The sequence below is a fragment of the Alligator mississippiensis genome, chromosome 13 (assembly GCF_030867095.1).
Source record: "Alligator mississippiensis isolate rAllMis1 chromosome 13, rAllMis1, whole genome shotgun sequence".
NCBI lineage: Eukaryota > Metazoa > Chordata > Crocodylia > Alligatoridae > Alligator > Alligator mississippiensis.
In genome coordinates, this window is record NC_081836.1 from 17,906,955 (window position 1) to 18,422,358 (window position 515,404).

Below are 515,404 nucleotides of genomic sequence, written 5' to 3' on the forward strand. Positions count from 1 at the left end.
AATGGCATCATTGGAAGGGGGAAAAAATGCATTAAGGCAATTAAAATACTTTACACACCCTAGAGATTCTCTTTCATAGTCATAATTCTGTTTAATAACCCAAGTCACTCTGGATTTAGTTGAAGTAACTTGTAAACCACTATGCAAGATGATTAGGAAGAATGGTGTTTAATTGACCCACCAGCCTGACTTCTCACTGCTTATTAAATTGACCAACACATGCAGTTAGTAAGGGCAGGGAATACACGTAGAGATTTTTTTTTATGGGTGTTGTTACTTGTGTGTATATTTTTTATAGTCTTTTATAGTGAGAGCTATTTGTCATTGCACCTCAAGTTGCAGGAAGTGGGTATTGGACTCTACTTTTAGCAGCAAACATTTGGGATGGGGTATGACCTCTTCACTGTAACATGGATGCTAATACAATGTGCTCTCCTCACTAAAAGTCCAAATAAAAAGTATTTTTAAAAACCCTCTGGGACCTGTATTGTTCAGAGCTCATTCAGGTTTTGTGTCAACAGGAGGGGATGAAACTGAGAAAAAAATATACATGTTGAACACTCAGAAATATATCAAAGTGGTGTAAACAAATACCTTGGTGGAAGCTCATATGCTTGAGCTCCGTAACACTGGCCAGCACTAAACTCCTGGGAAAATAAGTGAGCCCTATAGAGTAAACCGGTTTCTCTAACAATCCTCTGCTGGCTTCTCTGAGTACAAATAAGGCACTACATGCCAGATCATTTTTCTTCCCTCTCTTTTCACACCATAGCTCAGTTAAGAATCCCACTGGTACTAAATGTGTCAGCTGTACTGCGCAGAAGGCACTCTATCACTGCTTTGTGAACCAGGCACATGGTCATGTCTATGAGACATCAGCAGGATGTGGCATCTGATGCAAGGAAGAGGAGCAGGCCACCACTAATGTAGTTAGTATACCACTTCTCTGATCTCCACTAGCTTTAAAGGGTTGGATCATAATAAAATACCTTATTTGGTCCTATAGGGAAAGCTGACCCAGATAACATTCTTCCAATATCAGAAAGCTTTAAGGTTTCTCCAGAAGACCACTGTTGATCATACTCATTATTTGGATGTGGGAATAGCCCCTCTGTAAGTGGGAGAAGTGGATGTGTCAACAATGCCAGAACAAAACAAAATAGATAAAATTTTCCAGATTCCTCCTGTGGATCCAAAGTTGTAATATCTGGAGCTCAGACAAAGATAAAACTTGATATTGGATAGGGAAGCTTGAGCACCTATGCAGATGCCTAGCACCTAGAATAGCTTGAGTTCTCAGAATCTAAATCCCATATCTTTCACACAGGCCTTCCTCGGTGCTGTCCTTTGCTGGGTGATCAGCATCCCACTCACAGTTCTCAATGTACCCAATGAGGTACACACCTCAAACACCCACACAGCATCTTGGCCAGTGCCCATGAGGGCTGCATTAGCTCAGATCCACCTGGCCCATTACATTGTAATTAATGGAAACCAAGGCTTTTAAGGTTTGGGAGCCTGGACAAAAGAAAAATTGAGAATTGCTGAGTAGGCAGCCTCCCAGCATTGTTTAACTACATGCTGTTTATGAATTGTATAACTGCTTGCTGCCCTGACTAGATAAAGGAGAGGCCTTGTTTGAAATAAGAGACTGAGATCAATAACTCAGTTGTTGAAGTTGTAATCCTACCCATCCATCTTCAATGACTTCCTCTGCCCTCCAGGACACAAGGCTGCTCCCAAGCAGTTATTTCCCTGTACATACTTACAGGTCGCCATTCTGCACAAAGGTAAAGACAATTTTTCAAGTTTGACCAAGAACTGTTCATGAAGTAGGTTAAAAAAGGCAACGCGCAACCTGTGTCAGCTTGGGTCCCAGGGACAGCTATGACACCCCCAGCCATGCAGTTCCTGCCCTGGCTCCAACTCTAGGCACCCTCACCTCCTTTACTTTCCTGCCATGCCTTTGACATTGTTATTTGGAAAGGAGGGAGGCTGCCTGAGGGACCTAGCATGAACATGTCATTGTTCCAGTGTTGGGTTTTAACCTTCTCAGCGTCCACCTTTTTACTCTTGCTGGGTCCTTTAGCTCTAGTCCACTGAGCTAAGCAAACACTGAGGTTCCCAGTTTCTGATCTGGCCCTTAAAGGCCTTTATCTCTGTCCCCTCTCAGGCTGCTGAGCCTCCCTGGGCTCTCTGTCTGGGCTGCCGGCCCTATCTCCACCCTACTCTGGGCACTGGGCCCTGTTGCCCAAAGTCCAAGACCTGCCCTTCTTGGGCTGTGGCCCATTGGCCCTCAGCCTGTGCTTCTTCAGCCCTAATGGAACTTGCTCCTCACAGGCTCTACAGGATTGCCTTTCTGGACATACTCAGTGCACCTGGCAGGTGTTATAGGACCTCCAAAACCACCCCTACAGTCCCACCCAAACCACTGGAAGGTGGGGAATGAAACCCCCAGAAGGAAGCACAGGTTCCAGTTCAAGAGAATGTCCAGCACAGGGCTCAGCACACTCCTTGGCGGTGGACTCCACATAAAAACAAATGCCAAAATAGAAAGTGTCTGGGGTACTTAACTTGTTTCCTATACAGGCTCCCAGTTTCCCTTGACTTGAGGCCACCTTCTGAGTTGTCTCTGTAGTCTGGGCTCTAGTCGCTACATGTCACAGAGTGCTCCATCCCCGACAGCTCTCATAGCCTGACTGTCCTTCTGGCCCAAAGCATGGGCTTATACAGGGCTGTCTGGGTCACACTTCTCCTCTGGCTCTCTACTTCCCCTCTCTGGGTCATCAGGCTCTGCCTACACGTGGATCCAGTGGCCATCTTGTTGCCAGTTCCCCAGCCTGGGTCCTCCAGCTGTGTCTACACCTGGTCCTGGTGGCTATTTGTTTCAGGCCTCCCCTGCCAGTGGGTTGAGTCCTGTGTTCACAACCAGGGCAGTCAGAGAGGGAGAAAGGTAGAGGGCTGAGGCACACTGGAAGAAGGTGAGGGCAAAAGGGGGATTCAAAAGATGATGGAGCTGGACTGTTCTCAGTGGTGGCAAACAACAGAACAAGGAGCAATGGTCTCAAGTTGCAGCAAGGGAAATTTAGGTTAGATATTAGAAAGAATTTTCTCACTAGAAGGGAAGTAAAACACTGGGACAGGTTACCCAGAGAGGTGGTGGAAACTCCATCCTTGGAGGTTTTTAAGACCCAGGTAGACAGAGCCTTGGCTGGGATGATCTAGCCAAGGGAATGGTCCTGCTTTGAGCAGGGGGTTGAACTAGATGACCTCTTGAGGTCCCTTCCAACCCTAACTTCCTATGATTCTATAAAAAAGGAGGGGAAAGGTACCTCCACTAAGGGAAAGAAACACCAGTAAGCACATAGCAAGAAAGGGGAGGAAAAAGTTCCAAAAGTGAAAGGAGTTGAAGTGGGGAGAGAAGGGGAAATGATCCAGGGGTGCTTGGCCCCCTTCCCCTTCTAGTAATGGGGTGGGGGCACTGTTACACAACCTCCTTAAATCCAAAGCGAATTTATGCTAAAACTTCATTCTATATGTGAGGCAAATACATATTGATCCTAAAGTTACAACTTGCCATGGTACTGAGGTATTAAGGCTTCACAATTATGGTCAGCAAAGGCAATGGCAAGATATTACTCCATTGATTCATCATGGTAACCACCTAAAAACTAAAGCATAAATTTTATCAATAATATGATTTAAATATATATTTCAGCTTTATTAATGTATGTCCTAGGCAATTCACTCAAAGCAAATCTGAAGAACCTTCCAAAAGGATTGGTGCCTTGTACATATATATAGGGGCACTGGTGGGTTAAATGTTTGCCCATAACCTTTTTTGCATAAGTCAGTGACTTACAGTCCTTCCTCATAAGCAGGTGCTTCTGTCTGAAACAAACCTAGAATCAATTACATTCAGGTTCCATTAATAATGAAACAGCTTCCTGTGAAGCAGAGCAAGCCTCATTTCTGTGCATCTGCTTAGCATGTGCTCAGACTTCTCCAGTTCAATTTTGGCAACAATTAACATTTTCAGGAAGCCTTCCACTCCTGCCACTCTGCCAGTGCCCAGTAGAATGGATTGCTCATGTGGGCAATTTCTCATGTGCTGCTCATGTGCTCACGTGTGCCATCTAACCCTGATCTAGGCAGCATACTTGTCCCAAATTTACCACTGAAGTAGCTAGTGTCCAATTTCACACTTGTGATTAAACTCTGCTAAGTTGAATGGAAGGGCCCTCCTTTAGAAAGGTCCCAGTGCATAAAGAATTTGAAAGCTTGTCCAAGTTTATTCCAACCATGCAGTTGGTCCAATAAAAATATTAAAACGTCCTTGCCTCTGACATAATTCCTTGACCGTCATGGCTACAACATCACTCCAGCAATACCAGTCCATTAAGGTATTTAAGCACATACCTAATTCTACTGCACAAGTAACCCACATAATTCAGTTTTTCTTGTTAAGGCTGAAAGATGAACAAACTGTTTAACTCAGCTTTCTTCCAGTCATTTTTTCACATACAAGCAGGCTCATCTGACCTGGCTGAGAACAAGCCTGTTCTTCATAGTGCTGAGAGAGCTGGCTGCAGACAGTCACTCACTTTCACAGCTCTAACACCAGCCCAACTTAACTGGTTCTCACAGCAGTGGGAATTCTTTCTGTACACTGACTGGAAGCAAAATGCCCACAGCCCAAGAGAAGAGCTTTCCTTGATCTGAAGTGAGGTTTGCAAAGGTCATTGCAAAGGTCATTGCAAAGGTCAAAGGATAAGACGTAGCCTCTGCCAACATATATGGTGCTCTGAGTGTTTCCAACCCACTTTCAAAGAAAGCATTGTGGAGTGCAGGTTCCAAACGCACAACAATGTTAACTGCTGACTCTGATTAAGCAATGGCCCAGTGTAATAAAGTGACAGAATGGATCATAAAATAATATACAATCTGCACCTAAATATAATAATTAATCTATATGTAATCTAATGTAAAGTATACTATGTATCCAATAATTGTGCAAGCTCAGACTTGAGGCCATTTCTCATCACGCATACAGATATAATTATCAGTGGGAATATATGAGCACCCAGTCTACTTAGACTTCTAAGGAGCCTTTAAAACAATACAGCTGGCATGCATGGTAATTTTATGAGGAAAATCAAAAGTCCCCAAGTCCATTAAAGCTATTGGTTTAGACAAGAATTTTTGGTTTAACCGATAGTTTAAAAGAGGCGATTCACTTGTGTTAAAGAAAAAGGAACCCTTTAACAGGTCCATGAGCTCAGCAATGTTTGCATCTACAAAGGGTTTTAATATGATGTTGTCACGTTCATGTTGCTTCTTTGTGTTTACACGGAGCCCAAGTTCCATAAGACAAGAGGGAGAACTCCTGAGTTGCAGCTAGCAAGGGATGTGAAGGGTAAAGAGGAGGGCTTCTACAAGTATGTCAGTAACAAGAGGAAGATCAGAGAAAGCATGGGTCTCTTACTACCTAGCAACAGAGGATGCAGAAAAGGCTGAAGTTCTCAATGCCTTTTTCACCTCAGTCTTCACAGGCAAGGTCAGCTCCTAGACTACTGCACCGGGCAGCACAGTTTGGGGAGAAGGTGAGCTGCCCTCAGTGGTCAAAGAACAGGTTAGGAACTATTTAGTAAAGCTGGATATGTACAAGTCCATGGGGCTGGGTGGGATGCACCCAAGGGTGCTGAGGGGGTTGGCTGATGTGATTGCAGAGCCACTGGTCATCATCTTTGAAAAATCATGGTGATTGGGAGAGGTGCTGGATGATTGGAAAAGGGCAAACATAATGCCTATATTTAAGAAAGAGAAAAAGGAGGATCCAGGGAACTAGAGGCTGGTCAGCCTCACCTCAGGCCCTGGAAAAATCATGGAGCAGTTCCTCAAGGAATCCATTTCTAACCACTTGAAAGAAAAAATGGTGATTAGGAACAGTCAGCATGGATTCACCAAGGGCAAGTCATGCCTGACCAACTTGATTGCCTTCTATGACGAGGTGACTGGCTCTGCGGATGTGGGAGACTGATGGATGTGGTGTACCTTGATTTTAGCAAGGCTTCTGATACAGTCTCTCACGGCATTCTCGCAGGCAAGCTAAGGAAGTATGGGCTGGATGAATGGACTGTACAGTGGATAGAAAACTGGCTGGAGCATAAGGATCAGAAAGTGGTAATCAATGGCCCAATGTCTAGTTGGCAGCCAATATCAAATGGAGTGCCCCAGGGGTTGGTCCCGGGGCCAGTTTTGTTCAATGTCTTCATCAATGACCTGGAAGATGGCATAGAGTGCACCCTCAGCAAGTTTGCCGATGACACCAAGCGGGGGGATGTAGTAGATACACTGGAGGGTATGGGTTGGAATCAGAATGACCTAGACAAATTGGAGGATTGGGCCAAAAGAAATCTCATGAGGTTCAACAAGGACAAATGTAAAGTCCTGCACTTAGGACAGAACAATCCCATGCACCTGTGCAGGCTGGGGGCTGACTGGCTGGGCAGCAGCTCTACAGAAAAGGACCTGAGGGTTACAATGGACAATCAGCTGAATATGAGCCAGCAGTGTGCCCTTGTTGCAAAGAAGGCTAATGGCATACTAGGCTGCATTGGTAGGAGTGTTGCCAGCAGATTAAGGGAAGTGATTTTTCTCTTCTATTCAGCACTGGTGAGGCCACATCTGAAATACTGTGTTCAGTTTTGGTCTCCCCACTACAGAAAGGATGTGGACAAATTGGAGAGAGCCCAGAGGAGGAGAACAAAAATGGTGACTGGGTTGGGGCACTTGACTTATGAGAAAAGGCTCAGGGAACTGGGCTTCTTTAGTCTACAAAAGAAAAGACTGAGGGGGGATTTAATAGCAGCCTTCAACTACCTGAAGTGTGGTTCCAAAGAGGATGGAGCTGGACTGTTCTCAGTGGTGGCAGATGACAGAACAAGGAGCAATGGTCTCAAGTTGCAGCAATGAAAGTTTAGGTTAGATATGAGGAAGAACTTTTTCACTAGGAGGGTAGTAAAACACTGGGACAGGTTACCCAGAGAGGTTGTGGACTCTCCATCCTTGGAGGGTTTTAAGACCTTGCTAGACAAAGCCTTGGCAGGGATATTTGGGGATGGTCCTGGTTTGAGCAGGGGGTTGGACTAGATGACTTCCTGAGGTACCTCCACAGCATGCTTGAGCTGCTGCAGTTGTGTCTTCTTTTATAGACCTTTATCCTGAATGCCTGAACATCTTCCAGGGGTTCTGCATTATTACATCTGATTTGACCTCTTGGCTTCTCCCCAAGGAAACAATCCTGTACAGCAGAGTGCTTTCTGTCTTGGTGGGGGTTTTGCCAATGCTAGCAGCAATGTAGTCTGCTGTCCTATCAGAGAAGGCACTGGAAAAGAAATGTTCCTTGCTCTGGAACAGAAGATGGTCAGTATTGTTGTGACCCCAATTTACAGTTCAGGACCAGATCTGAGAAAGCCATTTCTCTTATACAGGCAAGGCCCTTCCTGAGGAGGGCTCCATTGCCACAGGAAAAAAGTTGCTGCCCTGATTGTCTTCCTGCATCTTTGGCTCCTGTTAAATGTCCTGGGCTCAACCATGGGGGACTTTAGGATAAAGACAGATGCCTTGAACTTGACTAGAGTTTCTTAAGGGCTGAAGACTGTGTCTAAGGACACAACAATATCAGATTACTATAGTCTAGATGGGAAATGATGAAGAACTATGTAACTGAGGCTAGGTTATCATCTGGCAGAATGGGTCAGTTCCCTGTCTGGAGATGGTAGAAAGCATTCCTTACAACACAATATCAGAGCTCAATCTTTGACTGCTTCTGATAGACTGAATAAAATGTTCATAATCCTTTAATTTTTTAGATCTGATAATAAGTCTGGCTTGCTAACATCACCTCCTACTATGTCCAGCATTACAAGATGTCCAGGTTGGCTGCTCCAGAGATCCAGAAGCATGTCATCAGAATCTCCCAAATGCTTTTATTTTCATGTGTTAAACATTGATATCATTTTATTTTTAAAAAATCAATTAAAAAATACTGGCTCTATGTTTGATTGAAATAGGCTTCTGGTAAATGGAAACATTTTAGTGACTGAAATTCCTGACTTTTCATTTTTTTAAAGTTCTACAAACTTTCTGGTGTGGTTCCGATGAATGTTTTCAATTGAAATGTAAAGTGCATACAGAAAAATATGCAACATGTTTTGTGAAAGAAATACAATTTGTATTAATTTTTAGTGAATTAATGTTTTGTTTTGAAACTATTATTATTATTATTATTATTATTATTATTTGGCATCCCTTGGCTAGTTCTGATGTCCAGTTTCTTAGTTAGTCATTACAATTCCCAGGCATGCAAATGCGCAGGGAAGCACAGCAAGAGAAAACGGTGGCATCAAGCCAAACAAAACATCATGAAAAGGACAGTTGCAACCAAAATGAGAGAGCAAGAGAGAAATAGAGAGCATCCCCACACAAAGGACTCAGGCCAAGCATGTGTCTCAGAGAAGAGCAGTTCAAACATGCACAGCCATTCTGTGGCTTCCAGCTTTGACCAAAACTTTAGTGTTTGACAATGATACATTAAATGAAGCTGACAGGGGGGCTTCAGACCATCCCTCATCTCCCCGCCATGTCAGCCTCCATTAGAGGGAATCTAATAGCTCTGTCATTAGGGAAATGCAGGGTTTTGCTGTTATATAAATGTTCTGGATAGAGAGGAAAATATTTTAACCCTTTGGAAAATATGAATGGTAACTCTCTTCACACCATGGGTAAACTATGGGAGGGATAAGCAAAGATGCCAGAAGAAAACAGCTCCATGTCTAACGTTGATATAGCGGTTGTCTTTGGGTTCATTCCCCATTGGTTTTACAGCAGGCTACTTTCAACAGAGAATGAACAAAAATTTCTCCTGGGAATCTCTCCTGCTGCCAATTGTGGGTTCCTAGTTTTTTTGGGTGCCTGACTTGAGGCCCTGTGGCAGAGGCACAATGACATGGCCAAACACCTGGGGCAGCTCTCACACACACAGGCAGGTATGAAAACACTCAGGATAGTGATAAACCCTGCAGAGGAGCCCAAGGAAGGCTTTGAGTAGTGTACAGTAAGATATGAGGCACCCCCTGAACAATGAGAAAGAAACAAAAATATTTTGTTCAGCATCCTCTGTCCTACTTGTGTGGGAAAAAAACAGTATATGATCATGTTGTTAAAGAAGGAATAGTGGGAGGCACAAGGAGACAAATTAAGACCATACAGGAAACTTAAATCTGTCACTATCTAACCTTTCATCACTGGGCCCCACCGTACCAATAATGTCCTTTTAACTTAGTTCTGTGTGTGGGTGTAAATGAAAATGCATATATGTGTATTCCCAATGCCTGCAACCAGCATGGGCAAAGGAAATGGTAACATCAGAGGAGTTCACCAGTAAATCAACAGTATCTGAAATGAAGGAGCATATGGAGCTTTCCCAATATAAAGTCAGGTTGGAATCATCACCCACCTGAGCATATTTAACACTGTACCACCACCTATTTAACAATGCATTGCCCCCTGGGGCATGAAGCTGAGAAGCTGTAACAGCCTTCTCAGCTCCTTGTCTCTGCTTGGTGTATTTACAGATGACCCTAAATGTTACTTCTGCACAGCTTCTTTGCATCTAATTGTGCTAATGCTGGCCTCATGTTAATTGGTATTCCAAAGGGACTCCATAAAGTGATTATAGTTGTACCTCCATAAAAATCAGATTACCTCCAAAGAAAAACATTCTAATTACGAAAAACATTTCATAATCCTGTGTCTAATTGGGGAGGCATCTGCTGAAAAGGTCTAGTAATTACTTAGGAGGTTTTGCATATATGTGTGTGTGTGTGTGTGTAAGTGGGTGTGGGTGGGTGTAAGCACATGCCTGCGCATTTTGGCTGGGGAAGTAAATTCTGGAAATCATTCAAGAAGGGCTACTAGGATGTGTAATGATGGCAGTTCCCCAGTATATTCTGAAAGGGCTTCTGCACCAAAAGGACATTAGGCTAGTCCTAGTAAAACAGTGGTTATAAAGATTTCCCTTTACAATCCAAACACCAGACTTTAATGCTTTTTAGAATGCTATTGGAATTACTTAAAACATTAGCTAATTGAAACTTCTTAACTGCTGTAACAAATTTTGCTGCAAGAGTAAGTTCTGTGAAAAGGATCAAAGTAACTGTAAATCTGCTTCAGGCCTGTACTGGAGCACTGCTTGCCTGGAGTGTTGTCACCAAGCCTTTTCTATGTTTAATTTTTAAAATTTGCCACGTCACATTGTCTGCTACTAGGGGGACACAGCATTATGAATCCAAATCGCTGTGAGATCCTAGGATGGGAGATGCTGTAGGAGTGGGATTACTAATAAAGTTTAACAGCATATAAACCCAAACAGACTAGCCCCAACTGAAATCTGCTTGATGAAGAAAAATCAGTAGCATGCTGAGTAATGAATGATCACTGCCAAGATATGAAGCAAGAAAGCAAGCTAAGGAACTTGGAGCACACAGAAGGGTTAACCAAGGCTATTCTCCATTGTCTTGTACCCCTAGCAATCTGTGCAAAGAAAGCAAAAGATGCCACCAAATCAAAACCTTTTTGCATCCACTTTTCACTCACAATGTCCTCATGAGAAAATAGGAGGACTGTGGGCTTAACTCCAAGACAGTCCGGTGGGTGAGAAACTGGCTGCAGGATAGGACCCAGACAGTCATAGTGAATGGATCTGTGTTGTCCTGGCAAGAAATTGGCAGCGGTGTTGCGCAGGGGTCAGTGCTTGGTCCAGTACTTTTTATCATCTTTATTAACTATTTGGATGTGGGGGTGAAGAGCTCACTGGCCAAGTTCACGGACAGCACCAAGTTATGGGGAAGCGTGGTCACGCTTGAAGATAGGCTAGTTACAGGCAGACCTAGACAGGCTGGCAGGTTGGGCAGATCGGAACCTGATGAAGTTCAACATTGAGAAATGTAAAGTGCTCCACCTCGGGACGAGCAACCCTCAACACACCTACAGGCTTGGCGGCACCAAACTGACTGGCACCACGAATGAAAGGGACCTGGGGGTAATAATAGACCACAGTATGAATAGGAGCCGGCAGTGTGATGCTGTAGCCAGTAGGACAAATAATACTCTGGCATGCATCAATCAATGCATCTCCAGCAAAACCAAGGAAGTGATTCTTCCATTTTACTCAGTGGTGGTGAGACCACAGCTGGAGTACTGCGTCCAGCTCTGGGCACCGCACTTCAACAAGGACATAGACAAGCTTGAGAGAGAGCCACCCATATGATGAGAATCTTAAAAGGCAAGCCATACAAGGAAAGACTGAGGGATCTGGGACTCTTCAGCATAAAGAAAAGAAGGCTTAGAGGGGACCTGGTAGCAGCTTACCGCTATACTAGGGGAGTACATTAGGGGCTCGGTGAGCAACTGTTCACCAGGGCACCCAAGGGGAAAACTAGGAGTAATAGCCACAAACTCCTGGAAGATGGATTCAGGCTCATCGTTAGGAAAAACTTCAGTCAGGGTGTCCAGACTGTGGAATAAGCTCTCTCCAGAAGTGGTGCAATCACCCACCCTAGAAATCTTCAAGGGGAGACTAGACAGTCACCTTTCTGGGGTCACCTGACCCCCCGTTATCTTTCCTGCTTGGTGCAGTGGGGCAGACCTGATGATCTTCTGGGGTCCCTTCAGGCCTTACAATCTATGAATCACTGTGCCCAGGGGTAAGTAATAGCAGCAGCAGTGAAGAGCCGACTAGCACAGGCAGCCTTTTACAGCAGCAACTAGACAAATGGATTGCAATATACCCCCCAAAAGTCCAAGCACAATGTAAGATTTAGTTCATCTGTTTGTTACAGCCCTTGGTCTGCTCCTGCCAGCAATGTCATCACAATGGAAATGGAGCAAATCCAGAGAGAAGACAGGTCTAATAATGCCTGGGGGAATTGGTACCATGGAACAAGAGGACACTGAATCTCTCATTTCTAGGGCAGGTTGCACTTAGGACTCAGTGACCCTGACAGGGACTTTCCAATGACTGCATTCCAGCGCCCCTGAAATGATATAGCTTGGGTCTGTGTGCTTCGATTTAGAACTGAAAACCTTTTAAGCAGCTACATTCCTGTCTGCTTAATCTAAGCTCCAAATGACACAGTTAAGCTTTTTCCCTTTTCTAATGGAATGAGAGGGTATTAATGAACGAAGCCTCCTTCATTTTCCAGATTGTTGGCTTTGTTGCTACCTGTGCTGGCAGCCCATTGAGATGGAAATTCCATCTCCCTGACGTTCCAGTGGAATAACAGAGACACCCTTTCAAATGCTGCTTTCCCTCATGGTTTTTGTTCAGTCTTGCAATTACATTTTAGTTCTCAGCATTTTCATTAGCTCAGCGAAGTGCTGCTGCGTCTGCTCAGGAAGGATGGCGATGCTACATTTGCTAATAGAATACCCCCGCCCAGGGAGGACAGCTGAATGCTAAGCAGTTAACATAATTTCCAAACTGAGCACTGTGACATGTTTTGTCCATGCCCCCAGCTCTGGCCATTGCCATCCTGCACAGAGGAAATGGGGGCATCATTATCTGAATGAACGGTATTTCTGTTCCAAGAGGTGGACTGTGAAATTGTTAATCTGGAGACCAGTGTTTTCTCCAAAATGGTCTTTTCCCTTGACTGCAAACCCCTTTATCTTTGCAGGATGCTTTTCTTTCACCCTTATTAATCTGACCAAGGATAGCTACCAAGTAACTTAGCAGAATGAATGGGAGTGCTGTGAAATATTATCCCAGAGGCTCAGCTCGGAGCAGCAGCAGCTTCTGCCCTTCGTTCTGGCTTGCTGAGCCCTCCTTCTCATTCCTCCCCTTTCAAACTGGGTGCGTCTATTTTACTGAATGTTAAAGCATCACGTAAATAACCACTAAGGCACCCTCACGTTGGTACTAAATTTAATGTGCATTAGAAAAGGCATATTAATGCACATGTAGACACTCCCACTGGCTACTAAAATGGTAGGTCTCCTGGATGACACCTTTCTCCAGGAAGATGTGTGTGTGTTCTGTGCAGGAACAAGCTTACTCTAAGACATAGAGAAGAAGGATCCATCAGTGACTGTGACATGTGTTCATGAGTTTCAAGAGCCCAATCCTGCCCCTTTTGAAGTCAGCGGGAGTTTTCCTACTGACTTCAATAATACTCACTAACTCCATAGAGGAGCACAAGTACTAAATCATTCCCAAACCATGGTGTCCTCTTTAAAGACCTTGCTCTCTCCGTTGTTTTAGCAGCAAAATGCAAGGGTATTGATACAGGGAAACATTATTAAATGACTACACCCTGTTTCTTGCTCCTGATGAGCGCTGTGACACTGAATGGCACTTGTAAGGAATATATCATTCCCAAGAAATAACTTGTGTATAATACAGAGCCACTGAAGTTCTGTCTCTAGTCCACAGTGATTCAAACACCAGCTAAAGTGTCTGCTGCCATGGTCCAGCTTCCAATGAGGAGCTCCTTAAGAATTTGGAAGTCACCACTGAGCTCTGCAGGGTTTCATTCCAAGAATAGTAAGTGGCCACTGAACAAGCGGCTCCAGGACCTAACACAACTCTGCAGGAAGAGGTTTTTACCCCTCTGTGAGCAGTCCAGATCTGGCTTGCAGGTTGTCTGTATTGGAAGATGCAAAGTTATGGGTTGGCTTCTTTGCTGCATGCTGGCTCCCTAGAAGTATTTGCAAGTTTCCAGTCACCTCAGGGTGGGATTAATAAAACTGAAAAAAAAAACATTTTTGAGATTCTGCAGTGGGAAGTGTTTGCAGCGGTGCAAGGTTCATTCAGTATGTGAATTACTGAAACTTCAGTGCACCTTTTGTGATAGGTAAGCTTCATGATGCTTGTTTTAAAGAGAGAACTGAGGCAGAGATGGCTGGTTTGCCAGGATCTGTGCCAGGATGGCAGAGCCTGGCATAGAACTTAGAAGTCCTGACCACCACCTGCTTACTCTGGATACTACAGCCAGTCTCTCTCTGTTTGCTGTGAAAGGGTTTTTTTTTCTTTCTGCCAATGAATCTTCCTCCCTAGTAAATCTTGCCTGTGAATTTGTGAATTTCCAATATTTATGCATGAAGCCAAATGTAAGTTGGTGCTGTAATAAGGGAACAATAAATTAAAATCTTGCTAGACTCTCACAATCAACAGAATGGGTTTTCAGCTATTTCCTTCTAATCCATTAGAGAAAATGGAGTGATCAGAAAATGAGGTAGTGCTTGATGTTTTCTGAGTACTAATGACTGGGAATTAACAGAAGTAACCATAGTACAAACTGGTAAATAATGTTTTCCTTATTACCCTGCAAACAAGATGAAAACATAGTGGGAAAAGATCATCATTTCTCAGCCCCAAATGTGACACTCTGAGCAGCATTATAATGTTACTCTAATTACAGAGGACTCATCCAGACTGACTATCTTGGTATGAAACAGGAAACCTCAGAAATAGCATATCAGCAACTGGAAAGGAGTGGGGTGGTCTGACAAATAATGAAATCAAAGATGAATTTGAAGGAATACGTTATTATATAAAAAGAAGAGCTGCTATCTCAGGAAAGGCTGGCTCAGTCAGAGATTTGCATACATTACTTTGAAAATCTTTAGTAAAAGCCTGGGATGACTCTGCCATACAATCGGTACTGTGATTATTTGTGCTAGTATTGTACGTAGATGACCCTGTCATGACCAGGGTCCATTGTGCAGGGAAAGATGGTAAGATTTCAGAGTGGGACCATCTTCAGTCTCAAGTTAAAGGACTGTGTAGCAAGAACTTGGAAGTCAACATTCGTTCCTCACCCCTGCAGGCAATGAACAAGTATCCTGAGGACTTGTCCCAGGCTGGAGCCACAAATGCTAATAGCTCTGCAGTAACAGTTACACTGATGATTTTCAGCATGTCTGTGGGGGCCAGGACACAGAACTTGAGCATGAGGAAGGCAAACACTGAAAGTGCTTCGCATCGTGAAGGAGCAAGGGAAAGGGAAATTCATAGCACATAGTTGCTCTCATTGCATTAGCTTTGGGGTTGTTGCCAGAATTCAAAATGGCGCACGATCAAGGAAAGGTGCTCAGGACATCTTGTGCTGTGTTTATGCTCATTCAAACCCATTGTTCCTATGCACATTGCTAGGTCTGAGGTGTGCATAATCTGAGGACTGGGAGCCAGAAATGAGCTTGCTGTATTTAGCTGAGACTCCCAAGGTTCAGGTGAGGCAAACTGCAACTGTCTGAGTGAGCTTATTTTGTCCAGGCTGCTCCCCTGACCCAGCCTTCCTCAGGATCTGCATTGACTTTCCCCGCTGGCATCTGCACAGCGCAAACTCTTGTATACAGGCAGGGTACTGAAGACGGTTGCACATTCCCCCTTCCCCCTGAGCTAAAAGAGCTACTGGGACCATGCAGAAAAATGCTTGTTTCTTCTTTAAAGCCTCTGCCTTCTCTAGGCGGGTGACTTGTCCCCTGCCAAGAGACCTATTCCTCCAGAAACAGTGTTGTATCAGGGTTGATTTACTCGCAATGAAACATACTTTTTAAACCCCAAGCCACACACTGGTTCCAGAATGAGTGACAGTAAGAGGTTTGCCTTTTTTCCTGTCCAGCTTATGCTCAATAATGCCCTTCATATTCATCAAGTCCAAGAGCTATCTGCCCCCTGACATGCTCCTATGCAACAGCCACCAGGACAGTTCTAAGGGCTGCAAAGTAACAAGACCGCTTTCACCCCAGGGGGTGGGAAGAAAGCAGGACTGTCAGAGGTCCCTGCCATTCCTTACATGCATCTGGCATCACTGGGAGCTTAAAGCCAGGCACTGCTACCCTAAGATGCCCTGCAGGGGTGTGAATGTCCCATTAGGTCATCACTGTGGAAGGAAATGCATCCTGCCCACCCCCAACCCACCCCCTTCCTTCACCACTTGCCCCACATCTGTATGTCACTTACTGTGTAGCTCAACCTGTTAGTCCCACAAATGCTATAAAGCTGGTTTTTCTTGCATTTCCACAGACACCACAGCCGCTCCCCCAATGGGCTACTGCATGAAATGCACCAAGCCTGCACATGCTGCTGAGTCAAGCCAGAATTGCTGAGGCCGTGAGTACAGCCAGGGTGCAGAGGTCTATTGGGGGTCCCAGCCCTTTGGATTTTATTCCAAGCAAAGTCATTGCAGTGATGGCCAGGGTTACCACTGTCCCCCAGTGTACCTCTCCCGTTTCAAAGGGTTGTTGGATGCCCATGATCACATTGCTATGTTTTGACCAAGTGGAACTTTCCTCCTTTACCCTCCCCAAACCTCAGCGCATTGTCAGATTTCCATTTCGCCTGCAGAAATGTATGCAGTGCTGGGGGGATGCGGAGGTGGCGGTAGGAGGCAGCAAGTCTGTGAAAGGTGGGAACTGATGTCTTAATCCCGTGCCTTGCCTAACTCCGAAAAGAGCTTTGAGAGGAAAAGTGCTAAGGAAATTCTGGGTGCAGGGAAGGAGGTTTGGTGGTGAAGTAGCATTTTCCAGATTGGGGAGTGAGGGAGGCAAAACAAACTGCTCAGGTTTTACAGTATATCCAGAGGTAGAAAGAAAGATCAGAACTCTTGCCCTGAGGTCCTCCTGCCTCATTCCTCAGCCTGTCCTCCATCAGGAACTGCTGCAGCTTCAGAGTCCCAACAAAGGGGTTACTGCAGCTGGGAGAGGAAAACACCTTTAAAAATGACCTATTTTTAAAATACCTTGACAATGCTTTTCTCAACTGAGAAAAACGCAGGATTAAATCCTTATCACGGAGACATCAGAGTCAGATCTGCTACATCCCAGCTTTCACTTGGTTCCATTTCATTAAAAATGGCATTTTATTTAAAGGGTGGTAGGGAGAGGCTGATGAAAATGATAACGTTAACTTTGAAAGATAGGCTGCCTTTGTCTGTCACAGTTTAAAGTATCTTATCTGGGGACAGATTCAAGTGTTGTATTTGCATTCAGTCCGACGTGAATGTAGTGGGAGCTTTCAAATGCAAATTGCATGCTTACTTTAAAGATTTACAGTATGAAATTAGTCTCCTCCAGAAAGGAGGGAGAAACACTAAAACTTAAAAAAGCAACAATAAACCAGCATGTGCTTTGCACCTCTATCCCTTCCTCCCTCCTCTTCACGATCTCAACAGAGAAGGACATGGACATATCCTGCCAATGCTTTCCCCTACAGTAGAACCAGCTATAGCCTTGGTTACCCCAATAAAACACATATCTCTGCACTGCTAGGACTGAAATGGCAGTTAAAAGTCTTCAGATGCCTCAGCAAAGAAATATGCTCAAGGCTGACGAAAAGTTTGGGAGGCTTCTTCTGTAATGAGGAGACACCCCCCTCAACTGCTTTCCAGAGCCATGTAAACTATTTTCTAGTCCCTTACTGAGCAACCATGCTCCATGACAGTCACATCCAGATAAGACCGCTATGCAAAAACTACATATCCACGGTTGGGATCACTGGGACTCTTCATGCCACACACGTCATAGATGAGGAAAAACATGGTTGGCAAATAACCTGCTGCTCCATGGCTGCATTTCTTCTGAGTGTACAGGCTGGGTGCTGCCAAGTGTCTGGTGTGCTTCTAAGCCTGAGGGAGAGCTTCAAATCAGTGCTTGATTTAAAACATGGGTGCCTAATTCTGTTCTCATTCACACCTATGTGAATCTGGGGTCACCAAGCCATGGCCACGGCACTCACTTGCTACATCATAGTCTGTCAGGCTTGGCATGAAGTTCTGTTTTGCCATCTCATATAAGATACAGTTTGCTTTTCTGGGCTGATGGGACAGACCTGAGTGGTTTTGAAACTCCAGCTTTTGTATGTCCAAAATGAAAACTGAAATCCCTTCTGAAACTATACCCTCTGAAGACAAAGCTGTAATGAAGAATCATCATCTATGCCCGAAAGTTGCCAAACAACCAAATATATAAATGCTTCAGATCTCAGGGGGACAACTGAGACAGCCAGCAGCATAGTGCAAGGCAGCAGTGAGCAGACTGAGCCCTTCTTTACATAGAAAGTATTGTACCAGGACAATGGGCTAACAGCCACAAGTTAAAACGTTGCCCATGTGGTGTAACATTGAACCATGAATATGGTGAGAGAACTCTTACAAGCTTTACAGCCCAAATTCTCAAAGTTTTAGATAATCTTCTAACTCTTCCAGAAAAAAGGTGCTCTTTTGACATCTACTCTGTCTGACCCAGTACCAGATGGTAACTTGCATCTAAAGCTGACTGAAACATGAATGGGCACACTGCATTTTTTTGAAAAAAGTTTAATGCTTTCATTTAAAAATTTCATTGAAACATAAAAAGTTTATTGTTCTATAAAGTGCTTGAACAACAGCAAAAAAATTGAAAACCTAAAAATTATGTTTGTCAAAATGTTAAAGATATATAACCTGAGTTCTGCACACATCATCATCTTGTTTCACTATTTGGTATACTGTTTTTATGCCAAAAACAGAAACTAAGCCTGCAGTTATCAGTTTTATCCCAATCAGAGGTGATTTATTAAACACAACAATTAAATGCTGATATACTTGATTAGTTAACATGCCAAAGTGCTCCTCAAATGGAAGTCACAAGCAATGGGGGGGATGTAAGCATTTTCTCTTAAATTTGGTCAAAAAGAGCTTGTAGTCTCTTTAGCAGACCCAGCCAAACTGGCATTTCTAGAGTCCTCTGGCATGAATTTGGGATAATACAAAGTTAATTCAAACCTTCTACTCACAAGAAGCTGTTTGAAAGCCTCTGTGCATGATTTTCCAGGGAAGAAGGCTCTTACTTAGGGAGGGCATTAAGCAGGGAGATGTGTCTTGTTAAGCAAGAAGCTGGTGTGGGAGCACCATTCAGTCGCCCAGAAGCCAAAGCACCGGGTGATAAAATACAGAATGGCAACCTGTGACAAACTGAATGGACATAGTCTTAATCACCAATAGCTTTGTGGTCTCTGCAGGCAACTATGCACTGTGTAGACATACTCTTACAGTCCTGGTTGTTAATAGTACACCTCACAATTCTGCTCCTTGACTGCAAGTAAAATTGCCTGATGTATGCTTGCTTTCCAGCCCAGTAACTGCTGCCTGAGACATAAAAGGTTCCTCTGCCCTAAAACCAATACCAGACCTCACTGCTGTTTGTTCAAGGAGGAAAAGAAATCCATGCTTCCAATGGCTGGGGCTATACTAGCTCTCATTTTTGGAAGAGATTATTTTTTCTCCAGTCAAACCATGCAGGAGCTCTTTAATATCAGACTAAACTCGAGCCTCTCCAGCCTCCATAGAAAGGACAGACTTGTGCAATGCTTCTGATTGGTAAGCTGTTTAAAGGGATAATTGTCCACATTGCCAAGAGGAAGGACAGCTCTAAGGCTCGCCCCAGCAGCCTGTGGGGAGTTGCCTGCCTGTATTAGGAAAAGACTGGTAACAAAAAGCTCTGCAGTGCTGTGCAGGTTCTGTCAAACAGTTTAATTACAGAACAAAAAGGAGTAAAAAGCATCTAATCTCCTGTAAAAGTGATTTGTCTTTCTGTACAAAACTGAGTAAAGAAAAAATACTCTTACAAAAATATTCAGGAAATTCAGTTTTTCAAAATCTGGGATTTTGGGGGAGTTTAAAAAAATTTAAATAAGCCAAAAATACAGTAAAGCATAATAGAAATAGTGTGTCAGTCTTCTGAACTATGACATACGGTATAAATACACACATACATACTTATATTCTTAAGTAGGAGGAAAACAAATACAGCAATTTTACATCATTGGAGGTCATGCTATGTGCAAGGAATTCAGTGAGACAATAAATCATAGTGACTTGGCAACGACGTGATTAGATAGAGGCAAATTGCAAACAGCAAGGGAACATATCCTTTGAGTCTCTGGGTTAGGTGTGCAGAGGTGCTCAGCTGGCTATTCATCTGCAAATAACATGGTCAAGGAGAAAGCAGAAACAGAAAATTTATAGTAAGTAAAAACATCTAAAGCCAGCAATGAAAACAGGATTGTGTTCCTTGGTAGGTGGTGCTGTTAAGGTGGAAGTTTTGATTGATGCTGTAGGAACATGTTCTGTTGACCCCCAGGCAAGGACCCCTCTTTATTGGTAGACAACCTTCACACAAAAGGTTTCCTCATTCTTATCTTCATGGTCATTGATATAAATCAGAATCTCCTCTTCACCAGTGTTCTGGGTTGGTGCAAACCGCAAGCCGATGGTGTATACCTCCCCACCTCTGAGCTGCAAGAAGAGTGACATGACAGTGTTAATCATCAATATCCCCATTCTTTCCACACTGGTTTGGCTCCCATTAATACGAGAGCTAAGCCTGGGAACTGTGTTAATAGCAGGCATGGGTGTCTATTAGGCCTTGGTCTCAGAGACCCCAACCGTCTGAACTGACAGAAAACAAGAGAGGTATGAAGTTTTCAAACTCCAGTGGGTGTGTGTTTGCTCACAGCAAATTATTCCTGCTACTTCTGCTAATATATTTTCAGTCTCAATAAGCAAACACAGGCAATTTGTTATGAAAAGAGCATGCAGCATAGTTTTCTGAGTCAAACTTACTGACAATAGCAGACTGTGACACAGGGAATGGCATTTAGGGAGTGATTTTTCCAAAGGGCTCACCTCCCACCGCACTTGCTGAAGTCCATGGGAGTGGCATTTCTGAATATCTGGTCCATAAAGTTTGGAAAAACACACTGACTATGAAATATGAGGTTTAAAAGTTGGGGAGAACCTGACTGGACTAGCACAAGCTTTTCAGCCATGCTGTAGGGTTCACTACCTCAAAGGAATCCTCCTTGAATTGCAGCAGGTCGGGCCGGTTGGTATGCAGAAAATACATCCTCCGGGAGGGGTAGGGGTTTGTGTAGGTGATCCGTTTGTTCGAGCCTTTCCCTCCACTGGCAGGGAGTGTTATTTCAAAGGCCTGTGGGTGCACATAAGAAATCACAGAGTTATCATTGCAGCAATGACACAGTGTAGATCTGCAGTAAGACTCAAAGCTTTGCCATATGGCAATAAGCAGCATGGGAAGAATTCTGAAAGTTCTATCTAGTTCACAGAGAGTGGTAACTACTTTGTAAGACCGCCAAGGGTGAATTCCACTAAGAACATGAAGACGAGGTGATTATGACCCAATTGCCAGTGCTGCTCAAGTCCAAGTAGATAAGTTTATGGGAGCAATCTGTTCTTACTGCCCAGCATGTGAACTAGAAGACCTGAAAGCCTGCCCCACTGTCTATGTATCCATTTTCAGCTTGACTGTGTATTCACATCTTCTGTGACTGTGTGCACAGAAATGGATAGTGGGGATTTCAAAAGCAACTGGTGTTGAATTAAATCCAGTCCCAGAGAAGTTGGGGCAAAACTCTCGCTCAGCAAACACTGATATGTTTTATTTTGAAAACGCTACTCAAAGGGGGTGTCTACACGTCACCCTATAGCGATATAGCAATGCAATACATTGCTGTGTGGCGTGCTCCGGCGATGTAGTGATCATGTGTGTGTACACATGACCATTATGTCACCATAGCAGCATACTTCCCAGGCATAGCATGCTGCTAAATCTACCCAAGCACCACACTCATAGCACAGTAACCACCCATACTGTGCCGTGCTTTAGTACTTCCAAAAGTACTAAAGCACAGCGCCACAGCAACGTCGCCTTGCTCAAACCCCATACAGTGACACGTAGACACACCCAAAATGTGTTGACTAGAAACATTACACCATGGATTTAGGCCCTTGTTATCTATCACTCCTATGAAGAATATGTGAATGCTGGTGAAGAACTCTTCTTTTGCCACAGGCCCCTTGTTGTAGCTATCATAGGAGAAATTCACCTCTGTTCGAAGAGTTAGCACTAACCCTATGCACTTCTCAACTCCCACCTGCACCCCTTCATGGGAAACTGAAGCGGAGCCCTGGCCTTGCAGAAGGGAAAATATCACCCACCACTAACACATCAGTCTTCTGTTCTTATCCTTTCTTCTGGGCTCCCAGGCAGTATGTATGGATCATGCTCTAATTTCTGCCTTTTGGACAAAGGGATAGAGGCCTTTGAATGAAGGTCTTCAAGTTGAAGCCTAGACCAAGGAACATTCATATATATGTAATAATTAACCTAAAAGACAAAGGGACCTGACTGCAGCCAGGCTCATTCTTCTAGCAGTTAATTCACTTCCATTAGGGCAGCCCTCATGCTATTTCAGATGGCACAGCACAGTGCAGAGGAGTGTTTTAATAGTCATTAAGAGCAGGGCTGCATTATTAAAATGTTGCATTTAACTTCCCTCAATATTCAGTGGTTCAGGAACATATATTTTTTTAAATGAGCATTCATTAATTGGAAAATCCAATTTATTATCCTGGAACAAGGTCCTGAACTGGATCAGATTTAGAGCAGATAGGAAATCCACTTTCTGTAACTTAAATTTCACAACTCATGTTTCCCAGGAGCCCCTAAAGATGGAGCTATCTTCAAATCAAGGGCTGAATGAAATGTTATGGTAGTTTCTAACAGGATTCTTCACAGGCAGAAAGATGGGGCCTTACAGAAATAATATGGAGTATGCATTCAAAAAGGGGAAAAAAGCCTACTTCTACCAGAGTGCTCCCTCTGCTCATACCAGGGGACATCTAAAGCAACTAGCCAGACATAGTAATATCATTACTTTTGCAGTTCATGGTATATAGCGTGTGAAGTCAATTACTTTTGAAGTTAGTTGCTGTATTACTACTTTAAGGGGATTAATTCAAAAATGGGATGAAAGGCATGTTAGTTTTATCACTGATCTCTCAGAAATTTTTAGAAATTAGTTTTATGATCCTATAATGGGATAGTTCTGACTAACAGAAAAGTCTTTCAGGTTCTAAGAGTCTGCAAAGAAAGCAAACTATCTTCCACAGAAGAATTAGCAAAATGTGCTCCATGATTCCTACAGTCCTTACAACATGTGATTGTAGTCATGCCCTTTTCTGTATAAGGGATGAGCTGCAAGTTTCCCATCCTTGCTTAGTTCAAAGGGGTGATTTCTGATAAAGAATGATGCCTAGATTTGAGGTGCTGGGTGACAAATAAGTAGATAGGTGGATGGTGCAGAAAATAGATAGATGTGGTCTACAGATGGCAGTGACAGCTTCAGTAAACCTAATCTGCTCACAGTGGGCACTTATACACATACCTTTGTCTGCTCCGACATTCTGGAAATCCAGCACATCAGAGCAGACTCGATTAATTGAGTCTGCAGAGCATGTGAGCTGATGCACCCGGCGCCATGTTGCATCCATTTGTATAAATGGTGAAATGGACATTAGCGCTGAGAAAATAGCAGCGGTGTACTTCTGAACTAAAACACCTTCGAAGTGTTTTAGTTCAAAAGTGCGCCACTGCCATTTTCTCAGCGATGACATGCATTTCACCATTTATACAAATGTATACGCCACAGCACCGGGTGCTTTTTAAAGGGCACTTCTAAGACTGGGGAAGGGTTTCTAATCAGTGCTCGATTTAAAACATACGTGCCTAATTCTGTTCTCATGCACACCAGTGTGCCTTTTAAAAGTGCCCGGCACTGTATCACATGTACACGTACAAATGCCTATTGTGTCCAGGGCAAGTTAAGTCTCTAAACAATAAGAACCAACGCACCTTGGAAATGAGAGGCTGTCGGCAAGATACACAGACCAGCCAGGAAGACACAAGCTGATGGTACTCCACATCCACGAGGTTGAGGTAGATAAATTTGCTGCCAGTTTTCTGAGGCCTCACACCAATGTGCAGATCTTGCACTCCATGTGGAGGGAGAATAAATATGCCTTCTGGGTCCACCTACAGGAAACAAGCAAAACGCTCACGAGCAAATCTGCCCACAGCTCAGCACAATGACCAAGTCACAGGACCCCAATACCAAAGGGGTAGACAGTGCCTCCCTGCCACTCAGGAAAAGAATCATCAAAAGACTTGATCAGAATCCTCCAAATTATATTCTATCTTTCTGCTCCTGGAAATTAGCTCTCAACATAAATCATTCTAGCTCTAGTGTTTTACATTACAAATGCATGAAGGGACCATTCAGATGAAAAGGAGAGATAGGCATCGGTGGTGTTTTGGTCAGAGTTATCTTCACCGGGTGTATAATACACCATTAAGTAGTAACAGTGTGACAGATGATGGAAGGAGATATTCACCTGAACTTATATATGCTCCATGAGAGAACTTTTTCAAGGCACCAAACTGGTGTCCTTTGATCAAGTTAGAAAGAAAGTTAATCTCCTGCACCCCCATAGACTCGTTTGGAATGTAAATTAGATGCTGATAAAACAGAGAGCATGTGTATTTCTGGCATGGAAATGAAAGCCAACTGCATTAATGAATTAGAGGCAAACTTTATTTTAAAACTCTGCCTTGGCTGCATAATCCACTGCGCTGCTTTGGCTAACAGAATGAGTTCCAGTAACAAAAATGCTGTAATCAACATCTGAACTGCATGTCTGAGGTAAAAAAATTCACCTTTGTTATTGCCCTATGGCTACTTGATTATAGGATCAAAAAAGGATCTATTCAGAGAGTGCTGTCAGTTTAAATTATGTCTGATGTATTCAATGCTATGAGAATAGCAGATGGTCCCTGAATATATTGTGGTTTTGGTAAGATATATTTTACTGCCACAGCCACCCTTTTTACTTTATAAATTATACAAGTGCATGCACACAACCGTTAAGCAAGAAGAGCTGTGCTGTTTTGTGGATTTTTAACTAGCATTTGTAAAGAGGCACCAGGTGCTAAAAAAATAAAAACTCTTCTCTATGAGTGCTATCAATACTATATCTATTAGCAGAGAAGAGACCGATTATCTGGAAGGAAAGGGCGAGTTATTTGTGTAGCTGCAGCTTCCTACTTAAGGTGGAAAGGATACTGTCAAAGTAATAGACACTTTCATTTTAGATGCCAAACAGATTTCTGATCCTGATAAGAAACCCATGCAGCACTATGTAACAAGCAATACGGTGGGGGAGGGGGGGGTGCAGAGGGAGTTATTCTACTGGGAAAGTTGTGAGCCTTATCTGGCAGGGTCTAAAGCTTTCCTCAGCTGCCAACAAGCATTTCCTCACATTAGCATGGTATTCACATTCAGAAATGAAGATGCTTATCAGCCTGCTCCTTGGGCTCATCTGTACATCTTTAAAGAAAAGCATTCACCAAGGCAATATAACGCATCAAAAAGAAACCCTGCATTAACACAGGCATTGGATGCAAGTGCAAGGCCTGCACTTCCAAAGGTGTTCTCTAATTCTGAGGGACTCTACTGTTTGTTGGCCAATTTTGGGATCTCAGGTCTGGATTTTCAGAGCTAGCGAGTACCCACAATCCAGCTGGCTGCAGTAAGAGCTAAGGATGTACCTCACTTCTGAAAATTCAGCTACATGTCTCCAGACGACCAGCTAAAAATGGAGGCAAATTTAGTAGCCACTCTTTCAAAATTTGGGCTAGAACTAATTAATACTGGTGGAGCAAATTGCAAGGAGTGTAAAGGCCACTTAAAAGAGGCCAGTTCTACATGGCAGGATGACGTACAGTGTAAACTGTGAGTAAAGCTTGGAACTCACTGTCTCATTATGAGCACCAGCTCACCCAAATGCCTGCCAGACCCAGCGAAACAGGAAGCAGCTAAAAGTAAACTCAAAGGGCATGTCCCCACATGCAGGGACACGAGCTTGTAGAGACACAAATTCGTGCCACTGCTTTGTGTTCCATCACACACCTCTGCACGTGTACTTTGGCATGCAGCAAACTGTCCTGGCTAGGGGTAGGGGAGGCTGATGCCAGCACCTGTGGTGACCCCAGTAGTATTAGCTGATGTTCTGATGCAGCAGAGGCACAGATCCGGGGGCACAGAAACTGGCCAGCAGCCAGAACATTAGTCTGAACAACCAGCCCTCCACATATTCTGGCGCATGCTATGGACATGTGCACTGTGCCACTTTTTTGCAGTGGTGTTTTTTGTTACCAGAATATCCTGCTTTAATGTTCTGGACATGCAGTTTGTGGCACCACAAAGAGGCTTGCGGCCCCACAAACTGTACGTGCCTGCATGTTTGGATGCATCCAAGGTGTTCTGCTCCAATCCATAAATCAGTTTCGGGAAGGGCATTAGCTTTGGGCTCGGCCAATGGGATTTCTCTCCCAGTTTGCAGCCAGGAGGACAGAATTTAAACATTGATTTTTTTTTTAATTGATGGGTTAGTAATGGAGTTTGTGTTTCTTTTATTATTCACATTTATAATTATGACTAAATGAATTCTAAAGAAATTATTAGTCGTAAGATAGTCTCATTAATTCAGATAATTTGCCCTCTGGGGTTTTGTACCAATGATCCTACACATGACAGCTTTAATCAAAAGATAATTATAACGAAGACTTTATGGTAGTAAATTGTTCATAATTCCTAATGGGATTTGCTTCATACTGGATGGGTTATTTTCATTGGTGTTGTCAATGAAAATCTTTTAGTTATTTTAACTAGAGAAAAGTCCACACATTTTCAGTTCACCACTCCCTGTATTTTCCTCCGAATCACTGGTTTCTCTTTGCAGTCGGGAAGGTAAAGAGGCAATAATATAAAAGGTTGCTCACAGCATAGTGGCTTTTACCTTCAGCTCCTGCATGTGAGAGGTATAAGCTTTCACTTTCCTGATTGCCTGTGTGCCCCTGAGTACCAAAGACAGGCGAGTCAACTGTCCAGTCACACAGCTGACGTCCACCCGCTGTAGTGAGTGGAGATAAAACTTCCAGATCTGGAGGGGAGTAGCCAGCCACGCGTCCCTGAAGCAGAGAAAAGAGATGCCTATGATGATCTGTCTGAAAGAAGGGGGGGGTTGTTACAGGGAAGACCATTCCAAGATGCATGAATGACACAAACAAGTGCACATGTAGAGTGGGAGGTTGTCCTTTTGGCATCCTCTACACACAGCACACATGCATGCAGGCCTTTGCAGAAACTGTGTGATGGCAAATAAAAGATATCTTAAGAGACATGAGAACTGGACATGTTCTAGGTAAACTTTCCAAAATCCCCCAGGTTCCAGGATGAATCAAGCTGACAAGTTGCCCAATGGCTAAAAGGCATGCACACACATCAAAACATCCACCCCTTTTCAGAGCAGGACAGAGTTAGGGAAATTATTTTAAAAGGAGCAAATCTTCTTCTTCCTACCTGAAGGCTCCTCGCTAGTACACAGGGCAACAAAACTGGGCTATGAGCCCTGCTATGGGGAAACAAGCACACACAACTACTATTGAGGTAAGCAAGCTCTCTTCAGCTTACCCTTCTATTTCTGCCCATCAGGGAAACATCTCCTACAGTAACAAATGGTTTCTCAGAGAACATGTGCGGGATTTAGATTTGGCTGTTGTAGGCACAGGGGCTCTAGTGGCTCCTACCTAAGAAGACTTTAGAGTCTTCTTGAAGTCTCCCACCCCAATCCCAGACCTCTACCAAGTGAATTCAAAAGTCTTCTCCTACAGAACTGTCAAGAATGGGAATTGGGGCACTGAGAATGCTCTGTGTGTGTTCCCTTCTTTGCTCTCACATCATCACTGGATAATTATTTTCCGTTCACTTTTTGGATTCTCCTACTTACGTGTAAATAGCAACAAAGAATGTTTTGATCTGTGGACTTGGTCCTCCAGCTACTTTTAAAAACACATCCTGTGGTTCCCCAGGACCCTGTATACAGAAATCAGAGTGCATCATTTGAATAGTTAACCTAAAGATCAAACCAGCTAATGAGGACTCCAGGGGTTCCTTTTCTCTCTTCACACCCCCACCCCATTTCCACAAACAAGAGCTTCAGAACCCAGCTAAACTGTTTTATTAAGTATTATACAGCTTGGGTGAGCTCTTCCAGTATTTTTAATTACAAAAGATGATACAAATGGCTCTCGCATTCTGGGTCTGTTTCAGTAATTAAATTTTGGAGAGTTTTCCCCAAGTTTTCTAACAAGCCATAATCCAATTACTATGCTAACACATTTCTGCAACGGCAATTAACAAGAACCTTCATTACCATCCACATTTACATGCGTGAGTTTATTTTTCATTTAAATCCCAACCAGCTGAAAAGAAGCCCAGGGAACTTGAAAATCAAAGGCGAGAAACTATGGAGAGGGACCCATCATGCACTGCGCATCAGGAAAAATACTAAGGGGTTTATAAATAAACAGCTTTTCAGGCCTGATCCAAAGCCTATTGAAGTGAATGAACATAATCCAACTGACTTCTGAGGTGCTTCAGATCAGACTGGTACAGATATGAAGGCCTGAGAGAGATCAGGCACCACTTCAGTGGTAGAGTATTAGCATCACCTGAAAGAAAATGGATCCAAGGCCAAGTGCTCTATTTATCTACTTCTCTTTCTAGGTATTCCTTGACCTTCATCTTTGTAGAACTGGAGTTCTTGGGCACTTGGATGCTGGCTTGAAATCTAGTGGAAACAGCAGCAAAGTAGCCCAGCTTTGGGCACTAGTTTGGTAGTCCACTAACTAGGGATAACTTTGTATTTCTGTACATTCTCTGTTGGTTCTAGAGCCTCTGAGTTAGAAAAAAGGATTTACCTGCAGCACTTAAAAAAGAGACTGGGCATTTTCTTAACAATGGTGGTTTCCACCAGTGTTATAAACTAAGTGCCATTTCTTCCTATCAACAATACAGTGCAACATGGTGTATAAGGCTGTACGATGCAACATTAAGCCTGCATTGCTAAAATGAGAAATACAGACTAGAGTAAGGCTTCCCCCTGCACAATTATAAGGGATTATAGCAGTTGTAACCTAATACCATCATACTGTAACATTAAAGATCAATAAATCCCAAGTGGTGTTAGTAGTACATGGTGTTTCTGCCTCAGACAAAACAACACTCAATCAGTAGAAGGAGCTAGTGAAAGGTGGAGGATGCATGTTCATAGATTTCAGTTTGCCATATTGTGAACAGTACCATTTTTTTTGTCTCACAAATGATGTTGGGGTCACTGCAGCGGACATACATCTCGGGTTCCCCTCCTGGCACTCCAGCTGGGGCACCTAGAGGGGAAGAAAGGCACAAGAGGAAACAATGCTATCATTGTAGAGTCATAGCGCATGGAATCAGCAGAACCCCAACACACTAGGGCCTGTACAAACACAGAACAAAAAGAGAGCCCCTGCACAACCAAGAGTTATAATCAAGTATACTGCAATCAGATGGATCACAACTGACAGCAGAGCACCAGTGATGCAATACCAGTCAACGTGATGGAGAGTGGCCACCAGCCTCATATTGCCCAGTTTTCTGAAGCCTCCAAGACAAGAAAGAGCACCAATGAGAAAGCTGTAGGAAGATACTGCAGTGGCTTTGCAGTATGTCAGAGAGCACCTCCTAAACATGAGAAGCAGCAGGGGAGACACTACAATAGTGCTTATTAAGGGGTGCATCTGAAAGTCTTACTAGTGGGCAATGGGGATTGGACTCAACCTCTTTGCAGGTGAATGATGATCATGGTGGGGAGAGGCTGTGAGGGGACCGGGAATGAAGACAAGCCATTGGGTAGAATGGAAGGGGGACAATTAAAGGTGATGCAGCTAAAGCAGTAGACTTACAGCAGCCTGCCAGAAGGATATCAGTAAGGCAAGGCTGCACTTGTCAAGGCCAAAGAGGAGGATGTTGCAGTATTCAGGACATGTAAGAGACAAAGTCTGGACAGGACTTCTGGTTAGAAGCATGGATGGGAAAGGCTGGGTTTTAGATAAATTAGAATGAAATAATCTGTAAGGTTTAGACACTGTCCAGAAATGGAGCCCATATGAAGGGACTGAATCAAAGACAGGTCATTGCTGGTATGACTGGCTGAGTAAAGTTACCATCCACAAGGCTCCAGGTAGGATGCAACAGAGAGGGATCACAGGAAAGCAGGGCTGGAAGGGACCTCACAAGGTAATCTAGTCCAACCCCTCACTCAAGGCAGGATCATCCCTGACTAAGCCATCCCAGCCAAGCTTCTGTCCAATAAGTCCTTGTAAATTTTATGGCAGGAAGATTAAAAGCACCCTTGCTACTATGACACATAGGCCCCCACACTGCTCTCATCAGAAGGAAGCTTTCAGGGAAGCATGAATCCAGGATAAGGAGGGTTGGTGTAATCATACAGGCAGGGCAGGTGGCTGCCTAATGCACTAAATTGTAGTGGACAGCAAAAACAGCATTATGAGTTGGGTAGGTGGTGTGTGCATGCCCCTTGTACTCAGGCTTTGCATGGTATCGCTGCTGCAGCAGATCAGGTTGTAGCACAGGAAGGTGCCAAACAGGGGCAGCATGAAGAGGGACAGGAAACTCTGCATCAACCTAGGAAATGCCATGGCCCAACCATTCAGTACCGTGCCAGAGCAGGGGGCACGTATGTGTGCTGCCACCAGCACATGGAGGACTCTGGGTGGGTTCCCAGGGGGCACTGCTACTGCCACCACTGGGGCTAAGGCAAGATAGACTGCAGTGACACAAGGGCCACGCCCAGCTCCTGAGGCTCCAGGGATGTAGCCGCTGCAACAACATGTCCCACAGAGCTGGCTGTGCTGCTGTTTAAGGAGATGCCTGATCTCAGCTCCTCCTGGAATTAAAAGAGAGGGAGGTAAAATTTTGTTTGCCCAGGGCAGTAAAAATCCTTGCACCAGCCCTGAGCATGAGTGGTAACTAAAGCTTGTGGTCTTGAAAAGGAAGGCAAGCAGAAGAGCACTTTCAGCCCAGTGCATGTATTCATCACCTGGAATGGTGTGCCAAGGCGGGAGCCGGAGGGACTTCTTGAAGAATGTCATCTCCGGATGATAGAAGCGGAAGGTATGATCCACCACATGGGGCTGTGGCTCCACTGTCACACTGAGAATTGTGAGGGGCTTTCCACCATTCACCGTGAAGGAGACCTGTCCAAAATATTGCCAGAGCAAAGGGAATTAGCTTAGGAGGAAACAAAGAAGTGGCTGGGGGGTGGGGGGAAGCATTTAATTGACAACTGCTAGAAAAGAACAACCTCTTGTTCTGATCAATAATAAGTAAAAAATCTTTCCCCAATCTGTTTGTATTTTTACAATAGTGGCTCCTTAATACCACAGGGGCTATTAAGAGACTTCCATTTAGCCGAGTATGTGATCTAAACCTCCTAAAAGAATTATTGGCATGGGAAAGCAGGGAATGTCAGAGGAAAGGTTTTAACTCAGCAATTGGTAGAGGGGTTGAAAGCAATTAAATAGAGAGAAGAACAAGATGATAATGTGGATGTCAACTTATGTTTGCAAACAAAACCCTTTTATATAACTGAGCTGGCTATAGCTATATAGATCTTCTCTTTTCCCCTTTTACGTAATAAAAAATAGCATAAGAAACCACATGAGTACGGTTGGGTCCCTAATAGTTGTATTTATAAAATGGATGCACATGTACAAAGCGTAGTTAAACACACACACATACTACTGTTTTCACTGGCTTCTGGTGGCTTTTACAACACAGAACACAGGAAGCACAAGCAGAGTGCTTGCAAAGTACTTAAAGAGTGAAGTTACACATTATACTTAGTCCATACTAAATCTGTGGAATGTTAAATGGCATTAAAAGTTACAATGTGCTGTGAGTAGTTGCACATTAAAAGTTAATACAGTTTTTTGCCTACACAGATCTGATTTGTCACTAGAGGCTTGATGAGAAGGGATATAGCTAGGAGCCAGGACACCTGGGCTCTATCCCTGCTCTAGGTTTGGGGGAGAGGGGGATGACAGCAGTGCATCCTGGGTTGCTAGAGGACTACAAAGTGTTCATTTTATCTCCCTGAAGTAGAATGAAGTTACACTAACATTAGCTAGGTAGGACTGCCCAGAGTTAACCCTCAACTGAAGTAACATAACTTTGAGATGCTCAGAGAGCATTGAGCATGAGTTCAGGAGCTTTAATGCATGGATGCTCGCATTTTAAGTGCCTTTAGTATGATGCAAGTGTAACATGCAACTTCACCCAAAGGCATATTATTCTACTCTGACTACAATAGCAGGCATTTCCCAATAACAAAACCCATCTGTATCAGAAATGGGCTGGTTAAAGAACTTAAATATATGTAGGTTCAATTCTTGACCCAGTTTTATTGCAATTTTAACAAGCTCTAAACTTCAAGTGCAAGCTCCTCTCTTGACCTCTCACTGACCTTAATGTGTTTTGTCAGCATAGCATTGGATGTCCAGGGTGTTGTAGCATCTGTGTCTTTACTGAATTTCACTTCAGGAGGACCCTGTTAATAAATACAGAGGCAGCTATCGTGGCAAGAAGCAGTGCATCATGTTACGAATGCTTTCTCTGGAATCTTTATCACTGTATTGAACTAAGCCTACAGTGTCCAAGAAAGTCTCAGGGAGCTGTTAGAGGGAGCACTCTCCCCTTGATTTCTCTCTCTGCCTGTGATACAACATTGTGTATATACATGGATCTGAGAATGTTCTGTGCGGGTGGGAAATACAGAATTTTGGAATGCAGCCCTCTACCAGTCTGACCCAAAAGCACAGCTTTTGCCTTGTAAAACACCACATTTTGTTTTAGAGAGCCTCTCCATGCACATGTTAATTCTAAAACACTGCACAGTACAAAGCTGTTGCCACTGTCAAGACACTTTTCAGGGCTGCTAAGATTGTGAGAGTTCTTTTAATACTTCATTTTTTCCATCATTGTTGGTTTTGCTAAAATCTCAGTAAAATTTATGATTTAAAAAAAACAACCTTGTGCAGTATGTTGCAGATGGCATCAAGAGACTGGGAGGCAGATCATTAGCAACAGCAGCCCACGGGAGGAGAACTGATGGAGCAATTCAGAATTACAAAGCTGGCTTGTACCTCCAGCCCACCACTCTCAAATTCTACAAGCTCCCAGCAGCTTTGCTTCACCCACTCATTTATTCTATGGTACTGAACTAAAAGGGGTATGAAAGAGAACAATTTGATTCAATCTTCTTTTCAAAAGCCAGTTTTATGCTTCTCAGAGAACAGGCTAAGGCGGTCAAACATCATGGCGGTGTATCAAGGATAAGTTTAGCCCTAAATCTTAACATACCAAGAACGGAGGGGCACAGATGGAAGCAAGCCAGTTGCAAAAGTAGAAGGGTTAATTCTAGCAGGAAAGTGACATTAAAATTCAAGCCCTCTCTTTCTTGGTAGGTTAGGAAGAAAATTAAATTTTTCAGTATGGCCTTCACAAATACCAAATTCATTTGCTATCATACACCCACAACAGATGGACAACTGGTTTGGAAAAAGTAAGAATTGACTCAGCCTTTCTACTCCTCCATTTTATTTTCTTTGTTTCCTGGCTTTGGCTGGGGCCAGAAGAGGACATATCATAGGACAGCACGTTGCTGTGATATTTCTGACTTCTCCCAAAGATATGCCAATAATGCTACTCCGAAATTGAGACCTGATATTTTTAGGGCCTGCCTGACATCACTCACTCATAAGCAAAGTCAACTTTCTGTTAAATTACGTGGTGTAATATCAGGCAGGACTAGAAAAATGGAAATAGCTTAGAAAACAGAGTAATGAGCAGCTGATGTGAAGCTCTGTGACATGCCACCCACCACGTACTAGAAATAGCCTCAGTTATAAAATCAGCAGTGAAGTTTATACAGCTGGCATGAGGTTTAACTCTGCATAAAGGCTCAGCAAAACATCCTCTTTCTTCATTATTTTAACTGTGGGATAATACAGCAGATGACGTACCTGCATCATGACAACAGGATCTATCAAGAAGGTCTGGTATTTAAACGGAATGTGAACAGTCTCCTTGGGGCGCAGGTAGACCTGAGGCCTGATGTTATCATGAAGATGGAACATGTCTTCTTCTATTGGTGTGACAGTTTTGGTCAGCTCTTTGAAGTGTCTCCATTCCCTTGTGTCCACAATAACGCTGGAAGACAATTACAGGCAAAGCTGCTTTGAGGACACAACTGTTCAGAAGCTGGTGTCCCTCGGCCCCATCTAACAGGAGCCTGAAAGCCATGCCTGGACTGTGATATAGTGAGGCAAAGGAGGAGACACTGCAACCGAAAGGCCTGAGCAGATGAAGAAGCAAGGGACTGAAGCAGAACTTCATCATCCAAGTAAATATTTGGGCTTGGAAAATGCAGAACTCCTTGCTACTCCAACATACATGCACTGCTACCCCAAAGCAGACAAACACACACTACACAATGGGAGACCACAATTCAGGGTGGTCTCTACTTCTCTAAGTCAGTGGGTCCTGGCCACTGCTATAAGCAGAACAGTCAGAATAAGGAAGTGTGAAAATCCCTTGGTTCTTTGCTTTCTCAGCTAATAGCTTGGGAGTTCTTTTCCAGTTGGATAGTTGTAAGAGTAGTAGGGGCAGGTCAGGGGAGAACAAAAGTGAATGGGTCTCTGGAGAGGGAAGCGGGTTATTGATGTATCATGGAACATTCATTAAAGACAGATCTCCCTGTGCTGAGAGAGCCTGAGCTCTAAATAAGTAAGCACTGAGCTCCCTTGCAGGCTCCTCCCATCTTCAAAATCCTAGTGCTAGCACAGAGCTAAGAGGTACTTATGTAAAGTTCAGGCAGGCTACCCTGAAGAAGAAGCAGGCCTCTGGTCCCTACCTGAGCTCCGGGTGGTCAATCTCAATCGTCACTGTATGTTGGACGCTGTACGGGTTTTTCAGCGCAAACTCAAAGAACTCTGCTGTCCCCAGGGTAGCATAAAGCACGTATTTGGTGGTGATGGCCTGATTCAGCATGTTGGAGATGCTCTCGGCCTTGATGCGCTCCCGGTAGGCATCAATAATTTGCAGGTCCCTGGAGTGCTGAATCCGCTGTTCATGCTGACCCTTTTAAGAGAGACGCCTGTGAACAGTGCACTTGGCAGAGTTCCTATCTTCCGTTTTTCCAGCAGCATTCCCTCCCTCCCTCCAACCCAAACACGGGAAAGCACCAAGGTGTTTTGCAAAGCCCAGCTGTGACTTTCCCTCTGGCCACAAAGGTATTATGACAGTGCACCTTGCTCTCTCCTCACCATGAGGGCTGCTTGTCTCCTGCTGAGGTCCTCCTGGGATTCAAGCTGTCTCACCAGCACCATCCTCTCCAACTTCCGCCTGCGTATGGCACTGGCCTCACGGGTGGTATGTTGGAAGGCAATGCTGACCTCACGCAGGCGACTGAATAGCATGGCAGCCAGCTCACTGTCCACATCTGCCAGCTTCTGTGCCTGGGAGACATTCTTAGCTAAGTGAAAAGGTAAGGAGGACTTTGGTCAGAGAGACTGAGTGAATCATTGACCTGGAGGCAGAAGACAGAATGAGGGGAAGCACTGAGGGGAATACATTGAGGCAAGTAAGGGTTCTATACCAGCAAGCTGAGTGAAGGCATTCCCATGAAAGAGGGATTCTGAAGGACAGCTGACTAAGTCTGGTTAATGGTGATGGCTGAAACAAAGCTAAATCCTTGGCCAAATGGGAAGCATTGAGAGAAGAATCACCCAAATGATTAGAAAACTGGAATACAGGCCTGATAGCAAGAGACCCCAGGAGCTCAGTCTGTTCAGCTTTTCACAGAGGAGGTTAAGGGCTGGCTTGGTCACAAGCTGTAAGCATCCACATCAAAAATAGGAATTGAATAAAAGGGCTCTTCAGCCTTTGAACGAAAAGCAGCAAGCTTCAAAGACTTGAAGCTGAAGCCAGACAAGTTCAGACAAGAAATAAAGTACAAACTTGTAACAGTGGAATGGTTTACAACAGGGATCCACCATCACTGGCAATTTTATAATCACAATTTGGGTGTTTTTCTTCTAACAGGCATCCTCTTGTTCAGCTCAGGATTAACCTACTGCCTAGGAAATGACCTGCTCAGCAGCACAGAAGTGGTAAGGGATCTCGGAGTCCTAGTGGACTCCAAGATGAACATAAGCCATCAGTGTGACAAAGTCACCAGCAAAGCTAACTGCACTTTATCAAGCATCAGCAGATGGATGACAAACAGAACCAAGGAGGTGATACTTCCCCTCTATCAGGCACTGGTCAGACCGCAGTTGGAATACCATGTCCAGTTTTGGGCGCCGCACTTTAAGAGGGATGTGGATAACCTGGAGAGGGTCCAGAGAAGGGCCACTCGTATGGTTAAGGTCTTGCAGGCCAAGCCCTACGAGGAGAGACTAGGGCACCTGGACCTCTTCAGCCTCCGCAAGAGAAGGCTGAGGAGGCGATCTTGTGGCTGCCTATAAACTGATCATGGGGGCGCAGAAGGGAATTGGTGAGGCTCTACTTGCCAAGGCGCCCCTGGGAGTTGCAAGAAATAATGGTCATAAGCTAGCAGAGAGCAGATTTAGATTGGACATTAGGAAGAACTTCTTCACAGTTAGAGTGGCCAAAATCTGGAATGGACTCCCAAGGGAGGTGGTGCTCACCCCTACCCTGGGGGTCTTCAAGAGGAGGTTAGATAGGTATCTGGCTGGGGTCATCTGAACCCCCTATGCAGGGGGTCGGACTCGATGATCTATTAAGGTCCCTTCCGACCCTAATATCTATGAATCTATGAAAAACCTGGGGAAGTCCTACGGCCTGTGCTATGCAGGTCAGAGTGGATGGTCATAACGGTCCACCTTGGCTTGCAATATGTGAGCTGTATTTTGTTCCAGTAAGAGCCTTCAGAGTAGTTGGAACTGACACTAAAAGTCCCTCTTCGAGTAATCAGGACTGAAATCTGTACGGGAAGCCAAAAGCCCCAGGCTGGCTCTGTATATTACACAGTTTCTAAAGCTTTTCACAGAGAGCAGACAAATCACATTTCACCTGATTCCTTGCCATCAGGCCACATGTAAACAAGAAAGAAAACCAAGTGGGGCATCACAGTACATTAATTCTCCTTTGCCTATTGCTGGATACCGTCAATGAGCAAAGTTCTGGTAAAGGTCCTCTGAGTTATGGTAACATAAATACGAAGCCTAAATTAAACATGGAATAAATAATAGGGATCTGAATATTATGGGATTATAAGTACATCCTAATGTCCTGCGAATTGCACAGATAAACACAAACCTCCAAGTGGAAATTAATGATATGCCCCTCTTCTTAAGCAAAACCTTCCATTTCCAGCAACATACAAAACACACCTGTTTTCATTAGAATGTGTTTTACTACTCTTTTCTAGTCCTTTCTCCCTGTTTTTTCCTCAACAAAACTGCCACTGGAATTGCTCCCGATTGAAATGCCAGCCCCATATTTAATATATGAAATTCACTCCACTACTAAGCATCTGATGCATGGGATTAAACTCTCTACATGACGTGCAAGCCTGCACGACGGTTGTTTGCGTCTCACTGCATTACATTTTCTTAAAAAATTGGTAAACAAGTTCTATTTGCAGGTTACCCAGGCCCAATTTAATTTTAAATCCATCTAACTGCTTCCCAGACATAGGAAATTGGCTCAGACAGCTTAAGCCCAAACGCTCATATTTTAGCAATAGGTTAAGTGTCTAGAATGCTTAACTACATAGGTCATGTTTAAAATATAATGGGAAAGGAGAGTGCCTGGCAAGAAAGCTCCCTCTCAGACCACAAGCTATGGATAGTTGATAGTTGTTATCAACACTCTTCCATGGAAGGTGCCTTCTTCCAAGCTGTACCAGCATGTGAGGCCAGCATACACAGCGCGATATTTGGCATTTGGGTACACCTGGCCCAGAGGCATCCAACTAATTGCCCAGGCTCTGTGCTTTCCAACTCCTGCTAAACTCAAAGACAATATGCTGTTGGGGAAACTATTCACCAGGATTCCTGACCTCTCAAAGATAGGAAGTGGAAGCCTCATGAGCACATACTTGGGGAATTGCCAGGTCAGGGAAGTTGACTGACTCCAAAACTTGGCCTTTTCTCCAACCTGAGCCTTCCAGGGTTGGATTTACACATTACAGGTAAGAAGACACAGGTGCTCATGTAAGCACCATGTCTCTACTCTGACATGCCATGGCCTCATGTTGTAGCATTGAGATGTGCTCTTATTCAAATAGCAGGGGCAAGAAAAGCCAATCTGAGGCAAGAATTCCCATGCTCTACAGAAGATCTCTTCTAGCCTGAAATCCAATTATTTTTATTCTCCACACATCATGGGCTTCTTTTTTAACACTTTGTGAAAAACAGTATCAAATGATTTCACTAACTTGCTGGCTATTCTCAGCCTGTCCACAACTTCCTTTTCCTCCCAGAATACAGCCATTGGCTGAATAACTTGTATTAGGTTACACATGGGGCACTGCAAGTCAACCTTCCTCATCACTGCTCATAAGAGAATCCATTTAAGACATGCATAGATGCCTAATAGTACTTCCCGTAGCTTTGGGAATTCTGTTTGTGTTTCATCTCACATGCACACGAGGCTGTCCTTTAGGAACTGGCACTTTAGTTGATTAAATATTTCAACTCCTCTTCTTGAAAATATACACCTACTAGCAACTGTATAACTGCAGTGTAGAACTCTAGGGAACTAAAAATGGGATACAGGATGTGTGTGCATGCACACACTTGTGTATATAAACAGAGAAGTAGGTTTGTGGTGAAGCATGCTGTGAAGTGAACAACAGAATAATAAGAGGTTACTTTATATCTCCTTTAGCCTGATTTTCATTTACATTAGATGCTGACCTCTTGACATTGCCAAACCAATACATGTAAATGAGATGCAGGCTCTAATTATTTAAAAGACCTTAACTGGCACCCTCCTAGGCACTGAGCATTCCTCAAGTCAGGGCTGGGTGGAAGGTACAATGCATTCATCTGATCCTAGCAGGAGGAAAGGATGTCCACTCTACACAGGTAGTGATTGCATCTGCTCATCATACTCTTTCCCCAGACGCATGTTTGAGTGGGTCGTAAGACTTCAACAAGCAGTTAAAATTATGAAGCACTGTAATTTACAAGTTGAGCCTTCCAATCCATAAATAGTTGGGCTGTCACTGTTACTTATGTGGAGGATTGTAAACCACTGTTAGTGGAAAATCATCTACCATCTCTCCACTCTTGTCATCATTCTCAGCAACTATGGATCATTCTCAGCAACTATGGATTAAGAGGAAAGCAGATTCCATTCACAGGATCTGAGCTGTTCATGCCTGGAGAATAACGCTTGATTTCCACAAAGCCAAGTGCAGTACTGTGATGAATGAGGTGAGAGAGCATGGCCTGTGAATCACCAACCCAGCTGACAGAAGCTCATGCAAGTACACTCCTGCCAACAGCTAGCATGAAGGCAATGGCAGAGGGTCCTCTTATTTTGTCCAAGTTGGACATGATATGTCAGTATCTTTGTAGTTAAAGCTTTCCTGATACAGACCCCATGGCACACAGCGCACAAAAGGCTGGTGCAAGTGCCATTTAATAGCAGGTGATGAGACAAAAGGTGTGGAATTTGATCATAGTTCAGCCTCTGTATATTTTTTTCAGCCTTGCTTCAACACACATCAGTCTCTGAGAATTTGCCACCCAGGAATTTAAACAGGTTGCAGCTTCAGGGTTAGAATAGTTTGGAGGCATAATGTAGTAATTCAGTAGAAGACAGAGCACTTCATGCTGCTGTGAAGTATGTCTGTAGCATGATATTCTGGGGGACAGCCAAAACTTGTGTTCATGGAGTGAGCACATACTATTGTGTAGCAGTCAGCCACTTCCTTCTACATTTCTTTCAGCATGTGGGACAAAAAGTAGTGAAGGGCTAAAGCAAGCGAGGAGCCATCAGGACTTACCCCCACAAGTGCTGAAGGAGAACAAGCTGCCTCCGTGAAAGCCTCTGGTTCCATCATGTGAAGAGACGATGCGAGAACGGGGTGGTGGCAAAGAGTTCAGTTGCTTCAGCCTCTGCTCACACAGGTGACCTGCAGCACAAGCAGAGCTTGTGAAAGAGGGGCCTGCTAAGTGCTGCTGCTGCCAGTGGACACAACTCCACTGAACTCAAGAATCTGGCCTCATGAGCTGAGTTTGTACAGCCCTTCTGGCCCCAGCTTAACCCAGTCTCTGCCTGTAGAATAAGAACAGTCATTCTGTCTAGGAACTTCAGGCTCATCCCTCTCACAGAGCCAGAACAAACAAGCATACAGACCACATCTATGAGTCTCCAAGCAATGCTGATAAAGAATGCATCTGTACTCACCCACGTGACTGGACACAGGGGGGGCTCTTCCCAGCTTGGTGCAAAGCAGTGTGTGTGACAGGAAAGTTGCACATATTGATCTAGCATCCCCACCTGAGTCATGAAGCTTGGATATTTAAATATGTACACATGTATTAGTGCTTTTCCATCTCAGTGGAAAGCACCATGGTGTCCTATGCAACCCATTTGTGCCCTCTTTTCTTTGACAATGGAATAGAACATAGCACGCACTTTGTGACTATGAAATAAAAATACCTTGATAGGTCAGGGTGGGCTTCTGTCTTCATGTTTAAGGATTCCCATTCCTTTATCCTTAGCAGTTTTTACTGTGGCACACCCTAGGGACCAACCAAGCACAGCTGCTCAACAACTAGCAATGATAATCACACCGTAACATGAAGTCACATTTGGGAGACCTAGAATATGGCCTTGCTTTCTTTAAGTCAGGTTCGGCAGATGTCACTGTAGAAAATGCACAAGGTGCACAAGTCAACATGGGAACCAGAGCAAGTCACTCATAGTGCTTGCATGTTTGAAAAGAAAATGATGATTGTTCTACAGAACTTTTTGGATGTTGCTATAGAAGATTACATCCTTGCTATCGAACTGAGAGTGTAGCCAAAAAAATCAGCATCAACAACAAGATCTCATTCTCAATGACATTTGATAGGCGTTGGGATGCCTTCTGCTGAAAGCCCTATTATTTTAATCACTACTACATTTTTTAGGGCTTTTCCACAAGCGTCAGACCATTTCTCAGTGTAGATACCATGAGGATTTTACCACAGATCTTTGCAATATGGAAGTCATACATTTTCTTTTCTAATATGTATTCTCAGTGGTTCCAGTAAAGGACCAATGACTGCCAAGAGTCCTGGGAGGTGAAGAGTGTCAGTAAGAGGCACAGATTCTTCATGGCATTAGCCTGTAACACAAGGAAAGTTTGTTGTTTTAGTGCCTCTTTCTTCCACTTCCACACTCATATATAAAGGGAACAAAACTAGTCTGAACACTGATCTATTTACTGTGTTGGCACCTCTTTGGGCTGTGGGGATTTATGCTCATCTATAAGCAATTCCTAACTGTATGGGATGCAGCTGTAAAGTTGTCTGTGTATTTACCTAACCTATAAATCCTTTCTCTGTCCTTCAGACAAGCACTCCATAAAGGCAGAGTGTATGGGAAATGCTTGACTATACATCTACATGGCATTTAAACACTCAGAGCTTGGTGCTGTGGGTCAGTAGGATTGTCCTACATACATTCTCCTCCACTTCCCCAGCTGTGATGTAAATGGGGCATGTGGGCAGCCTCCACAGAGGTGGGTTGGGGTCAAAGCCATGCCATTCCTAGCATACAGAGGATGCATGCTTCATGCTTTTATAAGAATAGCTCCCCCAGAGTGCCCAGGGAATCATTCTGGCACATCCCAGACTGCAGCCAGGTACTAAAACTGCACAGCCCTTAGCATCTGGGTTGTGATGTCACCCGTGTGCAAACTGCCTGCCACTACAGTCTGTAGGGCCACCTCCCTGGATCATAGAACATGCCACACTGTCAGCTTGGGGTGAACTACAAGGAAGTGGTTCCAGCGCTACAAAACTATGCAGGTACCCTCAAGAGATGCCTTGCATTCAAGGACACTGTCGCAGTCCTGCACACTTCTTTTTTTATGCATGCTCCTGCAAGCAGAACTTTAGCAGAAATACTTCAAGCTGTTTAATCCCCTGGCACATGTGCAGTGAAAAGGTTCATGCTCTCCACCACAGTTTGTGCCCTGCAGCTCTGGCAGTGTTACAGTTAAGGAAAGTGCAGTTCTTTCCTGGTCTCTTTCTATGCTAAAAACACCACTCCATCTGTAGTGGTTCCTACCCTTGTTTCATAGCACTGTTAGGAGTTGTTAACCAGATGCATTTTGCTCAGCCTGCATGCTCAGGGGAGAAGGGCTACTCGATGAGTCCCACCCTGACAACAGCCTTTGGTATTTAAAACAGCCTGCAGACCATTTCTATCAGAACAGCGTTGTGGTCTAGAGACACCATTAAAAATGAATCCCTCCTCATGCTCCTCTGTGAACAACAGTCAGCAGCTCAGTTACTGAGAGCTGCTGATGCTTCACCCAGGATAGCTCCAGTCAAAGAAACACAGGCACTTTAAACAAAAGCCCCACACCTGTGAAGGAAAAGATTAAGGGTAACAGCTGCTATTACTGCAGCTAAAGGAGATTTAGGGCATCTTTCCCTGTTTATTTTACTGTGCACTTGATGGCAGCTGGCATTCAGTCACTGTGGCAGCTTCTTCTACATAACCCATTCCCCCTTATTGTTCATGTGCGTCTTTCACAGCCACAAGGGAGAGAGAAGTATTTGAAAACCCTTGGAAAATGTCATTGCACACTGGCAACCAGCTCAGGGACAGGGGCCATACCTGGAATTGCTTTGAACTCCCTTTCCAGAACAGATGCAATTACTGATGCTGATTCCCCTTTAAATATCTGCAAAATAGGGGCAAAATGGACACAGCAGATAAAGGATGGGACTAACAATGCCTTTATTTTACTCTGTTTGGTCCCAATTCTGTTTCTCTACACAAATGCCATACAGTTTATAGAAAAGGTGCTGCTGCTCAGTACAGGTTTAGAAAGGACTTTAAAAAAATTAATGTTATTGTGAAATCCAAAAAAACTCCCCTGAAAAATCAAAGAGCAGCTGTATTACTGATGTGGTGGAATTTCTTTCCTTTTTTTTTTTTCTTTTTTTTGGGATTTGTCCTTTGTTAATCAGTTTCCCTTGCTGGGTTTGAGTTAAACTCCTCTCTGGTTTTGTGAATCTCAGGCTCTCCTCCTGAGCAGCTTATCACCCTCTTGCAGGCAAAGTATGAAAATGACGATTTAAGATATCTTATAATGGAGTTAATCTTTCTTCTGAAGATAAGGGTCTAAAACCTGGAGTCTCTGTACATTTAGAGACTGGTGAATTAAATACAAAAAAGTACCCAATCCATTCTAGGAAGCATAATGTTCTTACAAGTTTGGTTGTCTTATAGGTACAGCTTTGTGCTTCTTGTCTGTTTCTCCCATGTCTCCAAGTTATTCTACTAGCACCTAATTGAGTGTCACTGTTTCCATATTGTCTGCTTCAAAGCTGCCTTAGATTGTACATTTGTAAACAAGCAGGCAGAAAGAATTCAAAACAGAATTAATGAGCTGTGTTTCCTCCTCTTTCTGCAGCCTGGTGTTATTACTGGCTATAGGCGGAGAGTGTGCATTGGATAATATGAGCACTAGGGTTTACAACCATGTTGATTCTTCTTCAAGAAACTGCAAATTCTCTCAGCAGCTCCAGTCCAGAGCTCAGCTGGGTCACAAAAGGGATTTTCCTTCCCCAGCTGCACAAGAGCCTTCTGGCCCAAATACACTGCTCCTGTGGCAATGTATTTTGGACTTTGCCAGTATAAAAGCATTCTGCAAGTGTAAGAAAAAGTTATGGCAGATTTACACTTGCATTTTAAGTATAGGACTCACAGTACCATTGTACTAGGAATTCCTTGGTACTCACAGCATTTGTCCCAAGAAAGGAGCAGGAAACAATTTGTTCCGACTCTGAGACAACTGCTGCTTTGAGGAATTAAAAATATTTAACAAAGTCCAGGGGCCTTTACAGAAGCTGAAATTAGGCAAACTATTTATGCCACTGCTGAGCTGTTCACAAGCTGGGACACAGGAGCTGTGAATAAACAAAATGTAACCCAGAATGACAATGCTTGGTTGAATGGACATCTGGTTACCAGTGTATCCCCAATAGCTCTGCAGAGTATGTACTTATGAGCTCCTCAGGAGTTCAGGCTCAGGCCTGGAAGCCTGGGCACAAAATTTCTTTCAGCCACTAGCATCCAGTTTCAACTTTCAGCAGTGTTTGTATTAACATATTTCCATGTGGGTCACAGTGTCCAGCAACTGAAGCACTGGGAAACTTGCTGCATTCTGAGCTCTGCTACTGACCTATCAGCACTTAGGCCACATCCAGAATATCTCCCAGCTGAGCCTAGGACCAGCACTGAGAAACAGACCCACCCCCTTGCTCTTACGGTGTGGTTCCCAAGTCCTGCAAAGGGGCAGCACAGACAGCCCTCACACTGCTCTGAGGCTCTCCTGAGTCAAAAAAGGCAGGGCTTGTTTCCTGATGGCAGTACAGGCTCAGCAGGGAGTCAGTACAGATTCAGCCATGGTAGCTGATTCCTCAGAGGTGCTGGAGACTTGCAAGTCCTGGTAAGGCCCTCTCTGCACCTCTGCACGTTCAGCCCCCCAGCGGCCCAATCTGTACAATGGGAATACGGTAGCTTCCTGCCATGTACACAGTGATTTGAGGTCTGTAGGTGAAAAGTGCTGTGCAAGCACTAGGTGTTGCTACATTCCACTGAGGATAAAAATATCTCTGTTTTGGGAGATGATAATTACACTAAAGAGAGGGAGGGATGATGCATCAAGCTCCTGAGATACAACATAGAGGATAGAGATTGATGATAGGACTGCAATACAGCAAGGGAGGTTACCACAAGAGTTGTGTGCAGCAAGAATTCTGAAGAACAGAAGATAAATCTTACGTCATGTTCTTTCTCTAAGGAAAACCATGTCACCTGTAAAGGCCATGAATCAGCCAGAATACCTGAGGTTCATTCTTACCAACATTAGCCAAGCACAGATGAAGTCGACCTTTCACCACAGCATGGACTCCAATGGGCTTCACTGAGCCATGCCGGAGAACGTCCCCGCTCATCACTGTGGTGTCCTGCTCATATTCAGTCGAAATGACCTCCAACTCATGATGCACTTGAACTGCTGTCCGACCCTGGCGGAGCAGGTGCTGTGAGATGAAAGAAACCCACCCTGAAGCCAAAAAAGTATACATTCTGTGGGTCCTGCCCATGATAGACCATTCTTTCTACTTGGCAAATGATTTTATCTGTCTGTGCAATTCTTTGACAGGTTTTCTTCAAATAAATGCTCTATCCAAAGTTTCCTGTTAGTTTTCTTTTCATACCTGAGGCTCTTTTTTAGCTCTTGTGTCTCAAAAGTTAATCGCAGTTCAGAGCTCATAGCTTTTATCCCTGGGGTAATGGTGTGCTGGTTGCAATAGACAAATTAAAACACCCTGTTTAGGGCAGGCTGAGCCTTCTCTGAGGTTCTGTGAGATTCAGAAGGTGGTGGTTTTGCAGGTTTTTCTTTCTCTTAGTTCTTTTGCAATGACCCAAATCAGTTGGGAGAGGACAGAAATGAAACAAACTTGTGAATAATAATTAGTAGTTTTTTTAACAGCATTTTACTAGATATCCAAAAAGACACAACTGAAAAGAAAGCTCTAGACTGGTTGAAAAAAGCAATCTGGCTAGAAGTAGAAGTGGGAATGGAAAATGGAAGCTAATAACAATTAACATAATTTACAAGCATGGATATGTATAAAATTGATAAGAAAACCAAAACAGAACAAGGAGAAATAAATGGTCAGCACAGTTAAAGGAAGCAAAGAGGGAGACACTTTTTTAATGTATTAGGGACAAAAGCAATCCTCCCATGGTAGTTATCCATGACGAGATATAAATGGTAGCCTTTTCAGTAAAAATTCAGAATGTTCCATAAAAGTTTCTGTTCTATACTTGGGGAAAACACAGATATTACATATTACAGGAGGAGAAGGATGAAATACCGTCTTTTCCAACAGTAACTCAGGAGAATGTTAAAGGGCAGTTATTAAAGCAAGATTTTTTTTTTTTTTAAATCAACAGATCCAGAAAACTTGCATTTAAGAAGCTTAAACAAGCTGCCTGAGAAGCTCTCTGGACTTTTAATGTGGATTTTTCAATAAATCTTGGAACACACTGGAAGTTCCAGAGGACTGGAATACAGTTAATGATATACCAATGCTTAAATGGGGTAATCAGGATGACGCATATAATTTTAGGCCTGTCAGGTTAGTTCAGTACCAGGCTGATACAGGATTTGATGGATAAACAATTAAGAATATCATTAATCCCAACAAACATGGATTCATAGAAAATAAATCTCATGAAACTATTGTTTAATAAAGATAAAAGTGTTGAAGTAACACACTTAGATATCTGTGAGGTGTAAGGAAGGTGTAAGGCCTTGGTGCTGCATGGCATCTTGACTATGGAACCAGAATAATACAAAATAAATGTTGTGTATCATAAATAGATTAAAGACCAGCTAGCTATGAGAGGTCTCAGAACACAGTGGTACAATGGGGACACATCATCAGGTGAAAATGTTTCCAGGGATATTTTGCAGGGATTTGTTCTTCACCCTGCGTGTTTTACAAGTTTTATCAATTACCTTCAAGAGAACATACTATATTGCTGATTAAAGTTTGTATGTGATACATGGATGAGGGAAGAGAAATACGGGAGAAGATAGGGGAGAAGATAGAGCCATGGTGAGTGTAAAGAAGGCATTTCAATATAGCTAAATGTAGAGTTGTTGGTCTAAGTACAAAGTGTGTAGGCTGTGCTTACAGCATGGGGAACTCTAACCTTGGCAGTAGCAACTCCAAGAAAGGCTTGGGGGCTGAGGGGATGATGATTATGAACTTTGAGGATACAGCTGAAAGAACCAATGTGATCTTGGAATAGATAAATGGGGGAACAGGCAGGAGGAGTGGGGAGGCTGTATCACCTCTCTATTTGGCACAGTATCCACTCAAAACTTGGAGGGGTTTCAGGGAAGAACCATGAAAATGATTAAAGAAACTAAGTGAAACCCTACAGGAGCTCTAAGTAGGTAGCTTATCAGAGAGGAGAAGCATGACTAGATTGATCATAGTCTTCAAGTACCTTCATGGTACTTATATGGTCCTGACATAGGAAACAGAAATTTGAGAACACTCAGCTGAGTGGACAAAGTTCTACCAGGTCCAGGAGCTAGAAGTTGAAGTCAGACAAATTCAGACCTGAAGAAAGACTTAAAATCTGTAACAGCGAGGTGAGGTAGCCATTGGAACAAATTAAAAAAGGTTGAAGTGAATTCTCCAGGACCAGAAAGCCATGTCAGATAAGGTGTGTTTTGTTTCTGGGGAAGTCTTGTGGTAAAAGTGACATGTCAGGCTAGACCATCAGAATGGTCATTTTTGGCTTCAGAACCCAGGATAAAAATCAGTCCTTGATGGACACAATGGCAAATAGGGCAGGGAGCAGAAAACAGAGCAATAAATCAGGCAGGCAGCACAAGACACGGAGTAGAAAGTAAAGCAGTAGATTGGGGAAGGGCACAAAACAGAGAATAGAAATCAGAGCAGTCAATCAGGCAGGGGAAGAGGATGGGAGTAATAATACTTGGGGAGGTGTGTGACTAATTTGTAGCCACAACAGATCCCCACCCCCACTGCCTTAGGGGACCCAGCAGGATATGGAGCTTTTACCTCTCAGCCACTGATATGAATCCAGAAAGCTTAGCAGTGAGTAAAAATTCTAACTCCCTCTGGGCTGTAAATAGTGGTGCTCAGACCATTTCCCCAGTGAAACATGTTTGAACAAACCATCTCCTAGCACTTGGCTCTGTTTGCTCCTCTTTCCTGGCAGCCCCAGTGGGGATGTATGGGAGTCAGTGGATCCACAGCATGGACTGAGCCTTCCCTGCAGCATGGGCAGTGTTGCAACCCGAACACAAATGAAGCCTGCTGGCAGGACAAGGGTAACATATACTGCTGTTGCCTCTTATGATTGTGTCCTCTGAAGCAGTGAAGAACACTTACTCTCCAGTTCTGTCGCTGCAACACCTTTCTGGAGCACGAGGAAGGAACCTCCCAGCACCACCCCTTTTAAGATGTTGCCAACTTTGAAAAATCATTAGATCAAATTTCAGTGCCATAGAAACTAATGCTTATTCCCAAAACCCTCATTGAGCTTAATCCAGTCATCTTCCCCACCACATACCTCAGGGCTGATATTTGCAATATTTATTTGCAAAGCTCAGAAACTCAAGCACCATTGTCCTCTGTACAAACATGCAACAAAAATCCATTTAAAATTCTTAACACTCTAGGCAGCAGTTGTTTTATATTCTTTGAGAGTTTTTGCTATTTTTAGTAAATATAGGCTTGTTATGAGAAAAGTTTCTTACCTTCAACCTAACTGCCGCAGATCCAATGAGCAGCAAAGAGTCTCCATCCCAGATGTCAATCTGTAGGGTATGGTCAGCTAGGTAACGCAGAAACCAGCGTCTTTCTCCAGCCTTCAGGAAAGCAGGATCTACCAGATACTTTAGCTGCAGCCCTGGAGTGCCTGCAAGACAAGGAGTATTTTCCTGACCAAGCAAATTTAACAGCAACTTCTTAGGAGACTCATTTCTGAATTGGGTTCTATCAATGTGTCTACCTGCAGTCCTTCAATAATGTTCTCCCTTGGTGATTTCTAGTGCCTCATAGGGTGCTTGTAGACATGCTGGGATGCTGCTCTGACACACTGTAATTATAGCGCATCGGAGCAGGCTCAACGATTAATCAAGTCTGCTGGAGCATGCTAATTCATGTGCTCCAGCCATCCTTCATGTCTCGTGTATCAGCATCCCAATGCCTCAAAATGGCAGCTGGGGCACCTTAACTAAAGCTTGTTCGACAAGCTTTACATAAAACGCCCCCACCACCACCATTTTGAAGTATGGGTATGCTGATACACGAGGCACCATGGGTGCTTTAATTAGAGCAGCTCTTGGAGCCACTCTAATTAAAGCACCCCTCCACACACGTATACACCCCTGGAGAATGTGTCTATCATCTATCAATGAAATATTATCTATACAAATGCATCTACCAATAAAATATTAAGCTCTCAGTCCTTTCTGGGAGTGACCTCCATCCACAAAAATATCAAGTTAATGTGGACTTCCCATTCCAATGTTTATTAACTATTCCACAGGGCAGGGAGGAACTTTACCAGCTAAATACGCTGCGTCAGAGATAGGATACTGGCTTTGTCTCTAGGGACAGAAATTTAATAAGATGCTAAAAAAAAGAAACAACAAAACAACCGGAAAAAAAACTTTGTTAAGAGAATCAGATTGGATTGCTACAGACTGTCTGCTTTGATATGCTGTGTGCCTTTGTAAAATACAGTTAGCTACTGCTGGAGTCAGCATTCTAGATTTCTGAATCGTGTCAGTGACACTTATTGATGTTTTTACCTTATGGCTTAACATTTTGAACATTTTAATTGTATGCTGAATAAACTAATGGAAACCTGATATCATAACAGATACTAGTCCATTACCTTGGCTTGGAGCTCAGCCTAAATTCAATTGACAAAAATGCTATTTGCATGATTAAAAAAAAGTAGTTTAAGCTTCCCAGGTGCATCTTCCTCACACAACAACATATTAATGCAGCATGTAAGAAACAATTTTACTGATAAACTGTAGGAAAGGCTTAAAATATTGATACAGTTTTAGTCTTAATTCATTCTGAAACCCCAGAGTAAGGTTCAGTTGATGGCAAGTCTTTAGTCTCTCAAGCATGTGGGCAGAAGGCCTCTGATCCAAGTAGTTCAGTATCCTGCCCCCAAAAACTGATAACAGTAGATGTTTCAAAGGAAAGACAAAAAAACACCCAAGAACAAAGACAGAATGACCAGACCATAGGGGGAGGTTTCTTCTAGGCTCCAAGCAATTGGTTTTGCCCTGAAACACACAAGTTAATGCCCTCATTACACCATATCCTCCTCTCCACTGCAGGTATGATGTATACAAACACACATATGCAGCAGGTGGAGTTCTGAATCTTACTAAGCAAGTTCTTGGGATGAATGATTTCTTGTGGCAATGTGTCCTGCTGGCTAGGTACGAGCTCGGTAACAAAATATGGCTTTAAATTTGCCACCCATTAATATTACTAAGTATCCTCGTTTAGTGCAAAGAATAGATTTGAATGCCCAGGTGCTGGCTCTACCCTACCCGTTATTTCATCACGTCAAACCCCCTAAGAGTGTTCTTACACCTTGTCCGATTTCCAAACTGCTGGCTACAGCCTGCAGTGTTTCCTCAGTGGACACACTATCTGGTGACAGCTATAACACTCTCAGATTGCTAGTGCTTACCACTGTCAAGCATTCCCTCCTTGTTAATCGGAACTAAGATGTGGGAAGATGGGGCTGAAGAGGTGGAGTCAGCGAGGTCCATTTTGACCAGCTGCAGCCGTGGTGTGGTGACCTGTGAGAAGCGGTAGAACTGGAAGGTGAAATACACAGTCTTTGGCCATGTCACCTCTGTGCCAGCCTGGGGAGTCCTTAACCAAAAAAAAGAAAAGAAAAGAAACCCACATCTGTGTTAATTTGTCATGTATCCTCCCCCTTATTACAAATTCCTCATTGTTAGTATTCCACGCTTTCAGTTTTTACTGACTTTCACCAATAAATTAACTGATTTTTTAATTGAAGTTATTTGGTTTTTACTGATTTACACCCGATTTTACTGATTTACCTCTGTTTTTCAGTTCACTCAATTTTACCAGGTACAGTAAAATCCCTGTTAACTGGCACGAGCGGGGAATGGCTAGGGAGTGCCGGTAAACTAAAAGTGCCAGTTACCCAAGGCACAGATTTCCGGCCGGACGCAAGAGGGGGTGGCAGCAGTCGCATGCGGAAAGAGGGGTGGTGGCTGCACAGGGGCTGGGGGAGGGTGGCTGGAGCCACTGCCTGGCAGCGTGTGGCTCTGACCCTGGGCAGGGCAGGAGGGGCCATGGCAATCACTCCTGGGGCAGGTGGGTGCCAGCTGCACCCCAACAGCTCCGGCTGTGGCCCTGCCTCGGGTGCTGGGAGCTGCGAGCCCCACCAGGGGAGTAAGCAGAAGAACCCAGCCCTGCTCCCTGTGGCAGGCACTGCACCTGGCCACTCCACACAGGCCCACGGGGCTGAAGCCACTGCCTGGGGGCACAGGGCTCCCAGCTCTGACCCCAGGTGGGGCGGAAGGTGCCAGTGCTGGTGCCGGGGTCAGGGCAGTTCAGGGTGCAGTGGTGCCAGTGCTGGGGTCCCGGGGGGTTCAAGGTGCAGCACTGCCCAGCAGCTGCAGGCAGCTGGCATCAGCCACTCCCGGGTCCGCTGCAGCAGGGGCTGGGGTGAGCAGGGACAAGCTGAGCCACACCTCGTGCCCCCCGGGGCTCTGGTTGTTCCCACTCACCCCAGCCCCTGCTGCAACAGCCCCAAGAATGGCCCATACCAGCTGCGGAGGGAACTGTAAGTCAGTGGGTGCGGGGCACAGGGCGAGACATGGCTCTTGCTGTTGCATGCACCTCAGGGGAGCTGTGGGCTGGAGGGCTGTGCGGGCTCTTCCAGGGGGCACATGCCCCGGATCTGTGCGCCAGATAAGAACAGGCTGCTGCCCACCCCGAGCACCAGGAAGAGCCCAGTGCCACCACTGGCCCCAGCCTGCAGCGGCAGCCTTCTCCTCTCCTGTGCACAGGTCCAGGGGCACGCACCCCCCCGGGAATAGCCAGGTGCAGCCCATGGCCTTCCCAGGGTGCACATAGCAGCAACAGCCCTGCCTCCCCACTCCGCACCCACTGACAATTCCCTCTGCTTTGCTCCCTGCTGCAGCCCCGGGAGCAGCCGACAGGCACTGCACCCTTCCCCCCACCCCTTCCCTAGTCCCAGCCTTCCTCCCTCCCTCCCTCCCTCGGGAACATATTATTATTTTCCCCAATTTAAACTGATTTTTTTTCTTCCTTTTATCCTGATTTCAACCCGGTTTTTATGTTTGAAAAATAAACCCTGAAAAATTCCTGGATTTTTTTTTTTTTTTTTTTAAATAAAAACCAGAAACATGGAACACTACTCATTGTGCATTTATGTGGAAACCAGAGAAGATCCATGACAGTAAGTATAGTCAAAAGACTTTGGGAGGTTTTCTATGAAGCAGTATTGTTGAGAGGCAAGCAGCTTGCATTTGCTTTCACTTTCAATCAGTTGATACCACCTGTGACTCCCTGCTCTCTTGTACCAAGTGCCCTATTCCAAGACCAGCTGAAAAGGGCATTTTAGCTTCAGACTTACACTGCACTGTCAATCACAGTAAAGACTGGAGCAATATATTGTCAAGATAAAGCCACCACTGCAGGAAAACCTTTCCAAATGAAGCTCCTTGTCTATAAATAAGCAGTTACTCAGGAAAAACCCAGAGTAATTAGTTTTTACATTACAATCTGGCTAATGTGAATAAAAAATTAATTTGGAACTGGCTCAATACATAAAGCAATATCTAAAATGAAATGTTTACTATTCCGAGAACTACTGCTGGCAGTTTCGTTACCATGGCAGTGGCTAATCCATGCCTCAGGGAAGAAAGGAGAAAATCCTTACGAAGGGACATTGGAGCACAGAAAGAAGGACGTGTCAGAATTGCACCAGAGAGAACCATGAAGATCAAGACAGAAACCAATGATCCTGCAAAAGGGGACGTAAACCCAACACCAAACCATGGCACCTGGGCCTCACCTGCTAAAGGTAAGGAACTGTAGAACTATTTCATTGCTTTGCAAGAAGTCAGCTTCTTCCCTTTGGGGGTCAAAATTCACAGGGGCTGCAGGGTCCAAAACTTCTGCTGGTTCCTTGTTGCAATCCAGGATTTCTGGAAAGCCAGCAGCATGTAGGCGGGCTAGGGAGGCCCGAGTGAGCACTGTGCTAGAGCTGAAAGAGAAATGCCTTTGAGTTTTCCAGGCAGTGGGAAACATCAAAATGCAAAACTTTTCTATCTTGGTGTCTCTGGTATCTCTTAGAGTCACCCCCATGGGGTGTCTCTTATAGTCAGCCACTTTTAATGAGCATTTTAAGTTGGTTCCAAGTTACTTAGAGAGATGGTGTCAGCAAGGAATGGGCTGGTGACACAGCCCTGGAGCTCCATCCCACTAGCTAACAAGTGAGTTCACCTGCTCATGCTCCACTCACTGGCACCTCCGGCAAAGGGCCTCACCTGCTTGCCTGGGCTCCCATAGCAACAATTGGCACATGCACTGGCATGAAGGGCAACTCCTGCAGCTGGTCACTCGCCGGGGACTCTTGGACCAGCGAGCCACAGCTGAGGTCAGCCTCCAGATGAGTTATGCTGCCACTGCCATGCACCTGCTCCTGCTAACAAACAAGGGGCTCAGATGAAATGAGCAGTCTCCTAGATGGGTAGGTAACACCACAGCAAGGGAGCAGGCTCTGGAGCTCCTTGGGCTGCAGAGCCAGTGGCCTTACTCCCAGGCAGTGGACAGAACACAGAACTACTACTGCCTCCCAGCCAACTGGCTTATGCACTGAGCTCTGCTGCCTCTCCTGCACAGAAGTGCGGCTGAGAAGGAGCTGGAGCATTCTCAGACACCCAGGTTCTACGTATGCTGAGCTGTGGAACATGCCGTGACCACAGGCCTCAGTGTTTACCTTGTAGCTCTGTGAGAATGTATACCCAAGTAAGAACACTTCTTTCTGCAAAGGCTGGACAAGGGAAGAGAGAGGCCAGTACTTAAACCCAAATTGAAACCCTTACTGCGCGTCGACGTCGGCCTCTCCCTGGAGATGGAGGAAGTAGAGAGTCACTGGGCCGCTGCAACGGGGGTTTTGTTACGTGGTGTGGTGACACGGACAACTGAGAGATCGACAACTGGAAAGGAAATAACTGATTATCATTAAGATGATGAGGCTGCTGAAGGAAGAAATGCCATAACATATGAACTTCCTGTGGGAACCTGGTTAGGTTAGGAGTGCCAGAAACTCATGCAAGACATGGCAGTGGCTTGCTTTTGAAATGATCTAAGCACATCAGGAATGATAAATGCTTAGACCTCACTGAAGCACAGTTCTCCTTCTCAGATAAGCAGCGCAGCTCAGATGCTTCTGGGTTCTAATGATGCCTAAACCATATTCCCTAATTTAGCTGCTGATGCTGCAGTGTACTGTGCAGTTTCAGAATGGATTACCTACAGGGGTTGTGGAATCTTTATTCCTTGAACTTTTTAAAAACAGGTTAGAGGAGGATGATACTACCTGGTACAGGGGTTTAGACTGGAAGACCTCTTGAAGTCCCTTCAAGGTCTACTTTCCTATAATTCTATGATTATTTTGCATTAAAAATAACTGTAGAAAGATAAAGATCAAAACAGTCCAGTAATGACTGTGAAATCCATTTTTTCTTCACAAATATCATTGTGTACTGTTCTCCGTATCAAGAATAAAAAAAACTCTCTGAACTTGCATTTGGGGGCTTGCACCTGATTCTTTAAACCTTGACAAACTGTCCATGCAGAAATCACATACTGTTGTCAATATACTTCTGCTGGACAGGAGAAGCCTGCAGATCTGCTCTGCTAAATATTGCCTTAAAAATAAAAAAAATCCATGTTATAAGAACAGCTTCAAAGGTTTGTGTCAGTAAATAATAGGTAGAGTCTGTTTTTGCTGCTGTTTGGGATATGGATTCTAGCAGGAAATTGTTGTTGTTTAGCCACAAAGGCCTTGGAAACTAATACACAGTAGAATACTGGAATAACTTTCAGAGCTAGACTGCATTGCATGAACAGAGTTGTTTTCAAGGAAATACTATTGCCTGTGAAGCTTATACAACTAGTTTATACCCTGGAGTAATGTCTGTGTGTAGACATTACATACTTCACTAGTAAGTTAAGCAGTTTCTCTACATCGCTATTTTTCAGGAATTTTGTGCGGAAAAAAATCAACATGAAGCAAACCAGTCTGCAAGAGAATTGATGTTTCTAGTCTCCTTCTCTGTTAGCAGTGAATCACGATGTAAATATATGATCAAAAAGAAAAGGGTGGCAGAACCAGCTATTCAAAGCTTGCCTTTGATGCTATGGTGTTATGCTCAACTCTAATTATATGAAATACTGATTTGTCATGCAGTGACCTGAAAGGGTCTTCACAGCAGCTACAACCCTGGCCAACTCTCACTAGCTACCTCTTTATCCAGTCTGGGCACTCGAGTCACCGCTAACACGCTCATCTCCTGACCCCTTTACTTGCTTTCTACCTCTTCTCCATCAGACCCAACCAAATTCCATCATTTATCAGGTGCAAGTGGGCTGGGCATTTCTGTGGATTCACTCTGCTGACCTACAACGTTGACCTTTAAATTTAACCCGCTTCTTACTTGGAATCCTAAACTTAAAAAAAATATATTACCAGCAACACTGCCCCAGCGGACCCCTTTCCTAGAATGAAAGACTCAGTGAAACACTGAGTACTCTAACTGATAATATAATTTCCCAATGCAGTAACACGTCACAATCAAGCACTTACCCCAGGTCCCTGAGTGGAAGCTTGAGTGGAAGCCATTATCTGGGGTGAAGGCGTAGAACCTATAAAGAAGCAGAGACAAGAGAAAATGCAGGGATTCTATGCTATTTGGTGGACTCGCCATGTGCCATATCTTGGCCCCATTAAAGTCAATGAAAGTTGCTGCTGACCAGAGCCGTGACTAAATTTTGGTGCCCTGGGTTTAACTTCAGGCAGCAGTGGCAGTGAAAACACCTTTGTTGCATCTGGAGGATGCCTGTGTCCCCCTGGTTGTAGAAGCCCAGCTGGATAAGCCCCAAACCACCTGACTGCGTGCTGGGACACAGAACCTGGGTGCTGGGAAACAGAAGGAGCAGCCCTGGACTGCTTGGCCCTAGAAGCTGAGCCCACACAGCTCCAACAGCAAGGCAGCATAGGGCTTCTCCAGCTCAACTCATATGCCCAGAGGGGGCAGGGCTGCTCCAGCTGCAGCAAAGACTGTGGTGGAGGAAGACATCATTCCTGCACCCCTTCTACATTAGTGCCTTTCTCATTACCTCCTAATTACACTACTGCCACTAGTTTTAATAACTCTGGTTCATCCCCTCCTGTCACCTAGTATTTGTTTCCTATATCTGGTGGAGGTATGTAAATTCGGGGAGGTGAGATACTGCTTTTTAGCCACCTCTCACTGATTTGTACAATATAACTGTCATCTGAAAAAAAAAGTATATAGTTATTCTCCAGACCTCATTGTTTTTCAAAGAGAATTAGGCTAAATCTGCCAGGGAGTGCTTCCCTGTTGTAAAACATAGATCCTCTATCACAAGACAGTGCTGTATTTTCCTTAAAGCCACGTGGCACTGGCTAAGTGGATTGTTTAATGAGACGTGGAAGTTTTGGGATATTTACGGTTTTGATAGCTCTTCTATTATGTCTTGTCACTATTTTCATCTGTTTGTACATTCATGCTCTGAAACTGCATGGGTTTTGTTTTATCTTTGGGGGTCTACTTGTTCCTTGGCACAAGATGAACTTGCTATCCTGATAAGCAGGAAACCTTTTAGTTCAGAATCAGAGCACAGATGTTTTTTAGCTATTATTAAGCCTTCATTTTGCTTTCTCCGTCTCACTCATTTCAGCTGTCATTGTGAAAGTTTTCCAAGGAAATTACTGAGTTTCCCTTAAACTTAAATTACTGTTTTCTTTCTACTTTGATGGATTTGGCCATTATTAAGATGGTCATGGTTAGAAATGCACAAGGCCCAATATTTATCAGAAACGTACAGAAAAGGTTCTTTGCTAGCCGCTTGCCCAGTGACTCACATCTTACTCCAACACTTAGTTTTTGCAGTGCTACAGCAGATACTGATGTAATATAGTCCTTAAACATGGGCAGGAACAAGTATAAGTGCAAATAAAAAAGACCACATTATCTTAATAAACCTGTGATCATTCGTATTAGATCACAGAAATTTGGGAGTCTGTTAAACTGCTTGGTAAACCTCGCAAGAACAATCCTTGTAGGAGTTGTAGTTTTGTCTTTCTGCTACCAAATGTGCTGGATACGCCTGAGGATTTTGCAAGTTCTACCAAAGCTAACTGGGAAGAGCAGAAGCAAAAGCTTGCAGACAGACTGTCTTCTAGACTTTGCTGAGCATCAGAAACCACTGCATGAAAGACAGATGAATTGTCAAGCAAGTTCTTAGCTCATCCAAATCTACCTGCCTGTCTACAGCAATGGCAAAGGTGACATTCCAGTTCGATTTCAGAGTTCAGACTGCTGCTGCCCAGAATAGAGTGTGTATATAGTCCCTGGCAGGGTTTATAGAGTCTGGGTAGCCTCCTTTTAAATAGTCTGTGAACCCTCTAGAGGGGTTCACTGTGTTCTGCGCTTTGAAAATCCCAAGGATCCAACCAAAGCAGCAGCACATATACAGTGCTGCCTAGCAATACTACGTCTATATTCCATAAGCACTTTTATGTGGATCGTAACATGTCCATCTGGCTTCTTCATAGTTACGTTTTATGCATAGAGATCAAACTACCAATTTTCAGAACAACCAGTAATTAGAGCAATTACAATACCGAGCCTTCCTTGTCCATGAAGTCATAGAGAGACAAAAGTTCCCCAAAGAGTTAAAAGAGAAAAGGAATAAAATGGTCTGTTCACCATTCAGTTTGGGATTCTGAATTCTCTTTTGCATACAGCTTCTTCTGGAAGCTGTGATTCATGAAAGGTCACTATTTTCTGAGGGCTTCAAAGCTTGTGTGCAGTATCTGCTCATTGCTCCTCCACAAGTGCTTGAAAGAAGTGATTTGTACTGTCAGAGAAGTGCCCATTGCATTCATGGCTATCATTAACACAGATCTGACCTAACAAATTGTGCTAAGTGCAGCTGTGAACTTATAATTGCTATGAACTTTCTAAATAGGGCAAAAACAAGCATTGGTCCTGATTGCAATGAACAAGTCAGGTTTGGAGCCACGAGCCACCTAGACAGAATTGCTGAAAATTAATCCACTGGATGCCTGCCAGCAAAGAATTAACCCTTATGTCCCAATTAGCAAATATGATCAAACAGCAGTGATCCTACTTGTTAGAACAGTGTGACAGCCTCACAGCTCTCCCAAGTAAGCTGTTTCAGATAAAGGCTCCCCAGAATGCATTAAAAAATGAAATATAGGGGCAGGGATCATCTTCCAAGTGCACTTTCATCAGAAGTGTTTGAATGATTGGCTAGCCCTTTATGAAGCAAATCATATATCACACCATGTCTCTTCTATTTAAGTAACAGTTCCTATTGCTAGTTCAGGTACAAGATATCCAATCACAAAAGGAGTTGAGCCTTTTAAGCTAAAGGCAATGAGGGCACCTAAAAGATGTCTAGGCTGATTATTCACCTGCAGAGCCCATGGAGGAGGGAACTATTACTACCAGGAGATGGTAGAGTTTTTTGTTTGTTTGTTTTTTTACCAAAGGAACTGTATTGCATGAGAAAACAACACAGCTAAAAGGTTCATCTTCCCCTTGGGCTTCTGGCTGCAGTCAGTCTCATAAGTGAGCCGACGGGTGGATTCAGTTCGCAAGGCTTGGAATAAGTGGTTATCTTGAGGCTTACAAGGAAAGGTCCCAAGACTCACCTTCTGGTGTCTGCACAAGTCTCACTCCTAACTGCTGCTTTACAACAGGATGCAACAACCCCCATGGCTATGGTAGAGAAACAGTCATAGATGCTGCCTCAGCTCATTGCTCACAGCTTACTTGGGAGAGCTGTGAGGCTGACCTACACGTTCTTCCAGAGACTTTTAAGTGGCTCTCATGGTTCACCTAAGGAAAGGGACAACCCAAAAGGCCCTAACCAAAAAGCCTTGATATATTTAAATGAGCACGTGGTTTCCCAGGTAAACAGGGTGTCACCTCACATGCATTTATCTTTTCCTGAAGACAAAAGCACGTGCATCCAGACTGATGATGGACTGCCTTTGTTGCTCTGGGGTAAATTAAAGACTATGGCATCAGTGCTCAACAGCTAACCAAGCTCCTTGGCAAGCTCTCTTCCTTTAAAATGAATTCAAAGCCGAAATTAATAAAAAGTGAAGTGAGGAAGGAAGTGCCATGCTTTATTTTATCTGAGTCCAACATCCCAACATAGACAAAGAGACCAGAATGTTGAAAAGGGTCTAGGCACCTATCTTCCATAGATGCTGGCATCCACATATCACAAAGGGCTAAGCAACATCTTTACAAGTTAGGTGAGTGCCACAGGAGAGGAAACTGAGGCAGTGTTGAGGTTGAATGACTGGCCCAAGGCTACACTGGGGGTCAGTGGCAGACCTGGGATAAGAGTTCTCACCTGTTTTCCAATCCTACTCACTGTAAAATGTCACTTCCTTCAACATAGGAAATGTAACTCCCAACATAGCTTTATTTGCTAGCAGCATTTTTTTGCCTTCCCACTGCTGTCCTCACATCCCACATACCCCATTAAATCCTTTAATGTGTTGATCTGCACCCCAGCAGAGAAGAGGCTGGCTCAGCTTCCTCTGCACTCTAGCTCAACAAATAATATCGATGTAAAACTGCCTGATGAAGTGAACTCTGCTCTTGGCAATGACAGAGCTATGTCCGTTCAGCCAGGGCCATATTAAAATACTGCTAGAGTCTGCATTAGTTTAGTTACAGCTGTTAGGGGGCTCTAAGAATTTTTCTATCTGAAGTTAAGAGTTTGCAATCCTGCTGATGCCTAAAAAAACTCTGAAAAACTTTCCATGAAAGCAATTCACAAAATACGCCATTTAGATTCCTTTTGCCCCATTTTCTTTTCATTGTTCAAGGTATTTATATGGGAACTGCTCCCCTGTCCTGGCTGGTTATTCCCCAGGTGAGGCCAAAATTCTGTGCCAGCTAGGTTATAACTGGCTGCTGTGGAGAGCACTGCTGTGTCTCACACAAAGCATTATATCCTGGGGAAACAAAGTTTGTTTGGTGATATCTTTTATTGGACCAGCTATATAGTAGGGAAAGATGTTAGATGAGCTTGCTTTCTGCATATTCTCTTGACTATACGGGCAAGAACAACACTGTGGCCCTACTATACCCTGGCGTGCAGAATACACAGTCAAAGCAGATAAACTGAGAAGCATCTAAACTTTTGTTCCAAGGCAAATCTGCTTTGCCATAAAACAAGAAGAGAAGTTTAAAAAAAAAAGAACTAAAGGCCAGAAACAGATTTGTTTTCATGTTTTAAAACAGGCTGTTTTTCAGAGTTCTCCAGAAGGCTTCAGTGGCTCTTCAGGAAATGCATACCCAGAAAAAATTATCACATTGCACTGCAAGAGAGAGTTTCCAGCTGTCTATCATGTGTACCACAATAACAGGGAGCTAACGGAAGCTATTGCCTTACAAGTGGTACTAAAAGCTAACTTTATTCTGCAAAAAATCTTCTGATATTACTTGAGACAAAGAAAAAATTAGATTGCCAACTGCAGCAAATTCCCTGACCCGTCTGGAGATTAATTTTTCCTGACACACTATTACTCCACAGACAGCTTCAGCTCACCAAGTGTGGCTGTCAGCAAAACCATTAGGATTTTTTATTCAACTTTTCTCTCACTTGCATGCAGAGCAAATCTTTGATACCCCTTTGAACTTGGCTAAGAAATCAGAATCAAAAGACATTAATCCTCAAGATATAAATGGACTTAGAGCCCTTTTGGTTCCTTGTTTGTGTGCATGCAACCTTGCCTGCAGGGCTCTGCAAATATATGAGCGAGATCTGTAGTTTTCCAGTGGCCCTCACTTGATGGGATGGCATTTTACTCCCAAAGTGCCCCCTGTGCTGAGAAGCATGGTGTCCCCTTTTATTGCTGGAAATTAATGACATCAGCAGTAAAAATGCCTATGGCTGAGGTCAAGGTTACATACATGATAGACAGGAATCAGTGAGCTGTGCTTCAGGACCAGTGCCTCCAGGATGCAAACCTGGGCCCCAAGATCAAGAGTGCACAGCTACTTTTGGACAAATTGCCTTAAGAAAAGACAGCTAAGATCAATTCTATTTTTAGAACAAAGCCTTTTACCAGGCTGGACACATGATATGAGGTTGCTATAGAAAACAGCACAAACTGCACCAGAGAGAAAAGCAGTAAGGCCCTGCAGGGTGAGCCCTGCACTCCCTCAGAGGACAAAGGGCCCCACTGGAACAGTAGTTCCAGGGAAGGGATTGTGCAGCCATCCCTCCTCAATGCATGCCACGTTCTGGATGTAAGTACACAAGGGGCACTGAACAAGGAGGATATGCTCTCCTGATATGGGAGGCAGCAAAGAGGTGATTTGCAGTGTGTAATGTTCTCTGCACAAACAGAGCAAAAAAGACGTGCCCTATAACATTTACAAAAAAAGTGAAATTGGGACCTAATTGACAGCCCTTAGAATCAGAGTCTGTAATCCCCAGGGCAGGTAAAGTATGAACAAGAGCAGTGTAGACTTCCCTCTAACCTGTGTGCTCTGCCCCTGTCCTGCAGAGACCAGGCCTCAAGGCTATGAGAAGCAATATCCTCTTTGCTCAGGGGCCAACCAATATGGCAGGTGGCTCTAGTCTGGGGACAGCTTTTTGCTTTCTGGCCTTGGTCTGAGCGAGACCAGGGTTCAAATTATGGGGGAGCTCAGAGGTGGGAGGGGGGCCTGAGCCCCCCCATAAAAGACACGAGGTCCCTCATAAGAGATGGGCCAGTCAGCACTTCCCCCTTGCAACAGCCCAGAGCCCAAATGCCACTGTGCACAGCCCCTGGCCTACCCTGCGCCTTTGTGAACAGCCCAGGCGGTGGCAGCTCCTTCTGGCTGCCACTGCCACTGGCTCCAGCCATGCGGCACTGGCAGGGACCTGTGCATACAGCCCCAACCCCAGCCAACATTTTTTGCAGACCTCCCCCCTGCCCCCAGTCAAAATGCAATTCAAATCCAGGGTGAGACCAGAAGGAAGAGGACAGAAATTGGCTCACTCCAGAAAGGCCCACTCAACAGCCTTCACAAAAGCAATGATTATGGCCTGGCAGATGTCACATACAAAATCCTGATCTCTGTTACCTCCACCAGGGTAAGAGCAGAGTAACAGGGGAATGTACAAAAAACCTAGGGAAACTTGGATGCAAACACAGTGAGAGTTGTCCCAGGAGAGCATCAGCTGGCCTGAGCAGCATGCCACAGAATAAGAGGGTCCACTTAGTATAGCTGGCATGGGAAGCTTGTTAGCACAAACATGCCAGTGTGGCAGACAGGATCGAACCTTGCAGGTCCTCCAAGTGTGGGTGTGCGCTAAGCAGTTGCCACTGTGTCAGCAACATAAGGCAGCACAGCTCTAAGGCATTCCAAAAGTCTCTTGCACCTTCCAGTGATCTGCCTTGCTTTTCCTTCCCAGCAGAACTGCTTACATAGAGAACTCATTGGCCAAGGCAGGAGCAGGAAAGAAGGGCTGGCAGAATTGCACAGGCCCTGCAATGGGAACATAAAGTTGGTACATTCAGTGGTCTTGATCCAAGCCCCCTTTCTCCCTCCTCACCCTCTTTGCCTGGAAGGGAGAGCAGCTGTAAGCTTGGCAGGGTCACCTGGATATCCTCCTCCAGTCCCATAAATGCTCATGGTGGTCTAATGTTAACTGGGGAAGCTGGAGGAGTTGGCTAAGGACAGGAGAAGCTGGGTGTGCACAATGGGTTTAATGAGCACCATGCACATGGGAAAATGCACGACAAGTTTGCTGATCCTACTGGATGCATAAACAAGCCTACCTATATTTAACTAAAAGAACTGTTAACCTGAAAAGCAGTGACTGAAGGAGGATGAAGGGCCAACAGGATGAGACTGTTGCTTAGCAACCTGCTGCAATTCAGGCAGATGGAAATATATATTGTTTTTTGGATTGCAAAATGAGGGTGGAGCACAGAGCTATAGAAAAAGGACAAAGCAGTTGGTATTACCAGGTGCAGACAGGCCAGAGGAAGAAGGTACATAGGGTAGAAGAAACAGTGGAGGGAGAACTAGTTTCTCCTGATGAAAGAGGTTGTCTATTTTGTGCCTCTGGATGGAACGTGCCCTGTGGCATGTGACATTTGGGAAAGCTGTTTCAGCCCTGTCCCTGCCTGGATTGAAAAGATGATGGGCTCCAGGCTTTCATGTGACCTGGCATGACAGCCTCCTCATGCCTCCAAGGCCTGAGGGGGCAGATCCTTTAAGGCAAGGGGTTTGGTGCCATGATGACTTTTTTGCAAGCTGGCATAAAGCCGTCCCCATTGTGTTACGGATGGGATGACTCTGTGCCCAGCCTGTCACACCAGGATGCAAAGTATTATTAGATTTCATGTTCTACTCCAAAAGTGGCTGCATTATACTAATATAAGATTTATTCCAGAAATCTTAATTCTGGAAATTGTTTTCTCAGTGCTTGGAAGTGAAAAGAAGAGTGTGAGGGCCTGACCTGGTGGTCCACAGTCAAGTAGAACTCTCTGTGGGAGTTTAAGGACTGCAGCAACTAACTATGATGATGCTTCGCTACTGCTACCCTTAGGCTGTAGCTTTTGCTGAGCATGCCTCAACTGACTTTAAAAAATAGCTGTGAAAAATACAAGCCAATACCTATGCTGACAGTGGTTTGGTTTGGTTTGGTTTGGTTTGGTTTGGTTTGGTTTGGTTTGGTTTTACAGGAAAATGTCATTGTCACAAGAAGCATAACTAGCCACTGCTTTCCAAAAGTCTGTACCAGCCTCCTTTAAAAGCCAAGTCATTTCTCCAGGTGAGAAAATGTTGGAGAGAAGGAATGGGGGTATATTCTGGAGGAATAACTGAAACCAGAAGGCTGACAAGCACCATAAAGAGAGGCTCTGGGTAAATGCACACTGAGCTAACTAGTTTTTACAAAATTCACTTACATTCTATCAGTGCAGTTTCCACCACTGAGCTTTCCCAAGGAAGTTACTTGCATCTGCTTAGACACTAGGTTTTGATGTACTTGGAGTTAGCTTCCCAGGCACCAGCTGTTCAGAGCTGAGATGGCTGGCAAAGCAATCTTGAGAAGCAGGAAGAGTGGACAGATGCATTTTAAGGACTTTAGAACTCTAAATTAAATGCTAAATGTCAATAGCTCTTGCATTTCGGTAATTTGAAGGTAACAAGCAGGAGGATTCATGTTCTTCTTGAGATACCAGTTAAAATTGTTTCTATTTGAAGCCTCTTGGCAAACCTTCAAACCTGAGATTATTTGCCAAGCATTGCATCTCCTGGCTCTTCACAGTCATGCTAAGTGTTCATGACAGATGCCTACCCACACCACACTCGGATAAATCCATTCTGGCCTTTCCTAGTTTCAAAAGGACCTTTCTTCCTAGCACACGTGGTTGAGTCCCTGCTGCCTTCATGCCAGATTTATTTGCTTAAATAGCAAGCTCTTTGGGGCAGGGGCCATGTTTGTGTTATGTATTTGTGTAGCATCTTGCACAATGAGGCCTTAGTCCACTACTGTGATCTCCAGGCACTAAGGCAATACAGGGAAATGACAATAATAATGTCAACTAGCTGGGATGTGATCATTGTCAGTCACCATCACTTCTTACTTAACAGGCAGTCTAGCTTATGCCAGCCCTGCTCAAGTATCACCCACAGCAACAAGCCAGGTATCATAGGGAGCAAGGACACTGAGCTAACATGTGGAATGTGAAACAGCATTTTGCTTCATTTAAAAGGAGGAACTTGCTGGAACTAATAGTCTGTTTTGTAAAAAGAAAAAAAAAAGCAGCATATTTGGATTAGCTAAGTGCCACAAAAATAACACAGCATGAAACCAGTGCCAAGGTGCATATTCTGGAACACGTGACTCCTTCTTTCTGGAGCCACTGCATCTGACAGCAGGAAGGGTATGCTGCTCTCAGATGCAGTACTCTCAGATGCAGTGGCTCCGGAAAGAGGGAGTCAGGTGTTCCAGAATATGCACCTTGGCTTCTCACCGGTTTCATGCTGTGTTATTTTTGTGGCACTTAGCTAATCCAAATATGCTGCTTTTTTTTTTCTTTTTACAAAACAGACTATTAGTTCCAGCAAGTTCCTCCTTTTAAATGAAGCAAAATGCTGTTTCACATTCCACATGTTAGCTCAGTGTCCTTGCTCCCTATAGATATGGCATAGGATGCTGACAGTCAGTACATGTTCAGCTAAATTCACCTCTTTTTACCACACTGTAACTCACTGAATGATACTGATTCATGTGAACTGAACTGCCTTCATGAAAACATGTTTCAAGTAGCATAATAGTCTCACAATTATGTGAAGGAGAGTCTAACCCAACATAGGCAAGGAAACACCACTATTAAATAGTGCAATTGACCTTTTAAGATTCTGCTTTTAAAAACCTTTTAAGCCAACAAACCCACACATAGGCAAGTCAGAAAGTTCTAAGGCTGAATATGGGTCAGTGAATCTTTGCAAAACAAAAATCAAAACATCACTGCCCTCCAGTGGCTCAACATAGCATTTCACAATGCAGAAAGTAGGTCCAGGTCTGCTCTCATGCCACTGCAAAAACTGGAGCATTATTCATACCTATAAACTGAAGTACTTCACTTAAGCTGACAGCTACAATGTCATTAGGCTTATCAAAAGAACCATATATGTTTGTAAAATATTCAGAGTGAAAAGGCTTCAGTCATAGCTTAAAAGCTGCTGCGTATTTAGAATCTCAAAAAAGTGCATGCAGAAAGATATATTCATTCAAAAAGGTGGGAACTGGGAGTTTCAGAGGGAACAGTCCACAATATAGCCTTGTACAGTGCATACAGCAGCAGGGCTATAGGGACACACTGTACACTGCATAGAGTAAGCTATACACACAGGAGTCTGCTGCGTTGCAGCCTTCATTTCAAGCAGCAAAACTCCTGGAATCCAACACAGCAAAGAAAAATGACCATCAAGCATACACCACCCTCCAGCAAAGATGGCAGGGGCAGTGCTATTCCAAGAGAGACCATTTGATCAGTAGGAGGCAACCTGTCAAACAACGCAGGCTGTAGGTTTAGTGCAATGGGTGTCCAGCCAAGGAAATGCATGTCCTATGCCCAATTCAGGGCTGCTGGTCCTGAAGCATGAGACAGTCACTGTGCTTTGGAAGAAGCCTTCAACAATCAGAGAATTGGAATCACTCCTCACTGGAGGTTCTTGTTCTTGCCCACTGGGCTATCAAAAAGATTCTTGGGGCAATCATGCTCTTAATTGATTAAAATCAGCTGTGGCAAAAGCTGCAGAGTCTGTTCTTTGCATGCAAACAGGTGCTTGTAGTAGATTCCCTGGTGCCATACATATATTTGCTTCCACTGGTGAGCAAGGGGTTGACCCCTGGCAGACCACCCCAAAACACAACTACATCACTGACAAGAACCAGCCCCGCTACAGGCACTAAATGGTTACAACTGGCATTCATCTATGCAATAAAGCATTTACCACAGATGACTTGTTCTGGCAGGTCTTCCAGTACAAATGGTCCTATAGACTTCCGGAACAACACCACATTAATCAGGTAATAAACTCACATATTGATGTTTAAAAACAGGCAGGTAAATTGAGAGCAATCTGGTTTGCACATCTATAGATACATTGAAAATGATTAAAAACAGCAGAAAATACTGACTCCTAATAAAAAAGGAAAATTCTTCTCGGTAGCTTCCTCAGTGAAATTACCAAATTATTCCCAATAAAGAGATACTGTATAAATAGACATTTACCCTAATTTTTAGCCCAGTCTCATCTTGTGGGTTTGAAGTTTAGCTCACTTTTTAGTATTCTGTATTTGGTTTCTGCTGAGGGGAAAAGCCAGCAGTGGGGGAGGGGGATAAAGAGAGAATTACCTGGAGGGGATGTTCAAAAGCACACAATTTACCCTCACTCTACTCCCACTGAAGCCAGTGGAAATGTTACCCTTATCTTCAAAAGGAACAAACAGGCTAGTGCTGAATATATCTATTCTGTCCATGCAGTATATTGTGTGCTGCATGCATGGACCCAAACACAGTAACATACGTAAGACTGCTGTCAAATTAATTTCTGCTCCCCATACACACACTGCAGACTTCCCTTTATTTAGGAAAACATTGGATTTCTTTCCTTGCGTCTTTTACTGAATCCAACTTGAGGAAAAAAACCCAAACTTGCATAACAGGATAAAAGGGTTTGCAGACCTGACCTGGTTTTACAAACACAGCAAAACTCAACACTGTAGTTGGTGAAGTTTTGCAAAGGCCTGAATTCCACAAGTATCCTTCTGCCCTGTTAAAATGCATGTTTGTTCTCAAACAGACCCTGGAAGAGAATACACTTGCATCATAGGTATGTGCTGATTAAATAAGTGTTGCTGTCACATTTGATAAAGTGCAATGGAATGAGGTTATTTATTCAGACTATTTCAACAATTTTTACTTTGTCAAACTATCTGGAGGGTTTTGAGTGTAAAAATATAAATAACACTACCATTAGGGAATGATACATTTCAGGAGGATGTTCGAAGGGTATGCCACAAACACTTACATGTCCTAAACCCAAGCAAGTAGAAAGCTACTGGGGATTGAAATATCCTGCCTTTCCAATCACATCACCAGAGCCCAGCAAAATCCATATTCACACTACATGCATGCAATTAACAGTTGACTGTTTGCCCATGACAGACCGTGAACTTGTGCAGAGGTGCCTTGCAAGATATTGTAGGTTGTCCCTTTCATTTTAAGATTTATGAGCATTAGATAACTGCCTTCTTCCTAATGCCTGAGGAGGAAGGCTACAATCCTTGATTTACCCTGGAGGAGCTGAAGAAGGGAGGGGAAGTGACTTGCTCAGGTCCTGTGCACTACACAGCAGTGGGCCTGCCACCTTCTGCTTGCTGCCTTGAGAGATGGACCTTGTACTAACTCCTCCCACACCAGGGTGGACCCAAGAGTGAAGGATCAGGAGGATTTCCAAAGTCCTCCTTTTTTCTGTTCAGTCAGACTCCCCAGGAGTGATACAACACAGGAAAGAGCCATGCTGCACAAGACCAATGGGCTACCTGGTCCAGTAGGCACTGCTAGACACTGCAAGGGTACATGCAAGAAACACCATCAGGGAATAACCTAGAACAGCTTCAGACCCAGGAGTATTTGCTGTCCCAGCCCCATCAGTGCCTGATTTGTGCCCTGAAGAAGTCAAGGTTTTGGCCTGTCTAAATTTTCTTGTTAAGTAGATGTTCTTATTGTCCATTTAACTGTCTAGCCCTGTTTTGAATCCTCCTCAGTTCTTGATTACCTTTTTATAGCAATAACTCAATCATATTTTTTTTTATTAAACTTTTTTTTGTTCAGAAAATGTCAGGTCATCAAAACTGAAATGCACTGCAGGAAGGGCAATTTAATTATTTTTAACTTAAAAAATCCTGAAGGGAAGTTTTGCAATTGTTCAAAAGTTTCATTTTGATCTTTTCTGAATGACAAGCATTGGCTTCACTCCTCCTTCAGAAACAGCCTGTTTCAAAATTCAAGCTAACAATGGTAAAAAAGTAGAAAATTAAAAATATTCAAAACTGAAATGAAACATTTTGAAATTTTGATTTTAAGTTTGTGAATATATTGAGATTTCAACTTCCCACCCTAATGAAGGATGTGAGAGATTTTTGCATGGAAAAACTGTTTCCTGCCCAGCTCCATTCCAGAAGCCAGCTACACACAAACTAAAAAGTATTTCTTTTTATTTCATATACCTGAAGCAAGAGCTGAGCAAGAGCCTCAAGCAGTCCACTAACGCATACACTGTACTGAGAGGTCTCAGGAAAAATACTACTGTGTTTATAATATCATGGCTGGACTTTGCAAGTCAAAAAGCAGAATATGCAGTGACAATCCCATGAACCATTTCAAATTAACATAAACATCAAGCCAGTACTGTAGCTTATAAACTCAATGAGTATGCACTTTTTTTTCTCTAGTATAAAGACAGAAGTCCTGCTGCATGTTTTGGAAGTTACCAATCTTGAAAACACTTACGGAGAGATGGTGTGGATTGCTTCTTGGAGCAGAAAAGCTCTTCTCTGACATGACTTAAAGTATTTGGGGAAGCACCGAGATGTTCCTCTGAGTTAGTGGAAACACAGAACTGGATGGTACCAGACTCAATCTGCTTCACCTGAAACAAACACATTTAGAAAATGCATTGTATATAATGGTATAATGCCTTAATGCCTCTTCCATGAAAAGAGAGTCAGTTCTTGTCACACATCCAACAAAGTTAGAATACCAAATGTGTAGCTCAAGGCACATGTATGTAAAACTGTCAATAGAAGGTTCTTTAAAGTATAGAAACTATAGTTTTCTATTAAAGAAATTTCCTTAAGCCAAGAGAGTTAAATAATGATACTAAAGCTCCCAAAATCACTGTAATATGTTCTTCAGTGTAGCATAGGATAGATTAACTACCACAACTGGGAATCTGAAAGTCTGCAATTGGGAGTTACTAGAAGAAAAATAGTGTCCGTATAAAAACAATACATGATATATCATTGCCATAAAATTATTACACATCCTAGTACATACATTGTTATCCAACAGAACCTGCTCACCAGGTCAGGAGGGATATCATACAGAATAGACTAGCAGCAAACTTCAGCACACCACCCTACCCAGAACACCTTCAGTGCCCTCTATGCATGGGGGTGAGGGCGGCTGGGTTTTCCACCCTCACAAACAACATTAGCAAGAGACCTAGAAATGCATTTGAATAAATGCAGAAAGAAGGAAGGATATGGCAGGTCTTTCTGTGGATCCAAGTAATAAATCTGTAGCACAATCTTCATCATGGTTCTTTGAGTGGTGGTCACCAAAAAAGTACAGGAGCCTCCTCTTTGCTGAATGGATAGGAAACCCTTGGGATCCCAGCTAAACATGCTGCCGGCACATGCCCAATGTGAACTCACTAACTTGGCTGTGCTGCTGCTGCGTTCTTGGCTTCAAAGAAGATAAAAAAACATCCCTCATCTAAAAACTTCCCTTTCAAAGATACCCCTTCTAAATGCAACAGCCATCAAGCATCCTTCTTAGGAACCATCCAAGCCTCTTCTAGTTCAAGAGACATAGAGGAAAGGAGGTTTTCGTTACTTTTTCTTTTACTGATCCTTCCATTTTGCTTCCAAAGACAGAATGTCATAGTGAATAATGAAATATGCAAACACATGGGTCTAATCATTCTAACAACAGACACCCAATTCCTGCTGTTCCCGATTATACACCAGGCCTTCCCACCCAAGGTCCTCATGGTGTTGGCTGGTTTTATTTTGTTTTTGTCACTTCCTCATTTATAATTCACCTACACACTTCCGATCACTTAGCATAGCATACAGCATTCATGTTATAACTAAGATCAGACTCTGGTCCCAAATCACGGAACATACCAAGTTTTGTGTGAAAGATAATAACCAAAAATTAAAAGGAATAAGGACATAAAAGATGGCATTTACTGGGTCAGGCTATAGATCCATCTTACCCAGTATTCTATGTCACACAGTGGCAGAAGTGGACGCTGAAAAGGGAGAGTGAAGAGGGTATGAGCAAGGGTTGTTTTGTTTTTTTTTTTTTTACTGTTCCTCAACCACTTGCAGCCTCTAGCATTTAAGACATGGGGCATTTGTGCTAACAAAGTTTAGGACATGCACTCATACTCTCCTTCCTGCCTACTTACTGTTAAAACAGAGTATAGATTCTGATGAACAGTTTTACTCCAAGCAGCACATATTAATGTGAATGACCCAATTTGTATTAGAGCACATTATAAAGTGATAGTCAGTTCTGTCTATTGTAGTGTGTAATCAATGTAGCTTAGCATTATAATGGAATTTTGCACATAATTCTGTGAACCTCGTTCTTTGAGATGGAAGGTTGTTATGCATCACTGAGCACCAAAACCTGCTAATTCATTCAAAAACTGGTGGCTCCTTGTTACCTCTCTAAAGATCAATTACTATTGAAGTGAGAGCTTACAGCTATTTGCAAAAAGAACAGCCATCTGATAATTTGTGTGGATATTGCCTCTCACAAAAAACAGGGGCCTCCAGGCACCAATGCAATAAATAATGCAATAAATAATCATCATATTTCCAAAGTATATAACAATATGCACTCCGATAATAAAATATTGAAAGCTAAGCAACAGCTGACCAAATAAATGCACAATTTATATTTTCTGCTGCATTCTCCTTGCTTTTGCTCCATGTCTGTTTACTCAGTAACTGGTTCACATCAAAATTTTGTCATTAGGTTGGCTTACAAAATTCTACTCCAAATCTTTTAAATGAGAAAAAACTGCCTAGTCAAGGCCTGTGGTGTGGTTTTTATGCCCCTTTGCTCTAAGTAAGTTTAAGTAAGTTCTCTCTTTACCTCTTCAGAGCTCATGCTGGTTGGAGGGGTCTTGTAAACCAACACGTGGGCAGGGTTGTGCAGGGTGCTTCCATGCAGTGGTAAGATCACTTTTGAGGAATCCGAGTCCAGCAGAGGGTTCCAAACAGCCCATCGAATTGAATGCATGTAGGCTGCTTTATTCAAAGAGGTAGTGGATAGTGCCTGGGATTAAAAATATAGATGCATAAACAACCAGAGACAGAGGATATCTGGGTCCCCTCACATGAATCCATCTGTATAATTGTACAATGCATGCGACTTTCATCTAAAAAGGTCAAATCTTTGAACCAAATAGGAATTTATCATCAAACATTCTCTGCTCGCTGAGCATTAACAATTTTCTTGGCTCCTGCAATTTTTGCTGAAATCTTTTTATACTGAGGGAGTGTGACGGGCAAGTTTTCCTAAGTATTTTTTTCTTGTTACAAAGTAATATCAGGTTTTGCTTGTTGGAATTTCAACAGTAAGAAACGCCGAGAAAACTAGAACTCTCTGTAGTGTCACAGAAGTTAAGAGTGAAGAGTGGGTCTGATCACAAGATCTGATCTGAGGTTAACAATTCATAAATTCTGTGCAGACCAGGCACAGTAGGAATTAAATTACCATTTCAGCTCATTACAGGTGCAAATAGTCTACCTGTGATTAATTTCCATGCAGACATGCAATTATTATTGAAAAGATGGCTTCCGCAAACCTGGAAGCTCCTAAATCTGTGCTTCTTGAGTATGTATGAAAGCTATATATACACTGAAAGGCAAGAAAACAGTTGACAACCTAACAGCAGAGAAGGGCATTTATTCCAGCTGAAAGACAATAACTAGTTGAGAAACAATGCCCTGCACACCACAGTGCTCCAATATTAGTTCACTATGAAAACAATTAATGCCACCAAATAAACTAGGATTCTTATCTTCACTTATACATTTTCTCTTGTGACTTCAATGGTATAGGTATAACCACTACATAGTTTCAACGTATTTTGAGATCCGCCACTTTGACACATACTCATCTTTCTAGACCCTTTTTTTTCCATCAAGCATAGAATGCTCTTCAGATCCCTGAATTTACTGGCTTTGCAGAAAGCACCAGTAGTATCTTTCTGTCTGAAAAGCAGCAATTAATCCCTCTCAGAAAATCTGGAATAACTTGTTATCTACTAGTTAGAGATAACTGTGCTTAGGTGTAACACAGGTGTTTTGTTGGTCTCTTCTTCATTCTTTGTTGCTAGAAATTGGTCTATAAGACTCCTGGGGCAGAGCTCATCTGGTTGAAGTCACTCACTGACTCAGTGCTTCACAGGCATATAACACCCAAGAGTTTTGACTAGTAATTGCTCCCTTTAACCACTGAAGCATGCTTCTTGCTAGAACATTTGGGGTTTTCTTACACATATCCAGTTTACCCAAAGTATCATGGTAACAATTCCCTGACATATAATACAGTCTATGGAATAACTGCACTTCACACTTTTATGAAATATATCCAAAGAGCTATCCTCCTCCAGCTCTGGCTTAACAGTTTGCAACATAGTATTTTCCAAGAATTACCAACATTTTTAACATTCTTTCACATACATGTGATTAAAATGGAGAAAATCGCCTTTCTTCCGAACTGAGAATTTGCCCAGCTAAATTTCAACCCAGAGTGAATTCTTCCAGCCCAGACATAATCTGAAAACCAGGTTTGCAATGTAAATGTTACCAAATTCCACAAGTAACTATGCAGCAGCATTACTGTCATTGCCATGAAAATGGTGACTATGTTCCAGAGGATGACCAATTTTCCTGCATGGAAAAGAAAAGCCATCACTTTCTATAAGGACCACTGAGCCCCTTCAAGAACTGTAATAACAGTTTTAAATAACATACTTCTGACTCTAGTCACTGAGCTTGGGAATGTACTCTAAAAAGAGGCTAAAGGGTTCCATTTACTCAGTCACTTAAACACCTTCCCTTAAAATTAAATGTTATGGAAGAGTAGGTATAAAAATAAACTTACAGGTCAGTATCAGTGTTTGAAATTACTCTCACAGCTCTCTGCAAAGCACGGATTATGGCATACGGGATGCTACGATTAGTGTGGCAATCAGCTTTGGGATTAGCTGTTCTACATAAAGGTAGTGCAGAGGTTAATTGGGTTCACGCTGAAGCCATTGACAATCTGGTGTGAAGGTGCCTATCAATACAGTTTATGGTGCATCAGTGTCTCAGAGAAAAGCTAAGCCTTTATCTCAGACCCAATAGTCCTTTAACAGTGTGAAGGTCACAGATAGGCAGCCTGACAAGAGGGGCCTGCAGGCAGTAGAGGGCACAGTGTTGTCCAAGTAACATAGGTTCCTTTCCTTTTTTGTGTTTGTGTGACAAGGTATTTAGCAGAATCCAAAAATTCATTGGCATCTAACAGGCTGCACCATGAGAGTTTCTGCTACAGTCTCAAACTTGCAACCTGTGGGCTGTCAATCATGGGCCTTAGCACCCGCACCACCATTCTTACTTGCTTGAAGGACAAGGGCAGTGATGACCAATAGCATACGTGCACTCAGGAAGGTGACAGGTTGCATTATGTGTCTGGCTCCTTCCCCCAGTCATGTAAACACCCTCCCAGTATGAAGTCTGTGGCACAGTTGAAGGAAGACATTTTGCCTCCCTAAAGGGGCTAAGGCAAGTTAAGGGTTGGGTTTCCAGAAACATCCACTTTCCCATGGAGGCCAACAGTAATTGTATCCGCTAGTAGGTCAGTGCTGTGTCCTTATGAAAACCCTGTCCTGATCATTTGCCTTTGTGATCTGAAACGTAGTACTGTCCACTCCCTTCAGCCTGTTTCCAAATTTAACCTATCATTTTAAGTATCTCTAGTTCTCCTCCCCAATGCTTCAGGATAACTCATTCTGTGCCCCAAGTATTGTCCAGGACAATATCTGCACTTGCATAATGAAAATAAGGACCGGAGACACCTTGGAAAAGTTTGCAGAGTTTAGATTTAATTGGGCTTATTCTGTCAGCAACAAAATGTATGCACTGGGAAGGAACCTACAGAGTGAGTCGCATCCTCGAACAGTCACAAGGAAAGCAACTCCTCTGGGTGGAAAGCTGCTATTTACCAAAACTGAATAGCAGTCCACAGGTGGTGCTGGTAGATCTCTTCTGGCTGGCTAAGGGAACAGGAAGCAAATCATCCTCTAATTTGCTCCAAGTCAGCACATACCAGGTGCATGCAGCTGACAAAGCTTTCTTAGTAGCCAGAAGACACCATGATTACTGTAACTTGAGACCTTCAGGACTAAATCTAAGACCCAATGGAACTGGAAAGTAGAAGAGCGTATTTCAGAGACACCTGCATGCATCCCTTTGAATATGTACAAGGGCTGAGTATAAGGTATGAGCACAGTGAAAAGTATCTGGATGGCTGAACTGATTTGACTGTGGCCCCAGTCCCACTCTACGAGCACTGCTGTAACTATGAACTGTCCCAGCTGAGATGCTGTGGATGGGGTGGGCTCCCAAGGTTACCCTCTTTCCCTGGAGGGGTTCCTTCTGGGGCATAATTGGTTGGTAAGGGGACAATGTGGGAGCAGTGTACACCTGAAGCTGCTTGTGCTGCACCAGTTCTGTAGCTAAGCAGGTGGCTTCACCCTACAAAGCCCTTAGGCTTGGTAACTTTTGCATAACTTAAATACACTTCTGTTTTGTTTTGTTTTAAATTAAATTGAGGAACTGGACTTCAGGCTAACCTAAAATTAAGTTCGTTATCACCGTACAAAAAATCTGCATTCAAAGACTCAAGCCTCTGAAGGTCCTTAGGTTTTAACTTTTTAAATTAGTTAAATCCAATATCTAATTTTCCAATTGTATGGTTCTTTTCAGCTTTTCCTTTTCCAATCAATACAAATCGCTTCTGTCTGGAGCATGTGTGTCACTTGTATAAATATCCATTTTTCCCCAGTTTTGCTTTGGACAGCTCTAATGAGAGAAGACATTTACTGCATTATCAATGACCCTCTCACAGCCATTTTTGTGGGACAATTAGGGACCCTAACAAATCAATGGCTATTGATCAAGTTGCACTTTCTTACAATAGAGTAATGCCCAGAATTGTAAAGAATCCCTGTAGGTGACAGCCTGGACAAAATGCAAAAGCACAGTAATAACCCCAGCCCTTGAGGGAGAGGCAGCCAGCCACATGTGTGGAAAGGGGCAAGAGTACCTATTTAACAGTGCACCATGATAAAAATTCCCCTGCTGTCTGCCCAAGGCAGTCCATGCAAAACAGATCCAGTTTAAAACTCCTTGTCTCCCTGAATTAAATCAGCTCTATCCAAGTAATTTGGATCTCAATTTCCGACAATAAGGCAAAAACCACTCAGCACAAGAGTGCTGAGTAACATGGCCTAATCGTTTTAATGTGAATCTATGCATCCTCCATTCAACAATGAGCTAGAAATACAAAGCAGAGTATCTGGCCATGTTATCAATATGCTGCTGACTCCTTAGAAATATCTTTAACTAGAGAATTAGACTCAGCTAACACTGGAGGTTGACTTGTCCCTGAAAGAGGCTTGTATTCATAAAGGTTTTCTACACAGGAGTAACATGAGACCATTCACTAAAGAAGTGAAAACGTTCTTACATTGGGTGAGATATGGATCATAAAATCATAGTATCATAGAACATTAGGGTCTATTGACGTCATCTAGTCCAACCCCCTGCTCAAAGCAAGACCATTCCCAAATAGAATGGTCTTGGGCTGGAGGGCCACTTAACATTTTTTGGTGAGCTGTTGAGGGCTGCACGCACACACATATGTGCACATGCATGTACACGCATGCACGCACACACACACACACACACACACACACAGAGCAGGAGCCCACCTGGGGCTGTAGCATGCCCTGATCCACCCCACACCATGCCAAGAGCTGGCACCTGCCAGCCGCTTCCACAGCTTGGGGGCAGGGGATGAAGCCTAGCCATGGGTCTCCATGCTGTCCCACCCCTGTCTGAGCTTCTGATGTATATGCATGACCACCCCCCACACACACACAAACACTGCCTGTAGTTCCCCGGAGCACTAATGGCATGGTAAGACAAGACAAGACCATGTGGAGGCCCGCAACCAAGCTCCATCCCCCACGGATACAGGCTGGCCTTTCCTGGCACCACAGGGGATGCTGGGTGGAAGCAGCCCCATGTGGTGCTGGGTGGGTGAGACTGCTTCTGTCCAGTGTGCCCTGCAATATATGGGAGATAGAGTCTGGCCATGAAGGCCCTGGATGCCTCCCACCAACCAGGGCCAGGGCCAGGGCCAGGACCCAAGCATGGCTTGCCCAGGGCCTACACGGCCAGACTAAATCCCCCCAGGCACTGTGAGGGACTCTGGGCAGAAGCAGCCCTCCTGCCTACCTGCCCAGCACACCCTGGGTGAGATGTGCTCAGGCCCTGGCCTGTGTTGGTGCTATGCAGTGCTGCGTGGGTGGACAGAGCTAATTCTGTCCAGCATCCCCCGCAGCACCTGGGAGATGAAATCCAGCCCCATAAGTCCTAAGTGGGCTGGACTCCATCTTCCAGGCCACCACCTGGTGCCAGGAGGATAGGCAGACTCTCCAACTTGTCCACATCCTTTCTGTGGTGGGGAGCTCAACACTGGAAACAGTACTCCAGATGTAGCCTCATAAGTGCCGAATGGAGGGAAAGAATCACTGTCCTTGATCTGGTGGCAACACACCTATTAATGCAGCCCAGTATGCTGTTAGCCTTCTTAGCAACAAGGGCACACTACTGGCTCCTATTCAGCTTATTGTCCACTGTAACCCCTCTTCCACTTTCCTTGAAGCTCAAGTTGCTCTTTTGGGGGAGAACTCACTGCTCTACTGCTTGGAGTCCAGATAACTCCTCAGGGAGACCATGTAATATTGATGGGGAATACAAGTGCATAGGCCAAAGTGCGTGTTTCATCAGCATTAACAGCCTGTTAGTTATTTTGAGGATCAACAACTTACATCTAAGAAGGTAAAACCATGGGAATACTGAATCAGATCACTGCCCAGTAAAAGGCATCTTAAAGTGGAATGTAGCCAATATCTCAGGGGAAGATGAGGGTCACCCCATCCTCACCAAAGTATAATGCATAGTCCTAGCCCATCCAAATAAATGCAGTGCACCTCTCCAAAGTCAAACCTCAGGACTAGGTCATTGCATCTCAATACCTGACGTATGAGATGGGCATGCGTGGTGAAGGAAGAAATGTATTGCATGATTTGTAAGATTTCCTATACAACATGGGTTTCATTTACCAATGAAACTGGGAAAAAATATAAAGGGAAAGAACAACTCTTATTTTCTTACTCACAATTTTGAATTGTTCAATAACCCACCTCCTCCCACCCCAGATTGAAAAATGGGTTGAAATAATCTTAAAGTGTGCTGTTAACCAATAAATGTATGCTAGTGTGCATGATACTGATACATAGTACAGTTCCTGTGTTTTTGAGATCCTTACTAAACTGGGTTTAAACTCACCAATCTTTTGTTTTATGAAAGAGCCAAGAAGAGTTAATTTTTTTCAGTGTGGAGCTCAATATGTTGTGCTAAAACTAAAAGAAAAATTCCTTTTTTAAAAGTTGAAATTCTCCAAATTAGCTTGCCAGAACTCTTTGGGACTGCTTCAAGCTAAAGATCTTCATATACATTTACAGTAGAAAAATTTAACAACATATAATTAAAATGACTTAACAAACCCACACAAGTGGTACCACTGAAAAGCACTTTGACATTTTGATGGGAGATATTTGCCTTTTACCCTACATAGCAAAATAGTTCTTTAGAAACTATATACGTGACCAACAAAAGGAGCTATTATTTGAATCTGGAAGACACCTTGTAGTCAAGTGTAATTTTTTTCCTTTTGGTTTAAGGTTTTATAATGTTAAAATGTTGAATCAAATATTTAGATCAATTCAAGGTAAGAACCAATATCTCAAGCTTGTTAAAGCTGAACACAAAAGGGATCCACAGTAAGAGCCTGATCCAAATCCCATCCACTTCTCCAGGTGGTTGGACCAGACTCAAAATTAAAACAACTACTTTGTAACAGAATTGAGTGAATCCTGAAAAATTATATTCCAGCATGGTAGGGCTCTTCAGTCCAGCCATTTGCCTGCCAATGGCAGGTTTGCTCCTTGCATTTTTTACTTGCATTCATGTAAATGTGTCTTGCTTATATGCCTGTTTGGGAAATAACCCATGTCTGTGTGCATGCAAGGTATTTGCTATAACTTATTCATAGATTCATAGATTCTAGGGTCAGAAGGGACCTCAGTGGGCCATCTAGTCTGACCCCTTACCCCTGGCAGGCAGGAAAAGGGTCACCAAACCTGGGGTCATGTGAACCTAGCCAGGTGCCTGTCCAGTCTCCTCTTGAAGACCCTCAAGGACAGGGCGAGCACCACCTCCTTTGGAAGCCCATTCCAGATCCTGGCAACCCTGACCATGAAGAATTTTTTTCTAATGTCCAGTCTAAACCTTCTCTCCAGTAGCTTATGGCAATTGTTCCTTGTTTGCTTATCCTCCTGTTAAGGAAGGTTCAATGGTCTAAGATTGGAAAGGGAGTAACAAACCAATAAACTGAACCAGTAGTGATAGAAAAATGTTTGTCCCTGCTGCCCAACAAAAAAGGGAAAGAGTCCTTTACTGCTGATGCTGACATTATCTGCAACTAGTAATATGAACTTTTCTACTTTCTGGTTGGCAAAAGGGTACACAGACCTGCACAGAGCAACTATACAAGAGAATATGAATGGTTAAACCACAACTTCAAAAGTACCTTCCCATTTAGCCTCACCCAGAAATCCCTTCAGCAATGATAAAAAATGATCAACTTGACCTGAAAAATTGTTAGGTTCAGAGACTCCTTGTGTTAAGAAAGGAATTGGCATGTGTACGTATGTAGCTCCTCTGTATGGGGTAGAACATGTTAGAAATATGCCTAGGAAGCTCATAAGTGACTAAGCTAACAGAGCTGCTCTATTGTTCACTATCTGTCTGTCCATCTGTCTGGATTCTTTCCTAGTGTCCTGCACCATAATACCGGTGTGCTCCAAAACTGAACAACAGTGAAATTTGTCTTCCTCTTCTGCACAGTAATATTGTTTTCTACACCCTGTAAGGAACAGATTGTACTTTATGTTCCTGATGCCTCATGCATACTGATTAGCAGACAAAAATGATAGAGAGGGTCCTGCAGCCAGCTACCAACTCCTCTGAAAAATAAAGTTCCTGCATGGTGCATCACCTGCCAATTTTCACTAACAGATAAGGGGCAATTACACATGTGTTTGCAATGGTGAAGTTGTGTGAGGAAGGTAAAGGAAAAGCAGAGTGGAAGGTACTGTGCTGTGTGGTCTCCTCCTGACTGGATAAGTGTATTTAAGCAATTAGTGAAATACACTGCAAGGCCAGAGGTTCCTGAGCCTTACACTCAAGTCACTGCCTCAGATCAGAGTAGGACAATGAGTAATCAGACAAGTGATCTCTGCAAGGTGACTAAGATGACATTCTTTGCAACAGTCAGTTCTTCAGTTGTTCTTGTTCCTGAAAGGAGCTAAATAAAAACAGAACGGAAAGCCACTTTCACATGGAGCTGAGAGCTTGTAAAGTTAAAGGAACTGAGGACTAGAAATCCAAAGCTCATAGTTTCTGGGACTCTAGTGTGCAAATGGTCTGGAAGGGAAATTCAAGGCATTTCAGAGGCTGAAAGAGAAGGAAGTTTTATGATAAGAAGGAACAGAATTAGTTAATACTGTAAAGGCATTTCAGTACTTTCAACATAAGCCAGTCTGAGCTGTTGTCCAAGTTAGAACAGCTAAGAACACAGCACTGTAGACCAGCGAGCCAAATATAATCAACATTTCCAATTAGTAAGACTAAGGATGTAGAGGGACTGAGGTGGTAATTAAATTAATAAAAACAGAGGAGTGTCTAATTTGTACTCTCAATTTTGGAAGAACTTTTCACAGAGATAAATATGTCTGTTGTGTGCTGTTTGGTGCATCACTTTATTTTAGGTGCCTTCTGTTCTGTGTTCCACTGTGTTATGTTGCACATTTGAGATTTTAGTTAACAGTCAGTTTTCAAGAACAAACGGCTGCTTTTCTTTCATCAGTGCACTTAATGAGTTAGCCAATCTGTGCTAGAGAGTGAGGGATTGTGGGGGAAAGCAACAAGAAGAAGAATCCTTTCTATTCTGCAGATAACCCAGGTGATGCAGGAACACTGCACCACTGCAGGAATTGGACTGTGGGAAGACACATGCTCTTGAGGCTATGCCGTAGTTGTCAGGTACAGGAGACATCTGAAGAAACAACTAATGTTTTGAGAAGAGAGAGCCTATTTTACTGAAGTCCCAAGGGCATAACACAGAATCCTAGAGTCAGAAGGCTGAGAGGGACTGAGACCAACCCTCTGCAAAAGGGCAGGATATACTAGTCCCAACTGCGTGATCAACTTTATCAGCCAAATCCTGTGGAGAATGTTGTTTTAGTACATTTAACTTCCACCCTACCCTAAAGCGAGAATCCTGAATGACAGCTCACCAGACTAGGATCCTTTAATATGAAACAGATGTATTGGAAATAGCACAAAGTGTTGCCCAGCCAGGCTAAGCAGGCCAGGAGCAGTTTACCATGGCCTAAATATTTCAGAGCCCTTACAAGCAGCCAGCTTTAACATATCCATCCCTCTGCATGGAAACCTCCTACTCACTTGTAAACTACCAACATTCTCAAAAAAGACTTACCCTCTCTGAATGCCATTGCCCCAGAGGATTGGAAACTTGAAAGTGGTGATATAACTGCCAACCATAAGGCCCCCAAACTTTCTATTAAGTTGCTTGGTATAAATTATCATTCTACCTCCTGTCTAGGAAAGTGTGTATTTTTTCATTTATTATCAAAATTGCCCTTTTTTTAATCTCTTATATTACATATTATTGATCTGAAGTATTTTATTCATTCTACCTGTAGGTCAAGGTAGAATGAAACTAACGTTTCCAGATTTTCCTTTTCTTGCTTTGAAAAAACTTTTCACTAATTTTTTCTTAGCTTCATTTTAAATTGCTCTGATTTAAAAAATCAATGCAGTTCTGAGAGGAATAGCTTCATTAAAATAAGTGTAACCTATAATTTGAATTGCAAAGACAGTACCTGTCTTTTCAATTTTCTCTCATCTAATCATAGAATACTAACTTAGTGGGCCGAAGGAGCTGAAATGATCATTTCCCTAGACCAGAAGCAATACAATCCAGCATTTCAAAAATTAGAAAGCTACACATTAGTAAGAATTAGTCTTTCTTTATAGGCTCAGCACCTTAACCTTTTAAGAAAGAGATTTTCAGTAGATGGCATGTGTCTTAAATACCTGCACTAATTATATGGCAGGCAAGAATAGCTCAGAAGGTGTCATTTGTCTATTGTCTTGGAAATAGAGGAGTGTAAAAATTGGGCAGAATACCTAGTTATTCAGTAGCATTCTGGTCTATCAGGCACAGATTTATGTACTTTAATAATTAGTCACAGAAACTTTGCAAATGTCATTGAGTAACTAGAGCAGCTGCCAAGATGCTGTAATGCTCTCTTGGGGAAATAACCATGCACAGCTACTTAAGGCTTGTCAGTGACACTGCACATAGAAGGAACTTCAGGCCCTTCAGTCTGAAAGTGGTAATAGGAACAGAAATTGTTACATGTTCATGCTGCATTCATTCCTACCTTGCTGTCTGCTCCACCTGGCACACAGAACACATACTCGAGCTGGAAGAAGATTCCAAATGCTGGGTGACGAACCATCTCAGTCAAATGAATGCGGCTTCTCAAAACCAGAGCCTGGCCCATGGCACTATATTGGGAACACAGCACAACTGCCAATTAGAGGGGGTCTGGCTTGTACATCTAGCAGAAAGCAGCTCCTGCTTATCCCAGATGCACTGGCTGCCTGCTGACACTTTCTGAAATGTATAGCAATGGGGGGCAGGTGGGGGGGCATATTAGAAACTACCATTATGTATTCCTTGAATAAGCCTTCTGGATCCCCAGCCATGGACTAGGACCCCCTATTGCAGTGTTGTGCAGATACAGAACAAAAATATGCCCCAAAGCACTTACAGTCTAGCTATGACCCTAACAGAGACCTTGGGAAAGAGCTTCTTACATTACCCTCCACAAGTGCAATCAATTCATTAGTGCACTGATGCCAGAATATTTTGAGGGCATCACTGGCCTTTCCTAAGGAAGGCTCAAGTTGTTCAGAGCCCCAGGGCTGATGACCAATAGTGGCAGTGGCTCAAAAGGGCTAAATACTGCCAAGCCCTGGGAATCTCCTCAGAGATGCTCTGTTCCCCCCAATCTGTCTGGATACAATAAGGAGCAGAGCACCAGGGAGGATGGAGCCCAGAGTTGGTTTTTTTGGTCTCATCCATTTTCCCCTTGTTTTTTGGCCCTGAAGCCCAGAAGGAAGGAAGGATCTCTGCAGATCTCCCCTCTGGACTACAGCTTGTTCACGGGTCAGAGAAATCAAATGCAGTGCCTTTGCACAGCCAATGGCAGGAGCCAGGCATTCATCAACAACTAAGGGTCCTTCAGCCTTATACCTGAATTTAGCACTGGAGCCTTGTTTCTTGTCAGAGCGCCCCCGAATCGCCTCAGCCTCTGGCACCAGCACTGCTACCTGAGGTGTCTGAACAAAGCAGAGGCCATTGTGGACCCCGATGTGCAGCCGGCGCTCCTGAATGGCAACCAGGTTCCCACTGAGCATGGAGTTATCCTGGAGAACACACAAACATTTCAACGAGGCTCACCCACAGGCTGGCACCCTACTGAACACAGCATGGGACTGAGGGCTGGTGTTCCCTTTGGTTGAAAAAAGAGGAAGGAAAAGCGAAGTACCTCCTCCTAACACCAAAATGGCAGTGAAACAGCACTGCAAGAGCTGTCCTTTCACTACAGGTGGAACAGCTGTCAGCTTCCAGGCCCTAAATCCCTCTTCACCAGGACCACTGCATTGGCATAGTGGCCATGCATAAGGGTGGTCTGTATGCTGCAGGTGAGCCAGATTTGCTCCCTGCCTGGTTTCATGCCAACAAAGTGGCGCTGGGAAGATTGTGAAGAGAAATTGAAAATTCAGGCCATAAGTCATAAACTCATAAAAATGGAACTGGCCCCAGAGTGACTGCTGGATATTGAAGCATTTCATCTTAATAGAGATTTGCTGCAAATCTGACAAATAAACAAGGCTTTCCCCATAGGTCATTACTGCTTACAAAATTATACTCTATATTTGTGGTTTAATGTTCATTTTTAGAGAGTTCCTTTATCTTTCCATTTATCAAGGCAAGCTGACCAAACGCAGCCCAGTTTTGGGATATTCAAAACAAAAAACTATTTTAAAAAATCTACTGATAAAAAAGAAGGCTAAGAATTAAAGTGAAATGCTAAAACATAATCAAATGATTTTCATAGCAGAAAACAAGCATGCTGTCCCTACAGCAATCTGATGCTACTGCAATTCATATAAATGTATCTACTCAATGCAAAAACAAAGGAAGGGCCTTATTGCTAAGTTAATATGCTATCTTCTTCTTGACTTCTCTTTAAAATACAATGATTGGCTGCTTTTTTGTGCTTCTCCTTTCATTTCATGTTAGAGGCTAGAAGAAAGTTTCCACAATTATTTTGGGGAGTGCAAAAGTACTGCAGCTGTTGCAAATTACCCATCCAAAAATGGAAAAACAAATGAATCCAGCATTATTTGCAACCTTTTATATCCCTACTACACGAGGGTGGAATGAGTGAAAAGGCATGTCCATCTAACATGGGAGCATATGCAAGCATATAAATCTTCTGTTCGCTTGGATCAGGATAATTTTGTTTTGTTCTTTTTCAGTCTTGGAGAAATGGGATATTTTTGAAAAAGCTGGCTTTTGTGTGTCTGTTTGAAGAGAAAGTCAAGGTTCCAGGTTCTCAGGGGTGGGCTGGAGTTGGACCTCACTCACCGGTAATGGTGAGGATTTGGAGGTCAGCAAGAGTATTCCATTAACTCCACCCTGGGAAGTATAAGGTATGCTCAACTCTGGCTGACCCAGTGGGAGCTGGAGCCACTTACAGAACTGGCCTTCTAAGAAACAACACATATTCTTTCAAAGGGTTCTCAAGAGATGAATAAACAGAGCGGGTCTGGCAGTCCATAACCCTGTTCGATACCAGGCCACAGTTGGGTCAAAGTGTCCAAATGACTCCTCAATATGCAACCAGTGGAGTTTTTGGAAAAGCCTTCTGTTTTAGAGACAACTTTGAGAATTCATCCCCTCTCTACTGAACTGGAGGCAGAAGGGGAAAAAAAGAGCTTTGGATTTGATAAAGCAATAAAAAAAGCAAGCCATGTGACAGTATCAGCTGCAGAGAAAGATGGATACCAATGTGGGAGGGTCTCTTCATAAATGTTTAGGCTTGTGCAATGCCTTGGCATGCAGGCTGGCAGAGCTCAGACACTGCCGCAATCTGCTCCAGGATCAGAGACTCACTCAGAAGACCACTTATACTGACACTGGACTGTGTATGGTCAATATGTGGCTGTGCAGTGTGGAGAAAGGGTGTTCCAAGCCTTCCCTCCCTAGAAGTCTGCAGTTCTTATTAGGAGCAAGCCTGGCCCTGGGCTCCCTTCCCAGTTTCCTGGGTTTGTGAGGAGAGGGGGAGCTGGGCAAAGGCCTGGTAAGGTTTCATGATAGAGAGTGTTGTTCACTGCTCTGCAAAAAGCCAGAGCAAAGAAGGAACCAGGTTAAATGAACTGCAGGTCACAGCAAGTGGTTTTTGTGTCTGCTTTTTAACTCCCATTGATTCACACATTACACTGGAAATGGCTTTCAGTAATTTTGCTCAGAAAAATGCCCTGCAGGGCTGTGTTGAAACAAGGCAGAAAAAGCTTACAGAAGCAGTAAAAGGCCGCCCTTTGGAGAGAGAATGAGCCTGCGAGAAGGAAACCAGGTTTCCGCCCACAAGAAGAAACCAGGTTTCCATCTGATCCCCTTGACACCAGCCAAATACACCCTGCAAGGTCCTTGCAAATTCTATTTTAAGGCTTCTCATTTTGCAATTTAATATCCTTCTGAATGGAGACCAGGTTTTATGATGTATTAGAATTAATGTTACAATTCGGAGGCAGCACAGGCAGAAACAGAGGGCTGGGACTCAAGGTGACCATTCTCACATTTACCTTCATAAACTGGGGCTGGATGTGCTGTGGATACAGCTTCAGAAACACTAATACCAGGCTCTGTGGGCTGCTGGCTTAGACAGAAAGATGTCTAAGCTTAGAAGGCTAGTTAGTGAGGGGATGCAACTCAAGAACATAGAGCATATGGGAGTTCAGGGGGGTTGGAGGTATCTCAAGGGAGTGATCCTTGGGGCTCAAAAGGAGTCTATCCCTTTATGTAGGAAGGGAGGTAAGGGGGCAAAAAAGCCCCCTTGGCAGAACAGGGAACTCCAGGAGAGTCTGGGGACAAAGAAAAAGATGTGTAGGCAATGGAAGCAGGGAGCAGCCACCAAAGAGGAATATCTCTCCCTGGCGCCCTATTGCAGGGAATCAGTTAGACAGGACAAGGCGGGGCTTGAGCTCAGGCTGGCTTCAACGATCAAGGATAATAAAAAGTCCTTCTTCAGGTATATAGCAGGCAAAAGGAAAGCTCAGAGCAACATAGGGCCCCTGCAGGACAAATCAAGACAGTTGGTGGTTGACACGGAGAAAAAAGCAGAGCTCTTCAATGAGTTCTTCGCTTCAGTATTTCTATGCACCGACCAAGCCAATTCCCCCACCTCAATCATTGATGGATGTCCACATGGCACCAGTCCGCCTACAGTAAGTTCTGAAATAGTTAAGGAGCTCCTGGAGGAGCTGGATGGGTACAAGTCAGCAAGCCCGGATGACCTCCATCCACGGCTGCTGAAAGAATTGGCCAGTGTCATTGGCCAGTGTCATAGCTGAGCCGCTGGCACAGCTGTTCGAGCATTTGTGGTGCTCCGGCCAGGTCCCTGAGGACTGGAGAAGGCCCAATGTGGCACCAATTTCAAGAAAGGGAGAAGGGATGAGCCAGGTAACTTTAGACCAGTCAGTCTTACCTCTATTCCTGGGAAAATGCTAAAGAAAATAATCAAAAAACACATTTGTGCAGGGCCAGCAGGGGAAACAATGCTGAGGGGAAACCAGCACGGGTCTGTCACAGGTAGATCCTGCCTGACAAACCTTGTAGCCTTCTATGACCAGGTCACACACTGCCAGGATGAAGGAGCTGAGGCTGATGTCATCTTCCTGGACTTTAGGTAGGCCTTCGACACAGTTTTGCACCCTATCCTCATTGGGAAGCTAGCGGACTGTGGAGTGGACGCCTACCCAGTCAGGTGGGTGGCCAACTGGCTTAGGGACCGCACCCAGAGAGTGGTGGTGGATGGTTCCTTCTTGGCCTGGAGGGAGGTGGGCAGTGGGGTCCCGCAGGGTTCGGTCCTCAGACCGATATTATTCAATATCTTCATCAGCAATTTGGACGAGGGCGTGAAGAGCACCCTCTCCAAGTTCACTGATGATACCAAGTTATGGGGCAAAGTTAGTACACCGGAGAGCAGGGAGCAGATTCAGGCCGACCTGGACAGGTTGGATCAATGGGCAGAGAGAAATAGGATGCAATTTAATAAAGATAAATGTATGGTACTCCACCTGGGAAGGAGGAACCCCCAGCACACCTATAGGTTGGGAAGTGTCCTTCTCAGCAGCTCAGAGGCAGAGAGGGATCTTGGAGTTGTAATTGACTCCAAGATGAACATGAGCCGGCAGTGTAACGAGGCCATCAACAAGGCCAATCACACCTTGTTGTGCATTAGCAGGTGCATGACTAATAGAACAAAGGAGATGATGCTCCCCCTCTATGCAGCACTGGTCAGGCTGCAGTTGGAGTACTGTGTCCAGTTTTGGGCGCCGCACTTCAAGAGGGACACAGAGAATCTCGAGAGGGTCCAGAGGAGGGCCACTCACATGATTAGTGGCCTTCATGATAGACCCTATGGGGGGAGGTTGACAGAGCTGAATCTCTTCAGCCTTCACAAGAGATGGCTGAGGGGAGATCTTGTGGCCGCCTATAAATTTATTAGGGGAGGTCAACGAGGAATAGGGGAAGCGCTGTTTACTAAGGTGCCTCAGGGAGTGACTAGGAATAATGGGTGTAAACTAGGTGAGAGTGGATTTAGGTTAGATATTAGGAAGAAATTTTTCACAGTAAGGGTGGCCAGGATCTGGAATGGGCTTCCAAGAGAGGTGGTGCTATCACCTAGCTTGGAGGTCTTCCAAGAGGAGGCTAGATAGTCACCTGGCTGGGGTCATCTGACCTCGGTCCTCTTTCCTGCCAGGGGCAGGGGGTCAGACATGATGACCCATTGTGGTCCCTTCCAACTCTACAATCTATGAATCTATGTCATTCCAAAAGCAAGAGCTATGCACATGGGTACGTTACCAGTGCTACTTCCATCAAGTATTTCACCACTCAGGCATTTGACTCAAACCTGTGAAAGTGTGTAAATCACCTCTATTGGGCAAAAGCATCTTCCACTCAAGACCTAGCTGTCATCCAGGTACACAGGTAGGGAGGGGAGCAGGGAGGGGAAGCAGGCAGACGCAAGCCCAGGGGGGGCAGGCCAGGACTCAAAGTGGGGAGGGGGGATGCAGCAGACCTGAAGCAGCAGGGGGTAAGGAGAACAGGCCCAGACCCGAAACGCCAGGGGTGGGAACGGGGGGAGTAGACCCAAAGCTTCAGGGGAGGTGGGGGCAGACGCAGCGATTCTTGACCTGCAATTTGCCACTGTTATATAATATCTATATCTCTTTACTTGCTAACTAAACCTTTATTATTCATCTAGATTAATCCCTTCTAATAGATAAAACTATCAGGATAAACTACTTGGACACAAAAGGTGTTAGAAATATTACCAGTGATATTGACAGTACCTTAAGTGAGTGATTGTTGTTGAGTGAATCCAGTAGCTCTTCCTCAAACTTTTCTAATGAAGGGTAGAGATGGATGCACAGTTTATCCAAGTACCATGTCACTGATTTCATGAGCTGGGGTTTCCAAAAAAGATCATCTGAAAAAACAGCCAGCCATGCATTACATTGCAGTCACCTGGCCCTGCAGTCACCAGACACAAAAATAACCAAAAGTACCAACCAGACAGCCAGTGGTACTCTGGCCACATTCCCTGCTTTGGTCAATAGACATGGCATTTGCAGTGATTTATAATAACAAGCTCTCATATTTCCACAACTAAAATGAACACTCAATGCATGTACTGGGGCAAGCTGTGCTCTCCTTCACAAGTGCCGACAATAACTAACTGTACTATTCAGCTGTGCAGAGCAAGCGCATTATAAAGGCAAAGTAACATCTGCTTCCCCTTTCAGCTGTGTTTTTCTTCACCACCTATATTCTCCAGCCAGAAGGAGCCAGCTGCCTTCTTCCTCCTCTTGTTAAACGGACTGTGATCCACCTTCAGCCTAATATGCTAAGACAGCCAACTAGTCATCCCAACAGTTTAGCTGGTCCTACAGTAAGGGACCAAGTGGAAGAGATCTAAGTTAATGGCAGATTTAATGATCTCTGTGCCCCTGGCTGAAAGAGAGCCTGCATTGCATAGGAGAACTTGAGGGGAGGAGACCACTTCACTCCATAACCACTGTAGATGCTACTGCTAACATTACCCAGACTTGGCTATTTTATAGCCTGAATGGTCCTGGACTGTACCATGTTTGGACCAGATTCTGCTAATAAGCAGAGTGTGGAATTAAGGGCAGGGATCACAGACACCAAAGAAAGGGGATAAATTAGGAGAATTTCTAGCAACAATCAAAAAGGAAATGACTAGTTTCTAGCATTGGCTGTTGCTACCAGGGTCTTCTCAAGTGTATGCGCAAACCCAATAAGATTTTGCTGTTTCTATACTATGGGACTTGAAGTGAAAAACTGATGAATAATGAACTGTTCAGTTACTTATGGGCACTCTCAGAGGTTTCAGCACTGCTGAATAAGGCAACCATAAGCCCATCACTATTCCTATCTTTTTGTACTATATAAGAACATCTCCACCATTACCCCAGGAGGGTTGGATTGTACAAGCCTTGCTCGTTAGTAAGCGTTCACTGGAATTAATAGCTTTGTTGACTTGCCAGTGCACATAATTTAAGGGTTGGAGTGGAACAGCCTAGTTTACGGTGCATATCACCAAAGTACTCCCCATCAAACCAGGGTAAGGCAAGCAAGCAAACTCCCCGCCACCCCTCACCCCCAGTTGTATCGTAATTGGATATAGGTTATGTTTCCTTGTACTAACAATACAAGATTTTCCCAGTTCAGGTTATCAACCATCACACAGCACTGGAGTTGGGGTGGGCAGCTAGCTTGGGAAAGCCTTAGAAAACATAACGAGGTATGAACACTTTCCTGAGGAGCCTTTCCCATAGAAGCACCTGAATAAGATTTCATCCTCCTCCACGAGCCTCACAAATGAGCATTCACAAACCTACACTCCATTGTTAAAAGAAAAGCCTGGAGTCTATAAAGTGCCTGACAATAGAATTAAATAACATCTCAGGCAAGCGTAACAGTTATACAGTGCTGCAAGGAATGAAGAAGTTCATAACAAATTAGTGCTAGGAAAGCCAGTAACTGCCTTAATTCAATTTTGGAAACCAAATATACCTTACTGGTTTCATATACTCTGTTATCTGAAGTTTCAGTCTATCAAATTACAGGGTACATTCTGTTTAAACTACCCATTTTAAGCCAATTTCAAGCATTCTGTTCCTTTATGTCCAGCTTCCAACTGGTATTTATTGCTTAGTTCTTTTGCTTAAGGGGGAAAAAGCAGAAGTGGATGAGTTTACTAACTTTTAAGGACAAAGCTTTTCTTTTAAAGCAAATGAAACAATCCAGTAGCATTTTAGTAGACTTTTTAAAATGAATTAATTAACTAAAAGCAAAGAAAAGGGAGCAGAAACGATGAACTGTTTTATGAACGGCCATTTGTAAATTATTTGGGAATGATACTGTTAAATTTATATTGAAGTCAGATGTCTGTAAATACATTCCTCACTTAACTTCCCTAATTCAACAAGATACTTAAGAACATGCCTAATTTTAAGGCTGTGAATAATCCCATTGAAGCCCTTCCTATTACCTTTAACATCTTTGCTTGCAATTAATTTAATTCACTTTATAAAAGCCTATCTCCTGACTGGGGCTTAAAGTTAGCTATGTGCTTAATTACTTAGCTGAATCAAGGCCAGTGTCATAGCTGTGCTGGCTGCTAAGAAGGCGAGAGTGTAAGAAGGCACCAGTGCCCACAACAGCCCCAGGTCATACAAGGTCCTGGGACTGGCTGCATCATGACCTTTTTGCTTCTGTCTTGCAAAGCCCACTGAACATTGGACTACGGTACTCTTCCTATTGTCCTTCATCAGCAAACCATTCCACTTCCTATTGGCTAGTAAAATCCAAGGGCTTTCCTGGGCAGGCTGCAGCCAGACACTGGTTTAGGCAGGGTGAAGACTGCATGCACCAGTGTATTCTGAGCTGTGAGAGCAAGATAGCGAGCATGCAGTCCCTTCCAACAAAAAAGTGATGCTCAGGAGATGTGGATGGGGTTGATGGTTTGGCAAGAGACATGCACAAAAACATGCATAATCTGAGATTTGGGGGGAATGGGAGCAATGCACTGTTAGAACTTCCATGGAAATTTCCCTGGGCCTTCATGGCTACAACAGCACCTTGCCCCTACCAAAACTAGCACATTCAATTAGGTTAGCAATCTTCCCTTTGTGAGTGTGTCTGCTGAAGGCACCCACTGGTACAGCTATGCTGTGCCCAGGTGACTGGGGAAATTTACTCCCCCATGTGACCAATGGAAGATTACAAGGAGGATGCTGAATGCACTTCCTTTTCACTGAGCAAGGAACATCACCTCCTCTATTTGATGGTCAGCATACATTTCCCCTAAAAATCAGGCCCACACCTATGCCAATTGAGCACAAAGAAGAGCAGGAAGCAGTGAGCTGAATTTTTGTCTGCATGATACCTCTTGGGCTCCAGATTTCCTCATACTGTGGTTTGATCTGCAGGTCCTTTGACAGGTATTTGAATTTGCAAGTAAAAAATTCACCAAACATTTGTGAGGCTTTGTGTCTTACCTGCTAATGCTTGAAATATAATTTCCTTTGTCAGCCACAAGATGGGACTACTGCTCTATGTTAGCTGGAGACAGAGGATGGGAGATATATTAGGATACTGGGATTTTCAGAAAAAGTCCTTGGAGTGTGCAGAAAAGTGCTGTCCCCCTCTTCCTAACAAGAGCAAAGAGCTCCAAAGTCTAGAGGAGAGTGGGCAGAAAAGGCTAAGACGATCCCTTGAAAAGGTGCACTGCAAAATACAACTGCTGCTCCAGTGTTTCAAATTCGTAGCTATTTCCCACCCTTAACATGCTCCCAAGATTACACAGCATTTCCAAATGTGTATTATTGGAACTGTCTCTCTGTCAAGTTCTTAGGGACAGATGTAGTTTGAACAATGGAAGGGACTGGCTGGCTCTGGAGACCTTGCTGTATTTCACACAGCAAAGCAGTGTCCTCATGGAGGCAGCTGTGAGAATGACAGAGGGAAAGAATTTCAAAGGGCATTAAATTGGAGAAGCAATGATCTTGCCTCTCTATCCCATAACTTTTCAGTCACATAGGTTTACCCACTCAGTCTCCAGTGACTTGTGCAGTAGAGTTATGAAAACTTGGTGGCAAAGATTTATGAGGTTTCAGCATATCAGATTCTCATAGCTCCACACTTCTCAACTCTCCAGCTATCCAGAACAGCGCCATGAGCAGGAACAATTTTGAAGCAAGCTGTAAAGGCTTCTCAGGCTCCACTGAATGACTGTAATTAAAGCAGCTATCATTCACCCACAGCAGTTTCCAGGCAGAGAAGCAATTAGCAAAAACAAGGAATAGAGCAAAATGATTTTGTGACACCTTCCAGGATTAAGGATGCAAACTGTTCTGATTATAGCTTGTATAAAAGACAAATTCCAGAGACTGGACAAAACATTTCCAAGATATCTAACTTAGGTAACCTAGAAAAGGAGCTGGAGTCTGGATCTAGAGAGGAACAGTATAGGAGCAACCTTAGGAAACAATGTATTTTTTAACCAGTGGCCAGTACTGTAGATTCTTCCTCTTTCCCAGGACAATTCAGAGATGTTTAAAGCCCAAACAAACCATTATGATCATCCATTCTGACCTCCCACAGAGCACAGGCTGAAGCACCTCATCTAATAAACCTGAACTAAGCCCACACCTTCTGCATGAGCTAGAGCACGACTCTTAGAAGGGCATCTGGTCTTAAAGATAGGGATTGGACACTAAAATAGTGATTCTCAACCAGGGTGCCATGGCAACCTGGGGTGCCTTGAGATCCTTTCAGAGGTGCCATGGGATGCTATGTAATATTAGCACTGTTAGGTGTGCAAACATGATTCATAAGATAAACCCAATGATTTGAAATAAGAATCCATAGTGCCAACAAAATTCTAATCTGTTGTGGTCTTTCTGAGTTCTTGGCAACAAAAAAATTGCTGTGTTACTTTTCTATGATCAAAAAATGAGTAAAAACTAAGAGCTGGCATTTTTTGATGAGTGTGTTGAGACTAATAAGGGGCTCTTTGAGTCTAAAAAGGTTGAGAGCTACTGTTCCATGTTGTCCCTAAGTGAGCTGTCCCAGTGGTTAATGATAATCACTAGTGTTGTATAACCTGAATCAATCAGATATTTGGAGGGTACTGTCCTTTGAAATTCCAGGATGACCTATGTCCTATTATTTCCCTTCTGGCTCTTTTAGTCACACATTGCTATAAAACTGAAACTCAGCATGATGCTTAAAACTTACTTAAAAAGCCTTTATCACAGCAAAGTCGTCTCTTCCATTGACGTCATTCTACCAGATAGCTGGACCTTCCCTTGAGGTTTTAGATTAACATGTGTGAACTTTTGGGAAGTCAGTGGGAACACTGCACTAACAGATAGGGCTGTATTTTCCATTCCTTTCCCTGCCACCAAGAGTAGTTCATTCCCATCAAAGTTTCATTAAAGGGGCTTCTATTAAACTGTATGTGGTTTTAAGCTACATATTTTATTGCCATCGTAAATATTTATGAATTTCATAGTCTCTGCTGCAAAGCACTGTGGGGGGAGTTGGGCTAGGCTCATTGTCAAAATGGTCAAGATTATTCACATCCCTTTGGCTATCTAAAAGCTTGAAGAAATCACAATGTCAGGGGGGCTGGATGAAAGTCTAGCTATGCTTACTAGCCCTTCTATATTCTTTCAAGTTAATCCTCTTTTGCACATATTTTCACTAGGCCATGTCACTCCCTGCCCTTAAGAACCAATCTAAACATTATCCCAATGATTCTTGACATTGTATGCATTGCATCCCTTGCAAAAGCAAGCCCTCACTTACTTTGTGTGCCTTCTCTTTATTATTACTTTGCGTGCCTTCCCTTTATTATTACTTTATTTGCACTGTAGTAGTAGCCAGGGCCTCAGTCCTGAACAAGGGTCTCACAGGGCCAAGTCTGGCAGTATGAAAGGCATCTTTTGATCAAAAAACTTCAGATTTATTAAGAGAGAACAATTTGTCTACAAATTTGCATAGACTCAAGGGACGTGTCCACACATGCAGGCATGTGTGCTTTCAGCAGCTCAAATAGAAGCGGCACAAATTTGAGCCAGGGCTTTTTGCCTCAGCATGTGTGCCCAGACATGCATTTTGGTGTAGGGCAAATTGTGCCACTTGGGGCAAAATTACCCTGCCTGTCTCCTCCTGGATCTGCAGCCAAGGGGAGCTAGAAACTGGGGCTGGCACCTGTGCTGGCCCCAGCCAGCAGTATAAAAACCTGCCCCTGTGCTGGCCCCAGCAGTATAAAAAGCTGCCCTGGCAAGTAATTTAGGGCTACTTGCTCTCAGGAGCTTCTGGGGCCTGGCCAATTGGTACCTGGGGATACTACCCCTTGTGCCAGCTGGACTGCTGGAGCAGCCCTGACAGTTCCAGGCACCCTCTACCCACTGCAGCAGTCTGGCAGTGGGGGCTGCTGCCTAGCTGTGACCTGCTGCCACCTGCAACAGCATGTGGCCCCAATGCACGCCTGCCAGACCCAGATGGGGACTGCATGACCATTAGAGGCATCTGCACCTCTGGGCCAGCTGCCAGCGGGCTGTGGCTACACAGTTGGCCTTTGTGTGCCACTGCCTGGCCATATGGGTAGCTATGGCCCAGATGTTCCCAGTGTGGTGGCCTGCTTTGAACTGTCAAAGCATGTCCTCCTGGCCCCAAGTGGCCAGGAGGTCAGCCACCTCCAGCTGGGTCCCAGATGCCACCTCTGAGTAGGTTCCTCTGCCTGGGTCCTGCCACTTGCTTCACTGGCAGGAATTCTGGTGTTCCCTATTTAAAAACTGCAAAATCCCTGATAAAAAAATCCCAAAGTCACTCTTTAAAATACCCCAAAATTCATGTTCTTCCACAGGTTAAACAAAAGACCCCTAGATGTGTGTGTGTATATATATGAGAGAGAGAGAGAGATCAAATCAGTTGGGCAATGTTTTATTGATATATTTACAATTTTAAAGCAAGTTGGAAGCCTACCAGTGCCTCTATCATCATCATAAAATTAATTCTAAATATCTATACAGTTTGGCATTTACTTTTGGCTTTTTAGTACTAGAAAAATCAGAGCTACCCCTACCCCCTTCGCTCACCAGGATCTGTAGTGCTGAGCAGCACTGATGTGCCAGTGCCCTTCACCTGCCCTTGACCCTCACTCTCAACCCACAGCCTGCTCCCTGCCCCAGTCCCCTCACTCATGACACAGGACCAAGTATGTGGATGATAAGTTTGTGGGGGTGGCTTGGGGGTGTGGGGTTTGTAGGTGGATTGTGGGGGGACTGTGGATGTGACAGGGAACGTATGGGGGGGGCTGCTCAGGAGGGGGCAACCCCCTGCACAGGTCATGAACTGCCCCTCCACAGGGGCCACAGTTCCCCCCACAGGGACCACAATCCTCACACAGAAGCCACATTCCCCCTGCAGGAGCTACAGCCCCTCTGCAGGGGCCATGTGCCACCGCCCACTCCCAACTCCCCCACTTACTCCCCCACCCAGTCCCAGCTCCCTGCTCACTCCTCCAGGCCTCCTGCTTGCTCCACAGCCTGGTCCCAGCCCCATTGGGCCCCAGCATCCCCGCACTCACCCGCTGCAGCAGTGGCCATTGGGGTCACTCGGGGCCTCATGTCACAGCCCCCCCTCACGGTATGGGAAAGCAGGCAGCAGCAGGGACTGGCCCCAGCTGCCTGGCACCTGCACTGCCACTGCTCCATCACAGGGGTGTAACTCAGCTCAGCATGACATCGCACGGTGCTGCACACTATCAGGCAGCTCAGGGTCGCTGCAACTGTCATCCAGGGCTTGGCACCACTCAGCCTGAGCAGCCCCAAGCTGCCTGACAGCGTGCAGCGCTGCGTGGTGCCCTGCCAAGCCGGGCTGCACCCCTGCAATGTGGCAGTGGCAGCATGGGTGCCGCGGTCAGGGCTGATCCCCGCTGTACCCCACGCCATGCCAGGGGGCTGTGCCATGAGGCCCTGACAGCCACTGCTGCAGCCAGTTAGTGCAGGGATGCTGGGGTCAGGCAGGAGGGAAGGCAGGGGCTGGGACTGGGCGTGGGAGCAAGTGGGGTCTGAGGGAGTGATAGGGGGGACTGGGGGAGCAAGAAGCAGAGAGTTGGGACTGGGTGGGGGAGCGATCAGGGAGCTGGGGGAGCAATCAGAAAGCTGGGGAAGAGATTTTTTTTGGGGGGGGGGGCAAGAAGCAATCAGGAAGCTGGGGCTGGGCAGGCCCCTCCCCCAATGGTCCCTCCCCCACCTCCAGCTACCCCACACCCCTTACCTACCTGTCATGGAGCCCGGGTCCATGTCCCTGCAGCCTGCACTGCTGCTTGCCCTGCACGGGCAGTCAGCGTGCTGAAGCACCAGGATAAGGGCCAGCCATAGAGACGTTCTGGCTGGCTACCAGGGCGTCTCTATGGAGGACCTGAGCCTCCAGTTACCTCAGGGCTTTCCTGCCTGGCTTTTTTCCCCCCAGGGTATTTTTTGATATCTGGATATCCAGGCAGAGACAATCCTAGCAGGGTGTGGGGCCTGGGGCAAATCAGCCTGTGCAGGGCCTGGATGTGAAGGCAGCAGTGATGTTGGCAGAGGAGGGGAGAGGTGAGTGGCTAGATGCAAAGCCGGCAGCACCGCAGTCACCAGCTGTATGCGGGCCCTGTAAGAGGGGCTACAGCCACTCTGCCCAGCTTGGCCGGGCTCCTCAAAATGCGGGGCCCAGAGCAGTCATCCCAATTCACCCTCTGCAGAGACAGCCTTGTCTCCAGGTAGCAAATTTTGCCCCCGCGCTGCAAATATGCAGCATGGGGAATATTTGTTCCCGGCATGAGTCTTGCAGCATCTCAGAGGGGTTTGAGATGCTGCAAGAGGCACAGGTGGGCTCGTGTGGATGTGCTCAAGGTGTCTGTGAGTTAAACCAGAGGATGGGGAGTGGGGAGTACTGGATTCCAATTTCTACTGACTGGATGCAATATCTTGAGCAAAGGTCTGACAAACCCAGTACCTCCAGTGAGCCATCTGACAGTGACAGTGATATTTGCCTGTTTCCTGGTGGGTTTGCAAACAGTGTTTGTAAAGTGATTTAAGGTCTTCTGATACAAAGTGAGACCTAGTTGAGCATGCAATGTCTGGTAGACTCCTACGATATCCATGACTAGTCCTGCTGTCCCTTATGGCAGTGTTTCCCAACTTTTTCCAGCCCAAGCCACACTGACATTAATAAAAATTTTCCACAGCATACCTGTTAAGGCATTCCCCATCCTCATACCTATTGTAGCTTCATTGCCATGGCAAAATTCTGCGGCACACCTGTTCATCTCTAATGGTATACTTTTGTGCTGTCGCACACTGGTTGGGAAACACTGCCTTATGGCAGAGGCTCATTTTAGAGGGCCTGCGCTTACCTTCTACAACCTATCTCTGGGGTAGTCCCATGATCTCACAGCAGTCGCCAAGGAGAAGATGAGCCCAACATCCCAGCTCTTTATCCAGCCTGCTCCCACACTTGCACTCTCTGCAAATGAGACAGCTGCCAGCATATGCATACACAGAAGTGGCACCTGATGACTTGGCACACTGCAGCCAAGTGGGGCTGCTTAATATTTAAGTGGTTGATGGGGTTGTTTCCGATTCTGAACAGCACATTCTGGTAAATATGTTCATGCCTCCTTGACTTTGCTGCATTAATGGTTGCTAATTAAAAAAGAAACATGGTTGTATCAATCCTTGTGAATGACCCACAGGGATTGCTGAGCTTTTACTTCTCCCATTTCAACAGAAGCAGCAAGCTCTATGAAGTTTCAGTTGGATGATCTTATCCTATCATTCTTCTCCCCTCTAGTCACAGAACAGGCAAAGCCATTTGCTTTATTTCCTTTTTTGCTGCTCTGAGGGGTGCTGACAGATAGTTAATTCCTAAAGAGGTGCATCTTGGGTCTTTCCAAGAATGTAGTCAGAAAGGTGGACATCTTTGGCTGTGGGGCAGAGTCCCAGGCACGTGGGTTGGCTGCTGCAAAGGCTCTGGCCCCCAACTCACCATTCATCAGCCTCTCTTTGAGTTTTCCTCTCTATTTAGGTATGAACTGGTGCCAGTTCTAGAAGATTCAGTCAGAACAGTTGGCCTCTCTGCCTCTGTACTCAAAGACACTGAGTTAGAGAGGTTGATAAGAAGAGTGTGAATAGCATGGCATAGAGACCAACAGGCATCTGAGCAAGAGGCTCAAAGAAAAGATCTTGTAATGAAGGCTAAACTATCTCTGGCTGAACTACTGCTGTGCATCTCCTACCTTAAAGCTTATTCTGCAGCTTATCTTCAGTCTACTAAGCAGCCCTAGTATTTAGGGGATTCATGGGTTTCATGAACTATATCCATGCAAAGGAACTGTGAGACTGTCTTGTGTGGATGCAGTCATGACCAGAGATCCCTTCTCTCCCAACAATGGCACAGTAGGTGAAGAGCCTATGTCAAGAATCCTGGCAATGAAGGACACAGATCTGAGCTCGCAGAGCAAACATGAGATCCTGTAAAACCACAGAGAGCTCTGACATGCTGCAAAGCCATTTGGTCTTTTTTTTTTAATTTTCCAATAATTTCTCTATATAACTCACAATAATGCATGGGTCCCTGGGCAGACTGCAGAGACTCTAAGGGCAGAGGATGGAAGAGTGGGCAAACCAGTCCAGGGCTGCACACTGTCTTTCCCTCTGGCCTCAGGGAAGCAGGTTAAAGGCCAGGCCTGAATTACCTTCACTACAGATCTCCCAGGGGTCTTAGGTTTGGGTTCTCAGTGGAGTTTTGCAGCCAATGGGCACTGGGATCAGAGGCGAGGGATTCCAAGCCAGGCTCAGCACAGGCACAAGGCTCCTGTAGGAAGCCCTGACCTCCCAATGTGCCTGGGGGATCCATTTGCTTAGGGTGACCCCATACTCCTATGGCCCCCAAAGATGAAAGCAACTCCCACCATTTCCTCAGTTGAACAAGGGGACTTCCAGGGGTGCAGGTATGTGTGGGGGAGGAAGGAGGAAATCCTCACAGCGACTGACCCAAGACAAGGGACAGTGGAAGGCAGAAACTAAACCATAGCTCTTGACATTTAGCCAGGCCAGCTCTTCCTGATCAGCTCTGACAGAAAAGTCAAGGGAGGCTGTGAAATACAAACATGCAGGAAGCTGTGTGCACAAAGGGCTTTGTGGGACACAGCTCTACCCTCACCTTTGACTGTCAGAACAGAACTAAGCCCTCTAACTGTGCACTGGCACCATGTGATAAGACACTCATGAAGAAGCTCCATCCCCAAGCCAAGGCAAGACCTGAATTCAGGGTCCTTTCTTGTTCTCTGCATCACACCCCTCTCCTCATCCCCACATCCTTACTCCCACTCCATAGCCAGGAAACTGGTAGACAACTCTTCTCTTCCCACTATAGTCACCACTGGTGGGGGTATAATTCAGGCGTTTCCATCTGCTCCTAATAACCGGAGGACAGAGAAGGCCAAAAGGCCAGGTCCCTCCCTGGGAAGCCTGCAGACTTAGGCTCTACAAGCTTGAGTAGGTCCAAGTGGCAATGCCAATCCAGTCAAGCAGATAGCACCGGTGTTCCCATTTCTATTGCACTAGGGACAATCCAGCAGGTTGGCCTCCTCCTCAGGTACAGGCTTGGTGGGTCACTAACCCAGCTCTGCATTTTGCACGTGTTTCACCACTGACCACGTCTACAAAGCCACCTAGGCTGGACTCCATTCCTTTGGAGAATGGGGCACAGGCAGCACTAACTTCCCTAGGGGGAGTTCATTCCTAGATGAGATTTTCTTTTTACATTTGGGAAAATCTCATCTAGGGGGCACTGAACACAGTCAGCTGGGGGAACTAAGCATAGTCGCTACTAGAGGAACTATCTTCTGGCAAGGGCTCTTCCAAAACTCAGAAGCTGGCAGGCATTATGTAAAAGCCCACGCATATAGGAGCAGGCAGACTGGAGGATAAATCATGAACAGCAGAGCTTGGCATGTGCTAAGCTGATCTCACAACCCTGTGACTTGATTTACGCAAGTAGGAAGCAGAACAAATGGATCCCTTACTTGTGTCTCCTTGTGCTGGCAGCAACCCAGGAATTCTCTGCAGTCCAGACATCAGCAGGTTCTCAGGGAAAAGGTGATATACAGCTTCCAGGGGTGGGTGTAGCTTTAGGGTACACTGAAGGTGACTGTTCTCCATCACAGTCATGTATTTGTTCTCTAAACAGGAGAAAAAAACTATGCAGTATCTGAAACCAGAGAGACAGACTGTAAACTCCAGCTGCTGGATAGAAAAGCAGATGCCCTGAAGGTATCGATAAATTGTAGTTTATGAGCAATACAAAAGCTACTTTTAAAAAGCCATTTTCCCACAAACAGGCATTATGAATTAAAAGCTCTTTCATGCCAAACTGTAGTGAGAAGCTCTCAGATCTCCACACCCTGCAATGTTAGGGGACATGAAAACTATGCACAAACTGTAGAAGCTTGCAACTAAGCAACCTTGGATCACCTGGAGTTACATGCTCGCTCTTGACTGCAAGGAACTAGGAAGAAAATCCCTTCCCTAGGAGTTCTGCAACTAAGTGATTCTTGCTGAGGTTGTGCCTCAATTCTGTGAATTTCTAGCAGCTAAGGCCTACTCACCACAGATCAGGATTTGGACTGTCAGATTTCTGTGCCAGCTGCTTACAGTAGCAGGAAAATTCTTAATCCCAATAGCTGGCTTCCATAGATCCACAGGGTCACTTATTTTTAATTCACCTTCCCTAATTTTTCTCTGCCACCTTTCCTTGATCCCAAGTGGAAAAGTCAGGAGGTAGGGAAAATCAACACCATACCATTGCAGTTAAGTGGCATGCTCTCAGGAAGGAAGCCTCGTGCAACTCTATCTCACAGGAATGACTTGTTCTGAGGGGAAGGGTTGGGATGGAAGGGCATCTCCACACCAAAGCCGAAATGTGAGAGTCACTGTTTTGTGCCCTGATGCCCAGCGAGTCTCATGAGTCTTCAAAAGCTAACAGCAATGAGGCTCCACTCTCAAGCTGCTAAGTAGCATTTGATATTCACAGAAAGCCCTTATGGAAGTTAACAGCAGCACCTACACAAACTGGGACAACAAGGCTGCTTTCTTTTAGAACAACAATCAACTCCTGGCTACTTCGTGCTCTGACTGCTTCACATAGTTCCATGGGGCCCCTTGGCACCTGGACAGGGACATTACTCACCTACAGTTTATTTCTCTTAAACTGCAATAAACACAAACAGCCATTCTCTGCAGGGAGTGATATACTGACCACAGACAGCTTCCTAACGGGCTGTCATGGCTGGCCTGGCAGCGTCAGCTTCTCAAACATCTTTATTGACCAAGATCACCAAGCAGTCACAAAACCCATTCCTGTCACTTAGCATGAAGGCTCAGGATTTGCAGTAAAAAATTGGTGCTTGGGCTGCCAGGCTTATTTTCTTAGTCTAGAAAGCAAACATCTTTCTGCAGTGACCTTCTATGCAGAACTCTAGCTGGAGCAAAGGTAGACCAGGCTATCCTGCCAGCGGCCAAGAGAGGAGCCTCTTTTCCCTCCCTGGCCCATCATTCTGCTCTCCCTGCCTTCAGTCTGGGCCTGACTCAGCTGTGCCCTGGGCTCTGTTAGGGTCACCTAGTAGAACACCCATCAGAAGTGGGAATTAGCTACATCTCCATGGTGTATCAAATTGCTGGGATGATTGCAGTTTTGGCAGGATATTTAATGTGACATGGCTCATTATTCAGGGGAAGGAAGAATTCTTCTGTTTTCCTGCCACATGGCTTTGTGTTTCTCCTTGACTATTTGTGCTTTCCACTGGGTTCTTTCCAGCTAAAATATTGGTGCTGGCTAGCTCCAGTTCCTCTCGAGATATGGCTGTCCAATGTTGGAGGCACAAACCTGCATTGCAGATCTGTGTTCTCATTCCCTTAGGAGTGCTGCAGATACAGCATGCAAGAAGCCTTCAGCTGATCCCTATGGGTGATCAAGGAGTTGTCTAGGTGAGCTCCAAAGAGAGACCTGATACCTTGGGGCTACTGTGGCATGAGGTCAATGTGACAGGATGTTTGGGGCACCTGTCACTTCAAGAGAGGGGGCTGCTTGCAAAGCAGCCTGCAGGTATGGCAGAGGCAGGTGTGGAAGGGGGCCAGGCTTGAGCCATAAGCCCAGGGCCTGAGCTGAGTCAGGAAATCTAGCCCTGAGTGTCACTGAGAGAGGAGCTCCTAACACAATTGCTGAGCTGGGACAAGCAGCACTGAGTCCAGAAACAAGCCAGGCCTTGGAACAGATAGGACTGAGACCAGAAGTGGTTGAGCCCCTAGCCTGGAGAGGAGCAGCAGAGAGCAGAGGGCCAGGGGCCCAGTGCCTGAGAGAGGCACTGCAGGCCTTGGAACAGACAGGCCTGGGAATAGGGGGCTAGGAGCCCAGTGCCCAAGACGGGCTAGGCAGGTCTTGAAACAGATAGGGGCCAGGGGCCCAGCACCCAAGAGGGGTGATGCAGGCCTTGGAACAGACAGAGACAGAGGCAATGACACACAAGGGCTGCTGGTAAACAACACCTCGTGGTTGTGGAAGGGACTGAAGTGGAGATTAGGAGGTCCCAACTGGCCCAGCGAGAAAGAGGGACCAGAGCCCATTGAGGGGCAGAATTAAGGGCCAGAGTAGGCTTTGGAAGAGATAGGCCTAAAGCACACAGAAAGAGAAAGAGCTTCAGCCCAGGAAGGAATAGGTACTTGGGAGAGGATCCGGTGCCTGGGAGAGATCAAGAGGGTCCAGTGCCCAGAAGGCACTAGGGAGCATTGAGAGAGGGTCTACTCTAGTGCATGGGGGGGGGACAGACCAGGAGACTCTGGTGCCCAGGGAGGACTAGGGCGCATCGAGGGAAGCTCCTTTGCCTGGGGCCTGCCAGAGGGTAGAGAGGTGTGTTGGCAGATCACTGGTGAGGCATGGGAGTGGGTATTGGGAAGGATGGAGACCAAGAAGTTGGCCCTTAAGGCAATAACCACAAGCACCTGTGGTCCAAAGAGTAAGACCAGGCTTGGGAAGCCGTGGGGCAGCCTCCCTTTTATCAGCCATCAAGGCATGGCGGGCAAGTAAAGGAGAGAGGGCCCCAAGGGGAGCCAGGTTGGCATGGGCCAAGCAGCCACCCCTGGGACAAGCACTTGCTACAGTCAAACATGGGAGAGAGATGATGAATCTCCCACTGCTCAGGAAAATCTTCCCCTGAGCAGCCCAGAAGCTTTGGCAGCTAGTACAGCATCTAGCAAAGGCTCCATCTCATGAGCAAATAACCTAACAACAGTGTGTACAGGAAGAAAACAGTGGTAGATATTATCTGCTTACTTTCTATAGGGTCCTGGAGGAGTGGGTGTAGCAATGCTCGTGGTGTCCCATGGTACAGCTTGAGCCTGTAATTAAAGAGCAGAGCAAGACAAATGGGGAGTTTCAAATTACTGCAACCTACAGTGAGAATTTCCCAGGATGCATCTGTTCAACAGCATTCACTAACCCCTTCTGCGTTACTAACCCCTCTAATAGCAGACAGATCCCTTGGAGCCCTTAGCAGGCTGCTGAAATGTCAGGTCCCTTGTTCAAGCTGACTTTTCTGGGGGGTGGATCTTGATGTTTGAATCTAGGGTTAAGAGATCCCTGCCTATCATGCAACTGGGAACGGGTTAAAATACATGTATATGAAGTCAAAGGGTCTCTTGCATACCAGCCTGTGCTGGGAATCTACATGGGACCCATTCTCCTTAGCTCCCCATGTCCCATGGTGCACAACAATTCTAGTATTCCCATTGCCTAGGAGGAAGTGGAGGTGCAAAGAGACTAATTTGCCCAGGGTCATACAGAAAGCCTGTGCTAAAGCTGAAGGTCCAATTTGCTGGAGTTGTAAGCTAATGCCCATAGTCTTCCTCCCTCACTGCAGAGCAATGACTGTGTGCTGACCCAGAACCTTATCCCACCCCACCCCTATGCAGATACTACAGCACACATCCTCTCAGAGCAGGAGGTACTCACCCTTTGCCCTTCACAGCCACATCTATTGGCTCGGACTTGGCGTTGAACAGGTGCATGATTCCAAACCCACAGGAGAGATCCTGATGGGTCCCATCTTGCTTTCTTGCTGTGGCCACCACTTCCACAATGATGATGATGCCAGGGTGGTTTAAGGATGTGTGAAAATACACTGTCTGGGGGCAGGAAGGAATATGTCCAATCTCAGACCCCAGTGGAACAGTAACCAGATAACACCTATGTCTCAGCTGGAATGTAAGATCCAGCACAGTCACATTAACTACACACTTCCAGAATAATGAAGTCTCTGGTTGGAATCAGAGCAAGTGCCCTTTAAACATAGAAGTAAGAGTGGCAGACAGGACATGATGCCTGTCTGGGAGGTTGTCTAACTGTAGTTTCCCTGACTCTCGCTTACATCCCTGGGCTATATATATTGTTTAAAGGAGAGGACTTGGTACTTGTACTCAGCAATGCGATTGCCACATCTTGCATAGCAATGAAAAGTTTTGCACATTTTGGTGCTACAGCAAGATGTCCAAAGCAGTCCTTACTCGGAGAAATCATTATTCCTGCCAAAGTGTGCATAGTGTCACCCACGAATGGCACCAAGAACCAATCCTATCTCTGACCCTGCTGGCTCAACTTAGCCCTGTATGTCTGTTTAAAGCTAGTAAATGTCAGAAACCTAGGGAGTGGAAAGCATTGTTAAAGTGCCCTGGGTTCCCTAGCCAATAAGGTTTGGTTACTCTCAGGCAGCAGACTCCATAAAAGCAGGGTTCAAATGCTTCATTTGACCCTATGTTACCACAGCACGCTTTAGGCTGGGAAAAGCAAAGCGACTGGCAAGCAGGAAGGTCTCTTATGGCCTCCATCTGCAGTGATGCAGAAGGGAGTAATCCACAAAGATTAAGAGTATGATGTGGAGCAAGAGGTCCAGGGAAGCAAGGAGGGGGCAAGGAGTGACATTATTTAAGCCAGGTTAATCTTTCTATTAAGGAGTCATTATCATGGTGTTGCAGAGACAACATTTACTGTAATCATAGACTGTCAGGAAGGGATAACGGAGAGAGACATTAAAACATCATCCTGGGGAAATAAATCGTTATTCTATTATCTTTTATTGCAAAATGATGAAATAATGCCTGCTAACTGCTGACAGGTGGCTGGACTGAGAGAGACTAATGCTTTGGTTTGCAAAGGATCAGGAAGCTGTAAAGTAGACCAGTTGTAAAACTAAGTTTACCACCGTCTCCTTAAATGCTAATAACAGCTTTAATAACACAGTCCCCTCCTTTCATTTCTGCTGTAAAGCAGCAATAATCTTCCCAATTAAAGGTCACCTTGAGATTGTCATACTTCAACTGCCTGGAACACTGGATAAAAATGCCAAGGAAAAAAGTAAGGAGCAATTACCTCATGGGGCCAAGAGCTCAGAATTTACCCCATAGAAGTGTAAACTGATTCTCGCCTACTTCATCCCCACATAAATTGGAATTTGCTCCTTGTTTGGCAACCATTGATCCTTCTGGATCATGGTGTATCCATGAGAGGTCACCCAGACCTTCGATGCATATGCCTAGGCAGGAGTTGGGGTTTTTTGGAGAAGTGGAGGCTACCTAGACCTTCCATCCCCACTTTAGGCCACTGAGACAGAATCCAAAGGCCAGACTGAGTCCAGACATTTGGTACCTCCATGGCTGTATTTGTATAAGCGTCCAGAATTTGAACCCAGGACTCCTGTGCGGTATACAAGGATTCTACCACTAAACCACAGGGGACTCCTTTGCTCCTTGTAAACAACAGTAAAACCTGTGCCGTGGGAAAGCCAAGACCCAAATCTTTAAAGGGCAGGGGAAAAGACATGCAGTCCAAGTGCATGCACATCAGAGGCTAACCCACAACTCAATAAAATCAATGGAGAGATATCTACTGGTACCACTAGGCCCAAGGATCAGGTCTCCTACTGCTAATTAATGCTACTGCTTTTCTGGTCATAGCTTGGACTCTACCTCATTTGAAAAGCTGATGTGGAACTGCCTGGCTTCCATGACAGATCCAAATGCAGTAGCCAGCAAACTGACATCCACTAACATTCTGGCTGGCACTGGCACATTTATTGTTTCCAAGCTAAAATACGGTCATTCACCTTCTAGAAATATCTAATGGTTTCCTGAGACAGTTCAGCAGTGGCTATGAACAAGGGTTTGCAAGTGTTCCTTGGGGAAAATATACTATGATAAAAAAAACTGTATTTGCCAGTTAGAATTTCATGATTAGAAGCTTCAGATCAGACTCAGCAAATTTCTTCTAAAGGATTCTTGCACGCAACAGAATGCGGGAGGATTTTACTCGCCCAAAATTACTATCTCTATTTGACAGTTGTGCACCATGACGGGACAATCAGATTTGTCAATCATTTAAATAACTCCATTCTATAGCCTGCATCTTATGCACACATGCACATACACACAGAAAGATACAAAGAGCACTTTTACACGTGCTCTTAAGCACGTATGGTGCTTTAATTAGAGAGGCTCCAAGAGCCACTCTAATCAAGGTGCTGCCGTGTCTTGTGTATCAGCATCCCCATGCTTGAAAATGGCAGTACGGGCACTTGAACTAAAGCTTGCTCAACGAGCTTTAGTTCAAGCACCCCACCACCATTTTTAAGCACAGGAACGCTGATAGACGAGATGCAGAAGGCTGCTGGAGCAGAGCAACTGCCCCGTGCTCCAGCAGACTCAATTAATCAAGTCTGCTGCAACGTACTGTAATTCCAGCATGTCAGAGCAGCCTTGGCACTCATGTATAGGCGCCCAGGATGTTTAGCCCTTGTGCTGTACTTTCATTTTTCAACAGGACTAGCATAATCAACCATAAGCACTCAATGACATTTTTTGACTGAGAAGCTCATTTAAGCTCTGTGCAGACTCATGGCCTGCTATGAATTAGCTCACATCCCCTTCTAGAAATCTTTATTCTGCTCCAATTTGTTATTAGAGGTATTAAGAAGTAACCTAACCTCCCTAAACGGCAAACTTTATCAATATTAATTAGTGACCTGTCAAACCAGCAGTTTCTCCCTTTCATATTGTTTGTCCTGCAGTGCTACTTGCCTTCTGCATCTCGTCATACATGTCTATATAGCTTTTAATTTAAGAAAAGAAGCAAACAAAGATGAACACTAAGCCTGTTACTAATCACACAGAAAAATGAGATTGCTCTTCCAGAGGATGCCACATGGACAATCAATAACTACACTGCTACAAAAGAACAAAACCGCACAGCTGCCGCCTCTGGTCATCCAGGCTGCTCAAGACAATGGGCAATTTGTTCAGCTTCCCAAACAGCTTCCATTTTCTTCCCTTCATTTATAATGCATGAGACCCATTTGTCAGAGGTGATGAGCAGGCACTGAACCTGGCCCTTTTGGTTTATGGAGTCACTGATGGACACTACAGAATGCTGAAATGTTGAAGAGGAGAAGGGGCAAAGCTACAGAAGGGCTTACAGTAAGAGTGACATGTACAAGAACAGTAGCATTAAGTCTCCGTGTCTCCTCCTTTTTCTCTTGCAACACAAGCACCCTGGGTGACCTCAGTAGCTACTATGGTTTCAGCTATTTCCTTTATGCTGATCACAAAGAGATGTACTAATATGCTCCCAGCTTCACCCCGTCTAGGATCTGTAGTCTAGATGCTTCCATAGTGTCTCTGGGTGACACTGTATTGCTATGCCCACAACTTTTTTGTGTGGCTCCATTATACACAGAAAAACACAGTAACCCCTTGGGGAAGGCCACTGGAGAGAGCTCTGCAGTTAATAAATGAACCCCACCAGACTGGTCCTCAGATGGTGGAACACTAACAACTCGCACCAGCAGAGAGCTCACCCCATCTTTCTACTACAGCTTGCTTCACTCTCTTCCAAGTCCTCAATTCCAGGCCTCTGAAGGCAGTGACTTTCTGTCCTTCTGTATTTGGGAAACATGCTCACCAAATGATGTAAAAACATGCAAGGGTGTGTGCGGGCTGGGAGCAGTCTGAGGCCCTCAGGGGTGCGCGGCAGGCTGCGGCCAACAGCCCTGGCACGCGGGTCGGGGAATGCAGGCCGGCAGACTAGAATTAGGCACAGACACGTAGCGGTTGATTAAAGATTATTTTACTTACACCGTAGATGGTCGCGGTGCAAGCAGGAAAACTTGCTTGAGTTGCAGTTACAGACAGGAAAGAAGGGCGGACAAGAGTTCTAAACTCGTGAACTCTAGCCCAATCCGGCTGAAAGCTCTAAAACTGCGAGCCCATCGTGTCAACCAAAGAAAACAACTCGGAGAAGAGCTCTGGATACACTCACATGAAGTTTGCTAGGCTCCGTGGAACTTGCGCGCAGGGAAGGGGTTTGTCGAGGGATTGCGCTCAGCAACGGGGAGAGGCCAGAGGTTGATCAGACCCCTATAGCCTTCTTAAGGCACACGCTGGGTCAGTTAGGCTCCGCAGCGCTTAGAGTTCTTCACGAGACGTGAAGTCCTCCTCCTCCACGAGATGGTTGTGGAGTCCTCCAACTTGGGCGGAAACCGCTCAAGCCTCTTATACGGCTAGCAAGCCAATCGCTAGCCACCACGTGGGAATAATTTAGAACTGGCCAATAGTGGGACACAAATTTGCATGCAGGTGGCGGGAACTTCTTTGCACCGGGGTTTTCTCTTTGCAACTGAGAAATGCACCCTGCAAAGAAAGCTCCTCGTGGCGGGAAATAATTTAGCAGTGCCGAAGCGCACACACAAAATCACACCCTTGGGTTGTGACAGGGTGCATAGCCCTTCTACCTGCCCCCCACTCCTAAAAACCTGAATAACTGAATCCACAAAGTGAGGCAAAGCTGGGTCCATGAAACCAAGCATTTGAGAGATGACAAAATTAAACAATTAAGATGTTGGCCACAATGCTAACGAGATTTTAGTGCAGCTATAGTCTTTCTGCTCAGAGTTAGTGTGGAGTATACCTAGAACCATAAGATTCTGTGTTATGCGTGCATTGCTATTGCAAACTAGAAAGTACCTAGAATATGTGATAACGCTTGCTTTCTGCTCTGGGGGAAACTTTACAGATGTGAAACCCATTGCTTGATTATCAGAGCTTGCAAAATTAAAGCTGGGTTAATACTAGTTATTTTGCACGTAACTTACATGTACGCATAATTTGTTATCTGATATGTGCTCAGTTCATAAATCCTACTTATTTTATTGTTATCTTGACAAAAAGCATTTGCAGCATATAACAGTGCATTGAACACTGTTCATGTAGCTTTCAGTTCTCTATGATGTCGGCCTCTGTTACACTTTTTAGTTAAAAAAAAATCTCCACTAGTTAATTAATTATTAAAAGACCCAGGGAAGGAATGCATATGCCAATAATATAACTTGTCTAATGCTGCTGATACACTCATAAATAAATGCAGTTGGCTTTGAATCTATGCTGAATTGTACCCTTGATACTGTTTATTTATCATTAAATTGAACAAAAGTTAAAATTAGAAGCTTTAGGAACAGAGAGGCTAAATCTTAGTTCAGCTCAGTGTCCAAAATGCAGGGATCTGTTTTCTCCTTTCCTTTTATCTTTGCACAAATGCAACAATTATTCAGAGTAGGACAATCAGATTGCTACTCCACACACACCTGTAAAAATCTGCCACAAAGCCCAAGCTTTTCTCTCATATATAAGATGGAGAAGAAGATTTCTTTAGTTGATTAAAACTGTACAAAATCCTGGTTTTTTAATCGATTATGAATGTTAAGGTAATAAGAAAAAGGCACAATGCCTGAAAGATGTCACCAAGGCCCCTCTTCATTCCTAGAGTAACACTGCCCTCTGCTGTCATGTCTCAAGCACTACATGTAACACAAAAAGAAATTTCCAGTCATTAGCTAGATCCGTTACCTAGATTTGCCTAGATTAACAAAAGGCCTGTCTTCTGAATTGAAATTCAAACTAATTCAACACAATTAAGATGTAATTGCATCCTAATGGACCACATCTAAGACAAATCATGGTTGTATCCAATTCATCATCATTCTGTAAAAATTGCTATTGTTCTAAATGTATAAAAATAAATGAATGAAAGAAAGCATAGATAGCAGAAGGATGAAAGGCATCTGAATGCTGATAAATGAACTGCCCATGGAAGTCTTAATAGAGAAAATATGCACAGCAGGAGAAAGAGTATCACTAGACTAGACCGTGCAAACACTTAGGGCTTGATAATCAGAAGCACCAAGTTTTCAGAGCTCCCACAAAATGCAACCAAAGCTCTGGATTCCCAGCACCTCTGGAAAGAAGATACCTAGCAAGCATAATGCTTGGTGCTATGGAATGGTGGCCATACTAAATTTTCAGGACTAGACCATAAAAAATAGCATCAGAGATGGCTTGATTTTTAGACAAACTAAACAAGTGAAGGAGTCCTCTCTGTTTCCTAATGTTTTAACCAATGTTGTTTAAAATAGCCCAATCTACCATATAACACATACATGTGTCCTACCCTGTGTCATTTTGCTACTTTTAGGATTTATCCTCAAAATAATTCCATTTCATAGTAACTGCATTCTCTAATTAATCATCTGTATTATGTCTTTTAGCTCATTAAATGCCTCCATAATAACTGAGTTACTCTAAATTGCTGTGTTTCAGGAAAGCATTAGTTTGTGCAGTAACCTCAGGTCATTCTGTATGATGAAAGTGCTTTCGCATTGCCTGGGACCAGGTGTAATCTCTCTTGCTCAGCAAGGCGTCTGTGTGTTAAAAAGGAGGACTCTTATTTGAAGTGAGATTTTGATATAGAATCTTGCAACAAACTACAGATTCCCAGTTTCTGCCAGCAGTAGCCCAGACAGCTCCTTGTATTACTTATGGAAGCTGATAGAATTTAACCCCATCATCTCATCTCAAAAGAAAAGATACTGAGAATGGAAACCTCTATGATTCACAGAAGGTGAGACTAGGGAAGCAGACCCATAACCAGAAATGAGCCGTGATGAATTCTGCAAAGTCCTCCTCTGCCTTAGACTGCTCCCCTTTACCTCACATACAAAGGAGGGCAGATCCCCTCCCAGTCCAAACTACCTGTCCTTTGTTTACTGAACCCTAGGGAAGCAGTGGAGGGAGAGACCAGCAGAAGCTCCTGCGTGCACTGAGGAAGCAAAGGCTGGTCTAAAATGAAGCTGATGCTTACCGTTTATTGCAATATCAATAAAAGTGCATGGGATTTATGCTGTGAAGGGAAGAAGAGCTCTCCCATTAGCGTTTCAATGGCACCTGGCAGATTGATGTTACACTCCAAAGGAGCCCTTTCAGATTCCTGTGTGATTTATGAGAAAAGCAGCCCCTTTTATACTCTAACATTCAGAGACATGAGCCTTCTGATACAGTACTATTATTATTATTCATAGTTTATACAGTGCCATTGGCATGCAAAGGGTGTTATTTACAATAGGTTATTCAGTAGCCTAATCTCTGGATGCCTGTGCTTCGTGTCATGCTTAGAACACTTTATGTCAGATATTTATCTCCAGGTCTTCCTAAATCTATAGGGATGTATATGTTCAAGTGACTCTTCTTATTACTAAATAGAACTCTGCTGTTTGTTACAATACTGGATAACTGGCATACACTAAATTCACACCGATGCAAACACCCAGCAAGGGGGCAAGCTTGCCATTCCCTTCTATCAACATTAACATACACAAACAAGCCATCTCAGGACACCAAAGGCCTGCTCATGCTCTGAAACACATAATTTACTTGCTCTGATATCTGCCCAACATAGCCAGTACAGTTTCAGAGTTCATGGAAGGCCTGCTCTGAGCCCATGCCACTACCTGATATATAAGCAGGGAGCAGGTTCTACCAGCTTAGTCAAGAGTATCCTTCTTTGCCATATTGGAGATACCCCTGCTGTGTTGGTTTCAGCTGGGAGTTATACTGCATGTAGCACAACTGCAGAAGCAGTGAGTGGGCTGCAGCATGGGCTGTCTCTTTGACATAACCTATGGCTTAACTCCAGCTTATGTCCCAAGCATTTTAGGTATCTACATTCATTCACATTGCTCTGTGTGACTGAGAGAGTATATTGAGATCATCTGTGATTTCTGGTTGGGTCCTACCTCATTGAAACTGGCTCTGGGTGGCTGTCCTGGGATAGCCTTCAGGGGCCTGGTGCTGCTTTTCCAGGTTCTCCCAAAGAAATGGCGATATGTGATGTCAAAGAGGGTCATGCGGAGCTGGTATTCAACTCCAGCTAAGCCTTCCAGTGCTCTCTGGAATACAAGAACACACACACACCAAATGGGAGATTTAGCAGTTTCCAACCTCAAACGTACCTAGAAATGAAGCTGCATCCGTAAGAAAATCAAGAATGAAGAAACATTGATATTAAAATGGTAAGGACTGTTATGAACAACAGCAAAAAAACAAGTGTGTTCTCAAACAGAAGAGAAGAACATTTTCTTTTGACTGTTTCTCTTCAGTAGCCAGACAAGGTTCTTTGGGTAAATGTGATATCTTTTATTAGACCAACTAAATAGTTAGAAAAAGTGTTTGTTGTAAACTTGCAGACACAAACACCCTACTTCGGGCATAGGAAGTGTCTGCTGTTGTTCTGTGTTCTCTTGGTTGGAACAGAAGCCAATATGCAAAATGCAGGTCTGTAAAAATGCAAATGCATGACAGTGAAGATCAGAGGCAATGGGAGACAACAGGTGTGAGACGGGTAGGTGGGGGGAAAGGGAGGAATGCTGACCTGGTGATAGAATGTAGCTGGTAAAATGCAGACAAGTTACCTGCAGTTATCAGATGGCAGGCAAGTTATAATGTGCTATAAATACAATATCTATATTTAGCCCATGATTTTTTGTATCCAGTAGATTTATGAAGTGAAGTTTGTAGGCTCATCTACAAAAGGTGTTTTGTAAATTTCCTTTGAGGATTAGAACCGAGAGATTGGAGAGAGAGTGGTTGTTTTGTGAGAAGTGTGCACCCACAGGTAATTGGGTATCTTTGTCTTTGATGGATTTTCAATGTGCATTTATTCTGGTACACAGTTGTTGTTTGGCTTCTCCCACATATTTTCCATCAGGGCATTTAGCGCACTGGATGAGATATATTTCATTTCTGGAGGTGTGGGTGTAATATCCAGGAATGGCAATGGCTCTGTTGTGGAGTGTAGTTGTTGTGGGAGTAGTGGAGATGTGTTAGCAGGTTTTACATTTTTTGTCCCAGCATGGTCTGGATCCATTTGTGTGTTTTGGGGCATAGGAGGTTTGCTTCTGGTGATGAGATTAGTGGGGTTCAGTGCTTGTTTAAAGGCTAGGATGGGTGGGTTTGGGAAGACCTCTTTTATTGTTGATCATTTCATTGTTCATTCTTTCCCTGAAGCAGTCAATATAGCAGTCAAGGTTTGAATTTCATCCACTGTGAGGTGTCCAATCTGATTTTTGGGGGTTTGGGGGGTTAAATTTTTCATGAAATAATCAACAACAAATGCCACCATAACAACCTCTCCCTCTCAGACAGAAGGGCCATAGAATCTCTAAGATCCAGCAACCAAATAGTAATAAAACCAGCAGATAAAGAAGGAGCTATAGTTATCCTTAACCATGAAAACTACATAAAAGAAGCCAACAGACAATTCTCTGACTTCACTTACTATGAAAAATTAGAGGAAGATCCAATTCCTTTTTTCACCTTAAAACTCAAAACCACTATTAAATCATTTCCATCTGAACTACAAGAAAAACTACAGAACTTGATCCCCACCCCTACCCAACTCAGAGACTTTTTAGATGCTCCCTAAAATCTACAAACAAGGGAACCCAGGAAGACCTATAATATCCAACCATGGAACCCTAACTGAGGAAATATCAGGTTTCATCAAATCCATCCTAAAACCTCTTGTCACCCAAAGAGTGAGTTTTGTCCAAGACACAAAAGACTTTCTACAAAAACTTAAAATCATAGACCTCCCTCCTTCCCAGCAATACCCTCCTAGCCACCATGGATGTTACCAGCTTATATACCAACATCCCACACCAGGATAGCATCCAAACCGGCCTTACATATCTACAAGAACAAGATTACAACTCAGAGTACAGACCTAAAGATATTACTAAACTTATACAATTCATCCTCACACACAACAACTTCACTTTCAATAACCAACACTTCCTCCAGACCACAGGCAGTCATGGGCATCAAAATGGCCCCACAATATGCCAGCCTTTTTATGCACCACCTGGAAGAAAAATGTCGAAAGAACTGCACCATCAAGCCATGCTATACTTAAGATATATAGATAACACCTTCATCATTTGGACCAAAAACCTGCAATCTCTGATTTCCATCACAAAATCAATAAACATCACCCCTCCATCAGACTATCCCTTGAATACTCCAGCACCAACATTTCCTTTTTAGACACTAGGATCAGTATCCAGAATGATAAAATACAAACCACCATATACAAGAAACCCATGGACCAACATACATATCTGCACAGAACCAGCAATCACCCTAAACACACTGAAAAACACTAATTTACAGACAGCCCCTCCAATACCACCGAATTTGCACTGAGAACACCCACAATTGTCACCTCACAAATCTCAAAAGGGCTTTCACTCAACAAAGACGCTCCTCCAGAGAGATAGATTGCACTTTCAAAAGAACCACCCAGATACCACATGAGGAATTGCTGCAGTACAAAAAGAAAATCCTCACGAATTGCACACTGTTAGTTATGACATACTATCTTTCCCTGGAACTATACAAAAAATCCTCAAACAATTGCAATGCATATTGGAAGAAGACCCAAACCTTAAAGAGATCTTCCCAGTACCACCCATCCTAGCCGTTAAATAAACAGCAAACCTTGTCAATCTCATCACCAGAAGCAAATTTCCTACAGCCCAAAACACACATATGAATCGAGACTATGCCAGGACAAAAAATTTAAAACCTGCCAACACATCTCCACTACTCCCACAACAACTACACTCCACAACAGAGCCATTACCATTCCTGGATCATACACCTGCACCTCCAGAAATGTAATATATCTCATTCAATGCACTAAATACCCTGATGGAAAATATGTAGGAGAACCAAACAACTGCGTACCAGAGCGAACGCACATCAAAAGTCTATCAAAGGCAAGAATACCCAATTATCTGTGGGTGCACACTTCTCACAAGACAACTGCTCTCTCTCCAATCTCTCAGTTCTAATCCTCAAAGGGAATTTACAAAACATCTTTCATAGATGAGCCTACAAACTACACTTCATAAATTTACTGGATACAAAAAACCATAGGCTAAATATAGACATTGGATTTATGGCATATTATAACTTGCCTGCCGTCCGATAACCCCACATAACCTCTCTACGTTTTACCAGCTACATTCTATTATCAGGTCAACATTCCCCACTTTCCCTCCTACCCTCCCATCTACCTGTCTCTCACAGCCTCTGATCCTCACTGCCACGCATATGCATTTGCACAGAGCAGCATTCTGCATACTGCCTTCTATTCCATCCAGGAGAACTCAAAACAATAGCAGACTCTCCCTATGCTTGAAGAAGGGTGTTTGTGCCCAAAAGTTTGCAAAGAACAATTTTTCCAACTATTTGGTTTTTCTAATAAACTATATCACACTTACCCAAAGAATCTTGTCTGCCTATGTCCTTAGACCAACATGGCTACAACCAACACCCCTGAAACATGGAAGATATTGAATTCTTCAGTAGCAATAAACTTAAGCCATTAACTGGGTGGTCAGTCAATATCTCCAGCAACATTCATGTCTCTCCCGCTGTTTTTGCTTTTCACATATTCAAGCAATAGTATATTAAAAACTTATATTACAAAGATAGTCACAGAGGGTTTAAGGCTCTGTTGTGCTGGGCTCTGTCCAGGCATGTAATTAAGACAACAGTCCCAACCCTCAAATTAGTTACAGTCTACATGGCACACACATATGGCAAGGAAAGTTGGGAAGAAAAGGTCATAAAATTAACAAAGCTGAATAGAAAGGCACAATCACAGTCCTCATCTGCCTGACCAGTACCAAATGGGAGTGATTTTTAGGCATCACAGCAGAGGCAAGCCTTGTGGAGAAGTTTAAAAGAAGGAAAGAAGCGATTTGGTTTCTACAAAGTTAGACCTAGATGCTGCTATGTTTTCTATTGTCAAGTAATATAGAAACATTATCTCTTCTATTAAGCTCCTGGCAATGAATTGGTTCCTCAATATTACTCTTGCAAGGGGTAATTAACCTGGACCTCTTAGTAACTAGCTTTTCAGGTTGGATAAGAGGGGCCTGTACCACACAGTGATCTGGTTTTTCCCTTGCCTCCTTCCTGTCTTGTAAATGTTAATTCATTTTACTGGTCTGAAAGTCATTCTGTCCTTCCTGATTTATTTTAATTAAGTCCTCCTGGAGGACTCTCAAGCGAGCCAAGATGTTCTTTTTCTCTTCAGGTGGCAAGCTTTCAAAGGAAGCCAGGAGATTTACTTCCTCATCTAAGTAGGAGCATTAACATCTCTCCCTTTCCTCCTTTGGGTCAACCTCCAGTCCATCAGTTGAATCTAATTTGATCAGATTTCTGGATTCTTATCTAATAGACCTAGGTGCTAATACTGCACGTGTGAACCCATGCTGCCAGAATGTAATGGAAATGCTCAAATGCAACGGAAAAAAACTCCATCTGACTGTGGGCTCTGGTCTGCACTCTAAGTGAAGACAATATTCAATGTGTTGCAAAGAATCCAAATCAGATAACTTATCAACAATTGGTGTAAGTCAATGGTGTGATGCACTGTGGACAGTGCAATTTAACTTATGCATGCCTGTCACTGACTTATGATTTAAATACATTAGAAGTGCACCGACACATTGGTCCCATATTGGATCAACACCGATATAAGGAAAATTAACAGTATTGGCAATCAGCTTTTTTTGGCTAATGTGGCCTATAATGTTGCTGATAAATGCCCAGTGCATGCATGTAGTCGCAGCTCAGCATGCAGGCGGCCAGGAGTGCACCTGGCAGCATTGAGATCAGCCAGGTCTGGCTGGTAAGTTCGTTGTGAGGGCATGGGGATGGAGGGTAGATTGAGTTGTAAGCGGCTCGTCCACAAGGTGCGTGGGGAGGGGCAGCACTCCCATAGCTGCGCGCACCCTGGGAGGACATGGGGAGGTGTATGCCCCTGGATCTGTGTGCAGGGCAAGGGTGGGCTGCTGCTGCAAGCTGGGGCAACGCCAGGCTCTTCCTGGTGGGGGGGGTTGGGCCAAGACTGCACTTGGGGCAGGCGGCAGCAGTGGAAGGGGGCTACAGCGAATTATGGGGTGGCTGTAGCTGAATTTCTGAACTCTCTATTTAAGGGATTTAGACACAACTCCTATTCATGCTGCTAGGAGATACCGTATGGCTAATTCCCTCAGTTTGTTTTGGAAATCTCAGCCTTCTATGTCCTTTGGCCTGAAACCAGAACAGCTGTAGTTCAGGTCCAAAGCCAAAAACGTATACAAAAATAAAAGCAAGTCAGTTTTTTAGCATAGCCAAAATTAAGCTTTTTTTTTTTAAACCTACCAGCCCCCCTTCATATTTCCGATATTGCCATCATCTTCAGAAGAGTAGAGAGATACTGTCAAATGGAATATTAATGATCTAGTAATTCTACATTATTTAGTAGCACAATGCCTTAACCCATTGAACTGTATGGTACATCATGTTATGTTTTTACCAGAGCTCTAGCACAATGTATCAAACTCTTTTTTTCTCCTTTGGAAACACTTCTGAAGGCAGAACACTGCTATAGCTGATGAAAACCTTCACTATCGCTACAGATCCACCACACCCAATTTTCCAGTCAGGAAATACACTGACAAAAACTCTCTCCAGATTAGAGTAACTAACCCACTGAAGAGTTTTTCTGCTAGCATTATGCCTCAGAAACCAATCTTCACCTTTGTTTCCTTTTGCCTTAGAAAAAGCTGAGTCTTAACCAAATGAGAAAGGTATATAAACACAAGAGAGAGCATGGCTTGTAGAGGCTTTTAGTAATAGACAACTACACAGTAAATGGTAACTTGAATGTTAGCAGCTTGACTCTCCAAAATACAATCTATTAACCAAACGCTACTCCAATGAGCATTATTGTGGCAGTGCATCTTTGGGTTCCTGCCACTTTATGGGTGGAGGCAGGCAGCTACTAGGTGCCTAATGAGGGCAGCCATTTTGGGAACACTAGGTATGTAAAGTTTACAGTTTGCTGCTGCCAGGCCAGGCAAAAACACTGCCTAGCTGAGCTGTGGCATGGAACATCCAGAAGTAAGAGCAGGAGGCTCTTGGTCATGGACGTGACCTAAAACTACACCCTGCCGGGGAAGGGTGGCCTGGTGGGGCTGAGGACACTATTTGATTCTGCATTAAGGGCTACAGATCTAACCTCAATGGCTGCCTTCATATGGTGCAAATATAGGCGTTTGCAATTAATGGCACTGAACCAAAATGCTGAACTGCTATCCAGAGACAAGCTGTTTTTCCCCACTGAAAATCTCTTAATAAAAGTCACATTCATTTTTAAATTACTTTTCTTTGGTGACAAGGATGAGGCAGATCTCCCAAGCCTACCTCCAAGGCCCTTTGGCCCTGGTGAGGTGAAGTGGGCAACCGTGGCAGTCCCCACTGGATAGGGTTAAAGGACCTCCTACGTGCCTGTCACACAGCCTAAAACTCAGTTATTTCTGTGAAAAGTTTGAGTATTAAAACGCTCTAATCAGAAAGAGACAGGTATGAGGACTTTGCAGCCAGAAGGGAGACAGAATAGTCCTTTTACCTGCTTAATCAAAGTTCCCTCGATGTACTTCAGGACACACTGAAATGCTGTTGATTCCCTCCGGATCTGCCGTCTCCTTTGCGAGTGCGGAGGGACAGTCAGATTCTGCACAAAAACCCTTTCCCATTCACTCATCTTGCTGCTTAAAAGGTCACGTCTTCCTCCAGGCACCTGCTATGGAGAACATTCATCTACAAATAAAATCCATCATGGGAAACGCATGCTCAGAACCTGCCAACTTCAAACCAGGATGAGAACAACAGAGCACAATGGAGAATTTATATATAAGTTACCTAACATTTAATTTTTAAAACAATAAAGCTTTCTTGAGCTCTTCCCCCAGGTAATGTGGTGCCCATGCTCCCCCTTTTCCTTCCAGCAAGGAGCTAGACATGACTCCCTGGGGAGTCAGTGCATGCAGCTGTGAGCATCTACCAGAGGTCACTCAGGAGCACTGAGTCCTTATGGCACTACTTGCCCATGATGGCTGAGAGCCTGAGGCAAGAGCTGAGCTCATTGTGGGAGAACACAGAACACTGCCTCATAGGAAAGGTTACCCACCAATCAAGCATTATAGCTGGTGCCTGCGAGTTTCTGCTATTTCTCACAGAACATACAGCCCAGTAGGAAATTATGTGGTAGGGCCCCTTGGCCACTGGGACTCGGGATTACAGGAGCTAAAACAGTGGGTGGAGTAAACCCTGCTCTACAAGCTGCAGCAGGACAGAATTTCTGTTATAGCATGTCTGACAGAAACTGCCTGCCACACTCTGCAATGGAAGCAAAAATGGAGCTATGGAGGTTGTCCTACACCAAGCAATGCTGAGGAAAGACTGATGTCTTTCAGTCTTTTAGGAGAGAGGCCTTGTTTTTCCCTGTGTCTGGGTACTCCTCAGTCCCCTTGTGGTGGGAAATGTTGCTGTGTGGGGTAGGCATTGCTACAATGGAAGTAAAAAAGCCCTATGATAGACCAGGATAACAGACTCATGCTATCCAAAGCTGAGTTGTCTTTATTTCATTCTGTACAGCATTCCTACTGTTCTGAGACCAAAAAGCACCCTCAGTTTTTAATACATGATTCTTAACCAGGGATGCAGTCAGAGCTGATTTTTTGGTTAAAGCAAAAAATTGAACTTTGTAGAGTGGGGCTCAACAGTTTAGTTCTACCACAAACTCCTGGAGTGACTGTAGGAAACTCAGTTGCTTTACCTGAGCTACTACAGTAATGGAGCAGTGTAATTAGACAGATAAGAGATTGCTCAGTGAAACTGTCTTGCTTGGGTTCCTCTTGTAGTAACAGAGCACTAAAGCTTAGTTTTAATTCAATATCAGGAGACAATATGTGCTTATTTCTAAATGGTACCTTCCCCTGTTACTAGAAATTGGGGCCAATTTTTCCTTTTGTTCTCATGGCAGGCACCGGTGGCAGGACACCTTTGGTGCCTGCCACTTCAAGAGGCTTGAGCAGGCTGTGGAGCAGCCAACAGGTACAGTGTGGCCTAGCAAAACAATCACATGACTGCAAGAAGGCTCCTGGATTGGAGGATGGGGCTGGGTAGCCTCACTATAAACACAGGCCCTCAGAGTTAAGCAGGCAGTTGCTGCTGGAGTACCATTGCCCAGCTGGAGCTGCTGCTCCCAGAACACCTGGAGGTTAAGGGTGGAAACTGTGGGGATGGAGCAGGGTCCTGGGTCCTGCAAAATGACCTAAAACACCACCCTGCTAGCGTTGGATGGTGTGCTGGGGCCGCCTGCGGTGGGGTGGGCCTCAGGAAATGCCACACCAGTGCCTCCCTAGTAAGAAGGGTGTGTAAAGTAGGGTCCACATAGGTAGGCCTGAAGGACTGTGCATAGGCCAGCCTTAGTGATTAAGTGAGCTGTGTTTAGAGGGGCCCAAGAATGTGGACCTGTAGGGGAGAGTAAGGGCAAGTGGCTCAATAACTTAACCAAAGTAACCTTGACTGGTCAATGGTGAGGCCAGGACCAGAATGCTCATAGGGCCCGAGCGCTCATCATGAGGGATGGCCAGAGGCAGAGGCCTGGAGTCCCAACTGGCCTAAAAGCAAGGCCATGTCCTGTGTGGCCAAAGGTCCCAGAGGGGGCCACTGCTGAGAGAGAAAAGGGCTTAGGGAGGCTTTACAGCCCAGAATGAGGGTGGGGAGCCTAGAAGGAGGGATACAGGTGAGGTCTGAATGTAAGGTAAGCGTAATGAGGTCCATAGTGGGGCGAGAGCCACATAGCGATTCCATCTGAGAGGCATGGGAACAGTGTAGGGATGGTATGGAGCTGTGTATCAGGGCATTAAATGGGCAGCCTCCCACATAGGAACACCTGTCTTTATTACAGCAAAGGTGAGGCAGGTGGGCAGGCTAATGATTAAACCGGACTCATGACAACCCCGTCACAGTTCTCCATACTCTCCCTTCCCTAGGTGTAGGAAGGTTTGTGGGTCATACTATCTACTGAAATTGCTACCTGCTATATGGACCTGAGGGAAGAATTGTCCCTCTTTGGGAGGGGAAATCCCAATTCCAAACTTCCCAGCTTCTCTCCTGGAAATTCATTTCTGAAGAACAGATGACTGGGGCCACTTTGGGGTGATTTAAGAATAATTATCATGAAGACAAACAGCAGTAAAGATATGTAAAGCATTTACCTGCCAGGACTTTTTTTGAAATTCACTTTTGCTCACGTTGCCAGGTGAGAGCTGTATGGCTTGTACCTTGGTGTATAGGATCTGATCATGGGAGGAAAAAAAATACTTGTTCTTGAAGTGCCCAGGAACAAAGGGCCTAATACAACATAGAATAATATATCCAAGCTAGCCACCTCCTGTGAGATCATGAAATACAATTTTATAAAAGAAGTAAGCAACATCCTGGAGCTTGAGCCTTCTGAAGCTTATAACAAGGATGATCATTGTAGGAAAATGGTCTTTTTCCCTATCAGATATTGACAGCAAATGCATCCCCTGTTCATAGACATCAGAGTGCTTAGATTTTTGGCTGCTGTCCCAGATGGGACCAAGCCATAACTAACTCCTGGGGCAGAAGGAGGTTTCTTTGTCCCACATGGACCATGCTGTCATGAGCAGTTTTACTCAAAATTCCCATCACTGCTACAAGAATGCAACTATACTATGATAGCAGTGGGAACAGAGTTAGGGCTACCTGTGATCCAGGATTGTTTAATGACCCAGTAACAGTCTTATGCATCTGCTGCAATTCTTAAGGTTGTTAAGGTTGACTTAAAATGCATGAGGTTTTATAAATAACCAATATTGGGAAGGGAACTTTCTTTACAAAAAATGAAAGAAAAGGTTCTGATGCAATTACATGACTCCAGTTACTGGGTCATTAAGGGAAATATCAAATTGTACCAAACTTCTGATAAGACTGAGAACTGACTGTCAGTGTTGCTTTCTGCTCCCTGGAACAGAATGACATTCTGGTTGTCATGCCAGTGTCTGCTCTGTACTAGTGCTGCTCTGCTGCCACCATCAGTGGAGCTGAACCAGTTGGAAAACCTCAGTGTACGGTATATGTGTCAAAGTGTTTTCATTGCTCTTCTCTAAGGAACAATGAAAACACTTTGACACATGGCCCTCCTTTCTGCCCCACAGCAGCTTTCATTGGCAGATCTAGGATTTTCAAGAGGGGGTGCAGATGGTGTGGTGCACCTTCACATATAACGTAATACATATTTTTCTCCAGGAAAAAAGAAACTAGAACCTTTAGTAATATACTAAAGGCCTAGGACTATATCACTCAGTTTAAGATCAAAGAACAATAAATTTAACTTTATTGGACTGTGCATTAATGTGCTATATCACATACTGTGTATCAAAACACAACAAACTAAGCAACAACAACAAAAAATCAAAGGATATAGCTGCATTAGTCCTGTAGCCATTAGAATTGGATGTACATCTCTTTCAGAGTCATTAAACAAAATCTAGCTTTCTTGGGCATATTGACCGTGTATCCAATGACTTGCTGAAAGTAATTTCCACACCTGAGTTAATGTTTTTAGCCAGGACTTTGAAATAGGAGCTATATTACCAGGGACAGCAGAATTGCCAAAGAAAGGACAGCTTGATTAGTGGGACATGGAGACTATTAAGGAAGAGAGAAGAGTGTTAACGGCCTGGAATTAGGAGTTGAGAAGGAATCAGGGAGATTATAATGAGCTATAAAATCAAGTGACTTCCTGGCTGTTGCCTGAATAGGAAATGTTGCTGCTGCTGCCGCCAGGCAGTCCACTGTAAATTCTGACTGGATCAAGAATGTAGGGGAGGGGGACCGACGGCCCCGCGGCATCGCCCCGCATCGGCCGGCCGCTCCCCCGCGGGCCCCGCTTTGCTGACAGCCCGTGGCAGCGACTAGGCTACGTGGACTGGCTTAAGCAAGCGCGGCTCCCCCGCCCCAGGGAGCGCTCAGCCCAGACGGGCCCCTCCGCACCTCCCCCAAACGGCCCGGGGGCTCCTGCCAGCGCCGCAGCGAGGGGCGGGCCCCGCGGTCGCTTCCCCTCCTCGCCTGCCCGGGCCAGACCCCCCACACACCTGTCGCGGCACTCAGCTCCCCCGCGGGTCTCCCCTTGTGGACGCCCCCATCCCCTGCCCGCCGGGGCCCGGGGCTCAGCAGGACACGGGCCGGGCTGACAAACTACCAGTTACCTGCAGCGCGCGGGGCCGCCGCCATGTTCGCGGGCTGAACCAAGCGCCTGGCCGGGGGCAGCCCCTGACCGCCGCCTCTGCCCGCTCCCCTTTCTGCCGCGCCCGGCCGCTCTGGCTCCCCCGCCGGAATGGTCTAGCCCGCGGCTTAGCATCCGGTTACCAGGGCGATGGGATTCCGCAGCGGGGGGGAGGGGGGCGCCTCCATCGCCGAGCTGCAGCAGGCGGGAGAAGGCGGCGGCAGCGCTGCGGTGAGCGGGGCAGGGCTGGCAGAGGAGCCCGGGCGGGCGCGGCGCCGGCTGCGGAGTACGCAGTGACCGTGGCAGCCCCCGGCACTCACGGCCCAGCAAGGCCCCGGGAGTGGGCACGAGGCCCGGCGCTGGCGCGGGACTGCGGGTGCCCCGGGGGACGGGCCGCGGCTCGCGGGCGGGGGGGCGGGACGGGGGAAGGAAGAGGAGCGACTGGACTCGAGCGCTGCGGCGGGAGGGGAGGGGAGGGGTAGCGCGCTGAAGGGGCGCCCCGAGCCGCTCCTGCTCCCGCGCCGGCAGCCTCGTCACCGGAGGAAGCTCCGGCCTCCGCCAATCCGCGCCGGGAGTTTGAGTGGCGGTGAGTGGCGGCGCCGAACGACCTATGGGCAGCCGCGGGGCGGGGCTTCTCCCCCACGAGGGCGAGGATGCTCGGGGCAGCGCGGGACGGCGCGGAGCGCAGCGGCGGTGGTTGCCAGGTGCGGGGTCTCCGCGGCGGGGGGTGCGGGGTCCTTGCCCGGAGCGCTTCGCGGCGTGGGCCGGGGGCTCCCGGTGCGGGCCGTAGCCGCTCTGCCGGCCTGGGAGCGCCCGCGCACGGCTGCGCCCTGGCGGGGCCGGCGCCGCGCAGGCAGGCAGACAGCCCGGCCGGCCGGGAGCAGCGCCTGCCCCGCACGCAGGCCTGGGGCCGCCGGAGCTTCCCCTGCTGCTTCTCCCCAGGCCTTGCGCATTGCCGCTCCGCGCGCCGGGCAGGGCTTGCAGCCTGGCGCCTTCATCTTCCTTCCCGGGTCCGTAACCCGGCCCCCCTCGGCAGGAAATACTGCCTTTGCAGCTCTTAGTTGGGGCCTCGGCTGCCGGAGCTCGTCAGTCTCCGTTGGTGGCTCCTCGCGTGCGGGCACAGCAGTGTTGCTGCAAACCCTGGTGACAGCCACTGTCGGGGTCGGGTGTTTTTTGGGGGGAAGGGGGGGTTTGCTGGGTCCTTGGTGGGATTTTGAGCCCGAGCTGTGTTCAGGCAGACAGAGTGGAGGGGGCAGGGCAGGATTCGGCTCACCTCAAACCTTTGTGGCTTTGCGAGGAATTAATTGTTCATTCTTGATATTGCATTAATTTAGCTCTTTGATTTCAAATAGAAAGACATGAACTCCGTGACTTCTCCCAAGATTTCAGGTCTGCTGCAGTGGGAGAATAAAGTGTTAAATGAATTGAAACTCTCCTTAATGGCTGTGTGGTGTGTTGGTGCCATTGTTGCCCTTGGGTGACTTGGGCATTCTGTCTGCATAGCAAATGTTAGGGGACAGGAGGTCACAGTGTAGTGGGACCTGCATCTTCTAGCTCAGGGGACTTGCTGTGTAGGGCCCACACCTTGGTAAGGCTGTCTTTCTGCAAGTAGCATTCTGTATGAATGTAGGTAAGGATAGGGTCCCCGTTCCAAAGAGCCTGCCATAGTAATTTTTGAGCAAAGGAGAATTACCAGGAGTAGTGTGAAATTTGACACAGTAGGTTTAAACATGTGTCTTGTCTGGGATTGACCTAAGGATACATACAGTGGATCAGACTGAGTGGATAGATGGAAATAAACAAATAAAGGGTGTGAGAGAAGAAATGCAATCAACTATACATGACAGCTCTGTGTTACACATTTTCTTATAGGCTGTTGCTTCTGCTCTTTGAAATTGGCATATTCTGCCCCTTCTCTGCCTCCTGTAGATCAAGCTGAACTATAAAGACTTTCCTCTTCAGGCCTGACTATTAGGATTTGTTCAGCTAACTCTGGTCTAGTAGCCAGACTTCCTTAACACAAAGCATATGCTCAGTATTTAACAGGTTGGCTTAGTAAAGTCAGCACAAAAGCGTTGTGTTGTCTTATCCCCAAGTTCCTGTCTTCTCCAAAGAACTTCTTGTCAGTGCTTTGGTGAGTGAGGCTGTCTCTGTTTTGGCTTTTAGCTGAGAGCTAAGCTGCAAGATTTTATTCCTTCAGGGGAAACTTTTATTAACAGGATACATTTATTTTCTTCCTGTGAACTAGTTAGCAAGATCTTGCTGTGATCACAACCGCTGTAAGGATGTTTGAATTAATTAAAATAAAGCTGCTGCTCTCTGGTCCTGCTGCTTCTTTTGCAAGGCATTTCCTTCTGCATCCTTTTCCCATTTTTGACCTTCAGAAGACATCTACTTTATCTCCAGACCATGCTAAGGAGCACCACAGTGAAGCGTGACATCTACTTGGCATACCCTAAAGCTAGGAAAGGATGCAGTGAAGCTGCCTGGGTACACTGTCTGTCTTGGGCATGTCCAGTGCAGCTCTGTAGCAGCCCTGTTGCATTTGTCCCTGGCTGTAGCCTGTGCAAAGCAGATGTGCTGTGTTGCACAGTGGCATCCATCAGTATCCTCCAGAAGCAATTAAGACATGCCCTCTATGATGCTTTCCCTTTGAAATTGATAACTGCTTTGTGTAGCTGGCAGGTGCAACACAAGCCATGACAGCACTGTGTTTTGATTGTCTATGTCTGCAGTGGCTATTAAGGTCACCTCTTGGGGGGGCGCGAAGAACTTCCTTTGCCATGTCTAGGAGCAGACTTTCTGTTGTTGTAGCTAAAGAAGCACTAATTAAAACTGGAGAGAACAACGATATTTTTCCCTGCAATGTGCAAGGTTGCTGTGATGGGTGCACTTCCCGAAAAAAGAAAGCATTCCTTCCAGAGCTGTGGCACTGTTGCAAGGACATGGTCTGGAATGAACCCTCCTTGTTTCACAGAGGGTGCATGAGATTTGTTGATATCCATGTGTACAGAAGATGCAACTCTCTTCTGCCAATTCTGATTTCATGTAGACGTTAAACAGTTGTCATCAAACGTACAAAAGCTGGCCTTATGCAGAGGAGGTTAGATATGATGCTGCATAAAGAGTCTGGAACTTTGAACTAAAATCTGTCTTGTTTAGTGTGTGGGTTTTTTTGTTGGTTGTATCATAAAAAAAAAAAAAAAAAAAAAAGTCTCTAGCCAGGGCTAAATCCAAACCAAGTAGCTATCAGTGAAAGCCACTTTCATTCAGCCACCCTGAACTTGGCTGAATGGTTACAGGGCAAAACACAACTGAAGCCTAGTAATGACAGCATAGGTGAAGTGTAAGCCAGTAAAGTATAGTAGCTAAATTAGCATCCTCAATACATTTTCAGTGCATATCTAGAAAGTATTAAGCAAATGGCATCCTTTTGTCTCATTGAAATTGCAAGAAAGAATGATTCCATCTAGCTAATGTTGATGTAGAGAGACAGTTTGACCTGTCATTCTAACCTTTATGTAGCTGAATCTTGTTCTACACCAGTAATCATTGCTCGGACTGCCATCCTTAGTAATTTATAGATGTAGAATATATTGGCATTAGGCAAATGATGAATACATGCACCATTTTGGAGAATTCTCCATAGCAATTGAGAGAATTTCTCTATTACTAAATGCATTCATACTTCTATTGTGCAGTTGTTATTGATACTTTGTTCCATGCCATGTGCAATTAGGGTATAGTGAGACTATTCCCAGGCTAAATTGTTAAAAGGAATTAACAGGAATTGACAAACTTTGTAGCCTACATGGTAATAAGGGTTCAGTTATTAAGGAATACATGGTACCTTGAACTTCTGTCCCTAAAATCCCTAGGCTCACCTCTTGGCCCTAAACCCGCTTGACAGACCATGACAAAACTGGCTGGTAGCTGAGAATCTGATGCTCTAGTAAAGACAGAGCTAGTTATAATCTATGTTTCCTTTCCTCATCTGTGATTCAGTATTTTCTTACAGCTGAACATGCTATAAGCAGCAATCGCTCAGTCTGTGACAGAAGCACAACCCCAAGACCATGCATAAGGATGTAGAGAATAGCTCTCGGAGGTCCTTGTTTCAAGGATTACTTATTTTCTGTATATTTGGTGAAAGTCTAAGTAGATTAAAAAACAATTTATAGTATTTTTTTAAAAAGGCTGATATCATGTCTTGGCTGCTTGCATCAAAGATAAATATTGGATTTTCTAATCCTAAAACCTACCTGCATGTAAGTAATGAGCAACAGGGTTTAAAGAGATACCAACAACTTGAAATGTAGACAGTTAAAAATGGGAGGAATTTATAATTAGCAAAAGAATGTCACCTGTGCAAAGGCACATGTGTTCTCAGGGTACACCTGTGCAGGTGGATTTAAAGGACTTTGCCACTGCATTGTGGCATTAGATAAAAGAAATAATGCTTGCTTCATTTTGTCAGCCTTATTGATACAGTTTTGTATCATACGTGTCTGTGTACACACACACACACACACACACACACACACACTTCTTTAAAGAGAAGATATTTCATGAACCATGGTTTGGGGTTTTTTGGGTTATCTTATTTTACGTATTTTCCTTTCCTTACTACAGTATCAAGGGTCTGTGTAAACAAATAGGAAATTGACCTGAGTCACTGGAACAAACTGTACAAACAGTGCTATCAAATGCATAGAGCAAAGATTGAAAAATAGAGAAAATATAAATATAATTTGCGGTATATTTCAAACAGCATAATAACAGGTCGGTTGTAGTAATAGGAGAAAAACATTTTCAGATGCAAGTAAATTCTTGAGATGGTATCCCCTTAAATTAGCTTGTCTGATGTAAAGGATTGATTTCCCCATTATGGAACACCTTGAACGTGATCTCATCTTCCTCCCCTCCTGCTTATGTACAAAGCAGAGTTAGCTGGAGCAGTTTGGCAGCTAGAATGAGGATTCAGATGAGGTAGCTTGTGAAAGCTTGTCATGTATGTTTCATGGCTCACTTAGCTTTATGGTAGGATTGCTCTGCTCTGTTGTTTGTGTCCTTCATTATTAACCAGTAAGTTGCCTTCCAATAAATATATCACAAAATCTATGGAAATATGTATTAAGGAAGCAGTTAGCTTTGTGACCCAAACTCTGAGCATGTGTGAGTGGTCACTCTTGGGGAGACTTGACAAGGTAACAAGTTTCCTCCCTTTGTAATAGAAGTACATTTATCCATCAGCGCTTCTCATTTAGTAAGTCAGGTGGCAAGAGTTTCTTGGGGAGCATTTTGTTTGATGGTTTGGGATGAGCTCTGCCAGCAGTCTCCTCCCTCCCTCCCCTCCCCCGCTTCCATGTATAGAAGACCTCATCGTGATTCTTTGTTCTAATTTCCTTTTATGCTTTAGTGGTGTTATGTATTCTGTTCTGGCAGCATCTAGGAACCCCAGCCCAGGGGTTAGGGTGTCCTTATGCTGGGCACTGTATGGACATTTGACAAAGGCAGCCCTTTTTCCAAAATGTTCCCTGCCTCTAGTTCTGTGCAAACCTGGGTGACTATTAATTTATACTTTTAAGAGCTCCAGGCAATAGTCCATGTGATTCTTTTCCTTGATAATTTGAGTCATTTTAGCTGTAGAGTTCAGGCATGGCTATTAATCAGCAATTTGAGCATTCCAGATTTCTAACAGTAACAGGATCATGGGTTATTGCAACCCACGTCACTAGTTGATTTACTGACCTTTTTTTTTTTTTTTTTATAAGTTCATGTACATGAGGAAAGAAACACCTAGACCTCATTCTTTGGTTTGAAGATCTCTGACATTGCTGCATAAGATTTAGCTATCGGTTGTATTTGTATATATGTGTAGGGACAGGATATACCAACTTCCTTGGAGTGTAGACAATAATTATTCTGTCAGCAGCCTGGAATGGGCACTGGATTCATGAATGACGCGTGCCTCTGGAGGCTGGGGGGCATGGTGACCACCCACAGGTGGCGGCGGCAAGCAGGGAGCTCCCGCTTGCAGCCACAGCGGTGTCAGCGATTGGGGTGGGGGTGGCAAGTGCTGACCAGCGGTTGGTGACCACCCACAGATGCTGCCGGCAGTGTCAGCAGCAAGGGGGGGCTTGGCAGTGCGCCCCTGTGGGTGGTCGCTGCTTGCCAATCTCAAGGGGTGTGTGTGCACCCCCTACACATTGCCAATGACTGGGTTTATTGAAAAGTCTAAGTTTTCTAATTCCAGCAAATATACTTCTGTTTTCATTGCATTCTTTCTCCTAACCTTGCTTCTTAAAGGATGCTAATAACATTTTCAAAAATGCCAAAGTCATTCTTACTCAGTGGGACTTAAGAGGAGGTATGGGAGCTCACAGCAATCTTGTTATACCATGCCTATCCCATGCTTGCCCATGATATTTTATTTTGCATCCAAGTGAGAAGGGAACTGAATTTAATCTCATTCAATTTGATCAGAGGGAAGACTTTTTTAAAAATTGTAATATCTCATCAGTGCCTCAAGGAATTGTCCATTCTTTATGTAATCTGTGTGGCTGCATGCTGCAGCTGCTCTTTCCACACTGTCATTTTTTGCATTGCCCTGTAGTATAGATACTTAAATAGTTGATGTACAGGCTCTCTGCAAATCAGGGTCAGAGCAGCTCACACTCTGCTCCCAGAATTGTTTTACTTTTAAAGATCCTGTTGTAACTGACTTCCCAGGTTACTCATCATGTCAATAGCAGAGTCATTTGTAGAATCTTTGAGTTCCACTACGTGCGCAGCACTTTAGGTTGTGCTGCCCCTGTATGGTTTCAGGATTGAAATAGTTTGTGCTTTGTAAACTTCACTATTACTAGATAATTACTGCTGCCCCCAAATTAGAGCTGTTTTGAAAAGTGGAGGTACAGGAGCCTCTTCTGTTCATCACAGCTTTTCCCAACATTTCAAAGACATTAAAAGCAGGGTCAACGGATAAGCTTAGCCAAGTCTATGAAATTCTGAGTCTCTTTCAAGGCAATGTACTTCCATTGAGGAACTGGGGCTTGAATTAGCAAATTTTACCCACTAGAGAGAGAGGGGAAATATTACAGCCCTGAGACGAGACAACCTGAATGATGTGAAAGAGCCTGGTGTCTGATCATGCAAGCATTTTGGAAGGATGCTGTCCACAGGCAACAGTGGCCTGGTGCCTGAATAAAGAAACACTTGAGTCACTGTGAGCCAAGTGAGAGATTTGTCCCCAGGGAAGGACATTGCCTTCAATAGAGCAAATTAAAGAAGCACAATAATGCTAATTTTAAGTATATTTAAAGAAATGAATATCTTAAAAGCCTGGTGTCTTGCTGCAAGGCAACAGAAGGCAGATGACGTATTAGACATTTAAGCAGCACTGCATGTGTGCACAGCACTTCACTGAGCATTAGGATAGGACAGTGCCTGTTTAAGTCACCAGGCTGAAATACTGGGAAGGAAGATGCAGCATGGAATAGACAGGGCTAAGTGAGAGTAAGCAATCTCGGCTTAAGGAAAAATGCAAAGAGTCCTTTCTGCTTCTGCCCTAATGTGTAAACTAAACATAGGTATCATTGTGGAGACATTTGCAACATCAGAGGGCAGGTGTGGGGCAGATGTAATGCTTCTTTGTGCTTTGGACAATGGCCAAGTGAAAAGATAGCTTTCATCTGGCTGACTGGGATGCTGTAACAAGGAACCAAGAATAGCCCTGCACTGTTTTTCTGCCATCAGGCAATTGTGCCTTGCACAGAGTTGTAGCAGTATTTTTGTTGGAATCATGCTACTAGGTGGCTCTCAACAGGAGTTGGATTGTCTGGGAACTGTTGGTGTAAACACCAAAGATTCCTCAGAAACTATTTTGAGCATCCATACTGGGAAGGAAGCTGGGACTGATGGTGGGTTTTGTGTTTAACGTAATGAGACAAACCATGGGGTGAGGGGTAAGATGGGGCTACCTGCAGCACATGCATCCATTCCATGGGCAAGAGTGGCAGGGCAGGAACTCCTCCAGGCTCTGAAAACTGTGGCTAGGTTAGGTGGTAGGGTTGGCCACAGAGCTGAAGATACAGCAGGAATGGAAGTCGAATCTGTGGCCTGCTTCTTTCAACCAGGACTTCTTTCAGCCTGCCACCCGTACTCTTCGCGTCCAGAATTGTTTGCAGTTGCCATACAGCAGAGTGAGGGTGGAGCCTCTGGATGCAGGTTATTCCTAGACATGTTTGGATGATATTTCAAAAAACACAGGTCTAAAAAGGACATTGACCTCCTCTGCTGCATCTTCCATTAGGGCTGCTTCTCGTGAGACTTTTTTTTAAAAGCATAGTGAATGTTTCTTGCCCTAGATGCTGAGTGAGCTGGCATCCTCAGGCTTAGACATTGGAGAGATTGGGTGTCAAGAAGTTCAAGATTGGCTTTCAGAGTCTGTGCATCCAAAAAGGTTTTAACTTCTTGGCAATAACTTCTCCTTCCTGGTTAACAAGAAATGCCTCTTCCATTCAGCTGCTAATGGGAGGGATGATCAGAACTCCTGGGTAGGCTGAAGAAGTGGGTACTGTGATCAGTGTCAAAGGGCACAATGATCAGGGAAAGCAGGAGTGCACAAGAGTTTGGGACAGGAAGCAAAGAAAGATACTGCCCAAAAGAAAATGAGTGCAGAACTCTGAGGTCAGCAGAACAGAATTCACTTGCATTGGAATTTGTCCTGGACAGTGCAGTGAATTCCTCGTTTCTTTTCAGAACTGCTGTCATACAGCCACAAGAGGAAAGAATTTTTTTTACTACTACAAAAGTTAAGTTTTGTTCTGGTCTCTGCTGCCCTTCCCTCCCCCAGTTATTAAACACACTTTTAGTAGGAGACAAAATTTAACATAAGCATCCATTGACCTAAGAATTTTTTTATTCCGCCTCATTTGGGGCTGCTGTGGAACACTTGGAGCTAACTGTCCAGGATGCCAGTGCTGAAATATGATTGGCATCACCTTTTATATATAGTTCTTTGTTTAAAGGTTTGTGCTTAGGAAGATTGGCAGAACAATACTGAAACACATCAGATCTGATGACTCAATATGCTGTTTGTGAAAGTTTATGAAGAAACAAAGCCGCAGTGCTGGTGCTAGCAAAACATTTCTCAAAATTATTGATCTCCTTACTCCTCCTGCCTTCTGTTATCTACAATTTCTGCTGTTTGAGCAAGGGGGAACTTGCAACACACTCAGCAGTTTTGTCCTCCCTCTTGGTTTTTATATTTTCCTCTATTAAAATGATTGTAACAAATGTTGCAAGTGGTTGTTTCCAAGTAAGGATGTATGTCCAAAACTGGAGGTCTGCTATGAACCAGGAAATTGGGGAGCTTCACAGTGAAGCATAAAACTCCAAAGGGGCCTGAGATGAAGGCAGAGTCCTCATCTCTTGGCATTCTGCTGGTCATTAGCTCACTCTCTTCTCTAATCACTCATGCGCTCAAAATCAGCAGACACTGGGCAAGAGTCGCTGTGGCAGAAGCTGAACTTGTTCTAACCTGCACTTCCTTTCTCTGCCATCTTTTCCCTTCTCCCAGGTATGCTCTGTAAGCAGTAGTCCTGAGCAGAGCAGTGCAACTCTTAGAGTGTACAGAAGGCTACAGAGGATCACTCTTGGAGGCTTTTGTTTCAAGGACCGTTGTTTATTGGAGCTCAAAGGTTATCTTGATTCTGTGCAATTGTAAATTGTATTAGTTGCTGTTGAATTTTTTTACTTCAGAAATCAAGGATATTGAGGGGGAATTTGCAAGTGGCTGCTTCCCCCGAAGGGATGACTTGCGTGGCACATTAAGTGTTCTTTGCATCCCTCGGTTGGCTCTACCACACATTGCAGCCTGCATTTGGCCCTTGCCAAGCTGAGGAGTGAGCTGAGCATTGATCACTGAGCCATCCCAAAGTCAGGTGCTTGAACCCTGCAGGGGAGTTGTTTCTGTATCCTAGTGGCCAGTGCCCTGGTAGGACAGGTGGCATGCCAAGCATTACTGAGAAACCTGGACCCAGAAGGGAACAACACGGGAAGTTTGCAGTGTGTTTGCCAGGTTCAGGGCAGGAGGCACGAACTATTGTACTTAACCCTGAAGTGTAGGTGCTCAGGTACATCTTCCTTCCCTCCCTTGAGTGCACATAAGATATGCACAGGATCTGGATTGGCAAAATGAACTGGGGAGCAAACCTGAGTGGACTGTCTTGCATATCTTGTATCTGGTAAAGGCTCAGCAGCATGGATTTGCATTGCCAAGTGTATTGGCAGGAACAGAAATGCAGCCATAAATTGCCCTGAAGTTGTGTCCCTGAGCAGCTTTACTGGCAAAAGGGGACAAGTGCCAGATGGTTCCAAAGTGGGATGGTGGCGGGGGAAACAGATTGCCATGACAAGGGAATGAGACCACTCCAGTGTGCAGCTCCCTACTTCAGTGTCTAATATATCCTCTGCCTTGCAGCAGGACACCAGGCTCTTAAATATATTTAAAGAAATGAATATCTTAACATTAAGGTCATTGTGTTCTTCTAAGTTGCTCAATTGAAGAAAGTGTCCTTCCCTGGGGACAAAGTTTTTTTTCTCTGTAAGGGATTTGCTAGGTGAACACAGCAGAGTGGAGATCTGTATGCCCAGCTGCACTCAGGACAAGGCAGGGGTTGTGGTGCTCTGCTAGGAGTCGTCTTCTCATCTCTGTCTGCCACATTTGACCATTTCATTACATATGCTTGTGGTCATTTATTGTCCTTTGGAAGATCTTTCATTGTACGGTGTGCCTTCAAGCAGCAGGCATTGCAGCAGGTGTTTGAACCAATGAATCATAGAAAATAAGAGTTGGTAGGGACCTTGGGAGGTCATTTAGTCCAGGGGTGGGCAAAATGCGGCCCGTGGGCCAGATGTGACCCATCAAGCCATTCTGTCTGGTCTCGCGGGGCCCCTAAAAAATTTAGGAAACTAATATTTATCTGCCCTGGGCTTCCTGTCATGCAGCCCTTGATTGCTTGCCAAAACTCAGTAAGCGGCCCTCTGCCCAAAATAATTGCCTGCCCCTGATTTAGTCCAACGCTGCCCCCCCCCCCCCCCCCCCCCCCCCCGCGTGCACACGCACTCAAGCAGGACCGTCCCCAACTGTAGGGTCCCAGCTAAGGCTTTGTATAGCCAGGTCTTAACCTCCAAGGATGGAGATTCCACAACCTCCCTGGGTAAACTGTTCCAGTGCTTTATTATGGTATAGCAATGGTATAGCCCCACTTCTCCATTAGTTCCTTGAAGCATCCAACTTCCAGTATGTAGGTGGTTGAGACACTGCCACCTTTGCCATGGTTTGTCAGCCCCTGGTGGTAAGGACTGAGCCACTGCAGTATCCGGTTTTTTTTTGCTGTCAGGTATTTTCTTCAGCGTCTCATTCCACATCTGTAGTCATGTCTCCTTGGGTGTGGCATTGAGAAGTTGGGTGCTGGTGAAGAAGCTCCTGCATGACTTCAGATATTTGTGTGCTATGGGATAGCCATACACCAGGTCTTCAGTTTGTCTTGATTGTTCTGTCCTGCTGCTAGGAGTTGTATCTGGGAATATGCTGGGCCCTGAATTGCCATTGTCAAGCTAAAATTAACATAGCCCCCTTCCATTGTAGGGAAGGTTTTGCTGGGTCACAGCTGATAAAAGTATGGCCTGAGAGGGTCTCTGTGCAGCCTGCAGGTGGGGTGGAGGGCAGGTTGCAGAGTTTGAACTGCCCTGTATTGCCTCAACTGTGAGAAGGCTGCTTAGATTGGGAGTCTGTCTTTCGCACCAGGACTTGTTGCCTTGATATTCAAACTCCCTGTCCCACTTCATGCAAAACAGTCATGGCTTGTGATTCCTGGTGGCTGGCCAGGGCAGGCCTCCACTGGGCTGCCTGTGAGTGTCCCTGCCCTAGACAAGTGCATGCAAAAAGAATCCACATTGAAGGGTTATGATACAGCAGGTCTCAGTGGGCAAACATGAATGTGCTGCTCATTTGCCCCAGCAAGGAGAAGTTTAGTCCTTAGCCGACTTCCAGCCCTTGTCATGAATACGCAGAGCTGTCCCAGTTAGATCAGCTCGCTGCCCCAGGCACTCCTGTGGCAAGCTCTGCTGCTGTCAGGGCTGAGCAGCACTCAATTAGAAAAGTTGGTAGTCCACTCAGAGCTGCTTTGCCCCATCCCCCTTCCTTCCTCCTTTGTGGAACCAGCAGTGACTTGGAGAAAACCTCTAGTGCTGGAGGCATGACAGGAGGGCACTTTGCCATCTTGTTTAAGCTGCTCAAGTTGTCCTCTGGGGTAACTGACCTTCAGGGTCAGATTGTTGAAACCTAGCTACCATCTGTGCACTTGGCCCTTGTGCCTGGTATTAAAACTTAGCCCTCAGCTTAATGGCCCAAAGGCTTCTTCTAACTCAACCTCCAGGGAATTACCTTGTAGAAAAAAATCTGCTTGTAAATCACAATAGCATTGTGAGGAGTGAAAGCATCAAGCCAATCTGTAGCAGTGGCTAAAAAAGTTAACAGGGTATTAGGTTGCATTAAAAACGTGTAAGATGCTGAAAATGCTCTAGTGCAGTAGTTCTCAAACTTTTCTTTTTCCCCCCACAGACCACTTAAAAATTTCTGAGGTTCTCAGCGGCCCACTTAAACTTTTTTTTGTTCTACAAATCAAAACACACAACTCATATTTTAATATCCATAGTCTTACCTTTCTAATGCGATGGATGTGCCTGGTTTTTTGAGCAAAGTATTGGGAAGTCAGATGTAATGTTTGTCAGCTTTAGCCTTAGGTCACCTTTCTGTGGACCACCTGAATGCAGCTCGCAGACCACAGTTTGAGAACCTCTGTTCAAGTGTCTTTCTCTGAATCAATGATATACTTTCACTGTGAGTACATACTGACTGTGGAGTGAACAGGACAGGTGAAAACATGAAAATGATTAGGGACCTGGAAAGACTCCCAAACAAGGAAAGCTTTTAAAAAGTTATGCTCTCTAAGCATGGAGAAGGCACAATAAAATGTGCCAGTATATTTAAAAATTAAAATGAATAGAGATGAAGGATTCTTATCTACCCATTTTTATAATGTTGGAACAAGGAGAGATCTCATCAAAGGATCAGTTTTAAAAGAATGTCCTTAGGTTGTAGCTGTGTTGGTCTAAGGACATAGGCAGACAAGGTTCTTTGGGTAAATCCAGTATCTTTTATTAGACCAACTCAAATAGCTGGAAAAATTCTTCTTAGCAAGCTTTTGGGCACAAACATCCTTCATCAGGGTAAGGAAACATCTGCAGATTGGCTGCTTGACCACTACATCCTGGAAGAGCACAGACCAAGGCCAGTATGTATGCACACCAGTCAGTTAAAATGTAAATTGAGGTGGTCAGTAGGTGGGAGGGGAGGGGAGGGGGAATAAATGTATCTGTACTCAAAGGATGAAAGACAGAAGGGTAACGGGGAAGGGAATGAGAATAGCTAGTAAAAAGTGGAGGGTTTACCTAGGCAGGTTATATAAAGTGTCAAAAATCCAATGTCTGTATTTTGTCCATGATTTTTTTTTGTATCCAGTAGATTGATGAGGTGAAGTTCATAGGCTCATCTGTGAAAGGTATTTTGTAAGTTTCCTTTGAGGATTAGAACCAAGAGATTGGTTTTCTTGTGAGACGTGTGACCCCACCGGTACTTAAGTATTCTTGTCTTCAACAGATTTCTGGTGTGTGTTCGTTCTGGTGCGCAGTTGTTGTTTGATCTCTCCTACGTATTCTCCATCAGGGCATTTGGTGTGTTGGATGAAATGTGACATTTCTGGTAAGATCCAGGAATGCCGATGGTTCTGTTCTGGGGTGTAGTACTTGTAGGGGTGGTAGAGATATGTTGGCAGGTTTTACATTTCCTATCATGGTGTGGTCTGGATCCATTTGGTGCGTTTTGGGCCGTAGGAAGTTTGCTTCTGAGGATGAAGTTAGCAAGGTTCAGTGCTTGTTTGAAGGCTAAGGTGCATGGTTCTGGGAAGACCCCTTTAAGAATTGGGTCTCCTTCTAGCATGGGTTGCAGTTGTTTGAGGATTTTCCATACAGGTTCCAGGGAGGGGTGATATGTCATACCCAGTGGTGTGCAATTCATGGGGGTTTTCCTTCTGTACTGCAGCAAGTCTTCACATGGTATCTGGGTGGCTCTTTCAAAAGTGCAATCTGTCTCTCTGAAGAAGTGTCCATGTTGAGTGAAAGCGTTTTTGAGATGTGTGAAGTGACAATCACAGGTGTTCTCAGTGCGGATTCGGTGGTATCAGAGGGCTTGGCTGTACATTACAGTTTTCTGTAAGGACCTGGCTTTTAAAGGTGTCTAGGTTCCCAATGATGACAAGAAAAGCTTGCGGAAAAGAATCACATAAGCACCTGCCTGGATCTGTAATTGCCTAATTTCAATAACTTGGCCCTCCATGCCAAACACCACAGCTGCTTTTCAAGTGCTGGAAAGAAAGCTCTTCTCCCTCCAGCAAAAGAAGCTGGAGATGCTGCACAGTAAGACTTGGGGAACCTGTGCTTTCCCTTTGCCCTGAGCGTATGAAATACAGTTTTGCCAGTCCCTCCTGGGTCATCCCTTTAGCTGAGCAGGGCAGCAATGTGGCTTTATGTAACAGGCAGAGGAGTGTCCATGCCAACCTCCTCTAGGGAGAGCAAGGCAGAGACATCCCCACATACAACTATTTCAGTGAACAAAGCATGCTTCCAGCTAGACTTGCAAATGGGCATGGCAAGTCCTTTGAAAAGTGCCTCTGGGTTGTGGTGGAGGATTGTTCCCAAAGCCAGAAGGATGGGTTTGTGGGAGAGACGCTGACCTCTGACTTGGGACTCCTGAGCTCAATTCCTGACTTGGGTGTAGATGCTAGGACTGCGAAGCTTTGGTCGCAGACTCGATTCAGAGGAGATTCAGCGGCCAAATCCTCATAGACTCGGAAGACCCGTTAAAAAGGTCCGAATCGAATCCGAAGCCTCCAAATCAATTCAGAGGACAGTGATTCAATTCGGTGATTCGAATCCCTGTCCCCATTTGATTTGGCTGAATCAAAATCAGAGATTCAGATCGGCTGGGGAGAGGCAGGTACAGCTGGGCAGCTGCAGGTTCTCCTGCAGCTGTGCTTGCCTTTCCCTGGGCAGGGAGAGCTGCAGGAGAAGCCCCCGCAGCTGCCCTGCCTGACCCCAGCCACCCGGCACAAAAAAAAAAAAAAGCACTCATTGGCTGCAGCAGCAGGGAATCGGGGGGGGGGGGGGGGGGGGGGGAATGGCAAAGCCCCCCAGGAATCACCCCCTCCCACCCCATGCTTGGCACCTGCATGGCAGCTGTCACATCGCATGGGTACAGCATGACTCAGCAGGGTGCTGCATGCTGCCTGGGAGCTGGCGTGCCACCGCCCCCCCCAAGTGCCAAGAGGCTGGGGCTAAACGGGATGGAGCTGGGCAGGGCAGCCATGGGGGCTTCTCCCATGGCTCTCCCTGCCCGGGGAGAGGCAGGCACAGCCAGAGGAGCCACAGGAGAACCTGCAGCTGCTTGACTGTGCCTGCCTGTCCCCATCCAATCCAAATCTGCACCAAATTTCCAATTCTGATTTGGCCAAATCAAACAGGCACGGTGATTAGAATCGCTGAATCAAATAACTTTCCTCCAAATTGGCCAAATCCAAATCGAATACTTCCCTATTCGCACAAGCTTAGTAGATGCCTTATGTGGACTTGAGCAAGTCCTGCAACTTCTGTGCCTCAGTTCCCCACATGTAAAACAGGTGCAGGGCTGCTCCTTTCCTGCTCATCCCATGTCTTGTCTATTTGGGGTGGAGGGTCTTCAGGATACAATTAATCTCTTACAGTGTTTTTGTACAGCACCTGATACAATGGAGCCCTAGTCTTGCTTGGGACCTTGTGACTGTGAATTGCAAATAAATGGGTTAATGCTTCAGTTTGGTCAAAATCATCAAATTGTGGGTTGCGCCGAGGTACTGTAGGTAGTAAATCCCCACTGTGTTATTCACCTGTCAGGAATGAGACAAGGTTTCCTTATGCACACTTCCCTTAAGAGGGAGATGTTTAATACAGATTCTGGCTCACAGTGAAGGCTACCTGTTAATTGGCTTTTGCCTTCTTGCCATCTTGGAATGTTCTTCCCTGAAGCATGTGGTTTGGAGAGTGCAGAAAAACATCCCGCTAATTAAACCGCATTTGTCCTCAGACAGACAGTTCTGTTCTATTACTCTAATGGTGTAGTTATAATAAAACAGAGACTGCTAGAAATGTGATTGAATGCTACCGCTGGTGGCCAGCACAAACCCAGAGAGCCAGGATTTCAGGAGCCTCAGCAGAGAAGGCTCCAGGCTGCTTTGGCTAGGCCCTGAGTGGGGAACACCACTCTTGCCAGAGGCAGTCAACACGATCGGTGCCAGAACAGCCACGGGAATGAGTGGAAAGGGCTGTTAGGAGGCTGGGATCTGTGCAACCTGGACAAGTCCCTTCCCCTCTCTAAACATCCATGTCTTCTCTCACCCTTTGCCACATATTCTCTACTTATTAGCAGAGGGGCCACATCCAACTGCAGGTATACACTTTACCTCACAATGGTTGGGTTTTTGGGCCCTACTTTCACACAAGCAATTTCTTAGCAAATGTACATGTTAGCTGCTGTAAAGCAAAAGGGGGAAAGCTGCTGCTGCTGGGGTGGGGGGGGGTACATCAGCAGTTACCTGGGAGTGGTTACATCTGTGTGTGCCTGCAGCCACACTAGGAAAGAAACATGGACACGGGTTACATGGTACCAGCTGTTGCAGCCCCCCAGCAGATTGTACCAGTAGTATTCAAGTTCAGAGCAATGGTTACTTCTGTCCAGACCCTGATGAATCACAGCCCTTTCCTCTGCACAGTTTTCACTACCGTTGCTAAAGCATGGTCTACATGAGAATTTCAAGGAGACTGTGTTCTCTTCTGCTTTTTCAAAGCGTTTCCTCAGGCACTTGACAACCTTGCTCAGGATGCAGAGTTTCACTGCAACTTCCCCTATTGGGACTGGCATTTCACAGGGCCACAGCAGAGGAGCACACTTGAGGGAAGTGAGGAAGAGAAGGAGAAGCAGCCAGATCAGTCAGCAAGAGACTGACCCCAGGTCTTGCTGGGCTCAGTGGCCATACACAGCTTCCCTCCCCCCACCTCCATGTAGATCTCAGTGCACTCCTGGAACTTGCCAATTGAACCACGCTGTGAAACTCCCTGCAACTCCCTGTGGGTGCCTGTTGCCCAGCGACCTGGTACGAATACATGCCAGAGAATCTGTCACAGAACCAATGTATTTATCGCAGCCGAGCCCTGCCACTCAGTGCTAGCTTAGCAGCTGCCAGATTTTCCTCCCCTCACCCTTTCCCCCAGTTCCCATTGGGCAGGACACCCATATTAAAAAGGAGGTTGGTTGTTTCCAGTTTGCAAAGGCCAGTCCTTTTCCCTGCTCTTGCCTTCAAAGACAGCTGGTTTCCAGTTATTTTAGTGCATCCGGTACAGAAGAGCAGACTGTGTGCCATGGGTCTGACTGCCAGTCTGTCCACTCTGGAAACAACTGATGCGTCAAAGACTGGGTCGGTCATAGGGCCAATTTTGTTTAATATCTTCATCAATGACCTGGAAGATGGCATAGAGAGAACCCTCAGCAAGTTTGCAGATAACACCAAGCTGGGGGGAAATAGTAGATATTTTGGAGGGTAGGGCTAGGATTCGGAGACCTCAACAAGTTGGAGGATTGAAGCAAAAGAAATCTTAGGAGGTTCAGTAAGAACAAGTGCAAAGTCCTGGACCTAGGGTGGAACAATCCCCAGCACACAGGCTGGGGACCAATTGGCTAAGTAACAGTATGACAGGGGGCTTTCTTGTGGCCAGTCCATATGTTGGCCCACCCACCTGTCTAAATCAGTCCACCCACCTGCCTTGCTGCCACACCTTTGATGAAACTTTGGGAATAGTTGTTTAAGGTGGGAGATTGCCCAATGCTAAGGGCGTAATACATAGCTTTGTACCATCCCTACACCATGTCCCATGCCTCAGAAGTGGCATCATTATGTGGTTCCAGTCCCACAATTAACCTAGTTCTATGCCCGCCTGGTGTTTGGACCCTGCCTGGATCCCTCCTCCTCAGGCAGTCTACTCAGCCCTCATTCTGGACAATGAGACTCCCCAAGCCCCTTTTTCCCTTGTGGCTGTGACCCCCTCTGGGACCTTTGGCCTCACTGGCCCTGGCCTCTTCTCTAGGCCAGTTGGGACTCCTGGATTCTAGCCTCTCATTATCCCTCGCAATGGGTACTCTAGCCCTTCGACTGGTCTGGTCCTGGCCCCAGCATGAGCCAGCAAGGTTATTTCATGTAGGTCACTGAGCTACTTAATGTCACACTCCCATATGGGACTGCCTTCTCAGGCCCCTCCAAAACACAGCTCCCTTTCTACTTAGGCTGGCCTATGCATGAGGCTAGAGTCCTTCAGGCTCCCTGTACAGACCCTATTCTATGCTGCTCACTCATGTCCCCTCACTGGGGCTACTACACCAGCCCCTCACCAGGACTATTAGGGCTTACACCTCTTGGGCCTCGGGCCTCTGATGACAATGCCTGGACCCCTCACCTGACCCCTCCATGGGGTAACCTACCATGTCATGGGGCCTGAGGCTATACTGCACCCCATACTCACCTTTCAATAGCGAGGCATTGGTATGGCATTTCTTGGGGCCCACCCCACCATCCAACCCCCAGCAGGGCATCCTTTTAAGTCATTCCTGAGGACCAGGAACCTCTTCCATCCCCCATCGTTCCTACCCTTAACCTCCAGGTGTTCTGGGAGCAGCAGCTTTATCTGGACAATGTTACTCCTACAGCAACTGCCCATTAAACTCTGAGAGCCTGTGTTTATATTGAGGCTGCCCAGCCCCATCCTCCAATCCAGGAGCCCTCCCGTGGTCATGTGAGTGTCTTGTTAGGCTGCATTGCACCTGCTGGCTGCTCCACAGCCTGCTCCAATCTCTTAAAGTGGCAGGCACCAAAAGTGCTCTGCCACAAGCAGCTGTGCAGAAAAGGACCTGCAAGTTACAGTGAGCATTAAGCTGAATATGAGCCAACAGTGTGTTCTTGTTGTCAATAAGGCTAATGGTATACTGGACTGTATTAATAGGAGCAGTCCCAACAGATCAAGGGAAGTGATTCTTCCCCTCTGTTCAGCACTGGTGAGGCCACATCTGGAGTTCTCTGTCCAGTTTTGGGGCCCCCACTACAGAAAGGATGTAGACAAATTGGAGAGTAGTGGAGGGCAGCAGAAATGGTTAGGGGGCTGGGGCACATGGCTTCTGAGGAGAGACTGAGGAAACTGGGCTTATTTAGTCTGCAGAAGAAAAAATTTAGGGAGGATTTAATAGCAACCTTCAGCTACCTGAAGGTGGTTCCAAAGAGGATGGAGGTAGACTGTTTTCAGTGGTAACAGATAACAGAATAAGGAGCAGTGGTCTCAAATTGCAGCAAGGGAAGTTATATTGGGAAGAGCTTTATCACTAGGAGGGTAGTAAAGCACTAAAACGGGTTGCTCAGAGAGGTGGTGGAATCTCCATCCTTTGAGGTTTTTAAGATCTACCTGAACAAAGCTTTGGGTGGGATGATCCAGCTGGGAACAGTCCTGCTTTGAGCACAGGGTTGGATTAGACCTCCTGAGGGTCCCTTCCAACCCCCATTTTCTATGATTCAGTGCGTCTTCCTAACCTGAGTTGGGAACAGCTATTTTGTGCCCTTTTTTGTCCAATCTAATGCTATTCTAGATATTGTCCAAGTAACTCTCAAAGGCTCTGTCTACACCAGGAGGGATTCCTTGGTATTCCAGGAATACCAGCTTCAGCTCCCTCTGTGCAAAAATGAAGTGTATTTCCTACCTATGAGGACTTTTTACCATCTTGTACCATCTATACATTTCCCAGAGCCTGAGGAAGGGACTTTGATACCGAAAGCTTGCAGAAAAGGACAGTTTTCTTGTGATTTCCCAGTTGATCTAATAAAAGGTATCATTTTGGAACCAAGAGTTCTAGTTTTTTTGTATGTTGGTATTCCAGCAAACTTGGAGCAGCAGCTTACATGAGCAAAAGAGTGAGAATCATAGCATCCCAGAAAAGTAGAAGAGACTTTTAAGAGGTCATCTAGTCCAACTCCCCACCAGAGGCAGGAGCCACCTGATACTGGCTCCCCAAATGACATAAACTAAACCAGCAAAAGGATTTCTTTGGTGGTGTAACTGTGCCCAAATCAGAACTTTCTCCCATAGATCTAGGGCAGTTTGAAATGGGATATTTTTCATACTACTGGCTGATGCAGACAAAAAATTTAAGCACAGAGCAAGCCTCGTCCTTTTTTAATCCTGCTAAACTCTTGGCTACGTTGATGTGTTGTGGCATGAAGTGCTGCAGGTTAATGATGCATTGACTAAAAAACACACTTTAAACCAGGGGCGGCAATTATTTTGGGCAGAGGACCACTTACTGAGTTTTGGCAAGCCATCGAGGGCCGTATGACAGGCAGCCAGGGGCAGATAACTATTAATTTTCTAAATTTTTTAGGGGCTCCGCAGGCCGGATAGAATAGCCTTGCGGGCCGCATCTGGTCCACAGGCCGCGTTTTGCCCACCCCTGCTTTAAACCATAAGGGGTATAGGTTGTAGTCATGTTGGCCTAAGGACAATAGGCAAAGTTCTTTGGGTAAATCTGATATCTTTTATTAGACCAACTCAAATAGTTGGAAAACATTCTTCTTTGCAAGCTTTCGGGCACATTTGTGGAGTACTCAACTCCCAAACACACACACACACACACACACTCTCTCTCTCTCTCTCTCTCTCTCTCTCTCTCTCTCTTCTGAAGCATTCGACTCCTAAACACACACATGCATGCATTCAACTCCTGAGAGTGCGAATGCACAATCTTCTGGAGCACTCAACTCCCAAGTGCACACACACATGCATTCATCTGGAGCATTCAACTCCTGAACACACACACATGCATGCACACTTCTGGAGCCCTCAACCCCGGAACACACACAGCTATGCACACACACACACACTCTTCTGGAGCACTCAAATGCCATGCTAGAAGTCTGAGGTGGTTATGCATGTGCTTTAATTGACAAACGTTTGGATGCATCCTGCTTCAGTGAGGACCCACCAGCTAGGCTTAGGCAGCTGTTCTGTGTCTTTCCTTTACAACAAGCCCCTGGGGCTAGTCCAGAGTAATTCCACTGCATGGAACTTTCTTGGAATGGGGTAGTCCTAGGTGAAGGGTTTTCTGAAAGCCTGCAGACCATAGCTCAGAAACTGCTATAGAATAGCAGTGGAGAGTGAGCAGCGTCTTGGCCACTGTCCCTTCTTTCTGGGCAGCCAGACCCTGCAACCTGGGATGCAGGCCCACCATCCATGTGAACTTGAGTCCCCATTCCTACACAATAGAAAGCTTCGGTATGGTTCAGCAGGGCATTCTGGGCATGCTGTATTCCACTGGATACACTAACTGCTACCACCTAACGTGCCATCTGTTTTGGATAGATCCAGGACCATCAAGGGTAGGCAACCCTCAGCATGGGTGCCAGAGTGTGGCGCACATAGTCATTTTGCTTAGCACGCACACCTCAGGACAGACAGCAGGGAAGAGGCTGGGACTGCAATGCCACAAGACTTGGGCCCCTTGCGGCTCCCCTGCCATCTGTCCCTGGCTCGCCAGCATCTTACAAATCAAGGTTGTGGGTGTTTTTGGCATGGTACCCAAAAACACTGCCAACCCCTGCTTCAAACCATGCAAATGTGGGTAAAGCAGGGGGCAAGCAGGCAGGACTCCTGGGTTTTTTTCCTGGCCTGGACAGGGACTGAGCAGGTTTCTCCAGTAGGTCTGTCTCTTGAAAATCAGGGCTAGTACCTCCCAAAGGGGACGTGGGGCTTATTATATGGTTGTAAAGGGCTTTGAGATCCTAGGGGGTGGGGAAGGGGTGGACTTTGAGGAGGAGTGTGGAGTCTAGAGTCAGTCTGTCTGTTCTGAACCTTGCTCCTCAAAGAAATGTTCTTTTACCCCCAGCCTTTGACACTGAAATTCAGAGATTATTAATGAATTGGGGGTCCACTTGGAAATCAGCTAATCATTTGCCTCTTTCTCCTAGTCTCCTGGTGCTCTGCATTTGTCAATGGGTTGTTTGCTGGGAAACTGGTTCAGGATGCTATCCTGAGGTAGCAGGGTTTGCGTGATTGGGCAGTTGATTAATTCAATATAAATTTGCTCTGCTAGTATCTATGGCTGTGCAGAGCCAAGTCCTAGAAGTGCTGCACCCTGTGGGTAACAGTGCAACGGAAAGATGGTTATGAAATTGGTCTGTGTGACACCGAGGGAGGGAACTGCATTTTCCGGCATCTGTGGTATTGCTATGTTTCAGCACTTACACAGTTAAAAATAGTCTCTTCTCATGCCAACACCCCAGCACTGGTGCATTAACAGCAGACTAATGAAGCAGGTCCATGTTATGATCCAGAGTCTGCAGCACTTGTCAGTACGGTTACTGTATATTGGCTGGTGGAGCAAAATGTGCAGAGTCAGGATCTGAGACTAGCACAAGAGGTTTTTACTGCAGTAGTAGCAAAGAGCTTTTATTTCGTCCTGCCTACGCTTTGTTGAGGGGATTTCAGCCTGGCCTGAGACTAGACTAATCAGCTTGCTTTTTTTTGTGGAGCAAAAGGGAATGGGGTGAAAACAAAATACCTGCTGTCTCTACACCCAGCCTTCTGGGCTGCTCATCATCACGGTGCACCAGCACTTTGCACTGTCCGTCTCTTGCATTCCATACAGCCTCCATCGTTGCCACTTAGGTTGGGGGGTTTCTTTCAGCTGATTCCCTCCCATACCCATAATTGCACATCTTCATTCCCAGATAAATCACTCCAAGCGTCCGAGTGAATAGGACTTGTATGCCTTCAGATCACAAAAGCCAGGTAGGTGCACTGCTGGGAGGCAGTTTGTCCCCCTTGAAAGGTCTTAACGTGTGTGTGTGTGTGTGTGTGTGTGTGTGTGTGTGTGTGTGTGTAGCCTGGCTGTACATTCGGATTTGTTCCTTTATAGCAGATGCAGTGCAGCAGGGAGCCTGGCTCAGGGAGTTAAAGAAAAGAAAAGAAAAGTAGCATGCATTTCCAAACCTGCATATCAAGAAACTGAGTGTGCTCTGCTTCAGAGTGGGTAGTGCTGCTTCTGTGCTCAGATATTTGTCACTTTGAAATGTTACTGTGGGGGTGGGAAAGGAAAGGAAACTTTGCATCTTAGTTAAACTATCACATCGGGCTTTAGAATTTGGCAATGGTTCCTGGAGCGTCTTACTGGTGAGTGCCTGTACTTTAACTTGCACAATAAAATACCAAGCCATATATGCTGTCTTATGAGTAAAACACCTACATTTGGGATGTGCAGTTCTTCAGTAGTGTTTTTGGACTATTTGGATTGTGAACATATACAGTTCCTCAGAATCTTAGAAAAACAAGATCCCAGTGTAAGAGAGGATTGTTAAGGTGACTAGCAATTGGCAAGAAGGGTATCTGATACTGTAGGAAAGAACTGCTTCTGCAGCAAGATGGAAACAGGGAGACTCCTCTTTGGATCTGAGGGTTTTCCTACAAGGTGACAGACTTCGGAGTGCTTAAATAGAGTTGTTGGTTGCATGGCAGTAGGCGCATGGCATGAACAGTGCCTGAGAAGGAAAAGTAGTCGCAGTGGGGGCTATGTCCAGCCTCACAAACTTGCACGCAGGCTGCAGTAGGACAGCGTTTGTGATTGTCATACCTGTGAGTATGTGCATGTTTCCCTTCCTTTATCCTGTGAGTTAAGGTGTTTGCTGTCAAACCCCATATTAGAAAATAGATACAGAAAATACAGGATGTGGGAGATATGTTGTGTAATGCTGAGGAAGCCTCCTTTAAAGGAACCAGTGTGATGCTTTGCATTACAGGGCCTGGACTGTACTGGGACATGGCAAGTTTCAGAGAGAAAGTGGAGTGTTCCCAAGTCAGGGTTCCCAGGGCTTCTGCTTGGGAGTTAACTCCGCCAGGCAAGAGGACTGTTCCGCACAGGCTGCATACTCGCTTGACATGCTTAGTTTTTGGCCCAGGTTTTTACAGAGCTTCCTTGTACTAGAACCTCCATTCCATGCTGTCATGGGGAAGGAGGAAACATCATGCTCCATGCAGATGAGGAAGGAGCTAGAACAGGGCTTCCCAGTGGGCAGAAGCCCAAGCAGTTGATTGGTGGTAACAGTTGGAAAGGGGCTTCCCTTGTCCTCTCATCTCTCACAGCCCACTGTTCATTGGTTTCTGCCCATTGTGTTTTGCAAGCAACTGTTCCCTCATTTTTGCATGGCTATTTACAGGCTTCTGTCTAAGCTACGGTGTGCATTAAGGTGTTTTTTCTAATGTGCATTAAATTTAGTACCTCCAATATGATAGACTAAAGAAATGCACATTAGACTACCTTAATGCGCAGTAACGAATATGCACAGTTTTTAAGTGACAATTAATAAACAGTAGCCTATGTACTGTGCATTAGCATAATTGCACTTTTTTTACATGATGCTTTAATGCGCAGTAAAATAAGCTACTGTGCATTAAAGCACACGAGTAAACATACCCAATGAGATCTGTAAGCTTTACTTGTACTTTTTCTTCCTATCCCATTCTTCTCCAGCCCTCACTAATGCAGCATCAAAGTCATCCAACTGCGAGGGAGAGCATCCTGTCCTCCTGGGACAGGAGTGCCCACTGTGGGTTGAGGGTGGTAAGGTATGATCCTTAAGGTGATGCTATGATCTTGGGCACCTGCTCCAGGATTTGTGCTCAGTGCTGAACTTGCTGTGTGGTGGCTGTCTGATCTGCCTCCTCCCCATTTGTGCCCTGGGGGTTGGAACTCAGTTGTAGTAGACAAACAGCAGTGGTTGTGTGCATGGAAGCATCAGCTGGTGCACTCCTCCCTCTGTGGTGACAGCCTGGAAGGGGTTGTAGAGGGGCTTGGCAGGGTGTTGTGCTGCATTCTGTTTCCCATCACCCTCTTCCCCCATGCCTCAAGTCTTTGGGTTCTGGGAGACCCCCACAAATGGAGCACTGCCTATCGCTATCTGCAGCCTGGTGCTCACTCTGTCTGTATTTAGCCATAGGTAAGGGGTATGATAAGAGTGACTTGCAGGTCATGGGATTTGGTGCTCTGGAAGTTAAACTCTGATGGGTGGATCATGTGGAGCGACACAAAGGAGTGTACATTTGTGGCCTTTCCTGAGGCCCAAGACCTTGCACACAGGAACATACACATCACAGTGCCTTTCCCCTGCCTCCCCCCAGAGGCGTGATGCCTTGGTTTCCGTCCAAGTAGAAGCATCCATTAGCTAACTACTCTAGGAGAATCGCAGAGCAAAGGTCAGATGGATCCAACAGGAGAGCATCTGTAAAGGTGTTCCCCCTGTTGCTGTTGTGGCTCCAGCTGTTGAGTCTGGTAGGTAACTCTCACAGGGAATGCAAGGTTCACGTGCAGCTGTAGGCATGGGCTGGGGGGAGCTCAATAGGGGCATGTTGGCCACTTCCTGCAAAGTGTGGTAGGGTCTCCAACTCCATCCAAATGGGGCAGGCCCCCAAAATGGCACTTCTGAGCAAAGCAGCTTCCAATGCTGCACTGCAGCATTCACTCCTGGAGCATGCCCAAGCCTCTGAGTCCACTCCAAGGCTATTCTCCTGGTGGCAGACACCCTGTAGGCAGAATCCCTCTGCGGTGGCTCATGGAGGCAGGGCGTCCTTTAGCAGGCAGCTGCCAAGCCAGGTGAGAGGTAAACCCTTTAAACTCCTCCCTCAGCATCCACTCACCTTGGTACAGCAGAATTGCCTGTCAGCTCAGGAGACCCATGCTAATAAACAGGCCACCATGTTCTGCACAAGCTTTTGTTGCCAAATAGGCTGAAAGCATTATTGTGTGTAGAGCGCATTGCAGAAGGAGACGCAACAAACCCGCTGACCACTGCAGCCAGTAATGCACATGACTAAGCGCTCCAAAACTCTACCCCAAGCTTGGCTCCAGGTCCAAGGTGGACAAGGAGACTCGGTCATTCAGAGCAGCTGCTGGTGCCCCAAGACACTGCACCAGCTGATGTCCCCCAGAAGATCCAGTGAAACTTGAAAGAACCTTCAGGTGCAGAGCCCTGTGCCAGAAGGTCTGATACATGGTGTATGCTTGCACTTGTGTTTGGGATGTGGCAGGATCCGCCCATTTGCCTGGGCCAGTGTCCTTTTGGATCAGTCAGTACTGATTGCAAGCTTCTGCAAATGTTGCCTCGCTGACTCCCAAGATTACCTGGGAGCAAAGCCATGGTAAAGCTGTGCTTCCACTAGAGAAATCCTAGCTGTGAGCAAGAAGGTGTTAGTGCAGGGGTTTCCCACCCTGATGAGGTTTGGGGCTTTCACTGAAAATAACTCTTGACCATTTATATGAAGGCCACTTCGGGATTTTTTTAATCAATGCATCCTTGCAATCAGTGTTGCTACTGCCTATAGAATGGTTGCAGTTGCACTGTTTTTTCTGTGCAAATCCTTTTAAACACTGAAAATGCTCCAGCATGATTAATGTAATCTCTGGGATGCAGCAAGGAAGAGAGATGATTTACAGAACAACTACAACAAAAAGGTACAGATACACTGCCCTCAATCATGTCTGCATGTTAATCCGTATGGGAGCCATGTGTGTTGTCAGGGGAGATTTCACAGTATCTGGAGCATAGCATTAACCTGTTAAAAATCTTTCCCTAGCCTTTCCCTGGCAGGGCTTGGTTGAATTTCAGGAGGAAGTATCTACCTTACTTGGTTGCCTCAGTATCCCTGTCTATAAAACAGCTGTTAGCAGTGATACTGCAGTGCCCTGGGGCTCGAGGAGTGGAGTGTTCCTGTATTATTTCCTATTATTCTTTTTTGCTGAAGCACCATTAAAGGTGAAGGACCAAACTTCCTCTCAGCTTCAGCCTCTGTTGGCTTTAGATTGACATCCCCAAGGCACAGGCTTCATGTCCTGAAATTCTCCCTTTGTCCTGGCTCTGGGAAGCAAAGAGAAAACCCCAGGACACAGACAGCAGCAGCCAGACTCCCAGATGTTCCCAGCCCTCCAACTTCCCCACTGTGCAGATGTTCAGTTTCAGCAAAGCTTCCCATGAAGAGTATAAGTATCAACTCGCTCGATTTCTACCCCCAGGAAAAGCATTTTGAAATAACTTGGCGAATCCAGGAGGAGTAAGAGTGCTGGAAACTTAAGTCCCGCATAAGGTTTTATTTTCCTGCCAGAAGTAACTCAAAGATTCCCCTTTATCTCCCCAAAGATGATTGTCTCAGCCCTTTGATGTAATTTGGGAATTGCGGACACACCCAGGAGCATTCAGGACTGCTCAAGTAATTGAAGAGTGCATTGGGCTCATTCCTCCTTGTTCCTGGGAAGGTAGATCAGTGGTGCCATCCCAGGGAATCCTTCCCTGCCCCAGGGGTTGTGAGTGTCACAAGCAGCACATGGGTTAGGGCTCTGCATGCATGGTGAGGCAGATTCCCACAAGAGGATCAAGTGGGACTTCCCCCTTCCCAGCATAGCACAAGCTTTGCAGAGACTTGTCTGCAGCAGCCTTTGAAGAACGGGAGGGTGGATGAAGTAGATGCAACACTTCCATATAAAGTTAGTTTTGTGTGCAGTCGCACCTTCTCTTGTTTGCAGACATGTTTAAGACCCTGTGGTACCAAGTTATTAACCATGAGAGATTTAGAATGTGTCGGAAACTGATTTTCAAAAAGTGCAATGAGCTGTCCCTGGCTCCCTGTGCCTCAGCTCTTCTCACAGCTCTTGAGCTGTAGTGCTGTGTTCAGAAGACACTTCTGTCCTGAGCAGAGCTGTGGAGTTAGTAAAACCAGTGCAGTCTCCTGACTGCTGTCAGCCACCCCTACCTCTCCATTTGGAACTAAGCAGGTATGCCTGTTACAGAGGTTTAAATATACATTTATGCTTTTTGCTTCCTAATATTCTTTCTGCCTTCTTGTGGGCTTCTGTTACAAAATGTAGGAGCAGGGTGAGAGGAACAGGCTCCCTGGAGAAACTCCCTACCTAATCTTGCTGTCCTGGGATATTTCTCTCTGCCAGTCAGTTTGCTCAGATTGCTACAAGCAGTTCCATCTTTGGGGTACTAAATGTGTATTTCTTCTCCTGGTCTGTGGAGTCTAGCCCATGTGCATGGCTTTTGTTTCCCCTCAGTTACAGGTGTGAAGGGACAGTGTCTTTGTCATGCTGCACTTTGAAACCAGCCAGCAGGCATCATCTCACTTTTTAATTATCACAAAAAACTTCCCTACTGGGAGTGCATCAGCTTACACGCCAGCTTACTAGGGCCGCTCTACTTGAAAAGAGATGCAAGTATCTTGCCACATATTAGAATTCATGGCCATTTCAACCCCAACCATATTCTGCAAACTGTTTTTGTGATTTCTTGACATTGTCTCTCCCCCTGATTTGTCAGCCAGATTTACAGGGAGTATACTGTGTAGCAGCGAAGATCTGTGCAAGTAAGAACTAATTCTGGCTAGTGGTATTTAGATCATGTGGTTAGCCCAGCATATGGAAAAATATTTCCCTTAGTTTTTAATATGGTCAGAAATAATGTAAAAGTAAAACATGGGGAAGAGCCTAGGGATTTACTTCTAAGAGCCATGTTTCTGGTGCCAGGTTTACAGTGAGGTATAGCTCTAAATCTCTGAGTTAGCAAAGAGTTACCATAATGCTTTGTAGCATCTATTTGTTTGAGGGAAGGTGGCATGAAGGGATTACCATATTTCACAGTGTATAGGTTGACACAGTGTAAAAGTCAACCCCCAGCTTTCTGATTTGAAAGGTAAGGATTTTTATAGGAACAGTATATAAGTCATAGCCAGGCTCAGCGATCAGCTGGCTCGACCCCATCCTTTGTGAGCAGCACTGCGAGCAGGGGATGGGGTCATGCCAGCCAAGCACTGAGCCTGTCCCTGTCTGCTGCAAGTGGCACTGCCAAGTGCTGAGCCTAGCGCTTCTCGTAGAGGACAGGGACGGGCTCAGCACTCAGCTGGCTTGGCCTCATCCCCTGCAAGCAATGCCGGGCTCAGCTGATGTAGCCCCATCCCCTGCAAGTGGCATTGGTGCAGCTCAGGCAGTGCCGCTTGCAGGGGATGGAGCCGCACCAGCCAAACACTGAGCCCGGCGCCACTCACAGGGGACAGTGATACAGTGTATAAGTCGAGGTCGAATTTTAAGAGTTAAAAATTGGACCATGAAATACGGTATATGCAAAAGCATCACATACATAGAATGCATGCATTGCTGCAGATGTTTCCTGTGTCTGTCCTCTAAACCTCTCCCTTTCTGTTTCTGTTTGCACTATTTGAAATAAACTGTTGCTACTATGGTGTCTCTAGCTAACAAAGGTTACTTTATGAAGTGTCTTTTGAAGAAAGATGAGTTTCAGGCTTTTTGTTCAGCATCCTGGCCTGCAGAGGGGCTGAGTGTTATCGTTTTTGCTTGTTTTTTAGGTTTCCAATGACGCTTATTGCTGCCATGTCTGTGAGCCTCACAAGTCTGAATGAATTCACTCTCACCACTGCCAACCCTTCAGCAAGTATTTCACAGATAGAGGAACTGAGGTATAGCAGCCAGCTTTTCAGGAGGGCTTAGCCCAGGGGTAGGCAAAATGGGGCCCATGGGCTGGAAGCAGCCTGCCTGGCCATTCTATCCAGCCCGCAGGGCCCCTAAAAAATTTAGAAAATTAATATTTATCTGCCCCTGACTGCCTGTCATGTGGTCTTCAATGGCTTGCCAAAACTCAGTAAACGGCCCTTTGCCCAAAATAATTGCCCACCCCTGGCTTAGCCCCAGTTGCTCCCATTTATGCCTTATTCAAACTAGGATGAAAAACAGTGTTAGAAGGGGAGAGCTCATTCTCCAAGGCATGCTTTTGAAAAGCCTGACCTGGACAAGGCAGTGTCGTCTTTACCACCCACTGTCCGCCAGTTGGAGCTTTGGTTCCCCAGGGCTTCCAGAAAGACTCTTCAAGCACTGTGGTGTGGCTCTCATGTTTGCTCACACCCTTGGCCCTGAGCTGGGTAAGGCTGGGATGAGAACAGATTCTCAAGAAGCCTGTTCAGGATCACAAGGAAAGTTTTGGGGTCCTTTGAGAATCCGTCCAGGACTTTCCTGGAATTCCAGCGCTTCTTTTCAGACTGGGGACTCCAATGTACTTTGTCTCCAAAAGGGAAACTCCCCATCTATCCCCAGACTTTTGTCTCCAGAAAAATGTGACTAATCCTTGTGGGGCTTTCTGAGCCATCCAGTTGGGTTGAAGCTTGTCTCACTTCTCCTCCTGCAGGCCATTCAGATCCCTCATCCCACACACAAGTCTTGTTCCCTGCAGCTCCATGCATTAGCCCAGAAAAGTTTATCCAGTAACTCTAGCCCTAATGGATTTTCAGCAAAGCCTTTTAGTGCAATGAAATTGAAACTGGCCATAGTGGTTTTAAGCATGCTGGCAGTGAAATATAGAATTACTGGGTCAGAAGGGACGTGCTTTATTTGGCAGTCCTTTTGATCCGGAGAGAACCTTGAGCCATGCAGCAAAATAAAAGGGGAGTCTAATAAGTCTTTGAGAGCAGAGAAACCCTATGTGCTATCCTGCGGAGAGCAGTTGGGGTCATTATCCGCAGAGAATGCCTGCAAGAGTGGAACCTTTGTGATCCGAAAAAGATGGGTGTTGAAGGACCACGTGACTCAGGAACACTCCCACACCTGTGCGGCAACACCCACCCATTTGAAACAGTATCTTCAGTCCCTGTAAGGTCACTCTCTCCTCAAGCCACAAAAGGTTCCAAGTTTGTGTTTGCTAACAGAAGCCCAGGAAGCAAAACAGACTCTTTTTGCTGACTACAGTGGGCTTTGAACTGGATGGTCAGCTAAAGAGTGACAGCTGTAGCACAATATTGGTAATTGATGGCCTCAGTACACTCCTGCAATATTGAGTTTTGCAGCTGAGTTGTGTTGTATGAAAAAGTGTTTTCTTTTACCTGCTTAGGCATCTCCACCTATTCATTTCACTGACTGACTCCTTTCTGTATTGTGAAACAGAGGAAACAGAAGCTCCCTCACTGCCTGCGGTGAAAGCGAAGTAAGTTGCCTCTCCCAAAGCAAAGTCATCTGCCTTGCACTCAGGGCCTAGTGATGGAAAATTATCACTGTGCAGTAAAGGAACCAGGGCATTACTGTGCATCGCCTACTCCACACCTACATATCTCTGTTCAATGATATATGCAAGTTCAGCCAGGTAGCTTAAGCCTCTTCATCAAGGACTATAGCTCTGTAAGCAATAACTTCCCCTTGTGGACCACTTTTGCAGGGTGCCAGCCACTCTGCCATCTGGACTTCCTTAGTGTACATGTAAACACATAAAGTCTGTCTTGCATCAGAGCATCTAACATGTGAGGGTCTCACTCAACATACCAGGGGAGAATAAAGTATTTTAAATACAGAAAAATTCTGCAGAATGACAAAATTTGGTGTGGCACCAAGGGATACAAGCAGGATCTGAAGCCAATTGGAAGTCCTTTTTTAACAGACTATGTCACGGCAACAGTCCCCCCTTTTTAAAGTGCATTTCTGAGATCACGCTGACAAATAAAAGGCACATTTCTTCACACTGCACTGGCTAGAAAAGTAATGAGGAAGTTGATCATTTATGTAGCTACTGGGGGCTGGTGAGAACCAAAGCTGCCGGAAGCAGGGTGTGTCAGTCAGATGCTTTCAAAGCAGCATCACACTGGAGCATTGCGTAGTTTTTGCACCAGGCGTTTTTCTCAGGCTTAACTTCTAGTGCACGTTTGATCCCAGCCTTTGGCGACATGTGCTTTCCCTACTTTGTTCCTGACATTGTAGCCAGCATTTCGGCTTAGTCTCACAAGGGGACATGTTTAGAGGGAATGGGAACTGGAGGAACCACGTTAATTTGAATCTGTCATAAAGAAGCAAAGAGAAGTAGCAAAAAATGAGTGATAATCAGGTTTGTACTTTAGCCTGGAGATTGGAGGCTTCCCACTTCCCCAGCATGTCTTTTACTAAGTGACACTGAGCATGTGTTACCTTTTTTGTGCTAAAAAATGGAACAGGAAGTATGCCAGCCACCTCCCTCACCTTTCCACTGCATGTGCAGTCTAGTGGAAAGGCACTACCAGTGGTTTTACTTTGGGGTTTTTTATCCCTCAGACTCTCCCAAAATATCTCCTGGAATATACATCTGATCTGAGACTTTATTAATCTTCTTGCACAAAAAGTAACTTTTTTTAATCTGGAGGGGGATCTAAACTGCTTGCACTGGAAAGTAAAGGGTTTCTGTGAAATGCAGAGAGCAAAGTCCTTCCTCCTACCTAGATCAACCACCAGCATAGCAACAAAATACATGCTGGTTAGCGTCTTTTGAAGAGACAGTTCAACCTAGTATGACTGTGCTGTGGGTTGGTTAAGTAGCATGGTATGACAGTGCATTTCCGGACTGACACTGGTGATATTGCAAACAGAGAAATGTTTCAGTGATGGTCTAGTTCCTCTTTCTTGTTTTCTGGCCACTGTGTCTAGCAAGCTCTAGATCTCTGCTTATCCTGTTTTTCCTAGAATTTGGTCCTGGTTACTGCATAAATGGCAGTTGGGGACTTCATTTGGACTCTCAAATAGGGTCAGAGAGCTGTAATGTAATGCTGCTTTGGTCCCAAGGCATGCCAGGCCCACAGAAAATCAGCAAGGGAAGTAAAATTCTATTGGGCACCAATGAGAACATGGCCTGTTCACTTAGACTCAGTAGCTGGTGCCTATTCAAGGACTCACCCCAGATTGTATAATGAATTGTAGGCTACTTGTTTGCTGACCCCTGAGCACAGAAAGCAAAAGAGTGAGAATGGCAGAGCCATGGCAGACCATGTAGGGTGCCTCAGGGCACTCTCCACAGTTCATTTCAGCTTCCCAGACCCTCACCTGCTGCTGATCAGCTCATATGTAGGAGGTGTGTCCTGCCCACCTACCCAGGGAGAGTCAGCCCTGCTTTGGCATCACCTGTGTCAGCCACTAGCAGATTGACCCTGTGTTGCTAAAGGCTTTTATCCACACTTTAGTCAGGGAAAGGTAGCTGATCGTTTGATTGTTTGGAATATAATTGTTCTCTGGAAGGGAAAGGACATAGTGGCCTTGACCCAGGTGCCTGGCAGGCTTGGCCAGCAGAGTGCAGCCCCCCCTGCTTCCTGCCCCTCTCTTAGTTTTCCCCTGGCTGCCCCCTTGGCATGTGCTGGTCCAGCTCTTTCTTTCTGTGGGGGGTCAGGACAAAGTGGAGTGACTGAACAGGGGGAATGGCTGCTATTCTCACTTGTGGTCTGGGATACACGAGCAGCATCTGTGAGGGATAATTCTGTTGCTGCACCAGTCCCCTGCTATTGCCCCATGGCCCATTGGCACCTGGCACTGTCCAGCAGCTGAAGAGGGAGGGAGGTCCATTGCTCTCCTTGGCCTACAGCAGTGCTGCCTGCCACCCCTTCCGGTCACAGTCTGAGCACTCTCAGCTGTGCCTGTCCCTAAGACGCTATGAGGACTGCAGCCTGGCTACAGACCTGATTCCTGGCACCTTCAAAACTCATGGGGCTGGTCACTTTACAACAGGAGGCTGTCTAAAAGGCACTCCCTCACTCCGGTAGGCAGGACCACTTTAGCTACGTCCTTCGGGGGAAAGTCTGGGAGTGTCTGTCAGTAATGATCAGGGATCGAAATTTTCCATTTCCCACAGAAAAATGGAGAAAACCACAGATTTTCCCCTTTACTAAAGGAAAACGTGGATTTCTCATTTTACCAGGGAAACTCAGGCATTTTGCAGTTTTGTAAAGAGCAATCTGCAGGCTGGCAGAGTTCCAGGCTGCAAAGAGATGGGGGGAGCAGGAGGAGGGCAGGTCAAGCAGGGGCATCATGTACATGTACAGTATAACCTCATATATCCAGCATGCTCAGGACCAAGCACTTGCCGGAAATTTGAAAATGCGTGGTGGCCGGTTGCAGAGTTGGGGGAAGAGGGAGAGTAGTGGTGGCCGGTCCCGGAGCAGTGGCCGCACATGGATTGGCAGCATGGGGAGGTGACTGGCAGCAGCAGCCACCACGTGTAAGCTTCCCCCTCTGTGTTCGGAAGTGTGGGGGGGAGTGGCAGCCGGTCGCACGGGGGGGGGGGGGGGGGGGGGGAGTGCCTGATTTTTGGTATGCATATGGCAGCCGGGGGTGGGAATTGAGGCCCGCATAGGGAGGGAGGGAATTGGGCTGGGCTGGGCTGGGCTGGGGCTGCTGCTCAGCCAGGAAGTACATGCGGCTTGGGGCTGCAGTGTGTGTTCATAGGGCCCCAGCAGGGAGGGGATGGGGCCATGCATGGGTTGTCTGGGAGGCAGGGGGGTGGGGCCAGCTCCCTGCCACTCTGCACTCCCAGGGGGCAGGGGAGGTCTATGAGGGGCTCGAGCAGGGCCCAGGAGGCTGTAGGAGGGAAGGAGGGGCATGAGCAGGTCCAGGGGCCTGTGGGAGGGAGTAAGGGGCACCAGCAGGACCAGGGAGGGGCTGTGGGGGGCAGTGAGAGGCCTTTCATTTTAATCACGGATTTGGGGGGTTTTATCAGAGAATTTGCAATTTTTTTTATAAGGGAAAACCAGGATCCCTGGTAATGATCAGCCCTGTCCCCTTGCTTGCTTCTTTCTTACCAAGAAGCATGTTAGGAGGACAGCAGTGTGTGCAATGCTAACACTATCAGTTACCCTATGGCTTGGCTCCTCCAGGACCATGCTGGGTCCCCTGGGAGGGCTTGAGCATGCAGATGCAGGACCTATCCTTACATATCCTTTGCTGTCACTGACTCTGCATTGTCTCTTCCCTCCAGCTGCACTTTGGAAAGTCTAGTGCACTCCTCCCTTACATAGCCCTATTCCCATCATAACTGAGCACCCAAGTTCTACTGGTGTTCCCAGCAACACCCCGGGAGGAAAGGAAGCAAACTGGATGAGAGAGAGGTGCTATGAGGGACTGAATCATGCAGGGGCCTTGTGGTTGAGCAGCGACTAGGACAAAGGCTGGTGCATCACCCAATGGGCCAAGCTTCCTCTCTGCTACTCCAGAAACAAAGTGCATGGGAAGCTTTACTTCTGGGTATTTATTATTCCAAGCTCCTGGCACATCCTGCCCTTGCACCGGGCACTAGGCTTGTGTCAGTTACTAGATTTGTGGATGCAGTTGTCAGGGTAGAAAGCTGAGGCCCCTAATGACTTCATCTTCCCGAGCCAGCAGAAGTATGCAGTGAGAGAGGCAAGTCACTCACCATGGGTGTCACCTTGATGGGGTCAGTCTCCTTTGGCAACCTCCTCCAGCCACAGAGTGTGTCAGGTTGCCCTTGGTACACTCCTTCCGTTCTGTCCTGTTCTCTCCCCCCAACTGTGTGTATCTTGTTTCCGGAGGCTCTGGCTCCTCCAGGTCTCGCTGAGAAGCAGCGGTTTTGGAATGGTCCCAGCCCCGCAGGATGCCTGGCGCCTCTAGCATCAGGGACTGAGCAGAGCACTGGTGCAGAGAGCTTGAAAGGTATTTTGTGGTGTGATGGCTCTGAGAGGATGGGCCTGGTGGCAATGGAGGGCAAGGGAAGCAGGGATTGCACACCATGAGCACTGCGTGTCTGTGGGGCAGGCTCAGAGATGCAAGGAAAGATGGGGTTATGGTTAAGAGACTGAACGGGAACACAAGTCTCAGTTCACTTCACAGCTCTGCCCCAGATGCCTTGTTTGGCTGCCGTGACCCTGGGGTGATTGCACCTTTTTCCCTTTGGCAATCTAAGCACACCCAACTCAAGTTGTGGGGGCCATGGTCCGTCTCTGAGAACAATTCTTTTGCTCACAGAACTGGCTGCCAGACCCTGTTAATAGTAACCATATACCACCCTGCAGGTGCACCTGGGTTTGGGACACTTGAGTCCTTCCCTGGAGGAACCTGTCACCAGTGGTACTGTGTCCAGCAGACTTCTCAGGGCAAGTATGCATATGGCAATTCGAACAAAGGGTTTTCATCAGTGAACCTTCTCTCTGTATGGCCAACTTTGCAAGACATCCTGTGGGATAAGACCCAGGCTATCCACATAATGCTTTAAAATGCGGTTTGAGTGACCCTATGCATCAGGTTCCCAGGGAGGGATAATTGCAGCCCTGGTGCAGGCTGTTTGAGGCTGTAGTCCAGCTGGAAGGCTGCCCGGGAGGTGAGCATGTGCTCCCTTGTTCAGTGCTGCTGGTGTCAGAGGCGGTTTGAGGTTGCAGTTGTGAAATTGTGTGCTTTGGAACGGAAGAGAGTTGTAGCTGCTGCCCTGTGCAGGCTCTAGGCAGCTTTGTCTAATGGCTTTCTCTTCCTCAAGCAGCCAGTGGGAAGGAAGCTGGCTCAGCTGTGGGAGGGGCTTTTGGCTTTGGAGCCTACAGAGGTTGAGCCCCAGCACAGCCTGAGTACCAGAACACAGGGTAGATCATTCACACGTGGCCTCCTTGTTTCTGCTTCTCTGGTGATGGTGCAGACAGAGCTCACACTGACAGCATGTTGATGGTAAAGATCCTGTGCGCTGCTTTGAGGCTTCCATGCCAGCCTTTGTCAGAAGCTGACTCAGCCCCTGGAGACAGCCTCTTGATCACTTGAGGAGCCTTGTGTATGCTGCTGTCACTTTACTTCTAAGCTTATGTACCAGCTTGTGCATATGCTCAATTTAAATGAGGTTAGGAGTTTTCCCTTCCTCTGTGCTGTAGCACAGCTTTAGAATTGGACACACTTCTTTTGTCTTGGAATTTGAAATCGCCTGAGAGAGCTAGGCACCCCTGTCCCATAGACATTTCAGAAAAGTGAGTGCCTTGTTCCTTTTGGGGCTTATTCTAAGCCTTCCCAGACTAGAGCCCTCACCGGTAGAGTGCCTGGCATGTTCTGGAATCCAAAGAATTAATTGGAATCCTGTTGCGGTTAGCAAAGAGAGAAAGGGAATAGAGCAGGGACTCTGAGCATGAGGCACATGCTAGTGTCAGCTGGCACAGCCAACAACTCTTCTATCCCCTTCAGCTAGGAAAAAATGTAGGTTCTGTGTCAGGGAAGGTTGGTTCAAGTTATAGGGGAAAAATAGGGCAGAGGTGCCTCAAAGTTGCTTAACAAGCCCCCTGGGTACAGGTTGGAGTGTTCCAGGGCCCCCCGTTCCTCTCAATAATCATGGGTCATACTGCTGAGAAATCCAATCAAGATGCAGAGGGTACCTGCTTTTCTTGTTTACCTGTATAAAAATTTTTCTGTTGAGGCTTTCTTACCACAGCATAGAGGGTATTTCTGATTCCTTGCTTTGGTTCATGCAAAAGCCACATCTGGCTGGGGAAGGGCAGAGCCACAGCTGAATCTCTTCCTATGTTTTTTAATGAGCCCAATGACCAGGGATCCTGGTTTTCTCTGATTTAAAAAAATTGCAAATTCTCTGATTAAAACCCCCAAAATCTGTTTTTTTCCATGATTAAAATGAAGTGCCAGTATACATAGGTATCAGTTGAACGTAATGTTTTATTGATGTATTTATGATTTTAAAGCAGTTTGGAAGCCTACCAGTGCCTCAATCACTGCAATAAAGTAAATTCTAAATATGTATAAAATTTGGTGTTTGATTTTGGGTTTTTTATCACAGAAAATCAGAGCTCCTTCTGCCCCCTTCACTCACCAGGATGTGGGTCCAGTTGCAGCTGCCTGCCCCACCCTCCCTCTTTGTGGTGCCAAGCACCCCTGATATGGCAGTGCCCTGCCCAAACCATGGCCTTTCACTCCCCTCCCACAGCCCCTGCCCCCCCTAGCTGCCAGAGCTATGGGGCCAGGAACCCAGGTCCACAGCCCCCTGCCCCCCACAGCAGTGCCTGAGCCCTGGCTTCTGCATGTGGGAGATGGCAGCGCTGCTGTGCTGGGTCTCTGCTGGGCCGCGGAGCCCAGCTCCCTTCCTCCATGGGCAGTATGGCCAGAGCAGGGCCTGTTGAGAAGGGAGAGGGGGGACAACTGCCACTGCAGGCTTTGGGCTCCCTGCCCTGCTACCCTCCCCTTGGGGCCTCCGCAGCCCAGCAGAGACCCAGCACAGCAAGGCAAAAGCAGGGCCAGATGGGAAAGTTAGATGCTACCCCTGGGAGCCTTGCACTGCCATGGTGAGGCACTCCCTGGCCGCCCGGCAGCAGCAAGAAGCACAACTCCACACCACCACCCCCGCTGCTGCTGGGTGAGCAGGGGACACCTCGTCATGGCAGTGTGGGGCTCATGGCAGTGACACCAAGCTGCCCCTTTAGTCTAAGCCTTCCCAAACTAGAGCCTTCACCGGTAGAGTGCCTGGCATGCTCTGGAACCCAAAGAATTCTTCGTAATCCTGTTGCGGTTAGCAAAGAGAAAAAGGGAATGGAGCAGGGACTTTGAGCATGGTAGAGTGCTCAGAGTGAAAAAGAGACTCCTGCTGTGCCGGGTCTCACCCATTGGGCTGTGTAGCCCCAGGAGCAGGGCAGGGAGCCTGAGCCTGAGCCTGCAGCAGGCAGCCCACACCTGCCCCATGCACAAATATGGGGGGCATGTGCCCCCATACTCCCCCAGGAATGCATGCAGCAGTGGGGAGCCAGCCCCCTGCCCCGCCACCTCCCAAATGAGCTGCCCATGGGGCCTGTCCCACTCCCTGCCTGGGCCCTGTGGCCACACATTCTGGCCCTAGGCCCCAAGCCCCACGCACCACCCCAGTTGGGAACCAGCCCCAGCCCTGCTTATTCCCTCCTTCACTATGGGGTCCTCAATCCCTCCCTCCATCAGCTGCTCTCTAGGCTGCCTGGCTGCTGTGTGTAGATGTGCATGCACACATGAGCATGACAGCCACTGCCTGACCACTTCCCCCAGCAGACTGGAACTCTCAGCGCCCACCTGCAAGGGGAAACCCACTGTTTCCTTAAAATGAGAAAATCCAGGTTTTTCTCCTTAAAATGAGAACACCAGGGTTTTACCACATTTTTCTGTTGTGGACGGAAAACCCTTACCCGTGTTAATGAGTATATTTGGTATTAAGATTGCAGCTGCTCACGTGCTTGAGGCACATGTATGCAATAAAACACATGCACAAGACAGCTTGCAATATGGATTGTGACTGGTTTGACCAGCTAATGGACCAGAAGCCTTGCTCCCTGAGTTGTGTAATGCCAGCCCCTTGGGATGCCATTTCTCTTCATGCCTCTGTCTGATCCCTCCTCCCTACCTGCCACGTTTCTTTCAGCATACACTTTGTACCTTTCTCTCCCCAACAGCTCTGTTTGCAGCCCTTATTCTGTCACTTCACATGCTGTATGCAAGTAGTGTGACAGGCAGTGCCAGGGCAGGAAATGACCTGGGTTCCCACCCTTCTGCATCTCCTCTCTCTGTGTCCCAAGTGTCTGGGCACACCACAAAGTCTCTGATTTGTAACCATCATTAAGAAATGGGAGTTTCCTCAATGCTAGAGGAGGTACAGGCCCCCACCCTCTTCTCCTTTGAAGGAGAGAGCTTGTGCTCTGAGCCCTGGAATAAATAAGTAGCCACTTCTTAGGAGGCATGACTGCTTTATTCCTGTACCAGCTCTGGCAGCAATGGTGCCGTTTCCAGAAAGAATATCTATTCACACGTTGCTCCGTGAGAAGAGCTCTTGCTGAGACCCCTTGGCCCCTGGGGCACAGCTCCTTCTCTGGGTCATCCCGCAGCAGCTGCGTTTTGGGGTGAGCTCTGCAATGCCGCAGGTTGCTTCCTTGCCTTGCTCATGTTCTGAGCCCTGCAGTTTTGGTGCAGGGGCTGTAACTTGTGCTACGTTATTTTCAGCATCGCGTTTTAAGAAGCTGGGTCCCTGGAGGGATTGGTTACTTAACTGATGCAGTTGATTTCTATTGGGTAGCCCCAGCTGCAGAGCAGCTGGGAGTCTGCTCTGCATTCTGGTCAGGTTGGAGCGCTGTGTGCCTGTGTCTGGAATTCAGAGTTCCTGAAGGAAGCTGGAAAAGGATTAGGGAAATATTTCATTTTCTCTGTGGGATAAAAGCACAGGGGTGATTTTCACCTGAAAGCGCTTCTCATTGGGAAGGAAGCCCCTTTTAAAAATGAAATAAAAGCTAATGTGTATAAAAGGGCACTAAGTGTTTCTGCAGTAATGGGCCGACCTAGGAGAAGGGACCTGACAGCAGACAGCACCGCATGGAAGTAGAATTAAAAGGGGACATGCAGTTCTCAGAGAATAAATGTTACATGCCGCCAAACCATGCTTCCCTCCAGAGCGCCTAGGGAGAGATCTGAAGCATGTGAGCAAATGCAGGATAAACATCTTAGCCCACTTGCTTTCCTGAGTGTGCTCTGTCATGTTCCCTTTCTGGGGGTGGGAGGGCATGCAGGGTGGGAAGGCTCCATGCTGGCTGTGCAGGAGCCCATGACTGTCTGAGAGCATTTCTTGTCTGCAGCCCTGCAGTCTGTGGAAAGGGGGCATTTCCTGGCCATACACTAGGCTTCTTTCCTCGCCCGCTGTTGTGAAGCATCTTCTGTCTTGCTTGCCCAGACTCTGCAGTTTCTCATGAGAACAAGTGGCTGTTGCAGGGGGGGAGTGGGGAAATGCGGCTGATTTCCTTGCTTTGAGCATTTTTTTGTGGCTGGCAAGGAGAGGGAAGGAGGCAGAACAACTTGAATTGTCTGCAGATTAGTTGATCTCTCCATCTCAACTTTGCTCCTTGCTTTTGTTTCTAATATTCTTTTTCACTCTGCCCTTACTCTCCTGCCAGGAGCCTTCCCTCAGTCTGTTGCGATGCGTAGCACTCTGCTGTTTGCATTCCCCCGTTCTCCTCAGCCAGGCCATGGGAACGGATTAGTGCCAGGCTGTACAGGGTGCTCTTTGGGATGGGAGTTCTGTGCAGATGCTTTCTGCATGGTGCTTTGGTGGGACCTTCTGCATGGTTCCCCTTTGCTAAGTTCCATATCAGAGGCAGCTGGGGGGCTGGGGTGGCGCTTGGTTGACAGCCTAGGGGTTGCAAGTTCAAGATCGTAACAGAAGCACTTGCGAATTCTGCTAAATACTTTGTCACACAAGGGCACAAAAAAGAAAGGAAAAGAGGGAGCCAAAAAGGGGTAGAAGTTTCATTAAAGCAGCACCTGGCTGGAGCTGAGCCTGCACTTTGTCACCTGGGCAATTGCAGCTAGTCATCTCGTGCTGCTGCACCCATAAACCAAAGGAACAAGTCATTTGAGAAGGCACAGGTACAAGAAACCACACGTTCATGTTTCTCTACCCCACAGATGTGTTTGTGGAAGACAAACCCCTGGCAGACAAGTGTGCATGTGCAGCAGTGTGCATAGTGCCCAGGCCGCAAAGGCTTTGAATTATGTGTGCTGAAGGCCTGGATTGCACAGAAACTTGAACCAATGTCAGTACTTTGGTTTATTTCAGTTGGTGCAAAGCTCTGTGCAGATCCTATGATTTCAGTCTAGGAGCAGCTTATTTTGAGATAGAGGAGGCCTCCACCTGCTTGACCTAAGGTAGAACAAAATAAGTCTGGGTTAAATTGGAAGAAATGTTCTCACGTCCTTTGGCATGGGCTTGTTCAAACCACACTGTAAATGGAGTGGGGCAGATCTGGCAGAGGAGTTCCTCATGCCAGTAAGTCTTCACAGAGTTTATGTCCAGGCCGAAAGATGGTTTTTCTTTTAAAAAATAATAATCTTGGATTTCCCTTCTGGCCATTAACAGAAATGCAAATCATGCAATTTTATGCAAATGAGTCCACTTTATTGTAGGACTTGCCTCCCGCTGCAGTGGCTAATGTTGTAATCCCATTTCTCTGATCACATGCAAGTCCAGGAAGGAAACCCATATGGCAGAAAAGCATCTCACACACATTCACCCCCCACACACCCTGGCAAAACAGTTGTTATTCCAAGAATCTCTGTTCTTCATAGTTTCCCTCTGTGGCCTTAAAGCATCTCCCATCCAGGTCAGCATCTCAGTAGCACAGCGCCACGCTCTCCAGTTATCTGTTCTGTGTGACATCTGTTTTGTCTTGTTCTGCCTTCCTTGTGGTGAAGGGTTGGCAAATAAGGAGGGTAACTCGCCATCCAAAATGGGATGGTCTTAGCTGCTCAAGCTGCAGCTGTTTCAAGGTGGGCCTCCAGCACCCAGGAACAACTGTGTTCCCATTCATACCCAGTCTTCCTTCCTCCAAGCACATCCGGCTGCCTTCCCCTCTGCGAGCCCTACAGACCTGTTCCTTTACATCATTTGTCTTGTAATTCTCAACTTCCGAGTATCACAGGTTCCACAGGACTTGGAAACCGCAGCAGTACAGAGCATATGGCCTGTGTCAGACTTCACCACTTGCTCTGGAGTCTGGGTTTTTTTCCAGGCTTACTGAGGGCCTGCTAGGAGTCGGTGTGATGGTCACAGGAAAATCTGCTGATGTTTTAAATAGAAATTCAAGGACTTGAAAGAGGCATGGGAATGGAGCAGTGTGTTGCTTCACTCACTTAGTTTTAAGCAGAGAGCACGTGAGGTCACAGCACACAATGCACTTAATGGAATATGATGGTCTCTCCCTGGCTGTAACTCACGTGGTTACCAGTCCCCAATATTATTGCTCCCACCACACAAATGGTGAAGTAAATTTACTAGCCAGACTCTGGGATAATCCTGCGCAGCCAGTGCACTGGGACATTTTCTACTCACCAATAGCTCAGCTCCCCTCAAAACACCCCGTATGGTCCACCCTTTCAAAGCTCTTTGACTTTTCCTTACTTAATAGCATGAAGAATGGTGAGCACAAGCACCAGTCAATCACCACATCATCTCTGGTCCTATAGTCAGTCAACCAGGATTAACTGGCCACACTGCTATTGGGCACTTCTCAACTATTTTCAAACTGGACAGGGTCACTGTGACTCAAACCTATACCAGTGGGGCCTTCCCAATGACAACAAATACCAAGTTCAAACCATGCCCCACGTTGTTGACTTGTGTCCATTTACTGTGCTACCTGGTGGCCTTCAAGCTCTTCACACTGGTGATGACATTGTCTTAAGATGGCTGAAATAATATGCCAAAACCGCATACACTAAATAAATACTGCCTGTAAGAGACAATAAGCTACCTAGGAAACAGAGCTTTGCCTTGGAGTGGTATTGTTTTGCAGTTGGCTTTTGGGGTTTATTTTAGTGCGGGGAACGGGATGGGGTTAACTGTTCAGGGCAGTTGACTGATTAAAAATAGAAAGCCAAGTACCAGAGGGGCAGGCATCCCATAGAGTGACAGCTCCACACAGAGTCCCTCCCAGCACAGCAGCCCCTGCTGTCATTTGTAGGTGGCTGTTGTTTTTCATCCTGCTTCAGGGAGCTGCATCATACTCCCCTTTGCTTTCTCCTCTGCAGGCAATGATAATGTGAAGTGCATTCTCTTTCTCGAGTTGCAAGTCACAACTGATGAGTAACCACTGCACCATGATCCTTGAGCTACAGAGTAACTCAGGGAAGTGTGAGTGACTATTTTAGAGACTAATGTCCTGAGCCTGCCAAGGTTTACAGAGTTGCTCTAGTTTTAAGCATGGAATTGGGTTCCATTTGAATTCATTGGGATTCCACATGTGTTTAAGATTACCATGTGCTTATTGCCCTGGTGTTTCTGCACAGAGGTAGCAACAATTTAGGCGTCATGTCACCCAGTGATGTTCATCTGTGTTGGTACTTAAAGTACATTCAGTTCTGGTCACTATGAGCACTGGCAGATGTGGAAGAAAACAAGCTTTGCTGGAAGCAACAGTACATTAGTTTGACCCACCTCTGCAGCATCTGTATACATTGGGCCCTTCAGCGGGGCTTTTTGGCACTTTTATCTAATAGCTGATTGAATCAGCTATTAGATAAAAGTGCCAACAAACTCCACTAAAGCACCCAATCTATATAGACATTGGGAAAGCCAGGTGTAACTAAGGCACTGCCTCTTAGCATGCACCAGGCTCGCCAGAAGAGCACGCCAAGTTTAATGTAAAGGGCCTTTTTTTTCCCCACATCTGCAGGCAGCCTATCTCAAAAAAGCTATAGCTGAAGTCAAAGGGGTTGATGGGGAAGTTTTGATATGAAGAGAGAGAGACTTTGAGTAAAGACGAGTAAAGGGGACAAGACAAAGTCATAGATGGGGGAAGCTCATCAGCCTTTTGCATAAGAGAAGAGCAATGGGGAGTTCAAGAAAATCAAAAGGCAGAAAGGGAAATACCATAAACAAAGACAGCCACAGCTCGCTTAAGCAGAGTTGAACTGTACAGCTGGTCCTGCTATGGGGCCTAAACCAACCACAGACAAACTAAGGACAGGCTGAGATTTCTTCTGCTGATTATGATGCTCCGGAAGTATCCTTGCAACCCCTGGGAATGGCAGCAGACTGGTGGTCTCAGTACCATTTGCAATCCCCAGGGGCAGTGACCTGCCCAGTGTCTCATGGGGACTTAGCAATAGAGATAGAAATAGACCCCAAGTCCCAACTCCCCTGTCACCTGTACAAGAGAAATATTCCCTGTTCATCAAGAAGATTAATGATGGGAAATGTAAACATTCTTGTGCTTGGAGAAGTTCAATACATTCTAATTTGCAACTTTTCCCCCTATTATTTAGAGAGTAAAAAAGGAAACTGAGTTTGAAAACTGAGGCTGGCTCCATGTATCCAGAATCCACTACTGACTCCCCCGCCAGACTCTCGCTAAGACAGACGGGCTCTCCCGGGATGATTTACAGGTGAGCCAGTCAGCAGCTTCTGCACCTTCCTCTACTAGCCTGTGCATGGGGTAAAGGTATGTTTTTCATGGGAGCCAAGGGGGTAACATTTTTAGTGGTTTTCAGAGAACAGGGTGTTGTGATTGGTGTAGTGGCTTGAGGCAGACACAACAATGACATAAAATCCCTCATGTGCTTTTTGAATGTGTTGGTGAAAAATAATTGTCCAGAGCTACACAAACCCTTGGTAGACCAAGCAACATTGGAGTACCTCTCAGGGCTCTGGTGTGGGCTACCTCAAGTCAGTTGCTCTTCAGTATTTCTTTCAAAGTGCTCTGCTTCACTGAAGGGCTTACCTGTAAATTACCTATATCCACCTTTTGTACATGTTTGCAGGATGTTCTGTTATATTATGTGAGCCAGAAGCCATTTGCAGGTAGCCTGACCAGATAATGTGCTGATAACTGCTTCCTAACACTTGGTGGAGCTGTTGTCTTTCTTTCACAGGACCTTTTGCTCCCAAGTGAAGGGAAACCCTGAAGTCATTAAAAATATTAGAGATGGGGGTGAGCCCTAGAGGCTCACTAGCATACAAAAACCACTGCACAATGAGTTGACTGGTTTGTCCATGTCTGACACTTCACTTGTCTTTTAATGTGATGTGTAGAATGTTTCTTCTTTCTTTCCCTTGCTGTCGGAAGTGCTCGGTACGGGAGTCCCAAACGACAGCTGCAGTTCTACAGGTAACCAAGTCTTTTACCTCTCATAAAACAATGCAGCTGGAAAGTAGTTATGGGCCTAACTGTAGAAAACCAGATTTCAGAAGGAGCCTCAGTCCATGGACTGTATCCCCATGGTTATCATCGAACTCAGTAGGTGCCATCTCTGACAGCCTCTGGGAATAGATATTCTACAGTGGAACTGCTCGACATGTCAAACTCAACCAGCACCCTATGTTGATGCAGTCAGATTGTCATGCTGGTGCTGGGCTCAGGGTGTTCTTGTTGTGGATATTCAACTGTGCCAATTGGGGATTAGCTGAATGATTGTTTGAATTATTGTGATGGCTGCATTCAACTTAAGTGTAGGTAAAATGAATGCATGTGTATGCACTCTTCGTACAATCATTAAGCAAAGTAGAAAGTGCTTTCAAATGAAAGTCTGTGTGCCTGCAAGATCAGGAGTGAAGTTGTGGAAATAATTCCAGGCTAGCCTGCCCCCTCCTTGCTTCTTATCTCTGTGGTATGGGCTGATTTGACCTTTTCCAGATATAATAGGTGGGCCAAAAAGGGCAGTACAATCTTATCCTTTGTTGTGAGTGTCTCCACTTGTGGATGCCTGGCCTGAGACACCTTAAAAAGGCCTGATTCTCCCTGGTGAAAAACAGGTTCTGCAGAATAGTGGTAAAAGAAGCAAAAGAGAAGGCTGCAAGCCTGTGGCATTGTAGGTGCAGACAGAAATGCAGTTTCCTGATCTAACTCATGGTTTGCACAAAACACCATGAGTTAGACCAGGAGTCAGCAACCCCCAGCACACGTGCCAAGCATCTCTGCAGTCTTTCTCCCCTAGCTCTGTGGGGGCCCCCCTCCCCACACACACACACAGCTCGAGTGCTGTGTCTGGATGGGAGAGGGGAGAAAGCAGGAAGGGAGCTCATTCTGGGGCTTCCCCAGCCAAGCTGGAGTAGGGGGACAGGTTGATTGGAGCTCCCCAAGGTGGGGGGCTCCAATCCACCCACCCTACCCCACCCTCTAGTGCCAGCTAGGCAACCCCCAAAATGAACTCCCTCCACTCCCTTCCTCCCCATTCTGAAAATAGCACGGGGACCAGAGCTGGGCTGTGTCAGCCAAGACCTGCTCTCAGCATGCACAGACAGAAATTAATGAAGGTGCTCCATGTTGGAGCACCTTCATCTGAACCCTCATGCAATGAGGGTTCAGATTGTCATGGGATAGGGCTCTTTTAAAGTGGTCTGCAGCTGTACACTTATGTTTGGTCATGGCTGTACACCACTTTCTGGGGCCAGATTGGGCAAAAATTGTCACATCCGTCTGCACCCTCTGTCTTCACTTTGCTGAGATTTCAGGTCAGAGCTAGCCAGGGAAAAGTCCCTATGCCCAAATGGCTTCATTCCTATCTTTCCCTCTAGTCCCCTGGAAATGTAGGTTTGCGTTGAATCAACAGTTCAGGAAAGCCTGGGATCCACCTCCCAATGTTTCTTCCAGGTTTGCTACAGCATGGCTTTCTGCCATTCTGTGAGCCTGCTGCATGTGGACCAAGATCACAGCAACATTCTTTGTCATGGCATCCAGATACACAAAATACAAGAGCATGTTGGTGTCACTTCTGCCAGCTTCTGACTGCATAGCACCTCATCTGTATTTGTCAGAGTGGGAACTGCTGTATATCAGCAGTGTGTGTGTAGGCTCAGACCAGACCTATTAGTTTTTCCCTAGAGTCCCTCTGGGATCCTGGCCAGCCCCCATTCATCTAGTGTGTGCATTAAGAGAAATGTCATCCGCTTGCATCAAAAAAATGGTAGCATTTTTTTTCAGCCTTTTAATGTCTAAAATTAAGAAACCACTTCCCCTTGCCCCAGTCTGTGCTGAGGGCATACAAGAAACTTAGACTTATACGTATACTTAGACTTCAGGAAGGCCTTCGATACGGTATCCCACCCCATACTGGTGAACAAGTTAAGAGGCTGTGATGTGGATGACTACACAGTCCGGTGGGTGGCGAATTGGCTAGAGGGTCGCACCCAGAGAGTCGTGGTGGATGGGTCAGTCTCGACCTGGAAGGGTGTGGGCAGTGGGGTCCCGCAGGGCTCGGTCCTTGGACCGATACTCTTTAATGTCTTCATCAGTGACTTGGACGAGGGAGTCAAATGTACTCTGTCCAAGTTTGCAGATGACACAAAGCTATGGGGAGAAGTGGACACGCCGGAGGGCAGGGAACAGCTGCAGGCAGACCTGGATAGGTTGGACAAATGGGCAGAAAACAACAGGATGCAGTTCAACAAGGAGAAATGCAAAGTGCTGCACCTAGGGAGGAAAAATGTCCAGCACACCTACAGCCTAGGGAATGACCTGCTGGGTGGCACAGAGGTGGAAAGGGATCTTGGAGTCCTAGTGGACTCCAAGATGAACATGAGCTGGCAGTGTGACGAAGCCATCAGAAAAGCCAATGGCACTTTATCGTGCATCAGCAGATGCATGACGAATAGGTCCAAGGAGGTGATACTTCCCCTCTATCGGGCGCTGGTCAGACCGCAGTTGGAGTACTGCGTGCAATTCTGGGCACCGCACTTCAAGAAGGATGCGGATAACCTGGAGAGGGTCCAGAGAAGGGCAACTCATATGGTCAAGGGCCTGCAGACCAAGCCCTACGAGGAGAGACTAGAGAAACTGGACCTTTTCAGCCTCCACAAGAGAAGGTTGAGAGGCGACCTTGTGGCTGCCTTTAAGTTCATCACGGGGGCACAGAAGGGAATTGGTGAGTATTTATTCACCAAGGCGCCCCCGGGGGTTACAAGAAACAATGGCCACAAGCTAGCAGAGAGCAGATTTAGATTGGACATTAGGAAGAACTTCTTCACAGTTCAAGTGGCCAAGGTCTGGAACGGGCTCCCAAGGGAGGTGGTGCTCTCCCCTACCCTGGGGGTCTTCAAGAGGAGGTTAGATGAGTATCTAGCTGGGGTCATCTAGACCCAGCACTCTTTCCTGCTTATGCAGGGGGTCAGACTCGATGATCTATTGAGGTCCCTTCCGACCCTAACATCTATGAATCTATAAGAAACAGTTGCTAATGCTGCCAGTGGTTGGTGCTAACAACAAACTGTGGACCCCAGGGCTTTTCCAAACAGAGCTTCTGGTGATCAGAGTCCCAGGCTGCTTTCAGTACATGCTCAGGAATGGGAGCCCTTCCTTTTATTTTTCAATGGGTAAAAATTTTGTTCGCAGCTCATTGTACGTATGTCTTGCTGTGTGAATGGAACAGAATGAAAGTGTGGTAGGGTGAGAGAGAGAGAGATGAGGTGAAAACCTGAGAGAGACATGGTGTGCACATTTGTGAACAGTTTTTTGCACTGCTTCTTTTTTTGAACTGCTAACAGATGACGTTTTTCTCTGCATGTATTTATAATATAAAGGTGGTAATCAATCAGGGCTATAGGCACTATGCAGTAACATGCACAGAAATAACTGGCTAATTGAAGTGAAAGCATTACTCATCAGTGCTGCACAAATAATGCATATAGTTTTTTGTAGATATGTCTTTATTACCTTGAGCTGTCAGCAGCTGGTTTATGGTAATCTGGAAAGTTCTAGGTGTGGAAGAAGTCCTAGTGAATCATTCAGATGATTTGTTTGAGTCCACAGCTATGCATTGTTAATGCTTGAAAGAGAGAAACTTTCTAGTCTTTCTAGTCTAGTCCCTTCCAGTCTTCCATTTGTTGCACATGATGTCCGCTGTCTTGGGGCCTGACCCTGCCTCAACGCACATCACAAGATCATGCTTGCACATCCCAGTAGGCAAACACAGCCATGCTTCAGGGCTACAGGGCCAGGGACCTAGGTCCACAGCCCCCCGCCCCAGCAAGAGGTAGCAGCTGCTGCAACAGAGCAGAGTCTGGCTCCCCTCCATGCTGCCTGCCTGCTGCGAGCTCAGGCTGGGGGGCTGGCTCCCTGCTACTGCACTCACTCCTGTGGGGGCAGGGAGGACCCTTGCCCCCCAGATCTGTGCATGGGGCGGGGGCAGGCATGGGCTGCCTGCTACGGGCTTGGGCCCATCCTACTGCCCTCTCCTGGGTCCTTCACAGCCCAGCGGGTACAACCTGGCTGGAGGGAACAGTAGGGCCGCACAGGAATCTCCTTGCCTCTGTGAGCTCCATGCTGCCCTGGTGACACGTCCCCTGCCCACACAGCAGCAGAGGGGTGCAACCCCATGCCACTGCCCCTGCTGCTGCCACCAGGACAAGAGATGTGTCCAGAGCAGCGCAGAGCTCGCAGCAGGAAGGAGATCCCCATGCGGCCCTGCTGTTCCCTGCAGCGCCGACTGGAACTCTGCCAGCCTGCAGAGAGCTCTTTGTAAAACTGCAAAATCTGTGGGTTTCTCTGTTAAAATGAGAAATCTGCGTTTTCCTCCAGTAAAAGGGGAAATCTGCATTTTTCTCCATTTTTCCTTGGGAAGTGGAAAACCTAGCTCCCTGCTGATCATTATTGGATAGAATCGGGCCCAGTGTTTTAAGGTTATTTTGACAGCATGGTGAGGCCTCCGTAGAGATTGACAGGCCAGTTCGTGACCACACTCTGGCCCTACTGTCCTATGCCAGGAGGCTAACAAAATGGAAAGCATAGCTGACTGTGGTTCCCTTTGTGTGGAAGACTTCCTGGGGGCGTGGGCTCAACATGGATGGGTCGACACAGCCCCATTCCCAGCTGGGGTAAGAAGTATATTCTCGCAGAAGAAGGTGGCCCATCTCTGGCAGTCCTCAGTTGCCTGCACATCATGGTGTTACTTAAATTGCCAACTGCTCAAATCATGAGCGAAACTTTATAAAGGGAGATAAGGCAAGGTGTCACGTTTATTGATTACATGAGTTAGGCATAGAGGTTCAGACACACTATTCATACAAACACACACAAATCATCATACACATCAATACACACAGGCATACACATACACAAAACAACCATTTTATTTACACCAGATATAGTTACCGGCAACAGTTGCTCAGTATCAGCCCAGGGTGGCCAAGCCAGGCTTACTGAGTAGATGATGATTTGAAGATAGCAGATTTGAAGATAACAGCTGGAGCAGGGTGAACAGATGCATCTGTGCTCCGATGAAACAGCAGCAGAGAAAGAGACTCACCCAACTTGGCATTTTCAAAGTGTTCTTTTATAGGGATTGGCATCCTTTGTTTCAGGGCTTTGGGGTTTTTCCATACCCAGCTTCTGGTTCTGTGGTTGTTCTTCTTTTGTCTTCAGCTTACTTCGGCCTTAGAGTGTTTTTGCTGGCCGTCTGGCAGGATGGGTGCATTCTTTCTTCTGTCATAGTTACATGTAGACTGGAGCAGAACTGAGGCTGCCACGACTTCCACTAGGGGCCAGAGGCAGGGTTGTCGGAGTACCATCAGAACCTGTAGCAAATTCCATATTGAGCGCACCTTAGACCAGAGGGCTTAGCCCCCAACTCGAGCTTTCCCTCCTCCTGATTTTGAAGCATTTAGAATGTAGTAGCTGTCTTGAGCTTTTTGTGTTCATTTTCCCCCTGCTCCAATCCTTCCCCTTCTACCATAGCTTGGGGCAGAAAAGAATTCAGCTCCACAGCAGAAAGAACAGAGCAGACACCGCACCAACATCCCTGTGTTGCTCTTCTATAGCTTCTCCACTATCCTGTTACAAAGTGTTGGAGTTTTTGCCTACTGGGGATTCCGTGCCACCCAGGGCCGGCTGAATCCAGGTGCTCTGCTCTTTCACTGAGTGGCTGGGAGGCTGGTTACCTATGAGGCTAATCACTGAGCAAGTCTCAACTTGCAGATGTTAATTGTTTGTTGGTTCCATCCAAAGAGCCTTAATGGTTCTACTGTATGATGAGAGATTAGGTTGGTTTCTACTCTCACATGGGCACAACTGAACCAGAATGCATGCATTTGGCTCCAGATTTCCAAACCAAGTCAACTCTGAGCTGAGACTCAGCTTGGGACATTTCACCATGAAGCAGACCTTTTCAGGATGTCAGATTGCATTCATTAGAGGTTTGCAATGAAAGTCTCAGCAGAACTGTAGCTCACATTAACAATAGGAGATTTTATGTCTCCCTGTGTATAACAGTATTGCTTTTAGTTTTGTTTTCGAACACCATCATGGAGGAGAGTTTTGCTTTGAATTTTTCACCTTGTCAGGACTTATGTTATCATTGGCAGTGCTTTTACACCAGCGTATCTGTTGAATCCAAAGGAGTCCAAGCATAGTTCCCTGGGTTCACTTCCTGGTGCATTATCGCAGTGTACCTTTGTTACAGCCCCAGCTTGTTAGAAATGGAACCTGTTACTGGGCCTTCCATAGGTTCTGGCAAAAATCTGCTTTACAAAAAGTAAATGTTGCCAGTATTCATAAAGCAGCTGCACATCCACAGGCTTTTAGAGGAGGAGGAGGTCATTAATAATTTAGCTTCTGTTTGCTAAGAGGAAAATATCCTAATAGAACTAATGGAGTGCTGCTAAAAATCTTGACTCTGGAGAGACTTGCCTTATTCACCAATTGTGTTGGACGCTTAGTGCCGACACTCCCATAATGAAAAAAAAGCCCAGCTGTGCTGTCTTTATAACTATCTCACAAAGCCCTGATAAGCTAGAAGTTTCTTTTTTAATGAGCAGGATTCCAAGAAAGCGGGTGAGTTTGTGTTCATCTTGAAGCTGTAGGATCAGGAGCTGCAGAGTCCCTCTGGTCTCTTTGAAGTATACACATACATCTGAGCCTTCCTAAAGCAGCAAGTAATCTTCAGCCTCTTGTATTTATTTCAAAGTAAGATGCCTGCTTCTTTGGTAGAAGAAAAAACTTAAGTTCATCTGTTTTTCAACTGTAGGTAAATGAGAAACAAATCTGTTACAAAAGCAACCAGTACAGAGCTTGGTACGTGTCAGGATTAAGTTTGTTCTGTTTGTAGATTGACAGTATATTAAAATCAGTGCTGCTGGCTCATAAATATTATGCATTTTTTTTTAGTTTTAAACCTGGTGTTATGATAGATTTGAGTGAATTCTGGGAAATTGGTATCTTGAAAGAGCTAATTGAGCTATACAGTTGCATTCAGGGTTTGTAAAGTGTGTTTGTGTCTTGGAGAAGTCAGTCCTAGAAAATTTTGAACTGTTGGACTAAAGCAAGCTCTGTGCTTACTCTTTAGAGGATCAACTGGCTGTAATTCACTCAAATAGTCCACTGCTGACCTGCTTACTTTAGGTGGCTGCTTTGTTGAGAGAGATTATTTAAACATTATCATCCACTTGTTACATCTTCCAAATATGAGAAGGATTTTTAGTGTGTTTATTTGCTGCTTATGGTCTGGAAGAGGCAGTTCTCTGTGCATCGGTGTGTATCTGAACTTTTTTAGTCTAATACTGTTATTTTTTGATGGATTATCTCTGATTAGCAGTGATTAGCAGTGATTTTGATGAAACAGTAACTCCTACTTTATTACATTTTTTTGTTCAGACCTCTGCAGATCTTATAAACCCAGAGTGAGAGCTCACTTTTTCATCCCATATTCACTATTAAAGTGGTTTTGTTTTCTCTGCACTTTTTTGTTCATCCTGTTTTTGTGACAGCCACAAGAACATGACATGTTATAACCAGGCTTCGCCATCCATTCAGCTACCCCTTGGCTCCCCCAGCACAGTCCTATCTGACTCCCACTGATTTTGTTGTCTCCAATGAATCTGACAATATCCAGCAGCTGGATATTGAATATGGCCAAAAGAATAATGTGCAGAATTGCCCATTTGCAGGTCATTATCAGCTTACAGATCCTATAGGAAGTGCTGCCAAGAACGATGCTGGCATCTGGGGTGCAGAGTGCACCAAACTTCTTGCCTCCCTTCTGAACTGCAGTTCTAGTTCCTGGCAAGACTCCTCATTGTTTGATTTGTAGTAGAAGCATTTAGGGACTATGGGGCACTGCAAGGAAGAGAATTCATGGGTGACTAAGGATGTGCTTGCGCCCTGTAGGAGCTGCTTGGTCAAAAGAAAAATGATTCGCCTTGAAAACCAAGGGTGTCCTTTATCCTGCGTTGCTATTTGTTTGCCCATGCTCAGCACTGCTGCTCCTTCATTCCTCATACCTGGAGCTGCCGGAAAAAACCTCATAGAACAACATGTTAATCATGGGTGTAGCATAAAATCAATTAGTGAGAGTCCAGAAGTGCTGTCCTCTGCTGCTTTCAGTGTTAGCACATCAGCATGCACCATTGTGAGTGCCATTGTGAGTGCCAGTCATTTTCTTGTCCCTTCCTTTTCCTTGCTACATACTTTTCTTCACACTCCAGAGGGCCTATCCCTAAACCCTGGACTCAGATTTGACAGAGATGGACCCCCCATGCACAAGTGTTAGTAGGAGAGCTGGGATGTTGTAGTGAAGGAAGGAATGCTCCAATCCTGGGATTTGATATGGAAGATGATGGGAAAATTGAGCTGCTATATTCGGAAGATACAAATCAGCTGCAGAACAAATGCAAGTGTTGTAAGCACCTAAAGCCCTGGGAAGTCCGTCAGAATGAGTGAACCTATGCAGGCAGGAGGATGCAGTTTATTTTTATTTTTTTTAATTTCAAATATTTTATGAATCTATTAAAAAAATGTGTCCGGCTGTTTAAAAGCCCCCAAATTGTTGTGTGGTCATATGGATTTTGCTTGCCTCATTCTTTTCCTAAATAGGAAAACTTTTTAAAAGATTTCATAAATTGACATTTATTGCAAGACTTATTCGATGCTTTTTACAGTAGCTTCTTGCAAGCTAATGGCTATTGATTCCTTTGAGGTTACATTTTGATGGGAGAACGATGCATCTTCTGTGCACTTTATTTTTTAGATGAAATACCGCAAAATCTAGCATGCCACTGATGCTTGGGGTTTTATACCAGACACAGTAAATGTAAAAGCTTTGTTTGTAGTTATTTCTATAATATTTTTGTCTTGAGAAAGGAGAGCTCAACTACATTACTATGCAGAACATACAACCAAGGTGTCAACATACAGATGCTGCCTCAAAGTAACCAGCCAGGCAAGAGGAAGTGCAAGCTGATTGTTTCCTGTGAGAACTGGTGAGACTTCATCATAAGGCTGTTGTTCATCCTACCCACCTCCTGTTTCTTATGAGACTAGTACAACTAGGTGAACATTGTACTTTCTAGTCCAAATCACAGACTCTGTTTGCATAGCAAGAGCACAAAGTCTCGGTGGTCCTGAACCCTATAACAAAAGGCTGGATTTTTCCCCAATACTATCGCTGCAAAGTGGTGGACTTATTTAATAGATTTCATAGACATTAGAGCTGGAAGTGACCTTGGAAGATCATCAAATCTAGCCCCCTGCCCAAGGGGCAGGAAGTCAGCTGGGGTCATAGGATCCCAGCAAGACAAGCATTCAAATTTCTCTTGAAGGCGTTCAATGTGGGTGCTTGAACCACCTCCGATGGCAGGCTATTCCAGACCTTGGGGGCTTGGACAGTAAAGAAATTCTTCCTTATGTCCAGCCTGAAACAGTCTTGTTTTTGGGGGCCTCTGACCAGACAACCGTGCTTTTTACTGTTTAAAGGTATTTGTAGTTTGTTGTGCCTGTTGCAGGGCCCTTAAATCCATTTTGCCCCAGCTCACAAGTGCCGAGTAACACAAATGCAGTTACAGGATTCAGCATGTGTCAAAGATTACAGATTCCATATTGCATATTGCAGAGAGCAGTGTCAGTGCTAAAGGTTGGTCCAATGTCCCATATCAGGAGCTGAGAAAATACTAGAATTAGCATTTTCAAATGCTTATGCCTGGCCACATTTTTGGAGGTGCTGAGAATTGTCTTCTGTGGGAGCTGCATGTTCCTGGCTGCTTTGAAGACCAAGGCACTTACTGAATTACTTCATCTTGGCCTCAGGTGCTCAGCCATGGGCATCAAACATGACATCTTTGTCCTAGTTCTCTTCACTTTGTGAAACACTAAATATAATGGATGGTTCAAAAAGCCACAGAAAAAATAACCATCTCAGTTCCAGTCAACTGTCTGCCTGAGCAATCTCAGCACCTCCTTCCAATGGAGGTGTTTGCATCCTATCACTTACTGAGACATGCTCTGCAGCACAGTCAGCAGGTTATTTTCAGCAGCCTGTATCAAAAGGGAACTCAATGAGATGGTTCTGTGCCCTGTTTACCACTGCAGATAAAAGTATTGGCTTGATGCACAGAGTGCAGCAGCCTGCTCTATAAACAGCGCACTTTCCTCTGAAAAGCACAGCCCATGTGTGTCAGGATCCTAGGGCAGGGCATGGAAGCCATTGTCACTCTGTTCCTCTCTCATGGTAGATGTTTATCTGCCAGGGGGCTGAAGCATCAGTGTGGAGACTGAAATGTGTGCTAACAGGAAAATCAACTTCTTCTGCCTTCCAGGGGGCCCCCATGCATATTTTGGCTGAGATTCTCCTCTAGTATCAGGCACTACAGTTCTACGATGCTGGTTGACACCAAAAGGAAGGTCTGGCCTGGAGTGTCTTGCTGTAACATGGAAATGCCCAAACAAACCTGTAAACTTCCCAAATGAGCAACTTTTGTCCCCTTTGATGACTAGAGAATGTATTTAACTAAATACTGTTGACAACCCACGTGTGGGCGAAGAGTTGCAAACCAGCAAGTCTCTAAAAGCCCTGGGATCAATGATATGCTCAGAGCAGCCATTAAAAATCCAAAGATCACAACTTGCCAGATTCTGAGGTGCGAAGTGGCCCAAACCCTGTGATGCCAAGAGTACTTTGCTCTGTAATACATTTCCACTTGCCCTACCAGCATTCATGAAAATGATCTTGTATACTATCCACGTAATTGTCCTGCTACCAGAAAAGAAGCTTTGAGCAGGTAAACATGTGCAGCATCAATATGACAAGCTGGTGGTAGAAGATGTTCACATCACTGACACAGGAGTATATGCTGAAGTTTCAGTGGCTCACAGGAGCAGCATTTTTCTGCTGAGGAAAAATAAATGTCATAATGAATGCGATAAAATGGAATGTGATGAACATGCCAGCATGCAGTCATGGTAGTGACTCCAGCATGGAGTAGATGCTCCCAAGCTGAATTTAAAAACAGCTAGCTAAGGTGCAAAATCCACTCTGGCAGCAAGGTGAATAGGCCCATGCTGAACTCCATTGTTCCAGGACCAGACCCAAAACCAACCCAACCAACCAACCCCCACAAAAAACCTCTGGCAAAGGCTTTCTTGGCTCTCTGAGCTTCCTGGCCTCTATAGATAAATCCCTACTGTTTCTATGAATGCAGAGATTATTCTGGGACATCCATTAATTACACCATCTGCAGTGGATCAGCATGCAGTGTCAGACCATGGTTTGCAAAATAATTTTTTTTTGCCGAGCAGCACTCAGAAGAGAAGTTGGGGATACCGGGAGTCATTTGAGCAATCTCCTCCCATAAGGAGAGGAAAACCCCCTTGACTCATCTTCATTTAAGCTACATGGAGGAAAATAACTCTCAGAGCACAAAAGATCTTCCTGATTTCTGACCTAAGGAAATCCTTTCTCCTTAGTTGCCATTTAAGCCTTCTTGTACTGTTTCCTAGGGACACAGAGTATCTGATCTGCATCCTCTTTGTAACAACCCCCCAGCCATCTTCTCTCTCTATTAAACCATTCCTCCCAGTTCTCTTTGACAGATCCCAGCTGTTCAGATAAAACCCACTTGCAGGTAAATGTCCCCCTTATAACCATTCAGAAGTCAGTGCAATGAGGGTTTCTTAAAAAAGCAGAGCTCTAACAGACAGCAGCATGAGCTCCCATCCCATGTGAATGCTTAGTGTGATTTCACCAGTTCGTCATCCTGTGACCCAAGAATGGTTTGCAGCTGAATGTTTTGCCCTCTTGTTTTAGTTCATGCTGCACTCTCTCTGTGGCTTGTTCTCACATGGAAGCCTTTTTCTCTGCTTCACTGAATTGTTTTGCCACTTAAAAATAGCTCAGAGTTCTTTTTGTCTTGTAAGTGACTGTGGTTTGCTCAAGTGTGAGTTAGCCTCAAGAACTGGATTTCCCCAAAAACCAGGTTCCAGTTGCTGGAGCACGCTCAAGCATAGCACCTGTTCAGTGTTAAAGGCTGGTGGTACAAACATATAGGTGCTGTTTGACCAGTGCCGCAAGCTTGTTTTATTGTTGGCTGAATGAGCTGGAAAGGAGAAGTCCGGGTTTTTTTTAGTTTGGGCCAAAGCAGGTTAGTCAGAATCACACAGAACAACACCTGCCTGAGCCTCTGGGTTTGCACAGCTCTTTCAGGTAGATTCAGTCAAAATGTAACCTCTGGAAAACTCTGCAGATTCCCAAGTCAGGCAGCAGAATGTTGTCCATGACATACAGCGAGAGCCTGAAGAGTGTGGTTAGCCGATACCACTCAGACTGGGGCCTGCATCAGGTTCGCCAGACAGATGTGGTGGAGCTGCAGCGCCTACGCGAGGTCCGAGTGGCAGCCCAGGCCAAGACCAGGGAGGAGTTCCTTAGGATGCATGGGCTGTCTCTGGAGGACTGCACAGCTCACACAACCGGCATGAAATATAGGTAAGAAAGGGTGCTCCTTTGTATCTTCTGGGTGGATATGAATGGGCATGAAAGACATGAGAGAAGCAACAGCTTTTGTTCACATTTCACCATGCCCAGAGTTTGTGCAGGTACAGGGCAGAAATCTGCGTTCAGGCTTTGCAAATGTTTTCCAGGACATCATATAGTGTGGATGTATTTTCTTTGCTGCCTTCCGCACCACCACCACCCCTCCCCCCATGACATAGATCATATTGAAATGTTGACTGGAATGGCTGCTTTGGTTTTAACTAGATATAGTTATAAGCATCAGGGCTGTGCTTTAGAAGGGTTTGGAACACCCCTGTTTGGACCAGCCCAGGGGAGCTTAAAATGCAAAAGGATGAAGCACTACCCCAGTGGTGTGGCAGGGTAACTTTCTTTCAGTTCAGTTTGAAGTATCTAGAGATCAGGTTGGGGGCATTTAATAAACTTGTGTGTCTGGTCTCTGCCACAGTAAGGGCTAAGTGTAGTATAGATATGAACAGTAAGTGCTTTACCTGTATACACCAGTGGGAAATTGGACTCAAATTGTCACTTCAGTTCCCTCAAAAGCAGACTCCACTGTTGGGGACCAGGGTGTGTGCATTCCACTCCTAACCATTCCACTCATCCGAACAGGAGTGATTCCTGCTTGCCTCTTGGTTCATTTCTGCCCCGGGCTTTGGTTTTACAGAGATCAGTAGTCAGTGTCCAAACCCAGTGCAGTTTTCTCCCATCTCGCTCTGTTTCCTGGTCATGGGGTTGGCAGTCTGCCAGTTTGCCCACCTCTGGACTCTGAGCAGGGCACATGTCTTCATGCTGTTGCTCCATGCTCATTGCATCCATGGCAGCCGCTTCATCCAGCACCTTCCCGCTTATGCAGAGTACTGAATCCTCCCTCTTTTGGTCAGAGTGGATTACTTCCTTCATCTTTCTCTTCCTTGTCAGAGGCCTGACGGCTACAGTAAGCTTGCCTCCTTGTCTGTAGCATTCTGTACACTGACCCTACCACATACTTGTTTCCTGTAGCTTCAGTGAATCCACTTCCTTTAATGTGTGGCAGGTCTGTTGCCAGTTTACTGATAGTGGAATTTCTTCTGAGGTCCCAGCAGATGGCAGACTCCTACCAGTGAAGGTCCTGCAATAGTCCAGGGAGAAGTGTGTTGCTCTTCAGAAGGATCAGCACTAAGAGCAAAGGGACATGTGCGTACAGTTTAGTCACTGCTACATAATTCTGGCTCGTGCTTTTCAGCTTGTAAGCAGCAATCCCTCCATGGCCCTGTAATCCCAACCAACTCCAGAGGCATATTGGGAACACCTTTTATGTTGTTCTGTTAAATCTTCATCACTGCTCATCTGTGCAGTGATCTTGGCAGAGTTTGTTTCACGAGTTCATGGTCAGAACCGTCATGCTTTTTTTCCTCAGCATGCAGATGTACAGATCTGCTTCACCCTCAGCCCAGTGCTCACAGTTTGGGACAATATGCCAGCCCCTAGGAAGAAGAGAGCATGGCCTCTGCATCAAGTTATTTCTGTAGCTGCTGCAGTGGAATCTCTTGGACTGTCAGGCTCTGCATAAACTGGATTATTGGCACTCAGCCACTGGTTGACAGACCTGGCTCTGCCCCCTTCCTCCACAACAGTAGGCTGGACTCGCATCCCCTTGCCATGGGCATGTGGGCATTCCTTCCTTAGGAACCCTGGACACCTGTTCCTGCCCTGCCAGGGGAGGGCGATTGTGAGGGAGTGAGCTGTTTTCATTAATTCAGTTTAACTGGTTCATCTTGGTTAACTGAATTCTCCAGCAGGATGAAGCAATGTAATCATGACTTATTTAGCTTGATCCAGGGCTACTTTGAGGACAGTTATATGCACAAAGGTGTCCTTCTGAGAGCAGTAGCACTTTGTTTACTAGGACATGATAGGGTGTAATGAGGCTGTAACACGTATGGTACAGCCATCTGATACCCTTGTACCCATCTATCATTCATGCCATCAGCCCACTTGTGGCCAGACTCTTCCTCCTGCCTAGAAATGAAGCAAAATCCTTTGCAGTGCTGAGATCCAAGCTTCAGAAACTTCCCTCTGTTCTTTCTACAGTAGCAAAGCCTTTCAGGCATCCTTCAGAGCTCTCTGAGATCAGTAAAGGGTTTTCTAGTGCTCTTGGTGCAGTTAGGACCCACAAAAGGCCAGAATGAGATTCTGGAGCTGGAGTAACCCAGGCAACTGTTAATGGGGTTTTCAGTCCAGTTTTTCTATGGCATTCAACGAGTCCCAGCACACAGCAGCTTCTGGCTGGGGGATTTGGGGAATGGAATGAACTCTTTGGATGCATTGACTTATCTCCCCAGTGCCCCATCCAGATTCCATACAAATACTTGATGTATAGCCACACTCCTGTATAGAAGCTGTTCCTCTTGTCAGGACTGAATGATGCATCCTCAAGTGCCCTGCCACTGGCAGTGCAATCCTTCACTTTCCACCAGCTGCACCTGGCACCTGGGTCTAATTAAAGTGGTTGCCCATTGCCACTAAAACTAGATGAGAAGTGGAGCTTTTATTTAGTGGCAGCTCCCTGGAAGATTCTTATTAGGCCTTGTATTTGCCATGAAGTGTGTTCTTTCTGCATACTTGCTAATTATGCCCTGGGCCTTCCCCCCACTTCAGGAAACCCTTCTCCTCAGCTGCAGGCCTCCACACATCCCACTTCCCTGCCAGCATCCTGCTCTCTTTATTGTCTTCCCTCACCCTGATAGCAAATCTCCAGGAGGCCTTGGGAATCTCAGCTCCACTGCTGTCTGCCCATGGCAGACCCCAGGCCTGCCTCTCTCATCCTAACAAGCCTGTGAAAGGAGGTGCTCTGAGTGCCTGATTTGCCTTCTCTGGTTTGCTTTTGGCATGGAGAAATAAGTACCAGTACGGCCCAGAAACCTGAACCTGAGAGAGGATTGCGCAGAGCTGGGAAGCCATCCCTGCACTCAGAGACAGCTGGTACGCCATTAATTTTGCATGTTGTTCCAGAGCCTGGTGTAGCAAGAGCATAAATATTGCAAGGGGGTTTTGTTTGTTAATTATTATATCTTTGATAGGCTGACAGATCACTGGCTTGAGTGCAGGAGAGAGGCCACTTGCCCAGAGGGATGTTTTTAAAACCTCTGGCACTGAGTGATCAGTTGTATCCGCCAAAGGGTCTCATATTGTCCCAACAGTGGAAGTAAAAGCAGGGCACAACTTAGACCTGTGCCAGCAACTAGATCAGTCCTCTCCAAGCTCTGGCTTCAAAGGGGGAAGTCTTTAAGCACTCATTTTTGAAGTAGATTAGATTCCTCTCTTACTCTTGCTCTCCCTTTAGGCTGCTTCTGTTGTGAAACTCACTGACCTCATCCTTAGCCTGGACCAGACCGTGGCTACACAGGGATTTTAACCCCCTTGGACATGTCACAGAGACTCCTGTTCTCTTTCTAGATCGTTTCCTGGACCCAGTCTACTGTCAGGGCCAGTGGCTGTGTATTTGTTAAAATATCCCTTTCATGGTCCACAGTGTAGCAAGCTGCTCTGCATGGGCCAGCTGTTGCATCCATCTCTGTGGGTTCTGCCTGGAAAGATCAGCCTTCAGGTTTTTGTATTTTCATTGGATCTGAAGCTTTGCAGATAAGGTTTCCTTGCGTTTTCTTGTATGACAATAAACAGGTAACATTTACGTAGTAACAGTAACCCATTTAATATTTATGTGAGAGTTATTTATTGATGAAGTGAAGACTGTGTGTGCACTGTCAAAGATATTAAGAAGGATCAGGCTACGGTATTTACTGATGGAAAGTACTTTTATAGTTAAGTTGCAGGGGCTTTGGGGAGTAGAGGGGCCAAGGGGACTGACTGACTTTGAGAGTGATCCCTTTTGGTAATGGACAGTGCTGGATGCCAGCCAACAGAAATTTCAGGAATTCAGCCCCCAAATAAAGTTTGCCATAAGCATAAGGGTCAGAACTTTGTACAGAGCATTCTTTAGACTAGAGTAGTGCTAAATGCTTCTGATGCTGAAGGTTTGTCATGGATAACAAAGATCTTTACACATGCCTGCCTGTTGTCACAGGGTAACTCAGCCTACTTTGGAACAAGTTCCTTTCACAAGGCAACAATGAGAAGAAGAGCAGAAATCTGCAATTCGGATTGAAAAGTCCAACAGCCCCAGAAGCAGGGAGATGGCTCGAGCAGCCTCTGGCAATCACTGCCATGGTGCAGCTAATTTTTTTATAGCCAGCAGGGATGAAGTTTTAGAGCTGGATGCATAGGTTCTGTCTGCATCCCGTACATCCAGCAGAACTTTCCCCAGGATTCTGGGGATTTGCAGCAGCATCACTGTTCACCACAGTGAACACTGTGGCACAGTGGCACTGTTCCAGATTTATGCTGTTGAAACCCAGAAAAGAGTTTGGTCCCCTGAATGCATCAGTAAAAACCTGCATTTGTTCTACAATTCCTTTACTAGGTGGTTTTAGCCAAGGCCTCCTTGCAAGGAGCTTTAATCTGGGATCAGGGATGTTTTTTCGAAATATAGGAAGACTGCATGCAGATTAGTACCAAATCACTGTGCCTCCCAGGGATTCAGAATTTTTTGCTTGTCAAATGGCTGCTCATACGAGTCCGCCAGAATGTTGGAGCTAATCAGCAGGGATACTCTTCTCCTTCACATCTCCCAGACTCCTCTCTGCCATGACAATTGCCAGGCACAGACAGATGGGCTGGAGGAGCTGGAGGCAGAAAGGATGGAGGTACACTTTCTTTTTTATGAGAACCAGTTTTTTGATGTGCAAATACATGTTTTTGGTATGCAAATTGGCACCTATAGTGTTTACAGGTGCTTTGTGTGCATTGGGTGAAAACCCTTGAATCCAAGGCAAAACTGCCATTTGCTCCAGCAAGAGCAGGATTTCCCACTCTGCCTTCAGGCGCATCCTAATCTGTGGCAATAGAATTGGAAACTGCAATCAGTGTTTGTGGGGCGCTAAGCAGGATTACTTTGGCTCTGGTGGCCAGTATAAGGAGCTTGGCAGCAGCAGAAAACACCAGTGGATTACACTTTTTTTTTACTTTAATCTGAATTCAGATTTATATAACTTTCATTCTTTAAGGGCACCCAAACACCAACGGGGGGGTGTGTGTGTGTGTGTGTCTGCGTGCATGTGCGCGCGTGCGCACGTGTTAGAAACTCTGCAACGGAAGGTATAATATTGAATGTGGGAGTCCGGGGGGAGGCCTCACCTTTATGCTGCAGATCACAAAAATATGACTTAAGAACTGGCACTGGATTTTTTTTAAAGCTCTGAGAGGTTGGAACTGGTGTAACAGTCCATTTTTCTCAGCATTTTAGGGCAGGGATCAGCAAGGATTTAAAATGGAGTGGTGCCAGTTAACATTAAAAAGGAAGAGTAATTTATAGTGAAAGAAAGAAACTGCCACAAACTGAAGTGTTCTTTTTGCTTCCCTGGGAGTTCATTCTGCTCCAGAAATATTCAAAAAGGGTGAGCAATGTATCATTCTGGCCAAGAGATGGTATATGCAAGTTTGATCTGATTTGGAAATGTTCCACAAATGCTGTGTGGCTCTTAGCACATGGGTGCAAAAGGGGGCAAATGAACTGAGTCCCATTTTTTTGGATCCTTCCTGGGTCTCCTGAATACCCAAACCCAACCTGGCCACTCACAGTCCTCCTCCCTGAAATCCAAAGATGGTCAGTTTGCCATTTCTAGCAGGTTCATGGTGATAAATTAGATGGACGCAGATGCTCTGGGTAGGTGTAACATTTTGTCATGAAGAGTGAAGAAGTTGCTAGGATGTCATCACGCCATCAGTGGCCAGGTCGGCTGGCCCAGCACGCTGCCAGGGTCCTGCAGAGGATCAGCCTCTTTGCTGGGCTCTGCAAGCAGTCCGATGCCCAGGGCTGTGGGAGCAGCAGCTCATTTACCCTCTGCAGATGGAGAGCACTGTGCCTTGCTTTCACCATACCTGAGGCAGGGAGAGCACCTGCACAAGCATGGCAATTGGGAGGAGGGAGTGCGTCAGCATCCACACAACCTTAGTGTCAGACAATATGGGGCCTAGAGCCAAGGTAGAGAAATACCTGGTGGTGTTAAAACATGAACTCTGAGGATCTTAACTTGAGCAATGCAAGAAAGAAGTGATCCTGGCACCCTGGCTCCATAGGCATTCCTCCCACCCCTTTTCAGGGCAGAAATAATGATTTACAGAAGCACTTCGGTGTCAGCTGTGAGTTACCAAAAGAGACATAAAAGGTAGGGTATGTGCTGGGACATTTACCAAGGAGTTTGCTGTGTAAGCGTGGTGTATGATAACTGGTGTATCCTGGTGACTGGTATAGTGTTTTGTCTTCCTGGACCACTGCATAGGTTGTAATGCATGCACGAGAATGTGGCAAACAGGACAGATTAACTCTTCCCTTACTGCTACCTTGCTCTTTCCACTTAAATGTACATAAGGTAGAGGAGTCCCCTGTGGTTCAGTGGTTGAATCCTTGTCTACCTCACAGGAGACCTGGGTGCGATTCCCAGACACTTATACAACTACAGCCATGGAGGCACAAAACATTTGGACTCAGTCTGGTCTTGGGATTCTGTCTCAGTGGCCTAAAGGGAGGATGGAAGGTCTGTGCAGCCTCCCCGCCTCCAAAAATTCCTGTCCAGGTATATGCGTTGAAGGTCTAGTGGCCCTCATGCATACACCATATCCAGGAGGATCAGTGGTTGCCACATAGAGGAGGTGAATGAATCCTTGGGACCTGGCACTATTTGTAATGGTGATAGAAATGTGAGAGCTCCCTACAGCCTTGTCCCCCAAACTGGCACTTCTGTTTCCTGCTCTGTTCTGCTGTGGGAAGAGGGTTTAGTGCATCTGCAACCCCCACCTCCGGCAGCACCTTCCTCCAGAGAGGCTAAAAGCAAAAATTGGGCATGACTTTTAAAATGACAGCCACTCAAAAAAGCATGTTATTTGAAAACAAAATATGCAGATTCCAAGTTATGAAATGGTTTACTCCCTTGTTTGAAATAGCTACATTGATGCTTCTCAACCTCATGTGGCATTGTTTGTTTACTTCCCAAAATTCATAAAATATTTAAAATGTGAGCAAAAATAAGCCAGCTCCTTTTTTTACAGCATTATTGGAGCGTTATTTAAATGATGCTATACAGACATGCGGGAAGGAGGTCCATGCTTCCCAGTTTACAGTCTAAATATAGACTGTTGTCCTTCATTGGAATATCTTAACATGTGGAGGCAGGGGGGAGGGGTAGAGTAAAAGAGAGCAGAAAATGAAAGGAAAAGGAAATCCACTCTGGTAAGACCCTCGCATTAGGACCCACTGCATGTGCTGTGGACAAGCAACGTACTCAAGCCAACAGCTGCCTCTGTAGTTATTCTTCAGTGAATGAAGCAGCAGTGTATCCTCCTGTGTTATTAATGGATTGCTGAGTGTTTCCTGCTCAGCTCACTGGTCACCTAATCGACTTAGTCAAGCCCAGGCACTGAGCAGGATCAGTGGTGCCATGGTCACGCTGCCCTCTACTTCTGAACTCCTGGCTCTCTCTGGAAGGACGGCAGCTGTAGAAGGGGTTAGAGAGCTGGTCAGACGAGCCTGCTACTGCATCTTTTCAGAGTTGGAGGGCTCCTCCATCCTTTCATCTCCAATGCTGGAGCAATGGCAGTTCGCTTCTCTTGTCCACCACTGGATCTGAATACCGTAGCTCTGTGCCTCAGGAAACCAGCGCAGTGGTTTTTTGACTTACAGGAGGATAAAATTTGAAATTCAGCAGAAAAATGAAATGTGGCAGTCCTAATTACTGATGTGCAACTGTTGGGTACAGGGCTGACCCTCACCCGGAAACTTGGTAAACCTGCTTCAGAGACGAGCTAAGCAATGCTGCCAAGAATGGGAGAAGGGAGAGCAGTGGACAGTGTCAGGACACACGCTGGGAAGTAAATAGTTCGGAACCCTCCAACTCACACTCCTTTTTAACTCTCATACTTGCAAATACTGGCTTGGTGTCGTGTGTTCTTGCAGGCTTTCTCCTAGAAGAGCAGGTGGCAGTTGCAAAGGCTGTACCTCCTGCTTGGCTTTGGGCATTGGTTTCTTTGCAAACTCCCAAGTTCCTGGGGAAAACCTTTCTAGTTCATTTCCTCCTTGGACATCCTGCAATACTTCTGAGGAGAGTTGGCAGCATATTCTGAAGCAAAACACTTCTGAGAAACAAAGTGGGAGGGAATTTCTGCAACCAGCACAAAGCCAGAGCACGATGCAGGTCTCTTTTGTGTGCTCTGAACACAGTATCAAGAGCCGGAGTGCAGAAGATCGGCTAAACAGACAAAATGCCAGCAGCCCCAGCCTCGGCACACGCAGCAAATTCCGAGCAGTGGCCATGGTGGCCCGGAGCTTGGGGCAGCTATCTGTGCAAAACGCCCCATCATCTAGTGAATCCAGCATGAAACAGCCAGGAATGAAATATAGGTATGGAGAAGAATGCGCTCCCGGTGCCCAGATAGTTACTCTGCCTCCTGATTAGATGCGTTTCAGGTTTCCCTATGTGATGTACAAGCTGCAGGGGGAAGAGTGCATGTGTGTGTTGCTGTTTCTAGCTGTGTTGTTGCCTGACTCCTCCGTATATACTTTTTTAGTGGTACAAATGCTGGCATCTGTATGCTGTGGGTGGGATCCTGGTTTACCTCAGTTCTCTTGGTCTTATAGTTTGCAGGTGCAACTTTCTATGGCTTATCTTCTGCTCTCATTTACACTTATGTGCAACCTCAGCACCTTCCTGGATGCAAGGGGTTTGGTCCCAGTTTACACCTGGAACTGAATGTGATCCTACTTACCTGCATCTATAACCCTGACACTTGGGTTTCCTGTTAGCTTAGGTATAAGCTGCCGACTGCTGGGGATGTCTGAGAATTAGTGACAACAGACGTCTGCCTATGTTCTGTAATGGCATTTTGCATTTAGTGACTCCGTCTCTTTAGAAGCCCCTGTGAGAACGCAGGAAGAGAGGAGAAAAACACTGTGGGGATGAGAAATCTGAAAAATAAGAAAGACACAAATGCGGGCTTCAGATTCTTGCCCGCCGGTGGAATATTGTGCCAAACTTTCCAGATGTTTTAGCAGAACAATTCTGAGCAGGTGTGTGCCTGGTGTGGAATTTAACACGGGCTGTGCTTTGCCTAATGTTGGGGGCACTAGCACTGGAGACAAAATGGGACTAAGAATGCAAAACAAGTCAGAGCAGCATGCTGGTGGGTGGGTTCAAGTATCATCCAGAAGTAGTCCAGGTATTAGATAAGCCTTTTTTTGCCTACAGTCCTATCTTATCTTTCAAGCAACTTCAGTTTACCATATTTCCTGAGACCATGAAGTTTTGTGCTAGTTCTTCATAGTGTGATAAAGCTCTGTTTGGAGAACATGCAGGTTCAAAGCCAGAAAGAACAAATAAGTCCTGGCTAAAAACTTGTGAAAGCAGGACAGCACCTTGTCCTCTCGCTTCCCAGTGAGGTGGGGGTCTGGTTCAGTGGCTCTCAGGCTGCCTGTGAGGCGACTTCCAGGTGTTGAGCAGAGTGAATCGGAAACAAGCAGCGCAGGGCTGACCTGTGAGGGGAGGCACTGTTTCTCTGTCTCTGTGTCATAGTTGTGAACATGTTGGGTGGAAGCTCTCACTCCAAGCGTGCCTCCCCTGCAGTGGAAAGCCAGCAGTACTTCTTACAAATTTGCATTAAGTAAAGAGCTGTATGGAGGAATTTTTTTTAACCATTCAGTATATGCTTAGGGAATCCAGCCACAAGTTTCATGAAATGACTGATAGTTTGCTCTGTTGGATGGAAAGATTGTGTACGCCATAGAGCGGAGGCTTATAAGCATCTTCAAGGGCTAGGTATGTCATAAAGACTTAAGTCATTCCAGTGCCAGGAACATACAAAACTAAATTTCCCTTAATGCAGAAGATTAGGTGAAGCATTGCTAGGCACGTTTGTGAACATATTTGCTAGCACACATGTATAATGGATACAAATTTGGTGTGCACTGTGCTGGCAAGCAGAGGTGGCACATTTTCTCTTCCACCCCTCCCCAAAGAGAGTGCCACTTCTGATTAGCCAATGTGTCAAAATGCTGAGAGAGAAGTAAACTGCCCAGCAGTACTTTAGCCAGGATTTCTAGCAGCAATGTGATTTTTGGGTGCCCAAACTGAACCATCTCAGGGGTCCAGTAGTTCAGAGAACAGGTGCTTAGCACCCTCTGCAAATCAGTGCCCCTTCCAATTCATCCCCAAAACACAAGACATTTTTTTCAAGTACTGCTTGTGGTGCTTTAACACTTTTTGTGCAGCTTTCATCCCCTTTCCCCTGTGCCTGAAGTGAGCACCCTGCCCCCAAGAGCACTTGTGTTCTGGGAATCAAAAGGCATAGATGGTGCTATATTGAGCCACATTTCCCCCTACATTGCAGTTTGCATTGCTGTTTATTTAGGAGAGAAGTCTCAGGAGGTGAATGTACAACAGCAGTAATGTTGGATGACACCCAGAACAGACTTGTCTGTATGTCAAAAAAATTTCCCTATCCTGCAGACATTTCCTCATCAACCCTGTGGAGCAGAAGCAGTGATGCATATTCTACTTCTAAGTGGCAAACAAGGCTTTAAAAATACAGCAGAATATTAAAGGCTCCAGTTTGGCCATCTACAGTACATTTTTAATATTTTAAAGCAACATAAGCAGATATCTGCTCCCTTCTGTTCCCATTTCTGAGGAAGTAAAAATGGCCTGTCAGCTTCCTGAGAGAAGTGCTCATAAAATGTTATCCATTCCCTTGCAGTATAGTGGATGAATCCCAGGAGCCTTGATCTCATTGTTGGCTGTGTCATGACTCTTACGGTGCCAGGACTATCTTAAGCCACTTCGTGACACAGTGCAGAAATGGGGGGTACTGGGACTGAGCCTGCTTCAAAAAAAAAAAAAGAAAAGAGGAGAAAGAAAAAACATTGTTTTCAGATTGGTTGCATGTACAGATAAGTGTACTGTAATGTAATTTCTAACTTCTAGAAGTTGAATAAGAGCAATATAGCAGCCCAGGAGGAATAGTAATCTAAATCCAAAATAATTAAGTATCATTACTGTGTTGTAGCTTTGCTTTGTTCCCAAGCCCTAGACATTGGTTTCTTTTCCATCTCTGAGAGACAAGCCGTCGCTGTGGGCTAGTTCCTCAGATAAAGGAAATTCCAGCATGTGCAGCTCCCTGAAAAAAGCTGGCACGTTGTGAACTGCAGATCCCTAGGCGGCACCAGTGATCCAGAAAGGTGCCTTGTTACTGACGTAGGGAGCAGCCCCACATTCTCCAGTCAGACTCTTGTGTTCCCTCCCTGGTGCTTCCTGTATTATCCAGACGTCCCTTGGGTCCTGCATATCAGTCCCACTTGTTGGGTTGTGGCTATATAGGCTGTCCTTTTCCTGGCCCCCTTCATTTAGAGGTTTTATTAACCATTTCAGGTGTGAAGGCCTCCATCTTCCTACTGTGGACCAGCCTTCCTAGATGTGCTTGTTTCACACTTGTGGACATGCCAGGAAGAGAGTCTGAGCCAAGGAGCAAGAATCCAGGCAGCTTGTATGTCAGTCATTATTCAAACTTCTATCATCTGAATCAATTGGATATTTTTTAAGAAGGAAAAGGAATATCAGTTCCTCTGGTCCAGCCTTCTGTGGGTCCAGAATCATTCTGCACAGAGCTGTCAGCTGTGCTCTGTCTCTCAGCTGAGTGCTTCCTTTCTGTAACAAACTGTCCCACTCTTTCATTAAATGCTCCATTATGAGGTTTTCCTAGATACAAATTCAAAAGCAGCCAATGCATGAGGAAAGCCTGTTGTTTGGATTCCCCATCTCTTCTTTAGCTTGGGGAACTAGCCGCAGCTATATCTTGGACACACAGACCATATCTGCTGGGTATTTTTACCTAGAAAAGAGTACACCTTGGACCTAAGGCAGTTTGAACCACTGGCAAAGCCAAAGCGTCCATCAAAGCACAAAGGTTGTGGGTTAAATTCAGTTCATCCTCAGATTTCTTCTGGGAGATGCAAGTGCATGGGGAGCAGCACTGGGCCACCATCCCGCTTTATCAGCTCAGCTGCATCGTTGCTGGCTTGAAATGAAGAGAGAGAAGAGTAGCACCTCCCTATCTGGAGCTCTCTTGATCCCCACAAGCTCAGACTCAGCTGTGCTCTGGAAGAGTAGGGATGAAGGACCATTTGACAACAGACAAGTCCTCTCGTACCCGTGGGCTGCACTGAGTATATTTTCTTACAGCTAAAGCAGAGTTAACTTTTTGTTCCTTTAACCCAGGCTACTGTACCATCACAGGAACTGGAATGCTACATGGATGCAATGTGCAATATTAAATAGCAGTAAGATATTTAGGGACTGTATGAAGTGCACAATAGCCTTCTGACAGCTCACACAAATAGCTCTTGAAACAGACTTTTATTAGTGCTGTCCACACATATGAGCAGCCATGAGACTGAGCTGATGTTGGCACTGTGTTTCTAGGCAAAAACTTATAAACAATTAATGTTTTGCATGACTAGAAAACGCCTTTGCCAGTCTTTGTCTCCGAAAGTTGTAACCCCCTAAGTTGAAAAAGATGTTGAGAGGAGCTGGTATGTGGTCTGAGCACACAGCCAACTGCCAGGCAGCCCTGTGTCCTAAATCCCAACTGTGGTAGGATTGGTTTCTTCTGTTGCCTCTGGCAAGCTGCTTACACTCTCATTAGTTTTCCATCTTCAAACTGGCGCTGTGAGGTTCAATTAATGTTTTCAAATCTTCTGAAAACTGAAGGAGTCCAATGTCTGATAATGGTTTGGAGCCCTAATTTATATTGCAAATTCTGTACTTGTCATAGGGTTATAGGTTGCAACCATGTTAGTCTAGAGGCAAAGGCATCCAAAACTCTTGAGAAGGAGGCGACTACTTTTATTAGACCAACTAGATAGTTGCAAAAAATGTTTTTATTTGCTAGCTTTCAGGCTGAAATGCCCTTCCTCAGGCAAAGGAGAAGTCAAAGATTGGTAAAAATTAAATTTCATATTGCACAGGAGAGCAGAAGGATGTTATGGGTCTCCTGGTCGGAAACCTAACATCCTTCTGGTCTTCTGTGCCATATGAAGCTTCATTTCTATGTGGCAGAAATTTTACGATCTTTGACTTCTCCTTTGCCTGAAGAAGGGCATCTGAATTTGTTGTTGTTGTTGTTGCTGTTGTTGTTGTTTTAAAAAAAAAATTGTTTAAACTATCTAGTTGGTCTAATAAAAGATATCAACTCTTCCTCGAGAGTACAGACAATTTTCATTTCCATTTATTAATTTTTTACTTTCGTGTGTTCCTATTTCACCTGAATTTTCTGTGTGCATTGTCCAAGTAAAAAACGTGGCAGTTGTAAAACTGCTTTCAGAAAATAACCGGTTGCCATAATATGTCTGACCTAATCACATAAAGCAGATTTGATGAAGTCACTGGCTGCTGTTGCTTTAAATTATCATACAAATACAGTGCACAGAGTTTCAATAAATCCATTTTTTATTAGTAAATTATGTATCTAAAATCTGGTACCTAGTGCTTTATTTACTGTTAAAAATTCCATCCTCTTGCCCTCTCTCCTCCCCCCAAACTTTTAACTGCCATTAAAGAACCTCACATTTTATACTTTTTCTTTTTGAACTGTAATTAAATTCCTCTGGACTAGAGTGTTTTATGATAGACAGATTTCCTGAACTACTCTTTTCCCCATTTTTATTTTGTATTGTATATCGTTAATTCAGAAGCTGAAAAAGTTGGTCACCTGTTTGGTGATTTCTCATTTTCTTTTAGTGTCTCTTGGTGGATGTACCATAAGCAAAATTACAGTCTCAATCTTTACTTTCAAACTGAAATGTAGATTTTGTTCTTAAATTATCAAAACATGAATGTCTAAAAGCCTCCATCTGCTCTCCTTTTTTTCCTTTCTGTTTGTATTTCTCTCCTGCTTTGATTATAAAAATAAGGAAATAACAATATTTTGTTTGACATTGTTGTTTGCTTTCCTATCTCACCTTAAGCAGGGAAGACTCGCTCTCTGTTGTGTTGTCCACCTTTCACCTAAATTGATTCTCAGACTCTTCCCATATATTTGTAGCCACAAATATACGTTTAAAGGGATAATACCATCTCCCTTTTGCCTTTCCTTTAGGTGCTTTGTGGTTTGGCTTTCATTTCCGCCATAGCTTTCTTCAAGTCTGTCTTATTTCCATTTTTACTTTGTTTTTATATCCTTCTTCTGCACTGCTCTTTCATCTTCTATCATGTTTTCATGTTTGCCTTCCTCTAGGTTTTGCTTTGGTTTCATTGGCCTTTTGCTAGGCTTGAGTATAACCACCTTAGCTCCTTATAGGTCTGTGATCCAGGTTTATAGGTGAATAGGGTTCTTCCTCATTCACAGTGTCCTTTCCAAACAGTTATGCCATCTGTTTGTTTTGGCAGTTTTGGGACATGCATATCAGGTTCGCATTTGTACCCCCACCTCCTCAACCCACAGTGTATGTGCTTGTGTCTTTCCCTGCTCACAGTATCTTCCTTCCAGGGCAGCGCGCTGCCTTTGCAACTCACAGATATCCCGTGGGTTCTTGACTCTGTATTATTTGTTGGCTTACATGTGCTATCCTATAAGAGGGATTAGTGTAATCATACCAGATTGCTATGTTGTACCTGCTCTCTGGCCAGCAGAAGGGATTATTTTAAGTGTCATATCAATTAAGTGCTGGTGCAATGGGACATGTCCTTAATGTGCTTAAATCAAAATGCCAAAAAAAACCAAGTACACTAAAGCAGCAATATGTCTGAGTAGGTGTTTTACTTATAAAAATGGTTACTGCTGGGTCACCCAGGTAGAGATACAAAATCCAGAGCAGCACCACAAAAACTGGTGTGGGATTGTGTGGGTAGGTGGGTGAGTAAATTGAAAGAAGAGGATTCAAGAGTCATCATGGATATTATCCCCCAAGAACAATGAGTGCCCAGGATGGGTAATTTGTCAATGCCTTCTCTTCTCTCTTCAAACAATGTAGAGGTCTCTCCTCCTGTCTGTTTATGCCTACCTACTTACCTGCATGCATAACATCCCTGTAACAATAGCACCATGGCATGAACCAAAGGTAAATGTATTCCCCATGAGTTGGCATGGAGAATGCTTCTCCTGAACTGCAAATAAAATGCAGGCAGGAGCTTTTCCTCCTACTTCTCAAATGAGGTGACTGGGGCACAGGCATGTGGCACCAACATCCCTAGTCTTTCTGTGTATAATGGTGGTAGATCACACTCCTACATCGGGACCTGTAGAAGGGACAGGGTTGGATGACAACAAATTGTGGCTACAGACACTAACAGGCTACCAGCCCAGCCCCACTGCTGACATCTCCAGCTCCTACTGAAAGGTGTTTTTCTTTTTCAGAAACCTTGGCAAGTCGGGGTTGCGAGTGTCGTGCCTGGGCTTAGGTAAGTGGTTTGGTACTTAGACACATCTTCCACAGTATAGTGCTCTACCCTGGGTACCGTGCTGAGTACCTACTTATCTCCTTTACAGTGACGTCTTTCCCTCAGTTACTCCAGGTGGGTGCAGCCCTCTCGGGTGAAGTGGGCAGGGGCTGCATCTTATGTAAATAAGAGTTGTACCTCTAAACAGGGTAACGCCCTACTGACTGTGCTGAGTAAAGAATAGTCAGTGAGGCTCTGTCCTCTGGCTGGTGGTTATGGAATAACTGTGTCTAACTGTTCATTTCTAAATGGGGACCGCTCCCCAATGAGTTGACATGGATAACAGTCTCAAAAACCATCAGGGTTAGCAGACTAAAATCCACCAAGGCGCATTTATGTGTTGTATCCTTTGTTGCATGGAAGTACCTGGTGGTCACAGGTGTGCACTGGCTACTGGCTTGGATGGGTCTGTAAACTTGTAGATTTTTCAGTTTCTGCTGCTTAAGAGGCCCTTATGCCCAGGCTGTTTAAAAGTGGAAAGGTATACATGTTCCCTGTGTGCCTCCACTACTGAGAATTTGCTGTGCAGAGGCACTGGTGTCATAGAGGCCAAGACACACAGGTAATGTCCAACAGAAAACGTTTTTTAGAATTATACTGGAGCCCTCTTATGCTGCTTTGTGACTCATTAAACATGTCTGAAAAATCAGGGGCTGGATTTCTGTCCGGCTTGGACATTTTACAGGAATATCAGAAAAGACAAGTGTAGGTTTCCTTGGCTTTGCTACCTGTCTCCTACTATACCCTCATGATAGGGCAAGCAGTTCAGTCATTCACATGGCTCCCTGAATCCAGGATGTTACCATATTTACTCAAATGTAGGATGACCAACCCCCACCCCGTAATTAGGTTCTACGTGAAAAATAGATACATCCAATATAATTTTCTAAGTAGAGAATCTAATTATTGGAGGGATGTCGTACATTTGTGTGTTCCCCCCCACACTACTATAGCATGGAAAGTAGTGGTTCTGCCCTCCCAGTTCTGCCCTCTGCCACCTGCACCCGCTCAGCTCTCCACAGCCTTTGCCCCCTGTACCCCATAGTTTCTGTCCCTTCCTTCCCACTCCCCACAGTCTCTCATAGAATCATAGAAGTAGGGTCGGAAGGGACCTTGCAGATCTTCAAGTCCAACCCCCTGCCTGGGCAGGAGGAAAACTGGGCTCAAATGACCCCAGACAGGTAGGCATCAAGCCTCTTCTTAAAGAGGCTTCTTAAAGCCTCTCCCTCACCCCCTTACTGTTAGATGCTGCTCAGGCTCTGCTCCCTGCTGGGTCATGGTCACGGAGCACAGCATGTGGAAGCACAGCCCTTGCCAGCCCATGCTGCAACACTGCTGATTGGCCTGGCAAGGGATGGAGTTTCCCTGTACTTCGTGTCCAGGATGGAATCCAGCCAGAGCCAGAGCCATGCTGTGCCTGACAGCAAAGGAAAGGGGCAGAGTCCGTAGAGGGCAAGTGGAGAAAGGGGCAGGAGGATGCTGCGTATCTGACTTTGGCCCTGACTCAAGATCAGGGCCAGAATCACAACCACAGCAGCTGCCTGCCCCGCACCTTCCACTTTGTACGTGAATCTAGGATGAGGGACTTTTCCCCCCATCCTGACTGGGGAGGGAAAAAACTCATAGATTCATAGATGCTAGGGCCGGAAGGGACCTCAATAGGTCATCGAGTCCGACCCCCTGCATAGGCAGGAAAGAGTGCTGGGTTCAGATGACCCCAGCTAGATACTCACCTAACCTCCTCTTGAAGACCCCCAGGATAGGGGAGAGCACCACCTCCCTTGGGAGCCCATTCCAGATTTTGGCCACTCTAACTGTGAAGAAGTTCGTCCTAATGTCCAGTCTAAATCTGCTGTCTGCTAGCTTATGGCCATTATTTCTTGTGACCCCCGGGGGCGCCTTGGTGAGTAGAGCCTCACCAATTCCCTTCTGCACTCCCATGATAAATTTACAGGCAGCCACAAGGTCGCCTCTCAACCTTCTCTTGCAGAGGCTGAAGAGGTCCAGGTGCCCTAGTCTCTCCTCGTAGGGCTTGGCCTGCAAGTCCTTAACCATACGAGTGGCCCTTCTCTGGACCCTCTCCAGGTTATCCACATCCCTCTTGAAGTGTGATGCCCAAAACTGGATGCAGTATTCCAACTGCGGTCTGACAAGTGCCCAATAGAGGGGAATCTAGGGAACTCTTTCTAGATTCAAGTAAATATGATAAGTATTAAGATATAAATTAGTAAAAGGTAAATCTATGGTAACAAAAACAAACTAGACGATTAAACCATTTGAACTACAAATCTTCCAGGCTGATTTACTTCACTGTCACTACTTCTACAATCCCCAGAGGCTCAAAATCTTGAAATGTTAATGTAAAAGACAAACAAAAATATAAAGGCAAAGAATGTAACTGGGGAGAGAGTCTCTTTCTCCTGTATGAGTGAAATGTCACCAGGCTTTGTGGAAAAGGAAAGGAGCTTTTTCCTCAGAGCTGATAACAGGCATGAAAATTCTCAGTCTGAAAGATGATTTTTTACCAGCTTCCCTGCTCTTGGAAACAGGAGCATATAAATAGAAGTGTTTTTTCACCTTAGCCCTAGCGTTGGCAGCACAGCACCAGATCTGTTATAGGAAACCTGCAAAGATGCTGCCCCATCTAAGCTTAGTGACTGCAGAAGCAAGTGCCTGGCTCTTCAGTGGCTCCCAGTCAGGTTAACTGAAATGAGCTGTCTTTTTCATGCGACACGAGCTCCAGGATATTATTCCTGTCCTTCGTGAGTAAACCTGGTTCAGAGCTTCCAAGGTAGTGCGAGTCTGCGTTAAAAAAAAAAATCAGTGCCTGAACTGGAGCTGGGAGAGTTCAGTCTGTGGTAGTTGTTTGTCCAGACAAGCTGTGATTTACCAAGGTTTGAACAGGTCAGAAATATCCTCGGGAAAGGGCCTTTACCTCTGCAGAAACTTGGCTTGTGCTTTAAACCCAGATTAAGTGTGTGGATTTTGGCTGCACAGGTAATGTTCTAGATGTGGACTCAGTGTGGCCAGCACAGCCTACTCTCCCTAGAAGCTAGTCTGTACCAAAAAGCTAAGTGGGTTAAAGAAAAGTGTAAATGTAAGCCACTATTACTGCCCATGCAAACATTCTTATGGCAGTTAAAGAGTGTCTTTTTTCAGATTACATTACATTGTTTGAAAGTGATTTAATATGAATAAAAAAAGCTGCTCCTATTGCACAATATGTATGTCCATGCTTGGGAGTCAGACCTTGCAACTGCAGCAGCTTTACTTGTCTGGCTTAACTGGAACGATTGCCTGTGTGGTTAGCTCCCATGCCTGCAACAGGCAGCCCCCAGTACCTCTGCTGCTGTTCCTTCCTTTTGCTGGGTTGATCAACAGAATACATAATGAAAAGCTGAGTGGCTTGTCCGAAATCCTCGGGCAGGTCTGAAAGAAACTGGCTCCATGTCATTGTCCCTGTGTTGCTGCTTCAGGTGTTTGGTATCCAGGAAGGAAGAGTGAAAAGGGCATAGGGCAGTCATCTGAACTGTTTCAGACTTGTAGTCTATTTATTTGAGCTGTACTGCTGGCTGGTAGTATACAACGGGAAACAAGATTACTGTGGGCCCAATGACCTCCATTCAGCAGATGGGAAGGGTTAGTCAGCTGACCCCAGCAGGTGGCTGACTGGAAGGATAAACAGGTGTTTCAGAGGTCTGGTGAGACCAGAAGTACAGTGATCTGTCACAACACAGTGAGAAGACTTGACCTTGCAAGCAGACACTAAAGAGCCTAAGCAGGACATATGGTGGGTATCCCTGAGCACCCATACAGATGACAAGTCTTAAGCCTGAGTAAAGCAAGTACATATAAAGAAGCTCTGCAAGGAAGAGGGAGGTGTTTGAACTGGACTTGCTCCCCCAGCAAAGGCTTTTCTGATAGATATTTGCCATCTGAGAAGGGATGCAGTGAGGTCCCTTTGCTGCATTTTCCTTGCTGTAGCCTCCCTCCATTCAGTCTAGAATTGCCTTCTGGGGCAGAGTGAATTGTGATTCTCCTGTGCTTGTGTTCTTATGTTTCAAAAATGTGTCATCTTTTCCTTGCAGGAACATGGGTAACGTTTGGAGGACAGATTACAGACGAGGTAAGGATCACTCGCTTTTTCTGCAGCTTGCCCCATAGTTTGAAGTCTCCTCTGGGTTCTGGACACAATTGCATTGCAAATCAGTTTCAAAAGATGCTCATCTATTTTTTATTGTTATTATCGTTATTTTTGTTTTAAATGCCTGGACCTCAATGTGGAAAGTCAAGTTCCCATAGGAAATTATCTTAATGCATACATTTGATTAATGTTTACTAATTTAAAAGATTCATAAATATTCATGTTAGTTTGAATCCAGCTGAATAAAATATTTGACAAGCTTATTTTTCTTATTTTGGCCAAAAAGAAAAAAGTATTGTTTACCTGGCTAATTATTATCTAGTGCTTCCTGCTGAGCAAATATTTTGTAGCAAATAATTTATTTGAGTTTAGTCTGTTTGAAAATTTTCAGAAAACATTTTTCAGAATTATTCAAGGAGAAAGTTGTTCACAAGCTGTTTGCTCCAAATGTCCATTACTGAATGGCATTGATTAATTTGATTAGATATACATGTAACATGGCAGTCTTTCTAAATCCTGGCTTGATGAACACAGCTCTTAGAATCAGGTTTCCATTTGTAATACTGTGTTTGAAGAGTTCAGAGTTCTGCATATATTTTCAAACCTTGATTTGCCTGTAAAATGATCTTCTGTAATAGTCCTGAAAATTGAAGAGCTGAAATTAGCTGTAATGTTTATTCAAGCATATGCTCTCAGAAGAATCTTTGGCCTCAAACATGTATGTAAAAACATGCATCTTATGAAGACAGTGAAGTTTGGAAGCTAGCGTTTTTTCTGTGAAGGCAAAGACTTTTTCAGATATTGTCATCAGCTACCAAAAACATTTCTGAAGCACTGAATGCAGTTCTGTTTTTCATTTTGAAATTTGACCAAGAGAACCTGGCAGAGGGGTCATTCCAAGAAATGGTCTGCATTCTTTATTGCTTTCCTTTAACAGACGTGTTTAACAAGATCTCTTACATCCTGTTTCTCTAGAGCTAACGGACACCAGCTTTAGTGTGAGCTAATGCCACATAAGTTACGTCTCTGAAACCTAAATAATGAAGTGGGAGGAATAAAACTCCCACTGTGTAGCATGTTTGAGATTCATCTCTGTTGCAGCTACTGTCTGCTGTATCTCATCCAAACATGGCCTGATTAGAGGCAGATGATATACAGCATTTAAATTTCATGGTGGGCAGAGTACTGCTGTGCATGAAAGGTAATAGTTTCAAAATTGGTTGCTTGAAGTTAGTAGGTCAGGAAATCAGACCACTCTGTTTTGGCTCCTGAGCACCCTCAGCTCTTGGTGACTTCACTGGAAATTTCAGGTGTCCAGCACCTCTGGAAATCAGGCTGCTTGTTTAGGGGCCGGCCAAACTTTCAGCAACCCAGTCGGTAGTGTTTGGCCTAAGCATGCTAGCAAATATATTTGTTATTAATGTGGTGCTCACACCTAGAGGGTTCTGGGCCCCTGTTTGCTATTACATCTTCCTTCTAAATGTTGTAAATATTTATTTGCAGATGGCAGAACAGCTGATGACCTTAGCCTATGACAATGGCATTAACCTGTTTGATACAGCAGAAGTCTATGCTGCTGGGAAGTAAGTACCTTTTACATTTATAAACAGGAGGTGCATGTAGATGCATGGTTAATAAGCAGTTTCTGGTTGTAAAAGTATATCTCTGATTGAGGTTCCCTTGTTATGTTATTTTTGTCTCAGTGCTTCTTACTTGGTGGCTGTTCATTAGTACAGTAGACATAGTCACTGATTTAAGACCCACACCTGTCTCTAGACCTGTGTAGGATGTTGAAGAATAATACTTAGAAAGTTAGTTTGCTCCAGAGTTGCTTTCAGTCCATGACGGATGCATACAGGGGTCAGGGTGCTGTCCTCTGCTGTGAGCTGTCCCCAAAACACAGCCAGAGGTGGCCTTCACGATAATTGGACAGGAACCCAACAAAATGGGCACCATTAGAAAGGCATATCCAGTTTATGGTGTTCTTCAATGAGCTGGCCAAACCCCAGACATGTGAGGCTGACTGAGTGCAAGAGGGAAGTGCTCAGGTGGAATAGCACTCTGCAGTCCTGAACAGCCTCAGATATGGCAGAAAGGTTGAGACCACCTTGGCATGGTGCCTTTTCATCCTGAATGTCTCGGAGTGGCTCATGGACCCTATAGAGGTGTCCTTTTGCACATCTCCCTCTGGCTGGAATGTGCCAACTAGTCAGGAGTACCTAGCTGTGCTTTGCAGCATTTCAGGGCAAGAATGGCTGGAGCATTCTGTATCCAACTGCAGCTACCAGATGATTTGTTTCACTTGAAAACCATTCCCATAAATACCAACAGGATGGCAAACCCTCTTTTTCCTTTAAGCCCACTTCTTCTGAAAAATCAAAAAACCTTCCCAGGTAGAGAGAGGTCAGCTATGTGAAGAAAACAATTCATTCAGTTAATTTAGTTGTTTCTTGAGTTGGCTAATTATCCTCCGGCAGGCCTCAGTCCTTACAGATCTGTTAATCACTCAGTGAATGTTCAACACACATGTGTTTCAGCCTACAAATTGTTCACAAATTATTCATCACAGCTGTTAGACCAATGAGTCACCATTTCTTCTCTGCAGTTTCCACAGGGTTGGATTCCAGAGACCTGGTGGTGTGGAAGGTCTCTTATCCTTACCAGACATTTCCAAAACAGTTTTGTGACAACTTCTGGCAAGGACGTTTATGTGACTGCCTACTTGCAATAGACTTTATAATATTGTCCCTCAAACAGAACTGTGCATGAGGTGAATAAAAGGATGTGGAAGTCATCAAAGCAAACTTTATCTCTCTCTGGCTGCTCTTGTATACAGACTGCCTGTGGAAGCAGCCCCCCAGCTTTGTCACCCCCTCTGTTTGACTGCATTACAGCTTGAATCCTTCCTGCTGAGGCTGTTCCATCACATTTACTTTCTAAAAGCCCTGTTTATTGACAGTGCAGCTTAATCAATATTTAAAGATCTTCCATATAAAAGAACTGCAATGCAAGCTTCCCTGCAGTCTTGAGGCTCTAAATATTTGAAAGAGGGCCTTAAAAGACAGTCATTTCCCTTAAAAATTTGGAGGAGTCTCCCCATCAGGCAGAAATAAGTGCCTACTCACCATCTTATTCCATGATTCCCTCCTTTCAATTATTTAAGAGTGAGGCCAGCTATCTTCATGCAGGCTGGTTTAAAACATGGAGAGTAGAAGTAATGAAATCATTCTGCTCCTCTGCCCTCATTTGCTGAAGTCATTTCACATTTGCTAAGATGATGCTTTCCTCTCTGTCTTTTTCCCATGAAGGTGAGATCCCCTTAATCCCTATCATCATGCTCCCCCTGGGACAGGGCATCCAGCTCCTAGGAGCGGGGGGAGCATTTTTCATCTGATTTACAACATGCAGAGGGCACTAACCTGCACTGTAGTGTCCTCCCTACACTGTGAGTGTAACTGCTGAGCAACCTGAGAAGGACTCCTGTAAAAGAAGAGTCCTGCCATGAATATCACATCCTCTTTCTGATCCATGTTAGAGCAGGGTCGTTTTCAACCTGGACGGATGTGGGCAGTGGGATCCCCCAGGGCTCGGTCCTCAGGCCTGCACTGTTCAACATCTTCATCAGCAACTTAGACAAGGGGTTGAAAAGCACCTTGTTCAAATTCGCATATGACACTTGTGGGGAGAAGTGGGCATGCTAGAAGGGAGGGACAGGTTGCAATTGGATCTGGACAGGTTACAGGGGTGGGCAGATGAAAATAAGATGGGATTCAATACTGACAAGTGCAGGGTACTGCACCTAGGGAAAAATAACCAGCAGCATACCTACAGGCTGGGGAACTCCCTTCTCGTCAGCACAGAGGCAGAAAAGTATCTTGGAGTCATTACAGACTCCAAGATGAACATGGGCCACCAATGTGGGGACACAGTCAGGAAGGCTAAGTGCACCTTGTCATGCATCCACAGATGCATCACGAGCAGGTCCAAGGAGGTGATCCTCCCCCTCTGTATGTCACTGGTCAGGCTACAGTTGGAGTACTGCATCCAGTTCTGGGCGCTGCACTTCAGGAGGGATGTGGACAGCATTGAGAGGGTCCAGAGGAGGGCCACTCACATGATCAGGGGGCAGCAAGGCAGGCCCTACGAGGAGAGGCTACAAGACCTGAACCTGTTCAGCCTCAAGAGAAGGCTGAGAGGGGATCTGTTGGCCATCTGTAAATTTGCCAAGGGGGACCAGCAGGCAATTGGAGAGTCCCTGTTCCCCCGAGCACTACTGGGAGTAACAAGGAATAACGGCCATAAGTTGACGGAGTGTAGATTCAGGCTAGATATCAGGAAGCACTACTTCACAGTCAGGGCGGCTAGGATCTGGAACCAACTTCCAAGGGAAGTGGTGCTTGCTCCTACCGTGGGGGTCTTCAAAAGGAGGCTAGATAGACACCTTGCCAGGGTCGTTTGACCCCAGCATTCTTTCTTGCCCATGACAGGGGGTCGGACTTGATGATCTGCTCAGGTCCCTTCTGACTGTACCAACTATGAAACTAGGGTGAAGTGGCAATGTTAAGGTGGGGAGGGACGTTCAAAGGGGTTGAAACCACACCAGCTAAAGCCCTGGCCATTAGAAATGGAAAAGCAAAGTGTGTTCCACCTCCTCTGATACAGTACGCTCTCTAGACTTGACAGATACTTCAGGCCTCTCGGAAAAGCAAGCAACAAGACAGCCACATAGGAGACTCTGAGTTTAAAGGGAGTCAAAAAGAGTTGTCTGATGGTTAGTGCACTGGCCTGGGACTCCAGAGGTTCCTTGTCCCACCAGAGACTTCCTAGGCAGGTCAGTAAGCTGCTGCTTAGTGACCACCCTTACATGGAGGCTGCAGATGGTCAGAAGCTGCAGTGCAGGAGCTCTATGCTTACTTCAAAAAGGCAATCTCTCTATCTGCCATTCCCCACTGGCTCAGCTCATCATCTGAGTGAATCTGTCTTGCACCAGGGGGTTTGTAGCACTCGTCCCTGACTTCATGCCCTTTCACACAACTAAAACAGAGAGCATCTCCAAAAAGTAAGTGCACCCCTGTGGCTTCAGGAGAGGTGTTAGCCCTCCCACCCCCATCCCGCACGCCCAAAGGAAACAAACTGTTAAATGCATGGGACAGTCTGACCTGCCAGCAAGGCTGTGTACCCAAGAGAGGTTGTGTGAGCAAGAGAGGGGCATATGGGTAATAATAGATGTGAGGTAATCAAGAGATCATGAGTAGAACAACCAGGCTTAACTGAGAAAAATGCCACAGCCTGAGGCTGATCAAAAAAGTCAGAAGAGGTGCTGTGAGGAGCACAGAGGCTTGCTTTTCCTCCCCCTCCTTTGTCATGACATTTCTTTGCACATCCATTGCAGGGGGCCAGGAGCCCTCTGAAGAGCTGCAGCCTGTTTTTAGGCAAGTGAGCAATTCTGGTGCCTGTCTTCCTGATACCCTGGGGAAACAGAGCAGCTTGCCAGTGGTAGGAGGGCAAGGGCTGGGCTGCCGATCCCCTCATGTAGAACATGGTTCTCTTCAAAAATATTTTTTAATGAAAAAAATTAATGAATATGGAAAGGAGGGAGGGTTTGGTGTTTAACACCCCACCCCCAGTGGAGTATGCCCAGGGATCTGTTGGAGAAGGATGGTGACAGCTCTCCAGGATATATGCTGCAACAGATTTGGTCTTGAAGCAAAACCCTGCTGTTCAGGTGTGAAGAAAACCCTTGGATTCCTAGCTCTGTCATGATTCAAGGCAAGCTTGCTTGGCCATTACTGCAGTGCTGCCTTCCTGAGGGCTTGGGCATCTCAGTTACAGCATGGTCATTGCACCCATGCAGCTATCTTATTGAACTAAATTTGCTCAAAGAGCAAAACTCCCTCTGTCCAGAAAGCCCTGGCAACAGTACTTTGAACCATGTAACCCCCATATCCACCCTAGACCTCCCTGCAAACCAAGCGAAGCCTAACAGCAGTGTGTCCACTTTGAATTTCCTCACTGCTGGAGGCCAGATTTTCACAGACAGCCCTGTTCGATTCCCAGAGACTTGCATGTCTCAAACTCCAGCCCTCTGTGTTTTCACAGAGGAGTCTCTCTCTGCCTCTCATAGGCCATACACGTTCCCCCTGGAGGCAGCCTCTAGAGCCTCCAAGGGGAAATAAATGCTCTTCCAGTGACTGCAAGGTTTGGAGACTGGTGAACTCCGTGGTGGGACTGATCAACTGTCTCTTTGGTATTGTATTGACCTGGTTTATCACCCATGCCACCAGGAGCAGGGCAGGATGGCAGTTCTGCTGTTTGAATTTGTTGCTGTAATTTGTTTCCTGGTAGCTTTAACATCTCAGTTCAAATGTGTTACAGAGCATGCAGAGACTTCTCTGCCTTTCTTTGCCCTTTAACTGTAGGCAACTGCTGGGTTCTTTGGGGTTTTTTGGGGGGTGGGAATGGAGTGGGAGAGGGGGAGGTGTGGCTAGGCCAGAAGTACAGGTTTGAGTCTCCTTTTTTTAAAAGCCTTTTGCAACGCTGACTGCACATGCACAGTGTTTCTTCCAAGGCAGCGTGTTCTAAAGAAACCTGGCCCGCTGACAACTCCTGTGTGCATGAACTACATCTGGAAAGGATGTTCAGTTGCTCTCAAAGCAGGGAAAACTGGTCTTATGTACTCATTTGACTGATATAAGAAGAGAATCTCTTCCAGCTGCTAGGACCTGTGACACTGCGCTGCAGTTACCCTTGCGTCAGCACAAAGAGTTCTTCCCTCTTGCCTTCCCACTCTGCTCATTCGGTGATTCATGCCGTGGCTCCAGTGAGGTCTCTTCAGCTCTTCATTTTCCTGAGTATCATTGGTGACACATAGACACTGAGATCGGCCATGCACCCCCTGGAACTGCCAGCTGCAAAACCGGAAGTGTACTTCCAGTTCCTCTGCTGGCTTGGCGATCAGCTGCTGGGGGACCTCCTCCAACTCCCCCTGGTTGGCTGTCGATTGCTGCAGGACCCTCTTCCCCTCCCCCAGTTGGCGATCTGGTGCCCCCCAAATTTGGGAGGCACCAGTCACCCATGCTGGGTATCTGTTCACTGCCTGGCCCAAGAGACCCGATCCTAGTTAAAACTCAGGCCTCAGGTCACAGCCTTCAAGGGGCTTCAGAGCTAACGTTGATTTAAAAACTAAACTATAGTGGAAGAAAGTTACTGATGTGGCCAGGATTGGTCCCAGCGGTCTGATTAGTTTCTACTAGTGCCTCCCCCTGCAGATAGTGGCATGGCTCAGTTGGCTGTGTCCTCGCCTCGGCTGCGCCACAACACGAGCTCCTGCCTGGGGCTGACACCACAGTGCCAAGCCAGAAATGCAGCACAAATTAGTCTGAACAAGATGAGCAAGATCACGCATTCCCCTTAAAATAGAAACATCTGTGGAGCCAGTCCTGAGGTATCTGCCAGGGCCCAGCACCCTGCCAGGGCCCAAGGGAAAGCAGGGAGGAGCCAGGAGGACACACTGGCTCTATGCATCAGTAAAGAGGTGCTGCCTCCAGGCTACGGGCTAGAAGTAGGAAGACAGTTCTCCCAAAGGAACAAAGGTTCCTCCGTGCTCCCTCATACCTCTTGCGTGTCAGTGAAGGGCCTGGAGATTTGACCCCAGCCATGTTCTAGCCAGTGGCCAGTCACAAGCAGCAAAGCTCTGTCTCTTGTGCATCTAAACAGCAGCTTTATAACTGTGTAAATGCCACACAGTGCAGGTGGCAATTCTACTTTCCCTGAAACATGGATGCGTGCCTGCATCTAAGTCACAAGAATGTAGGCAGGCAGAAACCCACGACTAGCAGGAGTTGGATAAAGAAGGGGCGGGGTTCCTATGTTTTATCCCAACTAGCTTAGTAGTTTGGACAAAGCTGGGTTTTAGGCCCTTCTTACCTAGAGAGGGTTTGAGTTTGCATTCTGTTTTCTCAAGACAGTACTCTAACCACCACATTCCAGGTCAGGCATTATCTATCACTTCTTTTGAAGCTGGCCCCTTGTACAGCTGAGAGAGGGAAATATGTGGGGCTAAGAAAAAGCAAACAAACCAGAGGGTATATGACTCAAGGAAATCACTGCTGCCTTAGGAGGAAGTCCTGTGTTTTAGCCTGGTGCTGTGTTTTTGATAAGGTAAAACTTTCCTCCTTCTATTTTATCCAATGCCTGTTAAAAGCAGGGCAGTGGCTCAGCCTCAGGAGTCTTGAGCATTCCTTCTCTTAGCACTCTTAACAACATTTTAACATGTCAGGAGTTGAATTTCACTTCATTGCTCGAAAGGCAGCTGATTCTCATTGCTGAAGTGGTTCTGACCTAATTTCAATCACAGTCTTATGAAATCATTGGCTATGTGTGTGTGTCTTTCTCTCTCATTACAGGGCTGAAGTTGTGCTAGGAAATATAATTAAGAAGAAAGGATGGAGGTAATTCTTTTTTGGTCAAGTGCCTCATTTTTTTGCAGTGGGAAATGTCTTTGCTCACCAAAGCAGGCCAGATACACAAACAGAAGTTGGAGGTGTGCAGCAAGGTGAAGAGGGTAGCCTTGCTCTGGGAATTGCAGGAATGGATACATTGGTGCACATCATGTGGGCCTTGGAGACAGAGGTTCCCTCCCTAGTCCTTAGCAGTGATCCCTGTGGGGCACCATCACATATTCCTGCAGTGCTGCTATCTGCACTGGCCAATGACTCAGGACACTGAGGCTGTTTTGTCATAAAATAAAAACCCTGCTTCTCGCTGCTGAGGAGGTAGCTATGATGTCCCAGATCTATGCAAATTCAAGCAAGACAGTTGGTCTCACAGCTTTTCCAAGGAAGGGACTCTTCCTTTTTCTTATGGAGACAGACAGAACTCGCAGGGCAGAATCCGGGCTGTTCAGTCCATCCCAGCCTGGCATCTCCCTATGCTCCTGGCTGGGTTGAGGTGGAGCAGAGCCTCTTCAGGGAGGCGCTGGAAATCACAGCAAACTGTCAGCCACAGGGAAGCACAATATCAAACAGGAAAACCACTGCGGTGATGCACAAACCGCTGTCTGTAGTTAGATCAGCAGACGTTAAATGTTCTCACCCCTCCAGATTGCAGTGGTTCAAAACCCCACCAGGGTTCAGTACATATATATTTCCCATTCAATTATTTATGCTCATCATCTTGTTCCACCAAGATGGTTCTTTTGCATTTATTAAAGGCTCGTCTTAAATCAACTACAGCTGTCAGCAATGAAAAGCAACTGACTTATTAGGAAACACTACCATGTCTCCTGTGACCTCTCAGAGACAAGTTCTGTCACCCCACATGTCTGTCACTTTCCATTAAACAGCCCTTTTAGGCTGAGGTAGTCATCGGGACTTTGGGGATTGTCTCTAGGCCTTAGCAGTGGATGTCCTTAGTACTCTAGTACTCACCTGAGTGGTTGAGACAAGCTGTAGCTTACAGAGAGTTGTTCTGGGGCTGCTGCAGGTTTCGGGGCTGCTGCAGGCTTCTGGTCTGCCAACCTGGCATTTGCTAAATGTCTGACCCTGGTCTTGCTTGTTCTGGGTTGAATTAGGAGTTACTCAGTAGTGAAATCAAGAGGGATGTCCTGGCTGTTCTCTTTTTCTGCAAGTGGGGAATTGGAAATGCTTACCTGACAGCTCCCTGTTTCTCTTTGCAGGCGGTCCAGCCTGGTCATAACCACCAAGATCTTCTGGGGAGGAAAGTATGTAAGGTTGGCTATTACTAGTAGCAGTGTGTGTTCTGGTAGTGTTCTGTGTTCTAAACATGGCTCTCCTGTGTTTCAGAGCAGAGACAGAGAGGGGGCTGTCCCGAAAACACATCATAGAAGGTAAGAGAGCTGCTTGCAGATGGCCTTGAGCTGGGAAGGCACTTAAGCTCATGGGCTTCCCTGCTTTGGGGTCATAGCTACTCATTCGTGCTAAGGTCAAAATATCGATGATGGGGCAGCTTGTAGTGCAAGACTGAAAATGGTCAGTCTAGGTAGAGGAGTGCAGGGCAGAGCAGGAAGATACCCAGAGGCCCCCATGCAGCTGCAGGGGAGAGGGCTCCAGGGACATTTCTGCTGGGTGAGTCAAGAGCAGGTGCAGAGCCATTGCTTAGCAAACACAACGTTCACTTGCGCTGTAGTTGAGCCTTTCCCTGTGGCTAATTCCCTGACTGCTTTTGCTGTGTCCTGCCATTCCCTGGCCTCAGCTGCTGCTATGTCAGGGGCAAGCAAAGTCCCGCCTGGGGGCCGGATTGGCTCACAGCGGACTCTATTTCCCAGCAGCCCCTGCCCACATTGCTCTGGCCAGTTTCCATGGAGACCCCAGGAGGGGCAGGGCCGCTACAGTGCAGGGCCATGACGGCCCCACCTCCCAGGGTCTCTATGGAGACCAACCTGAACAGGGCTGGTTGAGGAGAGCCCATACTGTCATGGCCCTGCTGCTTCTGGCCTGAGCAACACAGACCAGCCTGAGCAACACGGGCAGAAGCTGCTGGGAAATGGAGTCTGGCCGCTGGCCAGCTCCGCCAATTTGCCCACCCCTGTGCTACGTGCTTTCCCTCTCCAGGAAGGGGCCCAGTGCACTCCCGCTCAGGTGACACTTGAGGGAGACTGCAGGGGTTATCCTGGCTGACCTGAGCCATGTTCTCTTGCAGATACCAACCACAAAATGAAACGGTCTGGGCAGGGAAGGGAAGGGCACTATCTGGGTGTGTTCGTAATCTTGTGTAGTCCAAACAGGCTGGGCCTGGTGCTGGCAGCCGCTTGCATTGCTCATGATGCAGGGTCTGTAACTCCCTCCTCTCCGCCTTCTGACTCTGTTTCCCCTTTCCTTTCCTCTTAGTTCTCAGCCAAGAGCACAAGTGTAGGGCTGCTCTTTCTGCAAGAGGAGCAGGGGGTGAAGGCTAGCCACAAAGCCAAAAGCACATTACAGTCCCCTGGTCTAAAGTGCTCTTATACCTGTGGGATCATCTCAGAAGGAAGTGCCAGCCCTGAACCCAAGGGCCGTGTCCTTGGACTATCACTTCCCTTCCGACCCCAGGGGATGGCTGAACGAACCTCTGATTGCGTCTTCCAAGTGCTTTGCGATCCTGGATGGGGGCACGGGAAAGGCTGGGTACCCAGCAGGGCAATATGCTTGACATGTCTTGTGTCCATGTCTTTCTTCCCAGGTCTGAAGGCTTCATTAGAGCGGCTGCAGTTGGAGTATGTGGATGTGGTGTTTGCAAACAGACCGGATCCCAACACCCCAATGGAAGGTAGGTCCTGACACCAGCTCTTACTGGTGGTCTTGAAAGCCGAGTCCTGGGCAGCAGGCAGCAGAGAGCCTGCTGTGCTAGCCACAGCGTCCACCCCGGTGCTCAGGTGGCCTGTGCTGTTTTGGGTGCCAGCGAGTGGGAGCAGACAGGTCTGGGAGTCCAAAATTGGGCCTAGCTTTATTTTTCAGAATTGTCCTCCCCTTTACCCCCTCCGCCCCATGTGTAATAGGGCATTGCCTGCCAGCAGGATCCTCAGAGTATATTCCCCTTTCTCTGAGCCATGGGGAAACACTCCTGCTTAGACTTCCCAGGCCTGACTGTGATGCTGTCCTGGACCTCTTGGGGCCTGTCCCCTGATGCTGGGACTCTGGGCAAGGTGTACATCTCTCCTCTGTCTGAGAGCCTTTTCTCAAGCTGCTGTGCCAGCACCTCCTGCCTCCTGGATGTAAGCTGGCCTTGTGCATCCAGGCTTTTTTTTTTTTTCCTATTTTATGAAAAGATTTTGACTGGCTCATTGTGTGCAGGGAGAGTTCATGCCTTGTTTGTTAGCATCTTAATCATAAAACCAGTGGAGAACCTTATTTTTTTGCATTTTACCTTTGTCATTTGTGTTCTTTCATCCTGATTCCTTGTGATGGGTTTCACATATGCTGTGTTTTTCCTTTTCACGCAGCAGTTGTTTCATATGTTGATATGTTCAGTGTCAGTCAAATGTTTTTTTTAAAAAGCTCTCACCGTGTAACTCCCCTCCATCGCCCAGCCTGAGGAGCCTTCTCAGGATGTGCTCCACTCCAGGAACAGATTTGTATGGGTGGTTTATTCCTCCTCCGGCCCCGTGCCCTTTTGTCATGCCTTCATTGTAATGTGCCAGCAGCTGTAAACTCTGGTCTCTTTAAATCTTTCTTTTATCACCAGGGGACCCATTTAGTTCTTCCAAGTCAAGAACATTCATCATAGAAGGTACATCGTACCCGCAGTCCGAATATTGACTTCTGTGTCCAAGCAGCATTTTATGGGATGGCCTCTGTATTTTGATTTAAACTATCTCCTTTCCCCTGATGACAAACTTCACCATAAAATGCACAAAGGGAAAAAAAATAATAACCACTGCCCTTGGGAACATCTTGCAAGTAAAAAGAAAAAAGCAAAATAGTTGTTAGCTCTTCCCCCCCTTCCCTCCAGCCATTGTCATCCCATTCTTTGGTTCCTTTCCTCAGTCAATGCATGACACACCTTTTTCAAATATGCCTGCCTGTATCACAGGAGATCAAGCCTGTTTGAAATTCTGCCTTAAACCCAGCATATTGGTTCGTGCAGTAACGTGGTACTGATCCCTGACACCCTCGTGATGCTGGAGGAGAACAGTTGGGGGATAAGGGTGAACAAATCAGCCAGACAAGGGAAGAAGAGCAGTGGTGGTGTTGGCACTGGAAGTGCTCAGGTCTATATGCCTATCTAGCCTGAAATCCAGGGGGCAGGATCAGTGCTGTTCATTTGGCCCATGCACTTGGCTTAGAAGCAAATTGGCTCCCCAAGCTGTCACTTTATTGGCTCCCTGGACTCTGATTTCTTCTCCCCTCGTCATGCTGCCTGGCCTTGCACAAAAAACGTACTAGGGTTGGGCAAAATTCTGTGTGTCGATACTCCACGCAATGGCAAATTTTGAGTGACCAAATCTAAATGAAGAACAACAGCATCGGGGTCCATTCCAAGTCAGCTTCCCCATAATGAAGTTGAGGCAGCTGCTACTCCTGGGTGCACCCTTTGGTGAGCTGCAGAAACAGGCGCAGCTGGCTCAGAGCTGACTGGTTTGCATGCATGTGTGAAATGAACTTTTTTGCAGTCCCAGCTTTGAAAAGGTACAGGAGTGGGTCAGGCACTGCCGGAATGCTGACTCCTCTTAATGACTGAACCAGATGCCTGCTTGCAGTTGACTTGCAGCACATTCCAATGTGGTTATTCAGGCATTATTTTGCCAGGATCCAGATGCTGTAAGTCTCCTGCCTCCACGCAGATGGAATCCTTCCTTAAATTAAAGGGGCAAGTGGAGTGCAGCTAATGAATATGACGTGGGCAGTCTGCTACAGAGCGGAGTAGAGTTCTTTTCCCTATGGACCGAACATTTTGCCCAGCTCTGGCAGCTGCTCCTTTCTCTGCTCGTGATGGATTATTCCTTTCCTGTGTAATGTTTGGTGACCTTGTGCAAGAGCTGCTACCTACCTGCCCAGTTTTATTTTCGTAGGAGCCTTTTGTTCACACAAGTCCCACGCTCGGCTTAACTGTCGCACTATGTCAGTGCATGCAATGGACACGTTAAGCCTGGTATGACTTGTTTCCTTTCTGCTTCTCTTTGGCATGAGTTGATGCCTTGGCTTGTGTCTCAGCCTGCATGGTTCAGACTTGGCTGAAGGTCTTGATCAATAGTCCCCAACAGTGTTTCTAAAAATTAAAATGAATGGCAAACAGAGGTACATGCTAGCAGTTGGTTTCACATCCTGAAGTCACATGGGGCATTCTTACGTTAACTAGCCAGTGGAGGCTTCCAAACCCTTTTCAGTTGTTGCATGTACTTTATCAAAAGGTAACATGACTAGTGCAGTTACTCTAAAAGTGGCACCATAGACGTGCATTACAAATAAAATATTAAGGCTCTGCCCCCAAAGAGCTCATAGCCTAAGTTCAGACAGTACCAGACAAGAGCCAGAGAGGAGGACTATGGAGAAGGGAGGGCAGCAGGAAAAGGCCCACAAGTTGCCTGCTCCATGTGATCCTCTGAAGCCTCCTGGCTTTGTATGTGCCCATTGATCACATTTTTCTTCTTCCAGCTGTGGCAGAAAGAGTACTCTGGCTAGGAACTGGAGAAGCAGCTGTAGAGACAGGGTGAACTCTGTAGCCCCCTCAAAATGGATGATGCACTTTCCATTGACTTTTGTGGGGTCAGGATTTCATCCCCAGTGCCCTGGGTTGGGAGGATCCTCTTGCCATGCCTCAAACGGGTTTTCCTTGAAAAGAGACTAGGAGTGCCTTGCCTCTGACCTGACTTCTTGGCACACCACACTATATGTCAGTTGAGACTTCACTTGTTCTCTCCTGCTGCTCTGTGTTCAGTTTCCTAAAATACTCTGCTGGGAGCTGAAATGCTTCCAGCCTGGTCTGAACCTATAGAGATTTCCAAAGAAGTTCTTCCAGTTCTTAAGAGAGGGGGTCCTGTATTTTCTCGGTTCTCAACATCTAAGGCTGCAGGCCCAGGACCAGCTCTGCAAGTTGCTACATGTCACAGAGCTGGCTCTGGGGTGGGGCTTTTTTCTGCACATACTAGACTGACAGATGTTACCCATGATTAACTGGTCCTTTAAGTAATGACCTGGCCAGATGTTCATTCAGTGTGATAAAACACAGAATAAGCCACAAAGTTATTGCACAAAATACGTGTAATAGCCAGGGATCTGGGTTTTCCATTCGCTGCAAAAAAACACAGATTTTTCTCCTTTTAAGGAAAAAACCATGGGAAAACAAGTTTCCCCTTGCAAGCTAGCAGCCTTCCAGCTTGCAAGGGACTGCTTGGGCCTGTGGAGGGAGAGCAACTAGAGGCAGGGGGCACCACATTCATGTGCATGTGCGTACACACGTGGGTGGCATACAGCTAGGGAGGGTGGTGGGAGGAGTCCTGGCAGCTGGATACAGGTAAGTCCAGGGGGGAGAGGGGTTGGAGGACCAGGGCTTGGGGACTGTAGCAGGGTGGGGGGATATTTGTATGTGTGTATGTGGAAGGCATGTGTGGAGGGAGAGGGAGGGCGAGGGCGAGTGCATGCCAGCACTGGGGGAAGATGTCCAGGTGTTGGGGCTGTGACAGGGCCAGGAGGGTCTGAGGCAGTATTCTATGCCACCAGCAAGCCCAGCTCCATGCCATTGCCTTTGGGGCCATCCAGAGGCACCTGCCCCTCTTTCAAGGGAAGGGGTGGGAGAGCCCTTTGCGGGGTAGTGGGGAACTGCGTGGCCAGGCCAGTGGCACCAGGAGCCAGCGCCTGTGTTCTCAGCAGTAGGGGCAGGGTGGCCAGGAGACCCTGCCTGAGCCAGGGGAGAGAGCAGGGCCCACGACTGGGGCAGGGGATGCCACAGACGCCCCCCACCCCCTCCTTCTTCCAGCCCACACTGGGGCTGGACTTGCTCTACCCGCAGATGCCACACTCCAGTCCAGGCAGGACAGAGACTTCCAGGAGCCCCTCGTCTTCCTCCTGCTGCCCGCAGCATGGCCCAGGTCAGAGCCACATTCAGCTTGGCACTGCTTCTGTGGAACACAGCACTGGTTCTCCCTGCTACACCACAACCCTAGCCCCAGCCAGCAGCGCAGGGCAGCATGTGGTGCCCCAGCCACTCCTTGTGCTTCCACATTGAGGTCATCTCTGCTGTGTCCCCACAGACCACCATCCTGTAGTCCACAGGGGGGCAGCTAGGGACCCCCTACCAGCAGGGCTTGGGGGGGCAGGGGACTGTGGTTTGGCAATGAGGGGCACCAGCAGGGCCAGGGGCCTGTGAGTTGGTAGTGAGGGGCACTAGCAAGGATGCGGTGGTAGGGGACTGTGGGTCAGGAGCGAGGGTCAAGGGCAAGGGCAGGTCACCAGCATTTCAGGGCAGCTCAGCACCACAAAGAGGGGCAGCCACAGCTGGACCTGCATCCTGGTGAGTGAAGGGGGCGGAGGGGACTTTGATTTTCCATGGTAAGAAAAACAAAATAAAATGCCAAAATATATAGGTATTTAGAATTTATTTTATTATAATGATCTAGACACTGGTAAGCTTCCAAATTGCTTTAAAATTGTAAATATAGCAATAAAACAATGTTTTCAACTGATACCTATATATATAGTGGCATTTCATTTTAATTGTAGAAAAATGCAGATTTGGGGGCTTTTAATCAGAGAATTTAGGATATTTTTTTCTTTTAAATCAGAGAATTTGGAATTTTTAAACAGAAAATCAGAATCCCTGTTAATAACATTGTGGCTGGTTCCCAGTGTGCCTTAAATTTAATGTATGGCCAGCGCACACAGCCTTGGGAGCACACCAGAGCCATTCAAGACTCCTGTGCGCTCCCAATTCTGTGAGTGCCAGTTAGCTGATCAGCGCTCCAAGCCAGGGAGCCAACACTTGGATCACTTGGCGCCCAAATGCTCCTGCAGCTGGGAGCCCCAGTCAGCTGACTGGCTCCCACCTGTGGGAGTGTAGGGGAGCCTTGGGATCATGAACCTGGGCTCCCTCTACACCGGCAATGTGGCATGATTGATCCCCAATCCCACAATTGTGCTTCCTGCCATGCACATGTAGCATGACAGGAGGCGCCATTGTTGGGATTGTGCATCAAATTCCATCATGCCTTTAACCAAACATCTGTCAGCGGCCCTAGAATAGCTGCTGCAGAGCACTCCTGTGAGGCAGTTCCAAGAACTGCTGGCATAAGTTAGCAGAGCACTGCTGAACAACCACCACTCTCCTGATAACATCAGGAGAAGAGTGGTGCCCTGAAATTGCAGGCTGCCTCCTGCACTACAGGAGGAAGAAGTTGGGCTGAGCAGAGCCTTTTCTACTCTAGGAAAGTTCTATCAGCATTAGCTATGGGAACACCTGCACGAGTGCTACACACTGCACGGGGTCAGGGGTACTCAAGGGCTAAGCATATTAACACAGCTTGGAAGGGTGACTCTTGAGCCCCTGATGTCCAGCTGGATGCCCGAGCTCTCCTATCCCTGTAAGTTGACTATTCCCCAGGATGTGCAGTTGCGGACACTCCCCTCCACTGCAGAGCAAGCCATGGCTGTCTCAACTTCTGCCCCCAAATTTATAGCCATTTGTAAGATTTGAGCTAATGCTAATTGGGGAGCCTCAAGCTTTGCATTCCCATTCTTCAGCACGTACCTGGGGTGTTGTGTTCACACAGGCATCCATTCACAAAGTAGCATTGTTTTTTTTCTTGCTTTGAGGAAGGCAAGAGGTGAGGATGGTCTGCCTGCACACCTGGCTGTGGTCAGATGCATTTTATGCGTGCACACATCCCACTTAGTTATATTAGATTTGTTTTCCAGGCAGTCGTTGATGGATTGCTTTTTTAGAAACACTTGTTCACAAGCTTTTGTTTCTATTGCACCATTTGCAATCAACCTTGCAAGCAATGTATTATTATAGCTGCCTTTCCTTGACATCCCTGCTGGATCCACTACAAACCATCAGCACCTTCAGGAAGTGCTGTGTGAAAATCCCTGTCTAGTAGTCACAAGTGAAAACCCAAGTGTTCAGTTGCTTTAAGTTGCAACACGAACTCTGGGACCAAACTAGCATGCTGGGTTCCTACAATCTGTATTTGTTTTGTTCAAGGCTTTTGTAAAAAAATTTGTTCCTTAGTTTTGTTTTGTTTTTGTAGGCAATGGGTTTTTTTAATTACTTTCCTAATTCGTATTAATGTTTGAAATCTCCAGGAGGTATGAGTCGCAGGGAGAGCTGGAGAGGAGGTTGATTTTAACCACTGTAATTTCCTCCATTGCCAGCTCTCCTGTGACTTCTGGTCCTGGCTCTCTGAGTTCTGCTTCTAGCTGCCCCAGGGAAGAGTTGGAGCTCTCCTCTTCCTACCCAGGCAGTTCTGATCAGCTTTTCCATCAGTATATTTTTGAGCTGGGTTCATAAATCTCTGCAGCAGAGCAATGCTGAAGGTTCTGCCTTAAAGCAAAACTGGAAGGTATCAAAAATGACCCCAATACTCTGCCATTTACAGACCCCTCTTCCACTCACGGACACACTCACAAGCCACAAGCCTCACCCTGGTCCCCAAAAAACCTGGTTTCCTGGAAACATCCCCCTTGTTTTGTTGAGTCTCCCCTCCTGTTAGCACTCCATCACCAAGATGCAGCTGCCCTGGTTTTCCATTGAGAAGAAGTGGAAAATCTGGTTGTAGCTCTGCTTTTCATGGGATCTGGAGGGAAGCGTTTTTCACTCTGCACATGAGTGCTGTAAATCAGGTGGCCCTTCTCCATCCTCACAGGAGATTGTAAATGTCTGTGAATGTGGGTGGTGTCTGATGTGCTGCATTTCATTGTTTGAGTGTGACCTCCCTACAATTTCTCTGGTCCATTGCAAATGGTTATTCTTTTCTATGCCATTCCTATTCTTTCTCAAAAAAAACGCTAACAAAGTACAACCCAATACTCTTGTCCTCATAACTTACATCACTTCAGTTTTCCCTTCCCTCTCATTTCAGCTCCAACACACCACTTTCCACCTTAACTCCTGGGTTTTCTTTTCTTTTCTTTTTTTTTCTTTTCTTTTGGAGCCTATGGGAAATAGTCATCAATCTGGGGGAGTCATTCTGAGAGCAGTCTGTCTGGTGGGTTGTTTTAGTTTCAATTCCCTTGTAAACGGCCTGCCACCGTGTTTGCAGTCTGGAAGTACACTGCTTGCAAGATGTCTGTGCAGTACCAACCCCCTTCCCTCTTGGTGTCATAGCCTTTATTGACTGCACCACTCCCCACTTTGCTTGCGTCTCTCACATTTCTGCCTCTGGACCTCCCCCCCTTGCTTTTTAACAGAGACGGTGAGAGCCATGACCCACGTTATCAACCAGGGGATGGCCATGTACTGGGGAACATCACGCTGGAGCTCTATGGAAATCATGGTACTGTGTCTGTCTGTGTCTGTGTGCTGGCAGGGAAGCTCTGGAGAAGGCAGCATAGACCAGTCCTGTGTGTGTAGCTGCAGCTTGTTGCTGGCACTGAGTGGAGGCCATGCAGGCTGCAGCTGCTAGCACAGGCTGGCTCTATTGCGTTATGTTCCGAGCGAAGCACTGAGCTGACAATGATTTGGTCCGACAGGAGCTGTTGGGAGCCAAATGCTTGCAGATGTGTTCTAGCCTTAATTATGTTTAGATGTGATAGGAGGGCTCATTGGTGCATGTCACATTTGTGCTGCAGGAGGAAAGGGTTCCCTAACTGGTCAAGGAAGTAAATTCACAGGCAGGGCATGGGGCCAACACAGCAGTGGCCTTTCTAGTGCAGCTGTCAGGGTGAGTGACAGGCAGCATCCTGCAGTCACTGCATGTGGCACAAGCCCCTTGACAGTTGCCCAGGGCTACCCTCTAACTCCCTACTTCCTCTGTCCAGAGCCCTCCCCTCTCCACACTGGCAGGAGCTGCATCAGTAAGACGCTTCTCCCTTGAGCACTTCCATGCTCCTGTGCTGTCTGCTGACTCCATCTGCTCAGCCACTCGAGTGAATGAACAGGATTTCCAGCTAGATTTGTGCATTGGAGACTCAACACTTTCCAGGGCACTCATCTTCAGTCATTACTGTCCCCTTCCAACTGGTATCTGCAAACACACTCAGCTTAGCACAGGGTCAGTATGTTGCCTCAGTGTCTCAGGAGGCATTGGGCAAGTCTGGACCTCTGCTAGCCCAAACTAACAATCATGAGTTCAGTGGATTTGGTGCTGTCAAACCCAGCCTGGGTATATGTCAGCAGAGCCCCAGCAGAGCTCTGCAGGCTGGGCCTAGGTGCCCCCAGTGAAAAACACTGAGCCTTATCTTGCACCCTGGGAAGTACATGGCCATGCTTCCGCTGGCGTCAGCCAGTGGCAAAGCTTCCCATGAGACTGAGCCATATGGTTCAACCTTGCTCAGCACGTTGCATTGCTGTAGCAATGATTAGTGGTCGTTTCTGCTGTGAAGGGTGGGCTCTTCCTCTGCTGAGCTTGAACTCTGCCCCTAGAGAGATGGGTCTATAGAGGGCCTGAGCCAAAGGCAGGGCAACCAAGGGGGGTTCCATTCTGATGAAAGAAAGGAGCGTGAGACAGAGGTGCCTGGGGAGCAGCCCCATCCAGGGGGAGTGGGGATGAAGCTGACACCATCTGGCCTTTTTGTCTACAGGAAGCCTACTCAGTGGCACGGCAATTCAACCTCATCCCACCAATCTGTGAGCAGGCTGAGTACCACATGTTCCAGCGAGAGAAGGTGGAGGTGCAGCTTCCTGAGCTCTTTCACAAGATAGGTGTGTTCTTTTGAGCCCGGCTCTGATGCAGTGGCTGACAGTGGCCAGCCAGGTGCTTCCCTGGACCAAAGGGGAGCAGAGCATTCCCAGTCCAACTGTGCCTGGGGCTGGGCAATCTTTCAGTCTTTTGCTCAGCTCCACTCTCTGGGATGTCCAGGCCCTGGCACTGGTCTCTAGGCTTGCACTTTGGCTTCAGATGTCTTGGCAGTCGGCTTGGGAGGAGACCACTCCCCTGTTGAACCAGAGCCAGCCATGACTTTTGTGCCCTGTTGGCAGAAGGCTTGGGGATGAGGTTTGCAAAACTGTTGTCAGTATTCCTGATACATCTCAGACTCTTCCCATTGGAACTCAGTCCTAACCTTGTACGCTTCTAACGTCTTTTTAATATGCTGCTCAGATTTGGAGAATGCCAAGTTCTGTGTCTGCAGGGTGTTTTCCTCCCAGTTTCTGTTGCAAAAAACCACGCTTATCCCCGTTTCTGCCACAGCAAGCACCCAACCTCAATGCTCATGGTGTGGGAGTTGGTATCTCTGGCCAATCACAAAGCTGGCCTTACCGAACTCTTGCTCAACTGAGTCAGCGCCCTCCTGCTGGGGTCTCCAAGCTGCAGACCTGGGGCTTGGTCAGGGTGGAGCATTTCCTGGACATGAAGAAGCCAGGGTCCTTTTATACTGGTTTATCCTCAGAGTGCCACTGTAACCTCACGCTTCTAGCGCCAGAGCAGGTGCCTGGTGGTGCTGCCCTTTCTGAAAGTCTCTTATGCATCTGGATTCATGTCCTAATTAGCATTTTTCGGATGATGCCACACTGCTAGGGGCAGTGCCCAAGCTCCTGATGTACCCATGCAACCCAAAGTGCCTGGTGCACACCTCTGCAAGCACCAAACCAGCTGGAGTGTGCAGAAAGCAACTCTCCCTTTCTCAGAACCAGATGACAGTGGGCCAGTCATAGACTTTGTGACTTATATTTAGAGTCCCCCTGTTTGCTTCCCTTGCAGGCTTTTGCTCTGTTTCTGTGTGTGGCCTGGGCCAGGCTGCACATCTCTTGCAAAGAGCACATCTGCACAGCAGGGAGAAGTTTGGTCTGCCCAGCCCTTTGTGTGGACGATGGACTCCCTGTTGTCAGATGGCCATCTGTGCACCCTTAAACTGCCCTGCTAAACAAACCTATCTGCAGAGAACTTTGCTCCTGTTCTCCCCAGAACACATGGTGCAGGGCACCAGCAGTACCATCTGTATTGTGGTACTGCACAAGGGGCCACGTGGCAGTAAAGGAGGTAGTACAGTCAAATGCCTTTTCCAAAAACAGTGATTCTCCACATCTGGACTTGATTGTCACTGCTCATGTGCCACTGCTTGGGAACAGGGCCAGCCTACCTGGCATCATAGGAGACTGAGCCCAGCCATGGAATGCTGTCAAGTCTGGTCCTTTTTTTATTCTATGCATATCAAATAATGCCCTGGTGTCTCTAGTTCTGTTGTTCCTGTAACTAATCTCCTGTTGTCATTAGGCCTGGAGTCCTGCAAAGACTAGAGGGCTTCCGAAGTGGGGTTTCTTTTGAGGAGGTTAGGGAAGTACCCCATTTTGTCAGGCAGGTGCTCTTTTGTCTCCTGCACTCTGTCCCACTTCGACCTTCCCTGCAGCACCCATGTTCTGCCCTCATTGCCCCAAAGAGCATGTAGCTGCTGTAGGGCTCGTCCATTTGGGATCTGACCCATTCGCCTCCAAGGGAAACATCTGGTTCTCTAGCAATGACTAGCAAGGAGCACTAAGACCAGGCAGGGAAGCTGATATGTAAGAGCCAGGGGTGTGACCAGTGGCATGCCCTGCATCTGCACTGATGGTGGGAGCTGGACATGCTATCAAGAAACGTTTTCCTCTCTCCTCCCAGGAGTCGGTGCCATGACTTGGTCCCCACTGGCCTGCGGAATCGTGTCTGGGAAATATGATGGCGGCATCCCCCCCTACTCCAGGGCTTCCCTGAAGGTGAGGAAGGGGCTGTATCTGACTTGCCTGGGCTCCCCAAGGCAGAGGGAGGCTGGCGGGGAGCACTATCCCCTTACTAACACATGCATTTAATTTTGACCATGAGGCCAGTGTGTTTCCTGCTTGATGCTGGTTTTGCAACAGAATCCTACAAAGAGGTGGTTGAATGGTGCCCACATATGCCATTAGCACTGCCCATGTATGCCACTCTAGGGTGATGCTCCATGCTCCTCTCCTGCAGGCTACCTTACTTGGGGACCTCAGTGCTGGAATTTGACCTTGCTTTATGTTGCTTGAGCTTGGATCATTTCTTCCTTGGAGGAAGCTTTATGTGCCTGGTTTCTAGTGCTAGTGTTTTGGGGTGTCTCCCAGCCCAAGGGCCATGAAGAGTAGAATGCAGACCCCCTCCCACTCAGACCATTGTGCTTGAGCCGTTCTGGCCTGCAGTGCCCTGCATGCACAGCCCCAATACGCTTCCTGGTAAGTCCATTCTCATCTTCAGAGGGGGCTGAATTTGGCCTACCAGGAGCTGGGTCATGCTGACTGTCCCTTCCTGTCTCCAACCAACTGCTCGCACTCTTTACAAGCCCCCTGTATTGCTGCCATTCCTTATAAAAGACCATTCCCTTTTTTTCTGTGTGTGCCTCCTTGGACAGGGGTATCAGTGGCTGAAAGACAAGATCCTGAGTGAAGAGGGCAGGAGGCAGCAAGCCAAGCTGAAGGAGCTGCAGGCCATTGCAGAACGGCTGGGCTGCACCCTGCCCCAGCTCGCCATCGGTAAGCTAACTGCAGGGTGCAGGGAGTGAGTATAGCCAGAGGTTTCTTTGGGCACTTCCTGGCCACCCTCCTTTTCCTCAGATTACACTGGGCCAGTCAAACTTCAGAGCAAGGAAATGCCAGTACCCAAAGCTGCAGCAGCCCACCCACTGTGCCTTCCCTGCTAGGGCACTTCTCCCTTCTCTCCCTACCGCCCCTGCATGTCCCCTAGTCACACCAGCCCACTAATGATTGCTACTGCACAGAGCACCTGGCAATGTGGTGTTGGAGCTGCAGGACTCTTGGGCCAGCTCTTAGCCTTATGATCAGAAAACAAAGGGCTGTTTCTGCCTCCCATGCTTGAATTTAGAAACTGCACTGTGTTTTTTAGTGAATATTCCCTGCTTATTCCCATCCCCTTTCTTGTCACTCCAGCCTGGTGTCTGAGAAATGAAGGAGTCAGCTCAGTGTTGCTAGGCGCTTCCAATGCAGACCAGTTAATGGAGAATATTGGAGCAATACAGGTCAGTCCCAATATACAGTACAACTTTTCTGAGGTAACATTTCCTTGTTAACCAGTTAAGGAAGGACCTTATGCTTGTTTGGAGTACTAGGGAAACTATATACAGCTCTCGAGTTACATTATCTATTAAAGCAGTTGCAGTATACTGTTTGACCAGAAGCATTTTACAACTGCCACTGGTGCTGCAGGTGGTCATGATGACCATTACAAGGGATAAATCAGAAAAGAGAAGGTTTACAAGCCATGACACCAAACAGAAGTCTTCATGCTTTTGTGGGGCTGATCCGAGGGTTTTGACGGTGAGCTTCTGTTTGGGTCCTTAGTCTGCTATGGAAAACGTTATTTCTGCTTTAACTGGTTCAAAGTGATGAGAAACCAGCTGTTTGACCCATTCGCCCTTCTAGCAGATAAATAGTATGCGATGAGAGGATGTGAATTCCAGGGTTTACTTGTCCTTTGGTGTTTTGCTGTTTTCATAGAATTTCTGCTCTTTTTTCTCTGTCTGCCTTTGGTTTCCAGGTGAAGTCTGTGTTTTCCAAGGCACAACACCAGTTTTGTAGAATCTGTGATGTATAAGAACATCAGAAGGGCCATACCAAGTCAGACCAATGATCTAGGCTGCATCCTGTTCCAACAGTGATAGAAGTGGGTGCTAAAGGGAAAGCATTGAACTGGATAGGTCTAGAGCAGGGATGGGCAATTATTTGCCTGCAGGGCCACTTACGGCGTTTTGGTGAGCTGTGGCAGGCTGGGTCAACATCCCTCCTACTCCCCCCTGTACCCAGTCACCAAAGTTCACCAAAATTCCCTAAGTGGCTCTGTCCCAGACAAAGCACCTGCACAACCAGCCCCACACTGTGACCACTTGGCAATCCCAGCCCTGGCCCCAGCCCCGGCCCCAGGGTCTCCATGAAGACCGGCCGGGGATTCCTGTGGGCAGGGCATGCACAGCTGGGTGGATGGGATGGAGTCACAGGGAGGTGGGGAGCAGGATGATCTGGGTGCAGGGCTGGGGCACAGGACAGAGCTGCAATCCGCTCTTCACATGCCCCTGCTCATGGAACTGGTGCTCATTGCAGGGACACGTGGGTAGCAGATCATTGTTCTGCCCCAGGCCCTGGCCCTGCATTGTCACCACCCTGTGATCCCAGCCCTGGCACCACCTGCCCACCCGTCCTGCTCCCAGATGCTGTTCCCTGCCAACCTGTAACCCCATCCCATCTGCCCAGCCAAACGCATCCTGCCCACAGGGGGGTCCTAGGCCAGTCTCCATGGAAACCCCACCCGCCCACTGCATCTGGTGCCTGCAGCAGTGGGTGTGGGTTGCCCAGGCAGCAGGGCCGGGTCCAGTGGTGGCAGTGACATTAGCGGCAGCAGCTGGAAGGAACCACCGCTGCGGGGGCTGCCGTAAAGTTGAGTCCAGCCACCACACTGCTCCAGCCCAGTGGTTCCTGCCTGGTGGTGGCAGGACCAGCTGTACGTGCCATAGTCCAGGCTGCTCCCCTTGGCAGGTCAGATCTGCCCCATGGGCCATATTTTGCCCACACCTGGTTTAAAGTGATCTATCTCCTATTCATTACCCTGCCTGGTGTCCACCTTTATTGGTTTAGAGATGCCAGAAGAAACATCTTCAACTGTTCCATTCAACACATATTAAAAGATGTATCATAGATGAATTTGTCTAGTCCCTTTTTGAACCTGGCTATGCTATCTGCCTCTACCACCTCCTGTGGCAATGAATTCCACAAGTTAACTACACATTGCATAAAAAGTACTTTCTCTTGTTACTTTTAAATCTGTCTCCTACTAATTTAAGTAGGTGTCTCTTAGGTCTAGTATTCTGGGACTCAGTGAACAACAGTTCCTTGTTCACTTGGTCCATGCCCTTCGTGATATTATAGACTTCTATCACATCCTTCCCCTCAGCCTTTTCCTTTCCAAACTGAAAAACTCTGTGCTTTGCTTTGTGGTCCTGAGGTGCTGCATCCTACAAACTATGACATGTCAGTCTAGTGATCCTGAGCCTCCCTGCAGTTAGCTATCTTGCTGCTCTCCCTCCCCCAACCTCTCTCCATCCCTATACTGTACAAAAGATCTTTTCAAAATGCCCCTGTGGTGGAGCACCTTTGGAGGTGCTCACCACTCAAGGGCTTTCACAGGCTCTGAAGGGAGCCTGTTTTGGCGGAGCAGTTGGGGAACCTCCCCCAGGAACTATTCTAAGGGAGGAGGGTGTGTGGCAGAGCACTTCTGGTGTCTGCCAGTTTAAGAGCCTGAAGAGGCAACCAGCAGGTGAGGCCCAGCTCTCATGAGTGGCCATTTTAAGTTTCAGGCCAGCAGAGCGGGAGGCAGCACTCTGCTGCCTGGCACCAAGGAAGCGACATCTCCCGGTGAAGCTGCTGCTCCAATAACACCAGGAAGTCGGGGCAAGAGCTGATGGGGTTGGTTAGGAGTCTCTTGGTCCTCGGCCAGACCTAAAACTGCACCCTGCCGGGGATGGGTGGCCTGGTGGGGCTGTTTGTGGCAGAACAGCCCCCCAGAAATGCCAGGCCAGTTACCACCCCAGTAGAAGGCAAGTAGGGGCGCCTAAACCCCAGCCCACACCTTCAGGTGGGTCAGTTAACATCATAGGTGGTTTGGGACCAGGTACAGCTGTGGCCACCTGAGCCGGGGGGGTGACCCCAGGCCCCAGCATAGGGGGGCAGAATATGGGCCTCAGTGGAGGCAGAGGTGTAGAGCGGGGTGCAGTGGGGCACCTGACAGCCTGCACCAGAGTGGCAATTGGGAGGCCTGGAGAGCCTAGCAAGGGGCATGGAGCCTAGCGAAGAGGCAAGGTGCTCAGAAGCTAGGAGCCCTGACTGTGCGTGTGGTGGGGGGAAGGAGCCCAGTGAGAATGAGGGGCTCAGAGCTTAAGGAGAGAGGCCAGAGTTAAGGGCTGGGATATAGTTGCAACATGCGAATGCCGAGAGGGGCGAGGTGCGAGGCCCTATAAACAAGGGGCCTGAGATGAGGCCCTGGAGGAAAGAGCACAAAGTGGGTGATCAGGGGGCTCGAGGGTAGGCCCTGCTAACATGGGGGCCAGGTTAGGTCCACATAAGTCTTCAGGCGCCTGAGGCCACAGGTGGGCCAGAGGCTGATTGGGTGGAGCAGCTGAGGAAGTGCCCTGGATAAACAGTGAGGCAAGTCAAGAGCCCCCTAATTCAGAGCAGCTGGGTGAGTGATCCAGTGAGGAACTAGAGGCAGAGTCACTCCAGTGTTCTGCAAACCGCCCAGCACTCACTCGGATGAGGGTCGCAGGAGAGGCCCAAGAGGCCACAGGCTTGCTGGCCAGAGAGTGCAGGGAAACAAGCCCCAGGACTCTTCGGGTGAGGGCAGGGTTAGTGTGGCCCCAGGAAAACGAGGGGCAGTACAAGAGTGGCCCCGCAAAGGGGCAGTATGAGAGAGACCATGTGAGAGGTGGTGGAGTGGGAGAGGCCTCAGTGAGAGGGAGGCGGTATGAGTGTGGCCTGTAATAGGGCAGGTAGCGAGAGGCCTAACACTGGCATGGGTTGAGCCCAGCCTCAGGACGGAGCAGAGCTCAGCTGTTAGGAACATCTGCGAGGTTTGGGAATGCAGTATAGGGGTGGTTAGAGCTTCATGCATAGGCCCAGGAGACCAGGGCACTCGAAGGGCAGTCTCCCACCTAATTAACATCTGAATTATGTGTCATCAAGGCATGGCAGGAAAGAAGGGCGGGCGGCATGCCCAGAGGCAGGTGAGGCGACTAGCACTGCGGCTAGTCAGGGAGTTCCCACTTTGCCACAGCCTCCACCTTGGTAAGATCAGCCAGACCATCTTGAGCATGCTCCATAGGGAGATGGTGGCTGCTGGCAGTCAAGGAGAAACCACTGAGGTTAAGGAGAGGGGGGAAAAAAATGGGACCCTAGCAATCAGGCTGGAGGGTGTATGGAGTTGGACCCTGAGGGAGTGGTCTGAGGCAATACTCAGTTAACAGAAGCAGAATCTAGGATACTGCACCAGACCATCTGATTGAAAACACTGACTGACCAGGCCTGGGTGAGCTCTGTCTCCTGCTGGTAGAGAGCCATAGAGGCATGCATCCTGCTCTGAGCACTGGCTGGGAGGAAGAAGTGATACAACCACACTGGATCCATCCAGAGACTCCAGAGAAGGTGGAGTCAATCTGCTGCTCACCAGACTTAGGATACAAGGAGTATCAGGAACAGTAAAGCTGGTTATCAGTTCGTGCTCTACCAAGGAGAAATATAATGTATATATGTAGATGTTGCGACTTTTAACATCTTTCTGTTCTGTCAGGCTTGCATTTGTTATTTGTTCAGTTGTTATTACGTTTGTTACAGTAAAAGGATACATTTGGAATTTAAGGAACGTTTGGTGCCAGGTATCCTACAGTAGGTGCTGCTGGTTTTTATATGCATGTGTAGTGAACCCAGAAGGGTTTTGCATTTGGCACTGCATAGCTCTTACAAACACTATATACAGCTGGGTGCATTTTGCTAATGACTCTCTTGCACTTTTCCCGAGTTCATGCTCTCCTTACTCTCCCCCTACTCCTCTCAGGACCACAAAGCAAAACTCAGAGTTTATATGCCAGACTTGGGGATTTTCTTAGGGCACTCTTACTTCAAAGCATGCAGGTTGTCAGGTACAGTTAAGAGCAAGGTCACCTTCGCTTTTAACTTTGTTTGTTTGTTTATGTCCAGGTTCTTCCAAAATTGTCCTCTTCCATTATACACGAGATTGATAGTATTTTGGGCAATAAACCATACAGCAAAAAGGACTACCGATCCTAATTGTTCGTACTGTCTGCCTGGACTCACTGTTAACTTCGAGTCTCCTGTTCGCTTGCTTAAGCTTTATTGAAGCAAAGTGAAGAGTGTGGTTTGCATCAAAGAGTCCATCATGTCAAGATGTTCTAGAGAAATCGTTTAAAATATCGCTGCAAGACAACATATGCTTCTTACATAACATTTATTTTGAATGCAAGAAAAGTCACAGATTGGGAAGAGTGTGAAAGCCATCATTCCCCGCCCCCACCCCCCCAGATGATTAGCCTCTGCGCTTCCTTTTTCAAAGAAGAGACCACCTCAAACATGCGCAGCACCACTGTTCTCCATGAATTCAGGCTCCCATGCAGTTTGCTTGAGTATTCCAACTTAGCCTGTGTACTGCTTAACTGGAAGAATTATTATGAAAAGAAAAAGGTGATGCTGGCTTCACAGGGATCTGGCTAATGTGAGCTTGGAGGACTAGCCTGGGATAACACCTAGGCAGGTTAGAAACCATTGTTTTGGACTAGTGCATGCATCTCCTGACTGTTCCTGTTATTTCATGTACTTTATTTTGTTTTTTTTTATTTTCTCTTATTCAATGTGAACCATCCAGGCCACTGACAGCAGCTGTGAATGCCTTTAATCTGCAAGCCAGTCGCCTCCCCACCCCTTTGGGTTGCGCAGTTTGGCAGGGTACATTGTATTTATTTCCAGTGCCTAATGTTGCCCTTTTGCAATGCTGTTGATGTTCACAGTGGATCTGGCACAAGCCTGGAGCCCACTCAGTTCCATTCAGTGGGCTTTTTTGCTTTGCCATGTCCTATAGTCTATATTCAGCCCAAGCTTCTGTTGGTGTCAGTTGGCTTCACTGGGAGCATCCCTGAGGATGGACCGGATGATGCGGCTGTTCTGGAATGGCAGTGGTGCACTGACTCTGAAGGCACTGACCTGAGAATCGCTCTGACTGGCAGAAAAAAAGCACAAAATGGGAGGTGGTAACTTAGCATAATGAAACCTGAAAGAGATCCATGTTATGTATTTCATGCATTTTTATGTTTTTTACATTTCAGATTAGTTCTTAGTGCTCGCTGTAGTTCAGAATCCAGTCCTTTTGGTAATCTTTGTCCAAGATGCATTCAGCTTTAGTTTTAGCTGCCTGATTTTCATAGCTGCCTAGAATTTGTTATGATAAAGTTGAAAGAGCTTGTCTTGCCTCAGTCAAGCATTGGAGCAGACAGGAGTTTATCTTGTGTGTGTTTAGAGGACAGTTGTCAAGCATCATTGCCAACTGTACACAAAAAGTGGAACTGAGCAATTGAAATCCAGCAGCAAGAGGTGTATTGCTGAGAGTCATTTGTCTTTGTACACACACATTCTTGTTGCGAATGCCCAACATGTTGGCAGCCACAGCACGAGACCAACTTCCCCGAACATTCAGCCTGAGTCTGTGTGTACATCCTTCACTCATCCCCTCCTTGCACCGGTAACAATGAGAGAAGTGTTGATTTTAGCAGCTTATTCCTTCTTCCCAGATGAAGTACTTGGGTAGACTGCTGATTTCCCCATTCTCTTCTAAAGATTAGCCTCATCACAGAAAGAGCATGAGCACAGCAAGAAATTGGGCAGTCATTAGAATGCTCTGATCACTGGTAACTACTGCTGGAATTTGGGATGATGATAGTCAACAAGCACGTGGCATGTTTATGCAGTTCCTGTCCCACACTCTTGTGTTGTGCCGCTGGGACTGCTGCCACGTTCCACTCCAGAGGGGACTGCATTTCATTGCTGTTTAGAGCAATCCCTTTGGGATGCTTCTGCTCCTTAGGTGCTGTCAAATAAAGTGGTTCACAGCAGGGGACTTGATGTCACAGCCACAGATGTTTACAGTACACTGCACAAAGCTGTGGATTTGTGGTTTCTGCTACAAGATTTCATTTCCTTGTAACCACTGTACCCTAGGAAAAAAAGTGAATACTTCTTGGGAGCATAGAAATGTATCTGATATGCAGCCTGCCCTCTGTCCAAGGGCACAAAATTATTCAAGCACTTAAGGCTAAGAGAAGCATATCTAATGTGAATCTTTCATAAAAAGGCAGATCAATACCAATGAATAAGGATAAAGCAGCTGTGCTGGGAAATGCATTTTTTCCTGGCAGCAGTCACTTTTTGCACTGTTCTGAATATGATCTTCTGTATTTTTACAAATGCTCATGACCCCAGCTTCACAGGCGTTGGGGTCCCTTCTGGTGCTCCAGGTACAGCTCAATCCTTAGTACACCCCACAACCCTAGACAGCTTCCCTGCAGTGGCTGCAGTGTTTGTCCTCATCTGCTGCCCTCCAGCTCCATTTGTCCACTCAGGTTAGGAGCCAGGGGGCTGATCCATGCTGAGTAGCACTGAGAGTGGATAAGCATCTTCCAGACCAGCTACAGCTAGCTGTTCCTTACATTATACAATGAAAATTCAGTCTACAATGAAAATGAGCAAATAAATTGTTCTCTCTTAGGAACAACAACCTACTCCTGGCATGGGGAATGTGGATATCTCCTCATGCATGGCAGTGGCTCTGGGCTTGTCCCAGAAGCTGTCAGAGAAGGCTAGGACCTTCCATGTCCCTGTGAGTTTGGGTTTTGAGTTATGTCCAAGAGGTAAATCCTGGCCTCTTCCATGAACATGAGGCCCAGTTGCTTTTCTTTGCTGCTTCACCGGAGTGGCCGCACGTCAATTTTCAGACCAGCAGAGTAGGTAACAAGAAAAGGCAGATGGTTTCCATGAGAGTAAGTATTGCTATATGCCATCTTCTTTTCCAGTCTGCTCACCCTTTCAGAGCAGACTAGCCCTGTGCCTTGGGTGACCATCTCACAAACCCATAAAGGAGAATATCCATAGCTAATGTCATGTTCCCAGAGGAGCTGTGCTGAACCAGTGGGTGAAAATGTGCCTAGGTGCAGACTTGTTGAGCCAGAGCAACCCCTTGGGGACCTGCATGGCCTCTGCCTTGTGTGTCACAGGCATTTTTTCTTAATGGTGTAAGTGCGTGACAGTAAAGCTGTCTCTGTGCCCATCAGCCATCCTTAGGCTAAACCCGTCTGTGCACTGTGCTCTTGTCAGACCTTTGACAGTGCTGGTTTTCAGTCTCTGAGAGTAAGCTCTGCCGTCTCCTGCCCAAAAGTGATGCTGTCTCAGGGGCTGTCTTAGCAGTGCTGCACCCATCCATTTAACAGGTTGGAGAACAACATAGGTGGGGAACCAGCACTAGGATCCAGCACGTTCTGTAGCCAGCCCTTGTCTCTTCACAAAGCTCACTTCAGCACTGAGTGACCTTTCCCATCCAAACCCCTGTGCCCTGCACTGGGGCATCTACTTTTTGCTTCCTTGTGTTTGCTGTCGGACAAGTTCCACTTCCTCCAGGAAGCAAGAGCCTAGAGAGGGAAGGCGCTCCCCCAGCTCTCCTTGCACTGGAGGTTCTGTGCTTTCATCTCCTTGCTGGGGGCCCTGCTGCCTGCCCTGACAATGTCACTGCCTCTGGCCTCTGAAGAACAGGGGTGGTTATCCCCCTGTCCTACATTAAATCCATGTATGTAAATAAAATGCTTACTTTTTTATCTGTATCTGTAGAGATTGAGAGAGAGACTGATTATCAAGCTAACTGCAAAACCTATAGACCAAGATTGCTGAATGCATTGTACTTCTGAATGAAGATTCAGATGTTCCCCAGCTCCTGTATTTAAGGAATGACAATTAAATTACGAGCCTTATTTGTCTGGATGGGCATTTTCTTGCCAGTTTTGCCTCTGAACATTTTGCTCCCGGAAGCCAGCAACCCACCAAGGGTGGGTGACACCTTAGCGTCACAGTAGCGGGGGTCTTCCTGCAGGAGCATCTGTGCACATGAACCCCCTCCCTGTCCACCACCCACTGTACCCTATTTGCCAGCATGTAAGTGCTTCCTGGACCCTCACCCTTTAAGCTGTTCAGGCACAAGGAAATAAACACAGCTGGGGCCCTCTCCTTGTCGTGGCACAGGCAAGCCGCCCCCCCATCCCCGACCACTCCCACCTTGCCCTGTGGAGGGGCTGTCCGTTCACCATGGGCTAAGGCCTGGGGTGATTCCACCTTCCCTCTTTCCCCCCAGCTGTCCCCTCTTCAGCCTCCTACAATTGATATGGGGAATGGGAACTGGCTGAGACCCAATGCCACAGGCTACAGAATCCCTCTGGGTCTCAGGGACTTGCAAAAAGAGTGGCTCTCCAGCTGAGCTATGCAGCAGCCACAGCTTCTTTTCCAGCTGCATTGCAAAGGGTAGAGCAATGTCCTAAAAGGGGCCTCCCCAATCCTGGGCCAGGCAGTACTATGGTATTGACAAAGCTGCAGTCAGGCGATTCCAACACCAATCTTGTCTTAAAGAAGACCACAGACTCAGTTCGGTAGCAAAGATTTGGCCAGGTCAGTTGTCTACAAGCACAGCCCTAAAGCGTTTTGGCCTAATTGCATCTGACCAGGAGTTAAGGCTTTTGTACCTGTGACAAGGTTGTTGGCATGCCGTGCAGGCCCCTCCAGGCCACTACAAAGTTCCCCTGATTTACAATTCTCCTTTTATACAATGGTCAAGACCAATTACATCTGGTTTTCATCTGTATCTTGAATATCTCAAGCCATCCTGTACCATGGGCTTGTTTCACACTCTGCTCAACCGCCTAGCACCCTGCCAGGAACTGAGGAACCACGCACATCAACGCAGCTCCCTCCACCAGCACAGACTCCTGTGTGCATCTTCCAGGAGAGTCTCTAAGATGGGATAGACTCAAAGAAGTTACGGTTGGAAGGGACCTCAGGAGGTCATCGAGTGCAGTGGTCACTAACCTGTTGATCCTGATCGACAGGTAGATTCCAGAGCCTCTTTTGGTCGACCCTGGGCTGGGGGAGAACTTGGCATGTGTGCATGTGCGCACCCGCCCCCAGCCTCAGCAGGTCCATCTGGGGGAGGGAAGGGGCAGGGGCCAGATCAAGGCCCCCACAAGCCACTGACCTTGCAGCCCAGCCAGGAGCAGGGAAAGGTAAGTAGGACCCCAGCCCAGCCAGGTGGGAGTATTGGAGCCCAGGGGGCTTCTCCAGGGTTGGGGGGTTCCCCCATCGCTGTGGGGGCAGAGGCAGCAGAGGCTACTGCCACTACACCTTGAGCTCCACTGCAAGCTGGCTATGTGTGGACACAGCTCAGCACAGCAGTGGGGACTCGTGGGGGTGGGCCTGGCCCAGCCCAGCTCAGCCGGGTTTGGGAAGATCTGGTTGTCCAGAGGCATGGGGGGCTCCCACCGCTGGATGCAGCCTGGCAGAGGCACTAAGGGCCTGTGCCCCCCTCTGCCCCCCCAACGCACACATGCTCGGGACACAGCAGCAGCCACCTCATCCCGAGCACAAGTGGGGGAGGCACAGGCCCCTGAGGCCTCTGCTGGGCTGTGTCCAGCAGCAGGAGCCTCTCCCCTGCACACCCCTGGATGACCAGATCTTCCCAGACCCAGCCAAGCTAGGGCTGATCCCACTTCTGTACCATGGCTGCTCTGAGCTGTGCCCACCCAGTGGCCAGACAAACATGGTGTCGGGTCTGGAAGTCTCCGTGGTTCAGAGATGCGTGGTGGGAGATATGCCCCACCTGTGCTCCAGGAGGAGGTGGCTGCTGCTGTGTGTTGCCTGCTATGCCCAGAGCACAAGGTGGGGGGGCATAGGTCCCTGAGGCATCTGTCAGGCTGCACCCAGCAGTGGGAGCCCCCCACAAAACACCCCTGGACTGCAGAGACTTCCAGACTCAGCCAGGCCGCGGGGCCTGATGCCACATTTGTCTGGCTGCTGGGGGGACGCAGCTCAGTGCAGCCACAGCACAGAAGTGGGAACAGGCCCCAGCCCGGCTGGATCTGGGACTCTCCATGGTCTAGGGGCATGCAGGGGAGGGGCTCTTACCACTGGATGAAGCATGGTGGAGGCCCCAGCAGCCTGTGCGCCCCTCCCCTCCCCCCCCAATCACCACCACCACCTGTGTTTGAGTCAAGGCAGCCGCTGCTGCAGGCTGCCCGCTGCACCTGGAGCACAGGTGGGGGAGGGGAATGGATCCCCAGGGCCTATGCAGCTGCACCCAATAGTGGGAGTCCCTGCCCCATGCACCCCAGACCATGGAGTTTCCCAGACCTGGCTGGGCCGGGCCAGGACCTGATCCCATTTCTGTGCTGCAGCTGCACTGAGCCGTGCCCACCTGGCGACCAGACAAATGTGGCATTGGGCCCTGTGGCCTGGCCAAGTCTGGAAGTCTCTGCAGTCCAAGGGTGTGTTGGGGGTGCTCCCACTGCTGGGCGCAGCCCGGCAGAGGCTGTTCGTCTGCCTGCCAGACGGTCATGGCTCAGCGTAGCCATGGCACAGAAGTGGGATTGTGCCCTGGCCTGGCCAGGTCTGGGACACTTCATGGTCCAGGAGTTCATGGAGCAGGGGGCTGGGGGTGGCGCAGTAGATCCTGGGGTGCTCTTTACTTGCAAAAAGTGATCTTCACCATAAAAGGGCTGAAGACCACTGATCTAGTCTGAACCCCTGCTCAAAGCAGGATTATCCATCCTCAACCAGATCATCCCAGCTTTGTCTAGTCAGGTTTTGAAAACCTCCAAGGATGGAGCTTCTGCCACCTCTCTGGGTAACCTGTTCCAGAGTTTCACTACCTTCCTAGTAAGAACATTCTTCCTAATATCTAACCTAAACTTCCCTTGCTGCAACTTGAGACCATTGCTCCTTGTTCTGTTGTTTGCCACCACTGAGAACAGTCTAGCTCCATCCTCTTTCGAATCCCACGTCAGGTACTTGAAGACTGCTATTAAATCCACCCTCAGTCTTCTCCTCTCTAGACTAAAGTAAGCTCAGTTTCCTTAGTCTTTCCTCATAAATCATGTGCCCCAGCCCCCTTGCCATTTTTACTGACCTCCACTGGACTGTCCCCAATTTGTCCACATCCCTTCTCTGGGGGATGCAAAACTGGACACAGGACTCCAGATGTGGCCTCACCAAGTGCTGAACAGAGAGGAATAATCACTTCTCTTGACCTACTGGCAACACTCCTACCAATGCAGCCCAGTATGCCATTAGCCTTCTTTGCAACAAGGGCACACTGCTGGCTTATATTCAGCTGATCGTCCACTGTATCCCCCAGGTCCTTTTCTGCGGAGCTGCTGCCCAACCAGCCAGCCCCCAGCCTGTACTGGTGCATAGGAGTCTTCCTTCCTAAGTGCAGGACTTTGTACTCATCCTTGTTGAATCTCATGAGATTCCTTTTGACCCAATCCTCCAATTTGTTTAGGTCACTCTGAATCCCAGCCCTACCCTCCAGCATATCTACTACTCCCCCCATCTGCATACTTACTGAGGGTGCACTCTGTGCCATATTCCAGGTCATCAATGAAGACATTGCACAAAACCAGCCCCAAGACTGACCCCTGGGGTACTTCACTTGATACCAGCTGCCAACTAGACATTGAGTCATTGATTACTATTCTCTGAGCCCAATGCACCAGCCAATTTTCTATTCATCTTACAGTCCATTCTTCTGGCCCATACTTCCTTAGCTTGCATGCAAGAATGCTGTGGGAAACCGTATCAAAAGCCTTGCTAAAATCAAGTCTACCAGTCTCCCCACATTCACCGAGCCAGTCACCTCATCATAGAAGGCAGTCAGGTTGGTCAGGCATGACTTGCCCTTGGTGAATCCATGCTGACTGTTCCCAAACACCTTTCTCTCCTTCAAATGCTTAGAAATGGATTCCTTGAGGATCTGCTCCATGATTTTTCCAGGGAGTGAGGTGAGGATGACTGGTCTGTAGTTCTCTGGATCCTCCTTTTTACCTTTCTTAAATATGGGCACTATGTTTCCCCTTTTCCAATCATCCTGGACCTTGCCATGAGTTTTCAAAGATGATGGTCAATGGCTGCACACGGCCATCCCGAGGGGGGTGCAAATTGGGACGACTGCTTTGGGGGGGCCCCGTAGACCCAGGCAGAGTGGCCGCAGCCCCTCCTGTAGGGCCCACCTAGTGTTGGTGACTCTGCGCCACCGCTGCCAGCTACGTGTTCGGCCGCTCACCACCCTCCTACCACCACCGTCGCCACAGGCTTCTTCACATCCAGACCCTGCATCCTGCTAGGATCATTTCTGGCTCCACAGTCATGTCAGCCAACTCCCTCAGCACCCTCGGGTGTATCCCATACGGTCCCATGGACTTGTAAGTGTCCAGCTTTTCTAAGTTGTCCCTAATCTGTTCTTTCACCACCTAGGGCTGCTCACCTCTTTCCCAAACTGTGCTGCCCGGTGCAGTAGTCTGGGAGTTGCCCTTGCCTGTGAATACTGAGGCAAAAAAGGTATTGCATGCTTCAGCCTTTTCTGCATCCTGTGTCACTAGGTTGCCTCTCCCATTCAGTAAGGGACCCACACATTCCCTGATCCTCCACTTGCTACCAACGTATTTGTAGAAACCCTTCCTGGTCCCCTTCACATCCTTTGCTAGCTGCAACTCCAATGAAACTTTGGCCTTCCTGATTTCATCCCTGCATGCCCAAGCAGTGTTCTTATATTCTTCCTGAGTTGTTTGTCCAAGTTTCCACTTCTTATAAGCTTCCTTTTTGTGATTTAGCTTACTGAAGAGTTCCCTGCTAAGCCAAGCTGGTCTTCTGCCGTACTTGCTAGTCTTCCTGTGCATTGGGATGGTTTGTTCCTGCACTCTCGGTAAGACTTCTTTCAAGTACAGCCAGGTCTCCTGCACTCCTCTCCCACTCAGACTGGCCTTCCAGGGGATCCTGCCCATGAGTTCCCTGAGTCTGCTTTTCTTCAGTCCAGGGTCCTTACTCAGCTGCTCTCCATCCTTCCTTTCCTTGCCTGATCCTACTGGTCAGCTGCTGTTGAGGAGGGTTCACACTGCTGCCCAAGAAAGGGGCTCTCAGTAACCATAAGACATCGTGACCAGTACCACTCTGGTATTAGCCTGTATCAACTAGGTTAAAACTGACACAATTCTGCTGGGCACCTGGGGCTGATGTTCAGCTCCCTCCCGACTCCCCAGACTTTTTTTGGAGGCCTGTCCTGGTGCCATGATGGCTTCAAAACCCTGAGTATTTTCCTAGGCCTGCCAGCCTATCTAGCCAAGAACTGGTAAAGCCACAGTGAGGAGACGGAGGCACAGTTAGATGGGTGGAACTAGCACCTGCCCAACCTCTACTACCACACCCAGGTCCTGGTCATCAACAACCTGGCAACTGCCTGTCCGTGATACAGGTATGTGTGCCATCCTGGACCCTGCAGTGGCCTAGTATGGGAAACGAGGCCTTCCTCATGGAAGAGCTCGCAGATGCCACCATCACAACAGTGGCGCAGAACCCGCACAGGCTGCCGCTCCCCTCCCAGGGGGAATCAGCCCAGCTCCAGCAGCATTTCATCTGCACATTGCTCAATGGACTGATGATAGGACTCATCTGCTGGCAGGCACAGGACCCCACTGCCAAGGGCTGTTGCTCCACTCCACTTCCTAGCTGACTCCTTTTTTGCAAGCTCCTTGCCCTCTCCTTGCTGCTGTGCCAACCCTGCAGCCCCAGAAACTGGCACAAGAAGCAAGGGAGAATTCCCACTTTTATATAGAAAATCATAGTGGTTAGGGTCACAAGCCAGAGGCCCAGAGGGAGGTAAAGAAACATCAATCCTGTGGTAACACATTCAGCACCTTAATTCTCCCCATACACCTCCAGCGGTGTTGCCAAACCAGCCTTCAGTCCCTAGAGCCTCAAACAGCAGCCTGAAGTTGGCCCCAAGTCTGAGTCCAGCTCCTTCAGCCCACAGTCCCGGCTGACCAAGCCAGTGAGATCTCCAGCTCCACTGCGCACTCCTCTGTGCGGGGCTGACCAGGCTCCACGTGCACGCTGCGCCCTTCCCCTTACTCCAGCCTCAAGTTTCCTCTTCCTTTTCCCCTTGCCCACCCCTCATCTAATCCCTGAGGGTTTCTGGGCAGTCCAAATTAACAGTCAGAATAGCTCTGCAGCCTCCCCCCTGGTTCTTCCTGCTGTTACATGCATTACAATCACACTACACTGAATCCCAGGGCAGGAGGGTGGCAGGGGTGCCTTGCCTAGAAGCTTTTCCCAGACATACAATGCAGTCGCTCAGCCTTGGTCCACTGAAGGGCATTTCTGGACACAGAGCCACCCCTACTGAAGGAAAGGTAAGCCTACTTATGGTAATTTAAACCCTGGTGCAAGGTTTGGCCATGTGCTGCACACAGGCTGCAGAAACTGGGGCTTGGGCCTACGGAAGAGGCTCTGGCTGAGTCACAGCCATGGCTCTACTTACCCCTTCCCTGGGAACTGTGTTTAACCTTTGCACATTTGAGCACCATCTGGCTGGGTCCCCAGCGGCAAGAAGCTCTGTCACACCCATCCCAGAGAAGGGCTCTCGAGAGCTTCGAACATCCTTCCTCTTCCAGGGGCCGGCTATAAACTGGGGAGCAGCAGGGGCGGGGGGGCCTCATTCCCTCCGTGGGCCCAGCTCACAGCACAGCAGGCACCACTCAGCCGATTTGCCACTTTCCACCCCTCAAAAAGCTGTCCCCTCTTTCCCTACATGCCTGTCCTACCTCACACCCTACATGTGAAGCTAACAGGCAGCCACTGCCCTCCCTATGCCTCCTCTTGCCTACCTACGTACAAGCTTTTGGGGGGACAGTGCACTCAGAGGAAAAGGCACAAAGCTTCCTGTGCCAAGCAGGAGGTAGGGGTGCAGACAGTGACAATTTTTGCCCGATGTGGCCACAGAAAGTTTATAGCCACAACCAAACACAAGTGCACAGCTGCAGACAGCTTAAAAATGGCTGATTGGGTGAAGATTGGACTCCTCACTGCATGAGGGGTCAGATGAAGAAGTTTCAAAACAGAGCATCTTCAGTAACTTCTGTCTGCGCTGCCTGCCAGCCGCTAGCTGTTTTCAGGCTTGGGGGTGGGTGTGGGGGGAGTGGAGAGAGAGAGTTCAGTCTGGGGGTTTTTCACACCCCCAGCTGGAGGGTGGAACAGGTGTATTGAACCTCCCCCCCCCCCAAGGTGGGGGGCTCCAGTTCACCCATCCACCCTCCAGCGCTGGCTGGGGAAACCTTAGAACAAGGTCCCTCCGTGTCCTTTCCCCGCTCCCATTCTGAAAACTTTGCAGCCAGGCAGGGAGGAGGGGCTGTTGCTAGGTGAAACCAGCTGCAGGCTTAGCACCAGCAGCTAGATTCCCCTCCTCGCTGAGACCAACAATGAACTTCTGTCGGGTCAGGAACTGTTGCAATTCGGGACACTTCCTGCAAAGCCTCCTCAGTTACAGCAGGGAGCTGCACTTCTGTCTGTGCCCTTAGGAGAGGTGCTCACTGCAGCAGGGAACATGGCACTGGCCCACAGCATAAGAAGTCCTTTGAGATAAGACACTTGGCCTTCATCCAACATCTTCAGAGACAAAAAGGTGACCTGCAGGCCTTGATCTGTGCACCCGCTACAGCCTGCATGAGCTAGGGTAGTGATCTTTACCCTTAGCTGCTGGCTCTCTCACCAGGTGAAATAAAGAAGTAGCTAGAGAGGTCGGCACCACATACAGCTACACAGAGACCAGAAGGTCTCTGGTCAGTCTCAGACAGCTCTTCCCCCTTTAAATGCTCACTAAATTCACCTCTTTTAAGCCAAGAAGTAACCAAATCATCAGTGGAGTTCACAGCCAACTCCAAATCAGGTGCCTGATCCAATTAGCAACCCCTAAAGCGCTTACACATAGCAGGTGGATACAGAGCCAGCAGTGCAAAAAAGTAATGCAAGAGTGTCAAGCAGTAAGACAGGCCTTGATGTGAGTAGCAGGGAGCTGAAGGCAGCACTGGGGCTATTTGGCAGAGTTTTGGAAAGGACAAAGGTTCGTGCCTGCCTCCCACCACTGGCATGCTCCGGTGGGGGCGGGGACCAGTGAGACGCTGCTGCTGCATCAGTCCCAATAACAGGGAAGCATCACATGCCAGGCCCTTTTTTAAAGGATTTATTAAAACACAGAAAACAAAAACAAATACACACAGAGTACAAAGGAAATATGGTCATGTTGAATACAGTCGCCATCAGCCTTCCTACAAAAGGTCATCACTGTGCAATCAGTATCACAAAAATAACAAACCAAGAGTTGTGAAGGCAAAGTAGCGCTAAATGCTTTCATATCCCCCCTCGCCCAGCCCTGGGCTGCTAACTTTAGTTTGTTGAAGCGTTTCATCTTACTCAGAACCTTGCACACACATTGTGGAGGAGAAAAGTCCAGTCAGGATGAGATCCTCCTGGTCCCAGCATTGGCAGGAACCTCCTCTTTCAGCTTTATATGGGTGCAGTCACAGCCAGGAGTCAAGGTTGCAGGAGCAGGTGGGCAGGCTCGAAGGGGGTTTCTAACCTAACATGGAGATTGTAGCGGTTTGGAGAGACCAGCGGCAAGATGTTTTCTGTGCATTGAAATCCCTCGTAATCTCATTGGGGCCGGGGAAGGGGTCAGTGGCTTGAGGAGAGGGGCTTGGGGTTGTGGGGGGAAAGAGTCCAACACCATCCACTTGCAAGCCATCTTATCTAACACAACACTATGTTGCAGGGAGTCTCCCTGCCTTTGGGCAGAACCCAGGCTGCTGGGGCAGCCAAGAGTGAGCTGCCTGCTTCCTCTTCACAAGGAGACTTTGCAGGCAGAAGCTTTGAGCAGGCCTATAAAGCAGAAGACAGCATCCAGCAGCAGCACGCAGTGCCTGCCCTGCGGCCACCGGCATAAGTGTGAAAGCCGCTGGGTCATCTTGTGGCAGGAGGGCTGTTCATGAAGCATCTAGGCTCCCCGCAGCCAGAAACTGGACCCTGGGTGCTGGCTAGAAGCACAGTCCTCCCTGTCTGCCCCCTCAGGTCTGCTTACTGCCACCCAAGGTCAGCCCTACAGTTTGCCAACTGGAGTGTGCCAGCTCAACAGCTCCTCCGTCCATGGAGCTGAGTATGCCCTCATCTCTGTAGAGTCCACGTGGTCACTATGCAGCCTCTGGGCAATACTGAAGAAGCCCTGACCCATACAGCCAAGACAGCCTAGCAAAGAGTTCCTTGCGGGGACATATGTAGCATCCTCTTCTTTACCAGAGTAGGCAGCGCAAGCAGGGATTAGCAAACCCAGGAATAGAGCCCCTTCACCAGCTGGTGGCATCAACCAGCCCAGACGAGCAGATACAGGGTTGTTACCCTCTGATGATTACTCAGCAGCCTGGGAGAGAAGCAGGGGTGCAATCTATAGGAAGGCACACACCCCTGTCCCCCTTTGGCACCAAATCACAGCCTGGCTGGCTCTCAGCAGAAGCCCAGAGGTGGAGGGGGTCCTAAGTCCCCGTCTCCACCCAGGGACACAGCTGAGCCATGCTCTGGCAGCAGACTGCCCTCCGTCAGTGCCGGTTCTTAGGAGCACTGTACACACAATCCACAGGTCTGCATGGCTGTCCCATTCACTCTAGTGCCCAACGCAGACCAAGCTGTACAAGTGACTGGACTCACAGCACAGAGGCCTTGCACTTAGCCCTAGTACAGTCCATACCTGGAGCAGGTCACTGCACAAGGGACATGAGCCAGCAGAGCTGTGGCTGGCACAGACACCCTCTGCTATGGGGCTGTTCAAAAGAGGCCAAAGGCAGGTAGAGCTTCTCCCTTGCTCTTCAGTCTTGCCTGGCCCCAGCGTGAGCCAGCTGCTACCTCTGGTTAAATACTGAGGGGCTGGGAGCAGGGGCTGTCTACATTGCTACAAAGAGGTAGAGGACTACAGCTGTCAGAAACAAACCATGCTCCCCTGTCAGACCATGCTGCTCCAGCAAAAGCCAATCAACACCCCCACCCCACAACAGGGAAATAGGGGGGTAGCTATAAAGTAGCAAAACTAGGCAGCATTTAGGGGCAGGGACAAACTGAGCAGCACTTTTTTCTATTTGCCTGGATTGGATGAGTGAGTGTGAGGTTTTGTCCTCTTCTCTCTGGGGCCGAGGCTTCCTCAGCTGCTAATATCAGTACGCTTCACACAAGCACCCTTCTGCCTTGCCTCCCTGATCAGCTGGCCCCAGATGGCACAGAGTGAGCCCAGCTGTGAGCCACCCCACTGCCAGGCCTGTCTGCCCAGGGAAGAGGATTCTCCTGAGTGGTCACTGGCACGGTTTGGCTGCTGCTGCACTATGCACTCTTGCCCGCTCTGCCTTCCCATCCAGGCACTGGCTGGCAGCTGCCAGCTTTGACACAGCACCCAGCACCACCTCCTGCCAACTCTGAGCTAGGACTCAGGCTGTGGGCCCTCTTTCCATTCTTGAGTGGCATTTGCTATGAGGAGGGCTCCCAGAATGGCAGGGAAGGCATCTGGGGGCAGAGCAGGGCTTGCAAGGCAAGGAAGGAGGAGAATCATGGCACAGCTCACGCTCTGAGCTGCAACAATGAACAAGCCTCAAGAGCAGAGGGGCAGGAAGTCTTACTGCATGGAATTTACCTACTGCCTAAGCCAACAGGCTTTGCATGGAAAAATGGCATTGTCCTGGGGGATTCAGTTGCACACTGGGGCCTTGACCACTCTACCCATAGGGCTCCTGCCCTACTCCCTGTGCACCTAGGTGCACCTAACAGTGGCCAGAGTCTTGCCCAGCCCCTACTGCCAATGCACAACTGGTGTACTGGCAGTGGAAATGTCCTGTGCCCTGGGGCCCACTCAGCAGCAGCCCCTAGCACACAGTGGCTTTGTTCCCCCACTTCCTCCAAAGACCTGAGCCAGTGGCTACAAGCACACTGTGGAGAAGGTGGCCTGGGGGCAGGCTGGCCTCTCATCTCCTCTCTGGGCACAAGGACTACCTCCCCCTTTCATCTGGCTCAGGAAGCAGATGCCTTGCAACTCAGCTGGCCCCTTGCTGGAGCACAGATGGATCCCTGCAGTTCTGCAGGGCAGGGGCACATGGTCACATAGCCCAGAATTAAAACCCACCAGCAATCCCAGAATCCCAGGTCGTTGCATGTAAATCACCTGTGAAGTGCAGAGCAGCCGGGCATGCCCAGGGACCACCCAGCAAGTTGGCCTTGAGAGGAAGGCAGGGGAGACTTCTAGCCTAGCACATCTGTGTGTCTGATCTAGGGCATCTTTGGACAGGGAACTACAAGAGACCGCATGGTAACTGGATCCTCACAGTGCCCCCAAGGCTCCAGCCACTGGGGCCTACATTGTCTGCTAAACCAAAATTGTGTACTAGCTCAGAAAAATGCACCCAAAACAGGCCAGAGTGAGGGGACTTGTGTGGCCCCTGGCCTTGAAAGAGGCCAAGAATTATTACAGTCAGGAGCTGTGAGGCTGGGACCCTAGTAACTTGTCCCTGGTTGGGCACCAGGCTCCCTGTCATGCTCAGCAGTGAGAGCAGTAGAACGTGAGGTCAGGCCAGGCCCATTTGGCAACACCACTGCTGCACTTTTCCCCCACGTATGGGGTAGGGGGAGGGGGAAGAGGGCAGCAGCCAGGTACGCTCTCCCTGAATGCACCCAGGGGGCTCAGCAGCAAGGTGGTAGGGCAGGGCTGAGAGTGCATGCATTGGCTTAAATACAGAAGGGGCACAGAAAGAGAACCAACGTAGGAGGCAGCTGCAGAAAAGGACAAAGCTGGGCTCCAGACTGATACATTAGGGCACTGGGACTAGGAACAGAACTTCTGGGAAGGTCTCCCTCCACATCGGATAAGTGTCGGTAAAAACAGGAACATAAATGCCCTGACTCCAGAATCCCTTTGCAATTCAGCCAGCGTTCTTGAGACAAGCTCTTCAAGTCTTCAATAAGAAAGTGCAAAAAAAGTACAAGGAAATGAAATCCCCTTCAAAGAAGTTTTTGAAATGGGCAGGGGTCGCTGTGTTTTGTAGTGAGGACCACTTTAAAGATGAGCAGGGCAGGCCTGGGTGCCAACACCCACTAGGCAGGGTGTTAGTCTTCAATGCAGATGACATCACCATGCTTCCCCTTGTGCTCCAAGGACGTGCCATCCTTCAGTGACTCTGCTACTTTTTTATCAGGGTGGCTGGAGGGTGGCCCACTGGGGGTCGCTGAAAGAACAGAAACAAAGGCATTACAGGAGATCAACTTCTATTTTCCTTGCAGTTGCATGACCTTAAAGGAGTAGAGAAAGCAGAGCCACTGTCCAACCTAAAGGGAATATTCTTTGAAGCAAGCAACCCTCCCCACACTGCACTCCCACCCCAATGGCAACTTGCACGTGCCCTTCATTTCAGCCCACAAATGAGCCCAGCCCAGCACCTAGGCTAGTATGGTACACACACAGCAAGGTGTTCATAGACCTGTGGCTGCTACTTGCTACCTCTCCCTGCTAGGGAGGTGCAGCCAGAGAGTGCATTTGCTTTTTTTTTTTTTCTTAGAAATGCTTTTCTGTATGGAAAGATGTGGATGGGCATATGGTGAGGATGGAGGGACAGAAGCATGTAGCCACCTCACCTTTTCAAGCAGCAGCAGCTCAACAATGTAAGGTGACGTGAAAGGCACAAAAGAACAACAGCAGACAATGGTGAGCATGTGAGTAAATGACGGGGGTCAGAGAGGAAGGAGTCTGCAGGATGGGGATGGAGCAGTGAGAAGAGCCCAATCTCTCGCAGCCTTGGAGACGGTTAAGGCAGCTGTAACTAGCTGTCCCTGGCATCCCTTCCTCCAAACCAGGGTCCCTGAGCTGCCACTGAAACACAGTGACTAGTGGGGTAGAACTCCATTCTGTGCCAGAACTGGACAGGACTCTGGCTACCCACGCATCAGAAGTACAACCTCCAGAAGCCTACTGCTACACAGGATAATTCCTGCGCATGGCCCCCACCAGCAGGAAAGTGCAACCACTAGGTGTTGGCAGCCCTTGGCTACAAGTGCATTTCTGAACTTCACTATCCTGGAGGATAATAGAAAGCCAGCCTTCCTGTGTAGTTATACTGGCTGATGAGGCCTGGTGATATGACCAGGAAGATCATTTCCTGGGTCTGGGAGGAACCTGCAGGACACACACCTTGAAAACAGCCTCAGCCACCCGTGAGGCTTGTTCTGTTGTGCAAGGGGCAGGATTCTAACAGAGAAAAGGGGGTTGTGCAAGCAGGTAACTATTCGTTTGGATGACTATCCAGTCAGCAATCTGGCTGCCTAACTGACCTAGACAGCTCAAGAAAGACCTTGGGCCTCTGAGGCTGTTAGAGGCACACCATAGATGAGACTCACCAGTGCCCTAAGAAGGAGTGAGGCATTGACAGATGTGGAGCTCCCCAGTCTAATTCATGGCACTTTACAGAAAGTACCATGAGTTAGACCGACCCCTCCTGACCCAACGGATGTTTTCTGTTGGGTCAGGGAGGTGGGGGATCAAGCTCCACTTTGGAGCCAATACAGCCAAGGACATGTGCATCTACAACTTCTCTCCCCCAGCCCAGCGCCCCCCCCGCCACCTGCTGTTTGGGGATGGGGCTGAGCTGCATCAGCCCAGTCACCCAAGCAGACAGAAGTTAATGAAGGCGCTCTGCTTTGGAGTGCCTTCATCTGAACCCTCATTAAATGAGGGTTAATTTGTCACACAATCAAGGACTTTTAAAGCGGTCTGCAGCCATGCACTTCTGTCCGGGCATAGCTGTAGAGCACTTTCAACGGGCCAATCACACAATAAATGTAACTTCTGTCTTGTACTTTAATGAGTGTCCCAACCTGCAAGCATGCAGTATCAGCAGCTATAGCCTCAGGGAGCGCTCCCAGGGAGCTACCAAGCAAGAGAAGTGAGAAAGGAGCAAAGAAACAGAGAGAGATTCCATACGTCTGATGCACGCATCTAATGAGACCATGAGGATAGTTTTCCTAGCACCTCCAAAGTAAAACTAAAGGGAAAACCTCATGGAAGCCCCACCGCTTTTACAGTGACTGGTGTGTTCATAAGTGCTTGGATGAAAGACCAGGGGAGGAAGGAAGAACAAACCTGCTCCAAATTATGAAAAGGACAGAAAATTCTGACCACACTTAATGCCTAATTGACAAATACCCTGCACTGATAGTTTGGTGCAGTCAGAGGCAGGCAAGGTTCTTTTGGTAAATCTGATATTTTATTAGACCTACTCAAATAGTTAGAAAATTTCTTCTTAGCAAGCTATTTTTCCAACTATTTGAGTAGAAAGAGTGTTTCCAATTATTTGAGTTGGTCTAATAAAAGATATCAGATTTACCAAACAAACCTTGTCTGCCTATGTCCTTAGACCAACATGGCTACAACCTACACCCTTGATATAGTCAGAGGGGTTTTCATATATGCAATGCAGATCTGAAGCTGAGCTCCCCAAGCCTGCACAGAGATCCTTGCAAAATCTGGGGTGGATCCTCCACGAGCTGCCTCCTTTATGGATTCCTCCTAACTCCTGGCCTGGCACTGGGAGGGGAGCACCAAGGACAAGATGCATGAAATGCTGACAACGTTGCTGCCCTCATGCTTTCAAAACAATGTGGTGCATCAGCCTAGCAACCAGCAAAGAGGTGAGTGAGATATGGGGGCATGAGATGCACAAACTCCAAAACTGAAAGGCTCCAAGAAACCAGCCAGATCCACATCACATGCTTAATGAACAATCCCTGTGGGAGGGACAGGACACTGTCCCAGATGTGGCATGAAAATAGAACAGAGTAACCCAAATGGTGGGAGTGAAATTAGTCCTCTCTTCCCTCTAAAGTTTCAGCATGTTGGAGTGCTTTGCACACTCCTCCAGCACTCTGCAACACACCCGGCATTGGCCTTCATGGAATGCAACGAGTGAGAGTGACTGACCTATGCCACAAGGGGACTGCAGACTCCCAGGTCCAAAGGACCTCTTACTTTGTGAATGGTGCTGATAGAAAGGCTGTTCCCCTGTCTGACACCATTAAACCACAGTGTGCCATCCAATTCCTGGCACCAGAGTAGCCACAATTTCCTGAGGACTATCTCCAGGAGACGACCCCTCCTGGAGGAACTGCCTGCTCACTGACACAGCCCCCTTTGTAAACACTGTTGGCTGCACTCCAAATGGCTGAATCCCACCACATATCAGACTAGCAGCTGTAGACAGCAGGTCTGGGAGAGCCACATGGGGGTCTGCAGGAGGCAGTGAGGTCTAGCACCATTCAGGAAAGCAGCATGGACCACACACTTCTCCATGGGTAGAGTTAATTAACTCATTCCACCTTGTTACTCACTGATGTTGAGGCTAGGAACAGATGTTGCATTTGTCCCTGGACCAGTTGTACCTGGATTTGTCTAGGAACAGAAACATCCCAGGATTGACATGTACACACATCACAATCAGGGTTCAGCAAATGGTTGAATGCACTGCTGCTTTTCTGCCATCAATTCAATGATGCAATCCCAGGATAACTGTTCAGACATACATTGCAAAGTCCTGAGATAAACTGTTAGTACTTCTTATCTCATTAACCAATTTAGGATTTATCCCAGGACAATGGACATGGATGCCTCAATGACTGCACTTTATCCCAGGATAAAACGGTTGATCCTGAGATAAATGTGACATCTGTTTGTAGCCTTCAACTCAGTCATGTCACTACATATCCCCTAAGAGATGGAGCAATGCAACACGTTTAGCAGAGAGTAATAAGCATGGCCTTACCTCAGGTGGAAATGAGAACTGCAGAGGAAAATCTTGGAAACGGCTAAATATCTATTGATAAGAGAGAAAACAGCTGGCTTGCCCAGTGTCCTTTGGCTTTGTGTGTGGCCCACTGAAATTTGCCACTTAAAATTCCCCAGTTAGAAAAAAATATCTGCTAGAAATCCCAACCTACCAGTCACATATGGTCCCAGAGGCATCTGACTGTAGTTGACAATTCCACCTGGTCCTGGACCTCGGAAATTAGGCCCAAAGTTGTTGTTGTAGATCTGGGAGGACCCAAAGGAGCCCTGAGGAAATGGGAGAAAATAACTGCTATTCTGATCCCCAAGCAAAAAGCCCTGCTCTATCTGCCTGCTGGGCCCTGCACCATCACCAGGATGGACCCCAAGCTCCCTGCTTATCCTGAACTCGCTCTTATGCAGGCACTCAGGCTGGCCCTGGCATGCCGGCTCATGTTCAGCAGCAGTGCCCTGGGGTATGTGGCACCATTCTGTACAGGCTGCCTCCTAAAGCAAGTGTAGCCACATTCACATGGTGCTGTGGGCAGGCATAGGGGCAGGCTTGCAGCCTCGGTCACTCAGCAGGACTCATTAGCCTGCCCACAGCACTATACAGATGCAGGTTCAGGAGACAGCCTGTGCAGAGCAGGGAAGGATCCATGAGGGTGCAGCTGCCAGACAGCAAATTTGGTGCATAGATGTGGCCTTGCTGTGACATCCTGAAACATCTGCAAGGGATTCTCCAGGCAGATCCAGGCTGTCCAACCTGCAGGAAGCCACCATTAGTCTGCTGCCCAGACCCCTGTCAATACTCCAGTGCGTTCCTGACCTGCTGGACGGTGGGGTCACCTCCCCGGGTTGTCAGGCGGCTCAGAATGCTCCGTTCAGACATCTGCAGGCGGGCAGCCACAGGTGGTATCCGGGACAGCATGGAGGGCAGGCGTGTCACATCTGCCTTCATGTCACTCAGCAGCTCCTCCAGCTGGTTCAGAACTGCAACACAGACACAGCAATGACACCCTGTTTAGCTGGGAAATGCTCTGGACTGGGGACAAGTGGGCTGAGACAGAAGCAAAGGAGACAGGAAAGGAGTTAACAGAATCCAGCAGGGCTGTCCCTCAGAAATTAAAACATTTCAAGCCTCCCAGACCTAGAAGAGAATGCAGTCCTTGCAGAGCCCTGATCACGGGAAAAGCTGGCAGAGTTTGGGGAATATGCCCCTGTCATGGGAGCCCTCACAAGTGGCCAAGGAAGGTTAGAGGGGATGTGACTAGCTCCAGGCCAAGGAAAGGTTGAGTCAGAAGCAGGGAGAAGGGGCAGAGCCAGTGCACACACCTTTGTGCAGGACAGCATTGGCAGGCTTGTTCCCAGCAAGGGATTCTTTGGAGAGATGCTGGTGACTTTCAGCAAGGCACTCCACTTCAGCCAGACGGGCGTTCAGTGCCATGGCCGGGTGACTGGGGTCTTGGGTCATGTTGAGGTATGCGGCCCTTCGCAGCTGCTCCTCGATCACCAGTGCCTGCTCCAGCAACTGCAGTGCAACAGGAGAGTGGGAAGAATTCAGGGCTGGAGCCTCAGCAGCAGGACCATTGCTGGAGGGGGGCAAATTGGGGTGGCTGCCCCAGGCCCTGCGGACAGTGCTGTACAGGCCCCGCTACAGCTGCCACATGCCACTGCTGCCAGCTCCGGCTGCTTGCCATGCCCCACCCCTGCTGCTGCCGGCTCCTGCAGGCGGTCGCCACTCCCACCCCCTGGCCTCGCACAGGCTGATATGCGCCGGGCCCCACACACCCCTAGGGACACCTCTGCTCAGCAGGCAGCACCGAGGCACTGTTTATACTAGGACACTTGCCAGCCCGCACCAGCCACCACAGGGAAACTGTCAGAATGCATGCACATCCAGGAGGCCAAGCACTCCCTGGCAGGGCATCTACTATGGAAAGGGCTGTGGCTAACCCCCTGAGGATAGTTGGGTTCCGCCTCTGGAAGCTGAGGGGAAGTAGCTCATACTGCTCAGGGCCTCCACAGCTTCCTAGGGGTGAATGGAGATAACATCCAGTGAACCCAGGACTCTGCTTCCAAAATCCTTACCGAGTGACAAAGGGCCTGGAGAAGGCACCCGGGAGCAATTTCATTGCAACACATCACAGTGACAGTTCCTCCCAGAGGAGCAGCACATGGCTCAGTGCTGCCTGTAGCTTACTCCCACCCGGAGCACCCACCCTTTGGGATGGTCCATTTCTATCCAGGCTACTCCCTGCACCCTACCCGCCCTACAAGCCCACATCACTTTGCTCCTGCCAAAGCCAGTGAGACCAGACGCCTCCCACCTTTGAGACACAGCCCCTCAGACCTGCCCTATTCCACCTGAGAGCCCCTCCCCATCTGGCACTCACTTTGAACCGGCGTGCGAGGAACTTGTTCTTCATCTCAAGGTAGTTCCCCTTGTGGATCTCTGACTTGAAAGGCTCATTCAGAATCACATAGCGTGGGTCATTTTGGATGTCTTGCCAGCGGGCATAGCCATGACTGAGTGTGGCAAGGGGTGTTAAGGGATATACCCAGGCATGTGTGACCTCTCCAAATGGAAGCCTCTCAGGTTAACCCAATAATGTTCCATGAGCAAAACCTGAATGTTTAAACAGAACACCCAATTGACCCTGACCACATATTGTGCTGGTCTCCTTGTACAGGTAGAGCCACAGACACAAAGGGGTTAAGCAACCTGGCCAGGCCATGAAGAGAACAAGCGAGCAAACGTCAGAGCCAGAATTTGCACTCAGGTGGAGCAATGCAATGACACAAATCTGCAGCACTCAGTCACCTCTCTGTGGCCCTGCAGTGGTACAGCCTCTTTGGTGCCCTCCCAGTGATACAGCCTTTGTGGTCCCCTCCCCATCAACCTTGTGCACCCAGGCTCTCCAGCCCCCTCCCTGCTGTGACATAGTCTGATACCCCTGTCCCCTCTCAGTGGCCTAGCTTTTTGGCCACCTCTCCATAGTGACACAGCCTCTCCGATGCCTTCCTACTGCCTGCGAGTAGTGACGGTCCTCAGGAAAAGATACGTGACAATTCCTGCCAGAAGCCAGTAGTCATGTCTCCGGTGCCAGATGTCATAAATCTTGCCAGAGGAGACTGCGGCTCTCTCCTCATTCTGCCACAACGTGTGCAACTCTGCAAGAGCAAAACACAGGCAGTACCATTTGACCAAGACTGCCTGGACACAACACCAGGGCAGGAGAAGCTGAAGTGCAAACAGCAATGTGCACTGGGTGCAAACTCTAGGGCTCAGACACATTTTAGCCAGTGACTGCTGGCAGAGGGCATAGGTTAGACATGCTGCTCCAAGACTGCAGATTACACATTTGAAGAGCCAGGCTCAAACCCGTTTTAGTGGAGGTGCAGTTTCTTGCAGGACTGTGCAGAAGTGGTGACTTTCACCAGTAGATCCTGAAGGAAGAATGGCACTTCAATAAAGCATTACCTGTAAAGCCGCCATCAGCAATGTTGAACATGAATCTGAAGTTTGCATTTTTGTCCTCCTTCTTCCCATCTTCTTCCTCCTCCTTTTCACCATTTTGTTGAGTCTCATTTTGCTCCTTCTCCTCAACCTTGGCCTCCTCTGCTTAGCAAAGACAACAAAGTCATATTAGTAAAGTTTCCTTTGTCAGGGCAAACTGAACAAATTAAAATCTTACCCTTGCCCTTACCCAGGAGCTACTGTGCTCAAACATCTCTCAAAAACAACAGAAATAATAACTGTCCCAGCCCGTGCATGTTAACCAGCTGACCCTCCATCAAACATGAGCTGCACCTCTCAGCTGAGGTGCTCCAGTAGTTGGCACCAGGAGTGAGAATGCGTGTGTCTGGTGACAGGCAGAGCTATGTCTGGCTAACTCCATGTACTGGAACCAGAGGCCACACAGCTTCACTAGTGCATTTCTACACATGGGCTGATCAGCAATGCTCAGAAGACTTGCACTGTGCAAACATGTCTGTGGACAGCTCCTTGGGTGGAGAGCTATTGCCTCACCAGAGAACGGCAGAATGGAAATCAGGACAAGCCCTCACTCTCACTTCTGGCAAGCTGTATCTCCTATGAATGGGTTGCAGCTGGAGACAATAATCCAGCTGCAACCTCCCTTATGCCTCTTGCACAGGCTCACTGCCTGATGCTGGGGGAGCCACTTTCTCCTTCCACATCTCCGCTTCTTCCCTTGTCTAGTGGGGCAAGAAATACAGGTCACATGGCAGAAGGCAACCAGGACTCACAGCTAATGGGTCCCTTGGTGTTTTTTCAAAGACAGCAGCTATGAGCAGCAAGGCAGCATAGAAGTACACCCTCACATCACATCTGGACTATAACAGCCTAATACAATAGGACTGTAGTCTCCAGTCATAGCTTGTAGATGACACAACATGGCCTCTACCACAACTCAAACATCAATACATAAGGAGAACTGGTTTTGTATTCCATTTTTGCCCTGGTGAAAATACCATATAGATACAAAGGAGCTGACCCATTAAACACTGAGCAAAGGCACTAGTTCTTAGTTGCCTCCGACATTAAATGTTTCTTACCTGACTTGAATTCTGTCTCCTCCCCTTTCCCTTGATTGGCATTTAACTCAGATTTCTCCAGTGGCTTTTCTTTTTCTTGAATTGCCTTGTCTGTAGGAATGGAACAGGCTCATGAGAAGACTGGCAGGTCAGATGCTGCTCAGGAATGACAATTAGTCATTGTTGGATTGCTTTGCTTTTCTCTCTTTTAAGGTGTAAAAGATTTGCTTGCCTAGGAATTGGTGCTTTCGTGAAACAAATTCTAACAAAACTGTTTTCCAAATGAAAAAGCATTTTCATTGAAACTGAAACATGTTAATTTCAGTAGGAAAAAAATTCCACTGAACTGCTTCAGCTTTCTCACTTCAGTTCATCTCATTTTTTACTTCTATATCCCATCAAAGTATCAATGCTAATGTTATACGTTATTCATATCACATTTATCATAATGTTTTGACATTATCAAAATGAAACCATTCACAAGCCCTGAATCAAAATTCTTCAGCATGTTCAGCCCACAGGAGAGTTTGGAATTACAGCTTTTCATGCTGATTTTGAGCAAAAAAATCTCTTTTTCTACTAAGTCTATTGTGCCTCCTTGGCACACACTGGAACAGCTCCCCTCAGCTTCATTTGGGCCCTCCTAGTGCTGTTTGCTCCCAAGAATTAAGCCTCTAATAGGGTGAGAACACATCTCTCAACCAGGCCTGACTGAACTGCCTGGGAAAGAGACAAGGCCCCTTTCTGGCACTAGGGTACATCTTACAGGCCAGCTGCAAAAAGCTGAGTTACTTAAGAAAAGACCAGTTTTATGAAGGGAAGTGTTGGGCAGCCTAAATGCAGGGTTAGCAATGAGCTCTCCTGCAAATGACACTCTGGAAAGGAGCAATGGCTAGAGCAGATGTGTGGCTCTGAAGTTCCTCAACTCCTTCAGGTTGGAATCACATCAGTGTCTATTCAGTCTATAAACCCAGTGTTCACTGCAGAGAAGCTATACCAAGTCACTGAAAACCAGACCAGCACCAAGCAGGGAGGTGCTGGGAAACTGGATACATTCAGACACTAAAAACAAAAAGCAAGAAAAAGACATGGCAACTTCAAGGCAGAGAGGACCAAGGTCTGGCCTGGACAGCAGCTTCTGGGAAATGGAGCAGATTCTCTCCAGCCTTGCTGCTGGGCAAGTTTTATCATGTGCAAATGAGGAGGAGTATGCCATGTGGGTAAGGAAGGGATGCTGCAAACCACACAAGCACACAGAGGGGAGTCAGAACACATAAGGAAGAGGAGTCCTGAGCCAGGCTTTGTGGCTGCAGTGTCTGAGCCCAGACCATGACAATGCTAGGCAGGTGTGCCAGGTGCACAGTGCTTGTTCTGGCATCACAAACAGCCTCACCTTTCATGGGCAACTCAGGCAAAGACTCAGCCTTTTCATTCTCTCCTGCTTTCTCTTCTCGTGTCTTCTCTTTGTGCTCAGCGCTCTCATGGGTCTCCTCGCTCTCGACATTCTCCGCCCCTGCTGGCACCTGTGTGTCACATGGCCATGCCAGGGTGGCTGCTCTAGGTCAAACAGGTCCCCAAGCCCCAGACAGCACTGCTCCTAGCCTCATGGCTGAGTGGTGCTGCAGGATTGCAGGGAAACACTATTCACAGTCAGCAATGGAAGGCAGCACACTTCGGAAGCCTGTCAATGATGTTTGCACAGGACCAGGATGGGGTGGCCTATATGTTATAGGGCTGGGCACTGACAGGAGAGTCGGTGCAGTGAAAGGTGCAGCCAAAGTTCCAGGGCTGAAAACCAGGAGTCCCTGCCAGCTGGACTGACGTATACTGCAGTGCACCCGGGCCTGGTACGAGAGGGTCTGGGCACAGATGTGCTGGATAGAGGCTACACTGGAAGGGTCTCAGTGGGACAGGGCAGAACAGACAGCTCCCCAGGGCACTCAGGGGGATGGCAGATCAGCTCTTGTAGAAACAAAGGGAGTTTCAGCCACTGCATGGGCTTGGTGCAAGCGTGGAAGATGCCTTCAGGGTGCCTAGGCCTCTGAGCCAGCAGCATGCTCCGGAGCTGGCATGGGCCAGGGCTGGGAAGACAGCAGAGGTAAGAAACCCTTCCTGAACCAGCTGTGCTGGTCCTGGGGAGTGCTGCCATGTGCTGCTAACAGAGCTGTGGGACTCTGGAAAGGGAAGGCTGATGGGAACCCCCTTACCTGGCTCTCAGTCAGCTTCCCAGGCTTCTGTTCCCCCTGCTCCTTCTCCTCCAGGAACCCCAGCTGCATTTCTATCTTGTCTGAAACAACCATGGAAAAGAAAAGTGTGTGAGCCATGCTCAGCTCACCCATTGCACAAGGCTCACCTGAGAAGAGTGACCCTCCTGCTCCTGAGCCAGGGTCTCACTAGAAAGCTCTCTTGTGCTAATGGTGAAGAGGAAAACTTGACTTTAAGACAAACCTTACTAGTGAGAGGTAGTTCCTCCCCAGGCTTGGGGAAAAATACGGATGCTATAGAACTGGTAATGAGAAGAGCAAAGAACAGTGCTGGAACTCCACCCAGTGTCCCAGCACACCTGTAAAGATGCAACAAGGCCTGGACCCTCATTGATACTTAGATGCCAGCCCCACGCCAGAGCCCTTATCAGGCTTATCTTGTGTGCTGTGGCACTTTTACCTCCAGTTGTCTGCACCCACAGAGTCCAGGCTCTGACTTGGGCTAATGCAAGTCACCAGGGGCTCTCATGAGGCTGCCATGCAGCCAAGGGGAACACCATACAGATCATGAGTCATTTTGCAGGAGGCAGATCTCACCTGAGTGGGGCTAACGTATAGCAAGGTGACTTAGGCACAGAGAATGAGAACAGCTCTGCAGCAAAGACCCAACCAGTATGTGGGCAAGGAGGTGGTCAGAAAAGCCAGAGGGAGTTATCATAGCCAAGGTTCTGGGAACTGACTCAAGATTCGGGCTGCCCAGTTTTAAAAATACCTTCAAGCATCTTGATTTTAGAGGCACGCAGCTCCCCCCAAACATGGGTGGAACATTCAGCTGGCCTGCTTCCCACATCATAGTTTGGCTCTGGACTCAGGACTCTTCTCTAGCCTGGACAGCCCACATCACACTTACCAGGCAGGGCCACAGACCCCATCTGCAGTGGTGCTGGACTGGCAGGGACAGGAGTGTTGGGATCAGAAGAAACCACCTCAGTGGGTTTCTTGATGTCCGGGCCCTCCAAGATCAAGTCTGGAGTGCTGTATTTCCCATTCACATGCTCAAACTCCTGGACCTAGAGCAGACACCAAAACACACAGCTTGCTTGCAGAATGCACCAAGGGAACAGAGCTGCCAACAAGGGACACCCTCCCACACTTCATAGCCTCACCATCCATAATAGCCCCAACCTCTCTCAGCCCAAGAAGCCAGAGACATTGAGCAGAGCTAGTGACATCTTCAGAATGCCACACCACCCAAGGCACTGTGCTGGGAACAGGAACTACCCACCTTCTTCCTCACAAGTGACATCACTCCAATCCTCGTCAGCACATGTTGACGTGACAGCCCCTCCCGGGGAACGCCGTCTGCAAACGTCTCGGCCCCATCTGCTCCTGGCTCACACAAGTGCCTCATGAATAATGAAACGTACGCCCTGGGAAATGAGGGGGGGGCTTAGCAGTGGGACCCCCATCAGCAGAGGGCCTGTAGCTCCAGCCCCAACTAGTCCCTCACATTGACCAGCCTGGGGCTTCCTTGTCCTTCTGAGGGGAATGAAGGCAGCAGCACTGGGGATGGGATGATGCACTAGCCAAGATAGGGGGTTTCTTCTACTTCTGCAGAGCCAGGGGGACCAGTAAGGGCACTCTTTGCAGGTGTATGGAGGACAGGTCCTGTCCTCCACTTCTACAGAGCCTATGCCTGCAGTTTAGCTAACTCCCTTGCAAAACCTTCTGCCTCTTCCAGTGCAGGTTCAGCCTGCGGGGACTACAGCTCCAGGCAAGCCTGTCAGAGATACGGGCGCAAAGCACTGAGGGCACCCACCCTGCTGCATACTTCAGACAAGGCAAGTGCCTGCACACTATGTCTCAGTGCAGTCTCCTGACTGCTTCCCTGCAAAGTCACATGAGAACAGCAGCTAGCACCCAGGCCAGGGCAAGCCCTGCCCTGTCTGCCAGGGATCCAGTACCTGAACTCCTTCTCGCTTTTCCCACGCAGGTCCCGAACCAACCAGTGCGAATTGAAGGCATCTTGAGGTGGCATTCCCCACCGCATTATGGCATTCAGGAAGGCCTTGCGCTGCCGGGCATTGAAGCCTAGGACCTGTGGAAAGCACACGGTGCTATCATGACAGTGCATGGACCCCTTTTGGCCCCATGGCATGGGTGCAATTAGCCAGAGCTGCTCTGCTCGAGGGCAAACAGCTGACAAAGAGCAAGGGTCAGTCCCACACTAGGGCTAAGTGCAGCCCTGAAACAGCCCACTGACAACACTCTGACTGAGCACCTCCCTGTCCCTCTCCCCCCCTGTCATGCCAGCCAATGCTCACCTCAATATTCCCTCCGACTCTTGCCAGCAGAGGTGGCAAAGGCTTGTCTCGGTCACTCTTCAGCTGTCTCCGTGACTGTCGTCTGCCACCTAGAGGCAAGTAATGTATGGTGAATAGCCTGCCTTTGCTGACAGAGAAACCCAGAGAGCCAGGGCCAGTTTGCAGCCATCACAGGACATGGCCAGGGTTATGTGACTTCCTGCACCTGGCACACAGAAGACTCCACTGAGATCCCTGATGTCCCCACCCAAGGCAAGGGCAGGGGCAGGTTCTGGAGGGAGGCTTACCACAGCCCCTCAGGCTCCTGGTCTACAGAGATGAGGGGTGTGAATGCCAGCTGCATCCTAGCTGGAGCAGGGGCACCTGGAGTGGCACCAGGCAAGAAGAGACCAACCCCAGGCTCTGCACCTCCTACTACACATGGTAAGGGCAGGAAAAGGAAGCCTTGGCTGAGAGCCTGGCAGCCTGCCCCATCTAGCTAGGCTGCTGTTTCCAAGGCAGCTCTTAGAGCCAAACCTGATCCATCTACCCTGAGTGCCAAGGACCCTGGCTCCCCCAAGACTGCAATTAGGAGAATGATCAGTGTCAGAGGCCCCATGATCCAGACCTTTTTCTACAAACAGCCTGAATGAGCTTCACAGTGGCCAAAATGCTTCTGCACTGAGTACACCTGCAGCCATACCAGGCCAGGGCCAAAGGGAGTTGAGGAATGAGGATAGAAACCCTGGCCTCCTGCTCATACCAACCACCTCCCATCAACATGCTCTTGCATATCTGAGGGTCAGTCAGCCCATGGGGCCTGACACTGTGAGTGCAAGGCCCCACTGCTTATGGGGCTGTCATAAGGGGGGTCCTGGGGAAGCAGGCCTTGCCATCATGCATTCTGACCTTCAGGTCTCTCCTCAAAGTCTTCATCTTCATCCTCAGAGCCAATGGAGTACTCCGACTGGTTATCAGAGAGCTCATCCTGCCACTCTGTCAGCAAGGGGGGAGGAAGATGGTCAAGGGAGCATTCCATGTCAGTGACAACCCCACAGAACAGGGCAGAGCCACCTGGAGGACGTGGAAATCCAGGAACTGAGTCCTGCCCAAGATCCCGCCAATCCTGCCTTGAGCATCTTAGCTCTCCCCCACAACAAGCTGCACACTCAAATCCAGTGGGTCTATGCCTGCCCCATCCGCCCAGCTCCCTGGCAATGATGGAATAGGAGAGTCACAAGAAGGACACCACCCACCAAGGAAACAGCATTCTCACCCCAAGAACCACACATAGCCTTGAGGCACGCAGCGCTCATGAACCCCAGCTCAGGTAGGAATGAGCAGCCCTCACCAACCTCATCAGGTACCCTGGCTTTTGGGAAGTCCCCAGGGCAGGAGCCATACCTTGGTCCTCCTGTGAAGTGTCATTGTAGTTGACCTGCTTGCGGATCCGCTTCCCCTTCCCAAGGTTCCTGGCCAGATCCTCCTGCTGCTGCTCATAGTGGTGCCGCAGCAGCTTCTCCCAGTAGTCAGGGTCCACATTCTCCTCCTGCTTGATGATCTCTCGTTCAACCTCCTCCTGAAAGCAGAGTTGCCAGGGGGTTACCAGCCCAGCCAGCCTCAGCACCATCCCAGATATGCCCTGACCAGTCACCCCAGCACTACCCCCAAAACTGCTTCTCACAGAGGACTGAACACAGGCCACCATGCTAGAGGCGCAGAGCTCCCAGCACCACGCTTGGGCCTGTTACCTATGCAGGTGCCTAGGCAGTCCAGCCCCTGCAAAGCATGAGTGCCTCACAGACCTTCATGAAGCTATCCTGTGAGGCAGGGCAGCACCAGGCAGCACCACTGCACAGGATTCAGGGACTAGCCCTTGACTACACAGGGAGTTGGAGACCCAACAGAGGATGATACCCGGAGGTCCTGGCACCTCAATGACAGAACTGTCCTTCCTCTTCCATCTGGGACTCCAGAGCTGAGGGGTGCAGACTCAAAAGGCACCTATCTGAATGGAGCCCTCCTTACCTGACCCAACCAAGATCCTGAGGTGTCTCAACTGGTTGAGTGTGAGGAAGTACGAGGCCAGTACCTCTTCCTCTGACAGCCAAATGCATGACTGCAAGGCAGCCAGGCCAGACCAGAGCTTTCCATGGAAATCAAACTAGCTGACAGGAGGCTGCAGGGTCTGCAAGACAGCTCTGCTGGCTGCACCCTACCATCCTCCATGAACAAACACCATCACACACACTGGGTAGGCGGGAGCCCTCCCACTTCCAGAAATAGTGGCAAAACAAGAAGAAGAAAAAAAACAAAGGAGGAGGAGGAAACACCAACAGAGGAATGCACAGGAGGGGTTAAACGAAAAGACATGATACTGGTCACATTACCACACCATCCTCTTCTCTCACAACATACTGGGCCACTTTAAAGGAGCTGAGATACTCGTTCATGTTCTGCAACTCAGTGTCATCAGTTGCATCCTGGTTCCGGTCCAGCAGCTTGGAGATGGCAGCATCATCGTAGTGGATCACGCTGCTGTCCTCCACATCCTTGTTGTCCCCTTGAAGACAAAGCACAGGAGAGGTCACCACAAAAGCCTGGGATGCAGGGAGCTAAAGGCCCCCCGCAGTATTCCCTCTACCAGAACCAGGACCATCGGCCTGGGCATAGCAAGAGAAGGGGCTCCAGATTGGGGAGCAGTCAAATGAGCAGCTGGTGCCCACACTCTCCTGCCTTACCCACCTGGTGGGGTGCCGCCATGTTTTTTTTTCATGTTTTGAGCCACAGCACCCCCTTTAGAGGCTGGGGCTTCTGGGAAGGGAGAGAGAGCATCTGGCATGGTGATCCGCTGGCCCTGAGACATCACGCCTGAAAGCAGAATGGGCAGAGGCTGGGCAAGTGATGACACAGCCTAACACAGTACAGAAGGACAGTACTGCATCTCTGCCTTGGGCATCTCACTCCAGACATCCCTGTCCATGCTCACCTTCCACATCATCTTTGAAGAGCTCTTCAGTCCCAAACTTCAGGATGTCATCCAGCTCCTGCTTGGTCATGGAGCCAGACTTGGAGCCAAGGCCTGGACGGACCACCAAGTGGGTGAGCATCATTTTCCGCTTGGCTACCTGGGTGATGCGCTCCTCCACAGAGGCTCTTGTCACAAAGCGGTAGATCATCACCTTCTTATTCTGCCCAATACGATGGGCTCGGCTGAATGCCTGCAGGGATAGCCCTTGTTGGAGCAACTGGTAGGGTCAGCTTACCGCACCAACCAACGTTGACCAGGCCTCGATCTCAACAGCTGCAGAAGCCCATTTCTCCCCATGAAAGATGTTACCAGCTTGCAGCACTTGGAGACCCAGCCTGGGAACACCTCACCAAGTTCCCATCCTGGGAATGGAAACCTGGCAAGCCTGGCCTCTCTTTTTGCTGACTTTGCAAGTGGAATGAGGACAGGCTGACAGAGGACAAGCCATGCAAGTCCAAGTCAAGGATCTTCAGGTTGCAGACTCATGGGCACACATCCTCCACCCCTCCCCCAGCACATATCTCTGCCTAAACAAAAGTGAGAAGAAATGCCACTAGGAGGAGTTAACCTCCTGCATGTAACCACCAACAAATAATCCCTTAGTCTTTTTCCTTCTCTCTTCCTTAGCACCATTTCCCTGGCCCTGGGGAAGAGCAATGGAGCAACTGTCTATATTCCTCTTCACATTGCTGTTTATATAAGGGGGCAAATTGAGTTGTTCCTTAAGAGACTCCCATTCTGGCTGCTTTTTGCCCACTGGTGGCTGGAATTCTCAGTTGGGAAATAACCATCATGTCCCAAAGGAGGTAACTGGTGAAGAAAGAGCAGCCAGATGCAGCGAGAATCCTATAGAACAAAGACATTCTTCTCATGCTGAATGTCCTTCAAAGAGCAGAAAGAGGCCAGTGCAATGCCAGAGGACACGGAAAGCAGAGGGGCTTCTACACAGAATCATGCTTTTCAAGGTTTTCCAGGAAGCATCAGCAGGTCTTTAGAGGAAAAATGATTTTGAGATGCATTCAGTGTCAGCAAGCACATAGGAACCGTGAGCAGAGAGGGCACCACTGGAACATACTTACTATAGTGTAAGGAAAAGGAAAAAGCAATAAACCTGGATGTCATTGTGGGGATTCCAATCAGAATCATAAATAATGACTGTGTCGGCCGTAGCAAGGTTTATGCCCAAACCACCAGCTCGGGTAGAGAGGAGAAAGCAGAACTGCTGAGCACCAGGAGCTGAGGAATACAAACCCACAAGGGGGCAAAAGGTGAGACTGGAAGGAGCTTGGTTCAGTAGGAAATGTGTGACCCTGTGTAGAGGGGAGTGAACAAAGGTTGTGTTCCACCCACACATACCCAGCACATGGTCATGAGATAGGGGAGGGAAGGAGCAAGAGTGCCACATGCATGAGGAAACTGTCACAGAGGTGGTGAACTCCACTCCCAACCTCCTGAGGAAGCCTGGCATCTCACCAAGCCACTTAAAAGAAATGCATAAGACTTCCAGCACCTGTCATTTGCGCCCTGGGATTCATTCACACAACATAATTAAAAACCCTCTTAATTACCATGCTGACAACACTGCCAGCTTGCACTGCACAGCAACAGATTTGCAAAGGGCTGTGTGACAGGTGTGTTTGCAAAAACCCTGCTTCTGTAGGGCGTGTGCGCCCTTCTGTGCATGCATGTGCCTGCGGGCTAAGCAAGGACAGGAGTTGGATTCTTCTCCTGGTATAAAACCAATGGAGGATGCTAAGGCATTCTGGCTGCCTTGCCAATGGCACCCTATTCAGAAAGCCTGGCTCAGAGTGATAGGCACAGGAACTGGAAAAGTCTCTCCTAGGCTGGGAAAGCAATTGCTGAACTATTGCCTACTGTGCCCAGCTGTGTGCTGCCTGCCCTCATGCACAACAGAGAAAGGGAGCCTCCAAGGGGTGTTTCCCTTTATTAGAAATACAAGTACCATTAAATCTGTCAATAGCTTCCTGGCGCAGGCCCCCCGTGATGCCTCCATCGATTCTCTCATACTTGTAACCCTCATACTCCAAGAAATCCTCCAGCAGATCCAGCATCTTTGTCATCTGCAGAGAAAGTCCAGCAGTGAAGATCTCCCCTGGTGAAGGGGAGGTTTGCACCAGCACAGGACCATGGGGAGGGGTTGAGAATTTCCCCAGGAACAAAATGTGCCTCTGGCTGAAGGAACTTCTGCCCCTGGAAGTTTTGTTGCTATCAGGAGCCAAAACAGAAGCCCTAACATGCCTTGCCTCTGCTCTCTGCCTGCTGCTATGTGCCATACAGATGGACAGCAAAGGGGCTGCATGCCTTGCCTAGAGGTCTTTCTTCCACCCACGCCCTCAATGCTAGGAACTTTTCCATCACCCCCCACACCAGGCTGTAGCCCCCAGATGCTGACTAAATGTAAGCAGAAGCAAGCCATCAGGATATACACCATGCTTATCTGGCACCTCTTATATGTGGAACACTGCTTGCAAGGTGAGTTAGCATTATCCTTTCCATGTTATAGATTGGCAAAATGAGGGTAAGGAATAATAAGTGACTTGCCAGTGTGACACACCAAGTCAGTGGCAAAGCTGGGAATACCTTTCCTGTGTCCCTACTCTATGTGCTGTACCATCCCAGACATAAAATTCCCTTCTGAAGAAAAAAAGAGAAAAAAAATTCTAAAAGAAAATAAATTCTGGCTCTTTACTTTTACTCTGAGCAACAGAATCAGTGATCCAAATGACACAGCAGGGCAGCGCATATAAAAATTTACCTTCAACCTTAATATAACAACATATCAAAGGTTAATTCTTTCCATCTGCCACCCCCGAATGCCCTGGACTCCAAGTCCTCAAGGCCAGAGACTACCTCCTCTCTTCACCCACCTGGGAGAAGATCAAGACTCTGTGCCCCCCATCTCGCAGCTTCTTCAACATCTTCTGCAGCAACATCAGCTTTCCAGAAGATTTAACCAATGAATTGCCATCATAGGACCCATTTGGCAAGACTGGAGCTTCCTGAGAAAAAGACGAAAGGATCCCCATTATTGGAGGGGCTCTGCGGCTGTAGGCAAATTCTGCACCCACTGAATTCAATGGGGTTGCTGCTCTCAGCTGCAGTAAGTCAAACCAATGTAGGGCTGCACATCATGTGTCCCTTCCTTTCTGACATTGGTGCACAGGCTGATTACACCAATAGCAGCCTGCTCTCAGAAAGTTGCCATCATGGACATCCACAATGCACATCCAGGAAAAGTTGCTTCACTTCAAGGAGGAATTCAAATGGGTTACAGGGAGAAGATGCTCACATTGAATAGGCCAGGCCAAACAAATCACCCTCCCTTCTGATGGGTGCAAGGGAAAGCCCCCAGACGATGCCTCAACTACACGCATTTAAAGAACAGGAAAGGAAGCACTGGCCCTCAGCACAGCAAACACACCACAAGCATTCACAGAAAGGTGACCTACCACAGCAGCAACAGGGAAGAGGTATGGATGGTTGCAGCATTTCTTCAGATCCATCATGATATTGAGCAGTGACACTTGGTTCCCACCACCTTTGGAATTCAGGGCTTCAAAATTCCTTGTCAATATGAATTTGTAGTACTTCCTGAATTGACAATAATGGGACAGATTCCATCAGGAACATGGCCAGACAGACACATGGCTAACGTAAGAGTGAGGGCACTGAACTAATTCTATGGGTGACATTAGCCAAGGCACTTCAAGAAACAAATGAACAACAATCATAACAGTCCTCTTGGATTCAGCCTTTGCAGACCTGGATCAGTCATGTGGCTGGATAATATAATCACTCTGCTAGCAGAGAGGGGCTGGGTCCTGTTGCTGTATGCTCTGTAAAGTGAGTTTCTTCGCCAGAGCAAGTATCTCCTAGAGGAGGAAGCTAGCTTCCCCTGTTGCTTCTCTTAAGTCTCAGAGGCCCACTGGGATGTGGACAATGCAGTCCACATAACAGAGATGCACCCTGCCCTAGCATGCAGGGTCAGACTTCCACCCTGCAAGAATCTGTCTTGATCCACTGAAATTCCAGGGGACTCAGAGCAGCTACCTTAGTTCTACTCTGGCTGAGCTGAAAGCCGAGTCCTTCCCTCAGCCCTAAGAACCCTAGCCATTGACAGTGAGCATGTTTTGTCAGCAAGCACCTTTTGCCTGCATGCATCCTACTCAGGAGCAGAGCAAGTGCTCTCCATGCGGTCAGAGCTGGAGGCCTCTGAGTATCAGCAGCTACAGCTGTCAGGACTCCCAGGGCCACTAGAATCTGAAACTTTCTCAGCCTCATTGCTCTGCCCAGGTGCCAGGGCACCCTGCCAGGCTGGCACTGCCCAAAACTTCTGGCAGGTTCCTAGAGCAGCCCTAACTCTGTAAGGAACCCACCGCTCATAGGTTGGGCTGGATGCTCCAATGTGGATCTCCCCTAACAGGACAGACACAAACATCCCCCAGTTGTTTGCTTCCAAATCATCAGAAACAGCTGGTGTCTCACTGCCCCCAACACAAATGAGCAGTGTGAAAGCAGCCAGTAGCCCTGCATTCTTAGGCTCTGCAGAGACTCCCCCTCCCTAGTGACAGCCACCTTACTTTTGCATCTGGCTGAGCTCCACCCTCACAATCAGCTCAGTCTTGGCAGGCATGTTCTTGAACACATCTGCCTTCAGTCTCCGGAGCATGTGGGGACCCAGGAGGTCATGCAGCTTCTTGATCTGGTCCTCCTTCGAGATGTCAGCAAATTCCTCCAGGAACCCCTCTAGGTTGCTGCAAAAAAATCACTGTGTGTGAGGGGCACAAGGCAGGAGATGGAGGGCATGGGGCAGACACGTGGGCCAAGAGAATCATACCCCCATGCCTTTCCATGAGCACAGAACTCTCCTACAAAACAGGGGAATATGGTTAAGGCCACTCACAGAATGGGGTAGGCATCTCCTGATAAGCCATTAGAACTTAACTGAGGTGCCAAAACTCCAGTGGAGTGGGGGCAAAGTGCTGGGGCTGTAGCTTTACCATGTACTTCACCATCCACCTGTCTGATGGGCCCGCCTGTGCCTGCAATGTTTTCTACTGCAATCATCACCACGATGTCCAGGCATTACACTTGCCTGACACATGGGGTTTTGGTCATGCTGGGAGATGCCACTGCCTGTCCTTGTGAGCCAGACACAGTGCCCAGACAGGCTGCTGGCTAGTTAGGTTTGGCACAGGCCAAAGGGAAATGACCTTGGGTGGGCCAGACTTGCCAAGGAGGGAACAGGAATAACTCACTTGAACCTCTCCGGGGTAAGAAAGTTGAGAAGGTGGAAGAGCTCCTCTAAGTTGTTCTGGAGTGGTGTGCCTGTGAGCAGTAGCTTGTAGTCGATCTTGTAGCTATTCAGCACTCTGAAGAACTAGGACAGGGAACCCAGTCAGAGGCGGTAGCTCAGAACACTAGCACAGGAAGTTCCTCTAGACCAGCTAGCACCCTGAAGGGCCTGCAGTGACTTTCACATCCTGTCCAGAGCCCTGTTCATGAACCCAGGGAGGCATACCCAGTCAGAAGGGACTGACAGAGCCAAGCAGCACTGGCTGCAATGCCAAAGTGACTCTCCTGGCAACAGTGCCTGAGGAAATCCCTGACTTGGCCCCCAGCATGCAAGTCACACATGCTGACTGTAACAAGCTTTGCTTCTGCCCACTCTACAGAGCCAGCCCTGCTGCTGGGGAGCAAACTGCTCTCTCTTCTGTCCCGCATACTGCTAACCCATGTGCCAAGCTGCATTCCAGGGGCAGGAACTGCAGCACGCAAAGAGGCTATAAAATTGCCTAAGTACAGGCCCCCGGGAGTGTTTCAAAGTGTGGAGGATAAGTTGCAGGGCAGGAACATCTTCTTATTTGCAGACAGGACCAAGGTGGGAGAACAGCGGAGAAATTTGATGGTGCTACTGCCACAGCTCCCACCCCCTGGGATTCTACCTAGCAAGATACCTACTTTGGACTGGTTGTTCTTCAATCTGTGTGCTTCATCCACCACCAGGCAGGCCCACTCAATAGACCCCAGGATAGCCTGATCAATCGTAATCAGCTCATAGGAGGTAAGCAGGACATGGAATTTAATCTGGGCTTCTTTCTAGATGAAACAGAGAGAGCCCAGGAGGTTAAAGAGACTGAGGGGACCAGGCACCCCTGGCCTTCTCTGCTTCTTCATGTCACACATCACAGTGCTGGAAGAAAGATGCAGAACGGTTTGCACTACACTGCAAAATACCAGCGTGCAGTGCCTGGGAATGAATCAAGCCAGCAGAAAATCTATATCCATCTGAGCATTAAAATGAATTAGAGCTCTCTATAAACCCCGCAGAAAAGGGCCCATCAGAAAGCCCTTCATAAATCAGCTGCATTTACAAACAGTGTCAGACCTCCTCTCTGGAGAACAGCATTTTTCAGGTGCCCACTTCCCTTCTTCCAGGTCAAACTCTGCTCCCATTTCCACTGTTGTAAATCTGGAGTAGATCGGCTAGCCTCAAGGAGTTGTTCTGGATTTAAACCAGCATATGCAGCTGCAAAAATATCTCCTTCCCCCTCCACATACCGGAGTCCTGCTTTTTGATCTCCAAGTCATACATAGCCCAGCCAGTACTGAACAGCAAACTATAAGGGTTTATCTTCCAGAGGGCACTAAACTAAGGAAATCTTATGAGGAAGGAGCTTCAGGCCTGCATGGAGAACACAGCTCACATCAGAGTTCAGAAAGATATCTCAGGACAGCAAATCCCCCACTGGTATTGGGGTGGGGAATGGTAAGATCAGTGGTTGGGACTTTGTATTAGGCACCAGTGAAATCTGGGAGAATGGGAGCCCCAGTGAACACTGAAGAGTAAAGATGCTTTCTAGCTTGCACTTGGCAGGCCTGCAGAGGCAGACAGACACCTGGAGAGGTTTCTTGTCCCATATGTTGGCAGGTGAATTTCTTTCCCCCACCAAATGGATCAGGCAATCCCTTTTCTACAGCATTTTGCACCAATTCCTTGGCCAGGAGCAAGCTCGGCTCTGTTCCCAGTTGGATGTGGGGCACTTACCTTCATTCGGAAAACCTTCTTCCCACTCCGGATGGCATTGTCCTCAAAGGAGAACTCATTCTCCCGGATCACCGCCCGGCTTTCCTTGTCCCCCGTGTACGTCACAACATAGAAGTCAGGGGCCCACATCTCAAACTCTCTCTCCCAGTTGATGATGGTGGAGAGAGGGGCACTGACCAGGTATGGTCCTTTGGAGTGGCCCTGTCAGGAAGACATGTTTCCAATAAGCAGGCTGCACTCCCGGCTCACCCAGGGTGCCAAACTATCTCCAGGTGCATTGGATACTCACCTCCTTGTAGAGGGAGTACAGGAATACAATAGTCTGCACGGTCTTCCCCAGCCCCATTTCATCAGCAAGGATTGTGTCAGTGCCCTGGGCCCAGGAGAACCTCAGCCAGTTCAGCCCTTCCAGCTGGTAGGGATGTAGGGTACCTCCAGTTGCATCAATGTACCAGGGTTGCTTGTCAAACTTAACTGTGGGCTATGGAAAAAAATGCCCCATGCACAGCACTCAGTGCCAGCCCACTCGCTGGCATCCCTCTTCTCCACTGCCCACAGGGTCCCTCTTCACAGCTTTACCATGGAGAGGCCCAAAACAAGGAGCAAATACCACCCAGGAATTTCCAAAATCAGCTTTTGCCTCCCCAACATGGAGGTGCTGCCTGCAGGGATGGTGGGGTCCAGCAGAACTGGCAGGGCATGGCTGTATGGATTGAGGCACAGCTTAGCTGGCTGGGGCCTGCAGCTCCTCCACACTGAAGGAGAAGCCATGAATGGCCTGTTAAGCACAGGCAATGAAGCCTTTGGAAGCCTGGGAAATCACCACCAATGCCCAGGCTGGGAAAAGTTGGCATTTTCCCCACAAAGAAACCCTCAGATAAATGACTGTCTCCTGAGAGCTTCCACACCAGCCACTGAAGGGCTCAGGCCACCTTTATGGTCTGAGGAGCCCTCGAGGAGCCCAGCCAACTGGCAAAGAGGTCTTGTGACCTGGTCCCTCTGGTACATACTGAAGGCGATGAGGAAGCCCTCGAAGTGGGGAAGGGGACATCTGTGCCTGCCTCAACATGCATGAGAAACCCTCTCCCTCTCCACAAATGGGAAGTGAAGATGATCCACAAGCCATGAGGGAAGAAGAGTGCCCTCCCCCAGAGCTGCCACCTTAGACTTTACCTGACTCTGACTGAACCGGCCTGGAGAATTGCTTGGCCTCATAAGCAGCAAGATTTTTATGGAGTTCAGACATAATGCACGACCCTCCCATTCTAGCGCGACTCCCTCCCCTCCATCCTCCCCCCCCCCAACCCTCTCACTTACATCAACAATGGGTGTTTCTGGTGGTTTCTCCAGTTTCTCATCTTTCAGTTTTTTTCCTTTCTTGTTCAGCTTCTTTGGAGGTCGGGTTTCGTCCCCCAACATCAGCTCCCTGGAAGAGAACATTTAAGCAGAGGTTCTTGGTGAGAAGTTGGCAGCAGGCAAAACACAGGTCTCTCTGTGGTCTCTAAGCACTGTGGGAGAAGGCCCAGTACACCACCTTTTGTTCTGCCCCCACCAAAGCTTTTCTGATCCAGGTACATCTGAAACTTATGGCTCATTAGGGATCATTAACCATGTAGCTGGGTAGCATCACACTGACACTGACCCTCAGCAAAATGTGAAAATACATCTAGGTTTTTTTCCTGAAAACTAGACACAGCCCAGCACAATGGGACCTCTTGTAAATACAGTAAGACAAACAGATGCTATTGTTAATACAAATGAATGGATATTACTGACATAGGGATGGATAACCTAGGTTTACAGGATGATACACTATGGGTAGAAGGAGCTCCAACTGATTTTGGGCACCCGCTTTAGGACACTGACACAGAGCCATTTTCCAGAAGTACTAAGCACTGAAAATCAGGCTGTTACCTGTGATTCCAGTATATCTGCTTCAGGTTTTCATAGTATGGAATGTCTATATCATCGATCTCCCAGGTACACTGGTCATATGGCAAATCTTTCCACTTGATCAGGTAATGGATGTCTCCCTTTTTATCAAAGCTAGAACAAGTAGTATTTAAAAGCATGTCACTGAAATGGCCCAGAGTAACAGGCATGACCCAAGCTGATATTTCACTTGTATTGACAGGCTGTTCAGTGATGGAAACACCTCCCTGGTGAACCAACACACACTTCAAACACACACTCCCAAGCGTTCAAGCTTGCAAGTCCCTAATTGAAGCCTCTTGAGACAGAGAACCCCGCACACATCAGAGCCTGAAATACTAATGCTCTGGTTTCTCCTCAGCTAATATGCGTGAGATCCACTTGTGAGCTGGTGGCAGAAAGTTGCTCCCAGACAGGCTCTCAGTATGACAGGCAGGATTCATGCATACAGAACCACATCACTGTGGTGGCACTGTAGGTGGGCGGGCTGGGAAAGGGGGCCGCATTTCAAAAGTTTCAGAATTTAGAGTGTCCCGTGACAAGACCACCAAGGCTCAGTTACTCAGTCTCTCCATTCCTGGCAGACAGCGAGTTATGACACTTTTTCTGAAATTGCGTACTTCATCCTTTGTTTTTACCTGTGTATTATGAAGTCCAGGCAGAGCTAAAACAACACCTAGAAGGAATCAATAGTTTCAGCTGGAATGGTCTATCCATCTCTTGAGTGTGTTTAATCAATCATAGAAGCTAAAAGCCATACAATTTCATTGCGTCTGTACTGCCTGTAATTTAGTGCCCTGGCTAGCATTGATGTAACTCATGGCATGATGGGCTGGGGAGTCAGCACTCACACATTGTGCAGCATATGTGGAGAGCTGCTCAGTGGTCATTTAACAGAGGGCAGTTCATGAAAGAAACAGATAACTGGTTAAATGTTTCTAAATGTAAAATGATGATGCAGCTCATAGCTCTATAAAAGAATGCCAGAACCAAGCTGCTGCTCCAGCAGCCAGGTATCCCACCTCTGCTAGGGACAGATGGTTTAGAACAAGGTGCATGCAGTCTTATGGAGCCAGTTGTCCCCAGGACAGTCTTGGCCTAACCCCAGTTAACTCAATGTTGGCGCATGCCCTGTCTAAGAGTTCATATCCCTTCCAAAACTTGGTGAGGGAGGTGGGGCTGGTTATTTTTGCTGTGCTGCTCTTGTAAAGGACAGTCCCTACTACCTGTGCAAATGTGTTCTCTGAATCTTGCTTATTTCTACTTTTCCAAAACACTGAGCTAATCACCACCACAACTCCTCAGCCTGGAAGCCCCTCAGGACTGAGGGAACTACAGAGCAGATGCCCATAACAGGAGGGAAATCACTTCCTACAATATCACATACAGGCAGAAAGCAAAAGGGTTCCACCCCGAGGAGCTGGCCTTTATGGATCTATGCCAAACCTAACAGGCAGTGCTGGCTCCTAATACTGCCAGCAGGATATGAACTTCCCATTTTCATTTATGCACACGACGATAGCTATCCCCCATTCCCACCTGTGGTTCAGGATGCGGTGAATCATCATCCACTCAGGCTTGATGCCATAGCGGTAGTACTTCTCCTCCATTTGGGCATACTGTGGGTCTTTGTTCTTCCGCTTCTCACTCTTGCTATCCTCATCCCCAGAGCCATAGTCAAAGGCAGGTGGCTCATCCATGTCATTCTTCCTTTGGTAGTTGCGGTACATCACGGTGTGGTAGAGCTCCAGCTGCCAGGACAGAGTGACAGACCAGGATCATGAGGCCTACAGGAATAAGAAGTCCAGCCCCATCTAGGCTCTGCTGATCATGCCCTGCCTCACCTGTAGCTCCTTGACCCAGGAGCAGTGCCAGTAGGAAAGCCCTGCCCATTTCACAAAGAACTCCCTTTCTGGGATCCCTTCCAGCGATTTTGATGGAGGGATGGCCATCTCTGAGTCAGGTGGGGACAGCAAGGATGCTGGGGGCACAGGGGGCTCCTTCCAAGTCCAGTGTAGGATGCGCTGAACTTTGCCTTTTAAGGGAGGGCACTGAGGAAAACAGAGGGAAAGCATAGACACACACACACACAAATGGGTTAAACAGGCCTCACCTAGTGCTTCCCCCCTCAGCCTTATAGCCCTCATGTCCCTGTGAGGCTCTGCACAACCAACAGCCCACCCATCACTAACAAGCCCTTAGTGTCTCAATGACTCTGACACAGGCCTGAGCCTGCTCTGTGGGAATGAAGAGCCTGCTGTGGAGCAGGAGCAGAGGTGAAGTGCAGACAGGTCCAGCCCAGAGCTAGCAGGGCTTGTAGCTGTCCAGAGGAAGAGGGCATGACAGCCAAAGAGGGGAACGGAGATCCAGGACATGGACCCAGCTTGAGCCTGAGCCCCAGATGGAACTTGCTCCCCCATGCAAAAACCCAAGCACCTGCAAGGAAGGCATCAGTTGCTTGCACAAGGCAGACTAGGGGGGAACTGAGCTCTCCAGAAACACAGCAGGGCATGGGATAATGATCCCTTCATGGCAGGAAGGACAGGAGCAAGGGTCCTACTGGCAGGGAGCACTGCAAGGTAGGGCAGTGGGTGTAGCAGTGTGTATGGGGGGGAAGGGCAACAGGACATCTGGGGGCCACAACCCCACGCCTGGCCAGGCAGGGGCTGGGCAGGACAAACACTGGTAACACTCACTGTACAGCGCGGGCAGAGCCATTCACCATTTGGGATCTCTGGCAGTGGTGGGTTCAGGCAGTGCAGATGGTACGAGGAAGGGCAGGTGTCACAGCACAACAGCTCTCCACCATCCTTACACACGCGGCAGAACTCCATGTGGTCATCTTCCTCCTCCTCACCCCCCTCCTCCTCCTCCTCATCATCATCCTTGGGCTCCCACTGGATCCCTTCCTTCTCCTGGAGAAGCAAATGCAGCACATCACTGAGACATTACCTAACGGGTCCCTTCCTTTCCCCAGAGATGCTAGACACATGTCCCAGTAGCCCTGGCACCCTACCTTCTTGGCCAACACCCTAATGCTCCACAGGTAAGCACCCCATGGCACAGAGCCACCTCCTGTGGCACATTCCACACAGAAGCTTAGCTACAGACACAATCCTGGTAACATAACCTGGGACACAGGTTTAGAGCTGGTACGCACAGGGAAGTGGATAAAACACCTGAGGCTCCTTTTGAGCAGGGCACCACAAAGATTTCGGTGCCAAAGAGAGACTTCCTCAGGCTATGAGAAACTGGAAGTTTAGAAGCCCAGAGCACCTGGTACTGAAGGATGGATGAGGGGCAAAGGAACTCCTCAAGCCATTGGCAAGTCCCCTGGAGCTGAGAGCTCTGTGTAGCCTCCTCAGTTCTATCATCCCAGACTTCTGTGCATTAAAGGTTGCCATTTCTGATAACTAAGCACACACATGAACATGCTTAAAATCAACTCCTACAAAGTGACCCCATCTTAAGCTGAGCCTGGGGCTACTCACACAGTGTGGGCAGCTCCACTTGCCCTCTGGGGCTTTCTCCAATTCAGGATCCAGGCAGACAAGGTGGTAGGCCCGGGGGCACGTGTCACACAGAATGATCTCTCCTCCTTGCTGGCAGACCTCGCAGTAGTCCTGGTGGTCAGTCTCATACCCATCCCCTTCTTCAGCTATGAGAAGAGACACAAAAGAAGTCAGCAGAGCACTGTCATCACCTGCCATCCCCGGGGCATCTGAGAGGATCACACAGGGTGAAGGCAACTCCAAGAACATTCCGCCTTCGTCCCCCTCTCTCACGTCCCCCTGCCTCTCTGTTCCTCAGCATCAGAGTTTATCTGGTTCTTTGCACACAGCATCATCTCACCTCTGTCTCTCTTTCTCTCTCCACACTGTATCATCCTTTGGTTCTTCAGGCTCTCAATGGAGAATGCCAGAACCTGGAGAGGTGGCAAGGGAGGCCAGTCAGAGAAACCTCCACAGAGACCATCACCACCAACCGTACATGTACCATGCACCAATCATGCCACCCAGGAGAGCTCTCCTCCTCCAGGATGCTGGTTTCCCTTCATGCTCACTAAAACTGGAGGCAGGTGCTTGTTCAGCCCACCATGAGGGAGAAGGTCAGGAAGGCTTATTCTGTGGTCAAACATCAGGGACTTGAGAAACTGCAGTTCAGGTTCCAGCTCTCAGTCTGTTCTTGGGCAAGTCACTGAGCCTGTCTGTGCACCAAGGTCACAATCTTCCATCTTCTACCCTATGCATGGTTTGTCTGTTTAAACAGCTGGCTCTGTGGGGCAGGCACTGCTTGCACAGAACCTAGCCCTTTCACTCCAAACCTCTACAACATGGATGGCAGCTGACAAGGTTTCACAGTTCTCCTCCCCATGTGCCCCACCAGACAGCCAGTCCCATCACTGTGGGCTTAGCTCTCACAGGTTTAAGAGGCAAAGCCTAGAGAATGGGGATTGGGCAATGTGGGGCAGAGGCATAAGGCAACCCCACACAGGCCCCCAGGTCCAGAGCTACCCTTGAAGTTCTCAGAAGCAAACCTGTGGGTGAGGACAATAAGCTAGAGGACATTTCTGAGTCTGAGACCTCTCATGCTAAGCAGGACAGAGGAGGAACTGAAAAGAAACTTTTCTTTGCTGCTCCTGGAGCCCACAAGCTCACAAGCTGCAAACACAGCTTACCTGGAAGGAGCAAGGGACCATCAGTTCAATGAACTTCAAGAGCAAAAAAGCAGAGAAAGTGCCATAATGTGTACAATCCTACACAAAATACACACGCACAATCCAACAGAGTAACTCAGATCCACCTGCACTTCTCCTCTCCACACAGCGGAGTTAATCACCTGCCCGGACACAGCATCCCAGCAAACTGCATTCATGAGCAGAGCTGGGGATGTAGAGAGGTTCAGAGGCAGTTCAGTGCAAAGGGGCTTTTTCACTAGCCAACAGAGCAGAGTGTGCCATGAAAACCATCAGCCACATAGTCCTACACACCACACACACACTCCGATGCAAACACTCAAACACCATCTGCAAAGCCATCACCATGTCCGTGCTTCTGGGCAGCAAGAACATCAAACAGACACTTCAGCCCATGCCACTGGCCAGGCAGGAAGACTACATGCATCAGTGCTATGCTCCTGTACACACTATTGGTCACAGAAAGCACCTGCTTCACTCCCAGATCCTCACTGCTACAGAACCAGTTCCAGTGCAAATGTGCTGGCAGCCCTTGGTCAATTAGTGGTGAGAGAGACAAGCCGGGTGTGCCCCTGCACTGAATGGCAAGAGGCCCTCAGGCTGTGGAGCCGTTGTGGGGAGAGGTAGAGAAGGCAGTTTCCACACCACAATAATGCAGAGGAGCTGTTCTCTGCCAAAACCTCTTTCCTAGAATCACTGCAAGAGGCAGATGAAATGTCAGAACACAGGCTGCCTGCTGCAAAAGGGGTTGAAGGGCAGAGGAGCACGGACAATGCAACAAGGGGCTGAACAGGACTGCTGCCTGTAGAGCCAGCTGTGCTCCTCGAATGGGAGCTGCTCACATCCCCCATCAGACACAATGCACCAGGGCACTGAGCTTGGCTTCGAAGTAGGCATCCACCAGGTCCGTGCATGAGCACACAGGCAGGCATGCCCTTTGCAATGAAGGCTGCAATGGAATCCCCCCAGCAGGTCTTTGGGGTGGCGAGAAGCAGAACACCCTGTGAGCAGGAGCAGAGTACAAAGGAATGGCCTACTCCTCTTTTTCTTTCTCCTCCTCTTCCCTCTCTTGCCCAAGCCTGCAGAGCATTCGGAGCGCACCGAGGAGCTGTTGATGCTGGCACTGTCCAAGTCAGATTCCTCTCGCTCTTCCTCTTCACTCTGCAAAGGAATTGCAGCACAGGCAGGTGAAAACCTGGCTCTGGACAACTCACTTCCAGCCACTGCCAGAGTTGAGCACTGAAGCTCAGGCTGCTTGCAGAGGAAATGAACCCTCAGGAGCCTGGTTGTTACAGTCATTGATTAGCCACTGTGTCTAGGCCATAGGGAGGGTTACCAAACTCCTTGTGTCAATAGACAGAAGTTATTCATCTTTGTCACAAAGGGTTAGGAGGAAGTAAAACTCATGTGTTAGACTGATCTCTCAGACCGGCCATTAATCCAGGAAGGCTGGGACAGACCTGGAGTCCAAGAGACAATCTTCTGACACAATCAGGTATGCAGAGGGGATGTCATGCTACTCCCAGCAGAAGTGAGAGGTTGCTTAAGGGTAACCCCAGAGCCCCGGTTTAACAAACTAACTTGTGTCAAGCAGAGGACACTAAGAGTCCTCCTGTGTTTACCTGCCCACAGCTGGGCTCTGGGTTTTCCTCCTGAGTGCAGAGACTGAACTGCACTGCAGGCCAGGTACATGCTGGGAAGGTTCAGCTTCCCCTGAATGCTCAGGTGTGGACCAGAGGCAGGATGCTGGAGGGGATCAATTTATGGTCTGCTAACACACCAGCTGGTAGGGATGCTTCTCACAGCCATCCTCCATGCACAGTCTCACGGAGTCCAAGGGAGTTTCTTGTATGATCAGGGTTACAGAATCAGGCCCATACGGGGGAGTAGGATCATTTTACATGCAAAACACAATATTTTGGACCTAATTCTGGGAAAGTAAAGAGTCTTTTCCTTCTGCACTCTAAAAGCAGCTGCATGAGCTATTCCATTTTAGCCAGTTGAGATTAACCGGATTATAAAACTGAGCTGAGCCACTCAGTAGCTGCTCTGTCTCTCAGATGGAATCAGATCTCCGAATTCCAGGCCCCACCCAGGTGAGCCCCTGCCAGTGAAAGTCTGCATGGTATCTTGTATCTACAGAGAGATCTCCAGGTGCAAAGAAAACATGACAACTTGTGATCTAAGGGCATGAGCAAACCCAAGCTTTTAGCAACTCTTGAAAATGCAACTGCAAATGTTTAGTGACTGTTTAGGAACAGGTGGCAAATTTTCAAATGTTTATGATTGAAAACCTACTGCAGCAAAGGCCTGGCTCTAACTGCTCCTTCTGCTTCAACCTCCAATGCACAAAAGTAATTTACAAACTGGCGACATTATGCGCAATGGATCGAGATGGCTGGCGAACTCCAGTGAGGCTGAATTAATGGGATTTTGATCAATATTCTCAAGACCTACAGGAGTTCTGTCCCTATTCAACGGTTATTTACAAGATTTATTCTCTCTTGTAAGACTCTGCGCACATTTGATATTCCTAAGCTGCCAAGTGCATGTTATGCAAATAGCACTACTGTTCATTTTTTTGCCATGCATTTATTCCTATGGTCTTTTAGTCTGGGAACAGGCTGGAGAAGTAAGTCAGCAAGATGTGGCAATATAATTAGAAAGCCTCTGATAATTCCCTTGGACACAGAGCACAGCTAGAGTGCAGGCCCCAAAGAGCCACTCTGCCAAAGAAACCTACGAGCATGGTGCTGCTGAATTCACCCCCGAGAGGGAAAACCGATGCTTTAATTTCAGTTGCAGAAATACTCAAGCCTGCTGCCTCAAGGCATGTGAGCTGGGAGAGGAGGCAGGGGTCTTCCAAAGGAAAACACCCTGCTGAGCACGCCTTTGCTAAAAACAAAGAGGGTAAAAGGTGATTTGCAAAATTCCATGATGGACAGCAGCTCCCCCCTTGCAGCACTCCCTGGTGCAGGGACCCACACAGGATGTGTGCACCATGGCAGTCTGACACCTGCAGGGACACAGGTAGCATGCACAGCTCTAGAACGCTCTGCACCTGAGCATTTTACCTGGAATGAAGAGAGGGGAGGGTGACTGCCCAGCTCTGTTGGAGCAATACCTGCATCCAATACCCACCAGTGCAATTGTTACTGATTGTCTCCCTTCCTGGCAGCATCAGCAGAGGCCAAACCAGAACAGGCCCTGGAAAGGAAGTCTCTCCTGTTCCTTCCTGGTTGCAGGGCTCTCTGCACGATGCAGTACCCAAGGAGGCAGCCATCCCAGCCCCTCTTGCCCACACCCTGTTGGCCGTCTGAAATGAGGTAGTGCACTTACTGAGGAGCCCTTTTTCCTTTTGTTGGCAATTCCTCCAAACCGAAATTTCAGGCCTGCTACCTTTTTGCCTTTCCCCTTTTTCTTCCCATCTTTGGAGCCTTTGATTTTCTTCCGCACTCCTGGACCTGAACAAAGAAGAAGATTCCTTTGGCGTTCTCAGAGGGACTTCCCTTTTAATGCCTTTATGTGAGAACCCCGACCCTGCCCAGCCATTTGAGTTCCACCCAAGGGCTGCAGTTTGCCCATGTCACGAAGAACGCATCACAATACTCCTTCTGCTCTGCGGTAGGTGTCTAGCTTGAAAACCAGGCTCCCAGGGGAGCTGTGTGGGTTCACTAGTGATTGCCACTGGAGCACACTGGGATCCTGCTTGGCACAGACATCAGAAGGATTGCATTTTAAATACATCAGTCATCAGGATAATGAAATAAAATCACAAGCAGTAAGACACCCTGCATCTCCCAAGGGCCTGCTGTCATGACACAACGAACTGTAGTCCATCAGAGATACCAACTAGTGGCGCTTGATTAAGCCTGAAGGCATGGCTTAGGTTTCTCACTCACTTACCAGGCAGAACCCCCACTCTTGAGCTAGTCAAGCAAGGTCTAGACATCTCATGGTAACATCCACTCAAGCTGTCCACACTTGTTTGGCCCCTTACCTTTGCCTTCCTTGGTCTTGGCCTTCCTGATAGCTGGGGGTGGGGGAGCCTGGGGAGGGCTGACAGAGAGCGGGGGTGCAATGGCAACTGTCTCCACTGCTGCAGCCACTGCTGCTGCTGCTGCAGCTGCTGAACTGCCCTTGAACGGGTTGTTGGCACTGAACTCCCGCCATTTGGCACCAAGAACTGTCATCATCTTGGACATAGGAATCTTGGGGTTCTTCTTGGCAATTAAGGGCCTAGAGAAGCAAGGAGGGATACAACCTGGGGTTAGCAGAGCCTCCCTGGCACATGGTTGTTTTAACCTATCACATGCTAAGGGCTGTGCCGAGTCTCTACCAAAACTACAGCTGGCTCATGAAATGAGTTGAGATGAGATGTTAGAACCAGCTGCACTGAGAGCAGCTAGGACCAGAGCTGTCCTCAGGAGGCAGGTGTGCACCACTGCACCCCCACCCCCTGGATCCACCTAAGCACTGTAGTAATATCACTTAATTTCTGTAAAGCAAGAGGCTTCTGGGAATCACCCCTCCACTAGAGCCTCATCTTAGGTCTATAGTAGAAAGTACCCCACAGAATGGGCATGGGCTCATCGTTCCTGCGGAGGTTCAGGCCCTGCCCTCTCATTCCAGCTGGCTAGCTTTGTGCTCCAGCAGGGTTCCAACACACTGCTCCACCTTTATCACAGCTCCATGTGGCAGTTCCAAAACCCCAGGGCCCACACTGATCCCCATTCATACACACAGTGCTCCACCCCTTCCTCCCCTACCTGAGAAACTGACTGAATGCCTTGTAATTAGTCAGCGTGTGGTAGTCCTCTTCCGAGAAAATATAATCAACATCATCCAGGCCCCATTCGTCCATGAGCTGGGCTGAGCTCTTGGGCTCCTGCAGATTAAGAACCATGTTGAATGTAAATTCATACTGCTGTAATTCAGAATTAACTCAAATTCTAGAATCTCAAATCTCTTTGCCAAAGAGAATGTCTGCCTTTCAAAAAGTCCTACCAGGGACCAATCTTACAAGATGCAAAGTCCCCCAAGCTGTTCTCCAGGAGAGGACCCTCACCACCTTAAAGGATTAGGCCCTTAGGTCAGAAATAGGAGTCAAGGCTGGCAAGCTAAACTCCCCCTAGCAAGTGCAGAATAAAGCACCAGGTAAAAAAAAACAACTCAGTTTGGTTTTCCTTACCATAAGGGACCTGGAATGAGGCTACTTTGGCCCCAGCCTGCACCTGTGGTCAGAGAGATGGTGACTTGCACAAAAGTTCCTGTTCTCAGAAACAATGCGACACAGGCGCTCCAGACCCTGGCACCTAATCTCAGGTACCTTTAGTCCTCCGTCCTCGTTATCTTCCTCCTCCTCATCTTTCTTTTTCCGTTTGGCTTTTTTCTCTTTCTTTTCCTTGAGCTTTTTCTTCTTCTTTTTGTTGGGGGAGTAATCGCTGCCTTCACTCTCTGACTTATCTTCCATGTCCTCTTCATTTTCAGACATTTCATCATTGCTGCCCTAAAACAGAAAGTACCAGTGAAGGAAGATGCAGGATCTCCCAGCCTGAGCTCCCTCCCACAAATCCCTCCTGCAAAGAGATGGCCAAACTTAGATTTTGGCAGATTCACTTATTCCTGCAAAGTCAAAATCAGCTAATCCATGAAGACAGCAACATCAGAAACAACTAAGGAAACAGCAACAGCTGTGCAACTTAACATAGAAGGTTCTGGTAGAAGGAGACACAAACAGTAAGACCCTTGCTTTTTTCCTAGTTTGGTTGCAAATGAAGCATGGTCTTAGGGTGAAGGCACTGGGCAAGGACTCCACACATCCCTTCTCCTGCTTCTGCCACAAAGGACCTGTGTAGTCTCAGGCCTCAATAGTCCTTACATTGGAGGGATGATGCATGTATAAACATATCAGAACACATCAGGTGCTCACTACTACAGACATGAGCCCCACATACTGTCTCTAAGTAAATACAATAGGAGACAATGCAGTCTAGATGAAATGCCTTTTCAACAAGTTGTCCTATCCACTGTATATTATAAAGTGGCACCTCATGGTTTTACAGCACACACATGTTGTGGAGCATAAGGGGAGAAATGTTTTGCTAAAGTTTTGTACAGTAATGTTTATTCAGCCATTCTCTTATGATGAATATATATGCATTTTCTTTAGAGAACCCCACTACTACAGCAAAGCAGAAAACAGATATTACTAAGACAAGTGGTTGCATAAAAGAGATCGAGATTGGCAACAAGCAATGGGCCTCAAAAGCATGTATAGATCAAAAGTTAATTATACATTAAACAGAACACCACATCTAACCAAAGACAGCTAATTACTTTTCTAAAGAGATCCTAAAATTTCAAGTTAGGCAACATTTCTGATTGATATAACGCAAGGTACTTCATGAAGTTCTGCCTTGTGTTTGTATTAGTTTGTGTCTTCTTGTGAATAAAATGGCATTCCTTTACAGCAATATGAATATATAAGCAACTGTAGGAACTGAGAAAGACAGGATTTCTTCAGTCATGTGCCCATCTGTTAGATTATCAGACACAGATTCTGTTCATCTGTTTCTTCTCTCCAGCTGTATATGACTTGCAGTAATAGAATCAAGTGATAAAGCAAATTATAGATTCTGCATGTATTCAAAAGTAACTAGCCCCCATGATTATAGGGAAAAGCTTGAAAATGTGACTTGCATGCAAACTAAAGACTTAAAAGCCAGCATCTAGACACCGTCGTTAATTCAAAAAAGTAAAAAATACCCCTCATGATATTACTGCATGCCCATGATTGTAGGGGCATGACTCATAATCCTCAATTGCTCTGGGTTGGCAGCACTGAGGCAAACCTGATGCCTGACACAGTTGTGATTCTCATTGCCCAACATTTTTGGATAGTCAGTCTTAGCCAAGTATGGCCCTATTTCCCACACCTGGGATAGACCCACCCAACCTTCTCCAAGCGATTAAGCCAGGAGCATGCACTGCCCATAAAAGCCACAAGGAGTTCCCCTGAGCAGAGAACTGGGAAGCTGCTGTGAGCTACAGGAACCCCAAAAGTAATGGAGGAGACAGCAGATGTCAACAAGGGCTGAGGGTACAGGGTGATTCTGAGAGAAGCTATGATTTGTCTGCACTTCAGTGCCTGGGTGGGGAGGACTCCTCCAAACTCAGCCACAGAACTGAGTCACCTCAACTAGGTCTGTACAAACTGCTCAAGCCCAAAGCGCACCAAGGCAGAAATGCCCCTGATGCCCCTGGCAGAGGGACTTCTCACTTAGCTCTCCAAGGAGCCTCAGACTGAGGGATCTGAAGAGCAGGCTCTTTGCCAGCACATGGATCACAGTGTCCTGCTGCACTGAGCATGAGGCCCACCAGACAGGTGCAGCCCTGGGGCACTGGACTGGGTCTGCAGTCACTTGCAATCCTGGGAGAACTAGGTCCAGTCACATGAAAGGCAAGCCTTGTCCCAATGCATTAGCCACACAGGCCTGGTGCATGCAGGACAGCTGCAAAGAACCACGACTTTCAGCACCAAGGCCAGCACAAAGGGCAGGCGCGCACAGCAGGAAGCCCTAGGGAGCCAGCCTGCCCTGCCCAAGGTCCTGGCACCTGGCTGTAACCCCAGGCAAAGCAGCAGCCAGTGCAGCAAAACAGATTCAGTGAACCAGCCTTCTCAACAATGAGTGTTTCACTGAGACATTTCCAACCAGCCCCATAAATGCCAGTCCCTCTAGCTGCTGGCAGCCCACTGGCCCAGGCTCCCCACTCTGGAGAGGAGCAGGTGGCCTGCATGGGCTGTGCTAGGCTGGGACACTTTCCCTTTACAGATTTAACATCTGAGAAAGTCTACAATTAAGCAGACTGGTCCTGGCAGGCCACACATGGAAACTTGGAGATTACTGTCTGCACTGGCAGTGCAGTCTCATAGTTCTTCCTTACCTATATTTTACTTCTCTGTCTCTTCTCTATCACTGTCATTGATATTAAATAATGGAGGTGAGCCCCTTGGTTTACAGCTGGGTCAGAAGAAATGATTAAGCTGAAGAAGCAGGATAGGCTAATATTTCCTTGGAGGTTTGCTGGGAAAAAGATTGTTGGAAATGGTGAGAGACTCACAGAAAACTGTGAATAAAATATTTGGTGTATAGGAAACATTATCCAGAGGCAGCAAGTTCTGACGTGAAGAATAAAGACAACGCAGGCTGGCCATAAAGTTCCCTTGGTCTGCCCCTTGTTCTGGCAAGGGAGGCTTCAGCCACTACATTTAGCGAAGCAGATTCTTCCTACAAAATGTGAACCTGAATCCGGTATGATAGTAACACCCCACCTCTTCTAAACCCCTCAGGCATTAGCCATACACATACATCCCTGAATTTGCCAACAGGCCTCAACCCGTGGGGGGGGAACCCTACTGCCACAGGAAAAATGTCATTACATCCTCCATACCCATCCATCAGTCCTTGGTCTCTCAGCTGACATGAGTAATGGTTTTCCATGAACACCTCCTTGCCAAGACCAGTCTACAACTACCAGCTAGATGGCAGAGGAAAACATACCTAGCTCAATGGGTTCCAAGTCACACTTCTGAGCAGGAAGCTAGTCGGTTATCAACCACCCACGCATCCACATGGTGTTTCCTCATATCAGATCTCTCACTGCAACTGCATGATACCACTCCCACCACTCCCAGGGAAGACCTCACTCAGCAACATTCTCATTCAGAAACTGGCCTTTCCCAGATGTTGGGGGAAGTGCAGGAAACAACTTATTTCTCTCTTTAGCCAGACAGCTATTTTGTTACAAAGTCATAGGATAGTTTGCATTGCCTTGCAGCCCATCAGCAGACTGCATCTGGGAAAGGGCCTCACACTGGAACAGCAAGAGGAGCACTACAGTGCCATGGACATCTAGGTGGAGGGTGCAAATCAGCCCCAAAAGTGGCAGACAGCTGTGATTTCACATTCACCAGTGCACAGCAAATGAGGCCTCACAAGCAAATGGAGGAGAGAGAGGAAAGACAGCACAATGAGTCAACCTGGGACTTGGGTGAGCTGGGCTCAGCTCTCTGTTCTGCCACAGGCTTCCCAAGTGGCATTGTCCAGAGCCCTGCAGGCAGACTGTTGGAGAGGAATTGAGGCACGCTATTCCCACTGCAATTGTGCAGGTCATTTCCATGTCTGTGATCACCACCTGATCACCAGGATTCTTCCCCGAGGGCACTGCTAGGATGACCCAATTAAAGCCAAGAGGAGCCTGGATACTGCAGAGAAGGGACCCAATGCACACGGTACATTGTTGGAAGTTAGAACACACCGCTGCCAGGCTTGAGACATTGCACTGGATGACAGATGCAATGTACTCAGCCACATTCCTGACCCTTCACTCCTAGGGCTTTGCATCTTAATGAACAGAAGGTGGTTGTGCTCTAAGTGTCCAGCACAGCCTTAGACCAAGACCATTTCAGGCTGGCATACTGGCCCCCATCACTTTTTCATTTCCTGACTGCCTAGCCAGGCAGAGCACAGCCCCCAGCTGCCTGAATGCAAGCACCAGCCAACCAGCTGGAAGCATGTGCTGCCCCCAGTTCATTCTGTCCCAGCTCATCCATCTTGGGGCATTCACAACCTGTCTTACATTACCAGCAGATGGATCATCATAGTGGATAAAGCACACAAAAATCAAGCTTTCTACACCTCTAGGAACACAGCTGTGTCCAGGAGCCAGGGCTGGGGATTTTTTATTTTAAAAAATCTCCAGCCTTCCCTTTTGCCAGGGTTATAAACAGTTATAATTTAGCACCGAATAATTGGTTGCCATGGTAACTGCTGCAGTACAGGTTGAAATCCCCTCTCTCTCTGCCTCGGTGTCTGACAAGGACCTTCATCTGCATACGCTCAGGTTCAAACTGCAGGCTGGTTATTTTATGTAAATAGATTTCTCGGAACTCAGTGCATCAATTCCACTAGTGGGTCTTCAGCGAGTATCGCTGGCACAGCTTTGCAATGCAGCAGATGCCAATTAATTCCTGGAGCACCAAAATCTAACAATGTTCCTTGGAAAATGCTTGGGTCAAAGAGAAAAAGTTGCTCAAAAAACCCACAAAAATAACCTCCCCCTACCCAGCAAGTTTTCAGGGGAAATGAATGTAAAAAGCATCTACCAGAACACATGAGGACACATATACCACCCTGCAAAGAGCCTGGCATACCCACAACCAAGTCCCTCTAACACCTTTATTAAGAAGGGAAAGGTCCCATCACCAAGCAGCAATCAGTAATCTAACATAAAGGAAGATGTCCCAGTTCAGGGTTCTCTGAGCATTCATGTTGCTGCCCCACAGTGCCTTTCCAAATCCCATGAGAAGCCTGACTCATTGCTATTTTAGTCAAGGGCCAACTTCCCAGAGGCTTTCAAGGGATGTTGGTCAAGTTCTAAGTGAGCCAAAAAAATCAGACTGTATTAGCAACACCCACACAAGGAGTTAAAAAACTGCAGCACGGAGTCACCAAATTTTTTTATTTCCCTTCTTTCCACAAGGCAGTCAGACAATGCACATGCTGCACTTTGCAGATTGCTCCTTGTGTCCCTTCTGCTTAGTAGCATCAGGCAGCGGACATTAAAATAAAACAATCAGACTGAATGAAAATGCTGTAGATGATTCGTTAAAGAGAAACAACAGAAATATTATAAAAATCAAATTGACTTAAGCAACAGCAACAAAAAATTTTGATAACCTGAGCCTGGCTTTGTGCTATCTCTGTAGCAAGCAAAGAATGAATATTACCCTGACTGAAAAAGAAATGGTGTGTTCCCTGGACTGCAGCTCTTTCCCAAAGGCTTCTGGGCCATAAAAGCCAGGATTGAATCCATGCTCTTTAAATAAACAGCTTGTTAGGCTCCAGCCAGTTGCAAAAGCAATTTAATGTGCTACCTTGTCTAGACAATCACCTCTTATGCACCCCAGAGGGAATGGTGTGGATGACTGGAAGAGAACAGCATCATTTACAGTAAGTTTGGCAATAAAAGGGATGGGGAAATTGCCAGCTGTTCTGGATTCACATGTGTGACACCCCTCCCCCACTTCAGAAAAGAAACCTGTAGTTTCTGACCTGCCAGGACCAAGAATGCTATCAAGCATTTGTATTTCATCTGCTTCATCTTCAAGGGTTTCTTGAAACTCATCATCTGCATTTCAGATGAGCAAAGGCCAAGCCATGCAGCACCAGACAACAAGGATTACCTTGCAAAGGCAACAGCTTCAGGAGAGATACCCATTTCCATACATTCAGTAGAATTTCCTCAGACTAGGGGTGGTAATACTGAAAGTTACCTGCATTTAAAATGCCTTGGACTCTTTGGCTTCCAACTGCTGGACCAGCCCCTCCAGGGAGTTCTGAAGAGTGAAACATGCTCAGAATTGTGCTGCTCACCTTTGGGTCACTGGCTTCAATTCAGCCCAAGGCAGCAGCAGGCCAAAATCATCTCTTTCAAATGCAGCCTTTGGGTAACAAGTTGCAGAACACTGCCAAGTCTTCTGTTGAACAGGTGAACCCCTCATGAGAGGCACCATGGCAATGATTTCTGTTAACTGTTTCTCCCGTGTCCACACCCACCCCCAAACCCTGACATGGGCAGCCTTAGCAGGCAGGCCAAGAGCAGAGAAGGCCACAGCCTCTCTGGATGTAGTGGCTCCAGCCCAGAGTGACAGCACACACTCAAGAGAGTGAGGATGCACAGGAATGAACCCGAGGGCTAATTCCCTCAGTACACACCTTTCATAAGCACAAAAGTGAAGAGGTTTCCTAAGCAAACAAAAAACCTCTAAAAACTTGCTCACTCTAGCCCAACCCTGCCATAGAGTCTGCCCAAGCACTGGACCCTACCAAACACAGTCCAACACACTCTGGACTGCCCATCCCACTCAGACTGGGCCCTAGATTTGGACCCTGTCCCAGAGTCCCCACAGCAGCTTTGCAATGCACTAGACATCCTGCTTCTGGTGAACCATGGTAGAACAATGCAGTCCTGGGTGCTTTGTTACCCATGTGGTCCAGCACCGTGCAACAGAAGGGATGGCACTAACAGGGTAGGAACAAACATGTTAATTACTACAGATTGATATGAAGGAAAGACTTGTGCACCGGAATGATGGTTCTGACTATGCCTGGCCCAGACCAGTGGGCAGAGCGTCTCCCATCACTCACTCCAGCAGCATGTTTCTCACTCCCAATGGCAATGGAAGCCTCTTGACTGGAGAGATCCTGGATCCATCTGAGCCCCATGCCTCTTACATCATAGACAGAACCCATGTCCACACAGACACTGGTGTTTCTCAGTGGCCATGAGCTGGGCTGCTGCAATCATTACTTTCATTCATAAAACAGAGAGCTATCATGGTGATTTTTTTGGGTCACTGTCTCAACATTTTGCTGCCTGATCTGCAAGCTGTTCTTCACAGGACCTGGGGAGAGCATCACCCACCCATTTATACCTGATGGGGAGGAAACCCATTGAACTGCACAGACCAGTAGGGAAGTAGCAAACAGGGAAGAACCAAATCATCCATGTGGGCAAAGGGAAAGCACTGAAATGCAAGAGAGATGCCTGGCCTCATGTGCATGCCACCAGCTGAGGCCTTAACCAGCAGTAGCTGGATATGCAGTTGCCTCCATTGCCAGCCCAGTGGGAGCAAGTACTTGAGTGCTCTTTGTAGTAAAAGACATAGGACTGCACATACCCCTTCTCCTTAGGGTTGTGCCATTCTTTTTCCCTTGCCTGCCTTTCTCTGCACCTCCCTGAAGCTCCCCATCCTCTCCATCGTGGACTGACTCCCTCTAGGAGGATAGCAGTTGTGCATCATGAAACTGTAGCACAGCAGCCTCCTCTAAAATAGGGTGACACTATTTCCATCCTCATGGCCTGGGTGTAGTGTAGCCACTGTGACTCAAGGAGAAGGTGTCCATTGCTTTGGGGCCTAGCACCAGCCTAGCCAGGTTCAGTGAAGAGCCTTGCACTCTCTGAGGCACGGGCCAGCCACTGACCCCAAGCAACACAGAGCTGCCTGCAGTTACCCTTTTTCTTTTCTCCCTATCTAATATGTTCTGGCCTTCCTAATTCCTCTCCTTTGGGCTCCCAAGTGATGATTCAGAGCATAGCACAGTTACCTCATACTGCCTGCATCCTTCTCATCCATCACCCTGACTGAAGCAGCAACCCCTCTTCCCCTGGAAGACTAAACAAAGACCCTTCCCACTGCCCTGCAGGCCTCCCCAAATCCCTGTGCCACCACCTCTGAATGATCCAAGGCAGTTGGGGTGTTTGGCAGCACAGCACAGATGAACTTGGCACAAGGCCATGTGTACTCAGCAGTTCCATTCTCCGACACCCACAGCAGAAAGGGGCCCTCATCTCCCTGCACTGGAGTCTGGAGAGAGCACAGGCCCTCTTCAGGGTCTAGTGGCAATGCTACAGGGGCAGCACCTTCAGCTCAGGAAGCACAGACTGAGAGTCCTACGTGGCTTCTTAGCCGGATGGCCTCCAAGCACTGGGTGCAATGATGGGAGGAGTCCCTGCAGCTGAAGACAGGCAGCTGCAATGCAAGGCTTTGAGGAGCAGGTGCACCCCCTGGATGGCACAGGCTTCACAGAGATGCTTCACCCAAACTTTGACTTGCTATCAAACTTGGACAGAGCCCGGTCAAGTGCCCCACCCTGAAAACAATGCACACCCCTCACTCAGCTGCTTTGCTTCTCCTCCCCCCTGCATGCTGCCCTGGAAAGGCACAGCACGCCTTTCTAACCACCCAGAGCACACTGGTTCCTCTCAAGCCACCCAGGTCACATTCCCAACACACTGCTTTGCATTTCCTCCTCCAAAGATACAACCTATAGCTAACATGCTTAGTACAGTGTGTGCTAGGAAGATTTACTGTCTCCCACCAGGGACGAACTGTAAATGAGGTGCTGCATTGCAGTGCGTGCATGCCTGGCAGGAGGGCTCTTACAAACAGATAAGGACATTACCATAATATCCCTTGCTATATCTACCAGGAGCTATGCTGACGAACCAGGTCCTGGCCACCATGTTGCGGGGGTCACTTAGGAAATGGCTCTTATAAGCATCATTAAGAAGGATCATTGCACAATGTCTCTTTAAATGGGATACTATAAATCCTTGAATCATGAATGCAGAAGCCTGTTTGCAAAGCTTCCTCTCCCCATTGGGTCTGCTCACCAGTAACGTCTAGGCATGGCAGATACCAGGAATCATTCCCCTCATGCTCACAATTCACTTCACTTGCAAGGCCTAATTGCCATCCAAGTATCTGTTATAGACTGTGCAAGATGAGGGGGACGGTCCCTCACTTTGCCAGCTGTGTGTGACAGGCAGTGCATTACCTTGGACAGCTGGCAAAGTGAGGGACAGGCAATACCATTTATTGTACACATGCTCCAACATGAGAAGCGAACCTAGAAGAATGAACAGGTCTCCAAAATCACAGGGAAGAGAAGCTGCAAGGCCAACATGCAGCCATTCACACCCTCTCCTTGTCTGTCATTACACCACAGTCACACAAAGTACCTCACTTGGTGGCAGGGATTGTAATCGCACAATACCAAAGGGAACATCCACACACATGTGCATTTGAAAACATGACTGACCCTTACAATGGATAAATGTACAACCCTAGTCCAGCCACTATGCCTGCTCACCATGTGGCAGGTGCACCAGCCTCACTTTACATTATATACCCACAGGCCTCGAGGAAGAACGAACAAAGTGGCAAACCTCTGCCAGTGCTTCATCCACATCAGGACCTGCCTCCAGCTGTGCCAGCTGGTGCAGAGATGCAGCTCCCCAGTGGGAAGTTAAGCAACTGCACCAGATGGAGCTAATAGATTGCTAATAGACCAACCTGCTGTCCCTTGAAACTGCAGTGCAGGGCTTGGAACATGCTCTGCAGGTCCTTGGGATGTGGTGAGGCAAAGCACCCTTCCCACAATCCTTACAACAAAGCCCTCTGAGCAGCTGGCAGTGGGGAAGTAGCTTAGGAGGGGCTTGCAGGGCAGTGAGATGATATATATGCACTACTGGGCAGAGGATAGGAGCCAGCCATGGGACCAGGGTCAGCAGGAGGTCCTGGCTCTCTGGCTCTGTGCTGGAAGCATTGAGCAATCAAATTCCCAGCAAAACAAGCTAGCTAGCCCTGTCTACAGTTGCTGGGCATCACCCACTAAGGCCAAGTAGCTAGAGTGCAGTGGGAGTGAAAAACTGCAGCCACTGCCAGCTAGGTACTTTAAGTGACTCTGTCTCAGAAGTGATTTCCTTGAAAAGGCACAAATTTGTGATGCTGGTCCCTCCCTGCCTGCACAGCACTTCACACCAGACACTCTTAGCACAGTCCTGCTCCAGCCAGGCTATTCATCCCTCCAGCACCTGAAGTGAACACATGAAGCACACGAGGGAGTATGCCAACACAGCTCTGGGCAGCTACAGGAACAGCTCCTCCTGTCTTATCTGCTGCTGCCTGCTCCCTGAGACGGCCCTGGGACTGGGGTCCAGAGGCAGCCATAGGCAAATGCTGGCCCCCTAGGAATCATTGCAGAGGAATGCCCCATGTGGAAAACCATGTTGCCTGGTCCTATCCCAAAGGCAACTTCTTTTTCCTCAGCTGAACTCGCTGGGAAGAAAGGTTCAACACAAAATAGCTCAGACTCAATCTACTGATGGAAAGTTTTCTAAGCAAAGCCCTCAGTGAATCTTCCCCTTTTTTATGTCTTTGGCTGCCAGGTTTGGCATGTACACAGTTCCAGCCACTTAGATGAAGCCCAGCCACATTTCAGAAATGCCTGTGCAAATATGAGCCAGCATCTGCTACTCAGGTGCCCAGATCTTACCCATCCCTGGACTCCAAAGTCTTCGATGGAGAAGGCAGAATCACCCTCCCAAGATGGCCACCCCTCAGCAGAACCCAGCCACAGTGAGTTAGCCTCTTTCCAAAGCACAAGGTCTTACCTCTTTCTTCCTCCGCTTCACTTTGGAAGCCTTGCTTTCCTTAAGCTTCTTGGATTTCTTTTTCTTTTGTGCAATCACTGGCTCCTCTGGATAAAACTCCTCCAGGCCCTCCAGGACCCCATCCTCTTCTTCTGGGGACAAAATAGAGAGGTTACCAGCTTTCTTGCACACGTGCGCAATACATTGGATTCACCTTCACTCCCCAAAATGCTGGGTGAACAACTCTGTAAGGACACAATATGGTTTCACCTGAGCATGAGTGACGTAAGAGAGAGGTCCAAATGCACAAACAGCCTTTCTGAACTCCAGCAGCATTGAGTGCCTCACAGGCAATTCCCATGAAGCTGCTAAATGCTCAGGGAACACTTAAAAATGCAATTTTCCATGATTGACAGTTTTTACCCCTTGATTCCTGCACCCCATGCTCAGCATTACACTTGCTACTGCTTAATATACATATATTCAAATGACTGGCTGTGCTCATCTAGATGGTGAACAGCCAAGTACAGCAAACTGCACACCTCAACGGCACCTGAAGTGCTGCATTCACTTTTGGGCCTCACACTTCAAGAAAGATGTGGACAGTTTGGAAAAATTTCAGCACAGGGCAAAAAAAAATAAAAATTAAGGGCCTCAGAGGCAAGACTTATGAGGAAAAGCTGAAAGATCTAGGGTGATTTAGCCTGGAGAAGAGAAGACTGAGAAGGGATTTGATAAGTTCTTCAAATACTTAAAAGGTGATTATAAAGAGGATGGAGATGGGCTTTTCTCTTTGATCATAGGGGACAGGACTAGGAACAATGACCTCAAGCTTCAGGAGGGGAATTTAGGAGGAACTTTCTGACTGTGAGAGTGGTCAGGCACTGGAACAGGCTAGTTAGAGAAACTCCATCCTTGGAAACTTTCAGAAGCAAAGCAGGTTAGACAGACACTTGGCTGTGATGGCTTAGTCAGAGATGATCCTGTGTTGAGCAGGGAGCTGGACTAGATCAGCATTTCTCAATCTGTAGGTCATGACCCAGAAGTGGGTCACAAGAATATATAAAAGGGTCACGAACAAACTTTAAAAATGGATTCTCTTTTGAAAGAGAAAAATGTAGGAAATGATGGCTGTTTCCTTGTAGGTTGTAAAGAGTTCCAACTTGCAAGGGGCTGCTTGGGGCCCCCGGGCCCCACACAAACCCCACCTTGCCCCATACACCCATCCCCTGCCCCACACACTATGGAGCTGGGGCCTGGGGTTGGAGGAAAGTGGGTTGGGAGTGAGGGGCACAGGGTTGGGACTGGCCATTGGTGTTTATAAATGGGTCTTCGTACAAAAAAGGTTGAGAACCACTGGACTAGATGACCTCGTGAGGTCCCTTTCAGTCCTACTTTCCTATGATCCTATACCAGAGGTTGGAGTTACAAACAAGTCAGTCAAGGGATTAGTGGCCATTGTGGCCATTATCCTGAGTGCTCCAGTTTCCATTCATATGAAGGCAGACACTTGTCCATACCCTGGCTGGAGAGAGGAAGGTCCAACAGGATTTGCCAATGTGGTCTAACAAGCAGCCAGACTAAAACCACTGGGTGATATGGGCCAGGCAGCTTACAGCATCCCAGTGGAAGAAGACTCCAATAGCAGGAGCTGAGAGGGAAGCAGGCATGGTTTGTAAAGTTCTTGTATCTCAGTCACCTCAGGTGTTCGGGGCAAAAGAGCAAAGCAACAGGAGAGATGCTGCACACACAGGCTCGGGGCTATCACATCATCTGCAGTCTTCCAGAACAAGGCATTGGCAAACAGATTGCACCGGGTCTGGAAGCTAAGAACCTGAAGGCTCTAACCTCCGTGCAGACATGGGTTTCCTCTGAGGCTCTGGGTACCTCACTTGACTTCCCATGTGCAGCAAGAGGCTCAGATCCTACTTTTTCCCTCTGAAAGGAGGACATGAAGGGTGGCATTGGGAACATTCTTTGAGGATGAAGGGGGATGAGTATGGAGGTTACAGTAAGGTCAAAAAGGAGGCCTGGCTCCACCATACAATAATGTGAGAGCAGCAAAATCACCTGTTCTCAAGCCAGAGCCCTGCCAGTTGGTCTGCTTACCAGTGACAGTCCTGCTTGGGTCTTCACTGGAGGGGAGAGCTATCTACTGAGACAGGAGCATCTGGAAGCCCCTAATGTGCTGCCTGCTAGTATTGATTTTGGTTCGTAGGTAATTAGGAAGCATTAGGCTTTTTATCTCTCACCATTTAGATTTCCAAATAGAGCCTATTAAAATTGATTCAATTAAAAGAAGAGTGAGAGAGAGGTAGTGCGCTGCTTCCTTCTCTCCACTCTGGCCCTCCCCCCGAAGCAGCAGCTACATGCCCCCTCCAAGGAGCAATGGCAGAAGCAAGGGGATATCTTGCCAGAGACATGTTGCTCTTCTCCATGTGCTGGAGTGACCTTGTGTACAGACTGACCACCCAGATGATGCAGGTCAGCTACAGCACTGCTGGCATGAAGAACCCCAAGTTTACTCCAAACCCCCAGCTTGGCTCCTTCCATGTCTCTCCTGAATACCCGCCACCCGGATGCTAATTGCAACACATTTTTATTTTTCTATTGCCATTATCTTCCCAAACTTTACATCCTCACTAATGAGTCCTCATGCTTTCTCAAGTCACTGCATGTTCTTGAGCTCTGGATCAATGATTTACCTCTCTATTTTCTTTCTGAACTTCTAAACCAATATGGTAATAATGCCCCAGCCTCATTAGGTTGGACAGATTTCTTGTTCACCCTCAAAACGCTGCCACTAAGACCCTGCCAAAACAAGGAGCTTAGCGCTGTCTCAGTGACATTTATTAGACAACGAACAGAGCTATGCAGTACCAGTAGTACCAGTAGCCCACCAAGGGGCCCAGAACCAGAGCCATTGACCAGCACCAGGTTCTGGCCTGGCATTAGGGAACCTCTCCTCATTCTGCTCAAATGCTCTGTGGTGCACTTGCTTCTCCTACATACTAGGGTCACCAGAACACAAATGCTTCACCCCAAGGTGCACTTCATCCACAGCCAGAATCTACTGGGTCTGAAAGAAACAAAATTTGAGTCTTAAGCTTAAATGCAAGACTAGGGCCAAAGGACTAAACCGGAGTAAAACTGCCAGGAACTACCAGATGAGTTCAGAGGATGAATACTGTGCATGCTCTGCCTGTAGCCTGTCAGCAATGCTAACACCGGTAACTCTAGGGCAGTGTTTCTCAACCCATGGGTCGCAACCCAAAAGTGGGTTGCAGAAATATATGAAAGGGTTGCATACACTTTAAAAATGGTTCAACAAACTTTAAAAATGGATTCTCCTTTAAAGGAGAAAAAATGTGGGAAACTGTAGGTTCTTTCTTGCAGGCCCCCATGCCCCACACACCCAAACCCTGCCCCACACTCTGTGGGGGCTGAGACCTGGGGGCAGTGGGTTGGGCGTGAGGGGTACAGGCAGGGCCAAGGGGCAGTTTTCTACTTAAACTATTTACTGGGTCAGGACTGGCCACTGATGTTTACAAATGGGTCCTGGTACAAAAAAAGGTTGAGAACCACTGCTCTAGAGTACATACTTTCCAATGTCAGGTGTTCTCTCCCACCGATACTTCTTTCCCTCCAAACAAGCTGAGGATAAGCAAAGGCCTTGTGCTGCAATGCCAGTCCCAAAAAGAGACCTGGCCCCTGACAATGCCACTGCTTTAAACACATGGACAATGTTTCCAATTAAACAGTGACCCTTCTCCAAGCCTTCTTCATAAGCATATCTCCCTACTTCATAAGAAGCCTCCTCGCTACCCAGGGTCCTGGCTCCAGGACAGTTTGTCAGACTGCCAAAGTTTTCTGGACTTCAGTTTTGGTGAGTTTTCTTTTAATGAAAATGAAGAGAAAACAGACAAAACATTGACCAAGTCATACTCATCAGCCTGAAGGAAATGGAAGTATCTGCTACAGTTGCACTCACGTGCTGGCAGTGGCAACCTGGAAGGCTGCAGCCAGCAGTGAAGGCTCTCTCAGAATATGATAGTTTCAGTCTGAGCAGAGCCTAAGTGAGGCATCTGCAGAGGCAGGCTCCAAACATGATGAGGGAATGGAATCAGAAGTCAACTAGGAAGTCCCCCAAGAACCTGGTTGAATCATGCTGATGAACTGAAGTCACTTGAGATTCAAAAGCTGCTGGAAAAGAGATGACAACAACCAAAAATATTGATCGTTTAAAAGTTATCACTGAGCTGGCCTGACCAACACTATATGCCTCTCTTCGACCTCTGATTCTGCTGCTAAAGAAAGCAAGTTCCAGGACAGGGAACACTAAAGCCCTTCTCCAGAGGGGCAGAGAGAGGACAAGTTCCTCTCACCCCACTCCTGTGTGTGTCTCTGCAAGATGGAAGCACTGTGATTGCTACTGCCTCCAACACGAACATAAGGACAGCTAGAATAGGAAACGCTAAGTGAGAGAACCCTGCACCCCCTCTGCTGCACACTTGTATTTCTTCTTTCTGTTTTTCTTAGCTGAAAAGAAGTACCCATCAATGGAGGAAACTCCTCTGGGATGTTTTCTTATGCATGTATAGAAAAAGTGTCAATCTGCAAAATTCTAAGCACCTTTCCAGGAAGAACAATTACAATGGGTTCAGACCCTAATCACCATCATTCTGCACACTGAGCTTGTGGGTAAATGAACTGAAAATTGGGAGGAGAAAAGCAGCAATGGCAATAGATTTAACAGGTGAATTACTGATGCCTTAATCCCCATAACAGGAAATCACTGGACACAAGTTGTTGTTTTTTATTTAGATTACACTAATCCGCTCCACTTACATCTCTCTCCAACACATGCAAAGTCACACTCTCATTTCCATGGCACAACTGTGGCCACTGATTATCTGCCTGATTAGACATCAGTCAGGTGTATTAAGAGTGAAAACCAAAGGATCTTAATAATCTCCAGTCATTTTTGCAAAGGAAGTACAGACCCTTTTTGACACTGATGGGGTGGCATTTAACTGCCAGATGTTCAAAATTCCTCCTGCCTTGGAAAACAAAGCATAGGATAGAGATAAATAGCTTCACAGCTTGCAAAAATGAGCATCCTGTACCTGAGTTCTTAATGATACATGTCTAATGGGCTTTTGGAATCACAGTCCCTCACTCACTACCGTCCTCATGGCTTTGACACTAGGCACCAATATCACTTCTCCACTGGAGAGACTGAAGGTTAGAGCCTGACAGAATTAGCAAATCAGCTCTCATTTATCCAGAAATTCTACTTTGGTCTTATATCCTTGTTCCTAAGTTGCATTCGACACAGAAATGCATTTATTTTGGAAATTTAAGAACAAGGCATATCCACTGGAAGTTTCTAACAGGCACCTCATGCAGAAGGTTGAAATGGCATGCTACAGCACTGCACAGGCCTCAGGCTGGCTCCCTGTGTCGGGGGAACTTCCTTACTCTCATCAGAAGCAATTGCAACTTAATTGGCTTCTATGGATTTGTAGCTGCTTATGCTAGCAGTGAGTTTGGCCCAAGTGCCTGCTTTATTAGATACAAGAGAAGTTCCAGGTGGGAGACATGAACAAGGCTGACTTAAAAACAAAAAACTCTGCAGGCAGAAGCTTCTTTCTACTTTTCAATTTTTACTTCTTTGTCATTAAGATAGAAAACACAGAAGAATGCCACTCCTGGGAGCAGCTGCTGGAGACCCTGCCCAGGGTTATCTGGGAGAGCACCAGGCTATTCCACTGGAGGCTTTGCGTGTGAGAAACATCCACTGAAAACCACACCACCCTCCTCTCGAGCACTTTGGTCCCCATTAACACTAGGTTAAGCCAAACACCCTGACACCATTAGCACCACTGGTCATTTTAGTGTCACTCGCTTAGACTGACACTTCCTACTTAGGTCACACCTGGAGAAATGGCACAGCCATCAGGCCTGCTGACCAGTACCAAACCTCACAGTACAAGTTATCCCTTCGCCCAGTTATGCCCCATGTCCATGAACGACGCATGCTCCCAGCAACTGGGGGGGAAGGGGGGTACGGCAGTGGCAGGAGCACAACGGCGGTGGCAGAAGCGGGAGAGCTCCCGCAGACGCCGCTGACAGCGCCGGTGTGGGGGGAGGAGGGTGGCGAGTGCTGACCAAGGGTTGGCGACCACCTGCAGCTGCCGTTGATGGTGGCCAGCAGTGATTGTGGACCGCCTGCAGACACCGGCGTCTTTTGTAGGGGATGTACTGCCGCACTCAGGGGGTGCATGTGCACCCCCTACATGTCATCCCTGCCCATGTCCCTGCCCATGTGGCAGGAGCCCTGTTCCACTGCGGTTACTGAATTCTAACCTGGACACGGCTGATGCACTCAGCAGCCTAACAGCACGGTTTTACTTGGACTTAACTCAGCAGCTGGAGCACACTCCAGGGTGCTGCCAGCCTGGCAGACGGGTGTCACCTGTACCAGCCACAGACCGGTAAAGCAGTCTGTTGGGTAAGAAAACCAACAGGAAAATCCAGATCCTCCAACTGAGGCTTGTTTAAGCTGACTTGGCTGCCCTGGCCAGTTAGGTGGCCTTAATACCACACCCCAGTGCACGGGGTTACAGCCCCCAGGACACAGAAGGATTTCCAAACAGCCGGGAAGGGCAGCGCGAGCAATGCAAGGGCACAGGATACAACCTGGGCAGGGAGAGGGAGGGACAGCAGTGCGCCAGGCCTGGGAGAGGGAAAGGCAAGGGAGGGGTCTACACCGAGGTGCCCTAAGCGGGGAAAGGATGACAGCACAGTCTCCAAGGCAATGTGGGAGGAAACAACAGCCTGACGCCAAGGTAGGGAAAGTTTATGGCAGACAAGGGGGCCAAGACACGGGGGGCCAGGCGGGCTGTGCTGGGAAACGCGCTCTCCCCGGCGCTGGGGGCTGGCGGGGCCGCACCTGCAGCCGCTGCCGGGAGCGCGGGGCCGGGCCGGGCCGGGCGCGGCTCGCGGGCAGGGGCAGGGGCAGGGGCACCGCCGGGGCCGCGGGCAGAGCCCGGGTGCCGCCCCTCCCCTGGGCCCGGCCGTGGCCCCTACCTGACACGTCCTCCTCGTGCTCCATGTCGTCCGGCTCCTCCTCGGGGCCCCGCATGCTCCGCGCCCCGGCGGCGGCCGGCGCCTGCCCAGCCCCAGCCCCAGCCCCGGCCCCGGCCCCGGCCCGGGGCGCCCCGCGGCGCCAGCCTCCACCCGCGGGCGCTGCACGGGGCGCGGCCGCGGCGCGAAGATGGCTGCGGCTGCGGCTGCCCTGGCTCCCGCTCCCGCTCCCGCTCCCCCGCCTTCCCCCGCCTGTGGAGGCGAAGCCGCCCGCGCTCCGCGCCGCCCCCCGCGCCCGCGCCCGCCAGCCGGGGAGGGGGAGCAGCGGCACCAGCCGGGACTACACATGCCCAGAGTGTGACGTCCAGTCTGGTTGCCCAGGCAACCGCATCCCATCGCCTCCGCACCGCTCGCTCGGCCGCCGGGGCTGCGCAAGGCGCGGGGCCGGGGCCGCTCGGGAAGGAGGGAGGGAACGGGCGTCCGCGCCCCCCACGGCTGCTAAGGATGCTGCCGCCTGCGCCCCGCTCGGCTCGGCCCGGCCCGGCCCGGCCGCGCGGGTGAACGGCCAGCCCTCCCCCCGGCGGCCGCCAGCCCGCCCGCTCAGCTCCGCGGCTGCAAGAGGCAGCTTCTGCCAGGGCCGCCCCGCCCGCCTGGCTCCCCCGCAAGGCGAGGTCACCGCACTGCGCTTCTGAGGAAGTGACTTGCGAGCTGAAGAGCCGCTAGACGAGCCGGCACAGCGGGGCGCCTGCAGCACCTACCTGGACGCGCGCCCCTCCCGCGCCCGCCCCCGCCCCCGGGGAAGCGCTCCCCGGCCGGCCCCCGCGGCTCATCCCGCACAGGAGTGAAGCAGAGCAGCCCGTCTGGGCTCTGAGCAGCCCACAGCTGGCCCGGTGTTAAAAAGGAATTGGACCCACAAGGTTCTTCGGGTAAATGTCTAGTCTTTTATCAAGGGTGTAGGTTGAAGCTATGTTGATCTAAGGACATAGGCAGACCAGGTTCTTTGGGTGAATCTGATATCTTCTTTTAAACCAATTTATATAGTTGAGGGAAATTTTTTTTAAGCAAGCTTCTTTACTTTTCCTTCCATCCAGGAAGAGCATGCACCAACTGCAGAAGCTTCCTCAGCCTGACAAAGGGTGTTTGTACCCAAAAACTTGCAAAGAACAATTTTTTCCAACTGTTTAGTTGGTCTAATAAAAGATATCACATTTGCCCAAACAGCCTTGTCTACTTATGTCCTTAGGCCAACACGCAGGAAAAGGAACTGGAAGCACTTTACCAGCAGCCCTTCAGCTTGTGATGCAAACAGCTGCTTCAAAGAAGGGAAGCCAAGGCACACAGTGAACAAACACCCTTCTTTCACACACCAGGAGCACCAGGTCACATACATTAAAACCTCCGACTAGATGTGCATGTCACTCAGCTCAGTACATTATTTACTGGTTCTTTTTGCACCTGTCCAAAAAGATGACTCCCAAGTCTGGCTCCAGTGCCTATGTATAGCTTAGTCCATCAGAAGTGGCAGAGCCTGACATCAATAAGTTGTCCCATTTTAGTGGTGGAAATACAGGTGCTTCACAGGTAAGAACTCAGCAAGATTCCCCACCCAACCTAAGAGAGCATTTCACCATCTGGAATTCCAGAAGGGAAAAGCCTGTCACAAATACCCTAGGTAAGCCACATCTTAGATTACAGCAACAAATGCCGCTGCAATGGCATAGGGTCTTCTATAGAAGGTTAGCATCATTTAAATTAACACTTCAGTGTACGCCTATTTCTCACACCAGTAAGAAAACAGATTTTAACTAAAAGAAAGAAGCACTAATAAATGCTTTCATGTTCAAGAAATGTTTTAGTGACTCAGTGCACCAACATGTTGGCAGTTGGGGAGGGAAAAAAAGACCTGAGGAACTAAAACCAAGAGTTCACATACTCAGACTTCCAAGCACAGATCCAATCAGGCTCCAGTGTGGCTGATTTAGATTTTAGAAATTCAAGTGCACTTGATTCCTTGATTTTACTGCAAGTGCAGTGCAGACAGGCCTGAAGCCCAGCAGCCTATCATGATAATGTGAAGCCAAGTTACTATGACTTTTCCCAGCCAAAGTTCAGTAGCCTTGATTTGAACACTGTTCACTGAGCCATTGTTGCAAACTGCTTGCCAATCTGAGCCTTTGGTCAGCAGGGCTCATGTTGATAAGCATTTCCATTTAGAAATATCACAACAATCTCTGAAGACACATCCATCCAACCTTCTGTCACCAAAAAAAAGCAATGGCAAATTACTAGGGAGAGGGAAGAGAACAAGAAATAACGCTACCTACAAGTTTAATAACAGTTTCTAAAGCTCATTGAAAAATGACTCCATCAGCCCTATGAAATAACACCTTGTTTAATTACTTGTAAAATGATAAAGGTACGGTATGCGACTAAGAACAGATTGTCATGCTACAAGACTGTCTTCATCTGTAATAAGTAAGCAAAAATATACCTGTATAAATAACAAATACTCAAACATTGTAGCAGAGCTGATAACTTCTTAGGGATGTGAAGAAAACTGACCCCACTGCACGCATTCATACCAATATTCCTACACCTTTAAGTTTTCTCAGGCTGAGAGAAGCATCTGAGTGCACAATGCTTTGACAAGTTGCAAATTCAGATTTTACATTGCAGTTTCAAAAGCACTATTGCAAAAAGTTCTTGGAAGTCAACATTACCCAAATAAAAAAAGTGTTGTGTGATTGATCTTTTCTATCAACCAGACTCCGCTGCCACCCCTTGTGGGACATTAGCCAAGGAAGGGGAAACCTTTAAAAACAAAAAAAACCCCATTCTATTCAGACTAGACCTCTGGTTGGAGATAACTTTGAAGCCACATACAGTGATTCTTAATTAAAAATTAAACCAGATAGGTCTGACAGCAAAAAAAAAAGGGTGGGAAATTAACTGGCTAAACTTCTCATCTGTAGTTGAGACACTGAGATGAAGTGGTTGGTGTTCTGACTACATCCCCTCCTCAGCTTCCAAAATCTCAACCCTTTCATAACATATGATGCTACAGGGCTCCATAAAACAAAGCAAAGCCAGATGGCACAGCAAATTGTTAGGGCTAAGTGTGACAAAGTCAAAGCATGACAAATCTCTTTTCCAGACACTTACCAATTTTCATTCTACTATACTGGAATATTTTAAGTGAAATAAAAATCTGCTACAAAGAGACCGTTAAGTAATATTGTACTTGAGGTATTACAAAAATAAACAGGAAATCTCAGTTCTCCAAAACGAGAAGACTATTTTATGAGGGACCCCAGATTCTGCAAGAGAAATTCTCTTATGAATCAAGATCAAGCAGGAGGAAAAAATGTCTACATTACTGCAGTCTGGTTAGATAAAGTTTATCTGTACAACAAAAGCTGTTAACCTTTACTAATTAAGTACTTACTGTGGCATTAGAATGACCACCATATCAATCAGGACAGTTGGAAGAGCTGCCTAACACTAGAGTTTTGAAAAACACAGAAAATGTTAACATTTTTTTTTTTTCATTTTATTCAAGGAAATTTAATATACAAAATATTTCCAGATTCACATGCATTTAATCTTCTTCCTCTTCCTCTTCTTCATCCTGGTTGATCTGGAAGTATCGTAATTCATAACTTTCCTTGCTATTGGCAACGACACGCAGCCAGTCACGCAAGTTGTTTTTCTTCAGATATTTCTTAGTCAGATACTTCAGGTATCTGTGGAAAGAAGGAAACCAGTAATCCAACTGAAAGCAGTACAATTACCTCTTATCCTACATTACATGCTGTAGGAGAAATTCAAATAAATAGTTTACAAGATTCCCATCATGCTTTTCTCTATGCTGTTTCAATTTTGCATTATATAACAAGAAGAGTTTGTCTTAAAGTCTTTCACACTTGATGAGACATTTTGGACAAACCCCACTGTGATTACAGATTGTAACATGCTATTTTACTTTTTCAGAAACAAAGAGGTAGTGTATAGGCTCAAAGCACTTTCAGGTCTGCAATATTTGCCTAACAGCACCATTCATTACATCTTTTTTCCTGAAGATCCTCCCCTGTGGGGCTTTACCACTAACTCGATTCAGAAGAACAAATTATGTTTTATATTAGTGTTTCAACAAGCAGATTTAAAATCTTCTCAACCAAGAAAAAAAAGTGTTCTCACCTTACTAGAAATGACTTAACTCTCTGCAAGGCAAGCCAGAAGGCTATTACTGCAGAAGTAACTACAAAAGACATGCTACTCAGAACACAGGAGGGAAAAGCTAAGGCACTTCTTGGGAGATAAGTGCCAAGTCATGCCCTGCCTTTGCACAAACTTAATTAAGAAAATAAAATTAAAAAGAACACCTTGGGGGCCGGGGGGGGGGGGGGGGGGAATACCAAGGAGAGCTCTCTAATGCAAAAAAAAAAAAAAAAGCACACATGACTATCCACATCAAAAGTGAAGATATTAGAAGCTTACATTCTAAACAAACTTTATTTTAGAAAAAAAAAAACTTTCAATGGAATCAGTGAATTAAGGCCTGCACAATAACATGCATCAAAACCAAATAATTCGGGGCTGGGAAAGGATGTTATCAATCACAGCATGAGTCCCCATGTAAAGGTACATGTCAGACAATGCAGCAATTTCTTTATAACAGAAAAGCCAAGCAGCTTTTTTTCTCCCTCCACCCCCAAATCCAAGAAAATTGATACTGTCAACAACAGCATGCCAGCAAGGCAGGGTTATTTTTGTTTGGTACCAAATAAAGGTACATGGCTTCATCAGACATTATAAAACTCAGTCACTAACCAACTGACATTTTTTCCAATTCTTTAGTAAGCAAATGCAATAATGATCAGAATACATGAGGTGCTGTGTTGAGAAATACATGATCTCTCTTGAGGGGTTTACAGCTTTCAAGTCAAAAGGACAGGGACATACAAGCAATACACATGGAAACGCATCACCTTAGTTAAAACAAACAAACACACAAAAAACCACCATTGCCACAACCATAAACACACTTAGAGCTTGACTTCCACAGTAACATTTAAATATAAATGCTCCTGTGCCTTACAAATGGTTTTAGAGAAACAAGCCTTGAGCACACCAGATGAGAGGGGGTTCCAACAATAAGGAACCAACACAGTAAAAAGCATATAGACAGCACTGCTGGCAAGAGAGTCAAAGGGAATGTGAAGAGAGAGATCAACGATACAGGAAGGAACAACGTTGTCTTTTCAATGCCTCAGACTAATGTATAAAAAATGCATTGGAGAAAGTCTGTTCCTGCAAACTATAAACTATAACCTATTGTTAAATTGTATATTTACATACGACATGTCCCGCCCCCCCAAAAAGTGCTTCCTTAAGCCTCTTAAATATTGTTTTACCATATTTATTAAGAATAATTATTGCTGGTGTACTTGATATTCATTCTGATGTACAAAATTCTCTTAAGAGCTTAATCTTCCTATTGAGAGAACGCCTCCCTGCCCACCCAACCAGGCTGCCCCTTACATTTCAGCATACCTACATTGTCTCTTAGTAATAATAATACTAATACAAATCACACTCAGTGTAAACTGGTCATCTGAATACTTAATCATGCAGTTCTGAAGAGACAGTTTTATATGCTATTAGCATCTATGCTAGTACTGGCTACATGAAAAATGTTTAGGACAAAATTAATATTTACATGGAGGTAAACTTGCTGAAGCTTTTCAGATCTGAGTCCTTTAAAAAACAAAAACACAACTTGCCAATTACATGTGTCCAGTTACAGACTACTAACCCCTGGAAGAACCAACATAAAAATTCAATACCAAAGCACAAGGATGTTTAAAAACATGTATGCACAGAGCAGTGAGATGGTATAAAGTGACCAATATGAAAACAGTGTAAAATGCACCAAATCCAGCTTCCCAACAACTGGTAATTTAGAGAGGATGCCACTGACACACAGAAGGAGGTCACTAAGTCACCTGGTTCCAAGAAATGATTATAAACTGGATACAAGCCTTCGTTCTTCAGTTCCCATCTTCCTTGGGCATTTTGGAAACCCTATCAAATAACTCCCTCAATGCAGGAAGCCTCCACTGACCAAAAGGTGAGCCCTGAACAATATCTTCCTTTCACCAAAAGGTTATTCACTTTTTCCCCTTCAACTGCTGAAGTTTCCGTTTGGATTTGTACAATCAACATTTCAAATGCTCCAGTTTACAGCCACCTTCCACAGTAGACCCGACCTGAATTTCAGAAGTAAAAAGCAAGTAGAAGCGACCACTCACACCTTTCAGACCCTCTCCATGCATCATTTAGAGCCTAAAGTATATGAACCCTATTCTTTTTTCTTTTTTTTGCAGATCATTAAGTTCCCACATGCCCTTTCGCCTTACCTCTTTGAAAATGGAACCTCTGAAGTTACAGTGATTTTACTCTTACTTCTCTCAATGGTCACTGCACCTCCACCAAGATTCCCAGCTTTTCCATTCACTTTGATTCGTTCCTGCAAAAACTGTTCCTGCAAAAAGTGGAACAGATGGGTTAGAGCTTTGACAGGTGAAATATCTCCACTGACTTCTTAGCAGTCAGAGATTGAAGGTCCATTACACCACCCGATTTATTTTAACCAAATAAACCATACAAGTTTTAAAGCATCTTAGCCAGAAAACTTGAAAAGCAAATAAATGCTTTGCTCATCCTAGAGACCAAGGCATGGATCCTGCAAAGATTTACACTATTTAGTTCTATTTCAGCCAGTCAGACTACTCAGATGAAGGAAGATAAGCAGAAGAACAAATCATTGCAGAATTAGAGTGATCATAAACTATATCCACCTGGCCCTCAGATGCATATACATATGTACCAGCAGTTGCAAGCATTCATCCTTCCACCTGGAGGAAAAAAACTCTAGAGAGAAAAAGAATGGGGGAGGGAGCCGAGCACAAGCAATAATCTTCATCTTTTCACAAATCTGTATGAAACTAGCACAAAATGCTACATGCTTGGAAAAACACTCTCTGGGAGACTGTAGTAGGATTGGAGTGTTATGGTCACACCTGAAGCACACTTTGTGCCCAGAAGTTTGTCTAACATCTCTGCCAACTATAGTTAGTTCAGTAAAAATATAACAAAAACTTATTACTAGGAGCCTGTAATCCTAACAGTGTCCTGGATGTTAAGTTTTGGATTTGTAATTCTAAATGCTACTGTTTAGGCATCATAAAGATTTTGCATGACTTATTCTATAGTAAGTCCTGCAAAATATCACAAACTGATGGCTTCACAGACAGTAGTAAAACAGCAAGAAATCAAGTCAGTATACTGATTTATGAACCAAGAAATATTTCACCAGCATTTCAAAGTTTTGAAAAAATGACTGATTTTATTTGTTACTGTAGTCATAATATGATCAGATCACCTAACTGAACATTCAAACCACAGATTGAATAACAAGTCTATGGACAGTAGGTATATTCTGGGTATTATTCAACAAAAGGTCTTATTTCTTCCCCACTGCCTCCATCATCTCATACCTATGTTATAAATTAAATCCAAAACAAATCTGAAAAAAGTTTTTATTTCAAGTTTTAAATTAGATTACTAAAACAAATGTGAAGTTTGCTGTTAATTAACAAGTACCTACACACTCAACAGCTGCTTTAAAAAAAATTGATTTTTTTTAATTAAAATGAAATGCTTATATCTAAAGATTACGGATTACCGAAAAAAAAATCTGGTAAAACAAAGACAGGTAGATCCACTCAGTTCAGCAGCAGCCTAACGACACTGGAAGCTGCCTCCCCCTTCATTAAAAAATGCAAAAAAGGAAAGTACAGCTTTCAACATTTCTCACGAAGAAAAAAGAAGTCATAAACAAAACTAAGTAAGAAATACAGCATTCAATATTTTCCAATAAAAGTCATAAACAACAGTATAAAACATAGTGTTTAAAATTACAGTGAAAAAGAAAAATTATGCACAATCCTAGAAGAAATACATCATTGTTTCCCTACAGTGGTGGGGGGAGAAACAACCTCTTCAGTGTAGCAAGTACAAACAGAATGCTTGACTAAAACCAATGCTTTAAATGTTTCCTACTTGCCAATCTCAATCCAGCCCAGCAGAGATACCTTAACTTCCCACATCACTCAGTTAAGAAGTCAAATTTAAATGAGGGTTTAGCCTGCACATTCTAGCAAAACTCGACCTAAACTAGACTCTTCTAGTGCAGATGCTAGATTACTCGATCGGGTGGAAAACTTGCACTGAGAACAGCAGACAATAGCTGGAAATAGCTAAAGCCAAGCAGGCCAGCAAGGCGTATGCATACCTTTGGGGGACAGAGAGCATTCTGGGAAGCAGTACATGGGAAAGAAGAGACTAGCTCATTTTTTCTACTACAGATACGTTTTCACGAATGTTTTGAAGAGCTGCCTGAGGACTCCTGGGCAGTAACTGCCACTAGCAGATGCATGTAGCGCACGGAAGCAGCGAGCGGTGGCCCAGAACGTTTACAACTCACAAAGTTAGCAGCATCCATGATTCCATCTTCAACGGGATGGGTGCAGTCCAGAGTAAACTTCAGGACCTGCTTCTTTTTTTTGCCACCTTTCGTCACTGGTTTCTTCTGCAGAGTGAAAAAGAAAGGAGATTATTGCGGACGCCCACCAAGCTCTGCTAAAAGCAAGTGCTCGGGCCAGGCGGTAAGCAACAGGGTTACCAAGCAAGTAAAAGATGAAGACGTTTCTTTATGAAAATAAAAAATCAGAACTCCTCACAAGCCGGGTCGGGGCCCTGCTGCAGCTGCGGCCAAGCCGGGCCGCAGGACGTGCGGGGGGACGTGCAGGGGCCCGGCCCGACAGCTCGCCCTCGCCTGCTCGCGCACGGAGGCGGCTGGCACCGGCCTCCCACACCCCCGCGGGCCGGGCCGGGCCCGCCAGGAAGTGCAGCCGGGGCCCGGGCGGAGAGCGAGGCCTGCTGCGCCGTCTGCCTGCGCTGCTCGCGGCCCGAGCCCCCGGCCGCACCGACCCGCCACGCCGCTCGCCGCGCCCGGAGCAGCCCGCACGGGCACAGGCCGAGCCCGCGCGACCAGACACTCACCATAGGCGGCATGGCGTCCGCAAGAAAGGGGATGAAAGGAAGCTCGAAGCTCCACGCATGCGCCAAATCACCCAATGCGCATGCGCCCACCACGCGACCGTGAGCACGCCGGGCGCTCCGGACGAGGCACACTGAACGCAGGGTACCCCAGCTGAGTGCCGAGTGCATGGATTTCCCCTCCTTCCCGCTCTCCAACTCTAGGATCGATTAGAGCTTCCTATGCAGGCTGCTGGACTCTGCTGGGCGGGGGATGCAGAGGGATCGCTGGGGCGGGGGTGGAGCGAGGGGGCGTGCAAAGGCACTGCCGGGCGGGGGCGGAGAGTGTCTGAGAGCTAAGGGTGGTGTGCTGTGGGGAGGGAATGAGTGGTCTTTAGCTGGGGATCTCTGCTTCTGGGACTGTCCCAGGGAAGGGGGAAGAGTCATTGGTAGCTTTCTCAAGGAGCTGGCAGTAAGGTACACAATAGGGAGGCAAGTCTGACTGCCCATGGGAAAACTATCTCTATCTCACATGGGGTTGCTTAACAACATCTATTGATAATGATACCATAGGCATCACGTGTCAGGAGCCCCTTTCCTCCCCAGAGGTCTTAAGCCTTTCTGCGGCAATCAACAGAAGTCAGTTCTTCCCACACTAAAATGCAGTGATTTGAGGGTGTAAAACGACAACTATTTAACAGCTCCCGGCAGTTCTGCACAGTGGTGTGGAAGAGGAGATGACTGAGATTTCAGGAACCATAACTACAAGTTGGAATTTAACCAAGATGCTCAAGCAAACCCCTTCCACCTGCTCTTTGTACATGTGTGGAGCATGCGACTGTCAGCACTATGGCCACGCAGAACAAAGAATCCTAGAAATGTGCTTAGGAGGAGCTCTGGAGCAGCAGGGGCCCCATTTTATTTCTTCATCAGCCCACAGAAATTCCATCACTTTGACTTTGCCAAAGACAAAATTCTCCTTGGGCCTTGAAAAGAAAGAGATGTTATGAATAGCTTGGAAAAAGGGCTTCTTGCATGGCAAAAGCAAAGTTTTAAGTACACAGGCAGCCAGAGCCGGTGAACCATTTGACAGAAGTCACTAGGTGGTGCTGTTCAGACAGGAACCTGTTAAGGGGCAAGAGCTGCTACAAGAAGTGACACATGACATCTAGGAAAGGTAATAAGTAGAGGAGAGCAGCCCCTTTCACACATGGGTCAAGGTGGAGTGGGCTATATGATTCATCTTCACATTGCCCTTTTCTAAACAAAAACCTCAGGGCAATGAGAAACCCAGGCAGGTCTGATAGCTGGCAAAGTAAAAAACACGCTGATAAGAGCAAAGAGATGTCATGCTGAGCGGATCATTACTTAGCACTTTACTCCCATGAAAGACATTTCAGAAGAGGCACCGGATCAACTTCCAACTCTAAGTGTACTGGCACAGTTGGACAAAAAACCTACAGCCAAAGAACTCAGGAAGGTCATAGACTCTAGCAAGCAGAAAAGCACCAGAGGAGGATGGCATCCCAGCTGAGGCTCTCAAGTGCAGGAAGGCTAGCCTGCTACCTTATCTCCATCAACTCCTAGTGTGCTACTGGAGAAAGGTCAGGTAACACAGGACATGCAAGACGCTAACTTCATCACTCTCTACAAAAACAAAGACAGACAAAGGTAGCTGCAACAACCATAGGGGCATCTCTTTCATCAGCACAGGCAAGGCTTTTGCAAGAGTCATCTTGAAATACTTGCAACAATGTGCTGACAGTGTCTCTACCCAGAATCAGAGTGTGGATACAGAGTAGGGAGGTCAACAGTGGACAGGATATTTTCCTTATGCTAACTGCAAGAAAAATGCAGAAAATAAAATAAGCCACTGTACGTAGCATTTGTTGACCTGACAAAACCCTTTGACACTGTCAGCAGAGAGGGTTTGTTCAAGGTCCTGGTAAAGACTGGATGCCCCAGTATTCTCAGTATGATACGCTCCTTCCGCAAAAGCATGCAGACTGTAGTTCAGTTTGATGGATCAACCTCTGACAGGTTTGAGATGAAGAGTAGAGTCACCATCTATCAGCCTTGAAAACATCTCTGGAGGCAGTAAACAAATTCTGCTACCTCAGAACCACAGTGAGCAACAACATATCACTGGATGAAGAGCTAAATGTGCACATTGGAAAGCCAGCTACCACTTTCAGTAAGCTCTGCAAACAAGTCTGGAACAACACAAAACTCACAATCGAAATTAAAATGCTTGTGTACAACACCTGCATCCTCGGTGTCCTTACGTATAGCAGTGAAACATGGTCGACACATGCATATCAAGAAAAGAAGCAGGATATAAAGGGTTTTGGATTTGACCCAAACCTTTGGGAGGCCTTAGCAGGAGACAGGAAAAAGAGGCACTCCCTTCTCAATTCATAGATTTCATAGACACTAGGGCTGGAAGGGACCTAAGAAGATTGAGTCCAGCCCCCTGCTCCAGGGGCTGGAAGTCAGCTGGGGTCAAAGGAACCCAGCAAGATAAATATCCATGCGTCTCTTAAAGGAGTCCAGAGTAGGTGCTTGCCTTTGGTGGCAGTCTGTTCCAGGCCTTGGGGGCTCGGACAGTAAAGAAGTTCTTCCTTATGTCCAGCCTGAAATGGTCTTGAAGGAGTGTGACCGTTTGACCTTGTCATCCCTTGGGGCACTCTGGTGAACAGGCACTCCCCCAGATCCTGATGTATGCCCCTTGTATACTTATAGGCAGCCACCAGGTTCCCCCTGAGCCTGCACTTTTCCAGGCTGAAGAGTCCCATGGCTCTCAGCCTCTCATCATAAGGCCTGTTTTCCTGCCCTCTGATCATGCGCATGGCGGCTCTCCTCTGCACTCTCTCAAGCTTCTCCACATCATTTTTAAATTGTAGAGCCCAGAATTGAATGCAGTACTCCAGCTGCAGCCTCACCAAAGCCGAGCACAGCAGGAGGATGACATTCTGATATTTGCTTGAGAAGTATCTATGGATGCAAGCCAGAGTTTTGCTCGCTTTACCAGCTGCAACATCACATTGGTGTCTTATACTCATCTTGTGGTCATTTATGACCCCCAAGTCCCTTTCAGCTGTGGTGCTAGCAAGCGTAGCACTGCTGAGCCTATAAGCAAGCTGCAGGTTTTTCTTCCCAAGGTGGAGTACCTTGCATTTTTCGGTGTTGAATGCCATCCAGTTTTTGTCCGCCCATTTTCTGAGCCTGTCCTGGATCACCATGCTGTCCTTGGGTGTGGATGCTTTACCCCAAAGTTTGGTGTCATCGACGAACTTGGCCAGTCCGCTTCTGATACTAATGTCCACATCATTAATGAAGGTGTTAAAAAAGTATAAGCCCAAGAACCTTCGGGGACCCCACTGGTCACGACACACCACAATGACTGACTTCTGTCAACTACCACTCTCTGGGTCCAACCTCGGACCCAATTCCCCAGCCATCGGACTGTGATGTAGCCAAAGTTGTAGTTGGCCAGTTTTTCTATGAGATGATCATGGGATACCAGATCAAAGGCTTTTTTAAAATCAAGATATATAATGTCAATCTCTTCTCCCTTGTCCAGGTGATATGTCACCTGGTCATAGAAGGAGATGAGATTGGTCAGGCAAGACCTACCCACAACAAACCCATGCTGGCTCTCTCTCAGGATATTGCCATCAGCCAGTTTGTCAAGAATGGTCTCTGATAATTTTTTCCAAGATCTTCCCTGGAATAGAGGTCAGGCTGATGGGCCTGTAGTTCCCCAGATCTACTTTTCTCCCTTTCTTGAAGGCAGGCACCACATTGGCCTTCTTCCAATCTTCGGTCACTTCACCTGGGTGCCACAAGTTCTTGAAGATCCATGCCAGTAGCTGAACTATGATGCTTGCCAGCTCCTTAAGTATCCTGGGACGTAAACTGCCTGGGCCGGCTGACTTGAAGGTGTCCAGTCTCTCAAGGTGTTCTTTCACATATTCTACATTGATGAAGAGTAACAATTCTCCCTCACCCTGGCCATCCTGTACCATATTGAGCAGGGCCGTCCCTTGGGGCTGGTGAAAAACCGATGTAAAATACCCATTAAGCAGGTTGCAGGGGTTCAGGTTGTAGCCGTGTTGGTCTAAGGTCATAGGCAGACAAGGTTCCTTGGGTGAATTTGATATCTTTTATTAGACCAACCCAAATAGTTAGAGAAAAGTTATTAAGCAAGCTTTCGGGTTCAAAAACCCTTCGTCAGGCTAAGGAAGTTTCAGCAGTTGGTGTGTGCTCTTCATGGATGGAAACAGGTTGGCTTTTTCCTGGGCGTCAGTTGTCCCATATGGTTTAGCAGGGGTCCAATGTTACCCTTGCTTTTCCTCCGGCTCCCCACATATCTAAAAAAGGACTTTTTATTGTCCTTGATATGCGTAGCCAGTTGGAGTTCAGTCACAGCCTTAGCTTTCCTGGGTCACCCCCTACAGGTCCGGACCAGTGCAGAATTAACTCTTCATCAATATAGAACATGTTAACTCCTTTGAGGTGGATCCAGTTTTCCATCCTTTATAGGTCTTTCTTTATAGATGCAGGAGGTCCACCAGTTCCCTGCAGAGCTGAGGGGGCTGCTGTGCCCTTTTGCTGCCTTTCCTCCGAGACAGGATAGACATTGCTTGTGTTTCCAGCAATCATATCATGATGAGAAATGGTCACTCAAATTACAACAGAAACATGACCAAAGGAAATATTCTGTCAGTACAGTAGCCCCTAATGCTATATACACCTGTGACCACTGGCAGGACCTGCAAGTCTAACGTCCATCTTTACAGCCACAAGAGAAAATGCACCACCAGTTAGTAGAATAGCCGCAATATCCACAATCACTTGCTGATGAATGGATGCCATGTATCTATCTGATAGCTTGAAGAAGCTGAGCTGTGGGAGTAACTTCTGGCCTATATAAATTTTGAACACTGGGTAGATATGCACATTTACAGACTAATTAAGATACATACATACTGTGCGGGCCAGGGCCCGATCCCACCACCAAGTGCGAGTCGGGGGGGGCGATCCGCGGCCCGTCTTTTGCGCACGCGGGCTGTGGCCAGCAGCCCGGGCACATGGGGTTGGAGAAAACCGGTGGCGAGCTAGAATTAGTCACAAATGCATAGTGGTTGATTGAAAAGATTGTTTACTTACACCCAAAGATGGTAGTGGTGTAGGCTGGACAGGTTTCCAGGTGCAGCTCTACTTAAATCCTCGCTAGAGGAGTATGACAAATTCGGTTGCTCCCACGGAGTTGTTTAGGCTCCGCGGTTTCGGTTCGGTTCCCTGGTCCCCCGGAGTTGTTTAGGCTCCGTGGGTTCGAAAATTGGGTTTACAGGAAAGGGATATGTCTAGGAATCTATCGGCGATGGGGAGAGGCTAGAAGCGAAAGCTCCGCGGGTTCGGTTATTAAGCTTGAGAGAGGCGTGTTGGGTCCGCAGCGCTTGGAGATCTTCACACAGCACGAAGTCTCCTCCTCCTGGCGAGTTCTATCTCTCTCCAGTTTTCTGTCTCTCTCTCCCTCTCCTTCTCCGACTTGGGCGGAAACTACCCAAGCCTTTTGTACGGCTAGCAAGCCAATAGCTAGCCGCCACGTGTGCCTACATTTGGAACTGGCCAATAATGTGGCGCAAATCCAAATACAAATGGCGGGAACTCCTTTGCAACGTGCATTACCGGTATGCAAAAGAAATGCACACTGCAAAGAAGCTGTAATTTGGCGGGAAATCCCCCGTTGCACCAGAGTTCTCTCCCGCAGCAGAGAACTCTATCGCGCAAAGAAAGCTACAATCGGCAGGAAAATAATTTAGCAGTGCCGAAGCGCACACAAACAAAAAAACCCACAACTTTGGGTCGTGACACATACATACATACATATAGAGAGAGAGAGAAAAAACAAGTTTTGTGAACCCAAGTTCATTTAATCATACTAACAGATTAGCTACCTCTCAATATCATTTTTACCAGGATTGAAACTGGTCACACCAGTGACCTCCATTCTATTCCTAATGGTCTAGACAGGTTTTTTTTCCAGCTGCTAATTTAGACATTAAAGAGTTTTTAATTTGTGGGATTGTCCCAAATTCCAAATGAGTGTTGCACAATTGTTAACACTGATGAGAATGGTAACAATGACCCCTTGGCTCTCTGGGACCAGAGCAGAACATCATCTCTCAGCACTTCCATACTGTACATTCACACAGTGATATGCAGTCCAAACTAGCTCAAGAGCCATGAAACACACATGTGTACCTCAGGGTACTGTGACAGTGCTTTGGAACTGGAGTATGCCTATCTACAGTGTGTAGTTACACATGTTGCATTGTTTATGACTGTATGAAAGAAAATGGCTACTGCAAACACTATATCCCCCTTCCAAACACACACACCTAACACTTTCTACAAAGAGTTCCACGTCCCAAGCTGAAGGGTCAGGAGCTCTGGTCCAAGTATCCCTGCACAGCTGTATAAAGACTACTTTTTTCACTGAGGAATATAGTTGTCTTGGGGGTGGAACTGCAACAGCTCTTGTGCGCCAGTGATCAGATGAGGAAGCAAGCTGTTAACTCAGTCAAATTTATGGTTTGACATTTTACCAGCTACATTCTATCACCAGGTCAACATTCCCCACTTTCCCCCTCCCCACATACCTGTCTCTCACTTATCATCTCCCATTGCCTCTGATCCTCACTGCCACACATTTGCATTTTCACAGATCTGCATTTTGGCTTCTATTCCATCCAAGAGAACACAGAACAACAGCAGACTCTCCCTATGCCAGAGGAAGCATGCTTGTGCCTGAAAGCTTCCAACGAACAATTTTTTAAACTATTTTGTTCAGGGGCAGGCAAAATACATCCTGCCAAGCCATTCTATCTGAACTGTGGGGCCCCTAAAAAATTTAGTAAATTAATATTTATTTGCTCCTGGCTGCCTGTCAAAGATGACATGAGCCAGGGGCAGTAGGACCCATGGGGAGCCAACAGCAAGAGGCCAGCTCCATCCCACCCCCAGCCATTTCCCTGCCCTGCTCCAGCACCACATGGCGGCTGCATCGCTGGACCTGGAGCACAGGCTAAACCGGTACAGGGAGAGGCAGGGAGGGGGTGTGTGGACAGAGACAGAGAGAGAATCCAAATGCAGGCAGGAGCAGAGAGATAGTGTGTGCGCGCGTGCACGCACACACACGCACGGCAAGTCCTGTATGCACACCCTACCATATATATGCACTCACGCACCCCCCTTGCACTGCCATACACGCAGACCCCCACATCCCCTCATACACATCCCACCACAAACCCCATAACCAACCACACCCCACATATCCACACCCCCTCCCACATACTCGAGGGAGTACTCCACCCCCCACCGACACCCCCACACCCCACATACCCACATACTCATGGCCCCCCACAAACCTATACCCACCCCTTCACAATATACAAAAGTAAGACTTCATTATAAGCTATTATGCAATCACCTCTATGTGCACTGCACAAACACATGTAAATCAGGACAAAAATATTTTTTGAACTCAAATTAATTCATGTTGTAGATGTTCGCTTTTTAAAATATAATTTGGTATTTTTCTCATTCCGAGACGGCAAAACACCTTGCTGAAAAAAGTACTTTCAGGGGCAAGGGGAGGGACTTCTGGGTCACAAGACATGGGATGGGGCACCTGTCAAGGGGCAGGGCTACCCATGCCGCCCCTGACAGCTTGCCAAAACTCAGTAAGCAGCCCTCTGGCCAAAATAATTGCCTGCCCCTGATTTAGTTGGTCTAATAAAAGATATCACATTTACCCAAAGAACCTTGTTTGCCTATGTCCTTAGACCAACGTGGCTACAACCGATGCCCTTAAAGTAATGGTGGAATTTAAGCTCCACCAGGTAAATATAGGGGATACATTCATGTGACCAGCTGCTCCATGATTCTAGTTGGTCATTGGTTTAGGGAATACAGCTGTTGGAGGAGTTCTGCTGGAATTCACTGCATCAGGGAAGAGGTCAGTTACCCATGATTTACTCTTTCTCCAGATGCCTGTGGAGCAATCATACTCATCCTGGAGCCTGCAAGATCTTTGACTGGTTAACTGTGAAGCTTTCAGTCTGCATATTACCTGAGCTGGTCCAGATTAACACTGAACCAGTATGCTCCAGTACAAAGCATTCGTGTGCTTGCCCATATAGCATGACCTACTGAATGATCCTACCCTGTTATTGTAATGTGCCACTGGGCTTCATAATCCCAAAGACTGAAAGAAATGGGGAGAGCTGATCTCAAGCAAAACCTGATATTTTTCCATCGCATGGACTGTCCACTTGAGCTCACTGAGGATAAAACAGGAGGCTGCTTGATAAGATGGAACAGGCCTTTGAGACACAGCAGCACAACAGACAGGGTCAGGGAGCAGACGAAACATGAATCAGGCATTCACATGGCTGTGTGGTACGCTAGGTTTAAATTTACACCATTAGCTACTTTTAGAGATGCCTTAGCTCTGGTAAGGGGACACAGCAGCTAGCGACAACTCTGGCTAAAGGAAGCCTCATGGCAAGGGAGAGATTCCTCTTTCTCACTTGGGAAAAGTCAAGGGAAAATTTAGCGCATTTGACTGCTCCTGTTTAAGTTGAGCTCAGCAAATGTGAGCAACCTCCCTCCTGCTGTACTTCTCTCAGGGAACAAAGGAACGTCAGACGCTCCCTTTCTGCAAAGGCTGGGTCCTGCATGTTAGCAAACAATCTGCTGCTGGCTTTTTTTAAACGTTCTGCTGTTCTCTCAGTTGTGCCTGTAGAAAGTGCACCTTCTGAGCCCAGCAGCTCAGCCCTTCTGGCAGTGTTGCCCTGGATACTGTGTTCACGTCATTCATAATATTCTGGCTCTGCTGAAAGCTTTAGCATTTTTATCATTCCAGCCTGAAACGCATGAAAAGCAGGAGACAGGCAGAGCAAAGGGACTGAAATTTTATCTGCTAACAGGACAAAGTGGATACAATACTGTTAACTTCAGAAGAAAAGGTAGGAGACCAACGCTACTGCTGTGTCTAACTGTAACAAAGGAACTGTAACCAAAGGGAATACTGGGAACATTTTGCTGAATGGAAAAGGCTGCACTTGCTTGCAAAGTGACTTTTCTGTTTGGAAATTAAGAGCTGGCACAGACAGGGACCCCTTTTTAACACCCCCACTCACCCACATCAAAATAACTGCTTTGAATTTGGTAAAAGCTTTCAAAATTAGTAGCTCTGCTTGCTGTGGCTTGCTTGTGTGGGGACCTATTAGGTGATACTAAGCTATTTCAAATAAGTTATTTGAATGGCACTGCCCTTATGTTGATGCCCAAAAGGTAATGGGCTCAGTCAGCACATTAAAAAAAGTCCCTGGAATTCCTTGTACTTTCACTGATATGCTTAGAGTGGAACGCAATGGGAAGAACCACATGCAGTCCTCCTCTCTGTGAGGTTGTGTGTTGTAAGATGTGATTTAAATATTTTTTCTCTTCTTGAAAAGGCAACTCTTTCCCCCTATCCACATACCACATGCACTGCTGGAGACAGCACAGTGGTTCTTGAACCAATTCTTATCGAAAGGAGTTTGATAGAAGAAAGCCTCCATGGTCAAGAACTGTCCACATTCCCCACGATGCACAAAGTTTGCTTTTTTTACCACCAAATAACTTGTCATTTTTATCCTCTGGGAATTTACAAAATTTGGTGAGTCACACCTACAGAATGGCTTACTTTATTGCCCCAGGCTGGAGCTGGTAGCTGCAGTTTTCTCTTCTTTAACCCAATTCTTACTTTGAAAACAACAATAAGTGTCTGCCCCTGCTGTTTATTTGGGAAGGTCTTAAAATATGATATGGGCAATTCAAAAGAGTTTTTCACACTATTTAGTGTCATTCCCCCTGAATCTTCATATTACTATTACTGAAGCACAAATTAATTTCCATACGATTTTATGAAAACCTGCTGAGTGGTCAGCAGAGGGTTTTTACAAGTTGCTTTCTGCTATCATAGAACGATAGAAAATTAAGGTTGGAAGGAACCTCAGGAGGTCATCTAGTTCAACCCCCTGCTCTAAGCAGGACCCGCCCCAACAAGATCATCCCAGCCAAGGCTTTGTCTAGCCAGATCTTAAAAACCTCCAAAGGTGGAGATTCCACCACCTCTCTAGGTAACCTGTCCCAGTGTTTTACTACCCTCCCATTCAGAAAGCTGTTCCAAATATCTAACCTAAACTTCCCGCTGCAACTTGAGACCATTGCTCCTTGTTCTATCATCTGCCATCACTGAGAACAGTAGACTCTAGCTCCATCCTCTTTGAAACCACCCTTCAGGTAGATGAAGGCTGCTAATAAAATCACCTCTCAGTCTTCTCTTCTCCAGACTAAATTAGCCCAGTTCCCTCAGCTTCTCCTCATAAGTCATGTGCCCCAGCCCCCTAACCATTTTTGCTGCCCTCTGCTGGACTCTCTCCAACTTGTCCACATCTTTTCTGTAGTGGGGAACCCAAAACTGGACACAGTAGTGGCCTCACTAGTGCCAAGCAGAGGGGAAGAATCATTTCCCTGGATTTGCTGACAGCACTCCTACTAATGGGATACTGGGCTGCATTAGTCTTCTTTGCAACAAGGGCACACTGTTAACTCATATTCAGCTTATTGTCCACTGTAACCTCCAGGTCCTTTTCTGCAGAACTGCTGCTTAGCCAGTCTCCAGCCTGTACCGGTGCCCGGGATTGTTCTGTCCTAAGTGCAGGACTTTGCACTTGTCCTTATTAAACCTCATGAGACTCCTTTTGGTCCAGTCCTCCAATTGTCCAGGTCTCTCTGAATCCTAGCCCTACTTTCCAGCATATTTACTACTCCCCTGAGCTTGGTGTTATCTGCAAATTTGTTGAGGGTCCACTCCATTCCATCTTCCAGGTTGTTGATGAAAATATTTAACAAAACCAGCCCCAGGACCGACCCCTGGGGTACTCCACTTGATACCGGCTGCCAACTAGACATCGAGCCATTGACTACTACCCTCTGAGCCTAATGACCCAGCCAATTTTCTATCCACCTTACAGACCACTCATCCCACCCATGCTTCCTCAGCTTGCTTGGGAGAATGTTGTGGGAAACCATATCAAAAGCCTTGCTAAAATCAAGGTATATCAAATCCACTGCTCTCCCCACATCCACAGAGCCAATCATCTTGTCACAAAAGGCAGTCAGGTTGGTCAGGCATGACTTGCCTTTTGTGAATCCATGCTGACTGTTCCTAAACACTTTCTTCACCTCCAAGTGCTTAGAAATGGATTCCTTGAGGACCTGCTCCATGATTTTTCCAGGGACTGAGGTGAGGCTGATCAGTCTACAGTTTTCTGGATCCTCCTTCTTCCCTTTTTTAAGAGATGGGTACCAGTGTTCCCTCTAAACTGTGCGCCACACACAGCCAAGCAGGCATGCCTGGCAGTGTGGCATGAGCGTGCCTGCACATGAAACACAGCTTAGAAGAACGCTGATGGGCAGTATATTTGCCCTTTTCCAATCATCCGAGACCTCTTCCAATTGCCACAAGTTGTCCAAGATGATGGCCAGCACCTATGCAATCACACTGGACAACTCCCTCAGCATCCTTGGGTGCATCCCATCCAGCCCCATGGCCTTGTACACATTCACTTTTTCTAAATAGTCCCTATCAGGGCAGCGCTCTAGAATACCAGTGCAGGGTCTGACCAGTCTCTCCTGCAGAGCTCTTCTTCCATGCTCCTTAAATGAGATAAACAAACCCAAAGCACTGTATGACACCAACATATTCTGTAAAACTGCAAGGTCTTGCCCAGAAGAGCTTACAGATTAAATGATTCACAGCTGCCCAGACACAAGCAGAGCACAGGGCACCCTTGGGGTCTGGAGGATGGAACTGGGGATGAAAAGGAAGATGGCGGGGCCCTGCCCTAGGAACAGGGCCACATGAGAGATGCAATGTGATGATATAGAGGAGGAAGAAGAGATAAGTTTGAGCTGACAGTAGGGAAAAAAAGAGGTTTTGCCCAGAGTAGAGTTAGTTTCCTAGGAGAAGCCATTCTCCCTTTTTCTCTCCCAACTGGGCCAATATGCCCTTCTACCTGTGGAAGGCTGGACACAGTCCCCTCTAGAGTGCCTGCTGAATGGTTTGCACCAGAGAGACTCCTTAGAACCTGGGGGAGCCCAAGCCATGGTGTCATGAGTTTTAATTTCACCACAAATTCATCAGCTGTTTGCAATCATGATGCATGTCCTGCTTGGCCCAATGCATGTGAATAGATCCCTCCAGTCCTGCACTTAGTGAGATCAGCAAGTCAGGCTTGGCAACTCAGTCACCTTTGGAAATAACATTTCCTCAGTAGATCAGGATCAGAATTGCAGCTATGAATGTTGCAGCCTGGCTGGCCCTTCCCAAGGCCATCCCATTCCCCACATGTGGCTAGTCTATCCCTTGCATGCAGTTGGTGGCCCCTGAACTCTTACCTGTTTAGGACTGAAGTCTCCTGCATTATGACTCACAAGAGTGGCTTTTCTTCTGAACTGTGCTGCACATACCATCTCCAGACTGCAAGTGCTCTCCAACCATGCTCCTTGTCCCAAATCGATGTGCCATAGTCCCTGCTGTTCTGTCTTCTTCTAGATGTCCGGTGGGATCTTCTCTCCACTACAAAACTTCTATGACCTGGACAATGCCAACTGCCACCCACTGGTTTGCTTCTTATGCCATGAGCAGTACGAGCACCCCTGCCTCCTGGATTGCTACCATAACTTCTGTGCCAGCTGTCTGCGAGGCAGGGCAATCGACAGTCGCCTCACCTGCCCTCTCTGTGGGTAAGAGATGCAAAGGAGTGATTAGCACTAACATGGAAACATGCTGATTTACTAGTTGAGCTGTCCCCTCCCTAGGGTAGTGTGGGGGTAATGTGCTCTGCAGCAGTGCTGCATAGAAATATTACATGTGGAGCATGCTGGCAAAAACACAGAGACTGTTTTATACATGGATGTCTAAGTTAGATCAGCCAGCAAACACTCAACACAGCTGTTGAAGGGTAGGCTTATGCATCTGCTACCCAAGACATCCTAGTGTGAAAGTTAAGCCCAATTAGAAACAGCAGCAGGTCTTTCCTTGTGCTTCAAGGGTTGCAGGCCTGGGGGTGAAAGGGTTCCGAGATGGGGAGCATTTGTGACATTGTTGAATTTGTTTTATGCCTATCTGCCATATGCCCAGAGTCTAGGATGGGAGCTGGGAACAAACTTGAAAGCAGAGTCTGACACCAGATATTTCTGGGCTACAGGTTTTTAGTCTGGAAGTCTCTCTCTACTTTGACTCCTGAAGGGTTAATAAGAATCATTCCACGGATGTTACTGAGAACCACTTCAATGGCCGGGGAATCAAACGCCTGTTAGGGTAGCAGGTCTAAGGACAGGACTGGGCTACACCTAAACCACCAATATGATTTCATTCCTTCCTGGTGCTACGTTAGTGCAAGTCTTTGGGTAGACACGTTTTGGCATGAAGGTGCCCTGTTCCGATTGAACCCAAGTTGATTCCTTTGGGACTTAAAAAAAAAAATACAAGTATCCACATACCATCTTACACTGTGGAAAACCCAAGAACTAAGTGCCTTTTTCCAACTAGGTTTAGGGGGGCTTTCTGCATGAGCCTGGAGTGGAGCAGACTCGTGTCTCAAGGGCCACAATAAGGCACCTTTGCTGCCTTGCCACCACTCCAACACTAATACATGTGAAAACAAGAAAGTATTGCATTCTTATACACAGTCTTAGTGTGTACCAGTCACCTTCATCAGCTTCTAGCTGTGAATTCCTCAGTTCTCTCCTTGTGGTTAAGCTCTTTGGTAAAACTGGGCAACTGTTTTGTGGTGTGATGTGGCCAGCTCTGTCTAGTGAAGAGGGCCATTTCCATCACTGTGTCACTACCAATAATTTGCACCAGGAATTCAGCTACCATTCCATCCCATACAAATGAAATATCAAAAACTCAGGTACTCAAAAACACATTAGAGGAAGAAGACAGGGATGGAAGATTGAGCACTGGACCTGGAACAGTGCTGTATGCTGGCACTCTCCTGTTTCACTGTGACCAGGCAACCACTGTCACCTCACAGGCATGCACTGACAACAGCACAGTGCTGTGTTCTCCAAAAAAGGAGAGAGAATAGGAGGGCAGCTCACTGTCACTTGTTGTAGTAAAAAGGACAACCTGAATTGAGTCGGTAGGGGTTGCCAATGATATTTGAGTCTTTGTGAGGCCAGAGGAGGCAGCTCAGCTCCTCCGTTCTGGAATCTTTGTTTAAAACTATCCATAACGCTGTGGCGGGAGGAGGGGATCTGGGACGCTAGAAATGTGATGGGGCCAGGGAAAGATCTCACCCCATACCTACCCCCAAAGCATGCAGGCACCTGACTGGGCTTCCCTGGTCACTGCCCCAGCCTATAAATTATGAGGTTGTCCTCACCCCAAGTTTCAGATGAGAATGGCTGCCAAGCCGTTATAGCCCCACAAGAATTCAGGAAAGCTTGTTGGGCTGCCGGGGATGGGGGAGGCACAGTGTCCTCTGCAAGCCCCAGAGAGAAGTCTTGGTGCTAGATACAGAGCCACCCTGGTCAGTCAGACTCAGGCCACATGCTGCAAGGCCCCAAGCATTCGTCTCCAATCCTGCACCCAATTAACTCTGAGCATGTCAGTGCTCAGCTCCCAGCAGTACTGAGCCCCAATGAAAGGGTGTGTAGGTACCTCGGCTGCTTTTTCCTTAGCATCAGAAAAAAAAGTCCTGGCACACGAGGCTAAGCTGCAGTCCAGCTCACCTCCCTGACACTTGCTGTGCTTATTTCATTCTCAGGTATTTAAAAAAAAAAAATGGTGAAAAAAATATCAAATCCTGCACAATAAACTCTTATGAGATTTTTAATTATTATGAAACGTTTTGAATCTTGAAAAAGCTGCTAGCTCTGCCTGTGAATATTTGGCTGTATTCAGGGACTGATCCATTGACAAGTTTCACTCTCTTCTCCCGACTCCTAACTACTAAGGTCATCCGCATGTCAGGAGTTTCCAGGTGCTGTTAAAAGCTGCTTATCCTTTGGCTGTGATGGCATAGTTACCCTGCACAGTCTGCTTGAAATGACTGTACAATTTGAAACCATTGGGGCTTATTTTTAAATGGCAAATAATCCATGATTCTCAATCAGAAGCCCAAGGTCTCCCAAACCTGCCCAAAATCCTCAACAAAACCTTAAAATCTAAAGAAGTCTGAAGTCACAGCAATGGAGTGGTTATATTTTTGGCATAAATCATGCGTATGATGCTGCTTAACACAATTCAAGGTGACAGCTGCTCAGTGCTAGAGAGACCAAGCATGTGTTATTTTTAGGTCTTAATTTCTGGCTATTGTTGGTCACGTGCACCTGAGAGGCTCTGAAGAGGCTGTCCAGATATGAACGAGAAGCCTTAGGTTAGATACAAAATTAAAGGAGTTTAAAGGTTTTTAAGTTTTTTAATAAAACTGATCTTCAGCAGCTGGAGCCGACATTCATTGTCACCACCAAACTCCCTCCCCACTCCTCCCTCTGCCCCAGCAATAGTGAAAGACTAACACTTCTGGACTAGGGAAAGTATTAGTTTTAAGCTCAAGAGCCAAGCAGTCTAATATAAGAACCTGCAGGCCCTCTGTACGTGAGCAGGAAGGAAACACGGGGATCAAGCTCAGCCAGACTCTTCATGGGCCACAGCAGAAAGCTGAAGTCACAAACAGCCACTGATCTAGGGTCCAATAAGGATACCCCAACAGCCCTTCACCCCAGCCTTGGTCCTAGCTAGCGGGGGAAGCACTCTGGGGAAGAAGCATATACTTGTCCAGATCGCCCGTTACATGGGGTGTAAGCAGGGGCCTACTTAATTTGCAGAATTTTTGCAGAAACTGTGAAAAAAAGGTGTAGTCCACGATCACCAGGAAATATTGCATTGGCTATGGTTTCCCACAAAATCAAGCTAAATACTCCCGGTGTAATACACTGTTTTAAAATGCCCCAATGTTTACTGCAATGCAAAGACAATGCAACATCACTGCAGCCATAGATCACAGGACTGAGAGTTACTGTCTGCTAGTGACATAGCCTGAAGTGCTTACAAGGTGGACTTTGTGGTTTAACACAATCCATTACCATGCAAAGAATATCAAGTACTACCAGCAATTTGTGTGTGATGAGCTTGAAATCACACCAGGCACACTTAAATTATGAGTTCTCTTAAAACAGGGTGACATTGACTGCCAAATTGAAAACCAGGCCAGACAAGAACTGGTCCAGGCAACAGCTGCAAAGTTAACTTAGTACTGCAAGTATGATCAGTCACTACCACCTCAAATCAGACAACTGGCTGCTACTTTTTTAGTGTTGATCACATTTTTTACCCAAATCAGGTGCCTTTTCTGTGTTTTGATCCTCAGCTAATTAAATCAATCCCTAGATGACAGAAAGAGCATGACAACAAATGTGCTGCTAGCATGAACTTTGTCAAAGAGGTGGCAAGTGCTTTAAATATAACTGATTTTATTTCCGATTGGTTTCCACATCTCTACAACTTGGCCAAACACTACCTTACAATTCCACCCAATGCAGTGGACACAATGTGCGATCTCAGTGCATAGACAAGTCTTCACAATTCAGAGACAGAGGATGTCAACTGCAATTGCTGACGAATGCTGCAAGATCGCATTTAGCAACTAAAATGAATTGTTTCTATTAAGGTTAGCATTAATTAGTATTTCTAAACTGTCTGTAGAATACTACATATAATAGTCACTTATGATTATATAAAGTTACAATTCATGTTGAATGTAAATTTATATTTAGAATATATTTTAATTTAGATTTATAATATGATAAATTATATAATTTACTTTCTACAGAATTTGCTATTAACTTATACAGTATACGCCTCTGGCATCTGAGTGGTGATATTTCTCTTGCTAGGAAGCTGTGGGTGTTCTGCTCTGTCTCATTTTTAAATAGTCCTTTCCCTCGGCCCTCTGCTCTAAGCCAGTATGCTCTCACAGACCATGAGCAGTACATATACTGCTTGCTGAAGGGGGAAGGGAGGTAATCAGCTTTTGCACAGTCAATAGTAAGCCACAGGACTGGACTAACCTCTTTATTAAGCTGATTCCCTGGGAACTGATTTGGTCTATGACAGTAAAGGCAATGACTACTGTTTAATCAGAAGGCTGGGTTTTGGTTGTAGCTGTGTTGTTTCTAAGGACATAGGCAGGCAAGGTTCTTTGAGAAGATGCAATATCTTTTCTAAGTAGTTAGAAAAAAGTTCTTAGCAAGCTTTTGGGCACGATCACCCTTCTTCAGGCATAGGGAGTCTTTGCTGCTCAGACTCCAAGGAATAAGAGAAGCTAAAAGTGTGATAGGATGTCAGAGAGGATGTAAATAGGTAGAAATTAGGAAAACAAAAGATAAAGCAGGGTAGGAGGGAGAGGGGAAAGCAGAGGCAAAAAAGCTAAAGGTGAGTAAGGGAGACTATAGTGGTGGTAATTCAAGGTAGAAAAGAGACTGTCTGTGAAAAAGGAAATGGCTGTAAATTAGGAAGACAAAGGACAGAAAGGGGGGGGGCACAAGAGTATAAATGGTCTGATCTTGCAGGTACATAGTGAATCAGATGGGCATGGGTGCTATGGGGTACTTGCTGCTTTGCTGCCAAGGATTAAGTAGTGGCTCATTAGGGACAGAGAGCTGAGGTCCAGTCATAATGCAGGTGCTGTCAAATTAAGATGACAAGGAAGGGAACAGCAGAATGCAACAAGAAGGACTGGTCTAGGACAGTAACCAGGGCTCTCTGGACTGTTTCAATGGCATCCTTGTGCCTCAGATGCCTGCAAAGCCCAACAGATCCCCAAAACCACAGAGTCTGGCCACCTTGCTGGGCAGGGAGTCTGTAAAATCTCAGTTGGCGTGTGTCCCACTCATCACATACCACACCCTAGCCAGTGTCTACACACAGCCCCTCCTACACGGCCCCCGACCTCCAGAGAGAATCTTGGAACCTGGGCACTCCTGCAAGCGGCAGCCAAGCACGAGGGAGCGTTGGCTTACAGCTTAGTATAGACTCATGAAACAGTAGGGTAGAAGAAACCTCCAGAGGTCACCTAGTCCAGTGGTTCTCAACCTTTGGTACCTTACGTACCCCCCGCTGATCGACACAGAAAAAGTGAAACTGGAAGTCCCACCATGGCACTTCTGGTTTCACCACCGCGAGCCAAGTCCTACTTTTTCCTCGCGGACCATGGCCCAGGGCAAAGCACCCTGCATGGAGCCTTCCTCCCTGTCCCCCAGCACACTGACAGTGAGGAGCGAAAGCCCCGGCACACCAGACGCTGGTAGGAGGGGTCGCAGCTGGAACAGGCAAAGATGTCTCCAACCTGCCAGGTAGGGGGCGGGCCAAACTCAAAATGCGGCACTTGTGTATTCCCCACCCATGTCTCTCATACCCCAGGGGCACACGTACCATGGGTTGAGAAACACTGACCTAGTCCAACCTCCTGCCTGAGGCAAGATCATCCCTATCCAAACCATCCTATATACATCTATGGTTTAAGCTCTTAACAAAACTAGTCAACCCAGACACAAAACCCAAGACATAACACCCTAACCTGACATAAGTAAAACAGAAGGGTCATGGCAAACAGCGTCCTGCAACTACAAAAGTTGTTAATATATGCTTGAGACACCCCAGGAAGGAGGGCCATGCCCTTACTACAGACGAAGGCAAAAACTCCCACTGTTCATACCAATCCAACCATAGGGTAAGATTCCTTCCTGACCCCAAATAATTATGATCAGTCTGAATCTGAGCAGAGGGGCAAGCCCTTCTAGCTAAGAACCTCCAGATTTAAGTCCCAGAAGGAGCACTGGCAGACCCCAGTCAAAATCCTGAGCTTTGGCTGCAGCTGACACCCAATGTCTCTGAGGAAGGCTTAAGAAAAAACAACCTGACATATAGCAGCAGAGAAGAAAAAAAATTATCTCCCAGCTCCATGTGGCAACCAGCAAAGCCCAGAAGCATGGGAAATACCCATAGAAGACCACAGACATAACTACACCTAGATCATACCTGACCAGTGGCTGTCCAACTTCTTGAACACCTCCAGTGATGGAGAGTCCACAGCTTACCGTGGCATCTATTCCACTGCCTCTCTGTTCTAACAGAGAAGACATTTTTTCCTGATATCCAATCTAATCTAACTTTGCTGAACTTCAAGTCATTGTTCCATGTCTTACTCTGCAGCAAGAGAGAAAAGATGTTTCCCCTCTTCTTTATGGTAACCCTTCACGTATTTGAAGAATGCTATCACATCCCCTCTTAAGCAACTTTTCACAAGCTGCAAATACTTAGCTTCTTCAGCTTCTCATCTGACTTGCCTTCCAAGCCTTTTATCATTCTTGCTGCCCAACTCTCTCCACACCATTTTTAAAATGTGGAGTCCAAAATTGTACACAGTACTCTAGATGAGGCCCATCTAGTGCCAAAGAAGGCACCATCATCTCCTGTGTCTTGCACCCAATTCTTCTGTTGATGCATCCCAAACCACATGCACCTATTGGTCAGCTTTTTAACATGAGCTTGCAGTGTGATGTCTGTGATCTACCAAGATTCCCATATCCTTCCTCATAATGTTGCCATCCATCCAGGGATCACCCATTTTGTATTTGTGTTTATCATTCTTCTTCTCAAGGTGTAACAGCTTGCATTTGTCAGTACTGAACTTCATCCTGTTAGCTTCAGCCCAACTTTCCAATCTGTCAAGATCCTTTCAAAATGCCCTCTTGTCTTCTAATGCATTTGCAGTCCTTCCCAGTTTCATGTTATCTAAAAACACACTCAAGAAACTCTTATGTCTGGATTCCAAATCATTAATAAACATGTTGAACAGCAGTGGTCCCAGGACTGATCCCTGTGGGACTCCACTTGAAACCTTATGCCATCCTGACATGCACCCCTTTATAATTACCCTTTGCTTATGGCTATTGAGTCAGCTGTCTATCTACTTTATAGTTTTGTCTAGGCTATGTTTCCCCAATTTGTTTATGAGAAGGTCATGCAGACCTTGTCAAAAGTCTAAGAAGCCTTGATACACTATATCCACAGCAATCTTTTCATCAACCCAAGCAGCTGCTCTGTCAAAGAAGGAGATCAAGTTCCTTTGACACAATTCATTCTTAGTAAATGCATGCCAGGATGATCAGCCTTTCCTCCTGCAAATGCTTGCAAACAGACTTCCTGAAGAGATGCTCTGGTAACTTCCTATGTATTGATTGATGTAAGACTAACTGGTCTATAGATCCTTGGGTCCTCCTTCTGTGCCTTTTTAAAGGACACTACGGTTAGCCCTTTTCTAGTCTTCTGATACCTTGTCTGTCTTCCACAAGTTCAGGTATATCGTTGTTGAGGGCTCCCAGATCATAGAAAATTAGGGTTGGAAGGGACCTCAGGAGGTCACATCTAGTCCAACCCCCTGCTCAAAGCAGGACCATCCCCAACTAGATTATCCCAGCTAACACATTATCTAATCAGGTTTTAAAAGCCTCTAAAGATGGAGATACCACCACCTCTCTGGGTAGCCTGTTGCAGAGCTTTACTACCCCTCCTAGTGAGAATTTTTTTTCCTAATATCAAACCTAAACTTCCCTTGCTGCAACTTGAGCCCATTGCTCCTTGTTCTGTCATCTGCCACCACTGAGAACAGTCCAGCTCCATCCTCTTTGGACCCACCCTTCAGGTAGTTGAAGGCTGCTATTAAATCCCACCTCAGTCTTCTCTTCTCCAGACTAGATAAGCCCAGTTCCCTCAGCCTCTCCTCACAAGCCCCCTCAGCCCCCTAACCATTTTCATTGCCCTCTGCTGGATTCTCCAATTTGTCCACATTCTTTCTGTATTGGGGAATCCAAAACCTGGACACTACTCCATATGTGGCCTCACCAGTGCTGAATAGAAGGGAAGAATCACTTCCCTCTATCTGCTGGCAATACACCTACCAATCTGCACTGGTGCATGGGACTGTTCCATCCTACATGCAGGACTTTGCACTTGTCTATTGAACCTTAAGAGATTTCTTTTGATCCAGTCCTTCAATTTATCTAGGTCTCTCTGAATCCTAGTCCTACCATCCAGCGTATCTACAATTCCATTAAGCTTGGCATCATCTGAAAACTTGCTGAGGGTGCACTCCATCACATCGTCCAGGTCATTGATGAAGATATTAACCAAGTCATGTCCCCTGGGGCACTCAACCTGACACTAGCTGCCAGCTAGACATCAAGCCCTTGATTACTACCCTTTGAGCCCAACAAGCCAGCCATTTTTCTATCCACTTACAGTCCATTCATCCAACTTGTACTTACTTAGCTTGCTTGCAAGAATGTTGTGGGAGACCATATCAAAAGCCTTGCTTTTGACCCATACTTTCCATGCTCTTCTTGTTGCTGACATACGTGTAGAAACTCTTCTTCTTACCCCTCACATCACTTGCCAGCTGCAACGCCAAGATCTCCTGTGACAGTTTCTTTAGTACCACAGGATGAAGTTCATCAGGCCCTGTTGATCTGAATTCATTCAGACCCATCAAAAACTCTGTCTCTTGTTATTTCATCCAGCAGCTCATCCCCTTTCTTATCCAAATAATCTGCATTAGGCTTCTGGTTGTAGATTTTTTTTTTGTACGTGAAGACTGAGGCAAAGTAGTTGTTAGGCAGCTCCACCTTCTTTGCATCTTCTGTTAAGAGTTTCCCCTGGCTAGTTAACTGTGGACCCATAGCTTCCTTGGTCTTTCTTTTTCTGGCCAACGTAGTTATAAAACCTCTCCTCAACTTTATCCTCCCTGACCAGGTGCAGCTCATTCTTTATCTTTGCCTTCCTGATTTTTCCCTGCAGGTTTTTGCTATTTCCTGGTATACTTCCTTGCTGACCTGCCCATTTTTTCATTTCCTGTATGCTTTCCTTTTGCATTTGAGGCATCCTAGAAAGCATCCTTGTGCAACCACATTAGTCTCTTGCCAATCTTTGTGTGTCAGAACAAGTTCTTTTGGGTCTTCCAATACCATGCTTTTTAGAAGTTCCCAGCCTCCTGGGTACTTCTATCCTTCAATCCGTCTTCCCATGGCACCATGCCTATTAATTCCTTGAGCTGGTTGAAATATACCTTTTTGAAATCTAGCATTCTAGCTTTGTTGACCTCATACTTTCCCCATTTCAGGACCTGGGATTCTGGTCACTTCTTCCCAAGTTGCCCATCACTTTCACATCCTCTGCCAATTCTGCATCCCTATTGGTCAGTACAAGATCCAAGATAGATAAAGCCTGATACTACATCCATCCAGGCTCATCTTAAACCAATGTTGGACAATTTGAAAGTCGTTCAACGTGCATTGAACTTCTGTTGTGTTACAGATTTGAGCCGGTTTCCAACCACTTATACTGGTTTGTGTGTAATTTCTGTCCCTAGCCCCTCTCTTCCTTCCACTCTCAGCCTTACTCGTAACTCTAGATGCTGGACCCAGCAGGGTCACGATCCCAGCTACAGTCATTGCCCTCACAAACAGCTAGCCTCTGCTAGATCAGTTCCCAAGCCCTGCAGAGATGGGGATTTTCAGCCTTCCATAAGCCCCACTGCCCCGACTAGTACCCCCGTCAGTCCCACTAGAAGGCATTACCACACACACATGCATACACAGGTTCCAACCCATGCTGTGCACTTTCACTCACTCTGGAGTACATCAGCAAGAAGCAGGTAGAGGCAGTCAGCCACATGATGTTCCTGCTTCAGCTTTCCTCACTCCCTGTACAGGCAGCATTTCTCCCCCAGCAGGTTCTGCACTGCGACCTGCATCCAATACAGACCTGCAGCAGGGAGTCATACTAGCTGCATGGGGTGGGAAGGAAGTGGGGTGGGTGAAGAATGAACTGGATTAAGCTCCACACACCTCTCCCCACACCACCAGTGCTCCTTATACTGTACTTCCCACCAGTCCCCCTTGAAAGAGGCCAGTACCCTTATCTCTACCCTGTAGGCAGGGAACAAAGGAGAAGCAAAGTGGCTCAACCAATGTCACCCAGCAGGCTGGTAGCAGAGCCAGGTCTCCTGAATCCAACCTAGCCACTGAATCCCCTGCCTCCCCCATGAAACAGCCTTGCTGTGCAGGAATGTCAGCAAACAAATCTAAGCTCCCTGCAGGGTCTCTGAAGAGGGAGGACAGGCTAGCTACTCTAACTGGCCTTTTATCCTAAGGGCTCCGACTCTGACTACATGGTAAGCCCCCCTGGTTGTAGCATGGCCTAACTCGTGAGACCAGGCAGTGACAGAGCTCTGCCAGCTGCAGCAAGAAAAGCTAGGCAGTGACAAAGTCCTGCCAGCTGCAGCAACTTTTAGCTCTCAGTTAGCTTGCTGGCAAAGCTGCAGCAGAGCAGGATGTAGCCCTGAGCTGTGAAACCCAATCCCTCACAGGTGACTTGCAGGCGAATCACCATGTCAGTCTGACTTGCCAGTCTCGTTGTGCAGGGAACACTTCAAAGTTCCTGTTGCCTCTGAGAACCTACCTTTCAAGAGAGACTCTCAAGAAGGGGCTGGCGTGGCCGGGGTCTGGTGTCTGATTGTCACACTGTTGGGGTCCTGGGTTTTCCTGGAAGCGTCAAAGTGGCAACAGTACAGATATCCAGGATGTTCTTAAAGGAAGTGGCTGACTCTGTGTAAGGGCGATTCCTTTCTAGCTGCTGTTTGCCAGGGATTGTGCACAGTCCAAGCTTCACTGTGAGTGACATGTTTCAGGTCAGAATCTCTAGTCTCTAAACCGAGGAGCCCTCCTACTTGCTCCTCTGGACATGTTCTGCTACAGCAGAGCACCGTTGGTAGTGCCAGATGAGCTTAGACCTGGCCCATAAAGAAAGCACTTGAACTGAGCAGGTTTTCTGACTCAGACTAACCATGCCAAGCTTGAAGGTATTTCAGTAATGCTACTGTATTGCTTTGAGCACTGTTCTCTTGCTTTTTTAGTTTCAACGACGACTGTGAGTTGGGGAAGGGGACGGGTGGAGGGGCAAAGGGATACTCAGGAATTGTTTGACATGATTACAGGACTGGAGTTCTGGCTTGGGGCAATTTCTGTCCTCTAGGAATTCTGTTTGCTGTTATTTTGGGACAGCTGTTTGGAGGGTTGTTAGGGGAGGGACTACCATCTCAGCCACCTTCTATTGGTTAAGGCACCCTTCGCCACAAGTTACCTCATGGTTTATTTTTATGTTAATATTATTTGTACTCTAGATAATTATGCTAGGAGAGATTTTTCATACTTAGCATTTTAAGCAAAGGATTGCTCATTTCACTTTATGGTTAGGAAGCAACAGTTGAAGGAATCTATGCAGCAAAGTCCAGAGCAAAGCATATACAAAAATTATGAAAAGTGCATGTATAACCATTTAGGAAGTGAGCAATGGCATGCTAGATTTCAGTATTCCTAATCATGGATAGAGCCAAGTACCAATGATGAAATAGCAACCAAACTGAACTTTAAAACTAGCACTTTCCTGTAGCTGAGCAAAGTAGAAACCTGCAAGCTCAGACTGTTCATTTGCAAAAGCAGATGCAGATCTCTGTTCCTAGGGAGTTGGACCTCTGAGAAGAAACCTATGAAACAGTCCAATGCGCTGTGTAGAGGGTTTAAACAAACTCAGGAATGCTCAGTGCTGTGGGAATGGCCAGGGCTGAGAACAAAGCATAGAATTAAGATGATGCTCAGGATTGCAGTTTAAATGGAAACACTTGCAGCAAACAGGAAATGCTCCTTAAGCCTAAGGTAAAATGGGCATCCACCTCTGATGAAAATGTACCAGTGCAAACAGTGTCACATGGCAAAAAGGAGAGCAATTTGCCTATAGAAATTCCGGGTGTAGATGGCAAAATACACATGGCCGCATTCTGGTTTGCCTTACAATCACGGTCACTAAGGACCCAGGGGCATCTCTGCCCAAGAGCACAGGTGCCGGCCTGGCATCTCAACCACATTTCCACTTAACTAAGAAATTATTCTCTACTGACCTCAATTTCCCCCTCTAGGTGTGGAAACGCACAGAATCTTTCCACCCTTACTCCAACTGCTGTGGTAGCACCACTACTACACGCTGTTAGCATGTGGGGTAGCACTATTACTACACGCTGTTAGTGGTAGCACCACTACTACACGCTGTTAGCCAGGCATCACTGCATTGCTCAGAAGTGATTGCAGTGTATGTCCTGCATTCATGCTTTGGAAAGAAATCTGGAATTGCTGGGGCTGAAAGGGGCTCTAGAAAGGCCAGATGCCAACATGTAAACCCTTATCACTTCACCCCCAGCAGGACAGTCCTTTGTTTTTACCACCTTTCCTTGAGCAAAAGAGCCATCTCTGTACCCCTGTCCCCGGGTTGTCAGTCCCAGGATTATTTCCTTGAAACAGGTTCTGTTTGCATCTGGAAGAGTATTTGTTGGCCAGTATCAGAACTCAGGGGAACCCTCTGTACTTTTCCTACTCAGGCACCAGTCCATCGTGAAAGGGAACAATGGGCTGCCCCCAGTAGACCGGCTCCTCAAGTTCTTGGTGGACAGCTCTGCAGACTGTGAAGAGGAAGTCCAATGTGCAAACTGTGATATGGAGTGTAAGAAACAGGTAAGGCAGGACTCTCCATGCCACCTGCCACAAGGCTCTGCACACCACTTTGCAGAAGAAAACAAAGACAGTCCCTGACTGAAGGCCAGCATTTTCAAAGCCAGGTCCCCAGATGTCTAGTCAGGCCCCTGAACAAGTGGCCTAATTTTACCAACTGAAGATCCTCCAAGTCCAAGAAAGGCTTTAAGTCACAAGAATACTGGTATGAGATCTCATCCTTGGCAATACCAGGGAGGTGGTCATTCTGGCACAAATAGACATGCTTGTATTCCCCACTTCCCACAGCTCAGCCTCCTTCCCTTCAAGACCACAGGAAGCAAGAGTCCCTGGGCGATTCAGGAACCCACTTGCTGTGCGAGATGTGAACATCTCTGTACCCCTGCCCCCAGGTTGTCATTCATCCCAGAGCTGATGCAGAGCTGACCTCACTGCTTAGCCATCTGCACATTCTAGAGCTACACTCTTCAATGCAGCAACAAGAACCAGGCCCCATGTTTGCTGAACAAAGGAGACCATGGCCTTTACTCACAAGTGTGCACTCCATTTGCCCTCAGGAAATGGACACCATGTACTTCTGCAACACCTGCAATCAGCCCCTCTGTAACAAATGCCGCGAGGAGACCCACAAGGCCAAGATGTTCTCTCGCCATGAGATTGTCTCCTTGACCAAGCGCACTAAGGACATCCACAAGAAATGCTGTGAGTGCAGCTCTTCTGTCTGCATCCACAGAGCAGTCAGCACATGAACAAGTACTGTCCCAGGGAGCATAGTTGCAGAGACAGGAATGGGCACAGGCACTTGGGTGTGGCATGAGCAGCCTCTATGCTAGGGTCTTGTTTAACCCCAGGATGAATTTGTCTCTTGCAGCTCTCCATGAGGAGCCTTACATCATGTTTTCCACAGAGAAAAAATCCATGCTCTGCATTAACTGCTTCCGGGATATGCAGGTGTAAGTAGCAGGGAGACGGGCCCCTCTCCTTCCTCTGAGCCTGCACTGACCTTTGGGGTGTTACCGCTCTGCAATCTCTCCTCCTTGGCCCAAGACTGCGATATGCTCTTCCACAGGAGCTGGATGTGTGAAGTCTCATGGGAGAGTAATGGTACTTCAGCCCCTCTACTCCACAGTTCCAGAGGCTGTTGCTAACTAAGAGAGAGAAGGAACATGGTACACTTTGCAGATATGAACATTAAGCCATAGTTCCTACCACAGTGGAGGGCCTTTGAGCAGGGGCATGGGATGCTCAGGAACAGGATCATATGAGCACAAAGCTCCCTCAGCACTGTCTGGAGATAACATGTTTTCCAGCTTGTCTGCCTGTGTGAGCAGTAAGCCCCAGTAACCAGGGTTGGAAGACCTAAGTCAGGACTGCGTTGGCTACTGGGACTAGGGGTAGTTGTGCTAGAGGAGGGAAGAGGGTCTAGGCAACAGCAACATTATGTAAACCAGCTAAAACCAACACCCCAAACCAGTCTGACAGCCTGAGGGGTCATGCCACAGGCCAACACTTGTATCCAGCAGGGAGACAAGAATGCCAAAGGAGAAAGTTGTTCTGCTGTTCAGACAGCCCTCATCATTTCCACTGGCAAGGTCTGGGCTAAGGGATCACTTCCTAAAAGTCAACCAGATGGCAGAGAAGTGCAGGGCTGCAGAGAATTGGGATATATTGGCATTGTCCCCCCATGGCTGCAACAAGGGGAGCCCTGCCCCACTTGGGGAAGAAGTGTGCCACCCTGCCTTCCAGCAAGCTGGTGTAAGAGCAATCAGCAGGTCTGCATTAGACCTTGCAGAGCCAGCAGTAATGAGCAGTGCGACCCCCGGGGGGGGGGGGGGGGGGGGGGCAGGCAAGAAGGTGGCAGAGAAATGCATGCAAAATTGGGTGGGTGCAACAAACTAACCTGAAGCCAAGCCTGTTAGGTCAGGCTGAGGTGGGTGAGGAAGGTCAGGCAGCATTGTTGCCCAGGAGCCTGATTTCCAGGTCTCTGCACTTGTGTATTTCAGAGAGAGTCGAGCCCACTGCATTGACATTGAGACTGCATACATGCAAGGCTGTGAGAAGCTGGACCAAGCAGTGATGGTGGGTCGGAGCTGTGGGACGTACCTGGGATCTGGGGCTGCTCTGTCCAGGGGAGGCTGCTACTGTCAGCATCAGTACTGCATCAATACTGCTGGTTTAAATAACAGTCATTGCCTGTTAACAGGCAAGCAGACTTTGCTGGGTGCTGGCCCTGTCCACGGCCCAGCCTCTAACTATCGCCACAGTGTCCGTACCATACTTCGTTCCTAGGCTGTGAAAGAGCTCCAGACATCCACACGAGAGGCCATCGTTCTCCTCAAAGCCATGATCGAGGAAGTCCGCAACAGTGCCAACGAGGAGGAGACTTCCATCAATTCACTCTTCAGCAACATGCAGGTATTGAGGGGTTGGAAGTGGCTCCTGGTTGAACCTCTACTGTTCAGCTGCCTCAGCAGGCAGAGGGTGATGTGCAGCTACACAGCCTCACAGGGCATGAGCAGCAACGCCACCTCCCCACCCCTATCCCCAACAAATCATGCTAAAAGGATCCTCACCAAATCAGTTGACACATGGAGCAGATTACTGATTTAGCCCTGGAGCAGAACTGGCTTTTCCTCCCATGAGGCAGCTGTGACATCAGTGGGGTTACTGACTAGCAGCAGCCTCCTTCCCTGGCAGATGCTCGTTTCACAGGGAAGAGTAAGTGTGGGAAAGCCCCACCCACTCCTGACCCAGGGGGTCTTTGCTGTTAGCAGGGGACAGTAACCTGGAGTCTCCAGTGAAGGGACTGTTTGACCATCTTTCTTTTTTGCAGGAAAAACTAGCTGAAAGAAGAAAGATGCTTCTGAAAGTTGCTCAGAGGTAAGGGCAGGCTGGACAACTACAGCCTGTTGCACTGGTGTTTGGTTGCTGTCAGCATGGAACATGGAAAGGGCTGGGGGCAGCGCCTGGCACTGTAGGGGATCTACAAAGGGCTTCTCTAAAAGCACCACATTCCTGACTATACAAGAGTCTGCAACCAGGGGGGAGGTACATTTGTAGCAAGAACATCTGCGCTAAACAGAAATCAGCAGCCCTACCCACCTTCCAGAAATGGAGTTAGAGGTTTTCCTTGGGGGTGTTGCTGCTTGGGTTCCTATCAACTGTAATACAGCTGATGATCATTCTCTACTCTCTGCTGTGCTCACACGAAGGGGCTGAAGCCTGTGCTGACATGTGTGGGAAGGCAGCCAATTGTTAGCCATTCCTCAAAAAGCATTTGCACGTTTAAGTTTGCAACCAACTCTGCCCCTTTCCATCCACAGGCACCCAAAACAGGAGCAGAATCAGGTCCATGGTGTTAATCCCACACATGGTGTTGTTACAAGCTTTGTTGCTCACCTCAGACATCCAAGCAGCCAGCTGTTAGTTCCTGCTGCCATGTTCCTGACTGCAAACCCAGGATTTTATGGGTAGCTGGAAGCTGGACTCGATGGGTCTTAGCATCCTGCTCAGAGGACAAGGTGCCCTCTAGTGTCAGCATTTAGATCACCAGTTCAACTCAACTCGATCAATGAGTACCTCTCCTTCACCACAGTGTGGGCCCCTCCATCTAGACCCACTGTCCTGAAGCCCAACTCCCAGCAGATGCGTTCTTTTGTTCCCCTCCGAAGAGAGGCCCTGGGGTCACACTGGAAGCTCCTGCAGGGGCTTCCTTTGCTTGCCTGATAATGCAGGCAACAGTCATATCTCCCACTTTTTAGTGAATATTTTTTTTACCACCAACCTTTGAGCATTCTGGAGGCCAGAGACCTGCAGGGACAGTGCTTGGAGCACAGCAAGATGCCCACCTGCCCCTTTCTGCAAAGCCAAGCTCCAGGCTGGGCTCTAGGCTGGCACCTTCTTTAAGCAGCCCAAGCCCAGGGCTAAGGTTAAATTAAAGGTCGTTTTCTGTCTCACTTGCAGTCAACATGAAGAAAAGGAAAAGGCATTCAAGGAGCAGCTCTCCCATCTGGCCTCCTTGCTCCCCACCCTGCAGGTAAGAGCTAGCATGTGCCCAGGAAATCTTCCTGAGAAGCCTTGATGCACCATGCCACTAACCAGCCTTCTGACAGGAGAGCTGGCTGCCTGGTCTTGGAGCCACAGCAGCCTTTGCCTACTCCTTTGCGATATGTCTCTAGGAGCGCTAGATCAGCATGACTATGAGCCCTTCCCTGGCCCTATACTGGGAGCCTGGGGAGCAAGGGTGCTTGCCAGCAATTGGCAAGGCCATGTGTTCACAGATCTCTCCACTCCCAGCAACCATTTTCTCAGCAAACAAGCAGTGGGGAAACCAAGGGAAACCAAGCCAAAACCCGAGGGGTGCTGAGCAACTGCAACTCCTGCCGAGCTGTGCTGTACTCCTGATGACTCCAGCAATGCAGAACTGTACCCATGGGTATCAGTGAAAGCAACAGATAGTCTGCACCTCCCTGGATTTGTCCAGGCCTATGGCTGAAACTGTGCGATCCCATTCCCAGAAACGGGGTGGCTCTGTTGCCTATACAGCTTGGTTTTTTTTCCCCATAGGTGGTAAGGATTTTCCACCTGGTCTTTTTGGGCCATATTACCACCCTTGCTGCTGTGACCTCTGCTGGTCCAGCACTGATTGTTTTCACCTGCAATAAGGTGCCCCATGAGTGAGAGAAACCTCTTTCCAGGTCTGGAGGCTGGGCATGTCACAGCAGATGACTAAAGTAATACTGCTACCTCTCATCATGCCCAGGTCCATCTGGTCACCTGCTCTGCTTTTCTGAGCTCTGCAAACAAAGCTGAATTCCTGGATTTGGGATATGTAAGTACATTTGGAGAACAGCCTGTCTGCTTGTGCCAGAACAGGCCCAGAGCCAGACATCTCATAAGGGAATGAGGGCTGGGTAAGCTGCTCTGAGGAAAGAGCAACCAGCACTTTTCACAAATGGCAGCTGAGCACTTTCCCTGAAGTGAGAAAGCTCCTGGCTCAGCCTGGCATGCTCTGGGGGTTTTTTGGTCTCCTCTGCACCTTGGTGTCAGCTGAGGTGGGGAGGAGAAATGCTGGGATGGGGTGACCTCACCTGAGTAAGAAGCCAGCATTTTCCCTGCCGGGCTTCCAGGCAGGAAGACAGCCACACAGATGCATGCAGCCAACCCTGCATCAAGGCGCCAGGACCCTCACTGCCCCCTGAAGTTCTGCAAATTGGATCAAAAAGTCATTCTCTGTTGACCATGTAAAGATGCATGTGCTCAAAAATGCACACAGGAGGGTGCCAGCTCCCAGGATTGTGGAGTGCATCTGGCTTTGGCCAACAGGCTGAGCTAAGCCAAGCCATCAACTGTAATGCAAGATCCCCTGTGTTTTACTGGCTCATTTCAGCAACTGATGGAGAGGCTGCAGAAAATAGTGAAGCTCCCACACCGCCTGAGACCCACCCAGACGAGCAAGGTCAGTCCTTTCCTCCCAGCCCACAGCACACAGCTGCAGAAATTTCCAGGGCTTTGGTCCTGGATACAGCCTTCCCCTAGTCGTACTGGCACCCATTCCTGGCCTGCCCTGTACCTGTCTTCAGCTTACCTGTACACCTCCAAGAAAGCAATGTCACACCCTCTGCTCTTACTTCCTCACCTCCCCAGCTCCATGCTACCACCTACTCACTAATCTTGCACAAAATGCCTAGCACCCAAAGAGCTGTCTTCATTTATAAAACAAAAAACTAAAAGCCTTCCACTGGGATAGTTCCATCCTGTTCTAATGGGCATTTCATCCTTGCCTGCATGAAGAGTATTTTACCTCCCCACCAAGTGAAGAGAAAAGGACTTCCCTCATAACTTTGCCTTGCAGTCAGCTCTAGCTGATGCTGTGAATCCTGTCAGCTAGTTCTCGGAGCACAGCCTCCTGCACTACGTTGGTGTCTTTGCCCCAGGGGTGAGCACACTGGCTGGCAGCTGAGTAGCAGAATATTCACCGATGGGAAAGCCTGGCCACCAGACATGCTAATCTGTTCTCTTTTTGCCCTACTCAGATAAATACCGAATACCGGGCAGAGTTTGCCCACTGCTTGGAACCGCTGCTGATGTTGAATCCACGCCGCTCAGTGGTGGGGAGTGGAGGTGGCATTGGACCTGGCATTAGCAATGGAAACATGTGAGATGCTGCTTCTCAGCTATATATTTGGGGAGGGAAATGACACACAGACTGCAGCTGCCTCCAATATCAAGCATAACATTTGGAGAAGCATTGAAATGATGTTGTAGCCCTGATGGTCCAGGAGTTACACGAGAGGCAAAGATTTTTTTATGGGCGATATCTTTTAATGAACAAAATGCATGGTTGATATAGACTTAGACAAGCTTTTGAATGCAAATGTGAAGAATGCTTTCACATTCAAAAGCCTAAGTCTTTCCCAACCGTGCAGCTGTCCAAGAAAAGATATCACCCACAGAAATACCTGCCTCTTGAAAACGTGCTAACTTAGTGTAGTATCGGCCAAAAAAGACAGTTTTTGTAAATGAAAACTCAAAAAAACACCTTGTAAGAATGGTCTTAGAAAGAGGCTGTGACATGTAGTTATGCATTGGATTAAATCTCTCACTCTTTAAACCACCAGCCCAGCCACATTCAGAGCCAAGTCACTGCTAGACTCAGAGAGAGTAGCATCCCTCATTACCATGATCTTTGTGGGCTGGTTTTGAAAGGTTACTTTAGCAAATTTAAACCAAACTTGATACAGGCACAAAGATAACACACAGAGAAGCTTTAGAAAAACTAGCATGGCCCTGACAGACCCATTCAAAGTGGCTTCACCCAAAAGAGCAACCACTGTACACCAAATGCAGAGCTAAAAAAGGTTACAGCAGCCACATTAGCCACTGTCCTGAGCAATCTCCAAAAGGCCCACTGCTACAACTTGAAGTGGCAGTTTTATGCATGTGCTAGCATTAAGTAGACCAGCAGGTCTAAGCAACTAGTTCTCCCGAAAGGAATGGCCCAACAGCAACAGCTTGAAGCAGGCATCTTGTGGGTCACGCTCTGAAAACTGCCTGCATGCCAGTGTGCTAGGGGGGACCACCCAAGACCTGCAACAGGATACTGTTCTAACACAGCCCTGTTTCCTGTAGACACCAGCCCAGAGCACTTCATCCAAATCTCCTGCCACTTGAACACAGAGCTCCATCTTTCCAGTTAACTGCCCTTGAGCCTGCCATGGCAAGAGGTGTCCTAGGGACAGTGCCTGCAAACAGCTGTGCTGATTAATGACAGGAATAAGTATAGAGGCTTAAACTGACAATTCCTGGAAACCAGGGTTTGGAGCACAAGGACGAGCTGAGCGTCTACAGGAGAAATAGCAGGGGACCCAGGAAAGCAGGTCACCCTTGCTGCAGAGCTGTGAGCACAGGCTGGGGCAGCTCCAGGGAGCTCTGCTTTAGTTTTGCAACAGCTTCAAGCTGTAGCTAGACCCTCACAGAAATTCCCCAGTGTACAGATCGACTCTTCCCAGTAAATATTAGCCAGTTATTTTTACATGACCCAAGACAGATAACATTTGTTAGTCAGTGCCTGGCACCTTCCCTAATTCTGCTCAATGTGTAAATCCCACTGCAGGAGAATTGCCAAGATCTGGTAGGAAAGCAGCATGCATTACCAAGGAACACCTCCATTACAATAATCATTTACAAGGCTGTAGCCCTCTCTCCTGATCCACAGGAAATGCAGCAAAAGGATATGGATTACATACTAGATCTCATACAACAACCACTGATAAATTCCCAGCAAGCTTGTCACTCACAACTAGGGGAACTTCCAAAGTAACTGAGGGATGCTGGAGGAAAAACCCTCCTCCCCAGCAGAGATTTAATTAGGAGAATTCCAAATGCCCACTTAACCCTATGATACATTTTACCAAGCTCCCCTAAACACAGGCTCTCAGAACCCAGATGTGGGCATCTCAGAGCTGGACAGCAAAGGCAGGCTGAGCCCCTTGTCTGCCCAACTCTGCTGCTGTGCTCTGTCTTGCAAAGCACACTGCCTCCCAGACACAGATGGGGTAGAAAAGCCCTGAGCAATGCTTAATGATTGTGGCAGGAACTAACTTGCCATCCCAACTAATTAACTGCTCCCGACAGCTGTCCTGGGGCACGAGCTAACACCACTGCAAGTTACATGCTGCAGAAACCGCCTGCCTCACCTGCGTGCTGGGTCTCAGCTGAGGCCTTGCACAGCCTATTCATCTGCCACTATTTTTATCAGAATTTCAAAGAACTCTCCAGGGCACAGTTCCCTTGCACTGGATATATTTAGGCCTATTGATGTCACAGGCAGGCTAGGCCCCTCCAGTATGCTCCAGCTGCTCTCTGCACAAACAGGGCAAATAGTTTCTCATTGTGACGCAAGGACAGCTCCTCGTTTCCAGCCAGGCTTTGCAGTGTAAGGAAACTAATGGTTTTGCCGGGAGCTCAGAGAGCCTTTCCCTAGCCCAAGGCACATTTCAGCTACATTTAATGAGCTGCTACCTTCCACCAGAATTGGATTCTGACGAGAAACAGGGAGCTACGCCTCAGGAATCCAGCAGAAGCTGCTGAGGGGGTGCCTGGCCACATCCGCTGATCAGTGAGCATGGATTCGCTGTGTAATGCATAGCAGGTACTGGGCATAAGACCACAGGAAGGGGCATTTGAATACAACAGGTAGTACTGCCTTGCTTTAAGCTTAATGCTTCCTACGAAAGGGTTTGGTGATTGTTAGGCAGGAGATAGAAGCTAAATCATGCTGCAAGTAGATTTTTTTTGTTTGCTTGTCCAGTTGTTGCTACTTTACTGTAATGGGTAGCAATTTTCAGTTTCAAATCATTTTAGAAATCTTAATGCATCTTCCTCTCTCCTGAGGCTATTATGCAGAAACCAGTACCTCCACTCCAAGGTATTATTGCTGGAACTTACTGATCTCTAGAAGGATTTTCTATCTTGAGCAGCAAGAGACCAATGTATATGCCACAAAGTAAGACATCTTAAATGTCATTAGTCCAGGGATCATGTAACAAACTGTCAGATTTATAGCACTCTAATTCCTGAACCATGGCAACATTGTCATCAGTAGTACGAGGAGACTCAAACCCAGTCATAGGTGACACTAGAGTGCAACCCAGTACACTCAGGACCTGTTGAGGGGTTTCCACATGCTGTTCCAAGTGGACACTGGTTCTCATAGCATGGTTCTCCCACCTCAGTGTCATTCTCCACAGCATCATAAACTTTCTGGCTCTGGGACTAGTCTTAGGTTGCAGGCTTTACATACAAAGGCATGTTCAAAGGGTACAGTCTACAGGAACAAACCATCCCAATGTGCAGGAAGACTAGCAAATATGGTAAAGACCAGATTGGCTTGGCAGGGAACTCTTCAATGAGCTAACACACAAGAAGGAAGCTTACAAGTAGTGGAAACTTGGACAAATGACTAGGGAACAGTATAAGACTATTGCTCATGGATGTGGGAATGAAATCAGGAAGGCCAATGCACAACTGGAGTTGCAGCTAGCAAAAAACATGAAGGATAACAAGAAGGATTTTTGTAAGTATGTCAGCAACAAAAGGAAGATCAGGAAAAGTGTGGGTCCCTTACAGTATAGAGGCGGCAACCTAGTGATAGATGATGCAGAAAAGGCTGAAGTATGCAATGCCTTTTTTACCTCAGTCTTCCATGCACAGTTTGGGAAGACGGTGAGCAGCCAACAGTGGTGAAAGAATAGGTTAGGGACCATTTAGAGAAGCTGGACACAGACAAGTCTATGGGGCAGAATGCGATGCACCCGAGGGTGCTGAAAAAGCTGGCCAATGTGATTGCAGAGCTGTTGGCCATTATCTTTGAAAACTTGTGGCTATCCAGAGAGGTCCCAGATGATGGGAAAAGAGCAAACATAGTGCCCATATTTAAGAAAGGGAAAAAGGAAGATCTAGGGAATGACAGACCAGTCAGCTTCACCTCAGTCCCTAGAAGAAATCATAGAGCAGATCCTCAAAAAATCCATTTCTAAAGCACCTGGAGTAGAAGGTGGCAATTAGGAACAGTCAGCATGAATTCATCAGTGGCAAGTGATGCCTGACTAACCTGATTGCCTTCTATGAGATGACTGGCTCTGTGGATGCAGGGAGACCAGTGGACATGACACACCTTGACTGTAGCAAGGCTTTTGATATGGTTTCCCACAACATTCTTGCAAGCAAACTAAGGACGTACGTGTTGAATGAACGGACTGTGAGGTGGATAGAAAACTAGCTGGATTGCTGCGTTCAAAAGGTAATAATCAATGGCTTGATGTCTAGTTGGCAGCCAGCATCAAGTGGAGCACCCCATGGGTCAGTCCTGGGGGCCAATTTTGTTCAATATCTTCATCAACGATCTGGAAGATGGCATAGAGTGCTCCCTCATCAAGTTTGTAGATGACACCAAGCTGCAGGGAGCAATAGATATGCCGGATTGTAGAGCTAGGATTCAGAGAAACCTAGACAACTTGGAGGACTCGACCAAAAGAAATTTCACAAGGGTCAATAAGGACAAGTGCAAAGTCCTGCACTTAAGACAGAACAATCCTATAGACCAGCACAGGCTGAGAACTAACTGGCTAAGCATCAGCTCTGCAGAAAAGGACCTGGGGGTAGAAGTGGAAAATAAGTTGAATATAAACCAACAGTGTGCCCTTGCTGCGAAGAAAGCTAATGACATACTGGGCTGCATTAGTCAGAGTGTTATTGGAAGATCAAGGGAAGTGATTCTTCTCCTCCTCTATGTGAGGCTATATCTGGAGTACTGCATCCAGATTTGGGCTCCCCACTACAGAAAGGATGTGAACAAATTGGAGAGAGTCCAGCAAAGGGCAATGAAAAGGTTTAGGGGGTTGGGGCATGTGACTTCTAAGGAAAGATTGAGGGAACTGGGCTTATAGAGTCTAGAAAAGAGAAGACAGAGAGAATTTAATAGCAGCCTTTAACTCCCTGAAGGGTGGTTCCAGAGAGGATGGATCTAGACTGTTTTCAGTAGTGGCAGATGACAGAACAAGGAGCAATGGTCTCGAGTTGCAACAAGGGAAATTTAGATATTAGGAATAAACTCTCTCACTAGGAGGGTAGTAAACCACTGGAACAGGCTGCCCAAAGAGGTTATAGGATCTCCATCCTTGAAAGTTTTTAAGATGTGGATAGACAAAGCCTTGACTGGGATGATCTAGTTAGGGCTGGTCCTGAGGTCCCTTCCAACCCTAATTTTCTACGATGTAAGAAAGTAAGACAGAGATGCACTAACTGCAGCCCTGAAACAGGAACTCCAATCACATCCTTCCCACTCAACACTGCTGCTGTAATGCAGGGAGCTTTCCCTGCAAGGAGCATCTCTATGCACCAGTGAATCACTGACCACAAATTTCTGTTGGAGCAATGGAAGCAGGAGTGCAGTGCAGGAATGGTCAGCTCAGCTGGGTGTAACAGCCACTCCATTCTACACTGCATCTGCTGAAGGCAAAAGCCTCAGTCTTTTAAGTTAATTAAAATTTAAATTAATCAGAACTGCTGATATGACCCCAGAAGAGCTGGCAATTTTGCTGCTCTTCTGTCATTACGGCCACAGATGTTTCACCTTCACCCAAAGGAACAGGTGTGGTTGCAGCAGCAAGTACACAACCAATCAAGGAAATGAGCTTCCTAAGAACACATCAGAAATTAAAACTGAAATCTGATGTTTGGGGTAGTAAAATCTGCTTCTTACAAATACAGATAGCAGTGGAGTGGCACTGCCTTGACTTGGCAGGACAGGTCATTCTTCTAGCTTAGGGGTTCTTATTATTAACTGCTAATAATGTAATGCTCTTGGTGTAATGCTCCCAGCTAACAGTAGCTGTGAGGTTAATCTCTTCTGTATTTGGTGTAAGGAAGGAACCTGTCACATAGAATGAGGAAAACCCAGCCTTGTCCTGCCCTGTAAGAAGCAATGTTCAGGGAGGAAGCAGCCTCTCTTTAATGGAGTGACCAAATGTGGTTGAGAGAGGTTGTTGCCTTGTTCCATAGAAAGGACAGAGGCTGCAAATGTTGTCCCAACATGCCCATTTCACAGCAGGTACAACTGAGGCAAAGGGAGGCACTTACTGGTTTGATTTTAATAAAGGGCAGTTTTAGGTACAGTTTCTGACTTGAATTTCTGCCTCCTCTGTTCCTGTTGAAGGATCGCAGGCGGCCAATGCTCCAAGACACTGATTGTACCAGGCTGCCCCCCTTCTTGTGATAAAATGTCCACGAGTTCCATTGTCCGAAAGCCAACCATGCATCGGTACATCAGCACCAAGGTCCTGCTGGCTGAGGGTGGAGAGACACCCTTTACCGAGCACTGCCGCAACTATGAGAACATGTACCGGGTAAGAAGGGGGTAGGTGGAAGATGATTTGCCACCGCCCATGATGCATCAGCCCTGGAAGTGTCCTTCTGGGAAGGGGTTCTCTTCACAAAACAGACTCAGTGCCCAAATGGGAAGAAAAATGCAGCACAACTCCTGTGACAGTATAGGGCAACTCACACTAAGGAGCAAGGGTGAGAGAACCTAGTTCTTCAGTTAAAGGCTCTCCACTGCTACCAATTCAGAAGCACTGTAACCATTCATTTCATTTCATCTACATCACTTGCTGCTTGGTCATGTAAAAACAAAAAATTAGAAACTTTAGGCCCAATCACAGTGGAGCTACTAACTGGCCCTGACTAAGCACACTGTCTGCAAGTACATCCCAGGTGTGTAAATGTTAGGGGCTTACAAGCGTGATGGCTTTTAGCTAGAACCCAGGTAACGAGGGAGATGCAAAGTCCAGGCAGACATACAGATGGAACTCCCCAAAGTCCCCTTTGGGACTTAAGAGAGGCAACCTGTCTCATATGCAGTGACCAGGCCTTCTGTCCTTCTAGCAGTGACCTGGGGCTCCTGTTAGATGCCTGGGATACATAGAGATTCCCAGGGAGAAGACAGCAGTGCCAAGAAAATCATGGGTATGGGATTTTGAAAAACCAACCCTGTTTGAAAAACCTCCCCTTCTCTAACCAACCCTCCATCTCCTCAGGAGAGAATGGCCCAATCAGTCCCCTCCTTTCGTGTTTCCAATTCAGACCCTACAAACAGAGATTCAGAACCTGAAAGACCAAGTGCAGGAGCTGCACCGTGACCTCACAAAACACCACTCCCTCATCAAGACGGAGATCATGAATGAGATCCTGCAGAAGTCCCTCCAGGTGGATGTGCAGATCGCCTCGCAGTACTCATCTGTGGAAATGATGCGGAGCGTGTTTGAAGAGGTATGCTTCCTATAGCCAGAGGTGTAGCCCATCCACCACCAACACAACTGCCAGAGAATGGGAAAAATGAATGCTTAGGGACACATGTTCTGGAATTCTGCCAGGCTTCAAGCCCAAATCATCCAGAACTGAGCACCAGTGCCTCTCAGAGTGGGAAGGATAGGTAGCACAGTACTTTCCTAGCACAGCTGGCTTCTTGCCCCACATTTGCATACTTCAAAGTTCCCCTAAATGAATAAAGCATAGGAACGAGCGAGACCAGCACTGCAGATTCACTTTTCAGGTAGGAGGAGAAGGGCAGAAACATGGTAGAACAGAACAATATTATAATGGAAACATTAGTTTAGATTTAGGTGCAGAGGTCGACATTATCTGCCAAGACTTTTCCTGTTCTGCCAGACCAAAAGTTCATCCACATCACATTCTCTACAACGGCCACTGCACAGCCCAGAGACTGGCACCAGGTTCCAATTAGCTAGCATGGATGGTGTGAGCAGTCAAGCCTAGCACCACAGATATCAGAGCAGGCTAATTTACACTGCTAAAGAAGGTAAATTAGCCTGCACCAAGATTCATTCTCCCACAGATACCCAAGCTAGTAGCGGCCTATTTCTATGCTACACTGGGGTGACTGCCCCATAGACATACCCAAAGATTGTTCTCAGCAAACTGTACTGCGTTGGGAGGTGGGTGAAGGTGGCTGCACATGGGGCCTGAGCCCAATCACTATGCACCCAGGCAGACCGACTCAGATCCTAAACAGATAGGAACTTTGGGAAATAGCAGTCCCAAGTCCTGGATACTGAGTTATGAGACTTGCCTGTAGAAAGGATTTAATGCCAAGTCACAAGCTTCCTTCTTGCTTTCCACAAGCAGGTCACAAGAAATACTCTTGGTGGGCACTGAAGGCTTCTGATGCTCTTGTGTTTGTAGCCTTCACTTAGATGCTGAGGAAGAGGCTCTCCCAGACTGAAACAAGGACCAATAAATAGCAACATCCGGGGGAGAGTACATCTCAGTCCTCCATTGCAATGCACTGTCCAGCTCATTGTTTTTGTTTCAGATTTGGGAGGAAACATATCAGAGGGTGGCAAATGAGCAGGAAATTTATGAAGGTATCTGTGACTGCCCATCCACTAACCCACTGAACCTTCAAGACATTGTGCCTCCACCAGCTGTTATTCTATAACATGCATTTGCTATGCTAAATGGTATTGACACTTTGCAGCCTGTGCATGGCCATAGCATATCCACCTCAAAGGGGACATTTCATACCTGAGAACTACTAAATTGCTCCTTTGCACACTGTGCTAAGGCTGTCCTGTGTGGGAACCCACATAGAATACAAGAACTTTTCCAGCTGGCACAATCCTACACACATATGTACCATGACATCTCCCCCTAGCCCTGCTGTTCCCCCTCCAACCTACCATAACTCTCCCTTGTTCCATGCTAAATGGCTAGACAAGAAGGCTATGTCAGCAACACCCTCCCCTCCACCTACCCAGATTCAGTTACATGAAGGGACGATGGGACTGAGGAAATGACAGTAACTGTCTAGCCATTTCCCACCACAGACAGGAGCTGACAGTGTCAAGCCTCACTGCAGACAGAGCCTAGAGCAGGGGTCAGAAACATTTTTGGGCAGACTGACAAAAACACTTGCAATCTCAACTTATAAGATGTTGGTGTGCCAGGGGTGGATGGCAGTGGAGATGCAAGGGGCCCGATCCTTGTTGTAGCAGAACAACCCTGACCCCTTTCCCAAGGTGTGAGTGCCAGTCAAAATGCCTTCACATGCCACATTCTGGCACACGAGCCAGGGGTTGCCTACCTCTGGCCTAGAAAGTAAAGGGCAAGAAAAAAAACCAAAACAACAGCCCGGAATTAAAAAACAAAACAAAACAAAACAAAGAGGCCTAAAGAAAGTCTAAGGCAACACAGCTGAGCACAGAGCAGAGACTGAAGTGTCTGCTGAGCAAACTGGCTTTGCAGGCCCTTTGTGGGCTGCTGGCTGACTGCAGCACAAGATGCCAGCATGCAATGCTTCAGTTTTTTTTGACTACTAACATTTGCCTAGTAGCCTAGAACACAGCCTGCAACTGAAACCATCAGTATATAACAAGGTTCCTCACGGACAAAGAAATCCAGGCTGTCATACTGGGTGACTCAATAAAAGCATGTCAGTGGCAGTCGGAGGGACAGGAGTCAAATGGCCCTTGAGGCAAACTGGCTTGCAGATCAGAAGCTTTACTTTGACCAACAGCACATCACCAGATGCTATGACAATGTGCTCTTTTCCACACAGCACAGTTACATGACCTGCTGCAGCTAAAGCAGGAGAACAGCTACCTGACAACTATCACCAAACAGATTGCCCCCTATGTCCGCTCCATCGCCAAGGTGAAAGAACGGCTGGAGCCTAGGTAAGGAAGCAGGCACATTTTCCCATGTGGAGGGCTTGACTTACTTTGAACTGTGTACATGGGTCTCCCTGCATAGGCCCTCAAATGGACACCGTCCTTGCTGGGTTGCCAGATACCCTCTCTCATTTTAGGAGAGGTAAGGCATTCTGAGAGAGGGGGGCGGGGGGTGTCAGGGTGGAGACGAGAGACAAGAAAATTTGTAGCGGCCAAGCCATACTTTGGATTGTGGAAGAAACAGGATGTTCAGTAGACATAAAACATTGGTCTTTATTGCTACTTGCATCGCTGCTCACATTGTTTTCAGCCACAACTACTGCAGCTGACTTCTGTCTTCCCCTTTCAGATTACAAGAGCCCAAGGAATTGAAGGATGACCCATCAGAAACTTTGCTCAAAATTTATGACGACAGCCCAGCGACTACTGACATGCAGCACAGGTAGAGGATGGATGTAAATGGCTTAGGAGGCAGAAAGCTTGTCAGAACATGACACTAAAATATGTCAAGGCAGTGATTATCCCTCTTCTCAATACAATTTTAATATTTTAATTGAGAACATTAAGGAAATGCAGGTAGGCAGCTTCCAAGCAACACAAGAGTTGCAGCCTAAGAACATAAGGCTCTAGCCACAGGTCCATCCAGCTCAGTATCCTGTATTGTACAGTGGCAGGGAGTGAGGTTGTGGTATCACATGCACTTGAAAGTTAGGAGTTGGGGTTTTTGAACACTATGTGTCCTCACCAAGTTGCAGCTCATTCTAGTTCCATCTCACCATTCAGCTTCTGCGTGCATTCTGTCCCCCACCCCCGATACATTTTAGAGTTATAGATACTGAATAAAACTCCCTTGGTATTCAACAAGAGGCAAAGGGGAAGAAAAAATGGTTAAGTAGTACTTAAACCAAGAGTTTGTTTCTAGACATGTAGTCTGAAAGGGTTCAGAAGCTAGGATTTTCTGTGGCACCTGGAGAAGCTACCTTGCAACCAGCATGCAAATACAAAAGTACATTTCACCCGTTTGTTAATGGGTGAAATGTACCTTTGCATTTGCATGGAATTTGGTGGCAAAGATGTGGATGAGGAAAAAGGACAAAAAGAGAATACCTTTAATAGGCAAGGCAGACAAAGTCCCAAAGAACCTTGTCTGCCTATGTCCTTGGACCAACACAGCTACAACCTACACCCCTTTAATATACAAGGGAAGTACAGCCAGGAATGCTGTCACCTATCACTGCAAGGCAGCAGCTGAAGGAAAGCATGGAATGAAATAGAAGACAGCAGCCAAAGCTTTTCAGTGCTGCCCTACACACCTGCCTGTTATTTGACAACTGGTGCACTCCACCTGGGAACTGAATGCAGAAGGGAACAGGGGAGAGAAGCAGAACAGACTTGTCAGTTGTCCATCTGTCAGCCCTGTCAAGTTGTCTCATTGCCCCTGCAAATGCATTCAGTGGTGGTGTGAAGCTCCCTGCTATCCATGGCTGGAAGGCTGCAGAAACTCACCCAGTGTCAAGGGCAGGGGGTAGACATCAGAGTTTTTATTTCTATACTGCTTTAAATTGATAGTGACCCAAGTAAAGCCCATAAAGGATATGAATATTCATAAAGGGTAAGAAAGACTTAATAAGATGACTCATTTTAATCATCTCTACCAGAAATACTACAAACTCAATACAGAAACTATGGGAGAACTGAGAATAAAACCACTGCATGGCAGCTACTGGTCATAACAACAGTGGACTGATCATCTAGTAGCCCTCTTCTGTATAAGAGCTCATAAATAAAATGAGCAAGCCACAGGGCAATTAGTCTCTGATTTGTCAAGGTGCCTTCTCTACTCTAGGAATGACTTGACAAGCAGCAGTGGAGACAGTAAGGAGACTACTCTGGAGCCTAAAGTGGACAATAGAACCCTGAACATTCTCACTGGTGATCCTCTGCTGAAAACCAAAGACTCTTACAGAACCACACAGAGAAGTGAGACAGACAGCCCCAACCAGGAGGAATCTGCAACTTAGTAAAGGAGAGCATCACAAAAGCTGTATTGCTTTTCATTTAATACAGGGAAAAAATAGCAACAGCTGTTTAATCATTAGTTTCTCAACTGCATGGTTAAGTCAGGGCTGTGAGTTACAGAGAATCTATTCACTGACAGACTTGACATGAGGGAGGACCAGCATTTCCAAGTTTAGTGTGACAAAAACAAAGTCTAGAATTGTAGGATAAAGCTTCAACAATTCAGCAGGCCCCAGTGCTGCTTTCATTACACCAGCTGTGTTAAATTCATTTTCTTTGGTACCCCTACATCAGTAATTCTGGCAGTTATTGCATCTTCCCCACTGAAATCTGCATTCAGCAGATAAGTCCGTACCTAAGCCACAATGCTTCTATGAGTACCTAGACAACTTCAAGCAGCCAAATCTGCTAAGCTTCTGGAAGTTTGCATAACGAGAGAGTAGTATTAAGCATGCTTTTGACATTGTGCCTATTTATCTTTTGTGTATTGATTTATTTCAGATGCATAAAAACAGCCAGATCTATATAGGGTATCTTCACTGCTTTCCTCCCTCAGCTTATAGATTTTTTTAAAAGTTTAATAAGCAAAGTATTCTTCTATCAGTTTCCTTACATGACCTCAAATCTGTCTCCCTTCTCCCCCTGCTTATAAGATGTTTTTGTTTTGCTTGTTGTTGGTTTTTTGTTTGTTTTTTTTTTGGGGGGGGAGGGGGGTGTTACACATTCATAAAAGAAAAAAAAAAGAAAAAACTTGAACTTATCTCATTACTCTGAAGTAATGGCAACCATGCTCAAAAATGTTCCTCTGTTTATGCTGCAGAGTCCTCAAGTTTTGTTTTCCATACAACATGAACTTTTTATGCTGGAAGTCAGAAAAAAATAAAATGTCAACTGAATGCTTAGTCCAGTAGGGTTGTTATTGCATGGTGCACTGAACTGGGAAGTAGAGACTACCAGAGTCCGCTGACCATATGTAGGACCAAAACATGCGCTCCAGCAGGCATGTTACAAAATCACCACAACTGTTCAGGTTACTTTGATCAAGTGCAGATTTATTTAAGAAATGTAAAGTAAATATCAACATTTGCAAAAGAGAAAAACCCTCTTAAATATATTAATAAGTATTTCTTACGGTAAAAAGAATAGAACCACTCTTAGTTTAATGCATACTTAGTCTCAGCAAGCTGTTCTGAGAGCTTGCTCCAAATGGATTGTGGAGTGATTCTAGCAACTATACATCTTTTTTTTTCCCCCCAGCATAAAACAAACTTCAGATAACTGGCAATATAACATGTTAATGGTCTCCTACTGTAATAGGAATGCTGAGGTGTTTGTTTTCAAAGCAGGAGCCCACTTCCTTATCATATTCCAGGCCAACAGTTAGAGGTGCACCAATACATCAGTCCCATATCGGATCGGCACCAATATAAAGGAAAATTCACTGTATCGGCAACCAGGGTCGGGGGGTTCGGGTCGTCACGGCTGCTGCTACATGCAACCCAGGTAGGCATGGAGGGCATGTGGCCCCGGATCTGTGCAGGGAGAAGGTAGGCTGCCACTGTGGGCTGCCGTCGGAGCTGTGCCAGGCTCTTCCCAGAAGGGGGCTGGGCTGGGGCTGCACTCAGGGCAGGTGGTGGTGCTGCTACAGCGAATTTTACCACCACCACCCGCATTGAGTGCAGCCTGGCCCGGCACCCCTGCTGGGAAGAGCCTGGCCCCAGCCCCAGTCCACAGCAGCAGCCCGCCCTTATCCCACGTGCAGATCTGGGGGCACACGCCCCCTCCATGCCCTCCCAGTGTGTGTATGATTGCGAGAGCCCCCCCTCCCCTCATACCTCCCAGACAAGCCACTCGTAGCTCCATCCTGCACCCTGCCCGGACTGTGCAGTGCCTGCCCCAGCCATACTCCCTCCCTCACCACATGGGCCTCAATCTGGCCTCCCCCACACCCCTTCCCCCACAACAGACTTATCAGCTGGACACCACTCTCCATGCTGCCCAGCTGCATATTGGAATAGAATCAGTATCGGCTAATATGGCTCGTTAAAAATCGGTCATCAGTACTGGCCCCAAAATTCTCTATTGGTGCACCCCTGCCAACAGCAATAAGCACATAAAACAAGCTACTCCAGATAGTAAGAAAGTATAATAGCTAGACAATTACTCTGTGCCATTTAAATTTTGTATCCCAACTGTCACAAAACACGTTATCTGTGTCACAGGCAGAAAACAAAAGCACAGAACTCAGAATACAGTTAATTCCTTACATTGTAAGTGTTCACAGAAAGCTAAATTTGGCGAGTTAGGTGCTTTAAAAGCAACTAAGTTATCTTTTAGATGATGTTATGGTGAGTAAGTTTCCCTTTTTTGTTTTTTTCTACTAAGCCATATTTCAGTTACCAAGAAGTAAACTAGGCTATCATTTCTGTTATTCATTTATGCTTTCACAGAACTTTGGCCAGTGAAAAATGACTACTCAATTTTCCTCTCCAGTGTTCCTGCATTAGCTTGTATTTAAGTTGCCAACGTTACAGGAGATAGTGGGATAAAAGCCAAACATTGCAAAATTAAAAACTATTTTTAAAAATATATTATGCTTTGCAAACTGTTAAACATGGGCAAATCTGAAACTTATCCTAAACATGATAATGCCCTTTAAATGCAAGTTAAGAGTCAGCCAGCCACCAATCTGATTGTCTGACAAACTGAATTTGGTAGGGTGCTTTAAAATACAAGACAAGTCTCTTCCTTCGTGGGATTCTTTTTTTTAATATTATATACAGGATAAGCAGCTCTCAAGCTGTATACATACAGTTTGCAATAGCAAATTGAAGTCCTTCCTCACAGAACTTCACAAAAGCAAGTCAGAGGCACAAGAAATTATGTGAACTTTAAGAAGGGGGTAGAAATCTAACATTTACTCATTGGTACCAAAGCAGAAAAGTGTTGTTTATGTTTCCATTTTTTTTTTTTTGGACTCCGAGCTGCAGCATACGGAACGGCATCAGTTTTCTTAGTTTAAAAAAAAATTTTTTTTCAAAGGTATGCTGTATTTCCTGGGGAATTCCAATTTACTTTTTCACTAGGAATTTGAAATTTTCACAACGCAGCATGCAGAAAAGCAAGGAAGATCTGAGACTACTCCATAAACATGAAACATTTGTACTCCCTGGGCTGAGTGGGAACCAACTTTTCAAAGCAACCTAGAGTAATTCATGTATTGCTGGAAGTGATGGAAGAGTGAGCTATAAATATTCAAACATTTGTCTGTGAACACCTTGATGAGCTGATATGCCCTGCACAAACTTAATTATACTCAAGTTAGTCAAGGTAAAATATTTACTATTAATATCAACAGCAACTTTTGGGACATCACCACTGTATTCAAATACAATTTCAGTAGGGTTACTGGAGACTGAAAAGGTGCTTTTGGTAACTGCTGCTCTTCTGTTCAGAGTATACCATTTGCTGCGACCATTCCTATTTCTGTAGGATTTGCACATACCACGCAAAGTTTTCTTGTATCACCACAACTTAAAGTATATGGATTCCCACTGTTTCAATGAGGCTTTTTCAACAAAACCAGCATGGGTGCTACTGGCTGGCCACTTCCATTATTCAGAAAAAAATTCTTCTTCTGCCATAGGTGCAAGTATGTCATTTGCATGTTGATTCAAAACTTGCAGATTTCTTTCAAACCCAATGTGTAACTCATTGCATTACAATTCAAGCTCAGGAAACACAGCAAATGAGAACAGTAGAAACACCCATAAAATATATGCAGGCTGCTGTTTTCTCTAAAAGATGCCACATTCAGAGATTCATAAAGGACTGTCACCTTACCAAACTCTAAAATAACTGCCAAGAAAAGATACATTTCTTATCTGCCCCAAACGGACTTGTTTAAATATACTAATGTGAACCAACTATTAAACAGCCAGGTTCCTCCTATCACCAGTCCACAAGCTAGTCACATTCAGCTTTATGTTGAAGTAGTTACTGGGCTGGAAATCAAGTAGAAGAATGCAAAAACCCTACTGTAAACACTTTTGAACCAGGAAAGGGACCTGGGAAATCTCACCAACTTTCCTTCTCACAGTCTCATTAACAGGTTTTGGCCATAAAGAGATTTGTGATGGAGAGAAAGATGATTCTTTCCAAATAGAAACATTCACCACCAGTGTGAAAAAGATGGCATTAGCTAAACTCTTCAAAAATAAAAAAAACTAGAGAATAAATGCACATTCAAGTTTTTTTTAGGTTTACAAATGTTTGACCCACACAGTAATCCCCGCAGCACCTAATCATAACACTGAGACGTTTCTTGCTTAAACAGTTTTTGACCCAATAAGTTATTTTTTGTATAAAAAGCACCAAGTCCTGAGTCCTTTTTTTGCAATCTGGAAAGCAACCACACAATTTGCAACACATTTAAATTTATTCTGTTAAAATTGCATTGGGATTGGCATCTAATTCGGTGAATTTTAAGTGGCTGTAGTGGTTTGGGTCGTCCCCACTCTTTTTTTACTGTATTTACATAAGAGAGAATTAAAAGTTTTTTCTGCCAGAAACCAAAAAAATGCAGACAAGATTTACCGTGTATAGATTTTAACGTATCAAATATTTCTGAGGTATGTTGCCTGAGGGCTGCAAAAATTACAATTCCCTTTTAGAAGTACGCTGGAGGTACCGCTATTGCTGAGGAACAAACTGAACATGAACCAACAAAAATTAAATAAATATGCAGAGAAGAAACAACACTAGCCTTACCTAGCTTTTTACTCCTCTCTCAGCCACAGAGAGTATTCATTAGAAAACTCTAAACAGTGAGCATTTTAACTAGGAAAAAACAGTCAAAACAGAAGAGGCCTTGCATTTCAACAGTATGACCTGAACAGAGAAGAAATTTCACAATGTAAAAAAGAGACTAAAGATTAGTCTCTATATCCCTGACTGCAATTCTACAGGTACCAATGAAACTGAAAACTGAATTTCCAGTCTCATTTTAACACCAAGAAGGATTGAGTTTGCAAGTGGAATCTTACAATTCAACATTGCCAATATCACCAAAGAATCTCTCCTGAACTGCAACCAGATAAAAGTTAGCAACATTTTTAGAAAAACATTTTAACCTCATCAATACCTGATTTTCCAAACTGGTACAATACCTTAATTAAAAGAATACTGCAAGCCAGGCAGTTATTTATCAATACACCATTCTTATTTCAGTCAGACTATGCAGAATCAGGGAAAAGTGAACCTCTTTGGTATGTAACAGAATAAATTATACCACAAAGTCTGAATGTAAACTATTTATCAATGATGATATTATAAATATCAACCCAATTAATCAGCCAAATATTTTCCAACATCAGAATATTTACTTGGAAATACCCACCACTCCAAATAATATCAAAAGTATATTCCAATAGGCAGAAATCTGCCTTAGCATATCTATCTTAGCACCTAGAACTTTTCGTTCATCTGACAGTTACAGTTCTTTCCCTGTACTTTACAAGAACTGAAACAAACTTAGGATTTCTCTAAATTGAAGTTTATTTTCTTTGAGCTAAGAAATACCTAACCATTAAACGCATCTGAATGGTAGGAGGCAGCATGATTTTGACGACTTATACAGGAACAGTCTCTGTACTGACAGAACAGGCTCTTGAGGACAGAATTATATGTAGAGTGGCTAACTGTCAATGACACCCAAATCCATGGCATAAAGTAACTGAGGGACGTGACTTAATATTTAGATTTGAGTTTAAACTTTTGTGAAGCATAACAGAAGCTTTGGTTTCCAATTTAAGAAAATTATCAGTGTTGACAAAAGCTCCCTATTAACATTTACAGCTAGGGAAAAACTGTTTTTGCTGCACTGCCAGTTTTTCTGGCAAGCACATACCCAAAGTGATATGTAAGTTCATGTGTTTAATAGACAGAAATGAAGGGCCTGATTCTGCAAGACTCCCAAGCATAAAGTTATATCACACTATGGGCTTGCTGAGCTTTAACCTCCAAAGAAGTTAAAGCTGTGCTCTCTAGCTTTTAAAGTCAAAATGCTCCAAAGTTAACATTCCACCACAGAAAGGAGCTTCCAACCAGCACCCATCATCTAGCGCAGGGGTAAACAGAAAGAAATGTAAAGCTCATTCTCCAACAGGGCGTGTCACAATGCATTATAGAAGTTGTAGGTGAAATGCTTAAAAGTAAATCATCTTTTTACCAACATTTTGCTTTGTTTTAGGACCATGGCAGGTTAAATAATCCAGAAAATCCCTTAAGCATCAAAGGAGGTCTCATCTCAACTAGGACGAATGAGCTTCTGATATTTTAGTTTACTCAGCAGGATTTCCAATTGTTTAGCCCTTAACAAACTTCCGGTTAGTTACCAGCAAATACAGATTGGCTACTCCTGGAGATTGCTGTGATACAGTATCATGCATAGTTCCTTTCCTTACGATGCCCAGAGCTGGAAGTTTACTCTTTCAGCTTTTTTTCATGTGTTACAGTTCCACTTTAACTCCTTTGATAAAAGGCAGACCTGATGGCACCTTCTTTTTATACTCCAGGTATTCCTCGCCAAAAAAGTGAATTAACGTGATCTCCTCCTCTTCTATTCGCTCTCTAAAGAAACGCCAAGATGCTAAAGTGTAGCCAGTCACACAGATGGGATTACAGAGTAATACCTGTAAGAGGACACAAGTGGTTATACTCCAGTTCAGCTGGCAGATCTCTGTCCATCCTGGGAGAACGATATTCCCCTCCTCCCTCCAGCAATAAGTGAAGATTCATTAGTTGTCCAAAATGCGTATGCTGCACTAAGACAGAATCTGCAGATTTTTATGTTGTGCAATATTAGTATTGATGGAGAAAGCCCCTAGCAAGTTTATTTATATTGTTTCAAAAGCCAGTAAGATATGTATGCCTGATATAAAAGAAACGTCCAGGCCTGCACAGCTTTACACAATGGTGATCTTTGCAGCACTGCATGCAACACTTCTATTTTCTGTTTAACAGCTATACAGTCTTACCCCTACAACTACAGAGTTCTAAAACAAAAAGAGAATAACTACAACATCTAATGTACTGGCTTTGTAAGTTACAAGTTGCCTGAAACTGACTACAAGTTCACTTTTTGTTATTTGATCTGGGTTTTCTGTACTTATAGGTAGGTTAGTTTTCATTGCCGGTCCCAGACAGTACTAACAGATGCTAAGAATAAGGCAAGTCTGATGGCTTACTGAAAGACATTTTGGAAGTAAAGATGAAAAGAAAGTCTGGACATGCCCTGGAAGCTTTAAGGTTGCATGGCTAGCAGCAGATCTCAGCTTGAACCTCTGAATGTGTTCCAGCTAAAAGCCAAGCTCCATTGCCTTGGCTTAGTTCATATAGAAAAATAAGGTGATAAGGTCTTCCCAAACATCACACAGGATGAAGAGTTCAGAGGCCAGCAGTTTCATGACTCCCAGCTAAAAGTATGCTGGTAGAAGACAGAATGTGTCAAAATCCATACCAGGGACTCCTGTAGTTGATAATTTGCTGTTTAAATTATATGCAGGTTTTGGGCAACATTAAGAAATAACTAGATGAGAAGATCAAAATAGCTAAGTGTATTTTATACGATACCTGTGTTCCAATACTCCAGTAAAACCATCCCACGTAAGACGGGTGCCGGAACCACCCATACACCCCACTTGTCACCAAAGTATGAGTATCCGATTTCTCATTCTGAACAATATGGTTGAAGTTGGAGCCAGCTGTGAGCATGGCAGCTTTCCTCAGACACTCCCCAAAGATCACCATCAATAACCCTATAGTACTGAGCCAGGTGATCTGCTTCATTTCTGCAAGTGAATAAGTACTGGTCACAACATGTTTTTACAGTTCACGTTTTTATTGCAGGTAAAAAGAAGCTTAAGAATAGAAGCTGGGTGAGAGGGAAAGGGGGAAGAAGAAAAAAAGCAGTACATCTTCCAAATTCTTTAACCTAGGTTAATTCACCCACAGAAAGGTCCAGAATTCTCAGATAACCCTAACAGATGGATAACATGATCTTGTTGTTTAAAGACAATATATAGAATAAAACAGATCGTGTATTCCTATACAGCAGAGAACAACATGGGGCAGGGGGTGGGAATAAGAAGGATAGACTATTTACTCTTCACCTCCTATAGTGACAAAAATATCATCGCTCAACTTTTCCTAGTAAATCTAAATGCAAAGAGAGACTGGTCAAAAAATGCACAGCTATGCAGAATCTGATTCTGCGACAGAAAATTGATTCTGGTGGCTTTAGAAGGCATCCATTAGTATGCTCAGCCCAATGAGGGCACAGAAGATACTCTAGTGAGCTTTCCTTATCAATTAGAGAGCAGCACTAAGCAAAGTCTCACCCAACCCTCTTCACTTGGGCATAAAATGATACGAGTAGAAAAGCACTTCTATAGTTTTTTTAAAAGAGTTCCTAAATAATTAGTTTAGTTTCTAGCATCAATCTTGTTAGAACATTTTTTAAAATCCAGTGATTAACACTTAATGTCCTATTTTAGTGTCAAATCTTCACTGGTATGTCAAAATAACTAAAAACCATCCTCAGTCTCAAGAGTTACTAAAGTATGGGGAAGGTTTGGAAATAAGGAAAAGGTTTGATTAGACAAACTCGGGGGGGGCGCTGCATCAAGGAGAAGAGTTTACTAGCAATACAAGTGCCATGTTTAAATTTTGACATGCTTTATTATCAGCATCCCATGCAAAACATATTTCATCCCATTCTATACATAAGGCATGAAATCCTGGCCCTACAATATTAGCAGGCCGCTTCTTTCAATTTTAGGCAAGCTAGGTTTTGACTCATGTAAATAAGGTTGTTGTAATCCTATAAACTGCTGTGAACGCAACCCTTGTGATACACGGCCTATATTCACCCACAAACAGATGCTGTTAAAAACACATCCAGAAACCTCAAATGAAGTTACTAACCTGGATAAATTACTTTTTCAACTGTGAACTCTATCCAAGAAGAGACAGCAGCTAGGTTGTATTCAAAACTGTGGTTTAGAAGGAAAGAGTCCAAAGAAAGGCTCCTAGGATTATTGATGGCAATCACCAAATACTCAGAATAATGGAAAAGCGACAGGGAACACATATACCTACAAGAGAAGAAACACACCAGATTCAAGCCAAAGCTGAGACAGCGGCATCCTGCTGCTCTTGTCTGCTCAACAGAACTAGTACTGCACAGCTTGAGATGTCGGTGCTCGTGCCCCAGCTACAGAAACCAATGCAATACATAGCTCTTCACACGCAGCATCGTGTTTGAGAGAGGCCTGAACCTCCTGACTCTTCTTCAAGGAGAAAACAATCAAAGCATTAAGTAAGGGCGCTCTCGGCAGGCAAGGACTGCTCCACTTGGGAGACACCGCGGCGCTCACTGAAGCAACCCGGCAGTAAGTCAAGCGCCGCAGCACCGAGGAGAGCGCTCGGCGCCGGTTCCGAGTGCGAGTCAGAGTCGCGGGCACTGACGGCGGCTCGGCTCGGCTCGGCTGGGGCGGGCGCGGCGGGGCCAGCGCGGAACTGAGCGAGCCGCGAAGCGGGGAGGCTGCGGGAGCAGAGCGCGCCCGGGCGAGACCGGGGGGGGGGGGTCGGGCAGGCTCCTTACCAGCCGAAGTGGCGCCAGGCGGACTGGCCGACGCTGAGCAGCAGCCCGCAGCCGAAGGCGAAGCCCAGGAAGCCGGCCCGGAGGGCGATCTGTAGCACAACACAAGCAGGCGGTCAGGCAGGCGCCGGCCCAGCCCGGCCCCCGCGCCCCCTGGCCCGGCCCGGCCCGGCCCGCCCCCCGCACCTGGTAGAGCGGCGGCCGGTAGAGCAGCCGCAGCAGCGCGCCGACGCCCGCCACGTGCAGGGCCAGCACCACGCGGCCCTGCAGGCCGAGGCCGGGCCCAGGCCCGGGCAGTAGCGCGGGCGGCAACGCCGCCACCGAGGCGCCCAGTACGAAGGCAGCCAGGCTGGCGCGGCCCTCGCGGCCCAGCTGCCTCCCCGCGGCGGCCATGACGGCGCCGCGCGAGAGTCGCCGCCAAACACCGCGAGACTTCCCGCCGCGCGCTCGGTGTCGCGAGAGTCTCGGGACTGCCGACCCCGCGGAACCCGGCTCGGGGCGCCGTCCGGCTCCAGCGCGGCGCCGTCAGGCCCGGGGGCGAGCTCGGCCCGGCTGGGGTGCGCAGTCCGCAGCCCTCGCTAGCGTTGTGCTTGCTCAGATTTGCTCGCCTGCCCCCTGCTATGGGGAGGGAAGAGCCCCTGTCCCGGACCTCGCGTGTCTGTGTGGAGAAGAGGGTGGCCCCCAGGGGCGCCCTGGGCTACACGCCTGGTTCGTGGAGAGTGGGGGTTTCCCCCGAGCTTGCTCTTGTGGTCCGTTGGTGAAGGGCAGGCAACACCTGGGGCATTAACTGAACCCCAGGACCCCCGGCCTTGGCCTGCGCGAGGTACCTGCCGTGGAGGGAGGAGACTTGCTGGCCGTAGTGCCGCAAGGGTATGAATGATTGAGGTCTGCTCAGTCGGTAGGTTTCAGAACGGTTTTGGCTGATTTGACACGAAATAACAACAACAAAAATTAGCTTGGTTCAGTCTTAACCCCTGGCGGTACTTGAGATGTCTGTACGTTAGCACGGGGGAGCTGTCACCGAAATGGTCTTTGCGTATAAAATGTAGCCTCTCTGGAGCAGAACGTGGCAGTTTTTAATGCTAACGGCATGTGGCCAAAATGTGAGCCATGTTCTGAGCTCCGGTGATTTCAGGGATGTCTTGGACTTTAAAACGTGAACCTGAGAGCCAAAATAAAACAAATGGCTAAGTAAAAAAAACCCAGATTCTTTTCTTCTTAATCTTACTATGTTTAAACCATTTTTTTATCTTGGCATGCTTGGGTCTGGGTAATAATACATAAATGTCCTGGAAAATAAGAGTCCCCAAGGTGATAGAAAAGGAAAGGAGTATTTATCTCTTAGTCAATAAACCATATGAAAATGAGTAGTAAAGCAACTGACTCTTGACTAGCTGTTGGTTGAGGGGGAAAAAAATGTACACCTGTGAACAGTATCCCAGTGAAAAAGGCTTGATTATTCTCTCATCAATTGATTTCAGTGACATTATTTCAGATTTACTTCAAGAAATTAGTCAAAATTTACAGGTGAAATAAAAAAGAATAAAAAACCCAAATCTTTTCTACCTAGGCATCATGACATAAGAGACATAGTTAGCTGTGTTAATCTGAGGTCAAGTATAAGGCAAGGCAGATTCACAACTTAGAGACTAACCAAAATGTGTGTGTGTGTGTGTGTGTGTGTGTGTGTGTGTGTAGATAGGGCACAAGTTTTCATAAGCTGAAGCTCAATCAGATGCTGTGAAAGGAAATACTGTAAGAGTGTTCTTCTGAATATTGGTGCTCCTGGGAAAGGCAGTGCACTCTACTGCTGAAAAAGACTGAAATAATGTGGGGCCCTACCAAGAATATCCAGTTATAGAAGCAGACCTCAGCCAAACTACTTCCCTTGAACAGCCCATGGCAACAGAGTCTCTTGGCCCAGACAGCAGTTCATAAAAGTCTTGTGTGTCACTTGCAATTGCCTGCACAGCTAGTAACCCAGTTCACATTTCTGTATCTTTATGTCTTAAACACTAGAGGGGGCATGTGAATTAGTCAAAAGAAGCACACAAACTTCAGGGGCAAGTTAGAGTATGTATATTTATAGTTGTGAGTTGTGTATGTATGCCACTATATCCCTGTGGAAAGCATCATTTTCTTTATCTGCCTCAATATTTTTAGTGGTCTGAGATCCTAGCAGGTCCTTTTTCAAACCATTCTTGGGAATTTAACTAATTCTGGCCACATTCTCACAAGCAGGGGTATGCGGTTGCTGCAGGGAAAAAAGCAGCAGCACAAATTCATGCCACTGCTTTTTGCCCTAGCATATGTCCCTGCATGTGGGGTTAGTGTGGTGAAAAATGCTCCGGGTGGGGTAGGGGAAGTTGGAACCAGCCCTGGTCTGGCTCCAGCAGCCTTATCTGGGCTCCTGGGAGCCTCACAGGGCTTCAACAACAGCAATCCAGGTATGTGGAGCTTGGCCAGCAATCGGAGCATGGCTCTGACCAGCCTTTCCTGTTTTGGGCAGCGCATACTGTGGCGGCTTGTGTCACCTCACTTCTTTCTGGCACGGGGTTTTTTTGACACCGGGATCTCCTGGTGTTAAAAAAAACCTGCTGCACTGCAAATTCACAGTGCGGTGAAGACCTGCACGTGTGGCACATGCAGTTCATGGCACCGCAGACAGGTCTGTGGTGCCACAAACCTCACGTGTGGCCATCCAGACTCTCCCTTTATGATTAAAACTTTTTTGATACATAAAGCAACATCCTTCTGTATTAGATCTCTCCTCAGCAACAAGAACTCTTAACTGAAGTAAAGGAGTCCTGCTGCTACTCAATATTTCTGAAAATCAGGTTCAAAATGTCTCAAGTTGGAACCTGAAGATGAGACACTCAAACTTGTATCCATTTTTGACACTATTAGTCTTCCAACTAAGCACCAACAGTTTCTTCACTCAAGCCTGATTATTAACCATGTAGCTGTGATTTTTCCTTTGTAAATTGTAAATTCCTCTGGGCAAGGATCCTGTCTTCCTAAAAAGAACTGTCTACATTTAGTCTATGACAAAATAATCCTACATTTCAAACCAGAAATTCTTCTTTGTGACCTAACCCCTTGGAGTTCTGTGGAACTTGTTATAAAGAGCCTTTTAAAAGGTTTTAGTGCAGACAGTAACTCAGAAACATACTGTTTTGCTTGCATTCCAGATTTTTCAGATTAAAATCTCTAAAATTTCTATAAGTGCTGCACAGTTTATCAGTGACTTGGCCCAAAGTGTGTAAATTTTATCTGAACAATAGAACAGGGTAAATATTTAAAGATTAGAGCCAGCTGGAGTCAAACACAAAAGGCACAGACAAAGGGGTCTTTCTGAATTCACTCTTCCCAACTCTTGCAAACTCCAGTTCAGTGTTGATTCACTCCCTAGAGTTCCTTGAGTTCACTCTCTCATTGTGTACATCGAATGGGCTTTTGCTGTCAGACTGCTTATAATCCGAACCTAACTAAAGAACTTTTAAAGCGTCATTCCCTGCAAACCTTTCACACTGTTATGTCAGTGTGTTTATCATTTGTTAAAGTAAATCATAATTGATAGTCACTAATTAACTGATTAAAATATATGTCTTGATGACCTTATTACAGTATCTTTTGATTTAAAATAGCCATGCTAATTTTGGTCACCTGTCAGGTCCTCACAGTTACAAGTGCTCATAGTTTTAATTGAAAAGCAAAGCCAAAATTTTACAAAAAAGCCCACGTGTCATTCCCACCCTGAGAACAGTGATGATTATCCTAATGCACAAAAAATAGGGCATTTTATAACCTTAATAACTTTCTCCAAATATGTCTCATTTTGATGTAAGGAACAAAGGAGAGACATAAATCTCTTAGTTCCCTCAACTATGAAATCAAAGTCTTCTTGAAGCTGGGAAAGTTATAGCCTAAGTCTGCTCCCAGAACAAGTTAGCATTGGGTTATCATGGGGGAGGGGCTGCTTTTTGCCTTTCTTTCTTTCTGAATAAAAATAACTTTGTAGGTAGTGATACTGAATCCCTAGCTAAAACAATGACTCCAGAAAAAGATCCTGTCATAAACCTGTGCATGATTTTCAAGACATTATTTTAGTCATAAATATTAATATTATTATTGAAGATCAAAGCACACCTCAGCATTTTAATGTGGAAGATCCAAGGTTTCAATAAGTATTTAAATATAGATATAATGTTAACTGAAAAAGAAAATAGCTTGCAGAATATAGCCATGTAGCTAAAACATAGTCATCTAAATTTCAGAGCTCAGAAATAATTTGTGCAGTACTAAGGAGAAGAAAATCTAAGAGTGTGTCTATATAAGAATCTAGGGGACTGTTTTTGGTTTCACACTGCTGTTATTTCATTGTTTTTAGGAAATTACTTTTGCTTTATACTGGTGTCAGCAAAAGGAGAATCGGACCCAACATTTCCAAGTATCTTTCACAGAGCAACAGATTGCTGGAACATCCTTGCTATTTGCATATTCATTTTCTAACTGCTTGCTTCAGAGCCTTCCCTAGCCAAATCCCAGGACGGGTGGGAAAGGCTTGGGATTTGGCATGTTCCCTGGCTCTGTGTGAGGTAACGGTTTGGGGGGGGTGAGAGACCAGAGCCCATTAATACGGTGCTGCCTCCAAGGCTGGAGCGTGACCAGGAGTGAATAGGAGCTCTCAGCCTGACTCTGGGGATCATCTTCTCACAGTCAGAGCAGAACATTACACATTAGCAACATTTTTTCGGTCAATTTTCCACTGTTTAATACTCCTCACCACACAAGTTGTTCAAAACCAGCCAGATGTAGCGTATAGAATAGGCAAATCCAGAGAGCAGTTTGGGATATGTCGAACCATCAAGAGCCTTTTCATCTAGTCTTTCATTAAAAACAGCCTGCTGTGCAAGAAATAGCCATGTAATTAAAATAATAGGTGGGAAAAACAGGCACACGATTAATGGTTTGGGCTAGAAGGGAGAATAAGACTGATAAGAAACCATCAGAGCAGAAGAAAGTTTTCCTGGCCTATCCCTTCCTGACCCAGTCTGAGTCTGGATCACTTTCTTTTCTCCTTTTTCAGCACTTAACCAAAGTATCTCCAAGCAGAAGATGACATTTTCTCTCTGCTCTGGTCTGCAAAGTACTTGTTCCCACCCATAGGCATTTGTACAAAGAAACAACACTGAGAGCAGGCCATGTGGCCAGCTGGAATACCAGCAGAGTCTGACTTCCATGCAGCAGGTTGGAGACTTCATTAGCGTATCTCAGTGAGTGAGGAGCACATTGTGGCTGTCCCTTCTGTGAGCAGACTCTTTTCTGTCTCCTTAGCAGAGCCAGCACTGGGACTGCTGCCCCCTAAACAAGTGGGATGGGTGGGAAGTTATGACTGCTGTAGTGGGCCTAGCTCGTCTAGCAGGGGTAGGCAGCATTTTTGGGCAGAGTGCCAAAAACTCCCACAGCTTCAACTTACAAGATGTTGGCATGCCAGGGCTGATAGCAGGGAAGCTGTGAGGGGCCCAATCCTTGTTGTGGCAATGCAGCCCCGGACCCTTCCCCACTGTCTGCCCTGAGCCATGTGTGCCAAGCAAAATGCCTTTGCATGCTACGCTCTGGCACCCATGCAGGGATTACCTACCACTGTCGTATAACATAATATGCTGTAGTGCCCCTAGCATGTTATTCATACAATTTCCAGGAAGCTTAAGGGGCAGGGCATTGGCAGGGCCCTTGTCTCCTCTTACCTATGTTTTCACCTATGGCACGTGGTGGGGTATTCTGGGTGTTTTGGGTATCTTCTTTTGTGGGTAGGTTTTGAAGCGGCAATTTTGGAGGTTCCTTAGGTAAATGGCTGCCTGTAAATGCGAGGGATTGGACCTGGTGGCCCTCAAGGCCCTTTCCAGTCCTGTTTTCCTAAGAGATGGAGCAACAGGCATGCCCTCCTTACTTGCTGGGAAGCTCTGAGGCAGGTTACCCCAGGTGAGGTAGGGGAGGCTGGGGCCAGCAACAGTGCTGGCCCCAGCAGCCTTACGTGGGGTCCTGGGGGCCTTGGGGAGCTCCAGCTGGGACCCTGGTCAGCAGTTGGAGTGTGGCTCCGGCCAGTCAGGCTCTGGTTTTTTGGCAGTACGTGCTGCTGCCATGTGTGCCACCCTGCTTTTTTGTCATGTGTTTTTTTACCTCAGGATCCCTTGGGGTAAAACAACAAACAAACCCTGTGCTCCAAGGTAGCAGCTGGGGAAGCCTGCATGTGCAGTGTGCGGTGCCGCAGACAGGTCTGCGGTGCCACATGCCGCATGCCCATGCCCATCTAGACATGGCTTTGGAGTGCACTAAAATATGTCTCCATTTTGAGCTCACATACAGCTTCTCACATCAAACTGAAAAACACCAAATGCAAACCAGTTCGTGTAATGTTCAGGTTGGGGGAGATGAAGGAAGGCAAAGTGAATGGTTGAGGTTCATGCAGTTTGTGCAGCAACTGGGGTCCTGTTCCAAGCTAGGACTTCCAGCCCCTACAGTAACACAAGTAGGACATAATGACACTTGATGCACCTGCAGAACCTGCTTTCTCCCTAAGACTCCCATGAACCTTGCTTTGGAGTCAGCGTCCGATTTGCCTGCGCATCTCAGAGCTGGGTGGACCCTATCCGCACATCAGTTCATGGCAATACTCCCATTGACCTCAGGGGTGTTGGGGTCGTGCAAGCCACAGAGTAAGTCAGTTACTATGACATCCTGCCCTGTTTGCTACAGGCACAAAGCTCCCAAGTAGTCTCCAGCTTTCCTTGGTCAGTCCCGGTCATTTCATCCTAGTCAGGGAGGTATGAGGCCTGTTCAAACTTCATTTTATTATTAGCTCTGCTTCCCCAATTCACAGAACCATCTCCTCCCTGGGCACCCTAAGCCACCGGGTGCCCAGTGGACCGTTGAGAGTCAGAGGCGTTTATCAACTGGCCTGAAAGAAGCTCAGCTTTGCAGTGTCTTGTTTAATTACCCTTAGTACTTCACCAAGTGCCCTTTGCTTCCTCAGCTGCTTTTGTTCTCCTGAGATCAGCATAACAAGGATCATTTGGTTGCTAATAGAACCCGTTTGAAAGACTTACAGAAGCCATCAGGGATTTATGACAAGGAAGCATATCATTAGGTGACAAATTACTCTAAGCAAGAATGGGGATTCCCCTAACAATGCAGACTGCCGCATTATTCTCGGTGCACTTTCCCTTTGAGCTCCTACCAGCAGCAGTTCCTTTTCTAGGAATTTTAAATCAGCATGGGGTTTAACAAAGTCCTCCGCTCTTCCAGACGGAGCGATGTGTGAATCGGCAGGGCGAGGGCAAGCAGTGACCGCAGGCTTTGTATATTAAAGTCCTTTACTATAGCTATTAAGGGCACAAAATTGATTCTTCATTTTGTAGATGACTAGGGACATGTCTCCAGCCAGCCCGCGGCTGTGCGAGTGCGCGTGTGTGCACAAGAAAGGGGAAGTAAATGCCTTTATTGGGAGGCTGGTGAAAAGACTCTAACAGCGCTGTCCCTTTTACTATAAACGATGAGCCAACTAGGGAATCCCTCGAGTTCCCCTTAGACGTGAGCCCTGGGAGACAAGGCGGTTCCACACCTCGCGGCCACGCTGCATCCCTCCGTGCTATTTGTGCCCCAGTGGACTGGGAATCCCAGGCGGGCCCAGGCTCCGCTGCGGCCAGCACGACGCAGAGGACGAGGGAGCCTGGGAAGCGCAGCGCTGGCCTCGAAAGGCGAACCCTTCCTCCTCTGCTGGGTGACAGCCCTCCCGTCGGGCCGGGCCGAGCGCCGGGTGCCTCGGCAGAACAGGGCCGGGATCTCCTTGCTTCCCCCCTCCCCCCAAACCCCGACCTAAGCGCGGCTGGCCAGATGTTTAGCAATTCAAGCCGGAGCGGTGTCAAATGTCCCGTGTCGGGGCACAATGGCCCCCCGGCGCGGGCTGGGCCGGACCCTTTCGCGGGTCAGAGCGCCAGGAAGGGGCTTTGCACGGTAATCCCCGCAGCCTTTTCAGCGGCCCCTCTGCAGCGCTCCGCGAGACACAATGGGCCGGGAGCCGCGCGGGGCAGCGAGGCGCGGGCGGGGCGGCGGGGGCCGCCTTTGTCCCGCTTCTTGCTACAAAGCCTTAAACAACTTGGCGCAGAGTCCATAGAAATTCTGGCGGGGCCCCTGCCCGGGCAGCGGCCGCTCAAAGGGCGGGCGCGTGCCGCGCACCCCGGCCGGCCGGACGCGGGCACTGGCCCGGGCACGGCCCGGCCCGGCCCGGCCTGGCTCTGCCAACGGCGAGGCCTGCCCTGCCCCGAGTGCGCCCCGCCACCGCCCCCGGCTTGCAGGGAGCTGAAAGGCGGGAGGGCGGTCCCGCGATTCTCCACGCTCCGAGGTGCCAGCCCCCGGGGCAGCGCGGCAGCCAGACGAGGCCGTGAAAAGGAGGGCGAGGGGCCTCGGGGGAGGCGCACGGGGGAGGGGGCCGGCCGCAGAGCTGCGGGCCCAGTGCCCGGGCCAGGCCGGCGCCCCTCTGGCCCTCTATCGGGGCGGCTCTGCGGGCTGCCCCAGGGAGGCCGGACCGGGCCAGGCCGCTCCGCCGGGAGAGTCCAGGAGAGCGGCTTCTCCCCTCGTCGGGAGCCCCAGGTGGAGCACAGGGCAGGGCTGCAGCCAGCCGGCGCCTGGCTCGGGGCTTTCGCCGGGACTCTCCGGCTCGCTCGTGGTTCTCACCTCGGGGCTGCCCCGCGCTCCGCTTTGATCTATCGTCCCGAGGCCGTTTAATGAAAGCTGTCAAGGCCGCACTAGTCGGGGCAGCGCTCACACTGCAGCCATCACGGAGAACAAATTACCCGGAGGAGCTCTCGCTCCTCGTCCGCGCTCCCCCAGCCCCAGTGGAAACCGGGCGGCGCGGGGTAGGAGGACAGGCTTCTCTGGGCGCGGGGGGCTGCTGGCTCCCGGGCGCCCTGGCCCAGGGACCGCGGTGGGTTTGGCTCACGGCGGGCCCGGCCGGCTCACGGCTGGGTGCTGCGGCCGGGCCAGCCCGAGGATGGGGTCACAGAAGCCCTTTGCGGCAGGAAGTCCCGCCGCAAAGCCGTTTGCAAGCGAGGAGAAGCCGGGGAGGCCTCGCTCGCGCCTGGCCGGTCCCCACGTGCAGCCCAGCGGGGCAGGGCATGCCGCAGCGCGGGGCCGCCCCCAGCCCCACGCCCTGCCCGCGGCCGGCGCTGTGATGGGACACGTGCCCTCGCGCGGCTCGGCTCCGCGCGCTTTGAATCGCTGCAAGCAGAAAATCGCTGTATTGTGCGGACTTGACGGCTGCTAATCGGGCGCCGCAAGGGCCGCTGCGGTATGTGAGCCTCCAGGGAGACCTTCGCCTCCTTGCAGCTCCCGCCCAAGCTCTCTCCGACGGCCCGGCCGCGGCGCACGCTGGCCCAGGCTGGGGACTTGGGGCCCGGGCACAGACGCGGGCGGGACAGAGTGGCGGCGGGGAGTGCCGGAGCCGGAGCTGAGTGACGGCGGGGAGAGCCCAGGCCAGACCGACCCGCCTGAGCCTTGCGGCCCGAGGGCGCTCGGCGCTGCACAGCGGCCCAGGCTGGGGCCGGGGCGAGGCCTGTTTGGTGTCCCGGCTCGGTGCAGCGGCCCTCGGCAGCCTCGGCTCCGAGGGTGCCCCGCGCTCACCGTGGCCGGCCGGGCCGGGCCGGGCCGGGCCGGGCCGTGCGGGAAGGGGGAGAGGGACGTGGGCCCCTCGCTCTGCTCCAATCAGAGCGGCGCCGGCCAGGGCCCTTCCCCGCGCTGCCCGCCCCCGGGGCATCGCCCCGCCGGGGAGGTGCCAGCGCCTGAAAGCGGCATTGACATGTAAAGCAGCGCCCCTATAAATCCTGCGGTCCCGCACGGGCTGCCGCCTCCCAGCGGCGCGCTCCACCGGCGGGGACATGGGCACCCAGGCCGCGGCGCAGGGCAAGGCGCCGCTCTGCAGCTTCCGAAAGGTTGGCCCGGAGCGGGGATAGGGGCGCCGGCCAGGGCGGGCAGGGCCGGGGCTGGCAAGGGCCGAGGCGGAGGCGCTGGAGCCCCGCTATCCTCCCTCCCCGCAGATTTCCAAGCCTCTGATGGAGAAGAAGCGCCGAGCCCGCATCAACGTCTCGCTGGAGCAGCTGAAGGCTCTGCTGGAAAAGCACTACTCGCAGCACGTGAGTGCCCGCCCCGCGCCCCGCGCCCCGCGCCGCCCCGCGCTGTCTGGCGCGGGGCGCACGGGGAGTCACGGCCGCCTTCCTCCTCGCCTGCAGATCAGGAAGCGCAAGCTGGAGAAGGCGGACATCCTGGAGCTGACCGTCAAGTACATGCGGAGCCTCCAGAGCTCCCTGCAAGGTGAGGCGGGGCGGGGCGGGGCGGGGCGCGGCGCTCGCGACCCCCAGGACTCCCGCGGGCGCGGGCGGAGAGGCGGCTGCTCCTCGGGGAAAGGCCGGGAGCTGCGGCCTGAAAGCGCCCTGGGAGCCCCGCGGCCGGGACGGGGGCCGCCCAGACGAGGCCTGAGGCCGGCCGGCGGGCGGGGCGGCGGGCGGCTCTGCTCACGGATCTCCCCCGCAGGCGCCCCGCTGCTCAGGAGCGCCGACTCCCCGGCCGTCTTGCGCGGCGTCCCGCCCGGCCTGCACCACGTCCTGCTGCGCTCCGAGCCGGGCCGCGCCGCCTGCTGCCACCTGCTGCAGGAGCTGGGCCGGGCCCTGCCCGCGCCGCCCGGGCCCAGCACCACGGACAGCGGCGGCGGGGCCGGGCCGGGGGCGGAGCCGCGCGCCTCCCCGCCCCGCGGCCGCGCGGCCCAGCCCGAGCCCGAAGCCAGGGCTGCCAGGCCCCGCAGCGCCTCCGCCCGCCGGCCCCAGAGCCGAGCCTCGGCGGCCGGGCCCGAGCCCGGGCCCGGGCCCGCAGCGCCCCCCGGGGCCCGCGCGCTCTGGCGGCCCTGGTAGCGGGGCGGGCTCGGCTGGGGGCCGAGGGCGCAGCCACAGCTGTCCGGGCGGCGGCCCCGACCCCGCACCCGCCCAGCCCCGCGCCCGCCTTCCACCGCACTGGACAAGCACCTCGGGTCGATGCGGCCCCGCCCCGTGCCGGCGCCTCCGGCCTGCGCCGGGTCCCTGCTGCCCCGCTCCCGTCCCGCCTCCTCCCCGGCGCCTCCTCACAGGCCGCCCCAGCTCGGGACCGGCAGCTCAGAGCAATAAAGCAGCGGTGGGACAGCGGCGGTGCCCGGCAGTGGTGTCTTTTGTCCGGCGCGCAGCGCAGCCGGGACAGCGGCACAAACAGGCCCCGGCTTGCGGCGCAGCTCGGGCGGGACCCAGGCGGGCGCCCGGCCCGGGACCCCCCGGGGTCCTTCTTGCCCCGGCTCCGGGCTCCTGCGCTCGGGGCGGGCAGCTCGCGGCCCCCGCTCTCTTGGCCCGGAAGAGCTGCGCCCCAGCCCGCAGCCCGGCCCGGCAAGGAGCGGCCTCTCCCGGCTCCCCTGGGCCCGTCCAGGTCGCCCCAGGGCCCGTGCGGCTCCGCAGCTTACCCCGCACGACCGGGCCGGGTGGCCCGCGGGAGGAGGCGGCCCCAGGGCCGGGGTCAGAGCTGCCGCCCGACCCCGCCAGCGGCCTGGGCGAGCGGCTCCTCCGACGGGCCCTGGCAGCTGCCCGCGGCGCAGCCGCCCCCGCTCCCAGAGGCCGTTCACGCCGCAGGGTGCGCGAGCAGCGGTGCCCGTGCCCAACGCCGCCCCTGGCCCCGCGGGGAGGGGGCGCGGAGCCGGCCTCGCTGCACTAGGGCGGTTGGGGCCCGGCTCCCCCGCAGACCCGCCCCAGCAGCCTCCCGAGCTCGGCGCCGCAGCGCGTCCCGGCACCCGCGGGCAGGAGCAGGAGCAGGAGCGGCAGCGGCAGGGGAGGAGGGAACGAGGGCCTGGCGGTGCGAGGACAGCGAGCCGCCGCTGACCCGAGCAACCAGGCCTGGAGCGCGGCCGGAGCCCCTGCCAGCTGCAGGCGGCGGCGAGCGCGGGTGGGTCGAGCCGGCAGTGAGGCCCGCGGCCGCCAGATGGCGGCGTCACTGCGCCCTGCACCGGGGGCTCCCGGCAGGGCCCTGCCGTGGCGGGCTCGGGCGGGCTCGTCCCCGTGGCCGGCTCGGCCCGGGCAGCCTCACTCGGAGCTTTAGCCCTGCCCGGGGCGCTCCTCGCTCCTGAAGGCCGAAAACCGACGCCGGCTGTGGCTGTGGGAGACCCTACCTCGGTGTCGGACTCGCAGCAGCCCAGGCACGTCCCGCCGGCCGCTCGCTGGGCGTCAGTAGCCATTAGGTCGAATCAGCCGCGGGGCAGTGTTGGTTGGAACGATTCACAGGTACTTAATGCGAGGCTTAATGGAGCCTGGAGCGGGATCCAGACTTGCAGGCACGCGTGGTTTGTGGTTGCAAACCTCTTTGTAGCACCACAAACTGCACAAGTTGCAGGTTAATAAGTGCACAGCGCTGCTAACTTGCAGCACCGGGGCAAAATTTGCTACCGGGATTTCCCAGCAGCAAAAAAACAACAACAAACCACCTTTGAAAAAAAGCAGCACAACCCACACCTAAGTGTGGGGCACCAGGACAAAGGCGGAGACAAGGCAGCCTGCTCTCCTGTCTCCAGCTGTGGAGTCCCCAGGCTGAGGCAGCCTGCACCCCAGCCAGCGTTCCCTGGCTAGCTAGGGTGCAGTGCGCCTCAAGATGGGGGGGCAGGTAGCCTCAGCGTGAGGGCTTCACTGCAGCCAGCTAAGTGCAGTGTGCTTTGAGCCAGGGGAGCAGCCAGCCCAGGACTGCCTACTCCCCTGTCTTGAGGCACCCCAGTCAGCTGGGGGACAGGGTGGTTCAGTGTGAGGGCTCTTCAGTGGATCCTCCATGCCAAGGCTTGCAGAGATGGGAGCAGCCAGCCCAAGGCTGCCTGCTCCCCTGTCTCAAGGCACACTGTGCCTCAGCTAGTTGGGGAGCTGCTGGCTGGGGCACAGGGTGCCTAAGCGCAGGGGCTCCACAGCCTGCTGAGATGGGGGAGCAAGCAGCACTGGCCTGCCTGCTCCCCCATCTCCATGTGCCACTACCTGGCCAGCAGGGGTATAGGGTGCTTCAGTGCAGGGGATGACTAGCCCCTCCCTGCTGAGGCATCCTGTGCCTCAGCTCCCTCTCCCCCTTGCAGCACATGGAGCAGCAGGACAGTGTGTCCCACTGCAAAGCACATGGGCAGGAGGGTGTATTGTGGCACAAAGTAGCAGCACAAATTTGTGCAGCTATTTGTACTGCTGCAAAGGCACAGCCCTGCTTGCATGGACCTGGCCTGGTTGTCTGTAAAGCCTGGAGTTGGTGCAGCCCAAACCACTCTGTTGCCAGTCACCCTGGTTGTCTGATTTTAGCTGTTCCCATGGGTCCTTGCCAGGTGATAGACTCTATAGGCCCTGCCATTCCCTGAACTGTGCCTGGCACTGGGTGTCATCCTTCCAATGTTGTGGTGGCAGACGTGCTGGGTGCGGGGTGAAGTTTGCAGGCTTGGCACCCTGATGACACCAGTGTCAGAGGCTTCCCCCCAACACCCTGCACTGGTACAGAACCTGTCCAGGGGGCAAAGACAAGCATTTTGAACAGTTCACCCTGTACTTAGTGACACCAGGAGGGCAGTTTGCCAAGCAAGCACCCTATAGCTATTGACTGTGGAATGAAGAGGGGGAAAGGGCAGGGGCCCATGAGAAAACTCTTGGGCATGGAATCTGGTTTTGCTTGGAGAAGTGCACACAAGTCCAGCAAGAGCTGGCCAGCACACAGAGTCTCAGGATTTTTCAGGAGGAGCATCAGAAGTTCTCCATGGCTTTGGAGCAGGACTGTATCTAAGAAGAAATAGCTCATCCTACTGACAAACATGATTTCTCCCAGACGTGCCCCACTGACTTGTAAGCAGGAGTTGCAGAACTTTGAAAACTGGGACAGGAATGCTGTTGGCTTGCACTGGGAGAAACGGAGAGGAAGGGACAGGCCAAGGTCTGGGAATGCAAAAAGGAGCAAGGCCAGTTAAGTGTAAACAATACTGAAAGAACTTTTATTCAGTCCTTTACAGAGAAACCCTTGAGTTGTCAAAAAAGAGCAACCTACAAATGAATCAGAAATATCGTGAATAAAATGTTTTAAATTTTATACTTAAGACAAATCCACTTGGACCAATATAAAGATTTGTTGCAAAGCATCAACATCACTGAGAGAACAAGGATCTTACAAATGCAAAGTACGCACAGAACAGTTCAAAGTAGTGGTTTGAGTTCCAACAAAAGTACCTTACTGGAATTAACAAAACAGCAATCAGAGTGCAATAAAAAGACATTGTCTAGTTATCCCAAAGAATGTAACAGCCTTTGTGTTCCTTTTTTTTTTCTTCAAAATTCAGTAAAAATCAGGATTGGCTCTCTGTAATGTGGTGGCACAAAACATTCTTCTCAAAGTATTGCCTTTTGACATTATAAAGAGTTAAAAAGATACAGTACTACAAATTGTTAACAATTGCTTAAAGCCTGATCCTCTCTTGTTTTGAGGTGAAACACCAGGAGGTCACCTACAGCATCATTAATAAATGACCAGCATGAATATTTTTGATCCTTAAAGGCACAACATCCCTTTTCAGAGGTGGAATTTTAGTGACAGAAATACAACATTGATTCAGATGGTCAGTTTATTGTTTCTAGGTTTGTGGTTCTTTTTTTCTTATTGCAATTGAAAGATGAATTGGCTAGAATGGTTCTTACAAATATTGTGCATTTCAAACAGGAAACCTGCCCCTTGCTCTCCCTCTGACCCACAGAGCCTCCTTCTTTACTCACCTGCTGGAAGGATGATCATTCCCCAATATCCCTGCTTTGTAAGATTTCATGACTGAAAATTTTTTGCTTAGGTCTGGAATAGAACTATGGATTTAAATGTAACACTGGGACCAGGGGTCTGTCTATAATGCTTCATTCATGCTTTTGCAGTGATCTGCTGGCAGGGGCTGCATTGTTCTTTTACAGCAAGGATTAGATTTGCCAAGAACAAAAACCTCAGAGCAAAACAATTAAAGTGATGACTCCATTTGCAGGCAAACTGAATTTTAGCTTCCAAACGCATCTTATTTTCAGTCTAGTGCAGTCATTGGAGCTGTTATCAGCATCATTGAAATCAATTTATTTGAGAAAAATGCTCTGCTGCTTTGAATTAAGGTTGCATCTTTAGGGTTCAGACCAGTTTTCTGTGCCGCTTTGCTTGCAATTTCTCTCAATGGAGAAGTCTCTGACCCTGTCTTTCCAGCCCAACAGAGATCATATATTGCCCTCATGCTTTTCCTGGATCTCCTTTCCCCACCATTGCTTACTGACAAGGTGTCAGTGTGCTTCTTCCTCGCATAATCCATTTAGCCAGTGCAGTTCTGCTACCAATGCCATGAAACCAACAGAAGCAAATGGTTGGGTCAAACACTGGGATGGCTGATGGCATCATTTAAAGAACAAGTAACAGTGATATTTTGCACATGCACTTTTCATCCAGGGATCTCAGAACCCTTACAGACATCCTGGGAGAAAGGCAAATAATACAATCCTAATACCACTGGGGAGGCAAAGAGTGGTGAGACTTGCCTATGGTCATACATCAAATCCAAGGCAGAGCAAGTAACAGGATCTTCTAGGCCAGCACACTCTCCATGTGGAAGAAGCTGGTTCTTGGAAAAGAGGCTTTCTGCTTACACCCACGCCAGGGCAAGCAGAGATAATGGGAAAGAAATATCAGAGAACCAGAGGGCTGTGCACAGGCTCCAATCGCAGTTCCATTGCTCCTAAGCCTGGTGCAGAGGTGCCTTAGCTTTGTTTTGTGAGTGATGAGACTCTCCCCTACTGCAACTGGTTCTCAGATGGTCCCTGCTAGTGCTGCAGATCTCATCCAGGGCCATGCTTTGCCTAACTCAAAGATATGAAAGACTACATGGAACCAATGCATGCATGTTACTCTATTTTACAGTATATATCAGGCTGTACACACAAAAACAGCACTGCAAGCCCCAGAGGGGGTATCCCTCCTTATACCATGGCCATGGGAACTGGCTGCAGAGCCCTGCACGAAGTCCAGAGTATGCCTAGGCCCCTGGACACAAATTAGTCATGACAGAGGTGACAGAGGGTGATGAGTCCCCCAGGGGTACTCTGGAGGGGAAAAAAAGGCCTGTGGATATCTTGCATTTAAAAGCTTGTCTAACTCTATGCCAACTATGTAGTTGGTTCAGTAAAAGAGACCACCCTCAGAAATCCTTGCCTCCTGCCTCATTGTAACTCAGCTGAGGGGCCACAAGAGGGAGCAGGAGGGACACAACAGTGGTGTCCCTGTCAAGACTGCAGAAGAGTCAGCCTTGGAGGAGGAGAAAAATTAATGAGGTAGGAGTTTGGTGGCAGAGTTTATCAGAAAGGAGAAATGTGGGGTGAGGCGGGGAAGGGTCCCAAGGGTGTCAGCTGGGCACCAGGATGCCTCTCCAAAGGAGGAGCAGCCTCAGAACTAGATGCTGACAGAGGCATGGACCATTGGGGTTGGATCCGCATAGCAAATCTGCAAGATCCTGATTCCTATCTGTCCCACTTCTCTGACAGGCTGTCACAAGTGGGATCCCTTCTGACTTCAGAACTGTGAGCAATTTGGGACAGAGCCTGGCTTAGTTGGGCACAGTGCCGGGTGGGATGGTACACTCACCTTCACCAGGACAGCAAGTCTCCCTTCCCTACCTGGTGCTGTTCCCAGTGCAAAGACAAAGCACAGTACTTTGAGTCTGGAAACAGGAGCATCACCAGACAGGTGTTGTCATCACTTAAGCCTGTGACCCTGCATTTCTTGCTCTGAAGCCCTCCTAGTATCACTGCCATTACAGTAGTGCCCGCGAGCATGCCAGGCTTTTTGCACATGCAGATATGTAACAAACTCCTGGGTCCCTGCCTCAAAGTGCTCACAGTCTCACTGAGATGGGATGCATCAGGAAAAACCATACAAGGAAGAGGAATGAGACAATGCTGGGACCCAGCAGGGCTCTGCTGAGACAAAGACAAGTGTCAGGCTTCAGAGAACACTCTTTCTTCATTTTCTGCTTTTCAAAACACATTTGGTAGCAGTCGACTTGGGCTTGTCCTGCTTTGCTCTTCTGTGTATCGCATGTTCTGCTGTTATCTTAATACACTTGGGCTTTGCATTTGCAAACACCAAAACTGAATATATTTTCATCCTAAATTTTCTGACATCCAGCCCATGACACTCAGACCTGGGGCCAGGGCTTGCTGTATGGAAATCAGTGACTCAGCTCCCACTCCAGTAGCTGGAAGCAAGACTGCTCTGCTAGGACCCATGCCAATAGAGTCAATAGTGAAATATGAACTTTGGCAACAAAGATTCTTCCTCTCTTTTTAACAGGCAGATACTAAAACAAAAAAAGAGGTCCCCTGTTCTTTTCTTGCAATCCCTCTGGTAGCTGTAACTGGGCTCAGTATCGGAAGTGACTCCTTGCAGTCTCATGCCTTCTGCCCTATACACAAGTCCTGGGGTAAGAATCAGTGCCCTGATGACTTCTGGGAGACAAAGAGCACCCTAAACTTCCTGGAAGCTGAGCACAACAGCAAGCACTATGCTGCTGATGGGTAGAAAGCCTCAACCCTTTCCTGTGGGCACCCCAAGTAGCACAACTGGGAGACCTCAAAGAATGTAGCAGCAAGAAGGATTTGGGTTTCCCATCAGCCTGTGATGATTTCCCTCCCCCATCCCCACCCAACTGGTCAGAGCTAAACCCAGGTTGTAAATACAGAAGGGAACAGAAGGAACTGTAAATATAGAAAGGAAGGAAGCAGTTTGTAAAGACAGAAGGGAAGGAAGGGGATAACAGAGTGGACTATGCTGGACCCACCCTCTTCTTGCTGCCTGAAGTAGAGCTGTGGAAAGTGGTGATAATTGCTTTTTCCCCATTTTAAGCATGCTTCCTTATGGTTTTTAACGACCTGGAAATCAGCTCCATTTTACCTTTAGCTTGTACTTGCATTTGTGACAAAACTAAATAAAACAAATTAATTGTATTGCAGGATGTCAGCCCAAAGAATCAGGAGGCAATGACTCCCTATTCTCACACTGTCCCAAAGCAAAGAGATGGAGATCTGTATTGAACACAGTACAAGACCATTGCATTCTTGTGCATCCCACCCATGCAGCAGATCAGCAGGCAGTGGCAGACCAGCACACTCTCACCACAGGAATGAAAGTACATAGCCTCAGTAACGAGCAATGAAGATGCTGTCAGCAAACCATATATCCTTCTATGATAATCTGCTGTTACAGCATATCAAAAAATGGCCCTCATTTGTTTGGCTTGGCTAAGAGCTGGAACCTGTTCTCCATATACCAGAGCTCTGGCCACTCATTTGTCAGGTACCAGTTGTCATTAAAGTATATACAGGAAGTAGTCAGTAAACTTAATTCCCAGTGTTGCAAAATACTGAGCCCACGTTCTTGAGCTAAGTATACTTCTTAACCACCCTAACAGTCCCTTTCTACGATGCAGAACACTGTACACACATGCATCCTGTACATAGCCAAAAAAGTAGCTCTTGGACATTCCTAGAGTCACTAATGGAATTTAACTCCCTCCCCCCTGCGCTGCCCCTCCCCAAACAGCCTTCTAGTAAAACAAAGACACACACAAAGTCTTCCCCACCCCCAATTTCTCTTTCTAATATTTCTCCAGCCAGAACAGAGCTATCCTGGCTCTTTAGAGGTAGCTGCATTGTGACAGAACAGCGGGTTACAGAGCTGCTGGGACACAGCCATTGAAATGGAAATGGCACTTCTTCCCTCCTGACCCACCTCTCTTTGTGACAGGCAGACAAAAGTTCAGTGTCTCCTCTGGTTCTGCTGGAGATTAACTCAGTCTTTGGCTTGTGACAAAAGCCTTTCAGTGCCTGTATTCTGCCCAGCATATCAACATTCCTTGCAAAACAGCCCCCATTTTTCCACCATTGTAAAGGCTTTGTCCTCAAGGGGCCCACTAGATTTGCACTCCTCCCCCCCCCCCCCCCCCCCCCCCCCCCCCCCCCCCCCCGCCCCAGCAGTCCCTGGCTGGTTCTTGTTTCTAATCAGGTCAGTAGAGGAAGAAAAACAAAGGCCCTTAATGATTTGTAAATGTCAAAGTTGGACTCAGTGGCTACAGCTGTTCCCCTCTGCATGAATGACTACTGTCAGCAGCACCCTGTGCAGGTCGCCATCACGTTGTCCTGCATGCCATATGCTGAAGCCTGTGTATCTGACACCGTGACTCACTGCACACGTGACTGGCCCAGGCTGGCAGGTTCCCCCAAGCACAGACACCTGGTGGTTGTTGCTTTACACATCTTTATCCAGAAAGAGACCAAGGTCTTGGATAACCGATACCTGCATGCACCCATGTATGCACACTAACCCCTCACTGTAAGGTGCCCCATTGTAAGTCTACAGTACTCAGGGAATAAGGCTGCTTCCTTTGGCTGTCCACTTGCTCAGGGGGCATTGAACAATACCCTTATTTATTTTTGAAGCAAACGGAGTGTGGCTTTCTACAACAGCTTTATAAGGAGAAAACTGTGTAATACTGACAGCTAGAAATACACACGCACAACCATTACTACTGGTAAGTAGGGGGTGAGAACATGGTATTAGATTGAGCTCCCACCAGGCAGGTATGGAGAGCAGCCCCATGCTCCCCCTCATCCTCCCGCTCCCCCCTGAGGTTGCCTATCCACACACTGAAAGCTTCCTGGAGGAGTGGGCCATTCTCTGCCTGTTGCATGCAGGTCTCGGCATCCTGACAGCATGCTCCGAGCAGATCCATATTTGACGAGTCTCACCCCTGCCCACTCCCACCCCTCCCCATCCCTTTATTTTTGTGTGTGAGAACTATATAGGATTTCTTTGGTGCTTTGCCCACCTCCAGGTTCCAAACCAAGACTACATTTTGTAAAGACAAAAGAAAAGCCATAGAAAATTGGCGTGCCAAGGAGACGGCAGGGATATGCACATCACAGGCCCTGCGCTGCTGGACCTATGAAGCTGAGCCAATGGAGTCTGAATGAAATGTGATGTACCCAGAGGAAGCAGAAGGGGAGCTCAGAAAGCTTGTGGTGCTCCCTTTGTTCCCACCTCTCCCCAGGTTTTCCTGGTCACCCCAGGAGGTGCTTAGAGCCGTCCGAAACCCCCCTGATTCAGAGCAGCTGCTGATGGCCGGGCAGTTGTCCAGGGCCTGGGCCTCGCAGAGTTCAATTTGGATTTGCCCTATGCAAGGGCCTCGGTTCCCCTCAGGAAAGAGGCACACAGGGTCCTCCTGGGCGTGCAGGGCCCCAGGCACAACCAGGCTGCATCCCTGGCTTTGTGCTGAGAACCTGCGCAGCCCCTGGGGCTCCCGCTCAAAGTGGGTGAGGGGGAAGCCGGCCAGCCTGCTGGGTGGGTGCAGGAAGGTGTCAGGGAACAAGGACACGGAGGACGAACGCCCGGGGCTCTTCCTGGGGCTGGGTAGCGGGGTCTCGTCAATGAAGTTCACCACCTCCTCCCGGCTGAAGCACTTGTAGTCCCCCTTGTAGAGGTCCTCGCGAGACAGCTGCTTGAGGGAGAGGAGGCTTTCAGCTGACCTCCTGCGCTTGCAGTGAGGCAGCCGCTCCTCAGGGCAGGAGATGAGGCTGCCACGTCGCCGGTCTTGTCGGGGCGTAAGGAAATGGGCCAGACCTGCCACATCATCTCCTGCCCCCCAGCGCTGCAGGTAGGCTGAGATTTGGCTTGTTGTCCAGATGTCTGTCTCATCATGAGAGTAACGTCGCATGGGGGGCACCTGGAGGAGAGGGGAGAAAACATCTGCAGAAGGCGGCCTTCCCTGCCCTGCCCAGGGTGATGGATTCACGCCAGGATGACAAGGGATGGGTACCTAGTGGCACAGCACTGTGCACACCCATATGACAGGGTGCCCCTGCCACCCCCCAGAGCCAGCTGCAGCATGGCCCAGTGCCCACCACCTTCCTCCCAGATGCACAAGGCATTCTTGGGGCTCCCAGAAGAATCCCCTATGGCAGTGGTACCAGCATCAAGGTGCCATTGGAGTATGATGCCTGCTGCCATTGTTGCGCCAGCAGCAGCAATGCTGTTGCTGAGGTTATTAAGATCCTCCCCTTCCTCCAGCTCTCTGTTCAGTGAGGATTTGGAACTGACCACTGCCAAGTCACCACATCATGTTCAAGAGCTCCTGGAATTCTTTCCCTGCCATGTGGGGTGTAGCTGGCAAGGCCTGGGCCCAGGATGCCAGACACTTGGAACCTTGCCCACTGCACCACTGATATGCTGCTGAACCGTAGGAAAACATCCCCTCTCTCTGCACCTCTCCCTATCCCCTTTGCCCTCTGTTGGTTAGGCTACATGCTCCTGGGGCAGAAGCTGTCTGGAGAGTGTCCACCTTGGTCTCACCGCTCAGCATGTGATGGCAATGCGAAGCAAGACACAACAGCTAACGGCTGAAGGCTTATCAGTGGGTTCTGTCCACCCTCGAGTGATCACCCCCAGGCATCACCCAATGGGTCAATATAGTAATCAGGACGAATTACTGATCACGTCCATGGGCTTCAGGCTGTGTTCTGCCAGATGCTTGGATGTTTTGCCCAACCACCATGCGAAAGCATAACAGAGGCATATTATTTTATTTACCTGCCTGCAGAGTTAAAGCACGGGTAGAGGGAGGGTGGGGATCATACGGTAAAGCTAGCTTGGAAAATGTGTTATGTTTCAGCAAAGAAGAATTTTCCCAACTATTTTAGCTGATCTAATAAAAGATATTGGATTTACCCAAAGAACTTTGTCTCCTTATGTTTCAGCAGAAATCCTCAGAATGGAGTTTTGCAACATCAGCCACGGCAGTTTTCCTTCCTCAGCCTGTTTGGTTTGAGACTCAGGACTCACACGGAGCTCTCTGCAACACCACCAGCAACCACCCATGGGAACATGCAGATTTGAACAGCAAGGGGACTGGAAGGAGGCTGAGAGTACTGTCTGTCCTCAGGGGAGCGGGGCTTGTCCCTGGCAGGATCCTGATGTTACAGGAGCAGAAGCTTAGGGACTGCCATCATCAGAGAGAGACAGACTTAGGATTCCCACAGAGGGACCATGGGAGACAGGGAAAATGCAAATTTAATAGATGCCCACAAGAGTGATGGATGCAGGTGGTAGGACAACATGGAGGTGTCCAGTGCACCATCCTCCTGTCAAGGCATCCTCTTGTGTACAGATGAAAGCAACTGCAAGAAGTTCATTTGGTATTTACAAGGTAACAGTGTAGGGTGGGCCTGGCATAGCACCCTGAATGAGCACTTGCGTAAAGGAACCAGAGTGCAGTGGGGCAGCTGTGAAAATCAGCTGTCCCTGTAAATTATGACCGATTTTTCTGCCCATTAGAATGCCAGAGCCATCCTGGCAGGCTGTTAATTCACATGGAGGACTCCCAGGAAATGAATTACTGTGTGTTGCACTTCAGTTCCTCAGGGTTGCCATCCTCAGCATGCTTGGTGCTATAAACAAGTATACTAAAGAAATGCAGACAGAAGCGGGGGAGGGGAGCTTTGCATCTTACAATAGCACTGGCCAGGCAAAGAGCACAGCACAATAAGTCAACAGCAGCGAAGGTTACAGTAAGCTTTGCTCAGGTGCTGAGTGATGCAGCTGCTCTACCCAGGGCTTTAAATAGACCCAGATAGGAATTCATCTTTTACAGAGCAATTTTGTTCCCATCCCCCTCCTTTCTTTGCACAATCTCCCAGCAACCCAGTCTGCTGCCATCTTTCCCCCACTATCTTGGGAACAGCAGGATGTGCAAAGACTAGATTATTCCCAGCTGTCCTAGGACCCTGGGCATTGAAGCCAGCAGGTTCTCACTCTGATCCTTGTCTGTCTGGACCTGGATTGCCCTGCTGTGCAGCAGAAGGGAGCTGCTAGCATGTTTTGCAGTATGACAGGTGCTAGTGCGTTTTGCAGCACGACTCCATGGGTACTCTGGGGCTCAAGCACCCACCAAAAAAAATTAGCGGGTGCTCAGGACTCATGAGCCATGGCCGTTTTGGTTTTACACGTCAAATCTCTGTGGCTGCTTGCAGAAGTTAAAAAACAAAATGTGCTTTACCAGAAGAAGCAATGTGTTACTTCAACCTGGCCCCCCAGGGTCTGTAAAGATCAGGCGCTTCCGTGGGGCTTTTTGGCTCTTTTAGCTAAAGCTGATTCAATCAGCTATTAGATAAAAGCACCACGGAAATCCCACTAAAACACCCAATCTTTACAAACATCAGGCAAGCCAGGTTAAAGTAACATGCTGCCTCTACTGGGCACATGCAGGGCTCCTACCCCCCCCCCCCAAAAATAGCACCCATCAGCAAAAACCAAAGTTGGCACCTGCCTATGCTGCAAGTGTCTACTCCCTGCCTGTACCTGCTGGGCCAGCAGTCTCACTGCACCAGAACTGCTGAGCTGTGGTCCTGCCTGTAGAAGAGCCTTCTCGCTAGGTGAGATAGAAAGCTAATAAATGAACTCCCCTGGTGTTCTGACTTTAAGACAGCTCTGATGCATGCTGCTTGCTGGCCCCTGCCCAGCCCTGTGTGCCATACCTGGAGATACTGCATTTTGTCTTCTTGCACTGACCGGGGAGGATAGACCTGGGGGATCCCTCGCTCCAGGGCCGAAAAGTCATACTTCACAATGTGGTCCAAAGTCATGACATCCCCCCCGTAGCTGTAGTCGTAGGGCCTCTCGTACATCAGGTCTGTGTGAATGGCACCATCCAGGCTGTTGTCTGGAGGGCATCAAAGTCCCAGTTAGTTTGTGGAAGAGGAGGGCAATGTGATGCCAAGGTGGGCAGAGGCCTGCCCACAAGGGTACTAAGGGTGCTGCTCCACATAGGCTTTTTCCCTGAGGATACAGTGCTGCTGCTATAATCAAGCAACAGGGTAAAAATACACTCAGGGTAAAATCAGGAACAATCTCCATCCCTGCTCTACATGCCAGGCAGTCAACATCCCAGTTCTTCCCCATTCCCTGGGAGCAGCCTGGGGTACAGGTTCCAGGGAATGAGCCCCAGGACTTCAGGGACATGCTCACACTTCACAGCAGCCATGAAGGAAAGGGCATTTCAGAACATGCCTCCCCAAGGAGTAGGCCCAGAAGTTCAGTTAGAGGCACCCCCAGCACCCTGCCCCACTCCCAAGGGTCTGCCTTCACCGCACTCCAGCCAGTTGCAGACGAAGGTGGGACAATGCAATGTAGCGACAATCCACAGCAGGACAATGCCTGGAAAGGCTATTTGGGGGGAAACTGCTGGCATGCAACCCACCTGACCAGGTTTCCCTGTGGCTCCTGTTACGCACAACAGACTATGGAGCTCTTCCCCTCCACCCCCCCGCCCCCCACAACTGCATTTCCAAAAAGGTTTGTGAAATATTACACAGTGAGTCCTCAGTGCTTGGTTCCAGGGCACCCAGCAACCCTAGCAAGATCTCACTGGTGGCAGGTGCAGCACACTGCCCGAGGGGCACCTGTAGCTTGCTGCCATATGACAGCACTGGAGAGCGGCTCGGCCTTACCTTCATCAACGTCGTCATTGGACATGATGGCTATGCACTTCTCCCAAACGGACTTGACATCTGCTCGGTAGCGGTCACAGGCCCAGAGGAAGAGGGGGAGGAGAATGGCCTGGACGATGGAGCACCAGATGACACACAGCACCATCCAGGCATACGCCACGTCGGACTTGAGGCTGGCGAAGCTCACCACCTGGGCACCAAATCCCAGTGAGTCAGGGCCTTGGAGCCAGGAGCAGCCCCACCCAGCAGGCCCGCTGCTTGCCTCGGGGGCTCTGCAGCACACCGAGCCCATGGTCAGGGGCCCAGTGGTGTGTTTGGCTCAGCTCTGTTCAAAGGGAGATCCTGCGTGGCTGCAGGTCCCCCAAGCTGGCAGTGCACTGGAGAGGCTGGGACAGGAGCCCCAAGTTTAGGGATCCCCACTGCCAGGCAAGAGACTAGGTCACCTGCTCCTGGGCTTGCAGGGCTCTGAACATGACCCAAACAGCGTGCACTTGGGGGTATGGACCCCCAGCACTATAGCTGGCCAGCCCTTGCCCTATATCCTCACCTTCGGTGAGCAGGGATGGGCTGGGAACACTCAGGTTCCAGATGCATGTAAGCTGCTCTGACGGCACTGCTGCACTGATGTGGGCTTGTGGGGGGAGAGAGCAAGTAAGAGGGAGCAAGAGGTGTATTTAGAGCATCCAACTGCTGGACTGGAGAGGATTCAGCCTTGGAGGAGGAGATAAATTAATGATGGCACAGTTTATCAGAAAGGAGAAGTGTGGGGTGAGTCGGGAAGGGTCCCAAGGGTGTCAGCTGGGCACCAGGATGCCTCTCCAAAGGAGAAGCAGCCTCAGAACTAGATGTTGACAGAGGCATGGACCATTGGGGTCAGATCTGTGTAGCAGGATCTGCAAGACCCTTCTCCCTGCGCTGGTTTCCCCACTTCTCCAACAGGGCATCACAAGTGAGATCCCTTCAGAAAACAATTTCTGATTTCAGGACTGTGAGCAATTTCAGGCAGGACCTGGCTTAGTAGTATACACATGTGCCTAGTACCTGGTGTGATGGTACATCAGGACAGCAGGTGTCCCTTCCCCACCTGGTGCAAAGGGTGCAGGAGCATCATTAAACCTCACCCCAGCATCTCTACCTCCTCCTTATAAAACTCACTCAGGCCCATGTGCCCCGGCCTTGCTTTCTGAAGCTGTATAACTCCTGTGACACAGGGCTGCATCCCGCAGATGGCTGGAGGACGGTAATCTTGCTTCCATCAGCTGCAACCCTTGCAAACAAGCAATCACTACTTTTTCCTCTGTCTTGTTCTGTGGCCTTTAAAGTTCAGCTGTTTTCAGTTCCTCATTATTTAGGAGAGGTCCCTTCCCCTGCTTTCTCCAGAACTCCCCAATCCGTCTCAGGCTCCCTGACCTTCCCCAGTTCCCCTGGCAGAAGCCACAGCTCTATCCTTTAGCCTAGCTGGAAGAAGCAGGTTCAATGATGACTGGATTAAGCCTGTGCATCCAGGTGCCCAGAATCCACTGTGTAAAATGAGAATCCAAAGGATGGATTCTACAAGCCCATTTTTATTAGTGCTCACCGCAACAGCTCAAGGGGGAATCAATGAGACCTGTAGACATGCAGCGTCACTGCAATTCCAAACCCTAGGTCCTCAGGGAAGGCAAGGCCCAGCTGGGCTTGCAGTTTGCAAAACCCTGTGCTGCTTGCTGCACTTGTACAGAAGAGCTTCTGAAAAGCATGTAGAGCGCCAGAGTGCTGGGATCAAGCACTGTCCCCTTCCCTGACATAAGCATCCCTACCTGCCCACCCATGTTTAGGTCCAGGACAGTCACTGCTGGGACAGGCAGCAGGTGCTCCCAAATGTTGTGAAGGCCGGCCTGAGGTCAAGCCCCAAACAAAGATTAGACAGCTCCCATGTCTTCCTCTGAACATCTCAAAGCACTTCTCCTCCCTGGGCCCCTCCACCTACTCCACATGCAACTGAGAGGCTGCACAACCACCTGACATTTGTGCCAGTTACCACCTCTGCCTCTTTCCTCTGGAACTAAACTAGCGGCCACCCCTAAGTGCTATCCCCACCACACGCACAGAAAAGCAGGTAAATGCATAGTCCCCCTGGGGACCATGGCAGGGACCCAGTTTAATAATCTAAGACTCTGCAGGCCCAGAATCCCCAGAACAACCCCACGAACTGTTCAGATGCCCTAAGGAACACTGGGCAGTTCCACTGGGGAAAGAAAAGGATATTCCCCAAGACACTAACAATTCCCTAAGACAGTGATAACTCTGAAAACTGGGAAGAATGAAGGCAGGCAACCCCAGGCTCCCCGTATAAGAATGGGGGAGCTGTGCCACTATCCCCTGAGCTGGAAAAAAGCTGGAGGCCTGTGGTCAGAGAGGGGTGTACTCTCTAGGGCCAGGAGAAGAGGAATCCCACTTCTGCATCAGTCCTCCAGGCTGGTGAGTTGAAGCTTCTGCCTGTCCCTTTACATGACCTCCTTCAGCATCCTTGGAGACTACTGGCTGTGGAGAGACTGGATTAGCATGCCTCTGTTGTAGGTCTGGGCACACCACAACTTGGGTCTTCATCCCACAGGTCATTGGGTACTTGACTCAGGGAAGGGCATCTCTACTCAAAGATGCTTGGGTAAATGGTCAGGTCAAGCACATGTTAAGCACATTAGACACACGCTTCCCTGATTCAGGGCCTGGCAGAAACAGCACCTCCAGACTCTACTCCCAGGGGCTTTTTCCACCTTTGATCCCAGGCTGTGGGTGGCAATGTCTGCTGCTGGGGTAGTACAGTCCTAGCATGTTAAAGGGAAGGGCCTGGTTCATTAAACAGAAACAATGTCCCCATAAGGGAGCTTTGCCCAGGGGGCTGGCCTGTTAGGTTGCCAGTCCCAAACAAGAGGAGCACAAACCACTCCATTATTAGTGTTTCCGAATCTGGGAAAGAAACACACACTTGGAATATGCAAACTGATTCCTATTAAGCAAGCCCAAATGCAGCACTTCCCTGCTTAATCAATGTTTCATTAACATAATGGTGTAAGTCAAATTCAAATTAACTTAATTTGATCTTTATAAATTGACTGCTTAATGTTACTTGGCATGGAGCATCAGCATCACCACTGCTTGCAGATTGCTGCTTCCAGTAATACACTGAGTAAGAAGAGGCCAGAAATCAGTTTGCACTGGGGGGAGGAGGTGTGGGTCACTTGCCAGGGGCAGCGTTTGCATTTTCATGCTCTTTAAAATAAAAGAAAATAATTTACTGTTTGTGAAAAGCACCAACTCAGCTGTGTCAGGTGCTGCCATCTACTTATACCAGGTGTGTTTATACATGGGGCAGGCATGTTACAGGAAACAGCCACACAAACCTAACACAAGTCTCTGACAAACCTCTGCCAGGATCTGGGGGAAAAAAGCCTGTGAGGCAGAGCCCTCTATTTGTACAGCACTTGATGCCATGGGGCCTCAGCCTTGTAGACCAAGTGCCCCCACATCATATTGTGGCAAGAGCCACTGCTACCTGGGCAGCAACCTGCAACCACAAGCAGTCCAGGCAGCCTGAGCTGGTGCCTTGGAGAGAAAGGTTTGTTCCCCTCAAGTGGACCTGCTTCATTCTGCTGCTTCTGTCCTGCTTGCTGACAGCTTAGCTCCTCCTCACCCACTGGCTAGGCCCTGAGGTCTTGGAAGAGAACTCAGGCCCTTGTGTGGGATTAGGACACCCAATCTCATCAGTGGCACTTCAGTGCTGTCCCCATTTGGACACTCACCAGACCTTGTCCCTGCAGAGCAGAAGCACCTCACAACCAAAAAACTGACTGAACTCACAGCTTTCAGCATGCCAAAGGCCCTCAGTGCTAGAGACATACTTTGCCTTTGAATCAGGACTCATACAGCAAGTAGCAGTTGTGAGAGCTGCCTGTACACTGATCCATCCCATGAGTTTATCCTCCATGGATGTTGCACTTTGGCTATGGAAGATGTTCCTTAATGCTTTAAATTGATCACTCAGGCCTCCTTCCTTCAAAACACCTGCCACCAGTATTCAGTGCAAGTTCCTTAATGAACTCACCTCTGACAGTGCTAACTCCTGAAAGGAAAACTTGAACCAAAGGGAGAAGCCCACGGATGAGGAGTTACATTTACAGCAGCCAATCACCTGGGTATCACTCCCTTTGGCTGGCATGGGTAACTGGCTAAAATGAGCCCAATGCACCCACAGACAGAGACAACAGATCCCCTGCAGATGCCAGGGAAGCCCCCTGTCCTGGACCCCACACTGTAACACAGGCCAGACACATCCCGGGTAACCAGGCTGGCCTTAAGTAACCCAGGCTGGCCACACCCAGGCTCAGAACAGGATTGACACTAAACAGACTATCACACTAGGGGTCCAACATACCCATGAAAGAAGGGACCAGTCACCTGCCTGCAGGTAAGAGTTCCTGAAAGGGGATGTTAGGAGAGAAGATGCTGCTAGGCCAGGGTCAGGGAGGCCAAAAAATCAACCTGAGGAGGGCAGGGCCAGCTGCCGGCAAGCCTTTAGTAGGCATCAGGGCTCTGGACCTCAGCATTTCCTGGGATTCTGGGGGGATTCTCTGTAGCCAGAAACAGTGTTAATGTACCCAATTCCCCATGACTTCCAGCACGCACTGCTAGCAGCTCCTCACTGTCCTCTCAACCAACACTGTGGACACATTGGCACTGTGCATCTTGGATGCCCAATCACCTTGTTATGGTGGGGCAGAGACAGCGCAGAAGCAGGGAGAGAAGCAGGACCTCAGCCCTTCCCCTGATGGGGTCCCAGGTGGCTTCCACAAGCACCAGCCATGGGGATCAAGCACAACAGCCAAGCTTGGCAAGGCCCCAGATGGGGTAACAGAACCCAGAGCAGCCTCACTTCTATGGGGCACAGATCCAACTCCCTGCCCTCTCCAGGCAGCAACATTTCTAGGTAAGGGGACAGCAGAGGGCACTGGGCTGGCCCACTCTGCCTGAGCTCAGGGGAGACTTTGGGAAAGCTGGGGGTCTCATGATGCAGCAGAAGGGCCAGCTGGGAGCAGCTAACTGCATTTAGCATTAAGCAGTTCACTTTGCTGCAGAAAAAACAATCTGCCATGGGGTGGGGGGAGCTGAATCCCAGGCCATGAGAAGCAACTCCCACCTGGCAGAAGGAACATGTGGCGCTGCCTCAGCAGGGCCATGGCACAGCAGGTCCTGGGCCAAGGACATGCATGTGCAGAGCCAGCCCCCACTTCCAGGAGATTCAGGTTCTCACGGGCAAATGCAGTTGCAACACCACCAGGCACTCTGACACCAGAGCAAGAGCTCTGGCAACCCTTCCCCATGGTCTGTCCCAAGCCACAGGAAGCTAGACCCAGCAGTCCTGTGTGTGATGCATCTCCTTGAGGCTTGGGACCACAAATGAGGGAGACCAGCTCCAGTCAGCTCTGCAGCTGCCAGTGCAAAACATCGCCTTGGACACATACTTCTGTGATCCTCACTTTTAAAGAGCGTAGAGCATGGGTTACTGGCGAGGAACCCTGGTGCAGAGCATGGTAAGCCATGCTCCCCAAGTACCGACAGCCCCTGGCCAATCCACTCCAGGCAGCGTTAGGCCCCATCCCTTCCAGTGGGGGTCACATTATTTGCTATCCCCCTGCACTCCTGCCTCCCCGCACACTCCTGCAATATCCATCTCTGCTTGCCTTCCACTTGCTCCCTGACTCTCTGAGCCCACAGTCTTCCCAGCACCAGTTCCTGGCCTGTCCCTGGCCAGCTGCAGCTTCTGCCTGGGGTCTGGTCAATAGGGTGCCTCCTCTGGAGTGAGGATCCTGCCAGCAAGGAGCCCTGGATGTTGCTGACCCTCATGCTCCTCCTGTTCCTGGCACTATATTTAGACGGTGCCACTGTGCAAGGGCATGGGAATGGGACCCGTAGAGCCCTGGAACTCTGAGCTGGGCAGACAGTGGGCAGCTCTGGCAGGAAGTGGATGTTCTTGGGCCACCACCCACTCCAGAGTGCAGAGCAGGCTGCCTGAGACACTTGGAAGCTTGCAGGCAGTTGCAGGCCCAGGGCTGGGTGTGCAAAGTGGGGGCACCAGGCCACAAGCAGCTGGGGAGGAGGGAGGAAAGGGAAAGGACAGGTTAAGTAAAGTGACTAAGAGCACAATGTCAGGCAGTGGCAGAGCCAGGAGGAGCAGTTGGAAGAAAATGGAACTTAGGTGTCCCTGGCATGAAGGCCACTTCTCAGCTTGCTTCCTCGGACACAAAAACATAGGGATTTCCATCGTGGAAGGCTGAGACCACATGGAGAACAAGCCAGTCGCCCTCCACCAGGCCTTGCCTGCTCCTGCTGCCTATGGTTGTTTACAGTGTGATGAGAGCTTTGCAACAGAAACAGAGATGTCACATCCCACACACACACTCCTCTCCACGGCTATATTTAGCCCCCAATTTATTTATTTATTAACGCTCAAGGCCAGCCATCCAGGCAGGAAGTCAGAATTTGTAGGAGCACAGGGGGATTTCACACGCACACAAGCATACCAGCTTTCTGAGCTGCGCTGCTCTGCCCTCACTAAGGGAACAGTGTTGTCTGGGAGCCTTCCCAGTGCTAGTGCTGGGAGGTGTAGTTAGCAGGATGCCTCTAGGCACAAACTGCTCCCACCCAGCCCATAAAGGGCCACATCCCCAGGAGAAATGCAGTCATCCTACCCCACAGGGGCTGTTAGTTACTGAACTGCAACACTCAACAGCAGGAATTACCTAATGGCAACATGCACAGGAACCAGATATTCTGGGAAGGAAACATTATCCAGGCATCCTGCACCTTAGCCATGTTCCCTCTGCAGTTAGCTACATGACTCACCTCCTCTTCTGGCCTGGGCAGTGCCAGAGCCCTGCCTCACCCCTGCCATCTGCTCTTTGCAAGGGTCCTGCCCACACCATAGCCCAGACCCCTGCAGGAAGAGGCATCAGAGGTACAGACACCCCCTCCATTACCACTCCTTTCTCTCTTCTAGGCTCCTCAGCAGTCATTCACAACATGCCCAGACTTCTCTTTATCCCTCAGCTTTCATTAAGAGTGCAGGCTCATTTGATAAGGACACTTCAAAGGCATAATTATTTAGCAGTTAATCAGCATTAAACTATCTCTGCCACCATGTATTAGCCTTTAAATTAGAGAAATACTTTGGACCTGGGCTTTCTGGGAGGGTGGGGCGGGGGTATTGCATGAAGAGTCATGCAACACCCCCATCCCACGCACAAGGTCCCACCCACCCCTCTGGATTGCCACTCATCACAGCAGACTATGCTTGATGCTTGCTGGTGACTTCTATCCTATGCAGCCCAACTGAGCCTTCCTGTAATGTATCCCTGGAAATTCTGAATCACAGAATGCAGGGAAAGTGCCTGAGTTCAAGGCTCCCATCTCACAGCCTCCTCCACCCCCTCCACTGCTGTGCTCAGCTGTTCCCTTCATTTCACTTCCCTCTCCCACACATTTCCGAGACCTATTTGGCACAGCTGGGTTGAAGCAGGCGAAGGGAGAGAGCTGGGGTGGCAATGCAGTGCCTGCATCCCTTCATGGGACCCAAGCATGAAAGCGAAGGTCAGGAGCCAGGTGCAGGCCCCAGCCTAGGGGTCATGGACAGAGCTGAGGGTGGCACAGGAAGCCCAGCTGTCTGCACTGTGCCACTGCCCAAGATTTTCAGCCCAATCCCTGAATTCCCACATGTGGAAGAAGAACCCAAGCTGGAACCAGGAAATTTGGTGAGGCCCTCCCTTCAAACAGCCTTCTCCAAATTCCTATGTTTTGGCCAGGAAGTTGTCCCTCTTCACCATGCAAAGCAGGTAGGGATCAGGTCTCACAAGCTGCAGATCATATGGGATTGGCTAGACACCAGGACCAAGGCCCTCTCTGTGCCTCTGTCAGTGCCCAGCGCAGCGCTGGGGGTTCCCATAGCCTGGGGGAGCTCACAGCAAGCACCAATGTAGCACAATGAAGCACAATCCCAGAGAGGCCATTAACAGCCCCTTGCACACAGGTGGGATGACAACACTTTCTTGGGCTTGTATGCTTTGCCCTGGCCCTAGCCCTTCCCAGAACAGCTAGGGGATGCTCGTGCAGTCTCTGCTGTTTAGGAGGAGGCAGGAGGGGCTCCTCATCATTTAGCTCCTGTCCTACGTGATTCTCTTTAGAGACACTGGAAGAAAATCCCATTTGGCTCAATTACATTCTATCTTGCAAGATGCCTGTAGCCCTTGGGACCCAAGGTCTATTTCCCCTAGCAGGGCAGCAGCCCAGCGCAGCAAGGAGGAGAAGCCCTGATGACAGGTCTAGACAGACAAGTCATCGCCAGCCCAGAAACACCCCTCTTCAGAACCTTAACGATGCTGCCCCAGACCACTAGGAGCCGGAGTGGTGTATTGTCCTCAGATGCAATAGAAACAACTCAGCACAAACTGTCAGGGAGAGTAAGAGTGCCACCCTGATGGAAAGCGTGGATCGCATCATGGACCTAAACCAAAACTACAAATCAGTTGCCAGCAGCAGATTTACCGACCGGAAGTTTCACCTTAGATTCTCATAAGCACATTCAAATCTCTCATGGTCACAGCCAGCTCTTTGGAGACAGGCTTTGAACCCCCAGTGACACCAGCAGGACATAGCCACCTATATGCTTGACAATCTGTCCCCATGTGCTCAAACACCAAGTCCACCTGGCAGCTGCTGCTGGTCCTTGGGATCAATCCCTCTAGAAATGATGTTTTTGGACTGCATAAACCATAGCACCCACCCCACGCTCCTGTAGGTGACCCAGAACTACCCCCTTCCTCCTCCCCCTCCATAGGTACTCACCAGGATGGGGAAGCCCATCAGGAAGTCATACACGAACACAATCCCTGTGATAAGGTAGGTGATCTGCAGAGAAGTCTTGAGGGGCTCGGAGCCATCGATGGATGAGCGTCGCTTGCCCTGTGCATCCTCCACCACGATGGTGGGCACGTTGAACTTGTTCTTGTCCACATTGTGACCCATCTGGATGGAAAAGGTCTGGAAGAGGGTGATGCCCATGCAGACAATACCCATCACCACACTGCCACTGATGAGGAGGAGGAAGCACACACCAAAGCCTAGACCAATCTCTGTGACGATGAACCGGCAGTCCCTGGCGTAGAAGCGCTCGGTGGTGTCATGCCATCCCACAGCCGGCAGCGTGGAGAGGATGAAGGATACCATCCAGATCCCCATCACAGTGTGAACAGCTTGTTTCTTGGTATTGCTTAACCTGCAAGGGAGGGGGAAAAGGAGGACAGACTCCCCTTGACACATGCAAGCTGCAAGGCATAGCCCAAGGGCATGGTGTCACAGGCACTGTCAGCCATGTCGCAGAGCCATGCCCCGCCAGACCAAAGCATTTGCAGATATGGCTTGAAGACAGCATGCAGCTACTCCACCAAGAGCAGCATTCAGGGGGCAGAGAAGTGGCCAGACAAAGACTGGCTCCTGGAGACCTGCAAAAAGGGCGGGGAGATGGGGAGCGAGATGTACATTGTGGGGACACGTGGGCTGTCTGCCTTCCCCACCCCTCTCCAAGTACATTCCTCACACAGTCAAGCTGTGCTACCCTCCAGTTCCTAACTGGTAAAAGCCTGCATGCCACCCACCCCCACTTCCTGGGCTAGGATCTCAGCATTGACAACCAGGTCCTTGGCAACTCCCAACTTGTCTGTGTGACTCCCACTTGTTCGGATACCAGTAAAACAACACTTCCGCCTGCAGCTAATAAAGTACTTGACACCACACAAAGGGCCTGTACCCTTCCTGCTGGCTTCCAGGGCCTGGTGGTTTGAAAGAAGGCTGAACCTTGCCATCCGGGTGGTTGGAGCAATCGGCAAAGCCTAGCGTTAAGCTAGGAAGGCATTGTTAGGTCCTTGTAGATTTGGAAATTCTGTCGTATCGTAAAACATAACACTTTGTTTCCTATTTTACAAATATCAGTAGGAGCAGCATATCAGCCATCTGCCCATTACAGGAAGCTTCACGTGAGTGTACAAACAACATCCGTCTCAGCACAGAACCACCAACCCAATGTCATGCAGGTCACCTGAAAGGCAAAGGATAGTGCTGACTGGCCTATTCAGAGCAATGAACTGGAGGGAGACACAGCCAGCATCTTACAAAGCTGAGTATGGTAAGGAGTTTCAGGCAGGCCAAGGCTTGGGCTGGTGTGATTGATGGGTTTCCAAATTTGGGAGCTTTCTAAGGAGTTTTTCCAAGACTGAAGCTCTGCACACAAACCCAGGCAAAAGTATCTCTTTTTTTCTGTTTGCCTGTCAGCTATTTCTCAGTCTATTTATAAATAACTGATCCTGCAGCATCTGAATCCAAATAAAAGGTTAAGGAGAGAAAAGCTAATGAAAGGCATTTGGTTAAAAGGAGATAAAAAAAATGAATTCCAAAAACAGCTCCAGGTGTGTGTGTGCAGGCAGAGAGCACAAGGCAGGAAGCGTACGTCCTTTTTATGTAAACCCCTCCCCATTTAGAAGATGTTTTTGGAAGGTAAACTTGCCAAAGACTGCTGCAACAGTTTGTATGTTTTGTGACCTGCACCACACTCTTTTTGGAGACGGAGTTTTCTTCTCACCCCTGTAAAGCAAGCATGGCAGATGCTTCCTGATGGACTGGCTGGCAACCACACTCGCAGGAAAAAAAATCTGCAATACAGATCACTTTGAAAGGGAATATGTTTAAATGATAGATAACGTGATAAAAGGGAATTAGATCCACAAACATCAGAGAAGGCAGGAGCTTGTATTGAGTGTTTGTGTTTCTGCAGTATTTCAGATGCTCAAAGAATAAAGTTGTAAGGATAATTCATTGATCAAATGGATTTAATAGTCTTCCATCAAATACCAGGTCTGAAAGTGTGCTGTATGTGGCATTATGATGGGATGTTTGTCAATTTAAGGGGGAGCTGTAAAGATTTTTCTGTTCTTGTTCATCTTCCAAGACCCCCAAAATCAGGGATATGGAGCTACAGAACTCTGGACATCATGGCATCTACGTGTCAAATATGTCTCCTTCCTGGGAAGTAACACTGGGATTTCCCAGTTTAAGTCAGAATCATAACTACATTAGTGCTGCGTGCACTGCTCCATGCTAGAGCGAGGTTCTGTCAGAGTTTCACACAGGAGTTGCTCCCAAGTCTCCAGACATGCCTCAGGCCAATATTGGAATACCAGGAATTGCACTTAAAAATGTGACAGAAAAAGAAACCAAACACATTCTTGGGTGAAAGAGAGGGGGGGTTACCTGTAGTTGACTGGCCAGCGGACCATCCACATGCGGTGGTAGGACAGTGAGGTAACTGAGAAGCAGGTGACCAGGGTCAAGGTGTAGAAGGTGGAGACAAAGACCTTGCAGAGGCCCTCGTTCCACTCGTAGTCTGAGTGATGCTTCCGGAGCTGGATCACAGAATACATGGTGACAGGGATGGCAATATTAAGGATGTGCGTCCCGGCCAGGGTGCAGATCAAAAACTCCAGTGGCTTCCATTTCTTCTGCTTGGCGCTCACGCTCAGGATCCCCCAGGTGTTGGTGAGAATTGAGACCCCTGAGCAGACCAGCCAGGCTACTGCATTGTTGTGCAGTCTCTGCTCATCATTCATGGTGGAGGATGAAGGCACCATCAGATGAGATGAGTTGTGGGTGGCATGTAAGGATGGAGGAGGAAAGCAAATACATCCTACAGAACAGCATGAACCATACAGGGGAGTTCGGGCAAGGAGCCACTTCCTCTCACTGCTCAGCGCTGCTAGGCTGCCCAGAGCTCCATGCAACGCCAAGACCTGCAAGGAAATAAATGGAAAATTTGGCAGGTTCAGGGCCTGGCTGAGGTTTCCCCCCTTTGTTTCTAGACCTGTGTGTGTAAGTGTGTATGTATGTGTATGTGTGTGTGCATGAGTGTGTGAATACTGGTCTGATCCTACAGAGGAGCCATCCTGGGCAGAGCAGAGGCATACTGGAGGGCAGCACTGGGACAGTCTCTGTTAAGGTAGAAACTGGCAGGTGGGCAAGGATGAGTGCTGTGACAGCAGGTGAAGGAGAAAATGCCAGAGCAGCAAGGGGAGTTGGGAGGATCTGTATGAGAAGCTAGTGCTGGCGTGTGGGTCTGGCTCTGCACATGGGTGGGGAGAATGAGCATTCAAACTCCATCCCATTGGGCTGTGTAGCTGGAGTACAGCCAGCAGCAGCAGGAAATCATTATGAATCCGTCATCCCAGGAAGCTTCTCTATCTTAAACATCTCTTTTCCAAAGCAAGCAGCCACAGTCACAGCCCAGCAGGAATGGGGACAGTACTTAGCATCTGCAGTGTGTTTCTGAGCTGAGCTGCTTGGCATTTGATTAATTAAAATAAAAAAAAACAGCCCCCAAGTCCTTTGCCGTAGCCTCAGAGGCAGCTTGCCTAGCATCCCCTTCATCCCCCTGCCAGGCTGCCATGCAAACCTTACTCGACCTTCAGGATGTGACATTATCTGTCAAACCATGATTTACTATTTAATCTAAAAGAGGTTTTTGCTGCAGTTACAGGAGCTTGAAAAGAGCAAATGCATTTTTCATTAAACCCTAAGCACCTCTAAGACGCTGGATCCTGAGAGCCACGCACTGCTCCCTCCTTGCTCAGATGAAAGCCAGCACCAGCACTCCCAGGACCCATGAGCAACTGGAAGAGACCATCCCCAGATCCTGCCCATAGTCAGGTTGCACTCCAGAAGCCTAGCATCTCCCCAAGGAGCTCTAGTTCTGCCAGACACTCCTCAGATGCTACAGAAGCCCAGCACTCCCCACCATGCTGCATGTGGAGCACATGGCCAACCAAGGAACAGCTGGGGAGGACTTTCCCCCAAGCCATATGGCCAAGACCTGCTTTGCTAGGAGGAGACTGAAGAGTCTGCAAAAAAGATGTTCAGCCAGCTATCTCCCCTGCATGGGGCAGCCCCCAGACCTCTAAGCTGATGAAGCTGTGCAGTCCCAGAGGCTTGTTGCAGCAACTGTTGGGGGTCGGGACCTGCCCATTTTGGTACTCTTCCACCATTTACCAAGGGAGAGGATAGAGCAAGAGAAGCCTGATGCTGAGAGGCAGAGAACACGAGAGAGACAGTGAAAACAAGGGGCCGGTACAAGCAGGGGGTCCCAGCCTAACAAGGAAGTGGGAGAACATAGAAAAGGGATTGACAGGCCCAGGGCACCTGTTTTATAGGCTGCATCATCATCTTTGCCCTCACCTCTACCTGCTCACCCTGGCAGGACAGCAGAATGGGAGGTGTGGGGGGTGAGGAGGGAGTTGGATTTGACAGCCCCATGTGGAGATGTGGCATAGTGCAGCCTGCTTCTTTCCAACTGCTGTAAGCTGTCCACAGACTCAGGCCAACGCTGCTGCACCTGCCCCAGTGTATACTCAGTACAACTGAGCTCCATCCCCTGGATGAAATGGGCAGTAGCTCTGATTCTGGAGCTTGTCCCCATCTCTGGTTTGCCACTTGCCTTTGGGGTGATACTCATCAGAATTTCTGGGCTCCCCCCGTGGGGCAGGATGGGTTAGGACTTGGAAGGGGCTTCAGCTGGGAGGTGACCATCTCACAGAGCATCTATATCTCATACAAAGCTCCTAGTTTAAATGGCAGTAATGTGTAGAGTGTGTGATGGGTGCCTCGGGAAATCCAAATACATAAATATGTACTAAAAATAGAAATCTCAGCCAGAGCTGCTCTGAGGCTCTGCAGTTCGGCACCATCCCCAAAGGCAGGGGAGAAGTCGGGGGCCATGCAGGAGCAATTTTAAAAGGTTCTAGCTGAAATCCAGCAGCACTGGTTAAAAATAAATGCCACCTACAGCAAACATGTGGCTATTCCTGCTGGGGATACAGCATCCCCAGCAGGAATGCTGACCAGAGAAATCCAGGGCAGCCCAAGGGCCAAAAGGGGAGCACATAAAAAGTGGAAACAGGGAGAAATCACCAAAGACGAATATACCTCCTCTGCTCGTGCTTGTAGGGAGGCAGTTAGATGGGCCAAAGCTACCATGGAGCTGAGGATGGCATCCCAAGTAAAGGACAACAAGAAATTGTTTTTTAGATATATAGGGAGTAAAAGGAAGGCCCAGGGAAGAATAGGACCCCTGCTAAATGGGCAGAAACAATTGGTGACGGACAGGGGGGACAAGGCTGAACTCCTCAACGAGTTCTTTGCCTCAGTGTTCCTAAGTGAGGGGCACGACAAATCTCACACTGCTGTTGTAGAGAGGCAGCAGCAAGGCACCAGACTGCCATGCGTAGACCCTGAGATGGTGCAGAGTCACTTGGAAGAACTGGATGCGTTTAAGTCGGCAGGCCTGGATGAGCTCCATCCAAGGGTGCTGAAGGCACTGGCTGATGTCATTGCACAGCCACTGGCGGGAATATTTGAACGCTTGTGGTGCGCGGGCCAAATCCTGGAGGACTGGAAAAGGGCCAATGTGGTCCCCATTTTCAAGAAGGGGAGGAAGGAGGACCCGGGCAACTATAGGCCAGTCAGTCTCACCTCCATCCTCGGCAAAATCTTTGAAAAAATTATCAAGGCTCACATTTGCAAGAGCCCGGCAGGACAAATTATGCTGAGGGGAAACCAGCACGGGTTCGTAGCAGGCAGATCGTGCCTGACTAATCTGGTCTCTTTTTATGACCAGGTTACGAAACACCTGGACACAGGAGGAGGGGTGAATGCCGTGTACTTAGACTTCAGAAAGGCCTTCGATACGGTATCCCACCCCATACTGGTGAACAAGTTGAGAGGCTGTGACTTGGATGACTACACAGTCCGGTGGGTGGCGAATTGGCTGAAGGGTCGCACCCAGAGAGTCGTGGTGGATGGGTCGGTTTCGACCTGGAAGGGTGTGGGCAGTGGGGTCCCGCAGGGCTCGGTCCTGGGACAGATACTCTTTAGTGTCTTCATCAGTGACTTGGATGAGGGAGTGAAGTGTACTCTGTCCAAGTTTGCAGATGACACAAAGCTATGGGGAGATGTAGACATGCCGGAGGGCAGGGAACAGCTGCAAGCAGACCTGGACAGGTTGGACAAGTGGGCAGAAAACAACAGGATGCAGTTCAACAAGGAGAAATGCAAAGTGCTGCACCTAGGGAGGAAAAATGTCCAGCACACCTACAGCCTAGGGAATGACCTGCTGGGTGGCATGGAAGTGGAAAGGGACCTTGGAGTCCTAGTGGACTCCAAGATGAACATGAGCCGGCAGTGTGACGAGGCCATCAGAAAAGCCAATGGCACTTTATCGTGCATCAGCAGATGCATGATGAATAGATCCAAGGAGGTGATACTTCCCCTCTATCAAGCGCTGGTCAGACCACAGTTGGAGTACTGCGTGCAATTCTGGGCGCCGCACTTCAAGAGGGATGCGGATAACCTGGAGAGGGTCCAGAGAAGGGCCACTCGTATGGTTAAGGGCTTGCAGAACAAGCCCTACGACAAGAGACTAGAGAACCTGGACCTTTTCAGCCTCTGCAAGAGAAGGTTGAGAGGCGACCTTGTGGCTGCCTATAAGTTCAGCACGGGGGCACAGAAGGGAATTGGTGAGGATTTATTCACCAAGGTGCCCCCAGGGGTTACAAGAAATAATGGCCACAAGCTAGTAGAGAGCAGATTTAGATTGGACATTAGGAAGAACTTCTTCACAGTTCGAGTGGCCAAGGTCTGGAATGGGCTCCCAAGGGAGGTGGTGCTCTCCCCTACCCTGGGGGTCTTCAAGAGGAGGTTAGATAGGCATCTAGCTGGGGTCATCTAGACCCAGCACTCTTTCTTGCCTATGCAGGGGGTCGGACTTGATGATCTATTGAGGTCCCTTCCGACCCTATCATCTATGAATCCCCCTTCCCATCTCTCATTCTCCTTTTTCTATTGGACTGTTGTGGCAACCCAAATCATCATCAAGGGGATAAAGTACATTCACCTTAATGCCTTTCCAGTGCTGCCAGCACCAGCCTGAGACTGAACCCTCCAGCTCAGTGTCAGGCTGGTAGCTGAAGGGACTTGCACTCCTTTGCACAAGGGCAAAGCCAGGGTAGGTCCACTCTGCTTGATCTGCTGAAAAGGATATGCAGGACTAGGAGCTGTTGTTAGACCCCTGGCGAATGAGCGCATGCCAGGACATGGGCCACAGGAAGAGCATGAACCCTCCCAGAAGTTCTGTCTCCACATTCTTGCTGTCCCAGCTGCCACGTCCCAGGCCACCTGCAGCCTGCTGGCACACTGCACCTACTCCCCTCAACACTTGGTGCCTGCATCCCCAGCACAGGTGGGACAGCCATATGTCAGCAGTGGGTGGGACCTAGGGCCCACAGTGAGATATCATGGGGAGGGAGGGAGTCAGCATGGACACAGCTCCCTTTCACAAGGGGAAGATGTGCAAAGAGCTCTTGATCTGCTGCCCAGAGGACTTCAAGCCTAGGTACAGGAAATGGCCCTGGGCAAGAGCAGCAGCCTGTGCCCAGGCCTGCAGCTGTGACAGCCTGCTGTGCAGTGGCCCACAAGGGAGGGTTGAAGCTCTGCTATCCCCCCACAGAGAATGATCCTGGCAAGAAGCCTGCAGCAGAGACCAGTACAGGAAAGACTTGGGCTCAGCTTGGATGCTCAGAGGAGGAAGCACTCTGCCAGCATCTGTCACCGCCAGTTTTCTACTGTGGCTGTAGGGTTCTGTCTAGGATGCAGCAGTGGCTGCAGATAACTTCAGCCCTGAACCAGAGGTCTCTACAACTCCATGACAAGAGAACAGCATGGCTGCTCACATTCCCTGATCCTAGTAGCTCAGTGTTTTTCCCCATATAGAGGCAGGGGCAGCCATAACTTGAATAGCCAGACAAGAGTTGTATACCAGCTCCCCAATCTGTTCCCCTCCCCTCCCCCACCTCCATGCCATAGAGCCCCCTTTTCTGGCTTGTGTCTGTTCCCCAAACAAGAGGGAGCTTTGCCTCCAACTGCATAACCCTACTCCCACTATGAAGGCTCCCTCCTACCTCACTCAGGGACGCTCTTGTGAGGGCAGCTCCTGCTAGGCACCCTTCGCCTAGATGGTGAAGAGCCTGCCCCTGCCCCAGCCCCAGCCCGGACTCCTCACATCGTGAACATCAACGGGGCTGAGAGTCATGGTGCAGCCACCTCATGTCCAGGGGAGGCCTACGTAATTTCCCAACTTCTTATTGATGCCAGGTGCTTAGCTGTGATGTTCAGCAAGCCTTGCCTAGGGCTACATAGGCAGTGGAAGGCTGAGGCTAATGGGGCTTAGCTCTCCATCCTAGGCCAGCAAAAGTGGCTCCAGTGTCACTGCAGCACCACGCCCAGCACCCTTCTGCATGCTCCTCCACCACCACAAGCACAACACCAGCACATGCTAGCCCTGGAACGGCCCTGCAGGAGGGGAGGGAGGGGGTCAGGTGGGCATACTTCACACTGCCCAGCCCCCCACAAATAACATTTTTAGTGCCGCTTCTGGGCTGCACCCTCACTATCCCCCTCAGATATGGGCTTATCTCATGGCCCTCCAACCAGCCCCACACAACACTCCTTGCACCCCCTTCACATATTTCCTTCACAGAAGCCATGAGCTGCACCAGACCTTGAGAGGAATCGGGTGGTTGCATCCACTATCCACATACAAGTGGCCTGGGAGAGCTTGTCCGAAGTGCTGACTGAACACTCCACCGGTATCAGGGAGGCATTTTCTGCCTCCAGAATAAATGCTGCACATTACCAAATGCAAACATTTGTTTTAATTTCCCACATTGCATCCAAGGGTAGCAGGCCAGCAGTGATCTGAACTGCAGGTCAGACCCAGAAAATCCATGCAAATGTGTATGTTACTAACACAAGGCCAACTATATTTCTTTGATTGCCACAGAATGTCTGCAACTGTGAGTCAGATAGATCTCAGCCAAGCCGCTGGGAGCCATTGTGGGTTTTCCATCAAGAGAATAAAGGCACTTTATTTTCTTTCTCATAAAATAATTATGGAAAAAAATAAACTGTACAGACTGCTGTGCTGTTTGCAGTACACCACCAAAGCCTACACCCTGGCAATTGTGTGGCATTCAGGGGCAAATTACACCTTGCATTAAACTGCACAAAAGTAAATAGAGAACCCAAGTCAGAACTGCAGAGCCCCAGACATTCAGAGGTTAGCATTACACCAAATGTTTAATCTACACTATCATGCTTCAGTGCTATGACACATAACAGCACTCCATGGAGAAAACTTCCTTTAGCACAATGAGCAAGACAGTGTCTCAAGCCATGATCCCAAAGCTCCCTGTTTTTGTGGCCCTGTACACCATTTGATGGCTTAAGGTGTTGTTGCATGTTACCCTCAGGCCATACTAAAGGCACTTAAAACATGAGGGTCTGCACATTAAAGTGGGTTCCCACTCACGCTAAGTGCTCTCTAAGCATCTCAAAAGTTATGCCACTTCAGGCAAGGAGTATCTTCACGTTGTGGCACCCGGCTTGTGTTACAATAATGTCAGTCCACTCTACAGAGATAAAACAAGCAATTTGCAATCCTCCAGCATCCCAGGATGCCCCATTCCCAGCCTGCCCCACTCCTATCCCTCCTATTCCTGCTCCATGGATGAACTTTCTGCACTCCCAAACTCAGGGAGTGGTACTGGCCCCAATCTAACATCCCCACCCACATCCAGGAGGTGCCACCCTGGCCCATATAGCACCATCTGGGCACCCACTGGCATCCTTATGGTTTGCTGCTGTTGCTCAAGTGCTCCTGTGCCAACATCCCTAACTACCTTTGTTAACTGAATCAAGCCAAAGACTGTCCCCCGTGGATCCCATCAGGCAGGCCTCAAACTGCCTGATGGGAGGTTAGATGGGCATCTGGCTGGGGTCATCTGAACCCAGCACTCTTTCCTGCCTATGCAGGGGGTTGGACTCGATGATCTATTGAGGTCCCATCCGGCCCTAACATCTATGAATCTATGAACTGGACTTGTGGTAAGGTGTTGGATCTCACTGTGATCTGGGGAAAGGAAAGAATCATTGTCACCACTGCCAGGGACACGAAGGGCAACTTGACAGAACCAGGTGGTCTATGAACGTATTGTGGCTCAGGTGGTGGCTCAGGTGCACCAATGAGACTGAATGCAGATTCATATTAAAATCAAGTGCCTGAAATCCCAGTACATTCAGGGCAGGGATGCCAACAAACTCTCAGGTACAGCAAGGATAGCAAAGAGCTACCCCAGATCCTTGAGGAAGACTACACCATGAGTCCCCACCACTCCATGCACTGCACACTCGGGGATTTGGTATGGCACAATAACAACAAAGACAACAACGAAGCAGGCCCCCTGCCACCACCTGATACCAAAACGGCCAGAGACGAGCATGAGGATGGCTGCTTCGTGGACTTCTTTCCAGACAGACTCCAACCTTGTCCCCTACAAACTCAAACCCAGGATGACAGAGAAAATGGGAGAAGCTTGTATAACATCCTCGTCTCACAGACAGACATGGACAATTCAGCATCAACCACTGGTAAATCTCAATGACTGGGGGTGGGAAGGGTGGCTGGTAGTGTGCTTGGAGGAGCAAGGGATACAGGAGCATCTCACGGCTTGGAGACAATTTGAGGCTCTGAGTGTCTCATGGCCTGAGGGTGTTTCTGGGCTCTAGGTGTGATCACCAATGAGGTGGCTAGTCACAGGGGTTGCCATTAGCAATCACCCCAGGTACATGCAGCCCAAACCTGCCCCAGGCAGATGGCCCTGCACCTGACCCCCTGAGCCAAACCCAGTCTCCTCCACATGATCCCAGACCCCCAGCCTTCCCTGGGGTGTGCTGTGCTTTTCACCCAGAGCCAGGCAAAACCCAGGGAAAAGCAGATTTCCCCACTTCGTAAAAGCACCACCAGCTCCTCCCTTGGCCAGGCGGCTTCATGGATGCCATAGCTTTACCTTGAAACCCCCGTGTTCCTGACCTGGGCTTGGTGTAGCCCCAGAGGTGGCTGGCCCCATCCCCTGTGGCTCCACCAATCTCTCCCAACCTGATCCCTGGGCCCCCACCCTTCCCCAGAGTATGCAGCACCTTTTACGGGGAGTCAGGTGAAAGTCATAGGAAAGTTCGATTAAGCATGGTTACCAGCAGCTATCTGAAAATTTCCCATGCTGCCTGGGCCCATTTCCCAAAAGTGCTGCTGGCTCTCCCCTGGCCAGGTGGTGTCATGGTAGCCCTACTTTTCCCACAGAGCCTCCTGTGTGGGTGTGGTGGGGAGATGGGCATAAACATACAGAAATGCACATGCAAAGCATTTTATTTACAGGCACGAGGCCCCGCATTTCCAACCCTGAAAGGCACTCTGCATGTTCTACGGCAGTCCAAGGAAGGGTCTGGCAGTAGGGAATGCTGTCATCTTTTAGGGCAATAGCCAACTCCCTCGCCACAGGGATGCAAGGAGAAACCAGTTTGGGTGGCAGTGAAAAGTGTTCCTCTTCACGGTCCTTTGGAACAGAGCTTCATTACAGAGAGGAGAGCTTGCAAGCCTACAGAGGGCAGAATACTTGCTGTTGGGGAAGGGAACAAGTTCCTACTACTGCAGGACATTATCTATTGCTGATTACATTGACAGGTAGTCTGCCAGAGGTAGGAAGCTGTAATATATGTGCAAGAAGTTTTCTATGGCATTATACATATTCCATGGAATTACCAGCCAGAGAGCTGTCATAACAAACAGCAACCTTCCTTCCTTCCAGGACATGCATTAGCACAATAGCTCATAGAAGCAGCAGAGCATATCTTGTGGGGTCACCACTTGCAAGTTCAAAATGCACTTTGCACTGGAAGGATACTCTTGTCAGGGAGATATTGGGCAGAGAAGCAGTATCCTGAGACAGGGACAAGACAGAGGAGAAGTTACTGGGTTGAAGGGCTTCTACTGGTGAGGGAAGTGGTTGGCAGTGGGTAGCTGAGAGGGTACTTACTATGATGATGATGTTCTATACTAGTCCTGATGTTCCATGAAAATGCTTGGGAAAAGCAAGGCAAGCTGTTTCCCCTCATACTATCTTAAATGTTTGCTACAATTTCAAGGTCTGCCATCAGTGCACTACTGTCTGTACACCTATCAGTGTTTGTGTGGGAATTCATTCAGAATCCACACACATTTTATTGTTTGGAAACAATCTAAAGTACTTTTCTGCTTGTTGCACTCTCTAGAAGTTGCCCCTGTTCAAGAGAGCTTAGGAGGCTCCAGCACAGATGCCACTTCAAGGCCATGAAGGGACAATCCTGCTCAGAAGACGGCCCGTAGCCAAAAATGTCAGCAGGACCACTGCGATCAACTCCTGGAGGACATTGCAGTCATCTGCATGCCAAGCTGACTCCACCAAGTGCTGGCTTTCTGCCTGTGGGCATAGGCAGGACTGGACAGAGGAGCTGCTGAAAACTCAGCTAAATTCTATGGCTCAGGACCATAAGCTGACATCCTTGTTGGCTACTGCTGTGGACTCCTGGAAGTCCTTCCTGACCAGGGTGGGTATCACTGCAGAAAGGGAGGCTACTGCTATGGAAAAGGTGGCTAGTGCTGCAGACGGGTATGTCCGTATACCTGCAGTGAGCAGGAGGCACCTCCAGCTACCTACCCTCCCCTATCTGATCACAGACAATGGCCCCAGCCTCAAGCCGGCACAGGTTACCATATAGACTGGCCTGTAAATGGAAATGCATGGTCCCCTGTGCCCCAGTTTCCCCATCCCAGCCAGCCTTCAACTTCCCCCATCATAAGACTCCATGCCTTGGTTTCCCCATGCCAGCCAGCCCTTGCCTTCCCCCATCACAAAGGCCCCAAATCCCCAGGCCCTCCAAATCTCCCAAATCAGGGGGTGTCAAGCCCAACTGGTTCAATAAAAGATGCTTATTGGGAATGAACCATTCACAACTGCACAGAGCTCCCCTCCCAGCAGGAAGCTCTCACAAGAAGTGGTCAGCCAAGGCCACACTGATCACACTGGCCTGGCTGTGAGTCTGTCTACAATGCTCACTCAACCAGGAGCACCACTTCAGCTCAGGCACCATGCAAAGTGGGTCCACCCAAAGCCATCCAGGAAGGCTTCTCCCTTTCCCTTGCATATATTGTGAAGGATGCAGGTGGTGGCCATGAAGATGGGAACACTCCTCAGCCTGACTTCAAGGCAAACCGCTTGGGACCTCCACCATGCCTTTAGACACCCAAAGGCACACTTTACTACAATCCAGCAGCTGCTCTTCTAGTAACTGAAGCACTTCTTCCTGGAGTGCAGCTAGCCAGTGCTCAGCTTCATGAACCAGGGAAGAAATGGATACACCAGTTCCCTAATGATTGGGGCAGAACAGTAAGCCTAGACAAGTCCATGGTGGGAAGGCTGAGTATGAAACACCCCCCCCCCCCATACACACATACTTCATCATCTCTGGGAAACCAGAGTTCCTGAATACGCAGACATTGTGCACCTCCCCTGACCCCTCAACTTTGATGGTGGTGATGCACCCTTGGTGGTCCATGACTGCCTGAAGTACAATCAAAAAGAACCCCTTGCAGATTATATAATCTGAGGCACAGTGCTGGTAGTTTGCTAACTTCCAGATCATCTTGGCCATGTGTTTCTCAATGGATAAGGGACACTGAAGCCCAAGAACCTGGCACTGAAGCAGAGGGGCCACTTTGGTGCAAAGGTCCATGAATGTGTCACGGGACATCCTAAAGTTCTGCTGCCATGGCACATCATCCCAGGTTCCAAGATGAGCTGCTCCCAGCAGTTCAAGCTCACCAACAGTGCCCAGCATTGAGATAGCATCCAATACTAGGCACACAGTGACAGCTTCCATTGTGTTGTCTTGTGTCCAGCTCCAGGTCTTGTAGGTGCAGCACACCCTGGGGAAGGTTGGGGGGCTAGGATCAAATCAAGAGCACTGGGATTGGGTCATAAGGGGGCTGGTGGAGCTGCCTGGGCTCATCTTGGGGGCTTCATGCAGTCCAGCCCTCTTCTACTCCTCCACCCTCACCCAGGCTGGGAATGCAGGAGGCTCCAGGGGAAAGCTATGGCTCCCATGAAGTTGCCTGACCAGGAGAAGCTGGCAATGCCTTGGGGAAACAGGGCCAGGCAGTGTGGGAAAATGTTTCAATTAATTGTTGGTTACTCTGTTTAACTGAATAATCCCATAGTTTTCACCAGGCCGGGGGAGGGGAGTGGAGTGCAACACACCCCTGGAAAAGCTGGAGAGTTGCTAGGGTAGTTACTAGGGGGCAGGAGGGTAGGATGGATGGATCAGTTTTCACGTGAACCAATTAACCTTTGAATAAGCCATTGAGTACCCTGACTGCCCATTAAACCATACATAATTCCAGCCTTCTCCCACCCCAGGCATCCTGGCTCCTAGCCGTGCCCCTGCTCACCAGCCCTCTAGTGCCAAGTCAGACCTGTGCAAGGTTCTAGCTTAAATACCATGTAACATTTGACAGGTTTAGTACGGCTTAAGTGTAATGTGTAACAACACCCTTTTCTGTTAGGGCTGCTTTAATACTTGAGGGATGGAAGCAGAAAGATGACAGAACAAGGGAAAAGGATTAAAAGCTTCCACACGCATCTGCCAACCTTACTGCCAAACTACATAGCCTGTGATGATGGGCTTGGATGGGAAGCTTGGACAGCGCCTTCATTGTTTCAAGGTTCAGGGGCTGGTAAGAATTAATGCTGCTCCCCCCCCGCAACCTCCTTTCCATTGAAGAACACCACTGAGATCTAGGGAACTGGAGGCCCAGTCTCTGTGGCCTAATGGACTGGTTCTGGAGCTGGGGATTGTCAGTTCCAGTTCCATCTGGGATGAAGCCCTAAACTATTTCAACCTGCCATACAATAATGAGCAGCAGGGGCCAGTTCTCTCTGTAGTGGACACAGCTGTGCTGTTGACATGATGAGAAAACCACAATTGATTCTCCAAACAGTGCTGAAGAATAACTCTGTTCCTCTACCGATCTTGTGACAACGCTGCATCGCTAATGCTCATCCAGCACTTCTCACCTTCTTTATAACTGCCGCTTGGCTATAACAGAAAACTAGAGCTCAGGAGTGCATTGCTGGTTAGGAATGTCCCGTGAGTGGACAAAACTGTAATGATCCCCTGGATATTAGCTAAATGTCTTGCCCTTAACCATACACACAAGTCATTTGGGTTCCAAAGTAACTGATCCCCACATGCTGGGGAAGGGTAGAGGGAGGTGTCATTTTGCTCAGCTAAGCTCTACAAAAGTAGTTTAAATGTGCTCAGACCAACATCCCAACTGCATATGCCTCCTGCTACATTCCTTGTTTTTCAGGCAGTCCGTTTCCCCCCATGAAAAAGGTCAAGAATCCTGCACAAGCAACCACTCCACTTACCAAACCTCATCTATGCAGGCTGTCCCCCAGAACAGGGCATTGTCCCTTTTGCTTGCTCTCACTACCAGCTGCTTCTACCATTGACCCCATGCCCTGGTGCACAGAAAGCCAAGTCCCCTCTCCTGGCTTCCCTCAGCAATCTCCCGTAACAACATCTCTGACTCCTTCCTTACCTCCCCTTTCAAAACAAATGTGGAGGACAACCAATTACAGACTAATATTCAAGAAGCAAGGATCAATAGGAGTTTTATGAGTTTTCCATGTCATTTTCAGAGAAACAAAGCTTTGGCTGCACAATCCTGTAATGCTCAGGAATTTTTCCGTCTCTGGAGATTCTGGTACTTTTGCTGACTAGTGACAAGTAGGATCCAAATGACAGACAGCCAGACCACTCAGGGAGTTGGGGATGGTGCCAGGTTACTGGCCCTATGACCACTGGTTGGTCTAAAAATTATAATCATGCGCTATTGAGGGGAGATGCCCAGGCAGTGATCTCATAAGGCTGGGGGGAGACCAACGAGTAAGGGGACAGTTGCACGTACACAAGTTGGAAAGGTTTGCTCTGTGGAGCCTTTGCCTCCTGGGGCATGGTTCCAGCTCCAAATTTGGGACTGTGCGCGGGTAAAAGCACCCCTTGCTGCCCAGGGGAAAAGTGCTAGTATAGCCCCATGGGTGCTGAATTAACCCCAGGGTCCCACTAATAGCATAGTTCAGCATCAGCTTTATTCTCCACCCTCTCTGTGTAGCGCCTACAGTCTAGAAACTGCTTATCACACATTTTCATAGCATTTGCTATCCAATAGGAAGAGTGCTACAGCAGGGTTAATTGTGCTGTGCAGATGTTTCTATTCAGATGGAAGCCTTGCAGCCCTCAGCTGGCTCCTATCAGATTTTAACCCCTTCCCAGAGCTCAGGACTCTTCCCCTTCCTGCACAGCACTAAGGTGTTCAGGACCACAAAGATCAGGGAGCTTCCAGATGCTGGGCCCTCCAGAGCAGCCTCATTCTGGGATGTGGGCCTTCCTGAGCTGCTAGCAAGCCTCATGACCACAGCAAGATGCCTGGATGGTGACAACTTGACCTGCTGAGTGCCAGTTTCCAGAAAGGAACAGCTCAGAAATTCAATAGTAGCTTCTCCTCTCCTAGCAGGAGCCAAGCAAGAGGCAAGAGACTCATTCCTCTCCCCCAGTGCTGTCACAGGCTTCCACATAGAGCAGCCTTCCCTGGCTGCCTGAGGGGCAGTGCAAAAGGGGGTCTCAGGGCACATGCCTGCTCTCTGGGATCTGTAGCAAGGCCTCTGGCCTTAGCATTCATATGCGTTTCAGTAGCTCCTAAAGGCCCCAGCCAAAGCTGTTTTCTAAGCCAACACAGCAGAGTCAGGGCCTGCTGGCCAACAGCAACACCAGCACCTGGGACAGCTAGACAGACAGACAAAGCAGGGCAAGGCAGGAAGCTTCCCAGGGGCTGCCCTGGCCTGAGCCCAGCAGCACAGCCCTGATTCTGTGCCAAGATATTGATGGGAGACTGACTAGTCTGTGGCTGCCAAACCTGCATCACAGTCATTGTAGCCCATGCCTTCTTGGCTGGCAGTACGGGTGAGCAGCTGTGTTCAGGCCTGCTAGGCAGACAAAATAGCAGGAAGCATGAGGAAGCCCAGCAGCCATTGCCTTCCCTGAGAAACAGGCGTGAAACAGCCGTGACAAGTTTACTTCTTCAGCTGCATGAAGCGAGAGTCCCAGCAACACAACATGCACTTCCCTTTGCCCACTGGTGGAACAGCAAGCAGCTGCATGGTGCCAGGGCAGTACCACAGAACCACATGATGAAAGGGATGGCAGGAGATAATCCCAGAGCAGGAGCCTCACATTGACTTTTATGTGGGTAGCAGACAGAACCATCAATATGGACCAGAGGAAGACAAGAAAAAAACACCACTTTCCTTTAAGCACTCCCCATGTTTCCAGGCTGCTTAGTCAGAAAGTCTTCAAGACTGATACACTCCTTATAAAAAGGATCCCTTTGCTTTTTTGCTGCAATAGTTACCAACAGACCTGCAGTTACTCCATTGCGGCACAGGCCTGCCACCAGCCATATTGCATTAGCTGTGCTACTACATAGTATTCATTGGACATATTTGCTGTTTTTACTGATCTCATTAAATATTTAACTTAAATGATGCCAATATTATCTTTCCCAAAATACACCCTAAAGAGGCAAACAAAACAAAGCTGCCACAGTCAGTTATTCAGGCAGTGTTGTAACGATGGCCAGCAAGAGAAACAACAGGGCCAAGAAGCAGTTTGCCGAATACCTGGAAGCACTTTACAACAATTCAATGTTACTGAAGACCAGCGTCCAGGACCCAGGTCAGACCCTGCACCCATATGCCAGTAGGGGTAACAAATTGAGTTCTGGGGGAGGGCAAGGACATGTGCATGCTAGATCAGACTGGACTCTTGTGGTGGATGTCAACTCCAGCTTCCCTCAGTGATAGCCCTGGCCACAAAGTGCCTTTAATGAGGTGAGTTGGTGGGGCAGGATCCCAGAGGTGCCCAGTGAATCACAGAGAAATGCTTTACTGTTGCTCAAGGTTACTATCCTAGGTCCAGGGCTAGCCTGCTGCAAGGCATCACCTGCACCTGCATTAGAAGCTGGGGACTGTTTCTGCAGGTGTCTAGGGTACTCCAGTTATGCAGCCTGGACCAGTGAACACACAGCCAATGTCAAAGGGGCTCTCCCCTTCTCAGAGCATGTTCCTGACAGCCATCAACATAAACTTGTGCAACATGAATGCCAGAGAACAAAGCATCACCTGAAGGTTGCAACAGACTCCTCGTGGCTATTTACTTTAAACTACTTCCAGTCCAGCCAAAATTGCAGCTAAGCAGCACTGGCATTGACAGCTATTAAGTTTGATCTGACTAAATTGACTAGACACAGCCTCTCTTTCCCTTGGTTCACAGGGGTATAACTAGAGCTAGCGAGTGTGTGGAGATGTCAAAAATACAAGCTCTTTTGGGTTGAGTGGGGGGGGGGGGAAGGGAAAAGCCAGAAGGAAACAAGGAAGAAGTCATCTGAGAAACCACAGGCTTCTAGGAAACAGTTTTGACTCCTCTCAAATGCATGAGGAAAGGCTATGGCCTTTTTTACTGTATGAAAGTTCAATACTCAAAACAGTACACAAGTAGTTGTGCATTTTAATGCAGAGTCCATCGCAGCAGCCTCAAAGCATGGAAACACCTCCAGCACCATCCCCTACAGGCAGCCAGCACTCAAGTGTAGGGCCAAATGTGGATTTATGACACGTTATAACCTGCCTGACATCTGACTTCCCAGGTACCTCTCCACTATTTAACTGCTAGTTCATCCCCCTTCTCCCCACCCTCCCCCTGCAGCCTGTCTGTCACCCACTGACTCCTCAATTTACAACTTCACTGACTGCCTATCTTGCATGCATACCAGCCTCTGGCTTCTTTATTATTCATTCCATCCAGGAAGAGCACACACCAACTGCTGAGATGTCCTCAGCCTGACAAAGAGTTTTTAAACTCGAAACCTTGCTAAAAAAATGTTTTTCCAACTATTTAAGTTGGTCTAATAAAAGATATCAGATTCACCCAAAGAACCTTGTCTGCCTATGTCCTTAGACCAACACAGCTACAACCTACCCCCTGTAGCAGTCCCTTGTATGTTCATTCCCTAACTGAGGGACCAGCAGCACTCAGGGGAGGAACTGCAGGGTTTGATCCACAAGTCTCCCCCAGCACACAGCTGAAGGATGGAGTACACAAACACAGCAAGTAACACAAGTGGTTCTAGAGCAGAGGCCACATGAAAAAACCCATTTTCACTTGAGACAGATTCCATTTCATAAGTGTCCAGATTTCCAACCCCAGCCAGGGGAGAGAAACACCATTCCTAACAGCACAACCATACCCACCAGCTAAAGGCAGCCCTGTTCCTTCCTCACCCGTCCGAGTGTGTGAGGACCTCAATTTGCACATTGAGATGTGTGGAAAGCCCTCTCACATTAGAGGCATGCTAGCAACAGGGAAGAGGTGTCAGAAACAAGGATCCAACAACCTATTCATTCTTTAAAAGAGTGGGAAGGGAGGAGGAGCTCTGCTCTAACCTGCCCTTTAGGCCTCCGGCAGAAAAGCTGCGAATTCGTGTCTGATTACTGGTGACACTTGTGTACAATTGGGGCATTCTGCCACAGATGCACAAGTCACAGCACAGAAAAGATCTTCAGGACTATGGTATCTACGCCCCTGCATCTCATAACCCTGCTCGCTAGGAAAGGCACTGCATTTGCTATGGCAGCCTTCCTTCCTCTCTGTGTCAGCAGAGCCTTGCTGGCTCTTGCTTCCATCTTGGAGCCCTTGCCTGGACCCAGCAGAAGGCACCACTCCACTGCCTTTTCAGACTCAGTCACTGCCTAACTCATGCCAGCCATTGCAGGCATCTTCATTGTTCCAAGGGAACAATCCCAGGATGAATCACAGGCACAGGGGATGAAGTGACCTATTAGATCATCCAGCCCATCTCTGCAGATACAGGATTCTTCTTACTTCTTCCTGTCATCAGGTTTTCTTCTGGTTTAAAGATTCCTCAAGCGGTAGCATTCTCACACTGCCTGCATCTGCTGGTCCACCTCTGCACCACAGTGCAAGAGGTACTGGCAACATCAGAAGCAACTTCAGATGCCGTGCTAAGTCAGATGCCATGCTAAGCAATCTTCTACTAGCATAGGCCTAGAGCTTCTCACAGGTATGCCTTTGCCAAGTCCAGTACCTATACAAGCAATAACAGTATTAATCATGTTAAACACATCCTGAGAAGGAGCTTGAATTCGCTGGCCTCCTGAGGTCCCTGCCAGCCCTGCTTTTCCATGATTCTCTGCATCAGTCCGTGGGCTCATGCATCTTGCCCTCAGGAAGTCTTACCTGATCTTCAAGCTAACCTTCCCTTTCCTGGATTTCCTGCCCTCAATCTAAGCAGACATGATATTACAAGATAATTCATGAGCAGGCTTCCAGGTGCCTGCCTAGGAAGTACTAGCCAGCTGTGCACACTTTGCTGTATTTAACTTCTCCCTCCATCGCACCAGCCCCTAGAGAATCTCTCTGAACTCCTGTCTGACACCCCATATTTTCTCAGTAGCAGGATATCCAGAGCCAAGTGCTCTGTTCCTAATGTGATTACACCAGATTACACCACTTCTTGTTCTCTGGCATGATGCTTACACCTGCTTTCCAAGTTTCTTCCTCCCATTCAACAGAGATTGTCCACATCATCCTCCCCCACCCCCCTTCATTTTCCATCTTTCCATATCCCATCCTCCCATCTCTTTCTCCTCACTGGTGCTCTCAAAGGCTCCCCTTTGCAGCCTGCAATTTCCTGCAGGCGCTTGTGCCTTTCTCCCAGCTCAGGCTTGGCAGGCCGGACACACCCACAGCTACTGCCAGCCGGGGCTCCACCACGTCAGGACCATTCATCAACACTCCCCCTCTACGGCCTTATTTCCAGTGTCCTTGTTGAGCCTACTTGGGCCTAAGCCATGACTAGAGCAAAAGCCAAGCGTCCAGGCACACAGGACACAGCGAAGAGGAGCAGGAAGGGCAGAGGGCAGCGAGAGGGATTCTTTGCCCAGGGAAGGAGGTTCAGGCTCCGTGCACGGTGCTCTCTTCCAGCCTCCAGCGAAAGTTAGTGACTGTCCATATGAACAGGCTCAGAGGAGCCAGAGCGGGAAGAATCTACCCGAGCCCCAGGCCGGCCCCGCGTAGCAAAGCCCCCGCCCCAGTGCCGGTCGCTGTCTGCTCCGAGCGCCTCCGCGGCTGGGGACAAAGCCTGGGGCGCTCCCTCCCCCGGCAAGGCGGGTCGCCCCAGGAGCGGCTCGGCGCCCTCTGGAGGAGAGAAAGCCAGCAGCTTCGGCCGGAGGGGCTCCGCTCCGCTCCGCTCCCCTCGCCAGGCGGCGGCGGCGCCCGCACAGTCCCCGAGCACTGGGCGAAGCGGCGAGGCGAGGCGAGGCGGCTCCCCGGAGCGGAGCGTGCAGCGGCGGGGCGCTGCTCCCCAGCCCGGCGGCAGGCGGGGGAACCCGGGGGAAGGCGCCCGGCTGGAAGCAGATGCCTGCCCGCTCCCCCGCGCACCGGAGGGGCCCGCCCGCCCGCCGCCCCGGGCTCCCCGCCCACCGCTCCGCGGGGTCCTACCTGGCCCGGGCGCGGCGCTGCTCGGGGCCGGCGGAGCCCTCGCGCCCCGGGGTCCCGGCGCGGCCCGGGGACGCATGCCGGGGCCAGGGGAGCGCCGGGGCCGGGGCTCCCGGCTGCGCTGGCTCCGTGCGCCCGGCTCGCCCGCTGCTCCGCGGCTGGGCAGGGAGGCGGGCAGAGCGCATGCTTCCGGCGCAGCCCCCCGCTCCCGGCCCGGCCCTCCCCTCCCCCTGCCCGGCCGCGGCGGGGGCGGTGCGCGGGGATTCCCCGGGGCCGACCCGTCCCCGGGCCCTGCGCGGTTGGGAGGGCGAGTCCCCGTGCCCTGTGGCCGGGGGAGCTCTCCCCTGCGGCCGGGGGACCCTGTCGCCCCGCGGGGGGTCCGGCTGCTCGGCGCCGAGGCGGGGGCGCCGCGGGCCCGGCGGCGGCGCTGGGAACCGAGTACCCCGCGGGGCAGGACGCGGCGCTGCGGCCCAGGCTCCGTGGGCGGCGGCGCCGGGGGTAGCAGCCGGGCGGGCGGGAGGGCGGACACGGGGCAGCTGCGCCTCGACCCTGTGCCCGCGGTGTCAGGGGCCGGGCCGGGTAGCGGGCACAGCGGGCGCTACACGCGCAGTGCAGCCCGCCCCGCCCACGTGCGCTGGCTCCCACCGGGGTGGCAAGGCAGCGGCCCGGCCCCTCCGGCCCTCCCCGCCCACCCCCAGCTCCCCGGGCACCTCCGGACCGCCGAGGCCGGACGAAGCCCCGGGCCGGGCCGGGCCGGTAGTCCTGCATCTCTCCCCAGCGCCCTTCCCTGCCGCGGTGCCAGAGGAAGAGGCTAGGTCGCGCCTCGCGCGGGGCAGCGGGGAGGGCAGAGCTCTCAGCAGCCGGAGGCGGAGGCCGACCCGCCCCTCCGCTGTGCTCCCATCTCCCGCGCCCTGCTCCTTGCCGCCTCCGGAGCTAGCTGTCTGCTGCTTGGCCGCTTCGTGAAGCGATGTGTCACGGCTGCCGCCCCGGGACCCCCCGGCCCCAGCCCCGGCGAGCAGCGCGCAAGACTGCCCGGGCAGGCTCGCGGTTCAGGGCGGGGGGACGGACCTCCGAGCAGCCCTGCGCCTTGGAGCGAGCCCCAGTAAGAGCAGCACGGCACAGGGGAGACGGAAGGGGTAGGAGGACAGTCCGCACTGGGGCACAGGGTCTGGGAAGGACCCAGAAGACTAGCTTGGGTCTGGGAAGGATTAATTAGTCAGGAGCCCTCTGCAAGGGCTATCTTTGGACCTGGTCAGAAGAGACCGGATTATGCACCAAGTGTGGAGGGCTCTAGGATTTTGAAAGGAGGAACAAACCCTGGCCTGGTGCATCATCATAGATAAACACAACATGCATTTTTCACCAGGTAGAAAGAAACTCAAAACTTTACCAAGGCACTAGGGGCCTAGGGCTGTATTACTCAATTTAAGATCTGCAGAAGCAAATACCACTTTATTGGAATGTGCATTCATTTGCTATGTTACATAATGTATAAAAACCACAACCAGCTAGGCAAAAAAGAATCAAAATATGGTTTTTTTGTCCTGTTGTAATTATGGTTAAATGTACACCTCTTTCTGATTCATAAAACAAAACCTAGCCTCAAGCATCCTGACAGGGTATCAAGTGTTTCATTGGAAGTTATTGCCACACCTGTGTTGATGTTCACCAGAATTAATGTTGTTAGCTGGAGTTAACAATCTGCAGGTTGTGAAATAGGAGATATATTACCAGGAGCAGCTAACAGACAGCAGAACTGCAGAAGGATAGCTTGGTTAGTGGAACATCAAGGCCATTAAAAAGGAGATGGTCATTAACATCTGTGGAATGAAGAGTTTTTAGAGGGAAACAAGTGAATCATAATAAGCCATGAAGTCAAGTAGTAACCCCTTCCACTTTAGATGGGTTACCTGGCCACTGAGCTGAGGCTGCCTGCTGGACCACTCATCCTCAACAAATGGTTCCAGGAGCATAGCCAGCACCAGTGAATTTGGGCCAGTGCAAAATTTACCATTCATTTCTCCGTCAAGTGACAGCTGAGGAGCAGGATGGTACCCATCGGGGCTGGGCTCCCAGCACTTTACGGACCTATGTCCAACTATAAAGACCACGTGCAGCATTTGTTGCAGGAAGAGGGACGGAGGAAAAGACTGAAAGGCTTTGCTGGCTCTGGTCCAAGAGGTTCTGTGCTGTGAGCTGGTGGTTTTGCCAGCCAGCAAAGAAGATAGCCTCAAGCCTCAGTCCTTTTAAGGTCCTTTGCTTTATTGTCCACAAAATCATTGCTAAACAAGAGCAAATGGACTGAGAAACACAAGGCCATCGCTCCCAGGGTCTGGCTTCCCTGTGTGCCACAGCCAGGCAGGAAGGAAAAGAAGTAGCCTTTTACCCTAGCCCTTCATGCCCGGCTTCCCCACTAACCCCATACCAACAGCAGTTGGCGGAGGGCACTTAACTATTTTGCTGGTGGAGAGAGACCAAGCCGCAGAGTTTCCTTCTGGCTTCTTGACTTGTGCAGCCCTGGTGTGTCTCACTGTCATTGTACTCCTTCGTTGTACACTGTCATTGTGCCAAGAGGGGAGGGAGCCCCTGATCATCCCGGAGGAGTTAGCTCTGCTGCAGGTTCTGTCTTCTCCCTGCTGCTGTCAGAAGCTGTGGCTGCAGGGAGGTGACAGGAGGAGCGCTGCTGGCAGCAACGAACACATAGGTCTTGGCCAAAGGCACACAGATAGTGAGGTTTCCTTCCCCAGAGACCATGCTGAGAGCTCTCCTGTTTATCTCCACTTTCTACTCTTCTCCCCTTGGTCCCAGTGGAGCCCTGCCACAGCTCAGCGGAGAATGCTGTAGAGTGAGCAGGGGTGCTGCTACCTACCTTGGGGCAGGGCCAGACTTGCAGCACCAAGAGCTCTGCTGCCCCCATGTTAGGGCACAGTCCTGTCTTAAACTGCCCTGTTGGCTAGGTTACCCCAGGGACCAGGCGGGGCCAAAAATAAACTCTGTAGTTCCACTCCGCATTCTCCCTATGCTGAGCAAGGGTGAACTGGACCCAGGCAGGAGAGCCCCACTCCTGATGGCTTTCAACAGAACCACATGTGAGGTGATCTTGTCTTCCTTGTGCCCCCCCCCCCAATCTGTCTGCTTCATCTGTGTGCTTAGTTAGTTATGCTCTGCATAGTGCATATTCATGTTACCACTCCCCTCCCCTAATTAGGTAATTTAAGCTATGACCTTTTCTCTATCTGGTTGTCAAGGCATCACCCTTTGTCTCTGCTGGCAATCACTGTGTTCCAGGCCCTCCAAGTGGTGTCAGTCTGTTGCAAGGAATGGATTCCAAGCAAGTAATGATCCAAATGCTGCTCCATGGTGGATGTGGACAGAGAAGCTGATATCAGTCTTTGTGCATCACCTCAGTCTGCTACAAGATGCAAGCTTGCTCATTTTGCCATCTTCGAGCAAGGCAGAGCAGTTACCCAGCTGGAGATGGAGCCAAACTCTGTCGGAAGACAGCAGATGCTTGAATATTTTAGTGCATGACAATTAAGCCCCTCTGTGCTGGGGGCTACTGGCCTGCATTATCCATGACTGCCCTGGGGAGAGGGGACTCCTACTGCCCCGACATAGTGGGGCAAATAGCACATGCAGTTTTAGTCTCAGCGAGGAGGAGGGCGCAGCGCAGCTTCAGAGCTGGCAAACCAATAGAGCCAGCTGGAGGAGAGCAGTACTTGCAGGCTGGAACGGAAAGCAACTGGCAGACACCATATGCTGAGAAAACCACTCCTCTGCAGACAGCAGTACTCTGCAGTCAGGCACGCACACCAGAATCAAGCACAGTTTAGGAAAAATACATACTGGAGCTTTAAGGTTTTTGCCTAAGGAAGGGCTGAGTGCTGCCTTGCTGTTGCTCCAGCAGCTTGGGCTGGAGGTGGCCAGCCCAGACACTGTCACAGCCTTTTTTGCCAGGGCACCTCTCTTTGTGATGCTATTAGGGCAAGGCAACCCTGGACTGGGGAGCATGGGCTTGGTGCTTAACCTGGACTTAGGCACAAGCCAGAATAGTTACTGTTCAGGACCAAAGGAATCAGGCCTCAAAATTGATGTGCCAATGAACCCCTGTGTTGGGTCTCACCAGTTAACCTCAATGCTAACCCTGATACATTGCCCCATGCTGCAGCTCTAGGAGCTGTATTGGTCACCTGTGTGCCAGATTCCTGGTGCATGGAGGTACTACTGTCCTTGGGACACTGGAGGCTGCCAGTTCCCTGATCTCACTTCCAAGGACAGGCAGGGTTTGAGCTCTCCCCAGAGCTGGCAGGCTGCGGGCTGCTGCATGTCATTTCCTGTCGCTCCCCTGGCAGTCCTGCAAGTAGGGCGAGGATTGTTTTCAAATAAAGAATCCTTCTGGCAGAGGCTTCCCAGTCCTGGGCAGCTATGTGCTTTCTCATTGTGCTGCCCTTGAAAGATTGGTGCACGGCAAGGAAAGATGCATGCAGCCAAACCCACAAGTTTCCATGTCCCAGATGCCTCCAGGCTCCCTGGACTCCACCACGCTGCTAGGAAGGAGCTTAGGGAACATTGCAGATGCCAAACACACTGTAGAAATGAGGGCCCAGTTCTCACATTCACAGAAGAGGAGCCCCTCAGTTCTGGCAGGATCACTCCCCAGAAGATCTGCCAGCTACTGGACCAGGGTTAGGAATGGCCAGTGACCTCCCAGATCTCTGGTTTGTGCAGGAGGTCAGGAAGGAGATCATGGTAGACCCTTCTGGCTTGGTCACATATCAAAGAGGAGGGGTCAGCATGGTTCAGTCTTTACATCCACTCTACAGACCCCAGCCCAGGTTCCTTAGAGTGAGGAGGAGGATGGACATTGCCCTCTCCCAAATGACTGTTGTTTAACAAGAAGAGATCACATGGACAAGAGTTCTGGAGATAGCCATGACCCCTATGACAGTCCCCTGTCAACAGGAAGCTGTGCTGGGGAGGCTGGACTGATGGGAAAGTCTCTTGGGGGCTCAGCTGGGCTGGGGTGGGGGGAGGGAAAGGGGATCTGTATGGCCTGTTCCACAGGGCTGAGCCTTAGCCAGGTGGTGGGCCATGCAAAAGTATCCTCAGAGAGATGTTGTCCTCCTCCCTGATTTGTTGGCTGGAGCAGGTGAGGAAGTTCTGGTGTTCCTTGAAGAGAGGCTGCCTGGACTTGCACCCAAGGAGTCCTACTTGTGGATCCTTTCCCCTCAGACTGCTTGGGCCAGGGCCATCACCCACAGCTGGAAACAAGCCTCTCCCCCTTCAGTCTGTGTGGAGCTAGCTCCTGGGCTTCCTTGTGCCTGGCCAGGTCTCATCGCTGCACAGTGTCAAACTTAGGCAACTTGGGGCACAGTTGAATTAGCCCTGTACAGGCAGAGGTCTGCCCCGATTTTGTATCTGCTTTTTAAGGCACTCCCAATCATGCTGGGTTTAACTGGGGAGCTGGGCTACTGCTGGAGCTTCAGTAATTTATAAGTCAGGCACTGCTTCTCCTTTCCCCTAAATCCTCCTTCCCAAACTGCTCTGAGCACCTGAGGTGCTTACAGCTGGAAGCGACGGCAAATTGAACCGTTCAAATAATGAGCAGCCTATGCCAGTGACAACAGCACCTGGGACAGGAGGGACTGCCTGGGATAGTACAAATGGAATCACAGCCTCCTGCTCTGTTCTTTCCCAGGGCAGGAAAAATGTGTGCTTAGTGGAGGAGTCAGCTTGGGTCTCGATCAGTTTAGGTTAAGTGATTTTTTTTCAACAGGAGCACACAGACCACACTAGCTTCAGAGAGAGAGAGGTGACATTGCCAGATAACCCTAAACTGAAGCCCACATCCAGGCAGCCCAGGGCCTATGGCTTGGAGCAGATCCCAGGGTGGGGAGTACACAGAAAGTCCTGTCTATGGCCCTCTCAGTCAGGTTCCACACATACAGCCCAGGGCCAAAATTGTCTCTAACCCCCATTCATAGCTTTGTCTCCATCAACAACCCAACAGCAAGGCAAAGCCAGACTAAGCAGCCCATCTCCACCAGCCTCCCTGGTCATACTTGGCACTCACTTGGCTTCCCCATGGTAGGGCCAAACCTGCTCTCTCTCTTTCTCTGTATCTGCAGGGCACTAGCTTGACCTTCTGTCTCTAGCACAGGCCATTAACCCCCCCTTACATAGCTCAGCGCAATTTTGTCTGTCTCATCCCTTGGTTATATGTCTTCATCTGACCAGTGCTGTCTCTCTGCACATTTCTCTGCCTCTGTCACTCACCAGACTGCCATCAGAAAGGCTGAGGAACCAGGGAGGTTATAAGGGCACCATGAGCATACGTTTCCACCAGGCTGCCCACTCCTTCTAGGTCAGGCTCCACAAGCCCCAGGCCCCCAAATCTCCTGTGTGTAACCCACCATGGGGAAGGGCTTTCCTATCCTTCCAGGATTTTGGGATTGATTTTTTCTTACCATCTCAGATTGTCCCAAGCCCTTCTTCAAATGGGACCTACCCAAGAGAAGTGAAGCAGCCTAAATCACAAACTACAAACTTGCTGCTAAGACAGAATCCATCTCCCTGTGTTTGGGGGTGGCATGTAGTCTCATAAAAGCAAATAAAACAGTCCAAATCAAGAGGCAAGCAGTGCATGTCCTGGAGAAAGCCCCCATCTTCATCAGGCTTATGTATGAGCCAGGTTTGTCAGAGCACCAGTCTAAAAATGAGCAAATGATCTGCTTCCTAGGTCCCTTGTCCATCAATGTTTTTTGGGTTAATGGATCTCTGCTCCAGGTGAAAACTCAGGGGTTGAATACTGAGTTCTGGTTAACGAGACAAGAGCAACGCAGGAAGATGGAGAGGTATTCAGGAACGCATGAGTGGCAGCAAGTTGAAAAGGCATGCAGAGGCTTTTCCAAAGGGTGCAGAAACTTCCCTAAAAGGTTGTTCAGCACACAGTATTGTAATGGCAGGCAGATATTCAAGGGAGGGCAGGGTACTGCTGAGTGTGTAACAAATGTCAGTCCATATACAGTCCAAAGAAACAGAATTAGACTATCTGTCCTGGAGCCTGTCTCCATGTTAAGCCAGCAGAACCACTCAGGAAGGCAGACCTCATTTGACTGGTACGCCTTGAACATCTGTTACAGAAGGACTCACTCTGCTGGTTGGGCAGCCAGAGGCACCCTTTCTTTCTTGCCTGCACTGCCCAACCTCCAACAACACATACCTGGGATCTGCAGTCTTTGTGCTTCTGTATAAAAGCCAAGCCACTTCCCAGTCTACTGCAGAGTACCAAGTCATATTTTGCTGCTGGCAGCCCAAAGCACATGGCATAAATGTGCTGGAGAAGGCGCACACCATACTACTCCAGCCTGCTTGATGCTGGGGGCAGAAGGTGATGCTGTCTTCAAAGCAACTGCACAGCACAGCTCCCAGGCATGATGCACATCTGTAGCACACCGTTTGATTAGAGGAAAAGCTAATTTCATTTTTGCAGGGGCACAAGTGTGCAGGAAAGAGCGTGGAGCTGTGCTGGCTGTTCTGCACGTCCCTGTTGCCTGGGCATATGCCAGGGGTGGGGCTGTTTTCAGGATGGCAGATTTCCAGTTCCAAGGTCTGGGACCAGACCTTGAACCAGACTTCATGGCCCTGTGTGAAGGGTCAGATTCATGGTCCCTGTCCCCACTGTCTAATCAGCCCTACGGGCTGTCTTCCAGCTCTGGCAATTGGCAGGACTTGGTGTCCAGTTACACACAGCTTTCTCACGTGACTTATCAGGCATGAGGCAGGCTGTCAGCTTTTGAATGACTCAGCATCAGACTATCAGCAGCATTGACAGTGGTTGGAGAAAGTGCTGGCTGGGCACTGTTGAGGCAGAGGCATTCACTGCATCATCTTTGCCATCTGGGAGGAGTTTGCAGAGTGCTGTGTAACCAGATCGTGGTGCCTCTGGGGGATGCAGGCAGCTCCAATGCCCAAAGAGATTCTCATTTTTATTCCAGTTATTTATCCAGTGTTTGGAAAAATGATGTCTTTCCCAGCCTGGGTTGAATTTTTCCCTACCACCTTATTTGGCAAGTGTTGTTCCCTTCCCTGAGTGGCTGCTTATGGACAAACTGGAGTACATCTATCTGTCTGGTAGCAGATCTTCAGGAGGTTTACCTCTAGTGAGACTCCCTGATGGGCCAAGTCTGCACATATGCACTCAGAGCAAATGATCCCAGCAGAGACCATAAGCCCCCAAATAAGAACTTCAACAGCCTGTCCCAGTTTCAGGTGGTAACAAACTGGTGGGTAGAGTGCAAGAGAGCCTAGCAAATCAAAAGGCTGCTTTAAAGGGCCTCAGGGGTAGGTTTTGCCTGAGTAAGAGCTGCAGAAGTAAAATGAGGTCTGGGCCCTGAGATGTTGTGTTCTAGGTACAGCCTCTGGAGCAGACAAGTGACAGGTGCTTGGTATCCTCCTAAAGGGGACCTAGATACCAGGGCTATGGCTACAGAATGAGAACAAGAGGGGCAAGATACTTTGGCAGGTGGCAGATGGTCAGGGTGATGACAGCCAGGTAAGCTCTTGCACAGATGAAAGGGGTTTCATTTGGTTACTTTAAACCATAAGGAGTATTTTAAGGGTGGGAATGGAGGTGGGGGTGTAAAAACTACATGAAACAGGAAGTTTGGTCTACTATGCAGGTGGCCTGATCCACCTGGCTTGGACATTGGTGCAGCGGACATGCCATTAGAAGGATGCATATTAGCCCAGAAATAAATAGTACAGGGAGCACTGGACAGCTGCATGGGACTATTCCTGCACAGCATGGTGACAGTCTGAAGTCAGCAGATCTCTTCTCCCAGTCACAGGAGGTGTCGATGGAAGGGAGAAAATCATGCATTAGGCCGCACTGGAGTAGCAGCTGCTTTCAGGATTACAGGGAGTGGGAATGCATCTAAAACTCCTCCTACTGCCAGACCTCATGCCCTGCAGCTCTGCTCCCACTGCCCTTCCTTGGGGGAAACACAAGGTCCCTGCTTCCATGGGACCCTGGGGGGCATATGCTTCCCCAGATATGTGTGAAACATATAGGGCAAGTTCTTGGCCCCACCAAAGTCAGTGACAAAACCCCACTGCAGTTAAGAGGGCCAGGGCTCCCTGCTCATGGTATGAACTGATGTGTGTCTTAGCAAAGCTGTCAGCAGCTTGGAAGTACAAGTGCATGTGGCAGTAGGGGGAGTGGTAAGTGGCTGGCCCTGGGGCCACCTGGTGCTATGAGGAGTCCCTCTCTGCAGCAGTGCAGCTGCTCCCCCTTCTCCCACAGCTGGAAGCCTTTACAAGGCACATGTTTTTTCCCCTGACTTCCATGAGTTGGCTGAGTCTGTTGCTGCCCTATCCATTGCTGAGACCTCAGATTGCCATTTCTTCTTCATTTTTCTGAGAGCTACCCAAGCACAAATCACCACTGTGCACACTCTCTGCTTTGCACCGGATCTTGGTTGCAGCTCACTCAGTGCTGGCATGCCAGGCCTGCTGGACCCTGCCCTGAGAATGCTGGGCTTGGAACTTGGGCGCCTTTGGGTTTGTTTTAATGGTGTGACCTGTATTTTTCTATGGTTTGTGTTGCACCATTTTTGTGCTTTGAAGCACAGGAGACTGGCTGTGGAACACGCACAGGGGGCAGTATTTACCCTTTATGAAGCTTCACTGACTTCAGGGGATGTAGAAAGCCAAGTGGTGGATTTGTCCCTTTGCAGATTTACTGCTATGAACAGCTGACCCTACTTTGTCTGTAACACAAAGTCCCATGCATGGTTTGCATATGGGACTGGGTGGGCTTTCAGCACCCCCCTTCCCACATTTTCACTCACATTTATGGAGTTAGAGCCTGTCAGGGCCTGTTCCAGAGTTAGGTTGCCTTAAATTAGCAGCATATATGCTAAAACTGTCAATACACTAGCACAGCCCTGTCTAGAAACCCCACTCACCTGTTCACTAAGCCCACATGAATCCCAGGGAGGACACCACCTGGCAGCCCATTCTGTCATGCTGCTTCCTCCAACCACTTCCTCCCTGTTGTTTGCATCAGTCCCTCCCTTTGTCCATGAAAGCCCTCATTCCTGATGGGATGAGTGACATTGGCACCTTGCTGCCATCCCAGATCTGGTCTCTCCCACATGCCACTGCTGCTGCTTTAGGAAGTCAAGCATTTTGGCCCTTTGGAGCAGTCTGGATGGTAGGGACCCATCCTGCTCTGCTCACGTCCCTGCAAAGCTATGCATATAACCCATAATCAAACACTATGGAGAAGGTTAAGCTATCAAGAGGTAAGTAAGAGACCCTTGAGGCCCAATGCCCATCTCCATCTGGCTTTTTACTTCCTTGTGACACTACTCCAGCACGAGACAGCTCCCTCCCTCCCCTGGGTCCCAGGAGCTCTTCAAGGTCAGCATTGTTTGTGTCCTTTGGCTTTACCCAAGTCCCATTACACCGAACAGGCTCCCATCACACTGGATGCAGTAGTCCTGGGTGCTCCATTGGAGCATCTTCTGGACACGAGTTGGAGCAGGACTTCTGCACCCTGTTCTGGGAACCCTGGGTGAAGACTCACGGCTGTCTGGAGCGCACTGTAGAGCTTGAGATACAAGTGATTAAATCAGCCAAGCTGTTGCTGCCAGTCCCAAGAACTGCAGGCAGTGGTTCTCCCAGGGACATTCTTTGGTTAAACCAAGGAGGTAGCACCAGGAATTAGCACATGAGCAAGTCTGAAACACTTACTGAAGAGACCAGTGCAGGTGGCAGCTCTAAGGGTGCTGTTATTTTCAAGAAAGCTGTCTGGCTGAGGAAGCAGGAAGCGTTAACTGCTGAAATCACATGAAAGCTAATGCTTATGCTTTGTAGCCCATGTTTGCTTTGGGTATTAGTGACTCAGATACGTGATTCATTCATCAGACCAGCATGCAGTGGTACACTAGTAAGTAGCACTCAGTTAAACAATTTGTGAGAGAGGAGTTGATTCCACTGCTCTGGGTAATGCGTTAACATCCCAGAGGCTTCTGCCAAGGTTGGAGACTTTGTGCCCTGATCTTGCTAATCCTTGTATAAAGGTGACAAACCGTTGTTTACACAGGAGCTTAGCTTCTGCTAGAGATTTGCCAACTAAGAAGCTCATGAATAAATCCTGGATTAAAAAGGAGACTGCTGTGTTTATCCAAAGGATATCTTTGGTATCCGGGGTATAGGTTGTAGCCATGTTGGTCTAAGGACATATTCATTCCATCCAGGAAGAGCACAGATGAACTGCAGATGCTTCCTCAGCCTGACAAAGGGCATTTGTACCCAAAAGCTTACAAAGAAGAATTTTTCCAACTATTTGAGCTGGTCTAATAAAAGGTATCAGAACCTTGCCTTTCTTTGATATCCTGCACTCATCTGGCTACCTTCCTTGAACAAAGCCTCTGCCCCTGTTGCTGCTGCATGTGAGATTTCATGACTGACTGCTTTGCCATTTGGGAAACACTGTAGGACCTGCCTGATTTTTACTGGGAGAATAAATTAGGAGTGAGACACTCATAAGCTAGTGGTTGCCCCTCGGATACTTACTGAGCCTGTTTTAGATAGTTCAGTGATCACCAGAGAACAGGAAAACCCTCCTCTTCTCCAGTCAGGTTCAGCTAATGGCCAAACACATTTAAACAGATACTGAAACAGGCCAAGGCAAGACTACACCACAAGTGTGTCCAATGACCCTATTCTTGATGCTAAGGAAGGTTAGGCAAGATCTCTTCCCCTGTTTGTCAGCTTATTGGTGCTCCTTACTTCCAGGAGGGCTACAAGTCTTCAAAGGAGTAGAAAGTTCTGAGCTGATGCCCATTCCCTACCCAGATTTAAGCCTGAATTCCATGCAATTCCTTTGGACATATCATAAAAGTGAGCCCTCTCCCTGCTTATTAGTGGTCAAGAATGCCACTCTTAAATGGTTACGGAAAAATTTGGCAATTGGAAACTTGAGGTGATATCCCCAAAGGGAATCAAAATGCTTGATGGAAAGCTCCAACCAGAATAGGAGCTGGACCACTGAAGATGATATATACTGTACCATGGACGTATCAAAGCCTTACTGTACATGCCTAGCAAGTAATGTGACTACTTATCTTCTGCTTCATGAGCTTTACCTGGGCTACAAATTTACACTGAGCAGCAAAATCAGGGCTTCCACATGACAGGACAAATTGCACTGCTCTGTACTGGACATCAGGAAGTGCCAGGCTTTCCCTTGCCACCTCCTGCCACACAATCATTCCCATGTGTTCATTAGTACCTGCACTGGCTTTAGACTGCACATGGGACACACATGGGGTGGGCTGAGCCTTGCTGGGCAATGGATCTGCCAGCCAGTCTGCCCAGAACTCTGCTCCTATGCATCCCTGACAGGATCTGGAGGCATCCACATCAAAACCACAGGGATAGCTTGCCTTATATTGAGCTAGTCTGGGTATCCACAGCAGCATGGCCAGTGGCAGCATGGCCAGTCTGGGATGAACCACCCCACCGCACCAAGGATCCCTATTAAGTACTTAGGCAGCTATAGTTCATGCTGAGCTCCAGCTTGCCTGCATATGCTGCTCTCCTGCCTGACTGTGGAACAAGCAGGCTTCACATTTCATAGTTTCATAGTTGTTAGGGGCTGGAAGAGACTTTACAGATCATTGGGTTCAGCGCCCCTGCACTTGGGCATTTATTTCCCCCTTGTCACTCTACATTTGGATGCAATTTGGGCACCACTTCCAACTGGAGATCCCTGGCCATTTGTAACCCAGACTACCTCTGGAGCTAAACAGCACAAACAAACATATCATGGCGCAGCTCTCATTAAAAGGACATTCTCTGCTCAGCCCAAGGAACAAACTTGACCCGCATCTCCTCTGATGTGGAATCACTTACACCACACTTTTTTGTCAGACTTTTTCAACCACACAAACCTTCTGTAAAGAAAAAGGACTCTGGTTCTATTATTCACCTCAGTCCAAACTGAGGGACTTTATTCATGTCACAAGTATTCTTTAAATTACTCAGATGCGCACAGGAATTTTTGTATATAGGTTGAAATGGAATGGATAGAAACAGTCCAATACAATACTGAGTAGCATTTACACTGGAGAATATTATAAATAAGCTTTGGTGTACATTTTTAGGACATACTATAAATTAACACAACGTTACAAAGACTCAAAGCCCCGTGTATTCTGCACAATGCCTCCTGCTTCTGTAGCACTTCACGATGAGATGGGAGTGATTTTTACTGAATTAAATGTCATAATAAGTAACAGCAGTAGCCTTGTGTTATTTACCCTGATACTCAATGCAATGGTATGCTGCTCCTGCATTTTCAATGTGCCCTTTTCAATTGATAATTAAACAAATATATTTGTGGCAATCACCAAGGCTTTGTGGTACCTTACGATGGGGCTTCCAGTGAGGTGTACTCAGCAGTGAAATAATTCAACAGCTGATTCAAATTGGCAACAGCAGATTTCAGAACCCACTGTGGTGAGGTGTGATTCAAACGATATGTGAGCCCCCAAACAAGCAGGACATCTGGTGACATTAGACTTGGGTGTGAAAGGATGATGCTTTTTAAATGAAGCTGGGGGTTTCCAGAGCCAGATTCTGCAGGATGGTGTCCCTCCAGCCACAGGGATGATGAATACAGCAGGGCCCTGTGCACACGTCACACAACATTAATGACAACTCAGTTGTATTTGGCCAAGTGAGATCTAGGTGGATATGTTTCCCCCCAGGGCAGTTCTCCTGTGAGCATGTGAGGCCAGGAGGTAACGTCACTGCTGAGCCAGTGGCTGCAGATGCACCTGTCTTTTGGCTTTCGTCTGGAGGTATCGCCCTTTGCCCTCCTCAAAACGCTTCTTCTCATCTTCAGTTTCTGTCTGTTGGTCAGAAAAAACAAGAACCATGAGCATCACCTCTTCTGCATCTGGGGTGAACTAGTCTGACCACGTCAGACAAGGTCTAATAACACACTTGCCCCTCCTAGCCCCCTTCCATTCTTGAAAATCCCAAAGGATTCTACACTGCTGGGAAGGTTTTGATCTCAGCAGCAGTAGTGCTAGTCTGGAGTAACTGCAATTTTCAACAGCAGAACTGAGCAAAGAATACCTTTGCAGGAATCCCAACACCCTGACAGAAAGGCAGCCATCTCTACAGGGGGATGGGCAAGGATGCTGCAACACTGTGTCACAGGCATGGGCAAGTGGTAAAACTCTTCTCAGGAAGGGAAAGAATCACCCAGCGCCACCTGCTCAGCAACAAGTGAATCTTCAATGACTGTAAATACCAAGACTGTGGTTCTGGGGTTCTAGGGAGCACCTGCCACTAACTCTCCAATGCCAACTCCTGCACACTTCTGCCAACTCGACCCTCTACCCCAGCTCTGGAATGCATGCAGCAGGTCAGTACAAGAAGGTCCATGCACTTGAGGTATTGGGGGAAGCAGTGCATGGCAAGCCCACATTGTCATCGGCAGCGACAGGCAGACCACCTCCATCCAGCAGTTGTCTTCTGGTTCTCCAAGAATGGGTCCAGCTTGTTTTTCAGAGCTACTGCTAAACAGGGAGGAGGAGACTGAAACCAAATGTCCCAGAGCCACATGAGATGTGCAATCTGGTGTGTCTGGTCAGCATAGGCAGGGCTGGCCTTGTGCATGCAGGAAAGACCACACAGAAGGAATGTTTGGATTGGAATGCAGATCCATCACCCTATCACTATTCACAAACCATCCCAACAAACACACCATTAGCACTGCCCCTCTGAGGAGGCCAGAAGCCTGGGTGGCAGCCCAAAGCGAGCAGCAGAGGCAGTATAAGCTTCTGCAGCTCTCTGGTATGCCCCTTACTGAGGTGGGTGTAACTTTAAGAGATGTTTGTTAAATAGGCTAGCCTGGGAGGAAAATCTATTTCTCCAACACCTGGCAGCTGTTAATTTCTTAGCAAGGCACATACCACCAAGCCCCACTGGGATAACATCTTCATGGCCATTTGTTCTGCAAATTATCACATTGGTTCCACTGTGTGTACAATTTTACATCATTTGTGCCCCCTGAGCAAAATACTTGGCTGGAGGTAACTCCACTAATAGGAATGGGATGAGCATGTTCACCTCCTAATGAAGGAACGTATCAGAAAAGTGCTACATGAGATCAGGCTCACAGCAGGGGAACGCTGTCATGTTGTGTGTCCTGTATACAGCACCAGAGGTGAAGGTGGCCCTTTACAAAAACAGGCAACCCCAGCTGTACCCTCAAGGAGCTTCCAAGCTAAGGGCTCAGCTTTGCAAAGACACATGCAGTATCTCTGACTACCTGCAGCATCACCCCAACAGCAGCAGTCTTGGCCTTCATGCACCAACAAGGCTGTTGGGACCTTACACGGAGACTAAACATGTTAACATTGTGCTACTGGTTTCAACTGGAACAGGCACAAAACCTCTCAACAAATAGCAGAGCTGTTTGTTCTTGGTGAAGATGTTGGGTGTTAGGCAGGCAACTAAACCTGCACATAGTTATTCTTTACCCCAAATCCCTTCCAATCTGCAAAGCTGTGGACAAAGATGCCTAGAATAAGCTTTGCGGGAATCCCAACACCCTGACAGAAAGGCAGCCACAACAGTGGAGGGGAAAGGTTAGTTGCAGCCAACCTCTCCTTGACTGTTCTTCAAATGCTACCTGGAACAAGCTGGTAGCAGCTGACACACACAGCCAGCGAAAGGCAGGGTTTTTCCAGCTGTGGATGTTGCCTCGCTCTTCTGAAAGGAACCTTCATCCACACATCCATAGATGGATTTTCTACCTCGTTTTCTTGATGCATCACAGGGCTGGGTATTTTCTTCATGCTGCTCTGGTCAGGTCTGGTCCAGGGAGCAGGAGATGGCCACAGATCTGTGACAGTGGGGTGTTTTTGTTTTTTGGGGACAGGGGGAGAGTTGATTTTTGGAGGGGAAGGGTTGTTCGGTTACCTGTTTATTTTTTTAAACTGATAACCTCCTTCATGCAAAAGTAAGCCAGAATTGCTGCTGTTGGAAGACTTGGCAGGAGGGTGATCTACAGCACATCCTCACAACCTCAGATGGCTTTGTCCTTTGGATTAAACCAATTAGCATTCCCTCCAAAAATCTGTGCAACCCCAGTGTGGCTCTTCATGCACCTTTCTACTCAGCCAGGTACCCCATACCCATGGGTCTGCAGACAAGTTGAACAGCCTGCTATTTGCAGATGACAAGATAATCCTAATGCCAAGTACAGAGGCAGAGCTTGCAAGCCAAGCATACTGTGGCGGAGAATCGTTTGTCAGAGCCAGGGAGATGCAGGCTGACCCTTCACGGCTTAATTGGAAGCAGCAAGAGGATGTTCGCAGATCACAACATTTATTATGAATCAGCATGCTGCCATCATTCAGCCTAGAGAGCAGCAGCGTGCATGGATTGTTATTTCATAGATTTCATAGACATTAGGGCTGGAAGGGACCTCAGAAAATCATCAGGTCCAGATCCCTGCCCCAAGGGCAGAAAGTCAGCTAGGGTTAAAGGATCCCAGCAAGATAAGCATCCAAATGCTGCTTAAAGGAGTACAGAGTAGGTGCTTACACCATCTCTGGAGGGAGTCTATTCCAGGCCTTGGGGACTTGGACAGTAAAGAATTTTTTCCTTATGTCCAGCCTAAAATAGTTTTGGAGGAGTTTGTCACCATTGGACCTTGTCATCCCTTGGGGTGCTCTGGTGAACAGGCATTCCCCCAGATCCTGATGCACAACCCCGATGTACTTATAGGCTGCCTGCCACCAGGTCATCCCTGAGTCTGTGCTTTTCCAGGCTGAAGAGTCCCATGCCTCAGCCTCTCTTCATGAGGCCTATTCTCTTGCCCTCTGATCATGCACATGGCTCTCCTCTGGACTCTCTCAAGCTTTTCCACATCCTTCTTGAATTGTGGAGCCCAAAATTGGATCCAGTACTCCAGCTGCGGCCTCACCAAGGCCAAATACAGCGGGAGGATGACATCCTGAGATTTACTTGAGAAGTATCTATGGATGCAAGCCAGAGTTTGGTTTGCTTTACCACCTGTGACATCACATTGGTGGCTCATGTTCATCTTGTGGTCAATCATGACCCCCAAATCTCTTTTGGCCATGGTGCTAGTGAGCATAGCACTGCCGAGCCTGTAAATGTGCTGTGGGTTTCTTTTCCCCAAGGTGGAGTACCTTACATTTTTCGGTATTAAAAGTCATCAGGTTTGTATCTGCCCACTTTTTGAGCCTATCCAAGTCAGTCTGGATCACCAGCCTATCCTCAGGTGTGGACAGTTTACCCCAAAGTTTAGTGTCATCAGCAAACTTGGCCAGTCCACTTCTGACACCAGCATCCACGTTGTTGATAAAGACTTTAAGGAGAACAGGTCCAAGGACGAGCTTTGGGGGACCCCACTTGTCACGGAGCACCATAATGATTCACTTTCATTGACCAGCACTCTCTGGGTCCAGCCTCGTAGCCTATTCCCCAGCCATCGGACTGTGATGTAGCCGAGGCCCACAGTTGGTTATGCTCAAGGATGCTTTGAGCCATTGCCTCCATTTACTGTAAATAACAGAAAGCTTTCTTGGACAATGCAGGTATTAAAATCTCACCCCTGCCACACACTAACAGATGAGATGGGGTCCTGGACAAGAGGAGCAGGGACAGGCCAACTTCCTGCAGGGGCTCTGCTCCTTCTCACTAGTTTGCCCGGCTGTGAATGGCTGATACTCAGCCCTGACTCATGCCACGTGCTGGGCAGAGGCCTCTTAAAGTGGCAGGATGGGACAGCCATGTTTCCTGCTTTCACAGCAAATTGCTGGAACCTGCTGGCCAGGCCCCACACGCTGTAGGCACAGGGGGTTTCATTCTCCTGGGTTCCCAGACCAGCACCTTTCACGGGAGCTGACTATGCTTAACAGCTCTCAACCAGCATGCAGCATACATGACAGGCATCATGGCACGTGACAACTCGTTCAGAGAGCTGATTAAAAATGCATAACCTGAGCTAGGTGGAACAATACAAACTAATGATTAAATTATCACCAGCAAAAATACCTGTGTCTCTTATTCCACTCGAGGAGTGCACATCTGGCTTGCCTTTTCTACCTGTCCAGGGCAGAGATCCATTGAGCAGATGAAGACTCAAGGCCAAGATGAATGCAGAACACAGCGCTTTGGAGCAGATGACCAGTGTCACTGCCTACCCGAACACCAGCTGATGTGGCACGTTCTTGCCATTAACATTCAACAAATGTGGGTAAGGATGTTTTATGTCACCTGCCCACACAGCCCCTAATGACCTGCTATTGCAGCTACCTTGGCTCTGATGGACATGCTTACCTTGTGTCTCATTTTCTGCACAGTTTGTCTGAGCCCTAATCACCAACATATTGTTTTTTTCTGACAGCTCCTGGTAGCTCTCATATCAGAGCTAAGGTGTAGTCCAGGGGTTCACCAGAATTGGTGACATGAAACAAGCCAACACAGCCTCTCACTAGGCAGTCAGAGCAAGGGCAGAGAGAACTCCTAAGGGGTAAGATGAGATACTCTCGTCGCTGACTGGTGCAGACAGCTGTGTTCTGACCCCCTTGCAGTACAAGAGACTGCACATCCTGTGCACCACGCACTGCCATACCAAGACCTGTGTTAAGAAGACTATGCTCACATCCACCAAAATGCACAGGGTGCTCATCATCCCAGGCAGAAGCACGAGGATCTTAAAACAGCCGCTCTGTGTAAGCCAGTTGCCAAGTAAGTGAGAACACTCATTTCCAGAGCAGATGCTCGCACCCCAGGAACCAGGAACCCTAGCCCCCTCTGGGCTCACAGTTGCAGATAATTGCTGCAGTTCCCCCAATTCTGGTGATGTGTGCAGTGGTTTGGGCTGGCTCTGTCAGTGCTCCAGGGGCCTGCTGCTCTGAGTGGCAATGAGAGCATCAACATGTACAGACAGGGCTGCATCAGGCCAAAAACCAGGGTGGGCTCTCCATTTGCAACAAGCCACTGAAACAGGAAGGGGAAGTCCTGGTGGGAAGCTCTGGGTTGTCGCTGTGAGTATGTCCATGCCTCTTTTACCAGAGGACAGGCACCAGTAGTCGAGAGCTCACAGGGGCTTTTCAAACACAAGCGTATCTCAGCCTGGCCCACGTTAAAGCTTGCAGACACCTGCATGAGCCAGGCCAAGGAGACCAGTGGCAGCAGGCCTCTTGGTGACTGCAACCCACACAGGCAGTGATAGCATGTCCCCAGTCTACATTACCCGAGTGACTCACAGGCATAGCCATTTTGCTGTTTTCCCCCTGCTCCTCTGACAAAATCACGAGAGTTGAAGTGTCACCACACAGCCACCCACCGCCCACACTCCAGCTGGCTCTGGCAGGCCGCTCCCCCCCTCCTCCCTACACACGGCACTTTTACTGTGAGAAACAGGCTATAACTCCTGGATGCCAAGCCATGGCTGTGGAGTGAGACAAAGACTGGGGCACAGGTGCACCTCACTGGCACTGCCATGCTGCAGTGAGGAAGCTGCTCACTGCACTCCTGCTACACACAGTGAGCCCTCCAACTGGGCAGCTGCATGGTATGGCAATGGGGAAGCCAATTCACCAGAGAACAGGGGTGGGATGGGGCCAGTCACACAAAGACCTGCAGGGACAGGACTGAAAACCGGCCCAGCGTCGCTTGCATTCTCATGGCACAACTGCTCCTTGTTGGGCTGTACCCTGCCCTAACCAGCATCTTGTTTCTGTCTGGTCCACATTACAGAAGGGTGAAGGAAGGACATGTAGAGAACAGGGTAGAGCTAGCATAGGGCTAGAGCGGGGGCCCAAACAAGGGTCCATATTTGGACCCAATCCCAGGCTGCCAGGTGATTGTAATGGGGTCATGAGAGGGTGGCAAAGTGCTCATTGAGTCTAAAATCTCAGCATCTCTCATGCAGGCTCTGGCCCCATCCCGCTGCTGCACATCAGGGTAAAACTAATCTTCAGTGGAAAACACTGCTTGCTTCCAGAAGAAAGGCTGCAAATGAAGGAGCTCAGCATCTCTGCCTGTTCAGCCCATGACTGGAGGAGGCACTCTGACAGCTTGGTACAGGAAATAAGTGAGGAAGCTTGCCGTTAGCAGAGTCAATAGTGTTTCAGCTCTAGAATTAATGACTGTCAAGTCTGATGAAAGCTTCCAGGGGTGGGCAGAATAATCATCTGTCAGCTGAAGGGTTACAGACCTCCTTAATTAGCGAAGTCTTGCAGAGCACTTGAGTGCATAATGGGAAACACAAAGAATCCCTGGATAACGATAAGTGCAATTTAAACTGGTGTCCAGATTCTTTCACCTCTAACTGAGCAGGGCACATGAGGCAGGGGCCATGCTCTGCCATGAAGGATGCCCAGTGCAAGCCTAGTGCCTCAACATGGCTGTGAAGGACCAAAGACAGGGCAGGACCTAACCTCTGGCTGTTAATGCCTATTTGTTACCCGAAGCACAGCAACTGTATTGATGAAGACACACCTGCCTGGTGCAGCAGCCCATTGATGCTGGCTACCTGTTGCAAGCTGTTATCTCCTAAGGCCAGCTCCTCATGCAACACTCAAGGCAGGGTGTAGACAAGGCCAGCCACACAGACACATCTCCAAGAAAAACATTCAGCAGAGCCTGGCATGTGATGCCACATCAATGCTGTTGGCTGCAGCAGCATATTGGGTATGGCACTGCAAGAGTTAATATGGCCATCGTCCTTACAGGAGCAAGGCCTAGGCAGGCAGCATGGCATGGAAAGTGCTGGAACTTGAAGCACAGCAACCTCCCCCCCATCACTAGGCAAAGGGGGCAACTTGCTTGTCCCTGACCCAAGTCTCTCATTTTCCTAATGGTCTAATTAAACTGCTGGCATGGGAAATTTTGGAGCAGAGGGAGAAGGAAAGGCCAATCACACCACCCAGTCACTTCTTACAACAAAGCTGATCTGATGGTGCAAGGAGCAGTCATCTGCTTCATCAGCAGCTCTTTAAATAAACAGAGCAGCCCCAAGCTCCTATTTATGTTTAATAAAACAGGTTGGTCCACTGAGCATTTGTGCACAGACCTCCTGCTCTTCCTCTCCGCACTGATGAAGAGGATCTGCTCTGACCAAGTGGCTTACTGCAGGATTAATATGCTGATGCCTAGATTTACTGCTTATTTACAGCATGCATTTCTCTTCACTGCTTCCAAAACAGCCTGCAGAAGAGTCAGCTAGCTCCCATTCCCTCTGTGCTGCCTGTTTCCCTGCATCACAGGTCTGTGATCAAAGGTGGCTCTGCTGTAAGCTGCACTGGCCACCCTCAGGGCTGAGCACTGTATGGCTCACAAGCAACTTCAGGGATTGCCAAGCAGGCCAGACACTCCCTGGATGTCCCAAGCAGTGGGACGGGCCCAGGGCCAAGCTGCCCCCAAGACCTGCCTCGCTGAACTTATGCCCTAAGACAGGGACAAAGGGGGATGCAGGCTCGCACAGACAACTCTACAGCCCCTGCCTGTGCTCAGGGGTCTGCCTGCTTAGCACAGCCCCAAATGCCATCGCCCTCTGCCTGGGACATGGAAGCTCTGTGCCTCAGTTGTGCCCTCCCAGAAGCAGGGAAGCATGTGCATGTGATGGGAGCAGTCACACTCAACCCTGCAGCGACAGGCATAGGGCACTCACAAGTGGATGGGACCCCCTTCCCAGTATTGTGGGAGCTGTCTGCAGCTCAGTGCTGCCAACCAGCAGATACTCCTGGGTGGGACTGTGAATGTAGACTTCCAGGGCCAGAAGCAGCTAGCAACTCAACCCAGGAGAGGGTACCACTGCCAGCCACAGAAGAGCCATGGGACCTGCCTGGCAGATACCTCCTGATGTGGACAGTCCACAGAGTAACTGTAACTCCTGTAACTCTGCAGGGCAGCAATGACACTTGCCTGGTAAGGAGGACACCAGGGAAATGTGCTACCTGGTGCCTTGCCCAAGACAGTCCAATGCTGCAGCCTCCTTCCCTACCCACAGTGTGGGAGACACACAGCAGGAAAAGGCCACATATCCCCAGAGAGATCTGCATGGATTTCCCTTCAGTGCTAAAAAGGATTTCTTTGAATCCCCATAGGATCCACCTGTACTCATGCAGGAAACTAGTGCTTCTGCCATTAGAGTTGAGCAGCAGAGCAAGGGGCTGCCTTAGAAAGCGTTAGGTGAGCTGTGGGGAGATTAACAAGAGGGTTCCTTTCTCCCTGCCCCAGGTGCTATAGCTGCCTCCCCACACCCAGCACAATGGAGTTATCAGGACATTGATATGAGGTTTTTGTGCTCCCTATGTGTAGAGGATGCCCTGCAAATTTCCAGCAAGGAGCAGACTCTTGGTCTGAAGCTCTGTGCCCTAATCACAGATCTCAGCTGGAAAAAAATCCATCTAGGATTCATTCAGATTTAATTCCACAGAATGTTATAAAGCTCCATGTGCCCCTCAGGCAGGGAACCTTTGCTGTTCCCACACTACGCCTGGCTGGGAGGTGCTCCTGGCAAATATACCATCTCTGCCCTGTGAAGAATTCCCACTTGCCTGACTCTCCAGCAGGGCTCAGAAACGGGACAGCGTGTGGTGAGCAGGCATTGCTGGTGCACACAGCAACCCTGAGGATAGGGGAAATAACATCTCCTGCCCCTGGGTTCCTGAAGGGAGGGAGCACAGCGTTATTCAGGGCAATGGGATGCAGTGCGGGCTTCGCTGTGCACTGTGGGCTTTGCTGTCCCAGCATGTGGCTGACAGACAGTACTCCATGTTGCAGTTGCTAAGGGATGGTTGCCTGTGTGCAGCAGGCAGATTGTGACAGTTTTTGGACAGACTTAGGGTGGGGGGTAGATCAAGGGACTTCTTCCCCAGGGCAGATTTTTAGCACGCTCTGCCAGCCAGTGCTGCTGACATGTGCCAAATGCAAAGACATTTTTTTTATTGTTGTCTTCAAGCTGGGAAAGCACCAGAAGCCAGACCCTAACAGAGCTAAACATACTCCAAAACTGTTTTAAGGGTAGTCCTGGCCAGTCACACATACAAGGCCAAAATCAGCAATATAGTTGTCTATCACCCACTGCTTAAAATACACCTGTTCATTATTCTCTCTCCTTCCCATGAGGATATTGTCTGTGTTACTGCTGCTATTCACTGACACATGATTCATTTACAACCTGTCCTGAATGATCAGCCTGCAGATACACTAGTGAATACATAACAGTGAAGCCTCTGTTCATGGCATTTCTCCCAAGAGCCTGAATCCTAAACCCTTTAGAGAAGAGAGCACCCTATCCCCATCCTGTGGGCTCATGCAGCAAGGGAGGTACAGCGTGACACTGGAGTTGCTCCTGTGTCCTCCACAGGCAACTTCTGGGAAACAGCATGGTGCACAGTGGCCAGCACTGCCACCACTGGGGCTGACAGCCCCTTCTCTGTGTCCCCTCCCATCCAGGTTGGACTCTACCCACCTCTGGCTCTGAGGTGACTTGCTAAGTTTAGCCTGGATGTGAATAACGCACTCTGAATGAACCCATGCAAGGTGCAAGTGATGCTGGTGTCCTAAGGGACCAGTAAATGAGACTATTCAGGATATGAGCACAGCATCTCACTCCATAATGCTCCCCACAGGTCCCCAGCTAAAAGCTGCCATGTCTAAGACAAACAACAACTTAGCAAAGCAGAAACAGGCACCTAGAAAAAAAAACCCTCATAAAGGCCGCAACATGCATTTGTAATGGACCTGTGATATATGGGGAGACATCCATGTCAAGAATCCGCTGCTCATAGAAAGCATTGGGGAGCAAGAGCAATTAGGAAGCCATGCTCCTTCCAGGCAGTGCATTAGAAATGCACTCAACAAGCAGATGCAGCTCATCTTCCAGGAAATCAAAGCCAAAAGTCTGGATCTAGAACATATAGGAATGCCACCCCAATGGCTAATTCATAATGAGTCGATACAATGCTTCAAAACACTGATAAGCACAATGTGAAGGGGATATGCATGGAGTAAGATACTCTACAGAAACAAAGCCAAGTCATCAGTGCTGAATCTGGAGTCAGCAAAGTGTTGGGTGGATCAGGAAAGCTAAAACAGACAGGAGGCCTGGGGTAGATTCAGCAGGCAGCAGGGAACTGGCTCTGACTCGGAGGGCTCTGGCTTCCTTCTTCATTAATTACAATCCCAACTTAAGCTCTTTTTAATTAAAAAGAAAGGAGGCAGACAAGCCCAAACACCAGCTCTCCTTAATGGAGAACAGGGAAGCTTCCCCAGTTCCATCTTGACACAAGAACTTGGCTGGCTCTGGAAATACTTACGCTTATATTTTTTCCGCTGAATAATTCCAGGGGAGAGGTTCTGTTGGACAACCAAGCCCAAAGAATGTTGCACAAAGCTAAAGTACACAAAATATTCAGGCTTCAACAAACACGGCACAAGGGGCCTATCATCCCCTTGCCCTTGCACCACAGAGCTGACATGTGCAGTGTTTAAAGGAATACATTCAAGAGCAGTAAAGGCAAGAAGCGTTAAGCACTTAGCAAAGATATCCCATAGTATCCCCAGGAAAAACAGCAGCAACAGGCACTGCCAAAAACATCTAGCCTGCGAGATGGACCCTGCAACCAGGCTCCCAAGAATGCCTGCAGTTCTGCAGTCACCAGTTTGCATGGGGCAGGGAAATCAAACCTTTGCAAAACACCTGGAAGGCTGCTCAGCTGAGAGGCAATGGTAAGCAGGAGAACCCCACATCACAGTACATGGTCACAGGTTAGGCAGAGGTTAGTGAGGCATAAAAGGCCCTGTCACAGTGAGGCATAAAAGGCCAAAAAGCAACAGCAGGCAGCCAATGCGTGGCCATGCTGGCAGGACTCTGACAAGCAGGCAGAGAGGGTGACATGTGAGGGGTGGGGGAGATCATGTGGATTTGGATCCTTTCAAAGTGTCCCCTGGTGAGCCACCGAGCACATCCCTCATGAGGGAGCAGTCAGTTGCCCTGTGGATGGGCCTGGGTTCTCCTGCCCTCTCAGCAGAAATAGCAAAGGACCAAAGATGTGCTCTGTCCCCCTAGTAGCAGGACCCCTGACCTGAGTGGCTAATGCCAGCTAGTAGCCTGCACGGGCCCCAGTCTAGTGCATACAGTCAGGTACCTGGCACCAACCCGCAGCCAAGGAGGCCGTTTGGCAGTCTGTGCCCATCACAGGTGTTCAAAGCTGCAGGCTCCTGATGCCGAGAGCCCCAGAGAGGCCGGTGGGGTTTTGTCTCAACATGCTTTGCCTCATGTTAACCATGAAACCCTCTGGCCCTCCAGGCCCCAGATATCATGGCTCATCCCCTTGTAAAATGCCTCATCCTGCATTGCTCTTCACCAGGCCCTCCAGGAGTACCCAAAGGAACGCGTGGGACCTGTACCACAGGCGATCCTCTGCACTGCTTGGCACCCTGCAGCACCAAAGCAAATGCATTCAACAGCTCTTACCACCAACTGTGGGACAGGAAGAGGCTTTCCCTCCTTGCTCAGGGACACGTAGGTGAAGAAGGCGCTAACAGCTCGGTATCGTTCTTGAGGCTCATCCACAAAAGGGTCTGCATCCACAAAGACCTCGATCTCCATGGATTTGTTGCTGGTGAAGGTCATGCGTCCAGAAATGGTAATGACACAACCTGAGGCAGGCAGAGAGGCAGGTTAGCTAGTAGCTCCAGCAGGAAACAATAGTCATCCATTATTTAGACTGCTAGAGCAGCACGCTGCTAACAGGCTGACAGGCTGGCTTAACAGCCGCTTAAAAGAAGACATTGATTTCTGTTAGTAACACAAAAGGACTGACAAATTCAGGGAAGTTTCTTGCCTCTTGTGGGTGTTATATTTGTCCTGCTCCCCCCGCATGACTTATTTCCATACTTCTCCATGGCAGTAGCCAACAGGAGGGAGTCATGGATGCAGCCTCCAAGGCAAATGTCCCCCTGGTCTGGAATGCCTCCAGAAAAACATCGGTCCTTCAGCCTGCTCATCAGGAGGCAGCAGCAGCAGCCCTTGTCCATAGGGATTCCTGTTCACCATAGGTCCCCAAGCTCTCTGCATGTTACCACTGACTGGCACCTCCGTGAGGTCAGAGGGACACAGAAGGATTTCTCTCCCCCCCGGCTCCCCCAAGGTGGAATGCAGCTGCTATTTAACCATGCAAAAGCAACACAAACCTATTCAGCAGAGAAGCATGACTCACAAAAGAAGCTTCATGGGACCCTCTTGGAATCTGGCCCTAGCCCCTGGTTCCTCTGAGAAGTGCCACTAAAGCCCCACAGGAGATGGGTACTCCTGCCAGTTATAAGCTCATCAGTAATACAGCACTGCTAGGATCAGTGCCACAAAGGGGAAAGTGGCATGTGTTGAAATCGACAGTCCCTTCCTGCCCCACTTGGCTGGGTGCCCTCCTTTGCTAATGCACTGACCCCAGCAGACCCAACTCAGCTGCAGCATCTACCTAGCTCAAAACCTCAAAGCTGCATCTTGAGGTGTTCAGACACACACCACAGAACCAGAGAAGGAACAAACAGTGGCCACATGATGACATTTGCTGAAGTCAGTCCCAAAACACACTGACCTGACAGGCAAATATTAGTGCCAAGGCACTTCATCTCCATGTTGGCCAAAGGCACAGCAGGCAAACAATATGTTCCCTCATACATGCTGCGACCAGAGCGAACAAACTGGGACACGGAGCAGAGCCCTCCCAGCATCCAGAGCTGACACAAAGCAAGAACCCGCTGGGGTGGGAAACGGGCCCCATGATGGACTCTGCTCTAGTATACCTGCATGCCAGTCCTGGACTTTACAGGCAGGAAAAGGAATGCATGCTTGGTGTATGAGGGCAACAGGCCCCCTTCAGGTCACAAGCACCACTCCAAAATGGACTATGAAGTTTTTATAAGTCCTGTTCCAGCCTAACATGCAGTCTCCTGCAGCTGGGCAGGCAAGCCCAGGAAAGCCAGGAGCAGGAAGGCAGCCCATAGCAAGGGCACAACAGCAAATCCTCAGCACCTTGCTGAGGCAGACAAGCAGTACCTGCCTCATTCTGGGGATGGGAAGTGAGACTGACACTCAGGGGCATCCAAAGGCCCCAACATGCAACTCTCAGGCCTCAGACTTAGAATGGAGGCATTCATCTTTCCCAGGGCCATCCTTACACAAAGGACCCTGTGACAGGGGAGAACAGGTGCATTTGGATACAAGACTAGCATGGTCTGCAAGGGCAGCAGGCCATAAGCATGTGCAGTATAAAGTACCCTCCCCTGCATGAGACACGGTCCCCCCAGTCCCAGGAATGCCCACCCAACTGTGCACATATTTCTCCAGTAAGGCGACATTCCCCTGAGAATACATTTCGACTGAACGTACAACATAACTTCAAGCCAAAGCAACCAAGCTTGGAGCAAAGCTTGACACATAGGAGACCGCCTCACACATAATGGGCAAGCCACAATCATTAAAGCTTTGCAGCAGATGTCTTCTGGAGAAGTTCTGATTCACCCCAGAGCCCAAATGCCCTGAGAGCTATAGCTAGGAACCTCTGGGGTCAATTGCCCTCTGAGGTGACCACCTGTTTATGTTGACCTGAGTGATTTCAGAAACATTATGCATCCTTGCTAATTAAACTTGCTGTTTTTATCTAGACCAATTTTGCTCATTTCACTACAAAGCTACCTGCTCTTCTCCTGCAACATAAGAACCAGTGCAAAGAAGCAATTTAGGAGAAAAATAGTAAAAGGGAGATGATTTTTCTACAGGGCTGAAATGGAAAAGGAGCATCTAATCAGCTTTGACATTTAAAAGAAAAGCACCAGGCTTCTCATGCTACCCATTACCAGTATCTGTAATTTTCAATTTCCTTCATGAGATGAAAAACTGGGAACAGAATCCGGTACATTTCACTCATAATGCAAAGCAAATAAGGTCAACTTGCACAATGAAGAGAGTCACATTTCCTAAGAGATGTTACTGAGCTTTAAGAAGACAACACACATCCTAGACTACTGTAATGTAATTTAAACAGTCCCAAGTGCTAATTTGGCTGCATAACGAGCATACAAGAAAGAGGTCAGGGGAGTCAGAATTGCTTTCTGGACAATGAAGCTCCAGTCTTAGCTTCCCTGTCCGACTCGACTTTCTTGCATCCCATTACTGTGATATTTCTGTGCCTACCCTGAAGTGACACAAAGGGAGGATCTGCCATCCTGGGTTGAGTCCATGAAGCCTGCTGCAGTACTTGGCTTCTCCAAGGAAGCTAAGATACAAGTTATGGGGCACCCTGGCATGCCTTGGAGGGAAAGTGAGGTTGTACTGCAGGGTTTCACTTTGTTCCCTTTCCAAGGGCTCCGGGGGCTGGGACTGAACCAAAAGAGCTGTCAGTCCCAGACCCAGATGTCATGTCAGAGTGCCTTCCAGCCTAAAAATAGAAGTGACATCATGCCACTTTGCACTCAAAGTACATGACACCACAGGCATACAGATGTACAGAGCACAGGGAGCATGCAGGCTACTTTGATGGAGGTTCACAGTGCTATCTCATAGCTCAGAAAAAGGCAGAGAGACTTCTTGCTTTCAAAAGGGCTTTACTGCAACTGCTAACACACACACACACACAGATGGCTGATAACTTCCTGTTGATGTAGTCATGTCAGCCCACAGGAAGGGAGCTAACCCTTACTACTACACACAGGACTGCTCCAAATGAAAGCTCCTGTAAAAAGTTGTGTGAATACATACATGTGGTCTCACTTCACTGTGCCAGTCCAAAGGGAACCGAGGCAACTGCAGTGCTTCCAAAGACTCTCCAACCTTGCTGCCTCCCATTCTGAGGACAAAGCGCATGTCCTCCACCTGAGCTCCCTGCTCAGAGCACAAGGCAATGTGAACAAGATCAAAGGCAACTGGGAGAAACATCTGCATTGCATACAGTACTCCCTACGGGGAGATGGAGAGCAAGTCCCATGTGACACGCCTGTCATGGTGCTGGATGCACAGCTAGGAGATGTTGGGATGCTGTGGCCTGCAGGGCAGGGCAACATCAGTGCCCATACAGAATACAACAGAACAGAATTGTGCTAGCAGCAGCAGCTGCACTAACACCCACCTGGGAAAGAAGCAGCAGCTGATGCCATACAGTCTGTTCCCAGCCTCTCCAAAGCCCTGCTGCAGCAGAGGAGACTTGAGGCAAGAGGAGACAGGTCACTGTGGCCGAAGGGGCCTGCTGTGTCAGACAGTACAAGACTCCCCAGACACAAGATTCAGGTGGTTCATTCATAGCAAGAATGCAAACCCAGCAGTTTCCTGATTCCAGTTCCCACAATGAATTCCCAGTGGCCAGGATGCTTTTGGTGCCTGCAGCTAGGTTCAGGGAGCCGCTGCTGGGAATCAAGTGCCTTTTCTCGAGATTTAAGTGGTCAGTTTCCAGGGTATTTCCAATCTTAGCCCTGCTGCCTACGTGCACTCTCAACACACATTGCCTGGATTTCTAAAAGCCTTCTCTCTGCTGCTGGTACATGAACAGCTCTCACCAAAAAAAAGGGAAACTGAGCAGCTCCTTGGGGAAAACAGTGAAACTGACTTCAGACAAGGACTGTCGAAGGGTTCCAGGAAATGGAGAGAATCACTTCCACAGGAACACTCCATGCTAAGTGCAGCATTGTTGGTTGGGGATTCTGTTGCAAGGAGGGTGATGGGAACCAAGAACATTATTTTAGCCTATATATAGATGCTGGAATCTCCAGTTAGTGCCTCTGCCAAATCCTCTCGAGGTTCTCCATGTTCTGAATACAAACCTCTCCTGGCACACCCAACAAACACATACCACATCCAATGTGGAGCCAAGGGAGATGCAGTCCCTTATCTGCTGCAGGTAGTCAGTCACTCATACTGACCTGGGCATGGCCTCACTGCTGTTACTGTGGCAGTATGGGAGGAAGGTGGCTGCCAGTTTAGAATGTCTTTCTAGCATAGAGCACAAGGCGTGTCCTCTTCTGGCACTCCAAAAGGAATAACCTTTTTTGGTCACCAAAAATACTAATGTCAAATGAGCCTCTTATGCAAACTCGAAGCATATTTTGATGGACTGTCACATCCCCTGAGCCAAATTCCCAACTCTTTGTTCAAATGGGAGAGAGATGCCTCAGGAAGAAGTGAATGAGGACTTGGCCAGTTAGGTGAGAATTAAAGCCACAACTGGCCATCTCCAAAACCACTACTCCATGCTGTGAACAGCAGTTCTGACTGAACAAAGACTTAAGGTTACCATACGTCCGGGTTTTCCCGGACATGCACTCTATTTGGATCCTCCAATCTTCGTCTGGGTGGTTTTTTTTAAAGAAATATGATCAAATGTCTGGAGTTTTGGTCAGCTCAGCTTCGAAGTTTTTCCTGGCACTTCCCGGCTTGCCCTAGCAAGGCAGGTGACGCAGCTAGGCAGGGTGGCGGAAGCTGCCCTGGCAGCTGGATGCAGGTAAGTCTGTGGGGCATGATGGTTGGAGAGCCACAGCTTGGGGACCATCTTGGGGGCTGTGGAGGGGGGCACTAGTGTGTGTGTGTGGGGGGGGGGGGAAGAGGTGCCTGCTGGTGCTGGGGGAAGGTGTTCAGGTACCAGGGCTGCAGCAGGGCGGGGGTGGGGGGAGGAAGATGTGCCTGCCCCACCAGTGGGGGAAGGGGACGGGGGGGCCCTTCAGGGTCAGCAGGGAGCTGTGTGGCCCAGCCAGCAGCACCAGGGCCAGTGCCCTTGCTCGCAGGGGCAGGGGGGAGATGCTGCAGGACTGGAGGGAGCAGGAGGCTGTAGGTCAGCAATGAGGGGAACCAGCAGGGGTAGGAGGGCCATGGCTTGGGAGTGAGGGGCACCAGGGGAGCAGGGGACTGTGGGGTACTGGCAACACCAGAGGGCTGTGGGTTGACATTGAGTGGTACCAGCAGGGATGGAGGGGGTTGTAGGTTGGGAGTGAGGGGCACCAGCAGGGCTGAAGGAGGGGATGGCGGGGTGGGGGCTGTGGCAGGACACCAGTATATCACTGCCCCCCACAATTATATACTCCCCTCACCTGCACAACAGGTGTCTTTTTTGGAAATGGAAATATAATAACCCTACAAAGAATTCTATGATAATCTTGTTTGTTAAACCTCATCTCTGGAGAAAGCTCCTTACTCTATTGGACTCTATGTCACAAAGGCTTCTTTTCAAACCCCTGCACTTTAACCATTCATCATTAGCTCTGTACAAATTCAGCCAGTCTGACAACAATCCAAACGCTTTCCTTGGGATTTAAAGTCATTCAAATCATTCACTAAAAACCTGACGCCAACAAAGTGCTAGAATGCTCTTTTCTATTCTTATTTTAAGAAAAAGCAGAGGAAAGAGTGGGGTTTTATTCCCTGCAGGATATGTAAAAATAATGTCAGCTCATGCTCAAGAAGTCACATCCTAGACAGAAGACTGAAACTGGTAATGAATGGACCCTCACCCAACAAAAACACATGTGTGCATTATGAACATTCAGGAGCAAGTTTAAGAGAACCAGAGGCACAAGGAAAGGTTAACAAGAGGAGAAATCCGCTGCCCAAGGGAGCTAGACAACTGCAGCCTAACAGCAACCTTATCACCCATTAACTCCAAAGTTGGATAACTCTGGCACTTTCCTCAAATACCTCCTGAGCTCAGAGTAAGACACAGGAGTGCAGGACTATCACTGGCAAACACAATAGAGAAACCAGGTCTCCCAAGCCGTGGGATTCCACTCAATTTCCCTGCCAAGAATGATGCGGGCCAACCAGCCTATAAATGTCCTATGAGAAAAGTATCTTCTGGCAGCCACTGATACCCATTTTCAGTCCAAATTGCATGGAGAGTTGTACAACTACCCCATTTAAGGGTAAGAGCTTATGACCCAAGGGCATATATCAGTTGATATGATGTAACCATTTTATTCATCTGATCCTAATTCACAGTAAGAGAAGCTAAACTGCAATAATTTACCCCAAATGAATGTAGGCAGTTTAGCTCCACTCGCTACAGGATGAAACAGTTACAATGGATAGCTGCACTAGTGGTAAAACATCCCCCAACTTTTTAAAGCATATAACTGTTTTGCCTGCCCACACCCACACACACTATACTTCTTTACTATGCAACTAGGGGAAGAATCTGAACCTGCTTATTGATACTGCTTGAGCCAGTGGCCTTTTAATCAGCAAATCAGATTTGGGAGAAAACATGCATCTCACAGCAGCAGCTTAGACTGTTTGCTGCTTCGGATAGTAGAGAAATCTTCAGACCTGGGGATTTCCTGGCACTGCCCACACCAAGGCCTGAGGGGCCCAGGGAATTTCCAGGTCTGTTGGCTCTAGATAAGGGCTAAGCTGGGCACAGATGTCCATGGATCCTGGCTACGGCTACCTTTTCCTCTGCACCGACTGGATTCACACGTTCAGATAACCTGTAACCAAGCTGCACTGTGTCAGGTTCTCATCTATTTTCAATTAGCACAGGAAGTAAGTACCTGAGGTGTGAAATGGGGGGAACAAGAGGCAGGAGTGAGATGTAAAGTGATCTCAGGGGGCTGACACCATGCTCAGCACTCACAGCCAGCCTCCCATATGCTCCGCTCCATCACATACCTGCACTCGTAGCCCTTCAAGCAGGCTGGGTGGCCTGAACATAGTGGGATGAAAGCCGACCTGCGCAGTACTCCTCAGGTTCATGCTTTCAGCTTGGAATGAGCAACACCCCAGGCATAACTCCCCACATGGCAAGATGGAAACCTGTACGTGCACACCTGGGTAAGTGTGGACAAGGACAGGTGTTCTGCTTCACAAAGCCTCCACAGAGCTCTGACTCCAGCCTTCTGGACCATTACTGATCTCGGCATAGAAATGCTGTTTCTATGGGAACGTGGCCCAGAACCCAGCAATGACTCTCTCAGGGTACAGATTTTGGGATCAACTTACACTGGGCCTTCACTGGAGTCTGGCCCCAATAAAACATTTACATCTCACACCTCAGCCTTGTGCTCTGGCCAGAGGAGGCTCCCTCTTCCCCTCCCTCCCTTTGCAGCTTGGTACAGGGCATAGGAGCAAGGACATGGCTTTTGTGAAACACTGATCAAAACCCAGGCCCCCAACAAGATGCTGATTCCCTCACATTGCACACCAGCCCTTTACCTTTCTTGATCTTCTCATGGAAGTTGATGGCATCCACTGAAGCTGTGACGATGTTGGTCTTGCAGTGGCGCGCTGCTACGATTCCAGCCACCTCATCCATTAGCTTCATAGTGACACCTGCAAAGTGGGGAATCGCAGACCAGAATCAGGGCAGCGAGGAAACCACAAAAAGCACCATTCCAACAGGACAGAAGGCAAGTAGAGACCAGCTGCTGCCATGCTCTCCTGTACCCTCAGAAACCAGAGTGCTCCCTCTCACCCCGGGCTTCCCTGACTGGAATTGAAAGTGGAGAGAGTCTGTTTGGGAGCTAGGGAAGGACAGAGACCCCTGTCATCTCCACTGGGATGGAAGAAAGCACTGAGCAGGTGGTTTGCTGGTTTAACTGTGGAGGAGTAGCAGCCCAGGAGACAATTTATGCATGGACCTTGTGCTCTCTCCACCCCCTCCTTAGACACTTTGCAGAAGTAGCTGAAGGGTACTGCCTCTCCTGAGAGTTATTTACAATTTAAGTACAAATGTGGGGCAACGCTGATGATGGACAAACCACAGAGAGGAGACAGACTGATGCGGGAGGAGGCTGACTGAAACAATCTCACACAGCTGACACCTGAAGGCCCAGGCATACAGTAACATTTCAATGCACTAAGGGCAGTTACAGCTTATGCCTGGTTCTTACTAACCTACTCATTGTAGGGTCTCACCAGGTAGTCTGTCAAGAGACTCGGAGGCAGATGGCTGTGGCTAGCACAGGAAGGACACTCCGTACCTCATCACTCTCCCACAGACCAGCATGACTTGGCTGTTAAGCAGCTTAGACCTCAAGTGGCCCCACCTGTACATTGCTCCCCAGTCCTCAGAAACATTGTATTGAGTAAGAGAACACGCTTTTTGCTGCCAAGCACTGAGCAGGCAGAAGAAAACTATCCCAGACACTTTATTACATATCTCATTAGCTTGACAACAAGGCTCATTGCAGCAATGTGGCATGCCCGAGGAGAGCAGGGAGGCAAAAGAGGCCCTGCCTCACCAGCAGATTACTGTTCCATTATGGACTGAACTCATGAGATGTGTCTAAAGGAGCTGTCTGACTAGATTCAGTGGCAATAATAAAGTCATGACACCATTCAGCCTCCCTGAGGAATGTAGCTACACACACCAGGGATGTTCAGCTGCAACCTAGGTCTGAGCCAAAATATGCTATAGGCAGTCTAAGTTTTGAATGACAGATTTTGGAGCTGTCCCTGCTAAAATGACTCTCATGGTTCTGCTATAAGAGAAGCACAGTGGCAGGGCCTCCTGACATGCAGTCAGTGTCTGGTTAGCTCTAGGATTACCAGCATTCCTCCTCACAGGACCTGGGAGTGACAGACACTTGAAGGCTGTGACTGGGTGTTTTTTTAACTCTTTGAAAAGACTCAAATGAAGCAGATCCCAAAGTGATGTGACATTCAATACAGGTGCTGAAGCAGGGTCAACAAAAGGAAAGCAGCGCTCCTCTGTGTTCACCCTGCCTCACAGGGCATGGTCTGCCCAGCAGCCCCAGGTACCTCCTGTCCCTGTTCTGCATTTATACCTATGATACGAATCCTGAGGACAAGATATGCTCTGTTGAAGCTGTGGATGAAAGGGCTTGCACCTCCTGTGATCAAAGGCAAAGCGTGCAGGGGCAGGGCTGAACAAGGAAGCTCAAGTCTGCAATGCAAGTCATGCATAAAAGGTCTCTACTATGAGTCCTGATTGCCTTAGTCATGCATAAAAGCACTTTAATTTTATGCTGAGACCTTAGCGACGCATTTGCACAACAAAAGGGGACACTGAGGAGGAGCATGCGGTCTGCAAGAATGGATCCAAGAAGTAGAGAAACTGGGATGAGACCCTTGCTGCTTCAGCACAAAGGGTCTAAGTGGGTCGATGCTCAAACAGCACCCTCAGGGGCTCAAGAGCCATCACCGTGGCTCTGACTTTCTGGCCTCAGAGGGTTTCCCTGATGCTTTGCTCTGATGAGGTAACATTTGTTGTGCAACTTTCATGGTTTTAATAATTGATCTTCATTTGAAGTGGGATTAGATATAAATATTTAAGTCAAGCTGGTGTTGGCAATCACAGAGTTAGAGGGGGTAATTACAATATGCAGCAACAGCACAGACACTTTAAGAGGCTGCGCCAGAACACAAAGGCTGCCATTCACAAAGAAAGCAGTGACGCCTCTTGGCTGTGTCAAGCCCCACCAGCCTAATCAAGGCCATGTGCAAAGTCTGAGAGGAGAAGGGACAAGCTTAGGCTAAAAGAACATTGCGGTAGCAGAGTCGAGCTTTCAGAAGTCAGGAAGTGCCATGAAGGCTGGTCAGACACTGCCTAGTTCACTCAGATGTCTCTGCATATGCTTTCTGATACAGATCAGAATTACAGGATCACATGCTATGGCTCCCACAGGACCCTGCCTCAGTTAATATGTGGAACAGACAGAATCCATTTAATGAGCAGTGATTCAGAAATTCATTTTATCCTCATTAATCAGTGCATAGCCCCTGCCTTTTGTTTACCGCATGCTAATCAAGCTCTGCCGTGACAAACAAATGATCAGTCTCCTAGCCATGGGGTTAACAGTGCCCATTGTTACTGTACCCAAGTGCTTCACATGCATTAGCTGATCCTTCATCACAGCACACCTGAGGGGCCAGAGGCTGGATTCTACCCACAGAGAGCAAAGGGTCAAAAGGACTCATTGGTTTTGGGTGCCCATTTGGGACACCTGGATTACCAGGCTTCACATCATTCCTCATATGTTCACAGTAAAGCTCTGTAGACCCTCAGTGCTAAGCTGGGCACAAACAGTGACACACAGACCAGAATGCACCCAGCACACAACTAGGTCCAGCCCCAGCCTGTGCACTGCATGAGGTAGGGGGATCCCATGTGATCACATAACTGAAACCTCCATGTGTATACAACTGAGAGCCTGAATTCCCCCTCCCTTTCCCATGCTGGACTCCAGTTCCCTTGTCCAAGCAGCTGTAGTCTCCTCTCCTACTCATGGTCTGAGCTCCAAGCTCTCCCTGCCATCAGATGGATCCCAGCTCACCAGTTCAACAACAGGTCTTCAGCTAGAAAGTGCTGGGCAGCCTTAGCAAGCTGCATGGCAGCCCCAGCCTGGTTAGAGTAGAGTTGGTACCCCCAAAGGATACCCACTCTCCTCTGGATTCCTGCTTTCTAAGCAAACGCTCCCCTGTGGAGAAAGCTGGTGATGGCAACACCCCCAGAAGTCAGACAACGTATGCTACCCAGCTGCCAGACCAAGGGGATTAAACCTCTCATGTACAAGGAGGCTGGCGTTTCTCACACCCACGTGTTGGAAATGGCCTCCAGGCTCAGTAACAGTACAGGGAAGAGTCTGCTGAGTGCTGTTATTAAATATATCATCTTATTCCTCCGAGACCTCACCCTGGCTAGCCCACAGCGGAGCTTGCTGCGTGCTTCCACGGACAGAATAGCTAACTGTTGCTAAAAATAGCACAGCAGAGTGAGCATGCTAAAAAATACTGACATCCTTCCCAGCTCCTTTTCCTACTTGAAAGAACAGGATGTTAGCTATAAAGGAGGAAAACTACATTCTTCTTTCTTGATACAAGTGATTTCCTACCAAATATGGACAGGGCAGGCAATAGCCCAGATATTTATTTAATACTGCCTCCTGCCCCCCCTCCAGTATCTGCATGGTTCTCAGGCTGATAAATTATACTAATGCCTGCTCTTTACCCAGGTGGACTGAAGGGGTTTACTTGTGCTGTTCCTGGTAAAAAAAACAATGTAAAATTCAGTGGAATCTTTGTATGCTGTTTTGTAACTGTAATTGCACTGAATTTGTTTAATTCTGCCATGACAAAATCATACTATGTGAACTGCTGGGCGAGAGCTGCAGCGTGCAGTCTGGGCGTGCACACGGAGGGGTGTCGAGGGTCCAATCTATTTTCCTGTTGGATTCTGCATGCTTGTTGAGCCCTTCAGGATCCAGCAGGACTAAAATGTGTTATTTCTTCACAATTGTCATCTGATGGAAAACCCATGTGAATGCCACATCACTCTAGCAGACAGAACTATAACAGGCTGAGCTGCCCACCCCACCCCACCTCACTTCAGGGGCAGTACTCTGACCCCATGCCTCTCACCATGCTCTGGCCTGTGGAAACAGAAACCCAACATTGTGCCCACTTTCCAGGTAAAACAAAGCCAAGTCCTGCAGACTGTGGCCTTCCCTAGTATAAGCACCTGGGAAAGGCTGTTCCAGAGAAGCTATTTTAACACCACATTCTGGGAGAGATTTTCAAAAGCACCAATGGCAGTTCAGTGTTTGACTGTCTTGCATACCTATAATGAATGTGAGAGGCCAAGGGCAGATCCAAAGTAAACAGAGACAGATGAGTTCAATTATTGATCTTATAACACACTGCACATGACCTTAGATTGGGGAATTTGGTTTCCTTGCCTCAGGCCCCAACTATAAAATGAGGACAAAGCATCCTTCAGTCCCATGCTAGGTCTTATGCATACAGACTGCAAGCTGCCCAGGGCAGGGGCTTACATGCATCACAATGTGGCCCTAACCTGGGTCAGGGCTCAGAGAGGTAACGGCAAGGCAGGCACCACTTCCCTGATGTCAGGGAGAACCACAAGATCAGAGCTTCTCTGAATACAAAAATCGCTTAATGAGGTAGTCAGGGACAGGCCTAGACGATATAGATCCTGTGCTCGACAGCTTCAGCCCAAGCATTTTCGGAAATGTGTTCTCCAAAGCCTAACTGCACACAAGATAGAGTGGCACTAGGGATTCAGCGCGAGGCATTTCAAACACCTTGGACACAAAGGGAACATCTATACCATGGCAGCAAAATGCTCGCACACCACCAAGGAATTATGCCTCTCCCATCCCCACAGTTCTGCATCCCACACAGCAACCTCAGGCAGGCAGCATGGAGGACACTGGGGTGCCCCAGACTGTTGCTCTTGTGCATGCCGCAGGGGTGCCTCTCTGTGCCCTCTCCTTTCCAGGATGCATGCCTGCAAAGCAGGAGGAGGTGGGCAGGGCATGTCTCCATGGCAGCGTGACTGAGACAGGGATGTGCCCGAGTGTTTGATTCTGTAAATCACTGCCATCATGCTTTGTGCTGTGCCAGTACTAGGACAGATGTAAGCAACAGGGACAAACATCACACCTGGCTAATCCACAGAGGTGTCTAACTGCATCTCAAACCCCAGATTCACTTGTATTCACTTGTAGCCCAAGTGTTACCTTGTCACAGTGAAATTTATTAAAAGAAAATGCCAAATCGTGACGCAGAAGCTTACAGTAAGTGATATTTATGCTAATAAAACAATTCTCTGCTTTGCACACATCCTCATTCTGGGTCTTTGTGTGCCACATTGCCTCTGCAAGGACTGTTTTGTCCATGCTGGATGGGAGTAACTAGACTTTTATTCACTGTTTTATTGGCACAGTTATCCCTTTTTACATTTAATTATGAGCATCAACATCTACTTTCCTTTTCCTTACACACCTCTTCTCAGGCTCACTCTAAATCCTTGTAATTTCATCTTGTTTGGCATGCAACAGACGCTGCCAGATAAGGGAAAATCATTTCACCATATTACAGTCATTTCATATCCTGTATTTATAATCTGAGATTTGCAATTTAATAAATGACAACAAAATTGTAGGAGTTACAGTCCTTATGTGTCAGGGTTATTTATTTTCTTTAAATTCAGAAAAGCAAAAACAGCCACGCTTGTCCTTAAACATTAATCTAAACATCTGGTACTACAGATATTTTTTAATGCAACATTTAACTGACTGTGGGTCTTAGAAAGAATTGACAGCATATTGAGAATCTTTAAAAACCACTGTGAGATATAGATCCTTATTTTAAAAAATTAAAACACCCTTCTCAAAGGCATTTGATGCATGACTAGGTCATATTTCCCTACAACAGGACCTAACTAAATTGAGTTTATGATGAACACTTTCATTTAGAACAGAGCAACGAGAAATTCCCCTCTTTTCCTTATCAGATATTAGTGGGGTAATGCATTGCTGTAATGTAATGCATTGCACTTCTGTGATGATCTGTGATGCAGCAGGGCCTGGGAACCCTTATCAGTTGCAGGCTCAGCTCCATGCTGCTCACTGTGGAAGAGGCACTGAGTGAAAATGCTTGCCCCAGACAGCTTACAGATGAAGGTGTCCAACAGGTGACACCACTGACACATGGGGTAGGTGGGAGTGAGAGGAAGGGCATCTGAAAGAAAAATGAAGTTTATAGCAGGAAAAAACAGAAGTCTCTGCTCAGCACTTGCTAAGCTAATGTCAGATGGATGCAATTTGTAAGCCTTATGACAGACAGATAAAGACACTGAAGCCTCTCTCAGCAATACACTCTAAACCTGGACAGTGCAACTGATGCCGTCATCTAACCACTTGTTTCTTTTTGGGGTAAGGGCTTGTCTGGATTTTTTAAATGCTGACCTGTTTGGAGGCAAGCCATAGTTCACAGAAATTCCCCAGTCTGCTTTAGTTGGTCCTAGACTAGAAGAAAAAGTACCTGGTTCAAAGGCAACATGACAAAATTATTTCAGATGAACCTGAGGTGACGTATGTCCTCAGAGGCCAAGGAAATGCTAGAGAACCCTCATGCAAAGTACACTTTTAACAGGCAAGCTAATGAACACTTGAAACTGCATATAAATAAATGTTTAATTTTAAATGAAAAATGTTTGAAGTCTATGCAGTCTGTAATTTAGGAGTAGCTTTTTTCCTTAGCATATTCCATCTGCTTGCAGCCTACCACATATGTGTTGCATCATCAAGAGGCTCCCAGCACACCTCTGTGAAGGGCTAGGTGGTACCCACTGCCAGACGGCAAGCTGAGGGTTCCTACTGCTGCAGTAACAAGCCCTTTCATCAAGCTAACCAGGGCAGAGGGGGAACACAATGCTGTGATCTGGGATCTTACATCCCACTTACTTCAGATGCTGTGAAGATATCTTCTGCAGACGCACCAAAAAGTAGGAACCGGAATCTTGGGATAAAAGCATTTCAACATGGGCTGTCTGAATGAAACACCACTTAGTACCTACTTTATACCTAGCTAGATAGTAATTCCCTCTGTCAATGAGCACTTGTTCCAGAAACTGGGCACGTAGGCAACTTTTACCTTTATGAATGCAAGAAGGCCAGCCAAAACCACAGTAAACTTAACCTCCAGTCTACTCTACAGACATCACGCGATTCTGAATTAGGTGCTATATACTGTGTTACAGATCTCTACCTACAAAGGCACTGTACAGGAGATTCACAATGCATCCTTAGGGAGACAAAATGAATAAACAAAAAAACCCCCTCTGTTGTATCATGCTTAAGCCCAAAAGGGAAACAGCTAGTTGGTTTACAGAGCAAAGGAATAGGATGCATCAACAATGCATGGTGAAGATTTCAGTAAGGAAGTTTATGCTGGGAACTGAAGAAGCCACAACACATTTTATTCCTGCAGTCATTTTCAGAAGCGTTTCCCACTCATCTGTAAGACACACGCTCGAACTTGGTGCACCTAGAATAAGACATCAAAACCAAGGGGAGCAAGGGCTTACTGAAACTTGCAAGGGTGCTCTCAGCTGGTGCCTGTAATCAACATGGCTAACAAGGAATCAAAGCCCAATGACTGCTCCCACTCCCACATGAAAAGTTTTCTGGTTGCTACTGGCTCGCATGGAATACATAAACTGGAAGTGCTGGCGGATTGTACAGAGGACTTGTCTCAAGACCTGACTAAAGTTCACAGCCCTCAAAAAGATGGTGCGATGCCCCAGGTCAGACTGCACTGCCACCACTGGCAGGGGCAGGCAGGAAAAAGTGAGCGAGACTCGCCACCACCTGGCAGCCCTGGAACAGACCATGGCAAGTCTGCAGGCCAACTCAGTTTGCTCTGCTAGAGAAACGTCCACGTCAGTCAGAGGCCTCATCACAACAGTCAGAGAACCCTCTGAAATGTACTGGTACTACAGGAAGACAGAAGAGGACAACAGAAAAGAAATGGCAGACCTTATCTGGTGGAGAGGGGTCTGGCATAGACTTTTTCAGGAGCAGACCCTCTGAGGAGGGCAGTGGGTGAAGGCACGGGTATAGAAATGGCTGCGTGGGCATGTGGTTGCACGATGTGAACTGTGTAATGGGTTCTTAGTGTGCTTTGAGCTGTCAAGTGAACCACGAGGGCCACTTGGCAGAGTGTTGGAGGTGGAGTTATATATATTTTTGCAGGAAAAAAAAAACAGTCCGAGCACCCAGCTCCTCAACCCACTAAGGGGTAGCCTGCAAGACCAAGGAGAGGGGAGGAAGAGATGCTGCTTTGCCCAGCAGCTGGCTCCCATCCCATCTAGATCTAAAGGTCTGGATTTGTTCCACTTCTCATGCGAAGTGATTCCAGCTCTCTCCCTGAAACTTATAGGCTTCACTATGCTACACTCACTAGCACCGCAACTGAAAGAGACTTGGGGGGTCATGATTGACCACATGATGAACACGAGCCACCAATGCAATGCTGCAGCTAGCAAAGTGAACAAAACTCTGGCTTGCATCTACCAATGCATCTCAAGCAACACACAGGATGTCATCCTTCTGCTGTACTTGGCCTTGGTGAGGCCACAACTGGAGTATGGGATCCAATTCTGGGCTCCACAATTCAAGAAGGATGTGGAGAAGCTTGGGAGAGTCCAGAGGGGAGTCACATGCATGATCAGAGGGCAAGAGAACAGGCCTTATGAAGACAGGCTGCGAGCAATGGGACTCTTCAGCCTGGAGAAGCACAGGCTCAGGGGTGACTCAGTGGCAGCCTATAAGTACATAAGGGGTGTGCATCAGGATCTGGGGGAATGCCTGTTCACCAGAAGACCCCAAGGGATGACAAGATCTAATGGTCACAAACTCCTCCAAGACCATTTTAGGCTGGACATAAGGAAAAACTTCTTTACTGTCCAAGCCCCCAAGGCCTGGAACAGACCTTCCAGGTCTGCAAGCACTACCCTGGACTCATTTAAGTAGTGTTTGGACACTTATCTTGCTGGGATCCTTTGACCCTAGCTGACTTCCTGCCCCTTAAGCAGGGGGCTGGACCCAATGCTCGTATGAGGTCCCTTTCAGCCCTAATGTCTATGAAATCTTTGAAATGCCAGAAGTGCTGGTGCAGTGACAGAGGCCATTAGCACTTTCTGTGCTAGAGCACCCATCCCACCCTCCCCTCCTCCCACTAATTTCCCAGATCAGTCAGAGCAGACTGCGTTTTCCTTGACTACGCTGGCTCAGGCACAGGAGGTAACAGTCTAGCACTGATCTTCTGGCAGAGACATGTGCATGTCTCTACACTCATTCCTGTTGGCCGTTATTGCCAGTCTGTCAGAGACAAATGAAATCACATTAACCTTGATTTATAGACAGGCCTTTATGTGCAGCATCCCATAGCTCTGTGTCTGAGGCCAATTAATTATGCCACCTAAGGGATTCAAGGGCCCCTTCTTACCACAACAGCGTGGAGCCAGCAAGGAAATACAGAAAGCCCAGCCTGAGACAGGGTTCATGTGTGTGTGCATATGTACACTGGCTAAGAGTAATTACTCTTAATTACAAGGAGATGGGAGGTCCTGGGTATCTGCCTTCTCAGTTTAATATAGGGCATTCAATGCAAACATGAAGAACTAGTTACCATAAGGAGGAACTGGTGATGACACTTATCTGGTCTTCTCCAGAGCCCCCCTATATGAAGCTTTTGCATGGTTTACAGGATATAACACTCACACAAAACACTCAACCCCAGTGGCTGGGAGAATGGACCCCTAAATCCTGCCTGTTTAATGCATCACATTTCCACTACTCTGAACCCATGAGGCAGTGACCCACTTCCCCTGAGCAACGTGCAGTATCTAGCACACTACCTAACAAGGCAAGGGCCTGCAGATACGGCTATTTCTCTGCCCTACAGGCCTCGCTCTTCCCCTAGTGTGGGCAAGCAGGCTTTGTCCAGGCTACATCCCACCTGCAGCAAGTAGCCGCATGACAGATGGGGCTTCACCGAGAACCCTGACTCAGCCATCGCCTGCACCACAACATTGCTTTCAAGTTAATGTTAATATATTCACTCTAAAAAGTTCCCCTTTTTCTGTTTTAATTGCACCCTCCTAGGTGGCAGAAGAACTGATTGGTAATGAAGAATTGCCATGGAAACCACACACTTTATTAGCACCACAAAGAACCGTGACTCACCTGCTGGGAGACATATTTTCTTTGTCTGATTAAGGACATCTCCATAGGGGTAGCACTGCTATTGCTGAACCCCCAAAACCTGCCATTCTAACTGTCTCTCCTTTTACACATGCACTTATAGCAGCATTTAGGAAATCAAAGTCTGAGGCTGGTGACTCCGAAGCATGCAATCACTGCAGTGACCAGTGGCAACTGTGAGACTAGTGCAGCCCAGCTCTGTCAGCTGTAGCCCTCCTCTAGTGCTGCACTCTGCACCAGCTCTATGGCAGCAGAATGGGCACCTCCGGCTCTCAGGCAGCCCCAGCCTGGCCTCCCTTAGAGGCAAAAGTAGCTCACATTCTTTTGAACCATGTTCTTTCTATTTGCCTTCTGCTGACTGACCCAAAAGGACTAATGCCAGCCACAGTCAGGTTCTTCTCTGCAGTGAGGAAAGCCAGACACTTTACATATCTGAAATGAAAGCACCGGTCGTCCCAGTCTGGACTGCACAGGCTAGGGCTGGGACTTCAAGAAAAGAGCCAACCTGGTACTGAAGCCTGCCTGGGGCTCTAGCAGAGCAGAGGTCCTTACAGTCGTAACTAATCGCACAGTTCCTACCCACAAAGCAGTTCAGTGGAGTGCTTTGTTACAAGCTCCTGGCTGCTCCGTGGAGCTGCAGCTTTCCACATATTCTCAAAATAGAGCTTCCTTTGCTCTCCCTGACGGCAAGATCAAGGATCCTCCCTCCGTTCCCTACACTGCTTGCTGCCATATATTGTGAAAGCAGGAGGTACAGAAAAGGCTGCCTGTTACCTGCTTTGGATGGCTTATACTAGCTTTTCCAAGGATACCCATTATCCAATCAAGAAACTTCTTGGCCATGATGTACGTGACGTGCGGACCTGGCAGAAGGAGGAGACTATGATAGTGAACGGCGTGATACAAGCAGGCAGCTAAAGAGATCGTTCTGCTGAAGCAACCAGCAGGCAAGGAAGGAAAGAGTACTGCTTGCTTTGAGCTAGCCAAGGGCAAAGAGCTCTAACTCACCTTGTTCTCTCCAGTTTTGCTTGCTCGCACTGCCAGAATGGCTCAGGACTTCAGAAAAAACAGAGGGATGTCAGGACAAACCAGACTGAGCACAGGGCAGGCAAATCCTCCATTTTACCACCTCCATATTCATCAAGGCAGAGAATCAAAGCAGAAACTCAGCAGATGGAAGTATCCTATTGCCACTTCCTGGGCCCTGAAATCTAGTTAGACCCTTGTGCTTGGGTCGGCACTTAACAGAACAGCCTTTCAGCTTGGCCAACCAGAGCTTTTGAAGATTGCATCCCACTAATTCCAGACTCTCAGGGGATGTTTTGGGCACCTGTGGAGAAAACTCCACTGATCTGGAACCACTGGAAAACTGATTTCCTTGCCCTGCCCTGTGATATCCAAGGTAACTTGGCCAGTTGTCACTCAGCCCAGCATATTTGGATACTTCAATGGCTGAAGGGAGTCAGTAAACGAACATGCAGGTCAGGACTGAGGTGCCGTGATAGAGCGAGGTGAGGTGGGGGAGGCAGGGACACCTCAGGGTAGGAATAGCAGGGGCAGCTGCAAGTCAGCAGCTGTGTTGGCTGAGGTTGGAGATCTGCACTGTGGTTCTCTCCACACTGTGCCTGGCTCAAGCAAGGTCATTTAGCTGGGTCAAGGGCTGACATTAAACATCCCTGCGTTTCTAAAAATAAATAAATAAATAAATAAAAGAGAAAAAGTCCATGCAAAAGCCATGGTAGCCTCCATTCCACCAGGGAGGCATGAAACTGTTGGCCACACAAGCAGCGTCAGGAGGAAAATGCACTTGTCCGACAGTTTTTCACACACAAGGAAAGATGAGGGGAGCTGAAAAACCTCTGAGCTGCTATTTTAAATTGAAGTCACAACTTCCACTGTGTTTATTATACGAGACGAGCAACTGAAAAAAAATCTCAGAAAATGCAAATTAGAAAAAAATCAGCAAAGTTTCAAGTAAAAAAAAACCAAAAACCCCAAATAAAAAACCAGCACACAGTTATAGGTCCAGGCAGAGGCTTGGCAAGGAGTGAAGCAAGGTCCCAGCACTTACTATGATGCCTTTTCACAGCACTACTCCACATCTTTGGTGGGGTTTTTTCCAGGACCCTGTGACTTGCACTGGGTTTTAAATAGCCAGCACTGCACTGCTGCAGCATCTGTTGCTTTATGCTAATTCATCCTCACAGCTGCTAATTATACCTTGATTTTTGTTGATATCCCAGCTATATTTGTTTGGAAGAGGAGCAGAAAACCGAATGCATCCCTTTGCTACCCTATTGAAGCCGCAGGTGCTGGAAACTGGAGGCTTTCATTCCACATGCTTTGGAATTAGACAGTGCGTCTTCACAATGCTCCATCAGCAACATCATTCTGCACAGAGGGATTATGTATACTCATAACACACTTCCCTGCTCTGATTGCTCATTCTGGGTCTCCACATGAAAGCAGTGAATTGGGCATGATTATGTCTGCAGATTGAAGAAATTAGTGCCATGAAGTTTGGTTTTGCTTATCAGCAGGTTGGACTTTAATCTGCACATTCAAAAGTAAGGGTGTCGCCCTCTCTTCCAATTCATCCAGTCAGGGCTTTCTTCTCTTTTTTTCTTTTTATCCAAATCAATGTTAAGCCAGATTTGATTTGCGCTAATGGGATCAGTACTTGAGGACACCCTTCTCAGTCTTAAAATGAAACATAGCTCTAATTTGTTTCCCTGTCAGTTGTCAAATCTTCTTCTATGAGAGGCACAAAGTCTCGCTATTAACTCCCCATATCCAGCTAGCTCTGGATACTATTTACATCTTGGCTCCACAGTGTTGGCAGAGCTCAGCTTTCTATAAAAAAATACAACTCTGCAAAGCTCTTGTTAGAAAGGAACACCAGCCCATTTTCCCCCACCGTCCTTTGTAGTCACTTGGCACTCTGGAAGTCTTTACCAAACTCTCCAGTGGTGCTGTAGTTCATGCTGACTGCAGTGCACAGAGTGAACCTTACAGAGAAATTAAATGTTTGAACCTTTACTTTCCAGGCCCCACAGGCCTAATGAAAGAAGAGAAAAGAAATTGAAAGAAAAGGAGATAAGGGAATAATTAAGTCAGAAGCTCAGCATCCTGCAGCTTGCAGTGAGGTATGTTGCAACAGACAGGCAAACCCTGGCTGAAATTACCATAAGATTCCCAGCCAGGCAACCATGGTAAATTTTCAGTGCAGCCAAATTATTTGACACCTAGTAGAAATTAAAGGTAATTGTCTTCCCTCTGAAAAGTGGCTTGACATTAATGCAGGGCAAATCAAAAGCAGCTATTCTGTTGCTAAGGCCATGTGCTTGTGTTCTGAATTAATTTCCAGTCATCCTACCATCACCTTTCAGGCCTCAACTCAACCTGCAAGAGATGTGGAGACCTTTACAAAAGCCTTTAGTAGTTGTCTGAAAGACTTCCCCTTCTACATGAAACTCTCTTAGGCAAGGAGCTGGAGAGCAGATGCAACCAGGAATGTCACAGGCAGATCAGAGAAGTAGGAGAGCCCTCCAACAAGCCCAGGCCCCCAGCATTCTGTTACAGCACATAGCAAGTGGTCTGGGGGGTGGGGGGAAAGAAGGGGGTTCTGTAATGATCACCTGCCCCATGCTCCACAGCCCTACATACACCTCTGGCACCACCTTCTGCATGCCCAACTAATTGAAAACCAGACTGAAAATACATACTGGGAAGAAGAACAATTAATAAAGCAAGGGCTTCACTCCCTCATCCCTAGAGAGCATCTGGCTGTGCCCAGGTCTCTGGGGCTGGTTCCAGTGAAGACATGCCAGCAGCTGAAAAAGGATGAAGCCATCTCCTGGCTCCCTAACTGGGGTGAAATGTGGACATGCCACTTTCCTAATAGGACCTCTTTGCAAAGGCAGGTTGACTTTAACAACACACTGCAAGCAACAGCTCTGGGGTATTTACATGCAGACATGCTTAAAAGGAGCCCAGGCATTTAAAGTGACTCTGCAAATACATTAATGCATAATGATACCATTGAGTACTTGGGTCATTTCATTTTGGATACAGGCAGATGCAGCTATATGTAAATGAGAAAACCAGACCACTCTATTGTCCTCAGATAGCTTCTCTGTTTATCCACTCTCAGCTCCTGCTGGCTGGTGCAGACCCAGCCGGGCTCCTCCCATCCCCAGTAGCTCGTGGGAAGCTGGCTTCAGCTGCATGCTGCTCTGGATGGGATGGACCCAGCCAGGTCAGGACTGGCCAGGAAAAGCGGCATGCAGCTGAAGCTGGCTTCCCAAGTGCTGCTGGGGATGGGAGGAGCCCAGCCAGGTCTGCAGTGGCCAGCAGATTGGTATAACATGACAAGCCTATGGCTGGGGTGGGGTCAGGCTCCCTAGATCTGAGACCTGATGTAGGCTATGGTACAGAGACTCACTCTGGAACAACATGCTAATAAACTTGTGTCTATACCTGCCAGGAACCCAAGCAGCAGGTGGTTGATACCTGGTAAGCTCATGCGAGTAAAGACTGCTTATTGCTTTCTGTGTGGCCTTCAAAATGTTTTTATCCTACTAAAATATGCCATACTTTGTGAGAGTCATTGCCTCCGTATGAGAAAGCAGAATCATAGCCACTGAACTAAATTCATGCCCCGTGGGAATAATCACAATTCAGCAAAATGGACAGGAAGGAAAAGCCGGAGTTCTAAGTGCGCACCCTAAAAGAGGCCACAAAAGAGTCAGAAGCACAACCTTAGAACCAGGACAGCTATCCAGTGACAGCAGTCCAGGAGACATGATGGGAATCCTCTACTCTCATGAGATTTAGTAAAGCAAGAGGACATGAGAACAACATGTAGGCAGAGACAGTGCAGGGCCTTGGAGCCATGTTAATAAGTGAGGACCAACTGTGTTCCCACTCTGGTCAGTGACTAATTGTGGGTACATCTTCACTAGCTTCAAGCCACTCAAACCTGCTGCCAAAAAATAAGCCCTTCCTACCCACTTACACTTCACCTGCTCTGAACTGGAAATGAGGCAGTAAGGGCCCTTCTAGGGTGGTCCAAGGACAGTAGAAGCAGATCACACACAGAGTGAAAGATGTTCCCAGAATTTCCTCACCATCACATTTCTTCTGAAAAGCAGGGATGTCCTGAGGTTCATTTAATGTTTGTAAAATGCTTGGAGAGCCCCACATAGACGCACTGCATAGAAATGCAAAATATATTTTTTTACTTATTTGGTTGGTACCTTGGGCTGAGATTTTCAAAGCTGAGTCAAAAGGCCAACTTCCATTAAAATTAATGGGATTTAGAGGGCTCCAAATCTTTTATGGCAACTTTGTAACATGTCTATCTACCCCTTTTTGCAAATCTCAACCATAGTTTGGAAGCTCAGCCAAAGAACGTAAGAGCACAAAAAGTGCCATGCTTGGTCAGCCCAATGGTCCATTTAGCTCAGTATCCTGTCCCGAACAGTGGCAGAGGTGGATGCTATACAGGGAGAGTTTTGAACTGGTTAGACCCATTTTGTTGTCACTTCCTGCAACTTCATTGGTGTCAAAGGTCACGTGACATCACTTCTTGATGTGATACCGCTTCCTGTGAGGTCTTTGAATGTAGCTCGCCAGCCCACTGGGTGATAAAAAGTTCATGATCCAGCCCCACATTAAAAAAGGCTGGACACCCCTGCTCTAGCCTATGCTGAAGAGATGTTGCATTTTATGAAAGTTGGGAACAATTTTGTATCTAAAGATTCTTGTAGCCTGGATATGTATTAACAGGTACTTGAATGCAGCTGTTCCACCCAGAGAAGCGTGATGGTAAGGATATTGATTGTTTGAGCCACAAGCCATGTTGATCAGATATCCAACCCTGTATCAGTGAGGAAATCTCAAGTACTGGCAGATGAAAATTGCATTTCTTTTTCAAATGTCGCTTCCATGCCCAGATCCCAACATAGGAACAGATTAGACTACAATATATTGTGCTGCAACATCCACAGTGACAAAGTCCCCATTAAGCGAATTTTGCTGCAGTAGAACTCATGAAAACTCATCAACCAGGAAAACATGAAGATGAAAAAACAGTTCCTTTAAGTTGAAAAAGGCACTTTACACCTTCAAAGAGCTGTACAGGATCCAAGCAATGGCCAGCGCCAGTCTCATAAAAGGTGCACCAACCACATGAATACATTCAGTAAAGACCTGAGCATGCACATTTTGAATTGTTGCCACTCTGTGAATAATCAGTGTACATGCTCCTTGAGCAAGTAGCATGTCTCTCTGGCCCTCCAGTTAAGATGACAGTATATGCCAATGACATGACTTTTTGTGAGGGTGATAGCCAGTCCTTGATCAATGGTCAATGGGCCTATGAGCACACCTTCTCAGCCTGTACCAACTAAGCCACAACTGGCACATTTCTGCTGAGCACCTGAGCTGACAATCTGCCTGGAGGCCTGTCCTGGTGATGTGATAGCTTCAAAGCCCTGGGCATTTTCCTAGGCTTGCCAGCCTATTTAGCCAAGAACTGGGAAGGCCTTGGTAAGGACATCAACAACCTGGCAGTTACTCCTCTGTGGCACTGGTGTGCCATTCCTGGACCTGCCAGTGACCCTGCTCAAAAGACTCCAGAAGCTCCTTGTGGTCTTCTGGAATGGGCATCACTGGCTACAGTGGGCTGTCATGCACCTGCCCTGCCCACCACCTAAGGAACACTTCCCCTGGCAATGGCTGGCCTTTATTTTCCTGTATCAAGTGGGAAACCTCAACCTTGATTGGGAATTTTTCCTGTTGGACCTCGATCACCTCAGCTGGAATGCCCTGCCACCCTTCTACCACAACCTTACCTGGGCCTGGTGGGTCTACTTCCAACTGAGACCCCAGGCCAGGCACTTGCAACTTTCAGAGCTGCTGCAGGAGCCCATAGTTCATGACTTGGCCTTGCAGCAAGGCTTTCTTGGTCTACTTGCACGCCATCAAGCTGGCCCACTTCTTCCACTCAGCTCAGTCCACCTGACTCCTGGCAAAAGCCCTGGCCAACCAGCTTGGCCTGCACTCTGTCTGTTTTGCTTTAGCTGAAAGGAAAGCTGCCCCCACCCCCCCAGATGTGCTTGCTGGCCTAGAAGACCATCTCTCCACATGACAAGCCCTCCCCGATGGCAGCTCACTAGACAGACCCCTTCTATCACTGCCAACAATCAAAGTGGCAGGCCCAGCACTCTGCTGTCCCTCCTTGCGCCCAACCAGAACAGTGACAGGATCTGCCTTGAGTTCCTATCTGGGAAGGCATTTTACACATGGACAGCCAAAGTGCATCATGCTCATGTCCTTGCCACCTGCCCTAACACAGCTGGGAAGTGGCACCAAGTGGCAGCAGCACCATAGCAAGCCTGCCTGACTTGGCACATCCAGTACAAGCTACCCATTGCCAAGAAACCTGGTGACTTCCAGTGATGGCTGCTACTGCATGGTGCCCTGGCTACAGGCATCTTTGCCCATAACCTAGACTCGGTTGTGTGAGCAGCCCGTCCTTTCTCCAAGAAGGTGGAGACTCTTCCACACCTTTCTGGACTGCCGCTAGCTGCAGCCACTCTTTCTGGCTCTCAGCAGCTTCTTTGGTACGCTGTACCTGGACTTCTCCAAGACTGTATACATCTCTATCCCTACTGACCAGCTACGGAGAGCATAATCTGTCTGGCCTATTTCCTGCTGGTTTAGGCCAAGATGGTGGCTGAAAAGCCACAGTATCAAGGCCCTCCACCTCTTCTACTTCTTGGCCCAGGCATGTGTCATATTTGAATTTGGACATTTCATCTTGCAACAAAGTGTGGAACAGTTTGTGTCATGCTAGGCCACTGAGAGGGCATTCTGCAAAGTGGAAGACAGACAGCTGATCCTACATATGTAACCCCATGAGGGGCATAACCTGATCAACAATTGCTGGAGGCACCAGCTTCCTTGGCCAGTGGGGGTGTCACTGGGGTATCATGCATGTTATACCCCTCTGAAGGCGCTCTGCACATAGGGATTTATATCCTACTCTTCCTGGGATCCTCCACCCTGGCTTTTCCTCTCCCAAGGAAATCAATCATTCTAGGGAGAGTTACCAGCTAACTCCTACTCCCTATGTGCTGCCAGAGGCTTCAGCACACCTAGTCCCCATGTTAATGGTGTCTCAGGCTACAAACAGACATCACCTTTATCCCAGGATAAACCATTTTATCCTAAGACAAAGTGTGACCATCCATGTCTACTGTTCCAAAATAAATCCTAAAAAAGTTTATCCTGGATCTGAACAGCTATCCTGGGACTGAATCATTGATTCAGCAAAAGAAAGCAGCAGTGAATTCAGCTGCTCACTAAACCCCAATTAGAAAGGCAATGTGTGTACTGCTAATCCCAGGATATTTCTGTTCCAAGACATGCACAGGCACACCTTGTCCAGGGACAAAAGCAATGTCTGTTTCTTGCTTTAGTCTGAAACACTTGGCTTGTAGCTCTCAAAACAAGACACAAACCTCAGAGGGGGCCTTTGGGGGGACCAGAATTTGCCACAGCAGCTCCTCAGCTGGTGGCTCTGGTTGTTTGTGTACCCAAACATGGATACATCAAGGATTTCCAGCTCACCAGGTGGTAAGGCCAAAGGGTCACAGAGTAATTGTCCCACCCCATGGGGCAGAGAATCAACCTCACAAGGGTGAAAGATGAATAAGAAATCCATCCCTAACCTGTGCATTGGTTGCAACATGACTTGGAGTTTCCTGTTGAACCAGTAAGACCTCAACAAACATATCCCCATAGTACTCCCAATCAAGTTTGGCCCAGACCCTCCACACCAGGCAGCAGTGAGGTAAGCAGGAACCAGCATCAGCATTTCACATAAGTCTCCAACACGACAGGGCTCCAGACAGCCAGGCAATTCCTGCAGCAGGACTGCTGGGCAAGTAAATTGAGCAGCCACGGAAAAGAAGGCTCATCTGGAGCGCTCTGCTGTCCTAGGACATCCTGGGGTCACCACCCCTGCTAGGCAGCTAACACAGCTTTCTAAGATGGAGACAGGTGCAGTCCACTGGTCTAGGGAAGTTCAAGCAAGTAAAGAGAGAGTTCAGCCCTGCAACTGCTCCAGGCATGCATTACACATTGCAACTCATGAGAGAAGCACTTCACCCCATCACTATGCAGGCCCAACACTGCTTTCTGTGGGCAAGGTCTAGCAAACCTGGGAACTCACTGATGTCCAAACAGTCCCTAAAGGTCTTTATTAACATGTCCACATAGAGTTTAGTAGTGAAGAGAGTGTCGTTTTCCTACTGTCACTCTTCCCTGCTGGATAATTCTACTTGGTAGGCTGCTACCCTTTAAATTGGGCCATAAAGCATTTAGTGCATATTCATTTCGGGCAGAAGATTGGATTGTCTAAAATAAGTGAATCAGCACTTTCTCGCTAGCTGTGCAAAGCAGAGCAGAACTTAACATTGTCACTCACAAAACCCAAGAAAATTCAGCTACTTTAAAAAGCTAGATGTCAGATTAGCAGCTACTTGTATCTATACATTGTATAAACACAGATTGAAGCCATTCAGTACTCTCCCTGGAGATCTAGGGAAGATTGAGCCAATGACATATCATGAGCATCATGTCAGTCCAAATTACAGGCTTGTCAACTGCTACATAAGTAGAGATGCTACAGAAGCTACTGCAATGGTATCAGAGCCCTGAATATCAGTGTTTAATGCCTCCTTTCTCACCAGCAACACAAGGAATACATTTCTTGGAACTGGCACATTTCAGTAGCTGCCATGCCATCTCCTGAGCTGACAAATACTAATGGGGGTGGGTGCCTTTGTTACCCTGAGTGCAGAGTTCACATTCACCAGCTTCGGTATGCTTCTGACTTCTAGAAAGGGGAGTACCATCCAGAGAGGGTGGCTAGAACCTGACCCTGGTTACAGGCGGTATCTCAAGCTGAAACCTTCTCCTTGGGCTTCAGCCTGTCTGGCATCCACACCAGTCCCCATTCCCCACCCCACCAGAAGATAGATGGTGCTACATAGCCTTCAGAGAACAGACAGCCTGAGATGGAGGGGTGGCACTCACTAGCGCTCATCTTGTCTCCTTTCCCTACCCCATGTTTTGAAGTTGTGGAGTCTCTCCTACACTGCTATCAAAGCAAAGCCACAGCAGAGCCCAGCACCCATCACTGCAACATCCCACCCCCACTGGGATTCCCAGGCATTACAATGCTCCAAAGAATCAACTCCAGGTTTTCCCACTGCCCTTTGTCTATAAGAGCACCTTAGTGGGAGGGTGGTTTGATACCACCGCGCAGCAAGCCTGTCACATGGTTTCTAGCTAATCAGCAAGCTAGACCCAGTAACACCTCAGAACCCTTCTCAGTCTGATGCAACACTGCAGCGAGGCCAGCAAATTACTCACCTCCATGCACGAACCCAAGGAGAGTGCAGTCTGACGGCCCCACAAGATGGATCAGGCTGGACTGGCTGTAGCCAACAGTGTATGGGTCTAGGAGGAAAAAAGAAGAGGTCAGAGCGGCTCTGCATGCATCTCTGCTCACTCCCAATGGCACACTGAAGGGTGCCAGGCAGAGCCAGGAGCTGGGAAGCCTGCTTTCTCACCAGGTATGGATGCTATCAAAGTATTTGTGCCATGCCACCAAAGACTGGTGTGCATTCAAACTCAGCAGGCACATCTACACATTCATTAACATGCCTTAATTCTTGTGCATTTAGTTTAGTACTTGTTTAATGAAGTACTAACTAAATGTAGTAGCACTGGCATACTTTTTTTTGCGACGCACATTGTGCCTAATAACGCTGCGCTGTAGGCTATTAGCATGGTTTGTAACCACTGTACTACTGTGCAGTGTTAGTAGGTTCATGTGCAGTAAATATCTCATGTAGATGCACCCAGCAACTCTAAATGGTTTCAAACAAAGAAAAGCAGGCCACTGAATGCATCACAGGTCACTGCAATCCCCATTCCAGGTCTTTGCAAAGGACTGACTGTAAAGTCATTCCCATTTCAATTGGGTTGCTGCATCCTGGATTGCCTGCCTTTACTCCAGCTGTCCTACATGCAGTCCATTCCTGCTGCTTTGCCCTGTGCTTCTGCTCCAGCCAGCCCCCTCTTTCCCTCACTGGAGGCCTTCTTTGGAACAGGCCTTCTATGGAAACTTCCATCTGAACTGGCCAAAAGCCTAAAAGTGGTTCCAAACCCAGTCTAAAACTTACTCTGCTCAACAGTTGTTTATACAGTTCCAAAATGACAAGAGAGAGCAAATGTGGGAGGTGCTTATGCAACCTGGAGAAGCTTTTTTCATCTCTGCATTCAAAGATAAATAGGCACACAGGTACAGACGTGCCACCCAACACAAAACAGAAGACTAAATTGCTCTTTGGCCAATCAGTGCTTTGAGACTAGGTTAAAAAACTAGAAAACTGTGTGTAGGAACTGTCAACACAATGTTAATGCTTTGAGTGCTTTTCCTCACTTGCATGTTTAACTTCTTTCATTGACACTTCATTAATACTCTGAATTTAAATACAACAGTATAAAAGAGTTCGTGCCAAGCCCTAAGGTGAAGCTAGCTGAGATCACAAGGTAATGTAACATGCTATTTTTATTTGCTGATAAGTGTTAGACTCAGAGTATGAAAAACCTGCACTAAGTCATTAATTCCAAGAACTGTTCAGAGAGAGACCACACTCAGAGCATGTGACCCTCCATTCCATACCCGTCTGCACATATGAATAAGGAAGGCATTAAGTAGCAAAGACAACCCATCCTGGAACACCCAGTGACACTGGGAGGCAATCAGAACAGATGCAGGATGAAATGCTTTCACTTCACATTAAATGGGAAAAATCCCACCTGTTTAAAGGACTAGTTTCTATCAGAAAAGAAATCTGAGGCCAGAGTTGCACTGAAGAAGAGTGAGCAAACCAGCCTGTGTCAGACCCTGAGAGGTTGAAGTCCTACATCAGGGTTCATCTTCTATACATTTACCCTCCCCCTCCTCCCAAGAAACAGGCCTTGGTGTTGCACCTGGAATGCTACTCTTTCCAGACACCATGGTATACTTTGGTGCTGCTGATTTTAAAAGCATGGCTGGGGACTCCTCTCTAGCTTGCTCCTGCAGCCAGTGGCTGAGGGCAAGTGAAACTTGGGTGCACGTGAACCCCAAGTCTCCCGACTTGGGCCTGGACACAGGATGCCTGCCAATGGATTTGGAAGTATCTGAAGACACAGGCTGAAAAGTCTGGGGTAGAGGATACTTGACAATTGCAGTGCCACATATGGTGTTTGAATGATTGAGCTTTGCTTAATTGAAAGGATTAGGACCTGATCTGGCTAATTTGACCTGGAAAAAGAAAACTTTTTTTTTTTTTTTTTTTGAGAAAGTCTGGAAATAAGTTGCTGTGAAACGCATTCATTACAGGACCCAGTTTTCAGCCCATCTTTGACACTACCTCCCTTTTTACAACCACAAGCAACTTCAGGCAGGACTGTTATTCTAGATGCAACTGCACTGGTATGTAGAATAACTTGCCCAATGGGCTTCAACGAGAGTAGGTACAAAGAAGGGCCACTTGGGTAGTTAAGGGAATGGCGACCTTGTCTGATGAGAGAAGATTAAAGGTTTTTGGCTTGCTCATTTTAGCAGAACTGAGATGGAGAGGGCATCTGGTTGCTCTTTATCAATACCTCCATATGGTGGATGTGAGGGAGAAATGAGCAGTATTTAGAATGAAAATAACACTAGCACAGAACGAAGTGGCTACACGCTGGTTGTATATTTAGACTGGAAGTGAGGAGAAGGCACCTAATTCTTGCTTTTGTCCTTGACCTCTAGGGATGGAGGGTCTTCCTCTACCCTCTGAATTTTTGCCAACCTGACCCTAGGGAAGGACAGGGGAGGGACGGGGCTTGGAGTGCTGTCCTTTCCCTTGAGTCCTCTAAGTATCCATTAGCCAGTTGCTCCCGATGCTGCAGTGGCAGGGCATAGACATTGCCCTCATCCCCCCATGCTGTTTGGTGACCCTGGTGTTTTAGACTTTGAGGTCTGCAGTTGTGTGCAGGGTCTGAAGTGATGATTATGGGAAGCCCCTGGATAAATGGTGTCTTCAACTGGATGCTGCAGGAGGCCCCTTCCAGTCTTGAGTCTCAGGGCCATAATTTGGGTCCCTAAACAACTGGCAGAGGGAAGAGGCTAATGAACGCCTGCTCCCAATCTCTGAACCTTATGCTTAATTAGATGTATTTGCATTGCGTTGCCACTGACTAGTCTTAGGGCAAACTACAATTGGTAGACATTCACTTAGTCCCATTGCTCTCACTCGGAAACAATCTGTGTAGCAGCAGAATACAGAGCACAGGAAAACCTTCCTCTGATTTGCTTTTGCCAGAAACAATCCCATAACATATCACCCACACAACAGAGCATCCATTACCGGAGAGCGGCCTTACCTTTAGTCTGTCTATCTGTGAGGCAAGGAGAGCAAAGAAAAAGAGGGAGGTAAGCAGCTTTCATGACATTACTCACCCATGGGTAAACCACTGTAACCCCCCTGTATGCTGGAACTGGGTAGCTGTATAGCCTGAGAGAGTCTGCACTGCAAAGTTAATGAGCTGCCTCCTGGGCTCCCATGAGAAAGGCACTCAGCATCAGTGACAGACACTGAGAACTCCAAGAGCTGATGTGAGTCCATACAGTGCTTATAGGACAGCAGTCCAATAGGCTTCCCCTTGCCCCTGGGCTGGAGGAAACAGCTCTGAGCACGAAGGCAAACCAGCCTCCAGACCCCTGTCTGAGTTCAAGGCCTTCATCAGAGCCAAGTATGATGATGGTATCTAACACAGACACAGGCCCTTCGCCCTCCAGACCAAGGCACCAAGACATTTTGTTTTGGTCAACAAAGGTACTACTTCATTTTGCTTGCTGCTGGCCAGGGCCCGACTTGAACTGGCTGCTTACAAAACCAAGAAAAGCTTTCAGAAGGAATGCCTGCTCCACCTGGCTGCCCATCTCAAACACTGCTTTGAATCAAGATAGATGCCAGCATCCAAGTGGGTGAAGCTACCAACTTCACTTTGCCCAGCACTGCCAAGGGGTAAAACATGGGCATACCCATGTTTTGAGAGGTGGGACATCCCACCCCTCAAACCCTGGCTGACACAATATTTAAGTGCTCCTTATCTCAGAAGGTGAAGGGTGCCTGTAGCCAAAAGCTTACAAATAAAGAAAAATGTTTTGCAAATACATCTAGTTGGTCTAATAAAAAAATATCACCTCTGCCACAAGTTTTGATTCCTTCTCTCTGAGACCAGCTGTGCATGTAGACAGCTGTGCACCAATGTTCAGGCTTGCAGCAGATGTACACTCCCCTGATCTCTATGGATTGCTCATCCCTGGAGCGAAAATTAAACAAGTCATTTGGCCTCCACCTTGGAGCCAATGTGAGGGGCAGCAAAAGGAGCCATTTTGTTGTTGTTTTGGGGGGTTTTTTAAGCCTCATAAGTAATCACAGACTCTGAAACAAAAAGATCAAGGGAGCTGGTTTGCCCAGGGCGATTAGTTGCTAGGCAACTGTGGTGCAAATGCCTGAAACCCTGCAGGGCATTCACATGTTAAAGGCAGTTAAAATTAACAAGCTGCAGAGGCAAAAAGCCCCTCCGGTCAAGCTGACAAGAAGTGGGCAGGTGACCTCTCCACCCCCTCAAAGTGAGGGACAAGTTGAATGTTTGGGCCACCTAGCATAAAGGATATTTCAAATTTTGCAGTTTTATTTTAGAGCACGGTCTCAGCTAGAGACACCAGAGAAGAGCCAGGACTGTCGCTTCCAATGCAGTGATGCTCACCCTTGGACTGCACATGCCCTGCCACATGAGCACTATAAATACCAGAGCACAGCCACTCAGGAGACAGTGTTTGAGCTGCTTGCTTCAGCCCCAACTGCTCTCGGAGGACAGAAGAGGAGGAGGGAGGGGCCAGCTGCAGAGGACTGGCCACAGGTAAATAACCTAGATTGTCTGCAATTAGGGCTCCCACCTGAGATTACTCAGCTCCGGAGACTAAAAACCACAGCCTCTCCAGGAGAGCAGGAGATGTGAGGCTTCCGATTACAGAACGGAAGAGGCTCATTATGGCTCCCCTGTGGCAATACAAATGCCAAGAACTCCAGGGTGGAACTAAATTGCTCAGCTTTGTCAAAAACAGGGCCAATTCCACAGGGAAGGAGGGGGCTGGCCAGCAGCAAGAAGATACAGCACCAAGTAAGGATGGAGCCTTCCCAAAACACACAAGGAGGCACCTTGGATGGAGAAATCTCAGGCCTGGGACCCAAGACTTGTTAGTGAGCAAGTACTCCCAAACATAGTGCCAAGGACAAGCCAGTGTAACAGTATTCCTGTAGCTTGCTAGAAAGATCTCCTATTTTCTAAACACATTTCCCACCCAGGAGCTTCTAGAGTTCCCCCCACCTCCCAGACAGGCTGCTTCAACCTCAACTGAGTGCCAGAGCTCAGACTCATCTAGCGTTGTACAGGAGAATAGGGACAGGCTTCGAAAGGCCCTTGGGGATGCAATACAGGGTTTCACCACAGAAGAAACCAAGATTGCATCATGTTTTGGGTCAGCAAATGCTCAGGAGCCAGGAAGTGACCAAGTTACTCATTACTCCTTAGAAACTAGCCTTAGCCTGCTATCTGAAAGCTGGGAGCTGGGGTGGCATGGGTGCCAAGGTACACAGGCTAACAGCCCAAAGGTTGCACGTTTGAGGCCATAGTAGAAGCACTCAACATACACATCTCAGACTCCAACAAATCTGCAAATACTGCTAATAAAGCTCTCCAACAGCCTTTCACAAGCTCAACACAGATTCCCTCAGGCCCCTGGCACTCAGCAGACAGCATTACCTGGGTTGATAACAGGGAAGATCATGTCCCCATTTCTCTGCTTAGTTTCCAACCGCTCCAGTTTCTGCTGCTCATACCGTTTCTTTCCTTCCTCCTCCTGCTCCTTCCGCATGTACTGAAGAAGAAGAGAACACACAGGTCAGGCTCAGTGCCCCATGCAGCTAACAGCAAATCCTGCCCAGCACTGTGACCAGAGCTCAGTCAGTGCTTGGGGCTGCCCTGATGACTTAGACCCCACGTGTCCACAGCACCTGCAAGCACTACATAAAACCAAACTCAGCCCTACAACCAAGGTCAATGCAGGAGAGAGCCCAACAGCACGAGCTGCTGATTGGTAAGGTGGGTTGCAGGCACAGCCACTCCCTTCCTCTCCCATGCCAGTTTTGAGTGTTCAGCTATAGTCCTATTGGTCACCTTGCCTACAGTGGAGAGAACAACTGGCAGCAGCCACCAGTGTAAATTCAACCCCTTAGTTCCCACTACATCACATGCACCTCTGCATGGTCACCCACTCCCAGACACACACATACCCTGCTCACTTGCAGGCTGATGACTCCCTGGCTTCCCACAACAGGGAACTGAAGGCTCTTTCTAGAGACTAAGGCACAGAGAAAGTAAGCCCTAGTGACAGCAGCTGGGGCTGGATCCCAACAGCTGGTTTCTATACAGTCTGTAACCTTATCGTAACTACTGCACTGCAGTCACTTCATTATGATAACAACATACCCTCTGACTGAGGTGCTGACTTATGCAGCACTGGAGTCATCTAAGCAGATGAACCCCTGATGAGTGACTTCAGTGTGTGTTAACGAATCGTGTGAAACTTTTCTCAGCAGTGCACAAATACCCAGACACTCCCCTGCCCCACTTCCTCCCCCCAGCAAGATATACATATCTTTCAGGAATCAATTAAGGTTATACCAGAGAAACACAAAACGTTGTGCTGGCTGCTACCCAGGTTTGTCCATGTAATTTTGGGTAGGCTAAAGTCTGGAGCACCTTTGATGAAGGAATTCCTGCCTTGGTTCAGAGGATGGGGCTAGCTTCACTGTGTGACCCACTTTCCTTTACCTCACTTCCAGCAAACAGAACCATAGATGCCCAACTCCGGCCTAATGGAAACATGACCTAGGGTCCTCTCTGAGTAGAGGGGTCCCTCTCCTCTGAAGAAGGCGGCTCGCTGCCCAGGAAGTGCCCATGAACTCATGATAAATGAAGTGGGTTTATCATTCAGGTGAACTGATGAGGTGTCCCAGATGACAGTAGTTATAAAAAAGCTACTGGGGGCAGGGAGAAGAAGCTGCCCTACAGCCAGCTACTCCAGTATGGCATTGTAGAGGCCAGCTCTCAGCAGTTGAGGACTGACAGGAATCCTAAAGCTGCCAAGGAGGACTTTGGCTCCAGGTGTTCGTCATGGCTGCAGAGAAGCCACACTGACAACATGGAGTCAGTGCAGCGCTCATCGCAATGTAAGACCACAGCTCAGAGGAGACTGGCAGGTGCAAGCAACGCTGACCAGCTTTGAGGGAAGCCAGGCACCACCCCTAGTCCCAGCCAAGTGGGAGCAGGTGTCTGAGAGCTTCTGAAGCATTCATGCTCCATGTGTTACCCACTGCCTGCAGACCCAGCTCCCTTTGAGTCAGAAGTTCTCAACTTTTCATCTCTATTGACCCAGGGAAAAAAAAAAAGATATTGAGACATGTGATATCAGTGCCAGTCCTGGGGAGGATGTTGCTAGGACAACAACCATATCTCTGCATGAGGAGCTACCTACTAGGGAGACAGATTGCCTTCTGCCATTTTAAATTAGAAAGCATACTTTCCCACATGCAAGACCCACAAGGGAAAGGGAACCTCATGCTCCAGGTGGTGTTTTGCCAGGTGCATATCAGACACCTCCCTGGCTCCAAGTGGAGGAAGTTAGCACCAGACATGAACTCAGTTAAGAAAACAAAACCAAGCTGCCAGCTCATTCAGGCCACAGGTAGATCTGTGGAGAGCTCGGTTAGGAGTGGGTAGTCTGTCTATCACCTCATAAAAATGTCAACCTCTTGATCAATTGAGTTCCCAGTTCTGTTTGGGTTCTCACCGCCTTTCTACTCATAGACGAGTCTCAGACTCCAACCAGGATAGATTCTCTGGTATATATAAGGCTCTGCATGAACGCACACTTTACAAGAAACAAGACTGGCTAACTAAGAAAATTAAAACCCCAAGAACAAGCTTATAGACCACCTCTTCTATCACAGGGAAACAAGGACAGCTGGGATTGACACATTAGCATATAGAACACTGAAAGACGATAAAAATAGCAAGCGAGCTTGTCCCAATTTGGAGGCCAAAAGGAGGAAATGTATTAAGTGCGAGAGTCACAGAGTAACCAGAGAAGTGCTGGGATCAAAGCTCAACTCCTTCCATCTGCTCCAGTCAGCAAGTCTGAATCCCCTCCCCTGGCAGATTGAATCTATTCTCACCCACCTGATGGGAGGCAGACTTGGCCTTCTCCAGGGACAGCATAGAATTGATTGCATTCATCAAAAGATATCATCTTTCAGGCTGGGGTGGGGGAAGAGATGGGGCAGGGGCAGAAAGGAGATAAAACACAAGCCCCTGAACTGGAACACATTAACAACCAATGCAGCATGATTCACATGTGGCCACAAGCCCCGGGGCATGGAGAGCAAGTGTTAAAAGTGGTTAGACACTCGGACTGAATACACCTCGCAGTCCTGCCAGATGCCCAATGTGAAGTCTCCCTTATGAGCATGTGGATTGAGACAACGTGCAATACCTGGACAGGAGGAACTTCAAGCACTTTGTCCACATTCTTCAGTGAGAGGGGCACATACCACAGTGTCGCCCTATTGGTCACCTTCTTGGCACCTGAAAAAAAACAAAAAGGGTATTAACAGAATACGAAGGTGATGGAAACCAGACAGCCCAGGTAGAAATTCTGCACAGGGACAGGGCAGCCTTGGTACGGGCTGCTGGGACAGGACCCAACAGCTCTGCTGTTCTGCACTCCAACACACATACAGTCTTTTCACCACAGTCATTAGTGCTGTGCCACTTCAACACAGAGAGCAGCTGCTTGAGTGATGTGGGTGCCCTGACTCCAATGCTACTGCTACAGGACTATGACAGGACCAGCCCCAGAGGGAGGCTATGGCATCCGCCCATCACCCTCCCCAGGCCTGGAGTGATTCTATTGGTGCTGATATTAGCTGGATCAGTCCCATGTGTCCCTCTGTGGGGCTTCAACCCCTCCAGACACCAGTTTTCTGGCCCTGGGCCCTATTGGCCCTAATCACAACACTACAGTTCTAACTGCCTTAAGGACTGTAATCATGGCCTCCAGCTGTCCCCGTAGTCATGCCCATGACTTGCTGATTTCACTCAAGTCATCCACTGGGCCCTCCAGCCCTACACTGGTTTCAGCCCCTTGGGTCCCTGATCTGTACTGGGTTGTTGCCTTCAGCCTACAACTACTCAGTTTGGGCCCACGCAGCCCACTGGCTGGACCCATGTAAGGTTCCATCTTGGTCTCAGCCCCTCTCTCAACTTTGGGCCACTTGGGCCTTGGGCTTCAACCCACCTTAAGTCCTTGCCCCCTGCAGGTCTCCAAAACCCAGAGTGCCCCTCAGGCATGCCCCATGGCCTCCACCCCTTCCCCATAGCCACAACCCAAGCCTCTCTACTCTCACTTCAGCTGAAGCCTGAGGTTTTGTCCTCCCTTAGGCTCTCCTCACTGCTGGTTATAGTTCAGGGTTGCCCTTCCCAGCGCCCTGGTCTACTTTTTCCTATGGGAGGCAAAAGGTTGGAGGGCTCATGGACCCTGCTGAAGAACTCTGCTGCTTAGAGCAGTGGTTCTCAACCCTTTTGCACCAGGACCCATTTGTAAATATCAATGGCCAGTTCTGACCCAATAAATACATTAAGTAGAAAACAGCCCCCTGGCCTGCCAGTGGCCCTCACTCCCAACCCTGAATCCTGGGGGGCACCATGAGGGACCCCAAGCAGTCCCTTGCAGGCTGGAATTCTGCCAGCTTGCAAGGGAAAACCCCCAGTTTCCCATGTTTTTCTCCTTTAAAGGAAAATCCATTTTAAAAGCTGTTTGACCCATTTTTAAAGTTTGTTTGCAACCCCTCAATACAGTCTTGCGACCCTCAGGTTGAGAAATGCACACTCTGCACACACAGCCACCTCAGAGACAATTATGGCTCACGTTCAGAGATGGCCTGGGGGGTACAGGTCCCGTGCTCACCACAACAGATTCTGAGCAAGTCCTGCCTTTCACATGTCACTTCTTCCCATGAACACATGGACAAGTGGGGCTTGGGGAAGATGACACACAGAGCAGGTCTGAGCACTAGCCACTCAGCAGCTCCTGCACAGCCCTGCCAAGCTCAGCCAAAGTCATGCTGCTTGTCAGCCGCAAATGAGAGCCGACACTTGATTTACGATGCAATGCAGCTTGCTAAAAATCCTCCCACAACCATCAAGCACGGGATTCCTTCTGACAGGCCCATTCTACATACACATATTCCTGAAAATGGAACCGTCAGTCACTCCAACAACGGCTGGCTTAGAGTGGCGACAACAAGCATGTAGCGGAGATGGAGCTGCTGGATAAACGCGATATGGGGTAGTAATTTATCTCCCCTCTGCGTGTGCAGTCATGTCCAGGGGCTAGCTGTCAGCACAGCTGTTAACAAGCAAGCCCCAGATGGTGACTGATAGCTGGCTGGCAGTTTTTTTAAGTCAGACAGGCCAGGTTCCTCTGCTTTAGCCCCATCAAGGCTGGCTGTTCCAGGGCTGCTTCCAGAAGCCATTCCCTATCTTGTATGGCAGGGATGTTTCTGTGGAATGCTTAGTGACCAGCATGGCAATGCAGAAGTGTAGGGCCCTCATCACTGGGAACTCCCACCTGCAGCATGACACCTTGCACCACGTTCTCCTCCAAACGGGACAAGAGCTGTATGGTAACTATGAACTCTCAGACAGCACCTTGGCCTGATGGAGGCCTCACGTCAGTCATTCCTACCCCAAAGAGTGGCACTCTTCTCTGTTTGAGTTTTGAGTCTTGGATATACCATTCAACCACACACTTCTTCCCCAACACCATTACATAGATGGGCTTCCCGCAGCTCCCAGGCTGTGGGAAGCACATCCATATCACTGGAACAGGTTACCCAGAAAGGCTGTGGAATCTCCATCCTTGGAGGTTTTTAAGACTGGGTAGGGAAAGCCTTAGCAGGGATGATATAGTAGGGGATGGTCCTGCTTTGAGCAGGGGGTTGGACTAGACGACCTCCTGAAGTCCCTGGCAACCCTAATTTTCTATGATTCTATGATGTAGTAAGCACAGTCAAATCTAATCCCATACCAGGAAGCAGTGGTAGGGTACAAGCATCTGGAAAGCTGCAAACCAATGTCCCCATGAACCTAGCTGGCTCCCAATGGTGTTCATGGGCAACATGAAGAATTTGAGGAGTTCCTGGTAGAATCTGGACACCCATAGGAAACCTTCATGTATGCTTTTCTCTCATCCTTGCACAGATGTTCTGATTTACACCGGATAGAAATGACCCGGCAACAACCTTTTTAAGGCCCACAACAAATGGCCCCACACATCATCTGGAGCTGACCTTGAAATCGAGTCATCAGGGCACTTCCAACAGCTCATAAGTAACCATTTCCATAATTTCACATCCCTTTTAGACAGGGAACTTCAGCCAGGACCCCCAGCAAAAGAAAGGGACCATGGTGGATTTGATTCAGATCAAATCAATTTAAATTATGATTTAAATCACTGGTCAAGAAGCCTCGATTTAATCACTGTTTTTTTTATTTTTATTTTTTACAAGAAACGCATTCTTGTTGTTTGATATCCTCTACTCACTTAACTTTTTGAAACTTTGCACTTTTAAAGAAAGGTAAGGGCTTGACTGTGTGTTCACAAACTTGCAGAGAGACAAGAGAGCTGATAGGTAGGTAATCAGATCTGTTATCTCTCATCTCCATATACTGCTCTTAACAAGGATGTTATCTCTGAAGACAAATCCAGTTTGAGATCTGAAACTAAGCATCACAGAGATGCTTAATGGGATTTTCTAGGCTGAGCACTGAGTCCCATTGGGTAGAGTGGTTTTCTGTGATCTTTACTAATCTATAGAGGAGCCTCTGGGAACCCCATAAGATTGGGCCCTTAATATAGTCCACGGCCTGTTGTGACCTATTTATAAAACTTTTCTAAAAAGGTTACATGAATATATTGTCTTAAATAGTATATAATTAGAAGTTATAATCCCTATTCCATGATGCTATCTTTGAGCTTTAACATATCTTAAATTATGTAGGTTTATTTTTTTAAAGCATCTTAAAAAAAAAATGACAAAAACCCAATTAAATACAAATCTGATTTAAATAAAAAATCCGACTCTTTAAATTAAAAAAAACAAACCAAAACATTGATTTTTATTCATGCTTGAAGGGACCCAGATTCCCCAGGCTCTGTTAGAAACATCTCAAAGGCTTGGTTCTGTTCAGACCCTGCCAAAGCAACCAGCACCTTTTCACATGCCAAGAGATGACAGTTACAACTCAGGCCCTGGAGCAGATCTACCAGGAAAGCAGCCACCTCCCAGTGACCAAAATGTGGGAGCCGGAACCCAGAGTGCTTGAGCGACTGCTACCAAACTGCACTCATTAAGCCAGATTTCACCAGGATCCCTTAAACCATCCTGACACTAAAAGGGAAGTCACACTGAACTGCAAGTCTGCACCCTTTCAACTATGGGCAAATATGGAAAATATTTCCACTGTGCCACTGCTCCGACTCAGAGTGGATCTGACAACATGCTTTTGGGAATAAGACTTGCTGCTGCACTCATCTAAAAGTATCCTGACAAGCTGGTTACCACAGCAACCACATGAACAAACTGTATAGGCCTAAGCAAGCAACGTGCACTAAATTATGCAGACCAAGTTAATTGCAAATTTTTCCATTCTTTAATACAAATTATCAGAAGAAACGCAATTCCCAAGGAGTCTATTTTAAGTCTTAAGAGCTGCACTTCTTTTTCCAGTGCTATTCTCCCCTAATCGCATTCAAATACGTTTAATATTTTGACATTTGATATTAGTCAAATGAGCAGCCTCGCTTGCAAAGCAAGTGTATTAGTTTGGGTGTCTGCATTTCTATTTGACAAGCACAATGGAAAATCCTGGCACCGTTAGTGCTGCAGGTTGGAGGGCGGGGGAGGGGCTTCCAAACCCTGCATCGCATGTATTAGCTGACAGCTCGTGTGAGAAGAGCTGGACAAATAGGGCCCATCAACCAGTCTTCCATGAAGGAACATGTGTCACCTGAAAGAAAGTGGAGCAGTCCCAGAGCCCAACGTGAATTAAATACTTCCGAGAGCACTTCAGAGGGTGCACGAGGGTTTCTCAAGCTGACCACTGGTATGACTGCACCTCAGCCATCCCTACACCCCAGCTGCAATACTTACAGTACCAAATCTAGACCAACACCCCACTAGCCATTGCCCAGTTCCCTATGCATGCCACCATTATAGCAACTGCATAGATCATGGGGCTGTGGGTTTAGCCCAGCAGGTAACAGCAGCTCTCCTGATTAGCCAGGATTTTCCTTGTGCCCCCTGCCAGCATTCAGACCTCCACTGTGCACCCTGTGCTCCACCAAGCCTGCCCTTCTACCTCCTGACATTTATACAGCTCCACACTGCTGCTAACAAACCACAGTCCCAACCCCAGCAGCAGTGGGTGTTCATCCCTGGGACCCTGTGCAGCAAGAGCCCTTTCCTCAGTTACAAGGAAGTCTCTGTGCTTGAGTATGTATCTCTCATTGCCATAATCCTTAAGCATCTCATCTCTCCTGGCACCTCTGAGGAGGAGAGTTCCCCCACCACTTTATAGAGGGAACCACCTTCCCCAAGGTCACACTAGACATCTGCAGATGAGGAAGGGACCTTGGTGTCCTGAGCTCCAGGCCACCCCAATGCCCAGCCAGGCCACCTTTCTACTTCTGTACCTATGATGCAAGGATACCACTCACCTGTGCCAGGGATGCTGCCAGCAAGTGCTCTGATCATCAGAAAAAACAGGCTTGCTTACTGGTGATAGCTTCAGAGCCTTGCATGAAACAGCTAAGGCAGAGAAGGATAGGGAAGAGTTACACCACAACCTTAGCTTGAAGCTACATGGTGCACTCCCAGCAGAGCAGCGCCACTAAACCTGAACTCAGACCAAGCCACAGTACAAGACAGTGAACACACACTGCATTTCACCAGGCGGCCAACCCAGCCAGCCAGCTGCACCATGGACTCCCAGCACCACACAAACATGAAGGCAGCTAGATTAGCAGCAGCAGCAGAATGCAGGAAGTGCCATACTCAGTCAGGCCAATGGTCCAGCTAGTCCAGTAGTCCATCTCCAACAGCAGCAAAAATGGATGCTATAGAGGGAGAGCATTAAACCTGATCTCTCTCAAATGGGATATCCCTTATTCAGTACTCACCCTGGCATCTGCCATTATTGGTTTAGAGATGTCAGAGGGAACATCTCCAACCATTCTGTTCAATAGCCATTAGTAGATCTATCATCATCAATTTAGTCCAATCCCTTCCTGAATCTAGCTATGCTACCTGTCTCCACCACCTCTGGCAATGAATTCCACAAGTTAACTATGTGTTGGTTCAAAAAGTACTTTCTCTTGTTAGTTTTAAATTTATCTTCTACTAACTTCAGTGGGTACCCCCTAGTTCTAGGGTTCTGGGACTTGGTGAACAACAGTTCTCTGTTCACGGGGTCCACTCTCTTCATGATTTTAGACCTCTATTCATTTTAGACTCTCCTAGTATGGAAACCTAGCACGCCCCCAGCATACCTCTGATCATTTTGGCTGTCCTTCTCTGTACCTTTTCTAAGTCTACTACATCCTTTTGGAGATGTGGGGACCAGAATCTCACACAGTATTCAAGATGTAGGAGCACTATGGACTTGTATAATGGCATAATGACATGCTCCATTTTGTTTTTAATTCCTTTCTTAATGATACCTAACATTTTGGAAGCTCTCTTGGTCACTGCTGCACACTGAACTGATGTGTTTAAAGAACTATCTACAATGACTCCAAGGTCACTTTCCTGAGTCAAAACGGTTAGTTCAGAAGTCAGCATTGTGTACCTATAGTTGAGGTTATTTTTCCAGATGCATTACTTTGTGCTCAACAGCACTGAAGTTCATCTGCCATTTTTTGCCCACTCACTTAGCTTGGCGAGATATTTCTGCAGCTCCTCTTCATCAGCTTGGGACTTGACTACCCTGAATAATTTGATATTGTCTGCAAATGGAGATTTCACTATGCACCTTCATTTGTGAGTCATAGACAAGCCACTGGTGGCTTCTTGCTTCTCTGTGCTGTGTCCCCTATCCAACCTCACTGTGACCACGTTAGAGAGGAGTGCCAGCAGTCTGCCTGGCTGAAACTCACACAGGAAGGCTGAAGACCACAGGCCTAGCAGGAAAGGTGCTGAGAACTCAGGGCAGACTCTGCCTTGTGCACCCCAGGGAAAGGAGGAGACCATGCACAGACCAACAGGAGCTAACTGCTGCTTACCAGAGGCCTTATCTCAAGCTATTTCAGGAGGGTGCTGAACACAGAATCAGGTGGGCAACCTGGTAACTTAGGCCCCAAATGCAAGTATTAACAAGCTTTCCTGGGAGCCGGTGCTCATCCAGGCAAAAAGATTCTCCTTCAGCACTTGCACCTTAGGAGCTGTAGCATGTGATCAAGCAGGGAAACAAGAGCAAACAGAGCCTGGTCTGCTAATCCTCACTTCTTGGTACAGGCTCTCTCACCCTGAACGGCACAGACAGCAACTTGACTTTCACTTGCCCGGCCAGTATCTGTGTGAGGGCTACCCTGCTGGGTTCTGAGGAGTGAGAGGGGGAGAGACTCCTCATCACTGAGAGGATGTTGCAAGAAGGGCTCTGGACGGTCCTGCCCTATACAGGCAGTGCAAGGATGGCCAGCAAGAAGGCGTGAGCCAGATGCTGACAAGATGCAAGCAGCCCCCTCAGGCTTGATCTTGTCACAGAACCATAGAAAGTTACGGTTGGAAGGGACCTCAGGAGGTCATCTAGCCCAACCTCCTGCTCAAAGCAGGACTGTCCCCAACTAGATCATTCCAGCCAAGGCTTTGTTAATCCAAGCCTTAAAAACCTCCAAGGATAGAGATTCCACCACCTCTCTAGGTAACCCATTCCAATGCTTCAACACCCTCCTAGGTAGACTTGTTTCCCTCATATCTAACCTAAACTTCCCGTGCTGCAACTTGAGACCATTGCTCCTTGTTTTGTCATCTGCCACCAGTCTAGCCCCACACCCTTTGGACCCACCCTTCAGGTAGTTGAAGGCTGCTATGAAATCCCCCCTCAGTCTTCTTTTCTCCAGACTAAGTCCAGTTCCCTCAACCTCTCCTCAGAAGTCATGTGCCCCAGCCCCTTAACTATTTTTGGTGCCCTCCGCTGGACTCTCTCCTACTTGTCCACATCCTTTTTGTGTGCAAGGGGGTGGGGGGCAAAACTGGACACAGTACTTCAGATGTGGCCTCATAGAGGGGAATACTTACTTCCCTTGACCTGCTGGCAACGTTTCTACTAACGCAGCTCAGTATGCTGTCGGCCCTCTTGGCAACAAGGGCACTCTGCTGACCTGTATCCAGCGTATTGTCCACTGTAACCCCCAGGTCTTGTCCCTCAGTTTGCCCCAATTCGACATGATTCAAAGGTGTCAGCTGGCAACATCTGCCAAGATGAGCCTCCTGTGACCCCTGGTCCCCCACTGTAAGCATTGCTGCTCCCAGAGATAGCAGAGTACACAGAAGAGTCCTGCCCCAGCAGCACGCACCCTCAGGCAGCTACAACCTCCACACGCTGCAGGCAGAATGAAGGAAATGGCAGCTCTGCTCAGTAATTAGACAGGGTCCCCAAGGCAGAGCATCATATCAGATCCAGGGTGCTTGAACCCCATGCTAATGTTTCTTTGACACAGCACCTGCTCAGCCTAATGGTGCAAACAGCTTGTTTGCAAAAATCATCATGTGCTTCCACATCCAATATCCAACACAACCTCAGTTTTGGCTCTTTTGTTTCTCTTGTCACTTCTTTTGAACTCACACAACATCCATTCGCATCCATTCATATACTGGGAATGGCTGAGGCTGAGCCAACATTTGTGACCCTGCCCCAGGAGTCTGGACAAGGGTGCATGGCCCCTGTGTCAGTGCAACCCCAAGCATAGCTAGAATAAAGCCCCTTGGGCTTGTTGGCACACACAGCCGTGTGCAGCCACCATGTGGAAAAATGAAAAGGGGTTGCTATGGTAACAACTGCCTTGGAAGAGTATATTCAGATCAAACCCAAGACCCAAGGTTCATCCCACTGAGGTGTGGATGGCAGCCTGGTGCAACAGCTGCAGAGCCAGGACTCCCCTGCCCAGCCCAACCTGCTGGACCAGGAGCCAAACACTGCTGGCAAGATAGGACCGTGCCAGCTCCAGAACAGTAATATACACCCGAGCCCCAGAGCCAGTGCGAAGCAAGCAGTATAGAGAGGGCACACAGCCCCTCCTCCAGACAGTAAATCACTAGGGCAAGCACACATAGGAGGGACTGCCTATGCAAGCCTAGCAGAGATCACAAGCATTCAGCTCCAAGCTGTCCAGGAGCCACAGGATGCTCAAGACACAGGCAACTGACTGCTGAAAGCCTCTGCCCCCTCCCCCCCAGCACACAGCTCCCCTCTTGGAGGAAGGAGAGGTACAAAACAGAAAGCTATGCTGTGCAGCCATTCAGTCCCTGCTTGTGGTTGTGTACACAAACCCTATGCTGCACTAGGGAGAGGCTTTACCACTTCTGCCTGCCCAGGACCTGTGAACAATGCTCCCATGCTCAGCTAATCCTCAGCACATCCCTCCTAATGGTTCCATACCCACCACTGCTTCACAGGGAGCACCCTACCACATGGGTCCTCCAAGGAATCTCATCCAAACTAGAGGCAGTTCAAGAAACAAGGATGGCACTGATCGGTTCCCCAAAAGAAAGCTTCCTGACACCCTGTGCAAACAGGCTCCCCAAGCTCTGACACACCTGCCCATCAAGAGCGTGGGTTTGGCACATCTGCGGCACACATGAGCATTACCTGTAAGGATATTCTCAGACAGCACGTTGACCTGGACTTCTACGGAGCGCCTGGAGGTGTAGGTGATCTCTGCGCTGACAGTGGCCACCTCCCCAATGCACATAGGTGAGAGGAAGTCTGTGCGCTCCACGCGGGCCAGGGCAGCCACGCAGGGCTCCTAGGGAGGACAGGAGAGGAGGGTTAGTGTAGGGGCAGCTAAGCGGGGCAGCCTCAGGAAATGTGAACAAGCCCACAAGGTCTGTGAGCCTCAATGACACACGGAGGGTGTCAAAAACCCTGGAGAATGCACCACCCTGCCCTGTACAGGCAGCATCATCACAGGATGTCCCCAAAGCACTGCAGGGGGCTGGCAGACAGCAGGAGGTCCCATGGTATGGGTGGCATCATGCCTGAGGCCTGGCCTTGCTGAGGGGAACAGGGAGCCTGGCCCTGGACTGGCAGACACTGTGTGTGTGAGGGGTGGCTGGGGCAAATGTGCTGCCATGTGGGCACTGTATAGACACAGCATGGCAGCTGGCCAAGCCATGGAATAATCAGGAGGCTATCAGAGAAACCCCCAAGCCCCGTCACAGTGAAACTCAGGCAGGGGAGGGCAAAGCTGCTCATGGCTCTACTGCTCTGGGGTTTCAAGTGACCAACTTCCACAAGGAGGGGAGCAGCAGGCCCTCCCCCCCCGGGGGGGGCAAGGAATTCAGGTCATGGTGATGCTCACAGGCTGCCTTCCCTGGGCAAAGTAGAGGCAGCAGCGCCACCTGCTGGCTACCACTCTGCTCAGGAAGGGATCCAGCCAACAGCTGGCAAGTGCTGAAGTGAAGACACTTGAGATCCAAGTTTTTGATATGGTCAGAGCCAGAGTTGCAGGCACAGCCTCCCATGGGCACCCCAAAAGCAAGACCCTGGAGGATCTTCTTGCCGTGTCCTCACCTCTAGCAGAAGCAGCTCAGTCCACTCCAGAACCCCTGGTTCAACCTGGTATCTGCCTGCCCTCCCCTCCTGCTCTCATACTGTGGCTCAGCTAGCACTCGTTCCCCAGCAGGTCGTGCGCACTGCCTGTACTGCAGCATAGCATTTGCTAGACCAGGAGTGCAGCCAGTCCCAAGCCTGCCAGAAGCTGACCCCTGGCCTGCTGCATGGAAGAAACATGCCCCTCTTGCTTCCTCCAGTATCGATACTGAACAGATTACATCACAGTCATGGAGCTCACGTGGGTTTATGCCTTGTCATCACTTTCAACCTAACCCCATGTTCATCACCACTTGTAGCTTGCTTAAGTTCTCTCCAGTCCCTGCCAAGTGGGAGGGGAGGAGGCCTGGCAGGTAAACATGCATCATCTTGTTCTGCAAACTCTTGGCATAATTCTACTAACACAAAGCCCAGGGCACTCTGTTGTCAGTCCAAGCAAGACAGATCATCCCAATGTCTTCAATTCTTTGCTAGTAAGAATGGGCAAAAATAAGAAATGCTAAAAAAGGACCACAAGGAAGCACGATTGCAAGTGAAGAAACAAGGCAAAGATCACTGCCATACCAAACATACAGAAAAAACAAAAGTGAAGGAGTTGTCTGCTCCATAACTGCTGCCCCAAAGAGAAGGCAGGTACACAGCTTTGCCTGTGAAGCCACCCCTTGGCTTCAGGTTTCTGCAGGACGGCCATTTCTTATCTCAGAGAGGGAGAGCTCAGGACTGCTGGAAAAGGCAGGACAAAACATTCCTAACTGGCTGGTGATTCAGGGGTCAACTTCAACATGAAGTGGATCACAGTATTGCCATACAGGATTTGCATCATCCTCATCTGCTCAGGGGATCCCCAGTGACAAAGCTAGAACTATACCAGTCAAAGCAGAGACAGACACCAAATGTGTGCTCTCTCAAGGCCACTACTGTTTGCCAAGAGGCTGATGCTCCCACTGTCCAGACACTAGCTCAGAAGCTGAGACAGCTACAAGTCCAGTCAAAGCTATACCCAGAAGATGCCCACTGGGGTAAGGTACCAGTGATCGCGTGTAGATGAAACAAGAGGCGTGTGTGCACAACACTTCAAAGCAGGTTAAATGCTTTTGCACCGCTTTAATGGTGTTGGTGTTTGTATGCCTCAGCGGCGTATTGTGCATGAATTCCAGCTGCTGTAGGAAATTTGGTGGCGTAATGTGCCTTAAGTGACCTGGGGCACAGCAAACTAAAACTCCTTGAAGGAGTTTTAGGCTTGCTGCTCCTAGAGCCTCAGAGTGAAGCACCCAACTCCATGCAGCTCTGCAGGAAGCCTTGCAGGCAGCCTGGCAGCAGCCCAGGAAAGCAACTCCACCCAAGAAAAGCAGTGAGCCTGATTTCCTCCCCCCAGCCTGCCTGCCTGCGCTGCACAGGGGCCTGGTGCTTCCCTCCGCGGCTGTGGACCGCCTGAGCTGGGTGCCTGCGGATGGGTTCCGCCTTGGGGGGCCACCACTACGGCGGAGGGAAGCACCAGCCCTTCCACCCCCCCGAGCCCAAGGACCGCTGTGCCTGCTGGCAGCTCACCCTCCCCTACCTGCCTCTCTGGCGGGGCAGGTAAGTCAGCAGGGTGTGTGCATGACACAGGGGTTTAAATCAGCCCTAAATTGAAGTGGTGTTTTTTAAAACCCACCACTTCAATGTAGAGCCCCTGTTTCGTCTACACACGGCCATGACCAGTGACACCAACACCCTCTCAGCCCCCAATATGCCATCCTGACCTATTCAGCATGCATCATGGCAGCTGTCCAGGAGCTCAGAGCAACTGCTGGTCACCACCCAGGCCCTCAAAAGTTTCTACAGGCACATTGCTCAAACAGGTGTGATTCATTATCAGTTTCATTCAGATGAAATCAAGACAGCAAAGCTAAGCCACTATCCGAGAGTAAACTGAATACTGTATTAAAATAATACAAGTTATAGTCATTATTGACTGGGATCAAACCAACAATTACAACAAGACTAATCAACTCTTTCACATACACTAAAAAGCAAGCGAAGGTGGTGGAGCCCTACCAAAGCACTGTCCCCAGGGCCCACACAATTAGAACTGTTACAAGAACCCAAGCTACCCATGTCCAAACCAGGACTTCAGACACTATCTCAGACTGAAGTGCTGATGCACACAGACCCCTCCTTCTGTGCCTGCCAACAGAAACAGACCAAGCCAGGGCACCCCTGATAAGCAAGTTTAGCCACTCTGGTCTAGCCCCTCCCAGTCCTTGGGACTGCAAAGGCATAATCTGAGTGTCTGTCTGAGGCCAGCCTAAGCTCTAAAACTTCAAAGTGTTTTCTCGGGTGTTTTGTATCATGTGGCTTCCCAGATGCATGCAACTAAGCTTCCTTACACCTACCAAGTAAAAGGCAGAGATGCTTCCCAGTTTACCAAAGGGAAAAACAGAAGGAACTGAAGGTAACAGAAAGCTGCTGGTTCTCCAGCTCTCAGCCTCACATGAAGCAAGAGCTGGAACTACAGGTATAAAGCCAGGTGGCCAGAGGCTGCTAGCACTGCACTTTGCAGGTGGGACTCCTCTAAGCAAGAGGCATATGGGGGAAGAGGCTGGTGTGGGAACATGTCACTATGGTGCAGAGCATCTGACATTAAAAAACCCTATAAAAAAACAGCATATTGGGAAAAATCTCCCAACAAAGCCAGGCACTAAGCTTCCCTCCCAAAAGCTTCTCCTGGGCAAGGAGCAATGATTTTGATGTAAACACATAACAGAGGACCCCACTAGAAATATGATCAAGATTTCCCAGTGGGGTCTGTGCACTCATGTGGCCTCACCTGTCCACGGACGTGAGGTCCACTGCAGGCAAGGAAGGACGGACAAGGGCTCCTGTGCCCTTTGCAAGGCAGAGGCCCCACTGCACTGGGGAAAACACATAACATCCATAGCTTTTAGGAGAGAGATGAGCAGCACAACATCTGCTTGTATGAATTAGATGCCAGGACAGATCACCGGGAGAGGGGACCAAGCCAGGCTGTCCCACCAGCATCTAGCCCAACAGCAACAGGCCAGGAGGGGATTGTCACAGATCCACAGGCAGAAACACTCTAGAAGGCTGTTTGGCTTCCTTGAAGGTAGGTTTGGGGGGGAGGCTGGAGGAAGGGGAACAGGGGGAGGCAATGTACAGTCACTGACCATTAAGGGTTGGGGAGAGAAGGGGACTGCCAGTGGAAAGAGGAGGAATGGAGGTCCTGGTTGAGCTAGCTGTGACTGAAAAACATGACAGGAATCTGTAAGGGGGCTCGGTAGTAGTCTGAACGTGGGGCAAGGATTTTGCCCGTTCTGTTTGACCGTACTCTGTTGTCAAAGTATTTGATCACTTTCTTTTTTATGCCATTTATTTCTTTGTAATAAATCCTTTTGTTTTTCTGTTATTTTTTGACCAAAGTGCCTTGTGGTAAATGATATCCAGGTTGTAGCTGTACTGATCTAGACTGAGGTGAAAGGAATCAGGATTTGTGGTAGAGGTGCTATCTTTGAATAAATCAACTAGATTTTTTCAAAAAAAAGTCTTTAATTGCAAGCTTTCAGGCACAAACACCCTTCTTCAGGCATAGGAGAAAAGATTGTAAAAGTTCTCCTGGGTAGAAATGAAAGTTTGTATTTCATAGGAGAGTTGAAGGTGTGGTAAAATCTCCTGTTTGGATATCACCTCTACCACGATTCCCGATTCCTTGTGGTAAATGACGATTTCTGGGCAAATTAATAACATAGGTATTGCAAATCAGCAGAGTGGGTGGGGGACCAGTAAGTTCACACAAACCCAGGGTGCATCTCTGGGAGCAACCCGACACCCTAGGGTTTTGTCACAGATGTAGTGTCCTTCAAGTTCCAGGGCAGAGCCTGAGTGCCCAGGACGCACTGCAACATGAGCCTTCTTCCTCTGCCCCAGTGCTGCCCAGGAAAAAGCGGTGCCCAAAGGCTAGACAGCAGCTGTAGAGAAGCCTCCCAAGGCAGCTATACTGGGCCAGAGGGGGGATGCTGAAGAGCTGCATGTACTTCTGCCGGGGCAGGTGTTGGCAGTAGGGCAGTGCCAGCAAGCCCCAGCCAGCCAGAGCCTGCATGCCCACAGGTGGGCACGGCCTGAGCCTGACATGGAAATGGCCAGACACCAGATGGGGAACAGCGAGAGAGAGGGACAAAACCTGTGCAATCACTCACTGTGGGTTTCTCCAGGGGAGAAAAGGCTAAGCCACACTCTAGGGGCCAGGGGCCTGAGGACACTATCCCTTCACCAGAGTTAGGCAGCTCAAGCTGAAAGTTCCCAGCCAGGAATTGCCTCCCCACTCCCAAGTCAGCATACACATGAAGCATAAGGAACTCCATGAAACCTAGCCCATCCACAACAAAATGAAGCAGGAGAAAGGAGAAGGAACCTGTCTTCCACACCTTGCAGCAGGGCAGGGAACTCCATCCCCTGCAGAGAGCAGAGCCAAAATAAGCCCTGCAGACAAAGCCTCCACGAGCTCAGGGTAGATGTCAGATTTCTTCCTGGAGGGAGGGAGGGAGGGGGCCCACTACTCCCTGAAAAAGGAGCAGACCAAGGCTACAGGTGCACAATGAAGAAAGTCCAGCAGCAGAAAGGTGCTGATACTCAGACTAACCTAACCTTGGCCTTGGCCCAGCCAGCCCAGGGACTTGCCTAATGCACAAGCATGAAAACAAGCTCAGCGCCCCACCTGATGCATGGCTACTGACTAGCTCCCTTCCATCTACAATTCTGGAAAGGAACATATGAATTCAAGCTCCCCCCCGCAAGCCCTTATGCAGCCTGGGTGGCAGGCTGATGCTCCTCCTCTAACATCAGCTGAGCGGGAGCAGGCTTGTGCAGACCACAACAGCACGTACCCCGGGCTGTGAGTTGCAGTGCCGGGTGCTGATGATAGCTCCTGCCTCTTCAATCATTTTCAGGATGGTGCCCCCATGCACATTCCCTGCAATGTTCGCGTCATCTGGACTCATGAACCTGCAGAGGGAAAAAAGATGCATCACTGTTCAGACCACTGGACACCACTCCCACCGCCCGGGTGGCCACTGTAAGCAGAGCACATGGCACTGCCACCCCCTTTGTCACAGTTCAGCTGCAGCTGCCATGCTCCAGGCCCCATGGAGGCAGTTTAACCCTGATGTGCAGGCACAAAGGCAGCTGTGAACGGCATGAACAGGATGTGGTTTCCCATGGACTCCACCCCAGCTCCTCCCCAGTGAAGTCAGTATAGGTGGAAGCAGCCTGAGCCAGAACCCTGAGCAGTGTCTCTGCCCTCTGGAAACCAGACCAAAAAGACAGGCCAAGCCCAGCCCCCCATCAGACCCACAGGTCCCTCACAAACAACAATTAACCTTCTTTGTGCAGACCTATTCAGCACCATCCCACTGTAGAAAGGGGGAGCCCAAGACATTGAAAAGCCTATGCTTGTAGAGCCAACTGAGGGAGAAGCAAGGGCTTGCTGAGAACCCCAGTGACTCCCAGTTTGTGCTACTAAGGGCTTTTGAAGCACACATGCAAAGTTGGTAACTGACTCTTTGCTGGGCACTTTCTGCTGAATTGCATGACAGGCCAGGGTAGATCACTGGCTCTGTAACAACCCAACATATTCAAGTGCCAAGGTGGCACGCAAGAGTCTAGGCTCCTATTTCCTTCCCTCCACTAACAAGTCAAGGCTAAAATTAAAACCTTGCACAGTAAAATCCATGGCAACTATCGCACCCCTTTCCTCAGAGGAACTGTGGGTTCCAGCCACAAAACCATGTTAGAGTAGCATATTAAACACAGGCATTTAGCAAGCTAGGCTCCCAGCACAGCCTCACTAAAGGGGCATAGCTCAATGAGACACAGTCCAGTGGAAGCAGACAGGACTCAAAAGTCTCAGCAGCTGCAGGAAACTGGTCATACGCACCATCACCTGCCACATTCTAGGCAGCAGAGCAGCCTCTCCTGCTTGCTCCACGTGCCTGCCCTCACACACCCTCTGCACAGCTACCCTGTCCCTCCCCAGCGAGGTCTGCACCATCTCACACTGGACCTGCAGCCTCTCTCACAAGTCTCCATTCCTACACTCTGCAGGAGCAGGCACCTTCAGGGTCTGTCCTGCATCATTTACTGTTTGCAACATTCCCCCTGGCCCCAAGAATCCAATGCAACAGCTTGGCACAGCTCTACTTCTTGAGCCCTTGTGCAAGTGTAATCATCACCCCATCAGTCTCCTCTGCCAAGAATCCAGGTGGCAGAGCAAGCCACAGCTATAGTGGGAATTTCCTGGCAGCGGTGCCAGTCCGCGGCTGACACTAACAGCTGCACTGACTTTCTTAACAGCACAGTTACACAAAAGAGTTTCTAAAAGAAGTTAAATTAAGGAGAAGCTAATCCTCTAATTGGGGATTACGGGGTTGATCGGTTTAGGAGCTAGTAGATTAGGCCAAGGCCTGGCTAAGCCAGATCTTAGCTGCAGAAATTGTGCAGCCACTGCTCCTCAGAGTACACAGGAAGCACAGACCCTGAGACAGACCCTAATCAGGCCAGTGGTTAAACACAACTCTAGTCACCACTAGTCCCATCTGCTCTGGCCTTTTCCCAGACTCTTAATGACTACAACACAGCAACAGCAAACCCCAACAGCAGGAGGGCCTTTCAGTAACAAGCCAGCTAGCATAGGGCATCCCTGCCTCTTCAACTGCAGCCCAAGCAACTTCACTCCCTCCAAACACCAGGGAAAGGGGGCACCACAGCCCAGGCAGAGGCTCCCACACCATGCAGCCATCTCTTCTGCTCAAGTCCTGGCCAGAACAAGAATTAGACCGTGGCTGGCAGGATCCCCCTCCAGCAGGCATCTGTTCCAGGCGGACTCCTCGCCAGCTTCAGCTCCGTCCCATTGTCCCTGGCAAGGCAGCGAGCACATGCACACTTCGCACAGCCTCTCCCTCCAGCACAGCCCCTGGCGCCGAGCCACCGCTCCCTCCCAACCAGTACACAAAGCTCCGCCGCGAGCAGCCTACCGGATCAGCTCACAGGCCATCCCGGCAGAAGCAGTCACCTCGGCGCCCTTGCAACTTCCGAGCCGGTTCCGGGACCAGGCGGAGTCAGGCTCCCTCATCACCTGCGTTTCCCAGGGACGGCAGCGATGTCGCTGCTGAGGCCTCAGCCACACACACCACATGCAAGAAGCTTCTCTTCTGCCCAATCATACTTGGGAAGTGTGCTTCCGGCCAATCAAAATTGCTTGCAGAAAACCCGTTGTCATAGAAACCCTTCCTAAATAATTACCACAGAAAGAAGCTGACACTCCTCCCAGTGGCTGCACGCCCTGCGAGACCTTCCTTGCCCTTGCTTACAGCCAGGCAGCCCAGCACAAGGCTGTGCTCCTCATGCCACACACTAACTGGGCAGCACGCAGGAGCCCTCCCCCACGCACATGAAATACGCTCAAAAACAAAGTCCTGCTGGGAGAGGCTAAGCCCAACATGCCTTCACCAGCATGCCAGCTATTGCCCCTTCCCAGAAAGCACCAGATGCCAGGCATTAACTGGGCCTGGTTGATTTTGCTCTGGCACTAGATGCTGCACCTACACAGCTCTTGGCTCCCTGCACCCCTGAAGTGCAAGATGAAGGCTGCCTCTTGCAGCCCCACAAAAGGTATGTGATACCTGTAGCCAGGGATCAGGAAAAGCAGCCTCCCTGTCTTGTATCCCCTGGTGGACAAGGTCCAAGCAGCACCCTGCCAGCTCATAATAGTCCCTCACACCCAGTGCCCTGTGCCCAGAGGGGCTGTTGCATACAGAGGTAGGCAAGGCATTAAGCTGGTTTTACCGGTCTGTCAAGCCCTGCCCTGTCCCACCCTGTGGCAAGGCATTTCCGCAGACTGCAAGTATCCTATGTCATGCCAACTCCCACGCCCTGGGCATGCTGCTGAGCAGGTAGAGTGCCTTCCACTACCCCAGGTGGCACAGATGCCCAGCACTCGCAGGATGGGCCCTTAGGAGATGGGGAACAATGGAAAATCAACTTTCTTGCTAAGTGGTAGACACCAAACCAAATATACTGTTGGGTTCCTGAGGCTCATGAACTGCCCGAGCCTCATCCATGAATTCCAAGGAACAGGAGGCCACGCCTGGAAATCAAATATATACATGGGTGCAGAAGCAAAAGGCCCCTATGGCTTTCCACAAAGGCTACAGTGAGTGACTTGCTCCCCATCAGCCCAGACTAGCTAATCAAGAAAGCACATTTACTATAGAGAACAGCCTGACCCAGGCAAACAAGGAACAGACCATGGTAAAGTTCTGCAGATTGGCTGCCCAAACACTTGGCATCAAGTGTTTGGTCATCAGCAGGGTGCAATACAGCAAGCCTGCCCGCAAGCCACTAGGAAGCTCTACTCTACTGGACTCATTCTGGTGGCCTGGGGACAGATACTCACCAGTCCTACTCGCACTGTCCCCACAGGCAGGGCACCCACAAGAGGCAGCGACCTCTCCCAGACAGGCAAAGCTGAAGACTCCAATACATGGTCCCATGGGCCTCACCTGTGTTTGCGGAGGCTGGCTGATGTGAGGTACAGCATCTAAATAAGCTAGCTGATGCCCAAGCAGCTGTATAGGGTTCCCCATCTTCAGTGCGCCCCCTGCTCCCACCCCCCAAATCTGTTCTGCATTCACAAATAAAGCTGTGTAGAAAGATTAAAGCCTGGCACAGCCCCCCCCTCACATCACCACTGGAGAGGAATTTGAATGGCCATGTGAGCAGATAGCCCAGCAAAACAGTGTGGAGAAAGGCAGAAGTCCTGGACTGCAGGATCAACCTAACCACTATTTAATTTCCTTACTATAGTACAGCAGCCTGAGCAGCTCCAAAATGCTGCATGCCTATGAACCTGGCTCTACAGCAAAGGAGCCCCCACCTCTGTCCAAGCCAGCAGGACTAATAGGAGGTTGCTGATGGCACCACACACACAGCCTCCAGTGCTTGGCTTTCATGATGCCAAGACAGTGCCACCACCTCCCAAGCACCCCATGCTGCACCCTCACTCACCCCTTGGACTTCAGGAAAATATGCCAGAGTCTCCTTTTCCAAAAGGACTTTGCAGCTGGCTGCACACACAGCATTTTAGCACTCAGCCTGGTGCTGCTCCTGTCTGGGACGTGCACACTACTGGGGTCTGACAGGCTCTGTTCAGCCACACAACCCCTTATCCTCTGTTGTGCTCACGTCAGCTGCAAGCATGCCACGTTCTCCAAGCCAGCTCTGTCTCACAGCCAACATGGATGGGCTTGTCAATGTTTGCCTTAGCATTTGGGTAAGATGGATGCCTTTGATGTTAGAGAGGCTACAGCCTCTGTGGCTGTGGAGTGCCCCTCTCTCCTGCCTGAACCACGCAAAGAACATGTTCTGGTATCATGAATTTCATGATGCTGGGCATGATGGCTTTAGGGGTCCCTCATTTTAAGCAGAAACTACAGCTATGCTGCATCACAGCAGGGAGGCTGCTTCTGCTTTGGGGACAAGTCACTGATTTAAGTATCTGAAACCAACGTTTCTGAATTGGAGAGAAAAAATGTCCCCAGTACCTCCAAGCATGAAATGTCATCCTCTCAGGGTCTGCTTTATGCAGTACCATGGGATACTATTTACAACCCAATGAGGCAGGTATATGGTGCTCACAGCCATCAAATTAAAACACTGTTCAAAGTTCCAGCTTCTAAATATCTATCCGTGAAACCCAAGTCTCCCTGACACCGATAAGCTGATAAAGCCTGCTGCCTAACAACACCTGCATCTTAACTCCCACTTCACTGCACCCGGACTGATGGGAGAGAAATCAGACACTGCAAACCCTGGAGAGCAGCAGGGAATGTGCCATCCTGTCCTGCACTTACCGAGCTAGTACCCGATTATCAGCTCATCAAAGCCAGATGCACAGAGAAGTATAGCTCCCTCCTCCACCAACTATTACCTTTGGCCAGAGCTCCTCTGAGGCAGGCAGCACAGGTCCAGTGCTCACTGCAGTACCAGGCCTCAGTGCAAAGGCTACTCAGATGTAACAGAGGGCCCTGAATGTATGCACAGAGGGGCCAGAACTATGGACACAGTGACACTACAACTGTGACAGAGGTAAACAGCCCCTACTAATTAGAAAAAGGAGAGAGCTAGGAGTTAGGTAAGGGTACTATCAGGCCTGGTAGCCAAGGGTATCCAGGAGCAAAGCCAGGGCCCCTCATGTCCAGGGTAGTAGACAAGCACCCCAGGGTTCACAAAAGCAGCAGGGCAGTTCTTCATCTGCTGCACCACATAAGAGCTGTGCAGTGGTAGCTTCCTTTAAACGGATCTTCTCTGCCCTCATCATGGGTCATTTGGCTTTAATGAGCTGCAAACTGAGTGCACCAGGGAATGACACATGATGCAGCCGGGCTAAGGGCACCAGCAGGAGCTATCAGAGCATCTCAGGCCAACAGGGCACTGGTGTCAGATACTGCTGCTGGCTCATCAACTAGGCCTGTTTCCACTGTGATGCCTAGGCAGAGTAACCTTCCTCCACAGGTCAAGTGTGCCTAGCATCAGATTCTCCATTGGGAACCTAATCCTACTGGCTCAGTCTGTGGTCTCCTGGTGCAGGTGTTGCTAAGTCACCAGAGTGGAGTCCTTGCTCTCCCCTCCAGGTCCCAGGGCACATGTCCCATTTCCCCTACCTCTTCCCACCAGCACCACACGCCCAGCCACCCTGGGATAAACGCACTTGGTCGCTTCACATCATGCCCCCACAGCAGCCCAGGCATTTCTCCGTCTGCACTGCTGCAGTGCATCCTGTACATGCAGCAAGCATGTGGCTCCACTGCAGGACAGTCACACCTTCAGGCTACCTATGGGGCTGCAGAGCCCAACCCAGCACACCATCATGAACAGGATCACACCTGGTGTTACCAAGGGCCCTGCCAGGTTAAAGAAGCAAGCCCCCTGGAAGGAAAGCTTGCATCTGCTGCATCTAGGTGTGAGGATCTAGCAACCCCCACTGTTCATGTTTCTCCTCATCAATCAGATTTGCCAGGGAACAAGGACTTGTTGGTTCCCTTCCACACTAGCATAACGCTGATGTTGCCTGTGACACAAGGCAGTGCTCATCAGTAACCCATTTAATTGCAACCGATTTCCCCAATGCTGTTCTCCAACACCCCTGAGCTTCTGAGTATCCACAAGTGCTGGTCATTTAGCTGTAAAATCCCTTCTACCAAAGCTTGCAATAGACCTACAAGGCTTCAAGAGTAGGACAAGTTACTCCACTGCCCTGCTGGCACCATCACCAGCAGCGTCCTCTATACAGACAGGGTTCAGCCCATACCAAAGACAGGCTAGCAGCTTCCAGAGTGATGGCCAGACTTATACCAGAGGCCCACAAAGGGAACACTACCATGAGCACCCCACTTGCTCATGGGGAAACCCAGAAAGGACAGGAGAGGGCAGCCAGTCTCCTGCCTCTGGCCTATTGCCTATTGACTTGTGTCACCTGCCCTGGCAGGTACCCCCTCCCATTCTCTTCTTACTTTTACATGAAACAACCTGGGAAGACTGGCAACCTTTAAGCCAGAAAGTGTAAAAGTCTTGGCCAACTTCACTAACAACAGCCAAACTGCCCTTCATTGCACAAGTGATGTCATGTCCCCAGCAGTCCCCGATCACCCATATGACAAACCTGACTGCCACTCACAGCAATTGACACCAGAAAGTTAGTGGCACGCTAGGAAGCTCATTTGAGCCAGCACTGCTCTGCTGCTCGTGAGTCCACCCACTGCTGACCTGCAATAACTGCACCATCAGATATGGCAGCTAGATTCCAGGTAGGGAGCTTCAGACATTCTCCCAGCTCAGGGAGTAGATTTCAGGTCCAAACCAACTGTCACCACTTTGTTTTGCTTAGAGATAACTAGGAACTCTTGGCAAGATGCAAGGACAGACCAGGTCATCTGCAACAGGGAAATCTGCCTCTAAAGAGATTGTCTCCCTCATGACAAGTACGCAGGATTTGAGCTATTCTAGCATGGCCATGAAAGGACTCGTTTCAGATTAGGTGGTGAGAACAAGGTCCTAGAGCTCCCTTCACTCCTGCTACAGATGAAGCAGAGGGGCAACAGTGGAGAATCCAGGAATTACTGAGACAGGCTGCCTCAAGCTAGCTCCTCCCTAACCCCCATGGTATTCTCATCACCTGGTGCTGGGCCTCCAGGGAGTACCTAAGAAAGTGACTTTCAGAAAGAGGATTCAGGACCCCTACCACACAGTTACTACATACAGTCCAGGGAACTATGGAATGGAGACAAGTCATTTGTACCAGTCTGATTGTTCTCTGTTGCCAGTGCGTTGACAAGAGGCATTTGAACCCAAGTTCATTAATGTGCAGGCTGCAGTCCCAGAAAGGAAGGATGCATCTAGGAAGTGAACCGGCAACTCCAACACTAGTGCCACCAAGAAGGCTTTGGATTCCTTGACCACAGCATGCACTTCAGGGAAGACTCCTGGGAAGGATGGCATCCACCTCATGAGCAAAGGTAAGTCCCTGTTCGCGGGCACGATGGCCAATCTTTTGGACAGGCATGAATGCTGCACGCCCCCGGAGGCTGGGTGGGCATGGTGAGCTCCTGCAGGTGGCAGAGGGGGCATGGCGGTGGTGAGCGGCAAGCTCCTGCAGACGACCATGGTGGCATTAATGGCGGAGGGAGTAGTAAGCACCAACTGGTGGTCTGTGACCACCTGCAGACACTGCCAGCAGTGGCAATCAGGGACCAGCCACAGATGCCGCCGGTGGTGAGGGGGGGAGGGGTGGTGAGTGGCGACCGTCTGCAGGCACTGCCGGCAGTGTCAGCGGCGCTTTTTGTAGGGGGTGCAACACCAAGCTCAGGGGGTGCATGTGCACCCCCTACGTGTTGCCAGTCTGGACAGCGCTTTAAACTAAGATTGCTGGGGGACATGGATACACAAATTCAAACATGTCCAAGGACCAACACACAAGTAAGCCCAGTAGACAGGGACACTGGGAGAGCCAGTCTTGCTGAAGTGGAGGGAACAGTTCTCCATCAACAAGACAGGAAGAGAAGGCCCTCAGTAAGAGAACTCAGGTGCCTATATACTAATGCCAAGAGCATGGGGAACAAGCAGAAGGAGCTAGCCCTCCTACTCTCCAATGTGCATTATGATCTAGTAGGGATTAGAGAGACCTGGTGGGACTCCTCTCACAACTGCGGTATAGCTAAAGAGGACTACACCCTGCACAGAAGGGACCAGGTGGGAAAGAAAGGTAGAGGCATTGCTCTCTATGTGAAAAAGCAGTACACCTCCTCGGAGGCCGACATCTGCTCCAAAAGCGGACAGCTTGAAACCTGCTGAGTCAAGTTGCAGGAAGGGGCAGGGTGCACGTGGCAAGAGAGACCTAACTGTAGGTGTATACTACAGACCACCAGACCAGGGGGATGAACTCAATCTGGAGTTCACCCAAGAATTGCCTAAGGCTACACGTGCATATGACATGGTCCCCATGGGCAAATTTAATTATCCAGACATTTCCTGGGAGAAACACTCGCCAAGTTGGAACAGTCACGATCCTTCCTGACCCGTGCCAAGGAGCTCTTCCTGACTCAGGAGGTGCATGGGCCAAGTAGAGGTGACACTCTGCTAGACTTGGCCCTGGGCAAAGGAGACGACCTGGTGACTGACTTAAACATAGAGGGAAGTCTGGGCGACAGCGACCATGAAACCATCACGTTCACTGTCCAACACAAGGCAGACAAACTGAATAGCAGAATTGAAGTCTTGGACTTAAAAAATGCAAATTTCAACAAGCTTAGGTCACTAGTAGGGAAAGTGTTGCAGGACCAGGGACTGAAGGCAAAGTGAGTGCATGAAGAGTGGTTGTTCCTTAAGGACATGATCCTTGAAGTACAAAGGAAGTCCATTCCCATGCAGAGAAAAGGTAACCGAAGGGCTGGGAAGCCCTCTTGGCTAAACAGGGAAATCACGGTCTTCTTAAGAAAGAAGAAAGAGGCTTATAAACAATGAAAGCTTGGGGCAGGCCCCAAGGAGGACTATTCCACAACGGCCTGCATTTGCAGGGAACAGATAAGAGGCTAAAGCAGTGACTGAACTTAGATTAGCAGTGGGAATCAAGGACAATAATCCTTTTTAGGTACATAGGGAACAGAAGGAAAACAAATGGGAGTATGGGGCCATTGCTCAACAGCTCAGGAGAGCTGGTTACCAGCACCCAGGAGAAAGCTGAATTCCTGAATGACTACTTCGCCTTGGTCTTTCACCGAACCAAGGGGAAAACCATGCCAGGTAGAGAAGAGGATGACCACAGTAGGAATAATCACCTTCCTACTATTGCCATAGAATTGGCGTATGAACAATTAATAAAATTAGATGTATACAAGTCAGTGGGACCAGATGATTTTCATCTGAGAGCGCTGAAGGAGCTGGCCAAAGTCATTACGGAACCCTGGCAAAACTATTCCATAACTTGTGGCACTCTAGAGAAGTTTCCAAGGACTGGAAGAGGGCCAATGTTGTAACCATCCACAAGAAAGGCAGGAGGGAGGACCCGGGTAACTATAAGCCAGTCAGCCTAATTTCCATCCTGGGGAAAATCCTAGAAAAGTTCATCAAGGAGTCTATCTGTGATAAGCTTGCAGAAGGTAAGATTCTGAATGATAGCCAGCATGACTTCATTGCAGGCAGGTCTTGCCTTACCAACCTCATCTCCTTCTATGACCACCTGGACACAAGAGAGCAGGTTGACATTGTATACCTAGACTTCCAAAAGGCCTTTGATCTAGTATCCCATAATGTCCTCACAAGGAAATTGGAGGATTGTGGGCTTAACTCCAAGATAGTCAGGTAGATGAGAAACTGGCTGCAGGACAGGACCCAGAGAGTCGTAATGAACAGATGTGTCATCCTGGTGAGAAGTGGGCAGCAGTGTCACGCAGGGGTCGGTGCTCAGCCCAGTACTTTTCATCACCTTTATTAACTATTTGGATGTGGGGGTGAAAAGCTCACTGGCCAAGTTCGCGAACAACAGCAAGTTATGGGGAAGCATGGTCATGCTTGAAGATAGACTAGTTACAAGCAGACCTAGACAGGCTGGCAGGTTGGGCGGATCGGAACCTGATGAAGTTCAACGTTGAGAAATGTAAAGTGTTCCACCTCAGGACGAGCAACCCCCAACACACCTATAGGTTTTGCAGCACCAAACTGACTAGCATCATGAATGAAAGGGACCTGGGGGCAGTAATAGACCACAGCGAATATGAGCCAGCAGTGTGATGCTGGAGCCAGCAGGGCAAATAATATTCTTGCATGCATCAATCAATACATCTCCAGCAAAGCCAAGGAAGTGATTCTTCTGTTTTACTCAGTGCTGGTGAGACCACAGCTGGAGTGCTGCATCCAGCTCTAGGCACCGCACTTCAACAAGGATGTAGACAAGCTTGAGAGAGTCCAAAGAAGAGCCACCGTATGATCGGAGTCTTAAAAGGCAAGCCATACAAGGACAAGCTGAAGGATCTGGGACTCTCCAGCAGGAAGAAAAGAAGGCTGAGAGGGGGCCTGATAGCAGCTTACCGCTATACTAGGGGAGTACATCAAGGGCTCGGTGAGCAACTGTTCACCAGGGCACCCGACAGGAAAACCAGGAGTAATGGCCACAAACTCCTGGGAGATCAATTCAGGCTCAACATTAGCAAAAACTTCAGTCAGGGTGTCCAGACCGTGGAATAAGCTCCCTCCAGAAGTGGTGCAATCACCTACCCTGGAAATCTTCAAGAGGAGACTAGACAATCACCTTGCTGGGGTCACCTGACCCCCAGTTATCTTTCCTGCTTGGTGCAGGGGGCTGGACCCAATGATCTTCCAAGGTCCCTTCAGACTTACAATCTATGACCGTGCATTCTGCCTTCACCCCCTGTCCCGACACTCCTGCACAGACTATTTCAGAAATACATCCCAAAACTTACTAAAGCCATGCTCAGACAAAAGAAACATGCACTGCTTTGGGAGCTGCAAGCCAGACCAAAGGTTAGATCATGACTGACTGCACTAGTTATTTCTACAGAAGTTACACCGTGTCCCTGTGTCAGGTCAGCATCACATTACAAGGGATGCACCCAGCAGAGCCCCCAGTTACATAACTGTCACAGGAGTCCGTTGGGTTAGCTCAGCAAGGGCTCTGCTGCTCTCAGAAAGGCCCATTCTCCTCACATCCCAGCTGTAAGGAAGAGAAGTTAAAATCACTCACTTCCGCTTAATACGCATGTGGCCCAGCTTCTACAGAGCTCTCCATGGAGAGACTGAGGGCCCTAGGAAAACAGACACCTAGTGAGAGGCAGGAATACGTTAGTATTAGACATCTGGTGACTCAGAGCACGTTCCCTTTGCAGACAACTTACACCAGCACAGACAGATGAAAGCCAATGAGACAGCAGCACTCAGAAGAGAAGCTGCAGGCAGCCAATCCCTCGGCGCGTGCAACGGGGCCCTGGCCGCAAGTTCTGCTACACAAGGGCCACTGGGAAAAGGCAGATTACTCTGGACCCAAAGGAGCCGAAATGTCTCACAGCCTGTTTTCACAGCCTAATTACTCCCGTGAGCACAGCACTTGCAATCCTCCCCGGAAGACAGAGCTCAGAGCAATTCGGGCTGGCAAATGCCAGTGCTGTTTATCAGAGCATGTATTGATCCGGGGACCAGGAACAGCTTTTGCAGGCAGGGCTCTGGGCGGATGCGTTACAGCCCGTGCCCTCGCGCTCCCTGGGCCCAGGCAAGGGCAGCACCACAGACTCGGGCAGAGCTGGCAGAACGGCTCCCTGCTCCATCCAGTCCGACGCCGACTCGCTCCCCGCCGCCCCCGGCCCATCGGTGCGGGGCCAAGGGCACCGCCTGCTGCAGGGAGCCGCACACTCCAGCCCCGCCCCGCCCCGCCCCGCCCGGCCGGCCGGCGCGGCAGGGGGAGCGCCAGCCCGAGGCGCCGGGGGAGGAGCGGCTGCGGAGCCGGGCCGGGCCGGGCGGTGCGCGCACACGCGGCCCCTCGCGAGACGGGTGCGGCGGTGACAGCGCGGGTCGGGGCGCCGCCGGCCGCGCTGCTCGGCTCCCCCAGACCGGCCGGGCGGCGGCTCCCCGCGGGACACGGGCGGCGGCGGCGGGCGGATCCGGCCGAGCACGACGCACCTGCAGCGCCCGCGCTCCGCTCCGCTCCGCTCCCCCCGGCCCGGCTGCTGCAGCGCTGGCGGCGGCCCCGGCCGTTACCTGCTGATCTGGATGCCGGCCGGGCCGCGGCTGTCGGCGCCCCGCTCGGACATCTCGGCGGCGGTAGCGGCAGCGCGAAGCAGCGGCACTGGCTGGCGCGGGGCGGGGCAGCCACGCCCCCGGGAAGTCCCGCCCACCCGCGGGCCGCGTTGGCTTCTCCCCTGCCCGCTCGCGGCATTGCGTCACAGCGCAGCGCGGGCCACGTGACGTCACCGCCCTCATGGGGGCCGCGGCAGCAGGTTGCTGGCGGCAGCTCCGGCGCCGAGGGGAGTCCGGGCGCTGCAGACCTGGGCCCTGACCTGCCGGGGGCAGCGATCTGCCAGACGCCCTCTCGTGTCCTGACGGTGGGGCCCGGGGGCGGCGATGGTGCTGCTTGGCCCGTCGGGCCGGGGGCGCAGCGGAGCGGCTTTGCCCCGCTCCAGGGCGGGCCGCGCCACCTGCCGGGAGCAAGGCCTCGGCGCCGCCCCGTGTCTGCGTCCCCACAGGGCAGGCACTAAGCCGGGGGCCGCCGCGCCTCTGCCCGGCTGAGCCCCCGTGACAGCGCCAGGGACCTGCTCTGCTTCCCTCGGCCCCGCTTTGGGTCTCGGTGCCACGTCCAGACAGGCGCGGACATGCGCTACTTGGCGCTGCCGACCCGCCCGCAAGCCACAGCCTTGCAGCATGGGGGTTTGACCTCGGGGGATCCCGGAGTCAAAACCCCACACCAAAAAGAAGCAGGGCGGCACACGTGGCGTCCCGAGACCCCCAGGACCGTAGATAAGAGGCCAGTGCAGTTGCCTCCCCTAGCGTGGGTGGCGCGGGCATTTCCCAGGGACAGGTGGCAGTGGCACAAACTATGCTGCTGCTGCTTCTCCCTGGGGAAGCAAATGTCTACGCTTGTCTGGATGCACCCGGTGATGTGAGCCATGGGGCCAGAATCAGTTTTGAGGCTTTAATGCTCTTAATTCTCTGGCCGTCAAGGAGAGGGGCTCGGGGGGGGATTCCAGTGACAGCCGTTCACTGCTGCTTGCAGTCCCACTCCCTGCTGGTTTGCCTGTGACTGATACTAGGTTTCAACAGCCAGCAGAATTAGGTCAGAAATTGCCCGTAAACACCTGCATTACTCTGAAGATGCTTCCTGGTCCAGCTCCATTTCCAGCTTGCACCTTCCTGGCCTGTCTCCGAGACTCGGCCAGTGCAAGAGACAAGAGTGCTCACGGTGTTTTTCTAGATGTGTAGTTTCCATGACAAATCCAGTAGTGTCTGCATTAGCCGTGGCCCCAGCCCTGCAGCCGCTATTGACATTCAATAATGCTCTCTCACAGGAAGTGTCATTGACTTCCAGGATAGAGCCTGTGTAACTCAAGGCCTCAGGGTGAACAGCAGTTGCAGAAGAGCACCCGTTGTCTGTCTGAGGTGGTTTTTAGACAACACATCCAGTGGATATTTGCAAGTGAAGCCTTAACCAGGGCACTGTGCTGGAAAACCTCCTGTTTTGCTCATTGCACATACCAGGCCTTCCTACTAGGCAAGGGACTGCAATCCCCATGACCTTACTCTGGTTTCACACCAGCAAGTATTTAGTGGGGAGACTGCAGCAGCCCATTCCATCTTGGGCTGTCTGGTACCTAGGAAACCAGGCTTTCTGACTGCCATGATCCACTTATCAAACTGCTACACCTGAATGGGAGCAGGTATGCTATCCCTACCACATGCCAAAGCTGCTCCATTTCTCCATGCCCACCAATGGCTTTTGCTGCCTGATACATTACTGAAAGCTGGAGCAGGTGCTTCCAGTTTCTCACATAGAATCATAGAAAATTAGGGTTGGAAGGGACCTCAGGAAGTGATTTAGTCCAACCCTCTGCTCAAAGCAGGACCATCCCCACTCATATCATATTTCATGCAAGGCTTTGTCTAGCTGGATCTTAAAAAATTCTAAGGATGGAGATTGGGCCACCTCTCTGGGTAGCCTATTCCAGTGCTTCACTTGTACATGTTCATAGACTTGTACATGTCCAGCTTTTCTAAATAGTCCCTAACTTTTTTTTTTGCTACTATTGGCTGCTCACATCCTCCCCAAACTGCTGTCAGGTGCAGTAGTCCGGGCACTGACCTTGCCTGCGAAGACTGAAGCAAAAAAGGCATTGAGAACTTCAGCCTTTTCCACCTCGGGTTACTAGGTAGCCTCCCCCATTTAGTAAGGGACCCACACTTTCCCTGAACTTCCTCTTGTTGCTGACATACTTGTAGAAACCCTTCTTATTAGCCTTCACATCCCTTATTAGCTGCAACTCCAATTGCATTTTGGCCTTCCTGATTTCATGCCTCCATGCCCAAGCAATGCTTTTGTACTCCTCCCTAGTTATTTGTCCAAGTTTCTGCTTGTAAGCTTCCTTTTTGTGTTTTAGCTCACTGAAGAGTTCCCTGCTAAGCCAAGCTGGCCTGCTATACTTGCTAGTCTTCCTGTGCATTGGGATGGTTCCTTCCTGTGCCCTCAATAAGATTTCTTTTAAGTACAGCCAATGCTCCTGGACTCTTTTCCCCCTCAGACTGGCCTCCCAGGGGACCCTGTCCAACAGTTCGCTGAGTGAGTCAGAATCTGCTTTTCTGAAGTACAGGGTGTGTACTGTTCTCCTTCCTTCCTTTCCGTAGGATCCAGAACTGAAATCATTTCATGGTCCCTGCTGCCCAAACTGCCATCCACTACTATATTCCCCACCAATTCTTCCTTGTTTGTGAGCAGCAGGTCAAGAAGAGCATGGCCCCTAGTTTGCCTCTCCAACACTTGCACCAGGAAGTTGGCTCTAACGCTCTCCAAAAACTTCCTGGATTGTGTGTGCATTGATCTTTTGCCCTCCCAGCAGATGTCAGGGTGACTGAATTCCTCCATGAGAGCTATGGCCTGTGATCACTTCAGGAAACTTCTGCTAGCTGTTTGAAGAAAGCCTCATCCACCACTTCCTTCTGCTCTGGTGGTCTATAGCAGATACTAATCACTATGTCACCCTTGTTCTCCCCTGTGACCCTAACCCAGAAACTTTTGACAGGTCTGTCTCCAGTTTCATAGTGGAGCTCTGAGCAGTTATACAGCTCTTTTACATAGAATCATAGAATCATAGAAGTAAGTTCAGAAGGGACCTTGTAGATCTTCAAGTCTGACCCCCTGCCTGGGCAGGAGGGAAACTCGGCTCAAGTGACCCCAGCCAGGTAGGCATTGAGCCGCTTCTTAAAGACCCCCAAGGTAAAAGCCAGCACCACTTCCCTTGGAATTTGGAATCCAAGGGATTCCAGATCCTAGCCGCCCTAACTGTGAAGTAGTTCCTATGGATGTCTAATCTGAACCTACTCTCCAACAACTTGTGGCCGTTATTCCTTGTTATCCCAGGGGGCGCTAGGGGAAACAAGGTCTCCCCCAAACCCTTCTGGTCCCCCCTAGTGAGTTTATAGATGGTCACAAGGTCCCCCTTCAGCCTTCTCTTGTGAAGGCTGAACAGGTTCAGGTCCCGTAGCCTCTCATTGTAGGGTCTGCCCTGCTGTCCCTGGATCATGCGGGTGGCCCTCCTCTGGACCCTCTCAATGCTGTCCACATCCCTCTTGAAGTGAGGCGCCCAGAACTGGACACAATACTCCAGCTGTGGCCTGACCAGTGTCGCGTAGAGGGGGAGGATCACCTCCTTGGCCCTATTTGAGATGCACCTGTGGATGCACGATAAGGTCCAGTTAGCCCTGCCAACCGTGACCTTGCATTGTCGGCCCATGTTCATCTTGGAGTTAATAATGACTCCAAGATCCCTTTCTGCCTCTGTGCTCTCAAGAAGGGAGTTTCCCATCTTATAAGTGTGCTGCTGTTTACTACTGCCCAAGTGCAGCACCCTGCACTTGTCCATATTGAAACGCATCCTGTTTTTGTTAGCCCACCCTTGCAACCTATCCAGGTCTTTCTGCAGTCTTTCCCTCCCTTACTAGCGTGCCCACCTCACCCCAAATTTTGGTATCATCAGCAAATTTGAACAGGTTGCTTTTCACCCTATCGTCCAAATCAGCAATAAAGAAATTGAACAGCGCGGGCCCAAGGACCGAGCCCTGGGGGACTCCGCTGCCCACTTCCCCCCAGGTCGAATATGACCCATCCACCACCACCCTCTGAGTACGACCCTTCAGCCAATTAGCAATCCATCTGACCGTGTAGGCATTGATGCCACAGTCGCCTAGTTTTTTAATGAGGATGGAGTGGGAGACAGTGTCAAAGGCCTTGCTGGAGTCCAGAAAGACTACATCCACGGCGACACCTGCATCCAATGCTTTTGTGACCTGATCGTAAAAGGCAATCAGGTTGGTCTGACATGACCTGCCTCTAATTAAACCGTGCTGTTTGCCCCTGAGCATCATCCCCGATGCCGGCCCATCACAGATGTGCTCCTTGATAATCTTCTCAAAGAGTTTCCCCAGGATTGAGGTAAGACTGACAGGCCTATAGTTGCCTGGGTCCTCCCTCCTCCCTTTCTTAAAGATGGGGATCACATTGGCTATCTTCCAATCATCTGGCACCTGGCCCGAGCACCACAAGCGCTCATAAAGCCGTGCCAAGGGCCCAGCAATAACCCCTGTTAGCTCCTTCAACACCCTGGGGTGGAGGGCATCTGGACCTGCTGACTTGAACATGTCTAGTCCCTCCAGAAGCACTCTAACCCGGTCCTCCTCAACCTTGGGTCTTGAGGTGTTCCCCTCGAGTCTGTCTTGAAACATGGTGGGGGAGTCCCGGTCCCTGCACAAGAAAACAGAGGTGAAAAATTTGTTAAAGATGTCTGCCTTCTCCTCTGGCGCAACCACCAGATTGCCCAGCGCATCTTGCAGGGGCCCACCCTTCCTGGTGCCTTCTTCATCCTCCCTATATATTTGAAAAAGGACATAAAGAGCAACTCCTTCTCTTCTTCCCTGCTTGTCTTTCCTGAACAGTCTGTACCCATCCATAACAGTGCTCCAGTCCTGCAAGCTCCCACCAAGTCTCTGTTATTCCAATCACATCGTAGTTCCATGCCTGCATGAGGACTTCCAATTCTTCCTGCTTGTTTCCCAGGCTTTGTATATTCAAAGCTGTGGTCATTCTCACTGGGGTCACCTGACCCCAGTTGTCTTTCCTGCCTAGTGCAGGGGGCCTGGACCTGATGAACTTTCGAGGTCCCTTCCAGCCCCTTATAATCTATGAGGAACCTGAGGTAACTAGCCGATTGCCCTACTTAGGAAGAATGAGAAGGCTTCCCTTGTTACCTCCTTCTGCTTGCTTTTCTTCTGGGTCATTGACTTCCAAACTTACCCCAAGGCTTTGGTCTCCATCTCCCAGCAAACCTAGTTTAAAGCCCCCTCACTAGGTTAGTGAGCCTGTCTGCAAAAATGCTCTTCCCTCTCTTCATCAGGTGGATCCCATCTCCTCCTCCTGTTCTTGGAACAACACTCAATGGTCAAAGAAACCCAAAACCCTGCTGGGAGCACCACCTGCACAGCTGTACATTGATCTGCAGGATACATCTGCTCCTACCTGGACCCTTCCCTGTGACCAGAAGGATTGAGGAGAACACAACCTGAGCTCCCCTCCCCTTCGCCCTTGCACCCACAGCCCTGTAGTCACTTTTTTGATCTGCTCAGAGTCTTCCCTGGAAGTATCCTTGGTGCTCACATGAATGAGCAGCATGGGATAGTAGTCAGAGAGCCGAATGAGTTGCAGTAATCCATCCATGATGTCTTGGATTTGGGCTCTGGGCAAGCAGCAGACCTCCCAAGGCAACAGGTCAGGCTGGGAGATAGATGCCTCCATTTCCTGCAGAAGAGAGTCTTCATCCACCACCACCCATTGCTGCTTTTTGCTGGCAGGGAGGTAACATGGTCATTATTTTTATTGATTCACAGTGTGTCCTTTTTGCATTTGATTTATGACCAATAGGCTAAGTGAAAAGACCTGTATGAAAGCTGCAAAACCTGCTCTAGTCACTCTGTCAAGCCCTCTCACAGTCTTGTCAGGGGCTATGTATTGCTGCCCATCCCCACAACAAAGTCCCCCACCATGAAATCAGCAGGAATACCTAGAGGCATTTCTCCCCTTGAGGAGGGCCCGGCCCCTGGAGCACTGAGAAGCCGTTGGAGGTTTGGAAGATGGAAGGGGACTGTGAAGAGCTCAGCTGAGAGTGGTGCTGGTGGGGCATGACTGCTCCTGTGCCCAGGAGAGGACAGGAGCATTTGCAGCAACCCCTTCTCAAGGACTCAGGTCAGCTATCAGGCTGGCAAGCTGCTGTTGTTCCTTTACTAGTCAGGACATGTAACATCTCCCCAGTCCCTCCCACCTGCCTTTTAAGCGCTCCTAAGACCAGTGCACTCAGCATCCTGAGTCATTTTGCAGCAGGATAAAATCTACCTGTGTCTGCTCCAAGCACCTGAAGGAAATGGTGACATTTCCGTGTTGAGGCCAAGGAATTAATGTACATGGGCACCATACAGAGGGATAATTTTGTCCCCAGTGTGTGCACTACAGCTGGGGAGACATGGAATATGGTAGCCTCTGTGGTCACTTAATTTAAGAAGTCAAAAACCCTGAATCAGCCAAAATCATTAAAGGGCAGGGACTGGGAAAGCAAGGATCCTGGCAGCAATGCTAGGTTAGATACATCCCCTATGGAATGGGCTCTGTTGGGCACTGTGTACTCTGCAGGACAGACAGTACCACCTTAGAGCACAATATTAACTTTAAAAAAGGAGGGAGGTGTTACCATCTGGGTGAGCTGGCAAAGCTTTCCTCTGGGCTTCCCAGGGTAAATTTAGCTAAGCAGGGGGATTCAGTGCAATAGAGACACATCTTGGTTCATAAGACAAGTGAATCTCATCTCTGTCTGCAAAGTTACCCATTGCCTGTCACCCCATCACACGAATTGTTCACACCTGACAGATCTCCTGGGCAGGATTAATGTGCTATAAAACACTTAACATGGGACAGCACAGCTATGTCCATCTGCACTCCTGTTGCTGTCCCAAGAGTCCCTGACATGTTACTGGAAATACAGCTTCTCCTAGTTTTCAGGCAGAGGCTGAGTACTCCCCGCCCCAAATGCAGAGACAACATGCTGAACACCACTGCCTGCTGAGCCTTGGCCCTCAACCAGCCCCGTGCACCATGAGTCACAGTCTCAGTCAGATCCCTGGTAACTCTGATAGCTAATGCTCTACAAATTGCCCTGCATCTCCTCTGGCTGCCTCTCATGAAGGAGCCTGCTTACAGGTTCCACCCATCTTATCGGCCTTACCAGACATGCTGCCAACTCGTGTCCTGGCCACTATCCCCATGAGGCTGACAGCTGAGCACACCTCCCTGCCCTGGGACTGCCCAGGCTTGCAGGCCTGCTCTTGAGCAAAGCCTTCCCTTAGCAGCCAGTGGCAGCGCACCAAACAATCTGCTTAAGCAGCTCCCAGTCTTACCACATCTCCTCAGCAATCCCCAGGCACTTTTTGGAAGGGAACGTGCTCACAATCACACCCAGGCTGTCCAGCACTAGCTGTCAGCCAGAGGCAAATGGCAGAACCCAGAAGAATCTCCAGAAGCACCTGCTCTACCTGCCCTACTCCCAGTTATTAGCATTAGTATCTTGTGTCAGGGTTGATGGTAGTGTATTTAGAAAGAGTTTGGATTATGGATTTGTATGGGATGGTTTGGATAGGGATGATTCTGCCTCAGAAAGGGGGTTGGACTACTTGACCTCTGGAGTCCCTTCCAGCTCTACTGCTCTATGATTCTATGATTAGCATTGAGCAGGAGCAGGACTCCAGGCCCACAGCAGCTCAACAGGTTGAGGTGGACTTGCTCTGACTCATGCTGCAGGCTAACCCAGTCAAGCCAGCTGTAGTAGATACCTGATTGATAAGGTTGGGAAGGTCAAGGCAGGTGGCAGCCAGGCTCTCCTGTCCCAGCATGCCTAGCATGCCTTGGCCATGGCATCTGGATGGGCTGCCCAGCTTAGGGGAACCTTTGACCTTTTCTGACTTAACAGAAAGGCCCATTTTAGAGAGCCTTCCCCCATGCCACAACATCCCATAGTTCCTCACACTGTATCAGTTTTAGTGCAGGTCTGGCTGGTGGGAGCTCTAGTGTAGATATGGTTCCTGCAGCCATTTCTGATCATGATGTTCAGGGCCCTTGGCAACACGGGTGCATATGCCCCCCCTGAGCTTGATGGTGAACTCTCTGTAAAAAGGTGCTGCTGACACTGCCGGTGGCACCTGTAGGCGATCGCCGCTTGCCACACTCCACCCCCTCACCGCTGACACCGCCGGTGTCATCTGTGGGAGGTCTGCGATTGCTGCTGGCTGCCACTGATGCTGCTGGCGGCATCTGTGGGTGGTTGCCTACCACCAGTCAGCGCTTGCCATGCTCCCCCTCCCCCCCACCAGCACTGCGGCTGCCTGTTGGAGCTCCCCACCTGCCACCACCATGCTCCCGCCACAACAGTGCTGTTGCCACCTGCAGGAGCTCACTGTGCCCCCCAACCTCTGGGGGCAGGCAGCATTCAAGCTCAGGGCAGATCTGGGCAGTATGGAGGTAACAATGTCAATGTTCAGTCCATGCCAGAGCAGCAGGGTAGTTGAATAATCATTAGGAAAAGTGATAAATTCAGGGCAAGGTAGGAAGGCAGGACCCTAGGAAGGGCTGAAGAATTGTTGACATTGTATTTACCAGCAGGCTCACAAGGAGAAAGCATGTGCACACACATACACACATGCATGCACACATGTACATGCAGAGAAGGCAGTTCCCATGCCCAAGTTGTGGAGGAAACTCTACCTAGCAGAGATCTGCATAGTCTTTGTGTGCAGCTCACAGATACGTGCTATGGGCCCTGACCTTCCCCAACCTGGAGCCGGAGACTTGGAGGCTTCTGCATAGCACTCA

At 48.1% G+C, this 515,404-nt stretch overlaps 8 protein-coding genes and 1 long non-coding RNA gene across 27 annotated transcripts; 3 read left to right on the forward strand and 6 right to left on the reverse strand.

Moving 5' to 3' along the window:
* Positions 1–18,400: 18,400 nt before the first annotated feature.
* NPHP4 (nephrocystin 4) lies at positions 18,401–124,011 on the reverse strand. 7 transcript variants are annotated; one of them, XM_019493871.2, is made up of 31 exons: positions 123,915–124,010; positions 121,896–121,976; positions 119,240–119,410; positions 112,509–112,661; positions 104,351–104,523; positions 103,673–103,737; positions 100,371–100,526; positions 88,552–88,688; positions 83,159–83,331; positions 82,281–82,407; positions 71,501–71,683; positions 69,119–69,257; positions 55,598–55,656; positions 53,832–53,945; positions 53,274–53,431; positions 52,799–52,990; positions 50,408–50,595; positions 48,441–48,601; positions 44,991–45,171; positions 39,906–40,034; positions 35,188–35,396; positions 34,776–35,002; positions 33,886–34,072; positions 32,328–32,411; positions 30,903–31,059; positions 29,105–29,190; positions 27,750–27,835; positions 26,760–26,931; positions 23,758–23,937; positions 20,890–21,033; positions 18,401–20,339 (listed from the first exon to the last, which is right to left on the reverse strand). In XM_019493871.2, exons 3-31 carry the CDS (start codon positions 119,372–119,374, stop codon positions 20,199–20,201), a joined length of 4,296 nt encoding a protein of 1,431 aa, XP_019349416.2. In that variant the 5' UTR covers positions 119,375–119,410; positions 121,896–121,976; positions 123,915–124,010; the 3' UTR covers positions 18,401–20,198. The 7 variants fall into 7 exon arrangements, with proteins under 7 accessions (XP_019349416.2, XP_019349417.2, XP_014461291.2 ...); XM_019493872.2 differs by having other exon boundaries at positions 53,274–53,428; positions 119,240–119,413; XM_014605805.3 differs by having other exon boundaries at positions 119,240–119,413.
* A 76-nt stretch (positions 124,012–124,087) lies between these two features.
* Positions 124,088–234,022, forward strand: KCNAB2 (potassium voltage-gated channel subfamily A regulatory beta subunit 2). 8 transcript variants are annotated; one of them, XM_059716476.1, is made up of 19 exons: positions 124,559–124,635; positions 153,581–153,691; positions 155,113–155,205; positions 168,759–168,878; positions 169,559–169,600; positions 197,694–197,737; positions 201,865–201,902; positions 203,424–203,503; positions 210,326–210,370; positions 211,597–211,641; positions 211,724–211,767; positions 213,096–213,182; positions 214,098–214,142; positions 220,757–220,842; positions 222,089–222,209; positions 224,101–224,195; positions 224,852–224,972; positions 225,387–225,475; positions 230,196–234,022. In XM_059716476.1, exons 4-19 carry the CDS (start codon positions 168,802–168,804, stop codon positions 230,283–230,285), a joined length of 1,149 nt encoding a protein of 382 aa, XP_059572459.1. In that variant the 5' UTR covers positions 124,559–124,635; positions 153,581–153,691; positions 155,113–155,205; positions 168,759–168,801; the 3' UTR covers positions 230,286–234,022. The 8 variants fall into 8 exon arrangements, with proteins under 8 accessions (XP_019349424.1, XP_059572458.1, XP_059572462.1 ...); XM_019493879.2 differs by lacking the exons at positions 124,559–124,635; positions 153,581–153,691; positions 155,113–155,205 and adding an exon at positions 124,088–124,162; XM_059716475.1 differs by lacking the exons at positions 153,581–153,691; positions 155,113–155,205 and having other exon boundaries at positions 124,542–124,635.
* Positions 234,023–242,306: 8,284 nt separating this feature from the next.
* On the reverse strand, positions 242,307–299,099 carry CHD5 (chromodomain helicase DNA binding protein 5). 4 transcript variants are annotated; one of them, XM_059716203.1, is made up of 42 exons: positions 298,862–299,099; positions 291,791–291,921; positions 281,097–281,276; positions 280,537–280,655; positions 279,768–280,006; positions 279,107–279,231; positions 276,805–276,928; positions 274,563–274,729; positions 273,768–273,986; positions 272,916–273,122; positions 272,611–272,822; positions 271,054–271,185; positions 270,457–270,565; positions 269,429–269,620; positions 269,140–269,340; positions 268,053–268,190; positions 267,350–267,471; positions 266,672–266,845; positions 265,541–265,682; positions 264,959–265,090; positions 264,034–264,151; positions 263,182–263,306; positions 262,029–262,260; positions 261,785–261,910; positions 261,430–261,602; positions 260,444–260,618; positions 259,949–260,035; positions 259,061–259,149; positions 258,701–258,834; positions 258,022–258,166; positions 257,647–257,806; positions 256,740–256,819; positions 255,926–256,055; positions 254,554–254,643; positions 253,457–253,594; positions 253,038–253,146; positions 252,369–252,501; positions 251,308–251,503; positions 250,802–250,965; positions 250,146–250,260; positions 249,971–250,021; positions 246,300–246,388 (listed from the first exon to the last, which is right to left on the reverse strand). In XM_059716203.1, the coding sequence occupies exons 1-41, from the start codon at positions 298,914–298,916 to the stop codon at positions 250,014–250,016; spliced, it is 5,847 nt and encodes a 1,948-aa protein (XP_059572186.1). In that variant the 5' UTR covers positions 298,917–299,099; the 3' UTR covers positions 246,300–246,388; positions 249,971–250,013. The 4 variants fall into 4 exon arrangements, with proteins under 4 accessions (XP_059572184.1, XP_059572183.1, XP_019349543.1 ...); XM_059716201.1 differs by lacking the exon at positions 249,971–250,021 and having other exon boundaries at positions 242,307–246,388; positions 291,791–291,918; XM_059716200.1 differs by lacking the exon at positions 249,971–250,021 and having other exon boundaries at positions 242,307–246,388.
* LOC109284725 (uncharacterized) lies at positions 298,532–305,402 on the forward strand. The gene is made up of 2 exons (XR_002092295.2): positions 298,532–298,620; positions 305,245–305,402. It is a non-coding gene; the product is annotated as an uncharacterized LOC109284725 (long non-coding RNA).
* RPL22 (ribosomal protein L22) lies at positions 302,387–308,091 on the reverse strand. Its single transcript, XM_014605806.3, has 4 exons — positions 307,985–308,091; positions 307,407–307,511; positions 305,278–305,402; positions 302,387–302,601 (listed from the first exon to the last, which is right to left on the reverse strand). The coding sequence occupies exons 1-4, from the start codon at positions 307,994–307,996 to the stop codon at positions 302,457–302,459; spliced, it is 387 nt and encodes a 128-aa protein (XP_014461292.1). The 5' UTR covers positions 307,997–308,091; the 3' UTR covers positions 302,387–302,456.
* Positions 308,092–316,722: 8,631 nt separating this feature from the next.
* On the forward strand, positions 316,723–352,373 carry RNF207 (ring finger protein 207). Its single transcript, XM_006262070.4, has 18 exons — positions 316,723–316,998; positions 320,637–320,827; positions 333,580–333,712; positions 334,267–334,411; positions 334,581–334,662; positions 335,713–335,788; positions 335,999–336,124; positions 336,543–336,589; positions 337,673–337,745; positions 338,472–338,540; positions 339,099–339,167; positions 339,745–339,866; positions 345,927–346,116; positions 346,853–347,038; positions 348,102–348,153; positions 349,347–349,464; positions 349,808–349,900; positions 351,305–352,373. Exons 2-18 carry the CDS (start codon positions 320,637–320,639, stop codon positions 351,477–351,479), a joined length of 1,947 nt encoding a protein of 648 aa, XP_006262132.1. The 5' UTR covers positions 316,723–316,998; the 3' UTR covers positions 351,480–352,373.
* Positions 352,374–352,508: 135 nt separating this feature from the next.
* ICMT (isoprenylcysteine carboxyl methyltransferase) lies at positions 352,509–361,570 on the reverse strand. The gene is made up of 5 exons (XM_006262085.4): positions 361,325–361,570; positions 361,142–361,230; positions 360,463–360,632; positions 359,110–359,327; positions 352,509–358,169 (listed from the first exon to the last, which is right to left on the reverse strand). The coding sequence occupies exons 1-5, from the start codon at positions 361,529–361,531 to the stop codon at positions 357,987–357,989; spliced, it is 867 nt and encodes a 288-aa protein (XP_006262147.1). The 5' UTR covers positions 361,532–361,570; the 3' UTR covers positions 352,509–357,986.
* Positions 361,571–380,667: 19,097 nt separating this feature from the next.
* GPR153 (G protein-coupled receptor 153) lies at positions 380,668–417,270 on the reverse strand. Of its 2 annotated transcripts, none has more exons than XM_006262069.4 (6): positions 417,174–417,270; positions 397,108–397,643; positions 394,651–395,080; positions 385,774–385,963; positions 384,802–384,986; positions 380,668–381,995 (listed from the first exon to the last, which is right to left on the reverse strand). In XM_006262069.4, the coding sequence occupies exons 2-6, from the start codon at positions 397,482–397,484 to the stop codon at positions 381,216–381,218; spliced, it is 1,962 nt and encodes a 653-aa protein (XP_006262131.1). In that variant the 5' UTR covers positions 397,485–397,643; positions 417,174–417,270; the 3' UTR covers positions 380,668–381,215. The 2 variants fall into 2 exon arrangements, with proteins under 2 accessions (XP_006262131.1, XP_059572819.1); XM_059716836.1 differs by lacking the exon at positions 417,174–417,270 and adding an exon at positions 416,467–416,640.
* Positions 417,271–429,450: 12,180 nt separating this feature from the next.
* Positions 429,451–496,342, reverse strand: ACOT7 (acyl-CoA thioesterase 7). Of its 2 annotated transcripts, XM_059716936.1 has the most exons (10): positions 495,963–495,988; positions 494,064–494,181; positions 488,221–488,377; positions 478,787–478,878; positions 475,996–476,110; positions 473,548–473,562; positions 470,497–470,583; positions 449,732–449,848; positions 442,016–442,200; positions 429,451–430,388 (listed from the first exon to the last, which is right to left on the reverse strand). In XM_059716936.1, exons 1-10 carry the CDS (start codon positions 495,971–495,973, stop codon positions 430,284–430,286), a joined length of 1,002 nt encoding a protein of 333 aa, XP_059572919.1. In that variant the 5' UTR covers positions 495,974–495,988; the 3' UTR covers positions 429,451–430,283. The 2 variants fall into 2 exon arrangements, with proteins under 2 accessions (XP_059572919.1, XP_014461274.2); XM_014605788.3 differs by lacking the exons at positions 473,548–473,562; positions 495,963–495,988 and adding an exon at positions 496,209–496,342.
* Positions 496,343–515,404: the final 19,062 nt, after the last annotated feature.

Coding starts and splice junctions, on each gene's coding strand:
- NPHP4 (XM_019493871.2), bottom strand. CDS start 119,374: ATGAGTGAATGGGAAAGGGTTTTTGTGCAGAATCTGACTGTCCCTCCG. Junction 83,332..88,551: donor ACAACAATCACTCACTTAAG/GTACTGTCAATA, acceptor TGTGTTCTCCAG/GATAACTCCATGCTCAGTGG. Junction 27,836..29,104: donor TTTGTGAGACAAAAAAAATG/GTACTGTTCACA, acceptor TTCTGTATACAG/GGTCCTGGGGAACCACAGGA.
- CHD5 (XM_059716200.1), bottom strand. CDS start 298,916: ATGCGGGGCCCCGAGGAGGAGCCGGACGACATGGAGCACGAGGAGGAC. Junction 268,191..269,139: donor AGAAGGTTTTCCGAATGAAG/GTAAGTGCCCCA, acceptor TGTTTCATCTAG/AAAGAAGCCCAGATTAAATT. Junction 257,807..258,021: donor TGTCACTTGTGAGGAAGAAG/GTGGGTAGTTCC, acceptor TGTCTGCTCTAG/GTCCAGGAGTTTGAGCATGT.
- ICMT (XM_006262085.4), bottom strand. CDS start 361,531: ATGGCCGCCGCGGGGAGGCAGCTGGGCCGCGAGGGCCGCGCCAGCCTG. Junction 359,328..360,462: donor TGAAAAAGTAATTTATCCAG/GTTAGTAACTTC, acceptor ATTCACTTGCAG/AAATGAAGCAGATCACCTGG. Junction 358,170..359,109: donor ACTGGAGTATTGGAACACAG/GTATCGTATAAA, acceptor GTCCTCTTACAG/GTATTACTCTGTAATCCCAT.
- RNF207 (XM_006262070.4), top strand. CDS start 320,637: ATGTCCGGTGGGATCTTCTCTCCACTACAAAACTTCTATGACCTGGAC. Junction 337,746..338,471: donor CCTTGCTCCCCACCCTGCAG/GTAAGAGCTAGC, acceptor CATCATGCCCAG/GTCCATCTGGTCACCTGCTC. Junction 348,154..349,346: donor TGAGCAGGAAATTTATGAAG/GTATCTGTGACT, acceptor TTTTCCACACAG/CACAGTTACATGACCTGCTG.
- RPL22 (XM_014605806.3), bottom strand. Junction 305,403..307,406: donor TCATGGATGCTGCTAACTTT/GTGAGTTGTAAA, acceptor CACTTTTTGCAG/GAACAGTTTTTGCAGGAACG. Junction 302,602..305,277: donor GAGGTTCCATTTTCAAAGAG/GTAAGGCGAAAG, acceptor TTCTTTCCACAG/ATACCTGAAGTATCTGACTA.
- KCNAB2 (XM_019493876.2), top strand. CDS start 190,481: ATGCAGGTCTCTTTTGTGTGCTCTGAACACAGTATCAAGAGCCGGAGT. Junction 210,371..211,596: donor ATTAAGAAGAAAGGATGGAG/GTAATTCTTTTT, acceptor TTCTCTTTGCAG/GCGGTCCAGCCTGGTCATAA. Junction 220,843..222,088: donor GGAGCTCTATGGAAATCATG/GTACTGTGTCTG, acceptor TTTTGTCTACAG/GAAGCCTACTCAGTGGCACG.
- GPR153 (XM_006262069.4), bottom strand. CDS start 397,484: ATGGTGCCTTCATCCTCCACCATGAATGATGAGCAGAGACTGCACAAC. Junction 385,964..394,650: donor TGATGGGCTTCCCCATCCTG/GTGAGTACCTAT, acceptor TTTGGTGCCCAG/GTGGTGAGCTTCGCCAGCCT. Junction 381,996..384,801: donor ACAAAATGCAGTATCTCCAG/GTATGGCACACA, acceptor CCTCTCCTCCAG/GTGCCCCCCATGCGACGTTA.
- ACOT7 (XM_014605788.3), bottom strand. CDS start 496,306: ATGAGGGAGCCTGACTCCGCCTGGTCCCGGAACCGGCTCGGAAGTTGC. Junction 488,378..494,063: donor ACTGCAACTCACAGCCCGGG/GTACGTGCTGTT, acceptor TGTCCTCCCTAG/GAGCCCTGCGTGGCTGCCCT. Junction 470,584..475,995: donor CTTCCCTGTTATCAACCCAG/GTAATGCTGTCT, acceptor TTTTCCTCCTAG/ACCCATACACTGTTGGCTAC.